This window comes from Catharus ustulatus, chromosome 4 (assembly GCF_009819885.2).
Source record: "Catharus ustulatus isolate bCatUst1 chromosome 4, bCatUst1.pri.v2, whole genome shotgun sequence".
NCBI lineage: Eukaryota > Metazoa > Chordata > Aves > Passeriformes > Turdidae > Catharus > Catharus ustulatus.
Genome location: NC_046224.1, coordinates 22177236 through 22745661, shown reverse-complemented (window position 1 = coordinate 22745661; position 568426 = coordinate 22177236). Strand labels below are relative to the sequence as shown.

Sequence of the window (568426 nt, the reverse complement as noted above, 5' to 3'; positions counted from 1 at the left end):
AGGAGGCCATATGGCCGGGAGCAGCGTGCTGCGTGCTGTCCCGGCGTCAGACCGGCAGCAGCGGCAGAGCCTCTCCTCGGGAAGGGCGGCCGTGCCAAGCACAGGCTCTGGCACAGGTGCCGGCCGGCTGCCAGGTACACTCAGGTGCTGCAGGCGGCTCGGAGCCCGCAGGGCAGCATGGCATGGCCAGCAGGGCAGGATGCCTCCGTGCAAGGCAGCTGTCCCTCCTTGTCCCCTGGAACCAGGAGACATATAGGGGCTCGTGACCCCCACACAGCACAGGTTGGGGTCAGGTGGATGTAACTGTGTGTATGGTTGTAGTGAGGTACGGAATTTGATGAAATCTTTGCAAGACCAACATTTTGACATGGAAACAGAGGACAACTGGTAGAACATTGTGAGCAGGAGTACATCCACCTCACCCTCTGACAGCTCTTCCCTGTGCTGGGGAGACAGGCTCTTCCAGCAGAGACTTGAAGGGGTTCAGCATACTCCTCCTCTCATGATAATCCTTTTCTAGCAAAGGCTGGCTCCACTGGGCCCCAGTCCACTGGGCTCCTGTCCTTTCTTGAGATGCTAAGGGGTGAAAAAAAATCAGGCATATGTCCTGAGAAAGAGGAGCTTCAGGCAGATACCGAGGAAGGCTTGTGAACAGAATGGGACAGGAAAGATCCTTAATTAAAAACAGGGAAGGGCAGGGAAGGCCCAGAGAATCAGTTTCGCTTTTCCAGTGGAAGATAATAAGGGTGAGAAGTCAAAGAAAATACAGAGGTGTATATGTGCAATGCCCATGCACGACCTCTGCAGAGAGCAGTGTGCTGCTTTGGGACCATCACTTTCCTCCACCTGCCCTTCCTCAGACACTGGTATGTGCCAAGCTGCCTCTTCCCCTCTATAGCAGCAAACTGCAGGCTCTCTGTGCCCTTTGCTTCCCAAGAGTGTCCCAGGATGGATGTACTTGTCCTTTGATGTCTCTTTTCACTGGATTACAGAGGAAGGAGAGGGTTTGCTATCAGAGGGCTGGCTGTGAGCAGAGCTCCCTTGCCCACCAGGAGCCTGTGGGCTTTCGAGCCAGCTTCATTTTGGCATGATCCGCCTTTGCGAGTGAGACCTGCTGAAGATGGCCCAATCCTATTAGTGGCAGGGATTTGCTTCAGGTCTCCTACCATTACCCTGATGACATTTTGTTGTGCAATAAGCCTCTGTCTTTTGGGAGACTAAAAATCAAGCGTGGCGCTTTCCCACATAGGAACTGTCCCTGTGCCATGCCGGCAGCAGCCTCGCTGCAGCAATCAGGAGTCACCTTGGTGCTCCTACCAGATATGTCATTTTCCTTCTGCCTCCCAAATCCCAGCCCAAGGACAGGACAGATGCCACCAGCAGCAGGGCTTTAGGTGAAACAAGTCCTGTGTTTTCCACACAGGAGGAACAAATTAGTGAATAGCTTTGAGACTAATACAAGGACAGCTTTGGTGTGTGCACCCACCCAAGGGGAACAAGGGACCAGGGCATGCTGAAAACTCCTATGACCAGGGATGCAGGAAGATCTGGGCATAACTTGGGGAAAAGAAGGGAAAAGGAAAAAGGCAAAATATTGTCTCACAACAAATAATTTCTGAAGGTCTGTGTGAGGTTTGCAAAATGCTGAGTCTGGATGAGGGGCTCAGTAACTACCTGCAACTCTGCAAAGGACAGGGTAAGAGGGATAATATACAGTGGGGGAATAAGAATAAATTAAGCAGAACAGGAGAAAAACTGAAAATCCAGATAAAGAGACGTGTGTCTATAGACAGGTGTCAGACTGGAGCAAGAGAAGCACCATTAAAAACATGCCAAGAGCAGCAGAAAGGGATCAGGGTGGGGGATGTGACAGGTCTGCTCTCATTTCTGCAGCTGTCTGTGTGGCAGCAGGGTGCAGGTGGAGGGGGCTGTGAAAAATACTGTGAGTTGGCTGATACTGTGGGCAGGGAAGGTGTGTGACCAAGTGAGGAGAGCTGTGTTTAAGCCTCCCAGGTACTAATCTTCACTCATCACTCCTCTTGGAGGACCAGTTCACAGTCTCACAGTTCTTGCACATGCAGATGTCCCTGATGTCCTCTAAATGGGGCTTTCACTGCTGGACATTCTTGTCACAAGAGCCCTTGGACACACTGTGTGGTTGCCTTCTGGTGCTGCTCTTGGCCTCATCCTTTGCTTTCTGCCCCTTGTGCTCTGTTTCAGGATGTACCATCAGCCTTTTGCAGGCAGAGAATGATAATGGTCCTGCCCTGGCTGAAGATGGGTTGTGGCTGCTGGAGCAAGAGGGTAAATGCAGGGATATGGTTGCCCCGATAATTTTTAAAGCTTGCCAGTATTTGTAACAACCAGTGGAGGTAATTGCAAATATGAGGAGAAAAATAAACTCTTGGCATCCTCTGGCAGCGGGTTTCTCCTCTACCAGTGGCAGCATGGAGAGTCCAGCAGGCTTGGGCCACATCTGAATTAGGTGCAAAAACTCCCATCCACCATCTTTTTTAAGGATGGAGCAGCTGGCAGGCATGGGGTAGATGGCCCTGGAACTGCTGGAAAAGGGAAGCCATGTGCTGAGCTGGGTACTGGGAGAAGAGCTTGGCCAGGGAGCCCCTTTCCTAGGGTCCTGCCTGGGGCATGGACAGAGGGAACCACACCCTGGGCAGAAACCAAGCTGGCTCAGGAAACTGCTTCCCAGCCTGCCCTAGATTCCACGTTAGCACAGATGTGTCACTGAGCACAGTGTGGCCAGAAGCATCTCCTGATTTCTGCTCTCTTGGCATCTAGGAGACTGAGACCAGACCCTGGGCCTTTGATTTTGGGAGGCATGAAGGATGCAGAGTGATAAAGATTTGGAAACATGTGAGCCCTCTTGCTTCAGTTTGTCCCTCTTGAGTGAAGGCTGGAGCCCCTGTTTCATGGGGAAACTGACAGCTCAAGGCTGCTCTAGGTAAAGTACTTCCAACAGTTCAGGAGAAGAAAAACCCAGACACTTGTACCATCCCGCAGTGTGAAAGTAGTACATGCTTCAGAGATACCAAATGGCTCTTTGGAGGGGCAGGGATGTTTTAGTGTTGATTTCACATTTAGATGTTTAGCTCACATTTCCAGATTGTCCTTCTGCTCTGAATAGGAGCTTGCTGGCTGCATGGTGACAGTGGCCACCACCAGCCTGCCCTCATCAGACAGCAGGACCAGTGAGAGAAGGGGTGGCCAGGTTGGTGGTGGCAGGGAAATGTCATGCCTTGCTGAGCAACAGAATTGCTAAGACAAAAAAAGCTCAGTCTTGAAAATTAGCAACACCTGAGTGGCCCTTCTGCCGTCTTCCACATCATCGCCAGAGACATTTCCCTGTTGCACCAGTTTTACCTCAGGGGATGGATGCCACTGCAAGCCATGCTGCCCTCACTGCCACTCTGATGCCACTTTCCCCTCCCTGACTTGCCAGGCAGGCTCTGTGGCTTTAGAAATCAAAGGGGCTGGAGCTCCAAAGGCCCTGCCAGGTTCCCCACCCACAAAATGCCTGTGGGGCTCTGCCTTCATCAGCAAGGTGTGGGTTTCTAGTCATCCTTCTCACAGAGAAAAGACTTGAAAAGGTAAAACGAGTGTAGCCTAGAGGCTCAGGAGCCAGAGATGAAATAAGAAAAGTTCCCAAACTTCACTTTTTTTTTTTCCTTTCTGTTCTGTTTTACAATCTTTATGCCAGTTTTTGGCTCTCTGTGGGCCTGGCTCCTGCCCTGAGGTGCCTGAGGGTAACACTGTGTTAGGGCCCCCTGAGAGATCTGCTGGTGTTCTGGGAGGGCTTTGCAGTCTCCTCCTGCAGCAAAGATGCTTTCCCCTTGGAGTCGGAGGGGTGGGTGCCAGCAGCACTCCCCTTGCATGTGATGGGGGTCCCAGGCAGGCTGCCAGCCCCTCACTGTCCATGTGGCTCACACCAGGGTGTGCAATCCCTTCTGCACAGTGTGCCTGGAGCTGTGGCTCCTCTCTGGGACATCTCCCGATGAGCAGGTCCCCCTCCCTTCGCCTCTTGCCCAGGGCAGCCAAGCCGCGTGGCTCTGTGCAAGCGCAGCAGGAGGACAGATCTGAGGAGACAGGAGGAAAACGAACTCCCTTAAATGTGATGGAGGCAACTGCCTGGTTCTGTCAGCCATTGCTGCTTCTGCCCCCCTCCTCCCCGCACTCAGCTTGTCTCCTGCTGTTTTTCTCTCTCTCTGTGGGTATAAGATGTCACAAGGATTAGGCCCAAATCTCCCTGGGTGCTGTACTCACCCCATGTTCATCTTTTGAGGTCACCTTGGAGTTGAGCGCTGCCAGGAGTTGGCCACAAGGGCGACTGCAGTGGAAATTTCATCCTTGAAACGCTGGGTGGGAGCAGATGTGAAGCTCTGTTGTCACCCTTCAGGAACAAACAATTTAAAATGGTTTAAATGGTAATCAGCTAGCACTGCTGTTGGAAGAGGGATCACTGCTCACAGAATCAGCTGGGCTGCACCAGCGCAGTGGGGCCAGAGCCAGGGGAGTGCTTAGGCAGAGCCCTGGTTCTAAACCGTACAAGTTTTGCTACAGTTCCCAGGATGGTCACCAAATGCGAGTTTGTGAACCATGGTGCTGGCACAACAATCACAAGGTGCACAGATGTGTGAGGCAGTGAGCACTGGGAATCATGGCAGTGACTGGACTGTCCAGGCAGATCACCATGGTTTTGTGGTCATTGCTGTCAAATGATGTCATCGTGTATTACATCTGCTCCATGACCTTGCTGGCAGCAGATGCAAACCTTATGGACTCTCCTAGTGAACCTTATCTCCTTCCCAAAACGGCTCAGAGGGGCCATACCTGCCCCCAATGCCCCAAAGCCATCCTTGCCACCCTGTACCCATGCATCTGGGGCATGTGAGAGTAATGTAGTTTTCCTACTGCCCCTTTCCCCTGCACATCCATCCACCCCAATGCACTGCCTCTGTCACCACCAGGGCAGCCACCTTACTCTCCACTGTCCCGGGGGACAGCCCTTGTTGTCCTGGCACACACAGCTCTGCAGTGGGGCTGCCTCACCACTGACCTTTAATGAGGAATTAATTGCAGCTGTCACTGCCTGGGCCAGGGAGTTCTCTCCTGGGTGTCCTGTAGCACTTGGGCAGGATGGAGTGCAAGAGGAGGAAGAGTCAGTGCTGCCAGTAAATGTGCTCCAAGACAGACAGCGAGGGAGCAAGGGCTGCTGCATCTTTATTCCCTGTTGACCCATTTAAAGCAAGCACCGGTGACTAAGGGAGCTGGCAGGAGGATAAAAATACCTCCTACATGTTCACTAGGAGGCCAGGGACAGAAATAGGGGTGCCATCACCTCTGGTGAGTGGTTGGGGTCATGCAGTGTTTTGCAATCTCAGAAGTGGAGTCTCCAGTGTCTCTCAAGGTAAACACAACCACAGTGGGGTCTCCTGTGCTCAGAGCTTCCTGTCACACACCATCCCAAGAGTCAGCTCCCTTGCAACCTCCCTTTCTTTCCTTGGGGCTGAAGCAATCAGAAAAAACCGAACAAATGAGATAAAAAGCAAAAAGCCAAAACCAACCAAACAAACAAAAACGTAAAAGCAGAGGTTCTCCCTTACTTCCAGCAAAAGGAGGAAGACATCACACAAGATCTTCCCTGCAGACCTCAGCCATGCAGGTCACTGCACTGCTGCCAGAATATCTGTGTCACCGCACTGCTCACCCTGTTGGGGTCTCATGCCCGTGGAGCTATGTCCCACAGCAGCCAGAGAGGACAGATCCTGGAGTCCTCCTCACCTCCCTGGCATGAGCTGCTCCAGACACTGCATTGGCACCTCATGGGAAAACACACATGATTTTCTAGGTTGGCAGTAGGGATCCAGTGCTGCCTTCCTGGCCCCTCATATTGGTACACCTGGGAGCTTTTTCACTTGGAGTGGTCTCGGTATATAGTCTTTTTGCTAGCAAGATGCTGGAGACCAGCAACCACACCTGGTACTTGGTATTTTATTTGGTCTTCTCCAGGTCACACAGCTGCCTGATGCTTTAGTAAACCTTAAAAGACATCTTTTGCAGGCAGAAAAATGTTGAATGAACCTGGTTTATTAGCAAATTAAAATGTCTTAAACCAAGTAAGTGGGCTACAGCAGATACCCCATCAACTTGACTGCATTTAACAGTTCAGCAAGGAAGAAGAGCCCATGCAGGAGAGTACTGTGTCCAGGCTCACTGAGGGCACCAGGTCTCCCCACATGGGATAGTACAGAGGGGTGTCACAGGGAGGTATCAGCCACCTTCCCTATCTGGTGGGCACAAAGTCCACTGGCCAGGCATGGACACAAGGGCTGGTATGGGCCAGGCGTGGTTACTGACACCTGTAGGTTCAGACTTGTGGGTTTTGCCAATAATTTGTTCATAAAAAGATGGGGGCTTGGGGTGAGTTACAGCAAGGAGCTGGCAAGCTCTGGGTCTCTTCCTCTTCACTCATCCCAAATTCCATGTCAGGGATGGAGAAGGCTTGCAAAGCAGCAAGCAAACAAGTCTTTCTTGCCTATGACTTTCATGGACAGATATATCCCCAAAATCTGGGTGAGCATTAGCAGGAGACTGGATGTTGGGGCAGAGGTTTATGGGCACCAGCCAATTGCACAGCATGCTGAGTGGGCAGCACCAGAACCCAAACACTGCTGTCCCTGGAGGACTTGCTTGCTGAATATATCCACCCAGATATATAAGTAGACTCTGTAGGGCAATGCCTTAATGCTAGTGAGGGTGTAAATTGGTCCCCTGTAGAGTTAGAGTCATTGGGAAAAGCAGTATATGCTGAAATAGGCAGTCTTGCTTACTAAATCTGTAATTCCAGCTCTGGCTATATTTTCATCTTTCTAATAATATGTGCAAATATAGTAAGGATGAATCACAGGCTGCAGGCTTCAGGGTTTTTTTCCCATCCTTTCTGTGCAAATCCATCATGTGGGTGAGAGGGGCTGATGGAGAAAAGGAGCTCAGACCCAGGGGAGATCCTGTCCCAACCAAGCCTAAATCCATCCCCTTGCACCTCTGTGCTGTCAATCCCAGCCAGGAGCAAGCGGTCCCTCCCACTCTGATTGTCTCCACCATTTTATCCCTGCAGTGTGTAATATTCCAGCCCAGGAACATTTATTTCCCAGGACACTCCTGAATCATTCCCGAATCGGTGGACCTGTCCCATCCTTGTCTGCATCCCAGGACTTGAACATCCCCACATCTGGATTTGCCTGCCGGGAATTTCTTGCTTTGTTGCAAGGACCTTTTGCAAATGTTAATGCTTTCCTTGCGCTGGAGAGCTCTTCGGTTGATCTGCCAGAACACATTTCACACGCTTCTCCTAAAATTATGCCCTTTGCTTTTCCCGGCGTTCAAGCTGAAGCAGAGCCCTGTGTGCCAGCGGCATGCAGGGAGAGCAGCGAGTCGGCCGTGCCGGGCTGCGGGGGCAGCGGAGCGAGGGGTTAAGCGCTGCCCAAGTGAGCGTTCGCTGCATGCTGGCTCCTGGGCAGAGCGGGGGACAGCAGGGGTCCGCATGGACCCACCCTGTTGCTTGGGCTTCGTGAGTGGAAGCTGGATCACAGAATCCCTTGAAGCAAGACGCTTCAACACTGCCCCTGTGACAGCGCACATAAACCTGAGTTCAAAGCACGCCGCAATTTAGGCATGAGCATTTTAGCTGCGGAAGGCTCTGGATTTGGGCTGAAAACAAGGGATGAGCTAAAGATAAACTCCTCTTAACACCTCCAAGGCTCCACAGTTCTCTCTCCTGGAGGCTACCCATGCTGGGCTGTACACACTCTCTGCACAACATTTAGCCATCTCCTGCATTGCTACTGCTGTTCTCTGAGCCAGCAGCAGGAAAACTGGATGTGCCCCAGCAGGTCCCTGTAGCTGAGGTAGCAGAGGGGATTGGCAGCAGGTGGAGAGGTCAAGGAGATCTCTCCTGAGCATGGAGTCAGTGCTCGATTGGCTGCAGTGGACACTCACTGGCACAGGGAGGTGGTGTTTAGGGGGGCTCTTTCACTGCTGCTCCTGTGGCCATTTGGCATGAGAGCTGGAATGGGGCTCAGGTGGGCAGGGAGTGCTGGGGCAGAGGGTTCAGCACTCTGGCATAATCTGCCCATGCAGATGGACATCCCTTTACACCCTCAGCATGCTCCCAATCCCCTCTTATCTTCTTCATCCCTGTGTCATTGTATTCCTCTGTGTGCTCTGCACTCCTCACCTCCAACCACATTCCTCACCTTCTACCACATCCCCCACATGGCTTTGCATCCCTCAAATGCTCCTGCATTCTTTCATCCCCTGCATCCCACCACAGTTTCTGTAACTTCCCACATCCCCTGCATCACCTCGTTCCGCCACCCCAGAATATATGAGGCTTACGGGGAGCTTGCAATTACTTTAAACTGTAAATGAGGACATTTAGTGTTTACCATCCACCAGCAGGGTTCCTCCCAAACACCCCTGTTGGGAAATGCCATGAGAGGATCCAGATTCTGTCCTGCCCCTGGCTCTCCCCAGTCAATGCCGGCTGTAAAGAGTTAATCATGACTATCGTCTCTGTGGTTGGAGCTGCTTAAATGCCTCTTAAATGACTCACTGGGGAATTTTTATTATATTTTTTAATAACTCATGGTGTCACTACAGGGCATGAAGTTTGCTTCGCTGAGTTTGTTTTCCTGTTCCCTTGCAGAGATAAATAATTGAGGAACTGAAGAGCAAACCCAGAGAAACCCAGAGAGACCACTCCTGGGAATTCACTAGGAAATGTGTCACCCAGAAGAATTTATGGATTTAATTTTGATATTAGTGGTGAGGGACAGGAAGAAAGACAAAAGGGAATTTGTCAGGAGTGTATTAAGGGGGTAGGAGAGGCTGGGGCTGTGGCTCTGAAAGGGGCTTGGGAGGAAGTTAACAGGTCTCTCCCTCCCTCTCATCCCATTCCACTTCTCCATTTCTTTCTGACTGTCCATGACAGGATTGTCCGGTGCCAAAAATGCTCCCTCTTATTTGGAGAAGGAAGTGTTTTTATCAGCTGACACTGCAAATAAGGTAGGACCACCCTCAAGGGAGGGCAGTGGTGGCCACGAGGGGCCAGCAAGGGTGACCAGCTGCAGCCATCTCTCCTGTGCTCATTCTTCTTTAGAGAAGGAGAATGGATCCCTTCTGTGAGGGTTGAGGTCCTTGTCACAGAATTACCAAATCAATTATCTTGGAAAAGCCTTCTGAGATCATGGAGTCAAATCTGTGACTGAACACCACCTTGTCAACTAGACCATGGCACTGAGTACCATGTCCAGCCTTTCCTTAAACACCTCCAGGGATGGTGACTCCACCACCTCCCTGGGCAGCCCATCCCAATGTCCACTCACCTTTTTTTCTAAAGAAATTCCTTCTAATGTCTGACCTAAACCTCCTCTGGTGAAGCTTAAGATTGGGTCTTGTTCTGTTGCTGGTTGCCTGGGAGAAGAGCCCAACCCTCACCTGGCTACAGCCTCCTTTCAGGTATTTGTAGAGAGTGATCAGGTCATCCCTGAGCATCCTCCTCTCCAGGCTAAACAACCCCAGCTCACTCAGCTGCTCCTCACAGGACTTGTACTCCAACCCTTCTCCAGCTTCATTGCCCTTCTCTGGACACGCTCCAGCATCTCAGTATCCTTTCTAAATTAAGGGGCCCAGAACTGACACAGGACTCAAGCCGAGCTGTGGCCTAACCAGTGCCAAGTACAGGGGAAGATCACTTCCCTAGTCATGCTGGCCACATATTCCTGATACAGGCCAGAATGCCATTGGCCTTCTTGGCCACCTGGACACACTGCTGGCTCATATTCAACCAGCTGTCAATCAGTACCCTCAGGTCCCTTTCTGCCTGGCCACTGTCCAGCCACTCCGTCCCCAGTCTGTAGTGCTGCAGGGGGTTGTTGTGGCCAAAGTTCAGGACCCAGCACTTGATGTTGTTAAACCTCATATTGTTGGATTCAGCATCTCTATCCAGTCTGTCCATCTATCCAGTCTGTCCAGGTCTGTCTGAAGAGTCCTCCTACCCTCCAGCAGATCAACACTCCCCTCCAACTTGGTATAATTTGCAAATTTGCTAGTGGGAAACTATGCGGCATCACTGGAAATGCTACTGGAGAAGGCAAACCTTTTAGTTAAGTAAAACAGTGTTATTTTTTTTTTAATTATGCAAAAACTTTGCAGTGCTTTAAATCACCAGCTTTAAAATTATCCTCACTTCACAAAGAATTAACAGCCTTACCAAATATTATTATTGTCACAGAATAAGAATGGCAATTATTTTTGGCGGAGGAGGAAGATGATCTTTTGTGTGTCACCCCCACTGTAAACCCCTATTTAAATTGCCATCCTGAGCTCAGTCTTGGCCACAGTTTTTGGCAGCAGGTGCCTTCATCCTGGAGTTTTGCCACTCCACAAAATGCTGGCGCTTCTCAAATCAGGAAGCAACATCTGGGTAGCAGGACCCAGTTAGACTGCAACCCCCGTAGGGAAGGAAATGAGAAAGACATCTGCATCATTGAAACCTCACAGGACAGCAGAGTGTGTGTTGTGGGGGCAAGATGGAGGAATCTCCTGAGAAATCCCACCTGCTCTTCCCTGCCTGCAGCCCTCCTCCCAACACGCCTTCCGTGGCTGTCACCCAAACCCCCACACTTGCCCATTGATCCAGGCTCAGAATAGCTCCTGTCAGCAGCCAAGGGAGCGGTGGCCAGCTGACACTGGAGACAGCAGATGAAGGACGTGGGGCTCCATATCCATAGCACCCCACTGCTGGCAACCTCCTCCCTCTGCACCCTGTGGCTGCACCCTCAGCTCTCATCACAGCCCCATGCTCAGAAGAAGAGGGAAAAAAGAAGAAATAACATAAGGCAGGAGAGGGAGGGGAGGATGCAGTGCAGCTTGGAGCAGGGCAGGTTGTGCCATGTGCTCTAGCTCTGGCACCAGCCACCTTGCTGCTCAGATGTCCCTTTTGGGAGGGTCCAAAATTGGACCCTTACTTTTGGGGATCTTCCACATCCCGTGAATTTGGGAATTTGGGAATGCCAGCTTCCCAGCAGGAGGAGAGCCATGCATTCCTTGGAGGTGTCCCTGAGAGTGAGGGGGGTCAGTCCCTGCTCACAGTGGCGCCTTGAAAGGAGTGCAGAGGCTCTCCCTGCACAATCTGCCTGTCACCACTGATCACTTCAGGTGTCACATGAGGTTTGTGTCACTAGGCAAGGTTCTACTCGCCTAGCTAGCTGTGACCAGGATGAAGAATGGGTTTAAAATGACCCCACTTGCTGTGGGAGATGGGGAAGTTACCCCCAAAGCTCAGGGGATGTGCAGGTTTACCCTATGTCTGCGGTGGGCCTTTTCTTGGAGCATCCCCTGAATGTCGCCAGGCTGATGTCATAGTGCAGGGCTGAGTGTCCTCCCTACTTTGCATCCCCAGGATGCTCTGGGGCACAAAAGCCAGGGCATCCTGAGAACATTTGGGACAGCTGCTAAGGGGCAAGTAGGGGGTTTCCCTGACACCCCAGTATAATCTCTGTGCCCAGGTGCACCTGCAGTCTGGCAGGTAGCTCTGAAGGCAGGAGACATCACCCCAGGGCTAGAGTGGAAGGGGCTGTGGGAAAGGGTTTGGAGGGGGTTTTCTGCAGGTGGGGTTTCTCCAAGCAGGTAAAGCTGAGTGCATTGCAGTTCCTATCCAACTGCTCTGGTTGCTGAGGTCCAGTTTTGGGTGCTCCCTGGAGAACCCAGTTTGGTGTCTTCACTCCAGAGTGATGGGGAGAATATGGGGCTGTCCCTTGGCCAGCTCTTTCTGCCAAAAGAGCTTCTGTCTGCTCACCACAGTCACTCAGGTGGTTTTGGGCCGTTCCCTCACTTTATACCCCTGGGAAGCTGCTCACTGATCACAGCCAACAAAGCGGGAGCTGTGGGGGTGGCCCCAGGGGAGAGCATCAGCCCACAAAGGCAGTGAGGAAACCCCCTCCGTGCCAGCTACCCAGGCAGGCTCTGTGCCCCCTCCCACAGCTCCCTCGGCACTCTAAAACACTGGAGATTCTGTGGGGTGTGTGTGTGTGCAGATACTGTGTTTGAAAATGACCAGTGCAACATCTCAGCCTCTCCCTGATGTGCCTGGACCAAAGTGATCCTGACACTAAGCAAAGGAAAAGGAGGCTGATCCAAGCTGAGTAGAAATTTTTTTTTCAATCTTTCTTTAAGTGCGAACACCATCTGTCTCCCCCAACTCCGTCAGCGCTTCCAGTCCCCAGGCAGCTTCGTTCTTCCTAATTACTGTCATTAGGCACTGGGTAGCAATTAGGGAGGGATGCTGATGAGCAGCATCAGGAAGGCTGTGGTCCCCTGACAGCATTGCACAGGGAGCCGGCCAGCCCCTTCTCTCCAGCCCTGGCCTTTTCTACCCAGGGAACTTGGTGGGTAGCACAGTATTTTCCTTTTTGGCAGAGGCTGACAGGGAGGGGATGTAGAAGGTGGACCTGGCTGGCAGGTCCATGTCCTGGAGAATGCTCAGAGAGGCCTGACACCAATGGGAATGGGCTGCTCGGGGGAGCAGGACGATGGTCGAGGTGCTCAGTGCTGTTGGGGGCTGAAGCAGCAGCTCTCTGTGCTTCTGGTTGCCCCACAGGTGTCCAGCCACCAGCGACCATTTCTCCTGGGCAGCCCAGAGGCCATGGTGATAGGCTGTGTGGTCGGACAGAGTCAGACCCAGCTGTCACCCTTCCGTGTGGCCTAAGTGGGGCTGGCCACAAGCCTGCCTGTCTCTCCCTGGTGTCCCTGGCTGCCCTGGGGCACTGGCCCTGCCGTGCCCTCCCCGCGGCGCTGCAGCCGCCCAGGGCGGTGTGTGCTGTCAGTGCCACCTCGTGGCAGGCGCCCCCGGACTGCTGACCTCTCTTCTCCTCCCTTGGCCTCCCACAGTGCTCCCCGAGCCCTGCAGGGACACCCACGTGTGGCCATGCCATGGCTGGCACTGGAGAGTGAGCGATGGGAAAGGTTTCTGTGGGATGGGATGAGATCCGTATTCGGTAAGCAGACAATGGGGTGGCCGCACAGCAGCAAGTGGGGGGATCAGAGGCTGCACCCAGAGACAGACGGACCCTGTTGGACGTTTGCCATCAGGGCAGTACTTCATGGATGGGATGAAATGGTGCCCATTTGCCCTGCCTGCCTTGCCTGCTGTCAAGGTCCTACCCGTGGAGGGGCAAGTTGGGTTTGCAGGGGGTGCTTTAGGCTGGAGTAGTTGGACCTGTGGGTGAACTATCAGGAGACTAAACTGGTGGGTGAGCCAGTAATGGGAGTGGAGAGGAGAAAATGGGAAAAGAAAGCCTCACTTTGGAGTCTGGGGAGCCTATGGGATTGAGAAGGGGTTGGAAGACATGACTGGTGACTGCAGAAGACCCTTGACCAGGTGTTCCCTCTCCTCACACTGCTGTGCACTGTTGGCCAGCTGACTCCTGCCTCTAGGACCATAGACGAAAACAAATCCATGTACATAGGGACACCAAAGCTTCTTTCCTTTACCACCAGCATTTTTGGTGAGACTTGGAGGAGCTCAAATAGGCTCATGACCTCCTCCAAAACAGGGTCAGTGGAGTTGAAATGTCTAGGGAGATATTAAGGTGATTTTGCAGTGAGGAAGGTTTTAGCCTCAACTGCTTTCTCTTGCCCAGGGATTTCCTCAGACTTTCCCCTGGCTCTCTCTGAAACCCCATGCCCCTGCAGCCAGGTGAAGCCCAGCTTCACCAGCCTTTCTAGGCAGTTGTGTGGGCAGTGGGGTGTGTGCCAGGCTGAGAAGGAAGCACAGCTCCTGCCTCACAGGGGGAAGTGAGAAAATGCTGTGGAAAGTCAAAGACAGGCAACATCCCGTCTCCATCCCCCCCAAAAAAAGACTTTCCCCAGTCCTTGTCCTAATGGCCAGCTCCTGGCATGGCTGTGGGGAGATGCAGATGGCCAAGCTTGACTGGTTCCTGGCTGTGCAGGTGGCCATGTATAGGGAATGTGTTGATAAAGCCACTGCCAGGGGAGCGTCTCCAGCTCAAAGCCCTGCTGTACTCCAAGGATCATCAGCCTGGCGACCCTAAAGCCAGGAAAATGGGGACCCCATTCAGACCTCTGAGCATGCATTGACAGTGGGTTCACTTTATTCTTTAATTTTTACTGCCATATTTTTCATCTCTATTCCTTTGGCTCTCCATGCAGACAAGATGGACAACCCCTTTGGATGGAGAAGCGCACAGAGCAGGTTACAAATCCCTCCCGGGCAGATTGGGCAGAAAGGGAGCACTGCCCCACCACAGCTGGCAGTCAGGCAGACCTGATGCAGGGAAGACACCCCACATGCCGTAACAGAGAGGAGATCTGAGGGACACTCACTGGTTGAAGAATACAGTGTGAATCCATTTGCCACCCTGTGCCCAAATGCCGGTGGCATCCCATATAGGGACATGCCTGGCTTAAGCTCCAGCAGAAATGAGAGCAGAAGTCCTTACCTGAGCAGAAAGAGGGGCTTTTTCAATAGGATTTGTTTGGGTGTTTCTTTTTCAAATTCCCAGATCATCTGGGGTGGGCAGTGCATCCACAGGGCTGGGCTGCTGCTGTTGCTGAGAGGGAAGTGGAGGTGGCTCCTGACAGTTCTGCTCCATTTTCATATTGCCCCCATCTCCCCTGAAACAGGTTGCTCTGTCTCCCAGAAGCAGTCCTTCTAGTGACAAAACATCTCCTGACCTGGCTTTGGCTCTTTTTCCTGCTCCAGATACACAAAGGTTGTTTGAAGTTACTTCACAGGGTTGGGTGCAGAACATGAGGATGAGGAGATATCTGACTCATGCCATGACAATACCCCCTCTACAAAGGGCAGCATGGCTGTTGTGGGTAACTGGGACACCAGCCCTTGAGTCTCCACAGTTTCTGGAGCCCCAGGAGACAGTTACTGGGCATGTGAATCACCTCTTCCACCATCCTTGGTCCCAAGGCTGATACGGGGATCCATCCCATCCTCGATCATGTGGAGCCCCAGTCAGATGAAGGTTTACCTCTACCAGTGTGTTAAGGTCTGGGAGAGGAATTGTGGGGAGGAATTTTGGCCTTGGCACCTGTGGCAGTGCCTGTGGCTGCCCTTATGGGACAGATGCCATAAGTTTGGCTGCAGTGCCACAGACAGAGAAGAGAGGTGGCCACCCTTCAACAGTAGCATCTGTCCTACAGCCCCAGAGAGAACTCGGGCTTGGGGAGGGAGTCACTTTCCCGTGATCAGTGGGACATCCCCTCCATACAGTGCCTCCAGCTGACCCTACTGGGAATATGGCTCTTGGTGGCCCATTAGTGCCTGGTGTCGGTGCACCCACACCTTGCTTGGCCAGCTCTGTTCAGTGTCCATAGCCTCCCAGACAAGGAAGCAACCTCATGTAAGGAAGAGCAGACCCAGAAATGGTGCTTCATGTAAATAACCCCTCAAACTAAGTGACTTCTAAGTGACTAATCACCTTCTCCAGGGGCTTCTCACCCAACCCAGAGTCTCTGTTCAGCCGGGGGCATCAGCTGCTGTAATTACTCAGAATCAGCAATCCCATACTAACAAGTTCATTTCCCAAACAGAGCCTTTCCTGTGCAGTAAAGCTATTTACAGACACGTGAAGAAACCCATCTACGGGGAAATGCCTGGGATCAACAATGCTGGCCAGCTCTGGCACACAGGCAAAGCCTTGAGGACACTCTCATAAATTAAGTCATTCTGCCTACGCTCACTTCACTGCCTGACTGCTTTTGTGCAGTGTGGAAGCATCTATCCCAAGTGACACACAGTATTTCTGCAGCGACAGTGAGCTGAAGTGACGGTTGTCTGGGGCTGTAATGACAGATTGAGGGAGCTCCTCTGGACTAGCTGTCTCCACTGCCTTCCCCTGGTCCTCCCTAACTTCAGGGATAATAGGTCAGAGCAAGGACAGATTTTTTCCCCCTCTTCACTGCTTGGGAAGACAAACTTTTTTCCTATCCCCATGGTTCCCGACTGTGGAGGGGGTTCCTAAGAGTGCTGGGCCTGCCACCGTGTGAGATAGCCCAGATGGTGGAAAGACCTGGGTGTCACAGTATGCAGAAGACAGGGCGGCAAGACTGTAAATGGAGTAGATGCTGGGTATGCCTTGCTCCTTATGGCCTTAAGTCTCCTTTTATTGAAGTCAGTAGCAAAAATCAAGCTACTGCTGTGTGGGATTTGATCCTAAAGTGACTCCCTGCTTCCTTTCCCCCTGCAGTTTCTGGTTCCAGTCCCATGTGCCCAGCAATGGCCCATCCAGCAGGAGATCTGTCCAGGCACAATGGCTGCCTTGCAAATGGCACAGCACTCCCTGCCACACTCCATCCTCACTGGTTGTGTCTCCTCTGCCTCCTCCCAATGGTTCAGCCATGGCAGCTGTAAACAGTTCATTGTAACTCAGCATGATCCACTTTGGCTTCCTCCAGCATTTATGGGTGTAAATTGGGACTCAGCACAAACAGGACAGTCATCTTAAAAGGCTGATCTTGCTAAAGGCAAAACCTGGTTCTCACCAGAGATCATACCCATGGAAGGCTTTGCTCGTCCCAGGAAAAGGCTGTCAGTGTCCACAGGGATGGGCCAGAGCACTCCAGCCCCATTCTCCTTGCCCTCAGACTCTCTCCTCTCTGGCACAGTTCTGGGTGGTTTTGGTGGTGACCAGTGCTGTGGCCCCCAGCTCAGTGGCAGGCAGTGGGAAGCTGTGGTTGCACTCCTCAGGTCGGGGGTACACAGCGGAGAGCAGAACAATGTCGCCATCACCGTTGCCCTGGCAGCATGGCCTCTGCTTTGCCCTGGCTTTCCTGGGTGGCCCCGGCATCTTCAGGCTCCCAGCAAGATGCAGGCATGGGGCTGGGTTCAGGGCTCCATCTCCCTCTGGCATGACAGGGTCCTGGCTGGGCAGGGAGCTGGCAATGTCTGTGTTTTCTGGGAAGGAACAAGAATAGGGAGTTACTGGGCTCATGAGTGGGGTCAGGCAGGTCCCAGGGAGACGGTCCTGTCCCTAGGGGAGAAGATGGATCTGGAACAGGAGGAGTCGGCAAGGTCCCCACACCTCTCCTGCTGCAGAATTGTTCTTGCTTACAACTGATGGACTTTCCCCCCCCAAAAAAGACAAGAAGGAAAGGCTGAAACTTGCACTTCCACTTTGAGTCCTCTTGCTCAACCCTGCCAGCAGTAGAAGAGCCCAGCCCATGGCAACTTGCCCTCCCTGACTGCCTCCCACTTAAAAATAGACTTGTTTACACACTTTGAACGCAGCCATGTGCCTCCAGCCCCAGGCCTCCTGCCACTTTGCACACATCCAATGCTGCAGCACAGGACTTGCTGTGGTGCAGCCTTGGGGGACAACGGGGATGTGAACCAGGGCATGCAACAGGAGACTGAGTAGTGCCTCCAACACTCTCCATAATGGCCAGAGCTCTCTCACCACTGGATTTCTCCCTTCTCTTTCGCTTTTGGTATTTTTCTTAGGCATGTGCGTCATGGGCTGTCACAGAGCAGAAAGGCCCCGGGTAATGTCCTCCTGGTCTGAGTCACCATCCAGCACTGCCAGAAGTGTGCAGGCAAGGCAGGGCACAAGGACCAGCTACCCCACTGTGGACACCCACCTGGGTTGTGGGGCAGTGGTGAATGCCAGCATCCCTATGTGGCAGCCCCTCTTGGGGATCCTGGGGAGCCAAAACCCCTATCTGGGAATGGGGAAGAGTGAAACCAGGCAAGACCACGTCTGAGAAGATTGTCCAAGGCTGAATCAGTGCCCAATGCAGGGGCCCTCGAGGGAGGAAAGAGCCGCTCCAACAAAATAGGCAATCATGGAGCACTGTGGGCTTGCTCTCCTGGAAGTACCTTGCTAGGAAAGGCTCAGCCCCATCCCATGAACTTCAGCCCTAATTTTGATGTACCAGACAACCCTGTGCAGTGCTGCAGTGTACTGTCAATGGGGCTGGCCCTGACATCCCATCCCGCTGGGGTCTTTGGGATGCATGCTGGAGGATGCTGGGCATCCCAAGCATGAGAAGCAAGCTGGGCAGTCCACGTAGGACCCCCATTGCAGCACTACAGGGAGAGGCTGCCTCTGGAGCTATTCCCAGGTGTCCACCACTGCCCCCACTACTCCCACTCCATCCATGGTCCTCTGATTACCAGGGGAGAGGGTTCTCACCAGTGAGCTTGCAAAGCTACTCACCAGTGCTCCATACATGTCCCCTGTGGAGAGGGGATAGTGCCAGGACGTGCTTTAAGCAAACAAAGGCACAGGGAGACCCGGCGAAGGGAGGGATGGCTCAACAAGGTTGCGCTGGCAGTCAGGTACAGGCATAGATTCCTAGGGAATGCAGGACACTGTCACACAGTCAGTGATTCAGATGTCCCAAAATGCCATGGGATGCCTGCGGAGCTGATGTTGAGGTGGAGAAGCTAGCCTGGACAGGGATGTGCCTTGGAAGCCAGCAGTAACTGATCTCATCTACCCCAGGGTCCTCAGAGTGTTGTGAGAGGGAGAGGAGGAGGTCTCCTACCTTTGTCTTCTTCGTCTGCTGCCTTCCTCTTTCTTCTTTGCTTTCCCACCTTGCAGGCCAGGAAGCCACAGAAGGCAGCCAGAACCAGGATGAGCCCCACCACCAGCGGGACCCCAAAGATCAGGAAGGTGCTGGTCAGGGTGGGTGCCAAGGTAGGCTCTGCTGTGGGGCGAGATGCCGGTAGTGTCAGGAGGGGAAGAGCTGAAGGAGGAAGGAGGGTAGCAGCATTTTTCACCTGGCTGGCTAGCCTGGGGGTTGCGGTGGCAGGCAAGAACTGTGGCACTTAACTGTGACCCACCTGCCACCAGCAACAAAATATCCCCCTGCTTGTTGAGACCCTTATCCCACTCCCTGTTCCTGGGTGGTAGGCGATGAGAGCTTCCTGCTTTTCCCAGAGTCACCCCTGGGGCAGGTTGATCCACCCTAGGGCGGATCATCTGACTTCTACACTATGTTCCTCCCACTGGAACTGGTTGTCCTTTTCCCCTCTGCTTTAGGTGAAGGCGGTGCTCCGTCCTCCGTTGCCACGTCCATAGCCATCCTTAGGAGCAGGTGCCTTCCACCTGCCCATCCCTGGCATGCCCCCAACCTCCTTGGCCCGCCACCATCCAGCCCTGGGGAGCTCAGACTGCAGCTGCCCTTGTCCCCTTACTTGTGTTGTCCTTGAACAGGTCGGAGCACTTGATGCACGACTTGGTCAGGGTGTCGAAGCACTCGAAGGAGAGGCAGGAGGGGGCACTGGCAGCTTTTCCTGATGAGGACATGGCAGAGTGGGAGTGAGAGCCCAGCTCCTGCATGGCGTAGCAGTGCCGGGGCCGCCGGAGTGTGAAATCGCAGCGCCCCAGGCCCCGTGGCAGAGGGAGATACAGTCTGTCAAGCTGCGTCGTCTCCCTTGGGGCTCACAATCGCTGTGCTTGGCCTGGGGCGGATCTTCACCAGGGAGGAGGAGAGCAAGCGACCAAGCCCTACCCCTGCCTGCCTTTGCAATGTGCCCTCAAACTACCCCTCTCCTCCAAAATATGCTTCCGAAATCCCCGCAGCCCCTCGTGTGCCTCAGCCATGCAGCACCTCGTAGCCGGCAGTTTTGTGTCCCAGCCCGACCTCCTGGATCCTCACTCCTCCCCATCCCACCTGCATGTTGCCCCCAGCCCAGGCGTGTCCCCCAGCCTGCACCCCCCTCTGCTTACACTGGAAAGCTCCTTCAGCCCCCTCCAGTGTCTACAGGAGACTTTCCCGTACACGGATCTTTACAAAACTCCATTCCAGGGGCACAGATCTGGCTTGGATTGAAAACACAAAGGATCAGAGGAGAAAAGAGTGAAAGGGCACTGATGTTTCCCCTTTTAAAAGCTCCCACTGCCCCAAGGAGATATCCTACCAGGGATTGCTCTGCAAGCAGGCTAAGTGTTGTATGTTCTCCACTCCTAGTGATGGTGCTCTCCATCACCTTGCTCTCTCCATCCTTTCCAACACAGACCGAGACCTGTGGCTCCTCAGCACCATGTCTCATTCTCCAGGGTTCAGATCTGGTTCTGCTCAGTAAATGTACAGGGCATGGGCAAAGCAAGTCACACCAAGCAAGCCTGGTCCTCAAACCATTGGATGGGACTAAAAAAATCCTTTAATAGTCTTAGGCATTCCTGATCAAGAGCAGTGGAAATATTCTGCTACCAATACCCACACATCAAAACCTGATGCTTGACACCTGAAGAGATGGGTTTCAGTGCTGTAGGTGAATCTCATTCCTACTGAACAAAAGTCACATGCTTTTTCCTTCACTCAATAGGAAAGAAAGGGGCCAGCCACAGTTGTTGGCTGGCTGTCAGCTGAGGGAAGCAACACTGGTGACCTTCCCTACCCAGGAGGTCCCTAATAGGGCTTACTGCTGGACTCCTTCTAGTGAGGTCTCTACTGCCCACTGTCTTGGATGAAGCTTGAGAGAGAAGGAGGAAAAAATCCAAAGGGTGCTCTGGCTCAAGGTGACAGAGTACCAGATACTCCCACTGGGCAGCTGAGGTCGTCTGAGACAGGCCTGAAAACTTTGTCCCTGAGTGTGCCTGCTCCTTGCCAGTCACTGTTGGGCAAGCTGAGCCCACAGGCTCCACATCCCATCTCCCGAAGTCCTGAGTAGGATGGAGTCACCTGTGCTAGATGTCGGCCCAAGTGCAGTTCTTTGGTACCCCATGCCCTGCAGGGGAGGAGCTGCCCTACAACACATCTCCCTCCCTGCCAGCAGCATTCCCAGAGGATAGTTTGCATCATAGCAATGTCAAAGCAGCCACAACAGTCTCAGCCCTACTGTGGGTACTGCAGGGCTCCAGGCAAGCCAAAGTCCTGACCAAAAACTTGTCAGTGCCCACCAGTTCCACAGCTGCCGTGGTTTCATTTCCCCTTCCAGTCAGTGTGCCCAGGTGCTTGCTCCCTCACCTCTGTGCCATGCCAGCAGGAATGGCTGCCAGAGGGCTGTGGACTACACTGAGGAGCTGTGAGGGGCTGGCCATTCTTCTGCCTGTGGCTCAGTTATTCCCACTCCATCTTAGTCAAAATAAAACTCCCCAGTCAAGTGGGGCATACCAAGCACCTCCCTCTCTCAGCACAGCCCTGAGCTACAAATGGCACAGACAGCTCAGCACCCTCTGCCTCGATGCTTGCCGTGAACAGGCTGTGCTCACCCTGCCTGTACCTGCTGGGGGAGCTGGGTCAAACAGCAGGATATCTCCCCATATCCCACTTTAGCTGACCCTCTGCCTCTTGTATACCCCATCTGAGGACCAGGGCTGAGGTGCAGGTGTGGGAGTTGGAGAGACAAGTGTCCAGAAGCAGGACAGCAGGAAGGGATGGAAAACTGTGATGCAGTGCCATGACCCACAGCAGGGAGAAAAATAAAACCGAGGTTCACTCCAGTCCATAACTGAGATCCACAGTGGAGGGACCTGGCAAGGAGAGGGTGCCTGGAATCCTCACTGTCCCCGGTAGGCAGCTCTCAGAAGTGCAAGTGTAGAGTCTAGGGCCAAGAAAATACCTTGTCTTGTGGCTGGTGGAGCTGAGGATACGCATGTAGGCAGAGGATCCCCACAAAACATACCTATCCCCAAACCACCTCCCTGCTCCAAAAGCTTTGCTGTTCTTCAGGTGTTTCCAACTGCTAGTCTTCTTTTCCCATAGGTATGGTCCTCCTTCATCATCCCATTTTCCCCACCTCTCAAATGCCCCCACTATACTTCCCACATGTCAATCATCTCTCAGGGACTCCCAGCCCCTATTTCTGTGGGCCCCACCACAGGACTGTCACCTTGCCCCTCTTCCTCCTGCCTCTCCTCCCTGCTTGGCTTAAAGTGCAGGGTGGGAAATGGTTCCCAGCGTCTGCTGTACCACACTTACAGATTAACTCTGTGAGCATTCCAGTCAAATATGCATGTTGGGGAAAGCCCAGACAAGTAACCTACACAATACTTTCAACATGGAGGGTGAGATTTACATTAAAGCTCAGGAGGCAACAGTTCCCATTTCAGTACATGGAAAGAAAACTTGAAGTTTCAAATGCATGGTGGGGAGCCCGGGGATGGCAGCCATCATGCCCTCCTGTGAATGAAGCACTCCCAGGTCCTGTTACATGGAAGCATGTTGCAGCCTCATTGCTGCCACTGACATTACCCTATTCCCCCCCCATATTCTCATCTCTCTTTATCATGCTCTACAGGTCTTCACTATCCTTGTCCCAGCTTGTCCACCTCCTCCTGGGCCAAGAAGATATGTTTGAATTTACACATGATAATGCTTACTCAAGGAGAAAACCAGTCCTGACTACTCCAGTAGCACTCACACATGGGCCTGCTCACAAGCACAGCCCAGGTTCTGGGCATCAGCTGTCTCCTTTTTCATCTCCCCCATCTTTGTCTCCCCCACTTTTCATAACTGGTTGATCATTTTTGGAATAGCAAAAGTTAAAGCTTGGTGAGTAGTTTGAGCTGTTTGCATCTCAGAGCTGAATACGCTTGATAATCGCACAAATGCATAATTAAAGAGCAGAAAAAATGACTCACTGGATAAGGAAATGCGCTTTTCTTATCTCCTCTGCAGAGAAATGAAAACCCCAGGAGCCTGGGTCTCTGGCTAAGTCCTTTTATTCAACAAATAAACCAGAAAATATATCAAATGGGTGATTTAAGAATTATGTCTTCATCTCAGAGTCAGCTCGATTTCCAGTGCCGTTTGCTCCCATCCCACACCTGGAGGGCTGGCTTTGACTGAGGTCAGCTTGGGTGAGCTGAGATCCCTGGGATCCCTGCGGAGGACAGGGCAGTGCTGGTGCTCCAGGAGCATGGAAGGTTGGCAGTGGCTTATGAGGGCTCGTGCACACATGAGTGACTGGACTCGTGTGAGTGGTTCTTCTGGTGTCAGGGGTAGGTGAAGTGACTCACACACGCACTTGCAAAACCGCGTGTAGCAGAAAATATCCCCCGAAAGTTCACCTTGTGCTCGTGCACACCGGAAACCCAAAGGCTTGTCGATCAGAGAAGCTGTGAGGTGTTTACTGAGCAGACCCAGTTACCTCAGTTACCTCTGACAGGATGCACCCAACACCTTGGGAACATCTTGGCACAGCCTGAAACCTGCCCCACATTCAGATGTTCCAGTAGAATGCCTTGGCTGGAGCCAACCCCCAAAGCCCATTCAGCACCTCATCGAGCACCCCTTCCCAGCATCCCTGTGCTGGCTGGTGGGGAAATGTCCCTTCCCAAAAAGTACCACTGTGGTACTTTAGGAGATTTCTCACAGCTCCAGCATAAACCTTCTCCTTAGTATCCACTTGGATCCCTCCTAAAGCCAGGTGGGTGTAGGGACAAAATCTGGCAAGATTTTAGGAATAATATGGGAAACCAAAGGTTTCAAGAGATTCACAATCACTCTAAACGCCAGATCCCTCTGTAGGTGCTCTGCTTCCTATCAAGGGGGTTTGTGACACTGCTCAGCCGCCTGCATGGGGTTTTTGGTGTAGGGCAGTGCCCCACCCTATTGAGTGGAATTTTTCTCCCGTCTCTTTGTTTATATGTCCCCGGAGTTCTGCTTGTCTGCAAGGCTGAAGAGAAAAGGGCAGGTGTCCTTTCCTTCTTCTGCAAGAGGATAGTGTTGAATATCCAAATTAGGCTTCTCAGTGAACTGCCTGTTGAAGAACCCTCTGGGGTTACAGAAGGGTGGGTCAACACTTCCTGAGCTCAGACTGCCTCTGCCCATTCCCCCTCCCTGATCCACAGAGCCCAAGCGGAACATGGCAGCACAGAGGACACGGGAAAAACCTCTCTTGTCTAATCCAGCCCTCGAGGGACTCAGCCCTTGATCTCCCTGGTGGGGAGGAGTGAGGGGTGTTTCCAGCCGGTGTGCTGGCTGCTCTCGCTGCACTGCACAGTGTGGCAGGGACTCAGTGAGGCTTGGGTCTCTGGCACTGCCGTGGCTCTTACAAGCCCCCGCCACATGAGCAACACAGAGTTAGCTGAGCCTGGCTCTTCTGCCTGAATGTGAACAAACAGTACTCAAACTCCCTGCCCACTCTGCCTTGCAGCAGGGATGCTGCCCCCACCCCATCCTGAAAGAAGTAGCATCTTGTCCTGTCTCCCTTGGGCAACTGGGAGGCGGGGGCAAGTGCCCCCCCGGTTTTGCCAGTGGCTGTTCATAGGGAGCATTCACGTGCCATGACAGGGCCAGGCAGCACCTCCAGTACTGAAACAGAAACCAGTAGCTGAGAGTGATGTGCTGCCACAGGAAAAACCTCTAACAGGTGGGCTCAGCGAGATCCTTTTATGCCGAGGCAGAAATCTCCCCAGACTCACGGTGGGAAGCCCCACCACTGCATTCTCAAGGCATGAATCTCCAGCAGATGACTTCAGAGCCAAAAATCAAAGCACACTTGCCTCAGTACCTCTATAACATCCTCTGACTTCCCATAGACCTTTAGGTCCAATCTGGTGTAAAAAGGCCACAGTGATTTTATTTACACAGGTTTGAGTGCAGAGTAGTATTATGCATTTCCATGAGTGTATTCAGGACGCAATGCTAGAAGAGAACTGACAGGTGGATTTGGCCTGTGCACCTCCTCTCCTGGCTGACATCTGGGCACAATGTCTTGGCCATCTGCCAAAGCCCAGAAAAGAAACAGGAGTGCGACACAGAGTAGGGAAGGAGATAAAGGGGAAGATGAGGAGCTGCTGCAGCTGCAGGGCTGAGGAGGTGGAGAGTGACTGCCAGCAGCCCTGTGCCATATTCACCACCCCTGAGGATGAACTCCAAGGAACCTGTGGGCAATGTCTATTGATTCCCCCTCCTCACAGCTCGCAGGCATTCCCTCTGTAACAGTCACACCAACTTCTGAGCCTTTGGGGCCTCAAAGGCTCTAACTGGAAGAAGGAGGAGTTGCTTTGGCATAGGCTGTCACAAGAAGGGAGATGCTGTGGGTAGCAAACGGTTCTGCCAAGGCAGGCAGATATAATCTCCCCTCATAAGGTCCCCTCCCCATTTCCTATTGCAGTTTAAACACCTATACTGGAGGTGTTGCCCTTTGCCACAGTCCCCAGGGAAGGCTGCCTGTCCGTCCCTCTGGAAGATCTCCTGGCCAGCAAAGGTCCCTTTCGCTTCCACACAGCACCCACAGCCCTGCAGAGGGCTGGACCACCAGAGGATGCAGACAGGCTTCTGAGGGGCTGTGCAGTAACACGTTTCCCATCACCCAACCTAAAAATGCACATTAGAGACTGAGGGCAGGAACAGCTTTATACCCCCTAATAATCTTGTCTCTAAGCTAGATAACTAGGACTGCAAATCCCTGGTGATAATCACAGCCACCATGCCTGCAAGCTCTCCCCCAGACCATTCATCTGGCTTGATGATGCTTTAAAGAGACATCTAATGAGGATAATCTGATTCAAATCCCCTCCTGCTTTTGGGCAGCAGAGCAATTCAGGCCCCCTCAAACTCCTTCTTCCTCCATGACTGTCTTTATTTCTTCTTCTTCTTATATGAATCACTGTGGGGTTTCCTTTGCTTTTTGCATTACTATTTTAAATCTTTGATATGACCACTGCAATCAAGATTCAGTCCCTTTAGAACCTAATTAACATGAAATCAGACTCAGTTTTACTCATAGCCTTATAATGGGATGCTGGCCGCTGCTTCAGCTCTCACTTTGGGTGCAGGGAACATTGCAGCCTGCTTAAAAAATTCCCTCTTTACCTGATTCAATCAGAACCACTTACAGGAGATACACACACATTTCAAGCTTGGCAAGAGAGTCAAGCTTTGGGAAGTGGGGAAGATCTCAATCACACTCAGCTTTCAGTGCAGAGCAGATGGTGAACATTCCGACTATATAATTTATAGGACACCATCACTATGTATTAGTCCCATACAGTGGCTAAGCTCAGCCAAACCACAGCTCATGCACACTCAGGGGGACTCTCACAGGTGATGCTCCACCTGCAGCCTGGGTAAACCCCAGGTTTTGAAGAAAGAACACGCTTCATGTTTCATCTCCTTTATAACACAGAGCAGAAGATGCAATGCAGCAGCCCTTGTCCCAGAGGGTCTTTCTCTTCTCCATAGACTGGGCAAATGCTTCCCAGCCTGCAAACTTGTGTTTGAACTAGGTCTGTATTACACAACATCTGCGTGCAGGCAACTCCCCTTCTCTTCCCTGCAAGCAGCTCACACAGCAGCATGATGGATGCCAGGGCAGCCCAAGGTCAGGTGTTGGGGTTTGTTTGCACTTCTTCAGGGCTGCCATGCTGTGCTGGCGCAGCCTGGCATGCAGCATGCTGGGGGTCCCGATGCCCAAGAGGGACATGCATCACCACTGCAGCTCAATTTCAGCAGTGCCTAAGCCTCCCTGCCCTGCCTTTCGCCCAGACACATACACAGTGGATGCAGTGAAGAACCTGTAGGTCAGGAGGGAGAATTGCTCAGGGTGGCCAAGTTGGGTTGTAATGAAGAGAAAAGGTAAAAAGGCAACATCAGGTAATGAAAACAATCTCTCTGGACCAAAGTGATGACAGCTCCAGCCTTGTCTCTAAGGTGCAGAGTTTTCAATCCCCTGCATGGCTAAAAAACGTCCTGGAGATAAGTGCCTAAGCTTGAGTCTTTACAGGTGCCTGGTGTGCAGGCAGAAGTGACACTGTGCTATCCCAGGGCTTCCCCAGCTCCAATGCCTTTGATCCTCTGCTGTTCAGCATAACAGCACAAGGCACTGAGTCACCCCTCAGTCCCACAGGAGAATGAGGATTAATTAGTTGATTCTGGCACATGTCTTTAAAGAGAGATACTCCACCACCACACAAGCCACAGGTTGTTACTGAGCTGAGGCAAATGCAGCCCTGGCTTCACATCAGTGATCTCTGAAAGAGCAAGAAAAAGAAACAGCAGTGGAGGCAAAAGCCTGAATGTTCACATTGGGGTGATGCCAGTGCTGCTGTCAAAAGTAGGAGAGTGGCCAGCACAGAGTTCAGGAGAGCTTTGAGCTGACCAGTGCAGACAATGATCGTGCCTCAAGGGCTGCCAGCCCTTTACAAACACCCAAGGTTTCAGCAATTCAAGCACAGGGCAGGAGCAAGGCAGGCCCAGTCACGTTGTCACTGCATGGTGAGCACACAGCAGGACCGGAGAGCTTTCATGGGAAGACAGAAAAACAATACTCCATTCTGACAGAAAATGGGGAAAGCCTGCTTAGCTTGTTTAATGCTAGCTGGGCTTTTTTGGTTATTCCAGCATGCCTGAGCACAGGTGCTTCAGCTGGCCCTGGCACAGCTTGTTGTAGTGCCAAGAGGGTGTTTGGATCCCGAGGCTAGAGCAGACCCTGCACACCAGGGCCACATTTCCCGAGGGGAGGTGCGCTCTCTCATTGTTTTTGTCCTTGCCCCACCTCGGTGCTCCTTCCCGTGACACATAGAGCCCACGGGGCTCTCGTACGCAGCCCGCAGCTGCACCTGGGCCGGCGGCGAGGAGGCTGCCTGCACGTATGTAAAACATGGGCTCTCTTTCACACACCGCTGACTTCCCTCGGCAAAGGAGGCAGCAGGGCAGGGCACACAGGCACAGTGCCTTTCCTGCCTCCTCTCAGAATGCCCCAGCACACAGTAAGCTCCAGGGGGACGAGGGATGTGACATCACAGCACATGGCAGCTCTTGCAGAAAGGAGCCTGCGGCAATGGAAACATGGCCCAGCACGGGCTGGGAGCCCGTGCTACTCAGCTGCCAAGGAGTCTGAGCGAGTCACGTCAGCCCAGAGTCCCCCGTGCCCGACCTCTCTTGCACACCGGTTCTTCACAGCCAAGATAGCCCCTCCTGCACAAAGCTGACCCGAGGGGATGCCTTCCTGCCTAGTATCGCCGTGCTGTATTAATATTTAACAGTGAGGAAGAGATCCAGAGACTTTGATTTCCCCACTGGCCAATTCAAGGATAATTGAACTGTGCAGGGAATTTCAGCATTTCAGCGGGTGGTTTCGTTCCAGTTCACACCAAAACCTTAGCATGCCGCAATGCCTCACGAGAAGGATTGCGGCCAGTTTCAGGCGGCCTCCCTGGAGTGGAGTCAGGCATGTAAGCAGCACAAAAGCGACTGATCTCAGGAGCCACCCAGCCAGCAGCTCCCACCAAACCCTCTCCCACAGAACTTAGGTAAAAGTCAAATTCTGCTAAAGAGGAAAAAAAATATGTTTTTCTGAATGTTTCCACTCAATTCTAGATTTGTGACCCAAAGTAATGTCAATTTGTCCTCATTACACACCCCCAGTGGAGGCAGATCCTGCTGTAGAAGCAGAGCAAGAAAGGGACAGTGAATTTTCACATGTGTGCCCAGGGTCATGCAAGAAATCAGCCACAGAAGAGAAACAAATCCAGTGTTTTTGGCTCCTGCCTCTGGGCTGTACTAGCTATTGCTTTCTCTTGCATATAAATCACTTTTCCCCACCAGTGAAGAACAGCTGGCCATTGAATGGAAAGTGGCAGTTGTTGAGCAGCCCACAGCAACACCGCACACCAGCTTAGGGTGGGGAGTGGAGAACACTCAGAGCGCAGAGGACACTGCCAGGGGATCTGGGCCAGCTGGAAATAGCCAGTGCTCCTTCAAAATCAAGACAAGTTAAAAATCCCACAGGAGGAAGCCTCTTCCTTGCTTTTGGCAGGAGAGCAGAGTTGACCTCTGCCACAACTCTGCTGGTCAGCTCGTTAGCAGAGCAGGAGTCCCTTCTTGTCCACCACTGCTGTGAACTGTGGGCATGACGAGAGCAACCAAGGAGCTCTTACAGCTTGACCACAGCTGCTAAGCACCACTGCTGAGCTAAGCCAGCCACTTCCTTCAAACTACAGGTCCTGGCAAGCAAAGACATCCAGTTTTAAGCAGTCCCCAAAGCAAATATCAGAGGTGGCCTTGAATCTAAAACTCTAGCACCAGGTTTCAAGGTTTGGAAGGAACAGATATATCCCTAGGGTTGTATTTATCTCTGATCTTTATTCCAGGAACAGAGAGATCTTTTACTATGGGTGCCATTTCAGTATGCAGACTTTCTCTCCCATTGGTATACACTGAGCTTATTTTGTTTTATCATGCTTAAAAGTTGGTCTGATTTAACTACTGGTACAGCAGAGTCAGTCTTAGAAAACCTGGCACAGTGGAGAGCTGTAATACCATCAGGTAATGCCAAGCAAGCTGATTTGTGCCGAAATCTCTCACAGATCACCTCTGTGCATTGTTTGGCTAGCAAGCTGAGGATTCAAAATCTTCTTCAAGGGACTGGACTGAAAACGAAATCCTGCAGGTCAACCTAGCAAGGTTGAGCAGAGGAAACCATATTACAACCTCATTTGGTTTCATCCCCAAAAAAGGCACTGTGAGACCAAAGCTTACATCAATGCAACTGGTATGAGCTCTTCTACACTAATTAAACCACTTTTATTCTAATTTTACTGGCATAATTGACAAATAGAAACACATCCACAAACTGAAACAGTCAAACCAGCAACACTCATGGGTACTTTCACCAGAGAGGGGGATTCCTCTTTGAAAATCTCCACAGGGATAGTGAACTGAGGCAAGAGAGAAGAGAAAGCAAATAACTTCAGAATGTTTGTTAGTTTAGATTTCAGTCAGCTTGGCAAGCTCTTTCATGAGGTTTGAACACAACAGAACCTGAGTAACTAGCCTTAATTCAGCTTCAGGCCTTCCATGCCTCTGATCCCAATCCAAGTACTACTTTCACAAGACCTTTATCAAACGTTAGCCCTGGCTACTCCATCCAGATGAAAGATATCCTCAGCTGCCTTGTCTCCTCTGGTAGTAAGGGCAGTGCTATAGCCTGTCTAAACTAATAGCTGACAGCACCTAGAGGTATTTACATAGTTGAAGATGTAGCTTTAGAAGTGTCCCAACTACTTTGGGTTGTAAAACATGATGGACCTGAGACACAGTGTCATATTCTTAGATACGCTCCGCTTCCCCTGTCAGTTCTAGTAAATACTTTCTCCTAAGAGTAAGAAAAATATTTGCCCCAAGGTGAAGTAAGATGTTGCTCTTCAGGAACTAGATTTTATTATGTACCAGCTGAGATTCAGGCACCTGTAGGAAGTAAAAACAGCATCTTTCTTCTCTGAAAGTAGTAGAAGGCAAGAAATACCCCACCTGAAACATAACAGTGGAAAAAAAATCCTGCTCGAAGTTGCAGGAATAGACAGTAACACATATGGGTTACTCCAAAGCATTCTGGGTGGACCAAAAAAAAAAAAGTTTCATTTTCACTAGTTAAAAAAGCAGAGTGAAATTTCTCGAGGCCAAAGAGATTTAACCTGAGTCCATCAGTTAATAGAGTCAACTGGAGAGCAACCTAGGAGATGGAAAAGTCTCCTTGCTTTATAGGAGTTGCAGAGGACACAAGAGTGGCTCATTTTATACCACTTCCCTTCCTTTCCTCCCACAGACTGCACCTGCACATCAAGAGCAAATCGAAACTAGCCTATATTCTAAGCCTTGGTCTCCTTTATTTTGAGGGACTCAAAACAAGAGCAAGGCTGAGACAGCATAACCAACACAGAAACTTGTTTCTCAGCATGATTTCCCCTCTCTGGTGGCCAAGTCCTGGTTAGTACCTTCAGGATGGCAAAGCTAGCTGAAAGTAGGGCATGTCCATTAAGCTTCCAATCCTCCTTACACAGCCACGACAGTTTGCACATGTCTTTCTCCTTTGGGTTTTAGCCAGAGTCCAGCCCTTTTGGGCATCATAACACAGCTGAATGGTTTAGCTCCTTTTGTTTCAGCTGACAAACACCCTAGCCCTCCCCCATCAGCAACAATACAACTGGAGCTGGGATTTGAGCGTCCTCTGAGCAAGGATACAGGCTTTGTGCCTTGCTGAGCTGTCTTTGCAAGGACTGCCAACACTCACAGCTGATTAAGCCTGCAGTGCTGCTTTCTGCTTTTCCTGCTCACAGACAGATGTCAGAAACAAGCTAACCGAAACAGTGCACACAGCTAGAGCTCTGCACCTAGGAACATTAAAGCAGACTATTAGGGATTAAATAAATTAAATCAGAGGGGAGCTTAACAGATTCTCTCTAGGCTCCATTTCTACCTGGCATGCAATTCCGGGTAAGAAACATGCCAGCGTTTTAAAAAGCACTGTATTCTGTCAGGTGGCTCAACTCAATGAACAGAAAGAGCAGTATCTGAAAAGCTTTTGCCACCACCACATGGTTGAGTGCAACAAAACAACTAACTGGGAGTTTGAGCTGCCTGCAAGGATCAGTCTGCAAGGGCAAACTGGGGCAAGCATTTGCAGGTTTTAGAGCCTATTGTCACATCACTAATAAAGAGCATACAACAATTACATATTGCTTATTTTATTAAATTAGAACTCTCAAAACTTAGTGACTTGCAGTAAGCACAAGGCACAACTTACTGCTGGTCAGAACCTGTTAGTAAAGGGATTATACACAGCGTATTGCAAACCAGCTGAGACAACCTGTTTTCTGTGTGCTGCCGTGGTCTGGTCTGCTGGGTTTCACCTCGTCAGCCCCATAGGCCATGTTACTGGGGCTGTCTTGGGCTTGACAGGTGGAGTCTTCTTCAAGGATCTAAAAGAAAGCTAAAGTGCTAGATTGATTATCTTCTTTAGTCCCTTTCTCCCCAATCAGGTACCAGGCATGGAAATAGTGAGTCCTTTGCTGGGCAGATGCTCACACAGTTGGATCATCAACTACCAAGTGCAGTCTATCTGGAAGCTGGCAGGCCAGCCTTCCTTCTCCATTCTTCTCTTGATGGACAGATAAAACCTGCCAGCAAGGTTTCACATTAGACTAAGGTGCTGCATTTCAACTGAAAGAAAGCAGGAGCTTGCTGCCTCTTCTCTGGTACTTTGGAGACAGCAGCCTTTTCTTCAAATATTCTCTCAGAAAACATGTAACTCTTGGCCACTGGCCAAGTGGAAAAAAACTCGAACTTGATAATGAAATGGGATTCATGTAATAATGGATAGGAATCCCCAATTCAAACTGCCCTCCCTATCTGTTATCTTCTGAATAGGAATCAAACTTTTCTTGAGAGGTAAGCAACTAGGAACAGTTCTGGATGAGTGGCCATGACAAGTCACAAAAAAAGCTTCCCAATGTGATGCCAACTGCAGCAGCTTGAATGCCTGACATGAAAAAAACCTGATGAATGTCTCTGAAGTATCACAATGAGAAGCTAATCATCATTAGAGTTCCTCATCAGCGAGACAAAGGACAAGGCAGAAACTCCTGGTATGTGACCAGCACAGATCTGTAACATTCGAAGAAGTCGTTGAGCAGTAGCAGCTCGAATCCCTTCCAACTGGAAACAAAATGGAGAAATTTAATCAATAGAAAAGAAGAACAGCAACGGTAAGCTTTGGTAAAAGAAAGAACCAGAGCAGGCAAGAAATGTCTAGCTACAGAAAACCTCAAATAGATCCATTTACTTCCCTGATGTTAAGGAAGGAACAGCATTGCCAGCTGGAAGTGCTGAAGGGCTTGCCAACGGCATGGGTTCTACCTGCTGGTAGGGGAGCAGTCTCTGAGGATGCAGTGACAAGTACACAGAAAAGTGAAGTGTGCTGCTGCTGAATGCCAAACTCTCCCTCCAGCTTTTCAGACCAGGCAGGTAATTGGAAAGAGTGGCATATCAGATGGCAAAATGGTCAGTGAAGCCACAAAATTTGGCTGACACAAAACATTACATGGGCAAGGGAGTCACATGGCAAATAAAAGCTCAGGGGCTCCCAGGAAGAGAAAATGAAGCAAGGAACAAGTGTACCAAGGCTTTGCATATCAGATGTTTTCTGTTAGCTAAGGCTTGGTTTCATGAGGTTTTGAAGTAGCACAGGAAGGAGCAGATTACTAGAAGAACACATTTCAAGGACAGCCAGACTCCTGTAGCTCCTGTTCTTGCAGACAGAGTCTGGTCTCTGACACTTATGAAAGCCAGTAGCATATGTACTTATTGTTACATGTATTTATTGCTAATATAATGGTGTTCCTAACAATCACAGAGCAGTGGAATTCAGAAATCCTTTGAGATGTTAAATAAGCACCTTACCTCCAGCTCACAGAATAGCACAGGACTGCAGTAGGCTTCTGCTAATTTACAGACGGCATTAGTCTCAATGCTGCAAGCATTCACCCTGCCAACTTAAAGAAAAAAAAGTTTTCCCACATTACAAGCCTCATAATCAGCAATCAGTGAAGAAAAGCCCTAGGAAATGCCACATCCACAGAACAATCCAGAGCTAATTTTGAGAGTATAATGGAAGGTAAGGAAACAGTAAGCAGTGCAAACAGAATGGTACAAGTTTTGGAATGGAATTGGCACAGAAGTCTTTCATAACACTAACAGCAGGAATAACACCACATCACTCTTCATGTAACTTCAGCATTCTGCATAAGGGATCAGCACACTGTCAGAAGGGCATAGTCTTCCACTCACTTACCAAAAGTCCTCCTGGCTCATATGGTATCACAGAGTGGTCTGGTCTCCAAGTAATTCACTTCATCAAGAAGTGACATAACACAGGACAATGCTAAGACTCCTTCCCTACCTCAGAATCAGGACTCTTGACCCCCAAACTCCAGGGACACAGCACCTAGGTTCCAACACTGAGCAGTACAGTCTGGCCCCTCCAGTTCCTCAGAGCTGAAGCATGGAGGGTACTGGGATACAGAAGGATTAGAGGCACAACAGGGCCAGACAGTACACAGCAGGGATACCAGTCTTGTATTAAAACTATACTTCATAGTTTCGTAGTTCATCCATTTAGATTCACTTTATTACACAGTATCATATGCTTCTCACTGCTCATTAAGATTATCATTAAGACAGATCTGCAAGAGCAGACAGAACAGACTTCTAGAGTGACACACACACACAGAGAAAATCAATAACACAAATCATATTCAGGGATTAGGGACAGAGAAGAGAGGCCTGACTGGCAAAAACAAATAGAAGAGAGCATGTGAGCATGAGAGGACAGTGTTTTATCAAGGAAAACAATAAAAAAGGCAGAGGAGTTCAAAATAATTTAAACCAAGTTTCAACAAAGCCACTGGTTTCCTTTAGCTTGTTTCAAGTTAAGTCAGTGCCCTGTTTTAAGAAAACCGATAGTGAGTTGTGCTACTTGAAGAGGAGGAAGAGGTACCATACATACCCCCAGTGACAAGAAAGCACACTTTCCCCAGGAAGAAGTTGGCATCCACATGAGCTAGAGAAGTTTCAACATTCTTCAAGCTGTCAGAAAAGTAAAGACAATCTAGTTAGACAGGGAGGTTAAACCAGTGCAGCATAAGGACAACAGTAATAATTTTCAGAAGCACAATTAGAAAACCAATGATGTTAACATCTGCTGATTTGTGAGCTCGCAAAGTTCTGCTTTATGCTAAAAGCATGACATCAGAGACCTCTGTAATACCCACAGCTGTTTAATAACCCATAACATATCTTTTCTACTCAAGACTCAACAGTTAGAGTTAGTTTGAACAGTGTCCTCCATGATTTACAGACACTAAGCATCTGAATTCATTAATATCCAATGAAACTTCAGCACTACTTTGGCTTGTTCAGGAAGCGCTTGCCCACACATTTCTGCAGCACCATCTGTGCTGTAAGTATGCAGCTGGGCCCGTCATTTTTGGTAAATGAGAGCCCAGGATCATCAGTCACAAGTTAAGTAAGTAATAAAATGCTGACTTCTGTGCCTTCGCAAGTCTTTACTTTTGGCAAGGGAAAACAAGTATCATTTCTACAAAGGCAAGCACATGATAGAAAAGGGATCAATCCCTGCAGACCTGTCTCTTTTGCCTAGAGACATCCATAGTGCTGATCCCACTTGACCAGGACTATCAGTGAACTGAGGACACAGACACTTGCTGGTTATTGGGCAGCACTCCCCAGCACTCATCAGACTTCTGCAGATTATAGAACTTCACAGCACCACCAGCACCTCCATCTAATTCTACAGACAGCATCTTTTCAAAGCTCAGTTCATATTGTCACATATCCAGAGCCAGAAATAAATTCTGCCTTCTCTGCTATGGCAACTTAGTGCACAACAGGCATGTTATTGCAGAGAGCAATTCAGCCTTAATCCACTGCTGGAGGCCAGAAAGCCACTGTATATATTACCGAGTTCTTCCACCACAGCAAGTCTTGGGTTTCAAATCCACTATTCAGCAATTCCAACACGGTAAAAATGCACATCTAGCCATCAAACCAAGAAATAATATTAGTCCTCCCTCCCATATTTTTGCCCTTCTTTTACCTGTACTTGTGCTTGATGTCAATCATAAACACCACCATATCTATCCTGGGTCGAAGATGATCCCTCTCTGAAGGTAAGGGGAGGGATGTAGCAAGGTGACTGAAAGATAACAAATTTGCCCGTTTAACCCAATAGCTTGGCAAGACAGTATCCACTTACCCCTAATCACATAACCACTGTAGTTCACCCTGTAGCAAGTTACCAGGAAGCCTGCTAATTACTAAATACGTGGGCATTGAAGAGACACTGTGATTGTTTAAGTGGTACTCTCATATCTTAGGCCCACTCACAGTTGCTGACAGGCACAATGGTAATTGCTAGACAAGGCTGGTTATAATGGGACACTTATTAGAGCATAACAAGACTCACAGAAACATTTTCTCCATGCAGATCTGTACGGCAAGTTATTTCATTTAATTGTTACAAAGAGTCCTTTCTAACAAAGCAAACCCCAATTCTTTACTGGAATATTTTACTGCCAAGTTTCAGTTAAAATGCATCAATGCTTTTCTGTCACATTCCAGAGATACTGCTCATATACTCACACAGGAGAGGCGACCTTTCCAGGTACAGAAGAACCTTAAACAACAAATTTGTCACTAATACAGCTTTATAGATGAAGTTATAACTCAAAAAGAGCTTCTATTGTATCATTACCCCCCTTTTTAATCCTTTACTATGTCAGGAGCTACCAGGTTAGTTCAGGCACTGCTAATTAAAGCTGTTGGAAGAAATACAGGGTAGGGATTTTTGCATCTCTTCCCACTAAAAAAGCCAAACAACCACAAACAACTAACAGCAACAAACAAATAAACAAGCAAACTGACCAACAACTCAATCACAAAGGGTTTCAGCAGTACATGACTGGATCTTCCACAAGAAGAACATTATCAGCACTGCATTTTTGGAAGATCATCTTAATTTAAACTGGACAAACAAACATCCCAGAAGTTCAGTCACTCTCACAATCCACTTCTTTTCTGGAAGCCAAGGAAGAAATGCTGATTCTGGTCTTCTTGGGGAATATTAAGCTAGCAATTCAGCCTCAAGGACTTAACAGTTTTCTCTCGCAGCCACAGACCATGGCACACATTCCCTTCTATTAATCCTACGTAGTTTGTTTGCTAGTCCCAAAATACAGGTGTTTTGTTTCTTCCATTTACAGAAGATACAATTTAACAAAAACATTCTGAAACTAACACAAGAGATAAGCAAAGTGAGCTTGAAAGACACACTGCAACACAAAACAGCTTATTAATTTAAGGTGAAATTTAGGGAGACTCTTTGATGAGAGTATCAGATCTCATTGTCTGGGGGGGAAGAAAAAAGTGACCCAGAAAAGCACTGCATTATTTGGAATTCTGCTATATTTAAACCAACATGACTAGATTATGTCAGCAGTCTCCAGATAGGTTTCTGCAGTGCATTTCTCCCACCCAGCAATAAGAGACACAAAAAACCCAAGCCCTGTAATTCTTTGCCCAACTGCTGTACCTGACAGGTAGACCTGTCAGATTAGATACCATATTTGTTTGTAATGCATATAATCCCAAAGTAACACAGTGGGTGGGGGAAACCCCACTGTCTTTGCTTTCCTAGCAATATTTACACAGGAATGTATCTTGCTCTGTAGCATGAGCACACAACTCTGTGCCTTTGGGCAGTTACCCAGCTGTAGTACCAGCAGCCATCAGTTATGGCACTCCATGGCTCAGCAGAGGCTGCAGGTTTCACATAGAAAACGGGGTAATTAATTTACTATTAGTTAGCACAGACATCCAAAATGCCACAATCAGAGCACTACAGTCACTCTAATTAGCCAGCAGAACATTAGCTCGGGCTGCCTTTACTGCATAGCCATGGATTACAGCAGTGAAATAACACAAACACCTTCTGAAGAGCTGACTAGATTCATTTGGTCTTGGCAAGAGAGCTGTCAAGGACATTTTATCTTAAAAAGTTAGTTAATCAAGCTTTTAAGACAGGCTATGTCATGCGGCTAAAGCTGAAATTCCAAGTGCATCTTAATAGCTTGAGGAGGAAAAGCACGTGTGTGCATACAAACAAAAAAAAACCAGCTACAAAGAGCATCCAGAGCAATGGACATCTTTCAGAAAAACTTCTTTGCCTGCAAATACTTGCAAGCATTGCACCTATCCCATTTTGTCCGAGGGTGTTTAATTTCTGTCTCCCAGGCAGGGGAAAAATGTGTTGCTCTCACACCTTTCCAATTTAGTCATCAAACATATGTGCAACATAAGGGTATGTGCATGGTGAACATGAACGTGGGAAACGCGTCCCACCCCCTGCCCCCCGTTTCCAAGCATGCCTGAGGACAGCGGGGTTTGCCCGCTGCAGGTGCGGTCACATCTGGGCAGTGGTGCTCTCTAGTGCTCGGAAGAGGGAAGTCTCCCTCTGAACCGTGTGCTCTACAGCTCCGACTCCTGCCACGGGGACGGAACCTGCGTTTTTAACCAATTTCAGTGCGCCAGGAATCTGAAGCGGAAGCTTTCCGTGAATTCGCGTCCCAGCCGCTGGTTTGCACCTCGTGGACCAGGTGGCAGCGGGCTCCGTACGGGCCCGGGGCCGCAGGCGGCGCATCCCGCTCCCACCACTCACACGCTGATGTTGAAGCTCCTCTTCTCCCGGAGGATTGCCTCCGCCAGCTTCTGCTGGATCGCCTCGTCCGAGCCCACGAGCTGCGGGCAGAGGCGAGAGCGCGGTCAGCCACAGCCACAGCCCCCGCCCGGCCGCACACATGCACATCGCCCCCGGACAGCAAAAACCCGCGCGGGGCCGGGCCCGACATGGCCGAGGGCGCACACAGCGGGGCCGGGCCGCGGAAAGGGAAGGAGAAGGGACGATGGGGCCACCGCCGGACCTACCAGGAGGACGGCGGAGTTGAGCATCGGGAGTTTGTCGAAGGGCCGCAGCACCGACATCCTCACGGAAGACAGCACCGCCGGCCCGCCGGAATTCAAACGGCGGCCGCGCTCCGCCTTGCGCCGACGTCGAGCGGGGGGGGGGGGCGGGGCCTGCGGGGCGGGGCCTGCGGGGCGGGGCCTGCGGGGCGGGGCCTGCGGGGCGGGGCCTGCGGGGCGGGGCCTGCGGGGCGGGGCCTGCGGGGCGGGGCCTGCGGGGCGGGGCCTGCGGGGCGGGGCCTGCGGGGCGGGGCCTGCGGGGCGGGGCGGAGAGGGGCGGGGCGGGGCGGGGCGGGGCTGGCGGCTCGAGCGCGGTTACGGGCGGACGGTAGGGGGCGCTGCGGCGCTGGCGGTGATCGCCTCACGGCGTGTCCCGGCTCGGGAGGGGCCCTCACGGATCATCGTGTGCAGCTCCCGGCCCTGCACAGGAATCACACCACGGGCCCCGGGAGTTCCACGGGTCACACCATGTGTCTACAGCGTCGTCCAAACGCTTCTTGAACTCTGTCAGGCTTGGTGCTGTGACCACTGCCCTGCGGAGCCTGTTGCCGTGCCTGACCACCTTCTGGGTGAAGAAACCTTTTCTAATATCCAACCTAAATCTCCCCTGACACTGCTCCAGGCCATTGTCCTGGGTCTTTTCACTGTTTGCCAGAGAGACTAGTGCCTGCCCCTGCACTTTCCCTCACGAGGAGGTGGTGAAGTGTGTGCGGTGATGCAGGGGTACATCTGGGGACTGCAGTGATGCATGGGTACAGCTGGGGACTGCAGTGATGCAGGGGTACATCTGGGGACTGCAGTGATGCAGGGGTACAGCTGGGGACTGCAGTGATGCATGGGTACAGCATGGGGCTGCAGTGATGCAGGGGTACAGCTGTGGACTGCAGTGATGCAGGGGTACAGCATGGGGCTGCAGTGATGCAGGGGTACAGATGTGGACTGCAGTGATGCAGGGGTACAGCATGGGGCCCTTCTGAACATTCAGGTATCACAAGGTGTGACAGATCACCAAGGACAGCCAATCACCATAAAACCCTGCAAAAAGCACTGTGACTGTGACATCCAGATATTCCAGGGATCAGCTGGGCTTGAGGCACCCACAGGCAATACTGGAGGGATGCTGAGGGGAGGACATTGGCCTTGCCTTGGCTGTGCAGGGGGAACATGAACAGCCCTTAGCTTCTAAGAAGCAAAGCTCTTATTTCCAGGGCTGTGCTGCTCCCTTGCCATGAGCTGTTGCCTATTTGTTTCCTCAAGACTAAACAACAGCAAAGGCTTCAGTAAAATTCCACTGCCTCCTTTCATTGCGGTTTAAAATGTGATCTAGTGCATAGAATTATAGCATCGTTAGATTGAAAAAACTTCTAAGATCATCGAGTGAATCATTAACCCAACATTGCCGTGTACAAAAGAACCATGTCCACATGTGTCACACCTTTTCAAACACTTCAGAGATGGTATCTCCAACACAGCTTGGGCAGACTGTTCCGCTTCTCAACCCTTTCAGTGCAGAAATGTTTCCTAATATCCAATAGAAACCACCCCTGAAGCAACTTGAGGCTGTTTCCTCTTATCCTACAGCTTGTTACCTGGGAATAGAGACCATCCCCCACCTGGCTACAGCCTCCCTCCAGGGAGTTGTAGAGAGGGATAAGGTCTCCCCTGAGCCTTGTTTTTCCAGGCTAAACAACTCCTGCTCCCTCAGCTGCCCCTCATAACACTTGTGCTCTGGACACTTCATCAGCTCCTTCTCTCCCCTTCTATGGACATGCTGCAGCACCCCAATGTCTTTCTTGTAGTGAGGGCCCCAAAACTGAATAAGGGATTTGAGCTGTGGCTTCACCAGTACCAAGTATGAGAAGAAAATGTTAGCATAGTTAATACACATTCATACTATAAAGACTGCTTGATAATATAGCTAGGGAAGGGGATTTCCCTAACAGTGTGTGGCAGGAGCAACTGGCTTTGCACACTGAATTACTTGTGTGTGAGGTTTTGCAGCAGCTCCAGTAGGCTCAACCTCCATCCTGACCCCTCCTGGGTGCCTTCCCCTTCATCCCCCAATCTGGTCAGCCCCTCCCCAGCACAGTGCTCCCCTGCCCGTGTTATAGGCAGGAAGGGGCCTGGGCAGAAGCATTGCAGTAACAGAGATAAACTCAGCTTTTCTCATTCCAAGGTCAGAGCAGGAGGATGACATGCAGTAATGTAAAACCTCAGAGAGTCCTGTGTATCTCAGTGGCCTATGGTCCACCTTGCTGCTTCCCCTGATCTTTATCTCAATCCTGAGTTTGGCTCCACCTCAGTGTGGAAGGGGGTCCAGAGCTCATTCTGCTGCCTGCTGGTGCTGGCTCTCCCTGCCCTTTCAACCAGGGTACCTCCAAATAGCAGAGATGTGCCAGGGGAGAAAGAAGGCTGCAGGAGAACAAAGACGCATCTGCCCCTCTGTAACAATCTGGAGAGGGGAGGCAAAGAGGAGAGAGAGACGGGTTAACAAAAGCTGACATCACACGGCCACTGTGGTGTTTTTGATCTTGACAAATGCAGACGGTTTCCCTCGTTGCCGGCATGAGACAAATTACAGGTGAAGCATAAGAGATTACAAGATATTTCTGGCTGTTTTTGAGTTTGATGGGGGGAAGGGAGGATGAATTCAGGGCAGACATGTCCTAAAGATGGGAGACAAGCAGATGCAATAAATAACAAGAGCCAGCTCCCAGGCTGGGGAGGTGTAGAGAGCAAATAGAACAATGTTACTTTTGGGCTGCTGAAGGTGGGGAAATATATTTAAAACTGTGGCATCCACCTAGAAGGTGTTAGTCCTCTTCCTGCCCCCTATTGCCTGCTCTCTCACCCCACTGAAGGACCTGGTGGCTTTAGTGTGGCTTTAATGTCTGATCAGGGACATGCTTGCTGTGCCCTGCTGCTGCAGGCTTCTGTCTTCTCACCACACTGGTGTCTGTTGACATTCAGTGGATCCAGATGAGCTACCACTCATTCCACAGTTAGAAAATTGTTTTTCATGGTAGGGGACATTGTAAGGAAGTGGAGACATGGGTTGGCAATGTGCCTGCAGCTCTTCCCTAGATCTGTAGGTTGTCAAGGCGAATGGGGGAGAGGGATGAGATGTGGTTGATGTTGGAGGCCAGTGTGTATTTTATATATCCCTATGTGACTGTGTCAAGTTGTTTCACCTCTTGCTTCCCCAGTTTGCAAAGTGGGAGTAATGAGTTGATCTCTGCTTCTGAATGGTGCAGGAGAGCTGAGACGGGCCCAGAGTGTAAGCAGAAGGGGCAAGAGCAGGGCATGATATGGAAGGAGAGAGCTCCTGATTTTATTCGGTGGGCTGTTGTACGTTGCTCTGGTAGCACAAACCATTCCATAAATGGGTGGAAGTGTATTGCAGTCAACATGAAGATGTTCTAGTGCTGCCAAAACCCCACAATTGATATCAGCAAGACTTGGCCTGGCCATCACCAGTGCTCCCTTGGAATGAGAGAGCTGCTCCTGCATCAGGACTGCACCAGCCAGTACAAAAAGTGCTAAAAAGCACACCTCGTCCTCATGTATCTATGGCCAATTTGCTGTATGATTCATCCAGTGGCTGCATCTCTTGGTTCTTCCTGAGCAGCCAGAGGAGCAAAGGAGACAGGCTTTGGAGATGGTCTAGAGAGGAGCACTGACCCCAGCATGGTCCCAGTTGTCTCAGCAACTGCTCCCAGCTCCTGACAGCCCCATTCAGTATGAGTTCTATGAGATGTTACCTGCTCATGCATTACGGGCTCCAGGCTGACCTCTTGCCGTCCCTCCTGGGAAGCCTGCAAGATAGAACTCGTGTGTATTTGATTGCACTTGTTCTCTCACTAATAGACAAAAATTGTATTATTTGCAGCAAGTGCAAATTATTAGAGAAATTAATGACATTTTCACATATGTTGCTGGCAACTTCTGCTTCCTTTGGCAAAGGCTCTTCACAGCTATTTTTAGACCCAAAGTAAGTCAGCTTTTTTCATTCTGCTCTTTAACTCACTATACACATTTCCTTAGTTTTTGATCAACTCAGCAAAGCTTCTCTAATGGGTTTCCTTTTTTTGAAGCTGCAGTAGCACCCAGAAGGTGGGTTAGTCTGCTTTCCCATCAGACTATCCCCAACTGATGCCCTGCCATGCATTCCATGTGTCTTCTGTTTTCTGCAGCAGCTCCCTCACCTCCAGCAGCTGAGCAGGGAAGCATTTCTGTGACCCTTGCTGAAGTTTTGTCCTCTACTGCAAACCTTGGGGAAGGCAAGTCTGATAAACCCCATCTTCCCCCATGCCTCTACCTACATTGAGACAGTAATATTGGGAAATTTGTTGCTTTAAAGACAGTCATCCACCTGGGTCTGGTCATCTCAGAAGGCTAAAGCACACTAAAGAACAGTGGAAAAACTTGTTAAGGAAGACTGGAGTAACACTTATGGGCCTGAGATTAAGCTGAGCTGATTACAGTGGGCTGTTTATGCTGTGATTTATGGATACGCTACAAGCAGGAAGTATATGCCTGGGGTTGCCTGACCATTTCCTTTTTTTCCAGCCAAGGCTTTTGTCTTTTGTTTTGAGAAGGGTTTCATGATTTCTGCTCTGGCTGGTGGTCCTCTCATATCAAACCTGACTCCATGTTTGCCTTCATCACACAGGTGTATTTGTGGTTGCCCAGAGATATGGAGGGAGTCAGAGGCTTGGTGATAGGCAGGTGTCCTGGGATGAACAGCTTTGAGGGGCTCAGGGTGTGCACAGACACTCAGAGCCTTCCTCCAACCCAGGTGAAGGGGACTGAAAGGCCCCAAGGCACCGGGCAGAATGATATGCACAAGCTTATGCCGGGAAGATCTGAGTGGCACACAGCAGCCTCATCTGAGGTGAAAGCTGAACTGCAGCTGAACTGTTTCTATGCAGATTGAGCTGTACTGGCACATCAATGCCTGGAGCTGTCTCCCAGCTTCAGCTTTTGTTGGAAACCAGAGGATGTGACAGCACCTGAGAGCTCTGTCACAGGCAGCAAGCTGCTGTGCAAGAGGCACGGGGTCTTCAAGAGTGTCACAGCTCCAGTAGCACAAAGTCCTGTGTCTTTTTCTTACTGCGTCCAAGGGTGCTTCAGACTCATCTGGGGGATTCTTGCTTGAAGCAAGAGAGGCTTCCATGTTGTGACCTTGCCCACTGCTGTGGTGGTGGCTGCAGAAAGACGTGGTCATCATTCCTTGTCACATCCTCCCAGTATTTGCATGGCAGGGAAGTGAGCCAGAGGAAAAAATGACCTCATGAGTCAAAACTAATGCTGTTCTGGGGTTTTGGCTGCATGAGCAGCATGCTGGCATTAAGCCCGAGCTTAAACCTGGGAACAAGTTGAAGACTGGCAAACACACACTGGCTCTGATGTGCCCCTCAGGTGACCTAGAACAGAGAGTTGGGACAGTTGGCTAGGGACAATGGGAGGAGCTTACATGTTGTGGCATGAGGATGCCTGTCTTGGCAGGCCTGAAGCTTCACCACTGACCAGACACCTGGATAAATGAATAGTCTCCTACTTTGTGCCAGCAACCACTGATCTCCCTCTCATTTTCTTTGCAGACCTGGAAAGGGATTTTCCTTTTACTCGCTCCAATGGACTGTCTTTGCCTGCCCTTAAGGCTTGCTCTGAGAATGGAATAAACAATATCCTTTGAAAGTTATTTTTAAAAATATTTTTCTCCAAATCACAGGTTTCTCTCCTAGTATGGTCAAAACTGTTGGCTTGTGTTTTCCACCCCCTGCAGTGGGATAAGTGAAGCAGTTACTGTGCTGATGGTCAAGGTGAGTGTCATGTCCAAACTTCATTGAGGTTAAAATTAAGGCACCATTGCAGACTCCACTCTGGCAATCATCTGGAATGCCCACCTTACTGGGGCAAACCAAGAAGCAGTTAGCTAAACCTAATGGATCTGATCCTCCATGCAGATATCCTGTTATGTACAGAGGGCTTGAAAGGCCTGTACTCAATGCTTCTAAGCTGTTATGAAGTAACATCAAGTAGAAGTGAGATTCAAAAGGACGAAAAGGAGATGAAGAGGAAATCACAGAGCATATCAGTCAGCTCCCTCACAGCCTTGTCTCTGCACTGGTGGATGGAACCCTGCCTCAGACGAGGTGAGAGACCTTTGCTATACATTTTCCTTAGAGGTGGCAAGCACACATGGGCTCTGTTACCATCCACAGGTTAGCTGGAGAGAGGATAAACTCATGTGCCTGAAACACAACCTACTTGGAAGTAAGACCTCAAATCTCACAGCTCCTGGAGTATTGCAGACACAAATTCAGGCCTCATACATTTCAGTGGGTACTATTAATCATGAAAACCTTTACAATAACCCACTGTGGCACATCTGCAGGGCTCTAAGTGTCAAAAATTAAGTGTATAGAAGCTGGACAGCACAAGCAGGAGAGCAGGCAGTTCTTGGGGCTGGAGCCAGTTGTTTCACTGATTTTGCTAAAACTTTATTGTGTTAAACAATTTCTGGATTATGGTGAAAATTTCCCTTTGTAAAAAAAAAAACAAACCAACAAAAAACCAAAAAACCCCCAACCTAACAACACCCCCCTCCCAATATGAAAAAAACAAACCAGTTTGCATGTTCCTATTTTTGTGCTGCTGAAAAGCTGAAAATGTTTTAACAAAACATCTCTTGTCAGCAGCAGCAATGACAGAACTAGGTATGGATTCAGGAAAATAGTGTTTCACTGAAAGCAAGAATAATACTTCAGACGGTATTGTTTTTCTGTTTCCTGATGGAACATTCTTTTGGTCAAAGTGTCGATTGTTTTAAGTTTACATAAAAACCCTGAAGGTGGTACTAACCCTCTTGTCTCTTCATCCCTTTCTCTCTCTCTCTGCCTCCAATCCACTGATGAAAACCACCAGCCCCAGTCCCTGGGCTGCACACGCTGGTAAATCTGTGGAGCCTGCTCGAGCTCACACACGTGTGTCCCAGCGTTCCTCGTCCTCCGGGGCTGCAGCCGGGCTGCGGATGCTGCGGGAGGAGGGAGAGCACCCCGCGGCCAGCTCCCCCGTGGCTCTGGCCCGGGTACCATGTGCGGGTGAGCTGGGGAGGCTCGTTGCCATAGCGACCGCTGCTAAAATGCTCCCTCCTCGCCGCGCCGGGATGCAGTCGGTTGCAGACAGTTGTTCTTGTATGTGTGGAGGAAGGCCGGCGGTGCGGTGCCCCGGGTAGGTTGGAGCGGGATTGACATTGCCGGGGAGGCGGTGGGGGAACCCCCCGGGAGTCCTGGGGGGCAATGAGGCCACGCTGCTGGCTGCCTGTCCTTCCCCCGCCCGCCGCGGCTGCTCCCGCCATTCCTCCCTCCCTGCCTGCCTCCCGCCCATCCGCGCCTGTCACCTCCCGCTGTCACCCAGCCCTCCCGGCGCGGAGTCCCTTCTCCCTGGCACTGTCTGGCCAGGAAAGGAGCCTGACTCATCCCGGCTGGGACCCGACAGATGCCAGAGGGAGCAGTCTCATCCCGTCGCCCTGCACCCGTGGAAGAAGGTAGGTGGCAGGTGGCAGGGCAGGTAGCGATGCTTGTTGGGGATGCGGTGCATGGGAGCGAGATCATGTCTGGGTCCCCATTCACCGGCAGCTTCGTGCCCCAAGCTGCAGCCTGCCCCAGGGTGCTCAAGTCTGGGGAAATCTCTTGCGGTCGAGATGAGCCCACGGCGGCTTGTAACACTGCGACCTGGATTGTGCTCCCAGCCATGCACACGGGAGGGCTCTGTACCTAAATTCTTCTGTGCTCGGGCATGCTGCTCCCAGCCTCCCCCAAGCAGTTTCTGCCCTGCCACTTGCAACGTGCACCCTGGGACTCCTGTCACAAGTGTATGGGCAGTGTGAGGCGGCGGCACGGGTGATCCACGGGTGACATTGAAGGCAAGAGGCTGGAGTGAGGTGTAGCATGGATTTAAAAGGGGTCAGACAGCTTATCCATATGAGACACACTTTTGGATGGAAGACCAAGGACTCTTTAGTGTCTTTGGGGGAACATGGATGTCCCACTGCAAAATGAGGTGCTGAAGATCAATTGGTCCAGCAAGGTTAAGGCACATTAATATCTGCAGAACTGCTCCAGAAATCTGACATCTTTAAATGAAACTCCCTCTTTTCAGTATTTGCAGCCAAAATTTGCTCACCCGCCTGACAAAAGCAAGTTGCTTCTCCAGGCCAGCCCTGCAGAGGCTGGAGGGGGGGCTCTGACACCTTCACCCAGTGCTCGGGCTTGGCCATGATGAGGACCCTCCATGGAGGGGGAGGGGACGGGTGAGCAGCGTGGGGACACAGCACGAGGATAGGGCTGCATAGCAAGTAGACTGAAGAATAGGTTGCTGGCGAGGAGCTAGGAAATGCTGGCTCTGCTAGTGATGGAGGAAGGATGAATTGGGAAGTGTGTAGAGCTGCTTTTTATTGCAGTGCTTTTTTGGATGGCAGCTTCACTCACACCTTTGGAAAGTGGATGATCAGGGAAGGGAATGAGGTTATCGGCTTTCCCCTCGTCAACCCAGGAGATCCAAGCTGAACTCACCTTCACAGTGTCCCTAACCCTGTCCACTGCTGTTGCCAACCAGGGACAGATACCAGCTGCTGAGACACCTCTGAAAAAGGCATTTGCAGCAGCAGCCTGAGCTCCCCAGGATGTCTGCAGCTGGGGGGTACAGGAGGTGCAAAGGAGCTACTTTTGCAGAGCATGTAGGAAAGCTGTGCTGAGGGGTTTCTGGCCCAGAGTTCAGACCCAACTCCTGTTGAGGAAGGGGTTTGCACCTAATTCCTTACATGATCCCTTAAGGTGCATTAAGGGAAGCCCCACAGCTCCTCACAACACCTCTGCGATGTTGTTCCGAGTTACAGTGGGAGCTTTCCTCAGCAGTTGCTCACCTGAGGAAGGCACAGGCAGCCATGAAGAGGCAGCAGTAGTGCCCAGATCAGATGCATGCCAATAAGTGGGAGGAAATCAAGCATTTTCTGCTGTTTCCTGCTTATGGTAATAAGTATTGCAGCTTGTTTCAGATCTTACCCGTGACAAAAAACTTACTGTTAGAGGCCCTCCTGGGACAAGAGGTGTCCAGAAGATAAATGCTGCTGGGTACATTGGAAAGAACTGATGGCTGTGGTATTAAAAAAACAAACTAAAAAATCCCAGCCCCTGGAAAAGGCATCAACTTTATGGGCCAGGAGTAGGGAAGAAGTTGCTCAGAGTTCTTCCCAGCCTCCTCTTAACATGCCCTGTGCAAGGGATTTGGGGTATATGGTTATTGCAGAGGGATGACTTGGGTGACAGTCAGACATGTCGGCTTTCATCTGTCTGGGAAAGCAGGAGTTTGATGTGCATGCAGGTCTCCCCTGACTGTCTCCACTGAAGTTAATGGGCATTTCATCACTTCCACCAAGGGGAGAGGGTCTGGAAAGCCCCCTTTCAGGACTGGATTTTTGTGCCTGAGCCTGGCACCACTGTGGTTTCCCAGTGTGACGGTGACAGGTTTAATCCACCAAAGCCTTGCATTCAACAAGCAGTACATCCACCATCCACAGTGCAAAACCCAGATCTGGTGCCTGGTGAAGTCGTAGCTGTGCTTTTTGTGGGAGATGCTTTTTGATCCCCTTTTCTGTCCCTGCATGATCCACACCTTGGCTGGCATTTTGGTGCAGAGTAAGCAGAGCTGAACAGGATAGACACCTTTGTGGGTTGCAATGTGTGTTACTTTCTCCCTCCCAAAGGATGGGGATAAAGGATGGGGTCAAATGTGATGCCATTACAGATTTAAATGGCCCTAAGTTACGGTGCATGCCCTAAGCATGGCATCAGCAGGGTCATAATGGTGGGGAGACAGTGTGCCAGGGCACCAGCAGTTTATGGGCCTGGGATCCCATTTGTCCACCCCTCCAAAAATCTTCAGCCCTGACATTTGGACAAGGAGATGTTTGCTCCTTCCTGCTCTCCATTTTTAGCACTGGGCCAGCAGCAATCTCACAGTATGGTGTTCTTTTGTGTTTCCCAGGACAACACTGCTCCAGACTCACCTCACACCTGGCTGGCCAGCAGTTCTTGGCAAGGCAGATCATCTGCTCCCAGTGAGTGTCCCCCACTGCTGATGGCTGATGTGGTGGAGGGATCTCAGGTCTGCTCACAGACTGGTGCTGAACCAAGGACTGGTGCGGAGCCCCGGCAAAGCAGGACATGAAAGAGAGGTGCAGTAAGGGAGGGCTCAGTCCTGAGCCAGACTAGCTCAGACTGGGAATGCAAAGGGGTGATGGAATGTCAGGGGAAGCAGATTTTCCCTCAAGAAGGAGGTGAGAAGCAGCTGTATTTACCTTTAATCACTGGCAGCAGGGCTGGGGGCAAGCAAGCTCAACCCCCTTTGTGGGGAGGGAGCAGGACTGACACTGTGCAGGAGTCCCAGCAATGACTCCAAATGCATTGACCTCTCCCAGTGGATGAGGTGTCTCCATGTGCAACCAAGCATGAACCAGGTGCAGCAGGGCTGTGAGGAGGGACGAGGCACTGCTGATGAGGCAGATGTCTTGTGTTCAGTCTTGGAAGTGTGTTTTGGGTGCTCCCACTGCATGAACTTTCTCTCCTTTTTTCTGGCAGCCATGCCCCACTTCTTGGATTGGTTTGTGCCTGTGTATCTGATGATCTCCATTCTCATCCTTGTGGGCTTTGGAGCTTGCATTTACTACTTTGAACCAGGACTCCAGGAAGCCCATAAGTGGCGAACACAGAGACCAATCATGGAGCGAGACCTTCGGAAGACACTGATGATTCGGGACAACCTGGCTTTTGGGGTGCCTGAGGTCTGACAAGCTGCCCATCACAGCCAGAGGAATCTCTCCTGAGTAGGCAGCAGACCATAAGCCTCACTAGGGATGGCAGTCCTGCCCTGGTGCACGTGCAGCTGCTCATCACTTTTCTCTGTGCTGATCTGGGTCTCGTACTCATCACTCAACATTCTGCCCCTTTGCTTCTTAGTCAAGATTTGTGTGGTTGGGGCTTCCCATGTTCTCCGAGCTCTTCAGCCAGCCAAAGACTTCTGTTCCTTCCCATGGCCAAGACTGACGAACCACTCAAATGAAATATCCCTTGTTAATCACTTGAGTTTGAGTTGCCTGGCATCTTAACAGGACCTTCAGTAGGAAAGCTACCAGATTTTGCAAAGGGATACCGGACCTTGTATTCCTATTCCCTAAGTTAAATCTAACACAGTCTGTCTAAGTCCAAGGGTATTTTTGGGAAAATAAATGGTGTTTCAATACAAATTGTTGCTTCAGTTGAGCTCTTCCCAGCACCCACTTGTGGTGCTAGGATGGTGAGCTTGTCTAAGCTCTATGCAGAGGGACCAAGGGCTCAGTGAGCCTCAAATACTGAATGCCTTTATCCTTTCTAAATGCACACCCCTTCTGTGTCTGTTTGGGAGATGGAGAACATCCATACATACATGTTCCATTCTAGATGCACCACATGCAAATTAAAGGTCTTTATTAAAGAGGTTTGTTCAAGTCCTGTGTCAAGCTGAGAAGGTTCTGCAGCTCTCCATGAAGGGGTGCTCCACATGAGCTGCTCCTGATCTGCCTGACCTTCTGCTGCTCTGTCTTGGAGGGAGATAGGATAGTGTGTGAAGCAAACTTGCAGTTGTTCAGTTCCCTGCATTGCTGAGCTCTACAGCTTGGATAGGATCTTCCTTCGCTCTTTCCCAGTGAAAGATGTGAAACATCCTTTCAGCCCTCTTCTTTCCTGCATGTCTCTGAGAAGGAACATTGAGCCTGCCATCTAAATGAGCCCTTTGTATCACCTTTGGTTTCTGGACCCAAGCTGTATAATATGGGTCTGGCACAAAATCCCATGTATATAAACTTTCTGCACTGTCACAGGGATGGCCAGCTGCCAAAGTGCTGTATGAAGCTGAGACACTGGGGCTGAGAGGGATATTCCCATCCTCTCTCTCCCTGCCAGCCCAGTGCAGCGCCCAGTGTGTACAGGGAGGTTTGAGAGAGCAAGAAGCCTGTGGCAGGAGGTTGTGTTTCCTCTCCTCCCACCCCAACATACAATATTTGCACACGCGTAGGTGCAGTGGTGCTACCTGTGAATGATCTGGACACAGAGGAATCCTGTGTGCCCCACTCCTTCATATCCCAGGTGTGTTAGCTGGTGACACCACTCTGCATACACATGTCTGTGCATCCTGTGGCATCACCTGGGCCAGCCAGTATATTGGCAACCCACATCTCCAGCGTCCTTCCATTGTTATGGCTCTGTGCTCTAGTCCCCAGTGGTTCCTTTCAGCAGCAGGAGTTCCTCAGGCCAGCTGTGAAAATCTGCCACTGCTCCTGGCTTGGGCCACTCAGCCTCACCTGTGAATCTGGGAGCAGGATGTTTTCTCCTCCATTCCCAAAGAAAGGAGTGTTCATTGGGCTGCTGTGATTGATTTATGCAGGGAAACACAGTGAGTGGGATTATTCCTGTGCCCAAAGTTTTGCTTGCCTTGGCGAGCAAAGGCTCAAAGCAGAGGTGCAGCCTGAAAGTTGGTAATTCTCTGGGGATGAAAGTTAATTTTTAGCTCTAAGGAATGGATCAGGACATCCTGCAAATATCCTGGGTCTTTCTGGGACATTGCATCTACCAGACTGCAATTGCATTAACCATTCTTTTCCACACCAAAACCAGGCACACTGGCAGGAGCTTTACGGCTCTGTTTCAGACAGAGGACAAGTCAAGAGTCCTCGCATTCAGCCAAGTAACAGACACCATGGTGCATGTACCGTAACTGGGGAGTCTCACTCAGCAGGGGAATCCAGTGAATGGGATTACTGCTGTGCCCAAAGTTATACCTGCTCTGGCAAGCAAAGACTCAAAGAGCAGGTGTTGTCTGAAACAGATACATTTCTGTGACTTGGGACTCTGAAATGGAAATGACAAGGGGCTGGGTTGCATGGCCTGATGTGCCACCCTCGGCTGAACGGCTCACATTCCCTGTCCTCTGGTACATCACAGCTATATCTCCAAACATCAACTTGGAAACCTGCTTTCTCGCCTTGACTCCCTGATTGCCCTGTAAAGGAACACAGCTGAGCTGTGGAGTAGCATAAAAACCTCTCCACTGGAGCTGAGGGGCATGGAGCAGTCAGGGAGAAGTTAAACCATCCCTATGGGAAAGGAAGCCTACTCTCACAGGGCTCCTCTCTCCCCTCCTCTGCAGGCTGTTGTGCCTGTTTTGACCTCCACTCTGCCCATGACTCAATGCAGAAATTGAACAAAAGAACACAGCAACAAGGTGAGGACTGGATTAGAGATAAACTAATTGTTCATCTCCTTTGACTTATGTTTTGTTCTGTTTAGTCCTGCTGTTTAATCAGCATTAAGCCAGGTATTTTCCATGGCTATGAAGGACTTTATTGTCAGTAGTGTCAAAGGGTTCCTCAGTGGAAGTGTGTGACAAACTGCATGATTGACGATTTATTTTCCTGCTGTTCCCCCTGGGAGCTGCCTCCCTCTAGCTCTGGGCAGGCAGCAAGGAGCAGTCTGCAGTGAGGTTTCCTTTCCAACAGGGTAGGTCTCCATTGGCCTGGCTCCTGTGCCAGCTACACTGCCGGCCTATCTGGGAATAATTAAGCAAAAGGCAAACGCTGCCTGAAAACTGAGATTGTTTCAATCCCCTCTGTGGGATCTGTGCAGCCAGAAAGACCTCAGGGGAGAAAGCAATAGTCACAGATACTGAATTAAACTGCATAAAGAATCAGAGAAGATACTTATTGCTGGAAATACTACACAGTATCGGGTTGTTGTTTTTTTTTTTTTTCCCGTTTTTTCTGTCTCTTTGCCCCTAAGGAAGCAGAGAACTTGTCCTGAGCTCTGCCTTCCACCAGCATTCCCAATGATTTGATGGTGATTCCTCTTCCACTCTCTCAGCCCTGGTCACCTGAAATCATATAATCATTGTCCCTGACACACTGTAGGTGCTATTGGTTCCTGTCTCTCCTCTTTGCTCCCACTTGCCCAACCAACTATTTATATACTCATCCCATCCCACCAAAACACTTTTCTCCTTTCCTCCTTGTTTACTGCGTTGCCCTTCAAAGTCTCTTACAGTGAGGAAGGTGTAGAGTGGCAAGCTGAATCCCTCTTGACCCTGAAAATGCCACAAAGCTGACAAAATTAAGAAACAATCATAATAATGATGATAATGAAGTAGCAAAAGAAAAGCAGAATAAGGGAATGAAGCACCAACTTGGACGAACACCCAACAAATGACCATTGAACTTATGCAGTGGGATATAAATCGTTGCACTGGAATATGCCATTTGAGAGGAAGGGAAAACATTCCCAAAATTCAAATATTTTTATTTTTTTTAAAAAACTCACAACCAGTGTCCTTGGAAGAAGGCAGCACAGGTGTGACCTGGAGGTCTGCATCGCTCCTCCACCTCCTGCCGTGGGACCAGGGCAGGAGGTCACGTTATGCAGCTCCCCGTGCTGTGAGGCTGCTGGTGCCTGAGATCAGGAAGGTACTGGGCAGGAGCAGGAGTGGCCATGGCACCCAGCGTGGGAGTGAGCCATGCAGGCCACAAGGGCCCCATTGTCCCAGCTGGAGGCGGGCTAGCTGGACAGGGCTGAAGGTGGGGGCTCAAGCATGTGAGTGATAGCAGCCCCAGGGAGCTCTGCACTCTGAGACACTGCAGCCCTGACAGCAGGGACAGCCTGGGCCCTCCCAGGCCCCTGCCCTCGCACTTCTGGTTCCAGCCCACTGCTGACTGCCATGGAGGAGGACATCGCCCTTCGTCGCAGCTGCCTGTCTGCCCCAGGGAGCCCCAGCCGCAGCGTAGGCCCCCCACGGCGGTGGAACAGCCCCCTCGGTGTTGCTGCCTCCACGAAGCGGAGCTGCCTCTCGGTCACCCTGCGCCGGGCTGGCGGGGGGCTCCCCTGGGAGCGGCCGCGGGGCCTGGCCCCTGTCACCCCAATCCCTCCTCGGCCCCGGCCCGTGGTGGCTGAGGGGCCCCAGCGACGCAGCAGCTCTGATGGGGCCCAGGCCACCCCGGTGGTGAAGATGGGGGTGTCCTGCTCCCCACCACACTCCGGTGGGTCTCCGCGGACGGGATGGGCTGGGCAGAGAGAGGGATGCACCAAGGGGTCCCTTGGCAATGACATGGAGCCCAGCATGGGGGCAGGACCCTTCAGGAGAGGCAGGTGATGAGAGGGAGGATGGGGGCTTCCTCCCCTTGGAGGGATTTCCTCTTAACCCACACCAGAATCATGGGTGGGCAACAGCTGGTGGGAGGAAAGCTTGCGTGTTTGTGAGCCTGGCATTCAGCAGGGAGACAGGGAACTGTGGTCACCATGTCAGATTTTCTGGGTGCCAGAATGCCTGTCTGTCTGTCTGCCTGTCGGAAACCAGCCTGTCCACTGCTGAGCGTTACTTCTAAACGTCCTGCAACCTGCAGTGGGTGCAGTTTTCTTTTTGCCCGAGAGCACTTCAAAAAGAGGGACCCCAAACCCTTGCCAAGTCTGCCAGACATCCAACAGCCTGGACCCCACCCAATGGGGGTGCCTTGTGGTGGTGGTCCTGTCATCCCACTGACTGAGGGTCAGAGCATTCCCAGATATTGGTGTCCCAGTACAGCATGACAGGGACACAGTGCCTATTGGGGCCAGGGCTCACAAATGTAGGAGAAGGAAATGCAAAGTAGGGAAAGGGCATGCCCATTCAGAGAGCAAGCAGCCGGAGGCATCCACACGGCTCCACAAGGCACGGACACATCCACAGGGCACATGGAGGTGCCTGCCAGAGCACACGGGGATGTGACCTGTGTACCTCAACATGGTCCAGGTGGGAGGACCTGTCCCCACTTGCCACATGCAGGCATGCATGCACACGTGTTTGTACATGCAGACAGAGGGGACAGCACTGGCTCTGCCTCTGTGCCTTGGGCTGACAGCCAAGAATCATCATGCTGGAGGAGAAAAGGTTTCTCACACCTCCACAGGCAAAACCGTAGGGCAAATCGCATTTGATGAACCAAAACAGTCTCAATTTCCTCCCTCTGGGAAAGCAGAAGGAAATTTTGCAATATCCTGATCCCAGGAAATACCTAGGGGCAAAGAGCATCCTTTCTCAGCCCGGCCAGAAGTAAGCTGTGAAGGGTTAAATATGCCCCTCCCTAAACAAGCACAGATGCTGAAAAGGCTGGAAAGGGAATTGGGAGGGAAAAGGGCAAGAAAAGGCCTGTGGGGTGTGGGTGTGCAATAATAGGGGCCCCATCGGCAGCGGCCCCTCCAACCCCGAGACCATGCCCCCCTCGCAAGTCATGGAGGCTTGCGGGGACCTGGGATGGAGCCGGGGGAGGGTGCGCGGGGGGAGATTTTGCGGAGATGTTTAATATTCAGGTCACATGACGATGGCAGCAGGAGCAGCACCAGCATCCCCGCTCTGCTGAAATAGCCACTGGAGAAGGAAGGGAAGGAGAGAGGGGGGAGAAGAGGACACGGGGAAGAAAGACAAAGGTAAAAGCAAGTGGAGCCTTGTAGCCCATCGTGCTGCTTCATCAGCGTCAGGCTAGAAAAGTGGGGGGAGACCCACCCCCTCGGGAGAGGATTCGGAGACAAAGGAAGCTTCATGTTCAAAGGTAGGATGCTCTGGGCTTGGCAGGGCTGGGCAATGCCAGGACACCGCTGGGGTTTTTTGCGCAGGCATCCTCCGCCGTGCCCCCGCGCTGCCCAGCTCTGGGCATGGGGGAGGGATAACCCCGGAGGGCAGTGAGGGAAATCGGTCTGGGTTTGTCTTTCCTCTGCCTTTTTTCCTTTTGGTGGCAGCAGTCTTATATGAAGGAGAAGGAGCAGGGCTGGCTGTGGTGCTGATGGGGAGTAGCTAGTGCCAGGCACTGCCTTGAAAAGAAGGGATAATCCAGCTGGGGAGTGCTCACAAACTCCTCGGCACCTGGTTTGTCCCTTGCCAGTGACAGGCAGTGGGGATGTCCTGTGTCTCTCCCTGGGCATCGGCACAGGAGCCAGCAGACATGCAGGCAGGGGCACAGGCAGCTGTGGTGGTGTGGGTACCCTGGTCCAGGGGTGCTCAGCATCCTCTTGCCTTGTGATACAGCTGTGCCACCCAGCGGGTGGGCTGGGGACATGGACAAGGATTGTACAGATGGAGAGCAGCATCAAGGTCATGGCTGGGGCTGTGGTGGCTGGGCTGAGGATGTGCCCAGCTCCTTCACCTCCAGCTTCTGCATGTCCAGAGAGGCTTCAGCACATGCTGCCCTAGATTCCACTGCAGACAAACTCTTGACCAAGCCCTTTGCAGAATGCTGAGGGGAAGAAAGGTTTGGGATGATCTTCAAGCCAGGCAAAAAGATCTGGTAAGAAGAATGGTTCTGTTCTGTACTCTGAGGTCAGGCAGTACGTCTGGCAGGACTCAGCCATTGCCCTGCACGGCTGAAAGAAATGCCCTGGGGTCATCATGGGAACTGAGGAAGGAAAGATATTTTTTCAGTGGAGAGATAGATGCTTAGTCCAGCACCTCTGCAGATCTGAAGCAAGGAGCAGGTCCTGATGTCTGCGAGCTCCAGGGAGGCTGTACTACTGAAGCAGCTGCTTGCTTTCTTTCCTAGGAAGCTGGCATCACCCTTTGAGGGCCTACTTCTGCCAGCCACCTTCAGGTTTTGAACCCATCCCTCCTTCCTGTTCCATGTCTACAGGGAGTGGGACTGTGGGTCCAGGACTGCATGGGTGGAAGGGGCTCGGGTGAGATGCATGTGAGGATCACTGCCTCCAGCTGCAGAGGCAGAGTCTTGTGCTACACTGGAGGAATGCTGCAGTGAGGCCATCAATGTGTTATGTAGGGGTTAAATAGCTTTTCCTTGCTGGAAGCTGGCTTGTGGTGAGCACTGTTTGCAGCTCTCCCTCCCTCTTCCCAGACAAAAGATAGGAAGGCAGGGGGAGGGGACGAGATTGTATCTGGGTTATTGGGACATAGTAGATGTTAGTCCCCACTATCTGAGCCCCTAAGGGACCTGCAGGGCCACCTCTCTCCCCACACAGCTCCTGTGAACGTCAGAGCATGAAGGGTGAGCTGCAGCAGTGGTGTCTGCTGCTGGCCACATATGCTGGCCTTCCAGGAACAAGTTCTGGGGTGGATCAATGGGTGTCAGAAGCAGGAAATATCTGGGACCATGGGGACCTCTCTGGGTACTCATTCTGGTTCTGCCTGTCCCTGCCTCAAAAGCTGCATCTTTCCTTGGTCCAGTCACATGGAGCATTTCCTGTGAGCCAGATATTATTCCCTGACAGCCCAGCCCAACCTGGGCCACCTTTTGCTGGATCTCAGTAGGGGATGGGTATCACCAGCTATGGCCTCTTAAATGAGCTTCTCTTAGCACAAAGAACAAAGGGAAAAGAGGGGCCTTGCAAACAGCAGATATAAGTGGTTAACCTTGGCTACCCCTCTATTCATTATCAGCTGTACTGGCAGTAGTGCCCTCTCACCCATTCATTACAGGGGACAGCTGTGAGGGCTACGGGATGTGCCCAGGACACAAAATGCCACTCCTTGATCAGCCACTCAGCGTGCTCCAGAGACTTCCTAGCAGCATTAGCTTTAGTGCACATAAAACAGAGCCACTCCCAGGAGAGCAGGCAGGCATGTTTCATGTCTCAGGCTGCTCTTACAGCTCTGGTCCTGGCTTTGCACACCCTGACCTCCCTGTTCCTCAGCTGGCTCCTTGAATTCTTCTGTGGGAGACAAAAGTTGAAAAGTCATGTGTAGAAAGATGAGCCCTGGGAAAATTTCTGCAAAATGTGGGCTTTCCTGCCTGAGGCTGTATGGGAAGGAACCCCACACAGAGAGAAATGCAAGTGGCTTACCCTGACACCTTAAATGTTGAGATATAAAATCCAGGAAATATATTTAAGGAGACTTCTGGAGATCTTTCCTCCTGGTCTCAGGGTTTTCTATAGCTGCCCAAGAACCTGAATCTGAAATATCTGCCCTAGTCACTGCAAGCTCTCGGCTCCAACAGTGAAGCTTGCAAAGGAACGGTCTTGTATTATGATGTCCACAGCAGTTAGCAGCATCTGCTGGCTCTGGGAAAGGCTTTCCTTGGTGATATTGAGGGATGAGTTACAAACCTCTTAGTAAGCCTTGAGGCTGACAGCAAATTCCCTCCTTCCTCCGCCCTATGCAAGAACAAGGGTTGAAGGAATAAAGGAGGGGGCAACAGATTCCCTGAGGACAAGCTACTGCCCAGGCAGTGAAAGGGTCACAGCCCACCTGGCCTGTCCTGCACCCATCCCATACAGTGGCTCAGCTGGGCTTTCTTCCCATCTTGACTTGTTCCCTTCCACCTCTGGGGTTTATTTTACCCCCATTTACTCCAGTAGCCAAATGTTTCACTAGGGCAACAGCCCCTGTTCCTAATTCCCTCATTGTTCCATTTCTCTCCCTCTTCTCCCACTCTTACGGCTAGGTAGGATTCCAGCAGGTCTATGTGGGGTGTATACGGAGAATGCTGCAGCAGCATAAGGGACACAGCACAGTCACACAACCATAATACAGGTGATGTGGGCAGCCTGGGAGAGGACGAGTGAAGGGTAGGGTGCAAGAGAACTGGCTGGCCTGTCCCCCTGTGCTGCAGCAGAGATGGGCTTTCCTGGCTGACATCACCTTTGATAAAGCTGAAAAAAGACAACAGGAGCCTCAGGGGATGCTTCGTCAGCAGGAAAGGCACATAATAATTGTGATGGGTGTAAGAGAGGATTGCAGCTGAGAAGCACTTGGCTTGGCAGGCTGCCTCCTCCAGCAGCTGCCCGGCAGCGTGAGGTGCTCCAAATTGCCAGTCTGATTCAAGCCAATGGTCCATCTTGTGCTCTGGTTCCCTCAGGGTGCTGCTTGCTGCTTCAGGAGAGGGTGATGATAGTCCAGGGTGCCCTCACTCCCTGGGGAGAAGCAGGAGGGGGGATCATCCTCCCTCCTGTGGGCAAGTGGAACAGAGGTGGCACAAGAGCATTCAGATATTACCCGCAGTGATGTACATGAGTGGCTGTGCTACCATTGTCAGAGGAAAGCTCACTCACCCAGTTTAATATAAAAAATATCCCAAACAGTGAAAAGGAGCTGGGTGGAGGCACCCTTCTCCCTGCCAAAGGTGGCCCTTCCACAAGGTCTTTTCATAGCACCTGATAGTGGGGTATTACAGCTTATAAAAAATGTAAAATCTTCACTGTGTAGAGCAGCCCTTGTGTCTGCACTGGAGCTTTGATGTGGGAATGCCAGGCAGGGTCCCCATTCAGCCATGGAGCCTGCTGTAGCCTAATCTTGACCTTGAACAAAATCTCCCTGACCTCTTCTCAGGTTGTCTCTGCCTGGCTTGACTAGGCTGTCACAGGGACCACAGATTGGTGGCATCAGTGTCCCCAGCCCAGTGACTTATGAGTCATTTTCCTTGTGAAGAGGGCATGTGTCACCACCAAATGGCAGTAACCTGCCTGGCTGCTCATGTCCTTTCCTCCTGCCAGTGGATTCTGATAAGGAGAGAAAAAACTCTGCCAAAATGATGGAAAGGGATAATTTAGTGTGAGATACTTGAACTGAAGTGGCATCCAGAATAAATGAAGTACTTACCAAGCAAAAACACGTTCTGTCTCTGTCCTGGGGAAAAAACCCTCTAATGAGACAAAGCATGGGGGAGTCAAGTAATTAGGGTGGGAGAAACTCTAGTTTGCAGCTGGCTTGTATATGAAAGGTATTTGATTCCTATCCCCTTCATCTTCCTTTCCAGATTTATCCCTCATGCCTACCTTCCTCACCAATTAGAGCTTTTCTTCCATGCCCTGTCCTCTCCCAACCTCTGCTTCCTCCCAGCGGGTGGGAGCTACTTACTAATGAGACAGAGATAAATGGGTGAGGCCTGCCCCTAGCAATGTGTGCCATCACCCAAAAAAGGGTCAGTGAGGCTGGAAAGCCCTCAGGGGTTTTTTTTTTTACCCAATTGTTTTACATGGAAGAAGTGAAGAAGCAGAGATGAGGAGGGAAAGACGCAGATAATTGATTTTCTGGTCATGATGATTAGTTTCTTGAGTATGACAAAAACAACTGGTCTATGGGTGGGAGGCAAGCACAGAGATTATGGGCATGCATTCACTTCCACCACTGTCTTCCTCTGAGGACCTCAGCCTGTGCATTACAGCCAGTAATGCAGCCACCCCTGGCAAGGGCCAAGCCTGCAAGTCCTCATGGCACATCCCAAACTCTGTTTCAATGCCAGGACTTGACACTTCATTTTTTTCAAGTCTGTTCCATTGCAAATTTTATGGTGAACTCAGAGGGGCAAAACACTGGTGATCCTGTTGAGAACCAGGAGACAAAAATAAGGAGACACACCTGGAGCTTTGGGCACCAGATTATTAACCCAGTCAGCCTTGCTGCCCCTGTTCCTGCTGTTTGGAGATAGCCATTAATACACTTGCATTCTCAATGAACCCTACTTCACTTCCTTATCTGGTGAGTGATACATAAAAGAGTGTGCTGGAAACTCCAGTAGATGTTCCTCCATAATGAGCCTTGTCACTAAAATCTTGATATTCAGTTATCCTCAATAGCCCTTGAAAAGGCTGCTCAAAACTGCCCTCAGTTCCTGTGCCAGGTCAGCAAGGAGGCTGTTGTTACACCTCAATGATGATTTTTCAATCTTTGTCCCCATGCAGGGTCAGTGGAGAGCAAAAACGAAGCAGCCATGTCTGAACTGGTCCCAGAGCCTCGACAAAAACCAGTTGTACCAATGAAACCTGTGGGCATCAACACCAGCTTGCTGGGCTACATTGGTATTGACACCATAATTGAGCAGATGCGCAAGAAAACCATGAAGACAGGTTTTGACTTCAACATCATGGTTGTAGGTAGGCAGAGACCAGCTAAGGAGCTGGGAACCATGGCCAGGGACTGTCCCCTGAGGCCAGGTGGGAGAGCGAGCCCTGCGGGGAGGGCATAAGGGAGCAGACAGAAGTTGCTCTGAGGGAAAACAGAGCCTGCACAAGCCAAGGAGATACCTCCAGCCCCTTCCCCTGCCAGCCTGGCTCTGTTCCCTGGGCCTGCTGTTATCACCAGGCTGTGGCAAATGTCACAAGCTTCCTCTCTGCAATCCTCAGGTCAGAGCGGACTGGGAAAGTCAACACTGGTAAATACCCTCTTCAAATCCCAGGTGAGCCGCAAATCTTCAGGCTGGAACCGGGAAGAGAAGATCCCCAAAACAGTGGAGATCAAAGCCATTGGGCATGGTAAGAGCCAGGCTGCTGGGGTGGGAGCAATACTGATGCCTCAGTATAGTCTTGCAGAAGATCCCAGCAGCCTACGCAAATAGTTCTTTGGTATTAGGCAGCCCTTTCTCCAAAGGAAGCTAAAGAACAGTTTTAAGTGGCCTCAGAGACAGACAAGGCTTTTCTTAAACTGGAATGCCACAGCCAAAAGTGAGGGGTAGAAAAATAGTTTGAGATTTCATCACCTAAGACATTAGTCTGCAGTTGTGGATTAAGTCTTGCTGTAAGTAATTTTTACCTGCAGTTATATTTAATCATCTATACAAGTTGCATTGTTGGGTTCCATCCCAAGCCTGGTAGTGCACACCTCCTCACAAAGCATCAGCACAATTCCTACAGGGGTGCAGGGTAATGAGCATCATCTCAGATTCAGGATGATGTGTTAGAGGGGAGAAGGTAGGTACTGCCTTTGGCCACAGAGTGAGCACAAATCCATTTTCCTGTGGCAGAGTGCTGTAAGGTGGCTTTTGTGTAGGTGTTTCCAAAATTTGGGGTCAGACATGCAAATGAGAGTCATAACTGTCGAGGCATTACACAGCCTGGTCTGGTCATGCTTGCTGGGCAGGGATGAGGGCAGAACTCTCTTGCTCCCTTGTGGGACACAGAGACATGTTCCATGATAGAGCAGGTCCCCAAAGAGGAGTATGATTGTTTGCAATTTCTCCCCCAGTCATTGAAGAAGGTGGTGTCAAAATGAAGCTGACAGTAATTGACACACCAGGATTTGGGGACCAGATCAACAATGAGAACTGGTGAGTTTTACAAGGTCAAGGCTTGGGTCCCAGAAAGGGTTGAAGTTAAGATGGACTGTCATCTGCTTGGCCCTTAAAAGCATCTGGGATCCTATTGCACTTGAGGGGCTGATAATGGGGCCATGGGACTGTGAAATCATGGGTCTGTGTATGTGATTGGGGGTATGCACATATTACATGGTGAGTGCTTATTTCTGGGCCCAGTTACAGAAAACTCTTAATCATCTGTGCTGATGGCGAAATGCTTGATGTGGATTTTTTTTTTAATGCCTGAAACTGCTTTGTCAGAGCTGGGAACACTGTAGGCAGGAACACAAGGAGACTTGTACCTATCTATTCATATCTCTCTCCCACTTTAACAGCTGGGAACCTATTGAGAAATATATCAATGAGCAATATGAAAAGTTTTTGAAAGAGGAGGTGAATATTGCAAGGAAGAAACGAATTCCAGACACCCGTGTGCACTGCTGCCTCTACTTCATCTCCCCTACGGGCCACTCGTATGTACACAATCCCTTGTCCTTCCTCCAGCCCTTGACACCTCTGCACCAGATATAAACTCACACTGCTGCATCTCAGACATGGATCCAGGGATCCTGCCAGCATGGGTGGCCACTGTTTAGTTTAACTTTGGGTGCTGTGGGGCTTGAAAGGGCCTAAGATTACAAGAGCGGGAAACTGCTGCTGTGTTTTTTGGGAGAGGGCAGAATGGATGGGAAGGAGATGAGAACATGGTGGCAGCAAGCAGGATATGTGCAAGGGAGGGTTCACTGGTGCCCTTATGCTTGGACAGTCATTAGGATGAAAGGCAAGGAGGGTAAAAAGTGACCCCTTCCATCTTGTTCCTTCTTGGGGTACAGCTTGCGGCCTTTGGACCTGGAGTTCATGAAACATCTCAGCAAAGTAGTGAACATCATCCCGGTTATTGCTAAGGCTGACACCATGACCTTGGAGGAGAAGACTGAATTCAAACAAAGAGTGAGTATCTCCTCTTTGGGATGGGATCCTTCCCTGCCCTGTCTTGGAGGCAGGAGAAATGAGTGGTATCCTTCTTCCTGGGATTGCAGTGTAGTCCCCAGGGTGCGCACAGGGTCCAATGCAGGGTTGGTGGGCAAGTCCTAAAGATGCAGCTGTTTATATCTCTGAGGGCATCTGTTAGAGAAAGAAGAAATGTGTATACCCCTGTGACATCTTGTGATATGTTCTGTCATGGGAACTGGAGAGCCAGACAAGTAACTGAGGTTGGAAAGAAGGACTCATCATTGCTGCCCTTGGGAAGAAGGACTCATCATTGCTGCCCTGTGTCCTCACTTTAGCGTGCACTTACTTGGGACAATCCCTCCAGCTTCTGCCCACTGGAAGGATGTCCCAGATGTGTTTGCCTGGCCTTGCCAACTGCCTTCCCTTCAGGTTTGTGCTGCTTTGTGCTCCAGAATGTCTCTCTGCTTAGGTGCGCAAGGAACTAGAAGTAAATGGGATCGAGTTTTATCCCCAGAAAGAATTTGATGAGGACTTGGAGGATAAAACAGAGAACGACAAAATCAGGGTAGGAAACATTTTATTGTGGGAGGGGAAGGGGGGATGAGGAGGGCATCACATTTTGTTCTACACTTCAGCATCACTGCCCTCACACATAAGAAATAAACTGCTTTTTAATCGCCATTCCTGTGGTAATTGCACAGGTAATTTAATTATCTATAAAGCAGAGTAAACCTATGTATATCTGCACAACCCTATGGGTTGCAGAATCTCCTGAACTCTGTGCTCTGGAAACAGATAGTTTCTCTCTGTGCATGAAGATATCTGAGTCCCAAATAGCCTCACCTGCTATCCTACTTCCCAGGAAAGCTGCATCCTTACTTCGTTTCTAGCTTTCCTGAGTACAATTTCAGCCACTAAACTTGATGAATGTTCATGTGGCTTATGGGGAAGGATTATTTGAGCTGTGTCTTTCTATTGTGAAGAACTACAAATCTGGCAAGAAATATTCACCTCAAACTATCCATATGAACAGCTCTGGGCTGACAAACCCTCTGTTGGTTATGCTAAGGTACTTCTTCTCTGGTCATCCCTCTCCTCAGAAATGTTGGAGATAGGCGCAGAAAAGCTTTGCCGCAGCTCTGGAGCCCTTGGCACTGCTGCTACCCACTAAGCTTGTTGGGGTACAAGGACACCTGGAAAGTGAGAGTCCAGAATTCTAGGGATAGCACTGAGGGGTGAAAAGGACAGCCAGTGAAGTTTTGCTCTTAAGAATATCTTCCCTCCAAGGAGACTTTGTGTTTGTTGAGCTGAGAGGTGAGAAGGTGGATGGGGAACCATGGTGATGCTGGTCTCCAGAATAGGTTCAATGGATCTTTCCACGTGTCTCTCCCCAGCAGGAAAGCATGCCCTTTGCAGTAGTGGGCAGTGACAAGGAGTACCAAGTGAATGGCAAAAGAGTCCTGGGCAGGAAAACACCTTGGGGCATCATTGAAGGTAAAAACCCTCTTGCTTATGGGAGCTGAATATATTGTCTGCAGATCACAGTAATAGACAAGGGTCCAGATAACATGTCCTGTGGCTACCTTCCCATCCCATTTGTGACAAACTGCTTGAAACCAAGCAAAATGAGAATTCTCAACTAGCTGTGCCAGGAGGGAACTGCCATGAAGCCACTATTACCACCTGGCAGAAGCTGGAACCACTCTGAACACCATGGTGGGTGAAACTAAGCTCCTGAGGTTGCCTTGGTTTTCAAATGAAAATTCATGTGTGACTGCTCAGCATCTCTTAGTGCATCTCCTCAATGCTCGACAGTGTGACATTCAGACAATTGTCTGCCCTTCCTGAAGTATGCAAGCTCTACCCACTTGGAACCTGCCCCCATGGCAGTGACTTTCCTATGTTCTTAACGACAAAAGGGCTGTTGAAAAAATCAAATGTAATAATTGCTTGCTTTCTTTTCAGTGGAAAACCTCAATCACTGTGAATTTGCCCTGCTTCGAGATTTTGTCATCAGGTAAGGTTGCGGTCATGCACCAGTTTGCTCTTGATGAGCTGGGAATCTTCCTGAGATCCACTCAGAATGAAAGAGCCCCTACTAAAAGGGAAAGAAAGTAAATTAGTAAATAAGTGAAATCTTATGTGGTGTAGGGTTGGATTGAGTTAAGGGGTAGATACTCTAGTGCCTCTCTAAGTGACATGACCACAATGTCAGGTAGGTGCTAGTTTTCATGGATGAGCTGGATGCCTGGAGAAAAGCAGGATACTATCACCCCTCTCAAGGTTGCAAAAGCTCCCATTAAGAGAGTTTTTTAAAACTCCCTTTAAGGTTGCAAAAACTTTTATTTGCTGCTGACAATAGGTCAGAAATAAAGAAGTCACTACCACATCCTACAATGTGTTTCCTTCCAGGTTGAAGAATGTGCTGGAATATATGAGTTGGAAGTGAAAAGCTTCGTATTCCATAGCTTTCATTGTCCTGTCTTATTTGTACTCTGTTTCATAAAGTTGCCTCAGCACAAATTCTGCAGGATATCTGTAGATCCAGGGTCACCTCTCTTCCCTATAAAAACAACACAAAAAAAATAACACAGTTCAAAACCAAAGCCCTGTGGTTCATTCCACTTGTGGGTATAGTGCTATTGAGACATTTGGCCAGGTACAATGCTTTGACATCACCCTACTTTCCTCTTTTTGTTCTGTAATACCTTCTGCAGCAGAGGTGCTTTTCCAAAGTCTTTCAGTAAAAACATCCTAGTCAAATGATCATCACAAAGCCTGTAACAATCCAAGCCCCCAGACTGTCTGTGGAGGTTAGGGATGATGTTTACAGCAGTGTTCTGCAGTTTGTCATATGCAGTAAACCTGATACATCTCCTGATGCTTCCTTGTCTCACCACTGCTTCAGATAAGCCCTAGTCTGCTCTGACACACCAGGAGAGCCAGTGGCTGTGCCAGTGGCACAGGTGTGAGAAGGGCAGGGCACTGGCAAGCACAGCCAAGAACTTCAGCCCATGTCCTGCATCCTGCCTGTGTGCCCTCAAATGCTGATGCTCGAGCTCTCAGCTGTGTGTGATGGCACCCATGCTATCCATGCAGAAAGGGGTAAAATAATTAGCTAAACTGACTGACTGAAAAAATCTTCCACTTATTTTAGGGAATAAAATTATCATCAAAAGAATAATACTTACTGTGCTGATATTGGCTGTCATATCCTCTTTCCCAATCTACTTTGTCGCCTGCAGGACACACCTTCAGGACCTAAAAGAAGTGACCCACAACATCCACTATGAGACCTACAGGGCCAAACGGCTGAATGACAACGGAGGGTTGCCCCCCATGACTGTTGAGACAGAGGAAAACCACGAAAGTAACCTGTGAAAGACCCACCCCCTCCACGGTCACCTGGTGACTCTGGATAGAAAACCCACCCCTGCTACCCTTTACTCAACCGTGGGCCTGTCTCTGAAGCATGTGGCACATCCTCCGTGGGAATGAGAGGATGCAAGTGTGAGTGTGTGCGGGCGTGCATGTGCCTCCCTGACTGCCGGAGAGGGACAAGGGCATCTCCCCCATCCTTCCCAGAGTGTCCCCATTCTTGGTTTGTTTTTTGCACAGTGGACTGTTTGTCAGCTTCCTTTCTCTCGTTTCTGTGTCTCAGCTGTGTATCTTGCCTGGGGGAAATAGTGTTGGGGGGGAAGGATTTCTAGGGGCATGGATTTTGGAGGGGGGAGGTGTGGGGCATGCTGTGGTCCTATTTTTATCACTTGAAGACATGGCAAGGAGAGACTCTAGGAGAGATGGTGGAGTTGATGCATGCATGTTTCAAGGGATGTCAGCAGAGATTTCTCTTGGATCTTCCATGGGTGTAAAGGAGCTGGTTGGTCTGAGGGCATGGTGGCCTGGCATTTTATCCCCTTTTCTTGCTGTGGCTTCCCAAGGGGAAATGGCAGCTTGGAACAGGGTAGATGAGAGAAGACTGGCGTGTTTTTTGGTTCAGAGCAAGTGACAGAATTAGTTCTTGGCCTGTAGCATCTGTTTGAGAAGCATCAAAGTATTTGGGGAAAATTTATATATTTTCCAAAAGAAGCAGAACCCAGAGGAAAAGAATATGTTCCTGATGCAGAGGGTGCATTTGCCCTGCCCAGCACTAAGGTCAAAAGTCATGATTGTGTCACAGGCGTTTGACTCTGTGCAGATCAGACCAATCTGTGCTGGGGTCAACCCATGCCCCTGCTGCAATCCCCCATTGCAGTGGTGTCTCTCCACCAGCACTCTCCACTCCTGGCCAAACCCTTCCCCATAACATGGCCCCTCTGTTCTGGGAACACAGGGAAGACAATGCCACAGGGAGTCCCTGCTGGGACCTCCCTCCACTTGGCATAGCACCTCGAGGATCTTGGAGGAGTGCAAACAGCCATGAATTGAGAAGCACTGGGGCAGGGTGGGGGGCACAAGAGATACTTCTTGTTCATTCTCCTCATTGAAATGGCTGCATTTGCTACAGCAGCCTTTCTTCTTTCCCTGTCTCACTTTCTCTGTTCTTTACCTTTTAAGTCTTTCCTTCATTTCTCCGAGTACTTTAATATTCCTCTTCTCCAGGCTGTTTCCTCCCTCTCCCAGGCTCTCACACCTTCTTAACAACGTGCTTTCGTGTCCTGTTGAAAAGCTGTTGTTTTACCTTTCCCCGGAGGGGATGGGGAGGGAAGGTGAAAGACCTGCGAGCAGAAAGAGGCACAGGCTTTACTGAAGACTATATGCTTGTGTCTAGCTGGTGTGTTGGCTGTTTTCTGGGTGTCCCTGAGGGAGGTCAAAAGTGTCAGGGCTGTCTGGGAAGAAGGAAGGAGGGGAGAAGACCAGAGATGTCCTGAGGCTGGCAGTGTCTGCCTGTCTGCGTATCAGGTGCCTGGCAGGGGTTGTCCCCTCTAGGAGTGCTGCCAGCCACACTTTAAACGCACATGTGGAATGCCATGGCCTGGCAGGGCAGCACTGCAAGTAGGCGGAAGTGTGGGGGTCTGGGATGAGGGTTGGAAAGGCTGGCACTGGAGGGAGGAAGAAGAAAACAGAAAATGAGCAGCAGAGGAGGACTCAAGTCAAATGTGATATTCATTGACAGAGCTGTAAGGGGGCCAGGGCTGGGAATAGGGTTCTCCAAGCCTTAGCAAAACTGTCAGGAGCATATGTCCATCTTGTGGCATTCTTTGGTTCTGTCACTGCAAAGCAAAGGTTCTCTTCACTCTCACTCCCACCTGTCCACACAAATCAGCCATTGTCAGCACTAGGATGCGAGGGCTGTACCAGCACTTCCTAGTCCTTTCACCGCCCACGTTCACGGCTCCTGGTGTTCCTGTTTGCAGTGTGTGCATATAGCCTGCACACCCTTTCCCCTGCACCAGACCTCCTCAGTCCTGCAGGGAACAGGAGCCTTGTCTCTGGTGCCAGCAGCCATACCATGGACCCTTGCAGAAACCACCCTGCCACACAACCAGCCCTCTTCAGCCCAAGGACATCAAAGATGTGAACCTCATCAGAGATGCCGCCAGGGCTCTGCTTCTTCACTGCACTGAAGCACGAAGCCACGTTCCATCACCTTCACCCTGGGCTACAGAATGGTAATCTTTATGACTTTTGGGTGTAGCCAAGGGTTAGGGCAGAGACACAATGCTGTCCTGCTTCAAGAAAGCAAAGCAGACCCTTGCAACAGAAGAGACTTTCCTTTGCCTGTAATGTGGATTTCAAGGACAAAGCTGTGTTTTGCCCTGTAGGTTTAGGAATATTTGTTTGTAATAACGCGGTTTTTACACCCTGCTCTGTAATTTCTTGTGGGATCATAGACTACTTCTAAAGGATCCGTAAAAGCTTGCTGAGAAAAACAAGCTCAGGTACTCCTCACTGCCATCTGCTCATGCCAATATCCTACCAACATCCCATGTACCTACCAGGAAGTCTACAAATGGCAAATACAGAAAAAAAAAAAATCCCACGTGTCATGACAACGGGAGATATAGTTGGGAAGAAGTCTCTGTGAATGGATAAGTTGTAAAAGCCTGAATCGCATACCACCAGCTGAGTTCCAGGATGACCACAGCAAGCCAGCTGTTCCCCTGAGATATCCCCTGAATGATACCGCACAGGGGAAGAGTCTAAACCTTACATCAGAGATGCCCACTCAGCGCATTCGGAGGCTCACAAACTGTTCACCAGATAAGCCCTTCGCCAGAAAAACTTTGCTAAGCACAGCATATCCTGGACAACTTCCACTGAGGCAACCACGGCAGTGGTTAAACTGAGCAGAGAGGGCCAGAGGAGCGAGCAGGGCTGCGCGTAGGCACCAGTGTCTGTGGTTCGTTGTGCGGCCGGGCGGGGCCGCCCCTTGCAGGGCCCCACCGCCACCGGCGGCCATTAAACCAGCCCAGCACAGCCTCGCTTCCGCCTCGCTTCCCTCTCACTTCCGCCTCGCGCGCGCCGGAAGGGGGCGGGGCCAGCGGGACGCGTCCCCGGGGCGGGACCGCGCTGGGTGTGACGTCACTGCCGCCACCGGGCCCAAGATGGCGGTGAACAGGAACCACTCGCGGGAGGGTGGTGTCGTCATCCCCAATGCTGAGAGGTACCGCGGGACCGCGAGGCCGGGCGGGTTCTCCTCGTCTCCTGTCCCCTCATCAGGGCCAGGACGGCGGGGCTCGGTGATGGGAGGTTCCCAGTGGGACGACCCCCTTTTCCTGCCCGGCAGCGCAGGCCCGGCTCGGCCCGGAGTCTGCGTTCCCAAAGGGCTCCCGGCAGGGTGGGGACGGGCTGGGGCGGGCAGTGGGGAGCAGGCTTGGCTGGAGTCCCTGGAGCTGCCCTGTCTTCTCCACTGAAGCTCCGTGGTCGTTAAAGCCGCTCCAACGGGCGTCCGGGGTGAAGACTGAGGCTTCCGTGGCTTGTAAAAGCCAAGGAATTGGGGTTTTATAAAGGTCATGCACTTAGTGACGCCAGAGAGGCAGATCCTATTTAAGGCAGGAGTCTTAATCACTTGAATTCATAAGTTAGGAGCTTGAACTCAAAGTTACTCTGCTCGGAGAAGCGCCTCTCCATGGAAGCACAGCGCCTGCCCTGGCCCCGAGCGGGGATTGACGGACCGGCTTTACAGACTTGCGCTTCAGTTTGGTCGTGTTTGGGTGCTCCCAGCGTCCTGGCAAGAGAAATCCTAGAAACCCGAGGCCCGGTAAAGAATCAAAGGAGTTGGTTTGGGTCTGGTGGTCAGTAAGAAAATTACACTCCTAAAATATGCTCCATCTTGTGTTGAGTTTGGAGCTGGGTCCCAACGCTTCAATCAGAAAGTTCCTCTGATATTGAGCTCATGCCGGTTTAAAGGAGATTTCTCTATCCTTTGAATCCTAGCTGCATCAAAAGCAGCATGGACCAAAGGTTGAGGGAAGTGATTCTGCCTTTGTATTCCACTCTGGTGTGACCTCACCTGGAGTGCTGTATCCAGCTCTGGGGTCCCCAACATACGAAAGATATTAAACTGTTGGAGCAAATCCAGAGGAGGCCACAAAGTTGGTAAGAGGAATTAAGCACTTCTTCTATGAAGACTGGAGCCTGGAGAAGAGAAGGTTGTGTGGAGACCTCCTTGCAACCTTCCAGTATCTGAACAGGACCTACAGGGAAGTCACAAAGGAACTCTTCATCAGGAACTGCAGTGTTAGGAAAAGGAGTAATGGATACAAGCTGAAAGAAGGGAAATTTAGGCTAGACATTAGGAAGAAATTCTTCACTGTGAGGATGGTGAGGCACTGGAAGGGGTTACCCAGATGATCTCTGGATGCCCCAGCTTCGGTAGTGTTCAAAGCTGAGTTGGATAATGCCTTGAGCAAACTGATCTAGTAGAAGGTGGCCTTGGCCATGGCAGGGAGGTTGGGACTAGGTAATCTTTAAGATCCTCTCCAAGCCTTAACACTGGCTTGAGATACGTTCACCATACATAACACCATACATTCTTTGGGGTGTTGCTCAGTCACAAGTGAGGGCAGTGAGGCTCCACAGGGTGCACAGCCTCCTGTGACAGCTCTGGACAGGCATGCAGGTGCAGACTGGTTCAGCAGCGTAATTACTCTGTGGTGGTGGTTGCATGTTATTTGCTTGTGTGAGTAGCTGCAAAGCAGTAAACCTTACAATGACTACACAGAAATTCTTCCCAGTGAGGCAAAATGATGTGAAATGCTGCTACAAGATATTTGATTGAGGGAGTGTTCTGGTAAGATTAAAGCTGTTTAAAAGTTTGTTGTATTTAGTTTAGAATATGTTTCCTCCTTGTATTTTGGAAATGGAAAAAGCTCTGCTGTCCCATAAGTCTGGTCCTTCCAGCCAGTCTAAGAATCTCCATCTAGCTCAGCTATGAAGTAGTGTCCCAGTAGAATTACTTGATCAAATTGATTTTTTTTCATCAAAACTAGGCTTTTCGATGTCTTCCTTCTCAGGTAGCTGCACTTGTATATACATCTGCAGTATTCTGCTCTTCCCTAAAGAGTAAACAACCTGAAACTATAGGGCATTTGGTTGTTTTTCCTTATGGTAGCCCTGCAGATTCCCCCTTCTCCAAATAATTGCACAGGTTCCTAACTTATATTTGACTTCTATAGTATGCTGAGCAGAATACATAAAGGTTGTTTTAGATCCGGCCCGTTCAGGCTTGTGTTGGTTTAGGGTTTTGTCACTTTTTTTCATGTTCTTGAACCATAAAACACCTTGGAGTCTTCTGTCACTGTAACACACTGGAGGTTTATCACTCCCAAGGTTCTTTCATTTATTCTGCAGATTTTCTTACTACATGGTATGTTTAGATCTGCAGTGTAGACTCAGTGTCGTGCTTTCCCAAGATGACTCATTTTTTTCTGATAATATGTTTAATTTTTCATACACCCCTAAACCCGTGACCCTGCAGTGTTCAAAATTCTTATCTGGGTTTGTGTAATTAGGAAACTCTGCTAATGTTCCCATAGACATCCAACAATAATACCTTTATTGCTGACATTGCTGACTCATTGTTTCATTCCTTAACATGATACTGTTTACTACAAAAAGTTTCTTAAGTCACGTGAAGCAAGGTCAGCAGTGAGGGTTTCAGTGCAGCCACTTTCTCAGTTTGCACAGTGGGTGTGGTGTTACAGCAATGCTATTTTCCAGTGTAGTAGACTTGATTTGAGCATGGACTTGGGAGGGAGGATTGCTCTGAGATTACGCTTTGGCATCAACAGGATGGTTTCTGACACCTCAACCCTTTCTGTGCCCTGATTTTTGGGCTGAGGGTCTTTGTGTGCAGAGTGGAATTCCTCAGTCTGACACCTTTGGAGACAAAAACCCCTCTGTGTATTAAAGGTGCCCTTTATGAAGGAGAAGCAGGGCTTGTCTCAGATGAGAGGATGAATTCTTCCAGTCCAGATAAATCATCCCTCTCTGTTCAAAGTCAAAATGACAGGGCCCACAGCAGGGTTTCGGGATAATATTTTGAGTTTTGCTGTGCTGTTCCCTTCCATGTGTGTGAGGGTATGTGTCAGAGCTGTTACCAAGTTTGTCTCTTTAATCTGTCTGATTTCTTCCTGCCAGTGTCCTCAAACAATGTAAAGATGTGGAGCTCTCTTTCAGTGACGTGACAGGCAAGCCTGAAATCTTCAAAGGCACCAAGAAAGGAATGCTGTATCTCACCCCTTACAGGGTAAGTCTGATGCCAGCAGGGTTGCTTCTTTCTCAAGGGATCTTGTAAACTTTAAAGCAGAAAACTAGTTGATGATAGAAGGGATTTTTGCTGTGGAAGGAACCACTGAGAGCAGTATGTAGGAGAAGGAAAGGTGGAAATGGGATAGTTCATACCTATGTCACAATCCCAATCACCTGCAAAGGTACATGCAGTCCTGGGAATCGCTATCTAGACAATGTATTTCATATCGTGTGTCAGTCAATGATGCTTCCTTTGCAAACTCTCATAGCTTATCCTTAAAAACCAGGACTGTAGAACTCTGTACATGTGCAGGTGTGTTTTAAGTGGTTTATTATTTTGAAATGTACATGCTTCAGGTGAGTGAGCCATGTGCTGTCAAATGTGTTGGGGGCTCCCAGTACTAAAGCTGTGAAATAACTCAATGCATACTCATATTAGAGGTTAAGTTACCCTCTTTTTGGATGCTGATCCGATGAGAATTCCATCATCACTTTCTGTTGAATTCAGGTGATTCAGTAGCATTTCCTCCTGTCTTGCAGATGATCTTTGTGTCCAAGGGCAAGGATCCTATGCTGTCTTTCATGATGCCGTTTTATTTGGTGAAAGGATGCTCAATTGAGCAGCCTGTTTTCTCTGCCAATTACATCAAAGGACAGATCCAGGCTGAGGCTGGAGGTATGTGCCAGTGCTTTGTAGGTTGAACTCTTCCCAGTTCAAAAGGCATCACAAAGCCTCTTTTGCTGTACACCAGGCCAGTTTATGTGCACATGAAAGGCAGAATAGCTGTGGTGGTATAGCTGATGTGTCCAAACTGAGGTAACTCCCCTCTCCTGCACTTTAGGGCACTGCTGCCACGTTAGTTTCTGCCCCCAGGCCAGGGACTGACTTGCCCAGGATGATTTTTGTTCAACTCTTTAACTTCTGTCTTGCTGTGTGTACCATGTTTAGTCAGTTTCTAAACATGCTTGTTTTTCTCCTGTGTTTGACCTGGAAGGGTGGGTAAATGACCAAGGCACTAGTCCACGCTATTGATACACAGAATTAGAATTAGCAACCACTTTTGGTTTTTGGGAAGTCAGGAGCCCCTTGGGTATGGTTTGCATGGATCTGGGAGTCTGCTCTCCATCATTCATTTAGCTTTGATCCCAATTTGATCGTGAAACTGCGATAAGACTTAGCAGTGGTGTTTATGACCAAACACGGGGAATTGCAAAAGATAAACAGGGATTGGAAACATGGCTTCTAATACAAATTTCTTCCCTCTTCAGCCCTTTTATGTGCATTTTCATGGCATCTGAAGTGTTTATTCCTTTTGCTTTCTGTTTGTAACAATGTTTTAAGGTGACTGGCTTCTCTGAGGATTGTGGAGCAGCCCACTTTTTTTGGGCTGAAGTAATTCTGAGACAGTGGTTTTATAGAGATAAATTTCTAAAGGAAGTACTTTATCCATGGTGGACTCTTTTTGTTATATTTCTATACTTTATTTCTACTTTCTCCCCAAGCTACTGTCTCTCTTGATACTAATTTAACTGTTAGAAAAGGGAGATAAGTCCTACATTTAAATGGCACATTTTTTATTAAAAACACCAGAACATAAAGCACCTTCCACCAAAAAAAACCCCACCAAATGCCAAAAAGTCCTGGGAAAACAAAGCACTCTTACTTACCTTGCAAGACCTACTTGAAGGTTTTTTTCTGAGAAATTGCTATTATACCTCATCATTTAATAATCTATGTGAGCTTCTATGTGTCAGTGAGATTAAAGATGTTGCGTTTGATTTAAATCCTAGCTTGAGTTGCAGATCCTGATCTGTAGTTCACTGAGGATGTTAATAAAACTTCATCTGAGAGCTTTCAGTTGATATCCTCAGGGAAATAAATGTTCAGTCTCTACGCTGTTCATTATTAGGTTCCATTAAACCTTTCAGGAAAGAACAGAACAGCCTTGTATTTAAAGTAGGCTGCTTCTACATGACTATAACTTTCAAAGGGTAAAAAAATTAATTTGTGATCCTCTTAAGATATTATTTTAGGGGATGTCTGATAGCAATGCCATGACTCTTTCTCCATGGTAATAGGATGCAACATAGTTTTGAAATAAAGAAGAAAAAAAAAATTGAAGTAGAAACAATTTTGGTGTCTTAGCTGGTACTGAGGAGGGTAATAGTCTGATTCCAATCTAATTCTCTCTCCTAGGTGGCTGGGAAGGGCAGGGGACATTTAAACTGGCTTTCAACAGTGGAGGAGCCATTGAGTTTGGACAGCTGATGATGAAAGCTGCTTCTAGTGGTAAGGGATTTTCAGATCCTGTGGTTGCCCTGTGCTTGGCTGAGCTAGTAAGCAAATTGCACTTGTTCTGAACTTCATGGGAAGAGGGATACCCTGGGCCTTCTTCCACAGCAAAGTAGTTTTTCCTCTTTCCAGAGGAACTTTTGGTTTCCCTTTCAATCTGTTTTCTTTATTTCATCTTAGTGCTTTGTGCAGTCAGAATATTCCGGGGTTTGAGCATCTGAGATGGATCACCTTTTTCTACAGAACTTTATTTCTCCTGGAAAAAATGTTGAAATATGTGATGATGAAAAATTATTTCACTTACCTGCTCTCAGCTCAGTTCTAAAATAGTGCAGGAAAATGGGGAGAGCTAACATGCACATTTAGAGAGGGGAAAAATAGGTTTTAAAAAAAATTATCTTCAAAATTTTCAAATGGAGGAACAAGTACTTTTTTTCTGATAAAGTTTTCTTTTTAAAGAAATGTGCGTTTTAAAATGTACAGTAGTTTCACGAATACAAGCCGCACGGATTATAAGCCGCACCCCCGGTGCCTCGACAATGTTGCTGTCTTTGTCAATAGATAAGCCGCACCCCGAATATTAGCCGCACTTTCGTTCGTCGCGAGAATCCGTGCGCAGCTTTCACAAATTGGCCAATTAGTAACAGGATCGCGGCATAGCGGGCTTTACTGGCTCGGGGCGGGGCCAGGCAGGCTCGGCCCGCTCATGGTTGCCGACGGGGCCGGGTGGCCCAGCTCAGCGCCACGGCTCGGCGGGGCTGGCCGGGTGGTGCTGCCGCCGCCGCCGGGCTCGCTGGCCCCCCTCTCCCGTCAGCACCGCCCCGCTGCCGCGTTCGCTCGCCCGGCTGGCAGGGCGGCCGCCGCCGCCGCCGGGCTCGCCGCTCACCCCGCGCCATGTTCGCCCCGCGCCACGCCGCGTTCGCTCGCGCCGCTTTCGCTCGCGCCGCGCCCGCCCCGCGCCCGCGCCGCGCCGCTTTCGCGAGCGCCGCTTTCGCTCGCCGAGCGCCTCGCTCGCCCCGCGCCGCTTTCGTGAGCGCCGCGTTCGCTCGCCCCGCCGGCAGGGCTGCCGCCGCTGCCACCAGGCTCGCCAGCCGCCCCCTCCCGTCTGCACCGCCGCCGCGTTTCCTCGCCCTGACTGGCACTGCAGGCCCCCGCACCGCCGGGCTCCCCCACGCTGCTGGCCCCGATTCTGCTGGGCTTCCCCCGCTGCCAGGCAGCCCCACCCGCCGGCCTTCCTGCTTCTGCCATGCTCCCCTGCACTGCTAGCCCCAGTTCTCCCGGGCTCCCCCGCCCCCCCTGCCCCGCCCTGCTGGCTCAGGCTCTGCCGCCCGCCCCCACACTGCTGGCCCCGCCTCTGCCAGGCTTTCCCACCTCTGCCGGGGCCGGCCGGGCTCCAGCTTGGCTTGGGGCTGCCGCGGGCTCTCACTTCCGTGTTCGCAGCTTTTAGAATTTTGTTAATGTATTAGCCGCCCCGGAATATTGGCCGCACTTGCGGGTTTCCACCAAAATTTTGGTCAAATTGGTGTGGCTTGTATTCGTGAAATTACTGTACTTGTTTTCAGAAAGAAAGTATATGAAAGTTTAAAAAGTACGTTTAAAGCAAGTAGCAGTGTTTTCCCTTTTTTTTGAGTGATGTTTTCTTCAAGCAGTGGGAGCTCTGTGGTGGCCTGAGATCTGTGAGGTTGTATTTTTGCAGCTGTTTTCTTTAGCACTCTGTGACTAATGCTTTTCAGGCACAGTACTATGCCAGGACTATACAGTGAATCTAGATAAAGGGAAACAGTGCTGCATTACAGGACTATTTTCATGTTACTCTCTATATTTAGTTTTAAGAAAAGATGTCTGGCTTACTAAGCATGTGTTCCTTAGCTTCCAGTGGCGTTCCTCTGCAGAACCCTGGCTATGGATACACCCCTTTTCCCGGAGGATATTACCCTGCCCCGCCTGCCCCTGGGGGCTACTCACCTATGCCGGGAGGCTACGCTGCCCCTCCACCACCAAACGGCTCTTACCCCTATGCACCACCTCCAGTGAATGCCTATGGACCTGCTCCACAGCCCATGGGACATCCATACGCCCAGACTCCAGGTTTGGAAGTTGTGTAATGATGACTGTGTCTGATATTAGCTGTGAGGAAATGACAGTGGTACAGTGAGGGTTATGGTGAGGGTTGCTGTAGTTTTGTCTCCATGTCCTTGCATAAATCTGTCACATGCTGTTGATCACCTCCATGTGTCCCTATAGTTCTAGCTACATGAACATGGGGTGTGCAAACTGTGCTGCTGCTTGGTAGAGAATTGCTGCCTGCTGACATAACAGGCATTAGCAAATTATCAAATTGCTGCTGTCTTCATCCTGCCAAGCCTGGAGAGCTTCCCTTACCACTGCTCTTGTCCCCAGCTAATGTGCTGTTGGGCCTGTGAGCGCTCTCCCCTCTGTCCCATAGTCTGTGGTCCAAAGCATCAGTCTGGTGTTGTCTTTTTCAGGTATTTACCCACCACTTCCAAACATGGACCCCGCGTACATGCCACCTCCACCGCCCTACTCTGGGGCACCTCCTGCAGGATCCTCAGCTCCCTCAGCTCCCCCAGCCTGGGTGACCCCAGGAATGCCAGGTAAATAGGATTGGACAGTTGCCAGGGTGCAAAAGGGGGTGCCTGGGGGCTTGAGCTGAAGGTGGCATGGGCACAGCATGGGGTGGAGAAGCTGTTGTTGCAAGAGCTCCAAGTCTTTTGTAGGGAGCTCCTCAGCCTTGCACTGCACAGCTTGTGGTCAGCCCTAGCCAGCTTTCCTGAGCTGCTCTGAATTCTAATCCAGCTTGCTGGAGTTCCTGTTGGCTCCTCGGGCCTCTGTTGCCTCCTTAGAAGAGGCGAGGCTGGGGAGAAGGCTCTGGGGCTAGGGCCATTACCTCAGATATTTAAGATTACTTTTTTTCCTTCCTTTCCAGGAGGCAGTAAGGCCATGGAAGCTGCTTCCAGTGCATATTACAACCCTGCCAACCCACACAACGTATACATGCCCATGGTGAGTACCATGCCTGGTCTTCGTGTGCCTACTTCCTCCTCTGTCACTAGCAGAGATGGTGTTTTGCTGTCTTAGCAAAGTCCAGTGTACGTTCATGTTGAACATGCACAGAAAGTATGCATTTTTCTGGGAGGGAGGCTCCCATGAAGAAGGCTGGTTGAATTTTCAGTCAGGAAAGGTGGAAGGCCTTAAGATTGATCCAGTAACAGCCATTTACTACCTGTCGTACTCCTAAAAGCATAATAGACTTGCATGGGCACAGAGAAAACACAGAGCTCTCTGCATCCACTGGGCCCAAAAATGAGGAGAGTTGAAGAAGAATCGGTCACTTAAGGGTGATGGCATGTGGGTTTCTGTTTTGCTTTCTTTCTGGGCTGTATGGAGACAGGGAGGTCTCTTACTGTTCAGTCAGTGGCAGCCAGTAGGTTGTCTGTAGCCTCCATCTGGTATATGGCAGTCTGGCTGTGCCCCTCACTGCCTTGCTTGGCTCTAGCAGGCTGGAGACTGATGGAGTAGCAAAGCTGCCCCACAGCCCAGGATTTGCTGCCTGCTGGGTCAGAGTTGTGAGCTTCAACAGGGACAAAGCCCTGAGGATGGCATTGAAAACATCCATTTACAGTAGACCATTTATTACCTGGGTTTGAGGGGACTTTTCCTAGAAATGTTACGGAGACAGCATGTATCATGAAACATAGCTAATACTAGAGAGGAATGGTGTGATGAAATGACAGCTTAAACCATAGAACTTGGTTCTATCTGTAGCTCACAATTATGCTGAGCAAATTGTGGGAATGCCTGGAAAGAGCTGGTCATAAAACAAGTATAGCTGTTTACTCTGCTGTATCTCTTTCCAGGATCAGCCACCTCCTTATACACCTCCTGAGGATAAGAAGAACAACTAACAGAAGGAAATTGCAGCCAGCCTCCCACATTCTCTCTCCCTGAAGACAACTTGGCTGTTAGTACCCCTCAAGTTAGCCTATCTCTAGATCTCTGTTTCTCTACAATAGATATAGTGCTGGGCAGCTCAGCACCTGCCCTCCTTAAATATTGAGTCAGTGGCAATACAAGACAGGACAACAGCACTTTCCTACTTACTTGCTTTATCTCATGGGGTCAAAGGACTAAACTTTTACCCTGCCATTGGCTTGAGGAAAGAGATGGACTTCTTATTAAATTGTATCACATGACTAATCTAGGACTAAAATGTAAAGGCTCTGGGATCTTGTTGGAGAAAAACAGCTTGGAATACTAAACTTTTGACTTCTGAAGCACCACCCACGAGGAAAGGTATAGAGAGCTATGAGGTTCTATGCATAGATCCTATGGTGCCCTAGAAAGGTGTTAAATTTTTTTTAAATTCTAGGGCAGTTCAGTGTGAGATGGGACTTTGGAAATCCTGTATTGTGTTTGAAGCGTGTGGCATCCAGACTAAGAGCTGAGGGGTGATGACCTTGGGAAGTGCATTTAAAGAGATGCTGAAGCATTTGGCTACAAGAGGGAAGGGAGTGGGTCCCAATCAACCTGTCTTTGTAGCCATTGAATAGAGAAGCAAACAAAGTGTGCCTCAGGGCAGTGAGCTCATAGACTGGCAGGCCTGAGGATCAGTCTGACTTTTCCTGTCTGAGCAGGCCCCATATCTGCGCAATGATCCTGTGTCAAGCAGCCATTCCTCAAGCATAATGGAGTCAAGTGCTGCACGGGAGGCTGCCTGCCTTGGAGCAAAATATGTTACATTAGGCAGATGACCAGGCACTAGCCTTGTCAGGAGACAAGTCCTGCAGCCCTGGCTCCCTCTGCTGAGCAGATCTGTGCTGTGTGCTACCTCCACAGGGGAAAACTGGCCTTCACCTTTTCCTTCAGCTGCTGGAGCCAGGCTGTGTGTGCCCACATCTGAGCAACGTGGGCAGGTGGGCACTGTAATGCCAGAGTTGGTTGCTTACAGGTGCAGTGCCCCTCGGCTGGGAACTGCTGTCTGGGTGGGAGTTACTAATGCTTGACTGTCTTGCAGAGACTCTGGCTGCTCAGCCACAACCTTTTGTTTTTCCTTACAACATAGTGCTGTTAAAACTGCTCTGAAGAGAGTCTCTAGTGGTGGAGACCCTTGTGATCCTTTACAATATAGGGTGATTGTACTTCTTCCTACAGCTCCCTACCTTCACAAGGAGGGGGAAGGTGTGTTTTCCCTCTTACTTCCCTGTATGGCAGGGCTCTCCTGCAAGTCAGGTTTGCACAACTTAAAAGTATGAATTCCTAAAGCAGTTCCACATGGGGGGAAGTAAGTTTCCTTATCTATAAACACTTTTTCTGACTTAGAGATATTCTAACAACTCTGTATTTAAAAAAAAAAAAAAGTCAACCATGAATGTTTGTAACTTTTTGAATTGCACTTTAATACAGGAGTGTTGATATCTTTATCTGCCAGTTCACTGTTGTGTTGACCTTAATTCTTGCATACCGCACAGAAGGCCGGAATGAACTACAACCACTGCTGCTGTTCCCTCAAGTCACCTGTGGGTTAGTACATCTCTCTCCCTGGTATGTGGCTAAGCTGGACCTGGAATCAAGTAACTGGGGGGAGTGAAGAAGGTGGAGCTTATCCCCTTGCTGCCTCGGAAGGGTGGAAGCCTGGCTGCTGCCTGTGGTTATGCCCAGGTATCCAGAACTGCCACATGTTCATGTCCCATCACTGCATGTAGCAAGGGCTGTGTGACCCCACTGCTACTCACTACAGCTACATTCATAGTACCTCTTCTATGTGCATTACACCAGATGGAAGGCCTTTCAAGTCTTTAAAAGAAACTCATTGCCAGCAATTTTTTTCCAGCATAATAGGGAAAATGGCACTTGGCTATAGACTGTTGAATCTGTTTCCCCTTGTGCCAAGGAATGTCACTGCCTTGCTGGACATGATGTAACTACTGGAAAGCCATTTCCTACTCTGCATCAGTCCAGTTTCTGACAGGAAACCAGTTTTATTTCCTAACATAGTTGTTCCTGTTTTGAGGCAACTACCCTGTAATCCTGTATTAACTAAGCAGCTATAGCTAGCAACACATGAGACAGAGACTACTTCCCTTTATTTCAATCAATTTGCCTCGATCACTCCCCAAGAACAAAACCAGCTCCTTGCTAGCAAGTACTTCCTTATTAGAACTGCAAGCATTGCGTACAGTATCATAACCCTGCACCGCAGAGAAAGTTTCTGGAAGGGGCCAGAATCAACCATTTAGTCTTTCAGGAACCAGAATGAACAGATGACCAGGAGCCCTCCCACAGCTGAACAGAAATAGAGATTTTATTTTTTTTCTTAATCTAAAATGTGATATTTCCCCAGTCTGAGGCTTAATCTTGTGTCATCTAGAACTCTTCCGTAGGCTGTCTGCTGTATGGAGGTGAAGCCATCGAGCTTTAGAGTATCCTGACACTCACTTCCAGTTTATGAGTGCAGGCTTCTCCTCAGGATAGAGCTGTGGATGCAAGGGCCCTTGGAAGAAGCAGCCATTCCCTGAGAAACCCTAAGTTTTCAGCCTGCTGGAGTAGGATCTGATCCTTCTTTTAGCAGAAATTTTCTTCTAGAGAAAGAAGGATGCAGCTTTCAGCTTGGAGACACCTGTGACCAACTCCCAACCCAAAAGGCTACATGAACTGAGTATCAGCATCTTCCTGCCTGCACTCCTACCCAGTGTGCTATGGCTGCAGTTTTTGGTGTGTGCCACAGCAGGGCTCCTGGGGTTGTACATGGCTCATGGAGATTTTTGCTGTGCTCTGCTGTAAACTCCTACCAGAGGGGCTTTAATACAAAGCTAGCACGCACATTAGGGTGAATTAGTGCTGGCTCTAGGATCGTGGCAGCAGGATCAAGCCTCCAAGCCAAGCCTCACTGACAGAACAATTATGCCTCCAAGAGCTCTTGGTGGGGATACGTGGGAGAGATGCAGCCCTGTTGACAGCCCCTTACTCTAAACCAAGCTGATTACAGCAAAAGAAAGAAGGTGACCAAGCCTGATCCTTGAGGTTAATGCCATCACACACTTGGGGGGTGAGGCTGAGGGAAAAGGGGATGTCACAACCCTAGGAGATACTGAGCACCCAAAGCCTTTCTACAGGTGTAGTTCAAACAGCCCCTGCAGCAGCCAGTAGTACTCAGCTCAAAGCAGTTAAGTTCTCGGGTGTCAGAGCTGACAAACTTCAGTAGTGGCTGGACTCTACTTGTGTGGCATCTTCCACAGGAGGATCTCAAAGGCTTTGCAATCACCAAGGCGCTACGCTCTGCACACCTGTTAGTGGGCAACAAGAATTCCTGATTTACGCAGATGAAGCAGACATCATCAAGCTGGTACCAGGGTATGGTCACTGCCCAGCATTGCTGGGCTCACCAGCAAAAGGCACTTGTGCAGGGAAGAGCCACGTGCCCTGGGGTCTCACAGCTCACCCTGGCACTGGTCCACACCCCATCCACTGGGCCCTGTCACAGAAGGGCCGGGTGGAAACCCTTGCCAGGGGCTTGCTGTCTGACAACATGCCAGGGTTGTAGTGGGAGTGCCACAGGACGGAGATACCACATCACCACCCCTGAGGGGTTGATAACCACTGTGAAGTTGTCTGCTGCCTTTAAGGCCCCGACGATCTTCCCGACATACACGTCTTGTACCTGAAAGAGAGAGACGGAGCTACCAGCAATTCCAGACCTTTCATCTTGAGGTCCAGTGATGGTCACTGACACGGCATAGCAGGACAGGGCACAGCAGTGGGAAACAGAAGAGTGATCCAGTGGGCAGCTGCCCCTTCATCCCAGAGCCATGGAGTGAGAGTACTCCCTCTCGCTTCCCCAAAATGCATAGAGATGTGGGAGGGGGATCCATGTGCCATGGGCCAGCCCTGCTGTGCAGGGTGTCAGTGGGGCTCACCTCATACACAGCATCCTCAGGGAAGTGGAGGTTAGCCAGGCTGGTGGTGTAGCGGAAGGGCATATCTGTCCTCCGGCTGAAGAACACAAGGGCACTGGCAGCCTGGGACAGTGGGCGCAGAAACACCTCGATGTGGGATTTCTCCTAGGGGTGGGGATAGGTGGGTGAGGCAGAGTTGCTAGGAGCAGTATAACTTCTGATTTTGCCCTCTGGGGCTGCTACACCAGCAGGCCCACAACTCCTACAGCTCTCCTGCTCCTGTTTCTCTGCATCACTTCCCTCTCCTTACTTTGATGCTCTGTGCTACTTCTGTCTGCTCTCCCAAATGCATCTGCTTTCCCCCTTACCTTGACAATCCTGCGCCCCTGGATTCCCAGGGGGTCCTGGTTGATCTGGATCATCAGGCGGTTCTGCAGGATTTCCTTGGCACTGGGGGAGATGGTGCGGAGATCCGTGGACATGAGGAGCGGAGCTGCCATCACTGTCCACAAAGCCATTTGGGAGCGTGACTGCTCATAGCTAAGGCCAAAGTTTCCAACGATGAGCTGGAAGGAAGATGGTGAAAAGATGAAGGAGCAGAAAAAGGTTAGAAACTTGTCTGCTTGTCACCTGTGGTGATGCTGCTTCCTGCTGGGAGGAAACACAAAGGAGAAACCTCATGCACACTTTCGCTTCCCCTTAAGTAGTCCACCACTGCTGCCACAGCCACAGGGATATCTCATCCCTGCTAGCAACATACATTCAAATGCAATCCCTTTGTTTTGAACACCCTTTGTTTCACCACTATTTGCCCTCGGGCTGTGTAGGGAAGGATAAGAACAGCTGGAGAACATGACAGGTAAACTCAAGTGGTGAAGGGTTCATTGTAACCATGCATTTTCCCACAGCTTAGCCAAGGGCAACACCAGCTTTGCCTGTGCAGCGACAGGGCTCCTGCTCCTGGAGCTTTTCCTTTGTCCTGCCCCTAGACAGGGATCCCTGGGGATCCTCATCCCCAGACAAGGTCAAAGCACCCACCACCCATCCGCACCATGTCCGGGTCGTTCCAGTGACCAGGGCCAGCTGCCGGCTGCAGCACATCCTGGTTTGTGAAGAACCAGTCCACGATGGAAAGTACACTGGTCCAGGAGTCCTGGATGTCATCATAGTTACGCCACAGGTTGCAGATCTCTGCCAGGATGGTGTAGTTCACCTGACAAGGAGAACAGTGTAAGGCAGGAGAGAAAAAAGCTGTTCCGCAAGGTGGGGGAAGCGGGGGCAGCACTGTTGATTTGTTGAGAGCTGCACTGTTCAGCAAGTGCGTGAAAGGCAGAGGAATCTGGAGAAGGGTGAGGAGGCAAGACAGAGTCATATCCCACTATGTTTGGGCACACCCCAGTACAAGAGGCCATGTCTGGCAAAACAACCACAGAGGCCATGGGGAAATATGATAACTCACCACCTACAAGAATGAGAGCAGCTCAGGATCGACTCAAAAAGTGAAAGAGGAAATATGTGGGTGCAACTAATTCTCAAGAAATATATACTAGGAACATTATCCTATTTCAAGCACTGAAACCAGACAGGACTGTTCCACAAGAAGACCGTCAAGACCAACCCCACACCATCTGAGTAGGGTGGGGAGCATACACCCCAGAGCCTTCTTCCCACAAACTCCCATCACCTAGCCATATTGGGACCCCCAGGTGTCCCCAGATGCCTGGCAGGAAGGTCCCATTCCCTCTGGGGATCTGCAGCACCATCCAGGGGTAGACAAGTAAGTGTAACACCCTGCTCCTGGTATTCCAGCGAGAGCTCCTCCAGGACACAGGGGAAAAGGGAACTTGCCAACATAGGCAAACCCTTACCTTGGGGGGGAGACCCCCCTGATATGCTGGCCAGCTGCAGGAGTAGACAATGGGGCGGCCTGTGGCATTTAAGGCTCTCGCCATTTCCGGGTATCCTTAGGGAGAGAAGATGACAACCAGTGAAGGGGGTGGCTGGCAGCAGCCCATGTCCCAGTAGCAGCCTTTATCCCAGCCAACCCAACAAGGGGAATACCAGGCTAGCCTGGCTTCCTTCCTTACATCGGCTCCAGGGCACACAAACTCCTGCCTCTTTTCCCAAGAGCCGCAATAGGAGGCACAAGAGCAGAACTGGCTGGCTGAGTCTTGCTGCAGAGGACCAGCCGCCCAACCCAAGCAGCTGGGGAGGAATGCCAGAGGCTGGTGGACTTTTACCTTTTTCCTGTTCCTCTGTGGACGAGTAGCACCCATCCAGCTTCAGCATGTCCACACCCCACGCTGCAAAGGTCTGAGCATCCTGCTTCACATGTTCCAACATGGTGCCTGGGTAGCCCCCACAGGTGAAGACGCCCAGGTCAGCATAAATGCCCAGCTTCAGGCCCCTGGCATGGACCTGTGAGGAGAACAGAGCTGCAAGGACCAAATGAAGGGAGCCAAGGGGTCTCCCAGGTACCAGGGTCCTCTATTCCTTCCCAGCTCTCCCACCACACTGGTATGGGGACAGAGATCCCCAGTGCCCCCCAGGAGGCACTCACATAGTCAGCCAGAGCCTTAATTCCACTGGGAAATCTCTTGGGGTCAGGAGCCAGCTGTCCGGCCGCATCCCGCTGCTTGGCAGACCAGCAGTCATCAATGTTGATGTACTCGTAGCCCAGCTCCCTCCAGCCATCCTCTGCCAGCCGGTCTGCCATCTCGAAGAAGAGCTGCTCACTGTGAATTGAGGAGACATGGCAGGCTGGGACTCTGCGAGGCACCTTTGTGCCTAACCAGATGAGGTAGGCACAGGGATTTGGGGTTAACTGGGGGCTCTGCAGGGCTAGTCCGGGCCATGGGCGGGTCTCTAGCGCTCGCATTTAAACCCTGTCCGTGTTTATTGATCTCACCGAGGGGGAAGCGTTTCCCCGAGTGCCTGAAAAGCCTGGCCACATCCCTCAGCTCTGGGGGCTCTCTGGCCCAGCACCGGGGCGTCTGAGCCTCCCGCCTCCCATGCACCATCCGCGCCGGGTCCCAGGGACGCAGACGGTGCCAGAGCCACCCCGGGCCTGAAGTTCGACCTGACCGAGCCCCATCCGCCGACCTGATGCAGTTGCGGGGATCCGCCTCGCAGTCCACGTCGCAGCGGAACCTCTCCCAGGACATCCAGCCCATGGGGGGAGTGCGCGCCAGCCCGTTCTCCAGGGCCATGGAGGGCAGCGCCAGGGCTACGGCCAGGGCCAGCCCGCTCAGTAGCACCGTCCCCATCGCTGCCGCCGGGGCACAAAGCCACTCTCCCGGCCCAGCCCGGCCCGGCCCCGCTCACATGATGCCGGCCACATCACCTGACCGGCCGCCCACGCCTCCTGAGCGCCCGCAGCACCGCGCCCCATAGCCGTGCCACCCCATTAACATTGCTGCCCCTGGCTGCACCCCATAGCTGGTACCCATCAGCACTGCGCCCAGCCCGTATTGCACCCCATTGCAGCTGCACCCAATTGCAGCCACCCTGTCAACGCCGCCCCCCTGCCTGCTGCATCCCAGCAGTGCCTCTGGGAATGGGGAGTTTAAGGGCCCCCCAGGTGGCGACCCCGCAGAGGTGTCGGGCGGAGGGAAGGGGTGCGGGAGGACGCGGCTCCGGTCTGGCTGCGGTGCCCCCCCGGCCCCCCCGCTCCCCCTCGCCGCCGGCGGGGCGGTGCTGCCGGCGCGGCGGGACGGCCCCGGCGGCCGCAGGAGCCTTCCCCGCCCGGCCGCGGCAGGGCCGGGCTGCCCCGCACCGCCGAGCAGGAGCGGCCGGAGGTGAGCCGGGAGGGGCCGGGCCGGGGTCCCGCCGTCGCAGGAGAGGCGCTGGGCAGGAGCCAGGGGCCGGGCTGGGCCGGGGCAGGGCGGCGGCGGGACGGGAGCGGCCGCGGGGGTCGCAGGCACACGGCGAACACACACACGGAGGGGCGAACACACACACACGCACACAGACACAAAGACACGCAGCCCCATGGCACAGGCGTGCGCCCGCTCACAAAGACACAGAGCCCAGCACGGCACACGTGGGACCCCCACAGCCCCCTCGCGTCAGGGCCGGCCCGGCTGTCCGCAGCCTGAGTGTGCCGGGCTGGAAGCTCCCCAGGGCAGAGCACCTCCAGGGAACAGCCTTTCCTTGTGTCTGATCGGGGTCTTGGGCGTTTTTCAACTGAGGTCCGTGCCCCCATGTCCTCAGCCGTGCCCCACAAACCCTGATGGGATAGAAGGGGCTCTGGGAGGGATTCTGGATGTTGCTCAGTAGTGGGGAGCTCCTAGCTCCCAAATGTGCCCTGGGAGTGGTGTCTGTGGTTTGTTTTCTGCATATTTCTGTGTGTGGAGTTCTAGCGGTTGGAAATCCTTTTGCAATTGAACAATCCACAAAGGCTGTCCTGGCTCTGTCCTTCAAGGCTGTGTCCTCCTTGATTTGCTGAGTTGCCTGCCACAAATGGGGCAATGACAACTTTTATGAAATATTTATTTTTTTTCTTTTAATAAACCCAAAACAAACCTAGGAGCCAGAAAACAAACACACAGGAGTGCTGGCCTGAGCTGGAATGGGGCCCAGGCTTTGAAAAGAGTGCATGTTCCCCCAGTTTTGCCAGCCCAGTTTCCAGTGCAGCTTGCCTGCACTGAGGACCCTGGATTTCTGGGGTGGGAGTGACACAGCTCTTAGCTCTGTCAGTCCCAAACTGTTCTGGTCCGTAACTCCTACTTCTTCATCCTTTTCCTCTAACAAAGGATGGTGCTCATCACACTGAAGCTTCAGACACCCTCGGCTAGGGAGCAGCCTGGCCAAGGAAGACAGCGAGGGTTTGCGGTCTGACCTGCACAGCTGGTATGGTACCTTGCACCCCACCGCTGGTGAACCTGCTGGAGCTGAGAGCTCTGCTGCCAGAAGAGCTGGTGGGGGTGGGTGGTCCTGCATGGAGACAGGGAGTAGGGAATGGGGCAGAAGTATGACTTCCGGAGCCCTTGGGTCTGAAACACTCTTCTTATCCTGCCTTCTAATATAGAGAGCAAAATGAGTGCCTCACAGGCAGAAGCAAATTTCTTTGATGTGCCCCATTAAAAATCAGCAAAGTAGGTCACTTGTGGAATAAGAAATGAAACAGCAGTGTTGGCATTCCAGGGAAGGCAGGTGTCTGGGTGGTGAGGCTCTGGTAGTGACCTCCTCTTTGCAGCAGCGAGGAACCAGCCTGCCCTTTGTAGGGTACTGCGGGGTTAGACACTGTCCTGTATTAGTGCCTGCTGGAGTCGAGGCTGCTTTTCCCTGGGAGCAGGATCAGGCCTCTTCTGGTGGGGCCAGTGACATGCTCCGCACACCAAGACAACCTCTTCCCCCTCTGTTCCTCTGCTCCTAGGTGGGGCGATGAAGCTGAATGAGCGCAGCGTGGCCCACTACGCCACCTGCGACTCGCCTGCCGACCACACCGGCTTTCTGCGCAAGCGGGTGGAGCGGCACCACCACCATGCCCACCACCATGGCACCTCCTACCAGCGCCGCTGGTTCGTCCTCAAGGGCAACCTCCTCTTCTACTTTGAGGAGCGGGAGAGCCGGGAGCCTGTGGGGCTGGTGGTCCTGGAGGGCTGCACTGTGGAGCTGTGCGAGGCTGCTGAGGAGTTCGCCTTTGCCATCCGCTTTGATGACGCTGGTGCCAGGGCTTATGTGCTGGTGGCCGATGGGCAGGCTGCCATGGAGGCCTGGGTGAAGGCACTCTCACGGGCCAGCTTCGACTACATGCGGCTGGTGGTAAGGGAGCTGGAGAAGCAGCTGGAGGAGGCTTGCAAGAGCTTGGCTGCTTGCCGTAAGTCTCCACAGAGGTCCTCCTCTGGCAGGAAGAGGCATCTCTCCAACCCTGCCTTGCAGCCTCTCCAGGAGAAGCCCACCACCCTGGAGAACGGCTACTCCACATGGAGTAGTGGTGGTTGTGTCGCCAGTGGGGCCACCTGCACTGACCATGATGGGGGGCAAACAAAGCCCCCGCCCCTGCCTCCACGCCGGCGCTCGGCCACTGGCAGTGCCACAGGATCCCCAGCACCTGGCCTCTCACCTGCCATGCTGGAGAGCCCAGTGTCACCAGAAACGATCTGCTTCTCCAAGCTGCACAACTGGTACGGGCAGGAGATCGCAGTGCTGAGGCGGGAATGGCAGGAGAGGCAGAAGAGGGGACACCCGTGACTGGGGGTGCAGGACACAAGACACTGGCCAGCTGTGCCCGGCAGCCTGTCCTGCATGCGGGAAGAGTGAAGTGAGGGACACTGCTTGCCCCAGCCCTCAGGAGTGGCTGAATGTGCTGTGTGCGTATGCTTCACTTGGGAGGGACTCAAATCTCCTCTAAACCTCACATTTAATTTCCATGAAGCTTTATACAGCTGGAGAGTGTGTAATGCCAGGGGAGCCACCTTTATTTAAACTCTCTCTGCTGGAAATAGGAGCTGCCCAAATCAGCACATATGTAGTGAACCTCAGCCAACGGGCTTGGCCACTTGCTGTCCTGACGTGGTGGATGCTCCAAGTGTTTCATCCCTTAACCCTCCTTCACCACATTTTTTGGTTTTGTTTCTCAGTGTGGAAGTTTGTTTTTGGTCAGTGTTTATTACTGTCTGTGGTACTGTACCAAGGTCCTTCTGCCTTTGTTCTTCTGCAGCAGATAAGGCTGGGCTCTTATGAAGTGCCTCTGACAGGTCACTGGCCCTGGCACATGCCTCCAGCCTTGTGCCTCTCTCACTACAGGACGTGTAAGCCGCTGCAGCTGTTGCTGGCCCAGCAGCTGGGGCTTTTGCATTGTTTCTTTACTTTCCTCTGCATTAATCTTTCTTTCAGCTAAATCCTTCAGGATGTGGATATCATGGTCTTGTAACTATCTCTTTGTGTGCTCATATTCAGCAGCAAGTCTGAAATGGAGACAGAGAACTTGGCCTGAAGCCACAGCAAGGATACCAGGAGCTCCCCAGAGCTGATCTGGACTCTGTCAAGTGGTAACCAAACCTGCTAATATCTCTGGCTCAAGGTTTCCCTGTTCCTGAACAGGGATGCTAAAGCCTCTTTGCCTGGGCAGGAGTAAATTTCTCAGCCTTTGCTTAGACCACAGCCCCTGCAAAGTGCCATATAGGGCTCAACCAGCTCCTCGGGCTGCTGGCCCAAGAGGGTGTGCAGAGCCACACTCCTGCAGGGCCTCTCAGTGTTGTGGCTTTGCCCAGCTCCTGGCAGTGCTGCACAGTTGGAGGAGGGGCTTTGAAGGAGTGGGGAGGGAGAGAGGGCTGGTCTCAGGAGGAGAAGTGAATGTGTGGGAGTGAGTTACGGGTGTTGGCAGTGTCTGGGCTTGCCTCTCTAGCACCAAAGCCATATCACTACCTTCTACCAAGCCTGCACCTGCCTGCTGGCACTTCCCTCTGATTTCATGTCAGCATTGCTTGGCTGATCTCTGCAGCACATCCCATCCTCCCAGCAGGCTGGGAGGGCTGCAGGAATGGCACACCTGTCACCTCACTATGGAAAGAGACTTACCCATCAGTAGGTCAGAAACCTTGGCCACAAGGCACACGGTACCAGTAGGTGGGTGCCAAGTCCAGGGACTGGAACACTCTTGGGATGCTTTTTAAAAATCTCCCTTACCTAGTTGCATGCTTCCTATCTAAAAACATTAAACCTGTTTTTATTATCCTGTTTTGTTAAAGAGCTTTTCTAGGAAAGCAAAAGCCCATTTCAGGTCATGACAGGCTGGAATCTTTCAGGACTTAAACACACTTGGCTTCCTACTTTGCAATAGCCTGTAGAGATAGCCAATGCAGAAATCAAATTTCTATTAACTCTTGGTGCCTTTTAAAAAATGTCACTGGTAGTTTAAGATTATGAGCATCCAGCTTCCTGCCTAATTATGGCTAGATGGTATATTAGAGGAGATCAGATCTTAAATTAGATCTTGCAAATGACTTTGGGCAGTGAGAATGTAACCTTCACTTGTGAGTAATGTAATCCAGTCCTCTCCAGTTTGTGGCTGTATTACTTCACAGTAAGGGTCGTCACGTTTGTGAGGATTATTTTTGTTCTGCTTTTGTGAAAACAGTTCAGAAAAATCAGGAGCAGGTGGCCATGGAGCAAGGCCCTGGCTTCATCAGCAACTCAGCTGGTTGGATGTAGGGGCCGTTTCTGCCTCCCTGCCCTGCTGCTTGAAGAGTTTAGTGTTGCAGCATTCCTGGCTGTAAATGTGTCCCCTTTCCCATGCCAGGGCAGCAGCATCAGGGGATTGCACTACCTGGTACCTCCTTGCTCTGAGCATGTGTTTTGGGACCAATGTCAAATTTATCAAGAATTTTCCTGTGGTTATTTTTTTTAATGTAATACAGAGAGAATATTCCTAATTCTCAGATTAACGTAAGGCAGATTGACAGTAAAGACTCAACTTCCAAAACAAATCAAAATGTAGTGGCAGTTCCTATGTGAGGCCCAAGAATTGGGAGTGACTTGAAGGGAAAATTAATTAACAAAGCCAGTTCTGTCAGAACTGAAACTGAGACAGTATTATTCATTTAAGGGCAGTTTAACTTTTAAGAAGCTTAGTTTGTTTTAGTAAGCCAGGATTGTGCTCATAACACTATTAAAGAGCTTATATTTAATGCTTTAATCTGTCCCATTCAAACAGCACAATTTCCATGCTACCTACTTTTGCGTTAGCACATATCCCAACTAAATCCCCAATCCTGCAAGTGAGGCACTGCGCTCTGCTTTCCGTCTGATCGCATTTGGAATATTTTTTTTCTGCAATTTTAGTTTTATTCTGCAGTGCTGACAAGAAAATGGCTGAATCCTGATCCACATTTATGCTCAGCCCAGCCATCCTTGCCTGGGCCTTTGCTAGGTCTCCAAAGCACTGCATGACTTTGGATGCACTTGATCAGGGTTTACTCACCATCCCACTCCTGCAGCAGGATCCACCCTTTTCTGAGTGCAGAGGGCCATAATGGGAGCCATGCCCAAATTTGTATGGGAGTACAGGTTTTTTAATGACCACTGCCACTTGCTTCATTAGGCAGGAAGCAGCTGAGTGCTGCAGTGCCTCCTCAGAGATCGAGGCTATCGAGCCAGCCCAGCTGAATTGGTTGTGCTGGCACTGCCTTTGAAGCAGCCCCCAGGTAGGAGAATGGGATTTCAGCTTCCTGAGGCTGAACATTCAGCTGGCTAATGGAGCAGCCTGTCTGTCTTTCTGCAGGCAGAGATTGTTGCAGGAAAGTCAGAGAGTTTTCACTGCACATGGTCCCTGGCCGCAAAATAAGACTGATTGCCACCCAGGGTTTTTCTCCAGTCAGTCAGGTTTGGACTATTTCACCTCCTGCCTTCACTTCCCCTTTTTATTTTTAAAAATATAGAATGTCTATCTAAACAGGTTCCTTGGCAAAGGGGGAGCTGAACACTGAAATTGAATGGGTACTTTTCTTAAAGTACTCAAGTAAAATCCTTTTCTAAGAGTTTTCTTTAGTGAATAAGCAATGAGAGAAAAGTGCTAAAATTTAAAAGAAATTGAAAGAGGAAGGGCAATTCTGACATGGCCTTTGTGAGCTGTGCTGAGAAGGGCTCTTAATCCTGCTAAAACAGTTGATTTAATCCTTACATTTTTCTGAGGCTGGCATTTCAGATTTGAGCCTGTAATATATAATTTCTGCATATATATATATTTTTTTTTTTCAAACGGTGCTGTTTTCCACTGAGTCCTGGTGAAGAGCAACCTGAAGGTTTTACCTGTGGCCACTCTTAGCTATGTGGTGGACAATCATGAACAACATCAGAGATTTTGTGTTGCAGTAGCTACTGCACTAATAGTGCCTGGGGGAGCCACCCCTCAATGTTACCTCTCTCTCGGCCGCCTTTGCAGAGAAGCTGAAAAAAAAACTCCACTGAAATAAATGCACGGGGGCATCTTTCAATAGCAGTACAAAAATTGTGTTCTCTCCTCACAATTACCTGGAAAACACTATGAGTGACTCCTGCCTTTCCAAGTGCTTCTATTTTAGGTAGGACGTATTCCTGTTTTTAGGAGGCGGTTTTGCATGCGCCTTTGTTTTACACGCGGAACTCGTATTATACATTGCATTGTTCAGAGTTTGTTTTACACGCGGAACTTGTATTACGCATCGCATTACATTGTTTAGAGTTTGTACTTTATGCAGTGAAGCCGAATAAACCGGTTTGTTTTCTAGCCCATGCGCTGCCAGTGGAACCGTGAAGTCCCTCGGGCGTGTCCGCAGGGCCTGGCCATTCCCGCCCGGCCCGGTTTTCCCTTATCGGGAGGCGGCGGGAGGCGGCCCGGGCCGTCCGCCCCCTCGGGGCACCGAGAAACGCCCCCAGGCCCGGGGGGGCGCGGCCTCGCCCCGCGCATGCGCAGCGCCGATCTCGCCGCCTCCCCACAAATCTCGCGAGATCTCAGGTGACGCCTGGGCTCGGCCGCGGCTCGGGGCAGGCGGGATGATGGCAGCGGCAGCCGGGCGGCTCCTGGTGGCAGCTGTGGCTCGCTCGGGACGTGCGAGCTGGGGTGTGCCGGGTCGGGCCCCGGCCGTGCCGCTGGTGCCCTCCCGGGGCGCCACCGTCACCCGCAGCGGCGCCATTTTGCCCAAGCCGGTTAAGGTGAGTGAGGGGCGAGCGGGCGGCAGCCAATCGGTGCGGGCACAGCTGCTGTGGGCGGGGCGTTGGGGATGAATGACAATTCTTGGGGCCAATGGGCGGGGGCTATAGGCGGAGATGCGGAAGCGCTCGGCAGCGGGAGGAGGCGGGAGCGGGGCTCACCCGGCCCGTGTCCCCCACGTCCCCCCGAGCGAGGCAGCGCTGCGGCGTAAGGGGCAGATCAACACCCGCCTACGGCACCGCCTTTTGTCATTTGTGACCGGCTCCCTCTTTCTAAGCTACGGGTGTTCCTGCTCGGGCTCCCCGCTCGTTGGTGCGGGAGTGTTTGTAATACTAGAATACTACAATGAAGCGCGGTGGGTTTGGGGGTTGGCACTAGGGACACAGATCGTTCTTCGGGCCGCTTCCCGGGCCCTCCCCGCGCCTGTGGAGCCGGGAGTGCGCCGGTTCAGCCGAAATGCGACTTGCTTGGATGTAAAGATCCACTTTTTAATCGACTCCTTGCAGACGCCCTTCGGCCTTCTCAGAGTGTTCAGCGTCGTAATCCCTTTCCTGTATGTTGGTACTCAGATCAGTAAGAACTTTGCAGCCTTACTTGAAGAACACGATATCTTTGTCCCAGAGGATGACGATGACGATGATTAAAGGGTATGTCATTACACCAGCAGTTTAATTATTTGTGCTTCCCATTCAGCTTAGGGCAGGAAGGAGAATGTCAGACAAAGAAATACAGCCAGCAGCAGCTTTAAAGACACACTTGCAGTTAAACACATGCACACGGATATGCCTTTGGCTATGAACTGTTTTGTTTTCTACCAGAGTAGGTCAGACTGGTATCTGGGCATCCTCCACACCATGCATTTCTTAGAGACTGATCTGTGCTTTGGACCCCCCACCAGCTCTGTTGTCCTTCTCTGGATGTATAATGTAGGAACACTGAAGACTCTTTTGTCTGCAGTACAGACTGTCATTGCCTACATTTTATTTCTGATTCAGCTGACAAGATCTAAAACACACCTGTTAGGAGGCATGGCTGAGGGAGCTGGGGCTGTTTAGCCTGGTGAAAAGAAGGCTCGGGGAGGTTGTAGCCAAGTAGGATTCAGTCTCTTTTCCCAAATAACAAGCAACCAGACAAGAGGAAATAGCCTCAGGTTGTGCTAGGGAAGGTTTAGGTTGGATACTAGGAAACATTTCTTCAGGGAAAGGATTGTTCAGCTTTGGAGCAGACTGCCTAGGGAGGTGGTGGAGTCACACACCCTGGAGGTATTTAAACAAGATGTAGATGAGGTACCTACGTGGTTTAGCAGTGGACTTGGCAGTACTGGATTAACAACTGGGACTCAATGAACTTGAAGGTCTTTTCCAACCTAAACGATTCCATGATTTTGTTCTACTTGTTTACCTGTTTAAAAGTCTTTTAACTCACAGAATGACTCTTAAAAAAACAGAATCATGTACTGTCTGAAATTCTGATGTAGGTGAACAATTTAAGAGAGTTCCAGAACCCATGAGAACAAACTGTCTGGTGGGTGTTACAACATGGATCTCTGGAATAATTGGACCATTCAGACTCATTGCAGAAAGAATGGAAATAATTCACCTTTATCTGCACTATGCTACACTTTCTAGTGTTTTCTGTTATTCTGTTTAGCTTTTGCTTGTGTAAAGATGAGTTTGTACATACTTGATTCTTCATAGAACAAAGAGACTATTTCAGAGAAGTAATTGTAAATAATGTACATTTATAATCAGTTTAGTGGATATATTCCAGTTGATAAGGGGTTTTCCAGCATGCACTGTGCAGCTAAAAGCTAAGACTTAAAAGATTGCAAAGACTGCACTGGCCTGTTGGAAACTCCCCTTATGTAAATTCCATCTTGTATAGTTTTGGGAGGAAGATAGAGACTGCAGCTCAGTAATGAATCTGTAACAGCTTGCTTTTTTATTTCAGCACTGGAACAGAAGACCAGAAAGGAGAACGCCATTGACAAAACAATGGTTCCAACATCTGTCACCTGTGTTTTGTCCTTCCCAGGGACAGGGGCTTTGTATCCCCTTTTGCCAGTGAGTGTCTCTGTATGCTGGAAATCTGTAGATCAGGATTGAAGGAAGTGCTTGATAGGCTCTGGGTCCTTGCACACACATTGCTCACCTCATCAAAGACTGCTTGGGATGCCTTTAATTAGCAGCATGGGAAACACAATTAAAGATCAAGAGATTGACATGTGCAACTTGGGTCCTGTGTTTTTATACATTATTTGCCTGTGTCCTAGCATTTCTGTCTTAACCTTTCTATCTCCATATGTCTGTAGGGAAGCTCTCCTCATGCTTATTTTCTCTTCTGAGTCCTTTCAGTAACTCAGTACTGATCTACAGCACAGGGGAATCCTAGGGGAAGCAGCAGCCCTACAACACAGCCCTGTTAAAAAATGAGTGCACATCAACAATAGCACTTTGGTTCATCAGTCTAGCTGTATCCAATGGGGACTGTCATTAACTTCACCTCACTGAAGACTAAAGACAGTATTATCATCACAGAGTAAAAACTTTGAGTGGGGTTGGTAAAGGTTCAGGTGACAAGTTGCAAATGAACTTGCTCATATGTTTTATAGCATTTAACCTCTGAACACTGGCTCCAAGTGTCTAATATTTCCTAGGTAGTTCAGTACTTCCTTCCAGAAGAGCCCTAATATATTTGTTTACTTCACTGTATGAACTTCCAACTCCTCTTTTCATAAAAGTGTTTGCTATTGCACTTAAATCTTTGTATCATAGACTTAAAAGATCTTCTCTGCTGTTATGGCACAGGAAGAGTGTCTTCAGTCACATCAGACCAGGTGTTTGCTCAAAATGAAACCTTGAGAGGTTGGTCAATTATTTATTTTTCTTAAGCCAGCATTGCTCCAGTGTCTCATGGTTTCTAGTCACTAGGTCTGCCCACTTCTTTCCTTATTGGTGTTGCTGTTGGATTGGGAGTATAGTTCCAACAAGCACATTTGTTCCCTTATTCTTTGGCACAGCTTTTACTGTTTGCTCAGTAACTCCCCAGCATGGCTACTGAGAGAAAAGGGAGCCTGTAATCTGAGTAACCCCAAGAGCTGCAGCTAAAGGCAGCTGTCAGGTTCTTGAGACACTTGGTATCAGTTGCCCCCTACTTGCCCAAAGTCACCTGAGAAGTGGTTGTTCCTGTTTATCTGCTCTTGGGAGCCACACATGTACCTGTTCCTGCTTTATATACTGCCAAAATCCTTTTCACTGCTTTGTCCTACAGTCCCTCCTGGGCCCCTCCTGATTTTGTCTACCCTGTCCTTAAAAAACCCTGGAGCCCCAAGGTATCTATGTACACATCCCTGAGGAGTGCTGAGTTACAGTCCTCATGGGGGAGAAAGTCCCAGTACTTACAGGATAAAAAGACGATTATTTAGACTAGAAAAAAAAGAACAAATTTGAGTGTACTACAAACATACAGTGCTGGTCACATCTGGAACAGCTCTAGCACTGAGTTACTTGCTGAAAACCTCTTCTGTCTGGTGAAAGAATAAATTCTCCTTATCCCTCTCAAAAAGGAATAGTAATTCCTGATTCAGTGGATGAGGTGACGGTAGAACACAATCTTCTGCTAGGCTTCAGAAACTCTTAAAGAGCCTTCGTATTCTAGAAAACAGTACAAACTCCCTTTTTCCAGGTAATTTCGTTTTACAGCAGATAAATGAACCCTGCTGATGTCTTCATGCACAACGATTTCTTTGCCCATTGGATTCTACATATTCTCTGTGAGAAACTAGGAAGACTAATGCCCAGTAAAAAACATTAAGTCAACAGTCATAGCTTGAAATTGCAAGACACTGCATGAATACACATGTGCCTCAAGCACAAGAATATTTCTGTGAGTACAGTGGCTTTTCTGAAGGCCTGCCCTTCTCCTCATAGAGCTAACATCTACAGATGAGGCTGCAGGCTAAGCATAAAGACCCACAGCCAGATTGTGTTGTGGTTATTCAGCAGACACCACAGGGTAAGTGATGGGATAAATGCCATCTACTGAAAATACACATTGATAAAACTAGGAAATTACAGCATTTCGAACAAATCATAATCAGTTGCACATGCTTTGGGTTCCTCTAGTCATTAGGCTGCTATTATGATAGAGAATCTCTTGGTATGGATTTTTTTTTATATTTTATAGAACTTTATTTGTAATACATGGCAGGAACACACAGAGTCAGTTTCTCAGGGATTGTGGCCCGCATAGAATTTGGACAGAAAGTCTTTAGGTTGCGGGGTTTCCGTCTCGTGGAAGTACCTCATGACGTGAGTCCTCTGCTTCCAGACATGAATGGTTTCTTGAAGCTCCATTTTCCCCTGCACACACACAGAAGAATTTTAGATTAGTTGGCAGTTAGAGCCCAAGTCTAACCACGCAGTACTGTGAAAGTTATTTGAATGCACTTAAAAACACCTATGAAAATAATTGCTGCATCAACAGCCTGCATGCATCACCTACACTGTGACAAATCTACCGTTCCTGCCTTGGGACTTTAAATTGATTTCTCAGCTTCCCAGCCCCATGAAACAGGCAAAAAACTCTGTCCCATTCTTAAAACCTGCTTTGTCTCCTGACCAGCACCTCCCATAAAACTCTACACAACATTCCTAGCTTTTGAGCACCTCTTCTGAATTTGGGTGAACAGCAACACTTTAGCTGTAAAATTAACTGCTGCCAAGTGCTTTGCACCAATATCACTGCCGGTGAGACATGCAACTTCTTCACAATTCCATTCTTTTTTACCGGTTTTATAGGATGGTAGCACAGAGCAAAATGAGATTGACTGGAATTGTCACCTACCATACTACCTAGGATTTTCTGTTTCCACATCTTTTTCATCATCTAAAACCAATAATTGTCTTGAAATGCAAGAAATTAAACAGGTGAGCATGGCAGTCCTTGCTGGAAGCTTTCTAATGCATTAGAACTGTAGAGGTCAGTTATGTTGCTCAGACAGATTTTGAAGCCTGTTATGCCGATTATTGCTTTGAAGCAGATAGGTCTCTCAGGCCTGTAACACCATCAGATGTGTTGCAGATTTGGAGTGCTGGAGTGCCACCCAAAATCAGTTTCCCACCAAGTACTGACACTGTAATATATGTTTCAGAATCAGGGAAGAAAACCATTTTCCAATCCATTGAAGTACTGTAGAAAGTAGAAAGTTCATTTTTAATAGTAAATTAGTGAGCAGCACCTATTTTCCCTTTGATTGCTGTCGTTAAAAGACAAGCAAGCAACAAAAATGAAGAACAAACGTAGTATTTTAACTGCCGCTTTGCTTGATATACACTTGCTGAATTCTAAAGCCACCTGATCCCTTATCGACAGGTTTGCTGACACACATGTACCAATCCAACTTCAAGAGACGACCACTCCATTGACAGGCTTGTACAAAGTTGTCCCTCTCTTCCATCGCACTCACCACCAATCATCCACATTCTGTGCAGCTTCATCAAATCAGAATTAACTGTTTGTACCTTAATAACCAGCATATCTATCACGCGTGGATCCCTAACGTGGGCATTCTTCATGAACATCTCCCGCACCTTGTTACGCCCCTGTTTCACCGTGATGTCCAGCTGGTACAGGTGCACTAAGAGAAACACAACACGTACTGTGGTCATCCACGTCGCTCTGCACTTGTTCCACCGGCACCGGGCAACTCAACCCGAAAAATCACTACACTGTCTCGTTCATGCGATGCCCGCCGGCTTCACCAATGTCATTAAGGCCGTTCCGACCTTGAGCCCGCGCAGCAGGCCCCGCGTCCCTCACCCACCCGTGTTGGGCACCTCGCGGTACCAGGCCCGGTACAGCTCCCTGACGCGCCGCTTCGCCTCGCCCAGGTCCCGGCTGAAGATCGGCTTCACTGCAGCCGACACTACCCCCTTGCCCGCCACCGCCATCTTGCTGCCGCCACCTTCCCCTCCGCCCGCGGGAAGGCGCAGGGCATCACAACTTCCACTATTGGCCGGCTGAGCTGCCACTCCAGCCTTGCGGGCCGGCCGCCTCCCACTCGATTGGTCAAGGGAAACGCCAATCACCAGTGCTGCAAGGGATGGAGCAGCGGGTGGGCGGATCCCGCCCGCCGAGGGGGCCCCGCCCGCCGAGGGGGCCCCGCCCGCCGAGGGGGCCCCGCCCGCCGAGGGGGCCCCGCCCGCCGAGGGGGCCCCGCCCGCCGAGGGGGCCCCGCCCGCCGAGGGGGCCCCGCCCGCCGAGGGGGCCCCGCCCGCCGAGGGGGCCCCGCCCGCCGAGGGGGCCCCGCCCGCCGAGGGGGCCCCGCCCGCCGAGGGGGCCCCGCCCGCCGAGGGGGCCCCGCCCGCCGAGGGGGCCCCGCCCGCCGAGGCCGAAGGGTCCACACCGCCCCTCAGAGCGCGCTCCCCCATCAGGGTAAGGCTGGGGCTGTGATTTGGAACGATCAATGTGTTCCCTTTGCCTCCGGAATGCTGCAGTCGGCTGCTGTTCAGTCATGCAGCTGGACTTTCTTTCACACACTCTTGCATGCTAGAAAGACCGTCCCTACTCTAGCTATATGCACATTTTTATCCAAATACATGAGTGTCGGGACCTCTCTATAATTAAGCTCACTTTAAACACATTTGGGTATGTGCTGGCCGCTATAAATCCGAACACATTCCGTTCAGTGTCATGGAACAGACCAGAAAAGTAACACTGAAATTATTTTGAAAGACGCAGGTGTGGCGCTGGGTGTGAGGAGAGAAATCTCAGGTGAGTGAGTATCTGAGGCAGGAGCATGGCAGGACTGAGGCGAACACAAAGAGGAGGAGCGAGAAAGATTTCCCATCATTTTTATTCTTTCAAGTTATTTTGTAGATGAAAAGCATAAATGTGCAATTCCTGATGAAGTCCAAATCTTAATCATGTTAGTAAGTATTTGCATAATTAAATAGCTTTCATAGCTTCCAAAATTACTATTATACAAACTTGCTACTGCACATATGCACCGATTTCAGATATTTTATGGTTTTTTTAGTGGTGGTTATACATAGGAGATCCTTTTTTATGATTGTCTCTTTAGATGGGCTAAGGGAGTTACTGCTAATTGAAATATCAATTTATCTTTACATATTGCAAATCCAATTGTCAGGAATATTGCAGGAAGAAAGTGAAAGGTAACTCTGAAATCTATGGCCATACAGTGTCCGACAGTACAACTCCATCCCTTTGTGAATTCCAAACCTGCCCAAGAGCTGACTTTATGCAATGAATAAAAAAAAAAAAAATTAAATAATTCGAGTTTTAATTAGAGGAGAGAGTAAATCTAAACGCCAGGATTTCTCTTTAAATGTATTTCTCGAAATTTCTATATTTCAGAAATGGTCTTAGGTGGCTAAAATACCACCATATGGATTGTTTATGTACACCTTGGTATTTACTCCTGCTAGAGGCATAGTGTGACATCATAAGGATTGTTGGGATTCAAATTTACTTTCTTTGAAACTATAAATGAAGACAATGCAGCATTTGTTCATCATACAGAGGTATGTAATAAACAGGAAGGAATGAAGGGAATATGTATGTCTTGGATGGAAAGATTTTCCAGAAGCAATTGTCTGAAACTACACTTTAATGTCACCTTGTTGTTGAAGCTGAAGGTCTCTTGTCTGATTCAAGAACATCAACTAGAATGAAGCTAAACAAGACATTGGTCTAGATCCTTACTTTACTCAGGTGTGGCCTTCTGCACAGGCTTGAGATTAACTTGGCATGATCCTGCCTAGTCCTGCAATGTTTCTGACAGAGTTTGGGTGGGTGGTGGTCTGTGAGTGAGAGTGGTGTGCACTTATCTTGGGAGAGCTCGCAACAGGAATGGGTGTGGAGAGTTGGTGAGTGCAAAGTGACCGTCCTCCCGTGGCCTGGGCTGGTCCTCGGGGAGCACAAAAGTGAATTTCTGCAGGAGAGTGGTAAAGAAGAGAAAGAGCTCCATCCTGGCCAGCTGTTCTCCTGGACAGGCACGGCGACCTGCAAGAGAGGGAATAGGAAGTGTTTCTCAAAGAGGGCAATAATTGATGCTAGAATTGCTGCAGGGGGAGCGGATCACCCTCCTGCTGTGCTTCTGACTTGCAGGTGGATCCTCCCCTCAGATTTACCTGCTGAGAAGGGCAGGAAGGCCTCTGGTTTCACAAACTGCCCCTTTGCATCCAGGAAGTGTTCAGGGTGAAACTCGTTTGGTTTCTTCCAGACTGTCTCATCCTTCAGCACGGAAGACAAGTTGGTGATGATTGTTGTCCCCTGCACTCCCCCACAAGAAGAAACAACTTAAGTGAGAACAGCGGCATTATCTTGGCACAACAGAACAGAGCTGGTCCCTCTTAGTCCCTGTCTCCCATCTAATAGCACCCATTTCCACTTCTGCATTTTATTTGAAGCAGAGGTAAAGCAGGGCCCTTTTCCAATGGCATATGGTGCCTGCCCTACACTCTGAAGCATCTGAACTTTCACAATTTGTATCCCTACAAAGGCTGTTGCATGCAAATGCCAATTGCACGGTTACACACTGGAAACAGCCTCTGCATCTCAGATCCTCCTTGACCTGTTTTATAGCTGCAGAGAAAAAGCTGACTGACAGACTTCAAAGCCCAGCTTTCACCGGGACCATGGAACATCACAAAGCTTTCCTGTTTCACATGTCAAGATTCTAAACCAGAGGAGATACCACGTTGCTACAAAAAATTACAAAAATATCCCAGGCTTGAATTCTGCCACTGCTGCCAGGGCAGCTGCTTCTCCCAGCGGAACTGGTCTGAATGCCGATGGCATTTGAGTAGTTTCAGAGGTTAGAATTTAACCACTACTATCTCAGGAAAGCCAGTAAGCTGTGTTGAGTGCCTCCAGACAGCCTGTTAGGCTTCTTCTGACAGGCAATGAATATCATGGCTCAATGAGAGGAAAGGAAACCTTTGCACTGAGCTGCCAGTGCAGTTGTGTTCCCATACAACAAGTGTAAGCCTAGAACACAGATATGCACTACAACACAGATATTCCTTTGCCTGAATGTAGCATTTAAAAATGTCATATTTTAGTGCCCAACAGTGACTGTAATTGGGGCTGGATGTGCGACGCTGCAGGGTTGGATGATGTCATCCCCACCCCACACCTGGCATCTGCACAAGGAGAGGCTGCTGTATTGCTTATCTGGTCATGGTCACCTTGGGAATAAAGAAGCCTTGCAACTCAGTGTCCCGGTACGTCATGTGAGGTAGCCCAATAGGAACAATATCCCCGCAGCGTTGCACTTCATGGATCACAGCATTAGTGTACGGCATGCTTGCTTGGTCCTTCATGGTGGAGGGTCTCTCTCTGCCAATCACTTTATCAATCTCTGCCTGGACCTTACCTGAAAGCAGAAGAGATAAACAGTTAGAGGACCATTCGATAAGCAGAAGCAGGTGGTACATGCTGAAGGAAGATTGGCTGCATGAGATTGTAGGGCACTGTGTGAGAACAGGAGAGGAGTTAAGAGACATAAACAGAAACCAGACACGAAGACATTTTTCAGTTGACCAGTGACTCTGTATAACTCTTCTTTGTTCATAGCATCTTTAATAAAGGCTTTGCCACTTGACATGCTACCTTACCCATCCTCTATGCAGCTAGAAGTGTACCTGGGCAAGCACTATGAGAGAATTTAAATCAATCAGCCTCTATTCCAAATACTGGAACAGGGTACACTGACTGCTGCAAGTCCCCAGGTAAAGCCTTCAAAGTGAAGGTGAGAGTGAACTTGCCTTTCAAACTCCAGTCTTCTTATCATGACTACCCCCTGCCAGAAGAGCTGTTTGGGAGGTGTTTCTCCTGTGTTTCTGCTAGACCAACAATCACCAGAGCTGTTCCTCATTTTGAAATCCTTGTGGAGAAATGAGTCTTGAAGGGAAAAGGCTACACTTCTGAAAGTAAGTTTCTGACTTACTCTGTATTTCTGGGTGAAGAAGCATATACAGCAATGCCCACCGGAGAGTGGTGGATGTGGTCTCAGAACCAGCTGTAAATAAGTCCAGGGCCACCAGACGAAGGTTTTTGTAGTTGAAACCATTCTCTTCAGCTTCCTTACCCTTTGGAGAGCAAAAAAATGGGTGATTGGTGCTGTGTGGTTTCCTTGGCGAGAAGAGCAATATACTGAGAAGTGCTGAGAAGCACTAGATCCATTTTTTAGCGTGTGTTCCTGTTTTACATTGGAAGAGTAGAGTACATCACAAGCAACAGTCTGAGCATGACTCATGTACTTTGTAACCTTGTCACCTCCTGTATTTCAAGGTCCTCAACTTTCCAGTATACCTCCAGTATACTCAGAGAAGAATACTCCCCCTGGCTTCAGAACAGAAGTAAACATCTTGCACTCTCAGCTCAAACAGGGCCACTCACTGTAACATCTTCCCTCAGAGGAGGTGGAACACAGTTATTCAGGTTTGATCAGATGATAAAAGCCACAGAGTAGAGAGGAGGCTGCACTGATGTGGCAAAGGAAAAAATAGCATGATTTGAAGGGGGTTATCTCTAGCTATGCATTACAGATTCCCACTGCTCCTGCCCTGGTATTTTCTTACAATTGAAAAAAAAAATAAGAATGGTCAGGGTTATCAGGTTAAATGATTATTGCTGCCTGTTAAGCTTCCAACACTTTCAAAAAAACTAGTCTCTCATTGAAATGCTAATTGAGCTCAAATTTGTTAGCATATGAGATATGACAAGCTCTGCATGAATTTATCTGCCTGTCTTTTCTAATCTTCTTTACACTTTCCTTTTCTAGGGACTAGGTTCTGTTAAGTTATTCTGTATATTTAGATGCTGGTATAATATGGATAGCAATTAATAATGCATTTAAGACTCAACTGTTATTCCAATAAAAGATCTCAGACAATGGAGTTTGGGACTGACTTGACCAAAGTTAACTCAGGAGAGGGATTTATCAACTGGCTTATCAGGTGATGTTAGTGAACAGAAGAGAGATGTGACAAGAGACAGCATGGTCAGGCTCACATCACCACCAAGCTGTACTGCTCAGTGCAGAGTGACGTGGGTCCCGTTGCTCTGCCCACGCGTGCTGGGCGTGGGCAAGGCATGGGCTGTAGCTGTCCGACACCCACAGCATGGCAGGGTGTGTTATGCAGAGCAGCAGTCCAGCCTGAGGACTTGGATAGTGGAAGTGATTTGCAAGCAAAATTTGCTAATATTGCTCAAGAATCTGGCACTTGAAATTTAGTGAATCCATGTGCTGAAACATATGGCAGATGGACGGGCTCACCCAAATACCTTTGATTTTATACTGACTTTGTGCCTGGCTGAATTCAAGGAAGGACTCCTTTTAATTTCAGTGAAGTTCTGATTTAGGCCTTCCTTTGATTTCTAGCAAAACAGTTCTTAGCAAGCAATTCAAAAAAATATATCCCAAAGGAGACACTAGTTTCAAATCATAACTTGACTTAAAGGCAGACTGTGTATGGGGGCAACGACACCAAAAAGTCAATCTGTTGCTTCAGTTTTGTGACTGGTTTTGAGACACCAGTCATTAAGGCACTGACATTATACAGAATCTTGCAAGCTGAAATTTTCCCTGGTGGAAACTTACGACAATTGCTGAATTCTCAATCATTACCTTTTTAAAGCCTTCAAATTTTTGAAGGCTGGAAACATGGAAGTTCTTGATTCTGAAAGAACTGTGAAGGCAAGAAAATGGAAACAAGAACATCAGCAGATAATAAGGTGTGTCAAGACAATAAAAGAGGTTACAGCATGAAGAATACCCTTCTTCTCAAGATACAATGTGGAAAGAAAAAGTAGTAAATGAGTTGGTGAGAGGTTTTGTGCAGCTCTATGAGGACGGTCAGCTTCACAAGCTTGAACGGGCAAAGAAACTACTCCTGACCCCAGAGGGTCTGCTAGTGTCACTCTACCTTCTCCATTTCCTTTAAAAACACATCTGTGAGATCTCGGGGGTCAGCAGGGTCCCAGGTCTTCATATGCTTCTCTAGGATCACATCTATGAAGTCCATTAACTCTTCGTGTGCTGGAAAGGCTCTCTTTGGCACTCCAGGGACGCGCAACAGAATGGGCACCACGTTAAGAAACTTGGGGTGTGAGAAACAGAAAGAGGGAGAGAGAAAGAGAGAGAAGATATTACATGATGCAAAAAAAAAGAAAAATGATGAAAACACAAATCGCTCAAGCAATAGAGGGCAGCTTCTTACAACTTGTGGTTTACCTGAGGCAGGAATCCACCTTCTTCATTCAAGGAATTTTGAAATAACTCTGACAGCTTCTTGAATGTCTCATCACCGTAGTCAAAACGGTCTCCAAAGACAATGCTGCAGATCATGTTGCAGACAGCATTATTTAAAAGAATATGTACATCAAAAGATTTACCTGAAAATGGAAATGAAGACCAAGCCATGAAGCTGAGCAACACCAAACTGCTGGACCTCATCTGTCAGCAATGAGAATACACAAATGCCACCTTGATGACACCAGGAGGTTTTTACCTTTCAAAACACTCAAAGCATCACACTAAGAAGAGAAGATCATCTCATTCTTACTAATATTTGGTTGATCTATGTTTAAAGAAGAAAGCTCCCAAGAAAAATTGAGTTGCAGGTTTGCTCTGTGACTTGGCAGGTAACACTTTGTTCTGTGTCTGGATGACAGGCTGTGAATTCCCATCTGCTCCACAAAACTTCATAAAGTTAGAGTTACTGAGCTCTGGGAATAATTCTATTTTGCCTCTCTATGTCTAATTTCCTATTTGTTTCCTGTTTCATATGGATTAGTGTTGGAGCAACCCCACTGCGTGAAGCAGAAGTGGCTCCAAGGAGTGCACATAGACCAGAAACGCTGCATTTGCATGGGAAGAGAGCACTGCATGCAAACAGGAGTGGCTGTAGTATTACTTCTCTCTGCATCACTGCACTGCCTTTGTCCTTGATTCCCCCATCCTTGTGGATGTCACAAACCTTCTTCAGACTTGATGGCAGAACAAAGATATCCAGCTTCTTCTACCACTCGCTCTTCCAGGGATTTCTTTCCCATCCCAAAGTTCCTCAGTGTAGTGAGTGTGAATCTCCTTAGCTCCTTCCAGACGTGCCCGTATCTTGCTACAACAAGCCCTGGAATTGTGGGTGAGCAAGAAACGTCAGATATCTGACTTGTACATGAAGCAAATTTTGCTAGAGAACAGCAGTTGTGAGTCTGGGGGTACAGGTCTGTGTGGATAGATGGAACAGTCTGACCTTGTGCAGCTTGTTCAGACAGCAATTCTGAAATGGGTCACTGCACCTTCTAACGCCTGTTCATGGCTGGCAAAGGTGCAGGGAGGATTCAGTGGGAGCAACAAGGGCTGCTAAGGATAAAGGAATCACCCCTCCAAACCATTTAGCATTGTTCACATAGGTTGTGGAACAAGGTAGCAGCTTGTGCCACCACACAAGAGCCGAGGATGTGATGTGGGCAGGATGCAGAAAAATACTCTGTCTTGAATGAAAGTCACCATATGTTTTGCAACAACTTACATGTAACATTTTGCATAAGACTTTTGTCTTACGTAAGCACATTAAGTAGTAATTTGTGGGTGTTGGGAGCTGGCAGAAATGGTGCACCACTGACAGTGTCCTCACACAGCTGAAGAAGTGTGTGCTTGCTGGAGTCATCCAGCAGCTGCTAAGGGGAGCCCCCATTTAATCAAATCCAAGTTTGTCACCACCAAAGGGTGCCAGACATACAAGGAGGTTGACCAGGGAATGTGCAAAGGTGCACCATACTGAGAACATCTTGCCTCTACCCAATCCTTCTCATGCTAGTGCCATCAAGAAATTCCCATTTTCATGGGACTTGCCTTCAGCATTCTTTCCATAGCTCATATGTTCATATATTGGAAATGACGGCCGGTCAGCAAAGTCCTCCGATTTGTGGACCAGGGCTTCCTTCACTGTTTTATACCCATTCAGCACTACCAGGTTGGTCCAGCAGTTTTGGAGACTGAAGATGTTCCCAAACTTCTTCTGAAGCTGACAAGATAAAAAAGCATGTCCCTGAAAATGAGCTGAGTGTAACATCAGAAATATCACCATATCCTTCCTTAGAGCCTTTACTATTTAGTGAACTTTGAAGCACTTTTATTCAGCAATCTTCAGCTGACCTTTGACCTTTACCTTTGCAGTGCAACAGCTCCAAAGAGTGCCAAGCAGCAGCTGTAGCAGGGATAAATGCTCTGTAGGTTGAAAATTCCAGAATACACTTATCCTGGCTAAACTGTTGTCATGAATGTTGTGCAAGTACTTTTAATTTTGTCAAGAATCTTTTTTGGGATTTTTAAGGACTGTGTGCTCAATAATGAATTATTTCCAATGTTTCTATTTATTTTGATCTGAAAGATTAAGTAAGTTTTGAGTTAGTCTACTTTTGCTGAAGGAAATATTGAAAATAAGGTGATATGTAATTTTTATTCAAAGATGCATTTGTACCTAAAGATGTAGCCAGAGCCAGGTTTTCAGAGACATGGTTGGGAAAGGCAATTCCACACTGGAGTTTCAGGTCAACATTCTCCCTAAAAGGAGTGTACACATCTAATATGACTGGTAGCTAGCACACAGCCTTATATGAGCTGTGATCTGCAAGCCTCATAAAGCTGAATGCACAGGTAATCCTGTCAGCCATACACTCACCATGGGAGCTGGCCCAGGAGCAAAGTCTTCTCCAGGTAGACAAGGCCTCTAATGGGACACAGACTCCTGGGAAGGCAGGTCAAAGCTCCCCTGCTAGTCAAGAACACTGAGCAAAGCTCAGAAGCACATTGTTTAAAGATAGGGCAAGAGCAGCAAAACCCCACATTTATATTTGACTCTTTTTCTGTATTTTTGGTTGTTGTGGTGGTTGTTGTTCTTTAAAAGATGTTGTTTCTGTTCTTTCATTCCCAGCCCACGGATATTTGTTTGTCTTCCCATGTTTGTACACTCCTGTGTTCTTTGCCTCCAAGCCTGCCCACATGTTAGGCTGGCAGCCAGCTCTACAGCAGCACCCATCACTGGGGGCACAGCAATGGTCTCCCACCGAGCTCTACAGAGATGGGGACACAGAGGTTGGGAAGTGTTGGTGTGTGATTATATCTCTTTATCTGTGCAGGCCAGGTCAGACTGACCAGTGACTTGCATCATCCTGGACTCTGGAGAGAGCATTGCCCTTCAGCATTGCGCAAGGGTAGTGAGACTGAAGTTGGCCAAAAATAAACTAACATAATTTGAAGTATTAGAAAGCAGGTATTCTTGATTGTAGCACTGGACTCCTCTAATCAAAAGAGTGTCATGAAACTTTACAACGGTGTATTTACTGCATCATGATCATCCATATTCATTGCAACATGCTTCCCATCTACTACATAAACATCACTTTTCCTAGGACTTACCTGAACGCATCTGCCTCCTACTGGAAGTCCTTTTTATGGTCCTAGAGGATCATCTAAAGGTGTTTCTGGGAGTCATACTCACTGAGTGCTTCAATATTACAGGTGACCTTTCCTTGAACTTTTTCTTTGGTCATGTGCTGTTGTTTCTTGTTACATAACTTGCCAGAACACCCACTATACTCCTCATTGTTTGTTTATCCACTGTTTCCAGTTTGTTTATCATCCTGTGTGCACAGTGTTATTATCTTTTATCTTCTTTTTTTTTTTTTTTTGCTAGTCAGTCTTAAAGCTCTATCTAGCAACTTCAGGGAAAATGAGCATTCCTATTCTCTGTATTATGTATCTGTAGCTGATGCCAGGTGAGACCCACCCCTCCTGGGCCCACGGTGGATCGTACGGGCAGTGTTTTGTTCAGAGGCTGCCACTCACCTGGCTGAAGGAGTGATGGGGGTTGTGGAAGTCAATGGAGAGCATGGTCCCGACAAACGGCAGCGAGGCTGGGCCCGGTGGGTAATGGCTCCACTTCTTTCTGCGCTTCATGAAGTCAAGCAGCAAAGTAAACACTGTAAGAAAAATTCCCAGTACAGAGATGTTGCTCCAGACTGATGACAGCTGGGACCCCAGCCACAGGAGCAAGGCCATTCTGTAGCCTGTCTACTCCTTGACCTTCCTCTTTTGAGCCAAGACTGTCGCTGCCTGCTTTTGCCTTTTTTCTTCTCCTCTCTCTCACTTTCTTGCCCTGACAGCCGTCCCTTTCTCCTTGCTTCCGCCTCTTCCCCACACTGCCTTTTTCTGCTGCTCCTCTCTCCCGGCACTTGCTGGCTTTTGAACATGTTCAGCCTTAGGGGAGTGGCGACAAGGGTCATCCCTCCTCCTCCTCCTCTTCCTGCAAAGCCGGAGCTCAGAAGCCGCTGTTGCTGCTGAAAGTGGTGGCTGGTGCTAACAATGTCCTCACTGGTGCGGGGCTGGGTGGGCCCTGGCTGTTTGGTGCCTTCTCTCACAGACAAAGAGAAGTTCACAAGCAACCGGTCTTGCTGCATGGGGCAATTTGGAAAAAGTTTGTTTAAATGTGTGTCACCTTCTTGTTAGTACAGGCAAGTCAAGGAAGAAGCAGCTCCTAAACACAGATCATACAGGTTTCTACTTGCAGGCTAGGGATAGGTTCTGTTTGAACTTGAGAAAGTCCAGGTTAGGTCAAACATTTCCTTACAGAAAGTACTTACTGCAGAAATTAGCTTAAAACAGTTAACAGATTTTAAAAATAATTTAGGTTTCTAGGATTAAAAAATTTTATCAAACTCCGAATGTCAGTCAGCACAATGACCTCGGCTTTTGTAGAACACAGCTCAGCTACAAGGAAAAAGTCATATGTGTGCCATACAAGGTGCCTCAAATATTCAGCCTTTGGGGCAGTAGTAATGCCAACACAATTTGGGAGTTAGCCAAAGTATTTCCTAAAGCAGCACAGCTGTGTGCTCCTGGCATCTCTACCATCAGAGATCAATAAACCTTGCTCTTAGAACAGTCAATTCTAGATAAAAGGAAGCAGTAAACCAATTACAGCTTGATCTCTGATCTTAAGAAGAGGAAAAGCTTCTGATGGAACAGTTGATGCAGCAGTGATGGAGAGCTCAGGCTGCAAGGCAGTGCACCTGAAAATGCTGTGCAGGCAGCACTGGTGTGCAGCCAGGGCCTCAAATGCCTTTCCCCTGGGAGGGGAGGCACCTCCATGCTCATTATCTGTGTGCTGATGTGAGCTTGCTGGAGTCTCCACAGCAGGATCCTCTTTTGAAAGCATCATGACTTACTAGGGTTCAGAGTTTGTCCCCAGTACTTTTAGACAAATGTGTAATGAGAAACAACTGGGGGAATTACCAGCTCCCACAACTGCAGAATTGTGATTTATTTTCAGTCACAGAGATATGCCGGGGTAGTTCACGCACCTGGAAACCTGCCGCAATGGGCACAGTGTCTTCAGGAAGAAGAGGCTGGAAGCAGTGAGGAGTGGTTGTGTGCTGTGCAGAGGAGTGCCCAGAACTTGGCCGTGGGAGAGGTGTGAGCCATCTGAGTGCCTGTGGACAAAGAGAAGGTGGCAAAGTGCTATGTGTAGTGTTGTGCCAGGCAGTCACTACAAACTTCTTGGGAAAGGAGAGGAAGTCAATAGAGCCATGCCACACAATCACAGGCCTTAGGGCTAACTCTCACATTGTGCTTTTAACTAAAGGGCTGCATGATCAGGCACAGTCTGGGTGGTTTCTTGAGTGTGCTCCAGACACCTTCATGACACAGGGGATTGATAAGTGTCCTGGTTTAGAAAGACAGATGTCTGTTAAGAAAGGCAGGAGCCTTTTTGAAACAGAGAATGCAAACCCCCTCCCTCCAAATTATTATAATTTTGAAATTAAGGGGCTCTTGGGCAAAGATATGGGAAATAGGAATAACAGTTTTTTATTAGGAAAATTTAAAAAGAAAAATATGGTATTACAAAGAGCAAATCCCATAAAAGAAACACTGACAGAGTCAGAATACAACCTTACACCCTGTCAGTCAGGTTGTTGGTTGCAATCCGATTAAATGGTTTTTGCAGTCCTCCTGGAGTACAGGAGGCTCAGTTGAAGCTGTGGTCCTGTAGAAGGGTGCAGTTTTCCTCCGAAGGTCCAGTGATAATGTAGAAAGGTCTGGTTTTCTTCTGGAATCCAGTGGAAGAAGTCTTCTTTGGTGTTCCAAATCTCAGTTTTTATCTAGGTACGAAATACTTGGCTCCTCTCCCTGGCTGGAGCACCTCTCAATGGGATGATGTAATTTTGTCCGTCATACAGTGGGCCTTAAAGGCCCATTAGCAGACACAATTTTCCTAGAGGAAGGATGAGTTGTGAAAAGATAAAAATGACTGCTCCCCCCTGGTTTTGGATGACCCATTAGCAGATAATATCTCCCACGGAGATAAGGATCACTGCCCCACCTGGTCTCAACAGATGGTGATAGAAAACATACTTTTGGTCACATCCTGCATTGCAACCCAAGACACGGGGTTTCCGTCTTGTGGAAGTACCTCATGACGTGAGTCCTCTGCTTCCAGACATGAATGGTTTCTTGAAGCTCCATTTTCCCCTGCACACACACAGAAGAATTTTGGATTAGTTGGCAGTTAGAGCCCAAGTCTAACCACACAGTACTGTGAAAGTTATTTGAATGCACTTGAAAACACCTGTGAAAATAATTGCTGCATCGACAGTTCTGTACTAATACAGCCTGCCTGCATCACCTACACTGTGACACAAACCTACTGTTCCTGCCTTGGGACTTAAGTTGATTTCTCTGCAGCACAGCTTCCCAGCCCTGTGAAACAAGGCAAGAGACTCTGTCTCATTCTTAAAACCTGCTTTGTCTGCTGACCAGCACCTCCCATAAAACTCTACACAACATTCCTAGCTTTCGAGCACCTCTTCTGAATTTGGGTGAACAGCAACACTTTAGCTGTAAAATTAACTGCTGCCAAGTGCTTTGCACCAATATCACTGCCGGTGAGACATGCAACTTCTTCACAATTCCATTCTTTTTTACCGGTTTTATAGGATGGTAGCACAGAGCAAAATGAGACTTCCTGGAATTGTCACCTACCACTGATATGTGGAAAAGCTTAGACTTTACTGACACAGGATCTGTGCCTACGCGCAAAGATGTCTCAATGCGATTTACTGGCTGCTTCCCGCTAGCCAAGTGTATGATTTACAGGCTCCTTAAATTTGATACATACCATTTATTTGTGGGCTCGCAGGTCGTTGTCTGTCCTCAGTAGAGCAAGTTGAGTCACGGAGTCCCTCCAGGGAAATCCTGGGACACGCCTTAGGGAGTTTGCTTTTCACTCCGCTCTCCCAGCTGGACAGAGAACTCCTCGCTGGCTCACCAATTGATAAGCAGAAAAGACTTTATAACTCATAAGAAATGAGAGTTATAAAGTAGGTATGCATTTATTTGGCGTTGAGGTGCACGGGGATAATTTTTCTTAAAGCATGCACACTGAAACTTCAAACTACTGCTTTATTTATTCTCTTAAAGCCTAGGATTACACAATACTCTTACTACATATTCATGTCCTAGATTTGTCTAGTCTTGCTTACAGGTGCACTAAGAGAAACACAACACATACTGTGGTCTTCCATGTTGCTCTGCACTTGTTCCGTCGGCACTGTGCAACTCAACCCGAAAAATCACTATGTTGTCTCGTTCATGCGATGCCCGCCGGCTTCACAAATATCATTAAGGCCATTCCGAACTTGAGCTCGCACAGCAGGCCCCATGTCCCTCACCCACCCATGTTGGGCACCTGTCCTGGGATGACTTTGTCATGTTGAATTATATCCCCATTCCTCTGTTGAGCCCATGTTGGTTTTTCCTTTCTCTCCAGTCCTCTGGCTAGCTCCGGACCTTGGGAGATGAGGATAAAGGTGAATGACAAGGAGGCTCTTTCTGCCGGGACACAGTCCCACAGTATTTTGCTGAACAAGTTCCAGGGGAAAAAGAGGAAGAACAGAAGATGGCGGGGCATTTTAAACTCAGGGGAGGGAAAGGGAGGAACAGAACCATAAACAGTGGGATGCAGCCGGTGGGGAGGGGCGAAGGGAGGACTGAACCAACACCATAACTTGGTGGAGTGCAGAACAAACCATTCAGTGCAATATACAAAACGAACTTCTTAGTGCAATACAACACCTCCCCTTTTTTGTTAAATAAGGTTAAGAGAAGGGCATCAGGCTTATTCTGATTCAGAATATTAATTGGTCCACCACATATGATTTGCGGGCCAGTTAGATTGCTTTTGGTTCGCTAACTCTATGTGGTTGACTCCTGAGGTAGTAGGGGTTAAACTGTTAATGGCTTTAAAAATTAAGCAATGTAGAACTCTGAACACCAACACTATTAGAAAAAAACCAACAAAAAATGACAGAATTGTTTGAACTATTGAAGCCCACCACCCTGTGAGTCCCCAGCCTTTGAACAGTCCACTGAAACAGTCTTTGGATTCTTGCTTTACTTGTCCGATCAAACTTTTCATTTCTCAGAGGGTTACGTGGATGTTGGGAGCTTTTGAGGTTAAGTTCAGGCAACAAAGTCCTTCAAATTCCTGGCACTCGTGTCCATGCAGCAGTAGGAGGAAGTCTATGGCTGCACAATTCTGGAGTGTGGCTTGTCTGGTAATCTCTTTGTCTTTTAGAGGGGAGCTGATAGCAGTGGATGTTAAGTTTGCCTGATTGATCACCCAGCTCTCTAGGTGGCCCAATTCACCTAGGGCTTTGGCTGCGGTCACTCATGGAAGGAATAAGGACACAGCAACTCTTTTTGAGTTGGCCCAATGAAAGACTTCGGAATTACAATTTCAGTCCAAATTGTCAGCACGTCTCTTTTGAATTTTCTTGGCCAAATTGTTTTTATGAATCCATTCGCCAATTAAGGTTTGGTTGGCTGCTAACAGGGACAACCCCCTGATGGTACATGGCCCTCCTAATAGCCGAGAAGGGATTCCTGCCCATGGCCGATCTCCGCAAATTAGGAACAGACCCCTAGGGAGGTTTTTGGGATGTGAATGGTAGGGATTGTCTGCTGTAACATGGCTTAGAATATTGCACCACTTTTTGGCGGTGAATTCTTGATATTGCAGTATGTTGTTAAAGGCTTTAATGCTAGAAAAAGGGCTGAAGGTAAAGTGAACGCAGTATGGTTCTAGGGAGGAACCCAATAGCTCCAATTCTTGGGGTTCCTGAGCTGCTTTGGGGAAATTTGGTAGCCACTCCTCCACGGGGTTTGTAATCATTACAACCTGCTGGTGATGATTTTGGCATTGTCAGGTGCTGTATGACTTGGGACCTGGGGTAGGCATAGGTGTGTGTCAAAGCTGGCTGGATACTCTCCAGCTTGCAATGGAATTCCTAACAGGCAGGTAAACATAGGGTCTCTTGTTGCTGCAGTGGACAGGCATATATTACTTGTTGGAGCATCTGTGCCAGGGTCACCCAGATATTTTGGTGTGGCTGAGGGACGATCCACACAGCTGTCAGACTGCTCAGCATGAACGGGATGACAACTTGGATAGGGGTCATTGCGAGGTTGAGTGGGAGGTAGGTTTTTTCTAAACAGAAAGACAAGCATTTTTAAAGCATATTAAAGGTCTCTGTGCCTGCTGGAATGTAGCCAGATCTTAGGAAGGTTTTCTCTCCTCTTTCCAGTGGCATCTTCTTTTTGAAGCAACAGCTACTTGTTTTTCATCCCTGTCTGCTGGAGCTGGATTTCTCGGGACGAAAGGTTTCACCCACTTTTGGGGTATACAGTGTGGGCCAGGGGATTTTAAATTCAGGGGGAGGCAAGGAGGGGGAGGCAAGAGGAGGAACAGAACCGTAATCAATGGGATACAGATGATAGGGAGGGCCAAAGGGAGGCCTGAACCAGCACCATAACTAGGGGGAGTACAGAACAAACCATTCAGTGCAATATACAAAACAAACTTCTTAGTGAAATACAACAAGCCCGGAAACAAGTTTTGTACCTTTAAGGCTGGATTTGAGAGTGAAGGGAGTGGAGGGGGGAGGGAGAAATGATGGAATGTTTGAGGTGGTTGTTTTCAAAACATAGAGATAGGAATTTTATCACTTCATCTCCTGGACTGTGCTGCCATGGTGGACAGTGGGAGAGAGCTCTCCTTTGCTTTTAGTTAGTTTTTTGACTAACTGAAGCAGAGAATTTGCCTGGAAAGTTTTTTTTTCTTCTTCTTCCTGGAATTATTTGAACGTGCTCTGGACTGGGGTCCCAGGGGAAGCACCAGGACCTTGCATCTGTAAGCCACGGGAGTCTGGTCTGGGAAGTGGGAGGGACTGATAACAGACTGAGCCGAGCTACCACCCTGTCTTGGGTTACAGTGCATGATGTGATCAAAAGTATCTATTCTATCACCATCTGTTGAGACCAGGTGGGGCAGTGATCCTTGTCTCCGTGGGAGATATTCTCCTAATGGGCCATCCATTGAAACCAGGTGGGGCATTGTTCTTTACCTTTTCACAACCCATCCTTCCTTCAGTGAGTTATATTCTGCTAATGGTCCATTGAGTCCCACTGTTTTAACTGATAAAATTACTTCGTCCCATTGGGAGATGCTCCAGCCAGGGCGAAGAGCCAAGCCTTTCCTACCAAGATAAAACTGAGATTTTGGGACACTAGGGGAGCCCTTTTTCCACTGGATTTCAGAGGAAAATCGGACTTCTCCACATCATCACTGGACCTCTGAAGTGAAACTGCACCCTGATCTACAGGAGCACTGCTCCAACTGAACCACATCTGTCACTGCAAGAGGATGCAGACACCATTTAATGGGACTGCTACCAACACCCTGCCTGACAGGGTGTCACGTTGTTGTCACGGTTTGGAGTTTGTTTCTTTGTAGCACTGTATTTCTATTTTAATTTCCCTAGTAAAGAGCTGTTATTCCTAATTCCCATATTTTTGAGTGAGAGCCCCTTGATTTCAAAATTATAATAACTTGGAGAGAGGGGGTTTACATTCTCCATTTCAAAGGGAGGTTCCTGCCTTTCTTAGCAGACACCTGTCCACCAAACTAGGATACACCCACAGGAGATAGATGTCCAGAATTTGTCATCCCTTCAGAGCAGCAAAAGGTTTTGTTGTTCAGTATTGTTTTTTATTTTTGTGCTGGGCAGTGCTTTGCCTGTTGAATAAACAGGTTTTTTACACTTCTCTCTGAGGAAATCTCTTCATGAACTGGTTGGGGCAGGGGCTGCTTGGGTTTGCTTCCTGAGTGGGGAGCCCTTTGGAGGTTTTCTCCCACATTTGCGCTAAACCTGGACAGCACCTCGCAGTACCAGGCCCGGTACAGCTCCCTGACGCGCCGCTTCGCCTTGCTTCACGGCCCCCCTTGCCCGCCACCGCCATCTTGCTGCCGCCACCTTCCCCTCCGCCCGCGGGAAGGCGCAGGGCACCACAACATCCCCTATTGGCCGGCTGAGCTGCCACTCCAGCCTTGCGCGCCGGCCGCCTCCCACTCGATTGGTCAAATGGAACGCCAATCACCCGTGCAGCAAGGGATGGAGCAGCGGGTGGACGGATCCCGCCCGCCGAGGGGGCCCCGCCCGCCGAGGGGGCCCCGCCCGCCGAGGGGGCCCCGCCCGCCGAGGGGGCCCCGCCCGCCGAGGGGGCCCCGCCCGCCGAGGGGGCCCCGCCCGCCGAGGGGGCCCCGCCCGCCGAGGGGGCCCCGCCCGCCGAGGGGGCCCCGCCCGCCGAGGGGGCCCCGCCCGCCGAGGGGGCCCCGCCCGCCGAGGGGGCCCCGCCCGCCGAGGGGGCCCCGCCCGCCGAGGGGGCCCCGCCCGCCGAGGGGGCCCCGCCCGCCGAGGGGGCCCCGCCCGCCGAGGGGGCCCCGCCCGCCGAGGGGGCCCCGCCCGCCGAGGGGGCCCCGCCCGCCGAGGCCGAAGGGTCCACGCCGCCCCTCGGAGCGCGCTCCCCCATCAGAGTAAGGCTGCGGCTGTGATTTGGAACGATCAATGTGTTCCCTTTGCCTCCGGAATGCTGCAATCGGCTGCTGTTCAGTCATGCAGCTGGACTTTCTTTCACACACTCTTGCATGCTAGAACGACAGTCCCTACTCTAGCTATATGCACATTTTTATCCAAATACATGTGTGTCGGGACCTCTCTATAATTAAGCTCACTTTAAACACATTTGGGTATGTGCTGGCCGCTATAAATCCGAACACATTCCGTTCAGTGTCATGGAACAGACCAGAAAAGCAACACTGAAATGATTCTGAAAGACGCAGGTGTGGCGCTGGGTGTGAGGAGAGAAATTTCAGGTGAGTGAGTATCTGAGGCAGGAGCATGGCAGGACTGAGGCGAACACAAAGAGGAGGAGCGAGAAAGATTTCCCATCATTTTTATTCTTTCAAGTTATTTTGTAGATGAAAAGCATAAATGTGAAGTTCCTGATGAAGTTCAAATCATAATTATGTTACTAAGTATTTGCATAATTAAATAGCTTTCATAGCTTCCAAAATTACTATTATACAAACTTGCTACTGCACATGTGCTCCGATTTCAGATATTTTATGGTTTTTTAGTGGTGGTTATACATAGGAGATCCTTTTTTATGATTGTCTCTTTCGATGGGCTAAGGGAGTTACTGCTAATTGAAATATCAATTTATCTTTACATATTGCAAATCCAATTGTCAGGAATATTGCAGGAAGAAAGTGAAAGGTAACTCTGAAATCTATGGCCATACAGTGTCCGACAGTACAACTCCATCCCTTTGTGAATTCCAAACCTGCCCAAGAGCTGACTTTATGCAATGAAAAAAAAAAAAAAATTAAATAATTCGAGTTTTAATTAGAGGAGAGAGTAAATCTAAACACCAGGATTTCTCTTTAAATGTATTTTTTTAAATTTCTGTATTTCACAAATTATTTTCTTCTGTGGGTAAAATACCACCATATGGATTGTTTATGTACACCTTGGTATTTACTCCTACTAGAGGCATAGTGTGACATCATAAGGATTGTTGGGATTCAAATTTACTTTCTTTGAAGCTATAAATGAAGACAATGCAGCATTTGTTCATCATACAGAGGTATGTAATAAACAGGAAGGAATGAAGGGAATATGTATGTCTTGGATGGAAAGATTTTCCAGAAGCACTTGTCTGAAACTACACTTTAATGTCACCTTGTTGTTGAAGCTGAAGGTCTCTTGTCTGATTCAAGAACATCAACTAGAATGAAGCTAAACAAGACATTGGTCTAGATCCTTATTTTACACAGATGTGGCCTTCTGCACAGGCTTGAGATTGAACTTGGCATGATCCTGCCTAGTCCTGCAATGTTTCTGACAGAGTTTGGGTGGGTGGTGGTCTGTGAGTGAGAGTGGTGTGCACTTATCTTGGGAGAGCTCGCAACAGGAATGGGTGTGGAGAGTTGGTGAGTGCAAAGTGACCATCCTCCCGTGGCCTGGGCTGGTCCTCGGGGAGCACAAAAGTGAATTTCTGCAGGAGAGTGGTAAAGAAGAGAAAGAGCTCCATCCTGGCCAGCTGTTCTCCTGGACAGGCACGGCGACCTGCAAGAGAGGGAATAGGAAGTGTTTCTCAAAGAGGGCAATAATTGATGCTAGAATTGCTGCAGGGGGAGCGGATCACCCTCCTGCTGTGCTTCTGACTTGCAGGTGGATCCTCCCCTCAGATTTACCTGCTGAGAAGGGCAGGAAGGCCTCTGGTTTCACAAACTGCCCCTTTGCATCCAGGAAGTGTTCAGGGTGAAACTCGTTTGGTTTCTTCCAGACTGTCTCATCCTTCAGCACGGAAGACAAGTTGGTGATGATTGTTGTCCCCTGCACTCCCCCACAAGAGGAAACAACTTAAGTGAGAACAGCGGCATTATCTTGGCACAACAGAACAGAGCTGGTCCCTCTTAGTCCCTGTCTCCCATCTAACAGCACCCATTTCCACTTCTGCATTTTATTTGAAGCAGAGGTAAAGCAGGGCCCTTTTCCAATGGCATATGGTGCCTGCCCTACACTCTGAAGCATCTGAACTTTTGCAATTTGTATCCCTACAAACCCTGTTGCATGCAAATGCCAATTGCACGGTTACACACTGGAAACAGCCTCTGCATCTCAGATCCTCCTCGACCTGTTTTATAGCTGCAGAGAAAAAGCTGACTGACAGACTTCAAAGCCCAGCTTTCACCGGGACCATGGAAAATCACAAAGCTTTCCTGTTTCACATGTCAAGATTCTAAACCAGAGGAGATACCACGTTGCTACAAAAAATTACAAAAATATCCCCAGTTTGAATTCTGCCACTGCTGCCAGGGCAGCTGCTTGTCCCAGTGGAACTGGTCGGAATGCCAATGGTATTTGAGTATTTTCAGAGGTTAGAATTTAACCACTACCATCTCAGGAAAGCCAGTAAGCTGTGTTGAGTGCCTCCAGACAGCCTGTTAGGCTTCTTCTGACAGGCAATGAATATCATGGCTCAATGAGAGGAAAGGAAACCTTTGCACTGAGCTGCCAGTGCAGTTGTGTTCCCATACAACAAGTGTAAGCCTAGAACACAGATATGCACTACAACACAGATATTCCTTTGCCTGAATGTAGCATTTCAAAATGTCATATTTTAGTGCCCAACAGTGACTGTAATTGGGCTGGACGTGCGACGCTGCAGGGTTGGATGATGTCATCCCCACCCCACACCTGGCATCTGCACAAGGAGAGGCTGCTGTATTGCTTATCTGGTCATGGTCACCTTGGGAATAAAGAAGCCTTGCAACTCAGTGTCCCGGTACGTCATGTGAGGTAGCCCAATAGGAGCAATATCCCCACAGCGTTGCACTTCATGGATCACAGCATTAGTGTACGGCATGCTTGCTTGGTCCTTCATGGTGGGGGGTCTCTCTCTGCCAATCACTTTATCAATCTCTGCCTGGACCTTACCTGAAAGCAGAAGAGATAAACAGTTAGAGGACCATTCGATAAGCAGAAGCAGCTGGTACATGCTGAAGGAAGATTGGCTGCATGAGATTGTAGGGCACTTTGTGAGAACAGGAGAGGTGTTAGAGACAGAAACAGAAACCAGACACGAAGACATCTTTCAGTTGTCCAGTGACTCTGTATAACTCTTCTTTGTTCATAGCATCTTTTTATTAAAGGCTTTGCCACTTGACATGCTACCTTACCCATCCTCTATGCAGCTAGAAGTGTACCTGGGCAAGCACTATGAGAGAATTTAAATCAATCAGCCTCTATTCCAAATACTGGAAAAGGGTACACTGACTGCTGCAAGTCCCCAGGTAAAGCCCTCAAAGTGAAGGCGAGAGTGAACTTGCCTTTCAAACTCCAGTCTTCTTATCATGACTACCCCCTGCCAGAAGAGCTGTTTGGGAGGTGTTTCTCCTGTGTTTCTGCTAGACCAACAATCACCAGAGCTGTTCCTCATTTTGAAATCCTTGTGGAGGAATGAGTCTTGAAGGGAAAAGGCTACACTTCTGAAAGTAAGTTTCTGACTTACTCTGTATTTCTGGGTGAAGAAGCATGTACAGCAATGCCCACCGGAGAGTGGTGGATGTGGTCTCAGAACCAGCTGTAAATAAGTCCACGGCCACCAGACGAAGGTTTTTGTAGTTGAAACCATTCTCTTCAGCTTCCTTACCCTGTGGAGAGCAAAAAAATGGGTGATTGGTGCTGTGTGGTTTCCTTGGCGAGAAGAGTACTGAGAAGTGCTGAGAAGCACTAGATCCATTTTTTAGCATGTGTTCCTGTTTTACATTGGAAGAGTAGAGTACTGCACAAGCAACAGTCTGAGCATGACTCGTACTTTGTAACCTTGTCACCTCCTGTATTTCAAGGTCCTCAACTTTCCAGTATACCTCCAGTATACTCAGAAAAGAATACTCCCCCGGCTTCAGAACAGAAGTAAACATCTTGCACTCTCAGCTCAAACAGGGCCACTCACTGTAACATCTTCCCTCAGAGGAGGTGGAACACAGTTATTCGGGTTTGATCAGATGATAAAAGCCACAGAGTAGAGAGGAGGCTGCACTGATGTGGCAAAGGAAAAATTAGCATGTTTTTAAGGCGGTTATCTCTAGCTGTGCATTACAGATTCTCACTGCTCCTGCCCTGGTATTTTCTTACAATTGAAAAAACAAAAAAGGGTCAGGGTTATCAGGTTTCAGCAAACTGGTCTCTCATCCAAATGCTAATTGAGCTCAAATTTGTTAGCATATGAGATATGACAAGCTCTCTTTGTGAGTTCATCTGCCTGTCTTTTCTAATCCTCTTTACACTTTCCTTTCCTAGGGACTAGGTTCTGTTAAGTTTTTCTGTATATTTAGATGCTGGTATAATATGGATAGCAATTAATAATGCATTTAAGACTCAACTGTTATTCCAATAAAAGATCTCAGACAATGGAGTTTGGGACTGACTTGACCAAAGTTAACTCAGGAGAGGGATTTATCAACTGGCTTATCAGGTGATGTTAGTGAACAGAAGAGAGATGTGACAAGAGACAGCATGGTCAGGCTCACATCACCACCAAGCTGTACTGCTCAGTGCAGAGTGACGTGGGTCCCGTTGCTCTGCCCACGCGTGCTGGGCGTGGGCAAGGCATGGGCTGTAGCTGTCCGACACCCACAGCATGGCAGGGTGTGTTATGCAGAGCAGCAGTCCAGCCTGAGGACTTGGATAGTGGAAGTGATTTGCAAGCAAAATTTGCTAATATTGCTCAAGAATCTGGCACTTGAAATTTAGTGAATCCATGTGCTGAAACATATGGCAGATGGACGGGCTCACCCAAATACCTTTGATTTTATACTGACTTTGTGCCTGGCTGAATTCAAGGAAGGACTCCTTTTAATTTCAGTGAAGTTCTGATTTAGGCCTTCCTTTGATTTCTAGCAAAACAGTTCTTAGCAAGCAATTCAAAAAAATATATCCCAAAGGAGACACTAGTTTCAAATCATAACTTGACTTAAAGGCAGACTGTGGATGGGGGCAACAACACCAAAAAGTCAATCTGTTGCTTCAGTTTTGTGACTGGTTTTGAGACATCAGCCATTGTGGCACTGACTATACAGAATCTTGCATGCTGAATTGTACCCCGGTGCAAACTTAGGATAACTAGTTGTGGATGATACAATTCCCCCAAAGCCATCTCCCCCTGGCCCCTGGAATTTACTATAATAGATAAGGTCTCCTACATACCAAGGCTGAGCTAAATTCCTTAAAAATTTGGTCACTCTCCTATCACTTTGGAAGATAATTGGCTAGAAATTAGTTTGTCTAATTGGTCAGTTCACCTTTAGAACTCTTGACTTAGACTGGATGCTGTCCTTTGTATAACTTTTTTATTGGCTGTAATTTCAATCCTCCTTGAACCTATAAATATCACTGTTTCCCCTTTGTCACTGGGGATCCTGCTCGACCACCCTTCGCATGAAATAAAAATTCTTGTGGAACGTGTCGTTTAAGAACCACTGGTCTTTCTCTGCTATCTAATGTGAGCTGCTGAGAGTTCGCTGATCGATATCGGCACTCTCAGGTCCTGGTTAAACACCCACCAGAGACATAGAAAATAGTTCACAATTACTGAACACTTAATCATTACTTTTTAAAGCCTTCAAATTTTTGAAGGCTGGAAAGAAGGAAGTTCCTAGATTCTGAAGGAAATGTGAAGGCAAGAAAATGGAAACAAGAACATCAGCAGATAATAAGGTGTGTTTAGACAATGAAGGAGGTTACAGCATGAAGAATACCCTTCTTCTCAAGATACAATGTGGAAAGAAAAAGTAGTAAATGAGTTGGTGAGAGGTTTTGTGCAGCTCTATGAGGACGGTCAGCTTCACAAGCTTGAACGGGCAAAGAAACTACTCCTGACCCCAGAGGGTCTGCTAGTGTCACTCTACCTTCTCCATTTCCTTTAAAAACACATCTGTGAGATCTCGGGGGTCAGCAGGGTCCCAGGTCTTCATATGCTTCTCTAGGATCACATCTATGAAGTCCATTAACTCACTTTGTGCTCGAAAGGCTCTCTTTGGCACTCCAGGGACGCGCAACAGAATGGGCACCACGTTAAGAAACTTGGGTTGTGAGAACCAGAGAGAGGGAGAGAGAAAGAGAGAGAAGATATTACATGATGCAAAAAAAGAAAAATGATGAAAACACAAATCGCTCAAGCAATAGAGGGCAGCTTCTTACAACTTGTGGTTTACCTGAGGCAGGAATCCACCTTCTTCATTCAAGGAATTTTGAAATAACTCTGACAGCTTCTTGAACGTCTCATCACCGTAGTCAAAACGGTCTCCAAAGACAATGCTGCAGATCATGTTGCAGACAGCATTATTTAAAAGAATATGTACATCAAAAGATTTACCTGAAAATGGAAATGACGACCAAGCCATGAAGCTGAGCAACACCAAACTGCTGGACCTCATCTGTCAGCAATGAGAATACACAAATGCCACCTTGATGACACCAGGAGGTTTTTACCTTTCAAAACACTCAAAGCATCACACTAAGAAGAGAAGATCATCTCATTCTTACTAATATTTGGTTGATCTATGTTTAAAGAAGAAAGCTCCCAAGAAAAATTGAGTTGCAGGTTTGCTCTGTGACTTGGCAGGTAACACTTGTTCTGTGTCTGGATGACAGGCTGTGAATTCTCATCTGCTCCACTAAACTTCATAAAGTTAGAGTTACTGAGCTCTGGGAATAATTCTATTTTGCCTCTCTATGTCTAATTTCCTATTTGTTTCCTGTTTCATATGGATTAGTGTTGGAGCAGCCCCACTGCGTGAAGCAGAAGTGGCTCCAAGGAGTGCACATAGACCAGAAACGCTGCATTTGCATGGGAAGAGAGCACTGCATGCAAACAGGAGTGGCTGTAGTATTACTTCTCTCTGCATCACTGCACTGCCTTTGTCCTTGATTCCCCCATCCTTGTGGATGTCACAAACCTTCTTCAGACTTGATGGCAGAACAAAGATATCCAGCTTCTTCTACCACTCGCTCCTCCAGGGATTTCTTTCCCATCCCAAAGTTCCTCAGTGTAGTGAGTGTGAATCTCCTTAGCTCCTTCCAGACGTGCCCGTATCTTGCTACAACAAGCCCTGGAATTGTGGGTGAGCAAGAAATGTCAGATATCTGACTTGTACATGAAGCAAATTTTGCTAGAGAACAGCAGTTGTGAGTCTGGGGGTACAGGTCTGTGTGGATAGATGGAACAGTCTGACCTTGTGCAGCTTGTTCAGACAGCAATTCTGAAATGGGTCACTGCACCTTCTAACGCCTGTTCATGGCTGGCAAAGGTGCAGGGAGGATTCAGTGGGAGCAAAAAGGGCTGCTAAGGATAAAGGAATCGCCCCTCCAAAACATTCAGCATTGTTCCCATAGCTTGTGTGAACAAGGTAGCAGCTTGTGCCACCACACAGGAGCCGAGGATGTGATGTGGGCAGGATGCAGAAAAATACTCTGTCTTGAATGAAAGTCACCATATGTTTTGCAACAACTTACATGTAACATTTTGCATAAGACTTTTGTCTTACGTAAGCACATTAAGTAGTAATTTGTGGGTGTTGGGAGCTGGTAGAAAAGTTGTACCACTGACAGTGTCCTCACACAGCTGAAGAAGTGTGTGTTTGCTGGAGTCATCCAGCAGCTGCTAAGGGGAGCCCCCATTTAATCAAATCCAAGTTTGTCACCACCAAAGGGTGCCAGACATACAAGGAGGTTGACCAGGGAATGTGCAAAGGTGCACCATACTGAGAACATCTTGCCTCTACCCAATCCTTCTCATGCTAGTGCCATCAAGAAATTCCCATTTTCATGGGACTTGCCTTCAGAATTCTTCCCATAGCCCAAATGTTCATATATTGGAAATGACGGCCGGTCAGCAAAGTCCTCCGATTTGTGGACCAGGGCTTCCTTCACTGTTTTATACCCATTCAGCACTACCAGGTTGGTCCAGCAGTTTTGGAGACTGAAGATGTTCCCAAACTTCTTCTGAAGCTGACAAGATAAAAAAGCATGTCCCTGAAAATGAGCTGAGTGTAACATCAGAAATATCACCATATCCTTCCTTAGGGCCTTTACTGTTTAGTGAACTTTGAAGTACTTTTATTCAGCAATCTTCAGCTGATCTTTGACCTTTACCTTTGCAGTGCAACAGCTCCAAAGAGTGCCAAGCAGCAGCTGTAGCAGGGATAAATGCTCTGTAGGTGGAAAAATTCAGAATACACTTATCGTGGCCAAACTGTTGTCATGAACATTGTGCAATTAATTTTAATTTTGTCAAGAATCTTTTTTAAGGACTGTATGCTCAATAATGAATTATTTCCTAATGTTTCTACTTATTTTGATCTGAAATATTAAGTAAGTTTTGAGTTAGTCTACTTCTGCTGAAGGAAATATTGATAATAAGGTGATATGTAATTTTTATTCAAAGATGCATTTGTACCTAAAGATGTAGCCAGAGCCAGGTTTTCAGAGACATGGTTGGGAAAGGCAATTCCACACTGGAGTTTCAGGTCAACGTTCTCCCTAAAAGGAGTGTACACATCTAATATGACTGGTAGCTAGCACACAGCCTTATATGAGCTGTGATCTGCAAGCCTCATAAAGCTGAATGCACAGGTAATCCTGTCAGCCATACACTCACCATGGGAGCTGGCCCTGGAGCAAAATCTTCTCCAGGTAGACAAGGCCTCTAATGGGACACAGACTCCTGGGAAGGCAGGTCAAAGCTCCCCTGCTAGTCAAGAACACTGAGCAAAGCTCAGAAGCACGTTGTTTAAAGATAGGGCAAGAGCAACAAGACTCCACAGTTCTCTTTTACTTTTTTTTCTTTATTTTTGGTTTTGTTGTTCTTTAAAAGCTAAAATTCTTGATTTCTGCACTCTAGCAGAATTTAAGTATCTAATACTGTATTTGCAGTAGGGTTGAAAAGGGAATTAGCACTTCACTAGCACTAGAAGTATGTCATTAAAAATGATAACTGGTCAAGAGAGTGGTTAGCATGATATGATATGATATTAAAATGGTAAGCTTTTGGACAATGTGCAAGCAAATAATACAAATGCTGTACTTGGCAGGTTTTGGACAGGCAGCTGAACAGTGATGTCCTAGAAAAGAGCCTTTAGAGTTTGCAAACTGAAGCACAAAACACCTTGCCAAAAATCCCTGTGAGTTCAATCTAAGTCCCTGGGAGAAATTACCATCTTTATATACAGAATTACAGAGTGACAGAAATAAGTAGAGTGTAAATTGGTGTGTTAAAAGGTAGAAAAATAAGGTTTTAAAGATTGTTTATATTAGGGGGTTTTTGGACACAAGATGGAGGATTTGTGGCGTAGTAAGAAATACTTCTTCTTCTTCATGGCATCCATCTTCTGGGTCAGGATGCCAACTCGGGATTGGTGAAGGGAAAACTGCTCAGTGTAAAGTGCGTATAAAGTATTGGTGATTAATTGTAAATAAAGTAGACGTAAATTAGGGTATAAAAGATAAGTCCTGCCCCGGAGGGCAAGAGAACAGCCTTGGATGAGTTGCAGAGTGGACCGCTGTAAGGTAGACAGAAAATTCCTTAGATAAGGAAGAATAAACAACCTTGGAAACCTCAGAACAACAGCTCTCGAGTCTTCTTTCGTGCCCTGCTGCGCCCTGCCTGCAAAATAAGAACTCTTAGACCACCCTTTACTGTGCAGGTGAGTGATCTCTGACCATAAAAGAGGTCGCCGCCTGTCACATCTTTTATCTTTTTTTTTTTTTTTTTTTTTTGCTAGTCAGTCTTAAAGCTCTATCTAGCAACTTCAGGGAAAATGAGCATTCCTATTCTCTGTATTATGTATCTGTAGCTGATGCCAGGTGAGACCCACCCCTCCTGGGCCCACGGTGGATCGTACGGGCAGTGTTTTGTTCAGAGGCTGCCACTCACCTGGCTGAAGGAGTGATGGGGGTTGTGGAAGTCAATGGAGAGCATGGTCCCGACAAACGGCAGCGAGGCTGGGCCCGGTGGGTAATGGCTCCACTTCTTTCTGCGCTTCATGAAGTCAAGCAGCAAAGTAAACACTGTAAGAAAAATTCCCAGTACAGAGATGTTGCTCCAGACTGATGACAGCTGGGACCCCAGCCACAGGAGCAAGGCCATTCTGTAGCCTGTCTACTCCTTGACCTTCCTCTTTTGAGCCAAGACTGTCGCTGCCTGCTTTTGCCTTTTCTCTTCTCCTCTCTCTCACTTTCTTGCCCTGACAGCCGTCCCTTTCTCCTTGCTTCCGCCTCTTCCCCACACTGCCTTTTTCTGCTGCTCCTCTCTCCCGGCACTTGCTGGCTTTTGAACATGTTCAGCCTTAGGGGAGTGGCGACAAGGGTCATCCCTCCTCCTCCTCCTCTTCCTGCAAAGCCGGAGCTCAGAAGCCGCTGTTGCTGCTGAAAGTGGTGGCTGGTGCTAACAATGTCCTCACTGGGGCGGGGCTGGGTGGGCCCTGGCTGTTTGGTGCTTTCTCTCACAGACAAAGAGAAGTTCACAAGCAACCGGTCTTGCTGCATGGGGCAATTTGGAAAAAGTTTGTTTAAATGTGTGTCACCTTCTTGTTAGTACAGGCAAGTCAAGGAAGAAGCAGCTCCTAAACACAGATCATACAGGTTTCTACTTGCAGGCTAGGGATAGGTTCTGTTTGAACTTGAGAAAGTCCAGGTTAGGTCAAACATTTCCTTACAGAAAGTCCTTACTGCAGAAATTAGCTTAAAACGGTTAACTGAGATTTTAAAAATAATTTAGGTTTCTAGGATTAAAAATGTTTATCAAACTCTGAATGTCAGTCAGCACAATTACTTCAGCTTTCGTAGAACACAGCTCAGCTGCAAGGAAAAAGTCATATGTGTGCCATACAAGGTGCCTCAAATATTCAGCCTTTGGGGCAGTAGTAATGCCAACACAATTTGGGAGTTAGCCAAAGTATTTCCTAAAGCAGCACAGCTGTGTGCTCCTGGCATCTCTACCATCAGAGATCAATAAACCTTGCTCTTAGAACAGTCAATTCTAGATAAAAAGAAGCAGTAAACCAATCACAGCTTGATCTCTGATCTCAAGAAGAGGAAAAGCTTCTGATGGAACAGTTGATGCAGCAGTGATGGAGAGCTCAGGCTGCAAGGCAGTGCACCTGAAAATGCTGTGCAGGCAGCACTGGTGTGCAGCCAGGGCCTCAAATGCCTTTCCCCTGGGAGGGGAGGCACCTCCATGCTCATTATCTGTGTGCTGATGTGAGCTTGCTGGAGTCTCCACAGCAGGATCCTCTTTTGAAAGCATCATGACTTATTAGGGTTCACAGTTTGTCCCCAGTACTTTTAGACAAATGTGTAATGAGAAACAACTGGGGGAATTACCAGCTCCCACAACTGCAGAATTGTGATTTATTTTCAGTCACAGAGATATGCCGGGGTAGTTCACGCACCTGGAAACCTGCCACAATGGGCACAGCGTCTTCAGGAAGAAGAGGCTGGAAACAGTGAGGAGTGGTTGTGTGCTGTGCAGAAGAGTGCCCAGAACTTGGCCGTGGGAGAGGTGTGAGCCATCTGAGTGCCTGTGGACAAAGAGAAGGTGGCAAAGTGCTATGTGTAGTGTTGTGCCAGGCAGTCACTACAAACTTCTTGGGAAAGGAGAGGAAGTCAATAGAGCCATGCCACACAATCACAGGCCTTAGGGCTAACTCTCACATTGTGCTTTTAACTAAAGGGCTGCATGATCAGGCACAGTCTGGGTGGTTTCTTGAGTGTGCTCCAGACACCTTCATGACACAGGGGATTGATAAGTGTCCTGGTTTAGAAAGACAGATGTCTGTTAAGAAAGGCAGGAGCCTTTTTGAAACAGAGAATGCAAACCCCCTCCCTCCAAATTATTATAATTTTGAAATTAAGGGGCTCTTGGGCAAAGATATGGGAAATAGGAATAACAGTTTTTTATTAGGAAAATTTAAAAAGAAAAATATGGTATTACAAAGAGCAAATCCCATAAAAGAAACACTGACAGAGTCAGAATACAACCTTACACCCTGTCAGTCAGGTTGTTGGTTGCAATCCGATTAAATGGTGGTTGCAGTCCTCCTGGAGTACAGGAGGCTCAGTTGAAGCTGTGGTCCTGTAGAAGGGTGCAGTTTTCCTCCGAAGGTCCAGTGATAATGTAGAAAGGTCTGGTTTTCTTCTGGAATCCAGTGGAAGAAGTCTTCTTTGGTGTTCCAAATCTCAGTTTTTATCTAGGTACGAAATACTTGGCTCCTCTCCCTGGCTGGAGCACCTCTCAATGGGATGATGTAATTTTGTCCGTCATACAGTGGGCCTTAAAGGCCCATTAGCAGACAAAATCTTCCTAGAGGAAAGATGGGTTGTGAAAAGATAAAAATGACTGCTCCCCCCTGGTTTTGGATGACCCATTAGCAGATAATATCTCCCACGGACATAAGGATCACTGCCCCACCTGGTCTCAACAGATGGTGATAGAAAACATACTTTTGGTCACAATCCTGCATTGCAACCCAAGACACGGGGTTTCCGGTTTCCGTCTTGTGGAAGTACCTCATGACGTGAGTCCTCTGCTTCCAGACATGAATGGTTTCTTGAAGCTCCATTTTCCCCTGCACACACACAGAAGAATTTTGGATTAGTTGGCAGTTAGAGCCCAAGTCTAACTACACAGTACTGTGAAAGTTATTTGAATGCACTTGAAAACACCTGTGAAAATAATTGCTGCATCGACAGTTCTGTACTAATACAGCCTGCCTGCATCACCTACACTGTGACACAAACCTACTGTTCCTGCCTTGGGACTTAAGTTGATTTCTCTGCAGCACAGCTTCCCAGCCCTGTGAAACAAGGCAAGAGACTCTGTCTCATTCTTAAAACCTGCTTTGTCTGCTGACCAGCACCTCCCATAAAACTCTACACAACATTCCTAGCTTTTGAGCACCTCTTCTGAATTTGGGTGAACAGCAACACTTTAGCTGTAAAATTAACTGCTGCCAAGTGCTTTGCACCAATATCACTGCCGGTGAGACATGCAACTTCTTCACAATTCCATTCTTTTTTACCGGTTTTATAGGATGGTAGCACAGAGCAAAATGAGACTTCCTGGAATTGTCACCTACCACTGATATGTGGAAAAGCTTAGACTTTACTGACACAGGATCTGTGCCTACGCGCAAAGATGTCTCAATGCGATTTACTGGCTGCTTCCCGCTAGCCAAGTGTATGATTTACAGGCTCCTTAAATTTGATACATACCATTTATTTGTGGGCTCGCAGGTCGTTGTCTGTCCTCAGTAGAGCAAGTTGAGTCACGGAGTCCCTCCAGGGGAATCCTGGGACACGCCTTAGGGAGTTTGCTTTTCACTCCGCTCTTCCAGCTGGACAGAGAACTCCTCGCTGGCTCACCAATTGATAAGCAGAAAAGACTTTATAACTCATAAGAAATGAGAGTTATAAAGTAGGTATGCATTTATTTGGCGTTGAGGTGCACGGGGATAATTTTTCTTAAAGCATGCACACTGAAACTTCAAACTACTGCTTTATTTATTCTCTTAAAGCCTAGGATTACACAATACTCTTACTACATATTCATGTCCTAGATTTGTCTAGTCTTGCTTACAGGTGCACTAAGAGAAACACAACACATACTGTGGTCATCCATGTTGCTCTGCACTTGTTCCATCGGCACTGTGCAACTCAACCCGAAAAATCACTATGTTGTCTCGTTCATGCGATGCCCGCCGGCTTCACCAATGTCATTAAGGTCATTCCGAACTTGAGCTCGCACAGCAGGCCCCATGTCCCTCACCCACCCATGTTGGGCACCTGTCCTGGGATGACTTTGTCATGTTGAATTATATCCCCATTCCTCTGTTGAGCCCATGTTGGTTTTTCCTTTCTCTCCAGTCCTCTGGCTAGCTCCGGACCTTGGGAGATGAGGATAAAGGTGAATGACAAGGAGGCTCTTTCTGCCGGGACACAGTCCCACAGTATTTTGCTGAACAAGTTCCAGGGGAAAAAGAGGAAGAACAGAAGATGGCGGGGCATTTTAAACTCAGGGGAGGGAAAGGGAGGAACAGAACCATAAACAGTGGGATGCAGCCGGTGGGGAGGGGCGAAGGGAGGACTGAACCAACACCATAACTTGGTGGAGTACAGAACAAACCATTCAGTGCAATATACAAAACAAACTTCTTAGTGAAATACAACAAGCCCGGAAACAAGTTTTGTACCTTTAAGGCTGGATTTGAGAGTGAAGGGAGTGGAGGGGGGAGGGAGAAATGATGGAATGTTTGAGGTGGTTGTTTTCAAAACATAGAGATAGGAATTTTATCACTTCATCTGGACTGTGCTGCCATGGTGGACAGTGGGAGAGAGGTCTTCTTTGCTTTTAGTTAGTTTTTTTACTAACTGAAGCAGAGAATTTGCCTGGAAAGTTTTTTTTTCTTCTTCTTCCTGGAATTATTTGAACGTGCTCTGGACTGGGGTCCCAGGGGAAGCACCAGGACCTTGCATCTGTAAGCCACGGGAGTCTGGTCTGGGAAGTGGGAGGGACTGATAACAGACTGAGCCGAGCTACCACCCTGTCTTGGGTTACAGTGCATGATGTGATCAAAAGTATCTATTCTATCACCATCTGTTGAGACCAGGTGGGGCAGTGATCCTTGTCTCCGTGGGAGATATTCTCCTAATGGGCCATCCATTGAAACCAGGTGGGGCATTGTTCTTTACCTTTTCACAACCCATCCTTCCTTCAGTGAGTTATATTCTGCTAATGGTCCATTGAGTCCCACTGTTTTAACTGATAAAATTACTTCGTCCCATTGGGAGATGCTCCAGCCAGGGCGAAGAGCCAAGCCTTTCCTACCAAGATAAAAACTGAGATTTTGGGACACTAGGGGAGCCCTTTTTCCACTGGATTTCAGAGGAAAATCGGACTTCTCCACATCATCACTGGACCTCTGAAGTGAAACTGCACCCTGATCTACAGGAGCACTGCTCCAACTGAACCACATCTGTCACTGCAAGAGGATGCAGACACCATTTAATGGGACTGCTACCAACACCCTGCCTGACAGGGTGTCACGTTGTTGTCACGGTTTGGAGTTTGTTTCTTTGTAGCACTGTATTTCTATTTTATTTCCCTAGTAAAGAGCTGTTATTCCTAATTCCCATATCTTTGAGTGAGAGCCCCTTGATTTCAAAATTATAATAATTTGGAGGCAGGGGGTTTACACTCTCCATTTCAAAGGGAGGTTCCTGCCTTTCTTAGCAGACACCTGTCCACCAAACTAGGACACACCCACAGGAGATAGATGTCCAGAATTTGTCATCCCTTCAGAGCAGCAAGAGGTTTTGTTGTTCAGTATTGTTTTTTATTTTTGTGCTGGGCAGTGCTTTGCCTGTTGAATAAACAGGTTTTTTACACTTCTCTCTGAGGAAATTTCTTCATGAACTGGTTGGGGCAGGGGCTGCTTGGGTTTGCTTCCTGAGTGGGGAGCCCTTTGGAGGTTTTCTCCCACATTTCGCTAAACCTGGACAGCACCTCGCAGTACCAGGCCCGGTACAGCTCCCTGACGCGCCGCTTCGCCTTGCTTCACGGCCCCCCTTGCCCGCCACCGCCATCTTGCTGCCGCCACCTTCCCCTCCGCCCGCGGGAAGGCGCAGGGCACCACAACTTCCCCTATTGGCCGGCTGAGCTGCCACTCCAGCCTTGCGGGCCGGCCGCCTCCCACTCGATTGGTCAAATGGAACGCCAATCACCAGTGCTGCAAGGGATGGAGCAGCGGGTGGACGGATCCCGCGTGCCGAGGGGGCCCCGCGTGCCGAGGGGGCCCCGCGTGCCGAGGGGGCCCCGCGTGCCGAGGGGGCCCCCGCGTGCCGAGGGGGCCCCGCCCGCCGAGGGGGCCCCGCCCGCCGAGGGGGCCCCGCCCGCCGAGGGGGCCCCGCCCGCCGAGGGGGCCCCGCCCGCCGAGGCCGAAGGGTCCACACCGCCCCTCGGAGCGCGCTCCCCCATCAGAGTAAGGCTGCGGCTGTGATTTGGAACGATCAATGTGTTCCCTTTGCCTCCGGAATGCTGCAATCGGCTGCTGTTCAGTCATGCAGCTGGACTTTCTTTCACACACTCTTGCATGCTAGAACGACAGTCCCTACTCTAGCTATATGCAAATTTTTATCCAAATACATGAGTGTCGGGACCTCTCTATAATTAAGCTCACTTTAAACACATTTGGGTATGTGCTGGCCGCTATAAATCCGAACACATTCCGTTCAGTGTCATGGAACAGACCAGAAAAGCAACACTGAAATGATTTTGAAAGACGCAGGTGTGGCGCTGGGTGTGAGGAGAGAAATCTCAGGTGAGTGAGTATCTGAGGCAGGAGCATGGCAGGACTGAGGCGAACACAAAGAGGAGGAGCGAGAAAGATTTCCCATCATTTTTATTCTTTCAAGTTATTTTGTAGATGAAAAGCATAAATGTGCAATTCCTGATGAAGTCCAAATCTTAATTATGTTAATAAGTATTTGCATAATTAAATAGCTTTCATAGCTTCCAAAATTACTATTATACAAACTTGCTACTGCACATGTGCTCCGATTTCAGATATTTTATGGTTTTTTAGTGGTGGTTATACATAGGAGATCCTTTTTTATGATTGTCTCTCTAGATGGGCTAAGGGAGTTACTGCTAATTGAAATATCAATTTATCTTTACATATTGCAAATCCAATTGTCAGGAATATTGCAGGAAGAAAGTGAAAGGTAACTCTGAAATCTATGGCCATACAGTGTCCGACAGTACAACTCCATCCCTTTGTGAATTCCAAACCTGCCCAAGAGCTGACTTTATGCAATGAAAAAAAAAAAAAAAAAAAAAAAATTAAATAATTCGAGTTTTAATTAGAGGAGAGAGTAAATCTAAACACCAGGATTTCTCTTTAAATGTATTTCTTGAATTTTCTGTATTTCACAAATTATTTTCTTCTGTGGGTAAAATACCACCATATGGATTGTTTATGTACACCTTGGTATTTACTCCTACTAGAGGCATAGTGTGACATCATAAGGATTGTTGGGATTCAAATTTACTTTCTTTGAAGCTATAAAAGAAAACAATGCAGCATTTGTTCATCATACAGAGGTATGTAATAAACAGGAAGGAATGAAGGGAATATGTATGTCTTGGATGGAAAGATTTTCCAGAAGCAATTGTCTGAAACTACACTTTAATGTCACCTTGTTGTTGAAGCTGAAGGTCTCTTGTCTGATTCAAGAACATCAACTAGAATGAAGCTAAACAAGACATTGGTCTAGATCCTTACTTTACTCAGGTGTGGCCTTCTGCACAGGCTTGAGATTAACTTGGCATGATCCTGCCTAGTCCTGCAATGTTTCTGACAGAGTTTGGGTGGGTGGTGGTCTGTGAGTGAGAGTGGTGTGCACTTATCTTGGGAGAGCTCGCAACAGGAATGGGTGTGGAGAGTTGGTGAGTGCAAAGTGACCGTCCTCCCGTGGCCTGGGCTGGTCCTCGGGGAGCACAAAAGTGAATTTCTGCAGGAGAGTGGTAAAGAAGAGAAAGAGCTCCATCCTGGCCAGCTGTTCTCCTAGACAGGCACGGCGACCTGCAAGAGAGGGAATAGGAAGTGTTTCTCAAAGAGGGCAATAATTGATGCTAGAATTGCTGCAGGGGGAGCGGATCACCCTCCTGCTGTGCTTCTGACTTGCAGGTGGATCCTCCCCTCAGATTTACCTGCTGAGAAGGGCAGGAAGGCCTCTGGTTTCACAAACTGCCCCTTTGCATCCAGGAAGTGTTCAGGGTGAAACTCGTTTGGTTTCTTCCAGACTGTCTCATCCTTCAGCACGGAAGACAAGTTGGTGATGATTGTTGTCCCCTGCACTCCCCCACAAGAGGAAACAACTTAAGTGAGAACAGCGGCATTATCTTGGCACAACAGAACAGAGCTGGTCCCTCTTAGTCCCTGTCTCCCATTTAACAGCACCCATTTCCACTTCTGCATCTTATTTGAAGCAGAGGTAAAGCAGGGCCCTTTTCCAATGGCATATGGTGCCTGCCCTACACTCTGAAGCATCTGAACTTTCACAATTTGTATCCCTACAAACCCTGTTGCATGCAAATGCCAATTGCACGGTTACACACTGGAAACAGCCTCTGCATCTCAGATCCTCCTCGACCTGTTTTATAGCTGCAGAGAAAAAGCTGACTGACAGACTTCAAAGCCCAGCCGTCACAGGGACCATGGAAAATCACAAAGCTTTCCTGTTTCACATGTCAAGATTCTAAACCAGAGGAGATACCACGTTGCTACAAAAAATTACAAAAATATCCCCAGTTTGAATTCTGCCACTGCTGCCAGGGCAGCTGCTTGTCCCACCGGAACTGGTCTGAATGCCAATGGTATTTGAGTATTTTCAGAGTTTAGAATTTAACCACTACCATCTCAGGAAAGCCAGTAAGCTGTGTTGAGTGCCTCCAGACAGCCTGTTAGGCTTCTTCTGACAGGCAATGAATATCATGGCTCAATGAGAGGAAAGGAAACCTTTGCACTGAGCTGCCAGTGCAGTTGTGTTCCCATACAACAAGTGTAAGCCTAGAACACAGATATGCACTACAACACAGATATTCCTTTGCCTGAATGTAGCATTTCAAAATGTCATATTTTAGTGCTCAACAGTGACTGTAATTGGGCTGGACGTGCGACGCTGCAGGGTTGGATGATGTCATCCCCACCCCACACCTGGCATCTGCACAAGGAGAGGCTGCTGTATTGCTTATCTGGTCATGGTCACCTTGGGAATAAAGAAGCCTTGCAACTCAGTGTCCCGGTACGTCATGTGAGGTAGCCCAATAGGAACAATATCCCCGCAGCGTTGCACTTCATGGATCACAGCATTAGTGTACGGCATGCTTGCTTGGTCCTTCATGGTGGGGGGTCTCTCTCTGCCAATCACTTTATCAATCTCTGCCTGGACCTTACCTGAAAGCAGAAGAGATAAACAGTTAGAGGACCATTCGATAAGCAGAAGCAGGTGGTACATGCTGAAGGAAGATTGGCTGCATGAGATTGTAGGGCACTGTGTGAGAACAGGAGAGGAGTTAAGAGACATAAACATAAACCAGACACGAAGGCATCTTTCAGTTGTCCAGTGACTCTGTATAACTCTTCTTTGTTCATAGTATCTTTTTATTAAAGGCTTTGCCACTTGACATGCTACCTTACCCATCCTCTATGCAGCTAGAAGTGTACCTGGGCAAGCACTATGAGAGAATTTAAATCAATCAGCCTCTATTCCAAATACTGGAACAGGGTACACTGACTGCTGCAAGTCCCCAGGTAAAGCCCTCATAGTGAAGGCGAGAGTGAACTTGCCTTTCAAACTCCAGTCTTCTTATCATGACTACCCCCTGCCAGAAGAGCTGTTTGGGAGGTGTTTCTCCTGTGTTTCTGCTAGACCAACAATCACCAGAGCTGTTCCTCATTTTGAAATCCTTGTGGAGAAATGAGTCTTGAAGGGAAGAGGCTACACTTCTGTAAGATTGTGACTTACTCTGTATTTCTGGGTGGAGAAGCATGTACAGCAATGCCCACCGGAGAGTGGTGGATGTGGTCTCAGAACCAGCTGTAAACAAGTCCAGGGCCACCAGACGAAGGTTTTTGTAGTTGAAACCATTCTCTTCAGCTTCCTTACCCTGTGGAGAGCAAAAAAATGGGTTGTTGATGCTGCATGGTTTCCTTGGCGAGAAGAGCAATATACTGAGAAGTGCTGAGAAGCACTAGATCCATTTTTTAGCGTGTGTTCCTGTTTTACATTGGAAGAGTAGAGTACATCACAAGCAACAGTCTGAGCATGACTCGTACTTTGTAACCTTGTCACCTCCTGTATTTCAAGGTCCTCAACTTTCCAATATACCTCCAATATACTCAGAAAAGAATACTATTCCTGCCTTCAGGACAGAAGTACACATCTTGTGCTCTCTGCTCAAACTCGCCGTTGCCACTCAGTGTAACATCTTCCCTCAGAGGAGGTGGAACACAGTTATTCAGGTTTGATCAGATGATAAAAGCCACAGAGTAGAGAGGAGGCTGCACTGATGTGGCAAAGGAAAAATTAGCATGTTTTGAAGGGGGTTATCTCTAGCTATGCATTACAGATTCTCACTGCTCCTGCCCTGGTGTTTCCTATAATTGAAAAAAAAAAAGGGTCAGGGTTATCTGGTTTCAGAAAACTGGTCTCTCATCCAAATGCTAATTGAGTTGAAATTTGTTAGCATATGAGATATGACAAGCTCTCTGCGTGAGTTCATCTGCTTGTCTTTTCTAACCCTCTTTACACTTTCCTGATTTAGGCCTTCCTTTGATTTCTAGCGAAACAGTTCTTAGCAAGCAATTCAAAAATATATATCCCAAAGGAGACACTAGTTTCAAATCATAACTTGACTTAAAGGCAGACTATGGATGGGGCAATGACACCAAAAAGTCAATCTGTTGCTTCAGTTTTGTGACTGGTTTTGAGACATCAGCCATTGTGGCACTGACTATACAGAATCTTGCATGCTGAATTGTTCCCCAGTGCAAACTTAGGATAACTAGTTGTGGATGATACAATTCCCCCAAAGCCATCTCCCCCTGGCCCCTGGAATTTACTATAATAGATAAGGTCTCCTACATACCAAGGCTGAGCTAAATTCCTTAAAAATTTGGTCACTCTCCTATCACTTTGGAAGATAATTGGCTAGAAATTAGTTTGTCTAATTGGTCAGTTCACCTTTAGAACTCTTGACTTAGACTGGATGCTGTCCTTTGTATAACTTTTTTATTGGCTGTAATTTCAATCCTCCTTGAACCTATAAATATCACTGTTTCCCCTTTGTCACTGGGGATCCTGCTCGACCACCCTTCGCATGAAATAAAAATTCTTGTGGAACGTGTCGTTTAAGAACCACTGGTCTTTCTCTGCTATCTAATGTGAGCTGCTGAGAGTTCGCTGATCAATACCGGCACTCTCAGGTCCTGGTTAAACACCCACCAGAGACATAGAAAATAGTTCACAATTTGTGAATTCCCAATCATTACCTTTTTAAAGCCTTCAAATTTTTGAAGGCTGGAAACATGGAAGTTCCCAGATTCTGAAGGAAATGTGAAGGCAAGAAAATGGAAACAAGAACATCAGCAGATAATAAGGTGTGTTTAGACAATGAAAGAGGTTACAGCATGAAGAATACCCTTCTTCTCAAGATACAATGTGGAAAGAAAAAGTAGTAAATGAGTTGCTGAGAGGTTTTGTGCAGCTCTATGAGGACGGTCAGCTTCACAAGCTTGAACAGGCAAAGAAACTACTCCTGACCCCAGAGGGTCTGCTAGTGTCACTCTACCTTCTCCATTTCCTTTAAAAACACATCTGTGAGATCTCGGGGGTCAGCAGGGTCCCAGGTCTTCATATGCTTCTCTAGGATCACATCTATGAAGTCCATTAACTCACTTTGTGCTCGAAAGGCTCTCTTTGGCACTCCAGGGACGCGCAACAGAAAGGGCACCACGTTAAGAAACTTGGGTTGTGAGAACCAGAGAGAGGGAGAGAGAAAGAGAGAGAAGATATTACATGATGCAAAAAAAGAAAAATGATGAAAACACAAATCGCTCAAGCAATAGAGGGCAGCTTCTTACAGCTTGTGGTTTACCTGAGGCAGGAATCCACCTTCTTCATTCAAGGAATTTTGAAATAACTCTGACAGCTTCTTGAACGTCTCATCACCGTAGTCAAAACGGTCTCCAAAGACAATGCTGCAGATCATGTTGCAGACAGCATTATTTAAAAGAATTTGTACATCAAAAGATTTACCTGAAAATGGAAATGAAGACCAAGCCATGAAGCTGAGCAACACCAAACTGCTGGACCTCATCTGTCAGCAATGAGAATACACAAATGCCACCTTGATGACACCAGGAGGTTTTAACTCTCAAAACATTCAAAGCATCACACTAAGAAGAGAAGATCATCTCATTCTTACTAATATTTGGTTGATCTATGTTTAAAGAAGAAAGCTCCCAAGAAAAATTGAGTTGCAGGTTTGCTCTGTGACTTGGCAGGTAACACTTTGTTCTGTGTCTGGATGACAGGCTGTGAATTCCCATCTGCTCCACAAAACTTCATAAAGTTAGAGTTACTGAGCTCTGGGAATAATTCTATTTTGCCTCTCTATGTCTAATTTCCTATTTGTTTCCTGTTTCATATGGATTAGTGTTGGAGCAACCCCACTGCGTGAAGCAGAAGTGGCTCCAAGGAGTGCACATAGACCAGAAACGCTGCATTTGCATGGGAAGAGAGCACTGCATGCAAACAGGAGTGGCTGTAGTATTACTTCTCTCTGCATCACTGCACTGCCTTTGTTCTTGATTCCCCCATCCTTGTGGATGTCACAAACCTTCTTCAGACTTGATGGCAGAACAAAGATATCCAGCTTCTTCTACCACTCGCTCCTCCAGGGATTTCTTTCCCATCCCAAAGTTCCTCAGTGTAGTGAGTGTGAATCTCCTTAGCTCCTTCCAGACGTGCCCATATCTTGCTACAATAAGCCCTGGAATTGTGGGTGAGCAAGAAACGTCAGATATCTGACTTGTACATGAAGCAAATTTTGCTAGAGAACAGCAGTTGTGAGTCTGGGGGTACAGGTCTGTGTGGATAGATGGAACAGTCTGACCTTGTGCAGCTTGTTCAGACAGCAATTCTGAAATGGGTCACTGCACCTTCTAACGCCTGTTCATGGCTGGCAAAGGTGCAGGGAGGATTCAGTGGGAGCAAAAAGGGCTGCTAAGGATAAAGGAATCGCCCCTCCAAAACATTCAGCATTGTTCCCATAGCTTGTGTGAACAAGGTAGCAGCTTGTGCCACCACACAAGAGCCGAGGATGTGATGTGGGCAGGATGCAGAAAAATACTCTGTCTTGAATGAAAGTCACCATATGTTTTGCAACAACTTACATGTAACATTTTGCATAAGACTTTTGTCTTACGTAAGCACATTAAGTAGTAATTTGTGGGTGTTGGGAGCTGGCAGAAATGGTGCACCACTGACAGTGTCCTCACACAGCTGAAGAAGTGTGTGCTTGCTGGAGTCATCCAGCAGCTGCTAAGGGGAGCCCCCATTTAATCAAATCCAAGTTTGTCACCACCAAAGGGTGCCAGACATACAAGGAGGTTGACCAGGGAATGTGCAAAGGTGCACCATACTGAGAACATCTTGCCTCTACCCAATCCTTCTCATGCTAGTGCCATCAAGAAATTCCCATTTTCATGGGACTTGCCTTCAGAATTCTTCCCATAGCCCAAATGTTCATATATTGGAAATGACGGCCGGTCAGCAAAGTCCTCCGATTTGTGGACCAGGGCTTCCTTCACTGTTTTATACCCATTCAGCACTACCAGGTTGGTCCAGCAGTTTTGGAGACTGAAGATGTTCCCAAACTTCTTCTGAAGCTGACAAGATAAAAAAGCATGTCCCTGAAAATGAGCTGAGTGTAACATCAGAAATATCACCATATCCTTCCTTAGGGCCTTTACTGTTTAGTGAACTTTGAAGTACTTTTATTCAGCAATCTTCAGCTGATCTTTGACCTTTACCTTTGCAGTGCAACAGCTCCAAAGAGTGCCAAGCAGCAGCTGTAGTAGGGATCAAAGCCCTGTAGGTGAAAAATTTCAGAATACACCTATCCTGGCCAAACTGTTGTCATGAATGTTGTGCAAGTACTTTTAATTTTGGGATTAAGGACTGTATGCTCAATAAGGAATTATTTCCTAATGTTTCTATTTATTTTGATCTGAAAGATTAAGCAAGTGTTGAGTTAGTCTACTTCTGCTGAAGGAAATATTGATAATAAGGTGATATGTAATTTTTATTCAAAGATGCATTTGTACCTAAAGATGTACCCATAGCCCAGGTTTTCAGAGACATGGTTGGGAAAGGCAATTCCACACTGGAGTTTCAGGTCAACATTCTCCCTAAAAGGAGTGTACACATCTAATATGACTGGTAGCTAGCACACAGCCTTATATGAGCTGTGATCTGCAAGCCTCATAAAGCTGAATGCACAGGTAATCCTGTCAGCCATACACTCACCATGGGAGCTGGCCCTGGAGCAAAGTCTACTCCAGGTAGACAAGGCCTCTAATGGGACACAGACTCCTGGGAAGGCAGGTCAAAGCTCCCCTGCTAGTCAAGAACACTGAGCAAAGCTCAGAAGCACATTGTTTAAAGATAGTGCTACAGCAGAAAGACCCCACAGTTCTCTTTTACTTTTTTTCTGTATTTTTGGTTGGTTTTGTTCTTTAAAAGCTAAGTTTCTTGATTTCTGCACTCTAGCATTGCAAGGAGTTTAAGTACCTAATACTGTATTTGCAGTAGGGTTGAAAAGGGAATTAGCACTTCACTGGCACTAGAAGTATGTCATTAAAAATGATAACTGGTCAAGAGAGTGGTTAGCATGATATGATATGATATTAAAATGGTAAGCTTTTGGACAATGTGCAAGCAAATAACACAAATGCTATATTTAGTTTTCTTCTTGGCAGGTTTTGGACAGGCAGCTGAACAGTGATGTCCTAGAAAAGAGGCCTTTAGAGTTTGCAAACTGAAGCACAAAACACCTGTGGTTTATCTGCTGCAAGATGTGAAAGCCATGCTTTCCCTTTGAGAAGAGCTAAGCCCTGACTTTGAATAAGAATGCTACAGAGATTTTGAGCACTGCTGCTGGGACAAATCCCACAAGCTGATCTCTTTAACTGAAACTGTCACATGTCCACAGGCATGCTTCAGTAACTCGCAAGGAAGCGTACCATCCCTGCAGCCACACTCGCAGCCCACGGATATTTGTTTGTCTTCCCATGTTTGTACACTCCCGTGCTCTTTGCCTCCAAGCCTGCCCACATGTTAGGCTGGCAGCCAGCTCTACAGCAGCACCCATCACTGGGGGCACAGCAATGGTCTCCCACCGAGCTCTACAGAGATGGGGACACAGAGGTTGGGAAGTGTTGGTGTGTGATTATATCTCTTTATCTGTGCAGGCCAGGTCAGACTGACCAGTGACTTGCATCATCCTGGACTCTGGAGAGAGCATTGCCCTTCAGCATTGCGCAAGGGTAGTGAGACTGAAGTTGGCCAAAAATAAACTAACATAATTTGAAGTATTAGAAAGCAGGTATTCTTGATTGTAGCACTGGACTCCTCTAATCAAAAGAGTGTCATGAAACTTTACAACGGTGTATTTACTGCATCATGATCATCCATATTCATTGCAACATGCTTCCCAGCTACTACATAAATATCACTTTTCCTAGGACTTACCTGAACGCATCTGCCTCCTACTGGAAGTCTTTTTTATGGTCCTAGAGGGTCATCTAAACGTGTTTCTGGGGGTCATACTCACTGAGTGCTTCAATATTACAGGTGACCTTTCCTTGAACTTTTTCTTTGGTCATGTGCTGTTGTTTCTTGTTACGTAACTTGCCAGAACACCCACTATACTCCTCATTGTTTGTTTATCCACTGTTTCCAGTTCGTTTATCAACCTGTGTGCATAGTGCTATGTTCTTTTATCTTTTTTTTTTTTTTTTTGCTAGTCAGTCTTAAAGCTCTCTAGCAACTTCAGGGAAAATGAGCATTCCTATTCCCTGTATTATGTATCTGTAGCTGATGCCAGGTGAGACCCACCCCTCCTGGGCCCACGGTGGATCGTACGGGCAGTGTTTTGTTCAGAGGCTGCCACTCACCTGGCTGAAGGAGTGATGGGGGTTGTGGAAGTCAATGGAGAGCATGGTCCCGACAAACGGCAGCGAGGCTGGGCCCGGTGGGTAATGGCTCCACTTCTTTCTGCGCTTCATGAAGTCAAGCAGCAAAGTAAACACTGTAAGAAAAATTCCCAGTACAGAGATATTGCTCCAGACTGATGACAGCTGGGACCCCAGCCACAGGAGCAAGGCCATTCTGTAGCCTGTCTACTCCTTGACCTTCCTCTTTTGAGCCAAGACTGTCACTGCCTGCTTTTGCCTTTTCTCTTCTCCTCTCTCTCACTTTCTTGCCCTGACAGCCGTCCCTTTCTCCTTGCTTCCGCCTCTTCCCCACACTGCCTTTTTCTGCTGCTCCTCTCTCCCGGCACTTGCTGGCTTTTGAACATGTTCAGCCTTAGGGGAGTGGCGACAAGGGTCATCCCTCCTCCTCCTCCTCTTCCTGCAAAGCCGGAGCTCAGAAGCCGCTGTTGCTGCTGAAAGTGGTGGCTGGTGCTAACAATGTCCTCACTGGTGCGGGGCTGGGTGGGCCCTGGCTGTTTGGTGCCTTCTCTCACAGACAAAGAGAAGTTCACAAGCAACCGGTCTTGCTGCATGGGGCAATTTGGAAAAAGTTTGTTTAAATGTGTGTCACCTTCTTGTTAGTACAGGCAAGTCAAGGAAGAAGCAGCTCCTAAACACAGATCATACAGGTTTCTACTTGCAGGCTAGGGATAGGTTCTGTTTGAACTTGAGAAAGTCCAGGTTAGGTCAAACATTTCCTTACAGAAAGTACTTACTGCAGAAATTAGCTTAAAACAGTTAACTGAGATTTTAAAAATTATTTACATTTCTAGGATTAAAAGTTTTTATCAAACTCCGAATGTCAGTCAGCACAATGACCTCGGCTTTTGTAGAACACAGCTCAGCTGCAAGGAAAAAGTCATATGTGTGCCATACAAGGTGCCTCAAATATTCAGCTTTTGGGGCAGTAGTAATGCCAACACAATTTGGGAGTTAGCCAAAGTATTTCCTAAAGCAGCACAGCTGTGTGCTCCTGGCATCTCTACCATCAGAGATCAATAAACCTTGCTCTTAGAACAGTCAATTCTAGATAAAAGGAAGCAGTAAACCAATTACAGCTTGATCTCTGATCTCAAGAAGAGGAAAAGCTTCTGATGGAACAGTTGATGCAGCAGTGATGGAGAGCTCAGGCTGCAAGGCAGTGCACCTGAAAATGCTGTGCAGGCAGCACTGGTGTGCAGCCAGGGCCTCAAATGCCTTTCCCCTGGGAGGGGAGGCACCTCCATGCTCATTATCTGTGTGCTGATGTGAGCTTGCTGGAGTCTCCACAGCAGGATCCTGTTTTGAAAGCATCATGACTTATTAGGGTTCAGAGTTTGTCCCCAGTACTTTTAGACAAACGTGTAATGAGAAACAACTGGGGGATTTACCAGCTCCCACAACTGCAGAATTGTGATTTATTTTCAGTCACAGAGATATGCCGGGGTAGTTCACGCACCTGGAAACCTGCCACAGTGGGCACAGTGTCTTCAGGAAGAAGAGGCTGGAAGCAGTGAGGAGTGGTTGTGTGCTGTGCAGAGGAGTGCCCAGAACTTGGCCGTGGGAGAGGTGTGAGCCATCTGAGTGCCTGTGGACAAAGAGAAGGTGGCAAAGTGCTATGTGTAGTGTTGTGCCAGGCAGTCACTACAAACTTCTTGGGAAAGGAGAGGAAGTCAATAGAGCCATGCCACACAATCACAGGCCTTAGGGCTAACTCTCACATTGTGCTTTTAACTAAAGGGCTGCATGATCAGGCACAGTCTGGGTGGTTTCTTGAGTGTGCTCCAGACAGCTTCATGACACAGGGGATTGATAAGGTAACTGGAGGACTGTACTAGGTTTGCTATTCACAAAATAGCAAGAATTGGTTCAGTGTATGATGGTCAAGGATACATTTGCCTGCAGCAACCACGAAGCTGTGAAATACTAAATACTAAATCTGAAATACTAAATCCTGCAAGAAATCAGTAGTAGAAACAGCATTACTGCCCTCATCTGTAGGAGAGCAGATTTCATTTCATCCAAGAATCTCATTGCCAGGATCCCAAAGGTGCTGCCCTGAAGTGTGAAGTGGCCGAGGAGAACTTGTTGTTCTTTGAGGACAACTTCCTCAAAGCATGAGATTGGTGTGTCTCATTTATTTTCTGGACACTGTAAAACCTTTAACACCATTTTCTATACTTTTGGCTAAATCAATGACATAGAGACTGGCAGGGTAGCTGACAACTGAGTGTGTGATTGTTCAGATTGTGGGGCTGAAATAAGTGGGATCAACAGTACAGAGTCCAGCTGCTGGATGATCATCAGTGACGTCCCTTAGATGTCTATACTGGGGTTGATAAAGTTTAGGTTATTAACAACATGACTAATGGGACAGAGAACATTCTTGGCAAGTCCAGCCTGGGAGAGCTACCAGTGCTGAACTCTGTTTGCAGTGTAGCCTGGGTGTTTGTTGGTTTTTGAATATCCACCATATTTCAAATGGCTCTAGTGTGAAGTCTCAGGAGACAGAGCTACAACAGTTCCTTACTCAATGGACTGGCTTGAGCAGGAGATGGCTGGATGATAAAAGGTGATCAATGGCTTCTTCCCACGTTGGTTTTCATTGCCCATGCACTCAGATGGCAGTGGAAAGATGGAAATGTGGTCCCAAGAATGTCGGTGGAAATTTCCTCATCACCTCACCAGTAAAAGGATGTTACCTGGCCTGTTGCCCTTTATTTTGAGCTTGACCTTTCTGAACTTCAGCTAAAAAATATCCATCTAGGTGCTTTCAGTTTTACTTACTTTGGCTAGAGCCAGAGGCTGTTGGACTCCCATCATTCACCTGTGGGCTCTAACAAGGATGGTTGATCAGAATTCAGGAATTGGGTTTAATTTTAATGAACATCACCCTGGAAGACCATGGGAATAGGAACTCTCCAGCTACTCTGCTTCCTGTGGCTCAGCCTTGACATAAAGTGACAAAGCTGCAACCTGAGAAATGCATCAACTTAAGAGAAAAACACCCTACACTGACACTGACTTCCCAATTGACATCTTTCCGAAAGGTCACTTGGTAAATGATCCTTTCCTGCAAACTTGACAGCTCTTTCACTTTTGGCTAGTAGCGTGGATGGCCAGTACTGCAAAGGAGTGGAACAAGTGCTGCAGCTTCATAATTTCAAAAGAACAGTTTTCAAAGCCAGCAAAGAAACAATAGACAACAAATCTCTTTTTGATGGAGAGAAAGAGAAAAGGGTAATTATTCTTCTGAAGAATGAAAGATGTTCATTTGCATTTCTTTTCACTAAAGTAATATTTTGAGCAATTTTCAAGTCAGGGAAAAAGCTCTCCAAATCCATACATATTAATTTTCACTAACTGCTACCCTGCTGTGCTGGGTGCGTGTCTTTGACTGTGCACAGTCAATGCAGAGATGAACTAAGTGGAATTACATAAGTTGCATGCAGACATCACCATTATTTGAGTGAAAACATTGAAATACAAACAGAAAGGCAGCTTTAAGGGAAAAACTTATTAATATTGCAAAACAAAGCATCCTGAAGCAAGATAATGCAGGAGTTACCTTTTTTTTTTTGCTATTTGAGTTGAGCTTTTTTGTCCATATTGTCCATAAGATCATATTTAATTATAAGTACATGCTTTATTTCCTGTTTGAAGGATCCTCCCTTTATTCAGTGCACAGAATAGATTGATGATCACTTACTAATCTGGTTTTAATTACATCATTTGTCTCCAAAGTCTATTTTGCCCCTACTGTTCACAGTAAAGGTGGTTTAGATAGGCTTTTCCACAGTGGTCATCAGTGCCTGCAAGGGTGAGAAGCAGGCAGTCATTTGTCCCCAGTGCATCCCTCTGAGATGCCACCAATGGAGGCAAATTACCTTCTAAGTGTTAGTACCCAAGAGAAAAAAGTCTAGAAGGTCACACACCTGTCCACAGCACTTGCCCAGCTCCCAGCTGAGGCTGCAAGCAGCTTCTGCAGATCTTCCTGCAGGATCACAACTTTGGTACCCCGGAGGTCACAGATTAGTGCCTGTTTATGAAAAAAAGCTGTTTCAGTAATTACCCACCATTACATACTCCTCTCTCCCCAAAGGTGGGGGGAAACTCTTCCAATGACCAAAGGAACACTTTCTTCCCTCCCTCTTTGCTTCAAGCCTGGAGCCAACCAGGTCACATAGCACGAATATTTCCATGAGCTTTCAGATTTTTTTTGTCCAAATCCCAGCAGGCTGACGGCTTTTCCCTTATCACCTCGGATGTAGATGGACACAAACCTCAGCAGTTTTTCATTCTGGAGGAGCAAAGCCTCTGGTTAGTGTGAAGCCTGCTGCTCTCATTCCCTGGATACCCATCTCTCAGGCTACAGCAGAGCTGGGGCTGCAGAAGACCCCAGAAACCTTTCCTCTTTGGCAGCCTCTTCTAAGCCCAGAAAACATGGTCTTCCACCTAGTCCCAGACTTTTTTTTGTTCCTTCCTCCACCTCCTTTCTTCAGCACACAATCTCTCTTTTGCCTGTTTTGCCTCCACTCAGATGGCTTCCCCCTAAATAATTTTGGTGCTGGAAGGGGCAAGGGGTGCATGGCAGAGACCAGCTTCACACTTGTCACTCGCCCTTAGCAGCCCATGGCAGCCGGCAATAACCACCACCTGCTCCACTCAGACGTCTCGGGGGAATTTGAGATGAAAAACTGAGAGCTCTATCAAGTGCACGCAAACTGGGTTTTCAAGTGACTGTAATGTAGCCAAGTTTGAGCACAGTTTTAGAGAGCTGGTGCAATGTGTCTTCCTAACAGAAAGCTGCCTCCTGCCAAATTTTGCATGTAATGCTTCAAAGCATTAAACTGAGAAAGGAAAATATCACCAGAAATTTTTCTAACGGGTCAGGAGAAGGTCAGATAAACAATGGATTTCTAAGAATTATGTCAGCCATTAAAAGGGATGAAAAAAATTTTGGCTGAATGTTCTCAAACAAATTTAGCCTGAAGCACAACCCCAACTCAGGAAATTTTAGTCTCAGCTGGTTCATTGTGACTTTCTTGGCCTTCAGATGGGGATTTTAAACATTGGAAGTACTTCTACAGCCTTAAGATGGACTGTGCTAACAGCTTGTTCATAGTAAAGCAGTCAGCACAGCTGAAATAGCCAAGTCTTTCATAGTTACTGTTACTATGACTTACTGCCAGCCTTCCCCCATTGCAAAGAAATCTGTTATTCAGGCTTTTCTTCCTTAAATTCCCCATGGCTTCCTACCCTTTTCCCTATATCAATCACACCAGTTCACTTATGACCAAAGTGAGCTGTAGTTGAACTTCACTTCTTTCACCCATCCCTTCCCATGCCATTACCCCTCGTGCCATCCCATCTCCATACATGTCCTGTGCCCTGAAAGAGCAATGATTCTGAACTTGGTACCAAAAGCAATGCATGTCTTGGCCTCCATCTTTCACCTCAGAGAGACAGCTCTGTGCTGCAAGATGTCAAAGAGATGGGCTCCAGTGATGCTGTGAGCAGTTTGGCAGAGCGAGCTGTGCAGTTGCTGCATGGATGAATATAGCAGCCACTGGGATGAAGTCACCCCTAGAAAAGCCTTGGACAGTAAGGGCTGAAAGATCAAAAGAGCAGAATGGCTTTATTTTGACTTGACATTTCACAGAGCTTGGGATGATCCAGGACTGAGCTCACACGTACATGTAACACTGCCCAGCAAAGGTTTCACCAGTTCAGCAAGCCCAGGGTGGTTATGCGCCCTTAACCAGAGCATCCTTATCATGTTAACTGGGGTTAAGCAGAGATCAAAGCAAGCTGGCTTGGTTTTAATTGCCACATTCAGGTTCTCTCACAGGTTAAACACTGTTACTTAAATCTGAGTTAGCCAAAAAGAGCTCAGCATGTGCAATTTCTAAGCGCAGAGCAGGGAGGTAATGAATCAAGGTGCTGTTTGCACAGGTTGTGGTTCCAGCACTGGTCCAAAATGCCTCCTGAAGATTCCACTAAACCTCTGTGATGTGCCTGAGCGCTGGGAAGATGCCTGCTCGTTCGGAAAATGACTGGCAGCAGTTGCCTTGACTCACACTCTCTTGTGAAACTGTCAGAAAAATATGGCTTACGCCCCCAATACCATAGGCTGTTGATTTTTCTCAGCTGCTGGTTTTGGTTTCCTGCTTTTTAAACTTCTCAGGAGCTGTGAGTATATTGCTTTTCTTTTCATTTTTGGTTTAATACTGATACATTGGGGTTTTTCTTTGCTGTAATGAGAGCATCCTGGGAAATTTTGGACACAGCTACTGGCTAAAACCCTGATACTAATTTTTTTTCCATAAGAGATGCATTTAAGTCCATCCAGGAAAACTCATCCTACTTTCCTAAAGTGTGAGATCAACAGACACCTTTGGAAATAATGGTGTAATTCCATGTTTTGGAAGCCAGCCAGACAAAAGCCTCTTGGTTTAGTTTGTGCCATTGATTTGCCCTGTGACACTGAGATATGACACTGCTCAGTTAAAAATAATTTCATTTGCTTATATTTTTTCTAAATTTCTTGAGTTGAAGATGCCCTGGTCGTGATTTGTGCATATTTCAATTGTGTCATTTAGTACCAGAATACAGTAAAATTTTCACAGCTTTCCTGTCTACGAATTTGTATATGAAGCCTACACTTTCATGTATGTAATGGAAAATGCAGACAGCAATATAAAACTTGTTTTGCAAACCGTCTGGTTGCTGTCGGAACACACTTTCCCTGAGACCTGCATCGATAAAGAATGCATTCTAAGATTCTAACTTTTTTCTGTTTTCTATGGATTTAATTAGCCTGGCAGAAATAATTTCCTATTCTATGAATGTGATCCCGTATGACTTTTCTACTTAAGGGTTCTGAAGTTGCCAGGAGAACAACATTGACCTGCCAGGACACAGAGCTGGGCTTTCTCATAAGTGTCTGGGAAATATCGAATATCTGTTTTAAATATTAGTATTTTGTAAGGAAAGAGCATGATGTATCCCAGCACAAACTTTCCCACAGCAATGTTCATGAACCCATCATGAAGAAGACAGAAAAAGGCTAATACCTTCTACCATATACGTTTCTGGGAACATGGACAGCAGAGAGTGAATGTTCTGTCAGATAATTTTCCTGGTTTTATGATTTTCTTTGCACTCAGATACCATAATGATAAATGCAACTACTTTTCTCCAAAGATTAGATATGTAGATTATATAGGTGATTTCTAGGTTCGTCCTTGAATGGAAGGTATCATAACTTAGCAATACTGAAAATTTGTTTCCAGTAAAGCTGTTATTTAATAAACAGTTTTTCTGTTTAAACTTTTCAAGTAAATACTTGACACTAGCTTCCAGTTAAATTATTCTAGTTTTGCTGTTTACTCAGTGCTTTATATATTAGAAGTAATGACACTGTGCTTTGAAGATATTTTTTCTAAGTATAATCTGAAGTGTAATATAAATATAAGGAGTCTATCTTGCCTCAAAGTGGCTTAATACACTAATTTAGTTTTAAAAAACATTTCAGTTTGAGAATGGAATAACAGTTGCCTTTCTGTATCCATGTAAATAAACGAAGCACTCTTACATGGAACGTCTTGAGGCAGGTCCGATAAAAATCCAGAATGGAATTTGGGTGCAGAAATCAAAGGTAGTAAGTCTAGAGGCATTACTGATTATCTGCTTACCAGGTAAGCATATACTTGGTTCTCCATTGTACTTTAGTTCTTTTGCTGTTTGTCTTGCATTCCAGATACTGTGAATGAATTTTTACTGACATGGTAATTTTGATAATTTTATACAGACTCATGCTCGGTCTGTTCAATATCTAGAGACTAAACTTCACTATATTTCACTCTTCAGAGAGGCTTATTATGTTAGAAAGTTTCAGACCTTGTGTGAAATGCAGGCTGATTTAAGAACCTTAACAACTGTTGTTTTTTAAAAAGGATATAGAAAGAAGAGGCTCTGCCCCACCTTTTCTATATAGCCTGAGTAGATAGTGAACCTTCTCCCAAGTCAGAATACAAAGTTGTAAAAATTCCTCAGCATGACTGGGAATCAAGCTAGAGCTTCCATCTGTTAGGACTGCGGCCTAGCTACCAGACTTTGGCTTTGGTTTAATAAGATGTATTAACTATGTTTTTGAAGTAGTATCACTGTACAGAAAAGAAAAAGTGCTCCACTGAAATAGTGACAGAGCAGATCTGTCTGCATGGTCCTGCAGTCCCAAGGCCTACATTGGCCAGACATTGGGTAAACTTACAGTTTTACAAATGAGGCCTTGTTATCCAAAGAACCCTTAACACAGGCTACAGTCATGCTCTTTCTTGTTCTCCCTGACTGAGTTGGTGACTTTTCAATTCTTGAAAGAGTGGCAAAGCAAAATGGTGGAAAAATGCACTATACCTTGTGATTTTGGCACTTGCTGGGAAAATCAAAGTTTCCTTCAATCAGAAGAGGAATGTGAACCAGTATATTCCACTTTGTGGACAGTTCTAGGGGCATAAAGAGATGGAGAGAAAACAACAAAAGAAAAACCACTCGTAAAAGGAAAAATAAGCTGTTCTTTAAAAGAACTGGGATAGAAGGAGCCTCTGTTTCCCAACAGGCAGAGATACTTTCTATCAAGCATGGGTGATTCAGCTAAGCTAGGAAACAGCTGTTGGCTGACTATAATTTCTTTTTTGCTCAGTATGCTTCATGGCTTGGAGTCTGCTCTGAATTATTGGACTGCTCCATTAACTCTGTGTGCCTTAAGTCTGCTAGCACAGAAAGTAAATGTGTAACTTTTAGGTGTCTAAATCAATTATTGGATATAACTCAGAAATTATATACTTGAAAAGGGAGCTAGTTCTTTATTTCATCTCTGGTTTTCAGTCCCAGTCACAACATCAGTAGTTACAACCTGAAGAAGTTTCCTGATTTATTAAATCTCTAATACAGGTAAATTCACTTAGGCAAAAAACCCTTCTCAAACAGCTACTCCAAATGTATTATAAATTATAAGAAATTAAATGTATAGTATCAGAAAAATACTAAGTAAAGCCAGAGATGCACTTATTGTTCTTTGTAAAGCTTCTTGTATAGTAAATTTCCATAAATATTTCATTCATCGATGAACAAGGAGCTTCTGGCAAAATTCAAACATAAAAGAGGAGTTTACAGAAAGTGGAATCAGGGATGTGTTAACCTGAGAGGAATACTGAGCCACAGTTTGGCATGCAAAGATATGTCTATGTAAGCCAAAGTCCACTTGTAGTTGAACCTGAGAAATTATGTCAAAAGCAGCAAGATAAAGTTCCTGAGTATACAAGGTAGCAAAAGCAAGGGGTTTTTCCTTCCTTCCTTCCTTCCTTCCTTCCTTCCTTCCTTCCTTCCTTCCTTCCTTCCTTCCTTCCTTCCTTCCTTCCTTCCTTCCTTCCTTCCTTCCTTCCTTCCTTCCTTCCTTCCTTCCTTCCTTCCTTCCTTCCTTCCTTCCTTCCTTCCTTCCTTCCTTCCTTCCTTCCTTCCTTCCTTCCTTCCTTCCTTCCTTCCTTCCTTCCTTCCTTCCTTCCTTCCTCCCTCCCTCCCTCCCTCCCTCCCTCCCTCCCTTCCTTCCTTCCTTCCTTCCTTCCTTCCTTCCTTCCTTCCTTCCTTCCTCCCTCCCTCCCTTCCTTCCTTCCTCCCTCCCTCCCTTCCTTCCTGCCTCCCTCCCTCCCTCCCTCCCTCCCTCCCCTTTCTCTTTCTTCCCTGGTTTTGGGACGTCAGGGGGAATAATTTTGGCAAGTTTCAGTCCCTTTCACTGCACCTCATTTCAACTCAGTCCATTTGGTTGTAGTCACTCCATTTCCAAATTTTCTGTTTTTTTAAATTGCATTTTATTGCACCATATCTCCTCTCCAGAGTTACACTTTGTCCTCTGATTTCAAGGTTTCAATGAGGATCAGTTGGGCAAGCTTCAGTCCATTTCCCTGCACTTCAGGTCATCCCAGTCACTTTTATTGTTTTCAATTTGTTTCAGAATTTTGTCTCTTTTTTTTAGCATTTCATTCCTTCAATTTCTTCTCCTGTCTCTTTGTTTACCTTTATTCCCTGATTTCAGGAAATGAGGTGCGGTGTAAGGAGTGAAACTTGCCAAAATTATACTATTTGAAAATTATACTCATTAAAATCCTGAAATCAGGGAAAGACATGACTGGACAGGAGAAGAAAGGGATGAAATGAAATGCCAAAAAATAAAAGAAAAATTGTGAAACAAAATTAAAATAATAAAATGGGCTGGGATGGTACAAAGTGCATGGAAATGGACCAAACCTCTCTGAATTTCTACTCATTGAAATCTTGAAATCAGAGAAGAAAGTGAACTGATGACAAAAGACTTATAATAAAATACAATGCAATTTAAAGAAATAAAAGAAAATTCAGAAATGAAGTGAGTGCAATCACAGGTGATGAGATGATGTGAAGTGCTTCCCTTCCAATGCCTTTAGGAGCTGCAATATCCCTGGAGGTCTAGGCTTTGTGGTTTTCAAGACCCTAACCTCAAGCATAAGTCTAAACATAAGCAGAGCAGTAAAAGCAACCTTTTGCTGTGGTGACAAGCACATGGGTGGTACCAAGCAGGAAGCTGTGGAAGGAGCAATGTTTGGTCAGTGCTGTGTTTCTGTTGGCATGTCTTTTGTAGATGCAGTGTTCCTGGAGTTCTGGGCTTTGTGGTTTTCCCAACCCTAAACTAGAGTGCATACTTAACCCTAAGCAGAGCAGTAAAAGCAGCCCTTTGCCTAGGTGCCCAGAACATGGATTGTGCCAGGAAAAAAGCTGTTAGAGGGAGAATCATTTGGGTTGTGGGGTGTTCTTTTTTTCTAAATGAAATGGACAAAGTCTGTCCGAATGATACTCACTGAAATCTCAAAATCCTGGATGAAGTCAAACAAAAAAACAGGAAATGAAAATGATGAAACATAACACTATAAAGAAAAAATAGAAAATTCTAAAAAAACGTCAATGGAAGGACATGAAGTGCAGGGAAATGGACCAAACCTTGCTACGCACAAATTCCTACGCACTGAAATTGTCAGGTTACATTTCCTTACCTGAAATCAGAGAAAAACTTCCTTTCAGGAAAGTGAATGAAATCTTGAAATCAGAGAACAAAGTGGAACCACTCTGGAGAGTCAATATGATCTAATAAAAGGCAGTTGAAAAAAACCAGAAAATTCGGAAATGGAGCGACTACAGCCAAATGGACTGAGATGAAATGAGGTGCAATGAAAAGGACTGAAATGTGCCAGAATTATTCCCACTGAAGTCCTGAAATCAGGAAAGAAAGGGAAACAAGGAGACAGGAGATGCAATGGAGTGACTACAACCAGATGTACTTTAAAGGCCTGAAAGTTCCCCAAATTATAATCAATGAAATCTTTAAATCAGGGAAAGAACTGAAACAAATGGATAGGAGAAGAATGGGATGAAATGAAAAGCTAAAAATTAAAGAGAGAATTCTGAAACAAGTGAAAATAATAAAATGGTCTAGGATGACATGAAATGCATGGAAATGGACCAAACCTTGCTGAATTGAAATCTTAAAATCAGAGAAGAAAGTGAAACAATCTGAGTACAGTAGATTTATAATAAAATTAAAGAAATGAAACAAAATTCTGAAATGAAGTGACTGTAATCAAATGTAATGAGATGACATGATGTACTCTGCTTTGCATGCATTTTGAGGTTGCAACATCCCTGAAGGTCTAGGTTTTGTGTTTTTCACAAGCCTAACCTGAAGCACAAGCCTAAACCTAAGCAGTTGTGCCTGAGAGGGCAGCACACAGCTGGTTGCTAGCCCCATTTTGCTTATATAATGTTTTTAATGGAGCTGTTTACTCACTTGTGATAAAGAATCTACAAATCATGGTGCAAAGGGCATTAATGAGCACTGATACCGTAATTATTACAAAGATATAGGTTGCCAATGATCTCAAATAAAGATTAAAACAGATAAAGAGCTAATTTGAAGACTCTTTTGTTCCAGGAAGTGTCTAGTTATGATCTTTTTCTTCTGGCAGAGGGAGTTTTTAACAGGAAGCATTTTGCTGCTGTTTCCATGCCTTGGAAGGATAGTCAGGGATGCTGTTTTTTCATAGTTAGGTCCTCAATTCAGTTATTTATGAATAAATTTTTTAAAAATCTGTCTAAAAAGAGAACTATATTTTTCTCCTGTGCTTGTGGCTCTCAGGAGCAGGCAGAATAACCTCAGGTGATTCAGTCACCTCACAGGAAATTCAGATTTCAGGTTTCAGCAATAATTCTCTCTTTTCACTCCAACTCCTCCAACAGGCTTGGAGTTAGCCTGTTTCTGATGGCTGCTGAACCTTCCTGGCTTCCCAGGAAAGAACTCAGAGCAGCATGTGTTCAGCACATCTCAGAAAGAGGAGACAAAGAGAGGCATTACTTCCGAAGTACACTTGCTGTTACCATTTCCTTACAGTCAATAATGTAAAAGTGACTATCTCTGTTCACATCACCTTCCTGCTGGCTCAGTGGCTCTGATTGCTCCAATGGAAAGAGTAAAAATATTTGTGTTTTGGGAAAGTGGCACATTATCTACTTTGGTGTCTAAGCATGTGCTCAGTGGTGCCACAGCAGTTTTTTCGGTGCATGCTGTTCGCTCCTGCCTCATTCAATTTGCACACACATTTTCAGCACTGTGAGCCTGTGCTGTCACTCAGCTCAGGAGCCCTTTTCTCCCCTCACGCTGCCACATTTGCATGGCTGGTTTGTGTACGATAACTCGTGTTAGGTGGCCTTTCCCTGTGTGACACCGTGTGACAAGGTATGCAGACACATGCCTCTCAAACACCATCTTTTTGTGTTTGCCTTAGGCCAGGGCTGGCAGATGCAGCAGGTTCTTCAGAAACAGCAGAGCCATGCTGTGCCAGTCTTTCCAGAGGAAGGGTAGCAGGTATCTGCTCCCCATGCGTTTAAGACTAAACTGCAGGGGAGCTAAAACACAGGACATTAAACACGAGTAACCACCTGAGCAAATCAAGACCTCACTTCTGCCTACCTGGGCTCAGACTGCCAATGAGACAGGGGCAACTCATCTCTCGTGGCAAAGGGTAGCAAAAGCCTTGCAGGCAGAAATGACACTGCAATTTTTCCTTAGTTTAAAAAGACCTTGAACACAGGTTCAGTGCACTTTCATGAATTTGGACGTCTGCTGTTGCTAATTAGTAACCTTGCATTCCATGTGGCTGAGCACATGCCTCCAGGGTAGTGGGAGGTCCCTGAGGAGCTTTTGGGGACAGAAATTAATGGTAAGACAAAGTAGTGACTGGTAGAGTAATCCGAGGGGAGGAGGAAAGCAGTGGGAAAGACAACGTGGTCTGGGCAGCAGACTGGCACTGTCAAAGGCACGTGTGGTGACAGGCCAGGCTTAACTGCAGAGTTGGACAGGGCTGCAGCTGACAGGGCACAAATTAACAATTGTTTTGTCAAGCAAGCCAAAATCTCCCAAATTCTGCCCTTTGCTCTGCAGTCCATGGAGTATGAGTAGAACTTAAAGCGATTCTATTAAGACTTTAACACAAAAAAATAAAATAAAACTGTAACATCAAAAATAAAATGTGCATGTGTCCCAGCACCTTTTATCCAGATGATACTAACACACTAAACTGAAAATACTCAAACATACAATTTTGATGATCTAAACCCTCTGTTAATAATTTCTCAGAGAATCGTATGCTTGCTAGAGCACAGAGTTTATTATTTTCCTATTTTCATAAATAATGCAGCATCAATCTCTCATTAACAATTTTTGATGGTTTTATATGCAGTTTTTCTGTCAGAATAAACAATGACTTGAATACAAGCCAGCATTTAGAAGTTTTTCTCAGTGTGCTGGAAATAAAAGATTGCTGTTTGTTACTATGACAGTGAAATGGGAGTTGTTTATATTTGATTTTTGTGTGATGCTCCCAATGATAGTTTATGCTTCACAAATCCTAATGTGCTTTGGAACTCAGAATGTGTATTTTATATTTTTGTAGGAATAGAAAACCCTCAAATAACTTTTGATTTGAAATACTGGCACAGTTGTGCTCACAGATGGATTAATAACAGTGGGAGCATATGGAGTGAAATAGAAATTAGAAATTATGGAAGTTCATGTAAGACCTTACTACTGGGCTTTCAGTTTGTCAGCTACCTTTGGAGCTCCATACCAAATGATCTGTAGATTACTTTTGCCAATTGTACTTGCTACACTCTCGTACCAACCACATGTAACAAACTTATCTTTCTGTGCTCCTGTAACTGTGTTTTTGTGTCATCAAAAATACTCACACTCTTTTACTCAGGAGGTATCCCTAGAGGAGGTATCCACAAGAAGAAGGACGGATCAAAGGTGGCGGTTGCAAGGGAAACCAGCAAGGAAAGTATTTTTGTGATTTTTAAGCTGACCAAAAGACTGGATGGATGCTGAAAGACATCATCATGCTATTCAGCTGGTGAGTAGTAGGGAAACGCCCTGTGACTGTTGGGGTCTGCTCCTTTCCCTCTGATGGCAAAACAGCAAGCTCCTTGCTTCCTCACTTGCACAGAAGCAGCAGCTTCCTAAAGCTGCTGAAACCCAGGTTCCCTGGGAATGGCTGTGTGGCCTGGCACCTGCAGCTCAGGATGAGGTGTCCCTGAGCACCAGCAACATACAAGGCTGAGCTAGCCATGAAAAATGAATGCTTTTGAGGTAATAACACTTTAAAACTTTAAGCTGGGGGGTGTTGCTTAAAAAAACACAAAAACCTGAAAATTTTCAAAGCCATGCCACAGATGGAGAGGACAAACCTTAGCTCCCCTATGGACTGAACACAGGCACTGTGTATGTGAGGAGTTAAAGCCTCTCTGCAGCTCCTTTGTCATTTGTGTTATTCCAGGATAAAAACACATTGGCTTATATCCAGAAAGAGTGAAAGGCCTAATAAAAATCCTCAATTCCATTGTTTACTTCATTATACTTTATTGCCTATTTCAAAATCAAAAGCTTTTTGATTCACTTTGTTTTGACTTAAGGCCTAATACCTGGGATAACCTTTGCACTCAGAATTAAAAATCAGCAACTAATTCTAATGCTACCTGTTTTCCTCTGCAAGTCTTTTGATAGTGAAGGGCACCTCCTGTGCTGACAGCTTTGTGGCAGATGGATCCTGCCACCTGCATGCACCTGTGGAAACAGAATCCACATGGGATCCAACAAGCGCACCTTGCTGCTTGTGCTGCTGGAAGGAACAGGAGAAGAGGGAAAAGCTGCCAACCCCAGCCAAGCTGACTTCCATGGTCTCTGCTGCGAGTGTGAGAGCTGCCACTGATCTCGCTGTCTTTTCCTGGCTGGTTGCTCTGGGAAAGTGGCTTCAGACAGACCCTCAGGTCAGAGGTTCCCCCTCTCAGTGTCACACAGCACAGGAATTTTCAGCTGGAAACACAATGGGAATGGAAAGGCTGCAGATCACACAATAAGCCAAATAACAATAGAATTTGCCACCGAAAAGCATTCAGAGTGCAAATGTATCCACACATCTCGTTTGTGGCTGAGAGCTGATGAGAACAAGCCTCAAGCCCTCTCTCTCCACAGGGGAGGCAGGCAGCAGCAGCGCTGCCATCCCTGCCAGAAAGGCAGGCTGTAAAAACCTCCTCTGAGAGACAAACTTTCATCTTCTGCCTCATCTGCTCTGACTCTGCCCTACAGATTACGAAGGATGGTTTCTCATAAGTCACAAAATCAGGAGGTACACGCAAAAACTTCGGTGAAACCCTGCTATGCTTTCCCATGAGAACTGGAGGAGGAGGCAGCGGCTCAGCGAGAGCAGGGTAAGGGCTTTGTGTCATCCTCCAGCGGCTACAGACGGTCCCCAGCTCCTCATCCTCTATCCCCAGGGAAGGGTTTTGCTGGAGTACGAATTTAGAGCCTTAAGGTGGCAGCACCAGACAGCCCTCAAAGGCTTCCGCAGCTCTCGCAGGTCGGCAAGGAGCGAACCACCGAGAGCGGCAGCGACTGAGAAGGGGCCAGGTGAGCAGGGAGGCAGAGGGTGCCAAAAGCTCGGGGCTGTAAGAACGAAAAGGGTTTCGGCCCTTCTTCCCTCAAGCAGGCTGGGCTCGGCTGCAGTCGGGATGACGACCTCTGGTCTTCACCTGAACGTCAGGTTTGCAGGAAAGCAGGAAAAAAGCAAGCAGGGAACTAGCAGGGAATTGGAGTTAGAAGTAAAGCTTTGATGACTCGAGTCTTTGAGGCTCTGGCAGCTCTTTCCCAAAGGCTTCAGAATGCAGGCAGTGATCTACGCTCCCCTGTCCTCCGGGCTGTGGAGGGAGGGATTGAGACACAGCTCCCTGCAGGAACTGGATCCAGAATAAACACCCGCTGCTGCCACAATTCCCCAGGCTACTCTGGACAGTTGTACCAAAGCCTTGCAGCTGTGCTGGATTTTGGGACTAAAACCACTGCTTTTTCAGGGATTCGTGCAGTCTGAGTGTCCTAACCTGTCATACCACCATGAACTGCTGAGTTTATAGGCAAGATGGATTCTTCTCCAAGGGGCAAGTCACAAACCACAACAATCAGAACTGTGACTAGATACAAAGAAGAATTGCTGCTGTCCAAGAGGACAGCTCAGGACAGGAACAGGAGCCCAGAGATAGTGGTGGAGTCTCCACCCTTAAGGTTTTCAAAACTTGACTATCCAAAGCCTTGACCAGGCTGGTATAGTTCCGAGGTTGACCTTCACAAAGCTGTCAGGTTGGACCAGCGACCTTGAGAGGTGCCTTCAGTCTGTTCTATAACAGGATTTCCAGAGAGCTTTAAAACATTAATGTGGATGACAAGTAAAAATTTAATGTGTGTCCTTTTTGGCTGCTGGATGGGGTTCCTGATCAAGACACAGTTTGAATTAATTTTTTATCTAGAGCAGGTATACCTTTGCAAACACTGCAGCAAATTTCTTCAGTTTTGGAAAAGAAAAAAACCAAAGTTTTAAGAGTCTGAAACAAATGTTCTGATTCTGTAAAAGAACAACAAAGAAGAGAAAAAGAGAGAGAGAGGCAGAATTTCAGGACTTCAGAGCTGCCTCCAGACATGATGAAGACATGTGATAGCCCAAAAATCCAACTGGAGAAGTTGGTGAAGTGTAACAGCACCGCAATAGACACCCAATGCCAAGGCAGTAACCTCTGCATGAGACTGGAGGAACTGGGGCTTTCTGTGCTGCCTGAGGGACAGGGACCAGCTACAGATACCCTTGATCCCCTGTCAGGATGAGTGAGAGGGCTCCTGCTTGGGCTACCACTCCAAAATAGAACCCTTCAGTTACACCATGACAAATTATGACAAACAGGTTGAGTTATCTCAAGCAACACAGACATGCAACACACAGATTACCTGTAAGTAATGTGAAAGATGGAAAAATGCAATGACAGTTTTACAGATAACCACAGTCAGTGGAAATTAGAATGGAAGTGCCTCCACCTGTCCATGCCTGTTATGAACCCTCGTGGGCTTTTTGAATCATAGTGCCACAAGGCTTTTCTGGCAAATGCAAGAGGCTGCAGCAGAAATCAAGCTCAAACACTTGCTGCCAGTTGAGACAGAAGGGAGAATAAAGTGAAAATACAGGAGTTGCCGTGCTGTGTGGCTGTGAGAAGCTAATTTCAAGGATGAGCACTTTGGAAGCTCTGGGCTGAAGGTACAAAGCCTGCTTATTCCATGGAAAGGTTTTTTTTTTGTTTCATGTACACTGCCTGTTTGCCAGACAGAGGGACAGTGCCTTGTGGGACACTTTGAATTGTGACATTTTAGTTGCTGAAGTGCTCTCTGAACTCCTGGCAGACCTTAGCTGTGGTTCTTACCACTCCCACCCAAGGTCACACAAACTGGTCAATGAACATCTTTTCTCCACTATTGGAGACTATGTATTGGAGATTATGTATTGTACTATGTATTGGAAATTATATATTTCCAGACATATGTGCAGGTTTATAAATCAAAAAGGTAAGGACCTATGTTCTTAGAAACTACAAATTGGTATATCCTTAATGCAGACTGGGAAAGGTTGTTTAGGTTTTTGATCAGCTACTCCTAAAGTCCAAGTAACTCCAATAAATACTAAAAATAAGGGGCGAATCTCATTCTCTCTCTCAGCAAAAATGGTAAATACAGATTGCACAGACTTCTGCTGTCTGTCTCAAACAGCTCTTTCAAAGAGGTCAAATGAAACCCTAAAAAGTGAACATCAGCTGTTGTGTTCCAGTTTCTGTGGCATGCCACTGACTGGAGGTAGAAAACAAAGGTGAGGAATTTATGAAGAGGAACCAATCAACCCTGGTGACCTGGCCAACATTCCCCCTTGGAGCACAACAAAGACTATCCCCTATTTGGAACAATCATTTGGATGCAAAAAGGGTTTTCTGTATTTCTGTACTAAAGAGTGGATTTCAGGGCCTGTTGCTATCTGGTCTAATAAATGGCACAGAATGGATTTGGTATGGTACCTACCTGGACTGTTCTTCCAAAACTCCCACACACAGAGCTTCCCCAGAAAAGGCCATCAGCAACAGCCACCTCCACCAGTGAGGCCCTCAAGTGCCTTTCCAGTGATCTCAGGGCTCCTCTCCCAGCACAGCATTCCCTAGAAGGAACCTCAGGTAAAAACCTTCCCCGACTTCTACTGACCTGTTATTTCTCCATGACTCTTTCACATGACTGGGCCACTTGTAAAAGGTTTTCTCACCTCTCCTTATTTTCAAGAGGAATTCTGGATTATAAAACTGCCGTGCTCAGCTCAGGGGTGAATCCATCCAGTGTGGGTGGTGGGCAGTGGTTGAGGCCAATGGGCCATGCTCCAAAGCAGAATTTGTCTCAGTTACTGGCAGTCTTACAGTCACTCTTGCTGATTAGTAGTGTCCCTAATAATATTTTGTACATCTTCTAATCCATTAATCTTCTAGACAGCAACAACTCCACAGAGTTAAAAATATGCACCTTCTTTCCCTCTTCTAAAGTAGCAGACCACAAACCTGATGTTTGCCAAGTCCATCTTTCACATTTGTCATAAGGAATGTTTACACTTCTGCTGTAACAGCATCTTTTCCAAGTCTTTTGTGTTCCTGTGGCAAATGATGCTGCTGGTTTTAGTAAAAACAGCTGGAGTCAGCCATGAGGACTGCAAGCCTCGATGTCCTCCTCTTTAAGGCTGCAAATGCCCACTTCCATCTCACAGCTCTGGAAACTGTTTCTTCTCCTGGCACATTTTCCTGTCATGTAAAGCCAAGAACGATTCCCACTTGGAGCAGAATCAAACACAACCCTGGAAATCTGCTTAGATGCTACAAAACTGGGCCATTCTGTATGGCCTCTGCTTTTGGGTGCAGGAAGTCTCCATCAGCAGTATTACAGAAGCTTGGCTTATTTTGCTCTGGAGTGCAGCTCTTTGGCATCATTCCCAAATGGGCACTTGTATTTTTGCCATCTATCACCTGTACAGGCAGTGATTCCTCCTCAGAAGTTTCAGCCACAGCAGGACACCAGGTGAACAGAGAGACTGCAACATCCACTTTACACAGTGACCTCCTCACCTCGGTTTCCAAAGCAGCAAAACATTACAAAACCCAGGGGCGTTACATTAAATTGGTCCTTGTTCTGCTTACAACACGGTGCTTTCTTGCCTCTTTGAAATCTATTGCTACCTGCCAATTCTGAATTTCACACTACAACACTAAACAGCAATCTCTCCCCTTTTCTGTATTTCTTCTGACTACCAACGTGAACCGTGAGATCTGTGCAAGTTACTTTAACTCCAAGGTGATGAAAAAGTACACAAGAAGTAGATATTGTTATGACTTATAATCCAGGTTGTTTTAATTCCAACAGCCTTCAAAGTAATGTTCTCAAAATAATCTACAATTTTTAAGTATCTAATAATTCCATTTCTCTTCTGAGAGGGAACCCAGTTCAGGTAGGCAAGAACTTGGGTGAAAATCCAATCAAGTTTTTGTCACAGAAATGCTGTGAAGTGTACAGACTTTCATTTTTTAATAAAACCATGAGAAGTGGTGACATTCCTTTGATGAACTGGCTTCAGCTCAGAGGACTCTCACTATACACTGCAAATTTATCCTTACACCACTATTTTTATTTTTAGTGTAAACACTTCCCAGCTCTTTCTCCAACAACTCCTCTGCCATTCTTTGCTGCTCCCCACTAAAAGATGTGGCACTGAAAATAAGCAATTTCAATAAACTCAGAAAACCAGTGCCATGCTGTATTTCAAAGCCAGAAGAGATACAGCACCAACTTCCAAACTTACTGTGAACTCCAAGTTTGGCTGTCAGCAAACCCTAAAGTAATACAGGTGGTATTTGCAGGTAATGTGGCCATGCTCATGTTCAGTAGCACATGCAAGCAGGTTTTATCATGCAGAGGAGAACATGTCAGTCTGAATCCTGAACCCCAGCTAGAGGGGAACATTTCTTTCACAGGGGATTTGCTATGAGCTAGAAGACTATTTTTCTTTTTCAAATTATTTAGATGGGAGTTAAGTCTCTCTGGGGCTGCTATGAAGTATCAGCATCTCTAAAGCTGGCCAGGTAAGGTCAAAACCTTGAAATCGCAGTCTTAAAACTGACTTAAGCAATAAATTGCAAGAAACCTCTGGGGGATGAAGAAGGAAGAGAAGCAATCTCAGCTCTTGGTATTGCCCTGTGGAAGAAGCCAACAAACAAGCAATGTTTTCCTTCCAGTTCAAGCTAAACACACTAAACAGGAAAACACACTAAATCGGAAGTGGGATCTACTTCAGAAATTAAATCCTACAAAAAGATTCTGTAAGCAGCATCCTCTTCACTTCCCAGCTGGATGACAGAGTAAACCCTTTGGATTCCACCAGAAGTACAGACAGAGAAAATAATTAAACAATCACATGTAGGGACAATGACAGCAACTATTTCACTGGCCTTTGCACTCTAAAGATAAATCTCATTCTCTCCTTCAAAGCTTTTCATAATAATTTCTGGCTGAATAGCACAGGTCAGGTGGGGAGCTCATGGTGCCTGATATTCGTATGAAGCCCATTTTTCAGTGACGTGCATTAGCAAAGCTCTCTGGCCTGTAGCAATGCCAGGAGAAAGTACCAGTGTTACCAGTCTCCCAGAATTTTCTATAATTACTTTTGCACTCTACCTTTATTGACTAAATTCTCTGACTCATAATATGCTGCCAGAGTTCCATCTTAAAAAAAAACAAACCTAAAAACAAACAAAAAACTTGTTTGTTGGAAATATTTCACAGTCAGAATTTCATCCTGTTTCACATCAGGGATTTCTAACCCAATGCTAAGATTGCAATTACTCTTGGCATCTCATAGCCAAGTCAGTAAAACCACATCTTTGTGTTTTCTAGATCTGTAACTGAACCAGGATTACCTGTACTCTGTTCTTTTCACATAGCTTTTAATAATTAAAAAATCCAGAGAAATGATGAATTAATAATCCTTAACCATCTATATACCCTGTTCTACTTCCAAAAGTATGATATTTACACTTAATTTTCTTTATTTTGAGATAGAGGACTGCTTCTTTCAGTCATTCTGGTAAATCAGGGACTAGATCAGACAAACCAATGCTGTGTCCCTCTACCAAATTTTTCTGTCACATCCAGGACACCCACTGCACTCAGGACAGCACAGGTAATTTCTGACATAATAACTCAGTCAATGGGCATGACAATTTATAAAGTTTATATTCAGGTTAGGCCCCAAATGTTCCCCCTTTAACTGTGGCAGTATAAGGTATTATCTTTCCTAATATACATTTTTATCACTGTACATTAAATAGTCAAAATACCAGAGCTGTCATTCAATTGCCTGTATCGCAATAAATTTTTGTTTTTTTAAATGCATGTCTCAGCAAAAATGTATTTCTTCAGCTTGCCATTACCTGGACTCCATTAACTAGATGTACACCATTCTTTAGCAGATACTGCACCCTGAACCACTGAATGTTTTCAGCTGCAATACTATTAAACATCATAAGTTTGTCTTGTGCCAAGCAATTCAAAAGGTTCAAGAATGTCATAACCCCAAGTAAAATTCCTTCTCATACCTCTGTGGTACAGATTAGTGAGGTTGGCCACTGCCTTCTGCAGCAGCAGCTGAGATGGCTTTCTCCTATGCTGCATGATCCACATTGATCCGTGCCTCAGATTTCCAAGGATGGATTTCAAATGCAATAAATACACACAACGTATTTATCGATGGGCAGCTCCTGGTATTGAGATCTGCTCTGTACACATCCCAGAGTCTCCATCAGCTCCTGCAGGACTCCCTTTATCCTTCTCATGTCAACAAACATCCATTCCATATTTTTGATGGGAAAACATCTTTTTCTTCGACCCTGTGCAGCAGCGTTGACTCACTCTGGTTAGCTTGGAAATGCTGTTAAACCATCACATCCAATTCCCACACACTGGTACAAGTCTCTTTGAAGAGATCCCGGTGGGAGTCAGCACAGAGAAACACTTTGAAAACGAGCTGCCTTATCCAAGCTCTTGTTAGTTCATTCCTCATCCAAACAGGTAATTCCCAAGAGGGTGCCAGGCCACTCACTCTCATCTATACACAATCTCTTTTAAGGTTTTAAGGCTTTGCTGCAGGTCATTTCTGCTCCACAAATCCTAAATTAGCCAAGACTTCCAAACCTTTTCTTTCTTTCCAGTTTGGGGTATCCATGATGTCAAGCTGTTAACTGCTTTTGCAGGATGGTGCAGGTAAATGTTTTGTACAACAGCCTTCAAAATCCACTCAGCATTTTGTATTTTCTCAGCCAAAAGAAATTTTTATTTCCAACAGGATGTTATGACTCTCATGGATCATTTCCAAGTTCTCCCAGGAAGCCCTTACACATTGTTTCAATTCCTCCTGGCTCTGTTTTAGAACGACGACAGCTCTGGTTTTTGTAAAGATTGACCACCGAACACAATCTTGCTCTACTGGAGAGCACCCCTCACCTCTGATCACAGCACAGAGGGGTTAAGCCTCAGCTGAGTTGAAGGATTTTAAGCACTTCCCACTGAGAAATATTCCCATGGAGTCGACTATGGTACCATTTATTTGCTGTGCACAACTCCCACTACTTCCAACCATGGTGCACGAGGAAATAGTGAATCTCCATACTCTCCACAAGCTCCCACATGGAAAGCCTCCAAGGCTCCCTCCCAGCTACCCAAAAACCTTCTGCCTCTGCTGTGACACCACCCTGAAGAGCCAAAGTGAAAGTGTCAAATTCAGCAGTTCCAGGACACACTGTTCTGCTGTCACAGTGCTACATACAGAGTTGACTCTTCATCAACTAAGCAATGCAATAACAGGAGCTCTTGTTTTTTTTTTAATAGGTAGAATAGAACAGACACTATGAAAAAAAAACAATTTTTATTCAGTTGAAAAGAAGTCATTTACTCAATCACATTAACTATGCTAAAAATGACTTTTTTCTGACTACACCAGCAGTTAAATATTTTCAGCACCAATTCATGACACATTAGTGACATTTATCACAACAGGTCTATTTCTTAATGTAAAGGACATACTAACTTCAGTAGCTGCTACTGGGAAAGGAGTAAGCAGAAGGCTGCCCTTTCTTTCCAAATATTTATGAGTGAGAGTAGCAACTTCTAGAAATAAATAACTGCCAAATTATCTCCCAAATCTTTAAATTGATCTTTTAAAAATAGAGTTAAAATAGATATCTTAATATGAGCTATCATAGATTTTATTTTTATGTGCTGAATACTCCAAAATGTGAGTAGTTGAGCAAGCATCCAGTACATAACTTTTAAAATAGTTCTTCCCTCCCCGCAATATCAACCCCATTTTTTTCATCCATGTCATGCTGGTTAGATCCCTATCTCTAGTGGCTTCCCAGTAAACACCACGCTGTTTGATATCGCTAGGATACGCTACCATCCTATGAGTGAAAGAAGTCAGTGACCCGGTGAAACACCACCAACTCACACGAACAGAAAATTCATCCAGTCATTGGCTTGTTAATTCTGAACATCAAACAAATCCTAAGCTTTAGTTTTGCAAAGCCTTTGTGGTCTTCCTCTTGCTGGGCCAGTTCAGAAGGTCATCACTGAAGGCAGAACCGATGAAGGCAAAGAAATCAAAAAGCAGCAGATAGTACTGTCTCTGTCCTTTTAAACAAATCAAGTTCGCACAAAACAAAAGGAGACAAGGTTAAAATGAAGTTTATTAGTTTTTTTGGTTTTTTTAAGCTTTTTTTATATAAAACTGTTTGTGAAACAGCTATTTTTATTCCCATGGCAGAGTGACCCCTGAAAGATGCACTAACCCCTTTCTTAAGGCCTTAACAAGAAAAAATGATTTTGTTGTTGTTCCTAAAACTCAAATGTTTTAAAATTGCATAATTTAGCAAAAAAAAAAAAAAAAAAAAAAGGTAAGAAAAAGAAAAAAAAGAAAAGAACGACCCCGAATAACCATATAGTGTAGGTTGTTACACTAACATTCCCTCTTCCTTCCTTAGGAAAAGCAAAAACATAAAATAAAAAAAAAGGGCCAAGTGGATTTACCCCAATCAGTTTGAAGATACATTGACTCCACCAACATTCAGACTTCCTCTTGTTCCCCAATCTGGCAGGTAAAGCATGTCTTCCTCTCCCCTGCCTTCCAAACTGAAGGCAGCTTCTTGGAATGATCTGGGGGTCACATTGTTGCCACACAGGGCAGATACTCCCTTCCCCTGCATGGCACAGAGGGTCCCACACCAGCAAGGTGTATGGGACCTAGCAAGCAGTAGCCACCTCTTACTTCATGAGTCTCACGACCCAAGAGTCTGCAGATGTTGTTCACGCTTACATTGTTAATAGTGTTTCTCAAAAATGGAAACCTCCCTAACCCCAGACACAACTACTGACACCAAATTACCTGCAACCATCCAAGGCTTCCTCCCACATCCTACAATTTATCAGTATTTTATTTGCCTTTCAAAACTGAATTTCATCAGATGTTGTGAGAAAGAAAGCAAGAGGAACAGAGACAAGTCCTGTTTGGAGTACTCCAGTTTTGCTATTCTTTCCCACAAAATGTTAGGCTCCACATGCCTTGCTTTAATTTTGGATTTAATATTTACTTTAGCTATAGGTTTCTTTTTTAATTTATATGGGGTTTTAAAAATTTTAATCAAAAGCATCAAAAGGGATATAGCGCACCTTTCATTTAAAACAAAGTCTTTCAAGACTAAAAAATAGATCTTTATATATATATATATTTATCCCTCCCTCTTTAATTCCCCCCACCTGTTTCCTTTTCCCCCTCCCCTCCCCACTGTCACTATGGAGATTGTGTCCATGGAAACAGCTGGTTCAGACTCCTTGGTCAGATTCTGTGATGTCATCAGTCTTGAGTGTGATGTAAGAATTTATGAAGGAAGTGCTGGCATTGGCAGGCACGTTGAGAGGGGGCATGGCTGCACAGTGGGAGAGATTCCATTCAGTCATGAATGTCCACCGCTTTTTATCTCAACAGCCTAACCTGAAAAACAAAGTCAAAATAATATTGGTATGGTTCCTTCCCTCCATTTATAAACAGGCCCCTCAGGCTTTGGAAAAACCCACTCAGCAGCCTACCACAGCAGCCAACACCAAGAGCTCTCCAGCTTTGTGGACTAAAAACAGATATACACAATGGCAAGTAGTTCATAAAAGCTGATCTAGGTGATAAACAGTCTTAGTTTAACAAACAACAACAAAAAAATTGAACAAGCCCAGTTGGGAAGAAGGTCTGGGATGACAGGATGATCCATGCCACAATGGCATGGCGCTCTCACAGAACCTCCACCTGCAGCAGCCAGGCAGGAGCTCACTCACCTCATGTCTGCTCCTCACATTGACCATGAGAATGGGAAACAGAGAGGCCAAGCATATCCCAACATGGTGACAGCTCCTGGGATGCCATGAGGGACTGCACCGAAATGTTTCCCTCTGGGTCATGCTGCTACAATCCAATGGTGGTTTCCAGTGAAGATGTAGCAGGTAGTGAAACTAGTATCGAAATTACAGGAGCCCAAGAACCAAACCTGGGAAATGGCCAGATTTCACCAGCTAAAGGTAAAGTTGTATGTGGTTCAACTAATTGAAGGGCAGGTGATATTTCTTTCTGCTGCTTTTTTGATCTAATTTTCATATTACAGAGACAGTTCATGGAAGGACTAAGCTTGTGGTGTCTTTCAAGACAAATGTGGAAACGTCTAGGTGCTTGGCACATGTTCTCCCTGTCCAGAAATTCTCTGAGGTGAGAAAACCTCACGAGTTAGCTAAGCTGGTGGAGGCTCAGTTCAAAAGAGACACTATAAAGTTAAAATTTAATTTCTCTAAGTTACAGTTCTCATTCTTAATCTGCACAGAGAGAAAGCAAAGCTTGAAATAATGTATTCCTTTCTTCCCTTTTCCCATAACACAAGTGAGCCCAACAGCAAGTTATTTGTAAGTTATCTGCTTTGATGACTTGGATAAATCCCTTCCTACCAGCTAGTGAGCTTGGGAAAAGGAAAAAAAACCTTGCACCATAAGTGATGCATATGGAAAGCAGTTAACGGAATTAGAGGTGTGCCTGGGAGCAAAGTAACACCCTTGTTCGTTCATAGCTGGCAATTAAACTGCAGGAGCCCTAACTAAGTGTGATGAGAAGTCAATGCTGCTCTGATCATCAGCACACCAATTAGATTACATCCCAGCAAGCCCAACTCTTGGCTGCAAATATCCCCCATCCAGGGGTGCCAGGCTGAGAGTGAGTAAAGAGTCAGACAAGAACATACAAAAACCAGACGGGTAACGTCACGGAGCACCAGCTGAAGAGGAAAGGGGGAGGTTCCTAGAGAGTTCAGGCAGCTGCCCTTTGTGGTTTCATTACTGCACAACTGCGAGCCCTTGCTGAAGGAGTGTCAAGGCCGTGTTGCTGTCTCTGGCTCCTGTACAACTGCAGCTTGCCCATGCCTGGAATTGGTCCAGAGCATTAGGCACTGGCTCAGGGAAGAAACAGACTCAACACAGAGAGAGAGAGTCCTGCCTCATTCCTGGACAAGATCCAGAGCACCAGACTTGCTCTCACAGTCACTCTCCAGATCTGGACTTGATCCAAATGTTCTAGAGGCAACTGGCTCAGGGAGAGAGAAGCAACAAAGACAGAATACACTGACTTGCCTGGATGTTATCCAACGTGCAGGACTTTTCTTAACTTGTTAGGCCTGGGAGCGAACCAGGACTAAAACAGCCCAATAATCTCACAACTGAGTATCCACCGTATCTTACACTAAGGCCAGCAGAAGTGCAGTTCCAGTACTACCTGGACTACTACAGAATTTCCCTGAAGTTCTTTAATTACCACAGTAATACAACAAAAACAATTTTTTGTTATAATCCGATCTTTTAGATTTGTATGGCTTTTATTTTGGAATGCAAGATCAGATTGGAATTGGAGAACTTAATTTTTAAGACATTCTGAACATTGAAAGAGAGTGGCTAAACAGAACCTTCTGGTAAGAACTATTTGAAGCAAAAGTGGACTTGGAAAGAAATGATGCCTTAGAGAGTTCTCTAGAGCACACAGTGAATACAGTGCAGAGATTTCACAGCCTGCAAGGTCTTAAGTCATTCCTACGATGTATAAAAGAACTAGCACTGGAAAATAATGCAGGGGGAAAAAAACCTGTGTAAAGGTCTCTGGCACACAGTAATGTTCACCAGTACCTTAAAGGAATGGCCCAAAAATCATCAGACTTTCCTAAAGAGCCAGAAGAGACACCTTGGCTGTGGGACTCTCGTTATGAATTACATTGCCTGTTACACTTTAAGGAAAAGAGAAAAGCTTAAAGGAATCCCAGTGACCTTTACCACAGAAGGAGAAAGCTACTCAAACACTGAATACTGTTAAATACTGTTTACATGGTAACTATTAAAACAACACTCCAAAGCCAAGAATGAATGCTATTAAAAATGAAAAGTCACAGAACACAGCAGAGCCAAACTAAGTCAGCAGTCAGTCTACAAAAAGTTTTTATATGGGACACTACCTGTCTTCTGCTACTGCACCAAAACCCCACAATCTTCCAGTTAACCTCTCACCCTTCACCAAAACACCATTAGAAGTACTTCAGAATTACTTTACTTGAAAAACAGGAAAGATTTTAAGTTAGGGATGTGCCTAGGAAGCAAGGGAATAGCAATGAGGGAAGGGGATTACCATCAGCAGTTCCAAGGACTGACGTGAAAGAGCAACTTTCCCTGCATGATTGCAAGAAAGACAGAGAAGCAAATAGCTTGAGTAAGAAATGCAACTTAGAAGTGAAACGAAAGCAAGGGACTTTCTTGGGCTGCAGTTTCATGGAAAGGGTACCAACGAATATTAATTTGAAACCAAACACTTACTTCATTTTAATCCACCCTGTTGCCTTTGAACTGCAATGCACTTGCAATTAAATAAGAAATGCCAATCTCATCCCATTCCCTGGGTGCTAACTCCCACCTCAGTGCTACTCCCTCCTTGTGCCAGTGTATTTTCCCAGCCACACAGTGAACCAGCTTAGGAAAATGACTATGATGCTGACATGGCAAAAAGCTGTTTCAGACAAACTGAATTCCCCACCAAGTTCACACCTGGCTGTAGGAACACTGAGCAGACAAAGGAGGAGGCAGGAAGGAAGTGTAGTGAGGAACTTGGGGCACCTTACAAAGTTATGGGATTGTGACCATTTCTGGATACAGTTCTACCTTCTATGCCCTATGCTTGTTTTCAAAATAGAGAAAAAAGCTGGTCTAGAAGAAACAGTGGCCTCCTGCTAAGACTAATTTACTTATCCCTGGATCTATCTGCATTTCCAGAAAATGGGAATCCTAGATTACAATAATCCTGAACTCATCAATATTATTTATTCCTTACATATAGAATTTAAGGTAGTTTGATGACTTTATTTATACACAAGCTTACTATTAACTACTCTGAGACTCACAGAAAAAAACCCTTCAGATCCTTAAGGACGTGATATAAAAGGAGATTTCTGCCACTGGTTTAGCTGAGAGAGAAATCAGGCAGTTGTAACAGCTAACAAGCTTTGCCTTTCACTGTTTAACAGAAGGAACTGCTGCAGAAATACAAAAAACTGAACAGGATGGTAGCAGAGAAAAAATATTACAGATTTTCTGAATATATACAAAAGCACCTTGATTTCTCACAGAAATGGGGAAAGCACTGGATGTAAGGCAGCAGGTGGAACTGGAAGCTCTCCCCCACTCACCTGTGCTTGCTTTTATATCCATTCCCAGGAGTACACTTCCCCCCTCACCCCCGCTCCGACTGCTCTGTGCTGAGGCTGCCTTTCACCATCTTGTTCTGCAAGGAGGGAAGAGAGCAAGGAAGGAGGGGCTGACGAACCAGCAAGCCAAACAGAGGAGGAAAAAGAAAATGTGGGAGAAACAGAAGACAGGGGTAGGGAAAGGGAACATACAGAAAGTGAGAGAGAGAGAGAGGGAGAGAGAGAGAGAAAGAGAAGTCAGTATTGGAGCCAGAAATAGACTTTTCAGACAGAGTTTTCTCTGAGACAAAAGCAGGCAATTCCACAAAAGTAGAGGCTGAGATATGAAAGCCTGGTTAAAATTAAGAAACACAGAATTTAACATAAAAAGGCAGAACAAACTGAGAAGCATCACTTTAAAATTGCCCAAACAGATGGCTTAAGGCAATCTAAGATGGCTGAGCCACCAAAAGGTGAGGTATCCCATCCCATTTGTAGCCTCTCCATGGCTCAGCATCCTCATCAGGTCTGTTGCAACCTCACTTGCTGTGATGCAGACAGAAGCTGGTTGCATCTGTGAGAGAAACCCTTCAAAAAATTATAGTTTTCAGACAGCATTTTACCTGTGATAAAAGCTAGTATTTTGCATAAGTAGCACATTCAGGACATGGATGGTTGAAGCATCAATCCTGACAGAAGGAAATGGAAAAACTCACTGGGGAGCACACTGGAAAGGCAGGACCAGTCCCTCTGGACTTAGCTTGCTTGTGCCTTAAGTGTCAAGCACAGTTAATGAGGCAAGAAGCACCTTTGCTCTCCAGGAGCTGCTTACCATGATGAAGTGTATTTACTGGTGTGAAGCACGGACTGCCAAAGGGTAAGAGGCCCTGTACTGGGGGACTTAATGTTGGAGATTTATAAAGTTAGCTCTTCCACCCATTAGCTACAGAACAGCAGAGTGAGCAATGAGACAGTTACTAATTCACTAATAGTGCTAAGCTGGTGTTACCTAAAAGCATCTCTTTCAAAAGACTAACTGAAAGTCTTTCTTCCTCTCAACTGCTCATACTCGTATCATGCAAAAAAATTGATGCAATTTGTTCTCCAATCATTCTAGAGCAATGGTTTTAAGTCTTTCTGTTCCTGCATTGTCACTGCCTGGAATTTCCCTTTCCAGCCACTACAATGAAAGGAGCAGAGTGAGCTTATATTCTGCCCTGCAGAACTACTGGGAAGAAACCGGTAATGATTAGTGAAACACGCAGTGAGGACAGATAAAGCAAAGAAAACTCTACTTGGCTTCAAACAAATTATCTGTATTTTTATGAAGCAAAAGTCAACAAACTTCAGTGTCAAAGAGAGGCTGCTGGTGTTGAATTTCTGGTTTTGACACAATGAAGAAACTAATCTGCAGTGGGATAGTTCTGAATAGAATTCAAAATTTTATTACCTCATGAAGTACTATTATGAACTTAATTGGCAGTTGTCCCCCTCCCATCCTGCAAGATTACTTTAAAAATCTATGTGCCTTCTCAGAATTTTCTCTGGAAAGTTGGATTCTTTGCCTGAATCTAAATCAGTTCTTTCCTTTCATGGTTTGAGCACCATCACTGCAAAGTGCTCACAGAGCAGAAGTGACCCAAGCCATCTATGTAACACTATATTTTCCTGGAATACTTCAGGCAACAGGCAGTAAAAATAAAACAGCCTTCAAATGCACAACCCTCTGTCATTGTTTAAGCCCAGTTGGCAACTAAGTACCAAGAAGAAAATAACTAGCCCATCCAAAACTAGGACACGCTCCAATTACCTTTAGTCAAGTATCCAAAGTTGAGCAGAGGGAGGCACTTAGGCAGTTAAGTTACACAATAAGGGGAGCTCATCCTTCCTGGTTTTGTTTGGCAAGATCTGCAGGTTCTTGTAGCATTAATGCATTAATTTAAGCTTGCTGTACATTGTCAACATTATTCCACAGCTGTGCAGAATAATTTATTTTCTTTTATATAATGAAAAGTAGGCCAATTCTGGATAAGAGCCTGAATGTGCACTGAATCTTCCAGCGCATTTTAAATATGTGTGTATAAATACATCACTTTGTGGTAGAACATCCAGAAAGGAACAGGAGGCTAATTCCTGTATGTTTACAAAAGACAGATTAAGAATAATCTGTGAAAACAAAAGACCACCAGATGTCAGTCTAATTCTAGGCAGGGATCTGCAGACAAGAACTAGATGGAGACTAATCCCTGCTAGAAAGCAATACAATACTTCCCCATTACCATTTCCTTTTCATCCAAGCTCTTGCCCAATTCCTGTTGTATTCAGCTGGCAACAAAAACAGTTGTTTTTCTGGATACTTTCTGACCATTTAAAACTGGAAGACTGGTATCTACAACCTCCCAGGGATGTATCCTCCCCTAAGGGCTGGGAAGGGTATTCCCCAGCACTGCATTCCATTACTAATGGTTACAAGAGAATATGTACTGTCTACCTCGTGTCCTCTTTCCATACAGACAGCTCTTTGCACCACTGTGTTTGTAGGCTCTGGGGACAATTATTAAGGATGCCCAGACCTTGGGCAGAAGCAGCATAGGAGTCTTCTCAAACCAAAGATGTACAGAACAACCCCACAGATCCACTGAGGGCTGAGTTGTTGGACTCAGTCCAGTTACAACTGGTAAACTGGAACAAGATGTTTCCAAAAACCAGGAGAACTTTTTCATAAAGTCATTTTTGTTCCTCCTTGCATCCACAGTAAATCCAAGGAAAAAAACCTACAGTTTAATGCAACATTCAAACAGGCATAGCGAGCAACATACTGATCCTATCACAGAATGCAGGAAATGAAGCTGAGCTTTCTGAAGTCATTGAGGATCTAAAGAAGCACTGAGCAGATGGAACAAAAATTTTATCTTCTTAAACTTGGTATTCTTCTTGAGTTTATGCGTGCCCCCAGAATATACCACAAGCATATATCAGAGAATAACTGAGCTAAAAGCATCTCTGACTACAGACATTATCCAGGTAATAAAATTACTAATACAAATTTAGAAACCAGAAGAGGGCAGCAAAAAAAACAGGTCTAATCCAGGAGAGGATTCTTACCTTGTGCTTGGGGCACCTCACTGAGAAATTCTCTTCGTTTAGTAAACAATCTAAAGGAGGAGAAGACAGCAATTTATTATTTTTTTAATAAAAACCAACTTGAATAATATATCATGTGTTAATCTTGCCTCACGGGTATACATTTTTCATTCAAAGACCTCTTACAGGAATACTTTGCTTTTAGCAGATTCATTCCTTCTACCCCCAACGTTTTAGCAAACAAAATAACTGAACACCCCAAGAGACAAGTTGCTTGGATTACCATGCAATCCCGGTCTTGCCAATGATCTGTATACAGTAAGAATGACAACAGCAAGTCTACACATCCTGTATCTCACCCCCTTACAGCTATTCCAGCCTTCTTCGCTTTAGCACAATAAAGATGGACACATTTACCCAATCTGAACAGACAACCCTTGCATTTCATAGTACAGATGCTGCCTTTCACCCCCAGCCCAAGGCCCTGCCAGGATCAGGGGGAGAAGGGGTGTGTGTGTGTGGGTGTGGGTGTATACAGTTTATTTGCAACCCCAAATCTTGGTGATAAGTTTACACTGTGACACTGTCTGGCAGTCTGGTCACTCATGCTGTTCTGAGATCTGCTTCCACAAATCATGTATGGGAAGCTTCTATGATCTAAAAAATGGTTTAGTTAATTATTTAAACCTACCACATGAAGTGAGGCACCTATGTGGAACTGCTTATTTAGAACAAATTAAGCAATACAGCACTTATTCAGCAGTACTGCTAGTACTCCTTGCATCCCCCCTCCCAGACTATGCCTCTAAGTGATGCAAGTCAGCAGCTCCCGAACTTCAGCCACAGGAAAAAGCAGCACTCCCCTCAGATCACTCAGCTTCCTCCCCTGGGCACCCTGAAGTGCAGGGTCACCTTAACCTGCCCAAATGCTTGGCACTGCTCTATTCCAATCACCTCTTGCACCAGAGGCTGACCCAAGGCTGCCACCTCAAGGGCAGGACCAAGCACCCCTCCCCACCTGAGCATGACTGACCAATGCTGCCCTGGAGAATTCAGCAAGGTGCTTATGAGCTCCTGCCTGCACCAACACACCCCAAGAGCTCACAAGTAGACAAGTGCAATGGTAACTAAGATGTGCTAATTTAAAACGCTCTTAAGTATGTAGCATAACCAGTGCTACCTGCTGTTCCAATCTGCTGGAAGAGTTTAGCAGACAGCAGGAGACTGGAACTAAAGCTTGAGGGAAAAGCTTTCTAGATACCCAAGCTTTGGCAGAGCATCCCTCTGCTACGGAATGCTTAATGTTTCAACATGTATGCCTCTGGCCTGAATCAAAGGGAAACAGCATGCAAGAGGCTAAGTTACTTGAGAGATTTTAGCAAAGGGGAGTAAAACCCTTAATCCTGCCACAGATAATTTCAAATGCAGCATTAGCAAATCACAGGAAATAAGTAAAACGTCTTCTCATCATAAGGGCAGGAATCATACATTTAGACTACAGCATGAATTATCACTGCATAATACAGCAATCATCAAAAATATACAGAGCAATCATCAAAAACATACACAGTATGTTAGAACAGAATGGAGTTTTCTTCTTTGTTGGAAACCCAACATGGGTAATGAATGCAGTTCTTCAGCTAGTACATCAGAAAGGAAGATTGTCAAGGATCAGGAAGAAGTGCCAGAAATCTTGTACTTAATGCCTGATCTGTGTATGGAGCTCGATTTCTTACTAAGGTCAGCATTTTTGTTGCAAATACTAATAGCAGATCCAATTAATAGTATTTTTTTTTTTGTTTCTGTTAAAGGACTACTATGAAAAATGTCATCAGCACATTGTAGAAAATCAGCTGAATACCAATAAAGCAAAAATTGTTCATCATTACAAAGCTGGCCTGGATTTTGGTTAGCAGTTCCAAGTATTTTATATAACAGATTACAATTTGTCATGAAGTCAGCAGACACAGAGCTATGATCAGCTCATTGTGGCAGAAAGGGAAGAGAACTGAGACTTGTCCTTGTTTCCACAGATTTTTCTCCATAAAGTAGTCAGGGAAAACCTAAAACATTTTTAATAGAAGTGATTATTCTTCTGTAAGCTTCATACTTTTGTCTCACCCTCTGTGTTCCGCCTGTTACTCATCTCTAATGTTACTTGTGAAGACACAGGATTTCTGTTCTCTGAAAATTCATTTTATTTTGCTGTTACAGTAATTTCACGAATACAAGCCGCAGCAAGAAGACTAAAATTTTGGTGGAAACCCGGAAATGCGGCCAATATTCCGGTGCGGCTAATCTATGGACAAAAATGTGATATCTGCCCTTACCTAGTATCATGCTGGTCCAGTCCCGAGCCAAAACAGTCTGAAATCCATGGTTTCCCGTTGTTCCGATGATGAACCAATCAGAGAACAGCTTATTGCCTGCCTGTGGATGGCGGCGTTACTGAGGGGCGGGGGTTGTTATCGGGGTGAGTTACCTCGGCAGTTCGATAAAAGTGTGTGATATTTCTCTGTACTTTTTAAAGTGTTTTCAGTCTTGTGCGGCTACGGGGCTGGCTGGGCTCGCAGGGAGAGGGCTGGGGGAGCCTCTCTCCCCTCAGGGAGAGGGGTAGAACGGCCACTCGGCTCGCAGGGAGAGGGCTACAACGGCCGCTCCCCCCGTGGGCTGCAAGGGCTACAACGGCCGCTCCCCCCGCGGGCTGCGAGGGCTAAAACGGCCGCTCCCCCCGCCCGGCTGCGAGGGCTACAACGGCCGCTTCCCCCCACGGGCTGCGAGGGCTACAACGGCCGCTCCCCCCGCGGGCTGCGAGGGCTACAACGGCCGCTTCCCCCACCCGGCTGCGAGGGCTACAACGGCCCCTCCCCCCGCGGGCCGCGAGGGCTACAACGGCCGCTCCCCCCCGCGGGCCGCGAGGGCTACAACGGCCGCTCCTGTGCCAGCACGGAGATGTGGCTCCGCTCGGAGCTCAGCTGCCTGCCCGCGCGGCTGAGCGGCTGTTTAAAGGCAACGCAGATCCATTGGGAATGCTCGCAAAATGACCACACTATTGTTCCTGTCTTTTTCAGCTTGTAAATAAAGGGTGTGTCTTTTTTCACTTGGAAACAATGTTTCCGAGGTCAGCAGTAAGCCAGTAAGTCCCGGCGATCCCGCGATTGTGTTACTAAATGACGACTTTGTGAAAGTTCGCTGCAAACTAAAGTGCGGTTAATATTCCAGGTGCGGCTTATCTATTAACAAAGGCAACAATGTTGCCAACACACCAGCAGTGCGGCTTATATTCCGTGCGGCTTGTATTCGTGAATTTACTGTAATCTTTTCCTAATTTACAGTCAAAAATCTTCTGTAAGTGGAACTACCTGTGATATATGTTGTAGGGACAAGTGTGCTGCAACCATCAGGATCTGACTCCAGGTGGGGAGGAATGAGCAGAGGGAGAGGATATAAAATTTCAGAAAACAAAGATCTTGTTTCCATGGAGACATCCCTAGGACTAAGTTATCTTGAGACATCAGAGGCTCTTCATAAATTTGGACAGATGAAAGCCAAACACAGACAATGTTAACCACAGTCATTTCCATACAAAAATTACTTAAGTGGCACTACTGATCTTGATTTTTATGTAAATGGACAAGAAATGTTCAGCTCTCTTACACCCTATATTGCCAAAGACTATTTTCTATGAAAGGAAATTAAAAGACAGCCTGAATTAGGCTATATAAAAGCATCCATATGTACAAACTGGCACCTCATGAAGTCGTGTGCCTTGCGCAGCACTCAGCTACAGTGGGGCAAGACCTGGCTCCTCACCCGGGTGGGATTGGACACCGACCACTGGTGCAGAAGGCAGAGCCCAGGTTCCACCCCAGGGCTGCGAGGACATTTGACACATTCCAGCCTCCAGCCCTTTCCCAAAAACTGCCTTTCAGGAGGCACAGTGACTGACAGGGACCAACTTCTAACCCACACGCAAAGGCAGAAATGCTTCAGCTTGCACTGAACTGCTTCAGAACACAACACAGGTACTTCACCTCAGCTAAGGCACGGTCACTTCCAGGAATTCAGACAAACCAAGTGTGTATGACTCAACACACCTAAAAAACACTCTAGCAAGCGTGTTCTGTTTGGCTTTATTTCTCTAAGATACAAGACCAGTCATACATATTCCAAAAGCCTGAAAGCCCTTGTAAACGTTAACACAAACTTCTGAGGATTCAGAACAGATCTGTGACAGATCCTAAATAAAGCAAGGTGGCACCATCCTTCAAAGCAGGATGGTTGACTTCAAAATGGAACTACCACTGAGCTCAAGGAAGCTGAGAAGCACCCGTACAGTTTCACTGCAAAAAGACAGTAGAACTGCAAAACCAATAAAAAGGATGTACAGGCAGACAGCAGGCTGAGCAAAGAGAAAATAATGTTGATTTGTTTCTCAAGGAAGCCTACATTTTCTGCTTGGGCATAAATGAAAACCAGGTCTTACGCCATATAGCTTGCTTAGTTCTTTTACACAGATTTATCAGAAGAGTGTCTATAGATTAAGACAGCTTGATTACACCCACAGATAAAACCAACTGTAAACAAGGTCTTTTACTGCCACACCATCAGGCTGCAATTTTGAATGCTGAGCATCTACTTCAAGCTGGAGTTCTTTTATTTGTTTTGGTTGAAAACTTCAGCTGAAACAGCCCAACAATTTCCTTAAAACTCTTTCTTGGAAAAAAGTTATTCTGTCCATGTTAAACATCCCAGGATTTTTTCTCTGAAAAGCTCTACAATATCCTGACTTTCAGTAGGACCTGGACTTTAACTAAGGCAAGCCCTTGCCAGCTACCACAAAACCAGCAAACAGAACCCTCTGAAAGGCAATATGGGGAATTTCATGTACACATCCTCAGAAGAAGTTTATTAGATTTTAGTAGCTAGGTCCTTTTAAAATTTCCACCAAATATACTTCTATTTGGGGGATGATCAGGCCTTTCCTGTAAATTAACCTCTGCCCTCAGATTCAGGCACCAGACCCAAAAGTAGTGAAGCTATCAGGAGACATTTCTAAGGCTCAAGCAAAAGAAGAATGTGGCAATTTCAAAACTGCAAAATGGGAAGTACTGGTCCAGCAGGCAGAAGAGAAAACAGTACTAAGAAAGGCAGTCAAGATACAGAAAGAATGGAGGCTAGCAGGAGGAAGACCAGTGCTACTAAAAGTCAGGAAAAGAGAATTAAGGATGAATGCCTTAGCAGGAGGCTAAGACAAAGAACTGATTGGAACAAGGTATAGAAAGGTGAAACAGAAAATATGAAGGACAATATATGAGAACAAACCAGGACTAGCAAGGTGAGGTATGACAAGGAGCTGAGTTAGGAGAACCAAATGGCAGTAACAAAGTCCAGAGAGGAAAAAAAAACTAGAAACAAGAAAGGAGAAGAGGAGGTAAAGTAAGGGCAGAGAGGAGGAAGCCCAGAGTGAGAGTTAGAAAACTGGACAAAGGTTAAGTCAGAAAGAATTAGGAGGAAGTGGGTCTTACAAAAAGACTGGAGTAAGAAATTTGTAAAGAGGAGCCTGAGACCAACTGGATAAAAGGTCTGTGGCTGGTATGAGAAGCCATAGAGGAGAACATATCAGACATATACACGAAAAGAAGAAACAGATAGGAAAATGTATTAAAAAAAGCACCAATGAAGTCTTTTGTTCTCACTAAACCATACTCTTCCTGGAGTGAAACCAGAGACTCACCAGTTTTACCAACTCCTCCGCTATTTTTTAAATATGTTTGTGAAACTCACAGTCCAAGTATCCCATCTCCAGGCAGCTCTTGCAATTTATTACTGCCGTATTACTCAAAGGAGGGAAATTAGCTTGGAATTGTGCACTCCGACAGATGGCCACATGACAACGTGATGTCTCATAACAAAATTAAAAGAAAATGAAGTAAGTGTAGCCTTGGAACTTGAACACAAAAAGCTACTCTAAAAAAAAATCTCACAGGTTGCAAAGTCAAGACAAAAGTGAAAAAAAGCCAAATTTAATCTAACCCAGGTCTACATATTATATGTAGAAAAGTTACATTTTAAATGGACTGAATAGTATGATTATATACTAGGTTTTTTATGCTGCCTCTTCCATGCATGACACAGAACTGCTCTTGTGAATCAGTCATGATCGTTCAGTATATTCCTCATTTTGGAGGATCCTCATTTGCTGAAGTGGAATAGAGTGAATGGGTGGAGTAGAGTTAATATATCTGAAGAAAAAGGACAGTATCTGAATTTTGATATCTGAATTTAGAACTCAGAAAATGCTACATACTATATCTTGTAAAACATTAATTTAAATTAAGTCCTTAAATTATTGGGAACATTCACTATAATTTATTTTTATTTTTTCATGGTATTGGAAAGGGCAGGTCACAAGCCAGAAACAAATACGTACTAAACACAACATTAATGTGACTCTGATAGGTGATTGTGTGTCTCAAACACACCGTACAAAACCAAGTTTATTATTGTTCTTTATTATTGTTCATGAAACTCTCAGTCATGACAGAGATGAACATGATAGGAAATTTCCCAGTTGTGCTTTCACAACCGAGAAGGAATCATCTGCAGTAAGTATGACACAGCTCTAGCAAGGACAACATATGTTCATGAATGAGTACCGTTCCAGTCCACAGGCTGAGGCAGGGCCTTATGAAAAGAGGTATCAGCCTTTAATTAGGTGATTACTATAAGATAGATTCATAAAAGACCAAAATTACACTTACATGGACACCCTTATTTCTGGTATTTTTTGAGTATGCGATTTTTGCAACCTGAATAATCTTTCTTCCATGTGAAGTCAAGCATTCTCTCTACTAGTGGTACTGTGGTACCAGGATATTCCTCTGCAACATTAATTCAATAATAACATTCCTACTAGAATAAAATGCAGATCTCCAATAGGGTGGGACTTTGCACTCTAACATTTGAAAAAGAGCATAAAATGGGTGGTGAATAAGTGGGTTGCTGTGGAATTGGAATAACAAACAGGAAGCTTGCAATTATCTTCCAGTCCAGAGTTGTAATCTTGAATCCTTTCCTGCTTGTTATCAGACAAAGTTTTGTATGACAGCAGAAGCGAGTTACAGAGGACTGGAAAAGTGGGGTATTATTTACTCCGAGGTCAGATTTTTTTTACCCAAGAACAAAGTTATCTCCATGAAAAACTGCCATTGCTGCACAAAACCCACCCAACTCACAAGCCCAGGCTCATACTGGAAATAGTATCATCCAAACAATTAGCTTGTCTAATGATGAAAACAGGACCTACTCAAGAGACTGGTTGCTTCTTATGAGGGAGAAGCAAGGCTGTGCTGTAAATGGTACTGATGATTCTAAAACACTTGAGATCACTCCTAGGACCACCCATAGGAGTGTAACCCTGAAAGAAGAAACCCCTTGCTGCTTACTTACATCCTTTTAACAAAAGGTTTCTATTTTTGGCAAAGAAAGAGTGATCAGTTTTCACACTGCAGCCAAATTTCAGTCACTGTAGCTACACTCCCCCAAACCAGGTTTTTTCTGCTCTTTCAGGCAGATTCCTTTTCATTACAAGCTCCATCTTGTCCCAAAGTGTTACTGAACGCTGTTTATCTCATTTTTTTCTCATGCCATTTCTCGTCATTTTTTTTTAGTTTATCTTCACAGTAGGAGAAAAACTGAGGGGGAGTACAATAATTCCACGATTATAAGCCGCACCATTTTGACTAAAGTTTTGTTCCATACCCAGAAGTGTGGTTTGTATTCCAAAGCAGCTAATATATGAAAAAAAGTTCAGAAATTTGCCAACCGGAAATGCGAGCACACAGCAGCCCCGAGCCGAGCCCGCACGGCCCCGAGCCAGTAAACCCTGCGTTCCCGCGATTCTGTTACTAATTGGGCACTTTGTGAAAGTTGCACACGGATCCTCGCTGCGAATGAAAGAGCGGCTTACAATCTGGTGCAGCCTGTATATGGAGGAAAAACGAAACGTTGCCGACACGCCGGAAGTGCAGCTTGTAATCATGAAATTACTGTAACTTGTAAAGTACCTCAGAATTATTTAGTGTTGTATGATTTGAGTAATTATGGAATACAGTTAAGATGCCATTTGTTCCTACCTGCATCGATGGCACATGGGTAATGGTATCGGAAGGAGCAGCCTTTGTTGTAGCAGCCTAAGGTGGCTCCCGGTTCCTGGCAATGGGAACATTTCTGAAAGGGAAACCAAAAACAGTAATGGAGACTGCAGTCATTTTTCTGAATACCTGCATTTTCCTAGGAATTTTACCAACCACATCCCAGCATAATTTTTTTGACAAATCATGTTAAATTCTATCTATCTACACCATACAAATAAAGGCCTTTCAAAAGGTAACAACATAAGCTCTTTCTAATTATGAACTTTTCAGCTGTGCTAACCAGGCAAGAGATACAAATGTATAGCCATTCTGAAAGAATTTGAAGACCTCTCAAATCTGTTTTACTGACCTGTGTTTCAGTACCTGACAATGACATCACTATTAAAATAGGAGGGAAAAGAGTGGTTTTGAATCTACAACAGCTTTAAAAGGAGCTTTAGCATGACAAATAATGATTTAGAAGACACTACCATAAAAGTAATTTGATTACATAATTCTCATTATCACTAGCAGTTGAACATCATGGCCAAGTTGAATATTTTTTCACAGGTGATCAAAAAGGGTTTATTTGGAGCAGGAGAAGATGCCATCATGGGAAAACACCTCATCATCACACAAATGGCACATGTCCAAAAGAAGTACTTGCAGTTGAACAAGGATGCTCATACAATTATTGTCAAAGTAGCTCAGACTCATCTAATGACCACATTCAATTTTCATTAGTTAAATCCTTTTAGCTCAACTAGTCAATGATGTATTTGATCATAATATCAGACAATTGTGAAAGCAGAAAGAATGTCTCACCTGTTTACTTCATCCTGCATGAATTAAGAAGTGACCTAAGGAAGTAATTCTAGAGTACATCTCATTCAGACAGCCATTTTATTTCTTGAACGTATACACTAAGTGATTTTGTTAACTAATCTGATTCTGGTGAAAGCTGATTTCTGACAGGTTGACATTTTTCCCTTAAAAAAAGATATAGTCATACCTGGTAAAAGTCACCAAATGCTAGGAGATTGCTACTATTTAAAAATTAAGAAGTGAATTAACTACTGGCAGAAAACAAAGAGAGGAACTACCACAATTTTTGAGTCATATTTTAAAAAGACAGTTTATTCTGCTAAATACAACCAACATCATTAATAAAGCCTTGCATAATTGGTACAATTCACCTGGAATTCAGGCTGTGAGAAGTTGCCTTTGGTCCCTGCCTGCACACAGAGATGATGACATGATGTAAAATCGCTGCTGGTACTGGAAAAGCTGGTGTCAAACTACACTGCTCTGTTGCTGCCGCCAGTGAGCTCCACCTGTACTGCACACAAACAGCTGCGCTCATAGCAGCAGCACACCTGGCACTGGACTCGAGCACAGCTTTCCCACCATACAGGGACGCTCCTTTGCCAACACGGCCTCATCCCCTGGACCACACATCTTCAATCCCTATCAGCACAATGCTGCAGTGGAGAGCTGCACAACAGACGTGGTCAAAGTTAACAGCCACAGCAAAGTTCCTCACTCTGCAGAGTAAACAGAGGGTTCATTACAGTATTTCCAAACTCTCTGAGAACATGACAGGTTATTTCTCTTCCTTCTATTCTGTGCTACGCAGAGATGACTATAGTTTGTATTTAAATGCCTGAATGAAGATGAAAGCAGAACTAGCTCCAACCATAAACCAGGGGGCCCTCTTCAAATCAAAGCAGATGCAACTAACAGAAAAGCTTGTGAGACGTCAGTTCTTGTGACATCTACAACTGCAGTTTTAAGTAACACCTTCTCTTTAAGGGTATGCCAAAGCATCCTGAGCCTGATCTTCAGTGCTTCCTACTAAATCATGTCTATTGTCTAAGCACGACAAGCTACTGCAGTATTTATGATGCAAGGGAAGTGTCCCTGAGGCCTAGAAAGAGGTACACAAGCAGCTTATTATTGCCTGTCAAAACATAAATGCAAGTTTCCAAAGATTAAAAAAAAAGGCTAAACCAATATTGAAATGCACACCAAAATATATGGACCACTAGCCAAACTGCAATGTAATTCACTCTCTCATGGGAGTAAAACCAAACTTCATCCACAGAAAATGTCTCTTCCTGGCTCTGAAGTCAACTCTAGAAGGATATTATGTACTGGCAATAGTCCCAGATTCACCTATGCCAAGTACTCACAAAGTGCAGCTTGAGGAGTTCTGAAACAGGGCTCTGTACCTGCGTACTTTATTCTTGCTTTTAGATGTGGCTGACTGGAATTAATTATTATAACAAGACAGAACCCAAACTGACTACTCTTTTTGAATGCAGATATGAATTTCTAGTTTTGTTCCTCAGAGGTTTCTGCCCTCCCCACTTTATCTCATCTTTTATGTACCATCACACTATTGCAACAGAAGGTCATTCTCCCTTGGAACAGTGTGTCCTGCGCAGAGCGGTCAATAAGAGCATGAGAACTACAACAGCAGAGATTGAACTGCAGCTGTATAAAATATTTCTTAACACTAAAAAGGTACATCTTAAAAGAGTATGCTGTGTGATAAAACACAAAACCCCTAGCAAAATTTTCGATACTTTTCCAAAACTTAATTTGTTTTTTGAACTTTTTCTCTGCTGCATCTACCATGGTTCACATTGCTATTCTGAAAAATCACATTCTGAAACATGACAGACATTTTGACAAATTTTCAGCTGCAAATGGTTAAGGAATGATTTAAAATCGTTTGTGATTTTAGGAGTGATTAGGCAGTAAAAGTGGGTACTTAAGATGCCAGCGCATGTGTATCAAGCCTTCACTGCCCATTTTTTTAGTCTCGAAGACCAACGAGATTTTTACCAAGGTTACCTGTGCTACGCCCACAACAGCAATTCCCAGTGGATGACTATGCCACTGACTGCTCAAGGCAAAGATCATCTGCTGCTGCTGGCTCCCCTGCTGCTGAACAAGTCTCCATTCTGGCAGATGCTTCTGCTTTTCACAAGCCACTGACAGTCTAATGGCCCCATTTCTTCTACCTCCCGGGACCTCCAACCATCTGCTTCTTTCAGGGGAAGCTGAGGGAACCACATACACAATAACTACTCTTTTTTTTTTTTGAGTTCTTCCTTCTTGACACACCTGAGTGACTGAACAAAGCAGATGCCCTACAAAGCTGCATGCTTCTAAAACAACTCAGGAGTCTATCACCTTATCTTTGAAAGAGACTTTCATCATGTAGTGCCACATGGTTTCCAAACACACCCAGGTGTTCCCATGAAGACAAAAATAAGTGCTTAAAAAATTTCTGGATGGTCTCAGCCTTCTTTTGCAAGACATTGCTGCTCTGCCCTAAAAGGTAAAAAGATGCCCCGTTCCTGCTGGTACTTTCTGTGGCTTTGGGTAGAACCCTCATCTCATGTATTTATGCTTCAAAACAAAATAAAACACTCCAACCAGGACACATTCTAACACCAAAATAAAGTCGCAAGACTTCTTACAAGGAAATGTGTGAATTCAGCATGACAACTAATTGTTCTCTTGGTCCACGAGCAAATTTTCACCCAAACTCCACCACCCTGCAGCCATTCACCAGCAGATGGTAGCAGCCTGCTTGTCACTTGTAAAGGAATTACAGCATTCTTAGCCAGGGAAACAGCACTCCCGCTCTCCTGGGAAGAGAAATTCCTTTTGCTCAGTAAGCAGCCTGCTTAACCTCCCCTGCTTGAAAGTGAAGGCTGGTACTTGGAGTGTGCTCCCAATGGGAGGTGCCAATGGACAGTAATCATTGCCAGGTATCTAATCAACTCTTGGCTTAAATTAAAAAGAAAAGAGAAAAAAAAAAGAAAAAAGAAGAAAAAGGGAAAAAGAGACCAAGAGACCACACAGCAAAGATTGATTCATAGGTCCTATCTTCACAATTCATCTCTGGTCACAAGGCACATATATCTTACTTAGAATAGGTTGGAGAGACTGAAAAGTGCCATTTAGAAGAGACACTCCATCCCATGAACTAAATTATCAATAGTATTAAAGCCAGATACATTGTCTCTACCTCTCCACACTATTAGCAGCCCATTTCTTCCTTGCTACAGCTCATCACTCTGTGTCCACCAAAATGAAGTAACAGCCAACCTGGAAGTGTGGAGTTGGGGGACAGCTACCACAGCAGCAGCAGAACTGCTCTGATTCATTTAAAATGCTATGGCACCTACGAGCTATATTTCTTTTGCTTTATGCTTGGCTTTTTTCCCCCTTGCAATCTGTATTCTTTAACTCTTCTGAGACCACACTGCTAAATGTAATAAACAAGAGCATGCCTTTCAGTCCCTTTTTTTGCTTCCCTCAGATTTGTACCCGACTCCACCTAAGTGCTGTAATATAAAGATGTCCTGAGCTACCCACCTTCCTCTTCCTGAACAAGCACAAAGCTCTTAACCTTATGAAAACCAGTGCCCCAAACTGCTCAAGTAAAGCACTCACCTGCTCACTTTGGCTCTGCACTGACAGAGAAAACATCTTTGTCCCTAGACAAAGCACTCCTTAGTAATGGGAATCCTACAGTGGACATGGTTTCACTGGTGGGAAGATGGAAGCTGCTGACTAGCCCTTCCAAATATTCTGGGCAGGAGCAGAACAGCTGCTTAGAAGCAGCAATTAATTGCTTCTAACACTACTAAAAGGTGTTTTCAGGTGACTCCTCTGCTATCTTCCTTGCTGAACAATTACCAAACCAGTTTACACAAGGACATTCACAACAGGATCATATTTTCTGCTGTCTGTAATCAAAGCATCTTTTCTTGACGAGCAGTTATATACCCTATACTCAGGCCTCTTCACTTCCCCTCTTCCAATGACCAGTTTTTCCTCTGGTCTGTTTTTCTTGTTCCTTTACTTTGCTTTCTAGGCATCCCCTTGTTTTGTCTCTTCTTACATACCAGTGTCAAGAATGCATAAAAGGAGTAAAGCTGAAAGCAATTGAAGGTTACTAACAAAGGAAAGCAAGGAAAAAGTGAAATATACGTAGCATTAATTATACAGGTACAAGGCTTTGCTTTATACGTTATATGCATTTTTCATACTCCCTCCTTTCCCTGTTTAAATTATAAGCTTTTAGGAAACAATTGCTCCTATATAATTGCACTGCACAAATGCAGATGTAAGTTAATGAGGACTTCAGAGTCAGCTGCAATATTAGGAAGGAGGGCCTTCTGACTATTTCTGATTAAACAGTTGGCAGGCTCAGCAGAGGCTTGGATTTAATATCCAGGCGAAAGGGCAACAGAAACAGCAGGCAGCCGCATTTTCTTTCCTGGAAAGTGGGATACAGAGAGACAACCTATTCCAAAAAGCTACCAAAAAAAAAAAAAAAAGAAAAATAAGTGTGTGTGTGTTATCAAATATATAAATGTTAGTACAAGAGAAAAAAAAACGATTTTGGAAGACTTCTGCAAAAACGGACCAACCAGAAAAAAGCAAGGTGGGAAGACATTTTTAGGAAACAGGAGAGGAAAAGAGTAGTTCCACTCTGATGTGCAGATACTGGTTAATGAAACAAATTGTTTATGTGACTAGGGCTAGAGATAACAACCAGTACTGAAGGACACAGACTATTAGTTTACGTTTCCTGACAAACAATTTTAAGTTATCAAAAAAACCAGGCACAGAATATCAATAAAATCAACCCCATAATTAAAAAGATAAAAATCTTTAAACTTGCATTATAAAACAGGATTTCTTGCCAATGACGATATAGTCCTGTAGCAAGCACATCAAATAAATAATAGAGGATAATAGTCTAGAAGTAAAACTGTACAGTTGTCTTCAAGTCAAGAAACTAAGCACAAATTTAGATTCCAAGATTTCAGCAAACAGACAAATAATGGTCTGGAAGATGCTATACTAACAAAGCTGCATTACGAAACATAATAAAAACTTAGAACTGCAGTGCTGTACAGGCTGCTGAAGCACAAAGGGAAGCTGCAGCTCAAAATGGATGGCATAGAAAAAAAAAAAAACACAAGAACTCCAAGAGCTGAAAAATGTCTTAAAAATGGAAAATCCTATTCAATACATAAGAAGTGTGTATTGAATGATTATTATAACAATTACACTAGAACAGAAGCACTCTAAGAGCAGAGCATTTTATTACCCTCAACTAGAAGGAAAAATAGGAAGCAACAAGAACAGAAATAAATATTTCGTTTTAACACAGAACGGTTTGCCAGAAATAATTTTAAGGTCCTATGCAGACATTCAAGCTATTCAACTGCACTTACAGTGATTCACAAAAAGTGGGGTGAACAATAAGATATGAAAACTTGTGAAGTTTGTAAAATTATCCAGGGTAGCCAGACCTCAAACTAATAGTTAAAAGCTGCAAAACTATCTCAGAACCATGGATTACTGTATGATAAAATGGAGATGAAAATTACTATCATTAAGTGCAAAGTGATGTATGTGGTGAAAATATTTTCACCTATGCATATACATGATGACAGATTCTAAATTAGCTTTTACTACTCACAGGAAGGTATTAGTAGTCATCCTAGAAAGAAGCATAATGCAGTCGCCGCAACCACAAAAAAGAACAGCCAAAACATAAGCAGTTATTAGAGAAAGAAATCCATAATGAAACTCAAATATTCATGATGTGTGTCTGTTACTCCTGTAGTAGCCTGACATCGCAATATTGTGTGAGGTTCTGATGACCCTCTTAAGAAAGGAGTACAACTGATCAGAAACAAAGATGGACAGACCACACCAGAAACATAAAGAATTTGTATATAAGAGAAGTCTAAGTATTTTGGAAAAGAGGGAACTTAAGGGGGATTGAAACCTACAAAATCCAATATGATGCACATAAGGTAATGATTCTTAGCCATTTCCAAGAAGGAAGAGCAGGTTTAAATGTAACACAAAGTTGCTTTTTTTCACTCAAGTAACTAAAAGTCATTGCCAAAGAATGCTGCACTGGCAAAAAGATAAGCAAGTTCAAAAACAGATTAGACAAGTTCCTCAAGGATAGGTACGCCTCTGCCTGGTAAACACAGGGATACCAAAGCTACAGTTCTAAAGCTGTGATTGCTGAAAGGAGGGAGAAAATATGCAACTATCATTCTGCACATGCCTAGTTTACTACAAATCTCTGAATACATGCAGTGAAGTGGTAAATACATGGCCAGACACCACAACAAAAGGTAATTTTGCACCTGTCTGGAAAAGCAGCTCTTGTGAAGACCAAAAGGGATGTGATGGTGAAATTCCACAATGAACAACAAAAGAACCCCCATGATTATCAACAAGAACACAGGCACCAAATAAATACTGTTTGGTTACAAGTTTCTAAGACTGTTCAGTTTCACCTCCCTAATAGGAAGATTGAGCTAAACTGTAACACTATATAAAAGACTGAAATTCAACCTAAGTGATAAATTCATGCTTTCTGTTCACTTGGAAGAAGGATCAAAGGCTTAAATGTGCACGAATACATAAGACTGCTGAAGAGCCAAGTAAGACTTGCAGGGGGATGAACCCTTGCTGCCTCTTTCACACAATGGAAGGAGAAAAAACAAAAATGAAATACAGACCCATGTAACTGAACCAGAATAGAGGTTAGGTTCTTCAAGAATCAATCAGTGGCTAACTAAAACAGATTCAGCAAAATTAACAAAACCAGTAATTTGAAATGGTGCTGCAAAAGGACGTTTAATTTCAGTTGAACAGGCTAAATACATACCTATGTAGCCATTTCATATTTTAAAAGGAATATTAAAATAATACATTGACTACCAAGTCCAAGAAGCCAAGAAATTTGTAAATCTTGTTTCCTTTGATGCAAAGAGTCACCCTGAATGAGAAAAACATTTCAGAAAACCACTTGTAAGTATAGGGATTTGAATTTGCCAAAGTATGCAAGTCTAGCAGATAAAATTACACAGTTTATGTTAACTTGACTATTCATTTGGGGAATTAAACATACAACAATAAGTGCAATTTAGTTACAAAAAGGTTGGAAAAATAGAAAAGCAGACTTAAAAGACGAAAAAGAAATTCAAATTTTCAAGCAGTGATTATGTGATAAGGACACAGAGTTGTGGGAACAGCACAGTCAGCAAGAGAGCACTTACTCCAGCTGGATTTTCTACCAGTACTAGATTTATTTCCCAGTCATCTTGGATATTGATTCCAGGAAATATCCAAATATGTACTGAATTTCTATTTAGTGTAAGATCTACCAAGTACAATATAAAACAACAGCATGCAGTTACCTTAAAAGAAAGCAACATCTCCATCATAGCTGAAGAAATTTTGGATAAATTAATTACTGGAAAAGCAATAGCTTTGAGTATCAATGTCTGGAGTGATATAAAAAAGGAAAAAACCTGACATAAACAAGAAAATGCAATAAACTCAAGGTTTTCAAGAGGCAAACTGCACACAGAACCACCTTTTTCTAATGAAAGAAAAAAAGATGATGCTGAGCATTTACTGAAAGGCTCAAAACAAAAAAATAAAAGACTGGTTCATTAAAGACACAATCACTGTTATAAGGAGCAGTGGATACAATAGAAACAAAAGGTCTAAAAATAAGGAAATATAAAAGCAAACAGTAAATGGAAAATATTTTCGTAAGATACTACATATATATGCAACCTGACAGGAAAAAGGGTGCAGCACAAACCCACCCCTGTCAATGACTCAAGACTTGTAACACTGGACAGAAATACACCATTTGTCATTACTTGTAATAATCCGTGCAAGCCTTCATCATAAACAGAGCCCCACTGTGCAAGACACTTTGGTAAAAGAGAACAAAGCGTTGGTGGATGCAAAGGGATGAAACAGGAATGGTGAGACTGAGCCAGCAGCGTTGGGCAGAGTCCATCTCAGCAGCAGGCTAAGCATATCCAATTATTCAGCACAAATCCCAGACAAGAAGGGCTTTGAAGAAATGCATGAAGAAAAACAAAGGTAAATGTGCGGGGTTTTGAAAGTGAAGCATTTAATTTAGGGAAACTATAAAATTAGCCAGGGTGTACTGATTTGAAGTAAATCTTAAGTTCTTGAAACTGAAAGAAGAAAAAGTAGCAGGATAAAGGCAGATAAAATAATGATGAGTACCTTATGTTTGAAGCATAAGAAAATAGGAGGTGGGTAGATGAATGTGAAAGAAGTAGGAATGTGAAAATGACCGTTTAGAACAACAAATATTAGTGACAGTATTCCATCCAAATTCCACTTCACTAAGAATAACAATTCTTAAACTGAGGTCTGAAGAACCACTCCTGCACAGTCAAAATAGATTTCACTACAAGAAGAAGTGAAAAAAGTACAATGTTTATCTTACTGGAAAATAAATAACTTGTCTGTAGAAAAACGGTAGCAAAGAAAACTACCACTCAATACCATCAAAGAAAGAAGACAGCTCCCCCAGAAAGCCACAGAAACACTGGTTGGCAGCAGAGCTCCAATAAGGAGTAATAAAATGCACACCAGTATTCCTGAGGTCACTGGTGGCTGTTGCTACCACTGAGGAAAAGCAGCAGCAGATAAATCCAAGAGAATAGGTAAAGGTACAATGCTTGCAGAAAGAAAAATGCCTGCAAGTTAGTAGATCTCTTGTGAGTGATAAGCTGTCAAGTAACATATCAGTATTAAAAAAAAATTACAATCTTATGAACCACAGCAATAAATCATCAATCACAGCTGAGAGAAAGTAGACAATTAGCACAATATCGAGGAAATGTCCTCAGGCACACAGAAGGTGCTCTATGTAAAGTAGTATTTGCTGGCCAAAAATTTGAATGGATTTAGAGAGGAATATGTTATTTCATTATTCAGTAATCATCAGGAAAAACTCCCCTTACAAACCATAATAATACATGAGCTGCTTAAACTGCCCATTGCAATAATAGGTACTGTTTATGAATTCTAAACTGAATTTATAAAAGAACATGTAGTATCTGCAGGTTTGTCACAGACATGACACAGGAAAACATGGTATGGGCTAGCAGCAGTTTAGAAGAGGCAGAAAATATAAATAGCAGCAGTCCAAGCCCGGATGGCATTCCAACTGGGTATTACACAGCAGCTGAGGTAGTGCCAGCAGTTTCTTCAGGAGGACAAACATAATGTGGTTCTCCTGAAAGAAGAGCTTCCTCCATCTAAGGATTAGATGGGGTTCTCCTGAGATCTGAAGAGAAAGGACTAATGAAGATCTTCTGGGCTCAGAACACTGCTGAATCATGGTAAAGGCAATAATATTCATTTGCAAGCCACACCCTTCAGTTTTATAATCTCAATCAATCTATTCTATGAAAAAAGGGCTGGGATGAGCCAGAGATTACTAGAAATAAATCACTGGACAAGATCAAAGAGAACTTTCAATCTTTTTTTCACCTGAGGTAGAAATTAAAGGATGCAGGCATTTTTGTTTTGTTTTTCTTTTATAAACACATCCTCTTCTTACTTATTACTTCACCTTATGAAGGCTCTAGCCCAAAAGTAGAAGAGTAAGCCAACATTAAAGTATACTTTGTTAAGACAGATTAAGAATAGACAAGTCTTCTTTTGGCATTACTCTTGTAGTTATTTGTCCAGGAAAGTGAATTTATTGGTAACCATTCATAACTCCTGTTTCCCAGGAACTGCCTCTGAAAGTTTCTGCTTAGAAGAGTAGTACCATGTGGCATCACTAAAGAATCCTTTATAACTCCCAATGACAAACTGTAACACTTCAAAAGAAGAATAATTAAATTTTGGTACAGGACCTAAGACTGCATAAGAAACCTTGCAAAAGAGTTTTATGTATCTATAACGTAAGCATTAAAATTTTCTAAAAAATTTCCTAAAGTTAACATTTTAAAAAATAATAATGTTGGTTTTCTGGAAAGCATCAGCTAGGAACTGTGTCAACTCTGAAATTTCAGTGATTAAATTTAACTTGGGAGAGTTACTCCCCAAGAAAAATCTTAACAAATATAAGAATGAATTTACATATGCGACGAATACATCGCTATTAGTATTTTCAGCATTTTAACTTTTTACAAGAAAATAGAAAGGTAACAGCAAATCAACGCATTACAGAACATTTTATTATATTTTTGGACTTTAAATGTTACATGAACAAACTTTAAATTGATCCTCCTGCTATTACATCTATGTAACTAAACCATGAAGCCTTGTATCAGTTCTCTAATCTTCCAATTTAATTGAGAACATCTGACAACTTAAACACATACGCTACTTTCAAAGCACCCCACAAATTCGTCTTCAATGGTCACAAAATAAGTGGTCTTAAATTCTACTTTACAGAATAATTAGATGACTTCTCAAAGGCCATGCAGGCAATTTCTGACAGCATAGGCACGAAGTCAGAGAAGTTCACAGCACTCATACCTGAACTCAAGCACACGAACTTGCTTTTCCCTCCCATCCCCACCCACCTTTTTTTTTTCCTTTTAAGCTTCACATTGAGCAGCAGCATCCTTCAGTGAAAGTCCCCATTTCAGAGATTCATGCCAGGATGCTCTCCTCCTCCTTCCCCTCCCCTAGCAGTAAGTCTTTTATGAAGCTGGTCAGTTGCCTTTAATCATCAATAACTTTCTGAAACTTAGTAAGTGTGAGTTCTCAGTAAGAATAAAGGATTTGGAAACACAAGAAAAGCTGCAATTAACAGCAGTCTAGTGCAAAGTAACAACAAAGCCATGTTGTGAAATTAGTAACCCTGAGAAAAAGAAATACAGCTGAGTTAAGACTCCTAGTTCTAAGCACAAATCAGAAGAAAATATGCAAGCTAGAAATGAGGGGGGAAAATCACTAGTAAATGAAGACTGAACAACCAATTTTTAACATCAACATTTAATATTTTCTCAAACAGAAGGAAAGCTTATGACCCAGACAACAATCAGCTGGCTGAGGTAAGACCTGACCTTATGCTACAATCAGTAGTGCAGCCAGACCTCAGGAAAGCATATGCAATCCATTTTTACCACCAGTAGCCCAGGTGGTTACAAACAGTGCAGCTGCAACACCCAGAGCTTTGGAAAGGCTTTGCCACTCCACACTGTCTTGTGCCTTGGGCCAGAATTTCAGACCAGGTCCTACACTGGTATTTCTCCTCCTATGGCAAGTCCAACGGCAACATAAGTAGATCTACACGATTAAAGTCACACACTGAGCACTGTCAGAACTTCTCAGAAGAAACTGTAGCTACTTGAGACCTTTTAACTGGAAGGAAATGTCTGTTTTAGGCTACTCCGGCTGGCAAATTAGGCCAGGGAAGGGGAGGGAACATCCAGTCCCTAGTGTTTCTGCATAGAACCATAATAAATGGGATCATTATAATAAAGAAAAACCCCTATCTTTTCCTATGTCTAGACAATGAGATGGATGCACTTGACATCAGCAATAAAAATATACATTTGAGAACCACCTTAGACAAACTTGAAACTGTTCTCTTTTTTCTTTCTTTTAAATTTTTTTTTTAAGCTTACTACTTTGCATAATTAGTAATATAATTTTGGAAGAACTTCCCATCTGAAGTCATGATCTTGACCAGGCCCCCCACTTCCAAATAATTTTAAGACCTGAGTTTGCTCTTGCACAGTTTGCATCCCCCTCCTATGCCTAGCGTTTCACTGTACCACTATTGACACTGAAAGTCAAGAAAGCTAGTCCAGCCAAAAAATTAGCCTGATTAAAATGGGAATGGGGTGAGGGAAGGATTTGCTGGCTAGATCAGCTATCTAACTCTGTTCAGTCACAGAGCACTACTGCTGGCAGAAGGGGAGGTGTGGACAAGAATGGCTTTTAAAAACCCTAATTTAGCCTGGATGAAATTACCACCATATTTCATCTTCACAACATATTCCTCAGTGAAGCAGAAATGGTTTACATGGGGCACTCTTCACTCTTTTGTACCTCTACCAGCAAAGAAGCCTTGACCTTTTGCTACACTCCTACCTCCCTCTGCCCTCATCCATTTCACTTCCCCCAGCCCTTCCCCCGCACTCCTCTTTCTCCTAATTTATCCCACAGTGGCACAAAGCAATCAAGGGCTGCTATCAAAGTAAAAAAGGGAAATTCACCAATTCAGAGAGGAATTCTGAAAAAGGATTCCTTTTAGCTGTGGCAAGGAGAGAGACAAGTCTATGAAAACCAATGTTCCTGTGAGAGCAACTCAGGACTTCAAAAGGCCTTTTCAGGATGATGACTATTTTTGTTAACTCCCTACACATGGGCTAACCCACAGCCAGTCCCTGTGCCCGATGTGCAGGCTGTGCTGTTCTGGACATTTGCTCCATTTACCACTCCCACCCATTCTCCTGGCTTAATGCTGCAGTAGGAACAAGCTGAGGTCAACTAACCTCAGAATTCTTATTCCCATATCCTAAACAGCTCTGTGCCCACATCTCCAGCCACAGACCTTCTCCCTCAACATGGCTCTAGCCACTTAGGCTTGCCCATAGCTTTAGCAATACAAGACTGCTGTTAAATGCTAATTGCTTACTAATGAAAACTAATCATCATGCAATTAAACTTTAATCACTAAGCAGCTGGCTGGGATCCAATCCATAACAATGAAGGCTCATTAATAACTTTTTGCCAAAGTGTTCTATCCATGAAGACACTCCTATACACAGAGTCCAGCTAAGTGTATGAAATTGTTTGAAAAGTATTTTCTCTGCTGACAAACTAGCCAGAACACAACAGGTTAGGAGGAGCAGCATAGTATAAATTAGCTAAGAAGGATGGGTTTAAGATTCAGGGAACTCAAACTACTTTTCTGGCACCTTCCATAACCTCAGGCACAATGTGCTGCACAGAAAGAACTTCTTTTCTCCAGTTCTTGTCTCTGCAGAGTAACATTCTTTAAGGCAAAAAAAAACTAGTTATAATTTTGCTGTAGTTTCTAAAATTATTACATGAATACTCATCATACTTCAGTTTTATTTTTACTCATCTTTCTAAATCTAGGGAAATTAATCTAACCTCTTTCAGAACATATTTCTCTAATTAAAAAATATATTGAGGTTATATAACTAGGTTTATAATGGACAGATGAAAATCTGCTTCTGAAAAAAATAAAGTTTAAAATCTGCTTTATACAAAGCCACAAAGATGATGAGAGGGCACGAGCACCTCTGCTATGAAGACACAGAGAGCTGGGGTTCAGCCTGGAGAGAAGGTTTCAGGGAGGTTTATAGAACCAGTACCTAAAGGGGCTTACAAAAATGATGGAGAGCAACTTTCAACATGGGCAGATAGTGACAGAACAATGGGGAACTGTTTTAAACTACGAGGAAATGTTTAAATTAAGTATTATGAGGAAATTCTTTAGTGTGAGGGTGAAGCACTGGAATGCTGTACAGAGCAGCTGTGAATGCCCCACATCCCTGAAGTCTTCAAGGCCAGGTTGGATGTGGCTTTGAGCAACCTGATCTAATAGAAGGTGTTCCTGTCAGGTCTCTTCCAACCCAAACCATTCTGTGAATTCATGATTTTAAAGTAATTTCATACCACCATCAGTAACTGTCCCAGTTTTGCCTGCAGAATTCTGCAGAATTTTGCTACTGCATAAAGCCTCATGTGTAGGTAACTTTTTATGAACTTGGTTTGCACTGCCATGCTTGGAGAGCTTTTCTTTATTATGAATGGTAGAACATTAGTATAATTGAAGCATTATTCTTTCTTATTCAGTGATCAAAAAATTCAGTATAATGCCTATTTTAAAAATAAAATGGAAAAATTGTAGATTTTTTTATTTAAAAAGGTCTTACAAAAGACAGAACAAAGTTCTAATAATCCATTAAATATTATATAAAAGAAAGTCATGAATTCTTACCTTCAGAAACTAACCTCTTTTCAAACTGCATAAGACAGATGAAAGATGAAAAAAAGAAATCATTTTTCCAAAAAAATCAGGAAAAATACTTTTAAGTCTGCATTTTTGCTCAATAGTAATCAAATATACACCATTTTAAATACAGAGGCATGGAGCAGAATAAACTTATTAGCTAGTATTTTTCTTCTAACAAAGTTAAAAGAATACAGCTGAAGCGACAACCATCTGGAATTAGTCTAAGTTTAAAAAATTGGTTCATTTTAAGTTAACAAAACAAAACACCACCAACACAACAACCCTCTTCCAAAATTTTGGGGAATCTTAACAAGCTTTTTACCAGCACAGCTTAAAAAGATTCAAGCTAAAATGACACATAAATGGACTAATTCACTCACTATTGAAAATTTAGTAAGAGTTTGGCACCCCTATGGTAACAGGCAATTGAAATCTTAAAAAAAAGCTTGTGGGTAAGCCAGACAAAAATCTCTAAAGCTTTGTCTAGAAATCTCCTGCACAGAGAAGGCCCCATTTACATTTGGAAGAGCTTCCTAAAACTTAAGTTACTTAAATGTATTTTTAAATTAAAACTGTACACAGATTATGAGGATCCCTGATGCTTTACAGAAAGGCAACTGTGGAATGAGCAAGCTGCTTTTTGCATACAAGTTTCCAGTGCTCTTGGCTACAACTAATGTAAGTGGGTAAACATCCTATTCTTTCCCAACACTCCATTGTCAGTAAATCTATTTTCCACTTTCCTCACTCCACATGCAAGACAAACAGTAAAATATAAAACCACATGCAAGCACAGACATAATGCCTGTACTTTGGGATAAACTAATGACAAAAGAGTCTTGCTAGTAAAGATGCACATAAAGTACTTCCCTGAATCTTCTCTCTTCCCCATTACAAAGGGGTCGATACTGGACTCTTTCCTCTTACCATCATCATCTTTATGCTTGAGACCTCAACTAAAATGTGCTAAAACGTGCTTCCTATTACCTGCAGTCCATAATCATCTAGGTTGCACCAAATTTACCTCACTTCTACTCACAACAAATCCAACCAACTTAATTTCATAAATGCAATTACTGGCTTCTAATAATTTAAGATATTGAAACATTTGTATCAGACACATACATTTGGATTCTATCTGCTCAGCTCTTTAGCATTTAAGGCTTGTGGCACAGTGCTGCTGTGAGCTATCTAGTGCTGCTGCAGTAGTGATTCACACTTCTAGGCCCCCAAGAGAGGAAAGCAGTGACCTGAAAGAATACGGGCTCCTCCCAGGCTCTCCTCTCTGTGGAGGAACACTCTTACAGACCAGGAGTCATGACAGCACAGAGTTTCAGTAGCACAGCAGATGGCAATGCCTTTCTGAGAAAACCAAATCTGAAGTTCATAATTCAGCTGTCTTTCAGAATTTCTCCTCCATCCGGAATTTCATGCTTTCTTATTTCTGTAACACTGCAGAAGAATATTAAAGATGCTGCCATTTCCTGAGGAATGAAAACGAGTATTACACTAGAGTGTGCACATTTTCAGCTCAGACATCTATGTATCTGGGCACAGACTGTCAGTGAAAACCAGGAATTCAGCCACTTTAAGGATAACTGCACAAAGTGCCTCAAGGTTCTGTGGCAATCCTCATTTGAAGAGCTAAAGCATACTAAAAGCTGTTTCCAGAGATAAAAAAAGCAAACAATGTTTTCAATACACCCCTTTTCCAACCACTGCTGGCAGTGATTTTAAATCCACCACTGTTTCCCTTTTCCCACAGTGAAAAATTAAAAAGCTCCAGTGTCACTTCTTCCTACTCTTGAAATGCGTCCCTACTAATACAGATCTAGGTGTAGAAACACAACTGCTCCTTCCTGTGTGCTGTCACACATTATTTTTGAAGCAGTGGATTGTAATTTCATTTGAACCCTGACCCAATATAGAACATCATGAGCATTTTTTTGGCATTTGTGCTTTGGTCTGGGGGAGAGGGGAGGGTGGGTTTGGGGAGAAAAATGATTACTAGTCTCTGTATGTTTTTCTTCTCTCTAAAGAGATGATGAATAAAAGGTTAACATTCTTTTCTCAACATACAGTATAAAATAGTAGTACCATATACCTAAAACCCCTTCAAGCGCTGGTGGCACCTGGGCACAATTTTATGTTACAGCTAAGTTGATCTAATGGTTATCATTAGCAGTGGAAAGGACGCTCCCTCTCAGAGGCAGCAAATGTAGTTCAGAGGGTAAGCAGAGTCAGATGACTGATCTAGTATAAAGATCCCCCACAGCCCAAGCTACTCTTCTGATGGATTAGCTGGCTAACAATCAACTCACTATGCAAATACACAGGTGGTAGATCTAGTGCAAGTGAAATAGTGGAAGCAAGTAGCTTGCAAAGAGGATAAAGTGGGATCACTCCTCAGCAACTCCCTCCTGGTCTGGCTTAGGGATAAGAGAGCCCACCTGTGCCAAATGAGACATTCAGAATGAACTGACAGCTTTATACTTGTATGGTACTACAACACTCAGGTTTCTAGAGTTAGAAATTGTTTTGTTTTGCCAAAGGTAGCTAGCCTTCCATGATTTTCCCAGTTCATACCGATTCTCTGGCTTAGCCACTTGATTAGCTATGCAGCCAGGAACCTTTTATAAGCAATTACTTACAGAGTGTGGGAGCTTTTTTGTTAGGCTTTGATTTCCCAAATTTGAGAAAAAAAATAGCTTAAATCCTAGTGATCCCTCCAGGCACCTTTCTTTACACAATTTACAGCTAGGGTCCAGAATGGTAAACAAAAGAAAATGGTTCTATGAAAGCATCAGAGTAAACAAAGTATGATAGAAAGGGAATTTCCTCCAAATAAGATACCATAGAAGTATCCACCAGTATACCAGGAGTCTTAAGTCAAGAACAATTTACCTGTGCAAGAGCTGTTCTCTGTGAATATGGGTAACATGCAAAGCTACCTCTAACACTACAACTAACAAATTCACTCAAAATGAGACACAAGGCTGGCACTGCCCAACAGTCATGAAAAATTCAAATATCTAGTATGAAGCTGAAGAGAAAGAAACTTCAGACATTTAGGTTCTAAACCTCTCATCACTAAAGTCTATTAGATGCTCAAAACAGGCTTGTCAACAGTCTTAAAACAGGTAGATTTCTCCATTTTGGACAAACAGCAGGCTTTGAAAGAGAATTCATGGAGAGCTGGACAGACGAAATTCCAGACTGGTGAGAGAAAACACTGAATCTTCTTCTGATAGACTGTAGATCACAGGCAGCTTTCACCCTTCCATTTGTTACTCTGAAATTCACCCGACTGAAAGCCAAGATGATCTTTCAATAAAGACCAACAAAGGAAACAGGTTCCAAGGACTTCTTTCCATGTATAAGGATTAAAAGATTGCTCAAGCTGGGAGAGATGCAGAGATTGACAGGAAAAGCATTATATTTTTTTGACTTTTTAAAAGAGATCTTTAAAAGGGGGATAAACAAACTTTTCTTTCACAGAACATTCTCAGCAGGAACACAAGCTACATTTACCTTAGCAAGGTCAATTCTGATAAGAGTGGGGGTAGAAGAAAAATACAAACAAACAAAAAACCCCATCCCAACCAGAAGTAATACATGTGCTAGGCCTGAGCCTCTGCCTTGGGAAAAACCATGTCTTACAAAAAAGCCCTGTAAGAAACAGCATACCATCTCCTAGTGAACAGCTTTCTAGAAAACAATAGCTTGAACTATCTTGGATTCAACTTAACAAAGGAATGTTCTCTGCATTGTTCTTCTCTTCATTTACAGCTTCATGTATTTAATACTGAGAATAAAGACCATCAATTCTTCTGAACATTAAAACTGCTCACAACTACCAAAGAGACTCCATAATTCTTCCAGTTTCAAAGGTAACCAATACTTTGTCTTCCATGGAAATGAACTTCTCATTAAAAGAAAAATGGTGAAAAAATAGACAAGACAGGAAACTTTCTGGCCACCTTCAGTATTTGAAAGACAATATTTTATAAGCAAAAGGATCACCTAGCACTAAGGAGATGGCATTTTTTCAGTTTAAGATTTCATCAGCATTGAAACAAAAAAAGTCTAACAGCAAGAAGGCCACTTAGCACCATTACTATGCATTAACAGTTTATGAGAGACAGACTCCTTGGCAGTTAGGTTCATCTGCTGGGGTATCTAACTTGAGTCTCAAAATAAGGAGAAGGATTAAGTCATTCTGCATCTGAGGCAGCCCAATTAACTAGATCACATTCTCAGAACCAAAAAGCATAGCAGAGTGACCAGAGTAAAAGGAACACCTCTTTGCCTTCAAAAAAGGCAGATTCTAACACTTTGGAAACCACCTGGATTGCTGCTTAGCAGATAACATACACCATTTTCAGTCCACAGTGAAAACAGACTTTAAGGAAAGCTCAAAGCTCAGGAGAGTCACTTTACAGTTTGATAAACCTTTTTAAGGCAACACCTTCTCAGGAGTTCTTCTAGAGCATTTGGTACAATTTGTTCTTTGAGCACCTCCACATACATAAAAATTTTTTGAGATTGACTACGGGTAGTTGACAAAAAAACTGCAGTAAGACAGACATTTATTCATATAAGAAACAATTTAGCAAGAAAAATTATATTCTGATTCCAGAAAGCATGTGAGAAACAGGTGTTCAGGGAAAAAAATCTATAATGAGCTTTCATGTGATGAAAAATAGGTGAGCTTGTGTGAGAAGAAGAAACACAGGATGGGTTACTTATATCACAACCTCTACAACAACAGCCTTTGACTAGAGGTTGAAGTTTCCTATTTCTATACTAGAGTGCTGCATAAACAACAGCAATTGAGCCAGATGTCTACAGGAAATATTTCAACTCACTTAATAGTATGGATTCAGTTTAAATTGGTGCATATTTACCCTGTTGGTACCACAGTTTATGTAATTTTTAGTTATGGGAGTATTTAATTTGCACAGAATGAGTTACATACATGAATTATTCACTTCCAGGATCATGACCCCTCATATACCATACGCTAATGTCCTTCCTTACCCATAGACATTCCTGTGTGCCTGTGCACACATCTCTCTACTTACTCCTGGTAGGAAGCAACTATTTGATTTGCACATCTGCTTTTTCATTACAGCAACACTAACAAACTGCATGTCAGAGGAAAAAGGAGAAAATGCACTTGCAAAGCACAAAGGAGGTAAAGAGAAAGCATATGCAACAAGCATAGGAAATTAGCTGCGTGAGCCAGAAGGCTTTCCTCAGGCAGCAGGGCAGGAAAGTTGAGCTCAACAGAGCCTTTCCACCGCCTGGGGATGGCTTCTGGCAGATACACCTCTGAATACCCCATGGCCATCTTAGGGCTGCATATAACCCTCTGTGAGCTGAAGAGATGAGGATACACTGCTTCCACAGGAGAGCCCAGCACAACAGCTTGCTACAAGAGGAAAAGAAAAACGCTAGAAGAAAACTTTTTCCATTATTTGTCACAGGGTTGATAAATGGATTACTCCTATGGATGTTATACAGAGGAGCCCAGTATCGTGTTAGGATACTGTTTTTGTATGAGACACAATACAGAGCTTTAAACTCTTGATTTGGGAGGGGGACAGTATTCGGCTTGTCCTTGGCAAGCTGTGGGATGAGACGCAAAGGTTAGAGGGAAGAGTGCTAGTGAGGGCACTCTGCCCTTGCTGTGAAATGTGCTGGCCACACTGGGGCACACTTGGAGTCTTACAGAGGTGAGCCAGGGACTCCTGAGGTAAGAGAAGCCAACAGGGATACAGCTGGGAAATTCAAAGGAATTAAGGGGTGTTCTGTGGAAACAGAAAGGTAGAAACTTCCACAGATACTGAAGGGTTTGATTTGCAGCCTTAGAAGAAGCTTGGATTGATCTAAAAATAGAAGTACATAGACATATTATGCAGAAGAATTGCAGGCTTACGTTTCTATAGTTGCAAGTAAGAATATGCCTTAAGTAAAAAAACCGTATTGGACAAGATGGTAAAGAGTTTTCTAGTGTAGTAGTGTAATTGTATAGGGTTAACTAAGAGTGTGTTATAACAGAAGCATATGTGTGTAAGTGTAACAATTCATTGGACAAAAGTATACACCACGCAGCAGAATTAAGTGAAGGTGATATGTTAGAAAAACTTTCTATTGAATCAAAATGTTATATATTGCCTTGTAACAAAGAAACACATGACCACTTTGGCTATGGCTGACTTCTTGCTTCTTTATATCTCAGTAGCTTGAGTCTTATGTATTTTGAAACATTAAATCATCCTTAGCATCATCGCAGTTCCATCTCTTCATTTAAAGTGATGATAATAGTGTTCCTCTAGGAAGGTGATGCAGCCAACAGCCTGGCCAAGGTGCCTTTACACCAATGAATGCATGCAGCATGGGCAACAACAAGGAGCTGGGAGCCACCCGGCTGATGGAAAATTATGATCCTGTTGCCGTTACTGAAACTTGGTGGCACAAATTGTGTGACTGGAGTGTGACTATCAATGGCTATGAGCTGTGCAGAAGAGACAGAAAGGAGGGAGAGGTGGAGGAATTGCCCTCTACATCAAGAGGTGCAGCAAGTGTGAAGAGCTGTCTCTGAAGAAGAGCCATGAGCAGGTTCCAAGCCTGGGTAAAAATCAGACCCTGAGGCACCAAAAGCAACTTTGTGGCTGGGGTCTGCTACAGCTGCCTGACCAAGGGGAGCCTATTGACAAAGCCTTCTTGCCCCAGTTACAGGGGGCATCGTGCTCACACGCTCCAGTCCTGTTGGAAGGACTTTGGCCACCTTCATATGTACTGAGAAAGGCAAACAATACTAAGGCAAACTACAGGCAACCCAGGAGACTCCTGCAATGCATGGAGGATAGCTTCTTGAGCCAGGTGATAGCCCTACCAGAGGGAACTCAATACTGGATTTGGTGATCACCAGTGTAAATGAACTAATTTGGGATGTCAAGATGGGAGGCAGCCTGGGTTGGAGCAATCATACATTGGTGGATTTTGCAGTCCTGAGGGATGTGGGTCAGGTAAGAAGTCAGGCCCCCGAACTTCAGGAAAGCAAACTTCCAGTTCTTCAAGGAGCTAGTCAATAGGGTACCCTGGGAGACTGCCCTCAGGGACACAGGAGCAGAACTGAGCTGGCAGATTTTTACAGAAGCCTTCCACAGAGTTCAAGAGCTAGCAATTCCCACGAGCAAGAAACTGAGCAAGGAAGGCGAGAGAATGGACGGCCGAGTAGGGAACTCCCGGTCAAACTAAAGGGAAAGAAACAAAGACACGGGCAGTGGAAACAAGGACAGGTAACATGGGAAGAACATAGCAGTGAAGTTCAGTTGTGCAGGGGTGGTTTGAGGAAAGCCAAGGCAAAGCTGGAGCTGAACCTGAATAGGAATGCAAGGAATAACAGGAAGGGCTTCTATAGGTAGTTAACCAGAAAAGGAAGGAAAAAGAAGGTGCACCCCCCACCATAAACAATGCTGGCGAACAGCTAACAATGGAAGAGAAGGCTGAGGTACTCAACAACTTTTTTGCCTCAGTATTCAATGGCAACCTCTCTTCCCACACCTCTCAAGTGGATGGATGACAGGATGAGGACTGCAGCAGGCAAGTGTCCCTCCCACTGTATGCAAAGATCAGGTCCACGAACACTTTTAGAACCTGGTACACAAGTCTGAGATCTGAAAAGATGCATCCCAGACTCCTGAGAGAGTTTGCTGATTCCTAAACCATGCTCCATGGTATTTGAAAAGTTGGTGGAAACCCCAGGTGAGTGGAAAAAGGGAAACATTGTACACATCTGTAAAAAGGGCAGAAAGGAGGACCCTGGGAACTACCAAGCTGCCAGCCTCACCTCTGTGACTGGGAAGATGATGGAACAGATCCTCCTAGAAGCTCACAGGGAGGTGACTCAGGACAGCCAGCACAGCTTTACCAAAGAGCAAGTCCTGCCCGACCAACCTAGTGGCTGTCTATGATGGAGTCACTCCTTCCTCCCTGGGAAAGGCTGAGGATGCAATTTATACGTAATGCTTTTGAGATGTAAGGCTTTTGACAGTCCCACACAACATCCTTCTCTCCAAACCGGAGAGTGATGGATTTGATGGATTGGGAATGGTTGGACAGTTGCATCAAGGGGGAGGTAGAGATCAACAGCTCAGAGTCCCAGTGAGCATCATTGAGCAGTGGTGTCCCTCAGGGTTCTGTACTGGGACCAGTGTTATTTAATGTCTTCATTTATGACACAGACAAAGGGATCAAGTGCACTCTCAGCAAGTTTGCAGGTAACACCAAGCTGAGTGGTGCTCTTCACTCACCTGAAAGACGGAATGCCAGCCAGAGGGATCTGAACAGACTCAAAAGTGGGCACATGGGAATCTCAGGAGGCTTAACAAGACCAAGTGCAAGGTGCTGCACCTGCATTGAGGTAACTCCCATATCAACACAAGCTCGGGGATGAAGGGATCAAGGGCAGTCTGCTGACAAGGATTTGGGAGTGCAGGCGGACAAGAGGCTGGACATGACCCACCAATGTGCACTCAGCCCAGAAGGTCAGCTGTATCCTGGGCTGCATCCAAAGCAGCCTGAGCAGCAAGATGAAAGAGGGGATTCTCCCCCTCTGCTCTGGGGAGACCCTACCTGCATCCAGCTCTGGGGTCCTCTGCACAAAAAGGCCTGTTAGAGCAAGCCCAGAGGAGGCCACCAAAATGATTAAAGGAATGGAGCACTGGGAGAAGTGAGATTGTTCAGTCTGGAAAAGAGAAGGCTTCAGGGTGATTTAACTGTGGCCTTCCAGTACCTGAAGGGAACCTACAAGAGAGAGGCTATTTACAGGAACATATAGTGACAGGACAAGGGTGAATGGTTTCAAATTGAGACTAAGTTTAGCTTAGATATTAGGTAGAAATTCTTTCCTGTCAGGGTAGTGAGCCACTGGAACAAGTTGTCCAGAGCAGCTGTGGATGGTCCATCCCTCAAAGTGTTCAAGGCCAGACTGGATGGAGCTCTAAGCAGCCTGGTCTAGTGGGAGGTATCCCTACCCACATCAGGGGATTTGATCTTTAAGGTCACTTCCAATTCAAGTCATTCTATGATTCTATAACAAAACCAAATGTACACATGAGACAATCGTCCCTGACTCTGAAAGTTCAGTCTTATAAACAGATTAAAAAGAGACCTAGACAGAACAGTGGAGAGCACTAAAAGACTACATAATACTGATCATATACAAGAAGTAAGTAGTATTTCTTGCAGCCTTAAATAGGAGGATTAGGAAGAAATAATTTTAAAATCAAATGAGATTGTGAATTTGAGTGACATGAAAATCAAAATAAAATGGCAGACAATGGATTAGAGAATGTAAATTATAAACCATGTTTTAAAGTGAGATTTTGAAAACTCACTATGAATTCAAAGACAATTTTTAAGTTTGTGCCAGAGGAACATGAATCTGGAGAAAAAAGGAAGCTCCACAAGACTCTGGAAGAAAGTGACTGAGTTACCAAAAGCTCCTCAAAAGCATGGAATTCCAGGATAAAAGGAAGAAAAGCACAAGCAAACTTCAATGAGCCCCACAGAAAAAGCATGAAGTAACGAACAGCCTCGGAAGAACACAATGGAAAGCAAAGAGGTAATCAAAGACACAGGCAGAAAACAAAGGTGGAGCAACACTTCAAAAGCAGTACAGCTGATAGTGACAGTGCAGTAGACAAAAAAATGGAAAATTAGGTGCTGGATCTGAACCTTAACTGGGAAAAGATCACCATAAACACTGATTACAATTGCAGTAGAGCACAACTAAAGCCACAGTGGATGACAAGAGCCCCAGACAATGCACTCAAAGAACTTTGAGATGAAAAAAGGAAAAGGAAATTAAAAGGCAGTTGCAAAGGCAAAAGAGGCCATAAGCATACTGTACCCCTTTAAAAAAAAAAAAAAAAAAAGAAGAAACACTTCTACTGCATTACGAGGGAAAAGACAGAGTGGAGCAACTACAGAGGGAAAGAGGTAGAGGAAAAGAATACAAAGTTCAAGGGAGATAAGGAGATATTTTTCTAAGGTGCCATAAGGACAGATGAAACGGTTAAGAAGAGGCAAAAAATGTTTTACTTGCAAGGAGGAGATGACTGTAAGTGGAAGCAAGTGGTAAAGGGTAAGCCAAAGCATATTCAATCAGAAAGTCATAAAGACTGCATGCAGAGAAAGAACTAGATGTCAAACGACATGCAAAACCCACATAAAAATGCGGCTAAAGGGCTGCTATTACTTAAGTTTGATTAGAGTCTCTCAATACAGCATGTTTTAGCACAGCTGGGCTTACATCCTTTGCACAGGGACACAAACAGGATCACTGGAGGATAACTCAAGCGGTTCAAGAACTTGTAAAGAAGGCATTTGCTATTGGGAAAACCAGAATCCTAAGTGAAAGACATACCCTACACACAGTAAAAAGGGAAAATCAGGCTGGAGGGATACAAATTCAAAATACTGGTGAACTACCAGACAAATGAAAGCATGGCCACAATGCAAGTAGAATCCAAATGGTGGTGGAGAACCTGAAAGAAACCTTGCAATTATAAGAGATAAGAAATTCATCAGTTGCATCAGAACAAGCATACAGGCATGGCTCAATGAAAACCAAATGAAATTAACTGACTATGTTTAATGAGAGACTAGAAACAAGTATGCAAGCCAAATCAAGTTAGGGCAAAGAAGCATGTAATTACTGTCAAAGAACAGTTGAGTGAAAATTTAGAACAAGCCAGGAATCAAACTTGAAGAGAAAAAGTTCATGGGGAGGAAACAAGAACACTGTATGTAACAATACAGAGGAAAGAAGATAAAAAGTGGATCCCAACACTATTTAGCAAAGGAAGAATCTGAAGGCAACAGGAAAAAGTAGTTCTATGGCTCTTCCATGGTCTGACCCAGGACAAAGAGCAATACAAAAAAAGATAACCATAAAAAATGGTGAAGGCAAAGCAAGGCACATAACTGTGGTTTTAAAGCATCAGCTTCTGCCTCAGGAAATCAAGAACAGTGAGTGTGTCCATCCACAACCAGGCAGTTGTGAATGAAATTTTTCCTTTGTCCCTGCTTTAATTTCACCTATTTCTTCTCACTCATTGTATACTCACACTCTGCAGAAAGTCAATTATCAGTATCATTTGTGAATGCTGCGTTCATCAATACTAAACCCACACATATTTCACTTAATGCTTAGAGACCCTTGCGCAATTCTGCTCTATCCACCTTATTTTGTAAGGACTGTAAATTCTCCTACAGTTGCGTAATAGGTATTACAGTGCAGAGTAGCTCACACTGGAAGGAACCCCTGCTGAAAGCAGAGCCAACTTTGAAGGCAGCCCCATCTTCAGGTGTAAAGCTGCTTAGGGATTTGCTCAAAACCAAATTTTGCATCTCCAAAACCAGGGAATTCCACAGCTTTTCTGTCGTTTCCCCTCCCTCAATCCAATGTCTGACCAACTCCACTGAAATTTTTTGCCTAACTGAACTGGAATTTTCTTTACTGCAATTTGTGTCTGCTATCACTTGTCCTTTCACTCTGCCTCCAAGAAGAGCCCTAGAAAACATTAAATATCTAATAGAATAAAAGAAAGAAGGGCAAAGAGATCACTATAGTCAGGAGAAAGACTTTGGACATCTAGAACTTTTACTAGGTAATAAGCATCCAGCTTTTTGATGTCCAAAAAAATCTTATCTGATTAGGTGTGGCAGAGATCTAAATGAGGCCATCAAAAGGACATCACTAGAAAAAAAAGATAAAACATGGTTGTTTAAGACATGGGAGAAGAACAAGGAAAAACAGTATTCCAAATGGCATATATTTGCTAATGAAAGAAAATAATTTTGTATAGCAAGGTTAGGTACTCACCATCTCTCTTGCAATCTCCACAGCTTCCTGCAGCCCATAGAGCCTGCCACAGACCAGGTAGATCCCATTGGCCCAGAGAATACAACCCTCATGGACCCAAAATTCATTGCTGTCAAGAGGTAGTTCAGGAATTTGTAACTCCAGCTCAGTGCCACCTTCTGAAGTGGGCATAGACGGTTTTGAGTCCAAAGGAGTCTTTTCACCACCACTGCCACCATCAGTGGTTGCTTTTTTACAAGAAGCTCCCCTTGAAAGTGACCGAGAGGCTCCGCTACAGTCCTCAGAGCGGTGCCGCCTCTTAAAGCGGGGATGAGCAGCCAGGCTTCTCTGTTCCTTCTGTTGTTGCTGTTCCTCCTCCTCTTCAGTATCTGTCTTGGAACCATTAGAAGCACTTTTGTGCCGTACCTTGACCTTGCTCTGCATTTCTGTGGCCCTCTTTGGAGGTGGATTCTTGGGCAAGGTAGCTGCGTAATCCTGGGGGTAGAAAGGACCAAAGAGGTCACCCATGTTACGGTAGCTGGCCCATTTGCCACACAGGCAGCAAACCAGATGCCCCAAGACAGAAGACTCCGTTACTACAGGGCCTTGCAGCATGAAAGATGAGGTGGGCAGCACTTTGCTCTCCGCATTGCTAGGAGGGGGTGTTGAAGACCGCTGTCCTTTCCGACCCCTCACCAATTTGTTCTGCTCCTCTTCCTCCGCATTTATGATTGTGCATACAGCGCCTAATTCACACTTGTTTACCACATGAATGTAAGGGAAAAAGGACTTATTCTTGGAGTCAGTTTTATCTACAGACTGAGTAGCATATTTGAGCTTGATCTCTGGTTCTTGAGGCTCCACAATTGGAGCAGCCCGTCTAGGCTTTCGCTTCCGTGGCTGTGCTGCAGGTTTTCGCCTCTCCCTCCTTTGCCTCTTGGGCTTTGGCTCACCAGCACCCACCCCTTCTGCAGGCTGTGACGGTGCTGGTGGGGGAGGAGGGGGCACAGGCAGCTGCTGCTGTTGCTGCTGCTTCTTCTGCTTGTTCACACTCCCAATTGGCCTCCCTTTTTTCTTTCCAGAGGGGAAATATCCCTTTGGAGGGAAACCATCTGGCTTGGGTGAAATGTTTGTCACATCTCCATCTTTTTCCTCAGACTTTGGATTTGGTTCAGAAATGAACACACTGGAAGGGGAAATTGTTTTTGAGTCTGAAAAGGTCAGAGTTCCAGCTCCACTTACAGATCCATCAGACCTTCCCTGACCACCTGACTTCTGAGAAGGAGGTGGTGCTGCATTGGATCCTGCTCCTTCTTTGCCAATAATGGCAGTTTCAGGGACCTCTTTTCTGTTTTTATCATCCTCACTGCTTTGCCACTCTTCTGAAGATCTTGGAACAGTTTTTTCACCAGTTGTATCCTGGCTTGCTGGCCCCACTTGATCTGACATCTCTCCTTTTCTCTTCTCAGCCTCTGGTCCATGTCCAGCCACATTTCCTCCTTCAGGTCCACTCTTGAGCGACAGGATGTCATCAAGAGTGACAGTATCTGGACCAGTTTCAGCACTGTTGGTAGAAACACTTCTCCTAATATTGGGAGATGTAATTTTTTGAACAATAGCTTCCAGTTTTAATCCTCGCCCCTTTCTTGGGGGCAATATTTTGGTCTTTGCTGGGCTTGTGAGGGAAACAGCAGGACAATTCCTATCAGGACTTGGCAGGTCCTTGAAGGAATCTCCCTTTGCAACTGACTTGCCAGCATCTTGGCTTTGAGATGAATGGGCATAGGAGTTGTATGTTTTATCAGCTCCTTCTTTTGTTGAAGTCATCAGCCGCCCTTTATCTTCACCACCACTGTTCTTCATATCATGTGGCTGTCTTTTGGTAGGGATAGGAGAGATGAAAGAACGGACCCTCCTCCTCATGATTAATGGGTTTTGAGGAGACTGGTCTTCCTGGCCAGGGAGTCTAAGCATAGCATTACTAGGTTTGGGTAAATCTGTAGATTCCTCTCGTCGATGCCCATCACTTTCTTGAGGGCAAAATCTTTTTTGGTTGGCTGCTCCAAGAGGGCCGCTGCTTTTGGCAGGAGAAGTTTGCCGAGAGAGGTCCCAACCAGATTCATGATGCTGCAACTTCTGGTTGCCGTGTTTCAGTTCGGTGCATTTGCTCTGAGTACTGTCACTCCCCATGACACAGCGCCCAGCTTCCTGACTTCCAGTATCATGGTAAGAGCTACCTTGAAGGTACATCATTCCATCCTTGTCATTTTTTAAGGGACTCCTCACTCTTTCCAGAAACTGCTGTTGTCTTGGGCTCTTCCTTGCTCCTTCCTGCCTGTGCTGAGCTGCAGCAATCACACCCTGAGCAGCGCTGCTTGCCCAATCTTTGTATTCCTCTTGCTGTTGCTGGTATATCTGTCTCTTGTAATGATACTGGGAATTCAGACTCTGGTTGGGGTCACCAAAAGCATGAGGCCTAGCATTTGTGTGATATGCTGAAGCCAGAGATGGGCCTTCTGAATTCTGAGGGTAGACAGAATGCAAGGAACCCCTGCTAACTCTTTCAGGTAGTGTCATGTGTGGGTTCATGTGATGCAGATCTGCCCCTGGGCCTCTGCTTCTGCCTGGTGACATTTTCAGCTTATCAGCAAGATCCTGATATTGAGAGGGTGATTTACCCCTTCCAGTTCTGCCAGGTCCTCTTCTCATCTGTGTCGATCTGCTATCCTGCTGGGGCATGTAGTCTGGAGCAGCATCGGAGACTGCAGCTCCAGGGCTGGCATTGCCTCGAAAAGATTCGTGCTTAATGCCAGCAGGATGACAATGGTCTCCTGTTTTTTTATTATTGAGACTAGTTGAGCCCTTTTCAAAATCTTCCTCCTTTATTTGCCCACTGTGAGCTTTCATCTTTGTTTCCATGGATACTAAACCACCAGGGAGTATTACTGACTGGCTCAAGCCAGGGGCAAGACGTTCACTCCTTCCGCTTCTGGCCTCAGGACCCATGTGCCCCATGGGGTGAGGGCCAGGATCTCTTACAAGCTGCCTTAATGGAGATATGTCACAGATCACTGATCTCCTCTCTGAGAGTGCTCCTGCCTCATGGGCAGCAGACTGAGACTCCACATCAAACTTTCTAGCAATAGGGTAATCAGCTAAATTTATCTGCTTCATGTCTGGAGCTGCACTGCTAGACTTCCTATCCCAGGGACCCCAGTGAGGGCCCTCCAGGAGGGACCCCATGCTTTTGTTTAAGAGGCCTCTATTGGTCAATTCATTGGTTTGACTAATTAAAACATTGGGCCTCATTGCTCCCTCCAAACTCCCAGCCATCCCAGAATGCTCCTGAGCATTTCTAGAATACCTTCTGTCTGGATGATGGTGGTACCCCTGTAAAACCTCTTGTAGGAGGCTAGGAAACTTCTCATTACGGCCTTTGCGCTCACCATGCCCTGGAAAATCCCCCTTTTCTTGACCAGATGGATACTGTGGAAAGCCACCAACATTTCTCTGTATACCAGGAGCTATATTATCCTTGTAGCTGTATCTTAAACTGCCAGGAGACTTGGAAGATTCTGTTCTTGCAGGAAAATTTGGCCCAACAACTGCATGACCAGACTGGCTGTTCCCTTCCCCATTATGGTTAGTGTTATCACCACTTTTGCTCCCTTTACCTCCTCCTTGAGTTTCTTGCTGTGTCCCTGCATGCCCAGCTTCTTTTGCTCCACTAGTGCTAGCTGGTGCCTGAGGGGCAGTGGAAGCATCATCTTGTGCAGGTTTATCTTGTCCACCTGACTTTTCTACTCTTCCTGTCATGGCTTCCCGGGAGACAATCACCCCAACTGCCTTTTCATTAACTTTTGGGGTATTTTCCACAGCCACCACAGCTTCCTTCCCATCAGGGGAGGTCACATCTTCCCTAGCTGCAGGACTGCTGCTGAGTTTTGATGGCTCATTCTGAGAACCTTGTGCTGGTGAGGAGTTGGGTCTCTCTAAATTACCCCCTTTGTAAGTGGTGTCTGAGCTGGTGCTCTGGCCACTCAGCTGTCTCACCCTTTCCCCATGATCCTCTGAACTACTGGAACAGCCACCATCCAGGGACTCTGCCATAGGAGACTTGAGTTGCTCCTCTGCCTGGGAGGAACCTTCTGAGTTGGTGCAGCTGTCGGCTTTCTTGGAAGAGGATGATCTTTTGGAACTTTTTTTCTGAGGTGCCAAGGCATCCGAGAGCAACATGTGCTGGACTGTGTTGGGCAGATTGGCAACTTGAGAACTTAGAGCACTCAGGCTGCTCAGTCCTGGATCTGTGAGCCTTTTTTCCTGCAGTCCTTCCAGTCCAAACCCCTTGAATCCACTCGCATGAGCATTGGGGCTTGGCATCATAGATGGTGTAGGACTAAGCTGAGGCATCATCTGCAGGATTCGGTTTCTAGAACTCATGGACATGTTGCCTTGCCCACATTGGAGGTTTTCTCCACCAGGCATGAGCGGAGAAGGCGTAGAGCTGCAGCTTGGAGACTGAACCACAGATGCAGCAGGAGATGGATTAGAGATTGGACTGAAGTTTTGGTGGAACTGCATCGGTGACCTTACAGGAACTTCAGTCTGGCTGTACTGTCCCACTTGACTTTGAAGAGAGAGTTTGCTGGCAGCATTTGAATACTGCATTACGTGCTGAGGTGGGTGCTGCTGCTGCTGCTGCCCCTGCTGCCCACTTTGGGGCAGTTTAGACTGCTCAAAGCTTTTCATCGGTTGAGTTTGAAAGCTGTAGTTGGACTGGGTCCCATAGGCCTGTGCATTGGAACCCACAGCATGGCCTTCGTACTGCGACCCAGAATTCACACTGTAGCTTCCGTCATAATTCTGTCCTGACTGGCCAAAACGCTGTGGGGAAGGGAAAGAGGAGGAGGAGGATGACGAAGGTGGTTGATAGTGTTGGCTGAACTGACCCACTCGTAACTGGTAGCCTGAAGCAGAGGAAGGCAGTGTGGATGGACGCTGCATTGGCTGCAAGTGTGAGGTGCTAGAAGCAGACTGGCTGGACGCCTGGGGTAAAGGCTGATGAGATTGATAGATCTGCTGTCTCAGCTGCTGCACCTGTTGCTGCTGGCTAGAAGCCTGCTGCTGATACTGGGCACTCCCTGGAGAGAAAGGACCAGTATAATCCTGTTGATAGTGGGATACACCCCCAAGGGTCGAGTGCTGTGTTTGGAACTGGCCCACATGTCCCTCACTCCCATACTGACTCCCAAAGCTACTCCCTTGGGGGGGCCCATAGCTCTGTACTGGTCCAGAAGGCCTGCGCTGAGGTGGCTGCTGCCCTCCTGACACCACCGGATCTTTGTTGGTAGCCATATAGTAAAACTCTCCTGCTTCTTTTCTGAAACCTTGGTAGCTCTGATGGCCAGAGCTCTCACCAGGCATTGCTGTAGAGGCTCCTGTTGCTCCACGACGTCCACTGCCAGCACCTCCTCCAAAGCTCTGGAACATCTGGGCCTGCTGGCGGGGGTTGAACTCTTCCAGTCGGGATGAAGTGTGCACTTCCTGCGGGTAGCTCTGCTGGTTTCCGTGATAACTACTTTGCTCCCGAAAGGACTGCATGCTGTTCAGCAGCAGAGCAGTAGCTCGAAAGCCCTCCTAAATATGGAGAAAAAAGAGGGGGAAAAAAAAAAAGGTATAATATGTTTCCCAGTTACTCCAGTACCCAATTTCCATGTTTTAACAGCAATTAATATTTAGTATTTCTCTTCAACTTCCTGGTACAAATATTTAACCCTTCTTCTTGCAACCTGCCAACATTCTAGGTAATGAGGGTCAGTAGCCTATTACCAGTTGGCTAGCAGTAGTTGTGTATTTCCAGCAGTATTATTTTCCCCATTATCATTTACTAACTGGCTGTGTTTATGTGCCCCTGAAGAAAGAAACTTCCAACAATATTTGTAAAGCAAAGGTGAGCAATCCTCACCATCCAGCTATTCCTATAGCTAATACTGGGAGTAATCCAAATTTATTTTGCTACCATGTTTAAAGATGTGACGAGAACCCTCCAACGCTTTCAAATCACACTTGGATTTACCACAGGAATGATATCCAAGGTCCATGTTTCACACTGGGAAAGATCTCTATAGGCAAACACTCAAGATACAATTGACCAAAGCTCAAACCAAGAAAACCCAAAGAAACAATCCATGTGAGCACGTGGAAGAACTGGCACCAGCATACTCACTGCTCAGTTCCTGAGTAATTCCAGTGACACTCCTAGGTGAAAACCAACACAAGACAACACATTGCATTTTCCCCCCCAGCCATCTGCTTTCCTTTACAGGAAGAAAAGTTGAAACAAGTTCACTCTATTTGAGCAAAACAGTCTACAACTTCATCCCTCAGGACTTTTATATTACCTTGAATGAAACGTAACTGAAAACATTTGCCAGTCAGAGTACATATTTTGGAATACTGTGTATGATCATCTACATTTACATAATCAACTCATAAGCTAACAAACTCCAGGAAGGCTCTCCCCTGTATTTAAACATATTATTCAGTATGTGGAATTATGACTCAGCCTCAAGGACTGGACTACAACTGCAGAATTGCTTGGGGACCCTGGCTAGTCACTCTATAAAAGCCTGTCACATTACTAAATGCATTAAGAAAAGTACAACAACGAACCATGTGCATTGTACACTGCCTTTAAAAATCAAAGCCAAAAAACCAAAACAAAAAACAACAACAAAACAAACCCCCCCCCCCCCCCCCCCCATAAATTAACAGATGACAAAAGCATTTCATGTCTGAAACATGTTGCGGTTTTCTCTTCCTGAAAAAAAATATGGATAAAGCCACCTGGAGAGACTCCTTCCTTTCAAAGAACGTTAAGACAATGCTCACACTTTTCCAGGAAACAGAACCCCAACTCCTCAGATTGGAGACTTCCTGGAAGACTTGCCTGCATTATGTTTTCATATTTAGTCATGTTTTGTGTTTGCTATGTTCAGCTGAACCCACTGAGAATTAAATTCTAGCTTTGCACTTAAGATTTGTTCAAGTAGATCACCAAACTCACAAAAAAACCCAGGCACACAAATGAGATGCAGGCAAGATTTGGCATCGTGTTCTTTTCCCATCTGTCTCACAAGGTTATTTTTTTATTAACATTTCTGTTATCTACAGGAGACTAGCCCTACCACTGGAGTCTTTAATCTACTATCTCTGTGTGTAGGCTACAGAACACACAGGCACAAAACCACCCCACAGCACTGCATGTCTCTGCAGCCCCTCTCCTCTAATTCAAAGGCCTCTTTGTGTTGCAGCCTTGGTTCATGCAGATTGATGTACATAATAATATTACTGGAATCAAAAGGAGAACTGTCAAATTGTTAATACTTCAAATTCTCCCTCTCTTTATCTAGGAAGTCAATTTTGCTGCTGTTTTAATCTTACATTTTAAGTGTCATTAAGAGAGATCTGCTGTTCTGCTGAACTTCCACTTTTTTAGCATTTTAAAGACTACATATATCACATGAATAACACTTCTATGAATGCCACACTGTGCCAATCTGTCCAGTTCAGGCTTATTATGGATAAGTTCCTCCTTCTTCTGAATCATTGCGTTTGTTTAATCAGTTTGAAGCTCCTAGCTCTATTGGGGTAGGACTAAAATTGGGATACCTAAGGCAAGGTTCTTTTTTTTGTGTGTGTGACTTGCTGTTAAGGCAAAAAAAATGAGGGGGGGAAAAAGGAAAAAAACATACACAGAAGTTATCAAGCTAAAGGTAAGAGAACATCTACTGCAACTGGCAGATGTTAAAAGCACCTTCTCTAGATAAGCAGTTTGGGACTCGGCAATCAGCAAAATTCACGTGCCATGCAGACTGCATGCACGCCCTGGCTATCACATGCTTGGCATCCATCCTCTTTTCATGAAAGCAACATTTCCATCCTCTCACAGGCTCAGTCTCCCACAGAATCTCAGACTCAATTTTTAAACACAACTTTACCAAAGCTTACTTTGCATAGTCTGGACAAGATCTCAGGAAGCCTGTTCTGTATTACATCATACAAAAACTTTAATCTCTGTAACCCTACTAATGGGCTTGAAAACTGCTACATTTTCAAGCTAATGTATGTTCACAATGCTGGCAAACATTCTTAAGACTTCTTCACTACTAAAAGAGAGCAATTTTAATTATATAATGAATAGAAACAGCACAAGATGCTGTAAAATGCCCTTAAGAACAGAGATACAGTAAAGGTCAACCAAGGCACAAATTCTTATCCTCCATAATCTCATGCAATCATGTAACATTTATTCAGTCCAGAAGTTATATATGCTAACTTAAAACCAGGAGAACATATTTTTCTCCTTCAATTTACTATTTTTTTCAGTCTTGGAATTTACCCTGACAAACAAACAAGAGGTTTTCATCAGGACAATACTTGCTTTGAGTAGCTCACAAGGAGCCTAACTTGAGTAACATAACCAATAGAATAGCTGCCAAAAAGAAAAAAGGCATTTCATTAATAACAGGAGTACAAAAAGATAGGATGTGCTCTGACCCATTACATCACTTAAGACATATAGCACATTTCCTGTCATTAATGCGCTATAAATACTGAACTATTACAATTACTACTGCAATAGCCTTTCTTAACAGTAACAGCCCTGTAAAGTGCTTAGATATAAGTGCTGTGCTCTCAGCAAAACCAATGAGAATAAACCCCTGGTAAAGTCTTGTTAATAAAATATATTCAGACAATAAGGCATTCAAAGGCTACCCCCATCCACGTGCAAAAAAAGTATCCCTTTTATTATTTTTTTACTAAAGCCTTTAAAGAAAACATTTTCAGCTGGTACATACTCCTCCTCATGCATGATCTCAAGAGGACAATGCACCCCACGCCAGATAGAAATGACAACACAATCATAAAACTCTGTAAAGGTAGCACACATCCGTAACACCATCCCCAGCAGAAGGGACAAAGTCCTGACTCCAAACAAGTTTAAGAGTGACAAATTAAACACATTTACAGTACTTTCCCACATGCACAGTATGCAACGTCCCCGTTTATTCAAAGGGAAGGTGAGAGTCTGGCACAGCTTTCACTGCTCCAGTGTCACACCTACACTCTTGCTACACGTGCATGCAGCTCTCTTAGTAAAGCTGCATGGCTTTAAAGTATTTATAGCCTGTAGCTGTAGAGCCATCTAAGCATATCCATCTAGACACTGCAGACTACACTCACTAGGCTAAGCAGTTTCACTCTGCTCCAACACATTCATTTCTCCCCCAACAGCCCAGTAATCAAAATTTGCGTTCAACCTGGCAGGAACAAAGGAAGCACATTACAAGCTTGTGTGGCTGATAAAAAACAGCTTCACTTATGGAATCACTGCACAGAAGTCTAGAATAGGAAAAAGCAATCGGTCCTCTTACCCAAACCTCAGACTTATTTGTGAGACATGAGAAGTTATTTCAAGCAGTGTATCAATTTACCTTCTTCATGTGAATTTATTTTTAAGCATAATGCAGATTTTCTGTCTTGTTTAATAATTTGAAACTTGGTTAACAAAGGAGTTCCTCGAAATATGAAGCTACTGCATTGTGATCTCACTGTGCTCAAGATTATCCAATGTTAGTCAAAGCATGTAAGCATCTTTCAATGGCTCCTGCACGTGTATCAGTGTGCCTGTGACCAGTGCTGATTAACAGAATTCATCAGTACTCCCACAGCAAGATTACTCTGTGAGATGATCTTCTGCAATATACCATGCTCGGCTTTTTTACAGCAACATAAATCTTTAAAACTCTTTTTGTCCCGATTATCAGAGACTGGACAAATAACAGGACAGCTGCCCAGATCTCCCCACATAACACTGATGCCAACATAGCAATGCATCACTACAGACGGCTCATAACAAGCAAACTAAAAACCAAAATACTGTGGGGCCTAATTCTTGATTATAAGCCTATAAAGGAGCAAATGAAACCACCACCAGCTCATTCAGTAGGACATAAGTGGGGTCCTTCCGCTTCGTTAAATTTTCTTTAGATTTGGGTTGACTACTGCGATCCATCTGTGCAGAGAAGTCTCAGGCAGCAGTCAAATGCAATATATCTTTAGTGCTCTGTCAAAAGCCTCTCACTTCCTAGCATGCTTATCAGGAAAGAAAATGCAGTTACAGGCAGGTGACAAACAGTAAGATAGTATTTTCCATAGGCCAAAATGTACACAAAGAAGTTGGAAGGGTTATAGAGCATCCAGGGTTCTGATTAAAATAGACTCACTTGAGAAATGCTGTCCAAGTGACAGAGATGTACAAGTTTGCAGCCATTTCTTGCCACAACTCATACAAAATGCAAAAATTACTATTTTTGTCCTTCCTCATTGTATCTTCTTAAACTAGCAGAGAACACACATAACCAAAATAATCTCAAAAGCCAGAACATGAGTGTGAGAAATTCAGGAGTATATTTTGTAAGAAATAAAGCCTGTGCTCCAAATTCAATCAGAAATAGAGGAAGAAAAGATTTCCATGTACTGAGTACCATTTCCATTGTCAAGGCCGAGTTGCTGACCCTCATTTCTGCAGGTACAGAGTTATTACTTGCACACCTGATCAATGGCTGGAATAAACTGACCTTGTTTCAGTTTTGGTGGAACACTGCTGCTTTTAAGAGAAGGCAAGTCAGCCCCCAATGCCACAAGAAGATGAATTTAAAGATCAAACCTAAGACTGCATTTAACGAAGTAGCAGATATAACTTATTTCTTCTACATTTTATGCTTTTTTAAAAGAACAGGGAGAATAATTTAGACTTGTTTTCAACATTAGGTGTGGTATAGAAGTAATACAAGACAGTCAGCCCTTCAAACGGTCACCAGTTTGTCCAAGCAGTAACTACATTCACTGCTCACTTCTTTCAGAAAGTTGTGTTTCTGATGTTATTCACCACCACACTTTTAGAGAAACCTACAGTCAGATCTGGCTCTCACCAATACATCACAATACGTTCTGTGAAACAAACTTACTACACCACTCAAAGCTGAAACAGGATACAGTTCATTACCATGGAGAGCACCAGACTCTATGGAAGTAGCTAAACTGAAGTATCTTGTAAAGTATATAAAAATTAAACTCATAATGCTGCATCAATGGAAACGGAATTTTATAATTCTAAAGAACCAAAGCATGTCTTAGAAACCATATGTAGTGGCTACACATGCTTAAGTACCTATTAAGAACACATATTAGCAACACATCTTGCAATATCAGTGGTAATGCTGGTCTTGACAAAAAAAACCCAAGACACCAAAACTTAATTTTGTCCTTCCTAGTGAAAACATTTATCAAAATATTCCTCAAATAAGCTACAGCTTGGCCAAGTGGATTGTAACTAGCTTCCATCATCTCACCATGCCTTCTTTACCAAAACGCCTGTACAGCTTTTTAGAAAGTCAGTATGGATGAGTTTAAATCCAAACAATTAAGGAAATGCTTCTCACAGAATGGGTGAGGAACAGATGAGTGTGGCAGAAGGAGCACAGTGAGCTTTGTCAATTGAGAGAGGGGAATGCTCTGGAGATTATAGTGCTAGATAAAATCTACATTCACTTATTTTTCCTATATATTTCCTTAAGTGACCACAGAAAAAGCCCAACTACAGTAAGACTGAGTCAGTGCACCTTCCTACCTCACAGGGGAGATGTCAGCAGATATATTTAGAGCATTCAACTGCATTCAACTGTATCATGTAAACAAATAACAACAAAAAATAATCAAATTCTGCATGTGGCTATTACTTGGGTGCTGCTTTCTTCCCTCACATCCAAAATATTTTTAAAAAATTACTTGTACAATATCAAATCAGAAATACACAGATTTTTTTGCATCTGCAAGTTTTCCTTACTCACTAAGTGAACAAAACTAAAATACCATCTCCAGTTTAGCTTTGCACTTTCAGTGGAGTGTACTGTGAAATTCATATTCCTAAACATGAAGAGAGAAGAAATTTGACAAGAACAACGTCTGTTGTAAGCCAGTATTTAAGTTGTAGTACTAAGAAAACATGTATTTCTAGAAATATAACAAATTATCAAAGTTCAGCAGGATTTTGGCTGATTGTATATATCTGATTTTATTTTATGCCATTGGTTCTCAGTCTCCATCAACAGCACAGATGCACCTAAATAGCTTTCAAAAATCCAACAACCTCTTGTTGAAAGTTATCCATCCAAATTCTTTACAGACACTATTTTAATAAGGATCCATGCAAATCAGTCAGATTTCATTTTATGTCAAAGATTAAAACAACAACTTTGATTTCACACATAGGGTCAGTCTTCTCTAATCCAGTTGGAGAGGTCCAGCCTATTCTATGGTGTTGATGCAGCCATTCACGAGCAAGTCAGGTCAGGGAACTGATACGGTTGAGAAAACTCAAAACTGTGAGGGAGAAAAGCCATTTCTGACCAGACAGATCCATTCACTGTGTCATTACACAAACATCTGTACCAACAAAATGGACACAGCAGGAACTGCTTTAAGTGGCGTGGCTACTGAAGGGCACTTGAAATCAGGAGCTCATATTTAAAAGGCTCTTCATCTTTACACAACAGTTGAACTACTCTTCCTAACACCAAAATGAAAATAATACTGAACCTTCAACTCATTTTTTTCTCCAAGCTGCAGATCAGTTGTTTGCACATCCTAATCCACCTCACTAGTCCTCCAAAAATTTTGCAGTTCATCAATTCATTGCATACCTCTTACTGCAAATTGACCTGTGTCCACACCCCTATGTCTTCAAGCAGCCAAACACATCTGCTCTGGCAATACAGCAAAATCTGAACATCCACTTCAAGAACCACTTGTGATCTGCTCCTCCTCAGAAATGCAAGACAGGAGGCTCAGCAAAGGCATCATGGCTCTCACTAAACCTCTACCTTTCAGTTACAGAACAAGGAAAAGGAGAAGTCAATTATAAATTGCAAGAGGGAAACAGTAAAGTGCAAGCAACATTGCCAAGTTCTATCTGCCCAAGCTCCCACTTTCTGTGTAGAAATTTATCCAGTATCTAAAACACTCAGAACTATAGGGAGGGGGGGAAACCCACCATCCTAACACATTACTTCTAATTAACTTCTATAATTTTTCATACTAAGCAGCAGCCCCAGCCTTGATGACAAGATATTAAGATGAATCCTTATAAGGGTCATATTAAATAGTACCTGTAATATGTCTGTCTTTTCTAGTCAACACAGTCTATACAATTAATTCTTTTTACACTTTTTTTACAATGTCTGGTGCAATGAGCCTGTAACTAAGACTCCTGGGAACTCCTCAAGGCAAATGAAGTAAATTGACATAAAATCTGTATCAGTTATGTGCAAGTATTATTTCAATGCAGGTTATGCACTGTACACAAGAATTATATTCACTGATTAGGATAAAACCATTGTTGAAGACAATACCACCTATTTACATTATAGGCAGTAACATTAAAATCAGGTAGAAAATAACCTTGATCTAACAAATTAAAGAATTACTGTTCAATTGCAGAAAAGCTGTTTTCAAATTTACATCTTCCAATCCTCTTATAGATGGTTTTTGTTCCTTTAAGGTAAGACAAAAAATACAGCTTTAACACTTTCCATTTTCACTAGTCAAGGTAATCATTCTTCCTATTAATTCAGCACTTCATCCCTCTAAATCAATGCAGATTTCAGAGGAATTTGAGTGTGGAAGGTCTGCAAATACTACTGCTATGGCACACTTTGAAAGAAAATACAGTCAAGGCCATACCATGTTTACTGATTTAAAAAATTGGAGAGAAACCTTAGTTTTCCCAAACATAAGAATTGTTTGAACTTCTCTCAAAAAAAAAAATTCAAAGCATTTGTAAGATTTTCACACTAGAAGAACAACAAATTTTCTTTGCCTAACATTTCTCCTTGCCTCCTACAACCTATGTCCTCTAAATATCACTTTGTTCATTTCCCCACACTTCAGATTCCACTGCATCTGCCTCATGTTGAAGCCACAAACTGAGGCAGACCCATTCTTACAGTAACCTTTGTCTTCTGAGACTAACAGGGAGTGACTAAGACTTTAGCCACACTTACATGGAGACAGGAGAAACAGTTCAGATTATTACAAAATAATTTTATACATTTAAATAATTCAACAAAGAGATTACTTCAGAGGTAGGACTATTTTAAGGAGGTCCTTCCCCTTCCTATCTACCCATCTCCTCCCCAGCAGGATTTCTTTGAAATTTTCAGATTGGACCAGTTTCTTGAATCACCTCATTATTCATCCCCACTGCTCCACTGGCATAACCAATAGACAGACAAGAGAGAGAAGGTAGCACAAAGCAGTGTTGGAGCGAACAGCTCAGAACTCCTGAGGTTTATACTTAGCCTTGGCCTAAAGCACTTAAATTGGTTCACTCTCACCAGCTCCCCCACGGAGTTAAAACCTTTCAGAACCAATCTTTCTATGTCAACTTTATGTATATAAAGTGATTAAACTTCTAACACATCTCAGTTAAAAGTCTGCAAAATCTAGGTTTTAAACTCAAGCCACTGTAACCAACAAACTCCACACTTCCAAGTTCTGCTGCCACAGCCAAAGGCAGGAAATGTCAACAGCAGTCAGACCACACCACAGGCACAAAAATTAACTCTAATGAGCATAAGCAGTTCAGAGAAATTAACAACCTGCAATTAGAGATCTTCTCACAACTGGGATTTAAATCTTTCTCCTTCCCCAGAGGATTCTGTATCACCACAGTGATAGTACCAGGAGCTGTGCTGAAGCTGGAAAGCTGGAGGACTAAGCTTCTACTGCATGTATTCCATGTCATATTCTAAAGGATATATCCTTAAGGAAGTCAGCAGTTGAAAGCAAAGAGGAGGGATTAATCCAAAACCACAGAAGAATACAAGCCTCTGTAAATACTGATTAGTGGAGGATAACAAAGACACTGCACTCAGAGCATAACTTTTGGAAATGCTAGGGTTACCATTTTAAAGTAAGACAGAGGGAGCTTAGGTGGTCTACTACTCTCAATCAGTCCCACCATTCTCTTAAACTTAAGTTCCTGCACTCCTGCAGTCATTCATCTTGGTACACCAAGGAGGAGACAAAAAACAAAATCAGAAGATCCTACTGTTTATGTCTCCACCTATCTCCCCTCATGAAGAGGCTAAATAAAGAAGTACAATTAACATAAACCATACACGATGGTAAATTTAACCATTTCATAATGCTAATGCAGTCCTAGTGTTCTATTACAAGAAAAGGATTAGATCTCTTTTCCTGAAACATCCCAACTTTCTATGAAAAATTGAAGTTTGCAACCTTGTTTCAGCTAGAAAGAAGGCAACTAAATGACTTTCACCTTGAGAATTGTTCCTGATTTAATTCTTCAAGTCCTGTTAACCAACTGAGCAAAAGGACCTTACTTGTTAGCATATTCCAGAAAGGCAGTGCACACACAGAGCCAAAATTCCTTGAGTAAACACAGACCAACAAAGTCCTTATAAACATGACAGTGGATATATTCTGTGGATAAGTAAAATAGTTTATTTCCTAAATCCTCCTCCCTTCCACCTTCAGGAACTCCCTAATGCTGTTTCTCATTGAGCTAAGAGATGTGCTTTCACTGGTGAGCTTGACCCAGGTTTACTGAAGTTTTCTATTTCCACTAGCTTCAACAGGGTTTTGACTATGCTGCAGAGTATACATATAATTAACCTCTTCTCCTCCCCCTTGCTATTTTTAGAAGCTCTATTATATATACACCCCGCTTCAGTTTTCCACAAATTCCACCTTCCAAACATAAAACAAGCTGTATTACTGCAAGGCAAAAAAGACAAGGAAACAAAGAAAGTGAACACATAACAAGTCAAATTTCTATATCCTAACTCTAGGATACTACCATCATTGAAATAAAAATGTACTCAATTAAGCAATTTGCAAGCAAGAACACAGTTTTGTCTCTGAGAACCAGAATATGAGAGATACCTAATGCAGAAAAGTTGGAAGACCAAATGTAGAAAAGTAAGAGCACAGAGAAAACACAGAGCAAAAGGAAAAAAGACCAGAATGCGAGAATCCCTGCTCTCCAAAGTAAATATGATATTAGCTGAAGTCAGAACTGTAAAGATGTAGACTATCACACAGCAGTGGACCCCCAGCTAATCATCAAAACTAGTGCCCTACCACAGCCAGCTAGCAAACAATTCTACAGCAGAGTTCTCTTTACAGCACTCTCAGAGTAACAAGGGATGAGATGCTTCTCCATTAAAACGCAGTGATTTAGATGAGAGGTAAGTACAGCACAGTTCAGTTTTCTCATGCAAAATAAAAAAGTGCCACTTTGGAGCAATTCTCAATTATGCTCCTGCTACTTCCGCTCTCCCACACTACAGAAGAGAATCTGCCACTCAGCAATGCCCTGCAATACAAAGACAATCTGCTACCTCCTTCTGTAACAATTTTGCCCAACCCATTTAATTTACTGCCTGCTAAGTATCTATTATGATTATATTTATCAAGACCTATCTAAAAGACCAATTTTATGTAGCAATACACACAAGGCATGGTCAGGATCAAGAACATCAGAAAATCAGATGTACACATTTAATGCAAAAATGTCGGGAGCAGAGAGAAGAGAAACCTCCTCACCTCCACACGTGAAGTGAAATAGGGAAAACTCATAGTGGGCAAACCAACTTACACAACATGACAATACTGTTGAATTCAGTTTTTCTGCAAAATGCAAGATGAGAAGCAAAAGGGAAAGACACGGTTTAAAGTATCATGGAATTAATTAGCTTGTAAAAAACCTTTAAAAGATTATCAAATCCAACCCCTGCCATTGAATAGTCAAAGCCACCACAAAAGCATGCCCTTAACCACAACGTCTACATGTATTTTTAAATACCTCCAGGGATGGTGACTCCACCACTTTGCTGGAGCACCTGTTCAAATGTTTGACTACTTCAGGTAAAAAGTATTTCTTAATATCGAATCTAAACCTCCCCTGGCACAACTTGAGGCCATCTCCTCCCATCCTATTGCTTGTTACTTCGGGGAAGAGACTGAACTATACCTGGCTACAGTCTCCTTTCAGGTAGTGTAAAGAGCAATAAGGTCTCCTCTGAATCTCCTTTTCTCCAGGTTAAACCCCTCCAGCTTCACGCCTAATATCTGTGCTCCAGACCCTTCACCAGCTCCACTGCCCTTCTCTGGATGCACTCCAGCGCCTCAATGTTCTTGTAGCGAGGGCCTCAAAGCTGGACACAGTGTACACAGTGCCTCACAAGTGTACAGGGGCTGGCCACGCTATATCTGATAGGAGCCATGCTGCCACTGGCCTTTTTGGCCACCTGGGCACACATGCTCATGGGCTCATGTTCAGCTGCTGTCAATCCACCGGGTTGCTTTCCAGCCACTCTGCCTCCAGTCTGCAGCACTGCACAGTGCTGTTGCAACTCAGGTGCAGGACCTGGTACTTGGCCTTGTTGAACCTCATACCATTGGTCCATCAACCCAGTCTGACCCAGATCCCTCTGCAGAGCCTTCCTATGCTCCACCAGACCAACACTCCTGCTCAGATTGGTATCATCTGCAAACGGACACAAGGTGTATTCAAATCTCCTCACTGAGATCATCAATAAAGACATTAAACAGGACTGGCTCCAGCACAGAGCCCTGGGGAACAAAACTTGTGACTGGCTGCCAGTCAGATGCAAGTCCATTCCTCACCAGTCTGAGACTGGCCATTCAGCCAGTTTTTCACCCACCAAACACGGCAATCATGCAGGGCCACTAAAAGCCAGTTTCTCCAGAAGAGTGCCGGGGGAAACACTATCAAAAGCTTTAATAAAGTCCAGCTAGGCAACATCCACAGCCCTTCCCTCAATCACAAAAAAAGAGGTTATCTTGTTGCAAAAGAAGATCAGGTTACTCAAGTAGGACTTGACTTTTCCTAAACACATGCTGACCTGGTTGAACCATACTCAAGATCTGTTCCACCAGGTTCCCGGGCACAGAAGTCAGGCTGACAGGTCTGCAGTCCCCAGCTCCTCCTTCCAGTCCTTATTGTAGATGGCCACCACGTTTGCCAACTTCCAATCACCTGGGACCTCCCCAGATAGCTGGGACTGCTGACAGAAAGCAGTTCAGTGTACACTTCTGCCAACTCCATCAGCAGTCTGAGTGGATCCCATCTGGTCCCATAGACTTGCATGTGTCTAAGTGGTGTAGCAGGGAACTGATAATTTTCCCTGGGATTATAGGAGCTTCTTTCTTCTCCCTATCCTTGTCTTCCAGCTCTGGGGACTGGATAGGCAGATAACAACTGGTCTTACCATTACAGACTGAAGCAAAAAAGCATCTCAACCTTTTCCTCATCCTTTGTCACCCCCCCCAGATCCGATAACGGATTCTTTGGCCCTCCTTCTGTTGCTACTGTATGTTATAGAAACATTTCTATTGTCTTTCATGGTAGCAGTCAGATTTAGTTCTAGTTAGGTTTTGGACTTCTAGTTTTCTTTCTGTGTAACCTCACAACATCCTGGTAATCACCCTGAGTTTAATGCCCCTTGTTTCAAAGGTCATCTCTTTCTATTTTTCCCAAGTTCCAGCCAAAGCTCTCTGTTCAGACAGATCAGTCTTCCCTGCTGGCTTAGCCTTCAGCACATGGTGACAACCTCCTCCTGCACTTGTAAGATTTTGTTCTTGAAGAATGTCCAACCTTCCTCTGCCCTTCAGGAATGCCTTCCAAGGAACTCTGTCAACCAGGCTCCTGAACAGGCCAGAGTCTCTGCTCTTTGGGAGCCTGAGGTGGCAGTTCTGACAACTCCCCTCCTTACTTCCCCAGGAAGTGAAAACTATTCTTTCATGATCGCTCTGCCCAGGATATTCTCTGACCATCACATCACCCACCATTACTTCTCTGTTCACAAACCACAGGTCCAGCAGGTGCCTTCCCTAGTTTTCCACCTTATCGTTCATGTCAGAGGACACACATTCCAAGAACCTCCCAGAGTGTTTCTGCCCTGATGCTTTGTATTTCCAGCAGAAAACATAATGCTAGTCATGCATCATTCACTACATTTATCATGCAACCGTTCATGTTAATTTTTTAAAAATCACATATAGCATTTCCACTATTCCAGAACTCATAGAAAACTGCTGAGCAAATCAAATCTCATGGAAATTCAAGTGTATCCAGGCATCTGACCAAGGGTAACAGCAAACTGCAGATATTGAAGGCTGATTAACAACATTTCATTATGGTTACGAAGGTTTATTCCTATTCTGGTAAGTATGACAGCGCATATTTTTCTTTCAGCTAGTAAGTTTTAGGTATGTTTTTCCCAGTCATTAGTGATGCTATACATGGACACAAGCCATTCAGTCAGCTCTGCTAATACCAAGTCTTCAGTTCAGTTAAAAGCTATTAACAAGACACTTTGTAGCACCTAATTTTACAAGGAATGTGATATGAACAATACTTCAAATAAACTACTAAGTTTCCAGTATAGTAGTTCCCTATACAATTTCTAGCTAAGTACTGAGCTTTCATCAGAGCTCATCAGAGGGCTCTGTTTAGGATTTGCAATTTACTAGCAATTAGAACTGAGTTCATACTAGTAAAATACTACAAAGCCAAACCATGTGTTTCCAGCACAGGATGCACAATGAATTCCATACACAGCTACTGGTATGAACACAGGTATACTGTATGCTTATAACGAAAAAGTAGGGGGGAAAAAAAGTAATTTTCCTAGTTTTTTTTCTATTTGCTGCATCACAATTCAGGCAAGAAATAATGGCCTTCCCAACCAGAGAATAGGTCAAATCTCAAGGAACTCTACTTTCTGACAAAGAACCTGGTAACACTTTTTACCCCTCCAATATCATCACAGGGTACAAAAGAGAAACACAAAAGGCACTGGAAAAAACACAAGCCTTTCACTGTCATCAGTCTGAGATCACAAGGGGATGCTTGCATTTTTGGCTACCACTGCTTAGCTCTATTCTTGAGGAATCACTGGTAAGAGGCAGGAAGAAACAGGAGTCTTACTGCAAGATCACAGCCCTGTTGTATCCAAAACTGCAAGTCTGACTGCTTGTGCTGTCGTTCATGAAGGCAGCAAGAAGTTCGAGAGCTGGTAAAATTCAATTCTACATTTTTTTGTCTTCAAAGACATAGAGGCAGCAAAGCACAGATTCTAAAACACCCAGAGCAGATCTTATCCTCCAACAGGGCAAGACAGAATCCACTGCTGACCACATGTCAGTCTTGATTTTTGAGTCTTTGGGTCTCACTTTTCATTTTTGTCCTTTCCTGTTTTTAAAATGCAAGGAAACCCATGCACATGCATAATGAAGAATGTCACATGCTTTTCCAAGCAACAAATCCAAACTTATCTTACTGGTAAGTAGCAGTGGAAAGGCTCAGCTGAAGCAATCAAGGAGCAGCATAGTCAGACACCAGTGTGACACAGATGCATCAGCAGTGCTGTACATGGCTGAAGACATCTTCCATTTTTCCAGTTCAGTCAAGACTGAAGTCTAGTCAAGAACCATCAGGAATGGGACCCAGGTAGTAAGAATAACTGAACCACCTTTTTTTTTCTTTTTGTAAGTATGAAAATTTTGACAGGAACAGAATTGAACATCAGGATTCCACTACAGGAATAGCCTCTCCTGCAGAATTTTAGAAAAGTATACACCTCTGCTTACACTACGTTTGTGTTCTCTATCAGTGACACTAAATGCTTTTCTACAATAAAGACAATTCTACTTAGTATATCAACATTATTAGAAGTGGTTGGGACTGCCTTTATTTTTTATTTTAGAAGTCCAAAAGCTAAACCAGAAATTAAAATATTATTTTGAAAGAGATTTCACCACAAGTGGTCAATAAAAAACATCTTTTGCTATCAAACCGCAGTCTTAATTTCTTGAATGGACAGAGTTGGTTGGTCTCAGTCCTGTCTCCACCAACAAATCAGTTAGTTGGCTCTTCAGAGACTGCCATTAAAAATCTTCCCCATTTCAGAGGCCAACCATGGGATTAAGCAACGCAAATTCTCACACAGCTAGTTAAGGTACACTCTGAAGTCTGGGAAGCAAGCACTGCCAAGAGCGTTACTAAATCTTTGTAATTTATAAGAACTCAGGTTTCCAAAACATGAGTGTAGTACTTTTCATAGGTACAAAACATAACTGAACAAGGCATGGAAAAATAAACACATGCTTTAATTAAAAAGCTATCCCACCCAAACAGAGATCTGGCATGCCCTGTGTCAAAATGCAATACATGCATAAGTCAGCTATAAACTCCTAAGTACCCTTATCTCAAATTATAGAGAAGCCAAGGAAGCAGCACAAAATTATTCAAGTTTATTACATATCATGCCTTCACTCCAGATAGCAGCATGCCAAAATGGTAGAATAGCAATGGGACATGTGCACTGCAACTCTTACTCCAAGAGCGGCCTTACTGCTGTTTTGCTGCATCTCACGGGTGATTTAGTTAAACGTGACCTAAAAAGGGAGGAAGGGGGTATGCAATGATTTTCTTTTTAACATTGTCCTAAGAGCCCAAAGGGTTATCTTTGCACACCTTTCCACAACAGGAAGTGGGAGAGGGAAAAAAACCAAAAATCCTATACACCTCACTCTTTGTCCTACAAGCTTCATATATCAATCACAGACAGAACCATTAAGAATGTTTTTACTTACATTCTGAGTATCCTTTAAAATGTAGAAAACAGGTTAGCAACAGCCTATTTCTTCGGCTGAAGATTAAGGAAGCTTCTTCCGACAATAAAAAGAGGTCTCCTTTACAACTAATACACAAATAAGTTCTCTTTCATTTAAATAACCTTCACTTCTTATTTACACATTACAGAAACAGATTTACCCCTTTAATAAAAATTCACTTCAGGCTATTTTTATGAAGCATTAGTAACAAAGAAAAGTAACAAGAACAAAACCAAAATTCCTGATCTCCTATCAAAGTCACTAACAATGAAGCTGCTCCCACAGCTTTCATATAGGGAACCACGATGAACCTGCCCCAGGCTGCAAAGGTATATGAAAGTATACATTTCAGCAAAAGTCAATGTTTCATCAATCCCAAAACCACTGAAAACTGATTTATAGGTCAAAGCCCAAATTGTGTCAAAACATCCACAATTCTTCTAGAAGGGATGCTAACAGACGTAAAGCTCAGTAGGCTGAAGAATACCAAACTAGAAAAAAAAAGTCCAAGAATTTCCCCCTAGACATTTAAACCTAACAATATAAAGCCCAAAAAGCTATCCCAAGCTACAAGATTCAAAAGAATCCAATAGGAAAGTAGTATTTTTTATATAAAAAGTGCTGTCATACTGTCATTCAAATGGCATAGTAACTTGCTTGTTAATTTAACCAGAATCCACAATATGCATTTCACATACCTGCAATTTACAGAAATGAGGAATGACTATCCTCCTCTCCTGGTAGCATTAGCAAAGTTTAAGAGACAGATGACTAAGCAAATAAATCTTTTCCCTTTTTTAATAGCAATTCTCTCTGTAGTATACTAATGTAGCTGCCTTTTTAAATGCCAATGGAACTTAGTATTAGATAATACAGCTTCAGACAACTCCAAGTGAACTAACTAACATGGAACCCTATTTAAAGACGTGGACTTAAAGGAAAAAAAACCAAAGAAACAAAAAACCACAAAATATTTCAGCCAAATGAAAACTCAAATAACAATACTAAAAATTATTTGTTACATACACTTAACCAAATGCACTTCATTAGGCTATATAATACCCACCAGTAAGCCTCAAAAAACAAGCTTATCTGACAAAAAAAAGCCTAGAAACCTGTAAAAGAAACCACCTCTTCTTGAATTGAGTTCAGTCAATGTGCTACAAACCAAATCCAAAAGCTGCTGCATCGCCATCATCCAGTCACTTCATTGTTCTATAAAATCTGAGTAGAGGTGATCCAACTGCTCCATGCATATCTATTGGTCAGGAAGCATGCTAAAAATCATACTCTCCAAAGAATTACCCATGCACGCAGCAACAGATGGCAACAAGCGACACAGACATGAATAGCTTTCAAAATGCTAACCTAAACACAGAAAGCACTGAAACTCAATCCCCTCTCAGGTGTACTTCTTATTTTTCTTTTGTTTTCAAAGGAAGACTTTAAAAAAAACGAATGATAGAGAAAATGATGCTGCAACTTAATCAAACTGCCTGCCCTTTTAATGAAGGAAAAGACAGTGTACACAAGAAATAAAGGATTCTGGTGGAGCCAAATCTACTCAGAGAGACAGCAGTCACTTGTTGATTCACACACAAACATGCTCTTATTCTCAGGTTAATAACAGAGCCCCAGTACCACTAGGCAGCTCTGATACATAGGTTAGAACACTTATGTTACATAACTTTCTCTTATTCCTTCCCTCCAGGCAGGAAAAATAACTTCCAACTGCAGCCCTAAACACAACTTCCAGCGAGGTAAGCACCATTAAGAAAAGACAAACTGATCCTCACAGCAGCCCAAACACATTATATCGTGATTATCTCTGCAGATAAGCAGCGGCTACGCTGAGCCTCCAAAAAGCAGAGAGGCACTACAAACCTCAAGCATTCCCAACACAGCCTGTCCACCTACTACAATTTGAGCACTGTGCATCCATCTTCTCCAACAGTTTTAATCGTTTATCTCCTCAACGAAAACACCAATCCCCGCAAAAACTTCACAATTATTGCAAAAAAACATTCTTCCGGGACAGAAAAACAGGTGGGCACCCCACCAGGCAGCACGAGGGCGTCTGCGAACACACGTAAACAAACATTCTTTTTCTTTAAAGAAAAAGAGAGGAAAAAAAAAATAAAGGAGGGGGGGAGGGGGGAAGGTTGAACTTCCCAGGAGCCCTTTCAAAAGCCCCCCCTCGTACCCAGCACTCGCCCTCCAACTCACGGATGAGACCCTCACATCCCCTTACATCCCCTCCCACACGCCCAGGCGACCTCGGCTTCCCCCGCCAGGAGCTCGCACTCCCTCCCCAGGCCTCCCACACACACCGACACAGCCCGGGCCAGCGCGGCCGCCCCTTACCTGAGACCCCCCCCGCCGCCGTGCCCGGCGCCCTCCGCCGCGGCGGGCGGGGCGGGCGGGGCGGGGGCGGCTCAGCAGCGGGGGCGGCGGGGCCGGGGGGCGGGCGGGGGCGCGGGGGCGTCCTGTTCCATCCTCCTCCCCTCACTCACACCTCACACACACAGGAAATAACACGGGGTCACCTGACCCCCGGCAGCCAATGGCGGCGGCCGGCGGCGGAGCCAGCGCGCGCGCCAGCGGGAACGGCGGCGCGAGGCGGCGGGTCCCGGCCGGGCGAGGGAGGGATGGAGGGGAGGGGGAGCGGCGCGTGCGCGCGCGCCCCCGCGTGCAGGGACGTGCCCCCGCGCGCGCGTAAGGGAGCCACCGCCCCTCCCACCACCACGCGCCCGCTTAAAGGAGCCGCGCGCCCCCCGTCCCGCGCGCCCGGAGCACGTGGGCGAGGCGTGCCCGGTGCGCGTGCTACACCGGCCCGCCCCTGCGGAGGGCATCGGGACCCCCGGCCGGGGCTCCGGGCCCCCTCCGCCCCTCTGGGCAGGCACCGGGCCGGCTCACATTTCACTCTCCTCGCAAATCAATACCGCCCCTCCGCCACCCTCACCCCCTCAAGTGATTTTAACAACCGGCTTTGCTCCACTTGTCTCCGCCCGGCCTCCCGGCCAGGCACAGCGCGGACAGCGACGGCCGAGCCCTGACGGGGCCGGTACGCTTCTCCGCCGGCTCGGAGCACTGGAGCACACCTCGAGGCGGCACTCGGGCCGTACACCGGGGCTGGGCGGGCCCCGAATCGGAGATGCCTCAGTGGAGCCGCGGGGATCTGAGGAAACAACATGGAGGCGGCGGGACCCGGGCTCTCCTATCCCCGCACCGCCTGCCCGGAGCCTCCCGGACCGCCAGGAGCGGCACTGCCAGCCCTCCGAGTTCCCCACTGGCCTTGGATTTGGGAGTCCCGTGTGTCTAGTTGCACTTCTGTGCTGAAGAGACAAGCTTTTTCCAGATTATTCACTAGATTTTGGGATTGAGAGCGAGAGGGCAAAGAGACTGGTGGATGGGTCAGCTGTAGAGCAAGGATGCACTGCCTGTCAAATCATCACCTCCTTCTTTTAAGCCAGTATGCCAGCAAAGGAAGCTCTGTATGACATTACAGTTTCCTCCATCTGTCACTCAGAACATTTCACATGAAAACGCAGTAGGGCTGGCAGTCTGCAAAGCTCTTAAGTGCTGGGCAGAGAAAGCTCAAGCATCATTTAAAACTTGCTTTGCCAGGAACTTTACTGAGCAGATATGACACTTTCAATAACTGCCCTGTTTCCCAAGCTTTGTTTCCCAGATCTTCAGCAAGCCATATTTCAAGAGAAGGCCTCTGCTCGGAGCTCATCCCAAAGGCAATAAACTGCTGTGAAGGACTGTGTAGTAGGCATGGCCAGTCGACAGCTTCACTGATGGCTCCCCTACAGGTGACTTACTTTTCATGAAAAATAAATACACACCACCACATCTCATACCATGCATTATCTGTCAGAAATAATTCAGAGGCTGGCTGAAATTCCATCTAGATAAGCCTAAAATGATGCCCAGTAGTCTGGGGAAAACAACCAGAACAGACAACAATTACATGCGTTTCTTCCATTTGTTTTTCAAGTTAACAATTTGAGGGTGTTAGGGACTCCCCAGCTGCTGGTCAGGCAATCGTGCACCTGAAGCATCTAGGAAAGACTTGCCTGCTCCTCTGCTTGTTTGTTTTGGCACTTGAGAGGCACTGGCTCCTTTCTGAGACAAATCTACTCCTGTGATCTATGCCTTATCTCCTTCAGATGAGAATACTGCGATGCACTTCACATCAGTTCCCTGGAAATTGCAGCTGGAGCACACAGGCGCTGCCTTACTGCGTGCTCTTGTAGTACTGTACACCCTGCTCTCCTCAGCACTGGCTGCCCATTCACAGGTGTTTCAGGCACAGTGCTTCGCTCACAGGAGGTGGAGGTCATCGCTTCCTTCGCCTGGAGAAGTGGCTCCGACAGCACATTCACCATGACAAACCGCAAGGTTGCTCTCATCAGAAACAGCCTTAATCTTGTTGACTGCCACGGCATGCTAAGAGCTTGGTTAGAGCAGCATTCCCCCTGGGGATCCAGGACTGTGATAAAAGCTGTAATGGGGTAGGGGAACTCGATAAGATTTTTATAATTTGGTTTTCCAAATCCGTTTTCTGATTTTGAAGTGAAGTGTCAGTCGAGGTCAATAATTTATGTAGATCTGTAAGGCAGGAGTGCTTAGAGCACTCTAACTTGAGCTAAACTTAAACTTACCTTAAGGTAAAACCCTTTGGTGTATATAAATACATAAGAGTACAGCTTATCTAGATAAGCTTGTATTTCAAGGTATTTTTTACCTAATGTCTAAAATGAAGTTGCAGTATAAATAGCAAAAGTTTTGTTAAAATGCCCAAAAAGGCATACAAAAATACAAGGACAGCAACCATTACCAAGTCAAATATTTCTCAAAGGACCAAAAATAAGTGAGTTCACACAGTGAAATATCTGGATCTCTAGTCTGCTGCAGAGCACCATTTCCCATCTCCATTGTGACTTTATAGGTGTTACAAGGGAAATACAACAAGAGTTGCTTTTTAAAATATTTAAAAGCTTGAAAACTATATGGCTGATTTTGAAGGATGAACTGAAGTTTTAAAAGAGCTCATGGTATAAATACAGCCAATTGTCACACCATCACTGTTGCATTACAGTAGGCATCACTGGTAATACAAAGGGTCAACATAAGTGCAGAATGTAAACAAAGTTATCAAAACTATATTAGTTAAATATCACACAAGTAGAAACGCCATATCCTTTGCAGCTTTCCAAGTGATATATCAGGCTTCAGTGAACAACCCCACTGAGCTTAATGGATAATTTAATTCTCTCAGAAACTAATTTTTGGCTGTCTGCAGACTCCAGATGAAAAACCACTGTCATTAGTACACCTTGTTCACATTGCCAAGTTTTCCTGTGCCACTGAACATTTCATTTTCTTTCCAGAAGAAAGAAATTCAACCTTTTGACTTGGCCATTCAGTGGCATCTATCTACTTGACCACCATCAGTTACACAAAAAAAAATTGCTACAAATAAAACATTACTAATGAAGAAAGTAACCCCATCGTGCTACTAGGGCTCAGTTGCATCTATATGCTCTCACCCTTCAATTCTTAAAAGAAGAAAAAACCCCATGGATTTAAGGCCAAAAATGGTTACAAACAAAAAAACCACCAAAACCTTAAAGGATCAATTTTACAACCAACAAACTAAACAGGTTTGAATGTAAATTTCCAGCAAATAACATTTCATCATCCAAGAGTAAGTGCTATAAATTCAGCATATGTGCTACACCACAGTCGCAAGAAAGATTGAAATCTCTGCTTTTAGTGCAAGCAAATCAGCTCGGTTATAATTGTACAGAGCCACTGTGGTACTACCACAACAGAAACTTTCCCAATCCTACCAATTTCCTCCCTGAAATCCTCCCTGCCATCTCCTAATCAAAATGCTTTTGATGATAGCAGCACAAATAAAGCAGGAAAATGGTCTCAAGACTCGGCACCCTCCTCTGTGATGGATGGGATATTCTGAGCAAAATAAAGTCCCCTGAGTAGCCCTCCAGGTTAGTGCCACTGCTCCCACCAGTGCTGCTGTCATTACACACATACAAGCAATACTGCATCTTACTGCACATGAACTCTGCAAAGCAAATGTTTTTCCCTGTTATGCCTTAATGTAAGGCTTACCTTGCACTTCTCTTTCCCCTCTCTCACAGATCCCAGTGAAAAATTGTCCTTTTGACCCCAGGAGGACTGACAAATGGAGATGGAGAGTCTCCTTCTGTCTTTGAGGTCACCACTTCTGATCTAGCGGTAATTCAGTAATTACTCAGTTCATGTGGCTCTCCAGAAGCATACATTAGCGGCTTGGAGGGAGAACAGAAGGATGACACCATTCCTGACCTCAACCACCCCTCATCTTCACACACCCCCTGAGCTCCCTCTGCCTGGACGGGGGGAGGACAGTAAGTGATGCAGGATGGGGGATCAAGAACAAATTTGCAGGTAACATGCTGGAAAGGCTCCAAGCACCCCAGTGTTTGTTAGAGGAAACATGATTTCTGGATGCAGCTGGTGGGGTCCTCTGAGAGATTTCTTCTTCTTTACAAAATGTTTTACTGCTAATGCAGCACTAGGAAGGTGAAGCTTCCACAGAGTCAGGCATACAGATTTCTCACAAACATGGACCCATCCCATCCCTCATTTACCCCTATCCTAATCTTTTCCCCTGTTACACAATTTCATGTCATGCACAGGCTCACCACTGCACTTTTACAGCTTTCATCTAGAGGCTCGTAGATGCTATGGGAATGGACATTAGTGACTACCTTGAAGATAGATAATACAAAACATGACAGCAAGATTGGACATCTACAGGTCATGCAACCGGGAACTGAAACTTATATTCACGATGGGACAGCTATATCTTTAAGTGAGTGTAAAGCAAGGGCAGCTCACCTGTTTTACTTTCTCCTAGAAACACATCAGCATGGCTACATTCATTAACATTTCCTACCTCTCTTCCTACTCAGCCCTAGGATTTCCTATACTTTCCTCCTATTTCTTTTACACTTAACTTGTGATAAAAAGTGTTACATCTGACCCTACACAAGGGAGAAGCAGTATCAGATGTCTCCTAAGGAACTGCAACAAAGACGGGGAAGGCTCTCCTCTCATTAATTCACTGATATTTAATTTTTCCCCTTATGACTACCAAAGGATCTGTGCTTGCTGGAAAGTATTTTGGACAAGTACAGATTTTCAACATATCGATGGTCATGTCTTGGGTGCATCACTTGGAAGCTGCTTTCCTCCAGACACTGGAAGTGTCTCCATAAGCCATAGCATTAAGTCCTACAGCCCCTTCCTGCAACAGAACAACTGGATTGAAAGACTTTAGAGCACCTCAAAGGAAGGAAAATGATAAGGCAGCTGAAGGTAGGTAGCGTGAATCATAGCAGGAGAACAAATTAAAACACTGCAACACTTCTGCCTTTTCATCTTCCCTTTACAAAGAGCTGATTCATGAAAATAAGATCTTTGTACCTTAAGACCTCCTCTGCTTCTTCTGCTTCTTCCTTTTGCTTCCTGCCAAAAAGCTGCTTCTGACAGAACGGAATTAGTTGCTGTGAAAGTGATTGCAATGCTGCAGACAAAAGAATCTGAGTCCAGCAGAAAAAGCGAGAAACAACAGAAGCTGAACTTTTGAGGAAAAGCCAATCACATTCCATGCAGATGCCCAGAGTAGCAAAGGTGGAAATTAAAACAGAAAGCCATACAAATATGACTCTCCAGCAAGACTGTCTCCAACAAGGCAGAAAAGACCATCAACAAATCTTCATTATCTGAATTGCTAAGCATAACTAAATAAAAGCAGAAATTCAAATATTAGAACTTGTCTTTTTAAATGATCTTGGATAAAACCAACTCTGCCTTGCCTGAACATGTTTTACAGAAAGGGATTTTTTTTTTCTCTCTTACTTCTGCTAGCCCTTTACAGAGGTTTCATTTGGTGGGGTGGCTTTTTCTGCCTACGGGGAAGTGGGAATTTCTGGGCTTAACAAGCCCCAATCCCCATGACATATAGTTCCAAATTTTAGAGGCAACTAAGGTTTTGATTCTTACTTTGCTCCCTGTTGGCTTCCTCCCTGATGTATGCAATAGCAGTTGAATCTCAGCTGTGCCAACAGGAGAGGAAAAAAAAGGTCCCTGAAGGAACAGCGTTAGTTCTTCCAGTCACCTTGCTGCTACCCGCTCCAGAATTGCAGGCACATGAAACAGCACATAAGAAGAGCCTGCAGCAGCAGGAGGCCAATGCAGAAAGCATCAGACTGGACCAAAACCAAGAGAGTCTTCTGTATTCCTCTGGTAAGAAGTCTGTAGTTATATTAGGTAGTAGAAACCTAAGGGTCCACTAAAGATAGACATTGCATGAAATCTCATTAACTTCTTGTCATAGAAATCAGCTTCTGCTTTTTTTGTTACATATAGTGCTGTTCTCTGGTCCTGATTCATCTGAGAGATTGGTTGATTGAAAATATTTTTAAAGTTCCACCACAGTTTACTTATATATCTCCTCTTGCTAACAAAACATGAGGGAAAAAAACCTACTTCAAACACAACCACTTTAATTACTTTGTATCTCGAGACTCATTTAAGTTTATTCAATGCTCAAATACTCTAATTCTACATTTCAAAATACATTAATGCCTTATTTTAGTGCCCTGAATTACTTTAAAGTTTTGCTGAAATCTAAATCAGGATAGGGCACATGAGAACATACAGAACTTCCAACTTTGAATGCACCATATTCCACTATTTATGAACATTACTGACACACTTGGGGATGGGGAAAAGTAGCGTATTTTCATCCACATTACCTAACCCAAGTGATGCTTTTTTAAAAGCTTTTTTAAAAGCTGTTAGGTAACAGACAAAAAGACACAACTGTCCTCAGTTAAGAAAATCTTTGATTTTTAAAAGCTGGACAAATCTATCTTTAGAGAGTCCAAGCCATGTAGTAAAATCTTAAGTAACTTGGTTTTGTTTCAAGATTTGCGGGATTCTTCCAGTTGCCTACTTAAGTTCAGGTTCAAACTAACAAAACCTCTGCTTACATATCATGGCTTTCATGATTCCTCTTAAAACTATTATCTTCTGCAGATGGGAATCCTGCTGGCACTCACATTTGTCCTGAGAGATGATTAGGACTGAAGGTCTCCCATTTAACTTCTGTAAATGTGCTGTGAGTAATTTGACCTAAACAAAACACTGTCAGTTCCATTAGGGCTCTAAAAATAAGGTCAGCACTTCTTAGGACAGCAGAAGCAACAACAGATACCTCAGCAAGCACAGTTCATGTCGACCTACCAACTCAGTAAGTCTCCACTGGTTTTAGCACGTTTAGGAAACAGCCCAAACTTCCAAGAAAGAAAACAAGCTATCCCAACACTGACACTTCCAATGAGAAGCAGCAGCACTGGGCAGGGGGGTGCTGCTGTACTCAAGGTCCCTTGACAACTTTGGCTGAACCCAGGTTTCATCATGAGACACTGGTTACATTAGTTGAGAGAAAAAATTTCACCAGGGTGAAATTTCACATTCCCTGGGGTACCTGCCCTCAGCTCAAGGATCCCCTCATCAGTGCCAAGCCTTTTCATAGCAGGGAGCATAACATGAGAGAAGAAATGACTACTCCCAAAGTTACAACTCTTACAGGGTGATTCATTCTAGAGGCTAAAGATCAAGGCGACAGCTTACTCCTAATATTGATGAAAAAGGGTAGTCACCCTATTTATAATCAGCTAGCATTATCTCCTCTGGAGAAACAGTAAGTCAGCAGCTAGCCTCAGGTGATAAGTAGGGGGTTTCCTTAACAGTCCTTTTCATTGGGATACAAGTTAGAAAAAAAAAAAAAAGAAAAAAAAAGTAGAAAATAAAAGAAAGGTGAAAAGCAGTTGTCATTGCAAGAAAGGGAAAATCTTAACAGAAAGGATGGGGGGGGTTTGGTGTGGGAACTAATTAACGCTTTCAGCTCGTTCCCCTTCACCACTGCCTGGAAATTATTTTCTGATACACACGTTGCCTGCCTAGGGCTTTTTGAGAGACCCTTGCACATCCTCACTGATTACTTCCCCTACTCAGGGAGACAGACTGTCCTTTACCCTAAATGCTTTTATCCTCTTGATGAGGTCTCTTACCCAGCTGGATCCTGCTTCCTTCTCCCACTGCAATCTCTGAGCCTGAGAGAAGACACCTGGGGACCTTCCACTTTGCTTAGGAAGGAGATTTAATCCTTTCATATCCTAGCATGGGGCTGAAGTGATGCACATCTCCCCCCTGACCTGAACACCTACGGTTACAGTCCTGGGTGACAGATGTCCCCAGCTGAAGAGAAATCAAAGGAAAGGGTTTTCTCCACTGTCTTCTGCTCTTTTAAAAGTAGGTGTAGATAAAGAACTGAGGAAAGCCCCACAGGGGACACTCCTGCCATACCCAGACAAAATAATGAGGCTTAAAATCTCTTCTGTATCTAATCTTAGCTAAATCACATCCTCAATGTCCTCTGCCCTCAGTTTTGCAGGGTACATTTCACTCATCGCCCCTCACCTCCCAGACTCACATGCAGTCTCCAGTCCCACTTGGTCATCCCCTCTCCTGTTCTCCCTAAGGCCAGAGGTCCAGAGGAGGAGCCCTCAATGGCTCTTTTGACTTAATCCTCCAAGTAGCCTGTGGGGTGATTCTAGGTTTCACTTCCCAGGCAAGCTAGGTAGTGACTCAGACAAGCCAACAGACAGTAACTCTGCACAATGATTTTTATCTTCGAAGTGCTTTACAAACTTACAAATCCTTACTCCCCCTCTGAGAGAAAAAAGAAGGAAAAAAAAATCCCTGAACATCACCATTGTGATGGAACAGAGATGCAAAAATGCCTGTAAGTTCTTTCATGTTGGAGCAGAGGCAGAGGAGTCCTTTGGTGCAGCAGTGCTTTGGGTTTGAGGTTTATTTGTGGTGTTTATGGTTTTTACACCAAAGACCTCGACTCGATTCACATTACTCCAGTAGGACAGAGGCTCTTAAGCTGTGGCCAACAGGTCCCTTCCCCAAGGGCCGTGGAGCTGAGACTCTGAGAAGCAGGTGGCAGTACATGGGTGTCTTCCAAGAATCCACTTGCCTGTTCAGACTGCAAAAGTGCTGCACAATTAATTATACATCTGTGCTACAAAAGATCAGCTCTATAACTGCAGGGGGTGCTATTCATCAGCCTTGAAACATATTGGCAGAGGACAGCCAGGGTCCAGTAGTTAAAATAAAGAAATAAATAACTACAAAAGCAGGAGGTGCTCTGGGTCTTTAGGAGTGAAATGCAGCAGCAGGACCCAAGTGACCCGGGAGCGGAGAGCAGGCTGGCCCTGCAGACAGTCGGGACGCAGTGCTTTTCACAGGAGCTTCAGGAATCAGAGCAGCAGAGAAACCACCGGTCATCGGGGTGATGGGGGTGAGATGAGTAGGCAGAGCGGTGGCAGCAAGGAGCCTGTCTGACACCTGCCCTTTTCGTTTCTCAGCCCTCCCCTTTCATGGAGGCAACAAAACATCACATTCCCAGCAGCGAGAATCTAGTCCAAAGTGGCTTCACCAAAGGGCAAATTCAGAAGGACCTCCTTTCACATGTCCCTTCCTTTTGAAGCCCTCCTTTCCCGGAGCAGGCATTTAGCAAGTACAAATACACCACAACATTAGGCATCCTTCCACTGTCACTCTCCACTATCCTTCCTCCTCCAGACACACACACTAACACAAAATGACGGCTTCCTCAACAGACTGAATGAGCAAAGCCCTCGCGCTGATCCTTAATTGTCTGAGCTTTACTCTCTTGCTCCAGTCATATTATATTACAAAACTCAAAGCAGCCCACCCACCACCCCCATCTTTGTCCAAAATATCAAGTGAACAGAAAATTTGACATAGGGAAAAAAAAAATTAGCAAAGAAGGGAGGGGCAAGCTAGCCCCCACTTCCCCCTGCCTCCCCCAAGCCCCCCCGTTTTCCTCCTCCCTTTTTTATAATTTTTATTTTTTTAAAATATTTTTTAGGTTGCTCTTCGCTGGTGCACCCACATTGCTATTGTGCAGCTGTCAGTTAAAAAAAAACAAACAAACAATAACCAACCCCCCCCAAAATGAAGATATTAAAGAAGAAATCGTATCTCACAGCCCTTCAGAATGTGACCCTGAGGCCTTGCCCTTGTCCCTCCTGATGCACCCACATATCACAGGGGAATGGCAGGCCCCCTCCCCATCCACCCCCGTGCTACTCTGAGCCTGCAGAGCAAGGAAAAAAAAACCCCACATCCAAAACCAAAACAAAATAAATTAAATAAAATTAAAATCATCAACGAGAGATACAGGGGGAAGAAAAGGGGGGGGGGCAAGAAAAGGGGGGGAACAACCCCCCCACCCCCCCGCATATGCATAAACCCCATAACCCATTTATGTCGGTCTCGCAGGAACCAGACTGCAGCGAGCAGCCAACAGCTGGGGCCTTTGAAAAGGGACAAGGCGAGGGCTCGCCGTGCCCAGCCACGCCGGGCTCGGGCCGCCCCCGGCGCCCCGGCCCTCCCGCCGCCCCCAGCCCCCCCCGGCGGGGCAGCCCGGGCGGGCACGGCGGCGCGGCGGGGGCGGCTCAGCGCAGGGCGCCGCAGACACACGGCCGCCACCGCCGCCGCCGCGCGTGGTCGGCGAGAGCTGGCCTCTGCAGGGCAATTTTCCACTCTCAACTTTCAGGGAGAGGGAGAGAGAGATAAAGCCCATTTACTGTACCTTTCTGGCATCTTTCTCAGCTTTCCCTGCTGCTTCTCCCCACCCCCTTCCGATTTATCTCAGCTACTGGTTTTATAAACCGAGAGGGTGGAGGGGGGGGAGGGAAGAGAAGAGGAGGGGGCTTTTTTTCTCTTCTCTCAGCCTCGTCTGCACCTTCTGCTTGAGCCCGCCGGTGAAGTCACAAGACCGAGTCTCTGACATCACACAGAGCCTACAAACGCCGGATTGTGACTTCACTGCAGGGTAGAACAGGGAGGAATAGGAGAGGGGAGGGGAAAAGGCTCTTATTCAAACACATATCTGCAGTAGTAACAAAGGGAACTCAGGAAATGGCTGGCCAAGAAAATGGCTTTTTTTTTTTTTTTTTTTAAGTTTAAATCATACTCCATTTTTTGTTGTGGGGTTTGGTTTGGTTTGGTTTGGGGTTTTTTTGGTGGTTTTTCTTCACAAATAAACAATAAACTTTGTGACCACGGTGGAAATACCTTTTGAAAGTGGCCTGGGCAGGACAGACAGCAAGCACCAGTCCAGGTACCATCCTCCAGCGCAGCACAGGCACCAGCAGCCTTTCTGGGACAGAACCACCTGCCGTGGCCCCTTGGCACCTGCCAGGACTGGAGCAGGATGAGGTGCTGGGGTGAAGACCACGGGGTGGCAGTGGCCACAAGAGAGGCTGGGGGAGGCACAGCAGAGGGGGATTGCAGGTGAGGATGGAAACAAGCAGATGCTGTGGGTTGTACCTGACACACACAGAGAAGGCAGTGCTGAGAGCCACCGGGCAAGCAGGGCCACGTAGAATGAACAGAACCCCGTGCCAGAGGTCTGGGAGCTGTGGACCAGGCTCATGAGTGGGCACTTGGGGCTTTTTCCCCCAGCTGAGGATCTGAAACTACTACTAATCTACAATCCAAGTAAAAGTGGTCAGACTAAAGTAACAGAATTGTATGGAAGGCCTAAGCAAGGCAATAGGGAAAAGAGTGGAGTTTTCAATTCCCTAGAGTATTTTTAGGTTTCAGGTGCCCTGGGGAGGGGAAGACAGGCTGGGGTAGATGAAAGAAAGGCCAGGAGACTTTGATGTACTCCCAATACAAGGCAATGCTCGGATGTTGCTCTGGGAGCAAAAGCTGATGATATAAGACTTCTGTAGTCATTTCTGAAATGAAGCCTAGAAGAAAAAAAAAGGCTTATTAAGTAGCTATTGGCTTAATGTGACCTGGAAAGTTGTAAGATTTGGGGCTTTTTTTGTTTGTTTGTTTATTCAGCTTGTGTACTTTTTAACATCAATTTCTCAAAATTCAACACCACCTCAAACATGTCAGTAAATAAACCCTCCCCCCCGCAAAAAAAAAAAAAAAAAAAAAATCTGTTATTTGTGTTTAAAATTGATTTTTTTTTTTCACTTTTTGAAGCAAGGCAGCTCAAACACACTGTGCTCATCATACCTGAAGGCCAGGAATTCAGAGGAATAAGTCAAGGGACAGCCACAGCCAAGTGAAATTAAAAATAATAAAAAAATAAACTGTGCTAATTGCAGATGTTATATTTATGAAGTTATTGGAACTGCAGAGCCAAAAGGAAGACAGCTTGTGATCCTCACAGTGTGTCCACTCCTCTCTCCCTGCCCTCATCAAGACCTACAAAGCAATTCCCATGACCGCGTCGACCCGGGAGGGAGGAGAAAACAGCACTACCATAGTAGCCTGCCCTCTCCACAACCTGCCAGTGAGGCAGAGGGAAATCTGTATGTGGAGCAAGCGAGAAGTGAGGAGGAAGCAATCCAGATCCCTGCCATGAACCAGCTGGCAATTACATTCCCAGCTTGCTGCTGCTGAATGGTGGGAGCACCCCACGAGTGCTTTAGGTGCCCCAGAGGGCTGGCATCAGCACTGGAAACCCAAGACACTTGTCAAAAATTTTTCTACCCCAGCAGGTCTATGTGCTTCCAGCACAAAATCCAGGCATCCAGAAAGATGGTCTTCCAGGCTGGAGTTGCTCCATGGCCAAAGCCTCTGTTTCCACATTGACTCTGAATCCCAGTGCCTTGGGGCATCATCCCAGCCCTGGCAGAACCACAGCATTAGGGAAGATTTCCCCTGTTGTTTTACAGTGTCTCCATGCCAGTACAGCAATAAACCAGGCTGCAATGGATGGAATAAACTCTCCTGTCTCTGCTTGTGCGAGGGAGAGAAAAGGTATGAATTGCAAGCAGGGAGGTCCCCATCCAATCTCATATCCTTCAGCAAGTCTTGCTCCTTGTTTGGTTACAACTTTACTACCATTTTTATATCGACTTCTTTCATTTTTTTTATCTATTTTTTTCCACCCTGCTGACTGCATGAGAGGAAACCTCCACATTTATCCCATTCCTTCTCTCTCGGGGAATCTCTCTCAACCTGTCCGTGGCGGGGAGGCAACATGGCTGCCAACATGCCCAGGATGCAAGGTAAGAAGGTGAATGGGGGAGAAAGGGAGGCATAGGCATTTGCCGGGAAGAGGAAAAAGAAAGGGGAAAGAGCAAGGAATCTAACACATACACACTGACTAGCATGGGCTTGCTCCAGCTTGGCCCACAATGCAATTACCTGACTTGGAGGCTGGCCAAGCCTCCCAGGTTAAGTCCCTCTGCACTTGTGCAAAATGCTGTCAGAGCTGCCGGGACTGTGAATACTCAGGGCTCCAGCAGCATGCCTCATCCAAAAAGGAAAAAAAAAAAAGAACAGAGACAGGGCAGGGACTGAATGGGCTTGTTTTCACACAACTGCAATTGTTTTGTTGATGCGGAAAGGTAATTAAAAAAAGTTCTGATTTCAAACGTGCCACAGAATTCCCAGAGCCCGGAGGCTGCTGCTTAGAGGCAGATTAATCACACTGAATTCTCCATCTAGATATTGCATGCACTCCAAACTCCCACCGCTAATAGCTCTAATATTCTCCTCAGCGTGTGCATGCTGCTGGTGTTATGTTCCAGGAATATTAATTCCCCAACTCGAGCTCCTTTTGCTTGCGCATGTACCCTAAAGGCTTGCTGCTGGGCACCGGGAGATTATGGAAAAGAGAAAACAGGGCTAGAGGAGAACCAGAGTGCAAAGGTACTGGCTGCAACTCCTCAAGGAAAGTCATTAATGTTCTTTGGATAAGCAAGCCGTCCAAATAAAATCTACCTGAAGGCCAAGTTCTTTAAACAAAGACAGCCAACTACACATGCACAAGATGGTTGAAATTAAAATGAGGTCCCAGTGCTGGCTTTGTGTTACCCATTCCCACTACCCTGAGACTTGCTCAAAATCTCAGCCCTGTTAATTGTGAGCTCTGAACTAGCAGTTTCATTTGTGTCTTCTGCTGGTGTCGTCCCCCAGCCCCCCTTACTCCCAAGCAAGGCTTTGTGCATCTAAAACTCTTCTACCACATACCAGTGACAGTGAAAATATAGAAGGTTAGTGTAGTGCAAGCATCCGAAGAGCAGGTAGCACTTTACACAGCGAGTCCCTTCTACTCCTACAGTCCCTATCCCCTACAGGCCAGAGGGTTCATGGTCTTGCTCAAAGCATCCCCAAGATCCTCCTTCCACACAGAAAACAAGAAAGGAGAAGATGAAGGCAGGAAAGAAACCATATAATTTTTCTTTGCATTCAACTAAATGCCATTCCTGATAAGCAAGTCAGAGTGTGTGTGATCTATATATATGGCCAAAAGGCCAGCTGCTAAGCTTTAAAACCAATGCACGCTTGAGAAGTACATTTAAGATGCCTGTGATGTAATTTTCAAAGCTGCTAAATGCCCAATGCTTCCAGTGCTGTTCAGCGAAGACTGCAGGTAGTCACCAGATTAAAACACCATTCCCTAAAACTGGCCATACCAGGACTCTGGAAATTACCACACAGAAGAGACCTCAAAAATGGATGGTGCTGGTCATGCTTCCATTTAGTGGGATTACTTCCTTGACAAGAAGCTGTCATGGGCACGATTTTCTTTGTCAAGCAGTCAAAATATGTATCTTCATGTAATGTAAATCAGCATACTTATGTCAGTACTGGAAAACCAAAAGGGGCTTGCCCCTTTTGTTGCAGATGTCTCTGATAAGCAAACCAGTACAATACCTGAGTCATAGGTTAAACTGGATGTTTAGACCAGCCCATCAGCTGTTTTCACAGCTGAAAACATGTTACCTAGTCTCTGGACTAAAATCTTTAACACCACAGGTGCACAGGCATAGGTGATGGCCCTCTTCACAATCACGGTAGATCAAAATAAAAGGCATATTTTTATGGCATATTTTACATAGGAGCTGTTGTTGCTGGGAGAGAAAAGGATAGGAACAATTTTGAATCTTCTTCTCCTTGCTATCATGCAAGTCTACAAGCATACGTGCACCTTGAACTCTCAGCCAATTCCTTAAACTTAGCTCCTGCTGCAGGGAGGGAAGGGACAGGACTCCAACTGAGGCACTGTGTAAGGCCCTTGGGGCTCAGCTCTGCTGTAGTAGGGAGGGAGAGGCATGGGCTTCCTCCACTGTGATAAACCAAAGCACTGGCATTACTTTTGGTGCAAATCTGTGATCCTCTTTCTCTCTTTGTGCACAAAGAATGAAGCTGATAGCGAAGCTGACATCTAAATCCCCAATATTGCACATCTGAGATAACCCTAGTAGGTTTTGTTTTTCAAACTCAAATCTACGAGAAGGGAGAAAGGCAGAAGGATTTCAACCCTTGTCAAACCCTGCTGCCAGCCCCCTGAGTTACAGATCTGTGAACTCTTACATGGGATGAGGGCTTTTTGCTTTTATCTCCCTGTGCAGCGTGTGTCCTCAGCCCTTTGCAAACAGATGTTTTACCCTCTGAAAGGGAATAGAGGGGGGAAAAGAGAGCATGAGCACAGGGGAAAGAGAGAGAGAGAGAGCAAGCACAAGCATGAGCATGAGAAAGAATGCTGTCTGCAGATGTCAATCAGGACTTCAGTCTAGGTCTAACCTGCCAGTCCTGCAAAAGGAGGATACATGAATTTTCTAGTTGGATAGTCAGTGTCATCAAACAAGAAAATGGTGAGGTTTAGATTGTAATGCAGTCTCACATTCAGTAAAAAGGCCTCGCTACATGGAGATTATGTGGGACTGAGGAGCCTATTCCTAGCACCTTAAAAATTAAAATTTCACTACAAATAACCCAAATGAAATGGTCAAAAATAGTACAGCATTTCAGACCGTTTTTGTAGAGTATGGTACTATTTGGCAAGGGGAAAGTGATTGTAGGTAGAATACTGTCAGGTTTGAGGAAAACTCTCTCTGCATTTAAAAAAATTATATGAAGGAAATATTCTTGGGAATGAAGTCTAATGATTACATGTATATAGAGTGTCATCTCTATCTTGGCATTTAAGAAAAATCAACTCCCCCACGCCAACACCCTCCCCTCCAGCCACCCACCCTGATATTCTTCTTCACCACTTCCCACCCATTAACCCAGTACCTGCAGTGCAGTGTTCAAGTGGGACTGGCGAAGCTGCTGCCGCTGTCATCTCCTCGGAGCTGGCAGTCACCTGCCAATCTCGCCCCCACTTCCTCCTCCCTCCTGCTCCCCCCCACCCCTCGTCAGTGCTGCTTTCCCTGGGGATAGATCTCTCTCCCCCCCTCCAGCAGCCTCACAAATAACTACTGTTAATTCAGTAATATCACCCTGCATGGTTTTTTAATTACCAGCCGTCCACAGGGCATGAGGCTCGCACATACAGGGAGGAGCGGGCCACAGAGGCGGGCTAGCAACAGGAGAGTTTGGGCTGCTGTGGGCTTCAGCCGAGAGACGGCTCCTTGTGCTCCATCCGCTTGGCAGGGCTGGCACAGGGAGCCTGCAACCCCCCGCGGGACACTGCCACCCTGGGTACAGGCACATGTAATGTGCCACTGTGCCTGGGGAGAGGGGCACGTGGTCCTGCAGGGGCTGCTGTGGAAAGCTGCTCCTGCAGGACAAGGGGATGCTCTGCTACACCTGCTGAGGAAGCATCACCCAGGACAGCATTTGTTTATACGGTATTTTAAATGGGAACCAGATAAAAAGAGGGGGAGGGGAGAAAAGGGAAGAAAAAAAAAATCAGGTGCATTTCTGTTCATGTCTCTTCACCATATACATCTCTCTTTTCACATATAAAAAGGCCTTTTTTTTCCCTTTGCAAGACAATAGCCTTATTTCACCTTTTTTTTTTGTGTGAAAATTCATTGGTCTATGGCCTGAGGCTTTTTTTTAGCCTTTTATTAAATGGACACGGCTTACTGAACTTTCAGACAACCTCTCCACCTAGTATTTGTTTGTTCACACCCATTTACACTCTCTTGATTTTTAACAGGTCTGAATAAGGCTTATTTTTTTTAAACACTCGGTTAATGAAGTTTTATCTGAATAGTCATAAGCCTATTAGTGCTCAAGTTGTGCATCGAATTCCCCCTCCCCCTAGAGGTTAAACAAGACCAGAAATCCTTTTGTATTTGAAATAACACGCTGGGAAGAAAAGAAGCAAAGAAGGATAAAAAAGCCCAAGCCCCCCATTAGATCCCTTTTAAATCAAAAAGAGACACTAGAAAAGGGGCATAACGCAAGGCGCTTTCCCCCTTCCCCCCTCTTCATTCTTCTCCTCCCTCCTTTGTAGGTCACCTTTACGATGAAGACATTGATGCTTCAAGTCTTCATTTGCTTAAATAAAGGAGTAAGTTCAACACCCCAATCAGGTAACCACTGTACCCCAGGCAGGCAATGAATGGGAAGGGATATCCAGGGAGAGAAACACCCTGCCTACGGCAAGGACTGGGTCCTCAACACACGAGTGGGACTGGGGGGCCTTCCCTGGGAAACACCAGGCACTTTTGGAAGAGAACAAGTTTGACAGCATGGCACTGAAAATGCTGGGCTCGAGTGGAAAGGGAGGAGACAGACATGCTGTGTGCTGGCCTCTGCACCCTGGGAAGGGCTGAGGGCAGTAGTCGAGGGGAAGAGCATGGCAGTGGTGGCCTAGGGGTCTTTTGGCAGCTGCCCCTCCATCCCGGCAGAGCATCCTGGCAGACAAGAGAGCCCCCGCTCCCCTGAAATAAACAGCAGCCTTCCCAATGCTTCATTAAACTAACACAGCTTCCCGCCATTGCCCCGGCAACCGACACAGGCCTCCTGTTTGCCAGCTGGGGGAATTAAAGGAAGCCTGGCAGTCAGCCCCTGGCTCCCCCAAAAGCTCCCCTTACACAGTAAAAAGCATACCCTGCCAGGGGAGGGGACCAGGTGGCTCCCAAGGTGCCAACTGGGATGGGGGAGTCCTGCCCATCCCCACTCTGGCAAGCTACAGGCCCCAGGGGGCCCAGGACCCTGCCACTGCCACCAGCACTGCTGCTGGAAGGCAGCACAAAGCTGGAGGGCTCACCAAAATGGTCCCTGAACTGGAAAAATAATCCCTGGATAGTCCAATAGCGCAAAGGTGGAACTACTCTCCTCCACAACATCACCTCTGTCCAAATGCGATCAATAGTTCACATTAATTAGCAACACATTCCTCTTGCTGCCCATCCACTAGCTGAGTGAGCAAATTATATCTTCTTGTCCCTGGTTTGCATACTTTCCTCCCTGGTTTTCTTCCTCTCTCTTAGATTACATACACTGTGGGGTAGGCCTTAGCATGACCCCCAATCCCTTCAGCCCCTTGGTGGATGAAGGCACCACAGACCACCAGCTGCCCCACTCTTTGCTGCTTGTCCTTAGGGAAAGCTGTTTCAGGAAAAGTTCCCAATGGAGCTGTGTTGTACCAGCCTCTGGACGCCTTCATGCTCTTCTACCTGTTCTCAATCCACCTGTTTAAAACAAATAGATGAGCCTTTCAGCCAAGGCAGAGACACCCTCTACACATCCTCAGCAAAGGAGTTCTGTCCAAATACCAAAATCAGACCTGCTGGGCTGGCGTAGGTGCAACAAAACAGCTGCTTCCAGCACCTTCTTCCCATCGCTGTCCCAGGCCACCGAAACCACAAAGGAAGCTCGGCAAATTGGGGAGGAGAGGAAAACATCTCACTTCAGAATAAAGCAGTACTTATTCACTTGCTCGGCACCACATCTGTTTTGTCCTGTTTTCCATGACTACTGGCTGTGAGCAGAGGTCTCACAGGGAGGAGCATTAAGTATTTATTCCAGCTTTCGGTTTTGTCAGCTTCAGATGCCACCAACGTGTTTCAATTCTGCTTGAAAAACTACATTGCTTCCTTTTCATATTTAATCCAGGGATCCCAAAACAATCATACAAAGGTACCTCCAGTCTCCCCAAAAAGTAACCCAGCTTTCTCTAGCTTTGCAGCACACATTTCATAACAAACTTAACTCTGTCTGGAGAGACTAATTTCTGAACAGTCTATGCCTACTCTTCTCTTATTTTGTGGTGATATTTAGCTTTGTGAAATACTACTTTGCTACATTTAGAACAACTAAGGAAAAAAAAGGAGGAAAATAAAGAAATTAGTACATTCCAGATTCTGGCCACAGCTCTGGACTGCATGAGGAAGTGGCACATGGAAAATGTGGAGCTCTTTATAAGCATTAAATACACTCTCTAGCAATCTTGCAGGGACAAACATAAAGGCAGTGAGTCCAAGCAGCCTTACAAAAATTAGCTTAGCAATCCCACCTCAGTGACAGAAGACAGCACTGTAGTTAAAGGTGTTTGAGCAAATCTTGAGCAGAGGGAAATGGCTAGGATAATACAAATACCTTCCTTCAGTGCAAAGCTCTCAAAAAGAACTGTTACAGACTGTGAAAGGGGAGTCTTTGAGGTTAAAGGGACTGTAAATTATAGTGGGAAGAATACTGCCTTATCTTTGATGAGGGATGTAGAGAAAAGGGGACACTTCCCACTACTTGCAGGAGAAATTAAAAGGGCAAGATGTGTGTGCAGACCATTGTAAGTAATGGCCATTAGACTGGAAAGCCTGGTAAAAAGTTGCAGGCCTGCCAGTGGTCCGGGTTTAGCCATGTCTCCTTCTCTGGACATTTTTTATATTCTCACTTTGTATGGGGCTCTGACCTTGCAAAAATCACATATACACACACAGTAAAAAAGGCAGGTTCCTATTTCTTAAGCTTTTCTTTACAGAAATAAAAGTCAGATTCTGGAGACTTAAAGTCAAATGCTTTCCTCAAACGTTTCCCCAAGAGAAAGCCAAATTATGTTTTTATTTGTTGGGTTTTTTCCCCCTTCAGGTATTGCCGGGGTGTGGAGGGAGAGGCGGCTGACAAGTCCTGAGGCAAAGAGAGAGACCTGCAACAACAGTCTGGACTGGTCTGTGCCCTGTCCCTACCTCCCCAACTGGGAAGCACTTGCAGCCTGCTGTTGCCAAACCTACTTTTATTTTTTCCATGCTCCTCACTAATTAAACCTTCAGTCAAGGTCTGCCTCTCCTCCCACCTGGACTAGTTCAACTCCCCGCTCTCACATTTTTTTCATTCTTCTCCAGACTCAGGAGATTTCAGTTTCTCCAGGTTCAAAGTTCCCAGAGGATGGGGTGGGTCAGGAGCGGTCTCTTGGCTCAGGCGAACACGGTCCCCCTCTGGCTGCCCTGCTCTGGGGCTGGTTTTCCGAGCAGAAGAGATCGCTGTCAGCGAGCCAAAGGCGCGCAGGGCTCGGGGAGGTGCTGGTCTCCGTGTGCGCACCGCGTCCTCCTTCCTCACTGCTGCCATACATGATTAATCATCCCTGAGACACGCCTGCTGCTTCCCTCTGGCTCTCCAACAACCACAACAGCGGCGGCAGCAGCAGCTGAGAGCACAGAGACCTCCTCAGGTTCCCGGCCCCAGCCCAGCGAGCGTTTCCCAGCGGGGACCTCTGATCCTCGCACTCATCTCTCCTGCACATGCCGGTCCTGCCTCACGGCCTCGCAATTAATCGTTCCCCTCCCCCCATTTTCAAACTCGGCTCATCTCCCACCCCTCCCCCACCCCCCCTCCATCTGTGTCTAATTGCATTTCATCTGTAGTCATTCTCTGGAAAACTCACCGGGAAGGTGTCCAGGAGACTAGCACAAGCTTAAACACGCGCTTGACACGGGGAGCCGGGGAGCAGCCCGGCGCTCTGCTGGGCTGGATCAGGGGCCCGGGGGAGCCGGTCCTCTCACAGCCCGCCCCTCTGCTCCCTGCTCCCAGCCCGGGCAGGGGATGTGGTGCCTGGTAGCTGGAGAGGGGCGGCAGGCAGCCCGGAAGGGCCGGTGAGAGCCAGCGGGGCAGAGGTGAGGCCGCTCAGATGCCAGCTCCTGCTCCCCTCCTTCCTCCCCCGGGCACCGTCGGCCTTCCCGTGGGCTCTGCCAAGGCCTGCCTGGGGTAAAGGCAGGGCAGAAGCAAGGTCCCACCGGTACGACCTGCCCCCAGCGTGATCCGGGGCTCCCCTGGCTCCTGGCTCTGCAGAACGACGTCCCCATCCCCATCCCGGCACACTTAAGCCCGTCATGCCCCAGCTGTGTCTGGTATGGCATGAGCATCCCTGCTGGTCTCACAGCTCCACAGTCCCATCCCATCACCTTGCTGCTGCTCTGATCCTGCATGGCCTCCTGTAAAATCCAAACATTTCCCAAGGGCTTGTTCACCCTGGGAAGGGAGCGATAAGCTGGGCTCTGAGTGGACAGCACACTGGGCATTGCACACCGACTCATGCTGTAGCCACTCTTACTCAACGCTGCCAGAGGAAGCAGCTCAGCTCTTAAATGCTTATGAAAAATGCCCACACAAGAGTCAAGAACAGCAGGGAAGCCATAAACGCACACCCCAGCTTACTGCATGCCAACTTCCTTGCATCAGCAAGCTTAAGTGCCCAGTGGTTTTATACTGAAAGCAAGGTTTCCTCCTGGAGAGGTAGACCCTGAATGTGGGCTATTTTAAGGTTTTAGACCTTGCGTAGAAAATCTGCAGCCCAAGGGTTGGGCACAGACCACAAGTTCATTTTGCATAGGCTGAGCCACCTGACTTCACACATCACTGTTGGACAACATGAAGCTATGGACTCATGTGTGGCTGCCCAAAAGCCCATCTTAGTTCTCAACAAGGGGAAGGCTTTCCACCTTTTCCACAGAGTCAGTCTGCCAGCTTTGGGGGGATAGAGAATAAAATACTAACCCATATAACACCACCCTCATTTTTTTCCTTTTGCAGGTGAAACTCTGAATATAAAAATTCACAGCTCAGATGAGGGTGACAGATTTATTTCAGTAGGCCAGCAACTTAGACAAAACTTTTTCCATGTCTTTTTGCCATCAAAAGAAGCAGATCTGCTTCTATCCAGACTATCCAGAGAACTGTGATTACATCTAGGTAAATCTCAGGCTTGTCCTTTCACTTGCCTTCTGTTGACAATGGCTACCCACCAAAATCAGTTCAAGAGCTACAAACGCAGAAATAAGCAATTGAGTTACCACAGCTAACAAGTTACCATTTGCCAGAGTCACAGAAACACTGAATGAAGCAGCCTCCTGATAGTTTAGGCAAACATTTTACTACTTACTGCAATGAAGAAAGATCACTGAGTCAAACTGCTATAACCTAGATGACAATTTATAATCTTACTGTGGTAAATAAACTTGTTGGCAGTATGTTTTGCTCTGCCAGTATCACACTGAGTCAAATCTTTTGATTCCACCAAATGCTACAAGCCAAGTGCATTCCTGCAATACAATTGCAATGTAGTTTGCAGTGAAGATGCAAAAAACTCCTACATTTTTATCCTTGTAAACCCTTTCTCAAGACAATTATCCTAATGAAAAATGCTACATTTAAGCTGTTCATCTCCACAGGGCGATTTAACACAAAAAATATGTAAAGGTATCTTTAAATAAGCACAAAAATAATCCTGCCTTTTTCCTCACTCTTCCTGAGTACTGGACACTGAACCAAGAATCTGAGATGTCTGGGTTTAGTTCCCAGTTTTAATGCAGACTTTCTCCACCATCTCAAACCGCACAACACAGTTCTTTATGAAACTATAAAATGGGGACAGTACTACTTTTGACACAAATACAAAGACAAAATACATGCACCAGTGCTTGTAAAAACCTCTATACAAAAGACAAGGGTTGCATAAATAACTAAATATAAATATACTCATCAGATTTACCTCTGCCCCAGAGCTCTGACTCTCTAAGGAAGTCTACAGAGAAGGGTATTTCCCTGATGCTTTCCCATTTAAAGCAAACGAATACCTGTGAGAGAACAGACAGCACTCCATCTGCAGATGAATTTTACCTGCTTTTTATGCTAATTCAGAGCCAGAACATGCTGGGAGTAAACAAAATCCATTACAAGACAACAATTTATGACAAACGAGATCAACACATGGACTGAGGACCATTGAACAAGTTCCCCCATATGCAGTAAGATGACAGAAACTACCATCACCCTTACAAACTCTTGCAGAGGTCAGCTGGGTGAGACAGAAACTTACCTGTTCTCCCACTGCTAGTGGCACTCTGCTCTGTGTCAGCACGCATCCTCCACACTGGCAGAGGAAGTTTTTACTGGCATTGTCTGAACTGTATTGTTACAGTGCAATGACTGTCAACCCTGTCTCATGAGCACAGAGTTCTCCTTACCAGAGAAGGGATGCACAATAGAGAAAGAGAATTACGTACACACGAGCAGTGTTTCTCCGATGCTCAGCATAAAAATCTAATCAAAATTGTACCAGAATGGTGATGTGAAAAGCACCCTGCCAAGTCAGTAATAAATATAAAATTCATATCTTACATTTCCACAATGTATCACTTCCCATTCCGCAGTACTTTACGCATTGTTGGGACTCAGATGAATCCCCAAATCAGAACAGATTTGTATTGGAATCTAGCATTTTTGTTGGCTTCACATTCATTCAAATTACAGCCCAAAGCGAGAGCAGGATAACAGACACTTAAAATGGCCCCTTGAATGCGGCAGCAGCCATTTTAAATGGGGCCCAAATCCTTCCAGCCGCCAGACTGATTCCCTGAAGATCATCCCCAACCCACCTCTCACTCCTGAGCCCTGCACGAGGTCCTGTTTCCCCTTCCATCCACTCTGTGGCAGAGGAAAGAAAAAGTGGTTACTTTAGGGTGCATAAACAGCAGTTACTCCCCAGCAGGCCTGATTGAGGATATCCTAAATCCAAACACAAACCATCTAATTTTGGAGATTACAGCCACCAAAACCCCAGCAAGCTTCAGGTTTAAAGACCCTTAATCTCTATCTTCTTGGTTTTCAACCTTCCCAAGCAATACCACGGCATAGGTATTACACATAGCATCTGCAGAGATCAAGAACTCTGCAAGAGTTGAGCAATCAGCAACAGTAAAAGCTTTACCTTTTTCTGAAGACCTTGTGAACTGGGAGAGAAGTAGAGACGGCAAGAAGTGAAAAGTCAGAGTCCACCTCCCTGCGGCTCATTATCTTAACACCCATCACTAAATCCTTCCTGACAGATGCATTTGCCAACTACTCTGATGGGAACACTGAGCAGTGCCATTCTTTCCTGTCCTATCAATATGGCTATATGACAAAACTGTGCTGACTTTTGGCCCAAAGTTTTACTTTCTGAAAGACAGATGCATAAAAGACAGAAGGTGTTAGAAACCATGAGGAGCACTACAACTGCTAATAGCAGTAGGTACCTTAAGAAAGAAATGCTGGTGGTAGTCCTTCCAGCACACCATACATAATCACTGCATGTCTAAGTAGGAAAAGCATCTTCTAAATGCTCAGCTAAGAGTAAGGTGTCTAAACAAAGACCAGGTTTTCATTAATGTTCAAAGGCCTCGAGTAGTAGGTTCTAAATTCTGATGTGGCCTCTTAACAAGCCACAGATGATCTCAAAAGCCTCCGTTTCATCACTGGTGGCAGCACAGCTAACTCAAGACAGCAGCAGTGGAATACCTTGTAAGGTTTACCTTTTGTCAGTAAGGTTTTGGAGATCTTCATATTTTTCATATACATATCTATTCACTTCTTGGGACACTGTCCACAAAACAAGTTGGAAGAAAAAAACCCCTTGGAAGCCCTAATAGTATGAATGGCTTACAGTGCATAGTAGTATGAATGGCTTTCCCTCAAAGCAGGAAAAAGGAGTTAGTAATACTTGGAGATGCTTCCAAAAAGAATTACATTATAAAGGTAGGAGTCTTCTGTAGCTCCAAGTACATTTATCTGCATCTACACTGATGAAATCAGGACAGTTATTTCACCTCTGGCAGCAGAAACACAGCTGCAGCACACACAAGAATCAGCTCCTGACATTAAAAAACACCCCAAACCCTTTCACAATGTCATTTAGCTTTACAACGAAACGATAAACTATGCATCATTTGTCTTCCTTTTTCTAGTATAGATAAGGGCCTAGAACAGCATCACCTAAACTGTGGTCCATAGGTCACTGCTGGCCTGTGAAGCATAATAGGCAGTCAGTGCAGTGCCCTATCTGCAAACAACACTCTGCAAGCCACAGCACCCAGTAAAACTGCCTGTCCACTGCCACATGTGATTTTTCTCCCTATAAACTTGGCATGTTTTTATACTTGCATGACAGATAAGCATTTACGTCTACATGTAAACCATCATCCAGAGGGCATCTGTTTTGACCAAGAGCAAGAGACAGTATGAGACCCTTCCTGAGAGAACCAGCCATCAGACCCGAACCATCAGCATTTGGTACTGAGAGCCATTGCAGAGACACAGGCACAGGAGATGTAGGATGCAGTCTCCTGGAGAACACTGTTGTGACAGAAATACTTCTGTGTAAATCCATATTTACTTCTGGAGGCAAATAGCTGCACTTGCTGCATGTGCTTACAGTATTATAAGCAGTATCTAGAGCTGACAAACATCAAATTATTTTGGTTGCAACTATACCAGAAAGCTACTATTTAACTCTGGGCTAAACCTGTTCAAAAAAACCTCGTGACAAAATAGAAGGTTGCAGAAGAGCAACAAGTGCATTATCAAGAACCAGAAATAATTTACAAACACAAAGATTAAATAGGAGATTTCCCTAAGCAATGGCCAGTGAGCTGGGAACTGAACTGTCTACAAACCTCTGAGAGGCACAATCTGAAAAGTGGATCATTCAGTGCCACCTGAGTATTCAACACAACCTGATCATTGCTGCATGGGGAAAAGAGGACAGATCACCTTAAAAGGAGACATATGGTCTTGTCTTCTCAGGAAAACATTGGAAATGCAATCACTCGGGACAGCTAAAACTAAATTGAACACAAACACCAGAAAACACATGGAAGGAAGTATCACATCTACTGGATTTTGATCATGCATGGAGCTAGGTAATCAGATCAGTGAGGTGGAGGTGAGGGGGTTTGTTGTTGCTGGCTAAAGGATATTCAATTCCACAGCTAAACTGTGACTTACTCTTCACATCCACCTTGCTTGTGTGTAACCAGGCTCGTGTGGGTCAGTCCCTGTCACACTGCACTGTGACACTCCTGTACCTACAATGCAGTGAAAGAGGCTTCCAGCAGAACCTCCTTCTTGACTCTGCCAGGGTAATGAAATAACCCTGCTGAATCAGACTGGTTGTTTGTTTTGCTTAAGATGTATTTATTTCAACAAGTAATTAATATTTTAAGTAGAAAAGGCCTTTGTTAAAGATTCACCACATTCACCCCTCAATTAACATTTTAAACATTCACATTCATAGATTCATTTACACCTCCCACTTGTCCTTCAGCAATGCCAGAAAAGATCAGAGTTTACATTCCTGGCATCTCAGAGATAAAAGAGAAAGGGTAAATAAAACCAGATCCTTCAGAAAACAGAAAGATCAAAACCTACATCAACCAAAAAAAACCAGACCAGAAGTGAACCTAAACCTACCGGGTCTTCTATCCATCTCCAGAAAGAAGAAATGGTGTCTGGGCTGTTTAGAAATCTCTCCCGTCTCACATGCAATGCTGCAGCTGAAAGATGAATTAGAGGAGCAGCTTGGGCAACTGGGGCATCACCAGCCACTGGAGAAGACCTGAGCCCCTCAACCTGGACACGGGGCTGAAAAGTCTCAAGCTGCGGCTCTGCACCCCAGGGTGGCCAGTGCAGAGAGGTGTGGGCTAGGGGGATGTGGTCGCCCTCAGTACCTGCAAGAGGGCCCAGGTACTTCTGCCGTGCCTGCAGTGAACTCGATGTACGCTGTGATGGACAGGTACCACCGGGGTGGCTGAGATATTTGCATATGTTAATTGCAAAGTCAAGGTGTTTGTGCCTGCCACACTCATTTCTTCAGGGGGAAACAGCAAGGACAGGATTCGGATCTACCTGTGCAGTGCTGGTGACGTCACAGGCAGCTATTTCCAGCCCTGTTGCCATGGAAACCACCAGGCCTCAGCACCAGTTAGCAGTTCAATATATAATTTACTTATTCTTTTTCACCTAAGTGATTAGGACTCAAAATACAGAAGCATCTCACACACCCTCATATCATTTGATTGTTTCATAGGAATTTCTCAAAGGTGAAAACCAGCCTGAAATAGCGAGCTGGGCAGTCTCCATGGGGAAAAAACCCCAGGCAAACAAAAGCCTGAACAAGATTTGAAAAAAACCACAACCTTTTTTCCAATTTCTTCCCCTGCCATCCCAACTTTCAAGGGAAACATTGTGGCTCCTGGAAGATTTCACAGTGCTGTCACCATCTGAAGGACATGAACCAACAGTGAAGGAGGAGATAAAAGCTCAACACTGGAACTGCCACATCTGGCAGTGCCTTTGGTCCATCCTGCCCAGGACACCACACTCCCCTGTGTCCTCCAATGCCACTGACAGGCAGGGCACCTGCCCCATTCTGTGCCAGTAGTGATGGGCAGCACCAGCATACCCAGCAAATCTCCCCTGGCTCCCATGAGCGACCATTGTGCACTCTCCTCCTCATTAATCCTAGCAGGAGTGGTTATGGGTGCTGCTAGTCAATGCAATACCTACCAGAGCCCTGAGGAAGGTAGCTGCTCCATCTCCACCCCTTCTTACAATTCAGGATTGCAGTGGTTGCCCATATTTTCCACAACTTTTTTAACTAGTGCTGCAGTCAGAGGTGAGGTGATTTCTCTGCTTTTCCACTGCCTAATTAGTCAGCGTAGAAGCTTATCTGAGACCCAAGGTTACGCTTTAACATACTGCTTCATTGAGAGAAAATAGAAATATTTTTACTGGGAGAATTTTCAAGTGATCCATCTGCCTTCAGGTAGTTTCAAAGTATCAGTCCTAATGTTTCTTACTGTGCTTCATTATATTTTAAACCAGTATTTTTCAAAATGGGAAGTTTTAAACATTTCTTTTGAGAACCAGCTGCTTTGTGGCTGAATCATGCAGTCTGGCAGAACAATAGGAACAGCAGCACTCCCCAGCCCCCCTCCCCGTTTCAACCCTGCATGGGCCATCCTGCTCTTATTTCCCAAAACAAGTCATCACGAACCATCCCTGCTACATCCCTTCTCCTCACCAGTCCTTCCTCACACACAGACTTGGCTGCAGGGAAAAGGGGACAACCACCAGTGGGAACAGCCAAACAAGGCCAAAGGCATTACTGGGCACAGTTTTAAATCAGGCACATTACTCTCTAAACCGTAAAGGAAGACAAAAAATCCATAGACAGCAAACTTTCTGTAGCTAGATTTTGTTGATGCTTTAAAATGTTTTACATATTAGAAGTTGTCCTCTACAACACAGGACAATAATTTGAAAGCCAGCAGGACAAACTGGCAGGGGACCGTGCCAAGCCATTAATAGCCACAATAGTTTGAGGGATTATTTTCTAGGGAAAGGAGGGTGCTATCAGACACCATTATGACCTCAAAGAGCAAACTTTAGGGATCTTCCTACTCCAAATTATTTAATGTGATAACCTAGAGTGTTCAGACGCTTTAAAAGAAAAAAAAAGCAAGCCTCATTTTGCCCTAAGTTTAGAAACACAAGGGTAATGTCTCAAAAGTACAAATCAGATCATCTACAAAGCTAAGTAAACTGAACAAACCTTTTTCCTTATTCCATCCCTTTGCTTTCTTCCTACTCCTTGACTTAACCCACCTTTCTCCAAATCACTGCTTTCATTTGTGCTCCACTTCCTTTCCTTCTTTGATCTGCAGCATCTTCTTTCCTCTCACTTTTTGAATAATTCTTCCCATTCCTGCAGCTCAACACTGGCCTCCCACCAGTACCTCTCAGTCTAAACTTCCCCTTTTTTACTGTCACTGGTCCCTTTCTGCCCCTTCATGCTCTTCATCCTAATTCTGCTAGGTCACCAGGTGTGTCCCCTCATCTCTAATATTAAAATTCTTCTACCAATATCAACTGCATTAAACAACCAGGAGCTATTCTGATTTCAAAGCTAACAGAAATAAAAGACAAATTTACAAGTGACTCAGCAAAGGCCACATGGCAAGTCAGTAGTATCATATGGAATAAAACGCAGAATCAGGCTGGTCTGTACCTGGGCCACTTCATAGTCTGAATTAGATCCCACCACTGACCAATTGAAATACATTTATGTCAAGTCTAAACCAGAAGCAGACACTGAAAAAAAAAATGTTGTTTGGCTGTACATTGAAACTGTGATTAAAAAGATGATAAAATGTTTCTACTTTGGACAAAAACAAACAAACAAAAAAACCAAACCAAAAAACCCCAACCCAAACAACAAAGAATGTCTTTAACACCCTTTTGCTACAGTAACTCATTTCACATAGGGAACAAGGCAAGAAAAACATATTGCAGTGACTTTAGCGTTGGGAAAATGACTGATGCTTCGGACTGAGCTGACAGCTAACTTAACAATCATCACCAGGGCTAACATCTTCCTTCTCTCCACAGCCTCAGTGGTCTGGCATGTCTCAAAACTTGAAGGGAAAAAAAAAAAAAAAAACCCTGCTGATTTCATAGGGAAGTAGCCAAAGAGCCTGTTTGGAGGATGAAGTCAACTACATATGGTTCTATTTATTTGTTTGTTTTGGGGTGGGGAGAGGGAGTCAGTGGCAAATTCTCAGCCCTAACAACCAGCTCACAATAAAAGCTTATGAAGTCAAGAGTTCCTCAAGGAAAAGAAACACTCTTAAAGTTTGTGTTTATTAAATAAATGCCAACATATTTGTAAGATTCCAAAACTCGGGCAGCATCCAGCTTGAATGATTAAAGAGTATTTCTCCTTGAGGATTTGAATCCAGCCCAGATAAACTGTAATCCAAAACTGTCTTTGGATAGCAGGTCGATACAATTTACACAAAAACCCCTCTCTGTGTACAGAGGTGACACAAAACAGGTACACTAGGCAGGTCACGTCCTAATGCACACTTAGACCTCTGCACCACAAACCAAACCCAGCTGCATTTAAATGCATGACCAAAGCTTTCTGCATTTTGTTTTAGTGGGGGAAAGAAAAATATCTCCCTAGAAAACAAAGATACCCCTTCTCTGTGCTTTACGAATTGACACGGAAAAGGGCAGGAAATGAGGTAAGGTTGCTTTTTTTCCTCATTTTCTGTATTATGACAACGATGCATACATTTCTACGTTTCAGAATATAACCACATACTCAACTCATATGCAGCTGCATCTCATCCAAGCACTGGTCACTTGGGAAAATTTAGAAATTCAAGAATTCTGTGACTCTGATCCTACAACCATTACCAGTTGGGAGCTAACATACATTTCTTTTTTTGTTCATCCTAAAGCTTTGAATTATAATTTGCTCATTAGCCTAATAAATATCTCATCCTTGTGTGGCCCATAACAGCAGAAAGAGCAGTTATTATAGCAGTTCCCCACTGCAGCAGGGGAAGCTTGTCTGACCTCAGCATCCCTCAGCACCTTAAGCAAACATGGATCCAGTATAGCCACGATCCTCATGGAGCTTTCCTGCTAACCCAGACACAGGAAAGCAAGAGGTGTGACTCTCCTCTCTCTGGAGTGCACAGAAGCTTTTCTCCAGTCATAAGAGAAAAATCCCATCCCTAGGGGTTTTCTCCATCTGTTCTGGGTAAGAGAAAATTAACAGTCTGTGGCACAGGGGCATCATGTGCTGTAAAAAAGGTTCACTAGCTCAAGTGCTTTGGTTGTGCTGAACATTTCAGTTGTGACCAACATAATTTCCTGTCATTCCACTTTTCCCAAGTTGCCTCTACATCTGTCCTGAATCTATGTGAAACTCTTGTTTATACTTGGGTAAGAAAATTAAGAGATATTAACAGTTAACAGATTTTTATTTCTTTCTCAATGAATATAAAAATGACCCCAAAATAATGAGTCTGGTTTGGGGAAATTTTTATTTATTTTCTTTTTATTTTCCCCCCAGGTTTTTGGTTGGGTTTTTGGTTTTGTTTGGTTGGGGTTTTTTTCAGGGTTTTTTTAATGTTTGTTTGTTTGTGGGGTTGTTGTTGTTGTTGTCTGTTTTTGGGAAATTTTGTGGTGGTTTTTTTTTGTTTTGTTCTGTTTTCAGTTGTGGGTTTTTTTTGTGAGGGGTTTTTTGTGCGTTTTTTTTTTTTTTTTAAGAAAAGAAAGCTGAGATTGTGATTTTGATTCTGTTGAAAACTCCCCTGGCCCACTCCCAAAACATATGCCTTATGAGCAGAACGATGACTCTCCCAAATGTACTAAATGGGGCAATTTTGGGACATTTTCCAAATTCTCTTTCCATCTGTCCATCTTCTGCCCAGCAATTCATCATCTCCCCCAGATCACTAACTCCACCCCATTCTTCAGGCCTGGCATTGACATTTGTCTCTGTCCCACATGAACCCAATCACATCCCACCTCTGAGCAACACCTTTGCCCTCCTTGGAGTTGTTTCCTTACACACACATGACACCAGTTAAATTCTCCAGTTTACCATTCCCAAAGCCAGGTGTCTCTGGGGCACAATCCACTGCTGGCAAAAGGAAGCGAGATAATTCTATGTCACAGATCTTTGTTTTCTGCTGCAAAACCAGGCATCAATCAAAAAAGCTGAGGCATCAAGTTCTGTCTCTTCTACACCAGCTCACACCAGCTCTAATAGTCCACTTGTCCTGTTTCTCTTTGGGATTCCTTTATAAGCAAGGCTGAACCCTCTAGCACCATTATCTGACCTAACCCAGCACAGCTGAAATCCCATCGTTTGCCTGCACAAACATGGAAAGAACTAGCAGTGATCTTAGACTACCAATGGTCCCTGTACACAAGAGAGTGAAGTGTTAACATGCACATACCCAGAAGAGGTGGCAGAAAGACTCTGCTGCCTGCAGCAGGTGAGAGACCTGCACTTTTCCTGGGAATCGGGCTTCTTCCTTTAGCCTTCTGATTTACAGCGCAATCAATAGGTTTCTGCCCATTGCTGCCACCCCCTTTAGTTTGGGAATTGATGGGCGGCAGCGCTCCAGTGCTATGGTGTCGCGGCCAAGCTGTGAAATGCCACCGGGGCGAGTGCTCGGCTGAGTCACGCACACTCAGCACAGCACTACGGGCCGGCGGGGTTGGAAGGCTCTGCACGGACCTGGCCGTGCCAAGGCATCCCGGCCCCGCCTGTCAGCAGCCCTTGCCAATGCCATTTCTTGCCCCGCAGAGGTTTTGACAGCAGAAATTATTCTTAGGTCTCTCTCGCACATGTATATACACACACACGCGTTTCATCGGATCACTTCTCAGCCTGCGATAGCCTTATCACACCCTCATAAAGCTGGGAAGCACTATTAAATGGGGATAACAGGAGAGGGCAACGGCAGGAAGCAGACGAGTTAGCTAAATGAGCCGAAAACAAGTTGTCAGATAACACGTCAAGACAATCCAAGTCTTTACTTCTGCTGAGGGGGTAAAGAAACCCCTCCTGCCTCTTTTCCCTCAGCACATTTCCCTGACTAGATCTGGCTGAAAACGTTGTCTTTACTTGGCTAGTTTACCACAGCATACTTGCAGCAGTAACAAGGAATGTGGGAGACAACTGGGTCCATTCCATTTGGTAACTGCGCTGATCTCTTATTACGTCAGCCTATCACAAAGCCATGCCCTTATGAACAGCCTGACACCTGCAACGCAAATGCCAATATCACTCCATCTCTGGGCCATAGATTTCAACTCCAAATGGTGAACAGCACCGAGTAAGTGCAAGTCTGCTTTCATTCAGGTTCTTCCATCTGTTTCCCTTCTCCCAGCTCAGTCGGAAGGGGTTCAAGCCTAATTCCTGCCTTCCTCATCAGGCGCCCACAGACAGAGCTTACAAAGGGAAATCCTCCAGCACATCCTCTTCTGGAGGTGCAGAGAAGCTAAACAACATCATCAGTAGACGCAGGCTTGGGTTTGAAGCACAGCAAGTCGAGTCCTCATCCAGCACCTTCCCTCCAGTGGGATGGCCTATCTTCTCCCCTTTCCCTGAACTGCACATTCCAAATGATACTGCAAACACAGCACTGCCAGGACCACTTAATATAAACCTGCAGCTTGAGAAACAACTATTTAGTGCATCATATCAACAAGCACCAGGTTCATGACTTGACACCAAATCCTGCCCTTTCACCTTCCAGCATCTTTTGAAGGCATTTTGCAGGAACAACTTATGGTAAATCAGCTTCCAAAGCCAAACAGATGTAAGAATGCTTTAATTACACTGCAGCAGGTGACACACCTTTTCAAAGCTTTAAGGAAACAAAACACAAACCAAAACAAGCTTCTCCTCCCACTCCTCACAGAACAACGTGAAGGCACAGCAGGATCCTGGCTGCTGGTGAGAAAGGCAGTTTCCAAAGCCTCACTTGCCGTCTCTGGGTGTGACTGCAGGACCCATTTCATAAAAGCCATGAAAAAGCTTCTCTGCTCACCATCCTATCTCATCAGGAGCAAAGGCTTTGCTCTAGCTCGGAGGCCAGCCTTTGTGCTGGCAGGCTAGGGGATAGTCTGGGCAGCTGGACAACACCACATTCCTTTCCCTGTGAAACTTGCATGAAATGCTGCATCTTAGACAGACACTTGCTAGTGTTTAAACTAACACTTTCCGAAACAGAAAAAAACCCCACATTTAATCAATATTCCCAACTGTCTCAAGTGCTCATATCTACAATGCAAGGAGAAGGGAAACATTGAGAGAGGCAAAGGGAGGGAAAAGGGAGTGTTTTCAGATTAAATGAGACACATGAGAGAGAAATGACAAAATCATCAGCAAGTGCCTTCCAAAGTCACACAGCTGTACGGGAGCTTTTTGTACAAAAGCAGAGATTTTACAGCAAGTCAGAAAATAAGCTGCTGTCTCCAAAGGAGCGCAATGGCATGAAGAGAAAGTAAAGGAAAAGGGAAGTTCAAGCTGCTGGAGCAGCTGTAATGCTTTGACTGGAACCAGTACATGATAAGCTATAAAACACATTAGCTGGATGTGTGGGCTAAGTATGAACAGAGAGATCCCGCATTCTTGTCTCCAGTGCCTGCAGTTCTGCCAGGAGGCTCCCTGGATACTTGGACATGGAAGACAAGTGAAATTTCTTAGATGCAGGCACCACCCAGGAGGAGGTCTTGCCAAATTGCAGTCTCTGCAGCCACAGGACAGAAGCACATGGAGTTCTTTCGACAGTCCAGAAAACAGACTGGCCAGTATCTTAATTTAATTAGACTTATGCAAAGATAACAAAAATATCCTCAGTGGTATCAGACACAAAATCAGTTATAAACCAGCGCAGACCCTCACATTTCGAAGTGTATGAAAGCCAACTGACAGAAACATAAAGAAGCAGCTTCTCTCTTAGGGTCATTGCTCCAAATTACCCACACTGACTCTTCACTTTCCGAGAACACCTGGTGTCAGCTCTGGCATCACAGCCAGCTCAAGACAGGGTATCACACCAAATGGGTCAGTGGGCACAACAGTGGGGCAGTGTTCCTGGCACTTTACCATGGGCATAAAGCAAACCACGCAGCAACACAGGAACCATGACACCCCACAACAACGATGATCTAGCAAGATGCCATGGTAAGATGCTTGGAAGAACCAAGACATGGTCGATCCAGCCAACACCTCACTCAATTCCATCCATCATTCATTTTTATCTTTTGTAACAAAAATAATGAAAAATCCAGTTGTGTAGTATTTGACATTGAAGTTTGTGTTACCCCACTGCATCAGCCTGCAACCTAAGTCTCAGATGCATAAGAGTCCTATGAGAAACAGGAATAACCTGCAAATATCTGGAAAGTAGATGCCCCCCCCGCAATACGGATTAAAGATCAAGAGTTCTCTGGGGCAGAAACATGGCCTACAACAAAAACTATGGGAGGGGACTAAGAAGGAGGATTGAAATATAAGGCTATATTTAAAATAAAGTTCTTCTAGGGTAAGATACTTCTGCTGTAAAAACCCAGCACGGCCCATCTTTACCTGAATGGCCCACCCATGGGGTCTGATCAACAAAAGTGCATGTTCCACTGCTGAGGGACAGGCCAGACAGGCAAAGGCAGCTGAAACAGAGGGCCTCTGTGAGGTCTCTGTGACCTCCACTCTCCCAAGGCACAAGCTGGAAGTCATTGCTCCTAAAAGGCAATGAAAAACGGAGAAGTTTGAAGAGGGGAAGATCAGATTCTATATTTGAGATTCTGGGAGCCTAAAGGGAATAAAAAGCCTGTTGAAGCCTAGCTCTGCTAAAAAACCCTATGTGCAGACATAGAAACAATGCTCATTTTACATTAGAAACCAGGAAACGAGGTGGAAGGAGAATGCAAGACAGCGCTGTGTTTCTGCATTAGGGTTTTTAAGTACACTGCAGGATTTCTGTCTCAGAGTACTCATTGAGTTACATCAGACTGTAATGGCCTGTTGATTTTGAGAGATTATGGCAATGCTGCTGATGCAGGGGGAGAGGAGATGGAAGGAGAGAGAAGATGTGATGCATCAGCCAGCGTGCACACGCATTTCAGATGATTACCCCCACACTCCTGTGCAAGAAAAACACAGCAGATTCACAGCAGGAGCAGGACCAGGAGCAGATCATGCACGGGACCCTGTTAGCAACCAGAGCAGACACAGCAGGCGGGTTTTTGCCCCTCTAAGGCAGCAGACGCCAAAAGCAACATTTCTGCAGGGGAGTCCCATCCAGCACTGGCAGGACCAGAGCCACACAGCATGGCAAGGCAAGCATAATGGAGGAGGTCAGTCCTGTGTTCAAGGTGTTCAACGTGTTCCTGAGATGGATTCAATCTCACTCTGCTCACTCACTGACAACTTTGCTTGCCTGCCTATTTCTCTCTCCTGTATTTCACAGAAAGATGGTATCCCTTCCTTTTCCTTTCTTTGCTCCCGGGCACAAGCAATCAAGAACAAAGGATGAAAGAAAAATGCAGGGGGGGATGGGGGGGGAGTGAGGCGGGGGAGGGACATTTGAGAGTTAGGGAGCAATCTTTAGCAGAGAGAAGATAATTTAAAAAAAAAAAAAGCAAAAAAAGGAGATGCAGAGGCTTGGAAAAAAAAAAACCCTACGGTATGCAAATGAGGCAGAACAAAAATCAGAGCTGGGAGAAAAATAAAATCACACCAAACCAATCCATGTCTCCATAAGCTCTCCATCTCTCAGACAAGGGGATGTCATTGGGGTGAGGGGTCCCCAAACCCTCCTACCACCCTCCACCTCCAGTTGACACCCGTGGCTCACTGCAGGTAGGCAATCTACCCTCTGGGGCATAGCAAAGGAAGGGAAGATGGAAGAGTAAAGCAATTCTGGAGCAGTGAAAATCCTTGTTTTCTCTCTGAGTTAGGAAGCTGTGGGGCAAACAGAAGCAGCCAGGTGCTTCTAACACGATGTCTGTCAAACAATCTGATTTCAAGCTTCACTGGAGGAGTCCCTCAGCAGCTGCTTTAATCTACTGCAGCACTTTTCCCCCACAGCAGGCTGCATTCCCCTTGTGCCTCCTCCACTCTTCCATCAGGACAGAGGTCCCACAGGAGCAGACACCTCCACCTCAGCTGGCAGCAGGTTGCCTCACAGACTGAACCACCTCAGGCCATGCCACAAGCTAAGGAGGATCAGGCTTGAACTGGAGCTTTCCAAAGGGCATCCAGCTGCACCAAGAAAAACAGGATTTTGCTCCTGCAGATGACATACTATTCTTGATGCAGAGCCATCACACTGCTCATAGGTGGGCGTGAGCAAAGGTGGCTTCTTCCCTCTAGACCACAGAGTAAATAACTCATCCATCAGCTTGTTCATTAGCGACACCGTAGCTGGTGGTGTTACGACACACCATAGTGCAGTTACCCTTCTACTCATCATCATTTATTTCTTCTCCTTCCAAGGTGTGGCAAAACATCAGTGCATGCTCCTCAGCTGGGAACAGTGAGAGCTGTAAAAGGGAACTAGGAAGCAGCAGGATTCCTGGCTTTTAGACAAAGTCTGGGGCTGACTCACCTGAAATACCACTTTTTAGCGCCAGGAGTGCTCTCCTTTCACTTAAACAGCAGCTCCTCTGCTCCAGCTTTCTGCTTTCCTCCCTGTCCACTTTCTACTTGAACTATTATTTCTTTGTCCAGTTTTGCCTGTGAACACCTGAAGGTATGGACTACAGGCTATGTGTTGGTCCTAACAAAATATATATTTTTAAAATCTATCAATATCAGAAACATGGTATTACTTTAACTTATTACCAAGAAGCATCACTTAACTGAGTAAATACTAACAGCCTAGAAGTACAAGTCACAGTTGTGTTGCAAAGGCTAGTTAAAAAGCGATTTCAAGAAGCTGACAAATTCCACACCAAAGGTGTCTAAGCTCTGGTGGCATGTGTGAAAGCAAAAGCTAAGCCTTGCACCGTATTTTATGAAGGACTGGGGATATCAAGGTAAAGCAAACATGGAAAGCTGTGCTGGTATTGAGGGCAGTCAGATGTCTAAGGGGAAAACACCAACAGAACAAAAATGCAGCAGTGAAAGGACAGGGAGAAGAGAACATTAAGTTTTAGCAGAGATTTCTGCCATGCAGATTGGTAACTCCAATCACATGCAAAGGTCACTCACAATCTCCAGAAACCAGAGTGGCTGCAGGCACTGGCTGTATTTCCCAGGAGCTCCCCTGCTCCCAAGCGTGACTTCCCCACCCGAGAGACCCACAGGGAGGCAGAGTGAGAAGATGTATGATGTCTCAGTTCACATCTTAGCCAGGTCTGTGTCCCCATCAGTAAGAACTGCCACCACAAGTGACACTAATTGGTTCTCTTGTCATGCTGCAGAGGTGACACAGACCACATGGGTACAGACAGGAAGCCTCCTCTCCCTAGTCCCCTTAGGTCACTGCTAGGTACCCTGGAAGAACAGTGTGCATGCATAGCTGGTGTTGCCACAATGTGTGTGATGCCTGCTCAGTGAAAAAAGAGCATCACTATCTGGAGCTGTTGAGCCTGCGTCACTCACTGCAAGAAATGGGGGGGGGGGGGTGGAGAAGACAACTACCAGCTTAAACCAGATTTTACTGGTAGAAGCATCACCAGAATCCAAGCTCTCAGGGACTTTACAATGGATCCTGAAACATTACCAGCTGCAGTTGCAGCCTCCATACCCTCAGCCTGGAAAAACAACAATTAGCACACGTGTGCATTAGTGCATGCATGTGTTTGCATGAGCCCGCGGTGCAAACATACACAATAAACAGTATGAGGAAGAAAGAGATTGTTGTTTGAAGCTCAAAGAAGCTATTTGTAAAAATCTGTGTGCAACTGAGAATGAAAAAAGGCAAAAAATTACTTTCATCTTTCTGTGAGGCAGAGGGGGCAGGGTATTAAGCACACACACCCCCCAAGCAATGCCCAGGAAGAATTATGCTGCTCGTGATAAATGCACTTTTCTGGTTCTGTGAAAAATCTGACATAATGAAAGTACCTTGAATGCAATTACTGGCACTTGTTTAGCATGGCAGGGCATTGCACTGCCACTGGGCTCTCTCCTCTCTGCTCCCAATTAGCATGCCAAGTACTCCAGCCACACACATGGGCTCACGGGTCAGGGATTGGCGCGGAGGAGCAGCAAACAGCTACCTGCCCACCAATGAGAGAGCAAGCAATAGGCTGGAAAGCTCCAGCTTCCTTCATTTTACATCCTCCCATCCCTATCAGACTCTCTTCCTCCACTCCTCTAGGGTCTCTGGAGGCAGTGATAAAAACCGCAAGCTCTCCCCCTCCTCTCTCAGCTGGTCTCATTCACGGCTCATGGCAGACCCGGTTTCCTCTGGGGACTCACTAATGAAGACGGCCAACGTTAATCTCTTTCCCCCTCCCTGACGGGTCGATTTATAGTTCCACGGAGAGTCCTGGATTGCAGCCAGAGGGCTTGACACATTCTTCTTGTTCCAAGACGAAAGGGGAGGGGGGAAGAGACAGGCTTGCGCACACACACACTGAAGACACACAGACACACATTTGTGATTTGGATTCAGCTGGAAGATGCAGCTGGAAAACCTGTTTACCTGTTCTGAAACAGCAGCTGAAAGGAACAGTAGCCAACAGTGCCTTTGTATATATGTGTACATTCCAAACATCTTTGTGTTTCCATAGCACCTCTTCCAGCCCAAAGACCCCAAACCACAGGGATCACTCCCTCATTGCCAGGATGAAATAAAGCATCAGTTGTGTGCCAGCAGCATTACCCGTGAGTCATTAGGAGAGGAAGCAAATGATAACTTCTCCAGGATAAATGGCAGCGGGAGGAAAAGGGGAAATTTTAGACAGGCAGAAAGTAATGAACTGGAATTTGGCCAGGACACTGAGGTTGCTGTCCTCTCATCTCATCAGAAGTGCGCTGGGATCTTTAACAATCGATTGATCAAGACCTCGGCTCTACCTCTCATCCGTAAGAGTTTCCAGTACTCCTCGCCTCTTCTTCAAGAGCAATATGCACCCCTCTGGTACCCCCACCTGCTTTTCTACAGCACTGCAAGGCACTGCCTGTACTGGAACTCCTCAGACATGTCACTCCCACAGCTGCACCTTCAAACGAACCGAAGAGAAGGACTCGGGTACTTTTTTACAACTGAGCTATGAGGGAGCATCCCTCCCTTTCCCCATGTGGCAGTTTCTGCTGGAGCCTTGCTCGAACCCCTAACTTGGCGCTATTTGTTCAGCTCAGCTCCCTGTGCTCAGGTGGAGTGGCCCGTGCTGACAGCACAGCTCTGCTAATAGGGTCAGTCAGTGAGCTACTGCTGCAGAGCCGCAGGCGAGCAGAAAACACTGCCTTTATTCCTGTAAGACCTATACATTACGTCCTCGCCCCCGCCCCCTCGGGAACCAAGTGGTGGATTTAAAAGGAGCACTGTCAACTCATTTAGGCCCATTATTTTGCGCTAGAAGAAATGGCCTTTACAAAGCTCAATGGAAGCACACTCTCATTCCATCTTTAAGTAATCTTGAAGGTTTCAATTGCAGGCTGTAAACCACAATGCAAAAAAGCACAGACAAATAGATCAGATCAGATATGAGACTGCCCAGACACAGAGTTCCCCTTGCCAAGCTGACTGCAGAGCAAAAATAGAAATGAACACTGCACATAATTATAGTATTTTACATTTCCACTGCACTTTCCATCCTGAACGATCCCCAAATGCACACACATGTGCATGTGTGTGCATACAGAGAAGTAGGACATTGGGAAAATTCACTTATTTGTGCAAAAAACCAAGAAATTGTAGTCCAGTGGTAACAGCTTGTACTGAACCAAAGCCTTCATTAACACAAACACACACACACACACAAGCTCACAGAAAATCATTATAATGTGAAACAAGACTAAGCCAAGCCACAGCAATCTGTAGATCAGCAGCTCCAGCACTTCTGCTGCTGCTCAGCATTTCCCCCAAAACAGAAGATTAGAAACTGATCTTTTATTAGCTCTCGCCCTCTTGTTTCCCAGTGAAGACCAAGGTGCCAATTCCACTTTGCTACCACAGGGCAGAGGCAGCTCTGCAGCTGTCAATCCACAGGCTTCCCTTCTCCCGCTGTCGAGTGCTCTGCAGTCTGTAAGCAGGCACATTCCCCAGTCCTGCAGGCTGCAACAGCCCCATTCTGCAGACAGCAGAACATCTGAACAGGGGAACCAAAGCCAGGGACAGTGCCCAAACCACAGTGCTTCTCTTTCCCTCTTGACAAAAGAGCTCGTATCAGGAACAAAGGTCTGTTCTCTGCTCTGTGCCACCCAAGATGCTCTGAGCAAGGATAAAAAGAACCAGGAAAGAACACTGGAAGATAAGCAGGAGCAGAGACTTGATGCTCTAGCAGAAACCTTCCAACTTCTCAGGAGGCTAAGAGGCAGGGGAGAGAAGAGCAGGTGCTAGCTCACACCTCGGCCTGGGATGCTGGGTCACTCCTTTCTCCTTCCTGTGTGTCTGTGGCAAGTCAGTCTCATCTTCCACATATTAAATATCTCACAGTAGTTTTAAACTCCCATCTGAGCACATAGGCGTTTCAATGCTGGTATGTGGCCAAGCACATGAAGAATGGGCGTAGGAAGTTCAAGAGGAGACAGAGAAGGAAGCAGCTCTGAAGCACTACAAAAATGAACTAATAGGTCAGAAGCAGGGAAGGAAACAGTCTGAGGTTATGAAATGATGTAACAGCTGGCTTGAGAAAGCTGAGCTGGTTTGTTTCTCTTAATGAAAAACAGGAATCACACCAACAAAACAACATAATCAAGTGTAGTACACAAGTACTTGTTCAGGGAAGAACCCTAGCCCTTACACTAGCATGAGGCCAATATCTGCTTTTGATGCCCCTCAGAAGAATCTGTTCACTCAGCAGCATGCTGTAGTCATGTCTAAAGCTCAGTGAATGCCTGGCCCATGCCTGTCTTGGCAGATTCTGGGGAAGAAAGATATTTTGTCAAGGACACTGCAACAACACCCTCCCCTATACTTAAGGAAACAGCCATGGGATTGCCATCATCCAGAGAGAACTCCAGGTTTTAATAAGGTCACATCTGAAAGAGCCCCACCTAATAAGCTGCATGGAAGTCAATTTATTGACCTCAGCATGTGAAGTTGTGGTTGCAGGGTGTGTAGGCAATTCATACCTGATGCTCAAGGCCATCCCCTCTGGCTAGAAATGGGAGACCAATGTGATTTCTTTAATTTAATTTAGTAATGTAGTGCTTTATTCAGGAATGCAAGGAAGAGCCTGGTTAAAACAGGATTTTCATTTTGACAATATCGTTTTAACAACAAATAGCTGGCTGCTCAGTTCCCTTAGCAGGAGACAGCAGGTGCTCAGCTGGCTAATTTAGCAGCAGCCACAACTGCCACCACGAGCTGCTGGGTGCAGTTCACAGGCTGCAATTCCCACTTCCCCCGACACAGATTCCCAAGGAGGGGGAAGGGCTGAGGAAGTGAGAGGAAAGGCAAGGAGAGAGCTTGTGATGAACTGTTATTGAATTAATGAACAAACCTCACTGCCACTTACCTGGGACATCCTGCTGACAGGCACCTACATCAACTGCCCTCCCCCAGCCTTGTGTGCACACCTTCCTGCATAAGGGAATTAAACTCCTTTCACCCCTCCTTCCCCCTCAGAAAATAACATGCCCACTTTTTAGGTGCATGCAACACCAGCAAGATATTCCTGTGATCTTCTGAGACCTTCCCCAATGGCCTCATTTTATGGAAACCAGAGTCCTCAGTAAACAACTAGAAAGCAGGAAGACCATGTTGTACGGTCTTGTGTCTAAAGAAAACCAGGTCTGTGGAAATGCATCTCAGAAGAGGGTATGGTACAGCTAGAGGCCTGTGGCAGAGATTGTTAGAGATGACCTTACAATAATCTTTAAAATTAACAATAGACATGTGCATGTGAATTTGTGATTTGGCTTTTGTGCAGTTTGGCAATTGTATTTTTTAAAACATGCAACATAAAAACGTCAAGACAAAAATTCTGGCCATTTTCTTTACCTCACCCATATTGACCATCCAGCAATGAAAGCTTTTTCTAGACTGAAAGACTATGAGAATCCATGGGCCTAGAATATGGCATCTCCTGAACAGTGAGAAACTGAATGTTGTATTGTTAAAAGGGAATGGGATTTTACTCAACTCACAACAAATTCTGGATGGACTTCACTGATTTTGCTGCTGTCTATACCAAGACATCTATTTATTGAGTTGTTTTAAGCTGCAGAAAGGCAAAATTCTCTTACCTACAATTAAAGTATTAGAGCTCACAGAAACATCCATTATACCTCAGTAGCAGTTCACTAAGGCCTCCAAAAAAAAAATTAAAAAACAGAGTACACGTTACTCTTTATTGCAGCCTTAGGTATATCAGGCTTGATGACAGCACCATTTTTTAAATCCATTGTGATGGGGTAAATGGGGGAGATAAACTGGTACAAGCCTAGTTCAGAGAAACATTTCCTTTGGGTCAACTGTAAAACTAATCTAGACCTAACACTAGAAAGCACAGTCAAGGAGAGAAACAAAATTCTTCCAAGTTTTTTAATAAGCATACCATCAGTAGAAGAGGTTTGAGTAAAAATAATATGTGAGTGTACTAGCCCACTGTTATTGTTGGCTACTCAAGCAAAGTAGGACTTCAACAAATCAGAATTTACAGAGCTGGGAGCCTGGTGGGTCCCTGGTTTTTATTTCATGCCAATTCACATTCACTCATGCTCCTAGGTAAGTGATTATGCTGTCAGCAACTTCAGCCCACCTGGAAAAGTGGGTAAGAAAGCAGTGGACACTTATCAAAAGCTAGGTCTTGCCTGCAGAGGGGCACACAGGAGAGGCAAGCTGAGGCACTTTAAGAAGACAGGTAAAATGACATAAAATACCCGTATGGACATATTTACACAGAATGCAAATGTATCCCTGATTTGCCTGCTTTACTACTAAACCCATTTTTACTAAATCAGCTGAAAGTTAATTTCAATCTAAATAAGGGTTTGGTCAGATCAGCCAAGCAATTGGGTCAGGGCAGACTAACAAGTTGTTGTCCTTTCAGACAGATATCAGTAACTCACCATATGTGCTTCTAGTCTTCTGCAACACAAAGAAACTTACAATATCCTCAGAGAAATCTCCCACAAACTGTTTTTGTGAGACTTAAAAATCAGAGGGGCCAGTTTGGCAGGGAGTCAGAAATCTGGTACATTGGCAGGGGCAGGCTACAAAGGATATCCCAAGAGTTGCCAGTCTAGCACTGTTTCTTGGCTCCAAAATTAAATCAACATCAAATTCTTAATTTTCCCCCCGAAACAGAGCTTTGACCCTGTAGGGATGCTGCCTCGGGAACACCCAGAGAAGGTGCCACCAAGAAGAGGCATATCTGCTGTGGGACGCTTTCCAGCCACACAGAAAGAAGAAGCCAGGCAAAAGCTGTTGCCAATTCACACACACTACTCCAGGACTGGGCAGTGACTCAAGAAAATTATTTCCTGACATCCTCCCAGCAGTGACCACAGCCATGCACCTGCCTCAAGAGATGCTAGCGTGCCTTTATGGCTTTGACAAGAGATGCCTCACATGCATTGGATCCCTTACTTGGAGAAGGGCCCGCCAAGCCACCAGGGCTCAACACTGGGTGGACAGATCTCCCGTAAGTGGACACTGGGAGATGAACTTGTTGCTGAATACAGGGGAAATCCAGAGCTGGCACAGTAGCTGTTTCTTGAGGAACAACAAGCTGCTGGCAGCAGGGAAAACCCTAGTTTGGTGTCTACCTGATTTTCAGTCGTTCCTGCCCTAGGGTTACATCACCCTTGACTGGGATTTTGAGAGAATGAGAACACAAGGACAGAGAGATGTCACTGCTCCCCCAGCCCTCCTGCACCAGGAGTTGGCTGGGTGTGGACTCAATCCATTGTACCTGACCATAACAAAACCCTTCCAGACAACCTGCCAACATGTCACGGTGCCATCCTCTCCTGGCAGCTCCATCTCATCAGCACACACTAAGTGCCAGGGCTCCTTGCTGTTTGCTCTCTCCACCTCTCGCCAGGGCTACGCAGCATTAATGTTTCACTGGCAGCTCTCGCTCTCCTCAAAGCCCCATCAAGCACATCTCTGCTCTGACCTACCGCCCCAGGCTCCCGGCTCCTGACCGCCAGAACCCACAGCTGCCCCAGCCTGGCTGCCCCTCAACCCCAGCAGCGCTCTGCATGCCTTCGGAACAGGAAAGCAGCAAAACCCCTCGTCGCCCCGGGAAGCCGGCTCAGACCACCAGCCTCATCCTGCCTGCAGCTTAACTGGCATATTAAGGCTGGCAGGGGAAAATGCCCAGCACCCGCCCTGCATCCCCGCCAGCCCCCTCCCTTTTCCAGCTTGTCACCATAGTATAAACCCTTTTGTTTCTCAAAAATATTTCTCTGCAGAAATACAGCAATTATTTCAGAAAAATCTCTCCCCTCACCACTGGTAGAAATACCATAGTCTGAGACAGTAGCTCTCTTGATGATTGCAGACAGTGGAATATTCCAGAAAAAAAGAGGAAGATTTGGGGAGGGGGAGGGGAGGAGGTATCTGGGATCCAATCTTTCTCTCCCTGCCAATCCCCTCCATCTCTAGCAGATTTCATTTTTATCAACAGGATTTCTGTGGAATTTTTACTCAATCCTCCCTCTCCCCCATTTCAACTCCCAGCTAAGCTCAAAGGTACACAAGAATAACGTGCTGCCACCCTTTTCTCGCAGGCTGGACAAATAAGTCTTCAGCTAGCCACATGGAAGCCATTAAAAATATATTAACATACCCAGCAGGGTCTGTCACTTTTTCTTTTCCTCCTCCCCCCCCCTTCTTAAACACAGAGAAGGAAGAAATCTTGCCACAGTAACAAGAGGTTTTCATCAAGTCTCATTACCTCAAGCACAGCCGCGCACCACAGCCCCCACAGAGAACAGCCTTCGGTTCCTGCTGTCATTAAAGGAACAAAGATCTTAAACAAAAATTAAACCCTGGACAGCATGAAGTTGGGAGCACGTGAAGGGATCAGGCAGGGAAGGGTATGAGAAAGCCAAGGGGAAGAGCAGGAGCAGAGCCACCATAGGGCTCCACTCCAGCAGCTCGGGAGGGATGGGGCAGGTTAAATGTGCCCCACAGCGAAGGACAGAGGGAAGCACTTTCAACATTTCGAGCCAGCATCAAGATATGCTGCATTTCCCACACTTAGTGACACAGCAACATCCTGGAACATTAATAAGGCTCAGAGTGAAACCAAACCAGCAATCATGATAAAAAAGCACAATGCTTTGTTGCAATTTATGATGTTCCATGAAAGGATGATTTGGCATGCTTCGACACATGTCCATTCTTACTCCAGGGGGTCCTCACCCCTTCCAAACACTATCGTGTCCCACGCATCCTGGAGTGGCTGTACAGCACATCTTAACCTGCAGCAGCTGCTCTAAGCCTGAAGCAGGTGGCCGCTGATGTTTAATAGCTCGAGAGGAGGGTTTGAAGGGCAGAGGCAACAACTCTACATTTAAACAAGGGATTTCTATACCAGGGGGTTGTTAGTCAAAGGGCTATCAAGTCAAAGTGCTCTTAAACTGTAGTTTTTGAAGTATTTCATTGAGCAAATCGCTGGGTTAAGCAGCTTTCCTCTCCACCTTGGCTACTTTAATCCAGATCAATTCCCTGATCCAGTTCAATGTGCAGCAGCACGTTCAGCTGCACTGGCACAGCTGAACAAGTAGTTCAGAAGCAGCAGCAGGAGCTGCTGAAAACAACCCTCATAAAACTACACCCTTGGATTCAACAGGCATGACACTTAGCCCCCGGGGAGCAAGACACTGCATGGAAATCCCATGAAAACAAAAGGAAGAGGCATGCTTCATACATGGTTATCAGGGAAGAGCTGAGCTGAGTCAAAGAGGACACAAAACTAACCAAAACTCTGATGACAATGTGGCCATGTTTTATGCACCTCTAGACAAGACAGAAGTTTTATTTCTGCCATAGGAATGGAGAAAAGCAAAAGGCTCTCCCTTGTCAAGTGGGCAGTACAGTCAGGAAAGGCAGGGCTTGCGTAAGAACCTACAATGGCAAAGCACCAATGAAAGGTGGACAAAGACCTCTGAGGATCAAGGAGGACAGAAACCCACAGCTGGTGAGGAGTAAGAACTGTGTGGGGATACCAGAGAAATAACTCTCTGGCAGAGCAGTGAGGAGCAGAAGGGAGCCAGGACATGAACTGGAGGACGCAGAGGCAGGATGAGGATATAGAGGGTCCATGTTGGGCACAGAGGAGGGGATCAGGAAAAACAGTAAGAAAGCTACTTCACATCTCTGGTATCACAACCATTCTGGTTGTGAACAGTTTAATGGGTCATTGTCCAAGCAGTTCATATACCCTCTGATTCTGGAGTAATTACATCCAATCTTTTAAAAGACATCACATAACAATGTCTACCAAAATTATAGAAGCAGATAGGAGTAGAAATGGACTAGAAAATAGTGTCAATTTCAGAATGATACCATTTGTCTCTGCAGCACAGAAACACGCTCATCTCATCTTGGAAAGGAAATGCAAGAAAGTGAGGAGGTTCAGAAAAAAGAGAAGAGACGTGAAAAGTATCAAACGATTCCATGAAGTCCACACGTGCAAAACAACAGTCATGTGCTGTGGAGTGAAGTCTTCTAAAGGCTTTATGCTATAGTGCATACCAGGGCTGTGACACTGGGTGCATGCTGCTCTCCCCAGGAAACCTGTCCATCTGCTCACAGCCAGCCACCACAACCTGGCCTAACTGCCACCAGCCTTGGAAGAGTCACTCCTTGAGGAGCTAGCAAGGCAGACTCCTCACCCACACCTGCCAAATTGGATACACTGCATACAGAATCCACATTGCTGAGCCTCATGGCTGGTATTTCCACAGCCTCGCAGACGAACAGCTTGGCTGGGTTGCTCTTCCTTGCTGCTTCAACATAGACAGCTCAAACTCCGTCATGTAAAAGAAATCCAAAGCCCTGCTTCAAACTGATTGCAGGAATATACTGGAGTCTTACCCACACTTTCAGATTTGACAGCAACACAATTAGGTCATGGGACAGCTGTGCTGTAACAGATTCCTTGGACTTGGCTCTATCCAAGGTAGAGACACACACAAATGCTTCTTCAGTGTTATCTCCTTACTTACCAGCAGCCTGGATTCTTGAAAATGGACTCAGATGATGAGTCCATCTCAGATCACAAGTCAGGCGCTTGATGTGGGCTCCCAGATCTCAACTTCTGCAACAGCCTCCAACAGCAGGGTGAAGGACAGTGGAGTATGAGCCAAGGTACAGCTGCCTACAGCTGAAACAGGCCTACAATAAATGCCAGAGAGGAAGGAACAGCAGGCTCTAGGCAGCACATGCAAGGAAGGCACTGGTACTCATGCAGGCTAAGGTAATCCTAGGGACCAGCAATCTGACACCCATGGTTAAAGCCCAATCATGAAATGGTTACTGACAGAAAAGTCTGTTAGGCTGTGGAAGAGGCACCCACAGGAAGAATCCTCATCCCACTTCTCTGTAAGGAGTGATGGGACAGGCAGTAGGGAATCAAGCCCTAAGACTGGTGAGATTGTCTGATAGACAAAGTCTTATAAGATGCCTCAGGAGTAACACAAACTTAAGAAATTTCCTCCGCCCCTCCTGCAAAACATCTCCTCCCCAGTTTTGCCAACACTGCAGTTTGCAAGGCAGCACCATGGACTAGATGACTGTAGCCTGGGTCATTTCATGTATTTGGAGGAATGGGGCTTCTAACCCACAGCAGGTTACTAATGTATGTTACAGCACAATTCTGCCAAGGACTGCACCCCCAAAACCAGTGGGATGATGGTGGCACAGCACAGGAATGAGGTGAGGAAATAAGAATTTCTTAGGCCGTGCTACAGACACTTTTATATTAACTCTATGTGCATGAATTAATGCAAAGAAAGGCAGTGGAGGATGCAACTAGGACAGAGGGTGTTTACTAAACTATGATTGAATATGGTCAGATTTGTGTAATAAGATACGGTCTAACATATATACAGAGATTATCTTCATTTACAGCGATGTCCCTGTTGATAATATATACAGTATCAAGTAAGTTTCTGACACACTAGACTGGCACTTAAGTGTAACTTAAGTGTTTGAGGTCTGAAAGACTGTCTCAGTTTATACTTTATTTAACATTTAATTGTACCCTTTACTTCCTTTTTTTCTATTTTTTTTTTGAATGTGAAAGAATCAGCTTGGTTTTGAACTGTACAGATTGATAGGAATGTTTACTTTGCCATATTTAAAGCTAGCAGATGCCCATCTCCTACTTGGTTTGGGGTTTTGTTGTAGATGTTATGGTTTTTGAGCGGTTTTGGGCTTTTTTTTGTTTGGGGATGTGGGGAAAAGAGGTGTTAAGGGTTCAAAAATTAGCGTTTCACAAAGTTCAAAATTAATGTCTCAACTTGTAACACACTTCTCCTCTCCCACGACACTGGTTGCAGAAGCTACCCACGGCTGACACCACTCATGAAGCTCCATATGGTTCTGCTTCTCCTCACTTTTCCTCAGCCTAACAAACTTTGGCACTGCTCAGATTTTCCTGGTCCTGAGGAAACAGGAGAGATTCCAGCAATTCCAGTTTCTCCTTCCCTTGCTTTTACAAAGTTCCCATGGTGCTGTCTGTGAAAAACCTACTGTAATGGCAAAGCATGAAGGCAAACTTGTGTGAACATCATTGGCAGTGTAGAGTTTTTCATACTGCATTCAATATTGGTAACAATTATTTACACTGCATTAGAGATGAAGGACTTCAGTAAGATCAGGGCACCTCAAGCTCAGCACAACTTACACATTCAGCAACAAATGTCTGTGCCTGACTAACAGGTTAGCAAAGTTTTTTAAGGTAGAAAGGCTTCAAAACAGATCATCACTTTAAAGCACCCATGAGTTGACAACAGTTTGTACAATTATCATGAGCCACTCCAAAAAGCTTCCAGTACACCTGGGAAATGACCATGTACACAGTAAGTACCCTGTATGCACCATTACTCAGCAAATGCTTTTTGCAACTCCCTTCTATGCTCAGTCATGAAGGATATAGATCATTACAGCCTCCAGCTATAGAGCTTTAGCTCAGAGAGTAGCAGCTCACACTTTTAGCTCTGGAGATCCCCAGTTCAATCTGCTGTGTGTCAGCCAAGAGGGCAGCTGTCATATAATTACAGCCACAACTTTGCATGTGAAAAAGTAAGGAGAGCGAACAGAGATCTTATTATAGAATTCTAGTTGCAACCTGCTGAACAGCTCCCTATTTAAAGTAACTTCTTGTAAAGAAGAAGGAGAGGGGGCCAAAAGAAAAAAAAAAAAAGGAAAAAGAGGAAAGAGAATCTTCCAACTCAGCTTCCCAATTCTCTGCTTTGCAGAACAAACCAGTGCTACTTTTGCAGTCTTTTGTTACAAATGCATATGTACACTAGATGAAGCACACAAGTGCAAAGCCAGGAGTAAGGCTCCTGGCTTATCTGTCCAAAAAAGAGAAAAAGGAAAAAAAATTCTCATTGCTGCAACTGAGGCATCTGAAGTCCAACAAGGCATCATAATTTCTTCCTGAACTATAACCATCCCACAGTAGTCAACTCACTCAATTATGCAATTTAAGTATTAAAATTTAAGATCAAATCTTAAGTCAGTTACATCCTCTTTTCTTCAAGGTGTACATAAAAGCTCTTAGGAAGGTTTAACAGAACAGAAAATCCTTGAAAAGAGTACATTTGAAATACAAAGGTACAAAGCACGATGAAAAATTCATTCTCAAATTAAAAGTTCTTTTACTGAGTGCAACATAAAACAACAAGACCATGTTTCTTCATATCCATTCATATTTCTGCAGATCCTTCTGCACACAGAGTTATTTTTGCACCAAACTTTCTTCTAAGCCAAACCAGTCAAAAACTAAATTTGAAACAATGTAATCCAGTTTTAAAGAAACATCAGTTTTCCTCCAAAAACAATTCTAGAACTCTATTTCCAGCTTAAGATACAGATTCTTTGCAGAACATTCTTTTCTCCTCGACTGTTCCATCCATCCATCCATCCATCCATCCATCCATCCATCCATCCATCCATCCATCCATCCATCCATCCATCCCCCAGCAGTACAAAACCTGTGGGTCTCCCACTGCCTGAGATGAATCAATGATTTTGGACCATGAGTAACAAACGGGAGCTAACGCTCCAACTTCCTGCAAACTACTTACCTGCTTGCTGAATGCCACTTAAGTGGACCAATCTGACCCAAACTGTTCAGTACCTGCCTGCAAAAACACAAGCTTGCTGAAATACCTCAACTAGTTCATGCATTCTACACCAGTGGCCTTCCAAAGCTCCCTGAAACACGCTGCCATGCTTTCAACAAGCTTTGAAGAAGCACCTGGTCTCCAGCCAAGCTGGAATGTGTTCAGGTGATTGCTAATGTCAAGCACAAACCTGCAACAGTAAACTCCAGAAAAGAATTCAGCAATACTTTGCATTTAAACCAGTTGAGTTCTTTGGTGACATCCTCTCAACAGCCTTATTTCTGAAGACCCATTTTCATTTGGCTCAGTCTTCTGCTTCTCCCTTCAAGCAAGGAAACACACAAACTAGCTGACCATCTCCCTCCCTTCAGAAGAGAGTAAGGGAGAGAATCAAGGACACGAAGCCCAGTTTTGAAGAAGTTACATGCATCTTCAGCAGCACAGATGCATTTGGGGTTGATTATGAATATCCAGCAAAACCCTGGCTGGGATCATCCCACAGGAGGAACCCATAAAAAATTCACCTTCCACTCACTTCCTGCAACCAAGGAAAGCTCACAAACATCTGAGCCACACTTGTCCAACAAAAGCAGTACAACCCTATGCAGAGATGACTGAAATGAAACACCATTATGCTATTTTCTGGTATTCTGTGAATTCAGCACTGCTAAAAGATTCCAGATAGACATGCTCTGAAGACCCAAATCCTCTGCCTACCTTGAGAACACATGCAGAGGGAAGAGCAGCAAAACTTACACATACTTTTCTCATCTCTTCCAGCCTGCCAAGGCTGAAATGACTGACAAAGGTCCAAAATGAGGAACACACATAAATTATTAACATTGCACTAGTAGTCTCACTGTTGCTGTAACAGACTGAAGACTTTACAGAGGCAGGCTCTGCAGGGAAATACTACTTTACTTCAAAATCATTCATTCAGGAAACTTACAGAGGAGAAAAGAATCACTCTACATCACACTCTGTCAAACCCCTCAGCTTTAAGACTCTTCATTTTTCAAACAAAAGCAATTTTAACAAGAACAGGAAATTGATGTGAAGCATAAGAAGCTTCAGATTTCAAGTGAGCAACACTGGAACAACATTACTTCCGGACACAAATCCCAACACACAGATCTTCTCATGCCTGACCTGGAAAGTCCATCCCACATCCGAGAGCCAGGTAAGTGTTCTGCTTCTGCAGCCTCTCTGCTGCAACAGCCAAGTGGCATACCAGTGAGAAGATAATGGGGAACCATGCTCTACCAATTGGAAGGGAGCCAAAAAGCCACTTCAGTTTGTTTCTTGGGTTGCAACCTGTGCTTTATACCCCTGCAAGGCTCCAGATTCACATTCCCACCAAGCTTTTATTTCATTCCAGGTCTCATGCAGCACCTGCTGCCACAGTAACCACATGACCACAGGCAGTACACACAGAGATGCAGCCTCCTACTGACATATTCACCTCCTTTCCTCTGTTGCAGGGGGAGCAGTTTATGCAGGGGTATTTGTCTGTTTTACATTAATTTCAAGAACTAGGACAAATGATGTGAACTTTGACATTTCTGAAAAAAAATCAAATTATTTTTGTCTTTGTAAGCAATCAGAATAGATTTACTTTTCATTTAAAACACTAAATTTCCCTCCCAAAATATCTGAAGTAGTTACTGAAATGTTTTCTTTACCAAAGCCTGCAAAGCCTCAACATTATTAATAACATTTTGAATATAAAGAGGCACAACTTTGCTCCATACCAACAAAAAAAAAACCAAAAAAAACCCCAAAAAACAACAGTCAAGTTTTCACACAATGAAGCAATTAATTTTTAAACTAGTACTTTCTATTAAAAGACTCATATTTAAAAATGCGAAAAGGTTTCCAGTAACTCTTGACAGTGATGGGGACAAAGAAAAAACAGACCCTACCCCCAGCTGGATGGCATTCCTCTCTTTGGGTGCAATGTGGTAACATTTGATTGATGCATCTGATCCATTCCAATACTCCAGGTGTTGTTTTAACCATCAATGGGTAGAATCCTATTAATTTTCAGGGAGAAAAAAAAGAAAAACAGAAAAACAGAGTAGAATATTGATAAAGGACACAGAGCACCTCATGTTTGTCTAGCAGATCCAGTTGATTTAGCTAGATCCACAATAATCAACAGATTGAAGACTGAGTTAATGACAGACATTCACATCTAGCAGCATAAGCCCCTTTCTCCCTTTCACCCTCTTTCTGCCATCTCAGCTCAACCCAGTGTCTCAACACAACCTGGAACATTAGTCCCGTACCAAAGGAAATTAAATAGGAAGAAGGAAAGGAGTGAGAAGAGATAAACCAGGGTAAACAGGGATAGCATGAACAGCCATTGGCATGCAACCAAGAGCCTGCATAGGCCCTTGCTACAGCAGAAAACAGGAGATCAAGCACGTACGAGGAGACAGCGGGAGAACAGATGTGAGAAGAAGGTTCAAGCGTCCGTGGGCTCAGGGGGTAAGAAATGGCAGCAGAGCACAGCAGTGAGCCCCAGCACACACACAGAGCTCAGCCTTTAGCAGCAGCACCAGGTGACCTGCTGGCTTGATGTCTGCCGTGATAGGCGTTTTCAGCACATCAATACTGATATTGTACGGTACGAGCAATGTCACGTGAACGTTCCACATCAACTAAGGCTTCCCAGTCTGCCCATAAATTTATCTGGCTATCAGCCAAATCCAGATCCACCAATACTAACCACTTTTGCTCCAAAATAAGCCTCCACTTACAGTCTTACAACAAACAGCCACTGCTGTTTAATTTAAGCACTGATGAGAACTTTAAGCCCTAAGAACCCACAAACATAAGAGGTGGCACAATTCTAAAGGAATTTACCCATTCCAGAAGCAGAGTATCTGACCCTTCCAGCTGGCCAGTTGACACACCAGACCAGTCCACATCCTATTCAGTCGAACTTGGAGTCTGGTACCTGGCTGAATGGTCAGCAGGACATCAGGAAAATACTCCTGGTATAGCTGACCAGTTGGCCTGTTTGGGAACACAAGCTGTACAAAGGTCTTTGGACACCCTGTTGTTCCTTGGTTGTTCTTTGTATCTGTTCTGTATTCCCAAGTCTAAGGAGGATTACCAGCACAGAAGCACTGAGTGAGGAGAAGTAGGAAAGGCAAGAGCAGACAGATGTACTGCAAAGGGAAGGAAGCAGCAGATTGAAGATGGGATTTTACAGTAGGGAAATGTAGAATGTAGAGCAGAATATGGGGGGAACAAGATGTGGCTGGCCACAGAAAAGAGGCAGGCAAAGGCTTGCTACTACAGGGAACAGGAAAGTCCTGTAGCCCCTGGCTGATAAATCAGATATTGCTGCTAAACTCTCACACCAGCCCCTAAAGCCTCTAGCACCGACTGGGGGGCTCAGCAGCAAGCTGGATCTGCCCACCCAACAGCTTCAGGTAGTCACTTAAGGTATGTCAGCTCCAGACCACGAAGTGTCCTGATGGTAAGACCCTGAATTCCATATGACAGGTCATGTGGAACTCACACAATGAGAAGGATAGCTGCTTTGCCCAGCCTTGACAAGGACCACACAGCTGCAGCTCGTGCCTCCCTTAGGCTCCTCAGAGCCAGCGGCTGCATTCCCAGCCAGCCTGCCTTTGTAACCCCCCCGCCCACGAGGAGGGCCTGAACCCTGCACCATCAGCAGTGAAAGCACAAACCTCCACCTCATGCTCTAAATAATTAAACTCTGTGGGAGCATCAACAGACTCATAAAACTCTTACACAGACCAAGCCAGTCATTAATGGGGGTCAAAGATGAGCGCTCTATTTTTTTTTCAGAGTGCTTTGATGCATGGGGAGAGTGGTGAGAGGAGGTCTTCATTACCCTTCTCTGGAACCTGATGAATTTCTCCTTTCCTGGCTATCAACACCTCCTACTTCCACCCGAACCCCATACTGCTGGCAATCATCCGGACAGCCAGAGCCAATTGGAAGGTGTGCTTGGATGACATCTGTGCCAGCTGGTCACCTGCAAGCAGGGAAGCAAGGGGCCTCACTGAGCAAAGCCAGGCTCTACCAGAGGCTCAGCCGGTGCTTATTACGAGGTTTGGGCTTCCCCAGGGCCAGCGCAGTGCTTAAAGTCATGCAAACCACAACCTCATGCACCGTCTCCCCTACAGCAAGGCACGGAGCAGAGCACAAGGCAGTAAAATATGTCAGGATTATTAGCTTGGGCTCAGAGCCAGAGCTGGGAGCTGCCACAAGGGTAGGGAGGCTGCCTGCAGCCCTGCAGGTCAGCAGGAAGGAAGTGGAAGTCCCCTGACAGGCAAGGAGAGGCAGCACGCAGGAAAGGCAAGCCACGGATGAGAAAAGGTCACAGAAACACTAATCTGACCCACCCCTTCTAGCCTTAAAATACACACACACACATATATATGTGTATATATATATATATATATATATATATATACACACACACATACATATGTGAGCTTCTTGCTCCTGTGCTTTCTTCAGACATTTCAAGGACAGCTCTGCTCTTCCCATTCTATCTACATTCCCCTGATCCATACCAGCTTTGGAAATGGTTTTTCAGATTTTCTATCAATGGAAAGAAGAGAAAGCAGGAAATTTTTGGGAAAGGATCACCACAACACGAAAGCACTCCAAGCAGCAGGCACGAGTGTTGGATGCTCTATCGGCAGCTCCAATTCCAGCTTGCCCCAGCCTAGCCTCTGCCTGCTTTCTCTGCTGCATTTGTTTTGTGTGGAAGAGAGGCCCCAGACTGGACATGGCTCCAGGATCTCTGCTACTGTGCCAGAAAAGTGACTGGTGTAGCAAGGTCAGCTTCTATTTATTAATTACAAGTAGAACTAATAGATGCCCCTTTTTTCAGGGCACTAAGAACCTTCTCCCAACAAGCCCCAACACCTGGACATTCGGAGGGAAGTTAAGAGATTTACACACAACATCAGCACTCATCTTTTCTATCAAGGCAAAAGCAGCAGCTGTTACTTCCCTTATTCTTGGAAATAAGGGGGAAAATAGCTAGGACTCTTGAGCCTTTGCATCTCTTCCCACTCACCCCTTGGCTACCAGAGCTCCTGTTACTATTCAGGGCAGAAGTGCTCCACAGGGCACACATTCCAGGGGGCTGAGCCATCCCACGTGGCCAGGCTCAAAATGGCAGACAGCGATGAATAGGATAATTAGAAAGTACAACAGCAACCGCAACATAAAAACAAGCAGCTTCTATTACAAGAAACAGTTCTATGGCATGGTTAGATCCATCACCCCATATGCTGGGTTGTGGTGGTGCCTCAGGAGCCTGCTGCTATTATCTGTTTGCAATCACATTTCAGCCCGTCTTTCTGCTTAATGCTCGAAAAGCAAAGCTAATCAGATTCACTCTCTCTTTCTGCTTAATGTCTCCAGTTCCCAAGCATGCTCTGTACTGCTTCAATTGATGTTCAAGTAACACTAGCCAGGAGCATGCAGTGCAAAAGAAAAAAAAATGGAATTACCTATTAATTTTAGTCCTTCTTTGCACCTATTTTGTCTAAAATTTCTTCGATGTTTGATCTTTGCAAACAAAAGTCAGGAAATTCCCATTTCCCCCTCTACACCACACCCGGCTCCCATATGAGTTCCCTTCTTCAGACAGCTCCTCCAGTGGTATCTGGGCAATTAATTATAGCACAGACCCCTCAGGCTTCCCTCTTACTCTCTGGAATAGCTTTTTAAAATATTTGCTGGCTAGGAACCTTCAGATTAGGATGTCTTCTGCTGGCACTGTAATAGCCCCTCTTTGTTAATCTATCTAAAATGACCATCACATGCTCTCCTACTCCCTCTCCCTCTAGTACTATTTAATTACTACAGTCCCACATGGGAACTCCAAAGTGGTCTCAGCATTTCAGGTCTGAGGACAAACAGGACCCCAAAACGGCTTCTTTTTTTTTCTGCATTCCTTTGCACTCCAAAGGGCAGCTGGAGCATTGCTGGAGTCAGCTACAATACCTGGATCTTTACTAGAGCAGCCATCACAAGAGCAGATAAGCTGCCCTCAGACAGGGCAGACTGCATGAAAATTCAGCAAGGTGATCCAGGAAGAGACCGGCTTACAGGAACACCCATCATCATGAGAAGGAGAGTCACCCATTACAAGCATAATAGATTTGCCAGAAGAAAAAAAAAAACAAAAAAACCCCAAAAAACCCCCACCAAACCAGCAAGTATTTACATGAAAAGAGAAAGAGATGTAGGTGGAAGGCAAATCTGCCAGGATACATATCTCTATCCAGGAGGAATGAAAAAAACAGAGACTGCAGAGATGAAACCCCAGACAGCCCATCAGCCCATGCATCTGTACACATTCCCCAGCTAATACCCACTACATCAATCAGAACAATGGCAGCTCCAGAGAAGACCCCGATTACCCAAGCTCCTTCACTAACATCTTCCCCAGAGGCTGCATGCATGTGCAAAGGAATGGAAAAAACCCATACCTCTCAATGAGATTACTTCCAGCATTTTCTATATTTCTCCCACTCTTACAAATGTGTCTTTTAAAAAAATATTGCAGCTGGCTTATAAACGTGTCAGTTTAAAAAAAAACCCAAACACAGCCTTGAAAACAAAGGCACTTTGTACTTACCATATCCAGTGGCATCATTATTTAATATCAATGCACTGATTCTTTCCTTTATTCACTCCATCCTTGGAACACAAACCCACTGTAACAGCCACCCAGTGTATAATCTTACCATGCAACACGACACAACCCTACAATAACCTTTCTTTTGCCATGTCTTTGGCTACCAATGAGAAGAATTTAGGTTTAAATGCTTCAAAAACCCAACCCAACTACAGTACAGCAGGAAACTAATCTCTAACTCTCAAAGCTGGAGCGAATTCCCTTGTCCCTCCCTATGACTTTCCTTATTTGAAAATGGCTGCACAAACATTTCTAATTTGTCCACCACACCAATTGCAACCTGCCCCTCCTGCCGAGCTGTACATTACAAGTACAGCTGCTGGGTCAGTCCACACATGCACAGGCTCACTGTATCCTGCTGCCTCTGGCACACTGCTCTTCACTGACATCATCTCCACCTTCATGTTGTAGAAAATTCACCAGACAGGCACTGTTTCTGCTCCTTTAGCCACAAGTCAATTGCTGTAGGCCAACAGATGCCTCCATCTCATCTCCAAGTGCACACTCCAACCTGCACTATGCCCTCGCTAAGCAGATGCCTGGGCACATGTCTCGTTGGACACACATCCTTCCCAGAGCCTGCATGGGCTAATGCAGATACACCAAAACACCAGAGGCAAAGCTGAGGCAGAAACACCATCCCTGTCAGTCAGCAGAAGCAAAGTTTGCCCTGGTCAGTTCCCAGGGAGCCTGAGCTTCATCTCACCCCGGGCTTCATCACATCCCTGGAGCAAGATGGCACCATTCTACAATATCACAGCAATGTCCCACAAGGCCTTCCCAATTTTTGCTGGTGCCTGAAAATTAGTCAGGCAGTAGCACCTGGAACAACTGCAAGCCACAGTTCAGAGAAATAGAGACTTCCTCCTGTGTCATGGTACCCAGCTCCAGGCACAGCTCACCATGGCAAGCAGAAAATTCTCCAGACATTTCCTCTCCTTGTCACTCACCCCAGACCACCTGGTCCCACCAGCTCTAGGGTCTCAGTGCAAACAGCTTCCACCACCAGGTTTGGGAAAGCTCTTTTACTAACTTGGCCTACAGCTATCCCACCAGGCAGTTTCATTTTGCCCTCTCATAAAGAATGATTGCAGCTACTATTTTTTGAGCCCGTTAATAATAATTAATGATCCTAATAATAATAATAATTCTTATGCTCACAGCAATGGGCTCTCAGGAACTACAGTATATCTCCAATTGTAGAGGCAGTGAAACTCAACTTTTTCCCTTTTTTCCCCCTTTTGAAAATACTCTTTGGGAATGAAGTTAGCATCTGGAGGTACATGAGTATATCTGAGGGACAGAAGAAGTGCAGGGGGGAAGGGAGAGATCCAAAAATGAAAGCTGAGGGCGAGGCTTCACATTACAACTGAACCAGGCTAATAGGTCACTGCTGCCAAAAAAGTGGGGGGGGGGGGGCATTTTCACCTTTCTTTCATTCCTTAGCTTTCACTGCTGGCAAAACAAATCTCATCCCTCCTTAGCGGTAGCTCTGATAGAGCCTGAACCTGGTGAACAGGTTCAGCTCTCTGTCCCAGGAGAAAACAACTCACTTTTTTATGGTTTTGGTAAGTCAGCTTTCCAAAAGCTGAACAAGTTGTATCCCCACAAGGCAAGGAATATAGCCACAGAACCAGGAGCAAGGCATGATCACCCCTCTTAGGTTAGATTGGGTCAGCCACAGCAAGAAAATCCATCCTAACCCACATGAAAGTGCACTTTCATCCAACAAGGATACCGGTCAGCACAAAAACAAGTGGCCCAGCTGAAAAGCCTGCAATAGAGATGTATGCTAATTATCTTAAAACAGGTACTTTTACTCATTATTAAGGTGTCCATACCAGTAGCATTTATAAAGGCAGCCATGCAGATAAAAAAACAACACTAAAACTGAGCAGACCCAAACTAGACAAAAATACAAGAGGTACTGCAGGATTTCCAGTAACAATCTTTCCTATTTCTAAACTGGACTCTGTTACTATCAAACAAGATGGCTGCCTTCATCACTATGTTAAAGAAATGTCTGTTTTCATTACAAACTTAACAGTTAGTTTCAGGGTGCATTTTTCTTTTCCCATTAGCTTCTACATCATCAGATGAACAAAAATTATGCTTTTCTTTTATTAAAAAAAAACCCACAAGCCCATATTAACTCCACTGTCTTTATTTCTCTCCACCTCCTCTGCTCAATTACTAGAAGCAATTTACAGACAATAAATGTAACTTCACAGCTGCCTGTATGAAGTATTCCCTTCATTTTATAGATTAGGTTACAGGCTATACAGAAATTAATGTCAGCAAGGTCTACTTCAAAGCTGGATAAGCAAAAGGAACAGATGCACTCTTAAAGAATACAGATCATGACTGTACTCTAGTAAAACCAGTAATAAAGGATTAAGAATGTTGCCAGTTGGATACAAATTCTTTGAATGTATCTGCTTAAACACAGTAACAAACAAAAGCTTGCTTTGAGGTTTTGCTTGGGTTTATTCTGTTATTTATTATTAGGAACAACATGAGATTTCAGATATAGCACTCACAGACCAAACATGCTCGCTTTCCTAAGTAAACACTGCTTAACTCCTTACCTCATGGACTCAAAGAGGGTCTCTTCCCACTTGGTGCATGGTCACCAGGAATCTGCAGCTAGAAACTCTATATAATTTTAATCAATACAGATAAGCAAGCCAGGAGAGAGTCCAGCGTTTTCTGACATAGCCTCATGGGCTTTGGCAGGGCTAGGAGGAGCAAGAACTCGTGTCTGTTGTTATAGTTCCCAGCCGTGACTGTGAAAAAGCAATGGGAGTAGCAACACTAAAGGGGGGGAAAAAAAATCCAAAGGTGCAGTTTTGTGCAGGCACTCTTCTGATGATAACTGCTCCTTAAGGCTTAATAAAAATGCACAGCCAACTTGTCTTCTTCCACATATTATCAGAGCTCAGAAATAGCACCTGAGTCTAGTTATACAATTCAGCAGGCACAGCTTCTCCTAGGAAGCAACCACCACTGGCATGCAGGTACTCCAAAGGCTGAGTCATCTCAACAAGCCCTTCAAGGGAAAATAATCCTATTAAGAATTGGTGTGTTGGTATTGAAAGCAAAAAGGAGTGTTAATTCTGGCAGTTAATTACACTGCTTCTACTCCATCCATTTTCTACCAAACCTAACACCTGTAGGTTAGTAAATTCACCATGCTCCTCCATCCACCCCCAAGGTCCTTTCTTGACCCTAATCCCTTCTTTAGCCAGCAGCTGCCTGTCATTGCCCATGTTTCCTTACTCCTGACTAACACAAACTAGTATTTGTACAATCACAGAGCTTGAAAAACTAATTTAGGACTCAGGCCTTCATTTCTAGCCTGCATACAAATTCCTCCACCTGAGGACAGGCTACAGTACTCCCCCCTCTCCTAAACACTTGAAAAGGGGTAGACTGAGAAAGAAACCAGTGGCTTAGACTGAGAATTTTACTTTTGAGACTGGCAGAACTGCTGTGGAGACTGATCCACTGATATTCTTCTAATATAAGAAACATATAAAATGCCTAGAATTTGATATCTGCTTTTTAATTAAATTGAAATAAGTAAATCACAGCCTGTTGCCATGGAGAATGAACAGACACAGCCTCTTGACTCCAGGGCAGGATCAAGCAGGAGAAGCAGACAAGGCTGTGAAATTAAAAACACCTATTTTAAAGCAAATGGTCTTGATAATTAGCAAAAAATGTGGCATAGGGAAATAATATAACCATATGGCAGGAAGCAGCTTTCAAGGTGAACTACAAAGCCATTTTAAATAAATGAATAAACTGCTGGAGCTGCTGGGTCACCCACAGAATCATATACACAGGATTAAACATGATTTAAAAAATACACTGAAAAACAGCAATTAGCTCTTCTCTCCCTTTCCCACCTATAGCCTGTATTTGTGTCTATTCTTATTTTTAAGGACTTGTTTCAAGCAATTAATGCTTGCATCTATTTGCAGCTACCAGAAAGTCACCAAATTCAGACATTTGCAAAAGCTTTGCAGTTTACCCTGAAGCTAGAACCAAGCTTATGGGACATAAACCTTTTATCTGTTACTCACTGTCATCACACAGTCCTGGTCAGGTCATAGACATTAATAATCATTCCTGAATCTTCGCATCCTTGTTATGACTTCCATGATAAAGTGACTTTAGAGGGAGTTTGCCCTCCACACACCATGTGCCCAATCCTGTGCTACACCTCTCAAGAAGCACAGCTCAGAGGGAGACAAAAAGTAACTCTGGTTTATCAGTGGGAGGCTGATAGCACATCCATGCTTGGCTGGTGGACAACAGCCTTGCACACTCCCTTTCCAGTTTGTCTAGAGCACCAGGACATCAAAATATTCCACCCCTTTTAAGATTCTTCTGCTCTGTTCAGATCTAAAAGGGCTGCAGCAAGGAAACTCCCTCATCACCTTTCTGAGCCCAGCCAGGACAAATTTGAGCAAGACTGTCTAACAATTTCCAGTGAGAATGTGGCCAAAGTCCATCAAATTCGTAACAGCTTAAAATACTTGAAATAAATTGTACCTGATGACTCAGTTTCAAAAATGTGCTGTACATTCTTTTAAAGGGAAGGGACAGATGAACTAACTTTCACTTCAAACCTCCCATCCACTCTAGAGAAAAAGCCAACCTTTTCTCCTATTCCATGAAGACATAAGCTGTCCGTCACAAACATTTGATCTTCCACAGCAATTAATAACCCTGAGAATTAATAACAAGTAATAACCTGAGAATTTAACAAATTCTCAGGGTCTCAGATGAGACCCTTGTGACACAGATAGTTGGTTACATTAAAAACCAGTCACATTCTCAGCCCTTAGCAATACAACTTGAGCTGGCTGTTGACAAGTTACCCTCTGTTTTCCACCATGACCAAGAAACATCTGCAAAGTAAGGAGAGTTGGGACAGAAATTTTGGGAAAAGAAAGAGTTGTGGAAAAATGCACAGTAAAAATTATTATTCCCTGTTTTCACAGTTTTGCCCACTTTTGGAACATTCGCTACTTTAACTGAAGTCACACTGCTTAAGATGTTTGGCTTCTATTAAAAATAAACTCCAGGTTCAAGATAGGCATAAACTTGCAAATCTGGTTCACCCTGAAGGGCACCAATTCCTTAAAAATGCTGGGGTGAGGGCAGCACATGTTGGCTAATTCACAGTTTTTAACAGTCAAGGCTAACAGCAGTATCTGCCCAACTTCTTTGCTCATGCACTCCATTTCTTTCCAAATCCTGCAGCAACAGGAGCTGTGAAATGCCTCAGAACACATCAGCTGCACTGGAAGGTGCTACACACCCTTGGCTTCCTCATTGCCCAGCACCTTCCCTGGCATGCCAACAGTTTTCTACTGCTTGAACCATAGTCCTGCAACATCACCCAAACACAAATGGCTTTGGCAGAAACTGTTTCTGCCCTCACAGGCACCTGGCACACAGAGGGCAGCAGGTGGCTTATTCCTCCTCACCTTGTAGTCCTACTTATGTTTAATTTTGACTCGAAGAGATTTAACACAATTGTAAAGGTTGGCCAAGCATCTCCCTTTGAAAGGGAACTGCATTTTCTTCTCCAACCACACAAGCCAAGATCACTACGCAGAGGAAGACTCCTTCCCAGGGACACTCCCAGTTGGACAGAGCCAGGGTTTAGAGGCACCTCCATTTAAACCCAAGCGACTGTCCAATTGGCCTATAAAGGAAGAAGCTAACCATGCCCAGGAGAGATTATTTTCATATCACAGCATGCTGGGTCACAAGCCAAAAATAAAAATTTTAACAACAACAACAACAAAAAACACAACAACAATAAAAAATAATAAAAAACACCAAAAAACTTAAACAACCAAAAGCAAACAAAACCCCCCCACACCATCCTTCACACTGTTCAGTAGCATCACACTGAACCACACACACAATAGAGGCACCAAGCACCGTGCCCAGGCTGCTCACAGCTCCTCATTCGCATCACCGTGCCAGCCCCCTGCAGGCCCCTCCTGCACCCCCAGCACACATCCCCAGGGCCGCCTTCCCCCACCCACAAACTTCGCCTGACATCCAAGCCCCCGGGACCCCTTCAAGCCCCACAACCCGGGCAGGAAGCTTCTCAAACCAGCAGAGGCTTCAGCCGCCTGCCCTGCTGGGCTATTTTTCCCCGGGCAGTGCGGCTGCCCGGGCTCCCAGCGGGAGTTTCCAGCCCTAAACCTCGGCGGCCCGAGGAGCGTGTGGCACACGTGCGCCCGCCGCTGTCAACAACTTCCAGCCACTGTCCCAGCGGGCAAGTCCCGGGGGCCGGGGCTGCCTACCACCCACTAGTAAGTGGGAAAGGACGCTCGTAAGCAGGACAGCGCTTTAACAAAAATAAAGATCACCTTAATATTACCCTTAACAGCCAGAAAGGTCACGACGTGGAGGTCCATAAGGGGGGAGGGGAGGGAGATGGGTAAGGGGAAGGGAAGGAGGGGGGGTGGCAACGCACAAACCCCCGCGGTTTTAACTCTTTGACTGCCGTAAAAAACGAAATAACATGAAGAAACTGGAAGACTAACGAGACGGACGGACTTCCCGGCTGCCCGAGCCCCCGCCCGCCCTTCACACGCGGGAAGGCGGCGGAGGGACCCGAGGGAAGGAGGGTGTGGAAAGCAAACAACAGCCCCAGCAAACGCCGGGGTCACACACACACCGCCCCCCGTTGCCGCTTACCTGCGCGGGCCGGCGGCCCTCAGGGTCCCATGGCAGCCCCGTCCCGCCCCGCCCCGCCCCGTCCCGCGGCGGGCACAGGAGCTCCCGAGTCTTTGTTGCGCGGAGGGGAACGGGACCGGGAGCGGGTCCTGTCAGCTCATGTGACGCGGCGGGCTCGGTGTCCGCTGCCCCTCCTCGCTGCTCTGCCCTGCCCGCCCTCGGCCGGCGCTCAGCGCAGGCCCCGCAGCCGGGCGCGGGTCTCAGGCCCGACTGGCTGCTGGCGGCGGCGGGGGAGGAGGAGCCGGCGGCGGGGCGGGCTCGGCGGCGGGGCAGGGCTCGGAGGGCTCTGGCGGCGGAGCGCTGCCTGCCTGGAGCGGGAGGCGCTGCCCTGCGGGCCGTCCTGCCCCCGCAGACCCCCCGCTCTGGGAGGTACCGCGGAGCCCCGAGCCGGCGGGGGTTTGTTCCCCTCCTGAGGCTGCTGGCCGTGCGCTTGGGGCCCCGATGCACAGGCCCGGGCCTGCCGCAGCAGTCAGGAAAGTAAATAAAAACGTAATTATGTGCTCTCTAGTTGGGGCTTGCAATGACAGAGAGGAAAACCCCTCGTTTTCTCGAGAAGAGATCTGAGAAATGGCAGTACTGGTTCAGATCAGCATCCTGCCTTTGAGCGCAGACTAACCCTAGTAGCTACAAAAAACGTGATGCTGCCCCAGAAGACTCCCCCCATGACCGTGATCCTGTGGTCAGGCACTTCCCAATAGCTGGGGTCTTCATATTTAACACCTCCCAAAGGATTTATTTTAAAATACATTCAGTATTTCTGATTTTGAACCATTTGAAATTTTTGTGTCTGCTCCATCATGCAGCAAGTATCCAGCTTTCTTCAGAGAGCATTTAGTCATCTTTTGTTTGCCAAACTCTAAGTAGGGGACAGAGAGAGATTACCTTCCTGCACGTCCTTAAAACCCCAAAATGCCTTTTTTCTTCACAATCCAAGACTGAAAACCAACACCACCAAGCCAGGCCTTGTAGAGGAAACCCAGGTGACATTTATATAAAAAATGCAGACAGCTCAGAAAACCTCGGATTCCCTCATTAAAGACAACCACCAAGTCAATGAGCAGCTTCCCTGCCATCCCAAGATTGCTCTTCCACAGGCATCAGCTTCCTAGACACCACAGCTGGCATTAAAAACAGCACTCCACAAGCCAGCATATACACGAGAACCTACAGACCATCAAACTTGCTCTATAAAGTAGATGCAATACGACCAGCAGCCATTCACAGCACAACAAAAGGCTGTGGGATTCAGCCAGTCCTGAAGATACTGTTACACCTGCTCTGAGAGGAACACCAGCGATCTGCTTTGTACACAAAGGTCACTCTTCCATAAAATAGATATAAATTTACTACACTAAGGCTATGGCAGCAACGACAATAATTTTCGAAAATAATTTTTTCAAGGAGTCAAGGTTTATTTGGTGATGTTCTAATGCTACCGAAATTAACAGGGACTGGCAAAGTCTCTAACCACATTAGCTTTCTGCCAATCTGTTTTTCTGCTTTTTATTTTAGTCTCTGCTGTACCATTCTCCCCTGCAACCATGTGCTCCTGCTGATGATAACACTCCATACTAAAATCCACACATAAAATAATCTCTTAAACTACTGGCTCTGAAAAGGTGTTTTTCCCCTCATGTCTCTCCTCCTAACCTTCAGGCTCTCCCTTTTGCAACTCATTACAAATCCACAGATGCAAACATAAGAAATAGAACCAGATACTACCAGAGCATCAAATATGAAATACGGCAGTCCACAGACAGCATAATCAATGCCCTTCCTCCCATAGCCAATCTGCCAAAATTCCTTGTTCCTGCAGGTATTTGTCCCAAATCTCTACAGTTCATCACTTCATCCAGCACATGAGATACCCCCACAGAAACCATGTGAATGAAACTAAATAATTGCTGTCTTACAATAAGCACATAAGTTGGCCAGCAAAGGACATTAGGAGAGTATTTGTCAGACAGCAACAACATGAACACCTCAATTCTTACCCAAAGGAGACCAAAACCTTCCCAAAAGCTAAAGCTTGGCATTAAAACTTATAATCCCTCAATACTAAAGCTGTGGATTTAAGGGAGGTGTTGCCTGCCTAGCCTGTTACAGCCTCCCTGCTGACCTCTCCTTTGTCACCAGCACAAACAGCCCTTTTTTGCTAGAGGTCCATGAGAAAACCAGCAGCTTGCCAGTCACTGCTGTTTACACCCCTTTCCACTTCATAGATGCTCTTTTTTTTTTTTTCTCAAGTGGTCCAATTGATTAATATAATTAGATTAAACTAAGAGCAATTGCATCTAACCTGCAGTTAGCTTGAATATTGCTGCTTTCTGTCAGATCTGATAAAAAGACCCTGAGCCCAATAGCTTGTTTGCTTTTTCTAGCTCTATCAGCTCTATCTAATACAAGATATTACCTTCCACCACAAACCTTACTTCCCTAGGATCTTTAGACCATCATGACTAAAATACCATTTCAATGTCTTGCCTTAACAGATTCTTCCATATTCTCTTATCTATGAAATAGAATATGATAAAATGTGTTCCCTTCTGTATCAGTTCTTACACTGTTTTCATAAACATAATATCCAAGTACATTCTAGAACTGCATTAGCTGATCTGACTACCATCTGTCATATGAAGGGTTTGGGTTTCTTTTTTGTTTTGTTTTTTTTTAGCTTTTTTTTTTTTGTTCTCTCCCCGGGAAGAAAATTATACATGGAGCAAAGTTTTGGTTTCATGATGGTTTCATCCCCTTTCCTCTATTCATGTTGCTCTGTGTTTATACCACAGAAAATGAAGACAATGACAGTTTATGTGATAGATAGACCTTATTTCCCAAGAAAGCTAATTTCAGTGTTGCACCACCCATAGAAACAGTCCCCCGCACAAAGCAACATTTTACTATGTCATTCCCCACCAAAGAAAAGCTAATCCATATTCTTGACATTTGGGACAGAAACTTCCTAAGGAAAGAACAGCATTTTCCTTTCTCCAGAAAAAGAGTTTCAACCTGTGATCCTCAGTATGCGACGTTCAAACAGATTGTGGCAGATTATTAACATACAGGCCAGCGCTCTATACAGCTATAAATAGGAAAATCTGGAAACCGAAAAGAGTAGCGTGCCTTTTAATTGCACTGAGGCAGATTATCATAGGACAGCTTGGAAGCGAAATGGTGGAGACAGACTATTTCATGCTAAAAAAATTGAGGGAATTTACTTATGTGTAAGGAATCACACTGCTGTTCCTCAAAGAGGAACCCTGAATGATCCCACGTGTCTACAAAGGCAGTAGGTACAACATACGAGCTACTGAAAGACAGAAACTGAGGTGAAGAGAGGAGTCATCTGTGCTCAAGCACTGAAAGCAGAAATGCCAGAAGACCCCGGGGAGACAGCAGACAGCAGATTTAATATGTTTTTGCAATGTGATATGGCAGCAAAAATCATGCAGTTAATTTAATTTGGGGTTGTAAAGGTAGAGACCTCTTCTCAGAGATACAGGCAATAGTCCCATTTTTTAATATAGTGGTGAGACCGCAGTTCGAAGACATGTTTAGTTCTGGACAACGCAGTGCTAGCTAGATGTCAACAACTTAGAGGGAAATAAAAAAAGAAGAACACAAAAAGCTGGAAGGGATTACAGCATGTATAGGTTGGCCAAGTAACTACTGTGAAGAGCATCACGGGAATTGCAGATGAGAACTTCAGGGGCGCAGAAGCACCAGGGAGTGAGAAAGACTGTTTAGGATTGTCTGAGTGAGTATAAATGGTATAAAGTAAATTAAGTAAAGGAAACATTAATCTACAAGACTGCAAGATAGCATCCCACAGGAGCTTACATCACCTGATTCACACAAGACTATGAAGCAAAGCACACAAGAAACCACTAAAGAAACCCTGACTGCAGGAAAGGACTACACAAGAACAATATGCCTTTAGGACCATTTAACTGCTCACTGACTGGGACATCTGCAGAGCAACAGGTCTGAGCCCAGTACGTGGAAATTTCCATTCTCCACACTATTGCTGGAGGCACTTGTAAACCAAAATAACCATGTGGGTAACCATGGATGAAGTCTTATTCACAGAGGGGCTGGGGGGAGGTCTATTGTCAGAATTTTTCCCTTTTATCACTGATTTCCTTGAGATGTCACTGGCTTACCATCGGGAAAAAAACAGCAGTGATGTTTTAATACACATTCATTTGGATTACACAGACCTTTGAGTAGATGTCTTGGGCAGCACTAACCTCTTCCGAGATCTGTGGCAGATATAGCAGTTAATTAGAATGAAAAATATCTCTAATATTCCATAATTAGAGGGACGAGACCAAGATAAGATGTAACATAGGAAAGCTTGCACCCAAAACACCTTTACATCACAATGTGCCATCATACATTCTAGCCTGCCTGTCATACAGAAAAGGACACCTGACAGTATAATACGTTGCTTCAAAGCAAGGGCTGACACACCATGTCGCTGCTCAGCCCAGATGTGCCACACACTCATTGCTGGGGGGAAGAAAAAACAATTTTAGAAATGTTCTATAGGGAGTCTGAATGTCTTTTTTTTTTTTTTTTTTTTTTTTTAAACTTGGTCTCTATTTTTTTACCACCACCCTTTAGGGAGGCATGTACAGCTCATCCATACACAAAGCACACACAGGTGTAGTCCCCACTAAGTGTTGACCTTAAATTGTCTTTCTCTGCATAGAAATGTCATGATCTTCATGAAGGAAACATTTCTGCTTATTTATGGAAATGAAAAACATGGTCTAACACACACAAATATACAAATGTAAGTGTACTAATATTCGGCATAATCTTGTAAAGAATTGCTGAAGCATATGCTAAAATTAATTCATCACCTCTCCTAGCTTATCACAAACCTGTGAGTGTTTTATTTGCACTCTGCTTAATGGTCCATCTTTCTCAGGACAACATATGTTACAAATCTCTGTAATTTCATGCTCTTACCTTGCAGACGATGCTTAAAGAAAATGAACAAAATAAGAAAAAAATAAGCATTTTCTCCTTTCTTTTAAATATAGGTCTTGTCTAAGTGCTTGGACAGGCACTGTCAGCTCTGAAAATTCAAGATTAATCAAGCAATTAAGAATTGATATCTAGTGACTTATGACTGAAAATGAGAGATGCCGCATTCATTTTAGCTCTGCAAAAAACCCAAAATAGCTAACCTGATTTTTATGGACAGCAAGATTTTAAATCTTTTGGAGAGAACAGTTACAATTCTTTCTATTAAAGTGGTTCCTTAGAACCCCCATCTGTGTTCTGCACATTCCTTAGCAAAGGGACAGCCTGCACAGAGGGCTATGCTGGAAGAGCTGTGTACTTCAGATTCACACCCTGCCTTTACCTGAATGAGTCTGAAAGTGTACAGAAATCCCAAGAGCAGGAGCCAAGATGAAGTTTTGCTTTCTCTCCCCACATGTGCCAGCACAGCACTGCACTGAACTGCTTGAATAAACACCCAATTGAGCAGGAATTACATCACTTCAAAACCGTGGTTTCCTTTAAACATTAAAAAGAATGGCAAGCATTTCCATTCACATAATTATCAGCATTATCACTTCTCCTCACACCTCCTTCTCCAGAATCTAATTGTGGTGGTAGGGACTCCCCTGCCTCCCTTCCTTGGGAGTGGAGAGAGTCTTTGCAAGTCAGCTGCAGTCATTTGCTTTCCTCTCCATGAGCTCAAGAACTTCTTCAGCAATCAGAAAGACTTTATGGCTTGGATGAACGACTCAGCACACTCCCTCTGTAAACATTTATTTGGGGAATTACGGCATACATATTTGGACTTTCTATGGTAATTTGGTTCGGATGAGCTTTCCTTATTGCCAACACGGTGGATGTCTCTATAAAAGAGAGGAGTAACTTATTCTGCAGCTTTGCTACCTCAACTAGGCAGATGTGAGTCTGATACCTGCATGAGAATACAAAAATGAAAAGTGAAATGCTGCAGAACCCAGTGCTGGTGACTCAGGAAGAAACTTTCTTTTTTCCTAAACTATAAGTAGTTCAGCAGCTCTTACTTACCCAGATTCTGGCTTCTTCCTGGACAACCTGATAGAATTAAGAGCACAGAAACCTGAATTCTGTTCCAAACTTCACCTCTGATGCTCAGCAGTCTGGAAAAGTCAGTCAGGCTCTCGAGTCTCCATTTTTTCCACGCATGAAGCTGAAATGATATACTGAGCCTTGCAAGAACTTCTGAAACCTCTGATTTTATAGTACGCATCAGTGCCAAAAGCACCATTATGGGCATTGCAGCACTAATTCTCTCACAAGGGAGGGAAGCTCACTGTGCCACAGGTATTTTGGATACAATTATTACCCCTGGAAGTGCTCAGATATCATTGCCCAAAATTGTAGGCAGATGAATCTTTCAGATGGGATAGAAACCAGAGGCCCTGACAGGTTATTAAAAGACATAACGTTTTGAAGAAGCCCATATGTTAGCTTTTTCATGTTCACCCTGTTCCAATTTGGATAATTACATTCTAACTCCTTAAAGAAGGGTGGCTGACCTGCCTGGCCCTACCAGCTGTATATCCAAATCTTCATGTGGCCCAGAGTGATACAACACAACCCACATATTTCAGAAAGCTGAAGGAAAAGAGGAGCTCTAGGAGAGGTTCATCAGCTAGTGAGAAAGATTTCCTCCTGGAACCCTCCTGCTGAAACAGTCCTTCCATCAGAAGCAGCTTCTCCTCTGTGTCACTTTCCACAGGAACCTGCCTGACATTGTCAGAGCATCATCACACTTTGCCCCCAGGCAGCTGCGTAGTGGCAGCTCTGTGATGCACAGATGCTGTGAACATTGAAGATTCACAGCTTGCAACACATTCCAGGAGTTTACAGGCCTAGTTATTAACAGTGATGGACCTAGTGACATACTAGTTACTAATAGTAATCTGCATTTCTACTTCATCATTAACAAAGAAAAACATTTCATCCCTCACAGTAAGTGGAGCCTAGGTTGCCTGAGAATCAAGCAAGAGAAGACACTGAGGGTTCACATTCTTCTCTTGGAGATCACTGGTGTTCTCTGAACTGCTCCTTTTTTCTTTATAAAGTCTCAATGATACGTCACTGTGCATTGCAAATATTGACCACCACAGAATCCAAACACACAGAAAGAGCAATATCTGAGCCTTCATCAGTTTCCTGACACAGTAAAGAAGAGAAGCAGCATATGGTGCAAAGATTTTTTTCACCACAGACACACAGTAAATTCTCCCAATCCCAAGATAAGATGCCATTTCCAAATGGTGAAAGTAAGTGGTGGCAATTCCAAGCACCTTCCAACATCTTGCTGATTTTGCCTTTCAGAAGCCACTCTGACCCAGTGATGGTGTCAGCAGCCACTTTCTTGTCCCTTACATGGGCAGTCCTGTGCCAAGACATTGGTATCTAATGAAGCAATTGCTCCAGACGTCATGGATGCAAAAGAGGAGAGTGTGTCCTGTCCCCAGCTCTTCACAGGTGCTGGTGGCACCTGGGCCATGGTGCAGACTTTTGAGGCGTGTCAGAGTCACCAGCCCCAGGGGTAGAAGACAATGATGGCTGGGGATATTCTGCATGGCTGTAGCTGCCCAGCCCGGGGGAGTCTGTAGTCTGGGGGTTACCAGGGAAGCTGGCGGGGGCATGTGGGCATGCAGGGGACAGGAAAGAGAGCAGAGAGGACCTAGGGCACCATCTGGTGGTTTCATTCACTGCCTTCCCTAAATCCTGGTCTCATGGGGTCATAATATTGCACGGCCAAGGGCTGAAAGAACACCAAGTCTTTCCAAGAGACAGCCCAGCTGGGACAAGAGACCCCTGCCCTTGGCCCAGGCTCACACACCTGTAGGGCACTGCTGGGTAGGACAGCAGTGCAAACCAGAGCCATAGCAACCATTTTTCTTGGGCGCTGTTCAGTCAAGCACTTCCCTTGATAAAGAACCAGCCCTAGCTGGGTATTTAGAGATGATTTACAGTAGAGACACCCCTGAGAAGGCTAAAGAAGAGAAGACAGAAGTGATGAAGGAGAATACTTTGGACGTGTGTTTCACTGGCATTATCCACCACAGTAAGGTCTTGTCTGCAGATAAAGGCAAAATATAGTTTGCACTGTTTCATATGACAAAACAGTACCCATGCAAGAGCTTGTCCTCTGCAGAAAAAGATCAAATCAACAAACCTCTCAAGTGCACCCTGGTTTTTGTCTTCTCAAATGAGGATTTGCTGTAAAGCTTTGTGAAGAAGTCCATTTAAAGGGAATAGACAACCTCAGTTACACCAACACCCTTTGTAGCAATGCACTCTCAGAACCAAAGGCTCCTATCTGGTGAAGAAGGCAAAGGATTCTAGTCCTAACACAGCATCTCCTTTAGAAGACAGTAGGCAGTGCATTTCTGCCTCATGCCACTGCTTACTTTGGTAACAGGTCTTCCCTGAAATCCTGTCAATAGAAAAGGATAATTCAACACCTGGGAATCAAAGGCTATACCACTATAACCAGGGAGCCTGCTCTGTGCATAACAGCACCATGCTGGGGGAAGCAAGTGGAGCTGACACCTCAGAGAGACAGTTTTATGTTTTTTAAGAGATATCCATTCTCAGCATTCAGTTTAAAGCAAAATGTATAGGGTGAACACAATAAGCCAATCACTGCTTCTCATATTTGTGGAGCTGGGGAAAGTGGTCTATAATTTCATTTTTTAAATTTTCCCCAATTGCTTAACACTTAAAAATGAACACGTTTCCTCTTGCTAGTAGCACTCATTTTTTTGCACCTATTCTCATGGGCCACAGATCCAGGTAAGACAAAAAGACCAAATGACAACAAAAAGATCAAATGACTGCCTTTTCTCTGAAAAAATCTATGTTACAAAGTAGCTATAGCAATATTATGTAAATTGTATTTCATAGTCTCTCTTACCTGTTCCTTCAGGCATTTCCTCATACCACCTTGGAAAACCCCATACCATTTAAAAACATCCCTGCCCTCATAGCCTTCTGCTTTTATGCTTTTCTCTCTCTCAAAGAAGTGGTTTTAGATTGTGGCCTCATAGCTTTAAACTTCCTTTTTTCATGCAGCAGCCTTTTAGCCTTCCTCACAGGGCCAACCCAAAAGTGATTGAAATCAACACAGCAACCTCCATCCCGATTTTGACAAAGTTTGGCACATAGCCCAAATCCCCACATTTGCCAGTGTTTCCTAGAAATTTTTACTTTTTCACTTAATTGATCAGAACCTGGTGTGATTCTTCTAGTACTTTAGCACTGACTGTTCTAGAATAGCATTTTCCATTGCAAATACTGTTCTTTCTCTCATGTTTTATTTTAAACAGCTTCAGCTTTTTAATATATAGAATTGTTCAGGCATAAATGTAAGAAACATGCTACTTAAAAAGGTAACAGAAAACATGTGACAAATCAACTCCCTGTAAAGAGAGATCCCTGCCAGGAAATTTCCAGTAGCATTCAGTATTTTTAGCAATTATAAAATTTAAAAAACAAAACACAAAACCTAAGCATCATTATTTTGAAAGTTTTTACTTTTCATCTAATCCACCAGCATCTGCTGAATATTTTATTGCCATACTGCAACATATTTATAATTCATCTCATCATTTCTTCAAATTTGTTAAGGAAAGGAATTGTTGTATCTTTACAATCCTCTGTAAATTCTTCTGTGAACACAAATATTTCCTGGTCATATTAGTAAAATCTAAAGCTTTTTACTTCAAAATTATTTGTAATTGTTGTGATCACTTAACAAATTATAAATGGGTCTAATAAGCCATGCTGTCCATTCATTGCCTTTTCTGAAATGAACTCCTCAGCACTGGGAAGAGAAAAAGCATTTTTCTGTGGTTAAAGAAAGTCCAAATTACATGTTTGAAATCTTTTCTAATAAAAAGAGCAAAGCAATAAGCGGATTATCTCTTTAAACATAGTATAGGAAGGTTGGAGGCCCCGGAGACATTTTCCATAGCCTCTATCTCTGATACACAGCAACATTATCTTCAGCTAGAGAGGGTCCTATGACCCTGGAGCTCAATTTTAATTTGATCTTCTCCTTTAAAGAGGTTTCTACTATTCTTCTCAAGTTATGCTGCATATTCTTATTTGGGGTTGGTTTTGTTTGGTTGTTATTTCGTTGCTGTGTTTCAATGTGAGATAAAACAGCCTCAGCTTTTTGATCTGCTGGTTTGATCATGTTATACGGATATTTAATGTAACTTCTTCCCTATCAGAACCAGAATATGCATCAGCATAAATGGTAGGCAAGTTCCAGCTGTCAGGGGAGAAAGAACTAGGATAGCAAATTCACTTCTAAGGCCTCTCTCCTCCTTCCTCCAGTCGTTCTAAGTTTCAGAACTGGTCTCCCTGGCCAATAATGTATGGTGGGAGCGTAAAGGAGCTTTATACTCTTTATAGCAGCAAGCTAAAACAAAGGCAAACCTATTGCTTTGATGGGGCAGAGGTACCATGCCTGCTCCTACAGAGGCTCAAAATCCCAACTGATAACAATGCCCTTTGCCAAGAAGAAAAGGAAATTAGGGAGCTCCACTTGGACTTCTGCGGGCTGGAACCTGGCCCCAGACCCGCCTGGTTTATGCAACCCCAGCAAGGGAGTTTCCTCATGTTCCCACGTCCTTGTTCCTCTTTCTTGTTCTGGAATGGGCACTGTCACTGACACACGTTTCTCTGTGTGCTTTTTCTCTGCCTTTATCTTCGCCGGTGCATCCAGTCCTCACCATGTACTGCTGATATTACTGAAGGGGAAGCATTTTCTTGAGGCACTGATTTGAGTCGCCCGAGTAAGGTCGCAGCAGGCATCTCTGACTACTTGATGGGATTAGCAGATTATGAGAAAGCATTTGCTGTGGGGTTCCTGAGAAAGGGAAAATGGCCAGGTGGATGCTTGGATGTGGTTAAACTATGCATGAAGTCCTGATGGTCATTTCAGCAAAGCCACAAGCACAGGATCAGATGGGCGACTGCAGGTCAGGATTGGAATATCAAGCCAGCAAGCCGGGAAGTCTCTGGATTGTCCTACTACTTGCAGAAGATCGAGAATTAAGTATTTCAGCTCAGCCGGGCAGGTGAGAGAAACCTTCACAGATTGCCCATTCCCAAGATAAGTGCTTGACAAAAGCAGCTTTTCTTTTGCATCAAACAGCTTTGCTGCAAAATAGCTTTGCTGCATCAATGCAGACTGAGCCCCCGAGGGATTTTAACAGATACATTCTGTTGTTAATGAAGGGCAGTTTAGAAGGGGCCAGGGGTTCACAATTCCCTCATGGTTGTGCTCTGAAGTCACTGAGGATCTCTGCATGTATCTGCATCTCATCTGGGATGTAAGAGAGTAGCTCTGCCATACAGAAAGATGTCTGGTCCACATACGGTCAGATATATTCCCTGTTAAATATTCTCATACAATGTATCAGAGAATTCTTCTAGAGCTTCTTGCTTCTTAGGTGTCTGCAGAATGATGAAAAGGAGAAAAAAGAAATGGAGGAAAATTATTCAAAAGATGATGAATTAATTCTTAATAAGCAGACACTGACATTTGTTCTGTTAGAAATGGCTATAAGTGATCTGCTGAAACAGAAGCCAGTACAGTGAGAAATGCTGCTTCACCAGAGACGAACGTGACTAATCCAGCCCAAGGGATAAAGATGCCTCCTTTACTAGTCACTCTTCCCCAAAAAACCTGTCAGACAGGGAGGGGAGGGAAAATTGGACTCAGTAAGAAAATAAATCACTTTGGATTCTGTGAAGGAGGAATTCCCTGACCTCCTCAATCCTGTTTCTTCAACAGTTGAGTCTATTCCTCACGACCGTTCCTTGTGTAGACAAGGTGCTGACAGACTGATATTTTAAGTGCTGTGTGGCACAGGCCTGCTGTAAGCAAGGTTACACAGCAAGTAGCTAAAATGCCACCGGCTGAACTAAGCCCTACCTACACTAGCATTTTCTCTGTTGCCACCACCAAAGGGAAACACTGAAAGTGTTGAGTGGAGGGACCTCCAAAGCATGCAGGATTAACCCGTTGCTATCCAAGCTGGCTGATGGTCCAGAGTGACAGCATGCAAATGCACTTTTCAGAGGCTTTCTGCCCTGCTTCCCTTTACAGCTTCCCTTCAGTTGTGCAGCATCCCACGGCAAGGGTTGTGCTGGACCCTCTGAAGCAGAGCCAGTCGCTGTTCAGCAGTCTCGGCTCCCACTCGTAGGCTAAACCCACTGATCCACAAGTCTTACTCTTAGGGAAAACGCCCCTTTATATTCTGGCAAAGACAGCTAAAGGACAAGTGTCTCAAGTGGTCACAGCCCAGGGTGACTAAGGGAAGCTGAACAAGGCGCTTGCAATCATAGTGGACAATGCACTTTCCAGCGCTGAGCTCATGAGATCCTGCCACTCACACTTCCCCAGACCAGCACAAGAACTGAGGGCACTTGGAGTTGTTTGTTCTCAGTTTGAGAGTTCATCCCATCCCCTCTCTGCTTGTTTCTCCTCTCTTTCTCCCACTTCTGCTTTGACCTTTACCCCACCCTGGTCAAGACTGGCAGCGTCAGACTCACTCATACACGAACGCTTGTCTGCTGTTGCTTTGCTGCTGTTTAGAGACCCTCTGTCCCTCCAGGCAGCAGTTGAACGGTGTGGGCCACACACAAGCAGCTCCTTGGTAGGGAAAAACTTCACAAATACTTCATCTTACCATCCAGAATGAATAATTTCAGAAGGGGCAGTTGGTAAAGGTATACAGAAGAATAAATAGGACCGGAAAGAGGAACCCTATCCAAATAATTCAAAGTGCAGCAAAATACAAATGCAGGGATGCTATCTTTTCCAGTGCATCATGTAATACAAGCCTATATAGAACAACCCATCCTTCCCCTCAATAACCAGGAACCTGCCACTGCTTTTGCTACCACCACCATGGTGGTGTCACAGCAGTAACTGCAGGAGGCCAGTGGCCATGGGATCAGACCACATGACGAGCAGCTGTAATACAAAGGGGGCTGCTTGATTTTAGACCACCTTTCCTAAAAGGATGGAGTTGTGAAATGTCTCAAACACGGGAAAATACTGTCCTTTATGAAAGGGAGGGCTGGTGCAACTAGGGAAACTCTCTCCAATAGAACATTAATGGGAGAAAGCAGCAGATGTTTTCCAGGAACATTTTCTAGGATTGGAAGAGGATATATTTTTTAAGCAGATAAGAGGTCTGGAGAAGAAAAGAAAAATTAGATTCAGAGGACGGGAAGGAAATGTTCCCTGGGGTGCCTGATGCAAGTTTTGTCCACATGAAACAGCTGATGCCTGCCGAAGGCACGGTAGAAGGCTGTGTGGGCCTCTGATCTGTTTCACGTGGCTCCCACAAGTAATTTACACCTGCATATTCCTAGTTGCCTCTATTTTCAGTATAAGTGAATTTAGTTCCTTGTCTCGCACTCATAATTCTCAGCCCAATAAGAAAATTCAAGTCCAAAACATACCCACACTGCCTTTTCCTGAGCACCAGAGCTGATAGCAGAGATTGTATAAGCCCAGCCTCTGCTCAAACCATCTTAGCTTCTACTACCATGAAATGGCTCTCAGGGGCTTAATGCTGGTAAGAAGAAAGCTGTGTTCAGGGTCTGCTGCTGGTGCACAGATACGTTCAGCCCAGAGGATGTCTCAGCTGCCTGAATAATCTGGAATGGGCAATAACAGGACCAGCACCTGCCCAACTCTTCATCAATGCCCATCTTGTTCAGAGGGAGCAGTGATGCCAAACCCCTCAGTGCCTTTCAGCATACGTCATACAGCAAAGCATCTGCACAAAACCCTGAATGCCAGAACTGGTGGAGCTGCAGGAGCCAGGCTTCTGCTGGGAGAGGGAAGATAGGTTACATGTGCAGCCCAGCTGGTGAGTGCATGCCACATCCCATTTTCCCTTTTTGGTGAGACTGGAGACACATTTACTGCCTGCTAGGTCATGAGATTATGTGGGGTTTCTTTCCCTAGGTGCCCAGGGCATATGGGACCTTTCTAAGAGCACAGCCCTGGCTCTTACCTTCCCTGGAGGACTCTTTCTTTTTGGTGGGTTGTTCGTGCTGTTCTCGAGGCTAGAATAGACATCAACTTGCTGCACATCCAGGCTCTGCACAGAGAAGAGAAGAAAGTAGGCATCAAATAAAAGACTTCAGTTTTAAGCTAACTAATTGCCCACTGCGTTGTTCCCCATCTCATGCCTGACATTTTTTAGGAACCTCTGCCATCTCCAAAATTTTCAAGATCCTGACCTTAACTTGGGCAAACAGAAACTCCTTTGCCCCTGAAATCCCTACAGTGCAGCTGCATTGTCTTTTTTTTTTTCAGGCTTACAGAGACAGGCTTTGATGTTACCTATCCTGTGTAAATGGTGGAGAAGAATACCAAAGCCCCTGCTTCCCTCTTCTCCAAAACTGTTCCAGCATGTAAAGTTGTGCACCAGGGGAACCGCAGGTAAGAGGCAGTGCTCTGCATCACCCAAGACTGTTTATGTGCCTGACAACCACAAGCTCTTGCTCATGATTATTCTGGGGACACAAAGGTGAGAAAACAGGAGAGGCTGGGGGTCCTGAAGCACAGAGGCTGTCACAAATGAACACAGTTTCCATTTATTGTCTGTTGGGTTTTTTTTCCCCAGCTAGAACTCCCCTTTTTTCTTTGAGTGAGCAAATAATAATAAAAACATCCATATGCTCCCCGGCCCTCAAACATTAACATGATCCCACTCAGCTACACAGAGAAACACACACACGCCCTGCATGCATATGCACCCGCTGTCCCCCAGGTAATCGTGTCACAGGAGATACGTGTCAGTTTGAGTGATATTCCAGATCTGCCTGAAGGATCAAACATAACAATCATGAGGACTTTTCCATGTGTGTTTCAAGGATGACAGCAGGTTGCCAAGGTGGCTGTTTCTCTGGCAACAGGAAGATGGGAGGAGCTCTGGCTGCAAGAGGGGCAGATGGTATTAGTGGAGAGAGCGAGGCGCCCTGTAATGCAGTGAGGATGAGCAAAACATGGAGGCTTCATTGGGGGCTGCCAATCACTTGAACCCTCATAATTTCATGCAGAGTTGCAAACACTCAGCATCTTTAAGGATCATGGCCAGCAGGACAGTGCTTTGAACAGGACCAGAGGATAGAGAAGCAGCATTTGAGAGTGGGCCTTGGAATAAACAGGCACTTAGACATGAGTTAGCCACAATGAATGGGGCACCACAGGGCTCTCACATTCCCACTGCTACTCTGGAAACATTCAAATTATTTCACCTCTCTGCTTCCTGCTCCCAAAAACCTGCTTTGCTTACTCAGACATCCCCACCATTCCCATGTGCAAATGTGCACACAGAAAACTCTATTTCCCCACACTCATTTTCAATTCTCTTTGTGATGCTCACAGTGAGGACCTCATCTTGTGTGCTGAGCTTCCAGAAGCCTGGCTCCATGTCCCCTTGGCAGTCTCCTTCTCTACCCCAGTCTCAAGCCACTTGCAAGCAAGGTGTTTAACCTCCAGAAAAAAATCCCTTCCCTCCACATGCCTTCTTCCCATGGAGGCTGTTAACAATGCTGGTCCCTTCCCAGTCAGTTGGAGAGCTGGTGTCTCCAACCACCATTTGCAAGTTAATTACTTTTACTTGGTCACTGATCACCTGCTACAGTCACAGTGGAGGCACACAGGCCACTCTCCTCCCGGCTGACAGATGCCTTCCTATCCCTGAGCAGCCTCCTGTCTCCCTCACACCTGGAAAAGCTCCTGTGCTATGGAACCTGACTGCACTTGCACTGCAGGAGTTCTGTTTGCTGCTCAAAAAAGCTTTTTTGAAGTGTAAAGCAGATGAAGCAAGTCCCTCAGATTGTTATTTCCAAGCTGCTCGTTAACTAAGCAGCTAAGCTGGAAGTCAGAGGATATACAGGTTTGGTTCTGGGTAGTGCAGTGAGGTAGAGCTACTCTAGGGCTGTAGGAGAACTGAGAGGTCAAGGAAGGCAGTATAGAGAGAACAAAGCAGATTCCTAGCTGCCCCCTAATTATCAGGCTTTTTGCCCTTTGTGCACTTTTCACAGCATACAACCATCCTCAGGGATCACAAAGTAAACAGTGGCACCTGGAAGAGCCACTGAGGAAGGTATTTGCTCCTAGGAATGTTCAGCAGGACAGCTTTGCAGAGGGTGTTAGGACCCTTCCCACAACAGGGACGAGCCTAGCTACCATGCAGGATAACACCAAGCATTTAATGATCTGTGTCAGCCAGTTCCAACAGCATCTGTTACTTTGATGTCCAGTGCTGCTTGCTTCTGCTCCTAGCTCCAGACCCGCGAGGATACTGTGCTTCCCTGGCCTCACTTTCCTCCAGACTCCAACCTCTAGCTTTCCACACAGATAGCACAGCTGACATGTGCTGGCCTCCTGTCCAGCCCCTGATCTCTGACCTCCTTTGTCTCATCTCTGGGAGTTACTTTTCACTTGTCCTTCCTTTTTTTCCTTGGCTTAGATTACCCCAATGCTGATCACAGATTTTTTTCCCTCTCCATGAATTAAGCACTGAGTTCAACACCCACCAATAGATTTTCACAACTCACCTAGTTTCAAACACAGTTTGCAGGGCTGAGTTTACACCATGCAGAGCTCCAACAAAAACTAGCTGTGGGGCACCAGAGTTATCATTCAAAGAAAATCAGGTTTGTCAACTTTCTATTCCTTTCATCTGTTCTGAGGGCCCATCTGATGCAAGCTTCAATTCCAGGGCTCTCCCCCTCTTTCCTCCCCTGCCCATTATGCCTCACAGGGCTGTGCTTGCTGCTCTCTACATCACAGCCCTGCTCTCAGCCTGTGCCTTGTCTGGAGTGGGAGTTGCTGCTTCAAGCCCCCCCACTGCAGCAGTTGCTCCACAACAGAGGAAAACTCCTGTGGGCAGACTCATATCCCCCAGCGTGCAGGAGATGGTCCCAGGTTGCTTGCAGCCCTGCCAAAAAGGACCAAGCCACCTGTCCTGCACTCGGGGCTGGCCAGGAACCCTGCACAGCTGGTGTGTGGTTAACAGGCTTCACAGGAAGGCTGCTTGGGCCAGGTCCATAGAGCTCCTGCAAGCACAGGGGCCCAGCCAGCTCCTGGGATTGCCTGTGCCTAAGGCTGGCTCTGCTGGCTTGCTATATTAGCCTTAGTGGAGCCTGAACAGAATAACATGATGAAACATGTAATTAAGATGGAGCTAAGGATGCATGACGAGGCCGACTGAGCGAGAAATGGATTTGATTTTTTTTTTTGTCTCCTTGCAGAAATCATCCACTTCAGCAGGAAACTACCCATTCAGATTTTTATAAGCCTGAATTAAAAAGAAATTACTTGATACAATGAAAAGGTTTATAACCTGCAACCTCCTTTACCCAAAGCATTGCCTTTTGCCCATAATAAACATATCACACACAATACAAAGTACTCTCTTTTCAACTGCTACTCCAAAAATTAAAGGGCCACAAAATGGTACTTCCCCCTCCCCCCTTCCCCCAGAGTGAGAATGAGAAGGGGCAGGCCCATCCTCTTGCAGGTATCTGCCCTCCCTGGTCAGGTCTCCTGCCTCCCTGGCAGAGCTTTGCTCCTCTCTGTAGTACATTCTCCAGAGCTTTGCTTTGTTTAGTTTAAATGATTAATGCAGCAGAGCTCACAGGTTTTCCTTGGAGAGACTTTTCCAGCCCTTATAGACCTCACAGACAGAAAGGCTTCCTAATATTCAGGCAACACCCTTCTTCACTAACTTTCATTTTATTCCTCCTCATTGGTCCCACAGATCACAAGAAAAAAAACCAACAAACTCTCTCCTTCTTAGTGGAGCAGCCATCCCATGGGAGTAAAAGGAGAAAAAGGAATCCATTTAAAATGGAGCTGGACAGGTTGTAAATGGGATTAGGAGTCTAGGAGTCATGGTTACTTGAGGTAGATGAGGTCTAGGCCTGACATTTTAGGGGAGTCACTTCCATCCTGCTACCTATGATACTGCAGCTACTGGGCTCGAAGAGTGGGAGCAGTTAGCATTCCTAAGTTTGGGAAATGGAAAAGAGATCCTATACAATGAAAAGGGAAATGCTTAAAAGAAGAAATTCCCTTTACTTTCTCCTTGCCCATTTTCCCCTGCTAACCAGTGTGCCTGCTCAGTGGTCCGTGACACTGGCACTAGTGAAGGTGCCACAGCAGAAACAAAACAGCTGGGAGTTGTTCAGGGGATCGTGCCTCTGCCCCTTTCCTGAGCCATCATTCTCTAACAGGGAAGGGCATATCCTTGTGACATTCTGCCAGTACAAGGTGGGGCTGAGAGTCCCTCTTCCTTCCTGACTTTTGGAGACCTTTCTACCTCTTCCACCAGGAACCCTCCCTAGCTCCACACTTGCTGCTCTATGCTGCTGGCAGAGAGAAAGCTGCTGCTCAGCAGGGCAGGGAACAAGGCTTGGGCACTGGGGAGGCCATGACTAGGACTGGGATGGAGACACACCAGTCCTGAGAGAAGCCAAGCAGGGCAAGGTCACCAAGACCAGGCTGGTATGAAGGTATTGCTTATGTTTCACATCAGGATACTGGCATTGTCTGTAGCATGGCAGGAAAAGGAAGGGTTGTACCATGATGTGGATAGAAGAGATGAAGGGTGATTCTGGTACTCACATCATAGACAGGAGGTGGTAGTGGGTTGGCTGAAGGGAGCTGTGTTTCCACCTTCTGTCTCAGGATATTTGGCTGGTTCTTTCTAGGGCACAACACCTGCTCAGGACAAGACACCAAATGAAACATTTGGAGAAAACCACATGTCCCCAAAGCTAAAATGAACACCAAAGTCATATCAAAGCCAGTTGTTAAACACACCTGCCGAATGCTTCCACAGGAAAGAGTCCTGGCAGTGTCTGAACAATATGTGCTGGTTACTTTCCTCACTGCGTGGTTAAGTGTAGAATCCAGTGACTTATACTGGAGCAGTGGAAAGGAGAACTGTGTACATGTAAAGCACTTTCACCACAGAAACCTTACTGGCTGAAGGGTGTATTAAGTGTTGTGCAACACAAAACAATGCTATAGGACAGGGAACAAAGCAGGGCACTGGTCATAGTGCAGAGAGGAATTTCAGAGAGGCAAAATGCAATTATTTTTATCAAGATTTGGCAGGGAAGCTTTTCCTAATACACAGAGTCTACAGAAGAAGACCTGACAATCATTAATGGTGACATATAGTCAGTGATACAATCCAGCATGGAGTTGAAGGAAGAAGGTCCCTTCATCTGAAATGTTTCTTGTATCAGATGAGTTCTCCTTGAACACATTCCATTCACACACAGAGAAGGGTTAGCCCTGCTCAGCAAGCAAGAGAAGAGGCAGAAAAGGCAGAAGGCTTTGCTAAGTATCTGTGTTCTAATTCAGAAAGAAGTGGGATGATTATATTCACATCACATGAAAACGACAAACTGCTTTCCAGTCCATTAGTAACTAAGGAGGATGCTAAATAGCTTCTCTTAAAGATAAACATTTTTAAACCAGCAGGTCTGAGCAGGCTGTGGTGAGAAATATGGGATGTGTTCTGCAGGAGGGCAAATGTAATAACTGCACAATCTCTTCAGACCCCAAAGAGAGGCCATAAGTCTGAGATTCACTAACCCTCAAAACTCAGACGTGCCAATTGGTGAGTCGTGACAGTGCCTCCCCTCCTCATCCCCACAGAGACACTGTTTAGGCAAACAGGGATAGGGCCCTGTCTCCAGCCAACTCCCTTTGCCTCTTACACTCTGCCCCCTGCATCAGACTGCTTGCAAGGCAAGTCTCACGAGATTCACTGGGCTGCCAAATGCTGCCATTCTGTTTTCAACCTCATGATCTCTGACTGTGTGTGCTGAAGCCTGATGCTCCTTGGAGTCGAAGGACTGTACATGCAGCACAGCCTCCACGCAAAAAAACGTGCAGAGGGTCTGCTGTTGTGTGGCAGACAGCAGCTTCAAGAAGTTATGGGGCATACTCCACCTAGAAAACAACAATCCCAAATTCCATTCTAAAAGACATAAGGGTATTTTTAACCCAGCCTTGAGATCTCTGGAAGAATGCAGATGATGCGATTGGAACAGCTGAGGGTGGCAGTACTAGAAGCAGTAGGTTTCCTCCAAACAACAGGGATTCCAATATCATGACTCCAGAGGTCTTTTACAGGTCCATCTCATCCAGATCTTCCAGCTCTGGTTTTGGCTTTTCTTCTCCCACTCTCCAAATCCTCTCTTTCACTCCTGGTATCCCCTTTTGCTCTCAGTTAACGAGATTCAAATTCTTCGACCCAGCTGGCTCCAACCTGGGACACTAGTCTGCTCAAGGGGCAGAGACCCAAGGGGCTCTGTCAATCCAGTCTTAAGACCCTCCCAGTGCTTCCTCACTCCAGATTCCAGTCCTAGTTTACCCCTCTGAGTCTCATTCTTCCCACCTCACAGAATCACTGCTGATGGACGCTGTCTCTGGAGATTGTATATTGAGATCTTTGTCCCTAGATCTCTTTTTTCCCCACACCAGTTACTTGTAATTTTCACACAGGCTTCCTCGGGATCCCTGTCCTGACCTTGCTCTAAAGCAGAGCACTGCTGTAGTCAAAATGACTGCCAGAATTTCTTTAATGGGCAAATAAATTGTTTTGTCTTTCCTGTAATCTTTTCTTCTCAGAAAAACTGAGCTTAAGAAAATAAACAGACAGCCAGCATGGAAAATTTCACCATGAAGACTTCCATTTCCAAACGGAATTAATTCCTAGAATGGGTCAGGTATTACTTTTTACTGGGTTATTACTTGCCTTTCTTTTCCACAGAAGCAGAGCTGTTGCGGTGATGCTCAATACAGCCAGAAGAACAGTAAGGGTAACAAGGATTTCCCACCCATAAGAGGTATTTACGTATCCTGTATCTGTAAGAAAGAAAGAAAGCAGAAAGATCACAGTGTGAGTGGAAGTCACAATCCTGCTGTACTTTTGACCCTGGAAAGAGTGTTGAGAAAACCAAAATACAGGAGTATAGAATATGGTGCCAGAAATGCACACACCCTTCAAAAGATACTCTGAAGAGAGAGCAGGGTGCAGCTGAAGAATCACACAGAAGACACAGGATATAAGCAGCTCCACACAGGGAGGTGACATAACTATGAGAGACAAGAAATTTGGTAGATAGAGGCTGGCAAAGCTCTTTTGTGATAGGAGCAGGAAGACAGATGGTGGAATGCACACAAACCAGGAGGCTGGGTACTGTAGGCATCTTCTGACCTGTATAGCAAAGCTACTTCATCACAGCTCTTTGCATTTACATTAACAAGTTCTTCATATCCAACAGTCAGTAAAACACATCCAGCCAGTCAGCAGCATGCACTTTTCTTTAACATTCCTCTTACGTTGCATCAAGCTTTCCACTGCTTTCCAGAGTGCTCATTAACAGACCAACCAACTCCTTGTACCAAATGGAAAAGAGGTACATGTCGGTGAGGCCATAACCTGTTCCTGAGTCCCTACAACTGAGCATGCTGAACCTGTACACGTGATTACAGCAAGCACCCTAATGACTGACCTTATCAACTGCCTCTGTCACACTGCTGAAGGACAAACCACACTTTGTCCTGAACACTGTCACCTAAAAGCACCATCCGACCCAGTGCTCAGGCGCCCTGGACACATTCTGACTCCCAGGAGGCTGTGGAAGGGCAGATACAAATTAATGCCTCTTCATGTCCCCATCTATGCATCGGGAACATCAGCACAGGTCACCTGTGCATTCAATCCTGATGGCAGTCAGTATTGGGCATTAAGCATTATTCATACCTGACTTCATAGCACGTGTGGATAGAGAAAAAGAAGAGCAAAGATCAGTTTTTCATAGCCAGACCCAGCTGATTTTTAACCTCCTGTCCCTCCTTTGTGGTTGTTCACTTACCTCTAACAAGGACAAACACTCCGTTTCCCTTTTTTTGGGTATCACTCCATTTGACCTCGCAGTAGTATGTGCCAGTAGAAGCAGAGTTTTCAAGTGGTGTGATGCTGTAGTTGTAATGTATGGCAGCAGTCGTATTTTGTTTTCCAGAAGGAATATCGACGTTTTTCGAACTATTATAGATAGATGTCTTCTGATCCAGTGAATTAATCCAGTAATAGTAGATTGAAAATTTGGTGTATTTTGGCATGTAAGGGAACTTGACTTCACAGGGGATGGATATTCCTTCCTTGAGCAGGGTAACCTGGATTGGAGGTTTCTGCTGTACATCAACACTTCCCCCTGTAAGGATAGTAATTGTTAGCAGTCACCTGACCTGACTTTCAGTGAGGAGAGGAGGCTGCCCCAAAGACAGGATCACTCTGAAAATAACCATACACCAGGAAGCACGCCTGTAGCATGCAGTGTTGGCCCTCGTCAGAAGCTGAGTGATTCAGAGCACGTGCCCAGAGTGATCTGCCACATCTCTTGGGTAATTGCTGTCTGATCCATGATAGCCTGCTGCATTCACAGGCTTCCCCTTTTCCCTTGTGAGCTCCTCCATACAACGCCAGCACACAGAAAGACAGGAAATGAAGCAGGAAGTGAACTGATTTTGCAGTGGTGTATGAACATATTTACAGCAGGTGAATAGAAAGTGATTTTCCAAGATAAATGCTAGCTGGACATCTCCTGAAACTCCCAAGGTTTGAAGCCTGCTTGGGAATCTATGTGAGGCCATGTGATGGCTCTGTAGCAGTGAAGGTGTTATCAGTGGGACTGTATATTTCTGAAAAGCAAGTGAGGAAGGAAATTGCATATTCCGTATAGGGGCCAGCACCAGGGCCATGAGAAATAAGCCCCAGCTTAATCACTTCAAACTTTCGCTGCTCTAAAACGGGAGAAAAGCACAAGCCTCAATGTTAGCTACAGGAAACTATCTGCAGATGAATACAGATCTTAAGTATTTATACATGACAGTATCTAAGGCAGAGATGAGAGAGCATGCCCTTCATGTGCTTCCTCCCAACACATACAAGGCAGTTTAAAGTGATCTATCACTGTAACTGAGTAGACAGTGATGTCAGGAGTTAAAAGACAGGACCAATATGATGGGGAACCACAAACAAAACTCCCTGTTTTGTTTGATAAAAGGGAAAAAAAACTAAGAGTGGGCTAGTAAGGAGGCTAGGGTACAGGACTTCCTTGGTTCCCAGCCAAATCTGGGTTCAAAATCAGGATCAGTGTCTGGATCTGTTTGTCAGCTGATATAAGACCACATATAAAGCAACTTAAGAGGAGGCTCTTTGAGAAAGGGAACTGGAAACTTACAAGTGTTCTCACAAAATGAAGGATTCTTTCAGAGACATGAAAAGAGAAGAGGGAGAAAAGGGTAGAGAGAGAAAGTAGGGGATAGGCAGGCTTTTCCATTTATGCTTTTGATGGGATTCCCTGGAGTTCTGCATCTATTAACAGGCTCACAACAAGGTATTAAAGCTATCCCAGAGCACGGCCAGGCTTGCTTTTCTGTCACCATAGACTAACACTGCATCACAACAGCAGCATCACCTCGGCACAGCGGGAGCTGGCATTGGAAAAGGCAACTCAGACTTAGCACTGCTGAATGCTGAGCACTGAGGATTTGTGGTGGGGGACAACAATGGAGAGAGGGCACAGCTACTGCCCAGAAAGGGTTGGGAAGTACCATGTGTTAAGGAAAATTCTCTACAGATCACACAGCCAGGGACAACAGCCTGACAGTAGGAAGAGCTTAGGTTACAAGACCACAGAAAGGTTCTTGGCTGTAAAAGCAACTGAGATACAGTACAATCCTCAGGGACGTGCTCAGTCCTGTGTACAATAGTTACAATATTATCGAAAGGTGGTAACAAAATCTTGCAGACACTGTGAGACTGATAACCCAAGTGGTTTATTCTGGGCCGTCTTTTTCAAAATCATTCATCATCCTTCTCCTCATCGCTACACAGTGGAACACCCATGGATATAGTTTCTATGTAAGACACAGCTAAGCACTACTGTAACAACAGAGAGGAGAGATCCATCTTCTTATATTATCCCAGAAGCCACTAGGTTGAAATGAACATACCAAGGAAAAAGCCAAATCATTTTATTTAGGTTATCTAACCCTTCTCCCACATTCCCCCTTTCTTGAGGATTCACTCTCTTAGCTTTGAAATGCTTAAAAGACAGAAATAGCAGCAGCATGCAAATTCCTAGAGGGGATCTCTAGAAATTAGCAAAAGATAGCAGCTGGAAATGCTCTAATATGAAAAACATGAGAGCAAACAAAAGGAATTAAAAAGAAAATATTTGTTTACCTCCACACTGAAGCAAGCAAAGGAACGGAAAGATGACTTTTGTATCAGGGATCATGACGAGGGGGTCAAAGGCTCTAAGAACACAACCAAACACAAAGATCCAAAAGGCAAAGGAGATGGAGACTTGTCAGGTATTTTCATGCCAGGGCAGCTGGTTGATGCCCTCCTGTTTGTGAAGGGTCAGGCGGGATGTACACACACTGCATTTGGCAAGCAGTTCCTGGCAGATGCAAGCTCTTCTGCTTTTTGGTCAGACTCCTCCCCACACCAGCACTGACTTCTCTGTACTACAATGATGGTGTTAGACCTATGAGTGGGTGCCCAAAGACTAGACCACAAGCACTTTAACCCACAGAGCTTTGCTTCCTGATGACCGTAAAATATTGCATGCATTTAAAACAAACTTTGTCACCTTCCACTGTGACATAAAATCTTGAGTGTGGGATCCCTGTTTTACCTTCAACATAAAAAACCAGTACACATGAGCGTCAGTACAGAGCAAGGGCTTTGCTGGAACCCTGACTCGACAAAATAGCCCTCCATAGCCAACTTCTCCATTAGGTCCCTACAGAGGAAGGCATTCACATGCAGAGTGAGAACAACCAGGCAGTCCTGAACAGCTGGGCTGTTTCAGATCCACACCATGCTGGCTCTGAATCAGCTTCGCAATGTAGGCAAGCTTTAAGTAATCTATTGTAGGCAAATCTAAGGAGAGCCCTTTGAAGAAAAAAACACGTTTTGTGGGAGGCTCCTGCTGCCTATACTCACGAAGAGTCTTTGATTTTCAATGAACACTTGTTTTTAGCTAAAGACATCTGCAATGCAACAGCTGAGCAGCATCTGACTCATAAAAACTCCCGTGGCTGAAAGGTCTTCACTTCTCTTAAGGCAGCTTCCTCCTTTCACACTTGTTGTGAGACAGTTGCACTGTCCACAAGAAAGCACTTGGCTGCAATTTCAAGGGTGCCCACTCACAGAGAGTGCTGCTCTGCAGCGACTGGTGGGGGATAGCCATGCAGAGAAAGACCAAAAGCACAGATGAGCCTGTAAGCTTCATGTATTACAAAGCACTATCAGTTGTTTTATCCCTTCAGACTTTGTAGGAATGAGGTTTTCTCCAAACAACCTTTGGTTTACAGCATTCTTCCTCCTGTTCAGCCTGGGACACATCCCCAGGAGGAAGGAGTCCTGACACAGGGGGAGGAATGCAGCTGCATGATGCCCAGGGATGGCTACAGCACCTTGCTGAGAGCTCTGACAGATGGGGAGAGGAGAAAGTGGCTTTGTGTGGCTCTGCAAGGCTGGTGCAGCAGCTGCACTCCTCCAGGGAAGGTTTAGCTCAGATTAGCCAAAACCAACTCCTCTCCCCAAGACATGCTGATGTGAGCTGTACAGGGTTGGTCTCAGCTGGAAATCACTCCTCACAGGTCTTAATGCTGAGCACCAAGGACAATCAAAAGCAGTAACAAGACACTTGGGGCCCACTTGGTATTTCAGATACAGAGGCACAGATGAGGCAGCTTGGCTCTGGGGTCACAACAGTGTTCAAAGTCTTTCTCAGGCCTGAACGGCATCTCACGGTAGTTGGGGCAGGGGGGGAGAAGGAAGCAGAGGCTCGCTACCTTCCTGTGGAAGAACTCCACTGAATAGTGAGGGCTTCCTCAGCTCTTGTATCATGCTCATCCCCATGGTAGCACACAGCTTTGTAATTTCCAGTATTGATGCATTTCTAGAGGACAGAACACACTGCTCCTGCCAGAGATGTGTTTTAACTGCTATCAGCATTTATTTGCTCCAGGAATTCAGGGTGATAAGTGGATTAAGTGCAGTAGGTTTGTAGGGCTGCTAGGTCAACATCGTCCTTCCGTCCTTTCTGCTCTCTTCCTATAAACAATCCTGTTGCCACTCGAAATGCCAAGTCCTAGAAATATCACTGTCTGGAATTAAAAAAAAAATAAATCTAGCATTTCAAAAGAGATCACACATAAGACTCAGCTGTGGGATTAAAGGCACAGCCAGGCCAGAAATACATTCACTGCTGGGATTTGCTATGGTAGAGCTCACTGAAAAGAAATGGCTTTGAAACGACTACCCAGCAGCTATTAACTGCGAGACAGGATGACATTCTGTTCCTTAGAGCCTAAAGGGAGCCTGAATCTTTGAATGTTAAATTCTAATTCAATTTGGTCTGGGGATTCTGAACTGAGTTTTAACCCTGGAGACATAAATGGGAGGAAGATGAGGAAAAGCTGGGGAGTTGTTATTACCAGCCTGCAGTGGGACTGAACAGATCGCCCCAAAACTTAGGTGGAACTAACCAGGATACCTGTGCCAAAGGAAATAAAAAGCTCCAAAGGAATAGGTAATTGTATGACCTTCACACATGCATTATACAGTACATTGGTGTATGTGAGCCAGTCCCTGCAGCATGATGAGGAGGGAGCTGCCTAGCCAGCTGTAACTGCATCACAGCACTGACTGGCCAGGATCTGTATGGTTTGGTCCTTCCTTTGATGCAGTGAATGCTGACACTTCCTGAAATTAAATACAGGATTGGGGCAGATTCAAGACAGTTTCTGTCTGTAGCTGGAAAGTGGCTATTAATTTCACTCAAGCACTTTAAAAAGCCCACAATAGTGGCCAGCATTCCCAACGGCGAGGAAAATCACATTGTTCTGGCACGCATGAACAACAAGTCTGGGCAAGTGCTGCACCTACCTGTTCACAGCTGTGTCCAGTGTACACCCACAAGTCAAGGCACACACGTGCACACACACAAGCCCACACATGCCCCCACAGCCAACTCCAGGGAAAGCATTAATTCAAACAAAAAGGCTGCTGCCAGCCAAGGCAAAAGCAATGCTTCAGAGACCACAACAAAGCCTCTTTATTGCTGAAGCGTTTAACACCACAACCATCCAAAAGAGAAACACCACTTGGCGCACACAAGAGCTGCAGCAACTCAACGAGCCTGATTGCACAGAGCGTTTCAGAGCATTCCCCAGCACAGCAGCTCTGGGTTTGCTGCCTTATCAGAGACCAGCTCGAACCCCCATCACTGGAAAGCCAGCCAGTGGCAACATGTGCACCTCTGAGGATTCACAATCTCTTTGACTCCTCTAACCCCAAACTCTAAGGCATACAGTTTCCCTCTGTCTGGCAGAAGGAGTGATAGCAGAGCCAGTGTGAGCAGGGCCATACCTCTGCCAGCATTTTTACCACTCTTGTGTGTCAAGTGCCTCTCAGCAGGGCTGGATGATGCTGAGGTAAAAGCTGCCAATGCCCTTGCTATGTTTCTACCCACTGAACTGCTCTAGGGAAGAGAATGATCAGTGACTTGATGGGAAAACAGAAAATCAGAGGTGTTGACACCACCATGGGGAAGGGAGGGAACAGCTGTCTAACTCCCTTTCACCAGCAAAACAAATCTTCCTTAGAAATCACCCATTTCTACTTTTTCTCTGCTCACCTGCTGGAAAGATTCCCAGGGACTAAGTTACCACCACAGGCCTGACGCACTCTTAGGGCCGTGGCTCAGCTTCGTGGTGCTCCCACCCGCTCTCCTTCATAGGCTCCTTGTGTGGCAAGCTGTGGCCAGCGGGAATTCGCCTGACGGGAGAGCTTTGCCTACTCAGGATGATCCCTTCCAGAAGAACATCTACCTGGCCGGGCCTGGGGCTGACGCGAGGCCAGAGCGGAGCGGGCCACGTTCGTTCCGCCTGCTCCAGGGGGTTAAATCTCCCCCCGGGCAGCCCCCCCGCCCCCTGCGGGAGGCCGAGCCGCGGACTCCGAGCCCGGTCCGGCCGTGCCGCTGTGCCGGGCCGGGCACGAAGGGGCGGCGGCCGCTCCCGCCGACCCGCGCCCTCGCCCACAAGATGGCGCCGCCGCCCCGGCCGCCCCCTCCCTCCTTCCCGCGCCCGCCCGCCCACCCACCACGGGCCCAGGGCACCGGGGGACCGGAGGAGTCGCAACTCTGGAGAAAACGAGCACGACTAGGATCCACTTAAGGCAAAATTAATGCTAATTAACCGTAATCAACAGCTCGAGGAACAACTTTTCCTCGGCAAGCTGCAGCTACCGCAGTCGCAGTTCGCCCGTCAGGCAGGAGCAGACGGGGTGTGGAAAAGGAAAAGGAACCTGCCTGCCGCGGGTGTAACCCGTCCCCGCTGTGTCCTGCCCTCGTCGGCCCTCTCTGCGCCAGAAGTCACTGTCCCCTCAGCAGCCCAGCCCAATCATCCCCCAACACGTCCTGCCCTACCACCGGCACTCCCCTCTGTGGCAGCGGCAGCCCAGTCACTTCTGCTGCTCCTTTTGGGGGAGCAGCCCTGAGCCGGGGGGCAAAGCACAGGGAGCTGCTGGCACCATTGCCTCCAGCCCTGGCACCATCTCTGCACTCACAAGCCATCCTTTCTATGCTGAGGGTGCTCTGGAAACTCCTGCCAGTGCTAGTGAGGAGCACAGTTTTATTATGAATGACGATTCTCAGCTTGCAGAGGCCTCTTGGCACCACGCATGGATGCTTCCCACCACAAAGCCCAAATACTTTTTCATGCCACTGACCAGTGATGCTGCACTAGTCGAGGTGTGGGTAATGGTGTTCAGCTTGCTGTGGTTGCCTCAGCAAGGGCAGGCTAAAGGAGTGTCCCCATAAACACTCCCCTCTGTACGCACACCTCGACAGCCCCCATAGGAGCCTGAGTCCAGGAGTCGCAGGGACACAGCCCTCCCACAGTCACAGGATGTGTCACCAGGCCCTCAGTGCCATGACCAGGCCAGCCCAAACTTTCTCACATTAGCAGCAAAAATACTGGGGGTGTGATGCTGGGCAAGAGCAGGGTATGCTGCCAGCAGTGCTCTCCTAAAACAGGAGCCCCCAAGCCCCTGCTCGCCAGCTGCATGCTTTGAGGTGTGTGTGCACATCATGCTCTGAAACTGTCCTGAGTGAAGGGCTCTGCATCCCCCCTGCTAGGGGTGAAGGGGGGCAGGAAGGCAAGTTTGGCAGGTGCTGGGTCCTGTGCAGGGCACACACAGGGAGGATCATGTTGGACAAGATGGCAGCAGTTGCAAGGGAGCGGCAGGACTGGCTCCTGCTAGCAATGCCCTCGCCAGATGGCCCTTCTGGTCTTGTCTGCGCAGGAAAACTGCTTGGGCCTCAGCCCTGCTTCAAGCCAGCCAGCTGTGCCAACAGCTCCCTGCAGGCTGGCAATAGTTTCTGACTGCCTCCAGGTACCCAAGCCTGCCCCACAGCTGACTCTGAATCTAAGCTCCTTCCCCCTGAGCTTGTTCAAGAAGTCCCTGCACTCCCTTTCATCCAAACCACCTCCTTCCCTGCTCTTTCCCTCCCTTTCTTCTGGGTTTTTTTTTTTCTTTATTTCCTTTTTCTTTTAATATCTTCATATCTTCCCTTTTTTGGTTGTGTAATTTTTAGGCAGGGGGATGATGACCCTTTCTTCAGCCAGCAGGAGCTTTGCAGATCAGGACACTGAGAAGTAGAACAGAAAGCACAGCTGCAGTGACCCTGGGAAGCAACATGGACCCCCATAGCAGATACTTAAGTGCAGCCACAGCCCACTTTAGATTGGCACAGCTTTCCTCATGCACTCCAGGCTTCTGCCAGCTCCCAGGAGGAAAGCTGGGAAAGGATTAAGTAGCTAAGTATCTCATTGGCAAGTGAATATATTGTTTTTTTTCTTTCTATTAATTCCTCAACTTTGCTTTGATTGTGGACTGTGGAGAATATGCAGGCTGATACAGCTGTAACAGCACACCCTCCTAGGGTGGAAAAACATGATTTTGCCACCAGGCCCTATTCTGGCTATGAAAACTAAATAAAGGATCCTGGCAAAAACATGTGCTGGAAGAAGCACATCTCTGCTAGGATTTTTGCCAATACAGAAATGTGTTTCATTCTGTTTTCCTCCCTACCCCTAAGTTTCCCACCTGCTGTCTTACATATCTGGCTGACAGAACTACAGGATAAGGATCCATAGTTTCGACCTAATGCAAGAGAAACATCACTGGGTTTTGTTTTTCAAACCCTTACAGACTACTGCTGAGCACAATGGGAGCATCCAAGGCTGCTGTAGGCCATGGGGAGACCTGGGAGGGGGTTTTGTGAACCTCCCTGTGGGCCTGGAGGTAAGGCACTGAGCCTGTACCCACTCCAACCCCTCAAATGGAAAGAAGTCTCCTATCCCTGGACAACTGCTTGACTACAGATGTGGGTCCCATGGAGCAAGAAATGCAAAAAACCTTGGAGTATAAGAGGAGGCATATCCTGTCTGCATGGAGACACAAACCTCAGTGGGAGCAAGTGCATGCAGTTGAGACTATATAGATACCATAGCAGGGTTCAGACACCTTCTTCTGTGACTAATTTTATCTCCACTTGCTCTTTATATATATTTATGCATGTATATACATGTACTCACATTTTATACCTAGCTACTAATACTGCTGAGGTTTCCCTAAGGCAGCCCCTCTGTGTCCCCCTGCAGCCCAAGCAGCCAAGCTGAGACCCTCTACCACAGTGGGCTCATGGTTTCCCCTGCATACCACTCTCTCCTCATTCTGTATACTCTGGGGAGATCCTTCCCTACCCCAGTACTGCTTCCTTTATTATCTCTGCCCAGCTGTGGTTTATAAGTTGTTTAAATCTTTTCTAGGAACAGATAAAGATCGCAGTTACCCAGAATCCAAAAACACAGACAGCTTGAAATGTGGTTAGACTCTGCCCTACTTTCATTGAGTTGAGAGCAAGGCTGCTCAGAGCCAAGGTGCTTAGGGGAGATGAGAAGAGAAAGACCCATTTCAGCAAACCACCCTTTCCCCCCAGCTCAAGAAACAAACCCTAACACATCCCCCTCCAAACCTGCTGCATCTCTTCATATCACCTCTCCTCCTGGTTTGCCCTGGACTTGCAGGTAAGCAGGGCATGGAGCCATGGAACCTGGGAGAGATGCCGTTCTGCACTGCAACACTTGGCACAGGACCAGGCATGTCCCCAAGCTGAGAGAGGTGCAAGGGATTCACTAAATCATGGCCTTGAGGATGGCAATGCAGGGTGTGCTGCAGATTAAAAACAAGATGTGTTGGTAGAGTTTTTAGTATTCACATGCTCACTAACAGCTTTTCCCCAGAGCAAGTTGCTTCCTAAGCTGGGGGAGCTGCAGAAATTGAAGTGCTGCCTGGGACTTCCCTCCTGCAAAAAATCCCCTCCCTGGGAAGTCCACACTGGGTTTCAGAGCTGCTGTGTGGCTGTGCCTCCAAGGTGAGCTGGCTCTCTTGCACTCTCAGGCCCCTCTTACAGCAATATTTCCAGAGATCTACAGTGATCTAGGAAGGAATACTGCTGAATAAATGCCAGGATTTTTTTTTCCCTCTCTTGAGTGGTGCCAGCTCACAGGACCAACCTGCACACAAGGATGTGTGTTTCCTGCACCTGTTTTGCCTGTGGTCTGATTCTGATAACCCTGGGCTTTTCTCACAAGCTCTGATGGTGTTCAGAGGAGACAGGATTCAGGCAGGAGAAAATACCTTGCAGATACATACCTCCAGCTCTATGACTTTCTCCAAGAATATTTGCTGAATGATTCCACTGATATTCCTGGTGGAATATATGGAGCAGTACACAGACAAGCCACTTGCAGACACTAATATTTAATTTCAAGGGTATTACTTAACCCTGCTTGGAAGGGCTTGTATTAAAGCAAGGATCAGGGCAGCACAGGGGCATTTTTGCTAGTGCCCTCATTAGAGGTAGCAACAGTGAGGTGTTTCAGGGGAAGGGTTTGCTGCAGTCAAAGCCATAAACAGATGCTGAAGAAGGTTTCATCTGAAAGATAGTATAGTCCATGATCATTATGATATATAGTAATGCCATTTACAGGGGCTGACTTGAACAGCCTTGGAGGGAAGCATGAAAAAATGCCAGCAAACACATTAGGATCTCCTGCAAGAAGTTTTTTTATCCTATTGAAAAGCTTTGTTAGAAAGAATGACGAGAATGGTAATAATAAGGCACTATAATTATACCTGATCCTTCTATAATCTCTCTCTCTGCAGAGTTCAGGAGCACTTTACTGCTATTATTGGATTTGAACAGTCCCATCTGGATAACATACGACTGATTTGTTTGCATGGCTTATTTTAGGTATCTCAGCATGTACATTAGAGTTGCCTTCATATCTGGTTGATTCCCTGCACAGTCTGGAAGAGCAGGAAAAGATCTGCATCTCACGTTCTCCACCACCCCATTCTCCCATCCCAATGCCTTAGAGAACTCCTTACAGAAGACCAAGGATAAAAGGAACCATCAGTCCTTACTAACTCAGTACTGCAGAATGTGTAACTGTAGTACTGAAGTACTTACAACATGAAGGCTAGATACTACCAAGAACGCCTGGATTTGCACCTGTATTGTTCTAGGCTTAAGATTCCATGGATTCCTAAACAACTCAAGAAGCACTGAAAAGTCTAGCAGCAAGGACCTGGCAAATACCTCATGCTCTGTGATCAGCATAGCTGCTACCTGATCCTTTTAAACAAATGGATGAACTGCGTGTTTCCAGCAGACACAGAACCAGGGAAAGCGTGAAGAGCGCTCACGCCTTTCTGAATTTAGCATTCCTTGCAGCACCATCTCAGTTATAGAGATGCTTCACCATGCCATTTAATGAGCAACCATCAGTGTCACAAACCTTGTTGTCCCCTTGCAGGAGCTCTTGAGTGTGAAGCTGGGCACTTCCTACTTTCTTTTACCATAGCCAGGAGAAATGAGACATAAATGAAAATAATTCAGACCATACTTAAAAGCCCTACATAAAAATGAGATTTAAAAAAAAATAAAAGCACAATACAAAAACTATGGTTCACATGATGGACAGTTTTCAGTCTGAAATTCACAGCAATTTGACACTATTTTGCAGTTCAAGGAGGGAATGTCCCTTTCAGACTGAATCACCATTAAACAAGCACGAGTTGCCTGACCCTTTTTTCCTCTCACCACTTTTTAGGGATTTTTTTTTCTCCTGTGAACTGAAGAAGGGTTTTCTCCTGCATACTTTACACATCCCATCTGGCTTCATTGACAAGGACAGATGAAGTTTCCAGTGTCTGCCCATCCATAAGGCTGTGGGACATCTTGTTGAGGCGTTTAAGAGGACCCATTAGCTCTGTCTAGTTTTCCCCTACTTAATTTTTGGAGTATTATATCCAGTCTCCTCACTTTCATTCTCTTAGATTCTTCAGAGCCGTCTCTGTCAATTTGTTTACTTCTAGTTTATTTTTAAAAGACAAACCCCCAATGGACATAAGCTCTCAAGTCCCTTTTGAAAATGCTGTCTTCTCTGTAAGTGCTTTGTTTGTGATCCGCTCCAATCCTTTAGGCTATTGTTTACAAGCTGGAAGGCATCTGCACTTGGGCTAATCATGCCGAATGCCAGCAATTCCCCCAGCATGATTTGTTGCACAAGCCAGTGGGAGCAGGGTTTGTTTTGATTATGTTTAGTGTGGAAAACCCACATTTTGCTCACATCAGCCTGACAAAACAGGGAGGCCTAATCCAAAATCTTCAGAGAAGAACAATAATCTGGTCATTGATTTCAGTGGCATCTGGGACCAGCTCAAAGACTGAGAGCTCTGATGGCAAGGGTGGTGTCTTGGGAAAGCAGGTAGCCCAGGAAGCAAAGATATTTAAAAGTATATGCAAGTCATTTGCTCTGGGATGGATGAACCTAGAAGCTGCCACTGTTTTGCTTCTCAAAGCTCTGCAGCTCCTTTCTGACATGCAGTTTGTCAGGCTGGGAGCCCCCAGCTCTGCTCCAACCAGCCATCACCTCGGGCTGATGCTGGCCTCCCCCAGTGCCCTCAGCTGACAATTCAGGCTCCTTCACTCATTCTGAATGATTGTGATGTTTTTATCCTCAGCCTGTGCTGATGTTTGCCTCCAGGCATCAGATGGGTGTCCCAATTTTTCTGCTCGTAAAAGCTAGGAAGAAGCGCCTGAGGGCTGCTCCCTTTGGGGCTGCCATCAGGCTGCTGGGGCACTCAACTGCACTGCAGGAGTGGGTGTACAGGTCTGCCAGGTGCAAACCCCCTCTGTCTCAAGAGGCCCAGCACAGGTTCTGGGAGCTCAGCACAGCTGTCCCTCACCAAGCCACCAGCTCAGCTGGCCTGGGCTATCCCCTGTGCTGCTGAGCCTCAGGCTGAGCCTAGGCTGGCCTGTTCCCACATTCCTGCCATAGCAGAGGTCTGCCCTACAAGGCACAGAACTCAAAGCTCCACCTGAATTCTTGCCTCTCCCTTATTTCCCGACTCTGCTTTTCTTCTTCCAGAGGTGCTCCATCAATCACCATAAATCCCTTTTTGCACACACACAGGGGTTAGCCTCGCTGGTGAACTGTGGCAGAGATTTCCAGAGCTTAAGCTACTATATGTCACACAAAGAAACATCTCCTTTTGAGTCTTGAACTTGAATATTTAATCAGACACCACCCTGAATTTTTAAGAAAACATATGGTCACCTACTCCATGGCTCCATGCATTTAGGCTTTACAGATCTCTGCTGCAGACCTCAGCCATCTCTTTTCTGGCTGAAGAGTCCTACTATTGAGCCAGCCCTTGCACGGGAAGCGTTTGGAAGTACTTTGCTTTGCCTGAATCAAAACCTCAGTTCCACTAGCTCCAGCTGAGATCAGAAGGCAGCAGGAGCCTGCCAAGACCCAGGCAGCTCTGCAGGAAGGCATCGGGAGTTTCAGAGCAACTCTGTCACATCTCCCTCTCCCTCTGACACCTGCTTTCTCTCTGAAGACTGCCCTCAGTAGCCTGGCCTTTGCACCAGGGAATGGCGCGGGGCAGGGAGAAAGTTCCAGTGTGTTCGGTTTTAACTGTACAGATGCCAACATCTAAGGAACTGGGGCAAAACTAACTCAATCAGACAAAGCCATCACATTCCCCTAACCAAGGTGTGTTGTAAATTAAGGGGTTTATCACAGTTAAACACTAATAACACAAGTACACATTTTCAGAGGGACATCAGGGTAAGGGTCAAAACTGAGATCCAGCTGTGTGTACACAGGCTTTATTTTGAAGCTTGACTACCTAAGAAGAGTTCATTTCCCAATCACTGAGGATGACCAAATGTTAATACATTTTTAAAGTGTTTTTGCACAAACTTGTGTTTTGGTGAATCCTGATTCCTAACGACATACAGACCCTTATGTCAGAGGTAATCAAGTATTATTACAAGAGCTGATGGCTGTGGGGCCCCTCCTGAGCACACACATGGGTACATATGGAAGTTATTAGCAAGTTTCAGTGAAGAATTTCGGGAAATTAACCCTGAGGGCCCCAGAGCACTATCAACAGACAGCTCGTTGGGAGCAGACAAAGAGCAGTTTCCTGCTGGATGCCTGCAGCATATTGGGACTGAAATCCAGGCCCTTCGCAGCATGGTAGAGGAAGCCCCTCTTGCAAGCACTAAACTTTTCAACTTCTGCTGTTAGGAAGAACACTTGAAAAAAACCATCTGCAAAGCCTGTGTAAGTTTCCTCGACAAACTGAAATGAGGCAGCTGGAGAAATGTATAACATAACATATAAAAATGCAAACAATTTTCTTCTATTCCCCAAATGGTGCTCAAGAGGTTGTGAGGAAGTTTGCAATTTCTTTTTAAGTCCCCTTAGGAGCCACCAAAAGAAACATTTGGATACAGACCACCAGGAGCTACTCCTACGTGACAGAGGGACTGGTTCAGAGGCAGGGTCATTAAAGTGAACATCTCCCACTCTAATGAAAGCAGCAGGATAGTGTTACCCCATGGAAGTAAATTCTTATGGTTTTGCTTTGCACATCTTTTTTCTCAAGAGCTGAAAGAAAAAGGTTTCTCTTCCAACATCCAAGCAGAGAATGAAGGACTCTAATGCTTACCTCAGCCAGCGCACTTTTTACTTTCCTGTTCTTTCTACATTGATTTCCTTTCTCGCACCAATCCTGATCTGCAGAATGACCTCTCCTTGGGAATAATGAGGATACTCACACATGATGTGCTTTCAACTTCCACAATATAACAATGCTTGGCAGTAATTCACTGCTTTTCATCCACAGATCTCAAATCAATTTGCTGCAGCCCTGCATGGAATTGACTTACTTGTAAGATGGAGACAAGTGCTTGCTGTGCAATTAAAAAAAAAAAAAAGGAACAAAATAAAGTAGACTTTATTAAAATCCAAACAATTTCCTTCTCCATGGTGTGATTTTCCTAAAGAGCAATCCAGGCTGCAAATAGTGCTCTTCTGCAGCCCCCAGCTATATAACCCAAGATGTTCATTTGTGGCCAAATGAGAGCAGTTCACAGCCAGGTCAGAGCAATACTGTTAGAAAGCTCTTCCCTCAGCGAGGTATGACCATGGCCAGAAAACAGAAGCATTCCTCTGCACGGTTCTAAACATGGAAGAAATTATACTGCTCCTCCAGCCCCTTGAAAGGAAGGCAGGAAGGCAGCCAAGGCACCTCAGCAGACACCCTCAAGAAAGAAAAGGATCAAGGGGTGGACATGAAGCCTGGGCCAGCAGATCCAGTCCCACACCTCCATGGCACAGAGGCAGGGCAGCTGTGTGGCTGCAGGGACTCTACCCAAGAGCCCAGGAACGGTCCCAGAGGTGCCCAGAGCCACCTGAGATGCTGGCAACAAGCAACGCTATGCCCATGTATCAGCCAGCCCAGGGCACACAAACCCTGCAGAAATGAACAATCCCAGCTCCTGCTTTTGCACTGGGCTGAGAGATGCAGTAGCCACAGGGCCACCAAGCTGCCTCTGGTCTCCCTTCATCTGGAAGGAGCAGGCAGCAAGGAAAAGATCACCACTTCCCTGACACTTATCAAACTACCTTGGTTCATAGGCCTATGCCCTGAGACAGGTGGCCAGGCACCTCACTGCCAGCAGAGCAACAGAGCCCTCCAGAGAATAATTCAGAGTGTCTAAGTTAGGCTCCTGTGATGAATCACAGCCTGTATTTCTCTCTGTGCTGACCACACACTTTAGTTCCTCAGATAAAACAGCTGAAGACAACAGAGCAAATTCAGAGTACTCTCTCCCTGTTCAGCTTTCTCCTTCCATACAGCCTGAAGAGGAAAATCAGAGCAAAGCAGGCTGCCTGCCCAGCTACAGATGTTTAGCAGCATATAAAATGAATTGGCTCAAATTTTAGAGTACCTGAATTTCTTCTTTCATGTAGCTGTTCTCAATCAGTTATTTTCAACACACCATACTGACTATCCCTGAAATGAACCACAACCCTATTTAAGCCAACTCTGTTCCTCCCATTTGTACCCATACTCACCAGTTCAAGTTCACTGATGCACTGGTGCCATTCTAAAATCTTGAATTACTCAGTTTTTTTCAAACACTCAGTACAAATTTTAAGGTACTAAAAAAACTTTCTAAAAATGTAGGGCTGAGGTTAACAGAAGTATTCTCTGTTTAGAAAATTCTTCAATTAATTACACTACAAGATGAATTTAAGTTTAATGTTCTTAGCTAGGAACATTAATTTATGCTCTGCTTTTGTTTTTATGAGAAATTCACTTGTTCAGTTTCAATTTGATTGTCAAGCCAGGGCACTAAACTAACTGAGCTTCCAACATTACAAGGGAATGAAATTATTGCCATGTATTCACTGACTTTTAAAAATCAATATAAAAATTTTATTAAAATTTTAGAAGTTTTATATAAAAAATTTCTTGCCTTTTCAGAGGCAAAACCAAAACGTCTTCTGATGCTCGACAGATGGCAGCAGCACACTATCAGATGAGCTTAAGAAAGGGTGCAAGATCCCATCTCTTCACACCCTGCCAGGGCACGTACAACTCTCCAAGCCAGGGTTATCTCTGCAGGAATGCCATGCCCTTAAGTACAGCATAACCCATCTTCACTCCCAAAAATCCAACTGAATAAAGCAATGCATAAGCCAGTGAAGCTGCATGTATCATACATGGCTGCAATGGTTTCACTTGGTGCAAACACTGGCCACTGAAGTAACAGGCATCACATTTGTGCTGCAAGGAGTGAAATGTGCTCTTGCCTCACCACAGCTTCGTGGGCCAGCACAAGGGTCATGCCCGTCAATGTCCAAGCTGCACTGCTGTGGGACTGGACTCAGCTGCACTCCACAAGGGCAGATTTGAGGCAGAAATGCGCTCAAGAATTTTGGGGTAGAAGAGAACACAGGGCTGACCTGGGAGGACAGGCAACTCACCTTTTTCTGAAACTTTTAAGTTATAAATGGAGCAAAGAGCAGGACTTGCTGGCAGTGGAAATGTCTGCTCTTCAGGTATGGCTTTACCCCAGGCATGTCTGGGGAAAGTCGCACTCACTGTGTATATAGGAGGACACTTCTGTCACAGCCACTGTGTTCAAGCTCTGCTCCCTCTGTCCTCCCCCTTCCTCTCCCAGCAGCCAGTCCAGCCTCACTGGTGTGGCACATCCCACCAGCACAGTCATAAAAGAGTCATCTCCCTTCATCTCCCACATGCATGGCATCATCTCCCAGCCCAGGACAGAGAGGGCCTGGGGCCAACAGTCCCCTCTGACCCACCCCTTCTGTCCAGGGATGAGAACTCCTCTTCCCTCAGACACATCCCCAAGGAGCCTCCCAGCCCTGCTCTGTCCTCTGTCATGGCACCAGCAGGGAGGCTCCGGCAGCACAATTCTCGCAGTGTGGGCACTGCCCGGCGGCTCCGGCACAAGGGCTCAGAGAAGACCAGGGGAGTTCCCCCCATCTCATCAAAGTGCAAGGGGTTGTTCCGGGTCCCTGCCACCACCAGCTCCAGCAGCCGAACCACACAGTCTGAAAACCAGTTCTTGAGGCGGAAATAGCCCTCCTGGAAAGAGATTCGAAGGCTGACGGGCCCCGTGGGCATCCGCACGCTCAGGCTGAACAAGCAGTTCCCCTGCGAGCTGTCCCGCACCAAGTAGGTGCCTACAGGCTCCCGCTGGAGCTTGGCGTGAGCCTCCCCCACGGACAAGGGGCCCCAGTAGAAGTCACTGGCCTGGAGGATATTGAGGGATCGCTCCAGGACTTCCCATTCGCAGCTGCGAAACATCCGGAAACGATCGGGCAAGCCGGGTGGCGCGGGGCTGGGGAGAACACTCCGATGCTGCCTTTGCAGACGAGAAACAGTGGTGTGTGTGTTGTGTAGATCATCTGGCCTCCCTCTGATCATCTCTCAAAGAGCCCATGAATCCTGGGAAGATGCTGCCTTTACCATGCTTCCTCCTTTGCATCCAGCCTGTGGGACAGAAGGAGAGTGAGGCAAATCCAATACCTTCTTCAACCTGGGAAAGACACTTCCCAAGGGAGAAAGACCAGCAAGAGTATCAAAGAGGGTACCAAGGAGCTATTGCATGTCGTCAACCCCCAGCTGCAGGGACAAGCAAGGATATATATGTGCAGAAAGGGCTCCAGCTGGGTCCCCACCAGCACAAGGTGGCACTTTGTAGAGCTCTGCATCTCTGCATCCATTGGGTTTCTGTGATTCACAGCCAGAGGCTCCTGCATACCCTCCAGCAGGCTAGTTTGAACTCAGCAGGTCTCAGCATTTCAAGATTTCCTCTGCTGGATGTTTGAGACTCTTCAGAGTGGCCTTGAGATTGGAAATGACACCACAAATCAAAAAGGGAAGATTTCCTAAAGCAGGAAAGTATCATTTACTTTGTCATTCAGTGAAAGGTAGAAAGGTTTCTACACACAAACTCCAAGGTTTCCTCACACCTTTCTCCAACAAAAAGATTGACAACAGGACTTAGCAAAAGCAGAAGACAGGTATGAGCCTTTCTTACCAAATCCCAGGAACCACTTTCTTATCCCAAGAAATGCTTGTTTCACTATGTGAGGAGAAAGTAAAGGTCTCAGATTAAGACCCCTTTGAAAAATGTTACATCAACTTCAAGGCTGAGACTACCATGAATCACTTAACACTGGTACCAGAGACTGCTGATGCCCTTCCAAACTCTTAATTTCTGTTTCTTCCAGAAGGACAACATCCCCTGCCTGGAGACAGTGCTGCCCTCTCCCAGTCACCATCCTCTAATGTACTGTCATGACCCTGCTCATCTGCACTCTGTGTTATCATCAGGCTGTTTTCAGAAATGCAGATTTCTGAACCCAGTGTTACCATCAGCCATCCAAGTCACTTCAATTATATAAAAAAATACATATTCTAAATGTGTGTGTCTGTACAGGCACAAACAAAAAAACCACAGCCCTAAGCCAGAGGCTCATTCTGTGTGAGAAGCTGAGCTGTAACATACCACTTCCCCAGGCCTGACAAGTCAGTAGCTCGCCGCCAAATGCTGCCCTCACTCCCTTGACATACTCCATTAACCCAGTCACACTCACTCACAGCACAGCCACGCTTGGAGCAGAAGAGAGTGCTGCCAGAGCCTGCAGCAGAGGAAGAGACACACTTCATCTCCAGCAGTCCCCTCCTACCACAGACTCACCAGAGCACCGGGGCCAGGGGCTCCTATCAGGCAGCAGGAAACATGCAGGGACCTGTGCTGGGCTTGCTTTGCAGGGAAAGCTTCATGTTAAGTTTAGGTCCTTGCGAAGTTCCACTCTCTCAAACCCTTAGCTAGCTATTCAAAAGCTTCACATTCCTTTTGCCAGCTGGGGTGGCCTTGCACACTGTGCACCCCGGGAGAGGACAAACATCTTTCCTTCACATGGGCACAGTAGCTAGTGGGAGCAGCAGCCACATAGGGCAATGCCTTCCTACAGACATCTTTTCTAGTCTAACATCTCTCTCAATACTTAACAGTAGTACCAATAATGTAGCTGCCAGGCACGTTTCATATATGAAACCACAAGCATCCTTTCCAAGAGCAGCCTGGAAGCTGATCCAGCTTATAGCCCTGTGATTTGCAGTCCACAAGCTGCTAATGTCCCTGGTACTGTTCTGAATGCTGTTGATCCTGCCCTCTAGGTACTTTCATAGTAGGAGGGAAATTCCATGCTTAGAGAAAGGTGGGAGGGGTAGGAAGGAGTTAATCAAGTTGGGTTTTTTCTTTTCCATTTGAAAAAAAAAAAGGCAGCAGTTGAAAGCTGCTCAGACCATTCAGCAAGTCAGAATAAATCTTCGGTGAAAGTGATTTAGTGAGCAGGATGCAAACAAACACGGTCACCACTACAGCAACAAGGGCTATCTATCACCACCAAAAATTCAGCACAGAAGGCACCACAAGGAGTTGCAGCATCTCTGTCCCTCTCCTCCTTCTCTCTGCTGGGTGAGGAAGCTATAGGGCCCTCTGACATTAGCTCCTATAGAAAACAAAGATCATCCACCAGGTGCCTCCAGGACTGTGGCTATAGCTTCGAAAGGAGTGATAAAGAACCCTCCTAAACAGCAACTTCTCTTGGGTCCAATGGAAACTTTGCCAATTTCATGCACGAAAAGAGAACGAGGCAGCTGTCTTTAATTTCCAGGATTTTTTAAAAAATAACAATAAATATATAATTTGCTTAAGGGTACAGATGCTATTTGACAGGAAAAAAAATCCCCAAACTGGTTTGTCCCAGTTTTCAACCTTGAGTCATTCACCCGTCCTTTAAGAAAAATCCACTGCTACTAGAAATCTGACTGACTAAGAACTGAGACTGTCATAATTTCAAATTCAAAGTAAATGCAAAAATAGCACCTTGACGATTTGTTCACTTGGTTTGAAATCTACATATAGGTCAGAGTCTCAGATGGGGGGAATTTGTTTCACTTCAGTGACCCATTTCCAAGAGATAAGTGCCTGGCCTGCAGCACAGCGTTAGTTACAGTAATATTAGCCCTAGAAGTGCTTCCTGATACTACCTTTAAGGTTCACTTTTAATGGGTCAACAGGTCCTAGGCATACATGGCCTCCCACATCAAGGAGGATGTGCAGACCCAGGATTAGGAGTAAACCAAGCCAGGGGTGTAATAAAACACACATGCATAATTAGTTCTGCTGACTTGTCACACCACGATTTGCTTTCCCTCTTCTCCCCTCCAAAAAAACCCAAAAAACCCCAACGCCCAAACAAGTTACTACCTCCCTACTGCAAGTCAGAACAATGCTTGCAGCCAAAGCAACATATCCTAAAAAGCTGGTGTCCTGCTAATTAAAAGGCTGGATAAGTTTCCCCAGACTTTCTGATTTACTGCAAGTTCAAGAGCTTTCCAAAATAAGTGCTCTTGACACAGGGCATTCTGCTTTGCTCCTGACTCATGACCCAGGCAAGGCAGTACATTTTATATAAGGAGACAAGTCTAGTAAACCAGGGGACTGCACGCAGCGTGTGGTGTCAGCTAAGCCAACCCTGCACCCTGGGGCTTGACAAATCCGGCATGTTCAACATCAGCCTCAAGTATTCAGCTACGATGTATCCTCACACTTTTCTTCCAGGACACTTGAAAAAGCTTACCTCTTTGCCACCCATAGGGATGAGTTTCTGGATGTCAGGACTGGAAGTTGTCCAAGTTCAAAAGCTCTGATGCAGCACTTCCCAGTTTTTGCACAGCTTTACACAAGAGCAAATCCATCCTTTGAAAAGAAAGAGACGTCCATCAAGCAGGTGACTAAACCCATTAGTTTGCTGTAATGTGGATCAAAAATACAACAAATCTGGGGACAGGTTGTTTGTCTCTATCTCTTTGATCTGTGTTACTGTAGAAACATGTTTACAGCACTTCAGATAGCAACAGAGACAGAAGATTATTGCTGTTATTACTATTTTTGCTACTTACAAAGCCAGGAACTGATTAGGTCCAGGCAGCTCACAGGTGGCCCAAGGACAAATAGAAAGACCATAAAGTTGCCATCATCTTCCAGAAGCAGGAACTATAAAACCCAAATGTTAAGAGATGATGGCAACAGGAATAAACCTAAGGATTCAGAACAGCAAAGTCCCAGTTTGTGCTGAATACAAAATACAACATTTAGAGTACCTTATTTGACACCACATAGGTATCCATTCACCGGTAAGTTATACTAATTGTGACCCAATCCGTTCTGACCCACATCTTCTGCTCTGCTTCCCTGGCTCCCAAGACTTTCCTTTCTCACCTTGCAGATGGAAAAGTAAACCCAGCGACCTGGTGGAGCAGCAGACCACCATGTGTGCAATCACGTGTCTGTCAGTGGATCCATCAGCAAGCTGAAAAAACAATCCCAGCTTTCTGCGTGCCTTTCAGAGGCAGTCCCTGCACATCTTCACTTGTACCCACCTTACATCACTTCTCTGCATCCTCCCCAGTCCAAACTGGGCACACACCCCACATTGCAGCTAGCAAAACTGCAGATTGATCCCATTATTACACTTTCCCACTATCACTCTATCTGGCTTTGACATCTCCCTGATATCAATCCTGCAGTTCCCAGAGCAGTTAGATGGAGGTTGGGATAATTAGGAAAAGCTCTCCTTAAGGTACCCTGCAAGCCCTTGCAACAGCATCCTTATCCAGGCAGCAGAGCCTGAGCACACTTCTCTTGTTTGCACGTCTGCATCCCACAAAAATGCGCTGCCTACTGATTTGTGGCTAGGAAGGCTGTTTCAAAGGAAAGCTTGAGCAAAGGGCTGGAAGAAACCTCCTTGGTAAGAGCCAAGCATGCAGCACTGATTTTAATGGTAGGCCAGCCTGGCTCCCAGACCACCACTGCCTGCCACACCGGCACTGGTTTGAGCCACGGCAGCACTGTCATGGTGCAGGTCACACCAGTGCCCCTTGCCATGAGCACTCTGTCACAGCCAAGGTGACTAGGGCTGATCCAGAAAGGGATCATGGAGGGGGAAGGCAAAGGAGATGCACAGACAGACTGCCAAAGAGAACAGTTGTGGTTAGAGGAAGAATGTGGCCCAGTTCAGCCAGGAGGACCAATGTTAATCACAGTCAATTTCTCCAGCACAAAGCAGGCCTCAGAGACATTGCAGTTCCATCTATCTTTTATGCCATGGCAGTTTGATGTGAGACTGCCATTATGTCTGACACATGAGAGAATATGTGGGGAAAAAAAACAAACCACACCACACATATACACCCCAAACTGGCATTTCCCTATACAACCAGCATCCAAGGATGCAATATTTAATAAAATAAGATGAGGCAACACACACTCTGTGGCAGTTCCTACTTCACACAGTAGAGATACAGTGCAGGAAGAGCCTGCATGCAGGCTCTGGGAATCAGCAGCTGGACACCTTGCAAGAAGACTTATCTTATCAAATAACTCCCAGCATTCTGGGTCTGGAGAACACACTTCAAAACCCACAAATAACTTTGCATGGATTTGATACTTATGTTTGGTTCTTCTTAACATATTTTGCTATGACATGTGTTTTCTGAATTAATATGGCACTTTGCTAATAGTGGCTAAAAGGCTTTTACTTCAAGAAAACTAACAAGACAGTTATGTGTGCCAAATACTCTTAAAGGCAGGGAAGTCTGCAGGCACTTTGGTTTCTCCATGACACACATTAAGAAAAACCCAAGAAGGTGGCAGTTTAAAGGAAAAACTAATTATCTTTACTGGGCTAATTGAAGGAGCTGGAAGAAAGACATCCATTTTTAGGGTCCTCTCCTTAAACCTAGGAAATACTACACACTTTCAGAAATACTTTCAAATAAAAGAGCCTATTCTTCATCAAAACAGCCCAATGTGAAACCTAATCCTGCCATTTCAGAATAACAGAGAAGCCTCATCACTTCCCTGAACTCAGAGGCTGCTCCGCAGTAGTGACAAGGAACTACAGCTTATTCCACAGCAAGTAAAACTACTAAAACTACCTTCTGACTTCTGCCAATGACATCTTCTACTGGAGAATGAATTATTTCTGCCTTCTTCTGTAACTACTGGGGAAACAAGAGGAAGAAGAAAAAAAAAAAAAAAAAAAAAAAAAAAAAGAAAGAAAAAAAAGGAAATCAGGAGGAGTTACCACTAAGTTCCAAAGCTGCAGCAGAGCCTATCCTGCTATGGCTTAAGCAAAGAGAGCTGTTGCTTGCCTCTGGCCAACAGCATTTTTGGTAAGTGAGGGAAGCCCAGTCGCGTTGTTGCTCCTGACCTTTGCAGTTTCACAGCGAGCAGCCATTCCTGTGAATGTCCGTGTTGCACAGCTACACAAAACCTCAGTCCTGTGCTTGGGCAGGGAACACAGAGCCTGTGCTGCTGCCTTGCTGTCCCTCCCCACATACCAGCTTGGGAAGCAGCCCCTGGAAAGGTGGCTGGAGCTCTTCCCAGTTTGGGGGCAGAAACAAGGAGACGGGGAGAGAGCATAAGGAGGAAGAAAGAAGCCAAGATAACAGCAGTCCCTCATGCCCCCTGCTTGAAATGATCTGTTCCATCTCCCTGCTGAGAGAGAGGGGGATCAGTGGGAAGAGGGTAGTGATGCCCAGGGCTGATGGCTTCTCAGCATTACCAGCTCCCCCCACCCCCAGACCACCCGCACAGGTACATTTCCTCTGCCTTTCCCTACTAAACTGACTTTGTTCCGGAGCCCTGTTTGAGGAAATGAGTAAATCCTGAGACACAAAGGCCATCAGTGGTCCCTGTGACAACCATTGCTTTTTATCAAAACCATCACATTGAGCCAGAAAGGAATTCAAAGAAGCAGCTAACTCTGAGAAATGAGCAGTGCCTGCAGCCAAAACTGGTTCAGTATCCTTACCAGAACTGTGCTGCAAGAGGAGTCTCAGATGATTAACCAACACGAGCACAGGGGGACGAGTGAAATACCCTGCCTTGACTCTTCAGAAGGACCAGCTTCCAAAGATGTGAGGGGCCATTACGCAGCACCAGTTATTGTGCCTTCAGAGGAAAGGGCAAGGGTCAGAGAGCACAGACACACCACAACATTAAGTTTTATAGTGGGGGATTTCCAACACACAAAATAAAGAAACTAGTCCTGAGAGTCAAAAGTAAAATGAAATTTAAAAAAATAAAATTAAGTAATGAAAGGTTATTTAGGAAATCTTAAGTGACAGAGTGTGCAGACCTCCCACAAATGACAGCACAGAGATGTTGCCTGGCTAAGAGGACAGGCTTGGGGGACAACACAGGTCACACTGCAGGCAACAGCTTGCAAGGGCTTCTGCTGTGAATCAGAGACATCAAACACACACACTAGAAAACCACAGTCCCTATTCAAATCTGTCTACAACCTCAATAATCTTTCAGAAGATGAAAAAATAATCCTGGAGAAGCCAATATAAAGGAATATAAATTATTGATAGTAGGGAACAAATTTATATGTCAAACTGGGACAGTAGGTGGCCAAGATAAACGAAACAAAACCCAGAAAACATATGGCATTTTCAGTTTATCAAAAACAGAAAATCTCAGGGGGAATCATTTAGTTGAATGGGATTCCAGCTAGTGGGGACAGGGACACTGCAGAAAAGTTATACAAGCAAACAGGTATTTTTTTCTTGCACAGGATGTTGAGGAGATTTCCCAGTATTTAATGTTGATTAACCTGAAAGGAAAAAAGAGGGTGCTCTATCAGAAGAGACAGATGGGGGAAAGTGACATTAAAGCAGAAAGTCATCTGGGCATGGACTGTACCCAGAGATTTTGAATTGGAAATCAGCTGCACTAGCAATTGTCAGAGGGCTGCAAGTATTGGAAGGAACTTTTTTTGACATGTGCTGCTAAAGCAGGAGCAGCACAAAGCTACCTGGTGTGGGGGAAAGCCAACCCCTGGGCAGAGTTCCCCATTAGGCAGATGGCACCTGAAGAAGCAACAGAACACACTTTGTGCTTCCCCAAAGCAAGTCGAAAAGCAAGACACGGTACATGAGCTAAAGAGCCAGCAGCACACCAGGACCTGTACAGCAGATGGGCAGAAGACATGAAGCCACAGGGTGAATGGGAGGTGGAAAAGGGGCGGCTTGGAGGAAACCAAGGCATTTCATTTCAGCCCCTGCACATCAGGTCACCTTCTGCCACCCTCCCAGCCACTGCATCTTCCCCCTGGTTTGACTCAGCCCGCTCTGCAGAGCATCCCACCTCACTCCTCAACAGGCTAGTGGGTACAGGCAGCCCAAAGGCTCCCCCATCTCTTACACAAACAGCTCCCTCTCCCCTGACTGTCACATGCAGACCCAGGTCTCTTCCTAGAATTGTCTCTCCCGGTCTTCAAGCTGTCGTCACCCACAACACCTCAAACCCCTGAGGCCTGACCTTGCTTCCCCAGCAGGCAGCTCACAGCCTTATGTTACTTAAATCTAGGCAGCCAACTCAAAACATAGCGAGCCCTCTCCATTGCCCTCCCAGGGTAAACAATGACAAAATCACTTCACTCTCTGCAGGATAGAGAAGTCAGAGGTCATTCAAAATTGGTCAGCAGGAAAGCAGCAGGAGATCAGGCAAGACTCTGTCCTGACACAAATGCACACAGGCTTGTAGGAAGACCAGCTGGGTCTGTATTTTCAAGAGCAATAAATTAAGTGGCACAGCTGACCAATGAGCCGAGTAACAGTGCTGAGGGTTCATTAAGGAAAGCTCCAGCTCCGAATGCAAAAGCAGTCATTTAAAAACCAAGAAGGGAGCGGGAGTGGGAAGGTGCAAAATGGATGGGTGGGAACATAACAGTAATGTCACCACCACCTGAGAGAATCCAGTCAGTTCTAGTCACCTGAAATAAAAGCACACTGAGCTGAAACAGAGAGGATAAGCCTAAAGATGGGTAATAAGAAGCAACACATAACTGTATAGAGACTGGAGAAATTTCATGCTCAGTTTAGAGAGCAGATATATATACAAGAGGATGCCAGAGAAAGATACAGTACAATCAGTACATTCTTTTTGTATTCTTTCAGAAAACCAGATGAGAGGAAGTTCAAAGGTGACCAAGATTGAAAAGCAACTAATTTTAATACTCATAAAAGGAAAAACTCCAACCATGTAGACTGGGGAAAGTGAGAGAGCTGATCTGAAGAGTCTCATTTCTCTTCTCTCTGAAATGTCTTTGCTTTGTTTCTGTGCTGTACCCACCATGTCATGATTTAGCAAACCTTAGGCAGAGGAATCCAGCAACAAAGGGCTGGGTTTTTTAGCAACACCTTTTAAGACACCTCTTAACCATTTAAACCTGACATAACACTAAGGGGAGCCCAGCACAAAGCATAAATACCCTTTGTGCAAAACGGAAGTAGTAAACAAGGATATATGAAGTCAATATGAGGAATCAACTATGGACCTGCTGCAGAGTTAAAATAGCTCTGTCCATGTTTTCCTCATTATTTAATGACTAAAAAGAACAGCACCTCTTCTTTGGATGTACTGACTCGAATATCAGCGTGCACCCTACACAAACAGCAGATTTCAGTGTTTACTGCTAAAGCAGTAAATGTTTCTCCAGCTCTGACTTCCCTCCTTCCACACCACAAAATCTCACTAGAAAACAAGGAAGAACTAAAATATGGACAAAGAACAACACTGGTGGTCTGTTAAAAAGCATAAACAAACAATTCCTGCACAATGAAACTGCTCGTCACAACTAGTGTGCCAACTAAGGCAAACTTATGCTGAACCCCCTTAGCTTCAGCAAGGCTCCTTCAGCAGGATGTGCAGAAGCCCAGCTACACAGTTCAGACTGCAGATCTCTGGCATTTTCCAACTGCTAACAGCCAGACTCATTTTCTTAGCTTTAGCCCAAGTTTCCAAATAAACTTTGCTACTGAGGAAGCATGAAAGTAGATTCAAACTGCTTCTGAACTGCAGAATCACATACACACAAAAAACTCCCTTGTTGCAGAAGTCACAATCTGAAGTTGAAATTTCTCTTCAGCATTTGCAGGGAGTGAGGGGAAGGACAAAAACCCTCTGCAGCAAAGGCTACTGAATGTTGCCAGCTTAATTTTGCCAGCCACTGCTCCAGTATAAAGCTAAAGGAGCCCATCTGCAAACTTAATAGTGACACCGTTCAATTCTTCCCCTCAACTTTGCATGTGTTTGTGAACAAGCAGAAGCACACAAAGTGCAGGAGAAGCAGGAAGGGAGAAGGCAGAGAGAATGTGCATTATCAAAATACCTTGAGAGCAGTTCTTGGAAATGTGCAGCCTGCAAGCCTGTATCAGACACTCATTTCCTGTGAAGTGCACACAGGCCTTTTCATTTCTCCACTGAAGAGGATGAAAATAAGGGGCAGCTCTGAAGTCTCCAAAGACAACACAAACCAGCATTTAGCCATTCTACTAAAACTGAATTTACATTTTTACACTATTAAACACCTATTGAACAGATGCATTGATTTCCAGAAGTTCAAAAAGTAGGATTTTCTATACCTCTCACTTCTAAATCTTAATTTGAAACTTTGCACTTGGTGAGGGGCGAGGGGGAAGAAGAATTCTACTTGTCATTTTGACCACTCACTAACACAAAGACACCAAATCCAGCTACATCAAACAGCACTACACCATTTTTTTAAAAGACTGAGACTGATTTCAGCAAAATGGTGAGCTAATAAAAACCTTACTGAGGCAGAAGGATGCAGGATATGCACAAATGCAAACCAGAAGAGTAGGGTTTAATGAAGTAGACTGACAGGATAAAAGGGGTTAAGTTGCTATCATACCTGCCTTTTGCCTCTACTTACACATAATCAAGGATCTAATTAATGCAGCATTTAGTTGCATTATTTTAAATAAGTATGCCTCCTAATGACATAACACCTTTACTCTCAAAAAAGATACTGTCCCTGTACTTACTTACTCAGCTCTCGCACCATCCACATTTTAACTCACAGAGATGCACGTGCCTTCCTCTCCCATCTTGTGAGATTTTGGCAAGCCCCACTAGCTGAGGTCTGCAGTGGCCTGGAATAACAGCTCAGGAACACACCACCTCCCCACAGCTTTTATTAATCTAACCACAGTATCAACCCGACCCAAATGATGTCATATTTAAGTATTGGCACTATCTCTTTATTGCTGACCAAACCAAGGCTGGAGAAATCAAGGACAGAGAAGCCTGTGGGTGGCAAGGGGAGAGAGGGGTGGCAAGAAGCTCCAGGGAAAGACTAGGAGAAAAGAGCAAAACATTCCCAGTGGGGACAGAGAAAAAAAGAAACAAGGGAAAAAACACAGCTCTAAAGGCACATTTTCTCCTTTGTTTCTCAGCAATGCAACCGCAGTATTAGTGACAGCAATTAAGAATTTACACCACCCAACCCAGCTCTATCCTTGCGCAAACCGACCACCAACTTCACAGAAATCCCAGCTGGACTGAGGAGGGCAGGAGGCACTGGTTCCAAGTTTGAAGCTCTCATCTGGAAACTGAATTTGGCCCTCTCTGAGCAGGCACAGTGGGGACAGAGAAACATACATGGGAAGATCCAAAGAAGCTCAGCCTCTCCCCAGCACTCCTCTATGCCCGTTATTGGGGACCCTAGCACAGTTCACCTGTGCCTTCCAACACAATCTTACAGAAGATCCCTGTGTTGCCACTTAACCCCATTACATTTAAGTAAGTGACAAGCCAGGTTATTAAAGGACATAAAAAATACAGAACATTAACAAGGAGCACAGAAATAACCAAGGCCCAGATCCCAGTTTAACTCAGGAAAAGATGGGAACCTGTGTGGGAGTTTGGCATCCCAGTAATTCTGCGGGTTTGTGCCCAAGTGCCTTCCCCTCTGGAGGGAACACGAAGCCTTACTTCAATAACCATGTTTTAAATCACATACCCAGCAGAATCACTCATGAACACAGAAACAAAGCTAGGCTTCATCTACAGCGACTGGCCACATTTCATCCTAACTTGATTCAACCAAGAGCAACATTATGTGATAATACAGCCTCAGTCTCACAACCTTCTGTGCATGTGCATGATTTTAAAGCACATGACCACTGCCCTGCTGTGGCTGAATGGGCCATTTGACATTCACACAGCATCTGAATTGCAGTTGCAATTGCTCAAAGATATGCTTGCATACCTTCTCAAGGACACAGTCAACAGAGAATGAAACATCAGGAAACTAGTTATTTCTGATTCCACCCCATTTTACAGAGTTGAGTGTGGTCAACATGTGACTGGGTTTTTCATTTAAATTCTGAGAGCTGCAAGGACTAGAACCAGTAAATGGCACTGTCTGGACCACATAGTCCTAAATAGCAGCTTGCTAACAATACTCTTTACCCTCAAGTTTCCAGAACAATAGTCAAGCCACATCCCCCTTCTTCACCATGCAGGAGAAGAAAAAAAGTCAGGGACATTAACTTAACATTCTTGAGTTCCTCTCAGCTATCTCTGGGACTTATCCAGATCCTGTTTCCAAGCTTCTACTAAGCAAGAATTAATATACACTTAAACTGAATTTTTTAAAAAGTTAAAAAAACCGTAAGAGTAGCATGAGCTGAGGTTTTACGCGGTAACCATTCCAAAATTCTCAGTAACAGCGCGTGCGTTTGTGGGAAAAAGTGAGTAGTGGATCCTGCATGGCTGTGAGCACCATGACTCAGATTGCATAAAGAAGGAGGATTTAGCGATAACCTTTGCGATGAGGCTTTTCATGGGCGCACAGCACTGATCTTCTGAGAAACGGCAGGTGTGAGGCTGCGTTCTGACTGTGCCAGGTCTGGAGGATGGCGAGTTTCTCCGGCTTTCAAGGTAACCCCAAACGGGCATGTACACCCCCGATTCACAGTCACCTCGCTTCCCTGTAACGCCTTCACATCTGGCAGGCAGCTCCCTTTTCCTGCTAAGACTAAGTGCAACACTGAGCACCGCTTCTCCACTGCTTTACGTGAAAGGAAAGAAGTGGTGTGAAGACCAAGTTACCAGGACCTGTGCGTCTGCTTCCCTACAGACCCATCAAAGACATTACATAATTTGCAGGTTTCACTTTAAAAGAAGCATCTCCCTGCCCTAAAGCTGTGAAGAATACCTTGACACCAGGACAGTCCCTATGGACCTCCCAGGCTACTCCCAGCACCCCGCCACCACTCCAGGACAGCACATGGCTCCATTCAAGGCCGGCAGTGAGATGCCAGCATCCCAAATCTCCCCCGACTCCTCGGAAAAAGCTTCCCAAGCCCCCAGCCAACAACGGCCCCAACGCCCCCAGGAGCCAAATCAGCGGGGACTGCATCCCCTCTGAAAGCAAGGGGGGATCGCAGCAGACAGGCAGACGGACAGACAGACAGACACCTCGCACCCGCCCCCCAAAAAGGCCGTTTCCAGTTAGCGCAGCCCAACTTACTCTCGGCACCTCCGGGACCACAGGCGGGCGGCGCTGCCTCCGGTGCGAGCGAGCGCTCAGTGCCGGGGCGACAGCGGCGCTGCCCGGCCCGGCCCCCGCCGCTCTCCCGCCCGAAGCCAAACAGAGGCGGTCCCGCTCCCCGCTCCCCGCCGCGCTCCGCATCCCCTCCCCGGCCCCTCCGCTCACAAAGGGGCCGGTGCGCGGCTTACCGGGGGCGGCGCGGCTGCCCCGCCGGGCCCTCCTCGGCCGCGGGGCGGGCGGGCGCCGCGGCGGCGGCTTCGGCTCCGGGGAGCGGAGCGGCACAGTAGGGAGGGGTAGGAGGGGAGGAAACCCCCCAAATGTTTCTTTTCCGAGGAAGGAGCCACGGGGGAGGGGAAGGGGAGGGGTTTCTCCCTCCTCCACCACCCCGTCTTTCCACGGCGTGGCTCTTGCAAGCGGAAAAAAAAAACTAAAGAAGAAAAAAGTTTGGGTTTTTTTAAAAGAAAACTTGGATGGTTCGGGGGAAGGGGGGGGGAGCGAGAGAGGAAAAGAGGAAAAAAGGAAAGAAAAAAAAAAAAAAGATGCTGCGAAAGCCCCTCCGGCGCAGACTGGCAAAGGAACCCCACCGGGACGGTACCGCAGCATCCGCCAGCCCCGGGACCCGCCGGAGCCACGTGTCGCCCCGGGGAGGCGGCGGCCGGTCCCGGGTTCTGCCCCTCCTCCCAGCCTCCATCAGCTGCCCTGCGGCGCGGGGCTGGGGAACCGGGGCTCGCGAGCACCGGGAAAGAGGCAATGTCCAGCGCCGAGGGGATGGCGCTGAGGGCTCTTTACACCAGCGGAAAACAGAGAGGCTGTCCCGACCTTCCGTGCCTGAGTTCTCCCAGCTCCTCTCACTGCAGGAGCTCTCAGAAGGAAGCACAGCGTGTGGCACTTCAGGAGCTTGCCCCAAAACCACGCTGTTGCCTTGGTGGGTGAAATTAAAATACTGGAAATCATGTAAAAAATTACAAATGCAGAGAAATGTTATCCTATGAAATATAAATAGTGCACTGCATGGTGCATACTGTAAGCATATTGCTGCTCAGAGAGAATAGATGTAATAGAAGAAAAGATAAATTTTGGAATTCAGTACAAACCCCACAGCTTAAAGGCCTAGCCTGTAAGGAAGCTATGATTTGAGCATGTCATCAGAGCTTTCACTCACCTACATACTTTCTCTAGATGCTGCACACATTCCCTGGTGTGTGTATACCAGGTGAATTGCCCTGCTGAAAAAGCTCTACACAAACCCCAAATGCAGACGTGCTCCGGCTGCTCTGTACCAGCCTAGTGATGCAAAGCAGCTGTAATTCCAGCTTGAGCAGCAGACTAAAAGCTTTACAGCTGCTTGGCATTGCTAGGGAGCATAAACCAGTCAGAAACACACCACTGAATCTGATCCTCAGCCTTGCCAGAAGTTCCACTGAGTGTTGAGACATCAGTTCTTGTTTTTTCTTTCAACCAAACATGAAGATGTTGCTGACCACAGAAAAATTTCTGAACTTCCATAAGAATCTGGGCAAAGCACTTCATTCTTTTTCAGAGAGGCTTCAGTGGGAGGACCTGCCGCTGGAGCTCTAAATCACAGCAGGGATGAAGGGCTCATCTGTTCCATTTTTGGTTTTTAAGTAGGCTTGTCACACTTTTCTTTGTATTTTTGGATGGCAGCTTCAAAAATATCCTGTGGTTTGCTTTATGGTTGCCTAGTAGGGAGTCTGTTTCCCTCTGTAGATATTTATAACATTTATTGGTGATTTCGCAGACTCTTCCAGCCACCTTGCCTTAATGTTAAATGGCCTGGTCTAATTCTACCTTTTCTTCTTCTTCATCCTTGCCTGTGAAAAGTTAACATCCAGCCTCACTGCTCTGAGATTGTCTGTGGGTCTTGCTCATATTTCTCTCATCCACTTGAAACTGTGACCTGGCAGCAGTTACAGCTGAAGTGTATTGCAGCAATCATCTTCAGCCATAAAAGCCAGTGAGACATGTCACAATGGCACCATTGGCCACAGTTTTGCAAAGCTCAGATTTGACCAACAGGGTCCAAATTATGTGCAGGATCAAGGTACCTCAGAGGTGGCTTCATTATAGATGGAAAACACAAGGATGCTGAAATAGCTTGTGTCCTGTGGCATGAAGGAGAAGGCAACCAACCACATAATGGACAAGCACAGGCTTAGCTAGTGCTGCATTTCTTTCCTGTGAGCCTGAAACCAAGTCTGGATGTGTTTAACGTGAAAAACAAATCCTGTCTTTAGGTGAGTTTGCTTGAGGAAAAAAGAATACAAGCAAATTTCCTAGAACCAAGACACCTCCCATGCTCTCACTGGATTGAAGGTTTTTTTCCCCAACTGCTTTCAGTGCAAGGATACCCACCTGAAGAGCTTTGTGTAATGACAGTAAGAATACAGGCAGGCTAATTTGAACACCGCCCACTGCTGCATCTCTGGAGAAAGCTGGATCCATCCTAAAGACAATTTTTGAGATGCCCAGGATGCTGGTGACAGCGTGACAAGGAACAGCTCCCAAGAAAGCGCCAGGATTTGTTCTTAGGATTTATGAATTTTATCCTACCCCTCATTTTTTCCCCTGCCTGTGGATACCTATAACCTCACTATCCCCAATACTAAAACTTTAAACCACAATAAACATGAAAGCATTAATTGATAGAGCTGCTGACAGAATGAACCATTTCCAGAGAGTTTTGTCTGAAGTCCCCCTGCTGAGAGCAGTAGATCTTCCTTTGGATCATAGCTCTACTTTGTGGTGTTTCTCTGCAACCTCTAAGTCTTTGGTAAGTTCCAAGATGTTGATATCCAGCAGCCCAAGAGCCAGTAACACCCTAACAGCTTCACTCCTTCTCAGCATACAGATTTCTTTACAGCTTGCATAAAGTAGAAGGAGCCACAATCTGCCTATTTACTCCTGTCAGTTTGGGAGGTGTGGGAAAAACCAGTATTTTGTGGCAGGTCATTGCAAACTACTGAATAAAGGTGGTTTTCTGGGAAAGCAAAAGGCAAACATTGCCTCAGAGGAAGGGAGAGGATAATATGATGAGGGGAAAGAACCGGAGATAATGAAGCACTGAAAATCTGCAGAAGAAAGGAAAAAGATACCAAAAACCAAATGAGAAGAACATGGAAGGCAGAGAGGAGGCAAAATAGGTGAACAAATTAGATCTCCCAGTACTGACTTGCCCTTCAGTTTAGCAGACCTGTGTGAGGAAGCTCAGCTGGAGCTGGAGCACCAACTCCAGATCACAGGTGACCAATTACTTAGGATCTCAGTGCCCTACTGGGCCCCCAGCCAGACCCAAGCATGCTGTTGCCCACTGGTGAGGACAATGACTTTCTGGATGGAATGTCAGTAGGATATGAAACTGCCCTGACAGTGTAGCTGACCAAGCAGCCCAGACATAAGCTGGGGGGTTCCTGCCAGGTGGTTAAATGGGAAGGAAAGGGAGAGAAGAAAACAAGGGGAAGGCCAGGGTAGTCTGGGTTGAGAGGTGATGCAGGCAGTGCATGAGATTTTGTACAGGTAGGAGGATGGAAGGATTCTTGTGGGGTGAATAGGACATGATTGGCACCATCTCCTCATGTGCTGCAAATCCAACCTGCAAATAATACAACATGTACAACGTTTGACTGCATTCAGTCTTATGTAATTTTTCCCTTTTGACCTTTCCTCCCATTTTGAGATGGTCTTTCTCTTAACTTGCTAAAAGTCTCCTCTTAGGAGATGCTAACAGCAAAGCATTTAGAAGAAGGAAAAAAAACCCAATACCACAGAAAGAGAAAGCCAGGAGGACTAAACCAACACACAAAAATCCCCCAGCCCTGTTCCTCTGCATCCCTCAGGAAAAAAAACCCCAAACCCAAACAAACAAAAACAAACAAACACCTCTAGTGGTTCAGAGCAAGCAGAGGCTGTTTTAGTTCCACTCTTATGAGAAAAATTAGCGCAAGTAATGGCCCCTTCGCATGAAGCGGTGGCAAGGCCCCTCCTTCCTCTACCAGAGTAGGGCTGTTCTCAGTAACGCAGAGAAACTGCTTTCCAGGAAAGCGAAGGTACAGGGGCTGCCCGGAGCGCGGTGACCCAGCGCGGCCGCGGGGAGCCGGGTGCCGCGGCTTGCGGGCTGCCAGCCCCGGCACGGAGCGGCTGCGCTGCCGTGCCCGGCGCTGCTGCGTGTCCCGGAGGATGGAAGGAGCCAGGCGAGCCAGAGCCAGCCGCGCACCGCGGCAGATGAGCCTTCATGCCAGACTGCAACACCCTCTGCTTTCCCCCACGGCCGCAGCAGAACACGAGTTCTCACTCATTGCCAGTCTGTGCCCCTAGTTCACTTGAGGGAGGAAGACCCAGCAGACAGCAACCTTCCAGGTTTTCAAACAAAGCATCAGGCTGCATAATCTGAAAGGTATTTAGGTCAGATTTAAGCAGCTGCAATCTTTTATAACTGTACAGCAAACCACTCCCTCACCTCTGAATCTCACCTACATGTCAAACCCTGGAGCAGTACAGGACAATCCAGGACAGGGGAAACGAGGTGTGAGCCTTCCACACCACTGGACTCAGGTGTGAGCTCCTTGAGGCTCCGTGGCCACATAAATCCATGACCACCCCAGTGCTGTGTGACTTCTCCCAACATTGCTGCCCAACAGACATGGAAGTGGAAGCTCAGTTAAGGATTTCATTGCATCCTTGGGGTCTATTGCCTCTTCCTGTTGTTATCCCACATTTTCAGGACATGTTATTGGAGGCCTAAATAGGTGGATCTTGCTCAAATCCCTTTGTTCAGAATCCTTCAGTTGGAACATGTAGCCTCAGTCCTGCCCATGTTTTCCCAGATTTGTCCCCCCCACCACTGAGGCGGGTGGTGATGCTGAACCCCACTCGCAGGACACAGGCACCAAGTTCACTCACTCAAAGCAGACAAAATCAGACGGGAGAGGCTGTTTGCAGAGAGCAATCCAAGACTGAGACCCCATAGCAGAAAAGTCCCAAGTCATTGTTTGAGCTAAGCTAGAAACAGGGGTTTCCTCAGCTAAGAAATCCAAGCCTCTAGAAGTAAAACAATGTAAAATGCAAGGAGTATAGCTGTGGACTATAATTTTGGGAGTGGTTGTAGCAAAACCATTGCAGGCTGACAGTAGTGTCTATTGCAGTAGACTAATTTCCAGACCACTCTGCTTTCCAGATGATCACAGGACAAAGAACTCTGTCACATTAATCATTGTTGTTTTGTTAAACATCCCATCTTCATTAAAAAACTGCCAATGGTTGGAAAGCTGCCAGCATCCTAAGTAAACCACTGAAGTATTTAACTCCTTTGTCCATTATTGAATGTATACCTCATCTCTTAGATTGTTTTTTCTTGTGCCATTGTTAGGCAGTGTGACAATTGGAGGACCAAAAATGCGATGCTACATAGGTATACCAAGGCTTTGATCATATTGGTTCTAAATGTTTCTCTCTCATAAAATGTCTTCCAACTCTCTAACAGGCCTTAAAGCTCTGCCAGGAAGCCTCTCCAACTTGTTCCCTTCCTCATTGAATCATAGCTGTCAAAACTGGGAATTCTTTCACACCAGTAATCACCTCCATGGAATTAGCAAATACAATATAATCTCCTGCAATATAATCTCATTACACCTGTTCCGCATTCTCTGCTTATACATTGGAGAATGGAATTAGCCTTCCTGACTGCACTGGGAGCTCACATTCAGCTGCTGCTCTGCTGTGAGTCAGTCCTTTGCCAGAGTCACTTCTTCCACAAACAGTGCTGCCAGATCAGAAGTGTGGCTGGGGTGGAGTAACTCACCATTGGACTGTTTCAAAAACCCCCCTTACATGCTTGTATCAGCTTTAATATTTTGATACTTGCTATCCAGTAAATTCTCAGTCCGATTACTACAAAATGTGTTAATTTGGTATCATTCCAGTTTTTAAAAATCAAAACACAATGTAAGACTCTATCAGTTTCCTTGCTGGAGAGCTATTATTTCAACAGCTTTTATTTTGCCAGCCAAATCCATAACCCAAATCTATAATTTACATCTCCAGAAGTTTCCAAGCAGTTTTATAGTCTTTTCCATAAACACATGAAAGTTAGTGTTAACTAGAACTTTCCTTGTTTTTAAATGATCCCAGTATGTGCTTTTTCCTTATTCTGTCTGAGGTCAATAAGGAGCTGGTAGGCCTGTAATTTTAAGTGTCAGATTACTTATGGTTTTCATTATTATTTCTTCTCAGCCCATGGAGAATCTGACAGATTTTCCAAGTGAAAGACATTTAAGTCTAGTCTTAAAGGTGGAGAGAAACTTCTCTTCTTCCCCTGTCACTTCATGCATTAAAATAGGTGCATGCTCTAAAGGTGGATATGGGTTCTCTAAAGATCTGGAGAGTAGCTCACCTTGCAAGTTAATCTAAACAGGCCCAGGGGATGGGAACCAGCAGAGAGTCCTGAATCTGTCCCAAATGTAATAGACTTTATGATTAAGGAGGAAATGGAAAGCTGAGACTGGAAAGAGTTTATTTGTATGATGGGTGCTCATATATAATTTATATGCAATAAATGTTTCTAGCTATTTCATTAGTTGTAAATAAAGTGATACAAATGTGCACCACTTGGACCTGATGCATGGTGTGTGCCTGGGGCTGTTTCCAGCTGAATGGTGGTGGTTCATTTGGGAACGATTTAACACCCCAGCAGCCCCACTATCCAAATTATGCTGCAGGTGAATCCCTGAAGTACATGCATTCCACTTTTCCAACCACTCATCGCTTGGCTTAAAACAAAGATTTCCATTTAAACTATCATATTGGCCCAAACTGTGGTGGGTAAAGAGCCAGCATCTCTTTGTCTCTCCCACCTTCTCACAGCTGGAGAGTTCTGGAACAACTGAGTTTAGCTCAGTTGGTTACAGCATGATGCCAATAAACAAGGAGCACAACAGGTCTGGAGCAAGGGGGAGAAACCCATTTAAGCTGTCACAGAATTTTTTTGCACTTAATATGTAAGCAACTTTTTCAATCAGAAATTCACATAAATGAAATTCAACAAGAAATTATGGAAAACCAAAGAAAATAAAAACCCACACGAAGTACCTGGATGAGTTGTTGTTGAGCAGAGCCCAGAGATCATGAGATGATATCCTACCCTAACTCTTCCCACCTGGGGAGCTCATTTAAACTCTTGAGACTCCCTGGGACCATCTCCAAGGCAAGCAAGATTTGTGGATGAAGCTCAAATTAAAGCCTGTGAGTCAGCATGTTGGAGCTGCTTGCATGATAACATGCTTGCCTGTGATCACTTTTATTTTCCTGTCTACTCTAGATTGCAGCATATGCTCACAATATGGGGCTTTATATAGAGGTGTGTCCTCTATATATCCTCTGAAAGAAATCAGTTAAGCTAGCAATAGCATGCTTTCTAAAATGTGTATCACTGCACAAAAGAAATTGGGGTACAGGACTATTACTAATAAATCAACATAAATAGATCAATATGTCAGTACTTCAGTGCTTGAATCCAACCAGCTATGGGGAATTTGTCCCCTGGCAGCAATCAATCTGCTGTACTTAAAGTTTCCTCACCAGATCTGCAGCTAGCACAAACTGATCAATGCTGTTCCAAATCAGCAGAGCAGAACAGCTTTGCATGTCCCAGTGTTCACCCTTGAAGATCTCCTGCTCCTTTGCAAGGATACAGAGGTTAAATTACCCTTTGCTAAGCACATGGGATATCTCACACTAACTCACAGTTCTTTATTCAGAACCAGCTTTTCTTACCACCAGTCCAGTGTAGTCCAACCAACACCTCAGCACCTTTCCAGGGGGAGTCTAGTTTGGTCCTCCACGGGCAGCAATCCCACTGCAGTGGCCTGTGGCACTTACTAGAAGTAGCTGCAGCAAAATTAATTCTGTGACCCATCCAAATTCTGCTGTGCATCCTGCATAGAGCCCACTCCTTGGGGGATTTTCCAGGCTGTGCTGGGGGAGATGCACAGTCTTGTAAATGTTGAGCTGCTCTTTTAGAGGGGTAAATAGCATTGCTAGAGAAGGCATGAGAGACCTGGAGGACAGCTCACCAATCTGGCTTTGGCTAATAGGGTGACAGTCCTGCCAGTGAGGGAAGGGTACAGAGCACATCCCAGTGCAATCTTCTCCACTTGGAGCTTTATCTGAAATCACCTATTCCCAACAATTTCTGTGAGGAATTTTTTCTTTCCTATCAGGTGGCTGCTGATGGAGCCTCCTACCAGAAGTGATTTAGGATGCAAGTCACAGGAGTCCAACTAGAGAATGCGTTATTCCCCCCTAAGTCCCAGAATAATCTTTGTGCCCCAAAGCAATGAGACCCCAGATCCTACTGGGTGCTGGAACTGGGGAGAGAACCCAGTGTGGCAGTCTAAGACCTGTGGTGATGATGCATATACCACCAGGGTGAGCATTTACAGCAGGATCCCAGGATTATCTCAAACAAGGCTTGTGCCCAAAAACTGGTATTAGGTAGAGATAAGGGCTGACAGGTAAACAACTTGGGTAACTACCACTTACCTAGAAGCTCTGTCCAGAGCTTTTCCCTCATAACGAGCTCTGTGGGACCAGCTCCAGCATGTAGCTTCCACAGGATGTTGCTTGTGGGTACAAGTTCTTGGAGGTGAAGTTTCTCATGCCCCAAGCACAGGTGGTAGCCAAGACCTGGGAATAATCTGTGCTGTGCTTGCATGGCTGGCTGGACAATGCCACCACCTTCAGTGGGCTCATTTCACTGCCCCCAGAAGTGGCTCTGGCTCATGAGATTTTCCTGGCCATGACCTGTTGTCCTATCAACCACCAGAGTGTGTGCCAACAGTCCACATAACTTGTCATGGCACAGGGTCCTCTTCCTCAAAAGTCATGCCACAGACTGAAGAACCACAAACCTAGCAGCAGCCACTGCCTAACAATTACACTGTCAAACAATTACACTGCCGTCTGGTGGCTTCTTTAGGAGAAATTCCAGGAATTCACAGGAGGGCCCTGCCCTCAGTTAGTAGCAGCTGCTATTTGATTATTGATCATTATTATTGAGTGCATTTTACAAATCTGTTCTGCCAACCTGTCTCTTGTTTTTCACCTTTTGTTATTAGCCACCCACCTCTGACTGCTGCAGGAGAAAAGCTGTAGAAGTTACCGTGGCCTCTCTCCTCCTGCAAGGCTCCCCAGCCCTTGTAGTCTGCTTTCCTGCTCCTTCAGCATGGAGGCCTAAGAAAAAGCAAAGCACTGGACACTTGGCAAACCTGTAAAAATTCATGTTCTGATTTCATTTTTAATGGCTCACATGGAGAGGAGGCTGTGAGCTACACAGTGCTCTTGTGCTCTTCTCAATGATGGGTCCCCAAGGTTACTTTTCAACTGCCGTGGTGTAGAGCCCATTTTGCCAGGATGAGTTAGAGCTAGGCAGGAGAAATACGCCTCTAAGCTTCTACACCGTTTTTTCCCAAGCTTTTTAGGCTGTTCTGAAAATATATTGTGTAATTTAGGAGACCGATATGCTGAACTGAGCATAGGGTTTTCAGTCACCAATACAAAAATGATTCCTTAAGAACATATATTCATTCTGCTTCCTTCAGCTGTTCCAGCAAGAGGTCCCACTGCTCACAGTGTGATTCGACTTTGTTTTCTTTGATTGCAGAGTCCTTGACTGAAGAGAAGTGGTTGTGGTCTGCATTAGGCCTAGCAGACTGACTGCTGGATGGAATGAGAGGCACCAGCAAGCAGCCATACTTGGGTATTGGCTTCTTTGAAACTTGGTCTATGCAGACATCACCTTTTTGGGCAATAATGAGGCAAACTATATAGAAACCTCTCAGAGAGCGGTCTGTTTTCACAGGAGTGGAGTGGCTAAGACAGTGCTGTCTGCTGTGTATCTGTGGCAGCTGTAGTGGAGTCAGTTCAGTGTGATGGGTCACAGTATGGGAGGGTGACTCTTGTCCCTGAAGCAACACGATTTCAGCAAGCGTTAGGAGTTCAGAAGAGTCTCTCTATCAGAGACTGACAGAAGTTCAGTGTTAGTGTCAAGCACTGGGCCTGTTTGATGTCAATATGAAACTCCCGGGTCACAGTTAAAACATCTCACACTGTGCCACCACAGTACAGGCAGTTTCCATCATCAGTAATGTGTCTTCTCGAGGTAGTCAAGGATGCAGCCATAACTCCTTGATTTCGACTCCTCAGAGATTCCCAGCACGCCCAGAAGGTTGTTCGAGCTCCAGACCCCACAGCCACCGTAAAGTTCCCGTTCCTCTCACCGAGCCCGGAGCCGGCAGAGGCGGAGGCCGGGGCGCCCCAGGGAGGCGGGCAGCGGGGCGGTGCGGCCGGCCCTGCCCTGCCCGGCCCCGCCGCCTCTGCTCAGCCGGCCCGGCCGCACGGAGCGGTAGGAGGGGGCTGGGGCGCCGCGGGAGGGCGGTGAGGGGAGAGGGGGCGGGCGGCGTTCAGGGGGCTGCTCTCGGCGCCGGGCGGGGGTCGGTCTGCGGGCAGCCCTCCGCCGGGGCCGGGGGCAGGACCGGGAACCAGGCGCTCCAGGGCGCCCTGAGGCGAAGGCCCCGCTGTAGCGGCGCCTCCTGCCCGCCCAGGGAGGCCTCACCCCGGGGCCGGGGGTACCCCAGGGCCGGAGCCTCGCCGGGCCCAGGCAGGATTGCCTGGGGAGGGCTGTCAAGCTCTGCCAGGAGCCTAGGCCCTCAGGATAGGGCAGGTCCATGGTCACACCATGAAAAGTCAGCCCACGGTTGTTTGTCAGGATCTGGCCCGGTGAGGACAGCTGGGATCAGACACAGCGCCGTGATCAGCAGGCAGGGCCACGGTTCCTGGGGCGAGGGTGTTGCTGGTGGAGACCGGCATTCCTGCAGCACTGCTCCGGCTGGTCCTGGGCCGAGCTTAAACCCACTCATGGGAAGCCCCAGGCTTGGCTGATTGGGACCACCAGGGCCCTGACAGCAGCCTACCCCCTCTGTCCTCACTCCTTAGAGAGGGTATGGGCTCAGGAGGGACTTGCTGTAGAGTGATTTAATTGCTGTGCAGAGGGCTATTTAAGGGAGCAGATACGCAAGACAAGTCACTTGGAAGGGGATACGACATGAGAGACTTGGGAATAGGGATAGTCAGGTTGCCCGTGGCTTGGAAGTAAAAGGGAAATGTTTAAACCACCACTGGAAGGTCGCCAAAGGCTGGGTTCACTCAGGAGCTGGCGCTTGAGCAAGAGTCAGTGATTGCCAGGTAGATGAGATGGTTTGAGGTTGAGAAAGTGCCTGGCAGGTTGTGGACCCATATCCCATGTAAAGGTCCCTGGCCCTCAGGGGTGCACAGGCGGGTGGCAGCACTGACCTGCTGTGCAGCATGGAGCCAGCTGCTCTCACAAATGTGCCAACCAATGGTGTGAAAGAGAAGCACCAAGGTAAAAGAGGGCAAGGTGGTTGCAGTCTAATGCTGGAGGCAGCATCCTTATTCCCCAAACTGTCTTTTTGGTCCAGGACAGGTGCCTGGCTGACTGCAGCTAGCTGGGGAAATTCTACATGGTTCCCTCTTGCCAGATCTCCTGTGCCTTCTGGTCGGGTTGCAGCTGCTGCAGAGACAGAGAGAAGGCTTTCTCCTCCTGCACAGGGAAAGCTTATTTCTTCCTAGGAGCATAGCTAGTACGTGCTGGGAGGAGGATTCCCCAAACAGGCAGTCAGGAATGGCAGCTTGGGATGTTGAATGGGGAGCTATAAATCAGCAAGCTGCTAATTAAGACCACAGGAGACTGGTGAGTTACTAAAGACCTGTATTACTCTCTTCAGAGCTCTAGACCATTAACAAGACCCCTGGGACCTACTCCAAGTACGTGACTCTCCAAGGACATCACCCTGTTTTGGTCATGTTCTCAGAGTTAAAGTTCCCTGTGCCCTGGGGACATGTGGCAGCCAAGGCCTGGGGACCCTCGGAGGGACACCCTGTGCTGTGTTTGCATGGCTGGTTGGACAATGCCAACACCTTTGACAAGCTCATTCCGCTGCTCCCCAGAGGTAGGTCCGGCTCATCAGGATGGCTTGTGCTGTGTGGCCGGGCTGCACATCTGACACTCTTTCCCTTTAAGGTTGTTATTATGTTGCAATGGATTTTTCTGGCCATGGTTTGTCGTCCCACCGACCTGCAGGCTGCACCTACCATTTCCTAGATTATGTGACTGATGTGCGCCGTGTGGCAGCAGGTGGGTAGTTGAAAGAACCCTCGAGGGGGTGCTTGTGCAGGGGGTTCTGTATTGGTCCTGCTCTTTCCAACAAGCAAGCAGCATTTTTTGCCAGGAGAGGAATCAGTTCCCCCTGCTTCTCAGTTTGATGTTAGCCAGCGCTTTGTGACTGAATAAGCATCCCTCTTTCTCACTGCTTTGGGAAAGGAAACACTGTTGTTCGGAAAGGAAGAAACTGTAAGCCCGGATGTTTCTGTAGCGTTTCTATACTAAAAAAGCAGTAGTGGTGAAGTGGTGGATGCAACTAAATAGTTTTGCCAGACTGGCTTTTTGTAAGTAGTCAGTGACCCCTAACCGTTGTTAGGTGTAAGTTGGAAACTTCTGGTACTTGCTTTAGTAGCATACAAAGAAATCTGAAAGTCAAAGTGTCTTGTACTCATAATAACTCCTGCTGTAACTTTCCATCTGTATATTTGGTATGTGTGGTTTTACATCCCCCATTTAGTACACAAAAGAGCCTCTAGAAGCTTTCAGATTAAACACCATCTTTCAGTGTGGTGTATTTCAGATGGGCATCACTGATAAAGCTGTATTTTCCTATAAGCCTCCCAGAGCGCCCTAAAAATGGACTGAAGAGCCTGATGTGCTAAATGGTGCAGAAAGCTTTCACTTGGAATCATACTTCCTTCAATGCAGCAGACCTGGCTCTGTGTCCTCACATGTCTTGCACAATGCCCTGCAGCAGGATGCTCTGTCAGGGTTTCTCTCTTCCACCAGATGCTATCCAGTCAGACTCCTCTGCTTCTTGCCAGTCTCATGTCTGGCAGTGAATGGGACTTTGCTGGACATACAGAGAGAGCTTGAGAGCTGTATGACTTAACTGCCATGGAAATGAGGTGGTGAATGCTCTTTTTCTTCAAAACCGGCCTACTTAGCTACTTAGTTTCTGGATTAAGAAGCAAATGTGGCAGTGCAAAAGCCCTCCTGGGAGAAAGGGCCCATGGCAGTGGAGAAGCAGCAAGATGTTGCTCTGGTTTCTAATGTAGTACTATCTGTTTTTCTTCATTGCCATTTAGCCTTGCAGTGGAGACGGTTCACCCTGATGGGTCACAGTATGGGTAAGTGGCTCCTAGTCCTTGTAAGCTGTGAGATTAATAGAAATCAGTAGATAATTAACTTCCAAGACATGCTGCTAGGAGCTAGGTTGGAATATTTATTATATTATGCAAAGTACGAGGCTCCTGCTTGATTAATTCAAAAATCTGTGCCCATATTTGAAATGCCTGTTTTCAAGACCCTGCAGTACAGACAGTGGCAACTCTTGCTGTGAGCATTTCCCCCACTCACAGGAGGGAACAGTGATTGGCAAAGAGTGGTGGTCTACGCAGGAGAATTCACAACAGGCCCTCCTGCCTGGTCCCCACAAAACCTGGGAACAGACAGCCTATTTGGTGGACAGTAAAGCTGGCTGAGGGGAACTGGACTTCAGGATCCATCCCTTTGAGTTTGGAGTATGATTTGATTTTGCCACAATTTGGAGTTTGCTTCCCAGGGCCGCTCTCATCACAGCTAACAGGACCTGCACACCAAAGCATTTTAAACAGTAACCCCTCCTTGGCCTTTGCTGCCTGAGGGAGGTGGGGAATACAGCAGGTCACCAGCCCTGATCTCTGCCTGCATGTTGCAGGCTGGGAGAGCTCTCCTCTATACTGGGGTTTTGTCCCATAGTACACTGCACATTTTTATTTTTCTGAGGCAGCTCCTGCTGTGGGGAAGGCAAATATCTGTTACCAGGGGCTGTTCTGTGCGTTACTGAGTACCTTTTTTCCTTTGCAGGTGGGGCTGTGGCAGGAATGGTAAGTAAAGCATCCTTTCTTCATGGGGTTGTGATTTCTTCAGCTGCAACAAATGGGAAAGGAACGAAGGGACAGATCTGGATCTCAAGGGAGGAGAGGCCCTTCCCTGACCCTCTCCTATGCAACAGGATAAAGGTATCACTCAGTGCTCATCTTTTCATTCTCTTATTGTTTAATCTCTCCTCAGTTCTGTTTCCTTTACCCTGAGATGGTGGACAAGCTGATCCTGCTGGAAAGTCTTGGCTTTCTTCTAGCTCCAGAGGTTAGATCTCATGTGTCCTTCCCTTTTTTAAAATACAAAAATAGATATTTTTTCTTTCCCTCACTTGTTCAGAGAAAGCACTGATGTGACCACTTCCTGGCAGGTCACACAAGTCCCAGGGCTCTTCCTTTTGGCAAGCACTGATCTGCTCCTTGTTGCACAGACTGAAGTCCATCCTTAGGGTGGCCCTTGGGGCACACGTGGTAGAGCTCCACACCCTGCAGTCCCTTAGCAGTGGAATTTGTCTGTGCCAAGCCCTTGTACAAAGGAAACTGGAACCTCTGTCCAGGCAACTGCCAGCTGAAGTTATCTTTTTACCAACAGCTTGTTGGGTGACCTGGCTACAAGATTGGTGGATTCCTTTTTCTGTTCCTGGCAGTTCATAAAGCTACATTCCCAACTTTCCATGCTTGATACTCATGCTGGTGTTTTTGCTGGCAGAAGTGGAACAGAAGCCAGAAGCCCTAGGTCAGTGAGACAAAAAATACCAAACTTTGGAGAGTTGTGCTCAACTCAGAAGTGATATAGGAAGGGTTAGAAAAGATGGCAAGAATAAAAAATTAGTAAGTTCATTACAGCAGTATTAATGTTCTCTTCTCCCAGAAATGTGCATTTTTAATAAGATACCCATAACTGGTACCAGTTCTGAGGGATGTTGAAGGGTGAAATTCCCTCTTCCACTCTCCAGTAAGGGGTAAAATCATTTAAAAGAAAGGGGTTACTCCCCCACCTCTGTGTTTCAGGACACTGAGGCATGGCTGAAATCAAAACGGAGGGTGATTGACAGACTACTGAGTCTGGAGGCAAAGGAGCAAACTCCCAAAGCACGGAGCCCCGAAGCAGCATTGCAGAGGTGGGTTCCCATCCATCCTCTTCATTTACTGCCTGCCCTCACCTTGACACAGTTTCAGCTGCATAAATGAGAAAGGAAAACTGTCCCAGCATTTCACCTTTCAAGTCCTCTTCTGGAATCCCTGCCAGACCTTTTGCTTCTGCAGCCAGAAGGTGCTGCTGCTTCTTGATCCTTTCTGAAGCAGCCTGAGAGCTAACTGTCACCTTGTCATGCCATTTTTGCTTCACTTCCTCCTTTTTACCAGCATCACAGTCTCTCTACCATGTCTCCCTCAGGCTTTTAGAAGCAAACAGCCATCTGACAGCAGAGGGTGGGGCAATCCTGCTGCAGCGAGGAGCAACTGAGACACCCGCTGGTAAGGGGCTGTGTGGTGCTGGGCCATTGCTGGGTGTGGGAAAGGACTGGTGCCAACAGCCATTGTTTTCTGCAGGGTACAGGGTGCCCTAGCTATAGATTTACACAGCCCTAAAAGGGATTAATTAAGTGGGGAGACAGAGATCTCCATTTCCAGCAAGTGCGTTTGGTGCTCAAATCCTAGAACAGCTAAAGAAAATAAATTTTTAAAAAATGAGAAATCTGAATTAATCCTATTCCTCCCATCTCAAAAAGTCTTAAGCAGACCCCAAAAGTGAATTAAAACAGAACAACTCCTGTTCCTATGAAACATGAAAACCTTCTGTTGTTTTCTTTCCAGGGCTGGTGTATAACAGAGACATGAGAGCCCGTACGGTAAGCACTGCTCTTCTGAGATGTCCTCCTGCAACTTTGGAGTCCTGAGCTTACAGAATACTCAGAGGATGCCTGCTCACTGAGCTAGGCCCTGCCTCCACCCAGCCACTTACTTTCTGCTTCCCTAATTCCCACATGGCCTTTAAATGCTTCTTTTAAAAGAGCCTGCATTTGATCATTGATTCAGCTTACAGAGTCACTGGAAAATGTTACCATTTGTTTTTTTAGAAGTTCCTCTGCCACAGGGCCTCCTGATCACATTTTCCTGCTGTTACAACTCTTCAGGCAGCAGAGGGATGGATGCTTTCTGTCAGCTTGTCACATGACCTGAATAAGAAGGGGAGTGGAGCAAAGTCCTTGGTTTTGGTATTTTGATAGTTTTGTGCCACTTCTGAGCAAACAGGGCCTCTTCTACCTGTGCTACTGCCAGGATCTGGAAGCCAGGCTAATGCTCTCTCTCCTTTTTAGTAATAGGATTTTGAAAGCTTTTCTCTATGAGATCATTCCCATATGTACTGCAGCCCAGCAGGCGATGTTGTTGGCAGCCCTGAAGCACAGCTGGACAGAAGAAGCCTTGGCAGAGACAGCTACTCCTATGTGCAGTCTGGATGCTTGTCATGTCCCAGCATGGAAGCTTCAGGGTCACAGTTACTTCCATCTGCAGAGCCACTTGTGCAAAAAGGCTTAGGGACACCCTCTGCCCCTAGCTGCTGTCCCTGACCTTTGACACTTTCTCTCTCTTTGCACCTGCAGCAGAGTCGAGAGTACTTCACAGCGGAGCAGTGTGTGAAGCTCCTGCAGAAGATCCAGGACCGTGTTCTCATAATTATGTGAGTGAGGCACAAACCATACTAACCCTTGTGGTCTCACTCAATGGAAGGAATAAAGGCTAGGAAGAAGTCCTTCACTACCCTTTCCTCTACACCCATCATCCAGACTTTTGGCCAGCTGGTGTAACAGTACAGCTTCATATGTGAGAAGTATTTCCCAGTTCCCCACCACTGCCCTGGGCTGGGCAGGCTCCTGGAGAACGCAGACAGCAACTGGAAATCCTCCCAGCCTGTCACTCTACTTTCAGGCTGGGACTCCCTGGTGCAAGGCTGACTGAGGAAATGTTAGTCCTGCCCCATCTTCCCCACACTCCTGGGTTCACCATCCCACCTCACAACTTTCCGTTTCTTGGCACTACAAGGGGCCATCCTGGCAAATACGTGACCCTTCACAGCACCATACCTACTTGCTGTCCTCCTGACCTGACTACCCCAGTCAGCAACCCAGCCCGCCCCCTTCTCCAGGCCCCAAAATCTCTTGCCTGAGCAAACAGGTGAAACTACAACAGTCTCCATCTCCTCCAGCTGCTCCTAAAGCCCCTGGTCTGACTGAGCTCCTGCAAGCGCTCTCCTGTGGCAAGCAGCTCTGGGGACATGGCCAGTGGCTTGCAGAGTCCCACAAGCTGTTAAGCTGTCTGCACAGCTTGTTCTGGGAGTCATCCTCTGCCTTTTCCCATCTCCTTGGAGGGCAAGGTATGCAGGGCTCTGGCTACCTTGGCTGTTAAAAGATTGTTTAGAAAACAAGAGGGAAGCACTAGCAGTCGAGAAACGAGGTGCAGTTTTGGCTTCTCTGATCTGTTTTAGTATCCTAAGAGGTTTAGGTTATTCCTGCTTGTCCAGAAATGTATTATTGTGATGACCTCAAATCTTCTGGGCCACAGAATGCCTTTGAGCCTGGGATGTCCCCCTCTCCCATCACCAGCACAGTAGGAGACAGCATGATCTTAGCTCTGCAGGAGATCTAATGTTGACTGCTCCAATGCAACTGCCCTGGTACCTCCCTCTCTGAGCAGAGCATAACCTTGTTAAGTAAGCAGCAAAGAGAGGCAGAATGGACTGAGGGGAGAGGTGGAAACTCTAAGGAAGGAAAAAGTTAAGAGCAGAATGTAGAAGGGAGACAGGGAATGATGTTCTCAGACCAGTTACAGAGCCAGCCCTAGGAGGGCAATATTTAGCCAGTCTCCACTCTGATACCACTGGGCAGTCACCCAAGGTTTTACACAGATAGTTTGATAGAAAATAGCTGCTTAGCCAAGCTGTGAGGTGCACTCTGACTACCACATATGACCCTGTCATCTGCTGTTTACAAGCAGCCTGGAAAGAACAGTTGGGTCTGTCACTGCTTCTGCCCAGGACAGCTACAAAGACAAATGAAAGCACACTGGGTGCTGTACTGAGCCTCACTGTTGTTTTTCAGATCACAAGATGGACTCTTGGTACCGCACAACCTACCCAGCAGAAATCACTTTGTGAAAGCCCTGCAGGAGGCATTTGAGTCCACCCTCAAAGAGGTGAGAGCAAGCTTCAGTATTGCATCTCGATTTGCCACCAGCTTGGGAGCAGCAGCTGGGAAGCAGCTGACCTTGGTGGACACCTTCCACTCTGTGATTTGTCCTGAACAGCCCTCACATGGGGTGAAGCAGGGGGGTGGAGAGTGTGTGGAATGGGGGGGAGGAAGACAATGTTTTGTTCCTGCTGCCGAAGTCCCAAGTTAGTACTGCCCTCTGGACCCATCTCTTCCCTGGTCTTTCCATCTTTGTCCTGCCCCACTTGCCCTGTCCCTTCCCAGGAGTGTCACACAGTGAGCAGTGTGTGCCTGAGGGAACACTTTCCTGGTCCACATCTTCTTTGTGTCCTTTCCCTTCAGCACATCCAACTAGCAGAAGTGCCTGGGAGTCATTTTGTGCACCTGAACGAGCCTGAGGTAGTATCTGGGATCATCAGCAACTTCCTGACAGCACAGAACACCAGGGCCAGACTCTAGGAAGCCCTCACAGCTGCAGCAGTCCAGGAAAACTGGGAGGTAAACAAGCAAGCTCCAGAATTGTCACCATTCCTACCTCGCATCCAACAACAAATTGTGGTAATTTTTCCTATGCTTAGCTCACTGCAGGGTGGAAGCAGGTCTGCCAGGGGTTCTCTGAAGGAGAGCTGAGCAAAGTATGTCATTTGCCAAAGAGAGAAGGAATCCTTGCTCTACTTCCAGCTCTGTGAGTACAGGGATAGAGGCCCAGAGTCGCCTTCCCCTTGGCTTACTCCAAACTTGCACCCTGAAACGGAGCAGAACACAGGCAGAGGCATCCTCTGTGACAGCAGCAGCACCACCAGCTTTGACACTGCAAGAGAGGTGGCTAATCTTGCCTGCTCCCTGAGGATGGCATGGACACGCTGCTCCCAGGATTTAACCTGCTGAAAAACAAGGAAAGTGTTCTGCTTACTTCCATAGACACCTGAGCTCAGAGGGCCTCAGTGTCTCTATTCCACTGTGAGAGCAACTGTTTTTTTTTAAAGAATCAGCTTAAATAAGAGCTCACCTGTGCAGAGAAGGCCATTTTAATAAACGCTAGAGAATGTCCCTAATCCTCTAGCTGGAGCAGCTGGGAGAACTACAAATTATGGAAAAGTTGGCAGAGATGATTTCTGTCCTAAATAAAGATTAATGTTCTAATGTTAAGTCTGTCTTCTTGACTCTATAGGAGAACAAACCTCCTTTCTCTTTCAGGCTGCTCACCCAAGCAGCTAAAATGCATCTTGGGAGGCAGCAATTTTTACACACTCTCTGCCTTAGGGAAGTCGTATTAAGGATCTGCCTCCAAGTTAAATTGATGCAAAAAGCCCACTGAAGCAGACAGGTTCGTCATCTCTGCAAGCAATGCAAACCGTGCTTGCAGTTGGTTTTTTAGGAGAGGGCAAATCCATTTTATCTTAGCTCTCTAGCATTTACTGCCACTTCCACCTTACTTTGATAGTCACATCTCCAGCGAGGCTGCAGGTAGTAAAATATATATGTAAAAGCTTGGGGCTGAGTGGGTTACTTCAATCACAGACCTACCACTATGTCCAAAGCTGCACAAATGCTATAGGAGCAGTACAAAAGCAAAAGCATTGCCCCTCACCTAAACGTGCGTGCTGCCATCCTTACCTGCCTTCTGTGGGCTGGGGACAGGTTAAATGGGAACAGGGTGTGGAGAGTCTGGTTTCTCCTTCTAAACCAGGCTGCTCAAAGTGGCATTTGTTCTTGCAACAGTGCTGGGTATCAGGAATTTTCCATGACCTAGACATGGGTGCAGAGCTCCATGCACAGGTGAATGACTGGGCACCGCAACACTTAGCCAGGGAGGGAATCAGCAAGAGATGGGGACAGGGCTCTGTACCAAACCACTGACCTTTCTTTGTGGGAACAGGTCACAGTTAGGTTTTTCCTAAAGTCACTTCCCTTCTCCTTCTTTCAATAAAATGTGCAGGTTACAGGCCATGATTTTTCCACCACCCCAGCACACAAGAAGCTGTTTCCCACAGGAGAACAGGGCAGTGGGAGAGGGGTGAGAGAAGCATTCCCATGTTCTGAAAACAGTAGCAGCAGTTTATTTACAGTTCTTCAACCATTCCCTGCTCCTGCAGAAGCTGTGCTAGGTCAGTCCCAGTTCTCATCAAGCTTTAGGAGTTGTGTTTTTGGGTGGCAGGGAGATACAGGTTGTCACAGGATGTGCCTCAGCCCCTTGACCTGAGCACCCTGAGAACTGGTGCCATGGGGCTGAAAGACAGAAGAGCAGAAGGATACTGGTGCAAATAAAGGGAACTCTCCTCCAGCAGCAGTTGCTGGGATCTCCCATTTCAGATCCAAGGGTAGAGGCAACCCAAAGCTGCCTCAATTCCTCAAAATCCTTTGGGAAATGGAGTCAGTAGGCATCTCTCCTACCCTCTCCCAGCACAGGCACTTGAGGAACGACTCAGCACAACCTAGTACGGCCGAAACTTGCGCTGGGCTCGCATCAATGCAATTCTCTGCTTGTCCTCCTCAAATTTCTTCCTCAACTGGGCAATGTCTAAAACACAGAGAAAGAGAACAAACAGGTCACATGAGAGCAGATCTCCCTCTCCTGGGAGCTTCACTTCCACACATCAGAGGGGCTCAGTCCCAACAGCCACAAACACACACTTTCCAGAGTGGGTCCTTTTACACCTTGGCTGAGTGCCAAGCTGGGGCTCCAGCCGTTCATCTCCGGTGGTGCTGCAGCTCCCTCTTGGGGAGGAATCAGCTCATTTCCCCCTCAAACGCTGCCTTTGTGCAGACTGAATAAGCACCTCTTGAAAAACCACAATCCACACACCCTCCCACAAAATACTCCAGCAGCTCTTGCTAGGACAGGTGGTGGCAAGTGAACATTCAGATCCAGCCAGTCAGTTGCTTGCTGACAGCTGGATGTAACCTCCTTGAAGGCAGAAGGATGCTCTTTGGGCCAGAGTGTGAGAGACAAGAGACAGGGGCAGGGGTAGGAGGAGACTTGCACACTCACGCTCTCTTTTGGTCTCGCGATGCTGCCAGGCATAGAAGTTGAGCAGCTCTTTGCGGGCCCTTTTCCGTTTCTCCTTCTCCAACACGCGCAGGTTGGCAGCCTCCGTGCGGGGCAGGCCGGGCTTCCGGCCCTTCCTGGTCACCTTCACCCAGCCCTCCTCATCTGGAACGCCTTCCTCCTTGGCTGCTTTGGCTTCTTCCTGTAAGGACAGGAGGATGAAGCAGCCCACTGCAGATGCAGTCTAATGCACAGCTCCCCCACAGCCCTCCCTTAAACACAGGCAAAATTACAGCTCCTGTTCCCACACAAGATTTAAAGAAGACATGGGATCAGGGCTGCAGGCATTCAACTCTCAGTCATGACACTGCATGTGAGCCACAAACCAATTTATTTGTGGATATTTATTGGCAGCCCTAGAGGAAGGGTCAGGTGTTGCAGATCCAACCTGGGTCTGACTGCCCACCAGCAACTGGGAGTAAAAAAACCTTTGCCAAACAGAGGGACGCTCAGCCTTTTCCACTATGGCCAGAGCACTGAGAAATCCCTCTTCTTTCCCTCTGCCCCAAGAAAACGACTTAGCTTAGGGGGTTCCCTCCCTAGCCTGGCCTCACCTCTGCCATCTTTTTATCATAGTCTTGCATGTAGGCATCCACCTCAGCCTTCAGCTCCTTCGGATCCACAATGGAGGCCTCATAGCTGGCGATCCACTCTGGGACAGAGAGGGCACAAGTCAGCAGTAGTTGCTGTTAGAAGCAGGTTAGTGTGGTGCTTCTGGGCAGCTCTAGAGTGAACTCTAGAGTAGGGGAAGGACACACTATTCCCATTTGTGTTCAGCTTCAGCTTCCCCCCTGCCACAGCTCAAACCGACTTGGCTGCAAGTACAACCAATATGCGATGGGAAGAGTTTGCAAGTGGCCCAGGCAGAAGTGGGCTAGCCTTAAGCCCAAGGGGCATAATATTCAGGGCTGTGCTTCTGTCAAGGGGTCATATGTGAAGTGCTGTCAACTTCACAGATATCTGGTGCCTGCTGCATGAGTCTGGTCTCCATTTTAAGGACAAGATGCAGACAGTATCTTTGAATCTATGCAATACTGAAAAAATGTCAGGAAAAAGGACCCTTCCAAGTGTCCCCACTCTGCCATAGGGTTAACTGGACCAGAATTCAACACCTGGTTCAGTAAGATTGCTATCCTGTGAATAATAAAACCACACAGAACACTGAACATCCCCCAGCTTAGAAAAAATTGGGAAATGCAGGGTAGAATTCAACAAACAATGAGTATAGTTATTCCCTGGCATGAGCCCATAGAAAGATAGCTAGAGGTGACATACTGCTAATGCCGGTTTTCACAGGGTGGCTCTCTGTTGATATTAGCAAGGGACCCTGCTGTGATAGAGCCTTGGCTGCCTGGACAGCTGCTGGTTTCCTGAACACCACATATGCTACTTGAAAGCCCTAAAAGAAAAAAAACACCCAGGTGAGTCAGCTATGTCAGAGAAACTGGCAATGGAGCAAAGAGTTGCAGTACAAATAGCTTAAAAAAGAAAATAAAAATCAAACCACAAGTAGCAGTGGGATAGCAAAAAAAAAAAAAATACACAGCGTAAACTTAAGTAAGTAAGCATGTCACCCAATGTCCCATATGGTTTTCTATGCCTTATGTTCTGAAAAGAACCATTCAGTACCTGCCATCTTTTCCCACTAAAGCATGAGTATTCCTCTCCTCCATGCAAGCCTTACCTTTAGAGTTTTGTGGTCGAAGAATTTGGATGTCAGTTTATCTTTTTTCTCTCCTGGCCCAGGCTTGTCACAAATGTCCACAGACTGCACATGCCCACAACGAGAGAACAGCCTAGACAGAGAATCCTTAACACAGAGAGTAAGAGAAAACACACGGTACAGCAAAGCAGGAGCGATGCCTCCCCTCGAACAGCCTGCAGAGTTCTCCGGGCGGTTCCCCGGTCCCAGCCCGGCCCCCCGCCCGCAGCAGCCCCGAGGCTCCCCAGGCTCCCCGGGCCCCCAAGGCCCAGCCGCCCTCACTCACCGGGCCGCAGTACGGGGGCACGTTGAGGACGAACAGCGTGCGGCGAGGCGGGTGTGCAGTGTCGGTCCCTTCCCGCACCTGGTGCTCCTTCACCAACAGGCAGTGGTGCGAGCGCTGCCGCTCCGCGAACTTCACCGCCAGAGCTGTGAGGGACGCACCGCTCTGAGACGCCACTGCCGCCTCGGCCCCGTTCCCCGCGCTGCCCCTCAGCCGCGTACCCCGCCGGCCTCACGTTGCCCCTCAGCCGCGTACCCCGCCGGCCTCACGCTGCCCCTCAGCCGCGTACCCCGCCGGCCTCACGCTGCCCCTCAGCCGCGTACCCCGCCGGCCTCACGCTGCCCCTCAGCCGCGCACCCCGCCGGCCTCACGCTGCCCCTCAGCCGCGCACCCCGCCGGCCTCACGCTGCCCCTCAGCAGCGTATCCCGCTGGCGCTGTTCCCGATGCCCTGCGCTACCCCTCACCCGTGTATCCCGCCGGCGCCGCTCCCGCCGCACACCCCGTGGCGGCCGCCATCTTCTCTGCGCGCGGCAGCGCGGGGGCCGCCGGGAGTTGTAGTTTCTCGGGCGCGGCGCAGCCCTGATAATGGCGGCGACGGGTGGACTCGCCGCAGCCCCAGGGTCGAGTTCATATTTTTGTAAAAACAGTGTACAACTCACGCACTGTCCTTAATCTGAGAGAGGCAAGTAAATCTTAAAGAGATGTAGAAACATTCAAAGGCAATTGTTTTTAAAGACTCTTGTTAATTAAAAAAACCTCAAAAAACCTTTACAGACGAACTTGTAACGGAAGACAGAACCATTTCAAAAATACTGAAGCAAGACTAATGTAGGAGGTGACAAAATATGACATGATATGGAGAGTTGATCCAACCAAATATCAAGTTAGTGAACATTATTGGAAGGTACATGCAAAAGCCATGAAAATATACCAAACTTGCACATTGTGGCATCATTTCAGAATTTCTCACTTTGAAATAAAAGAAACAAAAAAACCCAAAAGAAACACTATTACAAATCACCTACCACCTGTCCTGGCCAGCCATTTAATTTAATGTCTAAATTAATGCACATTAATTCAGAGTGCAGGCAATTAGTATTTCATATGCAAGTTCATAATTTTTATCAGACTAGAAGGAAAAAAACAGAACAAACCTCACAAAAGTATAACCATGTTGCATGAGGATAAACGTAGACAGAAGGTGGTAGGTTTGAAATCATAATTAGCATGCCAATTGCAGGATGTCCAGGAGAAACTGGAGAGCCAAGGTGAACTACCTGAAAAGGACTGGGAATAACCTGATAACTGGGAATACGCAGTTACTCAGTTACACTGTTTCAGTGCCCAACAGAAAAGCCATGCAATGATGCATTAAAGAGCTGACCAAGACCAGAATACCAGTGTACACCAAGACATTGCTGTAAGACAAGCCATGGAGTGGTGTTTGGACAACCACTTAATTCACAGATTTGTACAAAATAAGAATATGCTGCCATAGATCACAGAGCTATGGAACAGAGCAGAGAGCAGTTCTTCCAAGGAAGTATGTCACTGCCATTATAAACTCTCAGATAGCCTCAACATAATGCAGAGTTTAAGAGCAAGTTAAAATGCATCTTGCTATTTGGCTTTTCAAAAGGACATGAATCTATTAATTTAGAAAATCCTCGAGCCTCCCCATTCTTTCAGAAGAAGCAAGAGATGCACTCACAACACGTCTTTACATTTACACAGCCTTCTGTCTTGCAGGCAATCAAAGTATCCCCACTTCACCTAGAACAGGTATCCTGATTTCAGAACCGGTCTTGTTATAAAATTACTTTTTAAATGACTAGGTTGTCAGTAACAAAGGCTGGTTTTTTTTCTGTAAAAAGAGAATTGGAATTACATAGACACAAATGGGTTCAATTTAGTAGCAAGAGTCAGCTGCTAATTTCTATGAACCAGATTAAAAGGTGGAAGACTAACAACTCCCTCACCCATAAGCTCCTCTTGCTCTTCACATTATCAGTTTTGAAATTACTATGTTCACCTAGAAAGCACTGGAGTGACTCAATACTGGAACACCACCATTTATCTTTAGTTGCTTCACAGCATCTGAAAAGGCTTAGAATCCACTCTCTGTATAACAAACGTTTATTCAGAAACAGGTAATACATTATCTTCTCCAATCCCTAATGTTTCCTCCCCCTCCCCCCCTTTTTTCTTTATTAAAACACAGGTATTTGGTGGGCAATCTAAAAAAGGAGAACATTAGCTGTCTTAGGTCCCCTTCCCTACGAACATTTGCTGTTCACATGAAGCACCCTACCAATCATGGTGTCACTGGCCTTCAAACCAAAGAGAGTACTCCAGAAGTCCTGCCAAGTCCTTATTATTCCCATGGCTAAAAGGGATACAGTGAGATAGAGGAATGGTCTGCACAAGCTAGATAGAAGGAAAGAGTTCATACAGAACAAGAAAGCAAAAGAAACGTGGCGTTGTCCAAGAAACACAATCTGGACTTATAGGAGCTACTCAGCAGAGCTGAACAGGATGGATTAGGTTAGTCTCCCAACTAATACAATCAAGACCAAATCCCAATCAGGTTCTGGAAGTTGCTCTCAGCTTTCCTCCCTTCCAATACAATTTGAACAAACACAAACGAGTGGAGCTACTGGGACTTTGAACATCCAAGGTGCCAATGCGGTACAATGGGGAGTACTAAAGTGCCACCTAGTGGCTTGTCACACACACCCGCTGGCCCACGCCACGTCCTCGCTGCCCTCCCTGCACAGGCTGGACACTCCTCTGCCGTGCTCCTTGCACAGCGCTGACTGTCCTCTGCTCCTAAACCTCTCCTTGAAGCCACACACTGCAGCAATCATCTTCCAAATTCAGGCATGCCAGCAGCAGAACTGCACAGAAGCCAAACAATGCCCAAACAGCATTTCTCAAAGGATATCTGAGTTCTCAGACACAAGACTTCGTGTGTATTAGCATCTGAAAAGGGTCCCAGGTACTTCCTTTTTACAGGAGACTGGCCGAGTTAGAAGGTAAGAACAACTCAGGTCCATGCATCAGCAGGAAAAGGCAATATAGTCTAATGGGAGTCAAACAGCAGGGTTTCTTCTAGCTCTGAACATGGCTGGTTCTTAATTTTTCAGTCAGAAAGAGGACAGCAACTGAGTCTGGCCCTCCAGAACAAATATACCCATTGTACAAATGCCAGAACAACCCTCCAGGACTACCAGAGTTGAAACAGCCCTGCCCATAGCACAGTGGCTGGTGCACTTGTGCCTACGTCCTTTCTGCCTGATGTTTCTGCTGGCACATGCCTCGGCAGCTCAGCTTTTCCTGCTTCTTCTCAATGTCCCAGCTGCTGAGCAGGAAAGTGTCCAACAGAGACAGAAGGAAGAGTTATGCCACCACATGCACACAAGTCCTTTCTGGAAGGAGCCCAACCTGCCTTTGTACCCAGTGCAGCAACTTCAGAAACAACGTGCTCTTGCCTGTGGACAATCAAGGGGATGCCCCTCTTAGCTAAAGGTCAGTCAGAAGAAAAGAGAAGGAGATCACCACTCCTTCCCTCCAAGTCTATGTGCACTTTTAATGGCCTCTGGGGGCTTTGGAATAAAGGATGGAGTTACATGGTATATGCTTGGTAATACATTACTGGCAGAAGGGGGAGGTTATTCTCTTGGGGGAAAAAAAATCATGGAAGAAAGCTCCAACTATGAAAACAGAAAGTACACACACAAGAGGAAACACTATTGTACAGTAAGGTAGCGATCATAGAAAACAAAAAATTTCAGGACAGGCAAATGCAATAACATCTGCACTCCTGCACTTTCCTCATCCCCCAACTTATGAGTTTTCCAGTCCACTGCTTGCTCCCCCCCTCTCAGAGTTTAATTTTGAATTCTGTGGGCTGCACAGAGGCAGAGACCCCTGAGGACTTGAAAAGTGCCTTCAAGATGGTTTCAGGGTCCACTTCAGCTGGGGGATTCGAGGAGGCGCTTGCACTTGACCGGCGGGGTTCCCCCTCCTTCTTCACTGAAGGGGTATCACTCAATCGGCTGGAGGATTAAAAAAAATGTTTAAAAAGGCAGCATTCAACCTCTCTTTATGACAAACAAATTTGAACACTGTCTGCATTTACTGTTATCAGTGTTTCCCCCTTACCAATATCACAGATACAAGTTTTAAATAGGCTTCTCTCACAACAAAACATCCTCATCTCAGATTATTTTTGAGCTTCAGGGCTGAGAACACTATGTAGTCAAGCTACATTGCACTCTACTCAACATATTGTGCTACAGAAGGGGAGAGAATGAAAATTCATGGGATAACAATTCTCAAAATAGAACCTGCAAAAATGTTTGGACCATTTCCCCACTGAAGGACACTTACAGCAATATAGGCTGGTCTGAGGTGATGACATTCCCATTCATATGAAGATTGCATTTCATTGGTTGACCTAAATAAAAATAAAATACAAAATTCATTCTATCAGAATTGGGGTAAGGCAAGATCCTTGAAATATCACACAACAGTGCAAGCAATAGAGTTTGACATGCTGGGGAAACATGAGAAAGAACAGCTGATAAATCTTTTGTTGCAGAATCAGAGCAACAGAAGAGCCACTGAAACACTGCCATATGAAGAATCATACTAATTAACAAGTTACATAGAAGTATGAAGCCCTCAGCAGGGAGACAAGAGGATCTCCCATTCTTAGCTGTCACGCATCTAAAGAAAGAAAAAGCACCTATTTCCAGCTAAAAAAATCAACATTTTCAACAATAATTTCAGTTTAACATGGTTAAATAATAAAACTACATTATTCAAAATGTATGGAGAATCTGATACTAGTTGTTCTACAAGTCCAATTCAAAATGTCTCTGAGTACACCCTGAAACTATTGCAAATATTAGTTTTATTTGTACTTTGCAAGCATCTCTGTAAGCAGGTAAAGCCTTCCTAAAGACATTCCAGCTCTTGATACCAAATTAGAAACAAAAGAAAATTCATCTGAAAGTTAGACCAGGAGACACATCAGGACCCTGCCTCCAACTCTGAATCTTCTTTTTCTAAGAAAATGTGGGTGGGGTTTTTAATTGCATTTAAATAAACTGTGCATCCATTCAGCTAGTAACACAGCACTTACCATCTTATCTAGCACATTGAACTGATTTTCTGGTATTTCTCCCTTGCTAGCATATTAACATCTAAGATGCTTTTAAACCTTCCACTCAGGTGGAAAAGTCATTCTTGATTTATTTATCCTACATGCAACTCTGGCATTGAACTTACCATCTAAGCACCTGTTGTTGTATTTCTTATATGCTGTGATAGCATCTTCTTTCTTCACAAATACTACCTCAGCCACTCCAGGGTGCACCAGGCGGGCTCGCTTCAGAGCGCCACACACACAGAACAACTCCTGAGGGCAGAGAGTCAGTCATGACCGTGGTCACATCAAAGGCACTGCATGAGAAGGGTTTAGTTCCCTCATCACACCACCCATCCTGCTTATTAAATACCTGACAGGATTTGGACACCTGTCTTACTGTGTTTGTTATGGTCTAAGTACTTGGCACTAATAGAGACTACATAAATTCAGGGCCAGTAATGTTTTTCACACACAAAGATCAGATTCATTCTCAGCCTGGTGAAAATGGAAGCCTCTAGATAATTTGGATGGGGGCGTAAATTTGGGTAGAAGTTTCAATTGGCATGAACTCTTCTTCTAAGTGATGTCAGGTATCTCAAAGTACTCTGTGAGATTGTGTCCCATGTTCTTAAGCATACACTTTAAAAAAAAACGAAGTAAACAAATGAATCCCCAAACAGTCAGGAACCCTCGAAGTTTTTTCACTGACAGTAAACCTACATCACACCCCTCTTCAGTGCATTCACCATAGATCAAATAATTTATCAAAAGTGGTAGGATAAGGAAAGGAAGTGTCACTCATGCACAGTCTGGCAGTAAGCAACACTCACAACAATATCTTCTTCTGTGACTCGAGGATGCAGATTATTTACAGTCATCTTTGTGCCTTCCAAAGGACTGAACGCCAGCTGCCAACACAAACAAATGCATCACATGAAAAAGGTCAGAAATATGACACACAAGACAGCACAGCAAAGAAAGCAATAAAAAAATCACTAAGGGAAGGTCTGGAAATATCTGTACACACACACACACAAAGGAGAGAACTACAGCTAGTAATGGGAAATAACAATGTTTACTAAAGCCCAGCTCATCTGATGGTAAAAAGCAGCTCTTTTTCCATGCTACTTTCTCTCTGAAGTAACTTTTCACTCTTATTCTCAAGAATATCACTAACTTAATCTGCATACAGAGTACTCTGGTAATGCCCACACTTTTCATAGCCTGTCCCTGCTGTAATCTGTATCAGCCAGCAAACGCTGAAATACAGTTCCAGCTCTCAAGAGCATGCTGAATTCAACACACCTAGGAACACCTGGTGGGTTACTTGTACCCAACATCAGGCAGTTTGGCAAAGCAATTCCAGACAGGTTGTCTACAAATTGCCTGTGAGGTCTCATGTGTACATTTGGAAGAACTCTTTTTTCCTCCTTGCTAGCTGAAGTAGACATACAACGTACGAAATAGTGTTAAAACACTACTCCTAGGGACATGAAAGCCACCAAGGAGTGTCCAAACAACTGCCATCTCCCTACAATATAGATTCCTCCAGGATCATGTGTAGAGAAAGGATGTTTAGACAGATTTCAAATTCTTGAGACATGGACTGCAGTTATCAGAATAATCTAGAAGATGTCCCAGAACTAATGGTGAAAGGCAGGCAGAAATGAGCTGCTCATATGTCCAATGAACAGCAAGTTTCAGATGTTTCACAGACTTCCATGAAGAGCATTTTCCCCTTTCCTGAGCTCACCTGAACAGGTGCTGGCTCTTTTGGTGGCACTTCCTTTGTCACTAAGGTCCGGGACATGTTTGTCAAGGCCTTTGTCCGCATAGGAGGGGGAGGTGCAGGTGGAGCTGTGTATGTATCGTTCTGGACCACTTTAGTCAGGGGAACAGTCTTGGACAGAGAGAATTTATTGCTGCTCAGACCAGTCTACAGGAAGAAAAAAGAAAGTATCTCAGAGCTGCAGCCTACAAAAGCCATCACTTTTCTTCAAGCATCACCACCAGTGTATTACTAATATGCACTAAGAACTGCATGTCTTTCCCAGTGTCAAAACCACTACAGTGCTGGAGACTTTCAAAAAGCTCTGAGAAAAAAAAAAAAAAAAAAAAAAAATCAGTGAAAGTTTCTGGGCATAAACTTAAAAAGTTATGCTTATCCAGAAAGAGTACTTCCCTCATAAGCACTTTTTGGTTTTGTACTTTTCTTAAATGAACTTTAACCATGTGATGTGAATTTGAAAAGCTCCTTTCATCTGAAGATTTTCCAGTACTTTACAAAGCGTTGACAAAGATTGCTCGTTAACAGTAAGATTGAGAAGCCCCAGAACAAAAAGCAGTAATTCCTCAGAATCACCAAGCTAGGGCACACAAAGACATGGAAAGTAGGATGAAATACCTGAGTTTAAAGCCAGACTAAAACTTGTGCTTGGAAGCTGCTGTGAACACTGGAAGGAACAAATTTACTCCTGAAAAAAACCCTCAAAAAACCCTCGTAAGATTATTTGAGAATCACAAATAGCCAGAAGCTCTATTCTGTACATCCACATGAGGAAATAAATTCTTGAGGTAATCACTGTACTACAGCTCCTGCGTGATGGTAAAACCACACAGATTTGCTTTTCCAAAACCAGAATACCTTAGCCCAAACCTGTGCGCAATTCCCATGTCTGAAACAGGGCTAACTTCAAAGACACATTAGGTTGGCAAGGGCCTTATCCAGTGAAGCACTTTATATTCAAGAATGACAATTGCACAACCTTTCTGGGACCCTGTGCCAGATGCTAACCAATACTGTGAGAATTTCACCAACTAGAATTTCTTTTGCTGCAGCACATTTATTGGTTTGTCTTCTCCATGGTCACCCCTGAAAAGGACCTGGGTTTTGCCTTTTGCAGGCAGTCATGTCCACACACGCTCTGCTTTTTCCAGGCAGTGAGAGTGGACAGATCTCACTACAGCCTTCTTAGCCTTGAGACACTGCTCTCTCACCCTCTCCTTGTTGCCCGACAGAGAGACACGAAACAACTAGGTTGTTTAGTGCGGTGCTTTATTGAGGGCCCTGGGGTCTGAGGACTAGCGTCCAAAGTCAGAGCCCCCCGTTCCCCTTTTTCGTCAGTTTTTTATATCCTTTTACAAAGTGGTCTACATACAGAAGTACACATTCTTCAAGACAATACAGTTACATAAATCTTGTAGATATTATCTCTAAAAGTCATAAATTCTACACGCTTGTCTACTCAAAACTATAGGTTACCCCCCTTTAATCCCCCTTGCTTGTCTTCCCACCACCAGAACCCTTTATCATTGATTATACATTAACCTTTATCATTTATTATTTCACTGTGTTCTGCATGCTCTACTAGATCCTTTAATTATTAGTTTGTGGTTCTTAGTACATTCCCAGGCCTGTTTCCCAGGGCCTGCTTGTGAACTGCTGCTTTCTAAGCCTTAGCATAACTACTGCTATTGCTATATCTACATTAGTTCTTTTTCTCGTTATTTCGGTGTCATCCTCGTGCATAACACAAGTAGCCCTCTGACCACCTTGTTTACTGGTTCTAGTCACGTCTTTCTTGTATTGCAGAGCCCCAAGACAGGCACAGAATTCTGGATGCATTCTCAAAATGTCAAACAGGAATAATTACATTCCTTGATTAATTATCTAAAGTTGGCCTTTGCTGCTGGAAGGATGCAGTACTCACTCATTCTTAGCAGATCACACAGTAGGACCCCCAGGCTGCTTCCTACAAAGCTGTTACTGCTTTCTAGCCAGTCAATTCTCAATTTTAGCTGCAGAGGGCCATCCCATGCCAAAAGCAGGATCTTACATTTGTCTGTACTGAAATTCCATCTTCTCCAGAGCAGTGGTCCTCCCCAACAAGATGCCTACTAAGAATTTTGCACAGCAAGATTTCCTGCTTTGATGCCCAGTCTCCAGAAACAGCAGAAAGCCTCCCTTGCTGGTTTACTCACACAGTTACAAGACAGGTTCAGTGCACTTCCTCAAAAAGAAGTCAGTCAAGAGCCAGGATGTAGCAACCTGCCAGCAGGGCAGAATGCACACATTCTGGCTGCTAAGAGCCCATAAAACCAGTCTAATCCAAAAGTAACAGTAGAGGCATTGGCACAAAGGAAGGGTGGGGTCAAGAACAAATATTTGAGGAGAAAACATCATTTACAGACTTTAAAAGAACTGTCTCATCGGTAAGTCCTGTAAAGACACAGCCCCTGTGTCCATGCAACATGAACATGGCATGGTGGGGACCATTCAGATAATCCCTTACCGAGTTGTGCAGGAAACTGTTTGTGGTGGTGATTTTCATCTGTTTGCTAGGAAGGGGAGAGAGACTTTCATCATCATCTTCTGTGTCATACAGGCCCTGAAGTGAAGAAGGCAATAGTTTACACAGGCAGATTTCACTGAGACATTTCTAAAATAAATAGTTTTCTCCTGCCTTCAATCATCTTCAGTTAATGAACACAATTACACTGGATTTTAGTTTCAGGTACACAAGTCAATGTCAAAACATCAGTACAAAAACTATCAGACTTTCTTTCCAAAAACACCACAGTAAAACTGTTTCCCTAGATATACTGTAATCACATACAGATTCCTTTAATTCTGGACCTCACTAGGACTGCTGAAGCTACTTTAATGGAATAAAGTCTCAGTGTCAGACTTTTTAGCACCCTACCTTTACAGATGAAGCCTGTGCATGTGATTTTTAAATTAATTTGGAGGTGTGTGGTGGGGTTTTTTTTTTTGTTTGTTTGGAGTTTTTTGCTGTTGTTGGTTTTTTTCAAATTAAACAAATGCCCACTGAATATACTGAAACTGAACATTACTTTTGAATAGCCTGCTTTCCTTAGCACAGAACCATCCATGTGGCCCTAGAAAACACTGCACTTAAGATCTTTACTGAATGAATAATTTTCCAGTTCAACTTAACACTCACAGCCAGGCCTTAAAATACTGAGGTAAACTCCTACACACAAGCATTTTTTCATTGACTCTAAATAATGTTAAGAAAAAGTCTAGACACATATAGTAGTGTCCAGAACATAAATCCCAACTGCAAACAGCTTCCCATTGATTCTGTAAAAAGGTAAAGAAAAATGGAGAGATTAGCAATGAGAGCTTGCAAAATCAGTGGGTTGTCATAGTCAGCAAGATTGTGGTTTACAAACAAGGAAGTTGTTCCAGTCACAGAAATGCTATGAAGGAAAAAAAACCAAAAATGGACAGAGAACAGAGGAGAATTGTGCAGAAAATAAAAGAGCTGGGAAAAACACTAAGCATCAGGACAATGGACTTGAGTTTGAGACAAAACGAAATGGATTCCACATTTACAGTGATAAGGTCAGAATAATGAAGACACTTCCTTAGACAACAGCATCTGGAATAGGTGAGGGTAGCATAAAGGTAACATACACAAATAGAAGTTACTATAATCATGGCAAAATCACCTGACATGATATTGTGAATGTCAGTTTTCCAGTATTTCATGCAATACTTTATGTGTATATACACAAAATAATTTAAGTAATAAAAACATGCAATTTTTCTCTGAAAGCACCCAAGGTAGTAAGGTGGCTGAATGACTGGGGGCCAAGACGAAGGTCTTTGTAACTGATCCCAAAAAGACCATACTCTTATTCTCAAAATCCACTTGATAAGGGCTATGGGAATTTTGGAAGTACATCAGAATACTAACTAACATAATTCCTATCAGGATTCCAGCAGTGGCCCACAGCTGGGATTTCACAGGAAGGTTATACCTTCTCCCACCTCAATTGCAGCACATTTGACTGTGTACAATGATACCCTCTCTCTGAAGAGGCTGGTAGCACAGTGAATCAAAACAACCAACAACTTGATCTGATGTGGTGTCACTAAGAAATGTATAGAAAAACCTCAAAGCTAGAGGTCAGCCTCTAGGGAAAAAAATGCCATTAGCACACACAAAACTGGGAATATCTACTTCTCATGTAGATAATACATTAGGAATCAAGATAAACTATACTAAATGAAAACCTCAATTACCATGAAACTATCTCAACTATACAAGACATGGAAGCTAAGCTGATGGAGAACTTTTGAACACTTTTCTACTTAGCACCTGCTAATGTTTATGGACAGATTTTCTTCCCTGCCAAAGGTAACAAACAAAGTACACAGCAGGCACACACCTGTTTATGTGTATGGTTGTTCACCACATTGATCCTCATTCCTGCCGGATGAGAGTGTCCAGGAACTGGAGCCTTCTGCTATAGTTAGAGATAAAGAATCAAAGCATTAAGCACTACAGCCCATCAGGTCCTCAATTCAGAAAATCAAACCTTTAGTTAAATACCCTGAGATCACTTAAATGAAACTCACCTTCCTGCTTTGAAATATGTTACCACAATATGCTCTAAGGTAACACCTGTATTTCTGTGATAAGTTCAATATGAGAAAGCTTCATTTAAATGAAAATCTTAGGCCATATGAAGAAATGGATTCAAATTACTTAGGGTTTAGTCCAAGATCATCAGGAAGGGAAGTTAACTTCAGTCCTGTCAGGACCGACTAGATCTACATTTCTGCCAATACAAAACCATGAATGGGGTAAGTCAGAAAGAAAGTATCTCTTCTTTCCTGCTACAGGTCACTAAACACATATCTCTATCAAACAGAAGGACAAGTATATACTTGTGTGTATACAGTCCCCTTAGCACTAGAGCTGGAATAAGCTGTAGTGGAATAAAATGATGCACAAGGTAATGTAGCCACCCCCTCTGCAGCCCATTATACCATGAAACAGGGAAACCAGCACAGAAGTAGCTAGGGAATATTGTGGCTATCTGCCTCCAGCAGATTTCAACCACAAGGCCTGTAAGCACTGCCTGTCTAGGCAGTCAGCTCTTTTGTGAAACCATCTTTGCTTACAACCTCTTCAGCTGACAAGAAAGAGATCGGGAAAGCAGCGCAGACCATTTCCACAGGCTTTATTTCTTCCGTGAAAGGGAGGTCAGACAGCAGTCCGAGTACATGGGTTACTACAAGTATTTTTATAGGGTTCAGGCAGATTGGAAATAGGCCAATAGGGTATAGGATTGAAATCTATCCTACTACATAGAAGTTCTAATGTCTAAAATAACCAATTACAAAGAATCAATTCTAACCAATTATCTTCTAGAAAGATAAGGAAGGGTCTAACATTTTTCTAGCATTAGTCATTCTAAGTAAGTAGTTTTTTCTTATCTCGAAGAGAATACCAAGGAGGCCTCACAGGGGGATCTGCAGAGGAATCCGTCTCCTCCACAGAATACACCTGTACTAACTAGTAACTGAAATCATGTAACAACACCCTTAAAAATGCCCTTCTGTTTTTTGAAAAAGCTGGAAGCTTCCATTAAAGAATAGATATTTTTACAAAAATAGTCCACACAGGTATTAAAGTCTTCGGATTTGCATTTTCTCTAGACTGCAACTTGTACCACAGCTCCTCATGTTTCAATCTGCTAATCAATTCAGAAACAAGGATACCTATCTTACAGAAACAGTAGCAGACCTACAGTCATTTTTTGGTTTCAAAGACTTTTCCTTGCTTTATGAGAAACAAGACCTCAGGACAGCACATTCAGAGCTGTGTGCTGTACCTTGGATCAAGATGCACTAGTTTGATTCCACTTCCACATTCAGGAAGATAGGTGGGTGAGGGGCAATTTGAAACTTCAGTACAAATATTTTACAAAATTTTTAGACAATTACTCATGTGCAAGGTTCTGTCTACAGTCTGAATCACCATTATATCCTATATATAAACATATGTTTCCTTGAACCATTATTGGTCAAATCAAGCCACAAAAAAAATCCCAAAACACCAGGTCAGAACAAACAGCTACTGCACCAAGTCTCTGGAAACTACCTTAACTCCTAGAAACATAAGAGAAAATGTTCAATTCCTCATGGCTGAGGCTGGTGATTTGGCTTAGAAGGACAGCAAGAGTACTAATCACCTTCCTAATTAACAACTGCTGAACAGACTGCTCTACTACTCTGCGATTAGCCCTTCTTATTGCCTCAAAAGTCCTTTCTCTTTCTTACATCATCCTGGCAGTAAACCTGTAGAGTAGTGGGAAACTTCCTAGGCCAATCTGCAGAAGAAACATGTTTTATGCTCTTCAGCAATACCTACAGCTGAACAGAAAGCACACTCACCTAGGCTTTCAAACTGATGACAATGGGAGATTTCTGGGTATGAGTAAGCACACTACTGATTTTTGGGAGCTTGAAAATGCAAGAGGTCAGCTAGGAACTTCAATTACATGCTTATAGAGGTAAGGAGCAAAACCAATCAAACAACAATCTTAAGAGTTTGGAAATTTCTCTTCTGACTTTACCTATTGCACCTAACAGATACAGTTCAACAGCAGTTGTTTTTCAGAGAAGCTGGCTAAGAATCAAGTTGCTGCACAAACAGCAAAGTGAAACCAGAAAACTGGCCCAAGAAATCAGCAGGTCAGGGTGATCAACTGATTATAATACAACTGAAATAAATCTCGAGCCTCAGTAGGAATGCTTCATGTGATCAGGCAACTCCCTGGAAACCAGACAAGTATAAAAAGAGAAAAATGTAGAAGGGCTCATTGAATTTTAAATTTTCTTAGATACAAACACAGCTGCATATTCTAAACTGTTATCCCACCACTAGGATAAACCAGTTATCTATACAGGACAATCCACTGCATCAGACTTGCAAAGAGGGGCAGTATAAGAATTACAAAAAATACCCTGCATCATTTTGTTTGCATTCAGGTAGGAAAGAGACTACTTAACCATTCAAGACATCTCCTTTAATGCTGACAGGAGCTCCGCCTTAGTCTTTTTGGGCCCAAAATTAAAATGAAATTTTAAATGAAAGGCGTGATTCTACAGAAAGTCCCAAGCAGCTGCAAGGACACACAAAAGGATGGGAATGCTACCCCACAGGCTGGAGTAAACTGTATCATTGTTGCTTCTATTGTAACCATATGAACATAATAATGTATTATCACATCTACTGAACTGTAAAGTAACTGAGGTGACTCCCTTCACCTACTTGGATAGTTTTGGTGATTTTCATGGCTGGATTTACTGTTCCCATAGCTGGGCTGATAGCAGCTGGAGTGCTCCTTTTTAAGCTGATCTTCTCTCTGGCATCCACCACTTTGGTCACCTTTTCAGCAGCAACACTTTGCTGCTTACGGGAATTCAACATCTCTCGAGCATCCTGCACATTCCCTTTGATTTTGAACCGAGCGTCCTTTTGAACCAGTCTTTCTCGGGCATCTTTAACCCCCAGTTTCTGTCGGGCATCAGTGAGTCCTATCTTCTGTCGGGCATCAAAGGCCCGTTGGAAGCTCACAGCTGGTGGTGATCTATTCAGGAGATTTTGCTGGATCCCAATGCGAGATCTCACACCCCCAAACACTGGCCTTGTGTTGAGTCTGAGGGGGGGAAAAAAAAAAGAAAAAAGTTTCAGGCATTATAAGATGCGATACAGTGTCAATAAAAGTATTTGTGTTGCTGCAAACAAAACTTCATTATTACAGAAATCCACTCGGCACTCGGGTTGGATGTCTAAATAATACAGTAGAGCTCCTAAGCTGTTTTATGCTGGATTTTACTTTCTACATAAACAGCTAAGGAACTGATTTTCAAAATCCATCCTTAAGCTCACATTTACAAACTAAAGGGTCTGACTTCAGCTGTGCTAAGTACATACTACATTTAAACAAAATTCAACAACTTTGGGGAAACCTTTGAAGACAAAGAGGAACAGACTTTCTAGCTTTAAGACTGAACAGGTCTGCTAAAGCATCTTCTGTAAAACAATAATACATCCTGATACGAAGGAAACATGGAACTACACATGATTTCAAGAATTCTGGGCAGCAAGTTCAGATTTGTGGGAGCACAGCAATTTGAATTTTAGAATGTACAAGCACCAGTAATAATTTCAGTTCAAAGCCACTCGTTCCAAGGTTCATCAGCTTCCAGCAAGAATAGTCACTAGTCAAATTACTTTTTAACATGACTGCCTCTTCTTTAATCTACTAGAAGAACTACTGCACTTAATGGTCTTTACTTTTTAAGCACATCATTATCACAATATTGGGCACAGAAAAATAACAGCCCAAAAACTACAGCATTTGTACTTGCAGACAAGTATTCCTAAAAAACAGCACAATGCAGGTGAAGGCTAGAACTACCTTCTTACTACTACTACTAGATCTGATACACTTTTTCAAAATCTGCCCTAAGAACAAAACCAGTTTATCTAATTTTTTAATGGAGCTCCTCTGATGAGTATTTTAAAAGTTTTTTTCCATTGTGTTTCTTCACACTAAAAAAAAGCAAACAAAAAAAAGACAAAGTAGAAAGAGACAAAAAAAAAAATATTCTTGCTGTTCACATTTTAAAAGAGGACTACAATGTTCATCTGCTTTCAGAAATGTGTTGTCCAGTATTATGAAGTCTAAAAGCAGATACCTGTAATTTGTTGTAACAATCAAAAGGTTAGTATCACAAAATCAAATGATGTTCCTACTTCAATTCTTCATGCACCTTTACATCAGAATTTCCTGATCTAAGTCCACAACCTTCACATTATTTACAGTTATGCATTTTCAGTGGAGAGATCTTTTAAAAAAAAAAAACCAACCAAAAAACAAAGAAAATACACAAAAAAACCCCCACAAAAAAACCACACGCAGAAAAAAAACCCCACAACCAAAAAAAACAAACCCAACCAACCAAGAGATGAAAAACTTAACCTCTGCTTCTGTCTCTTTCATTCTTGTGTCCAGATGTCTGGAAAGCTGGGACTGGTGTCCCATTTTACCACCTATCTAAGAGTCCTATGGCTGCTCTCTCATACAGCCAAAGCAAAGCAAAACTAGAAGAAAGAGGAGGATTATTAAAATAATCTATGAAAATATATCCAGAATACAGAAGACTAAGAGTACCCATAAAGCAACTGACACAGAGGAAGACTTTCCTTGCAATTTTAAAAAGCATTTATTTAGCCATTTTGAAAGCATTCAGCTGGAGCACTGCAAAGGGCTGGATGAGTGGTTCATGTGAGAGGTCAAAGTAAAACCAGAAATGTATGTATTAACATTTAAACTAGAATTAGTTAAGACAGCTGATGACAAAACCCAATGAAATAAGTTAAGAAACTGTACTGAAGATTACACCATTTCTGAAGAGCTGTCTTTACACCCTAATAAGCAACTCTCACAGATAATTGCTTACCCTACAAGAGCATTAACTGCTTAGGTATTTGTGCCACAGTACCTGAAACAAAAGCAGATTCCAAACATCTAATTGACTTTCCAGGATTCCAAGCTCTGGCTTGAATATGTTATGGATCAGCACATATTGTAGGTGAAAATTTTTCTATTATTTCATCTAGACTACTGAACAGCATGAATATAACGATTTAAGTTTATTCAGTTTATCCAGCCCTCACAAAGGCAAGTTTGCTACCTCAGGAATTTAAAAAGTGAGCTAAACATGACATACAAGAGTAGTGTGGGGCACAACAATTCTTACAGAGCTGCAGAGAGATTATTGTTCAGCAAAAAAAAGCACAAGAACTCCTGAAAGAAATTAGAGTTAAGGAGGGATTTGAAAAGGGATAAAGGGGCATAGTAAGCAGCCTAAGAGTCTTCCAAATATGTAGGATACCATGAATGAAAGTGCAAAGCCAAGGCCTTGTCTAGACTAGGATTTAAATAAGTTTGAATGTTTTGATAGTATACGTTAGCAGGTAACTTTCGGAATATTACTCTAGACATGTAAATGTATACACATTCAGAGTCAAAACCAAAGACCAGTAAATTAAAAAAAGCAAGAGCACACCGAGCTAACAGAGATGGGGGACAAGGTTCTTCAGAAGAATTAAGAGACTGGGAAAAAGGAAAATGAAAAGTTATCGAAGGAGAACCCAGGTAAGAACTGCTAACTGTGGCAGTAAATGGCACAGCCTACGCTGGAGACATCTGCCATGCAAAGAAACAATCTGACCTTGCAGCTCCGATCTGCAACATGCTCCACGTCCTCTCAACCACTTCCAACAATCTGGGGGAGCACCGCTAACTATGCCGGAGGGACGCCACCTTCCGAGGCCCGGGCAGCGATGCGGCCGAAGCCCCGGCAGCCTCGCCCGCGCGGGCGTCCGGCGGCCCCGGTCGGTTACGGCTCCCCGAGCAGCACCAGCGCTCCCACGGCTCTCCCATAATGCACCGAGCCGCTCCCGGGGGCGCGGGGCAGCGGGCACCCCGGGGCACTGCCCGGCCAACACCTGCACCCGGCCACCGACGGGGTTCAGGGGAGCGCAGCCCCTTACAGGCAGTGGCGCTGGGTTAATCGGCAGGGACAAGCGTGAGGCAGCGGGGACAGGACAAGTCGGAGGATTCAGTGAGACAAGAGACGGCGGCAGGAATCTCGAAAAGAACGAGAAGGCACGGGCCAGTCAGCGTTCCTGCCCCACCGGGGCAGCGCCAGGCACAGGGGCCGAGATGGGGGCCCGACCCCCGCCCCGGCCCTGAGTGACGGCCGCCGCCGCCAATCATATAGCAGCGCAGCCCCGCAGGCCCGCGGCTCAGCCAATGGGAACGCGGGGGCGGGAGCAGGGCCAAGCCGCGCCGAGGCAGCCGCGGCCCGCAGGCCCCGGAGCGGAGCCACCCGAAGGGACACAGGAGAACGGCCGGGGGCCGCCGGGCATGAGGAGCTGCGTCGCTGTCTCAACCACTCACCTTCCCTTCACCGTCACACCGCGTTTCCGTATGAGCTCGTCCAGAGACAGGTCCGCCATCTTGTCGCGGTCCCAACGATGAGACGCAGCGAGCGAGTCCCGGAGGTGACACCATACGACTTCCGCTCCTCGCCCCGCCCACAGATGTACGGCGGGCCCCGCCCCCGGCTCCGCCCGCTGTGACGGGACACCCACAACTCCCCGCGGCCCCCGGGCCTCTCATTTGCATACGGCGGGGCACAGGGCTGCCCGGTTCGGCCCGCGACAGCGGTTCCGCGGCGCGGAAGGGACAAGGGCCGTGCGGAATGCTGAGGAGGGTGCAAGCCCAGTAAAGGCCACATCAGACAGCGTGAGGGGCAGCTCGCCCTGACGAGAGAGGAAGTACGGAGCAGTCTGGAAGCGGCGCGGCCCGCCGTCCGTTATGCCTTAAACTTATGAGTAAGGAAAATAACGACCCGGGGTGACGCCCGGGTCCTCACTCCGAATGTGAGAGGAATTTTTGCGCGGGTACAGGTCGCCCCTGGGTGCCCCGCTTACTTCGCGGGATGCCCGGGTGCCGTGATCTGCCCGACCCTCGTGCGCCCGGTGCCAAGAACAGAACTGCACTGCCCGGCGTGCCCCGCGCGTTGTCCGTGCGCAGGCGGGGCAGCGCCCCAGCCCGCGCTGGGCAATCGCGCACCGGAAATCCCGGCGCTCTGAACATCAGAAATGCCTCAGGCTGTGATTCTCTTTGTGCTCCGTTCGCTGACGTGCCCTAAGGGTCTTCAGGACGCTTCGAATTAAATCACCCAAACTTGCCTCACAAACATTTCATGTGTCTGCATTAAACAATTCCTTCTTTATTTTTCTGAGGGAGCAATTACACCGTTTAAAATCAAGCTATGAGGGGAAAGGAAATGGTGCCTCGGGCAGCGCTGAGCTCCTAGGGTCCTGCCCTGTCATTACCTTCACGACTGTGGCTCTGGATCTCACTGAGGGTCGTGGTGCTGTTGGGCGTCCCTCAAAACACCCTATTGCAGCACATCACAGCCACAGCTTCTCCAAAATGCAGATTTGCTCCCGCCCGAACCAGTGGGACTTCAACAGTGTGGGAGGTGCCGGGAGGGTTGGGGACAAGCGCGGAGGATTTTTCTGCAGCTGCGGCGGGTGCTCACAGCCACGCACACTCAGGCTCCCGCAGCACTCATTTTTTCTCAGGAAGCCTTAGTGAGCCAAAAGTCCTACCAGGGATGATGCCAGGTCCCTGCTTGGTTGTGCACTGGTGCTTGATCCAGCTCCAGGGGGCTGCAGTACTGTAAATGAAGGTACACAAAATACAGCCATTTTTGCACTGCCTTTCTGCAGCTGTTGAGGTACTTGATCAAACTGAGGCGACAGGGTGGGTAATGTGTGACATTTGTTTTGCTGTTGCAAAACCAACAGGTAATACCTGTTTGAGCAAATTCATTTCACTTTGAAAACAGCCCAAGTGGTTCCGTTTCCCGATCTGACACCAGTTTCCTGTTAAAATATTACTTAGGAAATTATGCAAAGGACATCAGGACATCATACCCTTAGGATGGTATGTGGTACAGCATCTGATTTAAAATATTGCCTTACCCTCAAACATCAAGAACTGTGAAAATAAGTTGTATTGGATCACGGGCTGGATGTTGTTCTTTGCACCAGGAGACGTAAAACTCTGGCAATAGGAAATTTCATGCACAGAGATATTTCCAATAAAGGTTTTTTACAGTCAGTTTCTCAGAATACTCTGGTTTTCTAAAAGCCAGTTTTCTTGCACACACCTGGATCCCAGCTGATGTTCTCAGTGACCTGCAATATTCTTAGGGAATACTGAATTTCTGAGAGAAGCAGAAAATTTGTTTGCGGAGAGCCACACAGAAATTTGCCTTTCTTTCTGGGGGCCCATCGAGAAAATCCCAGGGAGTTTGTGCAGCCAAGGAAACTGATGGACTAAAAAGAAACACTGCAGAAAAGGACTTGGAAGGCACAGCAGAATTTGAAGTCTTTTTTATTTGGTAATTCTCAAGTGGCTCATAGAATACTGTGTCACACAAAATCACATGCATTTGCCTGATTGCATCCCCCTTATGCCATGGAATACAACTTTTAGAGCTCTTTGGTCCAGAGCTGTGGCATGTGTGTAGCTGAAGGACTTTGGGAGAGGTAAATTGTACAGACGTGGGAGAGCAGCAGAGTGTTATCAGGCAGGTGGCTTTTGTAAGGAGACAACTGGAATAGCTTCAATTTTTAATACAGGTTTGTTAATGATGTTTTATCCTGGGTGTCCAAAGTGGGAGATGTCTAATTTACCAGCTCTGAAAAGTAGGCAATTCATGGGAGAAAGAAAAGCAGAATATGGCATAGCAGCTGTTTCATCTTCTGAGGGTTAAGTAATTAGCCCGACTCTCAAGTCATTCTCCTTTGATCCCAGACTAAACCTTTCACAATAATTTCTTCCCCGTGTTTCATTATGGGCCACAGAAGGGGTGTTTTCCAGTGCGCTACATCTTTCTTGTCCACGTGCTCTAAATACCTTCTGTTCATCTTCCACTCAGCTTTAACTGGTGGTCCTGAAGAAGCAGCAAACAATAAATTTGGCAGCACTGCAGCAGTGTTTCATTTTCAGTTCCTATGTGAATGGCAGCTTCCTGGAAATCAAATGAGAACAGTTTTCAAAGCTTTGTAATGTTATATTGATGAATTATGTTGCCTCCCTGCTCTCATTCTGTGCAGCTGCTCCACAGGAACTAAGCACTCAAGAACTTGACAAAGCTGCTGGTACTGTTTAAGTGGGACAGGCAGGGGTCCCAAGGTCACTTTAAAGGTTCTTTTATTTACTAAGTCCTGACTTCTGGATTGTGCCAGCATCCAGCACCTGTCTCTGTTTTCTCATAGAGAGATCTGCTATTTTGAGTTTCAGTCCAGTCCCATGTGTTCACCCCTCTCAGCTCCCAGAGCTGCACACCTCTGCACTGCAGTGGCCATGGCCAGGCAGTCAGTTTTCATCATTGCTTAGATTTTGGCACATCCTACAGTGGGTACTGTTTTTCTCTTGCTTCAGGTACAGACCAAATCCACCAGGTTTACTGGGGAAAGAGTACGGGTTCAAAATCCCAAAGACACCTTACAAGCATCTTGTTCAACCAGAAGCAGGAGTTCAAATATTTTGGCTATGATGCTGTGATGAAGTACAAGAGCCTGCCCTCCAGCCAAACTGACAGCTGGTACTTCTTCCAGAACTTCAAGATGCAGCTGTACAAAATGGTAGGTGGAAGAGTTACTGCTAATGGGGGTCAGGGCTATCCATTTATTTGAGGGCTGGGGGTTAGAAAATCCATGAAGAGCACTGGGTAAGTCTGGTTGATGAGGATGAATGAACCCAAGTCAGAGAGAATTTGATGAACAGAAGAAATTATTTATTTTTGTAATTGCCAAAAGCTTCACAGGCCCTTTCCTTGATGATGTTTTTTATTTGTCTAAAGACAATAAAATCTGACTGCATACTTGGGTGAATGAATATATGTGTTCCTAACAAAAAGCTGCCCTGTTCCCAAGCTTGACAGAGAAACTGGTCTCTCTCTGGCTCCCTACCTTTGTCCTCAACAAGAAACAGGGATCAAGTGAAATCTCCTGTAATTCAAAGGAGATAGGCAGTCTCAGGATTGCCTAAGATCTCATCCCATGTTACACAGGTCCCCCTAGCTCCTCTCTCCCTCCCTTGAAATGTTATGCTGAAGCTAATGTAAGGGTGTCCAGCTGTCCTTGAAGCCTGCAGTGGCTTTATCAAATTTTTCTCTGAAGGTTCTGTGTTGGTTTGGAATAGTTCACAGCTTTATCTCTGTTCAGCCAAATACCAGGCTACCTTAGGGCCCTTCTGTCTGTGCTCCAGGGTCCCACAGGGCCTCTCTCAGGTGGAGAATAAACCAGAGCACAAGGCCAGTCCCAGGGAAAGCCTCAGGTCCTCTCTTTGGTGGATGGGAAGCCTCTTCGAAGGTTTTCCTCCCCAGGACAGCTGGGAATGATGTGGTCTGTCACAATATCACCTGGAGCAGTTGGTCTCTTCCAGAAACTGGTGGAAATTGGGGAATCAGTGAATATACATTATGTTGCCCACTATGATTTCTTTCCAATAGAACCAGATCAAAGGTAGTCTTTGCTTTCTTTTGTGCAAAAACCAGAATGCTTGGTATGCAGATGAGGAAGGGATGGAACAGCTTGGATTCTGTGTAGTGCCATCACCAGACAGAAGGCTAAGGAGACATTTCAGGCTGAAGGTGGAGATTAAATTTGGGCTGACTAAATTTAAAGCCACATGTACTGATGTTACATGAAGTCAGACAGTTGTAATGGATTTTTTATCTTATAAATAACTTGTCACATTGAATAGATCTTAGATGTCTTAGATGTCTCTTCCAACCATTATGATTCTAACAATTATATGACTTCTACAATAGAGGAGACAATTGGACCAGTAAGTCCATCATGCAACTTTCTATTTACACAGGAAGACTACTAGTCTGATTCTCTGGTTCTTTCCATTCCTCACCAACCACCCTTTCAGTCCAACACCTCATTTTCTCTTGTATCTGACAGCAGTATGTCTGCTGCTTAATCTCATGCCCTTCTAGCTTGCATCTCTGAACATAATAGTCCATACTATCCATATAATCATCTGTGACCTACCTGTGTTTAATGCAAAGTCTCTGGACTGGTGTCTTAACTTCCACATAAAGCAGTTTATTTTAGCCTGGTGTCTTCTTGCAGCTACATCTTCTCTTTCTCTGACATCAGGTCACTTTATCTGGAGTTCAGGTTTAATTCTGCTGGGGGTGACATTCAGCAGATTTCTGTTTTCTTCAGAATGTCATTTATATAAACGCTGCGTAATTAGAGCTCCAGTGTCCCAGACAAGGGAGCTGAGTGAACCAGTCTAGGAGCTTGTGTCCAAAACCTACGGGAGTGTTGTTTCCATCAAATGATTGGGTGGTTGATCTCATTAGTGGGGCAGATATGAATGCCAGATTGTAACATTACAGATATGAGTAGTGCATATGCTGCTGCCAGATGCCTCTGTCCAGCTCCAGGTACTCTGCATCTCTGACTTGGGCATGATATTTTCCATATCTCTAAAAGCTGATTTCTTTCCTCTTGCCTGCAGCACCTGTGCAAAGGTTCAGCACTGTTAAGGCTTTGGGGGCCTAAATTTGTCCAAGAAAAGTATGCAGTCCTGCAGTGTGCTGGGTCTGGCAGAGGTGAAGTTAACTTTCTTCATAGTGACCCTTATGTTGGTGGGTGGTTTGGGTCCAGAATGATGCTGATAGCACACTGATGGCTCAGGGTGTGAAGGCTGAGCTGGGGCTTGTGGAGTTGGCTTTCTTCCCCTTCACTAAGCATATACAATTTCTGAACACCAGCCTCCACCAATGCAAAATCTTGGTTAGCTGGATACAGTGCAAGAAAACCCAGAACTTATTAGTTGAATGATTGCGTTGAGTCACTGCTGGCCATGCACTGAATGTTGTTAATCATAAGAGCAGCATTCAGAGGACTAATCTGCATATATGCTATGCCCTATGATATATAAAAGCAGAAGGATTTTGAAATTACTACCTTTGCTTTCTCATTAAAAATGGTATGCATGCAATAAAAATACTCACAACAGACACCTGTGTGCATTTCTACCATGTCAGGTGGTACCACTCTGTACACTTTGGAAGGGCCATTCTGGGGGCTAGGTCCTAAGAAGCAGAACAGTCCTGCTTTTTTCTTACCCTTTACATTTGGTGTTTTCAGCAGTGGAAAGCCCAACACGGCTCCACCCAAGCCCACCAATGCCTTGGAATGGGAGAGAGAAGTAGAGTCTGGGAAAGTGGCAGCAGGGAAAGCCTTTCCCACCCATGTGCTAGGTGGGCTTTGGGATTCAGACATTGACACTGACAGTGGTGACTGCAGCTCCTAGTTTTGCTTGTTTCCATGAGCTGATTATGTTGATAACCTCAGACAATGAGCACGAGCAGATGCAGATGTTTGTCCTTCCTGTAAAAGCAGCACTGACTGAGTGTCAGGGTCTCAGGCTAGGCATTCCTGAAACCTGGCAATATGGGAGGCTCTACCCTCAGCCTGACACTAGCATGGTTGTTGGGAAGATAAGAGTTACTAGCTGCTGAGTCCTTGGCAGCCATCCTCTGAAAGAGGTGTGTCTGTTGAACTGGGGACTGACCCTGTTGAACAATAAATAGGGTGGGTTGTTTATGCTAAAAATCACAGATCCTCAAATTTCAAGGATAAGAAAAGACAGTGAGGTTTGCAGTGCCTGTAACCAGGACATCAATGAGCTCTTAGAGGTGTGATGGCTACTGGATCCTACATGGCTGGGTGATTAGAAGGTGCCACCCATTTCTGTGGCTGGATCTTGCCAGCTGCCTTCTGCCTAAAGCACGTGATTTCTTGGAAACTGAGACAAAGCAACTTCCACTTTGCAGTACTGACACCATTTCCCGGCAGTGAAGTGAGAGGCACATCTTCTTCTCCCCTGGCTGGGGATAGAGAGAGGAACAGCTTGGCCACAGCCTGAACACCATGGTTGTGCTTTCTGCTCCACATTTCCCCAGTGCCATCTGGCTCCCTGGCCTAACCCTGCCTACTTGATGTCAGAGGAAACTAAAGATTCACAAAACTGCTTGATATCAGAGGAAACTAAAGACTCACAAAAAGTTCACAGTAACTATAAGTTACCCTTGGAACCATGACAGTGGTGTGCTGGAGCAATGGAACTGTGAAGAGATCGCAGGAACAGAGTGTTATAAATCCTTATGTCCTTGACAAGTAATGGTTCAAATAGATTCAAGCAGATTCAAACTGCAACAGAGATTTAACAAAATAAGGTTTAACAATAACTTAGCAATAGATGACAGGATGTAAAGACAACTTCAAGTTACCTTAGATGATTATAATTTTAAAGAACACATCCCCAGGGAAATTTGTATGTGGAAATGATAGGATATGAACTGGACTGAGATCAGCAAATGCATATTAAAATTTTTGTTACACAAGCATGAGTGACCAATCTCCTGTTTCTGTATGATTCTTTTTTGTAAAAGGACTCTGACTGCTCTCTGAGTTGGAAAAGGCCTTGCACCCTATTCTTCAGATTTGTAATAAAACTATGTCTCAACTCAGTGTATTGATTGGCTCTTGCACACCAGGATTCTCTTCTTTAGGGATAACATCCTGAGGAGCTTCACCCCATATTAGAAAATAATGTCTCTTCATGCAACAGAAATTAAGATTGAGAGCATTCACTTCCTTTGACATAATAAAACAAACCATGGGAGAGGAAAAATAAATAAACCAAGCACTCATCCTCTTGCTCACATATAGGGAGGTGTCAGCAATGACTTCACATTTAAACAGCACATTTTTCATAGCTCTTCCATTTCCAGACCAAAATAAGTAGGTTTCTGGAGCTTTTTTGCTTCAGTTGCTAGAGATTACTGAGATGTACCATAGATGTGTATAGACCTGTTAGAGATGTCAAAACTTCATAAGGGATTATTGTGTTCATCTTGCAAGGACTTGGCAAATCATGCAAGGGGAAAATAGAAGATAATTTTCCAGAACAGTAAAAGTAACACCATAGGATGGAAGAAGAGAAAAGCAGAGAGAGAGCATGGTGATGTGCTTGAGGGAAGATGTCATTGCTTTCTCTGGTCAGGGATTGCCTTGGGCTGCTGACACCTGGCTTGGTCCCAGACAAAACTGACCAATTGTGCCCCAGAACAGGACAACCAAGTAAGATTAGGGTGCCTCCATGGAAACGTGTTTAAGAAAGGGCAGGGAACACTGAAAAGGGAGATACAAGTCCAGGGCAGGTACAGTATCCAATGGGATGATGACTAGTGGAGGAGCCCATGTTGGAGCAGTTGAGTAGGACACAAGGAGGAGCAAGAGCAAGGGACCCCACACACCAACCCCAGCTTCTGCACCACCCATGGTCTCACCAAAGGGTCTGGTTGTAACCTGCAGCATGGGGTGGGGAAACAGGACAGGGGGAGGTGAGGCATCTAAGTATTGGTTGGTTGGTTTGTTACTTGGAAATGAATTAATTGGATTGAAATTTCTCAACTCAAAATAGGTATTTTTTGGCCCATGACAGGATGTCTGACTATATATCAAGGGATGGAGCATGTTCATACTGCAATGTCTCAGAGGAGAATGGGGGAGAGGAGAGGAGAAGTCTCCTAAGGAATCATACAATGTTTTGGATTGGAAGAGGCTTTTAGGATCATCTAGTTCCAACCTCTCTGCCATGGACAGGGACACCTTCCACTAGACCAAGTATCTCAAAGCCCCATCCAGCCTGGCCTTGAACTCTTCCAGGGATGGGGCACCCACAACTGCTTTGCAGGTTTCTATCAGACTGCTCTTTCTTTGCTGTGTGGTAAAAAGGGAGAGGGAGGCAAGTGGGGACAGATTTCAGTGAAGTCGTTTGAGGCCTCCCTCAGCAGCAGTGGGACACAACCCCGCAAAGACCAGTTAGCCTCTGTGTCTGCAGCCAGCACTTTCCTTCTGCCCTGGGGTATCAGGCTGGTTTTTCTTGACATGCTGCATATTTTCCCCTTATACCTGTTTCTTCCCTCCTCTAAACCATCCCAAACAATATGAGGTTTTGTCTGCCCTCAGCATCCAGCAGCAGTTTCTCAAGTCCCTTAGCCCTTATTTTGAGTGCGTGCCCTGGACTTAACCAGAACATTCCTGCCAGAGGTTAACCCCAGGCATTGCATGGATAATCCACGAAAACTTTTTGCCTCCAGTTCCAAGTGACCGTGACTATAACAAGTCCAGAGATGCTGTCTGCAGCTCCACCCTGGCGCTTCTTCTGCCCCTTATCTCTCTACCAGGCAGTCAGGGCTCAGAGGTAGGACAGAGATCCCAGCTGCAAGCCAAGAGGGTTAGAAAAGTGAAATGCCTGTGCTCCTGGCCTGGCTGTGCTGCACCATTTACCTACAGTGCTAAAATGAAGTGGCTTTGCAGGGCACTATGACCATGGGGGTGCTGTGCCACGCTGCCGTCATCATCCCTGCAACGCTGTAATTTTGGGCTGGCAAAGCTTCCCACCCTCATGAGACCAGGGCTGGGAGCAGCTGTGGGGTGAGCCCCTGTTAAGCCAGAGGGCCGTGGGGAAAGCAGTGACTGTGGCATGAAGGCAGGACTGGAGAGAGTTGCTGGAGCTAGAAACAGGAGCTTTGACTGAAAGACCAAAGAGTGCCAGGGAGAGTGGATGGCAAGGCACCATGGTGCCCTGAGCACAGCAGCACTCTTGGAAGAAAACCAGGAAAATTAGTGCTTGGGCAAGGATCACCTTCAGGAAAGAGGAGCCAAGCACTGGCTTTGGCAGGGGTGAGAGGGGAAGAGAATTGATCTCTTTTTTTTCCCCACTTAAAACTGCCTTTTTTCCCTTCTCAGACAGTGAGACCTTTGCTTTGGCACCTGACCTACAACTACAGGGCTAGTCCTTCTCCTCATGTGGTTGAGTTCTTTCCTGATTAAAAGTGATTAGGTGCTCTAAAACCTGCAGAAATGTGACAGAGACAAAGAGACCCTTCAAGATCTCTTAAATCCCCAGGGCAGTATTTAGGGAGCCCTGAGGAGAGAACTGGAGCAGAAAGACACTCCCTGTCCTCCCTTCTGCTGCACCCTCTGTTGCCAGCATCTGCTGCATCATGTCCCTCTCTGAAGCAGAGGTGCAAAGTGCCCGTGGTGCCTGGGAGAAGATATATGTGGATGCTGAAGACAATGGGACAGCTGTGCTGGTCAGGTAAGGAAAGGGCCCATCCAACTACTGCCCTGGAGGGGTGAAGGAGGAACAGCAAGGACGGAGTGAGTTACTGCCTCAGAGCATGTCTCAATGTTTTTCATGCAGCCCTTGCTAGGAAGAGGAGCAATCCATATAAGGAAAAATAAAAAGAAAGGGGTAAGGGGGTGGGAAAAGAGGAAGAGACAAGAACAGTATCTTCACCCATGTAAGGTAAATAAAAGAAAGTGTGGTATGAAAGAGAATGGGATTCCCTCTTCCTCTTTACCTCTAAACTATTCAAATGCTTTTTTTTGAAACCCAGTACTTAACTTCTGATTTTCCTTCAGCCTCAGCCCATCTATTCCATTGTATTTTACCCTTTCTGTGGACTTTCCTCTCTTAGTTTCCATCCTGTTTCCCTCTCTTCTGTTCACCTTTCACATATTCCACTCTCATTTGGGACTGACATCACTTCCATAAGCATGGATCAGTTCAAATACTCTTTCTGGTTATTAGACCTTTACCCTGCCCTCCAGCTTTCTTGTATATCACACCTTGTGCCTGCATTACCTTCCCAAAGCCTTACGTGCTGCTCTTTTCTGCTGCAGGCTACACCACCTGAGCACAGTTAGGGTCAGAAATGCCGCCATAAAATGTTAGTAGCATCCAGTAGCTTCCCTCCCTGGGGTAATTTACTCTAGAGGGTTTTGCTTTAGTGTCCTACAGCCCCAGATCTGCCTATAGAGAAGTTCAGGGCTTCCCACGACAAAAGTGACATGGCCATACTGGAAAGAGTCCAACAAAGGGACAGGAAGATGATGTGGGGACTGTAGTATCTCTCCAATAAAGAAAGGCAGAGAAAGCTATGACTGTTCAGATTCAAGTAGAAAAAGCTCAGGGGAATCTTCCAATGTGTACATAAAAACCTGAAGGGAGAGTGGAAAGAAGACAGAGCCAGGATTGTCTCAGTGGTGCCATGAGAGAGGACCAGAATCAATGGGCCCAAACTGAAACAGGAGGTTCCCTTGAACATAAGGAAACACTTTTTTTACTTCTGAGTGCAACTGAGCACTGGCACAAGTTGCCCAAAATTGTTGAGTCTCCATACATGGAGATACTGAAAAGTCGTCTGGTTATGGTCCTGGGCAACTGGTCTGACCAGTGGTGTTGACCCAGAAGACGTCCAGAGGTTCCTTTCAGCCCAACCATTTTATGACTGTGAAATGCAATGTGGAATTTGTTATGGATATTTCAGGTGGATAACCAGTTTACCTAATGGAGTAAACTGCTTTTTTTTAAAGAGCTTGACTAAGATGACTGTAGTTGATCAAAGGTAATTTCAAACACACTGAATTGTGTTACTTTTGAATAAATGGAATGAGCAGTACCCCATACTCAAACAGCAATCCACCCCAGGCAGCAAGAAAACTTTGCAGTGGACTATAGGAAGGGGTTAATTAACAAAACCAATAGTAGGGTTTCTCTGTGAAAACACCCACCAGTATCACAGTGGTCATATCTGCTGTCTAGAACATCTTTGGTAATACTAAACTGTCACCCATGTGAATGTGCTCCCACTTCTCTGTGAAAGTAACACAGAGTTAACACTGAGAAAATATGAGCTTTAGAAGGAGCGGAGTAAGTTCATTATAGGTTTTAAGGTGGAATGAGCAAAGGAAATGCCCTGGGGAGAGGCAGGGGAGAGAGGACTGGCTGCTATGTGCATGGGGGTTATGCACAAGTACAAAAGGCAAAGGAGAAACAAGGAATGCAGAAGTGTCTGTTGTAATAAAGAGAAGGGCAAAAGGGACATAAATGCATAAGGCAAGGCCCAGAATGTGTGGCCATGTCTGCACTGATACCTTGGTCCACAAGTCAGGACGTCTCTCATTCCTCAACAGGATGTTTACTGAGCACCCAGACACCAAGTCCTACTTCACACATTTCAAAGGCATGGACTCTGCCGAAGAGATGAAACAGTCAGATCAAGTCAGGGGCCATGGCAAGAAGGTTTTCAGTGCCATCAATGACATGGTGCAACACCTGGACAACTCTGAGGCTTTTCTTGGGATAGTGACTCCACTCGGCAAGAAACATGCCACCCAGCTGAAGATTGACCCCAAAAACTTTAGGGTGAGTGAGCAGCCCTCTTCCCAAAGGGTGTAATTGTGAGGAGGGCATGGTTTCCCCTTTGAAGGGTACAACTGAGGAACACAGGCTTTGTATGTAGGAATACATATATATGCCTCAGAGGGCGGAGGTGGTGGAAGATGAGATGGTTGATGGTGGAAAATGGCAGGAGTGAGAGATCTGGCATGGGTGGGGAAGATGGCTGTGCAGCAGATGTGGTGCAGGCAGGTGATGTGGTGCTCAGGTGGGAGCTGCCCATGAGCTGTAGAGGGTTTTCTCAGTGCAATGCAATTCTCACACCTGCCATTTAATAACAAGATACAGAAAAGCAGTTTAACACTGGACTTCAGTCCCTGATGTATTTTTTATCTTATAGCAGGAGCTGAGCTTTTCTAGGACAACGAAACCAGTTGTTATTGAACAACAATGACAACAGCATTGTCATCCTTAAACAAACTCAAATAATAAATACAGGATCAAATTACTTACCCAGATCCCTTAAGGTCACTAGCAGAGTGCATTTATAACTATTTTGTCTGCCTTACACAGCAAAAAGAGGCACATTCTTGCAAAGATTATTTCCAAATGAAGGTGATATCAAAAGCAGTGGGCCCAATTTTCAATGAGTGTGAAAATAAGTGATGATTTCTGTCTGAAAATACTTTTCCAGAGTAGAGATGCACACAAAACAATAAATGCTGCACAGGTAAGGAGTTGGCATTTCAAAGTATACCATCTACCTAGTGACAGCAAGAACTCTGCTGCAGAGTGTTGGATAGCTAATGAGCAGGAAAGATCAGAGAAAAACTTACCCACCAAAGTCATGTATTCCATAGTGTCCAACAAGGGACTCATCATGGCCTCTAAATATGTATTTGGGACAGTCCCCTACCTGGAGAAGGATTGCAGTGGGTGGATGAAGCACATCAGTCCTATACAGCCATCCTTAAGTGATAGGTGCAGTCAACACTAACTAGATACAGGGTGGTTAAAAACACCAGCAGCAGTTTTTTGTGAATTCTATAATGCACCTTATTTTCCATGCCCTGTTACAAGCTCTGCAGGTCATGTGCTGTGAATTGTTCTTATACTCCTTTCTGCCCTCCAAGAATCCCAACTAAAGATATGTAAGTTCTTATGTTTCTAATGTGGAGAGAAGTTCACACTGGTTGTTTCTTCCCTTCTCCTTGTTTAGATTATCTGTGACATTATCTTACAATTGATGGAAGAGAAATTTGGCGGAGACTGCAAAGCTTCCTTTGAGAAGGTGACCAATGAAATCTGCACCCACCTGAACAATATCTACAAAGAAGAGGGTTGGTGAGGATGTGCACCCTCCAGGCTCTTCAAACAACTTGCCAGCACTGATTTGCTGCTTTTGGGCCCCCAGCCACAGCTGGAAAAATTAAAATTTAAAAATACAAAAAGGCAAGAAAAAAGGCTTATACAATATAGATATCAATAATTTTCTTAGCAAACTGAGCTTCTACAGCTAAACAAAACCCGCAGATACATCAAAGTCAACCAACAAATCCTGACGTGCTTTGCAGTTTCAGATGAGTTCCTCTGGCCACTGTCCTTGAAAACTACATTTTAAAAAGGTGACTTTAACCTTTTTATTCCTAAAAGAAAGACTTGCTCCTTCCAGCAGCACCAGCAGTTCTTTGGCTCACCTACCACCTCTCCATTCTCACGAATGACAGGAAGGAAACCGTTTTGAATCATCTCCAGAATATTGCTAGAGGTCATTATTTAAGAGGCATGAGTATTGTTTTGTGTTTTATCTTAAACGAGGGGGAAGTATAGTATGGGAATGACCAACATCTCAGAAAGACATGAGGAAAGTCCCATCTTGCATGAGCCAGGAGAGTCACCCAACCTTGGTTTGTCAGAGCAGCTTTCAGCATAAGGGATGACAACACTGAGTGTGGTCACCACTGGACCCCTCTGGGCAGGGATGAACGTCTCCATGGTGTGGATTTCACTGTGTTACTCCTAGAAAATTACTTGGGTTGCATTTCCACGTGAAGCATGAGTAGAGCTCACTGGCTCTTCTGCACTCAAAATACACCCAGCTGATGGAGACTGCTGCCTCGCTGCGTGGGCAGCACAGGGGGCTCAGCCTGGCATGGGACTCATCCTGTCCAGTCACACAGCCTGAGCCTCCCTTCAAAGCTAACTGAACTATTTAATTGCTCTTCTTTGTATTCCTTAGACATGGTGAAATAATCAGCTAATAACTGCAAATAACCACGTGCTGGTTTGCTTCAGTGTAACACAATAAACACAGAGAAAGCAGATGTGCCCTCTCATTTGCTTCACAGAAAAGGTGATGTGCAGCAGTGGCAGCTGGTTACAGTGCACATTTACTGGTGGTACTGGGGGGTTTCCAAAACGAGCTCAAGCTCCCACCCAGGCACCCATCATTCTTGTGGCAGTGACCCTTCTCATGGTTTTCATTTAACCATGAAGCAACGGTTCTGTAAACAAGTAAAAATGCACAGTTTTCCTTCATTCAACATGTAGTTTTCCTCACCCACTGCATTTGGCAAAGGATGCTAAATCCCAAAGTCCAGAAGAGGAACTCTAGCTCGAGGGGAAGATGGGCAGGCTGCTTTATTTGCTTCAGTGTTCTATTCAGCTCGGGGAGAAAGGGAAGCGCATTGCACAGCATTGGCAAGGACTGTAAAAAAAGAACAAGATATGTAAAAAAAATATTTATAGTCTCAAATCCCTCTGAGGGAGTACAAGTAGTTAAAGCTCTGAAAAGAAGTGATGGCAGTTCCTTACTCCCGTTGCTCTGCTGCAAACCAGTTTGAGCTTAGGAAGATTTGAAGGCAGGATTTCGAAAAGTTACAATGGTTCTAATGCAAAGTCCCCCACCCACTTATCATCTTGTAGAGATGAAGACAGAGGCTGGAGCTGGGCTGAAGGTGCCTGAGGGCCAGTGCTGTAAAAGTGCCTTCTTTGCAGCCTCTCTGAGCCAGCACCTGGGATTTCTAACCCATCTGCACTTAATACTTTACCACAGTCAGCATTTGTCAGATCATTTGAGCCTGTGAAAGGGCTGTACCGCTCCTGCTCTCTCAGGCCCTCTGTGACCCTGCTGGTGTCCAGCCCTGCTTTGTTGCTAATTAATCCTGCCTTTCTGATGGTGCATCTCCTAGAACTCTGCTTGCCTGCAGTGTTCTAGCAGCACCACTGAGCCTAAGGGAAGGGATTTGGGACTGCAGTTTCCCCAGTAACAGGAAGTGAAGAGCCAGGGGAGGTAAGTCATGAGAGAACTTTCTAATTGCCCACTGACTCCATTATACACCCACAGAGGAGAAAGCAGGGATAAAGTGGAGAGCCAGGGCTAGAAGCAAACATTTCTTCCTCTTTCCTTGTACTTCCAGCTGCTGATACAACTGCTGCCCAGCAGTCTGCTGCTTCCCAGTGTTGCAAACTGTAGCAAAAAACAGATTCCAGGTCTTACTGAAAAGAATAAATAATTACATAAGTAGTAATAGTGCAAAAATTTATTAAGCAAGTGAAAAAGGTCATCAAAACAAAAAACCAAAGAGCAAGAACCATCACGCAGGACTGGATGAAGAGCGCATTAACATTTTTTATAAGCCTCTGCATCAGAAGAAACATCTCTACTGTCTGTGGAATGAATAAAGGATGATGATACTGAGGAAGGTGGCATGTGAAATACGGGAGAGAGAACAGTAAACTGGAGGGGTTATCAGGTGCTGCAGGCCCCTACACAACACTCTCCACACTGCCATCACCTCCAAAGTGTGGCTTAGTCTGCATTTATCCTTAGTTTCATGCTGGCTGCAACCCCCATCTGCTTTGTCCCTGCAGCTAAACCCATCTGCTTGGATATACCCACCCAAGCCCTTGGCTGCCTTGCACTGGCCGCAGGGGACTGAAGTCTTGCTACCATTCTCTCTTCAGGTACATAGATAATCCCTGCTCCAAGGCTACTGAACATTTGCTCAATCATCCCCTTGCACTGGCTTAGAGAGCTGGTTTACCTATTTTCTTCCATTGCCCCTGGGGATGGGTGGTGCCAGATAGGCTGGACAGAGAGGAGCTCCAGTGCAGGGCTATCATTGTAGCAAGGAGATGGTAACTCCCTGGTCCAACAGCTGGTGGAAGGCAAGGAAACTGAGGAGCAGCCTCTTGTGCCAGCTCCACTGGCAAACTGCATGTTGGGTAACAGGATACAGTGGCACTAGGCCAAGCACCTCTGCTTGGAAATGTTGTCATTTTACTGTGTGGTTCCTCCTGCTGCAGTGGGAAAAGCAACACAGGCTGTGTGGCAGTGGGGCAGACTGCCCAGGAACGTGGCTGAGTTGCCATCCATGGGGATATTTAGAAGGCATGAAGATCTTGCACTTGGGGACGCGGTTTAGTGGTGGGCTGGGCAGTGCTGGGTTAATGGGTCGATTTGATGATCTTGAAGGGCTTTTTCAAGGTAACTGATTCTATGATTCCATGTTCACATGGATCTCATTTCCAGTAAGGTGCCATTCTCCAACTCGTTATCATCTTAACCTTTCTGTTTTGCAGTCCCCTGACTAATTCAGACTGATTATAAGATATGGGAATGATGCCTGCAGGTTCACTGCAGTTCAAACACTTTAAATCAGTTAAGTAATTTACTTTTGCTGCTTGTCTTGTAAATCTTCAGTTTGATAAAAACTGCTATGAAGCTACAACTGCATCAGCAAAATTTCCAAGATCTCAGAAGCTCATGCTCAGCTACAGCATCCCTGGGTTCCCTCAAGAGCTCCAGTTCATAATCTATTTAACCATGAAGGGTAAGGTCAGTCCATACCACTCTTCAGCTGTACAGCAGAAAACTTACAGGTGATGAATATTTGAGTTTTGCACACCTGGAAATTGAGGTCATTGGGTTCTGATGGGTGGAGGATCCGTATTTAGGCACAACTCTCCTCTTCTGATAGATGCTCCAAATCTTTTGCATCCTAAGTGTGTTTCATCAGTCATCTTAATTTTTTCTTCCCAACTGCACTTCAGTCCTGTATTTTCACAAGTAATTCAGATTATTTTATTAGGGAATCAGAGTTAAGCCTTACCTTCTTGCTTAACATTTAGTGTGGTACATCCTCTACATAAGGCCCAAACTCAATCCCCCTTTTGTAATTAAATTTAAATGCCATTTGTAAAATGAATGGCATATTATCCAGAATTTGCTAATACAGAGTCTAGGCACTATTTTGTCACAGTATGCAAATCTCACCCACCCTCCCTTCCTCCCCCTTTTAACAGTACAAAATTTCTAGTGCTGGCTGCAGGGGGAGACAGGTCCTCAGTGTTTCTGGAATATCATTATTCCAGAAAGGAATTCCAAAGGAATCACTTGTGCTATGTAAGCTATATCTAGAAATGACCTTTTGTCACACTAGAATTCCATTAACAACTATGTGACAATAGATGTTACCATGCTCTTACACTCTGGCTGTACCAGATGGACAACTTCTTTGGCAACTTCCATTCATCAATCACCTAGGCCATTCAGGAAATCAACAAACAGTCCCAGGAAAGAAACTCATGCTCAGAATTCAAATGGATAAATAAATTTTTAAAAAGGGTTAATTAGTTAAGACATCATCACTTTGGCAGCTTAAAATGACATGAATTCAAAGTGGAATGTGCAATGCTGGATCCAAGTCCTTGCAGAGATGTAAAGGTGCTGTTCTAGCTTTCACTGCCAACCAATACGCTGCTAAATTATCTTCTGTGTTAGAATTATCCCCCATGTACTCTGACAATACAGAAGATGCTACAGAAACAACACTGATGACAAATGCACGGAGTGAATGGCATTACACAATGATGTCAGCAGGCCTTCACAGGCACTTGCACTAGGGAGGGACAGAGGCTGCAGAACCTGCTGGAAATGCCAATAAATCATTACAAGCACTGCTCTTAAGCATCATTATTAGGTAACTCACTGGTGTTATCACAGGGAGGAAAACTTACCAATATCTAAATTCTTCTGTGTGGGAGTAGGGCATATCTGAATATTTTAAACACCCCAAAGCACTTTCAATCCAACAGAATGGACAGCAACCCCTTTATGTTTTGCCAGCAAAATGGACTTGGATCAAGGGCACCCTCAGCAAGTTGGTGCAGTCAACACACAGGAGGAAAGGGATACCATCCACAGGGACCTCAACAGGCTTGAAGTGGGGGGGTCTGTGCAAAGCTCAAGTAGTACAACAAGGCCAAGTGCAACGTACTGCACCTGCATCAGGGCAATCCCAAGCACAAATCCAGGCTGGAGGATGAAGAGATGGAGAGCAGCCCGGCTGAGAAGAGTGAAGGAGGGGCTGGATATGACCCAGCAATCACAGCCCAGAAAGTCAAATGTGTCCTGGGCTGCATCCAAAGCAGTGTGGGCAGCAGACTGAGAGAAGGGATTCTGCCCCTCTGCTTTGCTCTGGTGGGACCTCACCTGCAGTGCTGCATCCAGCTCTGAGATTCTCAGCACAGGAAGGACATGGATCAGTTGGAGTGGGCCCACAGGAGGCCACAAAGACAATCAGAGGGACTGAGCACCTCTCCTGTGAGGAAAAGCTGACGGAGTTTAGGTTTTGTTCCACCTGAAAAAAGGCTCTGGAGAGATCTTACAGCACGTTCTAGTACCTAAAGGGAGCCTACAATTGGAGAGGGACTTTTTACAGGGGAATGTAGTGACAGGGTAAGGGGGAATGGCTTTAAACTGAAAGAGGATAGATCTAGATTGTATATTAGGAATCAATTCTTTGCAGTGAGGGTGGTGAGAGGCTGCTCACAGAAGTTGTGAATGTCTCATCCTTAGAACTGTTCAGAGCCAGGCTGGATGGGGCTCTGAGTAACCTGGTCTAGAGAAAGGTGTCCCTAACCACAGTAAGGGGGTTGGAATTGGATGATCTTTAAGGTCCCTTCTAACCCAAACTGTTCTATGATTCTGACTTCACATGTTTCTGCTTTTGACGATTTTAGAATAATCAGGATTGTAAGCAGAATGACTGTTTCTCCTACCGCACATCTGTATGTTAAAAACTCTAATAATCAGATGTTTTTAAAAAAGACTGAACTGCTAGTTAACCATCTTAAGAGACCAGTATATCCTTGTTAAGTTATTGGACAATATGGTTGCTTTTTAATTTTTTTATTTCTTTTGTTCTTAATTTTTGTTTGTTGTTGCTGGTTTTTTTTTGTTTGTTTTAATACAATTAAAGATGAACTCCACAAGAAAAAGCAGAAAGAGTCCTTATGGAAAAAAAACAAATATATTGAACACATACCAATCAAATGGTACAGATACGGGACTGGCTTTGATTTCAAAATTTAAGTAGAAATAAAAAAGATGTAATGCAACAGCTGTTCAATTTCCAAGTCTAAATAGGCACTGTAAAAAGACATTTCCGCTTTCTCCAGCACACGTTCCTGTCTAAATGCTCCCACTGTAATCAACTCCTAGGATCCCAAACAAAAATTAATCCCAACACTGGGAACATAATCTTAGAGTAAAAGTTAATATCCATCCACCCACCCTTTTACAAAAAAGCAAACAAAACAAAACAAAAAAAAATCCCCCGAAATACAACCTTTCAATGCTGCTGTTTTGACCAGAGCAGAATTGGAGAATTTATAAAGGTTCAAAAGCACCCAAGGCAAGTAGTACAATATAATTTGTTCACTAACTTGTATTGGAAAGGAGATTAAAAACATTGAGATCTGCATCTTGGTACATAAAACTGTTGTCCTGAATAAAGAGAAATCTTTCAGAAAAGTTTTACAACTTGGTGGAAGTCCAGGACCCAGCTTTAGGCATTATTAATTCATGGGGTTTAATTCTGACTTTGTTATAACCACTTTCATATACTGTACATCTACCCTAGTTGGATCAGTGTTGGAACTGCTCACTGGTGTCCCTTTGAACAACTGTAAACTAAACCAAAGTATGCAACTCCATAGGAAGCTAGAGATCAGGTGAATATACAGCCAGTTATATCTCCCCTGCTTCACGCTCCTCTGAGCTCCTCGGCTCTTCCGATCGGCCGTTAGCGCTTTCGTACGAACGTTTCTTGTCTTTGAAATCCCGCGGCGACCTCTCCCTTGAGCTTCTGTCCTTATCACGGGATGTTCTATCGCGATCTCTTGAACGCTCCTTGTCTCTGGAAGATCTTTCTTTAGAAGATCTGAAAAGTGCAGTGTATTTGAGAATTCAAATTAGACATGAATTGGTAGTTATTAAACAGTACTTCTTCGATTTTGTATTTTTCTTCTTTTTCCAATCCAGCTTTAGATTTATATAAACAGAAGTGTATGAGAAGACAGCAAATCATTCTACCCTTCCCCTTTCCTACTTCCCACTTCAAAAGACAAGTACTTTGAGGTAGGTTTTAAGCCCAGACTAAGTTCAATGTGTTTCACTACATCTCTCACTTTCAGCCTCCACCTCCAAGTTTGCACTAACTGGAGTTGAGCAGAAATTTCTCATCTGCAGCCTGTTTAAGAACAGTGTCTAGCCTCTCTCAGACTATAAATTACAAACTTTAAAAACACATTTAAAAACAGGAGTTTGCTTAAAAGTAGGGGGAAATTAACTTGCATAATTCTGGAAGGGAGGCTCTGTATGACAAATACAAACCAAATTTGCAATCTGTTCTACAATCATATTTTGTTATAGGAATTAGGCCTTGTGTGACTTTGAAAGGTTGGGGTAGTGTTCTTTTTAGATATTTTACTCTGATAAATAGGCATTTTCAAAACCTTTATAATGAAGACAGAAAAGACCTGTTTTGTTAAACAAACTATGTAGTTTTAAACTAAATTAGCTACCTGTATGGGCAAAAAATGGATTAGATATTGTCCTCTATAGTCCCTTACAGATGCACTTAGGTTTTTGAAAAACATTCAATCTGTATTTTGCTATGTACTGCGATCACAAAATGTTCTAATTCAGACTTTCACAGAAAAATTGTAACAGCTAGCCAATAATTTCCTAGTAGAATAATCTGGTACTCTGGACAGTGAGACTGTACTCTTCACTTACAGAAAGTTACTGTCACCTCACTTCCAAGCTTCAAAACTAAGGTCTGCAAAATGCTCCTCTACTAATTTCCTTTTGTAAGCTTACAAAGAAGTGACCTTTCATGTTTGTTGCTCATCTGAAAAGATTACTTTCCCTGTAAATGTAGTGTTTTGCAAGACGTAGTACTTGCAAAAGCACTGAGATCCACAGGCATTACCCTATTCCACAAACATGTCACAGAAGAAGAGAAGCTACATGCCAAATAAGAGCTTCATCCTGGAGTTAGTAAAACGTTTATCAAGTATCTTGTGCCAAAGTCCCCTGCAAAAGTAACAATGATTTAACTCCTGATAGAATTTGAACTATAAACCCTGCATGTGTGGCCACTTCAAAACCTGACCTTTTATCTTCTTGCAATTCAACAGTCTCAAGGTTTTAAGACTAGGCACCCTTTCACTGTACTACTCTTGAAGTATGCAACAATGGGTAACCTATAAAAGAAAGAAATCCTGTTTATGGGCAGACCTCCCTACCAAATGCCTCATTGTGCAATCCCAGCTCTTTAAAGTTATGGTCACCTCATTTATGTAAAAACAAGCCAGCCAGTCCTCAGGAACAGACAGCAATTGAATCCTTCAAAAGTAACAGCCCTGCCCCCTGCAGTAATCTTTCCATGAAAGGTCCTTGCAAAGCACAATCTTTTGATGTAGTGGAAAAGGTTTACTTTCAGGCATACCTAAACTTACTTTTATCTGGTGCAGTTCACAACAGATGGGCTCTGGTTTTGGGAACAAGAGCCCAAGGGAAAACCTGAATGTACTGACAGTAAGATGATTGCTGATAACCCTGGGTTCAAACAAAAATCAGCTGTTTCACTTTCTATGCTGCATGAAACTGGTATTATTAACTTGACACCAATACTCTGTAGCACTCATCCAAAACAGAAGTAATATATACCCCTGTTATTGTTATATAAAGAAAATAGAGAATAGATCACTCTACTGTGTCAAATCATAAATAAGCTGAAGTTGTAACTGAAAGCTGAAACATGTAAAATGTGTTGAAATTACTAAGTGGCAAGCATAAACTTCATTTAGTGTGAAAATTCTCATTGTGTGTGAGAAAAAGCCATTGAATTCTAGGGCAACATTCACCTCTTTTTGGAGCTGCGTTCTCGGCTCCTCTCCCTGGAGCTGTGCCTGCTTCTATGATGGCTGCGGCTCCGGCTGCGGCTGGTGGAGCGAGACCTGTGGCGGTGCCGTTTCTCACGGGATTTGGATCGAGTCCTCCTCTTCCGTTCCCGCGAGGCTGAGCGAGAGCGGTGTCTGCGGCGATCTCGGGACCTAGATCTAGGAACAGAGAGGGCTTACAGCACACGCTGCTCTCCCAGCCACTCTCACCAGTGTACTGTGAACATTATGCACTCTGTGTGTAAGCACATCTGTATAGAGAATGGCCTGCAGCGTTCAGAGCCATTGCAGTGTCTCAGTCACAGGCAAACAGACAGGGGAAAGCAACATTAGAAAGGCTACAAACTCCTTTTTGACTAATGCAGACAATTTTATAGTTCATTCACGACTGTATGGCTACTGCATAGCCAATTCAGGCTCCTGAAAGCAAATAGAAGTATGAAAAAAATCTACTTCTTTACATTTTAAACTAGTGTCTTTATCAGGCAAAGAAGAACTTCATGATGCAGTGACAGGGATCATCTGCCAGAATCAGTGTGCTATGATGTTCTTTAAAAACTGGAGTACGTTGTTCCCCATAGCTGCAACAACAAAACTAATCACTAATCTCGAAGGTTTTAGACACTATACAATTTTGGTACTTTCTTTTTTTTTCCTTTTTTCCCCCATACCTTCAACTATATAGATTTGAAAGAACACTCATACTATTTATGGGTGATCTATGAGTTAACCTAGTGCTTAGGCATTTTGAAAACACAGGCTATCACCAAAAGGTATTAGCCAGAAGATTTTGTAAAGAAAAAGCAATTATCTGTGTTTTAAGTGTTACTTGAGACATGAAGCTGCATTGCAATAGCCACAAAATAGATGTAGATGTACAAACTCAGTAGCATGGTGATAAATAGTGTACAAACATACAGAGAGATGACTATGTAACAGAAAGCTTTGTTTGTAAAGATGGACATCTTAAACTAACAGTGCTAGACAGACTTAAAATGTTCCAGCTTGTGAAAGGCTAACTTCACCGCTGGTATTCCTTGTCTGCAGATTTATATACCTTTTGGCATGCTTGCTGTGGGATCTGGACCTGAAATAAATGGAAAATAGTAATTTTTCTTAAGAGAATCTCACTATCAAATAAAGTGCAATTTAGTAATAATAAACCAGACTAATTGACCTGTTATTGTATTTCTTGTTTTAACAGCAAGTATTTAAAGGCCATTTATTTGATGTGAACATCTTGTAACGTTTATCAGGAAACACATCCCTGTTTTGTGTTGGTTCGGTTTTTTAAAACTTATTTTTGAGACTACTCTATTAGAAGCCCAGAAAATTATCTAACCAGTTTTTTAACTTGCATCCCTCCCACAGAAAAAGCCTGTAGTTGAAGGCAGTATTCCCTTATTTCGTGACAGGCAAGTAGTACCAAACTGCAATAGATTTCAGAAATTCACACTGTTAACCTCTGAAACTTAACATGTCGAGAAAACTGCAGCTCAGGTTCCATTCCACTCTAGCCTCACCAGGCCTGGAAGTTACTATTTTCATAGAACAGTGAACTGCTTTCCTTAATCATACATTCAACTACTTCCAATAAGGAAAATTTCTAACATCTCTGAAGAAAATTGCTAAGAGATGCAAGGAGCTCATGTGTGTGTAAGCTCACATCTGTCAGTTTTCAAAACAAGTTACACACCTGAAAATTATCTCACTTAAAGACTCTTTGCTCAAATATGTAGAGGCAATACTCTCCGTAGTTTTTAAAAAGGCATTTTACGAGAACAATTCCATGTTTTAAGATTTAGAATGAAATTCCATCTCAATCCTTCTAAGTTTCCAAGGAATGCAAACTACTGTAATTCTCCAAATTTAGAAATGTATACGAACTATATCAGAATTTTCTTAAGAAACATAAATAGGTCATACTGTATATGCAATTAAAACAGATCCCTACCTCCTTAGTTTCTCCCTTTCTTCTCTTTCCCTCTCCTCTCTACGTTTCAGACGTTCCTGATTTCGTTTCTCCTGTTTATCAGCCACAATCCTCTGAAAGCAAAACAATATGGTAAGTTATATTAAAACATTTCTCACATGAAGGTGCTATAAAAATAATCTAGACAGTTAACATTCAGTTCTTTCCCTCAGGCATATCCCCTTTCCCTTGTGTATATTATTCCCTCTCTTCCTCAGTATATATATACATATTTTATTTTTTTTTCTTGAAGAAACAGGAGTTATTGCAGAAGAGCTGCATGTGGGTGTTACACGAAGACCTGAAATATGCAGAGTTAAATATTAAATTTTTAATAAAGGGGAATTCATAACAGTAAGTCATGCCTTTAATGTGAGAGTTTCCATGCCAATCCTATCATATTTTGGACACTGGGGAAAGGCAGAAAGGAACCAGACACAGGAGAGTTAATTGTCTCTTAAAGGACTTGGTTGGGCCAACACCTGAGTTTTGAGGCTACTTGTTTCTGTATTATGACTGTGGGACAAGTTAGAGCAGATGCTTCAGCTGGTCGCCCCCAGGGTGAACTCACTACTACTGGGGACAAGGCACGCTCAGTAGAGGGCCCTCAGATGTGGAACTCACAACTGGAGATCTGGCCAAACCCAAGTCTTGCCACCTTCTGGACATGATGCAAGAAATTCAACTCTTTGTAAAGACCTTCTTCTGAGAGGTGGAATTGCCCCAGCAGCATCTTGATTAGATCTCTGAGGAGAGTTCTGAGGAAGGAGGGGATAGTTATTGTTTTCTTTCTTTACTAGCAAAGTGCTTTGAAAGATTAATTTATTGATGCTTTGGGAAGGTGAAATAGTTATCCATGCATATTTTGTTCCAAATGGTGTAAATAATTAGTTATTTCTACCCTTTATGTCAAATTATATCTGTATTTCCTTGTACAATATCAGCAATTTAACTACAAGCAAGGTTTCTTGTTCAAGTGACTCCTTGCATAATTTCATGGAGGGATGAAAGGAAGTACACCTGATTTGTTCTAAGCATCTAACATTTAAGTTACACCAGCCTAAATTGCCAACATCATCAATAGGAAGAGTTGGGCTCTCCAAGGAGTAACTCACAGTAACCATGCAAGACAGCTGGAATATTACAGAACATAAACCAAGTCAATTTATTCAAATCCAGTAGAAGCCATTTCTACTCTTAGGACTTCAACCAATTTAGCTACTGTCTTTAGTGATTTCTACAGTTAAAATGCTTAATTGAGCTGTGAACTCCATAATTTGTACATTAAGGTCATAAATGGCATCAAATCCATCATCTTGAAAACTGGAAGTCCAGAATATCATTCCAGTAAGTCTTTCTTCCAGCTTATGATTTCTAGTCAAGAAAGGTTATAATATTCCAACTGGATTTCAAATGTTCAAGCTATAGAGAACACACAACCTCCTCAAAACAATTATTTCTGACTTTAAGATATACATAATTTGGTATTCCCATTTTGAATAGCTACATTGGATGGATTCCATTCAAAGTCATTTCCTAATCTTTGTCCAGGTAAAAGAAACAAATTGTGTTTTAATCATTCACCATACAACAGGCTATTTGAGTTTCAAGTATTTCTTTACATTTTTTGGAAAACTTTTCCAAGTATTATCATCCTCCTTACTACAAGCTCTTGTATTTTCAACAGTCTCCTCATTACTTTTAGTCAATCATCTGGCTAAAAGCAAAGTTCCTTTGGCTCTCTTCTATGATTGCTAAGTATGTTTCAAAATTGCTATTGTTCATTTGAAATAGTGCTCCATTTTACAAGGAGATTCAAGTTCTTTGCTCCCAAGATGCCTTACTTTGAATGTGTGTTTTAATCTACCTCAGTGCAAAAGAGGTCATCTTACAAATCTATCCAGGTAATTGATGCTAAATTAGAATGTTTAGTGTTTTTAGGCTAATGAAATCCAAAAGTTTAAAGTGATATGAAAAAAAAAATCACACACAGAGAGAGAAATATGCCTGGCAAATAATTAAGTAGGAGTTCACACAAAAAAATGTAAGAATGATTTACCCTGAGTTCCTCAAGCTTCTCTCTTATTTCAATAAATCCCAAATGTAGTTTTCCTCCAAAGTGATCAGCAAGTCGTCGGTCATTGTCATGAAGACCAAGATAAGCTGAGCACACTTCACAAACCCGCAGCTTCTGCTGCTGAAAGCTAGAGGCAGGCATAGAATTCCTGTATACTTCCTAGAAAAGAAAAACATTTGCTGTTACTTCAAAATGCACGTGAACACAAGGATGACACTTTACCAAAGATACACTACAAATAACCAAATTCAATGTACACCAGAACACCCCTTAGTTAATTCACACTATTCATGTATCAATTGTCTCACTAAGATCAAGGCATGTTTCCTTATTTTGAAAACTGAATATATTTAAAAACAGGATATCAGCAATTGGTTTTGCAAGCTAAAAAAAAAAGTTGGGTAATTACTACCTTAAGATTATATTACATAGAAGGATGAGCAACTTTTTTAACACTACAATTACTGTATTTATGTATTATGAAAATATGACATTTTAATTCTGAACTCCGTTTAAACCAGTATTATTTTCCTGAGAAATCTACCTGCATTTTAGGCACTAATTAAACACATTATCTCAGCAAAATTTACCTAAAAACATTCAGATAACAGACCAGCAAGACTGCCAGCAATCCTTCTGGATACTATTGAAACAACTGCAGATACTGATTTCTAGAAATTTCAGTAATACAATATGGAAAAGCTCTTGGTGAGTTCTGTCACCCGAACATTACAAGGATCAATTTGACTTCCCTGAGACATAAGACATGAACTCTCTTTTAGTGAAGACAATGGATCACTTCACTGAAGCTTTCCAGCACAAGGTTACAACAGGGTTGCCACAGTAAGAGCTGTGAGACCAAACCAGGGAAGTCAGTGCAACCATCACAGTCACAAATATAGTGTCCACAGACACAACTGACCAATACAGCCAAACTAAGATAAATGTATCATATGTGGAAGGAAATATAATTTTATGGTATAGGAGTGTATTGAAGGGTAGAACCTTTAACTATACAGGATGCCACAAAGCAACTTCTTTAGTTTTATATATACCAATTAACTAAGGAATTGACAAAGATATCTTGCATTACACAGAGGTCAAGCAATTTCACATTTGACCCTGCCCTCTCCATCCCCCAAGTCTCACACAATCAACTTACTTCTGCTTCTCTCTTCTTTATCCGAGCCTTCTCCACTTCATCCATTACTTTTTGAGATTCTTCCACATTCCCATCAGCTCCAAGCTGTTCTACTTTGGCCAACAGTTTCCCAATTTCTTCATTCAATTCATGAACTCTTTCAGCCTTGAAAGACAATAAAAGGCTTAACACAGAAAATACTTTCAATTACAGAGAATGATCTGAACTACTACTGAATTATGATATGCAAAATTAGAGGAACAGAAATAAAAGAAACACAGAGAGAACTTCCCAGTTAGAAGTGAAACAGAAAATGCCTCTCTGCACAAAACACAGAAAAAGGCTGAGTTATCAAGTCTATGTAAAATTCCAGAAGACTATTTTGTTCAGAAAATTTCAAGTAATTCACACTATTATCTATATCAGTCTTCAAAAATTAATATTTGTACAACCATTCCTCCTAGCATTTGCATATATGTGCAGAAAAATTATAGGGTTTGCTTTCATTCAAGAAAGATCTAGAGAAAAGGACATTGATTTTGCTTACTTTATAGATGAATTCTGGATCAAAAAGTTTAAGAATTACTAACATTTCTGTAACATGGATTCAGAGTCAAGTTTCCTGAGGTCAAAAATATCAGAGAGGTCTCTTCCCTCTGTTCTCTTCTGTGCCTTAAAGGCAGATTTAGGAAGGATAGAGAAAATGTATTATACTTTTTCCCCCTCTTCAGTATGATTTGATAGATTTTTAAAACTTGAAACTGGCTCCTTAGAAAAGCCAGCCACTAAAAAGACTGCAGTAACCTGTCTGACATGCTTACTTTAGCTGCAACTTCAGCGCTGATCTCTTCTTGAGTTTCTGCTAGTCTTTTCTTAGCCACTTCTGTTCGCCGGTCGCAGTCTGCAATAAATGACTGCAGGTGGTCCATTGCCTAAAACACCAGTAAGAACAAGGATCAATGCTGTCAACAATATAAATATTTCTTTAGCTGTAAGGCTTCTTCTGTTAATTATTCACAGGATTTCATTAGTGATTAGTGAAGCAATAATCTACCGGTTTGTGCTGACTAATCACACGTTCATACAAATGGTTAAAAAAATTATAGTCTACACATTGTCATAGCTTCTAAGTATTGGCAGAAATTTGCAAGTGAATCTGTCTTAAATCATCCTAAAGAAGAAGAAGCAGTACTGAGTATTTCTAGTGGCATTAAAATTCTTGGAAGGCTAGTCAGGATCACTTCATCCAGCCATTACATGTAACACTGAAACTTTTTTCCCTAGGGTTTAAGTAAGTATATTAACCATCCCTCCAAATAAAAATTTAAAAACCCAAACCCTTCTGTCCTAGCAAAGACTAACTTCCTAGTTGGGAGCTCAAAACAAACTATAGTGTATGAAGACAGAAGATGATTTGTTATCTCCAATACCAAATGACTTTCTTTGTTAAGTGCAGAATTTAAAACTATCTTCAAAGCATACATAGCTTGAACATTTACTTGCTATTTGACAACACTAAGACAGCACTCAGGTTTATCATATTCTGAGAGGCTGTTAATAGCTCTACCTAGAGATGACTATCAACACCAAATTAGCATAAAATCCTGAAGAGGCAAATATCTTTCATGTAACTGTGGCAAGAGTTTCTTTGTCTCTTTATAAAATTGCTTTTCAAAAGTCTTCCTTCAGTCTATAACAATACTCAACATGTATTGCTCAATTTATTCACCTAAATACACAAACTAATGTTTTCTTTCCACCATTAAGACAAAATACATACATCAAGCTCAAAGAAGAAATCTTGATCTTTGGATGCTATTTCGTAGTCTGCCCTTAATGCCAGGTCATGCACTTTGAGGCATTCTCCAAGGTCCATTCTCTGAAAAGACAAAGGCAATGTGGTTTAACTTTTCAGAAATGTTACAAGGAATAAGGTCAGCACAATTTTCTTTAATAGTCAAATATTCTGAAGCAAGTAATCTCCTCTGTGGTAATGAGAGTTTAACGAAGCTGTAAGATGATACCAAGTCTTTGACAGACAGGCATGAATCAGGAAACAGTAGAGAGAATGAACAGCTTATCTTGTAATGATGGCTGTTTGCATAATGAAGTATCATTAATGCCCTGCAAAAATGCTGTTTTACTAGAAGTTCAAAAAAGTGACTGAAGTGGAACATCACGTATTGAACTTAAACAGTGTAGTAGAGCCAAGTTCCATGAAAATAACCAGCAATTAAATGGCCAAATTCTTGACCTGAACCTGTCTGCACACTCCTTGACAATGTGCTCCCATTATATTAATCACCTGAAAGCTACAACCACAGCACCACTGTAAGTGCTGCCTAAAAAACATTCTTAAAGCATTTCAAGTAAGACAACCAAAAATCAAATCCCTGCAAAACATTTTGCAAATGAGGGAAGATGAGCTGAATGTTTGACTATGTTCAAGAACCAGGGAAGAAAAAGTACAGACATTTCACTTGTAATCTAAAACTGTTCTAGAAGGGGCAGGAAGGAAGCATGAACATAAAAACTGAGTAGGCCTCATCACTTATCAATGTCACTGAGACGAGTGTCCAGAATGTTACTGAGTAACAACTACCGTTTTTAAATTTAATTCTGCATAAAAGACAGCACAAGAAATGCTAATTCAGTCTGTTCACAGCAAGTCTGGTGACCAAGACAGAGCAATATGCATTTGACAAAAACTCCACCCACAAACCACCACCAAAAACCCCCAAACCAAAAACCTAAACCTCCACCCTCAACCAATTTGTAATGGAAACAAAACTGAGTGAACCCAAAGCAGCCTCTCTGCAAAAGCACAGACTGATGTATAATCATTGGAAGTGATTATTATTTACAGCACTTAAAACCAGCACAGCTTCAGTTAAGTCTGCTCTTGGCACTGCTCACTTAATATTAAGAAGAATTAATTGTTTCTTAACATTGAAAGCACATGATGAAAACTGAACTCTTATGGAAAAAGTTGCTACTGCTGTAGTTAAATAACAATTTTAAACCCAAATCTAAAATAATTAATAACTTGCATTGTGAGTTTTATAAATAGAAGATGAATTTCTCAGAACATGCTGCAAGCCAAATGAGTGAGGGTTTTGTTGGGTTTTTGTTTGCTTGTTTTTAATAAATAAAATACTTGGATTTTAGGAAACAATCCAAGCCTCATAAGTATAGTAAAATAAACAAACTCCAATTATTTTAGTCTTCTCAAAGTTTTACTTAGACTTCCAGAAACCATTAAAGTAATTTTTATGGAAGCTGTATGGAAGCTTATTCAATCCAGAAGTTTCAGATAGAGAAAAAACCCATATCGATAAAATAAAGAATTTTGAACTTGAAAAGGTTTTTCATAAACTGCAGTTATTTAAACCTCCTTTAGCCACCATAAATCTGTTTTCTGGAAAACATCTGATTGCAATAGGGAACATCTGACTGCAGTGATAAAGGAAAAGATTAGCTTTTCCTTTTGCAACTATACAGGACCTCAGCAATTTTGTTAACTGATGCAAATCCACAAAGACCTTGAAGCTGAGCAATGTATTATAGATGCCTCTTTCCAAATCATGCTGACATTATTTAAATGGAAGTATTTTTTTCTGGAAAGTACTTAAATACTAGGAGAGCAATGTTACAGAACTTTTAAAAATTATCTGAAAATTAGACACTTGAAAATTATCCTAAAATTGTAAAAAGATTGACTTCATGCTGATTCATCTCTTGTACTGAATAATGTCTTTAAGTGAAACTCAAGGATAATTCTGTTTCAAGTGAGGCACTTAAGTTATAAACGCATAGGTAAGGCTAGTGACACACTTCAATAGGTCTGAATACAATGACAAAAAGCCTGAAACACATCCACCACAGCACTAAATTCTCCACTATTTTAAGATGCAATTGCATACACTTTGAATAAATGCATTAAATAAAATTCCATTACACACTAAAACCCCCCAGAATTCACGTAACACTACCATGAAATGCTGTTCACTTTACATGTGTTTTATGCTTCTTTCTCTGTATTTGGATTGGATTTAACCTCCACAAAACAGTACATTTTCTGATTTCTTTGCCTCTTTCTGGAATTGTAAATCCAAAGCCTGAAAGGATAGCAAATAGTCTGAGCCAGCATTATTACTGAGAAACATTCAGTCCTCCCCTTATTCCTGTGCTGTCCCACTCCATGCTGGCTCATCTACCTGTGCTGTTCAACACAGTCTGGGTAGTGACTGGGTAAAAAATATCTTAGCAAACCAAACACAGAGGCATATTTTTCACCGGTGTAGCTTTGCCCAATTTGTTGAGCAGCCATACAAACAATGTGCTGACAACATGTATGGGCAACATAGTAGTGGACTTAAGCAGCTGGAATCTCTTACAGTATCAAGATGGCAAATTCAAAAGCTGTTAAAAACCTTCAGTAATGTTTGTGTAAATTTTGGAGGAAGAGGAGTATGTTATGGAGGATTCCTTTTTGTTAGATACCTCAATCATAACAAATTTTGGCTCCCCTTCTCCCCTCTGACCTAAGAGGGCACATGCCATAACAGAGCAAGAACAAGCAGGTACAAGAGAAAAGGATTCTTTATTATTAGTCTTGCTGCTGAGGAAATTACATTGTTGTTGAAACTGCTCCTTAACACAGCCTATACTAGTCCTGGGTAATCCTTTGAAAGTCTTCATAGAAATATTACTAGAAAATGTCTATCATAAAAGTTCCATTAGCAAACCCCAATGCAGAGATATAAAAAGCCCACCACGTTTAAAGTTCTTAATATGTTTGCATATTAAATGTAGAAACAGGTTACAAAGAACTTCTGCTGGTGTAAGTTATGCTACATCAGACAAAGAACTCATCTTGGGGATGATTCATTACTGTTAAAAGTCAATGCTGGATCATGACTGCCAAAAACCATAACAAGTACAGCCTGTAGTATAATTTGGCTGGTGGGTAGCTGCAAAGTAGATGGGCAGCAGATGAAAATGGACAGAAGATACAGTAAGACACATTACTTACCTTTTCAACAAGTCCACTTTGCAATTTGGTGTGAAGACATGCCCTCCCCCCAGAGGCAAAGAATAAACATTGGTAGTCTGCCATTTAAAGATCAATCACATCTGAAATAGAAGATGGCTAGGAGGCAGAATCATACTCAGACACTGAATTAATGGAAGGCTTAAGAAGAAGAAACTTACACTGTCAGTACACTTTCAGGCAGATTTACACTACTTAAAAGTGATTTACAGAGCAGTCAGATGAACACAAAGGTAAAAATATCCAAGTCCCCAGGTTAGACATAACTGAAGTTCATTGAGTAAGCTAAGCCATGCTTTGTGTCTTTTCGCAGTTTTCTGCACTTTTACTGAGACTAAAACCTAAGAAAAGCCTATACATTTGGAGACTCTTTATTGCATACAGAAGAGTCTTTTATTGCTAAAGATTAGCCTAGGTAACCACATCCTTTTGTTATTGCTGAAATCTGCTTATGAAACTAGTGCCTTCTAGTATTTGCCAACCATTTTTTGCAGTAATTTTTTATTTCTTTGTGTTAGATGGGCAATTAAAACTGCTTGATTTCTCAGAGCTGAGGTTTAAAAAACTGGTCTTTCATACAAAAAAAAATTGTATTGGAACGTTTTAGTAATCATTTTTGTCATCCCATCCACAAAATAGATACAATGCCTTTGGTATAATAAAGAAATATGGATTACATACATTTTGTTTGCATAGTGCTGTTTCAATCAAATCAGGTAAAAATAATTTACCACATGAATTAAGTATGAGTTGAAAAAGAAGAGCTGGCCAAGGATCTGGCAACAGACAATCTGTAGAGTCAATGTGCTAAATAAATGTGCACTCTGAGTAGCTGACAAATAACTGAATAGGAAACTAAACTCTGATGTGATGCTGTTTCTGGAGCATGAAATTGAGGTGGGGTTTTTCCCCTCTTTTCTTTTTCAGCTCTTGAGCTACCTACCTTCCTAGCAAAACTCTCATTTTGACACTTTTACAACTGCTATGAGTTTCGTTGACATCAGAGATTTGATTACTGAAAATATTCTATACAGACTGCAGAAAGAGCACTTAAAGGTACTTAAAACAAAAACGGGCTGATGTTGAGCCAAATGTGACACAGTAGCACAGACTATCAAATACTTCTAAAAACAGCAGGTATCTTTGACAGGTTTTTGAAAGACACTTTGGGCAGTGTTTACATGTAGATATTTAGTTTTAGATTTAAAGATACCAAAGCAGTTCACATTCAGCAAGAGAAAATTTTTATGTTTGTTTGCTTAGAAAGATCTGACATTGCTGAAAAATTGATATTGGAGGAACCAGATCTCTTCCTTTACCAAACTGTCAATGCATTACCAGGGTCTGTGTGAGAACACTTACTACTGATAAAAAGGAGCCGAAGACAGACTCTTTGCTGAAATCTTCCTTATTATGGAACTCATTCTTCAGCTGCACTAACATTTTTTGAACATTATTTTGAACAGATTTCTAGACTTGTGATAAAGCCCATCTTTCTTGTAAGCAATACGTATTTAGAAGGGGATTTAAGTTCTCTTACTCCACTAATAGTTAACTTTTGTATTAATTCACTAGCAGGAAAGAAATGCTGATCAAAAAAGATGCAGAAATTATTAAGTCCTTAGTAACCACTGAACTCCAGGTATCTTCTTTTTTTAAAAAAGACATTTCTCCATGTAGCCAAATGCTCACTTCTAAAGATTTCAACTTCTTAGAATAAATCTTCAATACCAAAACTATCAGCAGTCTTTCTTATTATTAAATGAGATACTTCAGTGTTTACATAATATTTGTTCTTACTGCCTGACTGTAAAATATATTAACACTGAGATTGATAACCATGCAGAAAGTAACAACCACCCCTTCACCTCAATACATTAAACCCATTAAAATGGAATGTGGTACAATCAGCTCACCCTCCTGGTTCTGGCCAAGGAAATTAAGAATACATTTCAGGAGACTGACATGATCGCCTGAGAGGACAACGGTGCACTTTACAATTCATCCTCACTGGGCTGAAGGCTTCAAACTGAGGTAGCTTATGCAAGCCTAATTTAATTTGATTTGCTAAGCTGAAACAGTTCACATGATCAAATCAGTCCTGAACTGAAAAGCTGATACCCTCTGACACAATGCCTTTTAACAACTTCTAATGTTTTTTTCTAGAAGTACGGCATAAAATCACAGTCACATCCCAACAAGTTTTAAGCATGCAAACAGTTCCAGAGCCAGAGGGACTAATGGCAAATAAATCAACTACTATTTTATCAAATAAATCAATCAAGATTAGAACTCCTTACTAACACCTATCTGCACATATGTGAACTATCCAAACTTCTTTTACACAAAGAGATAAACAAGATACAGACAGAACATTCAATGAGCCTAAATGGATTCCAGCCACCATGAGAAGGAATATCTATGGGCAGGTGAACTCCATCTTTTTCTAGGCTCCACTGCCTAGATACCTTCTGACTTCAGTGCAAGTTTCAACACCCAGCTCCTCAGCTGAAATCTAAATTTAGATGTCTTAACCTAGAGTTGAATTCCACTCCTAATAAGATTAAAGTTAATAATGTATTCAAGTATATTGCTAAACTAAGGTCTTGATTAATGTGGTTTTAGTCAGTAAGAGTTCTGAGGAGCTGCATGCAATAAATTTAAGAGCATCTAAAGATATGCTTTAACTGCAGGGTGAGTCAACAGAGCCTATTTTCATGTCTGTAATAAATAAAATGCAAGAAATAATTTCTCGCAACCAATACACATAATACAAAGTTAATTCATTGAGCAGATAGTTTCTGAACTATTGTTTGCAAGACCATGTATAGTATTTGTGAAACTTTTTTCATCAGAGAAGCACAATCCAGTTGATGAGAAAGCCAGATTAATTCAGAAGTGTTGGGATTTTCAAAGACAGCTACTGAGTTCAACTGTTCATAACCTTATAAAAGGTATTAGTTTTAGATCTTCCCACCTTGTCATTTTCATCAGTACTCAGCTATTCATTCCGAAATACACAAAGAGAAAACACACACATCTTGTAAAACCCACAGAAGACAGCGCAGACCTTACTTACATCCAGAGAGCATTACTTAACAGGTTCGTACCGCTATGGGGGAGTCATCTGACTCCTACATATGCAGCTTCAGTCCCCAACCTCATAATATGGATAAGCAAACGTTTTTGTAAAGAAAAAAAAACCAAACACCCACAAACCAAAACTACAAATCTTATCATCAGCAATCATTAAGGGTAAAAGTAACAGTGTTAACTCTGGAACGCAGAAAAAAAATTTTCCTGCTGTAAGCAGGAAAATTATTCAGCGTCTCATCAGCCAAGGTTTATGAAGTTTTAGTAAATTCTCATTATAAAATTTTCAGCTCAAAATGAATGAGCAAAGTCTTAAACCACTGACTTACATATGCAAACTAGTTTCCCAGCAATCATTAACACAAAATCACCTCCACCAGGCAGACACTTTTAACTGCTTAACTGGAAATTTCCAAGTCTACAGACCCAGAAACTTAGTAGCACAAAAACATCCATAAATAAAATCCGTAACAAAAAATATACACACACTACCTTTACCAATACATACTGCAACCTGAGGAACATGGGTTTTCGTTGTCAAGGGAAATCAAAGCCTTTGCAGAACTTTGGGAATTTGGCCATTAAGGGAAAGAACACACTAAAATAACAGGGCCTACTCATATGAGTCACTTTGTTTGTCTTGTGCTATCTGTAAATGTCCTCCTTGAGTGCTTTTGAACAAGTGGGTGGACTAAAGATGTATAGAAGTCTGCCTTTTGCAGACAGGAACAGTAATAAACAGTACCTAGGAATTGTAGATCATCCTGTGACACACAAATAAAAGGCAATTCATATCCAGTATTTTACTGATAATCTAGCCAATGTAGAGACTTAACCTCATAAAATGTCCCCAGAGAACTTACTCTTTCAGGAGCATTCAGGGACTTGAATTTAAAAAAAGTCACTCAACTTTTGCTACTATAGGTCTTGCATGCAAAGATGCATCAAGATCTTCCTAATCAAAACTCTGGAGAAAACTTCACAGTCATTTTCTAAATCGCTGAGAAACTGTTCAGTAAGAATCCATACTTCCTGCCCTTTTAAAAACCGCTGTTAAGAGACAAGGTCCATTGCTGCAGATCTGTGATCAAGTAAAGAACAGAAGAACATCCCACAGCCTAAGTAAAGCCTGTCTCCCCTTTCTACTGCTCCCACTAAAAACTAGTCACTGCTTTTCTGCACCCAGATTTACACTGTGGAACACATTTTCTGGTATGACGACTAATTGCATGAAGAAGGAAAAGACTGATATTCTCTAAAGAAGCAGTTTCATTTAGCATTCCAAGAGCTGCAGCAGAATCTGGTATGAGGCTGAAGGAAACTTCCAGTGAGGATTTAAACTGTGTCAGCTGCCCCAGCCTACACGACTGACCTGCAGTGTTAAGAGGCGCTGCTGCATGATACCTACAAACATTTCTTTACTTACAGCTACTACAGAAACCTTTGTTTAAAGAAATTGAACCACAATGAAAAAAAGCTGTCAAACAAATCTTTCACAAGTTTCTTCTTTTGCATTATGACCAATGCCTTTGTATGTTTTGATGGCATACCGGTATGTCCCAAATCTCCCTCAAGCAGGAGTTGTTTTGCTAACCACACAACCAGAGCACCATCCAACATAACAGATGGGTGAAAAGAAACACACTGTTCTCCCTTTCTTCCCATTTTGTTTGGACAGTAACGCATAAAGCAGTTCAAAATAAACCTATATACACATTGATACACAATACTGCTTCAAATAATTCTTCAGACAGATTTTCCAGTACCTATTTTCTCCAGTGCCAAAAGGTGACAAAATGTGCCAGCATCAGTGTAAAAAGCAGCATTAAGAACAGTAGGCACACGGGACCCTGTGTATCATCATACTATATCTCTCTACTAATAATTATTCTAATCATCAAACATTTGGTTAAATTATCAATGAAACATTACTCATGTGCCTTTCACAAAAAAATAAGCTACTTTAAACATGGATCACAAGGTAAAGCACAAGCACACTGACAAAGCTACTGGCATGTGTCAAAGCCCCTTGTTTCCCATGCTCAGGTAGTGGTACTTCTACTCCAGAGTACATAAAAGCCCAAGTCAAATGAGTTACTAATATGTCATAAATGAAGATTAAGAATTGCTTTAGAATTTATGACAATGGCACAGTAACTGGATATCACATAGTGTCAATATCATATTTAACAGATCTCAATTTTTAGAAATTCAATTATTTGAACTTTCAATTATTTTCATTAAAATATTTCTGAAGAGAGAAAAACCTCTGTACTTTTCTATAGAAATACATGTGGAATACTTCATGCATTTTTAAGAAAGTAACTTCTTGACTTATGCATACAATGTATTTTATTTCTTTGTATTATTTGCAAAGGTACCACTGTAAAGGCCATTTTGCTATAGTGTAATTCATGTACGTAACTTCATGTGGCATTTCATGTCATACTAAATGATGAAATTTGGGTAATAATTAGCACATGGAACAGAAGAATTCTAACAATTAACTTCAGAACCCATAAATTAGTTTATGAAAGTTCCTCTGAACTACCAGAGAGCGCTAGATACTCGCTGAAAACCATGAAATTTAAGGAAATGCTACAAAGCAGAAATATAATTCAATTTCTCCACTCTTATCTAAATAAAACATGAGATTTAGCTACATACAGTTCCAGAGAGCACATCATGAGGGCAGCAGTTGAGAAGGTGGCTCTTGCACACTCGGTCATCACTGAATTTGATTCGCTGACGGGTTGTGTCACCTGCAATATAGAAATCAGCACATTCCAGGTCAGAAATCTGCACTAGTCAGACATGTTCTGCAGGCTACATGCAAAGCGTTAACAGTGCCCTGTCACATACTGAAGGTCTATGGAAACTAGAACTCAAAACTCTATGCTTCTCTGTCAAATAATACCAAAACCACAAATGTGTTTTAATGCTCTATAATGCTATTTAAAAATCCTGACACTTCCCCTTCAAAAATGCAGCAGGAAAAGTGCTTGAAATAAGAAAGTCAGTATTAGCTTAAAAACACTTTGATACAATAGCATTTGTTAAATGAGCTATATAATGCTCTGTTCAGACTTTGCATGAAATAGTGACGTATTTCTAGGCAAGAATTAGCATATCAAAGCAGCCTCATAAACACAAAATGATACACATTGAGTCTTCACCAAATCCCACCTGATACTCATTTTATGATTTTGCTCTTGGATGCAATGCACCCTTTAACATCTGATGGGAGTAGCATAAAGAGTTGGCAGAAGAATGATTTTAAATGCTTACAAACCTGAAAAAAAAAGATCAGTCAAACATATGAGCATAGCCTATATGCAAAATATTTTTGAGGTGTTTGCATATCTCCATATGATAAACCATTTTTTTTCTTTTTCTTCTACATGCTGCTTGTTGGCCTGGAACATCTTAATTATATCTTCATTGTGGCAGGTTGCAGCTCCTGCATCAGCAGAAGCATCAACCTGCCTAGACACTGAGGTCCAATTGCGAGTTTAAATAACCCCTTCTTGGACAAGACCTGAAGTCTTCAGAACAAAGTAAACAGCTGGTATTCTGGGGATGAGGGCTGAACATGTTTCCCTTGAGTCATAACATAATTGTCACTGTTTGAAATTCAGAAGCGAGATCACTGCAATGGCTCTCTTCTCATTAAAACACAGGCATGATAAAACACCTCCAACTCTCTAAGGATGAGCCTTTTTATTTTTTTCTTTTTAAACACAACAATTTGATATGATCTCTTATTGAAAACCTACTGGTGAATTACTGAAGCAAGAAGGGCTGCTGGGGGAAAAAAAGTGACATACAGTGAGCTCAGCAGCCTCTTCCATTTTATCAAATATTTTAAAGAATGTAGACACATTTTGCAGTTATTGAATGTTTTTTTATGGCTTCATGATTTGAAACTCTAAACTAGATTTGAATCTCTTAAACAATTCAAGAAGCCATATTCATTACTGAGGTTAACTACAACAGAGAGGAATAAAAAAACCATATAGTTTTAGACAAACCTTTCTTGCTATTATGTAATCAGATTTTAAAATATCTGTTCTATGTGTAGGATGCTAATATATAACATTTTCAGATGGGCCATGTTTCAGATTATTAAGTAAACAAAAGCTTTCATAAACAACACATGCTTAATTTGCCTGCGGGATACAACAGGTAAAACCTGTAACTCACACACCAAAGAGCTTCAAAGCAGTTCAACAATAGGTTTTCTAGAGGGCAACCTTACTGCTTGGTTATACCTACACTACTTAAAATTTAGAGTAATCCCTTTATAATCATGCCTGCTACTGCAGTAAAGAGTTTTGCACTTCTTTTTGGGTTTTTTTTCTTCTTTTCAGGAGGTGGATCTTTATTTTTTTAAACACATAACTGCGTTTGTTCCACATTCATTAACACATCTGAAAAGTTATTGATAACTCACGGCTCGGCGAATGCGGGGCCTTTCTGACACTCCCTTGCAGATTGATGTAGGCAGGCAAAGATACATTGAACCTTTATAAATAAAACAAGGGGCCAGATTGTTCAGTTTGTATAGAATAATAGACTCTGCCAGCAATTTTAACACAGCATCTAGAAATACATGTTGACTGTAAAGATTCTTCTATATAAAGACACATCAACAAAATAAAGAAAAGTATTTAAATAAAACCCCACAGCTGATGGCCTAATAGCACTAACCTATCAGGAGTCAAGGAGTTACCAAGACCAGAAAATTGCTGAAAAGCTCAGGTTCCTTAAGTAAAGTTAGCAAATAGTATTTTCACAGACATTACCTCCAAGTAGCTTTTTCCACACATCTACCACAACTAAGTACTGATACTACAGCTGAAACACAGTCTTTTTTCATCAAAGTGGTTAGCATGATAATCACAACTACCAACCCGAGGAAGACAGCATAGGGGGGAAAAAGAAAAGTGGCAGCAGCTGATCAACAACAGCCTCAAGAATACTTTACACATCTGTATTTGTATTTTAAACCTTCATTCTTTCTACACTGTGCCTTTATTCAAGCACTTAAAAACCATTCAGAAAGGTTCCCTTACAAATGTGATGGGGGTATTTACGTTTTCTTTACTACAAAAAGCAATTTTATACATTTGTATTTATTTTTAATATATGCTGTTTCAGAAGGAAAAGTTTATCAAAAAGAATAGGTGTCATATACCACATTGTGACTGTTGTGTCCCTCTGGCAGCTCATTTGCAAATCTGATAGCCTCAGAAAAAAAAAACTTTTATTTCTTCATGAATTTTGTGAGCTCCAGTATTCCTAAATAGTGCACCTTCTTGGCAAAGACAGAAGATTTATTCTGCTCTGACCTACAGATCAATCATCCTGAGTGGGTGATGGCCTGGGATCTACAGAGATTGCTGGGGTGGGAAGGGAAGAATAAAATCTGTGGATCCACAATGCACCTGACAGCCTACAGCAAACGAGATTTATGTCGATGCCTTCTAAGAACTAAAACAGCACAAACAGATGTGTTCTTAAGCCAAGGACTTCTGCAATACAGCAGGTAACCAAGGTGCTACTTCTGCTTGTCAAACTGTAGGGAAGTTCACACCTTCTTTGTATTGTCAAACAAACAAGTGAATGCTAAATCTAGAGTATAAAAAAAGCTTTATATATTCTGTAATAAGAAAGTAATACACCCAGGCAACAAGTAGCTGCAGTCATCTAAGTTTTAGAAGTATTCTTGAGCATTTATGAAGAGGACACCATCACTGATATTTCAGACCTTATTAAAAATTCTATTTTAATAGGTAAATAATTAAATTAGCTCAGAATAGCAGTTTGTTTAACCCTGCCTGTGAAGAATAACAGAATACTCAATTACTTGATCTTTAAGATTCATGTTCATTAAAAAAGTGAAAGCAATTTTTCCAGGCCATTACTGGTCAACGTGTATTTGTTCATCTAATATCAATATTACAGGAATCAACATCTATTATTGTAAGCCATGTCTGTGCTTCCAATTAGATTTTTTCCACTAAAAGAAAAATCATATAGTTGATAAAATCTATATGGAGAAAAGACAAATTAAATTTTCCCCAAGAAGCATCAGCTTTAGTTTTACTTAAAGTACCAGTCACAAGCCACATTCCTCTAAGAGATTACCTTCCTGGTAAACTGAGAACTTTGAAACAGAACTGAAAAGAAAAAAGCAAAACGCCAAGGAAACTTCTATACTTGCACATTTCATATCCTTTACAAGCATAAGGAAACTGCACACAAGATACACAAATATTCAAGAGATTATGGCAGTAATGCAAACTATCTAAAGGAAGTTTTCTGTTTTGTATAAAACATACTGACTACAAAATTAACATCAATATTCAAGACCAGTGCACACTGCTGATTAAGAAACATCCAGAGGTTAAGCTTACAATATGCACTTGTACTACACAATTCACTTTGAACTCCCAAGTCTAATCTATTAACAAGCCACCACAATGTCATTCCTGTTCAGTAAAATTTAAGCACAAACCAGCAGAAGAACACTTATGCATCAACAATGCTTAGCACAGTAACATGCTTGTAACAATGACTTCTTTGATCCAGCATCTCTTACAATTCTGATGTACCCTAATACAGTACTGTCAACAATCCCTAAGTACTGATGAGAACTACCCTTTATAATCCAACTGTAACCTCTAATTGTAAAGCAGTGGTGCAATCCATGCAAAAGAAACAAAGTGAATTTTCATTTTCATGCTGTTAACTTTCTGAATTAAGATACATTAACAAAAAATGGCTAACTTCCACTGAAATTTTTGAAGCATGAGTCCCACATGTTGGCAAGGGACTCCGAAAGCTTTACTCAAGGAGAGCTACTAACTGGGTGGAGTACGTGTTTAAAAACTATCAAATTCCACCCACAAAGCAACCCCTGTCTAACCAGTATCCAACAGCATTATTTAACCGAGGCTTATGCAGGCACAGAAGATCCTGTTCCTGCTGCACAGTGAATGGGCAGCTAATTTTGTTCCTCCTGCCACTAACAATGGATATGTCCTGATCCTAACACTTTTACAATATTACATATTTCTAACCAGGACTGCTTCTGTTTTACATCATCAGTGAAGCAACATAATGAATGTAGAATATAATGAAACCATCCTTTAGCTCATTCATTACAAGTGGAACATATATATGAATGGTTTTCCTTGAGATATGAATATACCCATTTGCTTCTCCATAAATGCCATTTTAGACAGTATCCCAAGTACAGAACAATTCCTCAAGTCCTTCACTGTTCTCATCATTTTTAAGGTCTAAGCTATCAGAACTTTATAACAAAGCCAGAAAATACAGACAATTCACTAAACACAGTCATTGCTCTTAAAATCTCATCACACGGGATCGACAAGTAAAGCACCTTTTCATGAAGTTTGTGTGTTGTGACTGCTTTCAGAATTCTGAGCCGATTTCAGTTCAACACTTTGGGGAAGTTTTGCAGAAATTTCTGCATATGAGATATTTTTCTCTGCCTTGCTGCTGCTATGTATTTGAAAGCAGAGCTGTCAGAAGAGGCTCTTGGCTCCCTAGCCTTGCTCTCAGCCTGGAGCTACCCAAATGGCTACAGAATCCTCCACAACAATCTATCAAAGTTTAAACACACATACCACCTTCTACCTCCAAGCAAAGTGGAAACCAAAATCTACCTAACCCTGCAAATACCCACATCACCCGTTGTTAAGTACACAGAAATTCTTCAATGATCCCACACTAGAACAAAGAAATTAAATACGGGTTACAAATTCTAGATTACACATCTATTACCATATAAAGCGTGCCACCAAACACAGGATGACTAAAATAAGCACAGGAGTGCCACTTTAACGAGGACAGAAAAGTTGCACATTACTAACCACTACTAAGGATAAGTGAAGCATAATCCAGAAAAACCAGTTACAATATGAACAGATGCAAAACGACACACAAGCTTCAAAGGCAGAAGATGATCTACAACAACAAAAGTTTGTTTGCTAGTAACAGTTGAAGAACAGAGTTAAAGACTCCAAACACAGCAGCTCAGCTCAAAAAATTAGCAGGTGAAACAAAAGGAGGTACTGACAGGCACTTCATACATACGACTTCTGCCTAAAGGCTCTAGAGATTTTTCTTCTACTTGCATAGCACAGTATTTGTTAGGATGCTTGAGAGAATCTTATCATGACCACATATAAGTCTCAGAAGCATGCACAAATTCACGTATCTCACAAGAGAATCTAATTAACTTTGCTAGATTTCCATATTTCTAGACTGTAGTCTAATTTTGAAGTGGTGACAATTATTTTAAAACACAAACCATCACCACACTTCTTTGCAACAGTCAAGTCATAGCAGTTTCAAGACATTGTGTGGCACCACGGCCATTGGGATCTGCTGTATCTGCACTACTGACACAAGAAATGATCCTGCTTCACCCACTGCTTCCCAGCCATTCCTCAGGCCAACTCCAGCAATCACTCCTGCAGCAAGGCAGAGCACGTAACTGACCTGGTGGAAAATTAAACACTTGGGCAAGATAAATTGGGATCTTTCCCATCAGATCTTTTACAGAACTCTTTTCAATCTTTGCCATTTAAACTATATTCTGGGAAACAAAAACCAAAACAAAACCAAAACAATCCTGAGGATACTAATATCAATCGTTAACATTTCACTCAATTTGTGACTCAATTTATAGTTACGATCCTATCTGTAAGGTTCACTCCTGTTTTCTGGAGAACAGGGATGGCAAAAGCAGGGTTTACCTAAGCATACTATTAAAAAAATTTACTCAATTTTACAGTGAAGAAACAGTATTTTAAAAACTAAAAATAATACTTTTCTATGTGCAATGTACTCCTAAATTACAAACTCCTGTAGCTCTGGTCAATGACAAAAAATTCAACTTGAACTAACCCTTTAACTATTGACATACAGAATAAAAACTCCTTTAAGTGTTAATAGTAAAAACAAAACAAAAACATATATATTTATATGTACATAACATTAGCACCTAGTTTTCAGCACTATTTATTTCTCACTATTTGGAAAACCCTTATTATATATTCAGTAACTTATATTTAAAGCCTCTCTAGATATGGCAGGTTATCAGTACTTGAAACACCATTTCTGAGATTTTTTTCAGCCTGCAGTCATGACTATATTAAAAAATCCCAGCTTCTTCCTAGCATTGAATGAATACTTTTAATTTTTTTTTTTTAATTTTGGTACAGTCCACATCCAATTCAGCTTTCCATTTGTCAGAGAAGTGTTCAAGAGAAGGTAATATGCAATGTATTTTTAAAAACGCACGTGTTTTTAAATAATAAATAAATGTTTTTCCCAGGTGTGTAAAAGAACCAGTCCTGCCATTCAGACGTTTATTTCTATTGACATCAACAACACAACTGCTTTTGTATTCTAAGAACTGCAACTCAATGGCAAGTGCTGAGCAGCACCTGCCAAGTCCCTGCGTTTCGGTCTCTGTCAGGTGTCTGTCACATGAGCAAAGGCAGGCATGGAGCAGGGGGCACTGGGCCAAGAGGCTGCCAAGCCCCACATCCTGGCAGGTACCAGCCAGCCAGGCCGTGTGACTGCATCTACCCTGCTGCCCAAACTCAGCCAAGGGAGGAAGCAGGCTGCCAAAGTCAGGAAGCTCTCAGCTGTCCCTGCCCACAAGCACAGGGCCCTCTGGGAAAGGGTACAGCGAGGCAGGTCTGGAGCAGCACACCTGCTTCTGGGTGTGAGACTCCTCTCTAACACAGATTATTTTTCATATTCTCACAGCTTAGTGGGTATTTTTTTAATCACTCGGACCAATACGGAACTGTGCTCTCTAGGTGTTCTCAGAGCTTAACAGCAAATCCATAAAAACACTTAATCACTACATCTTCCATTCTGGCCCTAGGGACACCAGTTATAATGAGTGTGCACGCTGTCCCACAAATTATAGCCTACAGCTCATCTCCTAAAATCATGTTTGAACATTTCATTGCGGAATTTTCAAAAACATTTTCAGAGCATGTTCATATTTTCTACAAATGGTATGATAACCTAAAAGGGAAAAAAAACCCTACATATATTCAGGCATGACCACCGGTTTTAAATTTACCTCTGTGCTTTTTTCTATTCCCACTGAAGAGATCAAATGTTTGATCTACCTGTTCTAAAATGGGTAAGATTTTTAAGCCTTCATATTCTAGGCTTCTCAAAAAAAAACCCTGAACAAGACAAAAAAATCTGCCTGATTTTGTAAAGTATAAAACTAAGAAGCCCTTTGATAATATTGAACAATATTAAAAAAAAACTGCCCAGGAAAGACTATTTTTTCAGAAAGTCTACTGCATTTTAAACTCTACTGCGCTGGCAGGCAGAACAAAATCAAAGGCAATGGGGACAAGTGGTGAAATTAAAGTTCTGATCTACCAAGAAATTAAAAATTGGCACATTCTAATGAAAAGCTGCGATTTGCATGTTAACAGAAACAGACTATTTGTCAAAGGAAATACGAATATTAAAAAAACCTAATGACTCCAAACCCTACTGTTCTCAAGATTAGCAATATTTCAATGACCTTGAGCCTGGCCTTGGATTTATTAAGCACCAGCTTTGCAAAAAAAGGCTTATTTTCATCCCTGTGTACAATTCACTTTAAATGACGCTCCAGCTCCACTGGACGTTATTTTTGTTAAACTAGAATGGTGTTACACAGAGATCTTCAAACCAACCATGGAAGCCAGTTCTACAAATGTTCTTTTTTCCTTATCCTTCCCCCTCATGCCCATTTTGTTTAAATGCTTCCTTTCTAGCCAGTTAAGTTTCTGAACAGTTCAGCACATGTGGTTTAGAAATTACAGGGTGAGCACGAGGGGGGAATACAATTATCAACACAATAACTGCCTTCCTACAAAGCCAGAGAAAATATAGCCTGAAATGGTTTTTCCTTGTTTGGATTTTAGTCACTTAACATTTCTGGGCAGCTGTCTCAAGTAAATCACACTCTTCTCCCACCATCCAACAGAAAAAACCTTCAGAAGCTGAAACAGCTCCTCCACCCCCCTTTAAGCCTTCTCTGTAGTCTTAGGGTAGCACTGAGACAGCGATCTGGGTGCCAACACTGGGAAGACTTGAGTTTCACAAGCACAATATTACTTTGCCAAGCACTCAGACATACGCAGCCACAACAGGAAGTATTGGAAAATCTTCTGGAGCAAGACAGAACCACTCCAACTCACTAAACACCCTTGCTCTGGAAGACTATCTTTGCAGAGTAATAATTTAGAATTCGGCAGAAAGCACTCACGATACAAGGAATATGCATAAGCCAGCTACATTTATTCAAAATTCTAGATTATACTAAAAAAAGCTGTCATATCACATTAGCCCAGCACCAAGAGATGACCAGGACATACAAGGTATGTCCCACATCCCACATGGTGCATGGGGAAACAGGCAACTGTTAATTCAACACCAAGCGTCAATAAACCTAACATGTCTGCAAGAGTACAGACTGACTACCACATGCAGAACATTTAAATTATCTCTAATTGCTGCCTACCCTCGGGTGCAGTATTCTCTTGTTTGTAAGTTAAGAACTGCACAGCATAATTGGAGCTGCTCTTTTCTAGCAGCCCTCCCAACTGTCTGGATTTAGGGGCACGTGCCGGTTAAGACTTTCAAGCTGATCGCCATGCACCCCGACAGAACTGTGGGAAGCTTTACGCAGCAATACTCTTCAATACTCTCCAGCATGTGATCGCAGAGCGATCTGAAACCTGACCGTACACCTCGTATCTCCCTCTGGGTATGACTGCCTCCAGATGTTAAGCTTTTACTTGGCTATTTAGGGCTTGTTTTTGAAGAGTTTGTCCACTTGGGTCAATCCCATATTGAAACAGAAAACAAGAGCCACACTCGCCTGCTGACTTGACACAATGGTTTGGGCCAGAATCTAGACAAAACTATAACGACAAAAAACCCCACCCTGCTCTACTGAAGGGACTGTTGGCTTGGGGGGATTCTTTGGTTCGATGTGTCCTCCCCTCGATGATCAGAATCTCGCAAACTTGTGTGCCCCTGTACGGTGACCGTGCGGGAAGGCAGCGCGCCGCGGACACCGCCAGGAGCGGGTCTCCAAGAGCAGCAGGCCCGCCAGCGCGGCCGCCCGGACAGCAGCCGGCGCCGACAGCTCCGCGGGGGGAGGCGGTGCCCGGCACCCCCCACCCCACCGCTGACGGCCCCGGTAGCCCCGCCCCGCGGGGGGTGCGGGGAACGGGCCTCAGGCCTGCCAATCACGGCGAACACCGCCCGGCCCGCCCGCTACCGCCGTGACCTCCGGGGCTGCGGCGGCTCCGCCCCCTCCTCCCCGTCTCGCCACGGCCGGGGGGCACTTACCGTCCCGGGACGTGCCCATGAGCTGGTCCAGCATGGCGCGCATCTGGGCCTGCGCCGACATCTTGAGCGCAGGGGGGGCCGACGCGGCCCGGCCGAGTCACGCCGACAGCGGCCTACAAGGCCCGAGGCGCGGCGGGCGCTCGGCCCTGCCCCTCGCGTCACGGGCGGGGCCGCTCCCCCGCGGCCGCGGGAGGAGGGAGGGAGCGGGCCTACCCCCGCCTGGCTTTCCCGGTGGGAAGCGGAGCGGGAAAGTCGCCTCGCGCCGGAGCCGGTGCCGCCGCCTCGCGCCCCCACAGTTCCCTTACTCCCGCTCCCTCCCGCGCCCGCCACGCGCGCGCGCCGGCGGGAACGGAAACCTGCGCGCACGCGCCCTGCGCTCCTTCGTCCGCTCCGCGACGTCAGCGCGGACGGGCCTCGGCGCTCGCCCATTGGCCACGGCCCGCGCCGCTCGGCCAGTGACGCACCGCGCGGCGAGGCTCCTGATTGGGCAGCTGGGCTGAGCCCTTGGGGCACGCTGATTGGCCAGGGAGGCCCGCGTGGCCTGTGTGACGTCACGGTCTCCGGGTCAGCGGCGGCGCCTGGCGGGGCTGGGTCCCGGGAGCGCCGCGTGAGGGGTCAGCTCCGGCTTGGGGACAATTCTTTGTTGGAGTGACGTGCAGCACCCCTGCAACGGCCCCTGCTGCTCTCCAGTGCCGGGTGCAGTCGTGGTAAGACTGTAACACGCCTCTTATTAGAGAACCTCCCTTAAAACTGGGGCTACTGCCATGTGTGGCTGATAATTCAACTTACAAGGCACCGAAATCCATTAAAACAAAAATCCTGAATTTTACCCATTATAATCCCTGCATTTTGTGACTCTCCCTTTGTCAACCGTCGTATTGCCATCTAGTGCCCAAAACCCATCACAAAGCCCAGTTCTAGTCGTCCACAAGGTGTTGTCTTCAAGGTTAGCTCCCTACCAGTGTAAAACGGCAACAGACAACCTAACAATAACCTCCTCACCCCAATTATCTGTATTTCAGAAGGACTTGCAGAGAAGATGCTCTTCTGTAACATGTTCAGGAAAATTCTCTACACAGTTCCCTTCAGCTAATTAGAATACATCCTTGCTTTGCTTTTTCTTTAAAATCTAAATTTATTTTTATTAGTCATAGCTTTGGATCAAAGGGCAAGTAAATGGAAGACACCAATGCTTTTTAGAACTGTCCGTTTAGTACCTTGGTACGCTTAGGGGAAATTGAGAAATTTTAGCGACTACTTACACCAACACTATATACACTTGAGCACCTTCTACTCTTTAAAGAGCATCTGTGTCTGGCCAAATGATTGCTTTTCTTTTTTTTTTTTTAATTTCCATTTTCATTAAATAACAGAGAATAAGCAGTGTGTCACAGCCATTCTCAGTGTGTGGTGACATCCCACAACTCTGAATCTACTGAGCTGAAAGGAGGTTGATACTTTCACATCCGTTGTATGTCAACACTTTTCAAAATAACTACTTTTTAACTAGTGAGACATTGTAAGACTTGCAAACTGGAATTTTGGTCAACAGAACCCTAAAACTTCTAGTTCACATCTCCTTACTTTACCTGATCAGCTCAAATCTCCCCAGTTTTACAGATCCATTGTGGATCCTATCCACTATACTGTGGGGATTAAATCATCCCCTAGTTTTAAATACAGAGGAAGGAAGAAGCAGACTTAGATGAACTGATTCTCTTTGCAATGCTTTTCAGACAGAACACTTTGGTTTTTTCCTGGGAGTAAAAGACCCCCAACAAACACACTCTTTTCTCCTAGTTGCTTCAGGCTTCTGCCCAGGTAAACATCACATTTTTAGCGATTTAAAGTCATTCTTATTACAGATCTCTTACGTATCTTGCACACAATTCAACACTGTCCTGCAAACAGCAACAACTCAAGGCCTTCTGTAAAAAGAAACTCGCTGCTCCAGGTTTGCAATATGAGCGAGAAAACGCAGTCCCGTTTGTGTAGCTCGTGTGACTGGCTACAGTCAGCTCCCTGCAGCTTTTCTGAGATTCAGTGGGTGAGGGCAGCACAGCAAGCCAGCAGCTGCACAGGCAACTTCTCAGGGACACCGAGAAACATTTAACTCATTAAGAATTCATTTCTCTGAATCGCTACTGCTCACTCACCGCCATGGAAAAAACCAAAAAAATGTTTTTCAAGATGGAAGAGGTTTGTGCTACTGCAGTGCTCACCAGAATCCACAGATGCTCCACAAAACAAACCTTTGTTCTTGGGAGAGCAGGAAATTCCACATACACAGAATATGCTTCAGTAAGCACTGGACAAATCCTCTCACCTACCGCTTTTGAATCTCCTGGGGAACCACGAACCCCTGCAACCTCTTAAGACAAGCAGCTCATGTTTTTCCACTACAAACAACCTCTCTGTCAATCCGTGGAAGGGTGCCCGTCACCACACACATTCACAAGGACGGGAAGGGCATCTGGGAAGCCTGATGGAGGGAGAGGGGGGTTGGTTGTTTCCAGTTATGTCTTTCACACCGTAACCTAAAACTGACAAAAGGCACCTGATAGAGAACCCAGCCCATTCCAGTAGCTCCAGGATATTAATTTATTGATGAATAAACATTGAACACAGCAGTCCCGTCTCAGCCCTTTCCTCCTGGCTGCTGAGGCAGTCTGAAGCCCACCAACCCGGCGACCTCCTGGGGCGAGCGCTCGCCCCTGCCGTGGTACTCGCGGTGCAGGGCCTCGTGCTCCCGGACGCTGCGGAGCAGGCACAGGTAGGTGGCGGCCTGGAAGTGCAGCTCCTGCTGGGCCCGGCACAGCTTCTCGCTGGTCACCTGCGGGGAGCGGCGGTCAGGGCGGCCCCGAGGCCTCGCCGAGCCGCGGGGGCTACCCGGGCGGGGGTGGGAAGGGGAATCCTGCGCGTACCCGGTGCTCGCGGAAGGCCGAGAGCACGTGGCGATAGGCGGGGCTGTCGCGATAGGAGCGGCCGGCGGCGTGGCGCAGCTCGCGCAGGAGCGCGCGCAGGGTGCGCAGCGGAGCTCCCAGCGCCGCCATCTTCCGACCCGCGCGGGGGCGCGCCGGCCAATGGAGCGCCGCCCCCGGGCCTCGCCTTCGCGCCCCGGCAGTGCGGGCAGTCGAACGCCGAGCGAACGATCGCCTCTTCCTGCTCTCTGCCGCCCTCCCCCGCCATTGCAATCCCCGCTGGTCAAGCGCCGGCGGTCGAGCGGCGCAGCGGGGGCGTGCCCGCCTCACGCAGGGCCCTACGCCTCGTTGGAGGCCTGTGGTAACGGAGCGGGAGCACCGGGACCCCTCCGAGAGGCGTATCGTACGGCGGGAAACCGAGTTGGGCAGCGGGCGCGTCCCTGGGGTCGTCGGTTTAAAAGGGGCTTTGGTCCCGCTGGAGCCCGAAGGGGACGCCCCAGAAGAAGCCCAGGAGCCGCAGACCCGAGGCAGCCAGCGGCTCACAGGCATCCAGGAGAGCAGAAAAAAAATGTGCCCACCCCAGATGGGACTCGAACCCACAATCCCTGGCTTAGGAGGCCAATGCCTTATCCATTAGGCCACTGGGGCTGCCGCGAAGAAGTTTTTCCTATGTGCTTACTTATCTCTTGGCCCCACCCCCTGTCTCTCTATGGAGCGCAGCGGAGGCCGCTGATTGGGCAGCGCCGCCCGGCGCGGCTGCCGCGCGGCCCCCTGGGAGCCGGGGCTGAGGCGGGGGCGCGGTGTCTCAGTGGCGCTGCCAGGCTGTGCCTTGGAACGAGGCGGTGCTCCCGCAGGAATTCCTTCCAAAACGCTGGTCCTTTCACACAGTGTTACCTTGCTGGGGTGGTTGCTCTGACTGAAGGAGGGCCCCAGCCACAAAACGGAAAAACCCGACAAAAAGCCCGAGATGGCCAACCCTTCAAGTGAAATCTTTTCCCATTTGTCTTTTTGTAAGAAATCACAGACACACAGGCTAATATGTACATTCCTCTTTATTCAATACAGCACAGACACGTGACACATAAAAAACCAAAAGTACACTCATGAAAAAGCCTGTCGCAGTCAGGGACAGGGAACAGCTATGCCGAATTGAGTAAGGCTCCTACTGCAGAACAGGGGTCTGCCGGCTAGGGTGGATCCCAGAGCAAAGGCTGCTGCCAGAAAAGCTTGCGCTCCTTTCAGGAAAGCAGAAAAGGGCAAGTCCCTTCCGGAACAGGTGAAGGCAGCGTTACCTGCAAGGTTCGCAGGATACGAACCCCACAACTGTGTTTGGATCAGAGCACTGATAAAATGAATGCTCTCCAGTTATTCTCGCAGAAGGCCAATAGTCCTGACCTCTGAAAGCATTGGAGTGCTCAGGGATAGGAAACCTGAGTACCTGGAAGGAGCGAAAATGTCAAGTAGTCACAGAGAAGAGAGTTAAAATTAGCCTCCCTGACAGGCTCTGCTAGCCGCAACTGGGAATGTGCAGGGAACTAACCAGTTTCCCAACTAACAAAATACTAGCAGCCATTAAACTGACCAGAACAATATATGCGTTTGGAACTGACGCAGGCTTTTGAGGCAGCAGCTTCTTCCTTTTCCTGCTTCAGTTCAGGATGGAGATAAAGCAGGCACCAGTTCCTCTCGCAAAGAGCCTTACACACTTTTAAAAAATTAAAATACAAAAAAGGGAGACAGGTGTATTTACAAAATCCATGGCTGGTACAGTACATCATTTTTAAGACACACTAAATGCTACAATCTTTCAGGTCCTGAGATTATTACAAAAAAAAAACCAACCAAACAAACAAACAAAAAAAAAAAAACCCAAAAACCCAAAACAAAAGAAAAACAAGCCCCAACAACTTAAAACTTGTGTTCAGGTCCAGTTTTATAAGGAGAGAGGAAAGAAACCACACATTTAAAACAGTATCCCTTGAAGTTATTGGAACACACCTTCCTTAAAAAATCCAAATGAAAGTGGTGCTTACCACCCAAATGTAGCTGCATTTAGTTGTTCAGGCTTCTTGTCACAAGAGGGGAGCATTTCACAGGGCAGTTTCCCTGGAGAGCTCATCAGGTAAGCACAAAGCTGTTGGGATCCTCTCTCCATTGCTAAGCCCTATGATCTGGAATGCGCAAGTGATAGAAGGAGGAAGGTGACTTTGTACAAATTCATGCTGAACTGACTAAAGCATCACAGGAATCACCAACTCAAACAGGTTTGCCATCTCGTAGTAACTGTGCACTCCTTTGTTTGAAGCTGAAGGATGCAAAGAATTCTTGCTGTGATTTAACATGGTTAATAACAAAAAAAAACCTCCTCCAGCTTTTTGTTCTGAGCTCCCCAGTGAAAGGCAGCAAAACGGTTTCTCAGCTCCTTCATTGTCTGGGGGATCACAGCAAGTCAGGTAGAATTAAACAGGCTATATCCAAACTTGCTAAAATATGTATGTATATAAAGTGACAGCAAACAAAGGATACAGAGGCCAAACTGCTGTTGAGGGGATAATCCTCACTGCCATTAGCTGTGCAGGGCATTCTTCTTCACTGACCCTCTTTTATCAGGCAGGCCTAAAGGGACTTGTACCCACACCTGTTTTTTTTTTCCCAATGAAGTATTCTGAACATAGAGATTTTGTATCATCAGAAGTTATCATCACAGATGCCCTTTTATTGTAAGCACCTGACCTTAAGCTAGAGAATGGCAACTTTTTAAGGATTACTCATTAAATGCTTCTAACTCTCAGTAAAAGACTACAAGAGACAAATCACATTAACAAGGATACTAGTTTAACTGCTAAAATATAGCGCTCCTCAGTAGACTTTTGGGGGGGTAAAAAGTAGTAATTAATTTTTTCTTTTTAACAGTAGTCCAAAAATAAAATTTCTCCATCTATTTCCAGTACAGATCTTGATAACTATGCAAGAACATGGTACTAATTGCTACATGATGGAATCACCAGCAATAAAACACATACTACAGTTCTCATCTCTGAGCTAAATTGTTATTTGTAATTACATACAAGACTAAAAGACCAGTGAGAAATATGTGGGGACTTGTGATTTAGTTTTTATTTAGGTGGTAATGCCCCTTCTTTAGAAGCAACTTCATTTTAGTTAGAAATTAATTTAATTCACTTCTGATGCTGGAAAGAAACCTGGGATGTCTCATGAGTTTCTTCCCAAATCCAATCTGTACATTAAAAGACACTTCCGCAGCTTCTTAATCCAATTGTGAGAGCTGAATATTCTAAAAAACTCTCAGACTAAAACCTGTCACAAGAAGTGATTTTAGCTTCCCTCTCAAGCAACTTCATGACACTTGACATTACATGTTGCACCAGTGAAAGGGTTTCTTTTTTAAAATACATTTTTTTTCACATTAGCAAAAAGTTCTGCATTACAGACATTCAAAAATACTCCATTTTCTTTGGGTAAAATTTCAGTATGTGTTAAGAGGGATATCTGGGGAAAGGAATGCATGTAACACTGAAACATGTAAATACTTATCTGCATAGTTGATATTAGTGACTACTAATCAAACTAAGGCCTTATCTGAAAAAAGCTGAGAACACAAGAAAGTTTCTTCCCCCACTCTGGTGAAATATGCTAAGTCTCAGTGAAGCTCTGTCTACCTCAGCAACTGCTCAGTTTGGCCTATGACAGTGGCATCTCCTGACTGGTTTTGGTTGATTCTCTCCCACTCTTTTTCTCTTGGTACTAGACAGTAACAAATATGACGATTGATAAAACACATCTGCACACATTGCTAGGAAGAAACAAAAAACCCTTTTAGTATTGCACATGATAGGAGCCAAACAGAGTATATGCTGCTTGGTTGGGATTACTTTACCATGAAGAAAAGCTTAGTAGTTAATGGTTATTGTTAAAGCAGGAGATGACAGCAATGCAAGAGACTGAAACACACTTCTAGATACAAAACATGGTGGTGGTTCAGGTAGAACTACAGCTGTCAGAAACGGCTACAAAATAGAGGCCTCCATCCTCCACTACTGACAAGATCAGCACAGTTTTACTCAGGAGTGTGCAAAAACAGTTGCAGGGAATCTTTGTACTTCCCCAGTTTTGGGCCAGTTCCAGGCCATGTTGATCTCTCAGCATAACTCACAGCAGCACCAGGGCCTTCTAGAGCCCCAAAAGGCTATTACAGCAGCAAGGGATAACTGCATCACAGAGAAAGGATGATGAAGCCTCACCAGAAGTTTCCACCAACAAAGCATCCCCCTACACAACAGTTATCTTTCCAGTGGCCCAGTAAGCATACTTCTGGCTGCTTATTTTGGCAGTGATTTCTTAAGCAGTAGACAGACATAGATTTTTACAACAGCTGCATTTGTTAGACTGCAACAATCAGCCATCATCACCAGCTGTAGATTCCTCATCCCATAGATCAGCCTAGGATGAAGAGCGTGTGTGTTCAAAAGGAATTAAACAACATAATTGGTGAATGTGGTAAACTTCACTGATGCACCTAAGAGATTAAGAAGCACCCTCAACTACCCCTCCAATTGACTGTGCTACCAGCAGTAGTCCTGTCTTTGACTGGCACCATTAGATTGGCAGGAGAAATGGCCTAGTTTATGTAATGGATTAACTCAAACATGTGAAGAGAAGCCAAGAACTGAGTTAGGCCATTCTCTGCCACAAGAACATCTATGGTACCATAGTTCCTGTTTTCCACACTGGTTCTCCACCCATGAAGGACTCATCATTCCATTCCAACTCTGCAAAATAAATGCTTCCTTTTCATATTGCAAGTCAAATCTTCCCTAGGGAAAGCACATCACAGAACTAGAATAGTCTAGTGATGCATATGCATGTTACTTTAAGCGTAGCACTTGGACCACAAATGAATTGCTAATTTCAGATATTCGTGTTTATAATAATCATAAGTTAAATAGATCCTCAGCATAAAGCTGTTAAAATCACTTGATCATCTATTGCAGATAGCTAATTTTGTCTGAGAACAAGGAAACAAGCACAGATACTAGTATGAAGGTTAATCTGCAGCTAAGAACACAAACTTACTGTTCATTATAATAAGAGAAGAAATCACTAACAAAATCTCAAATTGAGAAGAAGTACAACCAGAAAAGTTGTACAACTACATCATGGTGAGTGACTTAGGCAGCATGTGAAGCATAGCTAGCTTTAAACTCAATTAGCAGCTGCACTCTTGCAAGTTTAACCAAATTCCTTCTTACATAGGATGCATGGTGGAATGCGACAACTTTGGTAAATCTGAGAATCCTTGCAGTAACTGTATCAAGCAGATCTGACCAGGTGCACACAAGATTCTTGCAGTTAATTCAAATATGTTGCAAGATGCTATTTTAACTTTATTTATCCCCCAGCTCCTTGGGGCTGTCAGCCACACATCTCTGCCTCAGACTCAGTGATTGTGTGAAGCAGTCCAGTAATTAATAAGGTTGCCAAACAGGGCCCATAATATGTTTTACTCATGACCTAATTAAGAAACAAATTCAAAACCTTCCAAGAAAAATTCCAAAGTTTCATTCCCGTTAGCCTCTTCCTTTCTCTCATGCACATTTACACACACTCACGCACACACTTTTATTGTACTGCCATCTTTGCACAAACATTCAACCTTGAAGTAGTATTTAACAGAGCCAGGAGACTGGAGAAGGATCAACAGGTTTCAGGAATATTGCTTGTGTGAGTGTGCGTGTGAGAGAATGCACAAGCACACAGAACCAATGCCACAGTACAGCAGCTATGAAGTTACACACATTACACACTTGGTTTTGCTTTTTTCTTTACAAAAGGGAAAAAAATAGAATAACAGCATAAAGCCATCTTGGCAAGCTTTAGATTTTCCTCCAAAGTGCTTTCTAGCACTTCAGTATCTCTGAGAAAAGTTTAAAGAGGGTAGGGAAATAAAATTAAAACAAAACAAAACAAAAGGCACTTAAACAAAGGACAAAGGCCTGAATCAAGTAATTCATGAAGGGTAACAGCCATTTCACCAGAGTTTGGATCAATCAAAGTCTACCAACCGTTCTAAAAACTTCTGTAAAATTAAAATTGCATAAAGTGTTAATTAATCAGTTGTTTACCTAATGCTTAACCTTCTGGTTCATTTTATGAAAAAAAACCAGACAAAACCAAAACACCTAACAAGCCCAAACGAAAAACCATGTGTCCCTTTAATGATTTTTCCCCCAGTTCAGCAAAAGATTAAAGTTGGGTGTGGGAAGAAGCCTTCCACAGTTTGGCTTGGTTGTAGGTTTTCCCTGCAAAGCCATCTTCAAAGAAATACAGAACAAAAGCAGAAGAGGGACCACTGTGCTTTCACCAATTCACTCAAAAACAAACAAACAAAAAATCAAAACCAAAAAACCCATCAACCCAAACACCCGAACACTTCTAATCCAACAGTGGGCAAAAACTAATCAAAAGAAGAAAAAAAAAAGCCACAAAAAACCCCCCTGTAAACTACGTTAAAAATTGCTAATAAATACAGCCAAAATTTCATTTTTATGAATGTAGCAGCAAATGTGATAAAGTTAGTTGGAGTCCAAGGTGACTCCCAGAGGGTTACTGGTTCGCACAACTGATGGCAGCTTGGGAGAGTTGCAGATTTCTCTGTTTTCATGTCCTCAAGGGTCTTGCACCAAGTGGAGAAGGAGTATGGAGGAAAGGTCAGGTGATGGGACTGCAGGAAGGAACAGGCTTTTAGCACCTGTCCCACCCTTAAATCCGTGCATCAGATAACTTTGTTCAAACACAAAGCAGAACCCAAGTAATTAAAAGTTACTTCTGATTAGCAGAAAACAGATGTGAAACCCACAGCATTCGCACTTGTGACTCAGATGGTTAGTATTTAGACATGTTTCTCAAATCAACAGAGAAGGCTGGACAAAGTGACTTAGGCCATTGGTGTCTTGAAATGGGAGAACACTGCAGTTATAGTCCAAGGTATCAGGAAACTGTGCAGCCTGTTTTTCATCTAGCCTGTCTTCTTTCTTTGCAAGAGTCTCTCATGATTTAAAATAGCTACCATGGTTTTTGGGACTTTGGATCATGTAGCAGGGAATACTACCCAGACAGTTTCAACATCTAAAACCTATGTTTGAAAGTTATTGCTTGCATTTGTTTGGGGCTTTCAGAGAGCTTGACATGTTAGCTCATATACAGTCCCCAAACCAAGTTCAGCCCTGCTGCCTGGAAAAGACAGCTCTACTTGGCTTTCTTATTGCTTGTGAATACTGAGGGTTTATTTAGTATGTACAACTACAGTTTATTTATTAACAAAGGCCCTTAAGAAGTAGTAAAAACCTGGGGGGGCGGGAATGTCTTCAGCAGAGCTGCTGTGCTGAAAATAGTAAAACATGAACCTAATTTTGCATTTGAACGTTGCAGTAATCTTTCCCATCCTGTCTACGTTATCTGCAAAGGTCTCTGAGAACCACCTCATTATTTCCTTTGATTTGGCCTTGCTAAGTTTAACCACAGAGAACAGAAAACCCAAAAAGGATTCTCATCCCCAGTGTTGTTCATTCAAAAGACACTAAGGAGTGTAATGACTGAAAACTGTTACGTGCTGGGGAGGGTTGTTTGAACTGATGTCACAAAATGTACAGTCATCTTTATTTTCATCATCCTAGTACCTATTTCCACAATAAGTATTAGTTTACTTGTTTCCCAAGACTGGGAAGCTCAATAGGACACAGAGACAGGATTATTCCTACCCTCAAGATTTGGAGAGGATACTCTTCAACTGAAGATGAAGCATAAATCCAGGAAGAAAGGAACGCTGAAAGGGAATTTGTGCTGTAGTGTCTTCCAGTCTAAAATTTCAGTAAGTCTGAAGACAAAAGATGGTAATTTGAATGGGATGCCTTGATGAGGAAAACACAGAAGAGGTAGAACTCTTAGGACAGGGTCCTTTAAATATATTGCTGCCCAATGGCTCACTGCCACAACTCCCTTAGCTACATGCATTGCTAAAGTTCTCAGGTTTGACACAGTTCAGAGAATTAACATCCTGCCAGAACTGTTGGGCCTCAAAAAACAGAAGTTAACTTCCCTTCAACCCTTCCTGGAGAAAAGAAAAAAAAATACCAGATGAAGCTTGCACTCTTAAGAGCTTATGGTATTTTGACAGAATTTGTGCAGTATAAACACCAGAGTCTACATAGCTGTATGTGTTTCAACTCTAAACCTCGATGGAGGTGCAAGCTTATCTGATCAACACACCACAAAAACATTAGCACCAGCTAAAAGGCATTTAATTGGCAGATGCTGTGGAGTGAAACTAATGAACTAATGCATCTTAATTCAATCTTTCTTTTACAGAAGTGTTGTGCAAAAACATTTATTGCTGAGCTCAACCCAACATTTTTATACTAAATACACAATATATATTATTTTAAATTTATGTATATATATTTATATAAAATTAAAATGAGCTCTAAATAGAAAAGAAATTGTTGTCTGATCTAAGAAAAATAAATCACATGTAAAAGAAACCTGCAAGCCCTACGTAATCTAGCAAAAAACATTGAAGATTCATTATTCAGGGGTCAAAGTCTCTCTAAAAGGTGTGAGATAACCAGTAGTGTCCAGTTCAATCTCAAGTCAAACTGCCAGAAAAACTATTTACTAAGAATTTCAGCATCTCTGATCAAAGGAATGTTCCAGGGTTGAAGGAGAGGGGAATCATACTGGTTTATTTGCTCCTTTTCCCTATGACTTGTTTTAGTTTCTGTCATTCTCACCTTTTATCTCACAGGGCAAGGGACTCAACAGCAAAGTTCTGTCCTAATGTCAAAAGTGCAACAGGTGCTGGATGCTTCCTAATCTTACATGTGAACCAGTTGATGTATTGCTATCAAAGAAAAAAAAAACAAAACAAAAACCAAAAAAACAACAAAGCCAGCTCTGCAGTCTTGTGCTACCATGTAAGAAAGAGTTCAGGTAAAACTCCCCAGGCCAGCAGGGGCTGGAAATGCTGGAGACAACCCATTCAGCCCCCAGAAGAGAAGGCACCTCTGGTCGCTTTTGAACGACTCCTCTTTGGCTAATGCCTGAAACAGTATTAATCTGACCCTGGAATAGGTCACAATCAGCTTTAACTAGCAAATCAATATAATGCATGGCTTCTGGGAGGAGTTAGACAAAAGATGCAGCCTGAGAATGAGAAAAGAACTGGTTGTGGTTTAGGAAAGATTATTAATAGAGTATCTATTCAGTAGCAAATAAGCACAAGGTAAAAGAAAGTTTAACAAATGGAAATACTGAAACAAAAACATGATTAAAAAAAAAAAAGTGGGAAAGAAATGCTAGTCTGACCAATAAAATGTGGGTTTCTTTTCATGTAAATTAATTTCCATCCCCTTCCTCCCTTTAAATAAGAACTTCTGTACTAAAAAAAACCCTGAAAATAAATCAAATCGTCTGTGTCTCACATATTGATGTACCAGATCTGTTTTTGAAGACAATTCTCTATTGAGGCTGCATACATCTTATAGGCTCCCTATAGCCAAACAGCCTTCTAAAGCTGGATAAATGCCCGTTTATCAGAAACTGCTTTTGTCTAAAGGTTTAATTATAATGCAAAGTATCCCAGCACCATCTCTATTCTACATAGCCTTTGGTCCACAACCATATAGTACACTCAGGACCTACACATAATCTTACACTGGGCACTTTGGGCACTAAGGAAGTGGATGATAGTGGATGATTCCACCTTATGCAATGACTGGACAAACCTATTCTAGCTTATTTCACCATTTCCACTTTTCATTGGACTTCACCCAGAAACAGAATGTTGGTGCTGCTGTGGGTTTGACGATCAATTTCTTTTAAGAGCCAATCAGAGCAGATAAAGGTTGTTTCTTTAGGCAATATCAAACTATGACCAGTCTGCATGACCAGGAGGACCAGTCCTCCTTTTCCTTCTCTCTTTGATCAAGTATTATTTTATTTTTCTTCTTCCTCTCACCACAGTGCTTAGGATCAGAATATGTAAACATTGACAGAAACAGCAGCCCTGTGACAATAAGCACTTTCCCAACTGGGCAGATTCTGTCAGCCAACCAGAACTGCTTCAGCTCCCTTGTTTGTCCAGAAGTCACTGGTTTTTCCGCTGTAACTTAGTGTCCCCTTTACTTTGGCCTCCATCTGTAGTTGAGACAGAAACAAAAGGGAAGAATAAAAGCATGAGTGAGCTTTTGGTTTTGTAACTTACAGTAGGAGAGACAGGAATTTGGCGGGTTCAGCTTTAGCATTACCAAAAAGTACATTGTCTTTACCAAGTGAAAATCGCATTTTTCCGTAGTTCATTTATTAGAAATAGCATTGTTGAAACCTGATATATCTAGCTTCATACCAAAACACTGCCCAATTTTTTGGTACTTAAATGAAGAATGCCCACCAAACCACTGCCACCCTTCTCATTCCTTCTCCTGGCTCCCCAAAAAAACACACCATGGGTGACAAAGAAAGGTGTACACTCTAAACTGCACCTCCTAAAGCTTTCTGAAATTTTTCCTGATCTAAGCCTTAGAAACAGAAAAACAAAATGTTCTGCTTCAAGTTTCTCTTCTCAAACAAAATATGCATCTCCTATCAAGCATAAAATTCCTAAGGAAAACAGATACTCTATTAAGAGACCATCCCAGCATTCACATGTGAATATACTCTTAGAATAAACAAAAAAAGTTTTTAGCTGGAAGGTCAGTTTCTCCTGAAAAGGGGAAATGAAAATTTTTAGTGGAAAAAATCTTTATGCAGCCTATAAACAATCATGTTAATGTCCAGTACTATTCCTTTTTTCCCCACTAGTTGAATTTGTATACTTCAGTTTCCAGAATTGCTGCAGTAAAGTGTTGGAAAATTTGAATTTTTGTTCCTGATGTTGAAGAGCAGTAGGGGGAAAAAAATCATTCGGGTTCCAAAAATACTGCTACAGTAGAGTACAGTAGTTTCACGAATACAAGCCGCACGGATTATAAGCCGCACCCCCGGTGCCTCGACAATGTTGCTGTCTTTGTCAATAGATAAGCCGCACCCCGAATATTAGCCGCACTTTCGTTCGTGCGCAGCTTTCACAAATTGGCCAATTAGTAACAGGATCGCGGCATAGCGGGCTTTACTGGCTCGGGGCGGGGCCAGGCAGGCTCGGCCCGCTCATGGTTGCCGACGGGGCCGGGTGGCCCAGCTCAGCGCCATGGCTCGGCGGGGCTGGCCGGGTGGTGCTGCCGCCGCCGCCGGGCTCGCTGGCCCCCCTCTCCCGTCAGCACCGCCCCGCTGCCGCGTTCCCTAGCCCCGCCGGCGGGCTCGCCGGCCGCGGCGCGCCGCGTTCCCTAGCCCCGCCGGCGGGCTCGCCGGCCGCGGCGCGCCGCCTTCCCTAGCCCCGCCGCCGGGCTCGCCGGCCGCGGCGCGTTCCCTAGCCCCGCCGCCGGGTTCGCCGGCCGCGGCGCGTTCCCTAGCCCCGCCGGCGGGTTCGCCGGCCGCGCCGCCTTCCCGAGCCCCGCCGCCGGGTTCGCGGGCCGCGGCGCGCCGCCTTCCCCAGCCCCGCCGGCGGGCTCGCCGGCCGCGGCGCGCCGCCTTCCCCAGCCCCGCCGGCGGGCTCGCCGGCCGCGGCGCGCCGCCTTCCCCAGCCCCGTCGCCGGGCTCGCCGGCCGCGGCGCCTTCCCCAGCCCCGCCGCCGGGCTCGCCGGCCGCGGCGCCTTCCCCAGCCCCGCCGCCGGGCTCGCCGGCCGCGGCGCGTTCCCCAGCCCCGCCGCGGGGCTCGCCGGCCGCGGCGCGCCGCGTTCCCCAGCCCCGCCGCCGGGCTCGCCGGCCGCGGCGCGCCGCGTTCCCCAGCCCCGCCGCCGGGCTCGCCGGCCGCGGCGCGCCGCCTTCCCCAGCCCCGCCGGCGGGCTCGCCGGCCGCGGCGCGCCGCCTTCCCCAGCCCCGCCGGCGGGCTCGCCGGCTGCGGCGCGTTCCCTAGCCCCGCCGGCGGGCTCGCCGGCCGCGGCGCGCCGCGTTCCCTAGCCCTGCCGCCGGGCTCGCCGGCCGCGGCGCGCCGCGTTCCCCAGCCCCACCGGCGGGCTCGCCGGCCGCCCCCTCCCGTCTGCACCGCCGCCGCGTTTCCTCGCCCTGGCCGGCACTGCAGGCCCCCGCACCGCCGGGCTCCCCCACGCTGCTGGCCCCGATTCTGCTGGGCTTCCCCCGCTGCCAGGCAGCCCCACCCGCCGGCCTTCCTGCTTCTGCCATGCTCCCCTGCACTGCTAGCCCCAGTTCTCCCGGGCTCCCCCGCCCTGCTGGCTCAGGCTCTGCCGCCCTCCCTGCCCCGCCCTGCTGGCTCAGGCTCAGCCGCCCGCCCCCCACACTGCTGGCCCCGCCTCTGCCAGGCTTTCCCACCTCAGCCGGGGCCGGCCGGGCTCCAGCTTGGCTTGGGGCTGCCGCGGGCTCTCACTTCCGTGTTGGCAGCTTTTAGAATTTTGTTAATAGATTAGCCGCCCCGGAATATTAGCCGCACTTCCGGGTTTCCACCAAAATTTTGGTCAAATTGGTGCGGCTTGTATTCGTGAAATTACTGTAAGTTCTGCCAGCTGCTCCCAAAGCTTGTCCCTGTGTTGTGTCTTCTCTAATGCACCGGTGTATATTATATTTCAGTCTAAGGCAGAAATCTGACTTTTAAGTTAAAATAAGTTTAAAATAAGTAATAAGAAATAGATGTCTTTACCTGTGTAAGCTTGCTGCAAGTGAGCAGGCAGAGGTGAGTGAGACAGTGTTGCTGCATGCTGAGCACCTGGCTGTAAACCCTTCAGTAAGTCTGGGGCGAGGGGAAAAAAAGGAGAACAAAGATAAAAAAATAAATCTTGAGGAGAGAGGCAGTCTCTGTGAAATAATTTTTTGTTTTTTCATGTAGTTGTAGCAGCAGGCTTATCTCCTCAACAAAGAATAAATACCTCATAGCATTCTGATGGTTGGAGTAAGTCAAAAGAAAAAAAGCTATTCAAATATAGTTAGTCAAAAGTCAGAGCAAGGACCATGCCTTGCTACTGGGATACAACTCTTCATATCATTTTGCTTGCCAGAAAGACCAACATTTTATATGGCTGAGGAACATAAAGAGCTTCTTTGTAAGCAATCAGAAAAAGTAAATGCCATCTTGGTTGATAGTTCTTCATAAGAGCTGTTTGCTATGTGAAGTTACTGAGTTAAGGCTACTTTGAGGAATCACCATATTAAGTCTCTTATTTGAACTGAACATTAAGACTTTTAAACTATACTCCTATCTAAAAATAAGGTATTAGAAGTTAACCCAAAAAAGTATGTTCAAAACTAAACATATACTGTGAATATAACAATGACACTTAGGTAATTACGTAAAGAAAGTTTTTACCAGTGAAGGAATCCCATTTACTCTCCTGTGGGGATTTTCATGCACCAAAACAGAGTGTCTCAGGACTTTGCTTCCCTACTCAATTTCCATTTTAAGGATGCATCTTTCCTTGTATCCCAGCATCATAAATCCACTCACTCTGAGTTAGGCTGTGGTGGAAAGCCGCTGAGGTAGATCCCGAGGTGGTTGTCGCTCCAGCTGTGTCCGTCCCAAAGCCAAGCAGCTCCAAGGGAAACTGGAAGGGCACAGTCACAGGAACAAGGCCACCCAGCATCCCAAAAGGAGTTAATGGTGCAGATGTCACGTTCTGACTGGTTACAGACAGGGGTGATGCCATGAGAGTCAGAGGTGAGGCATTAGCCAGTAACGATGCTCCTGCTGTTGACTATGCAAAAAAAAAAAAAAAAGAAAAAAAAGAAAAAAAAAGAAAAAAGGCAGTAAAAAAGGCAGTACTTCAAGATTTCTAAAGATTTGAATTGTATTCTTTAAGGGTATAAAAATCAACTATTCTCTGTTAAGTGTTGCTCTGTTGAGAAGTGTATTAAACTATTAATGAATATCCACTAATCCACCTAGGAAGTTTTCCCAGTATTCATTTGCTAAGCAAGCACAATTATATCAGATTCAGACATAAGAGCATGGTTCATCTATCATGTTTTTCTCATCAGCCTTACAGGTAATTTCCTTGATCTCCTTTCTAATTATACACTGGGTCTGCAGTCACAATGAAATGCAATATCTTCTATTAGATTAATAATATGAAATTATCCAATGTAGATCTGAAGTTCTTCACAAGTATAGTATTACACCTCTCCCCTTTCCAAATCTGTGTCTTAACAGATTATTATTTCTAAAGAGGTAGCAGAGAAACAATGAATGTTGAAAACTAAGATTCATATGTAAGAATCCTCAAACTTAAGAAGTCAGCTTAGCAAAATGCATACATACATAAGATTGTAGAGGTGTGTATGCACATCAGAGGAAAAAGCAAAAGAAAATAATCTCTCCACTCTAAATGTCAAAATGAAGTTAAATTCACTGCAGTTTTAAAATAAAAATGCAAGATTAGCCAGAACATTTTATCTACAATAGCTCCCAAATCACATTAATTCCTCTAACATTAGATCAGCTCATTCTTGTTTAATAATCTTTCCTTCACTACATATACAGTAATTTCATATGCTAACGTTCAGCTCTCTAATTATCTACTACAAAACAGTTAATATAGTAAGCACTTTGAATCAGACTCTCAGATACCGTAGTTATTTGAATTTAAAAGACTCAGACAATAGAATTTAAAATCTGTGCATTTTTACAAGTAAGCCTCAATTAAACCCAAAACTTAGAATCATTTTAATGAACACATGAGCTTAAAATGAAAATGACATTTCACTAAGTTCTGTAATAACAACCTAGAGAAAAAGCAAAGTGATGAGATCTCCCAGCATGGATAAAGTTTTAATTACCAATTTCGGTCTTAAGATGTTCCAATGAAAGCAGCTAAAGAAAGGACAGTTTCTTCTTATGAGAAAACACAGTATTTTGACACAGTGGCCCTGTAAAAGGCATTTACCTACACGTGATGTGCCTAGAAAGTGTTTATATTGGTCATCTTAAAAGGTACCAACTTCTATAACACACTCTATCCCACAAGTAAAAAAAAAGAATGAAAAGTATCAACAACTATTATTCTCTTCTGCCTTTAGAAGTACCAATCTCACAATAAGTTTATGTACAAAAAAAGACAACTGTTCATTGTCTATGGAATCTAGTAAAGGGCAACAAAACAAAAGCTATACAATAATGTTTTGCAACTGCAAATTTTGTAAAGTATCCAAAACCAGAAACTTTGTAAAGCGCTCTGCCAAAATCTTGCTTACTCAAAAAGGACAAGAGAGAAGTACAGTGAAGAAAAGAGCTTCAGAACATGCCCTAAAGGAACTGCAGTTCAGATGTTTCTATTTGACTCATCTACAAGAGTTCTTAAAAGGGTTCATCCTAGTCATGTAGATCTGAGTCATTAAGATCCTTACAAGTCTAATACTCTTGAGCAGAATCTGGCTTAATGATAGGTAGAGCTTTTTAAGGAAATCACATAGGTACACTTTGGCTTTGTGTCCTTAAGATGCAATTTTCTGTGAGGCTTCAGCAGGTATAAACTTGTGTTCTGGTAAATAATTGTGTCAAACAGAAGTGGAAAGGAGAGAAACACTTCTTGGAAGCTTCCTAGTTAAAGACACCTTTATTACCACATGATCACATTATCAATCATCTAGTTGCATCTTCAATGTAAGCAGACCAGGATACTATAACGAGCAATGCAGGTACCATTCTCATCTTCTAATAGCATCTCAAATAGGAATTAAATCCCTAAGGCCTTAAAGTAAAGGAGATTCACTTTCAGTCTTATGAGAAATTTTAAGAGGAGTAACTAAGTCCTTAGTACATTGTGCCTAACAAGTAGTCTGGAAATTATGTCAGTTCAGCAGCCAGCCATTAGACCTTTATAGCTAAATAAAAACCTCTGAGATCTTCCCCTTTAGTGTACTTGAACTGGGAGATAATTTAATTTTAATCTTTCCTTGAATGTACTCTACTCAGTAAGCTTTATAGTACACAGCAGCAATAGCCTTATTCCATGGTTTATCTTCTTTGATTTCATACTGAAAATATGAACTGAAAATGGTTCTTCTAACCATTTTTAGATTATCAAAGTAATTTCTGAAGTGTCAAAAAAACCCACATGAAAGGTCCCAGTAATTAATTTAGTGATACCATATGCTGCTCAGTACCTCTAGCTGATTTACCCCTTTCTATATACCAACACACTTTATTTTGCTGTATTGTAGTATGGACTCACGTTACTTGATTATTCACCATACATCCCCCACTTCAATGCTCTTCAGTAGGACTGTGGCCAAAATACATTTAATCACTCACGTGCTCAGTGTTTCTAACAAAAAAAATTACTTGTCTTCATCTACAAGAGGGTTTGCCAGATTTCATCTCATCATCCAATACAACACTGCTTACTTCCCTTCTCTGTCATCTTTAAGCAGTAGCACACCCATTTTGCATTCTGTTCTATATCACAGTCATTGCATCCACTGGATTCTGATGACTGCACCAGGAAGAAACAACTCTTCCCAGTCCTGTCATTGTAGCCCTTTTTGTCTCCTCCAGGAACCTTGCAGAGTACTCAAGCTGCACTGTACTTGGTTCTGCTCTTCTCCAGAGCCTATGTGGTACCTCAGTGGTACAATATGCTGTACAGAGCATGCAGGCTGTGGATTTTCTTTCCATTCAAAGCACCCAGAACAAGTGAATGCTGTGTCAGAGCCTGCCAGACTTTTATTGCTGACTGTTTCAATACAGTAAAATGAAGACCATAGAAGCGTCTTGTAAAAATCATCTTCCTCCTGTTATTCAGTTGCGTTAAGAATTCGATGGCAAACTAAAGATGATAAAATACTGTCAGAAGTAGAGTATACATCACTCCCATGCAACAGCAATGTGCACTGTTCAGAACAACACCAAGTTTTTAATTTGCTGTATACCAAGAATATAATTTACAGCAATACTACTTTTTAAAGTATTGATGACTTCAGCATAGAGAGCACTAGAGAGTGGAAAACATCAAATCACCTCAGTAATTAAGCATTCCCAGTAAGAGGACAACTTGGAAAAGCAGGTTGTCTTCTGGATAAATAGTAGATTTATATGTTTTAGAACAACAGTATTTTCAAAATATTTGTTTTGTTTGATTTATCTTATCTCTAGGGATAGTGTAAGCTTTCAGTTTCTAGGGTATTCATATATTAATGGGGTATCTCAGTTTGACTAGATCCTGCAAAATAAAATACAAATACAAAAGAGAAGCCCTTGCAAGTGTTAATTACAAGTTTTGAATTACACAACACAAACAACTGAACTCCACTTTTGAGGTCAAATAAGCCTTGCAACAAAGAACACCTTTTACATGACCCCCATCATTACAAATATGCAAATATGAGAGAATACACCAATCAAATAATGCATGTAAATACCACATCCCCTGAAAACATGGTCACACAAAGCTTACCTTCTCTAGTGCTGTTAAAAGGAAAAAAGTGAATTCTTTTCCACAGTATAGACCAACAAGCAGTTTACAGTGAGGATTTGTTCCACACTGATCCATTTCACATCAGCTGGAAATAGATATTCTTCAGTGTGAAATAGTTTCAGCAGTATCAGCATTATGCTTAGAAAGGTAAAAAATTCAATCTATGATATTAACAAATCAAGATGAAATATACTGAGAATGTTTACAAAATAATTGTGATAAACATAGATGTAAGGCTCTAATGTAAACCCGTTAGATGCGTACCTGCACGCTGGCCGCTACAACTGGAGACCCTGAGGCAGAAGACGGTCTGTGTGGAGTTGACAATTGTTTAGTAGCACCCTGTGTTCCACTTGCTGTTCCCCCAGACAGACTAGTCCTACTAGCTCCACTTGAGTTAAGGTTACTGCCTCTGCTGGCAGCTACATTCATGCCAACTCCACCCAGATTATTTTTACCAACAGTTCCAGAAGGAGAAGAGTTGGGTAATTTTGAAGAAGCCTGAGGGTTTTTTGCAGGCTGAAGGCCTGAGGTGCGATTAGAGGACAGCAAATTCACTGTGGGAGACTGCCTGCTGATATTTACACCACTGGTCTGTTTATGAAGGGGGTTGTTGCTGGAGTGACTACTCTGGGAAACTAGTGCACTTGAACTGGAAGAACTGGGTGTTGTTGCAGGCCTGGGGGATGAGGTGGACTTGGATGAAAATTTAGGTGATGCATTGGGCTTGGGTGTCACAGAGGGCTTAGATGAAGTGGGCTTAGGAGAGGCAGCAGGTTTGGGAGAGGCAGCCATGGAGAAGGGAGGCTTGAAACCCTGGGAAGAAACTTGTGACACCATAGCCTTGGCTAAATAGTTACTAGAGGTAGAGGTGCTGGATGTTGTCCGAGAAACCAGTGGGTGAGACACTTGAGAGCCACTTCCGGCCGAGGGATTAGACAAAGGCAGGCGATACACTACAGACTTATCTTGAGCCTTGATGACTGGTGATGAGCAAGAGAGTTTGGGATTATTACTCAATTTCACCACAGGATTGGTCTGTGATTTACTAATAGTTGCTTGTAAGGGAGATACATATTTCTGTTGTACAGCTGAATGCTGGTGCACCTTTGTCACTTGTGATGTTGAGGAAGTACCACCTTGAGTCTCAGCAGATGATACCAAGATATTAGCATCCTTGGTTCTTTGAGAGGAGGTGGAAATAGCTGCTTGAGTCTTAGAGGAAGAAACATGAGTCTGAGAAGAGGAGGAAGCAGCTTGGATCTGACTAGACCTCTGTAGTCCTTGTTGAAGTAGTTTGGCTGGCAAAGGCTCTAAGGAAACCTTGGGATTTTGAATTGAAGATCCAGCAATAAGGCCTGAAGAGATACCAGTGTGAACTAAGTCCTGGGGTTTCTTTGGTACCGGCCCTGTGTGACCAGCAATAAGACTTGATGAATGGGATGTCTGAGTGGGTTCTACTTTCTTTGAAGTTGCCAGAGGCAACTTACTCATAATGCTTGCTAGTTTCTCTTCCCTCAGCCCAGGGCGAGGTCTGGATGTTGGTGTGTCTATGGTGGACCCAAGAGGTGATCCCTTGGCACCATTATTGATAACTGCCAGAGCATCAGAAACAGAGTCTAGTGAGGGTGGGTGGAAAGAGAGGTCTTCATCCAGTGAATCATCCAAGCAGATCGTCTCTGGAGCTGCTGTGCAGCTAGAGCTGGCTGGGGTGCACACAGCTGCACTGGAACTCAGTACAGTAGCACAGCTTGAATTGACTGAAGACATACAGGTTTTCTGTTCTTTTTTTGGACTGGAGTCCTGAAAATGAAGGTATAGGAAACATCAGGTTTAATAGTCTTTCTGGAATTGATTTATGGTCATCTTTAGTGTAATACTTTTATTCAGTAAATTCAGACAAACCAAAGATCTACTATAGAAATTTTCATATAAGAAATTAATTTCACATAAGAAATTTTCATTTTTAAGATACTTAGGATACCTAGGTGCTTGCTGGAGCCCTGTGTGCTAATTCAATATTTGGATTTAAAAATCTAGCGTCACTGCTTCACATAACTAAAACTGTCCCATATATTGAAAAACAAACAATACTGTGAAAATAGAGTAGCTAATCTCATCACTTAGTAAAACTGCTACTAAATTAAGATAACACTTGGTCCTGTCAAATGAGGACCTCTATACTATGGTATCCTTCCACCCACACCGTTTTCCAGTGTTGCCAATTTTAACACAAACTGAAAATACACAAAGCACACATTCAAAAACATTAAACATCACTGGAACTAGCACCTCTTCATAGGAACCTTTCAAAACACTAATACAGCTTAAAGTGGCAAAGCTAAACAGAAGTATTCTGTACTACATTCTTTGAAGTAATGCACCACCTAGGCAATAAGCATTGCCTGAAAGAAACCTGCAAGAATTTTTCAGGATCAGAGGAGAAACAGACTGTAACAAATGGTTGCATTAGACCATTAAATTGGTTTTCAGATATTTTAATAGGCTTTTACCTTCACTTTGGGTTTAGGGGCCAGAATCACCTTCTTCTTTGCCCTAAAAGAGAAGGGATAAATGTGCATCAGAAGACAAAAAAAAGGTAAGTAATTTTCAATTTAAGTGTTACCCTGATTATATCCCAATAATGATGACTAATAATAATGACTTTAATAATAAAACATCCTTGAAATGAAAAACAGTTTAAAATACAGCAGGAAAGAAAAATAGCACACTATCAATTAATTTTCTGGTTATGTATCTCTATACAAAATCAACTAAATTGATGAAATAACCTGACATATAGAAAAGGATATATCCAGAGACCTGGTTTTATTTTTCTGATTTAGAAGAGCTTCAAAATATCAATTAATTTCAGCTTCTTAATATTATGAGTTTGTCTACATTGAAGTCTTCCAGACTAGTAATATAATTTCACTTTTTACACTGACATTTTTGTCCCTGAGGAGGATGCTTCCTATGCTCATTCATTTCAAATCAGATAAAAACAGTTGTTTGTTCCCCCCCACAAAAATGGTTTGTTGCTTATCAACTGTTAAAACAGTTGTATCTAATTTGTCTGTTGCAAGAAGTCATTTACCAAACTGTCAGATTTTCTTCTGCAATGTACACGAACTGCAGTTATGCAAGTAAGGACTGCATTAAGGATTATTAGTTATTGGTTTCAACTTAAGAGTTTCAGCATTTCACACCTTATTTCTTCAAGGTCAATCTATAGGTTTACATCTTGTAGGCAATTTTTGATCCTTTCCTAAGCAACTAGAAATACATCTGGTTAAAAAAAACTTTATTGTAAAAAAAGACTTATTGTATACAGTTTCAATGTTAAGTAGGAAAATATCCTATGTTCATCATATTTACCATAAAAGTTGCAATTGGGGTGTTATTTAAAATAATAACAATTTATTTGAATTCTGACTGAATGTGGACAGCTCCTGAGAGGCACACAGTGTTGCCTGAAAATGAATAAGAAAAACATCCCCCTAAGATACACAGACTTCTGTGATTAGAGATTTTTGAGGGGGAAAAAAAAAACCAGGAAGTACTGCAGTCTGAATTCAGTTTAATATGCAGAATGTCGAAATACAGGCAGTGTGCAATGCTTTGAGTAAAAGGTATTAAGTCAAGAAGTAATAACCTCTGGAGTTATCTAGCCACTTCGAGTTAAAATGCCACAAGAACATTACAGTTATAAGACTAAATTAAAGCATTAAAAAAATTATAAACATCACTAAATATCTTCAAACAAATCCCAAAGTACCTCCCTTTCCTTCTCTCTAAAAGAAGTAGCAGGAAGATGAGTAAAGATGCTATGCCCAACCAAAAGATCTTAGCAAGTTGTCGCTATTATACTCACGGAGCAGAAGTGAGGTGATTGTGAACACTTCGGCTTTCTTTAAAAAGCATCCTAAAAGTGTGGTAAGAAAAGAAACATGAAGTGATTCTACAGTGACCAACAGCATATGACCACCAAATACCCAATATCCTTTGGTTTTCAGAACCAGCCTTTGATTATCCAAGGGAGCTAACGATTACTTTGTACTGCTGACATGGTATGGGTCTTGGCGTCCATAAATAGAAGAATAAAAAAAATGCAATATTTTGCATTTATGCTCAAAATACCTCAGTAAACAGTCAAGCAAAAATCAACATAAGATATTATTACTTTCTTCAAGTGGACAGAAGAAATACACTTTGAATGCTCTCTCCTCAAAGACTAATCAAATCTCAAATATAAAACGAAAGATTATTGTGAACTCTTCACACTACATGTCCAACACACTGACCATAGGCTTGGGTTTGTGGTTATTAATCTCTTGTGGCGTTTTCTTAAAGCACAGAATGTAAAAGTCAGAACACAGTAGCCAAGCTTGGTTCTAGTTTTGTTCAGTACTTTTAGTACTGAAAAAGCCTTAGAAGTTCTTGAAAGTTTAGGGAAAGAAAAACTTTAGGCCATTGTGTATCATTGCTCTGACTTCAGTTGCACTGGATTTACACATGCATATTACTAGAGAGCCAAGGAATGGCAGGAGCCAGTGTGACAAATCTCAACACTTCATGCGCTTTTATTCAGTATTTTCAGATCCTGAGTTGCCAAGTGAAAAGTGAAAATGATTGCTGACCTGTATCTATCCTACAACTTACTATTCAAATGCAGCTATGAATAGACAATGACAACTTGGTTCCCTTCTTTGTTTCCAGGTAGGCAAACTAGGACACACAACATTTTCTTACAGCACTGCCATCACATTGACACTGACCACATCATGAACAGCTGTCTAAACAAGAGCTTTTCACCACTGATAATACAACCTGCAGAGTTGCAATAATAACAAAAATCCAAGTATCCAAAAAATTCATGTCATCTGGTAAGAAAACACTGACATCCTCTCACTACAGTGCCTTACTTCTCAGATTCTATTTATTTCCAGCTCCATTTTCACATTTTCTTCACCATACTAACCTCCAAATCTGTGTTGCATTGTTCTGTCAGAGACTACTGAATGCCTATGAAGAACATCATGGAGCAAAACCAACATTCCTCTTTATATGTTTAATGTGCCACCTCCCAACCTATAGTTTCTCCAGAATATTTCCCTCCCCACCTCCTTCTTGGTGCTTTATCCATTGCTTAATCTTTTCCATTTGGAAATGAAAATTCAAAATTAATCACAGGCCCCAGTAATTTGTAGCATCATCCTTCAAGGTTAAAGACAAAATTTTAAGTTCTATAAAAGGACAGAAATCACAGACATGGTACAAAGAAAGGACAGCTGTATATGAGGTCCCTTCCAACCTTAACAATCCTTTGATTCTGTAATTTCTGGTCATGATCAATACCTTACCTCTTGCTTCCTTATGAAGTTATGAGAAACATTAAATATAGTTAACTTTGAAAGTGCAAGAAATTCTTCATCTAAGCTGAACCCATAAAGTTCTGGTACCACAGACCTATTCTGATTATAAGAATTCCTTAACATCTCATGGTCAGTAGCTCAGTATCAGCATTAAATACTTAATTTTTCTTCAGTTTTATATAACTCCTTTTCACTTGAGGCCACATATGAAAATGAAAAATTATAAACCTTCAGCATAATCCCTAACCTAACATCCCAAAAAAATGAGCATTCAGAATACAAATTATGTGCTGTATTATGAATTACCACTGCCAGACTCCAGGAAATGCTTTCTTTTCCTCTTCCCATGCATAACTGTTTGCCTACAAATTACAATACATCACTTCCTTAACAGAAAGCAGGATAGTGCCTCCCAGTAGATACAGGGCAATTTGTCAATCATTACGGTACTAACACCACCCAGTTAGTAAATGAAGTCTTGCTGGTCAACAGGAAATTATGATCTGTCACCTGTTGGTGTTTGTTTTGGGGGGCATTTTAGGTTTTTTTGTTTATTTTTTGTCTTTTGTTGTTGAAGCCAATTGTATGGATAGTTTAAAAGTTCATGAAATTTTCAGCAGGTTTATCAAGCGGAAAGGAGAGAACCATATGTTTGATGGCTTTCCAATACAAAGTTTTAACATGCTTCACTTCCATGTACAGTAATTTCACGAATACAAGCCGCACCAATTTGACCAAAAGTTTGGTGGAAACCCGGAAGTGCGGCTAATATTCGAGGGCGGCTAATACATGAACAAAATTCTAAAAGCTGCCAACACGGAAGTGAGAGCCCGCGGCAGCCCCAAGCCAAGCTGGAGCCCGGCCGGCCCCGGCTGAGGTGGGAAAGCCTGGCAGAGGCGGGGCCTGCAGTGTGGGGGGCGGGCGGCAGAGCCTGAGCCAGCAGGGCGGGGCAGGGGGGGCGGCAGAGCCCGGGCCAGCAGGGCGGGGGAGCCTGGGAGAACTGGGGCTAGCAGTGCAGGGGAGCATGGCAGAAGCAGGAAGGCCGGCGGGTGGGGCTGCCTGGCAGCGGGGGAAGCCCAGCAGAATCGGGGCCAGCAGCGTGGGAGAGCCCGGCGGTGCGGGGGCCTGCAGTGCCGGCCAGGGCGAGCAAACGCGGCGGCGGTGCAGACGGGAGGGGGCGGCCGGCGAGCCTGGCGGCGGCGGCTGGCCTGCCGGCAGGGCGAGTAAACACAGTGGCGGGGCGGCCGGCGTGCCTCGCAGCGGCGGCAGCGGCTGGCCTGCTGGCAGGGCGAGTAAACGCAGCGGCGGGGCGGCCGGCGTGCCTCGCAGCGGCAGCAGCGGCCGGCCCGCCGGCAGGGCAAGTAAACGCAGCGGCGGGGCAGTGCTGACGGGAGAGGGGGGGCCAGTGAGCCCGGCGGCGGCTGCAGCACCACCCGGCCGGCCCCGTCGGCAACCATGAGCAGGCCGAGCCTTCCTGGCCCCGCCCCGAGCCAGTAAAGCCCGCTATGCCGTGATCCTGTTACTAATTGGCCAATTTGTGAAAGCTGCGCATGGATTCTCGCTACGAACGAAAGTGCGGCTAATATTCGGGGTGCGGCTTATCTATTGACAAAGACAGCAACATTGTCGAGGCACCGGAAGTGCGGCTTATACTCCGTGCGGCTTGTATTCGTGAAACTACTGTATTCTTGAATGACCTCACTCTCTCTTGACTATTTCTCCACTATCATTGATCTTCCCATATTCCATTCTTTAAGCTAAACTGGGATTCTCGGTCTCATTCAATAAAATCTTCATAACAGATAACATCTCACTCGTTAGCATACTTACAGAAAAAACTAAATCATTGAACAAAAACAAGTTAGCTGGATGCCAGGAAGTGTAAGACTTCATTTCTTCCTTCTGCTACTATTAAACCAGCTATTTCTACACTAACTGTTTAAGAAATATCTCAGTACAGTTATTTTTACAGCTTGATGCAGATTTGACTAAACTAAAATGAAGGTATTCTTGAGCAAGTTGATTAGTTGTATCACTTAGCTAAGGTTGAGGTTTGATGAAATTATCTTTTGCAGTGGGTGCTACAGAAAGAATTCAGGCCAAATCATATTTGCTTCTCTTTCACTCCAGACCATTAGAAATCTCTGCCAAACCAGTATTGCACAACAGTTTACTATTGCTCCCATTTTATTTCTCCCTCTCTTTTGTGTGGCTGTTTCTTCTTACATCCGTAAGAAGCAAGTAGAGAAACTGGTGTATTTTTATCCACTGTAAAGCAAAGTATCCTAACTGCAAACAAGAAATAAAGAGCAAAACTAAGTCTGTTGAGAACAGTGCTGTCAAAATTCTAGCTTATCATTTTGAAGCTTGTGTGTGCAATCTGGTAATGCAGTGTTCCAACATACAGGCAAAACTGATTTCTAGATCATTATCATTTCCTATATCACATAAAGAGTTTTCCAAGCTGTTATCCTCCCACCTCATACTTTTCAAATGAAGCATCATGCTTCATACTGTGTGAGAAGTGTTGGTAAATGCAGTCTCTAAGAGACGATAAAAGCAAATAGCTCTCCAAGGAAAACAATGGGGTTTTTCACTCTCAGGTTTGCAACCAAGACAAAATAATTTTAGAAAACATTTGTTCATGTAAAACATTCCAGTTTCACAAATATACTCAAGTTCCAGCCAACATCAATAGTACATGGCTGAGTCAAATCTAAGACAATAAATAGGAACCAAAGAAATTGTAAACACCAAAATGGATACATAAAGCAGGTATCTTACCTTGCCTGCATCCAGCCTTTAGGCCAAAGTGGTTTCACTTCTGTTTCCATAAAGGTTTTGAGGTAATCTTCAGCAGACTGACTTCTATTTGGCTCTAGCTCGTAACATCCCAGCTTGATCTTGACAAGATTACACAACAGAGACCTGCAAAAAGAAACAAAACTACATTGAGAGACAGTCCTTTCAAAAGCTCAGCAGAAAAAGGCTAAGCAATTGAAACTGCTGTCCCTTTGATAGTTGTAGGAAGTGCTCAGTTCCAACTGTGTTTTTTGGAAGCTTGTACTGCACAAAGTATTGCTACTACAAACTGGTATGGTCTACCATCGTCACTTTTTCATTTCCAACAGATGCTATTGCTCTTATTTTCATCCTACTAAAATGCTGTAATTTGTTTTACATTTTCTTTGTGGTTTCCTCATAGTTGGAACACGTCCTCTCAGTTTGCTCAGTGACCTCTCAATTGTTGGAAAGGAAGGGAAACCCATTCTACACTGAGTACTTAAACAGAGGATTCTTTCTGACAGGGATTTTGTCTTTTGTTCTTGAAAATATAAAAGTGCACAGTTAAGTAACATCAGCCTTTCAGAGCCTCTTGAATGAAAAAAAAGCAACAGATTTAAATATCTCTCCCCTCCAGGTCAGTCCAAGCTATATTGCTTGTACAGATTTCATGAAGCTTGCTTCCCTGTTGTCTTCACATACTAAAGTGACTCATTGAGATAAGTCCACCAGCCCCTTTTAGTAATATACATACACACACACTTTTGTATTAAAATTCTTAGATCTTGCATGAGAAATTACTAATTGAGAAATATCTGCTTGCTTAAAAGCCTAGATTATTTAAATAAGTCTTCTCAGTTTTCAGAAAAATCTGTTCTAGGAAACCAAACTCTAGTAAGTGATAATTTCAGAAAAGAATCTGTGCTACTCTTTAGAGAAAGAATTTGTGTTCAGAGGAAACAGAAGAGGTTAAGATTAATGCATTATTCTAGTTGTTGGATAGGGAGGCTTACCTCTTTTGTGGCAAATTTTCATGTTTTTGGATAAAGCAGAAAAACAAGTAGTGAAGCTTGAAAGGGTTGGACACAGGATGATTTTCCTTTTGAGTTAAAGAAGGTGTTTGTTTCATCCTTACAGAATTCCAGTTTACCTATTTAACACCAACACTCTTCAAAACTTCTCCAAGGTATAATTGCGGGAAAAATTATTTATTCAGTAGTACCATGTAATAACATCCTCTTGGAGATCCCTTTATAAAGTCCGTGAAAATTCTTGGAGGAAAAAGAAGTTTTGTCTTACCTCACTGTGTCATCCCAGTGAAACTTCTTTCTAGGTCCAACAACCCTCTTTCCAGGTTTCTCATCATCATCTTCCTCTGATCCATTTTTCTCTCGTTCATCTTCTGCTTGCAACCTACAGTTGGAACAATTTTCTTTAGAGCTATATGACACAGACAAAATATTTCATTGAAAAAGAAGTGTCATTCTAGGTGTTAAGGGGAAGAATAACCCACAGAGGACCTGTTTTCAGATTTTTGCTATACTTCCTTATAAAATAAACAGCTTAATCTCCCTCTCCCCACTGCTTTATAGTTCTTAGACAAATGAAAAGGACACACTGTACAGATGTTTTCACTGATGCCCCTATAAGCTTCAAGCAGTGCCTCTACTGGGAAGTAGCAGGATATTTATCAAAGTATTAATACCTCTCCAAGTCTAAAATTAGTTAGCTATGACCAAAACAATTACAATGAACAAGGACAAAACATATCAATAACCTCAATACACCATCCTCCTCCATCAATCCACCATTTTAGGAATCAACCAGTAATCCCTCATTTTTTCTATCAAGACCTATCTCAGTTAATAGGATTTCTCTCTGGTGTCAGACAATAACACTTAACACTTACACAAAATTAAGTATTTTCTACAATTCAAAAAAGACATCCTTAAACTGGAGCTGAGTGATTTTTCTGAGCTAAGGAAGTAAACAACATGGATACAAACTTCCAGCTGGGTTCTAAATAGCATGCACAGCCTCCAGAATAACCTACTTGGCATTCTTGGCTTGATTGCGGGCCTGACAGTCCTCTTGATACTTGCATAACTGTTCAGGCATGACGTTACTGACAGCCAGTTTCAGCTTCTGCAATGGTTCTCTCAAGGGGTCATCCTGTGAAAAGAGGAGCAACAAAATAATCCTGTTAGATGTAAAAGAACATTTCAGATAGTTTCATGAAAATTTCTGGATCACTCCCAAGGTAAGACTTATGGAGGTACTATTTATGGACTGCAACAGACATATTCTACATGGCACTTGAGTCCTGTTAGGTACAACAGCATTATATAAATGCACATATGTCTCACATAAGTCCTGAGACCAGAAACAAAAAAACATAGCCACAAATGTGTCATGAATATCCCAAAACATTATGGCATGTTCTCTCTAAATAATGCTTTTAAATTAAGATAGGGAAGGGAAAAAAAACTTAAGGGGTGAAAAGTGAGATAAGTTGACCAAACAATATTTCAACACTTCCAAATAAATATCATATTAATCAGGTCTCCAAGAACTGTGGTATAAAAGCATCCTAGGTAATGAGCAAAATATTAATATGCATTGTATTATCCAATTACTAGATAGTTATTACATGCAATTTATGTACCTGAAAGGTAAGGACTATGTATTTAGAATTGTCTCCAAATATTATGGACTTTAAACATTAAGGTAATATACTATACACTTTGTTACATGCTTTAAATTCACTTTCTACATCTTCTGAATTTACATTATTAATTTTAATTGTTTATTGTGAGGAACTAGAATATTCTTTTAGTCTATCTGCTTAGAAATAGCATTTGGATCTGGTTGCTTTACAAGCAAGTACCGAGATCTCTGCATTCAACTTCACATACTCTGCAAGATTTTATCGTGGATTTTATCTACAGAATCTAGTCAAGGTACTTCAGATCACAGATCACTTTTCTATTCAAAACAATCTTCAAAAGAAAAGTAACTGAAAATGGCATAAAAAGTATTTGTAAGACCTAGTCACAAAGGGGAATTTGAACAAAGAACACAGGTTGCGTCATCTATTACTCATGTAGCCTTCCTTTTTCCTTGATACAAAGTGAATACAAAAGTATGGTTTTTTTAGCCTATCATAACCATTATTACTGTGGCTTTCTAATTCTGCTGCTTTGGTATGTACCCTGTGACCTCAGTAATACTTTGTGATGACAGCAGAAACACTCCTTAATAGCCTGTACCCAGCTTTCAAGATGAAAGCACTTAATTCTCAAATAAAGACTCTGAAATACTTAAAATATTTGTTCCTAACATTGATGCCTTAAGTTCTAAGTTCTTCTGTTCTGCTTGGGTGTGCTTTTCCGTTGTGCCTGGGTGATGAAGACAAAACAGTCCTATTCCAGCTGGGGACTCAAGGACAGTTTCTTCAAACTTCAGGCCATAAGCATAAACAATGTGGAAAGAGGGTAGGCCAGCAAACAAGCAAGCAGGATGAAACCTCATGATTTGAGACTATTAATTGGACAGTTGATGCTTGCATGCAAATGGACTAAAATCTGTAAAGGTGTGAGATCTTGTGACCAAGCCCTCTTCTGCTTCCATCTTGGAGTCATCCAGCAGGGGCCACAACTGTGGCACTGGTACTGCCAGGGTGTGGCCTTTGAAGGCCTCTCAATAAATATCCATTTTATTCCCCTTAACTCCGTGTAGCCTCTGTTCCAGCTCCGCTAGGCATCAACGTAGTCACAGTATGAGGTAGATGGAAAGAAGCCTTTAAACTTATCTAGCAACTGATTCGAAATATTTTGCTTGATTTGAGGTGTGTGGCTACTGCTCTACTCTGCTATATTCAGTCCTCCTCACTGTCACATAACTGACTCCTGCTGGAGCCCCTCTCCCCGTGATTACCTGGACATTGAGGTGTAACTTCTTGAGGCGCTTTATCAGCGTGTCCTTATTGCACGGCACGAAAGCCTCCAGGTGGGAGTACACTCCATTGCGGATGGCAGGATTCACATCCTGTAACTGGAGCTCAATACTGGCAAACAAACAGGAGACGCTCAGTCAGATACGCACTCCAAGGTAAAGAAGACATCTGAACAAAAACCTAAGGAAGCTTTGGAAGCATAGCATATTCTAGCTAGGCATACTAAAATTAGAAGCTTGGGATAATTTTCAGATAAGCTTTTTCATAAAAGCAAGAAGCCTTATCAATGGCAAGAAGCCATTCATGTATGCGCTTGTCCAGCAACGTTGAACACTTATTCAAATTTAGTTTATGCCCATCACTGTGAAGCAAAATTGATATAATTTGACCATTAGTTGTCTAGAGATGACTTTCGTTTCTTAGAATATGAACACAGAACTTTCTATATTAAGCATTTATTTGAAGATTAGAGAAAAAAATCTGGCATTTGCCCTCACAAAAGCTGAAGGTGTTTTGAGTTACAAAAGTGGGAGATAGGAGGAAGTAACAGCAATTTTGTTGAATTTCAGATGAAGTCAATGACCAGGGAACTACACAACATTTGACACCGGATAAAGACAGATAGGCATGACTGGAATTGTATACATATATAAATCTCTTTAGCTAATAACTAGCTTAGACTGATCTACCTTCATTGACTTTTAAGGGGCTCGTTGGAACAACCTCTATAATACTTCCTCTTCTGTACTTTTTCTTTCACCCCTTTCCAAAAAGGGAAGGTTCTACAGATAAGCACTTACTCCAGAAGAATATTATTCATGTCCTGTGTGAAAAACTTCTTCCTGCCTTCTTCATCAAACATCTTGGCAGCCTGGAAACACAATGAAACAAAAGCATCCAAGTTCATAGAGTATTTTGAACCAACAATCTTTGTACCATTACTTTTACACCCATATCACATCCTTGTTTCCCAAATAACATTACTTGGAAAAGAATAAAGAAAACCAAGCTATTCTGAGCTGTTTAGAAAAAACCTGAGGATTGTTATTTTTATACTCAAATATACACACCTTGGTCTAGGGCAGACAATCATTCTGTTTAGGATCTGCCTGGATCACTGATGTTAACACATTCATCTTTTGAAAAACCATTAAGAAAATGGTAGATGCTTTATCACCTCACCACCACCAACATTCTACTATCTCTGTTTTAAAAAGAGAAGCATTGTTTGACAGGTCAAGAAGGCAAGAACATTAACTAACACATTTCTACTCCATCTTTTTCTACCTGTTATGTGCTTCATCCAGTTAGATCTTCCCAGCTTTCTTAGTTACATATCTCCAACCTTCACTGCAATTTCTACAATGGGATTATGCATGCTAGAGGAATACCTCATCCCTCTTTCTGCTGCTGTCCAGCATTCTTGCCATCTTTACACTTTATCTGTAGTATTTTTGTCTGGTCTCTTCCTGAGTCTGGTTGCAGGGGGGAAGACAGCCTTATTTATATACATATTTCCTTTTATTACAAGTTTTTACTGATCTTACAGAAATTCCTTTATCTTTGTTCTTATCACCTAGATCCTTTCTCCCCACAAGGAATGACGGCTTATAGGAAAAGGTCAATTCCCTGTACCATTCCACAAAAATCAGTAAGAACCTTTCTCTAGTATATATCTACTCTGCAGAATTTTAGAAGTCAAGAAAAAAGAGCCCCACTTTGAGAGGCCTATTGTCATCTTACATATTGGCATTGGGACCAAACAGCAATATCTAGAGGAGCTAGAAAATTATATCCATGCAGAGAAGTAGGCCAGTGTGGTGCCATTATAGCGATGGACAAACATTAGATGAAGCCATCATGCTATGAGGTTGAATATTCAAATAATTAGGAATCTTTAATTTTGTCTTTAAAAACCCTGTAGAATAGTGACTTGCAACAACACAGCTAAAAACTACAAATAAGTGCAAGTGTTAATATGATTAAAGTAATTTATTACTATTAAATACTTACTGTTCTTGATCTTTATAAAGAAAGAAATTTTGTGACATTGCAATTAAATTGAAAGAAAAAATTTCTAAAAATTATTAATTCTACACTGCACAGGAAATCAGCGTGACACTCTGTCAAAGCTGTAATGTAGACCATTGGCTGAATGCTTTATTGCTTCAGTCATGAACACTGATACTGGAGTTTAACTTCCTGCAAGGACTGCATTCCACTCATTGTTTTCTACCATAAATTGAGCTGCTGAGGGGATGGTACTACCTGTTTAAGAATACTGAAGTATTTTTCCTGCTAAAAAAATTAGAAAGGTTATCAATGCTTGCAAATGATAGGACACCAAAAAGATAAGTCAGAAAGTCTTAAATCCAGTACCTTTATGCCTAATTAACACAAGGATTAGAATAATCATCTGGTTTATATAAAGCAGAAGGAAAAAGTTTTGACATTTTGGTCCCAGGTAGACCTTGAAAGGCAATTCCAGCATTATACTATTATGCTGGAGAGCATTGATGACTTTTAAAGAGACCAACACCGGCAGATTCAAAAACTTTATCACTATTACTAACTATGGTTGGGTTTTATTTCCAGATTATTTTGACAGTGACCTTCCAAATAGATAAAAACCCCCTTTTACTTACTTTCCTGCTTGTGTACAATATTGCCTTCTGTCATGGTAGTTCAAAAGAATCCACTCAAGGAACTAGAACACATTAATCTACCAAAGTCAGGAAGTTTTTATTGCCTTTAGTCAGTGGCCTTCTAATATTTTTTTAATCTCAATATACTACAGCCATGGAGCACAGGCTTCTTCCTACAGGCCTCATAAACTTTTCTTGGTGCTAAAGAGTTCTAAAGCTGTGAAAGTCTGGTAAATATTTGACAAGACTCCTATTTTTAGTGCTTTTTAGAAGATGTCTGATTGCAATTTACAGGAGGTATGGAAGTTGCAATCCTTAAGTCAACATACAGACTAGTTACTCCCCAAGCATAAACTTAAACTTTCTCTGCTCAGCCAGGAAGCTTTCAGAAGACACTGTTAAAAATGGAAGACAGAAGAGTTCCCAGCTGGTCTAGTGGAAGGTGTCCCTGCCAGCAGCAGGGTAATTGGACTGGATGATCTTAAAGGATCCTTCCAACCCAAACCATTTAATGATTTTATAAGGAGTTATGTCTTCAAAGACCCACTGAATCAAAGATGCCTCCCAGCTGGTTTGGGATTGTTATACAGAAAAGCAACATGAATTAACTTGAGGTAGGTTGCTAACACTTCCTGACTTTTGGCCTAATCCAATTCTGCACTTTTGCAAGAGGTTTATTGTTGATTCATAGCAAAATTAACCTGCATACTGAAAGGTAGACAGAAACGCCTTCATTTTAGTAAATATTAATTCCTTGGCTGTATTTAGCTTGGTATGTTTAAAAATAAATAAGAAAACTAGAAGACATTTCTATACAGGTAAAAGCAGAGCAAGCTGTACAATGGTTTAAATTATTTTTTTTTGTCCAAGAAACGTAGTAACTTGAACTGCTTTTTCAAAACTTACTATGAGTAAAGAAAAGCTGCACTTTATTCTAAGTAAGGAAAAGCTTTAATATCATAATCTGAACAAGCAACAAATTTATTCTCAACTGAGGATAACATCCACAACTGACACAAGGAATATGTAATACCTTAATAGCTCTGATCCCTTTCCATAACTTACTGGGATATTCATAACTTGTTAATTTAACATCTTTCATCCTATTTTTGAGACGTTCAGATTCCATTCTAACCTTCCAGAAGAACAAGTTCAGTTTTGTGGTTGGTTGGTTTCTTTTTTGCACTTGGGTGGTGGTTTCTGGTTTTGGTGGCTTTTGAAATTTTTCCCCCCCTTAACTGGCAAGTTAAAGCCAAAAAACCAACACATGGATTTGTAAGCTGCAGTCATATTTCAGGTTACCTCCTCCAAAATAAGAAAACACTCATTCCATTTTATCAAATAACAATTCAAGTTAATGCAACACTGGTATTTCCATTATGGAGAAAAGCCCATAAATAAATGAACATTACAAGATATCGTACACAGACAATTTAGAAAACCCTGTTTCCACTGTGAAACAAACACTGCTCGAATAATTGACCTGCATCATCTGTCCCTTTTAATCTGAGTATAAACACAGGCATTAAGATTGCCATTAACATCAATTCTTTCTTTCTAAAGTTTCAGTCAACAATTCAAAGATGACACTCAAGGTCCTAAATTGTTCTTCCTTGTTCTCTCAGATTCTTGACTGCAATCCACTACCAGCAAATTCATACTTACTGTTCGAAGGTCTCCAATGCGCTTTTCAAGTAGCATAGGCAGACCTTCTGGGAGGGCAGGCACCTGCTTGGGTGTCATGACCTGAGAGGTGTAGGTTGCCTGAGTGACATTTCCATTCTCTCCTGACAGCTCAGAGACCGGGCTGCCATCAGAAGTGCCATCAAGCAACTTGTCAAAGTCAATATCTCCCAGCATCTCCAGGGCACTTTCTGTTTCTTGCAGGAGCTCAGGTTCATTTGTGCTACCAAAAATGGAGAGGACAGGATCATTGATCCTAAGATTCAAGTCAGATATATCATTTCCTGTACTGAGAGAAGAGGAAGGAATTTTAGTAGGGGTGGAGGTTGCAACAGTCACTGGAGGTTTTGGACTAGGTTCCTTCTTCCTCATGGCTTCCTTCTCCTTTTGAAATTTACGGATCATGGCAGCCAGAGAGAGCGAGTCTTTATACAATTTCTTTTTCTTCTTCTCAGACTTGTGTGAATTTAAGGCCATTACTCTGTAGAGGAAAGAAATCTTGTTAGCATGTGACTTTTGAGGCCTTAGTAACTTTGAATAACAAAACTCAAAGTTTAGTACAATTAAAAAATTATCAGGTGAAAGAACGAAGTACTTCCTGCTTCCATCTTTAAACCATTTCATCAATTACCACAAACCTTAGGTAGTCATGTGATTATATGTTCTCCAACTTCAACTTATTTGTTATGTTTCATACACATTAAGGCAAAGGTTCTCATCTTGACTTCTCAATTTAATTATGGAGAAGCTGGTACAAGTGTTAAAACTCACGGCAGATTTACAACATAAAATACTTAAAACTTGCCTCTCAAGACTGCTGAATGGTGGCAGGTTTCCTGTACAGCATATACATTAAAAAATTCTTTTCATTGCTAAGGATTTTTAAATGCAGGCTCAAAATCTATAATCTGCTTAAACTGAGCATTTTCCACCAATTTTTCACCTTGATGAAAAATTAGGTCAATAAATTTTCAATATTCAATGTGAATATTCACAGTAAGACAGCTTCCATCCGTTCAACAAGAATTTTCTAGAAGCCAGTTAAAAAACCCCACCACCTTAATCCTTCTATACTAACCTCAGAACTTAGGAAAGCACAAAGTCAGTCAGAAATAAGTAGAAGAATAATTAAACTGTATTTACAGCTTTACAGATGAGACAGACAGGAAGAAAATTATTTTTCATTAGAAGATGTAATTCCTGGTGTATGTTGGGTAGGACAATGATGCTTTTGCTATTCCTAAGACTCAACTTGCTTTCTGTGATTTGTCTTTCCTTATTATTCCTCATTCAAAGTTAAAAAAAAATAGCCCATAGGACTGAATCATACAAAAACCCCACACAAACTCTGAAACAAAATCTATAAGCTATTAAAAAGTGCAATATTCAGAAGAGCTGTAATAATCTTTCTATGGCACACAATTTTGAAGCCAAGCCTCAAATGTAATTCAAGGGTTCATATAACAAAAAAGAAACCTACCCCAATTGCTTAGGAACTTTCATTTTCCGAGGTTTCTTCTCCTTTTCTGTCCCTTCATCTTTTCGCTTGCGTTTCTTCATTCCACGATCTTCACTTTCTTTTAACTTTGCTATCTAGAAAAGAGATCAAATAAAGGACAATGATTCTTCCACCCTGAAGGACTTCTAAAGCAAGAAACATTCTGCTTTTATACTTTCCAATTCAGAGCCAGGAAAAAACACCTCAATGTGTGTAAAGGCAAATGGTACGATGGATTTCTAGTAGCAATGGCAATTATTGACAAGTGTTAATCATCAGTTATTTTTAAACAGTTATGAAATTTAGAGTTTTCAGTAAGAGACATATTCTAAGGCAGACTGCTGCCTGGTCAGTATGGCCAATGGCTACCTTGGAAGATGGAATTTCCCCACCTTCTTCTGCTAGCACAGTTTCCTTGCTGACTATGAAGTTCCACACATGGAACATCTCTGCTGGTCAATACAGACAACTTGCCTCCCCCTCCCTTGCTGAGGGTGCAGGGCAGGGGAAAAGAAAGCCTTCAGACTGTGCAAGCATTACCAGCAACAGGCAAAATTCAGGAGTAGTTATCAACACCTTTTCAGTCACAAATCAAAACCATAGCATCATATAGGCTGCCAGAAGGAAAGTTAACTGCATCCCAGTCACAGTCAATACAAGAACCTTAAAATTAAGAATTATTGATCAGGAAAGGACACCAGGAAGCACTAAGTTCTCAGAAATGGCATGGAACTTGTGAATGTCACATTGCAATTATGTTAGCACTGACTGTAACTTGTCAAAGTTTATAGAACAGCATGCTGTTTGGAAACACTGTATATATAACTTTAATATAACTATTTATCAACTGAGTTTATTTTAACAGGTATTTTGGTTAAAGTGTTATTCTCAACATTAGGAACAATTTCAAATCAAAGGTCTCATCTCATATAATTAAAATTCTTACAAAGTTACAGAATCATCTATCAGTTCAAGATGAGTGGACAACTTGTTAGGCTGTCTAAAAAGATGCTTAGTCTTTGCAACTGGACAGCCTGTGAGTATCCTGAGTTACTGAATGCTAGTACATGAGCCACAAAACAGAAAATGCAATAAAACCGTACCATGCATCGTTCTGCTTTTGGACTCTTCATCTGAGCCATTCTAAGTGTATCAAATATTTCCATGTCCACCCAGCTTTTGTTTCTGTATAAAAGCCTTAATTAAAATCACTCACTTTAGGTGGCCTATGCTTTTTGTCCTCTGCAAAGTCTTCGTCCTCTGATTCAGATGCTTGGCGAAACTGCAATGTACCAGTGTTGATATAAAACCCTCCATATTTGGTTGTCAGGGATGCAGGAACCAATTCATCATACTGGGCAGGAAAAGGAAGATGAATTTATTAGCATTTCTTAATAAAATAAACATGTAGCTCATTCACCAGTCCCTATACATAAAAACATACGTACAAATTCACAGCACAGCTTGCTAGAATAGATACAGGATAGCAACTCTATAGAAAATTTAATGGCAGAGAACATTAATATCACAGAGTATCCTTTCCACTTTCAAAATACCCCTTTTTTTCCTCCACAAAAAGGCAGGATTACAGCATTAAAAGTACCACTTTCTGCACATAACTCACCACAGTGTCTTGCTCAAAACCCTTCTCTTAAAAAGTTCTCTGAAATTTTCTTTTGTTAAAAATGCTGTCCCAGACATGACAACCAACCACAGAATTTGTTACCTTACTTCCAATTTTAGGTGTTTAATACAAGATTGCCTCTTAAACGAATATCACAATGCAAGGACTTTTTTCATTTGAAGGCAAATATTCTCACTCTGTTCAGACAATTTTAAACCACAAAATGTTCCAAACTCTATCAATAGTTTATTTTAAAAAGTACTTAGTATTTATGAATACATTTCCAAGTTAGAATTCTAAGTTGAATCTTGAAAATATTGAAGTCCAAAGACATAGAAAAAGCAGTCAATAATCAGTACAGTGGATGACAATATAAATTCTATTATTACGTGAAACCAACAACCTCCATGACATGTAAAATATACTGAAGACAAAATAGTTTACGAACTGCAAAGTCTAGTCTACCAAAGACTTTTAGACAGGAAGAAGAGTTATCCAGAAAAGTAAAAAGGTAAATATGTACTTCAACAAGGAAGCTGGAAAAAGGGCCTAAACTGGAGGCCAGCCTGGGGATTTAACCTGAATAAGTAGTTAGAAACTTCCCTGACTCATCACTTTTTATCTTCCTGCAACAGAGTTTTACAAGTAGTTCAGAAAGACAAAAAGGAAGAGGAAAAGTGGTGACAGCATTTATAAAGTAATCTAAGATGATATGAAAAGCTAGTGCAAGAAAGTGACAGAAACTACTAATTGAACAAAATGAAAGTAAAGTTGTTTAATAGTGACTTGTCATTCATCTTAAAAGACCAGGAGGACCATGCAAAGTAAACTTGAGAGTGGAGGTTGTATAAGACTTTCAGAGAAAACTCATGCTTTTTCCACAGCTCTCAGAACCAGCTTCATTAGGTGCAAGGAAAATGAAAGTAGAGGAACTAAATTATTATCCACAGCACTTAATAGACAGAGCAGACATTTTCCATTTGAGCTGACAGGGTATGAACTGAATTGGCAAGGCTGGGACGGTAAAGGATCAAAATGAAGAATACAGTAGTTGCCAAGGTAGAAGGAAAAAGCACACAGTCTAAGCTGGGACCATTATCATAAGAAGCAAAAGCCAACACAGTAAAGACAGACATGCAGAGCAGTACAGGAAGGCCTGGGTAACACACAAGTAAGGATTAAAGACAGTCCACAAATGAGGAATCATGAATCACAGCAAATTATCTGAATGATCAACACACAGTGTGGCACAGATCCACTGGAACAAGGCAACAAGAAAGGCAGAATTCATTCAATATGCAGAGTGAATGTATTCCAAAGAGTCAACAGGCAAGTAAGATCAGCAAGATCTGGATGTATAATCATGCAGTTGAGGTTTCAACAGCTTCTGTTGAGGAATATGAATTTAGTCAGACTTTCAAAGACCTTTATGACATTCAGTTCCTCTTAACCCTTGAGCAAGACTGCTTTTCTTTACCAAAATCTGTTTACCCAGTGCATACTGAACAAGGTATAGCTTTTAACTCAACGTTGTATTTTAGAAACAGGGGCCTGCAGACCACAGTGTAGCTAATACGCCCCCACTTTGAGCTAAGCTTACTATTTGCTAGTGCCCTAACTGAAAATTAGTATGTTTGTATAAGGTATTAGCAACAGAGATTAGGCTTCGTTTTGAAGTACTTCCAGAACTCCCAGTTAAAGGGAACATGGCTCTTGCAAATTCTTTTTATGAATTGTTTTCAAGACCTTTGCTTTAAACTAGTTTTTTCTGCGTATGAAATCACACAATTTATCTTATTAACAAAAACAAGTTTAAAGCCCTTTACAGTGTTCTGTTCTTCCTTACACATTTCAAGGGCAAGAATCAAAACAACTCAGACCTACAAAGAGATAGGACTTGACTGACTCCTGTGAACACAGATTTCTCCTATGACTGATTATGGAATCATTCTGCAGATAACAAAATAAGACTGATAGACTGACCATTCAAAAGCAGGTTCACAGATACATTATTTTAAACTATTGTCCTTGAGCTACATTACTACGCTTTTAGTGCCATTAATCCAATTAAATGTTTTGGTATGAAAGATAATTTTGTTTTTTAAAAAATAAGTTAACTCATTTCAACTTCATCACTATACCAAGAAAATGAATTTTCACGGATCATACCAATTTAGTTCTGAAATCCAGACCCACAGCAATACCTTATATTAATATTGTCTACTCTTGTGTCCAGGTATTTTGACCACAATCCTCAGATATTCTACGTGATCCTTCTCCTTATTCACCTCCCTTCCAGAAAACAACCTCCAAAAGTACACATGTGAAAAAGTTTTTAAACACTTCTGTACCAAGTCTTGGAAATGAGATTTGGTGCAAACATGTCCAAATGTTTTAACAAAAGTAGCTTGTTATATTATTTGTTGTGAAACAGCTAATACTTACCTAAAGGATAAGCAGGGATAATTTTTGTACCTTGCTTAGTTTATTTTTGAGGTAGTTCTAACCAGGTTGGGGTGGAGGGAACTGTTTAGTTTTCAGTAGCGCAGTGAATAAAGGCCAAGCTACTGCAATTACCTCAGATAAAGTTCCTTCAGTGAAATGGACTAAATATCCACACAGTTCACTACATGCTTCAAGATACTTCAAACATATAGAACTGACTGATCTTCTATGCTTCTTCAAGATGCAAAGAACTGAAATGCACTCTTTGGCTTTGCCATCTTTTTAAGGCTAAGTTTTCAAACAAAACCATATCTTTCCAAAACTAGAATAATATAACCTACAAGGAAATCTTGAACAAGGTTAAGGGGAAACAACGCATTGCTTTGGTAATCCCAGGAGACATCAAAAAGCAAGCACAAAGAGCTTTCCTGTGATAAAGAAGGTTTCTCTTCCAAAAAAGCATAGGCAAATTGGTGGGTTGGTTTGTTTTTCTTTTTACCCTGGGAAAAATGACACCAGCAGAGCACAACAGAAAAAAAGCATAAGAGATTATAAAAGATATAATATTTGGCCCAGGGTAGTCTCATAGGAGAATCCTAGTTTTGTAGTCAGGGTTATCATAATCTGTCAGCCTACCACAGCACCTCGAGAGAAATATCAGTACACATCTGTTCTCCTGTTTGTCCCCACCTCGACCAAAACCTCTCATACTCTTCCACAAGCCACCAGTGATAGGCTGTTAGTTTAAGTGACCTTCACTGCAAAGAGATTACATTCTTCTCACCTTGAAAACATTTCAGCCAAAGTTATAAAATGTGTGACCAGTCATATGACCACTTTTATCCGTACAACTCAATTTTTTCAGAGCTTGAGTTCTGACCTGACCCACAATGAGAATCTAGTTCACTGTGAAATAATTATGTAATGTATTACTTAATCTCTCCAGGTTTAATGTTACAGAACTACTAGAAGATTCTGTAGAAAAAAAGTTATAGTTTGATTTTCCCTCATTTAACATGAAGAGCAGACTTTTCATCTGTGACACTTAAGACAAATGCTCTTATCAAAGATCTGTTATTTTGGCAGGTTATAAACCTTCCTTTGTATTACATTAGTAATCATTGTTTGTGTATTTTTTGGGGAACACTTCGGTTCATTGCATTGCTTAAACAAATTAATCTACTCAAAGAATTGCTGATCCTAGGCCATGATCTATCCCTCTAGTAGCTCAGATTACTTTGAAAAGTGATTTTGTGCTCTTCAAAAAATTAAATCTAGCAAAATACAGGATGTTGCTACCCATTATTATTTCCTTCTCCTACAAATTTAAAGAGTGGTACTACACAGGCCAGATACAAGCCTCATGTGTTTTTCAAGAATCTATGCAGGTGCTGAATTTTCAGTATATTCTTATTCTTTCCTAAAGAAGGGTATGCCTTTTTGCAGAAGGAGCACAAAAATATTACTATTGCTTTAACATACATCAGATGTGTTCTGCAAATTTAACTGCCTTTGTTCCTCTAGCCATCTTGGTTCTTGTATCTCTTAGTTCTTGCATCTATGTGTTTGTTTGCTCAGCTAAGTGAGCACTATTCCCCAAACACACAACTTCCAAGCCTGGGCAAAGTGACAATGAACAAGGAAGACAGTACTAATATAAACACACCAATCCAGAGCCAATGAAACAGTTGGCAAGTGAACCTCTTAAAGAAGCTTTAATGCACCCTCATGTATTCAGTATGGATGAGGTTTGCAACAGCTCTAAAAAGGCAGCCTTTTCCTGCTGAAAAATGCCACAGTGTACAATGTCTCTCAATACACCATGAAAGTGTGTTTAACAATGGATCCTATGGAGTGCTTTTCTGTAAATTCCTCTAACATTTGCAGGTTGATAGCTTGGTTATTTTGTTAGGTTTTTTTAAGAGACAAATCTTTTGAAAACAACAACACTGCTTTCCATAGTTAGTATAAAACAAACACCTCAGAGTAGGAAGAATGAGAGAACAGTATCATGTTAGCCTAAAACTACATCTGGAGCAGAACCTTACAAAAATGGTAAAAATTTCCATAAACACACTGAGTTGCCATTACCTGAAGAGACACTGTTCTCACTGAGAAGTTTCTCAGATATTTAAGTCTTGTCCAAGACAACCTTACTGATAATCTATCAGCTTCAGGTTTTAGGGGCAAGCCAGGGTAGGACAGAAGAGGATATTAAATCTATTATATCTTTTTTAGTCTGGTGATTACAAGATGAAGATAGATTTATCCTGAAAACATGTGAAAACTGACACAGAACATAACACAGAACTTCAGCAGAGACCAAGCCCTTAAATTATAGAAAGTATTCTAGGGAACCCAGATAGAAAAAGAGCAATGCTGTTAACAATGTGTACAGAGTTACTAATACCAACACAAAATCTTTGAAAGGTTTTCTTTTAAAATGATCTGAGCTCTAGAGGTAAGATGTAGCTAAACAAAAGTAAGTTCTTCCTTTCAGCTGAAATACCTATTTTGGAAATCTTTCCATGTATGAGAAACATTGATAGGCTGGTTTTCTCTAGTCCAGCATAGGACTTTTTACATTAGTGTTTAAAAGGCTACTGTGGAACCATGATTATAACAGACTAGGTCAAATATTTACACAGCAGCCTGGGTGTCTCAAGAACTGAAGTGCCTGCTACCCACTGCTCTTGGCATTCACATTTAGCTTCAATTCCTGCCAATATGGCTACCTGGTATCATTGCTTCAAAAGACACTGCTTACAGATTAGTAAGTCAACAGGTTTTTTTTACATTCATCTGCTTGGAATAGGGGAAGTCTTTGGTTTGGATATCCAAGCCTTGTTACCTTCAAGTAAAAGAACACAGCACATGTTTTCATTAACACCATGTGTTACTTTAAATCTCCTCTTCTGCATTGTATAGCTGAAAGCTCAGAGAGTACTGTGTTCCCTTGCACTCTCTACCTATATAAAGCTTACATTGTGAGGAAGGTATTCAACCAACCAAATAATCAGAGGTCATCACAAGAGCAAGTAATCAGCCTCATCTGGTTGGATATACATGTGTGTGCAGGAAAAATAGAGTGGGAGAAAAATTATACAGGCATTCCACTCCACAGAGAATGTAGTAGTTCTGGGCAGCTTGCATTACAGCAAAACCTATTTTCAACATCAAAGCAGTGGAAACACTGAGGAGGGGCAGCTTTCTTTGAAGGTTGTGGACATTTTGTATAGGTCCATTAAGATAAGCAAAGATTAGGACTTGCCATCAGGCTAACCCCTATAGAACAGTTAGAAACAATAGTAAGCTGGTTTTGAGTTACTTTTTTTAACTGGAATTATCACAATTTACTGACTACAGTTAAAATGTTCAACTCAAGAAGAAGAGCGGCTCACATAGATTTCCTGCTTCCCTGCAAATGCATTTACCTCAAAATCTGTTTTTAAAAGGAAAGTACCTCTAAAGCTAGTGAATAAATCTGTTTCAGTGCCAAAGAGCTCAGTATTCCTTTCACAATTGTGACAAGAAAAAGGACTAAAACTCTGAGGAAGTTTTCAATTTTTTTTTTTTTCCTGGGATAGGGACAAGCCAATCCTGGAGCAATTGAAGAGGCACTCCTATTCACTTTTCAAGTGTTTGTTCCCAGGATATTATAGTTTATGTGTAAGAAAGTGTGTCTTCTAAGAAGTAAGTCCAGGGTCTGGTTCTGACACATCTCAGGGTACACAGCAATTTCATGGCTAGCCACACTGAAGATGAGCAAGCCAGACATGTAGATTTTCTTTCTGAACACTTCTCTTGCATCCAAGACAGAATGACGGAATAAAAGGTTTTGTTGAACTTCAATTCCTACATTGAAAGACCCTTAAGCTCTGCAACAGCAACATGGACTGCAGCTAGCACACTATATTTTCTTTTCTATATAAAAATGGGGATAAAAGCAAAACAAAGATGGCTTCTCACTAGTCTGTATTTGTAACACGGACAAGAGGCATAGTGATTTGTTGAGGAGAGCAATCTTTAGAGAATACACTATTTCTCCCCAATAGCTTCAACAGCTAGCACATGATGCAGCCATATGGTCCTCTAACAACTGCCTTTTGTACATTTTGCATGGACTCTGGCAAGAGACATAAGTAAATGCTCCTGCAAATCTACTGAATCTGTGCTGGAAGGAGGCACAGTATGCTAAGTATTTATACACCAGACTCATAATTTGACAGAAACCTGTGCTGTGAGTACTGCCAGTGTTCCAAATCTCCTATCAGGTCTGTGACAGGTCACAGTAAACCCCAGGAAAACTAGAACTTGGGTTAGGTATCATAAAACTTTAAAAGCAATGATGAACTTAAGCAACAGTGAGAAACTAGATAAACCTATAGGCTCAAGTGGTTTCTCAGCAGAAATGAAGCACATCTATTCCTATTAACAGATCAGCGAGACCAGAATCTGACCTTTGGAAAAGACATGTGAAGGCTTAGACCTAAATATTGTTCCAGCAGTACAACCAGAAGTTGTGGGATAATGATAGAACAGTTTAATATCAGCAGGCTCAAGGTCTAGACAAAAAAAAATTACTAACTAATCTAAGTTACAATAAGCACCTTACAACAAACTCTCTCTTCACACAACTTCAGACCTACTTTAAAAACAACCAATGCACACAGATAACCTCAGCCTGTTATGCACTGTGATTAACTGTTCAACTTCTGCTGAAAAAGGTATCAGCTCTGCAGACACTTTCTGTGCACCTCACACAGGTCCTAAGATCACTCATCGCAACATCTACATGCTAGAAACTTCACAGCTCAGGTTTACAGTTCTTTACTGAAAAGTTTTAGAATTTAAATGAAGGTTTGACATAAGGTATGCTAAGAAATTCACTTATGTGCTTTTTTTACTCTTTTCTCACAACTTCTTTTCATAATCTTTCCTCTCCCACTCACAACTGTAGCCTCCTCCTCCCCACAGCAGATCACTGCTGCTTTGTCCAGTGTCACTCAGCACTGGAGGAAACTGAAGGCTGGCAAGTGACAGCTCTTATTTTTGTTTGTTTTTTTTTAACTTGATAAACTGTACACTTCTTACTGCCATTTAATAAGGAAGAATTATAGGAGGTTTCTGAGTTTTTAGATCATCCAGTTCTTTCCAAGCTTTTTTATCATTTTCATAATTTCATATATCTAAGATATCTTCAAATGTCCTCTTAGAAACCTTTTAATATCCCTGATACTGCCTGCACCAAACGAACACCTTTTTCTTTTACCTCAAGATGTGTTTTCATTTCTGAAAAAATATTCAAAGTCCTGGTATTTAACCTGTTTTGTCTTAATTTTTTCAGACATATTCAATGTTTAGAATAACCATCCTATTTTTACTGGTTTTCAAGAAGAGAATAGCTTCCTGATGCAGGAAATCTAATGCCAGTAACCTACTAATAACCCAGAGAGCTATCTCAAGAAAATAAACAGAGTCAGTGTCATTTCAGTCAACAGTAAATGAAGTGCACAAATAAAAATATTTTCATTTCTAAAGCTGGAAAATTATTTGATCTAGGAACAGCTTTCTTAATTCTTTACTGCATAACATCTTGAATAAGACTACAAATACAGTAATTCATTGGTCTGCCAAAGTATATACCCTTTGCATTCACACCAGTTACAGACAGGTAGAAAGTACTTTCCCTTACCTTTCTTCTGTGTTGAAAAGATAAAGCACTGTCTCATGATTTCTTGTGGCCATGCTGAGGTTTACTTACCGCTTCAGAATTATCAATGAAAGGGTCTGTCTCGTCATAGCCATAGCCGATATCAATTAGATCCTGCAGGCGATCTTTCCGATGTTTGTGGGGTTTTCCACCCTGAAGACAAAGCAAGTGTTACATCATTTAGGAAACATGGAAGCAATGTACTAAAGCCTACAAAGCACAAGGCTTTGGAGGAATAGTCATTCAAGGAATTAGTGGTTTTGCTTCCTTGAAGATAGTCTAGATAACTAATAAAAACTTCCCCACACAGATGCATTCTAGCAAACATGCCTCACCAGAATCATCCCTGAAAGGCAGTCACTAGCTACCTTTTTCTGCAAGACCAAGATCTTCCTCACATTTTTTATTTAGAGATGTTTCCCCATCTTATGTTTTTAAAGTTTAAGTGACAGAACTGCTAATGACAGAAAGGTTGGGATAATTTAGAAAGCGTTGAGTTTTTCAGTATGTTACAGAGTCATTACAAGGGAAAATAATGATAGCCTAGAGTTCATTGAAGTGTTTGCCTACACAAGATGGATTAATTCTCTATGGCACATAAAAAGTTGAGTTTTAAAATATAAAATGTTACTTGAGTATTAAAGGCAGAAGCTGCATCACAAACTATGGATGGGCTCACTTACCTTCAGGAGACAGTAAAATAACTTTAAACTGCAAGTATTCTTTCTGTGTAGAAATTTCATTGTTAAGTCAAATAAAGACTCACAGCAGCTCAAATATTCAAGAAATCTAAACTTAAAGTTACACTAAAAGCATCTTAGGATCTAAGGCCTTGTTTCCTAGTTCATATATATTGTCAAAATCATCAATAAAATTTTTTAAATTCTCAAAAAAGCACTGCCCTCATTAAAGTGGTAACTTCCACGAATTCAAGACTTGCTCCTGAAACTTCTCTGCCTGCACCCTACAGCTCTGAGCATTCTTAAAGCATGTCAGTCTTTCTAGCTGTGACATCCAAATATCACAGTCCACTTGTTACTATGAGAATGCAGAAGGTTTCACCCTTGCTCTTTTATGAGACCTTTAAGCATCTCAACACCTCAATTTTAACAACATTTTGAGAACATGCAAGTTTGTAACAAAGTAAAGCATGTGCTCTTGCAAGCAAACAGGAATCTCTCGCATATACTTAAATAAACAAATGTAGTAAGACCTAGGAGAGAAACCTCAAAAGTGAGTTCTGCTTTTAATTCACATTTCCAAGCTAAGTATTCCTATTAGTCCTATTATCATCTACAATCACTCATCTGGAAGACTGCACATTTCCAAAATAGGCAGTACTTTTTTTAAAAAAAATAAAAGTTTGCTTGAGAAGGATGAGAGAAGAAAAAGTTAGAAAAAGGCAGCACTTAAGAATTCTGATTAAACTCTAGTGCAAAAGCTTATATAATTCATGATTCTGACTTAGGTGCCAGCAGGCTAAGAACACTTCATAAACCATACTTCACCTGTACTGATCTCACTAATGCAAAATCTCTGTACTACATATCTTGCTAGTAACCATCAACATGCTTCTTTGTGAGCCTAAAATCTTATGATTTCAGTATAATACAAGGGAAATAATTTTTTTTTAATTCCCAATACATTCTGACTGCCTGATAGTCAAAAAAAACAGGTATGGAACAAAGGTAGTAAGAAAAAAAAAAACAACTTGTAATAGCTGAATGAACAAATGCAGTCTTAAAATAGTATCTGTATTCAGACATACAAAAATATATGAACTGCTGTGTGTATAATTAAGAGATTTTCCTTCAAGCCTGGCTCTAACCAGTTATGTTTAAGGAACTGTGTTGAGACTTCATATGATCAAGATGTTAAGGATGCACAACTGCAGCAGAAGGATGAAGGGATATCTATGTCAGTGTCCACCATGCACTTCAGGGAAGTTTTATCACTGCAGCATTCCTCTAACCTTTTTGTCCCAGAACATAAATAGTCACAATACTAGATCAAATCAAGGTGTCTAGCTCCTGAAGCTGCAAATACCACTCATGCAAGTATTCAAAAAAGCCAAAGATGACTTTAAGACACTGCCATGTAACCTTGCATTTAAACATGCTTTGTCCAACAGGACTAGGAGTCAGGTGGGAAATATAATGTCAATACCTGAAGGATCTTGAAGAGTAGCATCCATAAATCTGTAAACTTGGTCTTTATGGTGAATAAGTTAATAAAAGCTGTAAACAGCAGAACCAGTAGGCACAAGAATATACAGAGCAGGAAGAAATGTTGGTAGAATAGAGTATTTCAAATGCTTTAAAAATGGTACAAAAATCTTTAAAGAAACTGTGATGGGATAAGGAACACCCACTTAAATTGATGTCTGATCTACAGCCAGGAAAGAAAAGGTAAGAATAGGTATCTTAGGCAAAGAGTGATCAGCAAAATTATTATGGAATATGCATCTATTACTTTTAGAAGCAACAGAGAAGGTAAAGAGTTGGGGAAGGACAGGGGTCTAAGATGACAATTTACTGAGGAACGTAAAGGAAAAAGAAAACAACTGAAGAATCACTGAAAGACCTTACAGTTGCTCTGAATTTAGTATGATAAATAGGCAATTGAATTCAGCATCAATAAAGCAAGGTAATCCACGCAAAGTAAGTAAAACCTAAGCAAAAAAAAAAACCATACAGCATGCTCCAAATTTATTATGCTGCTCAGGAACCACTGGAGTTGTTACACACAGTTCAGACTTTTGCCTAATCAAGAATGGTAAAAAAAAGTGAAAAGAGTGAGGACTCGTTAAAAAAAAAAACAAAAACAAACAAACAGAGAACCAAACCAGAAGTCATCACTGTAACACTGACAAATCAGGGCATCATACCATTAATATCCTTTCATTTAAAAAAAATTAGAACAAAAGAGAACAGTAAGCCAACAAGGATGTTTAAAGGTAAAAAAACACCACTTCCACACAATAACAAAGTTAAGACACTACAGCTGGAGAACAAAAGAGCTGGATTTAGATAACATCAAAATCACATGCAATGTTCAGAAGAACGGGAAGTATTTCTCTTTCTTACAATACAGAAACTATGGAGCACTACATGAACTCATCAGGTTTAAACAGTTTTTCAGTGTTTAAAACACATATCAGTGTTTTCATATGACAGTCATCTCAATACTCCAGTGCTGTGAAACACAGAAATTCAGTAATGATCTGGTAGATTTCTGGCTATAAAAACAAAGTTATAAAAAGATTAAACACGTAACCCTTGGCTTTGATAGAAATTAAGACACAACACAAACTGCCAGACAAGCACAGGGAAGTAATACCAGTGAACACTTGCTCTATTAGGCTCTCAAGTATGAGATTCCACTAGTGTCAGAGACTATGCTACCATCCATTAGATGGACCTTCATTTTGATCCAAGAGAAATTCTTACATATGTACAATATTGTCCAAGGTTCAGTATCACGTATTCACAACAGTGTTTGATTTTATCTAGAGAATAAAAGCAATCAAAACAACGAAAATGGGAACCTTTCAGAGCAGATTTTTATGCTGATGCTTAGTATGTGCCATAATTACAGAAGAGTTCTGAATAATCAAGTAAACAAATGATGCGTTATGCATTGTTTTACAAAAATGCACTTATTCATAGGCTTTTCTTAGTATCTGCAAAATATATCAGAGTGTACTGATTACATTATGAATACAGGAATTTATCTGAAAATAAGTAAAAAGTCTTCAAGGCAGACTGCTCTTCACGCATCAAATTTTCCAGAAGTACTGCCACATGTTATGATTAAAAACAATGTTTGACTCCATTTTAAACAGGTATTTTAGCTAACTAATACCTAATTAAAGGAGGATATAGTACTTCCTGTAAACCTGAAATAAAACCCCTTCATTTTTTTCCTCATACAACCACTGATTACATTTACATTAAAGCACTGTTAAGGAGTAACTCCAGCTAAGAAGAGTAGCCTTCAGCTGGTCACTCACTTGAAGAGAATGGGTATCTACTACATGGGATCCCTACTCCAACTGAAGTTATGCAGTGAATGTCTCACTACAAGAGGTAGAAGATGGCTGGATGCTGTCAGAACATGAGCAATTGTACTGGGTCAGTGTGAAGATGCAATTCCTCTGAGCATGGATGGCAAGTAGAGACTGATGGTTCTCATATCGGAAGAGAAAGGACAGGGAGTTTCTAACATAATCCCTCACCACCCTGCAGGCTTAGTGGCTCCAACCTAGTAAGTGATTATTTATATAGAAGACATGCCCTTTCATGGGGTTGGAAAGGACAAAAGGAAAGTCAGAATGAAAGGGAAGGAATCAGAAATGCAAGTAGTAATGAAGATGCAAGTGCACCACAAATTTGAACTGTTGAAAATTGTTATTTTTTGTTACCTACTGCTTGCTAATGGTTAAAAGCATCTATTTGCCCCTTTCTGTGACTAGTGAACATTGAACTCTGGTTTTCTTAAGTCTAATAAGATGTTTTGTCCATAAATGTACATGTTCAGCTTTGATGGATGCATAAACATACATGCAAAATTAGATTGCTTCCACTACCACTCCCTCCTACATATATTGCTTTACATACTTACATTGGCTTTCATCAACTGTAGTTAAGCAACTTGTTTCAGACATTATAAAATCCTTAACTTTAATAGTGGAAATGAGTTTTCTAAAAAAATACAACTGAAACATTTTTCTCTCCCATTCAAAAAATTATTTATCATTCAAATTTTAAGCAAACAACATTTTGGAACAGCCTGCACAATTCATATGGGATTCTCTCAATCTCTCCAAAAGATGAGAATTATTCTTTTTAGCTTAAGAGTTGATTTCGTTATGTATCACAGGTAACATGCCTTGAAACAGTAATTACTTCTACAGAATGTAATAGACTGGGTATTTAGAAAAATCCGCCTTTGCAGAAAAAAAATCCAAATAAGCCTGACAAAAAAGATTTTAATATGTATATTAATAGCAAAAGATACAAATGACTGCTCTTGTTTCCCTTCTTTATTATTGAGGTGTTCTATTAGTAATCCAGAATATCAACATGCCTCAGCATGATGCTGAGCTCTGATTGCCAGCTCAGACTTAATCACCTAACCCTACCCAAATGAATTCTTAAAGACCTGTTTGGGTGTGGTTTTTGTCAACATTTTCTGATTTCTACCTTCATTTACTAGTGAAAGGCTCTTTAGCTAGTGTTGTTCAAGTCACTCACACTACCTTTTCAGGAGCTGGTAGAGTATCTTTAGGCAGCTGGCAGCCGTAAGACATTCATCGACCAATTACTTACTATTTAACAAATAAGTTCCTATGGAAACATTCAAAACTAGTCACAAATTCACCAAGATTCAACAGTATTTAGCCCAAAGAGAAGAACTGTTCAATAGTGCACAACAATTACATAAAAATTCTTTCCTCCAGCACAGTGTAGAGCATAAATATCAACCTGCACCTATTACCAAGTTGTATTTATACAGAAGCTTTTCCAAGAATAGCTTCACAAGCTATAACATCTACAGATAAATCTATTTAGCAGACTTGTCTGATAAGCTTGTGGCAGCTTCAAGGTACTTAAATGAAATACAGTGAGACAGTCAACGCTGAAATGTGTAGAAGTCACTTGACAATACTTAAGCAACCTTAGTCAGGAAAAAACCCCACAACATTATCTGTTATCACTATTAAATATTTGTATTTTTTAACCAAGTGCAGTAACTCACGTATTTTGCCTCAAACTTCTTGGCAAGCATTTCTACTTCATGTCGCTCACGTTGTTCATCATTAAATGGATCCTCTAAATGAACCGATTTCTTCTGAAAAATGCAAAAGTTACACATTCATTTCATAAGAAACACAGTGCATCTCAAAATCTATTAAATGTAAAAAAAAATACTCTAAGTAGCCAAAATTTAATCTCTAAAAATTATTTTGATCATTGAATTATAAACCACCTACTTTTCTTCTGATAAGAACAAAACCAGAAGCATTAAGAAATACTCAGATTTGTATTTTCCCAAGCATTCCACTGAACCTCAAGCATTCCACTGAACCTCAACTAAAAGTGTAAGCATAAGAGAATTATGGCCATTTGAGGTTAAAAAGAATTCTCTAATCACAACTCCTTTTCACCTCTGCTTCCACTGGTCCCTCTAGCAGGTGTTATGATCCTTCTAGACACAACAGACAAGATGTATGTGGTGTGCTATCCAAGAGGGAAGCAGCCAGAAGACAAAAAAGCTCAGTAAATTATAACCATCATTAATGTCAGTCTTTTATCTAAACAAAAAATTACAGTGCAAGACTTAATTTCAGTAATCATAACTGTTAGCCACAAGAGATTTAATACTCCAGCTATACAAATAAGGAGGGAGTACCCCCTTACTTTTTTGGTGTTTTTCAGAAGAGAGGTTTTCACTGAGACAAAGTCAATGAACAGGGTATAGATAGTGTTTTTGTTTTTTAAAAAAAATGATGGCAGAAAAACAGAGTTGCCCTTCTTCAAATTGGAGTTCACATAAATACAGTAATTATTGGAAGGGGGAAGGTACCAGGATGTTAAAATATGGTGGAATGAAATTCCATTTTGCAGAATTTTATGGATGGCAACCACTTTTACTGCATATGGACTACTCACCAATGAATAAATGAAGATTTATGAAGAACAAAAAACCACTAAGTTCAGATCCTTCCTCCATAGTACAAAAAGCCAGTATATTGACTAAATGGTGACCAAACCAGCTCATTAGCATCAACACCACTGTAATGGGGAAGGTAAGCTAAGCAAAACTGCAGCCACCACATAATTATATTTTCCAGACTGAATATTTAGAGAAAAAAATAATAGAGGCTATAGTTATTCCTGAAACATAAATTAAAGCCATGCACTTATTTCCTGCAGGCATAATTAAATACAAAATACTGCCCAATTAATGAAACACCATTTTCTCTACTTTTAGTTGGGAAAAGCTATCCCTCATCTTCTGCTAGCATATGTGGCTTTTTTCTAACTGTGAAATGACACAACGTTGAGCCTCAAGTAAAACTTAGCACTTAAGTGTTAACTTGCTTCTCTCCATCAAACACTCAAAGCTGACTATCAATTTGATTAGTTAAGCACCACTGAAAACTCAAACTCAAGCAATTCTTAATTTTGACTGTTTCTAAGTGATGGATGGCTCTCAAACTAAGACATAACTACTTCAGCACCTTTAGAGCCTGTTTGACAGAAGCCAGCTTGAGCTTCTGGCTCATCCACTTCAACTTTGGTTTTATATACCAAGCCTCAGTTACCCCAAAACAAATGGGAGTGCACTTTCACTTCTGGCAGCATTTAAGAGGCAAATAAACCCTACAACCACACAAACTTATTACTCACATTTAAAACTTTACATAATTCCTCCCAAAAGATGAACTCTACAAACAACCCTATCAAAGGATGTTCTCTTTATCAAGACAAAAAAGAACAAGAACAGCACAAGTTTTTAAAATAAACATTTCCACTAGCTTCTGATTCAGCATAACAACCTAAATTTGGAATAATAAAAAAAAAAAAAAGAAGTTGTACTGCCAGATCAGTTCTGGGGTTCTCTACCACTTCATTACTACATAACTTATTTATTATAAGTTATAATATATATATAAAATAATATAATTATTATCATGGCCTATTAAAGCCATATTGAAAGTTATGCCTGTGCACCAGTCCTTGCCTTCCTTTGGAGAACTTTTCTTGGTTGCTACAGTTCCAAGAATACTATAAGACAGAAAGACAAGCTCCTGACTTTGTAATGTTTAATTTTAATGGGAAATATTATAAAAAGTTGAGCAACTTCTTATGAGGGAGGAGCCAACAACAGCTTCCATAAAACCAAATCAATTTTCATCCTACAAAAAATTTGCATAGTAAAAATAAAGTATCTGAACTGCTAATTTTAAATTGAAACTTTACTAAACCAACAAATTTTTAAATCTAAAACTCCACTTAAAACCACAACATTAACTGCCAATTAGTTACTACCTACTGGGAAAAAGCAAATCTCAAGATTTTAAGTCTTCCCTAATATTAGAGTAGCTTTTCTAGGTTCTACCATATAACAGGCAAGAAATTAAACTGACAGGTCAAGCATACAACAGGTTTTAAACAGGAGTAAAAGTCCAGAATCACTTTAAAAAGATCCTAATTTATGACACTTTTACACAGTAAATCAGGTGATTGCTCCACAACCCAGTAACAGAAGGGCCATTATGATCCATTCATTTTAATTTGGACTCTACAGAGCTGAAAAACACACAGGTTTCTTATAAAGCATTACGATCACTGTCCCTGCCTTAAAAGCAGTTTCTGATCCCAGTTGTACCAAAATCCCCTAAATCAATGCTCTCCCACCCCCAGAAGACACGGAATTTGCATCAGAACTACATCAGAAAGATCCATTTTTCCTTAAATATGTGATTAAGATACTGGTAACCTTCAGAATAAAGGTAGTTATGAAAGTGGGAACTGCCAAAGGGAAAAGTCAGCCTTTAAGTACTGAACCACTTCTAAACACTAACACAATTTTCACCTTCACAGAGCTGCTCAGAAAGATTGCACTTCAGAGAGCAGCATGATTATGCTACACTAATTCTGAGGAGTCATAACTGGCACTGTTTGCCCACAACAGCTGTAGGACAGGATGAACAGAAGGAACCTTTTAACTTGCATGACAAGATCTGAGGGATTAAAATCAGTCACTGATTTTTCTGTCTTCCACATTTGAACACAATCCAGTGCGTATATCCCTCCTACAGCAGAAAAAGTGAGCAGCCTGCTAAGTATAGTTACAGCACTGTCATCGCCTAGAAACACTTTGGTTCATAAGAAAAGCTTCAACCCTATTCAAGTTTGTGCTGGAATGTAAAAATCCCATGGCAGTATCAGTACTGGTATTTGATACTTGCTTTTATCACCAGATCTACCACAACCTTCACAGTAGTAGTTACTTACTTGCCCTCCGTCTTTTCCAGTAAGAAACATGCTTGCTCTAAAACTGCGTACTGGATTAAAGAGCAGCCACAACTATTTAAATCAAGTACAAATTCACTCATACCCTTAACTAAGAATGAGCAGTTCAAGTGTAACCAGCTTAAGGATATGCGTCTTTCTTTCCTACCTGGAACAGTGGGCCCTGTTGATTGGCTAATGCTGCTTGCTTCCTAAAGTTGTCTGCAGGAGCTTTGTTCTTAAGAAACAAAGTAGTTCAAGTATCAAACACTTTCTGCTTGGGAGGAACAAGCAAAGGAAGAACACTTCGGGTTTTTTTCTTAAGTTCTCAACATGTACAGGTATGGTTACCGGTTCAACATTAACTCTCATTTACCCCTGTCCCCTCCAAGACTACAAAAACTCCTCTCCAAGTCTGCTAATGATCACTTCACTGCTTCTCGAGGCTTATAGCAGAGACAGGCTTTCTTTATTTATATGCACACAGCCTAGGGACAACCTGGAATACAGACTGGCGTGGTCAGAGTTTCGTCCAGCTGCCGGTAAAGAGCTCCGAGGAAGGGAGGATGCAACACCTCTCCGGGCAGGGAAGGGGAGCGGCAGGGAGGTGAGCCGGGGTAAGCGGGACACAAGACAGTGGCGCTCCTCCGCCTCAGCCCGCAGCAAAGGCCAGGAGCCCTGAGCCACCTCAGGGACAAGTGGGAAGCTTCCCCTTCCCCCCAGGGGCACAGGCGCAGCCTCAGCACCAGGAGGAGCCCGCAGCCACGGAGAGGCTGCCGGACTTCCCTGCAGTACACCGCCCCTCCCGACGTACCGGGACCACCCCCGAGCAGCAACGGGTAGCCGATAACACTTATCGGCAAGGCCGGGGCCGCCGGCAGCCGAGAGGAGGAGGAAGCCCGGCGGGGCCCATGCCGGCGGGAGGGGAGGGAAGAAGGGGAGGGGAAGGTCCCGTACCCGCGAGTCCCCGCACAGCAGCAGCTCCGGGTAGCTGAACTCCACGCAGCCCTCCTCGGTGGGGTCCTTCAGCACCACCTCCAGGCGGACCGTCTGGCGGAGCGGGAGCGCCTCCCGCGGCGGCTCCTGACGCCCGCTCTGGCGCGGCGGTGGCGGCAGCGGCGGCGGCTCGGGCCGGGGGGGCTCCCGCTGCGGCGGCTGCTCGGGCCGGCCAGGGTCGCGGGGCGGCTCCGGGCGGGCAGCGCTGTCGCTGGGCGGCTCGTGCGGCGGCGGCGGCTCCGTCGGTGGCGGCTCACGGCCCGCCGGAGGTGGCTCCGGGTCGCGGCCCGCCGGCTCTCGCTCCAGCGCCGGGCTCTCGCCCTCGCGGCGCCGCACGGGTGACAGGCTAATGAACGGCACCCGGCGCGGCTCCGCCATCCTCCTCCGCCGCCGCCCCCCCCCGCCCGCCGTCCGCCGGCCCCCGCCTCACACGTTCGGTGACACCGCTCTCCGCGCTCCCTCCCACCGGCCCCGGCTCCTCCCTCTCCCTCCTCCCCGCTCCGCCGCCCGGTCGGAGCTACCCCTACGTTCTCCTCGCCGCCCCCGCCATCTTGGCGCCCCCCCACATAAATAGAGCAGCCCCGCAGCCCGCGCAGGCGCAGCCGGGCGCGCGTCGCCGCTGTTATTGCTCAGCTTCCCCCGGACGTCAGCGCGGCCGCCGCCGCCTACACGCCGCGGGCGCCGGGCCCGCCCCCGGTTGCCGGGGCGATGCGCACGCCGGGCCCGCCGCCGCCGCCTGTAGCCGCGGGCCTGCGCAGCGCTCGTCCTCTCGGGACAGCGGGGACCGCGGGCCTGCTGAGGGGAAGGTCCGTTGAGGTGCCTAGAAGTCGGCGGCTGCGGGTCAGGCCCCAGAGAAAAAGGCACCCGTGCGGGGAGAGCGGCGGTTCCAGCCTGAACGGCGCGGACGCGCCGTGTCTCGGTAGCATCAGCCCACACTGAGGGAGACAGCAGAGGACATCGGGGTTTGACAAAATCGTGCCGTATGGCGGGGTTGATCGCAGCTTGTTCCTATAGAAGAGCAGCCGCTGCCCAGGGTGTCGGCCTGCCTTCGGCGGCAGGAAGCTTGTTCAGCGGCCATGCCTGCTCTATAGGGCACTCGCTCTGTCTGCAGGGAGCAGTTCTGGATTGTTGGGAAAGGGCTGCTCGAGAGAGAGAGAGGGGACAACGCAAGGAAGGCAGGATTTGAGCAGCAGCGAGACTTCCCTCATGAGCAGGAGCTGCCTGCAAATACTGCAAGTGTTTCAGTCTGTCACCACCTACTTTGACAGACTGATGGCTGGTATTTCCAGATGGAGGTATGCCACCAAGGCGATGTGAAGTTTCAGGAAGCTTATGAACATCATGAGCACTGCATGCTCTAGCTTCAGTGGAGCAGAGAAAAAGACATTACCGTTTATGGGGCACTTTTTAGTCTCAGAAATACTAGATAGGAATGGGTCTATTCTCTTTTTAAAAAAATGTACTCATGCAAAGCAAGCAATTTACATCTATTATTTTACATAATGATAACAGACTATTCTGTGCATCACATTATTCCACTTTTCAAACGACATCCATCACTGTCCTTGATGATTTCCTGTCATTTCATATGAAGTCTTTTGACTTGACTGTTTCATTTCAGCTAGATTCCAGAGAAGAACCATGTTACTGAAAATTAGAACATCACTAACAGGGAATGAAGGGCATTCCAGAATACTGCTTGCAGCAGCAAGTCACTGGAATGACTAACCCGATCTGAGAAATGTAAACTTTCCTTTTGAAGCTTGAAACTTTGTTGAGCTTTATAGTCTAAGGGACTTGTTTTATCTTAAAGTCTTGCATGTTGTGGTGCAACTAGCAAGCTTAGTAGAGGTGGATGTATTCCTCAAGGTATGTTTCGACTTTCAGCATCAGAGTAACATGATTTGGTACTTGCACTTGTTCTATGTTGAGAATTTCATACAGCTTTTAGCTGATGCACAAAACAGGAAATGTACTTCTGGATTCAAACTGAGTGAGCATCCCTAAGCCCCAGACCTGTGGACCCTGCCAGGAAGACTCTCATTCTCATCAAAGTTTCTGTGTTATCTATTCCATTAAATTCTGTGATGGTAAAAAGGGGCCTTTCCTCAGAAAAACAGCTGTTTATTGCACATCAAACAGAAATCTTATGTGACAGTCACAAGCTCTTCTGCAGCTCTGCTGAACCTTGTTTTCAATTGCTAGATAGGAGACTAGACCTTGAAATAAATACAAGAAGAATACAACAGGTAGTTTGTTGACAGATAATACTTTGATATATCCATGGAAAATGATGAAGATAGACTCTGTATTTTCAGTATCTAATGTAAAATTCCTTTCTGTGTTTCAGTCTCCTAACTAAGATATAGGGGACTACTATTCTTCAGTAATCGATGTAGGGCACGTACTCCACAAGAAAATTAGTTTTATGAGTATCTGAATTAAGTGCTTTATATTCTTGTAGTGCAGATACATATCATATCTTGGTCAGATTTTTGACATGCTTTTTAAGCAGGGAGAAAAATAAGCGGGAAAAGAACAATCATCATCCAATCCATGGTAGGGTTACTGAGAAAACCAGAAGTAGTTCTTGGAAATAGTTTCAGGTGGCCATTTGTTCTGAGATTGCAGACCTTGATATTAGAAGCAGCCTTTCATATCTAAGGTTACTATGAAGGGTATGCCCCCTCTTCCTTTCTCCTAGGAGTTTAACTAGACCAATAAACCCTAACCTCTAAGCATCTTGGCGTGCACATCATATTTTTATACAGCTTAATGTTTATGAAACTAGACAACTAGTTAAGTAGTTCTGGATCTCTGCATTTAAAGTGAAGTCACCAAAGACAGTTTTCTCTGGATTGGAGTATCTGAACTAAATTATAAAGAAACCTGGCAGCAGATCCAAGCATAGCAGTTACTGGGAAATGTTGATATTACATTTGGTCTAAGATACTAGAACCATTTGGAAAAGAAAACAAGCAAATTCACTAGATCATAAGCTCTCAAGGAATTTGGTTTTGAATACGCCAGAAGAGTTCCAGGCTTGTGCCATTTCAAATACTGCAGTGGGAGTTAAGATTTGTAATTTATCCATACTTCGTATTCTGTTTTACTACCTACTTTTTCCTTTGTCATTAAGCTCAATCTCAGTATTGTCTGTACACAGTATAAGGTGCCGCCCTTCTCAGTGCAACACAAAATTTAAAAAGTATAATTTTTAAAAAGTAATTAGAGATGTTCTGCCAGTTACTTTGCTTTCTCTCAGGATATGGCCATGTTAAAATAGTCCTACATCAAATACAGATTCCTTCCCCTTGTATGTTATCTGAAGGACACAGAGAGGCACATTAAGAGTTTAAAAAAATTTAACTGCACAAAGAGAGTAATTTTGAGGTGATATTGAAACTGCTTTTTATTTCACTGGTGAAAGCCAGTATGAGTAGATCAGACAAAGTGGATGCTTGGAACTACAGACATTAAGCCACATCAGTGAGTGTCAGTTTGTTGACCTGCCTTAGTTTCAAATACAGAAAACAACAGAGAGAGACCAGCAAACTGCAGAGGCCTCTTCTTTGGTGCAGGTGGGATCCTCCTGCTCTGCTTTGGACTGGCTTCTCTGTCTGTAGCACTCTCATGCTTTTGGGCTGTTTGTGTTGGTTATGGTAGAGTCAGAGCTGTACCCTGTTTCATTACAGACCAGTGGTCACTGCTTCCCTGGAAAGCACTGTGTGGCTTCCTCTGAGCTGGACACCTCACAGCCGCAAGCCCAGGGTCCCACCAGGAAGCAGAGCTGTCCTTATCATCAGATATAACTGTCTGCAGGGAGTTTGTTTTCAGCTTCAAAGGCTATTACTTTACTTCCATGAGCTATGAGCCTCTTGTCCTTGGATGGGAATGCAGGAGAAAACATGTCCTGCTTGTATAATAATATTACATAATAAGCTTAGGTGGCATGGAATGGCAGTTTCCTTAAGGTTAGAACTGGGATCTACATTAGAGGTAGCAGCTCTAGTGGCAGCCAGCTCATACCAGTGGCAGTCACATCTCCACTGCTGAAGTCTCCAAGATGCTTCTATCAGGTTTAGGCTTGGTTGGGTTTTATTTTGTTGTGGGTTTTGTGAGTGGGGGTTTTGGTTTGGGTTTTTTTGTGAGAATATCCTCATTTACCATCAGCTGCTTCCTCACTATATCCTTGGTTTCTTATGGTCCAACCATGCATCTTGTTGATCCTTGTGGTCCTTTCACTGAATCTGCTGCCATAGCAGCTGCAGCTTCCATTTCTGTGTCAGGAGATGATATAGCTGCAGGTAGGTTGGTGTTTATGTAACTTTTACTAGACCTGCTGCTGCATCACAAGAATCCACTGCACCAACAACATGGCAAGCATTGCTGGTTTTCTGTTTAATAAGGCTTTCTGAATCTCAGTGTGGTTTTTTTAACTTCTCTTTCCTCTTACAGCTTTACTAAGTTTCTCCCTGCCAGATCCAGAATCAAGAAATAAACCTCACACTTTCTTTCTAAAATGAAACACCAGTGTCTTTCATACAATTTAGAAAACTGATTTATCTGCAGGATCCCTCCCCCTCATATTTTTACTACTGTTGTGCTTTTAAGTAAAAATACTGTTTCCTGAAGAATGTATCTAGCTTTCTTTCCTCAGGCACATGTATTTAAGAGCTGTTATCAGCAGATCTGCCACAAACTTAAGAAATCTGAAGTACACTTTTCAGTGAAGTAAGCTGTTTGGAAGGACTCTAGACAGGTACAGAAATGACAGATTCACTGTAGGAATGCTGTATGCATTAGCTTCAGGTAATTAGGATCTCCTTTGACAGGGCAGTAATAGTCACTTGTCACAATTTCAGGGCTGAGGAACTGTGATATTGAACTTTATCCCATACGTTTTTATTTGCTCCCTGTGAATTGCTCAAGCGTCTCTCACTGGAGAATTTGAGCCCAAGACACAATGAACTCCTCTCCAGAGCTTTAAGAAATGCTTTGAACAAATCTGATCAAAAAGTGCAAAGTTTCAATGGAAATAGGAAGTTTTAAAAACGGCAAAAATTTTTATGCAAAAAGTAGTTACTGCTCCTGTAACTGGAAGCACCTTTTACCTGTAGAAGTGGATTTAGGTGCATATTTTGCTCAGTTGCTGAGATGAGAAGTGGTCTTCCAACACCATGTTCTGTGCCAGAACAACATAAATGGCATGACTCTGTATCTCAGAGGTAGCTCATGAAAACAAGCTTGGCTTTTATCTCACGTAAGCCAAAAATCAGGGCAAGTGCTCATGTGAAAGAAGTAAAGGGATTTACAGGAAGGGATGTGTCATGGTAGTGTGAGCTCTTCAACCAAATGTGGGGGTGTTGGGATATCTATCATCCATGCTGTTCAGAAGAATATTCTCAATGAGAAATTTAATGACACAAGTTCTGAAAGACTGGTGATTTTTATGGCCTCCAGAACATTGTAACATTCTTTAGGATAATACAAAGGATAAGACTGTTGACTTAGAGGAACCTCAGAGAAAATTCAAAGCCTCAAGAGCTCCATTTAGATGGAGTTGCAAGTTAGGAAGAAAAAGCAGAGAGAGAGAAAGGAAAGAATTGCATCCTTGCCAAGGAAGAGCAAGCTGCTTGGAGAAGCTGCTGTGGGAACATCTTTTGAGCCTGGAGAGAAGATGAAATACTAAGACATTAAATATCAATTCTTAAGTAGGTGCACTTACCGAGCAGAACAGGGATCATTTGTTCCTTTGGATAATAGTAGCAAAATCAATTGTAACTAACAACACTTTTCTAGTTACATCTTATTTTTTACTTAGTAATTGTTTCTGCTTCTAGTTTCCAGATTTCTTGCTGGAGCAAGCATGCAACTTTTGTCTTTAAGCTTTCCTAGTGTGAAGGGTTGAGTTTGACAAATAAGCTGTAAAATTCTACAGTAGAAATGATTCCAGGTGGTGTCTGGACTCTGTCTTAAATGACATTAATTTGGGGATGTTAGCCCCTGAGATGTGTTCTCTGCCAAGGAGGGAATCCTAGAAAATTCGTCTTTGCAGGTTTACTCTTTACTTTTCTAAGGAAGAAAAAACAGAGGGGAAAAAATTAGTTATCCTTCTAAGTGATCACAAGAAAATTAAAGCCACTGAATTACCAACATAACAAGCAATAGGACAAGATAAAGTTGATCTCAAATTGCGTCAAAGGGGGTTTCAATTGGATATTAGGAAAAATTTCTTCATCAAAAGGGTTGTCAAGCAATATAACAGGCCACCCAGGGAAGTGGTTGACTTATACTCCCTGGAGGTACTTAAGGGGTTTGTAGATGTGGCATTTAGGGACACAGTTAGTGGTAGCTAGGGTACTGCAGAGTAAACTGTTGGATTCAATGAACTTAAAGTTGTCTTTTTCAACCTGAACGATTCAATTGTTCTTTAAAATAACCTTTTAGTTGAAATCCCGGATTTTTTTAAATTAATTTTTTTTAGATAGAAAGAATAGCAAGAAAATTGCATCTGAAATAAACACAGAAGGGATTTTGTAGAGGAGTACCGAGTAATATGCATGGGTGCACACACACACATACACACACATTTTTTTTCTTAAAACTACAAGTATATAGAAAGGCAGCAGATTTCAATGAACTGGCAAAGAAACTTAAACTGAGGAGCATCTGCCTATTACGTGTTGACTGTGTTGCTTAAACCGTATCTAAGCAGAGTTTAAAACTGAAGAGGAGCTGTCTTTGAAAAAAACAGACTTCCTTAATGGTAGCTCTTTTATGATTCACACCTGCTAATTTGAAAGTGTAAAAACACGTAAATCTTTACAGAGATTGAGAGGGATTATGTGCTCTGGGGAGTTGTCCCTCATTTTCTTCCTCATTTGCACAATTTCTTTACACATACTTGTGGCATGGGATGCTTATCTCGATGAAAAGCCTGTTCCATCAGGCCAGTACCTCTGGAGGCTGCCAAAGATTACCAGGCTGTCTGAAACTTTAGAGTCAGGTTGTTGTCTTATCTCTGTGTTGTTGTCTGCCGGTTTTATTCTCCCAATGGTAATGAAAGCCACACAAGAATATGAGTCATGATTTCCTATAGCTCTGCCACCCACCTGTAACAGGAGTAAGAAGGACTAGCCAGGTCGGGAGTTCTCAGTTTGAACTGAATTTCTACACCAAAAGCAGTAGTAATGCTGTTTAATGAGGTAAAAGGGTGTGGAAGTATTTCTCAGAAGTACAAAAGGTAATGTGCCACAGATCTGCCTTCACTCAGGTTTTCTCTTGTGGGTGCTGACCTAGTACAAGACAAACACTCCCGGTGTCCTTGAGAGCAGACTCAGGCAGACTGCTGGCTGGAGGAACCTTGGTCACTTGCCACAGTGATATTTTCTGGTTTTTAGTGAAATATAAATATTGTGATAATTACAAGAAACTTATTTTTATTAAATACTGTAATATATTTAAAACTATTATAGTTACTGTTCAGGCAACACCTGTCAAACAACGTTCATCCTCCCAAAAAGGAGAATTTAATGTAATACATATGTGTAAATGGCAAAGCAATCTTCTAAAAGTTATTCAGACATAGAACATAATATTTGCTATGACCTTGAAGAAATGTTATTCTCTTTTGTTCCTCCTTTCACTGTCAGACTTTACCAAAACTCCAATTTCCTAACCAAGTTTTTTAAGGCCTCTCAGCACTTTGGAAACTGCTTTTACTGATGTAAATTCCACACCTAGATAAGTGCACATTATCACAGACAGCTGAGAGTGATTGCATAAACAAATTACCACATTTTTAACATTCATACAAGCTTATGATCAGAATAGTCAGAAGCATATTTTGCATGTGCAGTTCAGCATTTTCATACTTCCATGATTTTATTTCCAAGCCAAATTGCCTTCAAAAAAGCAAAGCACATATTTATCACCGAGAATTAACTACATACTGAACTTGCAGATTCAACACAAAGCTGATTTTGATTTTATGCCACAGCACAAAATTATTATGAATTAATGCCACAGCATTAAAAATAGCATCTGAAAAATTACATATGAAAAATGATTTTTCATACATGAATAATTTAAATAGACAAATGAAATTCTTTAAAACTATTTTCTTTCCACCTCAAGTTGGATTTTGAGAAGACATGAAATGTGAAGTTTTTTGAGCATATTAAAACAAGTGTAGAATAGCAGCAATAGAAGCAACAATTTAAAGAAGAGTGGACGTACCTGAAATGCTTGTGAAAACAAGCTACATTTTCTGTATAACTGTTCTATTTCAAAAGTAATTTTTCTGACCTTAAAAGAATTACCCCTGACATTGGTAAGTAATAGTACAATCTACTCTTAACTGAACACTTCCCCACTGTTTTAAGAGACTGATTATTCTTAGGGTCACGTTGATTTCTAGTCTTCCACAGGACTTAGCATTTTACAAATCTGAAAATACCTTGCCTCGAATGCCTGTGAAGTGGGAGTGAGGCAAGTCATGCTCAGAGGTGGTGAAAGGGGAGGAAGGGAGAAGTACAAACCAGCAGTACTTTAGCAGTAGTCCACTAGTCCGGCAAGGCCCATCACATTAACGGGGAGACGGGAAGGGAAAACAGTAGGGAATGAGAATGTGCAGAACGAAAAGTGGACACAGGATAAAACCTGCTTGAGAATAACTAGCTAAATGAGTCAGGAGTCTTGTAAAGCTTGCCTCAGAAATTACTTTGTTTTGACTGGAAAATAGCTCTTTTGCCTTTAAATGGTGGGGGAAAACACCACAATTTTACATGGACAGCTTCTCAGTATGTTCAGTAATGACTAAGTTCAGCACATGTGGCATCATGAATAAGTCAGACAAAAGTAAGACTGAACTGGTAGAATGAAAACACTAGGATAATCATCAATATGGGAATGTACCAGGCTTGGTTTATCAGGTTCTATCATTTAATTTTTGTAACATTTTCTTAGAGACAGCTTTCACACACAGATTCATGAGACACAATGACATGTGATATGAGTTAATTCACCAGCTTGCAAAATAGATACTGAGTTTTGTCACATAATGGCTCCCCATATAATGGCCTCACCCATTAATGTAAGGCAAGAAAAAGACTACAAGCAGCTTTAGAGTAGACATGCATAATGATCCCATCATGCTTAAGAAGGAAAACATTATCTAAGAAAATTGTAGCTGTTACAATAAGCAATACAGCCGTTGGAATCAGAGCATGGTTCTTTTCTACATGATGTAAACAAGGTCAACATTATTACACATGTTCTTAGAATGCTACCTTTTATAATTCTGCGCTGTTGCATGTGTTTTTTCACAGAATTGACCACATGGAAATTGCTCACAGTGATCAAGATGGAGTCTAAGTCTCATCTGTCATCTCCAGTTCAGGACCAGCTTAAAGTGTGGTTTAAGAACTGCAAAAAACTCAACGCAATTCCTAGGTTCATGGAAGAGCATACATAGTATCCCACTTTTTAGTTTGATTCAGCTGTATCTCAGAATCACTACAAACTATGAGACAGCATATTTCCTGTTCAAATAACTGGAGACCCACAGTCTTGAAGATCTATTGTAAAAACATATTAAAGACCATTATTTATTTATTTACTGCATTATTTTAAATTCTTCTGTAGAATTACTAAGAATAATACAACGTGGAGCAACTAAGACAATTCAAGCATGTAAGCATGAATTGAAACAGAAGTTCTCTTTTTATTTGAAGAACACACTGTGTCTTCTCAAAAGTCACAGCTCTCTATAATTATAGACATTACTTTTATTTTTAAATCTATAAATAGGTGCTAGTGTAACTCATCAATTAAGCGGGACCTGTAAGGAATTCAGGAGCTGTCCCTTGCCCCGAAATGTGAAATGCCTGCTTTTGTTCCAAATGAAAGCTTAAGCTCTACAAAGTCAAAGGTAACCTTCTAGTGTGTGGCTAAATGTGATTGCAGGCCAAAAAAAGAGTTGTTTCAAATTATGCAAAAGGACTTGAGCAACTGGACTATCAGTCTGGGATGCTGAAAGGCTCATCTAATAAAGAATGAATGGGAAGTATCTCCTATCACATGGATCTTTTACAAGTTTAGCTGAATATAAGAACACTGCAGTTCCTACAAGTGCAACGCATACATTTCTGATGTATCATATACGTAATTTTAAAGAACATCATAATTCCATATCTGTAAGGTACATGTTAAATAAGTTGAGACTGACACATGATGAAAAGCAGCCATCAGACAGCAATAACAATGTCTTGAGGATCCTGGAAGTATGGAGGATCCAACAGACCCCTTGATGACCCAGATGTAGCTGTAAAACTGCTAATAAATAACTACAGAGAAACAAACTCACAATTAATGGGGATAAGTAGTCATGCAGAGTGATTTGCATAAGCTGGAAAACGAAGCCAACCTGAACAAAATGTATTCTTGAAGAACAAAAAGTAGGTTGTCTCTTCCAAAAGATAGATTGTATTCTGGAAAATACCAGTTCTGGAAAAATCCTAGATATGTCCCAGCCAAGAACCAGTTTAATGTAAGGTTCCCCCATGACAATATGGCAAAAAGGGTGAATGCAGTCTTTGAGTACCCATGCAGAACAGCAAGCAGCACTATGGAGAAGCATATTCCAATGTTACATATAGAGATAAATTATGCCCACTGCTAAACAGCCATGCTTTCAAAAAAAATCTCTTGACCAATCCGTTGCCATTATTCCAGCCTGCAAAACATCTTTACAGGGGAAGCTGTCTTTCATACAAATAAGAATTGACTTGCTGCACTTTGAACATACCTAAAAATAATAAAAAAAAACAACTCCAAAGAAAACCACCAATAAACCAAACCAAACCAAAGAATGCCAGGCTTTAATGGCCAACAGCAATGATGAACATTGTTTAGAGCTGAGTACTAGAAAACAAGGCTAAACAAGTGGAATTTAGAATTTAAGTACAATTTCTAAAAAAGCAAATATGATTTAGCCATTTGAATAATTTTCAAAATAAAACTATGGATTTTTCATTATCCATCTTCAAATTAACAATCCTAAGTTTTTCTGTCACATATTTTTTGGTAGGTTGAGTTACTTACTGGATTCAGCACTGGTGAGATCTACCATCTTTCACTACGTAGTGTCAGGCCAGCTTATCTAGCAGCTGATTAATGACTTGATTTTAAGGTTACTGGTAACACTAATGCAATTGTCTACTTATTCAATGACCGTGTAATAGATTGAAAGGGAAGAGGGCAATTTGGAAATGAAACTTCAAAAAGAGTGAGTGGAAGTTACTTATGGACATAACATAGAGGAAAAACGATTAAACAGTAAACCAGTGGGCAAAGTCTAGATATTTTCTTCAATGTATGTATAGTGAAACTACAGGTAGCAACAGCCATTTAGGTACAGTAATTTCACGAATACAAGCCGCACCAATTTGACCAAAAGTTTGGTGGAAACCTGGAAGTGCGGCTAATATTCGAGGGCGGCTAATACATGAACAATATTCTAAAAGCTGCCAATACGGAAGTGAGAGCCCGCGGCAGCCCCAAGCCAAGCTGGAGCCCGGCCGGCCCCGGCTGAGGTGGGAAAGCCTGGCAGAGGCGGGGCCAGCAGTGTGGGGGGCGGGCGGCAGAGCCTGAGCCAGCAGGGCGGGGCAGGGGGGGCGGCAGAGCCCGGGCCAGCAGGGCGGGGGAGCCCGGGAGAACTGGGGCTAGCAGTGCAGGGGAGCATGGCAGAAGCAGGAAGGCCGGCGGGTGGGGCTGCCTGGCAGCGGGGGAAGCCCAGCAGAATCGGGGCCAGCAGCGTGGGGGAGCCCGGCGGTGCGGGGGCCTGCAGTGCCGGCCAGGGCGAGCAGACGCGGCGGCGGTGCAGACGGGAGGGGGCGGCCAGCGAGCCTGGCGGCGGCGGCAGCCCTGCCGGCCGGGCGAGCGAACGCGGCGCGGGGCGAGCGAACGCGGCGCGGGGCGAGCGAATGTGGTGCGGGGCGAGTAAACGCAGCAGCGGGGCGGTGCTGACGGGAGAGGGGGGCCAGCGAGCCCGGTGGCAGCCCTCCGGCCGGGCGAGTAAACGCAGCAGCGGGGCGGCCGGCGTGCCTGCCAGCGGCGGCGGCGGCTGGCCCGCCGGCAGGGCGAGTAAACGCAGCAGCGGGGTGGTGCTGACGGGAGAGGGGGGCCAGCGAGCCCGGCGGCGGCGGCAGCCCTCCGGCCAGGCGAGTAAACGCAGCAGCGGGGCGGCCAGCGTGCCTGCCAGCGGCGGCGGCGGCTGGCCTGCCGGCAGGGCGAGTAAACACAGCAGCGGGGCGGCCGGCGTGCCTGCCAGCAGTGGTGGCGGCTGGCCCGCTGGCAGGGCGAGTAAACACAGCAGCGGGGCGGCCGGCGTGCCTGCCAGCAGTGGTGGCGGCTGGCCCGCTGGCAGGGCGAGTAGACACAGCAGCGGGGCGGCCGGCGTGCCTGCCAGCAGTGGTGGCGGCTGGCCCGCTGGCAGGGCGAGTAAACGCAGCAGCGGGGCGGTGCTGACGGGAGAGGGGGGGCCAGCGAGCCCAGCGGCGGCTGCAGCACCACCCGGCCGGCCCCGTCGGCAACCATGAGCGGGCCGAGCCTTCCTGGCCCCGCCCCGAGCCAGTAAACCCCGCTATGCCGCGATCCTGTTACTAATTGGCCAATTTGTGAAAGCTGCGCACGGATTCTCGCTACGAACGAAAGTGCGGCTAATATTCGGGGTGTGGCTTATCTATTGACAAAGACAGCAACATTGTTGAGGCACCGGAAGTGCGGCTTATACTCCGTGCGGCTTGTATTCGTGAAACTACTGTAATTGTTTACTTTGTGTCTGACTACCTAATAGCCAAGTTCCCCATTCACACTCAGACAGTTTTCTTATGAAGATCAATGAGCCAGCTTTCAGCTGAGGGAACCACAGAAACTTAAATGCCTGCTACAGTCCTGAGCTGTAATGTGACATGACTTCTTTCACAGTGAACTTGCTGCCTCCAGTTAAATTCACTTAGATGTTACTGTCAAAGCTATTGTTCAGGTATTAACAAGTTTAATTCAAGGTTGACCTTTTTATCCATCTGGAATGGTCAGCACCCAACTAAAAGCAATTACATGCTCTTTGGGATTTGGCTTTCTCTACTAGTCATTATTAATGCTATGATTGCTAGCACAGTACCTTCTGTGCATTCTCTGTAGCTTATTTTTCCAGAATCAGATGCTTATTCAGAGTATAGGAAATAACTCTAATTTCCATATTCTTCCATGAAATTACAATGATGCAGCAATTTCTTTCTGCCTTAGTCTTCCTTTCATTACATTATCTGAAATGCCACTGTTTCAATTTTATATTCACTTACTCCTGACCCAATAAATTTACCCATTTCCCTGACTCTGCACATGCATTCTTCACTGCCTGCTACTGAATAGGTCACTTTTCTAGTTTTCCTCCACATCTACCTTCACTCCTAGCCATCCTATTTAGAATACCTTGACTACTTAAATTTCCACAGTTTAGGGAAATATGGAAATGGGCAGGGATAAAATTTTATCTATTCTTTACTAGTTTTCACATCTGTATCAGCTAAAGCAACTTCTCATCTCTGTTCTTTGAATATGACCTCAGATTAAACAATGGAACACACATTCTAGATGTATTTCTAAGGTAAAATAAACACTAGTTTTCCAGTACTTTTCTTGTTCTGCATTTTAATAGTTCCTACATATCTGTGAACACCTGATTTCATCACTTCTCAAAATTTCATCATCAGGGCAAAGCTCTGCAGTCCCCTGTTATATCTTAAATGATAAAAGCTTTATTATCAGTTAATAAAATGCACTGTGCTAAACCACATGTTATTTAGCCTATCAAATATGACAATATGACTACAGTAAATAAAGGTGAGGTTTAAAGAAAAACTTCTTCCCTGGTCACAGACAAGAGAATTTAAAATTGGTCCCCAAGCCCTTATGCTGTAAAGCCATCACATTTATTTCAGAAGATTCAACCAACATGTAAAATGGTCTGTAATGGATTTGGACGCTCTTCAGCTCTCCTGCAGGTTGAGTTTCAATAAAGGGAGTAATTAGATGCATTTAACATCTGCTACAACGTCACCAACATAGTTTTTTGAAGCTTTTTTTGAAGATTCATAATTGCATTCTGAGTCTCTTTCCAAGTTAATTAAAATGATATGGAAAAGAAAACTGCTGTTCAAGAGTAAAGTGTTTTGTAACTGCTTTCAGTGAAAATACTGCTCCTTTCACACCTCTTTTGAAAGAGTGTAACATTGCCCCTGCTGAAAGGCCTATGTGATGCTAGTGTGATCGATCAGTTTCTAGATTTAAGTACAAGTAACCACAACTATCAGAGTACTTCTAGACACCTAAACAATGATACCCACATTTTTTTGCTTAAAGCAGTAAAACCAGACACATTGTATGGCAGAAAGGTGTGCATGTTCCACATACACGCAGCTGCTTTAGTTTCAGCCAACTATCATAAGATTAGGACCAAGGCCATTGGCTTGCCTTTGACTGATTAATGAACATGCACTTAACAATCAGCCACAAACCTGCCTCTTCCACAGCAAAATGAATATACTATTTCAACTTCTGCAGTATGAAGCAACACAGACCAATCCAACATTCAACTGTAGATTCAAATCAGAGCTTTAATCAATGCACAGACAGTAGAGAATATGGTACTCTGAATTCCCCTCAAATGATAAAAAATACTTATGTATTTTACAAATTTATAAAATGTAAAGTTTCCTTTTAAAAATGATATACAAATGTTTTTTACTACCAAATATATAACACATTTTTATGTTACAACTGTTGCCTTCTCCTAGAATTATGTATTCCCTGAACGGTTTTCTGTAAAAATACAGTGGAGTATAATATACAAAATCCAAAAGTATAATGAATATATTGCTCAGGATGGTGGTAAATGCTGAAGAAAATAATTCAAAAGATCTTTATATTCATCAGATTGTTACAGTTCTCATGTGAGCTACATTAACATGAATAAATGTTTTGAGTGTTAAATTTCAAAGTGAGATTGAACAATACCGTCAATCAAGTAAGTCTCCAAGCTCTGAAAAAGATGATAAGAGAGAAAACAATCCTTAGACAAAAAAACCCCAAATTAAGGTATTGGTAACTGAAATTCATTCAGAAAAGGATACTCCTCAGAACATGGTTTGTATTTTACCCCAGACAGGTAATCTATAAAAATCCTAAAGAGAGACTTTTCACAAAGGCATGTAGTGACAGGACAAGAGGAAATGACCGATATTACGTTTAGCTTAGATATTAGGAAGAAATTCTTTACTACAAGGGTGGTGAGGCACTGAACAAGTTACTCAGAGCCGTTGTGGATGGCCCATCCCTTGAAGTGCTTAAGGCCAGGTTGCATAAAACTCTGAGGGACCTGAGCAGCTCTGAGAGAAAGCTGTACCTGCCCATGGCAGGCTGAAACTATATGATCTTTAATGTCCCTTCCAACCCAAGCCATTTTATGATTATATGATTCTATGTTAAGTCTTTAGTATTATCTGATACCCTAGTAATATCACTGTCACCATCTCTTTTTACCACATTCCATTACTGCCAAAGTAGGTTTGTCTGAGTCGTAACAATGATTCTTCTCCAGAGGCCAGAAGGCTTGCTGGAGAAACCCTGACACCATGCAGTAACTCATGTGGAGGAATGTGGGGAACATTTGAGGAGCACTTTGATTTTATGGACAGTTGAAACTACCATTGAAAAAATGAAACTTTGAGTAATAGAGTGGTGCAACAGAAAAAGTACCAATAAAGTTTTAATTAAAAAAAACCCCCAAAAAACGAACTTGCTGTATGTTTTGAATCTCACTGCAGGACACACTTTCTCAGTCAGGTCAACCTGCTTGAATGCCTAAAGTCCTGCAAGGAAGGAGACACCCAGAATGCACAGGAGAAACCAAGACAAGGCTGCAGCCAGACATACATCACCTCACCTGGCTCATTTTGTGACACTGACTCAAACAGGGACTCTGTTCTCCTTAGCCCACTTTTTCATGATGCGAACAATGTATTCTACTTGAGAATTACCAGTGCTCTTCAGAAGGTGCAGTACTTCCCGCAGAGTCTCTCTATAAATGTGAAAAGTAAAGATTTAAGTGAGGGTTAGACCTAACTGATACAATAAGCTACTCACATCAAACTATTTCACAAAACATGCCCTCTGAGACAGAGAGGTTTATTCATGTGCAGTGCTGGGATAGGTTAAAATGCATGCTAGATATGATCCCAGAGACGAAAAAAGCAACTGACAAAAAGGTCTTTTATACAATTGTAAAGAAATTATAAGTTAAAAAGAGTCACCAAAACGTAATTAGTTTAGTGTGTGCATATGTGTGTATTTGTATACATACCATCACTCCTGCAAAATTGTTCCCCAGAACAAACCAACCTTCAAAAAAAATCTTCAATGTTATTTGCTAGTCTTTAGTATGGCAACATCTAGCTTAATGTTGCCAATGCACTTTACACATAACACAATACACATAAACACAAATAACATAGAAATCAACATTCCTAATAGAATAAACCTATTATTATTAAACCTATATAAATCCTACTGCAGTTTGCCAGTTAGCTAACAGTAAGAATTTAATTGCATATTTTGAAAAACAGGCAAGTTATGTGTATTTTACTGCATCTGCTGCAGTGATTGCTAAAAGGACATTTGAAAGGTATAGTAGTTAATGAGATTATTCCAGCAGAGAAGTGAATAGAAGGAAGGTGTAGAGGCCAAGATACACACCTACCAGTCATGTAGGAAACAACTTAGGCCAGAGGACAATGGCCATCTGGCATCACAGCAGAATATTCACAAGGGAGCAGTTCTTAAATACAGCTGCACTACTCTCATTCCCCCATCCAGTGAAATGGGCCGAAAACAAAATTATCAGTAACACAGACGATTTCCTTTAAGCTTTCATCAAATAAGTATACTTGTGTGATATGGTGTCTTCAGAAGAAAAATTTTAATGAAAACACCGTCTCATCTAGTCTTTGTTTAGAGAAATCATGTCCTTCCTACAGTGTTGAGTAAATGTTTCCTTAATTCTGTTCTATGCACCTTAAAACGTCATGTGATAGTTTTCCATTCTTACATCATCAACATGAAATGATGTTGTTTTCTCCCAGTTCATGAACATACTACTACATTTATGACCTAGCTTTTCCTAGTGATGATGACTAAAGTATTTTGGTATTTTATCGTCCACAGATTACTCATAAATTATTCTTTACCACATATTCTATAACTGTTGGTGTGGAAGATAAACTTCAAGTTGAAGACTGCATATGGAGCCTCTGGACAGAGTGCCTATTCTCTGAAAGGTCAATAAAAGATTGGAAGATTACATGTAGTCCTAAAGCTGAGATTATGGTTCTGGTTTACAGCTAGCTGAAAATAGGAAAAGAGCAAAATAAATTCAGATACAACACAGAATACTCACTTTGCTTCTCGGCCAGCTAAGATCATTTGAAATACACCCACACAAGCACCTCTCTTGCCTTCCCAGTATTCAGGATTATTGTCCAGTCTCTCCAGAACATCAAAGGCTTTGGCTGAATAGTAAAACTGACGCATCTGCACAGAAAGTGAAACATTATTCCTGACCACCTTTCAGAAGGGGATTAAAAACACCGAGTTCAGTTTTCTGAAATCAGCAGTAAGTTGTAGAAGCAATGTGCATTTTCCTGTTTTTCTGCACGCAGCAAGTGACGCAGAACAGGGACATTGCAGTTGGGGAGATGGGAAACAGGTGGTATTATAATATCTTTTTGAGGTGCCCTTATGTCCTGGTTTGGAGGACTTGCAACCCAAGACACCTTATCCAGTGTTATACCAACTATACAAAACCTCTGACAGAATATCAAATTTTCTGTAGCATAGGAAAATCCAGTGTGTACCCTATCTTTTCTGCCTTGGGTTCTCTGCTTGTAATTGGGAACCAGAAGCAAATTGCTTGGCAACAGTCAATGCAAAAGGAGTGACCAGATTAACTGTGCCTTTTGAAGTCATCATAGCATATCTCATTTGGGCTGTATGAGTGTTCTCCACTTGGGCAAGCCTGAAGGGCTTGTTTGTGACTAGCATCTTCCCATGAGAGATCGCAGAAGGCAGATTGAGCACAACCTCCTGTCCTTTGGTAGCTGGAAGCCTGCAGAGAAAAAAGTGCGGGCTGTGGGAGCTACATTTGGAAACCTTAGTCAGAGAAACACTGGTTTTACAGGATGAGTAATAATTCTCTTTTCTTCACATAACTGTTGATTTGAAGCACTGGTGACTGGCAAACAATTAAATATATGGGAGTAAAGTTAGTGAGTATGAACACTATCAGATGTGTCAGCTAAAAAGAAAAATTAGAATACTGATCTATCCGAATTAGTATCTGATCTAGTTCCATTAAGCAGGTAGAGGTTTAATATTCTCCTTCCATCTGACATAAATCTAGGAAATGCTTCACCCCAAGTCATATGCTGTTCCCTATATGGATAATAAGGCTATTGCATAAAACACATCAAGAAATTAGCATGAAATCCTGCATGCCAACTTCTTCACTGAACGATTTCTATCAGCACAGTAACGAGGCATCCAGCTACACCAATTTTCAGGATACTGTTTACCTTGTTCCATCTATGCTCATTCTGTTTTCTTTTGAGCAAAGCCTAATGCAACTGCTTTCTTAAGTTACATCTCTGGTGCTGTCTGTGGACATCCAATATAATGTAGTATTTCAGAAACAACTGAAAAATGCCACATAAAATCACAACATGGACCTTGCCATTTAGTTCAAGAGGTATAAATGGCTGCTGGTGTAGAAAGATAAATTATAATACCAAAGTAAAAATTTTGGAGCAGTCATTTATGGCCATATGTAGACACATAATTAGGCTGAAAAATTTAGTTCTATAAATGCAACTTTTAAGAGCTCTAGATAAATCCAAAATGTGGAGCTACTTCTTTTCAGGACAAGAAGGTTTAGAAAATAATTTAGACAAAGCAATCCATTGATTTAAGTAAGACTTTAAATTATCTAGAGAGAAGTATTTTACATGAGGTCTGATTGTCAACTTGCTTTCACAAATTACATCTACGGGGAACACTAGAGGCATAACCACTTGCTTGAGCAGCTAGACTTTTAGAGTGTGATGGTAACTGGGTACTTGAAAGATGTACAAGAGATAATTATTTCAGTTTTACAACATTGTTTTTGAGACCACAAGGAGTCTCTCCCATTACAAACTTTAAGGAAAACACAATACTGCCCCCCCCAAAAAAAATAAAAAAACCAAGCAGCATGAAGTGTCTTGCTGAATCTATGCTGGATTTTTTTCTGTTAACAGTTTCTACCTATAATGAATCCATAGTAGGACAAGCAACTGTTATCATTGATAGCTCAAGCATGCAGTAATTTACCAACATTTTGATCAATGGGTTCTCTACCAAGAAGGTCTGTAGCTTGAAATACTGACTCATTCACATGGCTAACTCATTCACATTATGAGACATCCTGCCCTTATAAAAGAAAGTTCACTAGTGATGACAATGATAAAAAGTATCAAAAAATGACTGTTGGTACAGTCACTGAATTTATATGTCATACACCAAGCTCTAAAGAGAAAACTCACTTTGTAACAATCATTTGCAATGAGCTGCAATAGGTTAAAGGAGTCTGCTGAGGTTTCCATCTTCAGATAAAGCTTCCAGGCTAGCTGTGGTTTCTTATTCATAATATCTGCAATAACAAGAAAAGGCTGGAATTGTGAAAAGAATATGCTACCCACAATATTCAGTGGCAGGTGGAACAGATATTCCTGGATTTCTTTGTTTAATGTAAATGCCTCAGCCATGAGCATGAGGCTGGGAAGGGAAACTTGTCCTTATCTTCTGCCTTACTAATGATAACAGCCAATTCAGCAGAGAATCCCAGTGTCAAAAGAAATAATTATAGTGTTTACATCTTAATTTATACTTCATAGATAAGCAATAAAAACAACTCTCATGATTTCAGATGTGATTAAGGAACAGAATGGAAAGCATCAGGGAAGTTTTTTATGCAGGACAATGAACTATGGCAATCCATTTATATGGTAAGATTTAGGATTGTGCGTTCTTACACACAAAAAAATTTTAATTGACACCAAACTGAGGTCTTTAGTACTTGGTGCCCACGTCACTCTCAACATTCAATTCCCATGATTTGTAACAAATCAAAAGAAGAGGGCAAAGGCTGAAGCCCCTCTAAGTATAACAAAACTTGTCATTACTAGAAAAAATGTTTCTAAATTCCTGAGATCCTGTGTTGGTTTTAAATTTGTGTATATGACCAGAATTTTTCATTGGTCTTTAACTTTGGACACCACTAGTATACACAGCTAAAAATAAACAAATCTGAATCTTCCATCTTGATGAGGAGAAATTCTTCTAGGGTGTTTAAACACAAAGGTTCTATTTCCTGGTGATAAGAAGTCATTCTATTGAATCTATGGTTGGTATTCATAATTCCAGGCTCATTCAAACACTGGGAGAAAAGAAAATTAATTTAAGTTGTCCTTTCTTTTTCAAACCTTAACAGCTGCTCTGAGAGTACCTGGCTATTAACATAAGGATCACTCTTGTGCTTTTTCAAAAGAGGGACTGTTTAGCTTGTTGTATCTGGGTCCACTGTGTCTATCTATACTTAGACTGCAGGTTGAATGGGTGGTAACCAACAATAAACACGTAACACCAAATCACAGAATTTATAGATTCTTCTCATTTAGGAGGCAGCAAGACATCAAGTCGGATTTATCTCTCATCAATTCCAGGTACCATATACAGTAGTAAACAGCCAGTTCTCAATTTCCAACACCAATCTATCTAGAGCAATGCAGTTCTGTGCTAATCCAATGTTTTCTGACCTTCTCTTCAAGAAGAATTTGGCATAAATACTAATATAATACTACACAAAAAATTACATTCTGTCATGCAAAAGAATGCATGGTACTTTTTGCCCCTTGGAAATATTTCAGCACTGAATTGTTTACTACTCAATCCCTAATTGTACTCTGACATTAATGTATTACAAGGTGATCTGTTAGTGATTTACATACTTGACACAAAAAGATAACTGCATAAAGAACACTCAAACACAATCAAGTACTACAGCTTAATTAAAAAGGAAATAAACTGGCACATCCTAAAACAGAGCCATAGATAGGCATCCCTATGTGGGATGTGCCTGTCTGGAAAGATCATATTAGGAGATGTTTACTACATCTGCAATATGGCGTAACATCCAAAGCACACATATTTACATTCCAGTATAACTGCTGAAAATGGTTTGATAAGAAAACATTTTTGTATTGAGGCACTGCAAGAAAAACTAATTAGCCTAGGGAGTCTCAGACTCAAGTCCTTAGAAAAGCCCACTTCTACACTACTTTGAATGTGGCACTGCAGCTATCTCTGTACTGAGGTGTACTCTGCAGTGTTTTAAAAACTGGTTCAGAAAAAGTAAATAAGATTTGCTATAGAATACTAAACACAGCAACAGTTTCCTGGATTCAAAGAAATTCAAAGAAAGATCTCTTCTTAGAGTTTTTGGAAGAAAAAGACATGCTGGAGATTGTAAAGTATATCCCTCAGGCACAGGAATTTGGAAAACATGTAGAGTAATATGGTAGGAAGAAAAATACTGTGCATGCTTGCCTGATTCCTCTCTTCCCTAGATATCTGACATTGGCTAACTTTGAAGGCAGACAGACCCTTGAGTCTGACCAGTATGAATGCTTCTATTTTGTGTTTTACTCTGAACATTTCACATTTCAGAGTTGTGACTTTTAAGACAGAAAGTCTTCACTCAAGCAATTGAGCAGACAATTGAGAAGAAAAAGGGTCACTGGTCAGGACAAAGCTGTATTGACAATACTATAACAGCATTGCACTGAAGCAGTAATTGCTTATAAAAGCCAGAGGTATGAAAGGTGCAATAACCACCCACACTATAACTAGTGCAATCAGCTTTTCACTTTCATAGTCCTGAATCCACCTACAACATTAAATTCAATTAGAAAAGTGGATTGCCAAGACTGACGCAATAGAGGAGGATCTGTATTCTGCAATGTTGAGAGTAAAGTGACTCACAGCAGCGAGCCAGCCAGCTAAGGTAAACAAAATCACTTTTTATCTTCTCACTCTGGATCAAAAGGAACACCTGCAGGAAGAAGGAAAATAAAAGGTTATACATGCACGTACTTTTAAACAAACAGAAGGCAAACCTTCCTCATTTCAACACACAGATAAGGGTTTAAGTCACACAACTGCTCACAAGAAGAGTTTGGGTATGCAATGCTGTGTAGGGGGCATCCCTCTGTGTGGAGTAGGTGGAGGATTCACATAGTGCCCTGTTTGTCAAGGGACTTGTGCAGCTTCAGAACACCAAGCTGTGCAGAGGGTGCGGCCTGCCCTGAACGAGCGCCAGTGGGCAGCCATGCAGCACAAACAGCACAAAGGAACACTGGGCCTGTGGGAAAAGCTATTTGGAATGTGTTTGTTTAGAAAGCAATGTAAGAAATTATATTAGCATCTTCTTGAAATACTGGAAGTTTCACATTTGGATGACACTTTCCTTCCATACGTGTCAGAGATCATTCCAGGTCTGCAATGAACCATTTCTAATCATTTCGGTTTCAGTAAGGTTCTCAGGCAAGGCATTCATCTTTTGTACCTTACTGTACAAATACAGGTTTGTTACAGTCTACACAAAATGGGATGTGTGTGGGAAGTTATACATTTTAAAATGTACTCTAGGTTTGCTCAAAGAAAAAAAAAAAGCTATTTATGCCTCTCTCGAGTATATTTGTAACTATACTGGATGCTACTGGCAAAAATCAAAATACTTTTACAGGAATAGATGTATGTACCAACAGTGAGTTACACCAATTACTGACATTTGTATTGCTTAAATATTGCTGATCTCCTATTTAGGGGGGGGAGGAAAAGGAGTAATCGGGAAGAAATGAAAAGAAAGCACCATCATCACTGTAAGAAGCACTTCAACATATGTTTTATTTTATCATGTTCAGGGAGGTATGCTTTTAAATAACTTAGTAAGTGCCATGTGTATATGTTTCACAAGTTTATGAGACACTGGGGAAGGCTGATCTTTACATGTAACTGTCATCACAACCCAAGATCAGACATGAGGCCAGATGAATCAATGTAATTATATAATTCTGGTATTAAATGCATCACCTATATAGCACAAGTTTCTGTAGAACACCTTCTAAAAACACAAGAGGAAAAATGTAGATTAACAGGAGTTTACAACTTTGTGTTTCTTTGTGTTGCCTAGTTGCTGCTAAAACTTACTTATAGTATTATCATTCTCATGGAGTTTCAGGAATCAGCATAACCTGCTAGCACAGTTTTGAAAGATTTTCACGAGGCTAAGTGAATTGACAGTTTGTTAAATTGAAATATATATCCATTTTCCTCACAGTCTTGGATATTTTTCTTAAAGAGAGATGCAATTTTGGGTCACAGAAATTTAGGGGTGAGGGTGCTGGATGGGAGGGTAGGGATGGGGGTGGAGAGTCAAGTTGTAAAACCAGGGGTTCTTTGTTATTGACAAATCTGGATAGCTAAAAAGTTGGAAAGACCGGAAAAACAAAACAAAACAAAACATAAACCCCAAACCAACAAAACTTATGATTCACTTTAGACTATGTGATGTGGGATTTTTTTTTGTGGCTTGTCTTCTTTTCTGGTGTTGTGGAAAATGTTGCTTCCACCTTCATAATAGCTATTTGCTTTTGCATATTTTAGTTGTAATTAAGTTTCTGCTGCACACAGACATAAAAAAGTACTGGGTTTAGAAGTTAAATCTCTTCCAGCTGCATCTGAATGCTGCTGAATAAGATAGTGAGCACTTCCTCTTTTCCTCCCACATATCCCAGAGGAAGATTTTCTTTTTAAACACAAATTTCTAGGGACAACTAGAAGCTTTTAACTATTCAGTCTTTTACTTAGCATGTCCTACTCAGTCTGTACAAAAAGAATGCCTGGGATCCCAGACAAAGCGTAGAAAATCTGATTAAGAGGCCATTCTTTGATCAATTAGAGGTAGCTGCAAGCACTCTTGTGATGCACCACAAGCAGCATGACTCCCTGTATACCTCACATTATAAGATTAGCAAGATAATCTTTTCTGAATAGTGCTCACTGAGAGTTTCAGTTCCCCTAAGAAGGGGAAGAAGATGTTCCACAGAACCTGCTTATTTTCAACCAACATGAAGATCTGGGTGAAGAAAAGGAAGGAAAGAAAGGAATATGGGGGAAATGTTTCCATTGCTGTTTTTCAAAGAAAATGAACACATACCTCTTCTGCTTCGCTAAAATTGCCCATTGCAGCTTTGGCTTGGGCATAGTTGAAGTTAAAAGTGTCATTGTTGTAGAAGTAACTCTGAAAAATATGGACAAACTCAAATAAATACAATTTTAAAAATCTCCTCCCACGATAAAATAAAACACATTAAAAAATATAGCCTCAATCTGACTCAGATCATATAAAGAAGACAATGGGAAGGAAAAAGAAAATCCCACATTAGGAACATACGGTATTTATAAACAGTGGGCAGAAAAATTATGGACTAGCTTTTCCATCCTACATTCATAACTACAAACACTGCTGAAACATTCCACAATGTTAACTACAAGAGATCTGGAAAATGTTCCAAGCGCAAAATTGCAGTGGCAGCTTTTGTGGGTATAATTTTCACTTGAGGCCTGTGAAGACATGCTGTGCTACCATGGTCTCTTTCACTTCCCAAACACTTATTTCACCACTAGGGTGGGTAAATAGGCAGTTGACTTCCTTGAGTCTTAAAGGCAATGAACAGTTTGTTTTTCTAAAACTTGTCAAGGTTTATCAAGAGATCCTGTGCATCTGGTTATGTGATGGATGCTAATCTGAAAAAATAGACCTCATGATGGAGGTGGAGCCACAACACTGGGCTGTAGAAGGCAGCACACCAGGTAATACGACTTCTTTAAGCAAGCCTTGCTTACAGGTACCCTTCTCTGTAGCTGAAGTGTAACACTGAGTTTTTCTCTCCCATAACACTAGATAGGACACATCTGGTTTTGGACACATCAGATTGAACTAGCTCTATCTTTTCTGAAAAGCTACATGGGTCAAAGCAGGAAATGTAACTCAAGGTACAGGTTAGGCCGATATTTAGAGTTGACCTGATCACAGTCAAACTGAAATATAACTCAGATGACCAAAAGTCAGCTGTGTTCTACATTCAGCACTGTCCCACACTGCAGTAGAGATTGCAGAGGTAAGATAGAAAACAATACCAGATGCAAGCATGAATGAGATTGAGGATCCCTGCCCAGCAGTGGTGCAGCTCTTAGGAGACAGCATGAGAAAATAGGTGGTTTATCCAATACAGTTACTAAAAGAAAGCCTCCCTGTGTGCATACAAGCAAGGTGTAGGGAAGAAGAAATGTTTTTCCTTATACATTTATAAAGGAAACTGAACTTGTGTAGGAAGATCAAACTTTTGGTTTTTTTCCCTCTTTAGAGTGAGGAGGAGGTAAATAGTTGGGACTGTACAAAAGGTAAAGGAAGCAAGGCACAAATCCCTTTCCCAGTAGTATCTTCTTTTATGATGTAGGGACACTGAGCAACCTCTTCCTTTCACTGTCATAGGCAGTCTACAAAGGGTACTGATTTAGTTCACCCACATACATCAAGCTAGTAAAAGGAAAGGTGAGGGAGTACCACTGTTTGCCAAAGGCCCAGGTTTCACCCAGTCTATGGTAGTGTATAGAAGCCAGCAAATACAGCAAGCTTGGTGACAGCATGAGGAAGAACCAAATGGGGTGAACCTTAAACTCAGTTTGTGAAAGCATTTCAGTGCTCTTACGGTGAACTAATATGAGGATTATGACACTTTACTGCATTCTTTCCCAACAGTAGTTTCATGTGAATCAGCACAAGTCCCAGGTTGAGCAAAGCTGGTGAGCTAAGCGCTAGTTTTACTGCGTGAATTCTTTCTTCTGTTCAAGTAGACCCCATTGTATTTTCTAATTAAAATGGAGAAGAACTTTTGTCAACAACCAAACTTAGAAAATGTGTCATTCTGTCTTGGTCATATAAGTGTTAGAGACCAGACCTACTGCAAAACCAAAACCAGGAGAAAGGAACAAGTGCTGCTGATAATACAACACATTTACAGCAGCTAGTTTCTTTTCTTTCTTTTTATTTATTTATTTTTCAAAACCACATTATATGTACTGGACTTTACTCTTTTGTGGTCTTTTTAGAAGTCTTCAATGTTTTCATAAAAATCAACTGTCCTCTGAGTGATGTCCATTTCAATGAGATGCTGAGATACCAGCTTAAAAATGAAGAATTCCCATTGTGGTCACAACTCAGCAGAGCCTGAATCAGGTTGTTTTTCACTCAGTTAATACCTGACAGTGTTATAATGTCACCCTCGGGGCAGCTGGCAATACATTTATAGTAAGGTGTCCTCTGAGACTTTCTTATGCCTAAAGGAGTTTTAATTGATCATGGACGAAAGTGGTGTTTCTTGAGAAAATACTAAGCAAACAATCTTCATAGAGGGCAGCCCCATTTTTAAGAGCTGCAGAGATTCTACAGAAGTTTGTTCCTGTGAATGAAACGTAAAGTTAAATCCATGTACACCTTGCCTGTAACATGGCACAGAAAGAACTATTTTTGCATCCCTGTGACCTATAGAGAAGGGAAATGACTTAAGTAAATCTGAATGCCTAGTCTCAGCTGAAAAATTATGAGAATGATCAATTACTTCAAAGGAAACAAGCAAGAAGAAAACTTGTAGCAAGCAGCAAATTTTTGTCCCATATACCTTGGAGGTGGTTTGCAATCATATTTAACTTTGACCTTTTCAGGTTAGAACTAGTTGTTTAAAAACCTTTTCAAGGAAATTGAAAGAACTGAGCATATCTGTGGAGTAATTAATTGCACTATAAATGCAAGAAATACACAGAATGAATTCTCTGGAAATTACCACCCATACCCATTGGTAATAAACTGAGACCAGATGACCAGTTCTAACTAGAAATCCAACTTTTAGATGGCCCAAGTAAGGCAAAGCAATTCTTACTGTTAATTTCCTTTTCTTCAATTACACACATACTCCAGTTTGGAGTGGTGGTGTATCTCTGCATTCCACTACACTGGAGCCATTCCAGCGGCAAAAGCCACTGGGATTTCTTCAAAGGTCTCCTTCCAGACAAAGTTTAAAAACACTGCACCTTCACCATTTTTTTCACTCAGCAGCTGCTTTTGGGCACCATTACAACCACATGTTTTTCTTTAGATCTGATACTCCTTATAACATTGTAGTTATGCTCATCTTGTGTATCTCAATTCTTTAAAAAATTTCTCTTAAGATTCTCATTCCTCTTCCTACCAAACAGAGAGCTGTTTCACCTCTTCTGTAAAACCACTGGAACAAAACTGCAGTAATTTATTCTGTAATACCCTCCAGCTTCCCTCTTTCTTCACATCTTGCTTTAACTATGTATCTGTAAGTTATCCCCATTCTATCCACTGATCTGATAACGCTGCATGATGTTGACTTCAAGATTCTCTTATCTTGAAAAATGCAACATTGCCTTCAGGGTACTCAGATAACTTCTGCAAAAATAACATTCCAAAGTTACTACTTTGGTAATACTGCCCTATTTTAGCCCTTCAGTGACTGCTTTCCCTGTAAAATGTAAATGTTATTCCTTTCAGAGTGCTTCATGTCCTGTCGTCCTTACACACTCTTGCTCACAAAAATGTTGTCCCCAGTTATTAACCAGCGGCAATAATCTCTATCACTCACCTGATAAGTCTTAAGAAAACAGTTGGGTTTTTTCCCTCCATGCTCCCCACCCCATAAATATACACTTTTTTTTCATTGTCTTCTTCAATTATATTTCTTATCTTCTGTGACGCCACCAGAAAGCCTGATAATGGTTAGATTAAAAGTGTGATGAGTCCATCATGCCCACCATGCTGCATGGTACTATTTTCTGAATTGCTTCTTTACATTTTAATCCATTTACTGTACTGACCACTTGTGTCCCACTATCATTCCTATGTTTTATTTTTACTGTTTATTTCAGTATCTTTTTATGTTTCCATTGTGTCTCACACAGTACAGTATAAAAGTAGTGTTTCCATACATTACAATACTGCCAATATTAAATAATAATACTAACCTTGATTGAGTTGAGGTAAATTAGGACATTAGGAAATTGTCTAAGAAGAAAGAAGCAGGAGGACATGCACTGCCTCCCTGGAATGGTGTCTAAAATTCAAAAGAGAAATGCAAATTTGTAGACTTTAACAACACATCGTAATGGAAATCATTGCCAAGATTGCTGGCACCTATAAAAGAAGCTAATTTCTAAAAATAGTGTAGCTTGCCTTTTCAGGCAAAGGACCATACTGGAGGTTAGGAAAAAAACATTAGTTCATCTTGTCAACTCTCTCTATAGTATCTAATAACTTTTGCAAGACTTTGTTCAACAGCAAACTCTACAGAGACAAATAACAATTGTACTTTACAAACCTTTTCTGTGACACAATTGACATAGTATAATTTTACCATTAATTATTCTCACTTTTAGGAAATGACACTTTATACAAAGCCTGAGTTTGCCATTCATGCACCACTAGCCTTCTTTCTTTACAATTATGCTTTTTGGTTATCCTGGATGAAGAAACTCTAAATATTTTAATTTTAGTTTGAGTAAGACAGTAAACTTGATATACTGAAAATATTGTTATAAAAAAGAGTTAATACAGGAACAGGTAAAATACTCAGTAGTATCAGACAGTATGGAAATTAATGCATTTGGGATTACCACATTGCTCACAAGAGGTAAAGCCATAACTAAGCTTGACATACCAGTTCAAATGAGCATCACTAAACTTTGCTTCTCTCTATGTCTTCATAAACTTTGTTGGCACCATATTATGCTCTCACCTACTCTGACATTGCAAGCTGTGATACTGAAAACTATCTCAAAGCTTTTTTAAAGATTCTGAAGTAAGCTTACTAGGACTAATTTTTGTTAGACCCAGCTGGTAGACATGGATGAACCCATGAGAAGGCCTAAATGGAAGTGATATCAAATCACTACAAGTGATTGTTAGAGAGGATGCTGCTCTGTGCTGTTTGGAAAGGTGACAAGAGATAACATCCTAAGGTTACCAGTATCCCTGAGGTACTCTGCTCCTGACTGTTGGTTACCATCAATCCATTCACACCAAGAAATTAAAATAACTTTTCTGCTTTAAGAAATTTAATGTAACAAAAGACCAATATTTTGACTCCATACCGTCACACAAAATCGAGCATTCAACTGGAAAATGATATTCTCCTTTAAATATGGTAGGTAGTAATTACTCCTGGAAAGCACTATGTAAGATGTCAATATACATTTCAAAGGAAAGTAAAATATTCTCATTTGTTATCTTTTAGCACTAGGAGATACTAAGCTTGGATGTTCTGTCATTTCCATATAGACACAATCAATTCTTATCTATATCTGAACCATACCACTCAGTTTTCCAACTGCAGAAGATTATTTGAAACTGACCTATACATTTATCTGTCGTTTTTTACATGCAGGCATAGTTTTCATGACAAATATATGCCTTTACCACACACAGAAACACAGAAACAATTTTATAAAAAAGAGCCAAGAAACACTGATTAATGAGACTACAGATAACTCAAAAATACCCATTTTCTCGAAATTTGATTTTTGAAGTTCATAAAATCACAATTTATTTTGAACAAAATTTTAAAAATGCAAAACATGCAAAGAAGACTTAAAACTGAGGGTGCATTTTTAGTAAAAATTAGTCACAGTAATAAAATATTAGAAACACAATATTCCCATAAATTATTTGAGTGCTTCTAAATTTTAGTATTTATTCTTATGTCCACATTTTGGCAGAAAGTTTTTTTTTCTCTGCACACCACCCCCATATATTTTACTGAAAGATACCGTTAAAAAAAAACCAAACAAGTACAACATCTGTGTATCTCATACAACTCAGCAATGAATACTGTCTAGTGACAGAAAAACTAGAATTTTCTAATTCACCCCATGAGGCTCATGCAAAAAGAGGAAAAATTTGTCATTTGAAATAATTAGTTAGGGTGACCTAAGAGAGCCTCAAAGAAAAGACTGCAAGAAGTTCAGAACAAATGTTTCATTCCTCTTACCCAACATCAAATATGCCTCAGTTGGTCCTAAAAGAGGACCACTGAAAACAAATGGGGTGCTCATTTTCATTATGCTTGCAGTGGTTTTGGGTAGTTTGAAAGAATTACGCTAAGCATCAGAAATACTGTATTTAATGGGAATGTTAATTTGTTTTCACTGATGTTCCTCTTGCCCTATTTCCTCCTTAAAAGAAATCTGATCTGTTTAATTTCACACCCAGTTGAGACCCTAATACAAGTGAATGAAAACTAACTATAAAAATCTACTTATATCCTCCTTTGCAATGTGTGTTCCATTTCACATCATTAGGATTAAGAATTTTTATCAAACTTAAAAAACCCTCAAGCTGCTGTTTGGGTGTTCTTTCTTCTGCTAAAGAATGAATATTGATTCCTACACTCTAAGTGCTTCCTGGATGGTTTTTAGTTTTTGTTTTGTCTGACTCCTGTTAAAGTGCACAATATCCAACATGAGATTAAGTGTGTATATTCAATGGAAATGACTTGCGTATTAACTCAATTTACTCCATGTTCCTTGAACCTCTAAGGCAGAGATCTAATTTAAGAAAGCAAAGGGCTTAATTGATGACTATAAAAGACTTTACAAATAAATGACACTGTGTTCTTCCTAAACTCCTGTTGCTGCTTTTCTTAATGCAGTCAATGGGATTTCTACAGCTAACAAAAGCAAGTAAGAAAAAATATCCCACATCTTCATTTTAATCCATTATTTTTTGATAACCCACATTAAAATAAGAAGACTTGTACACTGTTGTGGTTTAACCCCAGTTGGCAGCTAAGTACCACCCAGCTGCTTGTTCACTCCACCTTCTTGCCCCTTTAAAAAAAAAGTAAAACTTGTGGGTTGAGATAAGAATGGTTTGACAATTGAAATAAAATATTGTTAGTAATAATAACAGTAATAATCACAATGAAAAGGGGTGGGGGGGAGAGAGAGAGAGAAGAATAAAACAAATGATCCAGAATAAAATTGTTTGCCACCAACTGACCCATGCCCAGCCCCTCCCCAAACCACAGCAAGCCCCTCCCCAACTGCCCCCAGTTCATGTACTGGGCAGGGTGTTCTAGGGTGTGAAATAACCCTTTGGCTCGTTCAGATCAGCTGTCCTGGCCATGCTCCCTCCCAGCTTCTCGAGCAGTTCCTCACTGGCAGAGCATGGAAAACTGGAAAGTCCTTGACTTTGCAACAACTAAAACCATCACTGTATCAACGTTATTCTCATACTACATTCAAAATGCAGCACTGTACCATTCTCTAAGAAGAAATTTAACTCTACCCCAGGCAAAACTGGAACATAGGCCCAGTTGCAAAAGACACAGCAAAGGATTTCCTCACTCTAGCAAACAACAATCTACTTCTGTATTATAAATCTGCAAAGCAGCTAAGCATCTTGATGAAGACATTAAAGGTCCTTGCAAGGACTAGTTGGATGGGAAGTGCTGAAGCATGATGTACACACTTGAACAGCATGTACATCAACAGCTTTTCCTACTTAGGAAAAGCCCAAATATACAAACAGCAAGAATTCTGTTCCCTTTTCTAAATCTAGCAAAACAAATCACCACAAGTATTCAACATAGTGGCTAATATGCTAAGTTACCTAAGAACATAAAAACTATTATATTGGATCCAAGGTTTGTCTACTTCAGAGTTTGCTGGGTAAAAATATACAGCTACTGAAAAAAAGATATTCTAATTTCACACATGATACATACTGTGATATGTAATGGCACTTCTGCTGAAGTTTATTCCAGCTTCCAACAATCTGCACTGAGGACTTCTTAATCACCACTGAAAAATTTGTGTTAAACAGCCAGAGGACTTTTAATCTACAGCTTTTTTTCACACATTCTGGTTCTACAAGTTTCTCTATAAAAAAGTTGTGTTATGTGAAAAAGTAATTAACGCCATTTATTTTCATTGTCTTAAGTGGCAATTTTTGTCAATGCTCTTTGATTTTTGTATTGTACAGTAAATAACTCTTCTCTATTCCCCTTTTCCCTGTGATTCACGATGTACATAATCAAACTCAGTAATAATTTTTCAGCCCATGTATTCTGCTTTATTTCATCTTTCATTTTCTCCTGCTTCAGGAATCTATCCCCTTTCTTTGATCATCCTTGTTGTATTTATTGTATCCTTTCTTGATCTACCATTTTAAAAAAGAAATGTAAGAACCAGAACTGTAGACAGTATTCAAGGAAAAGAATCACATCTGTATACAATGACACAGTAATTATTTTTGTTTCCTCTTTCCTCATCAATTCTTAAGATCCTCTTCAACTTTTCCAACAATTTTGCTAAATTTAATTTGCATATTATTATCCAGTCTAATATAGTCTTTCACATCTTCCATCATTATGGAAGCTTTTATTTGTACTACTATGGGTAATTTTGCACCATTGGCAAACCTAGTCATGTCATTATTTGTCTCCTATAACTCATTAATTATGAATACAAGTTCTTTCTTTAGAGAAACAAAAGGTTCTTTCAAGTGTTCAAATCAGGTGCATTTTATCCTTTTCAATGCTATTTCCCTGTAAATTTTCTGCTAGAAATGAGAAAGGTTATTATCCAGCTTCTCTTCCTAGAATTAATACTGTGGACATTTTTTGCTAACAAGTGGATTTTGAATTTGACTATACTCAGATGACTGTAGTAGAATTGTAACTTCATCATAAAATCTCAACTCAGGTGCTACATAATCCAATATTGGTCCAGAGTTACCTGTTCACTTGTGCTTTTTCTAAGAAAGATAGAAACAAAAAGTTCATGCTGTTTATTATGCCATGTAATTTCATTTATTAGGTCAACATGGGCAGAACAAAACTCTTCAACTATTATTTATCTTTCTATATAAAATCTATAACCCATTTAATGTGCCACTCACTGTTCCTATCCAGGCTGGTGAATAATTTGGCTTCAATATGGTGAGTTTCCTATCTAAACATAATTGAAAACAGTATTATTTTACCCACAGATAAAGAAAATACATTTGTTTTGAGAGAAGTTTTCTATAATATTTAGAACCATTTTTCCACTGGCATAATCTATTTATCTATATTTATGTATTTTTATTTATGTACGATCTATGTTTATTTAATGTACAATCTCCATTGTACATTAAATAGGAACAATATCCTACATGTTACCTTCCTATCATATAAAAAAATTATTTTAGTTTTTAGCTTCCTCTTCTAAAGTCAGGTGTTCCACTTTATCCAACTTCTTTAAAAACACCTAATATTTGTATAAAAACACTTACATACTTGGGATTCATTTGTTAGTTTTTTTATTATACCCTACATAACTACAACTGTTTGTCTCTTCTATTTGCTATCTACAGTTTGTTGATCTCCATCTGTTCTTCATTTGAGGTTAAACAAAACCCCTCACACTATTTCACACTATTTTACCTTTAAAGGAATTACCCTGAACTGAGTGCTCCTCTCTGTGGCAGTTTCCTCCCACAAACTTTTAAGAATATGACAAAGCAGCTCTTATATAGAAGCACCAAGAGGGTAAGATGCTCACAGCAGTGATGTTTCCTTTTATCTCTGATTGGAACCAATCTTTCCCATAGGCTCATTTTTTTCAAGTAATCCACTTTCCTAATTGTACTACATTTCTGTTGTCATTCCCCCCACCCCAGCCATTGAAAGGTTGAAGTCTCAGCCTCTCTATCTTTATTTTCCAAATGAATTTAAAACTATTTCATAGTAAAATTCAGACTTCTGGCTTCCTAACAATTTCAATTTTGGGCTGTATCTTAACAAGAAATCCTTTCCCTGACTATCTTTTCCCTGACTATCTCTGTATTTTTATCCATGTGTGCTCTGGTCACTTGTCACACCTGCATGACTGTTATAGGCATTAAGATGTTCCCACTAACCAAGTCCTCCACTGCTATAACTCATATTGTTTCTTCCTGTTTTCTGGGAACCTAACTCTGAAGAGATAGCTTCAATGCAAAAGGAATGAGTTAGGGAAATCTCATCTATAGAACCACTTCAAGATTTCCAACGTGAAATTCTCTGATGCATGACCTCAATAGTACCAGGGGTGCAAAGGGAACAGAATAGAATGACTCAACAGTATTTCTGAAACTTTTATCAGTGATGCCACTCTGTCTCTGGAGCTCCTCTTCAGTCACCAAGGTCACAGGAGACAGCATCCTGTCTCTGAGGACTATGAGCTGTCTGCACCATAAACATGCACAAGTTACTGACTTAAAGAAACAATACTAAGTGACAATGACTATAAAGGAAACTGGCAAGTCCCATTGAGTCTGAAATTCTATGTTACAACTGCTGACTATTTTTATTTGGGATTTTTGGTTTTGGTAAAGAGAAGGGAAGAGAAGAACTTGGTTTGGTCTATTATTGAGTAAGTAAAACTAAATATTGAAAATATTTGGGGCATGGTGGTGGGTAGGTTATAATGCTTTTTTTTCTCTCTTATTCAAGCAAGAATTTAGTCCCAGAGCTTCCATTTATCCCTGTAGCCAAAGTAATTTTCACATTTTTATGACCCTTAGTTTCAGGGCATGCTCCATGCTAGGACACTATGTACTTGACAGGCTTTCATTAGTGGTCCTAGATTTGTACCTGTGTATCTCTGCCTGTGAGATACAGCCACTTGTTTCATCTAATTAATTAGGCTGGTGTCTTCTGTTTCTGTAATGGGGATTATTAGGCAAAGGCAAGCTGCCACAGAGGCCTTCACAAAGACTTGCAGTTTGCAGTACAGCCTCTTTTCCAGATTAAGTCATATAGTAAGGTTTGGAACTTAGACTTCTAATTTTACCTTGCAAATTTGTTTTAGACAATTTAGACTTTCTGAAAATCATCCTATAGAAACAAAAAGCCTAGAAATAGTCCTGCTAACAGTCAGCAGTTAGATATGATGGTAAATACTTGGATATTTTAAGATGGCTCACTTAATGGAAAAAGAGTATTTCAAACATACCACATTCACTGGCTGATTCCCCTACTAACTGGAAGAACTGTTGAGCAATTTTCAGATGATCTCTCTGGAAGAAGAATAAAAAAGAAATCCAAGATGAGTTCCAGGGTTGATGCTACAATACACAGTGAAAATACACTCTGAGAAACACTTCGGGGGCAACTAACAGATAAACCAGGGCTGAAGCAAAATCAGAAAAGGTAAATGTGCCACTCTATGTGCCTAGATAAAGAACATTTACAAAGCAAATGGGGATTTTGGAAACAGGATAGAGAAATCAAATTCATCTTGATTTACTATCAAGTCCAGCAACAGAAATTTCACTAATTCGGGACTGATTATTCTACAGGAGGAGTTTAAGAGACTCAGAGATCCTGCAATCTAAATAAGACATGACTGTATCTTTCACTCATTCCTGTTTCTACAGATCTGTTCACACTGTATTGTAGGAGAAGCTGGAGAACCTCATAGGCTTTACTCACCGAGCCCATTTCTTGTCCAAGTGCTGCATTTACCACCCCTTTGAGGATGTACTCCTGGAGAAAAAAAAAGTTGAAAGGGATCAGGGAAGACATGGTGAAGATTTCAGAAAACACACATATGCCTATGTCTGCGTTATTTTCTTCATTAATTCAACTCTATCATAACTGAGTTTAGCAGCTAGCTGGTTACTATGGTAGTGTTTAAACACAGTACTAATTTAGTCCCCCAAAATACATTCTGCTTGCTAGGTAGTCGCTTCTAAATCTGTTAGATGCAAAGGGGCATTGTGTTTTCTGGTAAGTCTTACAGTCAAAGACAAAGCACCAGGAGGAACACGGTAACATCCTTTCATGCCCTCTTCACCATCCTGTCACCAAGAAGTGCACTATTGTTATACTAAAGCACAGATCTCATTTCAAATATGCACATTGGTTAACCATAACCTCTGAAATCCTTGCTGAAAAATCCATAGTTTCTCTCATCAGAACAAATATGTCAAGAGGTTTGGGCTCTGTGGCCATGTTACTCAAGTGAAATTAGGAACAGAAGTTGAGTACTCTGTAACCTCTAGTATGAGAAACAACTATAGTTTAATTCTTCTCTGAACAAATTTTTCTCAGCATGTAACACTCTTTTGTCTTACCCAAATCTTACAACTACGGGTTATATCTATAAACCTGTCTTAGTAAGTACTCCTGATAAACCAGGACAGCCCTGTTACAGAGGTAAACACAGAAGAAGAGAGACATCTTTCAAGAAACCAAGAGACCAATGACAGAATGTAACAAAACAATCTGAGAGTACTAGCCAGGATAGTAAGCAATTGTTTTAGCACACCAACTGTCATACAGATGCCAAATTATTATCCTACAGGCATTGTGACAAAGAAGAAATTTGTGACAAAGAAGAAATACTCAAGGAGGTTTTACAAGTAGTTTTGCAAGTCTTAGCAGGGAGTTCCTTAAAAGTGTGAGTGATAAATGAAAAAAAAAAAGGCACAAAGATTCTAATTTCAAAATGTGATCAAGAATTATTAGCCAAGTGTATCGGGACAATATCCTACAATAGGAACAATAGCTGCAGAAAACTGTTCAAGTAAGTTTTGCTATACTGAAAAATGCAAGAAGTGTAAAGCAACATCAGAAGACACTCCTCACTCCTTGGCACAGAATCACCGGATCTGTGTTTTTGAGGTTTTCCTTTTCCCTCCCTCCCTTTTTCCCTCCCTCTATCCATCTAATTCTTTACACATACTCATGAAAGGTCCCTTCTATGCCCAGCTATGTGACCTTTGGAAAATAAACAGCAAAGAAGAATAAATCAGACTAAACATGCTGGAACAGCCACAGAAGAAAACTAGAGCAGCAGCCAAGGGATACTGCAGTTTTCACTCACGGCAGCCAAAGTGTGATGGGATTAGAAAATACCATTTATTAAAACTGCTTAATCTAATCTAGATAATTTTAATTTTCATGGCTTCAGGACAAACTATATGACCATTTCAGCTAGCAAATCTGAGGGATGAAAGCCACCACCAGGCAGACAACCAGCTATAGTTGCAAGGGGGCTTTTACATATGCAGTAATTGTCCATTTCCCAAAATCAAGGCTGCACACAACAGAACTGTATTGTTAGTTGAACCCAGGTGGTACAGTAATAAACAGGTTAAGTACTCATATATGCACATACATAATACTTGATGCATGCACATTAAATTTGTTTTTGATGAAGGGTTGAAAACACAAGAGTTTTAAGAGTGGAAATGGGGCAAGCTGTCCTCAGGATACCAGTTTTGTATGTGGCAGATTTCATATTAGTTTATAACCTCTGTCTTTATGTGCCATGACATCATTTTCCAATTACCTGTGGAGCTGTAGGTTCCAGGTCCTTAATCAGGTTATAAGCCTCCTGCACATCATCTGAAATGCCAGACATTAGAATGCATGACAACCTATAGCACACTGTAATAGAACAAGTCACTCATCCTCTACAACATTCCCCAATAGTCATAGACTAAAAAATAAACCATTTAGACAGGAGGAGAAAGGTAACTATAAATCATTTTGAATTTCTATCACGATGGTGATAGTTTCCTAGAACTCAAACAACAAACACAGAGTGAGTAATAGCTTCTTTATTACTATAGTTTTCCTAGCAGAGATGGTTTGGCCCCTTTGTTCATAATCCAATGGCTGTCTTCTCAACAGTACAAGGTCAAAATAATAAATCAACCATCCTCCTGTACTTCGTTTTCTCATATTCTCTATGCTGAAGAGTTGAAAAACAGGATGCATGTTTGTGCTTCAGTCATTCCAGTTCAGAGCATATATCATCAGCACAAGTCTCCATTCATCAGAGACCTTTGAAGTTTTGGAGAGACAGCTGTTGTCATTAGAAGTAAGAATTTCTCACTTTCCTAACCAATGCTGCTACCCTAGAAAGAATGGAAATAAAATGGAAACTTAGCCAAGCCAGAAAAGAGGTTTTTGTCTGAATTCCCCTTGACCTTCTTTGTCAGTACACAAGTAATTTGTATATCACAGTGAAAAGCAGAACCTAACTACTGAAAATTACTGCAAGGTTAACAGCATATGAGGAAAGAAGATTGATTTTCAACTGATGCATGAGATGCACTTTGTTTCCATGTAAGTAGAACATAATTTGACACATATGTTATTACCAATAATATCATTGTTCAAGATAATTGGTAATAGTACCAATATTGCCTATAGTGACAATGGTAACAATAATGAAAGGTGGCTCGGGACAGCAGACATGGATTTACCCATGCCAAAATGTACTCACTAATTCAAGGCATGACTGGTTGTGTGAATAAGGATATAAAAGTTCATGCTGCATACCTTGACTTTAGCAACGTCTTTGACCTGGTCTCTCATACAAACTTGAAAGATAGGACTGGCTAAGTAAGACTATAAGAGGATGGAAAACTGGCTGGATTACCAAAGGACAATGATCAGGTGTACAAAATCCAACAGGTGGCTCATTAATCAAATGCCCCAGGGACTGACACTGTTCACTAACTTATTTTTATTAATGATCCAGATGATAGCATAGAGTTCCCTGAGCAAGACTGCAAATGACAAAAGACTGTGAAGAAAGCTCCCAGATATTGAAAAGCAGCTCAGTAGGCTGAAAAAAATGGGCTGAAAGAACTCTGACGAAGTTCAGAGGAGACAAAATGGAAGTCTCATATCTTACTTGGTTTGAAACATGCCTGAGCAAGTCAGGTGGGGAGCTGACTGGCTAAAAGGCAATCTGGCAGACAGTGCAACAAAGGAGGCCAACTGCACACTCGATCTTAGCATGAATGCAGCCATCACAGCAAGGGAAGGAATTCTTTATTTGGCACTTGTGAGGTTGCACATGAGTACTGTGTCTAGGTTTGGGATCCTACGATCAATACAGACACTGAAACACTGGAGTGAACCCAAGTGAAAGCTCCCAAGGCAGGAAGAGGGCTGAGGAGAAACTGAGAGAACTGAGTTTGCTTACCTTTCAGAGGAAAAAGGATCTCAGGGGAGATCTTATCACTGTCTACAATTAACTGATAAGAGGGTACAGAGTAGATGGAAACAGGTTCCAAAGAATGAGAGAAAGGCAGTGGACTCAAGGCGTAACAGAGGAAGTTCTGACTAGATGCTTGTCTGGACAAGGCTTTAAGGAACCTCATCTAATTGGACCTGCCTTGAATCACACAGCCAGTCAACCCACTGCTGAATAAAAGAACACCATGGGAGAATAGGAATAGCCCTGAAAAACCCAGATATGATTCAAAGAAGCTGGCAATGACAGGAGACATACGAGTAGAAAATACTTACCAAGTGATTCTGGCTACCTACCTGCATTCTTCAGGAACTGCAAAGTAGATTTTAATGAAATATCTTGTTCACAGACACTTTGGTTCATATTTTGTTTGTGCTGTATTTACAGAAATGATTGTCCTTGCCTTCACAGGACATATGCCTACCATTCTCATATATTCAGGCAGAGGAGAGGTCCCCTCGCTAGAAACAAATAAACATTTCTACCCCAAAGCCATCTCCTGCAACCCAAGAAACTCTAATACTATGCTGAAGTAGGCTTTTTTTGAGTGTACAGTATTAAAGCCCTTCTCTGCAAGCTATGGGAACTTTTACTTCACCTATTTTACAGCAGAACAGAAAGTGAAATAAATTACACTTACTGCAAAGAAAAAAAAAGTATTGAATAAGTTGAAATAAGATGAATTAATGTCAACCCTGAAGCTATGAAAGAACCAGAGAAGGTGTATTTACCTTGCTGGAGATAGTAAATCACAAGATTCAGTCTTGCCTCAGGAATAACATCAACCAGAGGAGGTAGGACTTGCAAAGCCCCTTCTCCTCCTCGGAAAACCACCTGCAGAGAAAAGCAGCATATTTATAATCATGTATCAGAATCTTTTCTATGAAAGTTAATTCAAGGAAATTAATCCTTAAATTCCTACATAAACAGTAGGAAAAGGTGAGTGGCTCTGGCATTAGCTTAATTCCTGCTTTAATACAGCTATAGTGTAAATTACACAGTGTGACAATCTTCACTCTGAAGAATATAAGTGTTTAATCCATACATAAAGATTAACTTATTTCAGCTTTTAGCAGCTCAAAAGAGGATATGTTACATATTAAAGATTTAAAAGAATAACATAATCTGAGTGAAGGGAATACATACAAACCATAAACTTCTTATGATGTATTCATATGAAAAAAATTAGGCTAACAACTCCACATTTATTTAGAATGACACAGGACCCTAAAACAATCAGGAGCAGTGGATTATACTCCAGTTTCACATGCCAGTTCCTCCAACAAGATCTAATGTACTTAACCAATAAAGCTGATGAAAATACCAACATACAAAATAAACAACACTAACTTACAAAAGTCCCATTCGAAAGCAGTTTTAACTTCTGGGGAAAGAAGTGTTAGCTTGTGATGACTGCTCTTGAAAACTGACAAAGCAAGTAACTGTCATTAAACATGAGCAATCTACTGTTACCAGTTGTTCAGAAAAACAATAATAATACCACAGAAGGGAAAATTAACCTATAGTTACTCCTAGTGACTCTTTTACTGCAGAACACTAAAGTATTTTGGTTTTACGAGCACCTTTTTTCCTAGAACTCCTTGCTAAGTACTTTTCAGATGAAGGCCATTTTCATGAGCTATCTTTATTCCAGTCAAATTGTTCCTGTATTAAATAGAGTTCAGGGTCATCTTGACTTGTTTCTACAGTGTCTTTATTGAGTGGACTCCATAAAATATCTTGCAAAGGTACTCTTACACAACATATATTATTTTAATATGCCTTCACGAATAAAAGCAACTAAAAGTATTATTATTTTCTTGACATATTCTCAAACCGTCAGGGAAAAAATCCAGGAAAAAAAAAGTAAATATATTCGATGGCACATACTGGTAGGATTCCTGGAATTGGACTTATATGGCAGCAGAGACTCAATTAAGTCTGCAATTTTTCAAAATATTCCATTTTATGAATCATCATGAAAAGCTCTACAAGTGAGTGCAGTTCATATTAAATCCCAGAAATGCAGTACTTACCAGATTGTGCTTTATGAGCTCCTTGCCAAACTCAAAAGATGATGAGGCACTGTCTGTCAAGTTCTTGAGCTCTGCCTGGAATTACATACATTCCAAATTTTTAACATAAAACCAAAAAAAGCACAGAAGCCTAAGTCAAGCTTCAAATGAGCATCAAAGCTGGCAACAAGTCACCTCCATTGGTGTTAGATGACTAGAAGATTTGGCCTTTCCACTTCTATTTAATTATTTTAGCCATTGGGTAATACATATAAACACAAGATCAAAAGGATACTGGGAAAATGGTAAGACCACTGTGCACATATGTGGACAGATGGGTTAATGCTAGGGAAACTGACAAATAGGTGACATTCCTAAAAGGACACAGTGACAAGGTAAACGCCATTATCATCTTTACTGATTAAGACTAAAAGAAACATGTATGGAATCTTAAACAAAAATAAAGGTGAGGACTGTCCAACAGATACCTCTGCAGCCTTTCCATTGTAAAGTCGGAAATGGTTACAAGCCTTAAGGTTAAGAGCAATGGTGCTGTCAGGAACTTGCTGAAGATAAACAGCTAGCACTTCCTGTGATACATCATAGTAATCCAGTTTGTAATAGCACAGGGCCACATACACATTCAGAGCCAGGTATTCCCTGCAGGAAAGAGGATTAAAGAGAACCTTTAAATCCCACCAGATAGTTTAACATTTCCCCACTACAGTGCATTAAAATCAATGAATAAAAAGAAAGCTCTCACATCTATACATATTTTACAAAAACATCAAAATTGGTGTTTCTGAGAAATGCCTAGGACTTCTCTACTTCGTCAGCTTCAGGACAGATTCACGGTAGTTTTTTCCACAGCAGCTACTGCAGCTTTTAAGAATTACCAACAGAACTTTTGGTTTGCACATCTGGGAAATAGTGGCAACTTCACACCAAGGACACGTGCAGAACATGAACACTGTAACTGGCTAGCAGAACATGTTTTTCTAAGCAATACACTCAATTTAATATCCACGGGGTTGTACTGAGTACAATTATTTCAAAAAATCCTTGTCATTACAAGCAGTCAAGCCAGAAGAACTAGACAGAGAAAAGACAAGCATTTGTGAAAACTCTAAGTAAAAGGAAAATTGTTACGAAGGTTACTCATTTAGCTTTGAGTGATTGTTTCTGCAGGGTTTGGAGTTTAAAATCTCTTTCCCAAGTATTACATGATATATGCATTATGATGGATTTCTCTGAAACATTCAAAAGGAGATAGCGCCAAGAGATAGCAGTATTCTGGAACAGCAGTTTCTATTTTATTAAAAATACTTCCAGCCACTTATGAATTCAATTTGTTCCTTGTTAAATTCTGAACTAAAAATTTCCAGAACATGACAGAAAAACCCATCAACAAGTGTCACAGAGGATAAACAGAAAAGGAAAGAATTTCAGACTTAAAGGAATGCAAGGAATTCTACATAAAACCCAAGAACGGAACCCTTCTAAGGAAAGCTGAGAAGTGAAGTCAGTAATTCAAGCAAGGTCACGAGATTGGCCATCAGAGGGGAAAAAATTAAAAGAAAAAGCAGATACATACCCATATATCATTTCAGAAGAAATGAGTAATGAAATAAAAAAGATATCAGAATGAATTAACCAACAATTTTGCAAAAACAAAACAAGAGAGAGCAGACTTCTTTTGAAATGTGGTGTTTTCAACAATACTTTGAATGAACAAAATTGAGGAGCTGCACCTGGTGCACATTCTCTGATAGGAAAGGGACATAGTAATTGTGGAAAATGTCTCTTTTCAGAAACCAAGCAACTATTTGGAATTTAAATACCACCAAAAACAAAGACGCTCCAGTAGGGTTTAGAGATGCGCACCGATTGTCCAGCAGAATGCGCTTGTAGATATCAATAGCTTCTTGGTAGTGGGACCGCATGTAGTGGATGGATGCCAGGCTAAGCTGATCTTCTGTAACATCTTGCAGGTTCTGGTGAGAGCTCATCAGTTTCTTTTCATCACTGAACTAAAAAGAAGGGGACATATCATCAGAAGAGATAAGCAAGAAAAGCTTTTTAATTAATCAGGTTAGTTTTGTCCTTGCTGGTAAACAGCATTAAGTATCAGGAAAACCACTGTTAAAGTTAATTTGACCAGTGGAGAAAGACAAACATTCAAGAGGCAGATGACTTCAAGCTGGATATTAGGCTAAAACTAAGCACACATTTTCCTTCAAGGTGTGATTTAGATATAATTACATGTCATGTACTTTGATGGATAAGAGGGAAAGAGTTGAATTAATTATTGCACAAACGGAATTTCGCAACACAAAATTTCATTGTAATTATTCAAGCCAGCAAAAATTTTGCTGTTTGTAGATCCAAATCTAATGTCTCATGAATAGCAAAAAAACACAAGGCTTGCAAACACACAAGCCCTAATTTTTTGAAGTGTTCTTTATAGCACTAACAAGTTCACTTTCACCTCCAATTTCCAGTTTCTCTAACTAAATTACAGTAATTTCAAGACTATAAGGTGCACCAGATTATAAGGCGCACTTCGGGTGTCAGCAAATTTCCGAACTTTTGCCCATATATAAGGCGCACCGGACTATAAGGCGTACTTTTTTTTTGCAGTGAGGATCTGCCACTGGCTCCCCTCGCACAGTTGCTGGCTGCGGCCCCGCCTCCACCCGGCTGCCGCGGCCCTGTTGGCTCCCCCCGCAGCTCGCGGCTCACACTTCCGGGTTGGCAAATTTCCGAACTTTGTCCATATATAAGGTGCACCGGACTATAAGGTGCACTTCTGGGTTCGGGCCAAAATTTTAGTCAAAAGGGTGCGCCTTATAGTTGTGAAATTACTGTATTTCTTTTTAAATGCTTTACTGAATAGCACATAAAACACACACACAGAAGGCTAAAAACAAGGAACATTGTATTTGTATTACAACAGTGAAGTTGAGGCTATTTACCTAATCAGTCTTCTCGAATCACTTATTCCCTTAATCACTGCTTTCCTTTGCTGGTTTTGCTGATTCAACAGTAATTGTTAATTTCTCTTCGACACAAATTCTAATACTATATATATGTTTGTCCACCTATCTGCTAGTTTTTCTTCAAATCCTTCTCCTCTCTCTTTGAGCCAATCACAAAGTTAAAAGATAAGTTGCTTAACAGAACTAAAGGCAATGATAAAACTCGTTATTTCCAGAGACCAACTAGATAAAGAGAAATTGCATATTTCCTAGTCCATCACAGACATCTGTAAGTGCCAATGCCACTGTAAAAATGCTTTAGGATTTCTCCCTTAAAACTAACAGATATTTAAGTAAAGAGAATCTGACTTCAAAGCTAATATTCAGGATTCATACTTCCTTTTAAGTCAGTGTCTTTAGTAGCAGAATGCTTCGCAAGTATTTTGTATAGGATGGTACAAAACCTAATTTAAGGGAAGACAGCTATGTGTGGTAAGTGAAATAAGCACTTAATTGTTGTTGAAATTAAATTAAATTTCATGCTATTAACAATATGATTTCATGGATACTGAACTACTTAAAAGAATCAGTAATAGCATATACACCATTTTGGTCAAATTGCTATGTATGAGAGAACTACAAGTTAGGAAAACTTGGTACATTTAGGAAAAAAAACGTAAAATAGTGGCTTCTACATTTCTGATTCTATTAAGGTTTTGTGCTCCTCATGATCAAAAATACCATTACATTCCTATTGTATGACTTATGTAAAGTGTATTGGTAATACTTTCCTAAGAAACATGCTGAGAGAATCTATTCTGGGATCATGTTTTCATACTTGCTTGCTCCACATTTTAATACCATAAGGTGGTTATGAAAAATGTTTGTTCTTCTGCCACCACAGGCATTTTAATTATTCTGCCAGGTTGCCAGCATAAATTATACACTACCAAAATGAAAAGAAAACAAACAAAGCAGGAGTGAAGAAAATACATCATACCTTATGTGCCAGGTGAAAGAGTAAACGGTTCTGGAGACCACTCTTAGGTGCTGAAAGGGAAATTCAGTAAGCATTATTGTCATTAATTACTCACAAGGTATCTCTTTATATATTTAATTTTTTTTTTCTCAATAGACATGAATGCACCCCTATTCTTTCATCAACTATCCCAAGTACAGTTCTTCACTGAGAGCCCTTTGCAGGTCATACCTTGGGGGAGGTTCTACCAATTTGAGACTGGTTTAGAGGTATTCCTATCTTCATTCCCTGACTGTTTTTTTTTAAATCCCTGTTGAAAATAATTTTTCATTGGCCTCTACTTTCCATGAGCCTTAAAACGTCTATGAATTGTTTTATCATTTTCCTGCAGTGATTTCTCAATAATTCACTGGTTTTTTGGTGGTTTTTTTTGGTGACACATAGGCATAGCACCTTTGCAAAATAAAAAGTAGCAACAGATAAACTCAAGGCTCCTTCTGTGATGTTGTCACATTTGAAGTAAGTTTTGATTTATAATTCCAGGAATCTCAACAACTTCTAGTGTATTGAAAAAACTAGTGCTGCTACCATTTTGTTAGGCCTGCACATTACATTATACTTCTAATATTTCTTCTGTCCTTAGGAACGAAAGACACACAAAAGAATTCTACAGCCAGAGCAGATAAGATTCAAACTAAGACATGGCAAGAGATTTAAGGCAGAGATCTTCCTACTAGAGCCAGTAAAGTTAATGAAATTTCTTGCTCTAGCAGGATTAGGAATTCCATAGAATTCACTCCATATGACACAAATTGTAAACCGCAAAATTTTAAGTTACTAGAGCCTTTTGCTTCACCAAGAGTGACAAATGTCCTCGTCAAACAAAGCTATTCATTTATTTTGCAAGCAATCTTCCAAAAAGTCTTCCCTTGTTTTCTGTACTTTTCCTGGCCTAATGAGCACTCTCATTCTTGCTCAGACCAACCAGCTGGTAAACCACGTTCCACAGAAGGGGTGTACATGGAATCTTTACAAAAAGCAGAATTACTTACTGTGTTTATAAGCCCACAAAAGTGCAGAGTTAGCACAGCAATAGCCTGTAACACAAGGCTGTAATTCTTCTGACATCCTAAACCATAAAAGAGGGCTCAAACCACCAATCCCTCCTCCCCATCACCCCCTGAAGATGGAATTTTTTTTTAAGCAATTCAGGGAGAGATTTTCAGGTTTCATACTCTTTCTTCACATAATAAGTAAACTTTGTGACACAGTGGACAACGCCAAAACCCAGGCCATCCTGATCAGATTGGCAGCACAAGGCTGCCCACCTACTTCTAATAAATACAGCAACTATGTCTTCCCTTTTTTCCTTAGCAAGGTGTGTTAGTTAACCATGTTCCTAGAAAAATGAGTACAATGCATTGTACCTTTAAAGAACTACTAGAACTCCAAAATATAAAGGTGGTATGAAAACACTCTCACAAGACCACAACATCTCGTAAGATAATTCTAACAGAGCATCAGGTTAAGAAGCTAAATGGTCTTCAGCCTAGGATATAGGTGAGAATTAGGCTATTTATTAAAGCACAGAAAGTTTCTGATCTTCAATAAATATTGCATAGGCAGCTCTAGTAGTATAACAGACACGATAGCATGGATATTTCATCCACTGACTTAGAAAGTGAGACTACCTTAATTTAAATGCATGCTCTTCCCTCTACATGTTCCCCAGGACTAATTGATAGGTTTTAATATCAAAGTTTAGAAGCACTGCATATGGACTTTACATGTGCTTTTGTGAGAAACTTCAACCACAACCATCCTTCACAATTCAAAACATTTGGTCATCAAAGACTCCAAAAATACAAGCAGGACAGATTGTGCGATTTATACTGGAAATAACATACTGTATAATCACAGTACTATGGGTAAAGACACCAGTGTTCCTTTTTTGAGTAGGTCTTCTTTTTTTTTTCCCTTTTGAGTGTGTTTTAGCATTATTTTCACTGTGAAGCAATACTGCCAAGAATCTAAACCAAGGAATTTTTGTTTTACTGGTCAACCAGAAAGTGCAGGCTGCCCTTGCAAACCTGGCATCTGATCAGACATTGAAATTATTATTTACTTCTTGGCAAAAGCTGGGGGGGTTAAGTCACATTATTTAACACCCAAAAACAGGTGAAAAATTAAATCTGAGTTTTGATGGTGTGCATAGATATATGAAGGGTGGAAATGTGTCCTGCTTCATAAGATATTACATGACACTAGCTATCTGATATTCTTTAAAATAAGTTGCTTAAATATAGCCCTGTCAATATAGTAAGCAGAAATACAGAAACATTCAATATCAGCAGTTTCTTTTCTCTTGGTGCCAAATGCATTCTTTGAGGAAGACAATGAAACATATGAACAAGGTCAGGTTTCAGAAAGAAGGGGGTCACAAATATTGGATAAAGATGTTGTCAATCACTGGAGCAGGAAGTGATACAACTGCTTCATCAGAGATGATTTTTTAAGGGACATTAATTTGTTCTTTTATTATTCTCTGCTGCTACTGAATTTCATTGTCACTGATCTATTAATGCTACAAAGAACCACAATCTTCTACTTTTTCAAGACAATGACTATTTTTTTTTTAACAGTTCTAAGTAGTCTTGGGATTCTTGGGAACATAATGTACATGATGAATGACAATGCTGCATGGCAACAAACTGGACCCTGCTCCAGGTCTAGTACTGGCCTTGTAGTCAAGCACTGAAGTAGCTCAGGACAGGATATATCTCATAACAAATCCAAATAATTCATATTCTATAGAGCCCTTCACACATCAACAGGCATAGAACACACATTAAACACACCTAACAGGAGCTGGTAGGAACAGAGCAGGGCTTAGAAGCCTCCATCCTGACAGTAGAAAATATGACCAGAGGAAACCTTATTCTCCTTATCCCTGAGAAACAACACTCTGCTCATCTGAATACAGTAGCTGAATGAAGCCCTCTGTGCCTCAAAACCAAAGTTTCACTAGTGAAAGGGAAAATGAAAGGGAATGGGGAAAATGTTCCAAAAAAACCATAGTGCAGCAGTGAGGTTTACACTTTTACACCATTTGAACAGTGTAACTGTTCAGAATTTTCTTGAATGAAATTTATAGAGGATATTCACTGAAATTTTCCCGTTCTCACAAAACTCAAATGGCAGTTCAGCTATGCACAGTTACTTCAATACACACACATTTAATTTCAGTCATACTAAGCACATTAAATTAAAGATCATCAAATTAATTACTCCTGGGCTGTAGCTTAAAAAAACAAAACAAGAAAATAAGGTTAATGGCTTTTAGAGTTTAAACATGTGATATTTTCCCTTGTGTGCCTTGAAAGTTCCATATATGAAAAGGCTGGTTCAAAACCTCAGCTAAAATGCACCAAAAAAGTACAAGCAACAAGGCAGATAAAATCATGCAGGTGAACGTGCAATCCTAAGAAAAGGAAAACCCAGTAACTGTTCTGTGCCTGCTTGTAACTGAACATTTTCACTGGTGACGACTATTTCACACCTGAAAAACATTATTTCATGAATAAGCAAAACCAGTTTGGAAAATGTCACTATTATTACTAACTCATCTCTGGTCTGCTTTTGTACGATATTGCTCCTTTCAATATAGCCTGTAAAATGAGTTCTCTGTTCAGTTAAACCACATTCAGCTCTGACACATGCAGAGATGCGAAGAAGCAAAGTAATTACAAAGCTTTTCCCATCAAAAATTGGAAGGGATGAAAAAAACCCCAGCTTTAATGAATGGTTCAGTAATACAACCCTGTCTGTGCATGAATCTTAAATTTAATTCTAAGATTCCATTTATCCTAAAAAGACTGTTTTTCATAACAAACTTAACTGCTGCCCCACTAATGTGCACATTTTGTGGTTAAAAAGAACAATTTTAGTTCTTATGCTTTAGTTCTTAGTTTCTTTCTTAATGCAAGCCAACAGCTTCTGAGAGCACTATGCAGGCTTCTAAACACTTGGATTCAGTTGCCAGGATCACAGTCCAAGTGTGCCAGGCTGAGCTTCTGTTCTTTGGCCTTTGTAAGGCACAGGAACTGTGAATGCAACATGAAAGTACTAGTTTTTATAATAAAAAAATATTAATTTGTTGTTTTTATTATTATATACTAAATCAAGATCAATAGTTTAAGCCTCATTCAAGACAAGATTGGCTACCCACAGCACAGAAAACATATGTTCAGCCAATGTGTGAGAACACAGACGCAAAAGGAGTCAGCAAAGCATCACTTGACAGCTTCACTATGGGATGACAACAAAACAACAGTAGCTGACTTGGAAGTAACTCTGTCTTCACCTCAGAACCAGGAACATTAGTAACTGCAATGTGAGTGAACAGCAGGGGTAAAGGAGAAGCCAGAAATATCTGAAAGAAATTTGGAAGAAAGCCTAGAGGAGGTAAAATACAATTATAATGAAAAACCTTCAAAGAGGGATTTTTCTTTATTGCCTTCTTCTCTAGTTCTTAGCTTATATTTGCAGTAATTATTTTTATATGACTTTTGATATTCAGACTTACTCTTTCCTGAGAGAATCAGTGAATCACAGAATGGCTTAGATTAGAAGGGACTTTAAAGCTATCTAATTCCAACCCCCCTGCCATAGCCATGAACACCTTCCACTAGCCAGGCTTTGAACACTTCCAGGGATGGAATTTCTCTGGGCAAGCCCTCACCACTCTCACAGTAAAGAATTTCTTCCTTGTATCTAATCTAAACCTACTCTCTTTCAGTTAAAAACCATTCCTCCCTGTCCTATCACTATATGCCTGTGTTAATGGTCCCTGTTCCACTCTCTTATAAGCCTTGTCTAGGTACTGGAAAGCCTCAGTGAGGTGTCCCTGAAGCCTTCTGTTCTCCAAGCTGAAAAATCCAATTCTCTTTGCCTTTCCTTATAGGAAAGGTCTCTATCCCTCTCATCTTTTGGTGGCTTCCTCTGGACTTGCTTCAGCAGGTCCATGACCTTCCTGTGCTGAGGTCCCCAGAGCTGGATGCAGCACTGCAGGTGGGGTCTCACCAGAGAAGAGCAGAGAGGCAGAATCCCCTCCCTGGCCCTGCTGCCCACACTGCTTTGAATACAACCCAGGATACAACTGACCTGGGCTGAGTGCACATTGCTGGGCTGTGTCCAGCCCCTTGTCCACCTGCACTCCCAAATCCTTCTTGGCAGGGCTGCTCCCAACCTGTGCATCCCCACTTGGTTGTCTTGAATTTCTTGAGATTCTTGCAGATCCACCTCTCAAGCCTGTCCAGATCCCTCCAGTTGGCATCCCACCTGTCAAATGTGTGAACCCCACCACTCAGCTTGGTGTTATCTGCAAACTTTCTGAGGGTGCACTTGATTCCTTTGCTTGGGTCATTAATGAAGATATTAGATAACATTGGTCCTAAAAGGGACTGATGAGGGACACCACTGCTCACTGATGCCTGTTAGGACTCTGAGCCATTGATCATTACCCTCTGGACCTGACTGACTCACCAATTCCTAATCCACCTAACAGTTTACCCATCAAATCCATATCTATACCATTTAGAGAGAAGAATGTTGTGGGGAACCATATAAAAAGCTTTACAGAAGTCCAGACAGATGCCCTTCCCTTGGCCACTGATGGCCATCATAGAAAGCCACTAAGCTGGTCAGGCAGGACTTGCCCTCAGTGAAGCTGTGCTGGCTGTCCTCAATGACTTCCCCATCCCCTCTATTCCATGAAGTTTGAATCAAATAACAACGAGCTAAGAGATCAATTCACATCTGTTATAAAAACTTGCTCCACAAGAGATTATGGACTATGTATCTGTATGAATACATTAATTACCACATGGCTTTTAATGATAGTTTCCTAAATTTTAAGTATCCTGCAAATTTTTCCTCATTAATGGAATGATGGTTAACAATAATTTCCTTAAGCAACAGCAACAGTATATGGGAAGAAAGAACTTGATTTGATTTCAAGAAATTTACCTGTTTGTGTGGAAAACCTATTCCAGAAATCTACCTGGTATTTATGTTCCCTTTCACACAGATATTCTGTCACTGTAGAAATCTAGAATTACAGCTGAAACTAAATTAGTTCTCCTTAATTTATTTTAGCAGTATGCTACCTTCAGGGGTTTAGCATAACTGCAGCAATAAACAGCATGCACTATACAAGAATTCAGGCAAAATAATCCCAAAATAGCAATGGTAAGAAGCCTAATATTAACACTACCTGTAATGTTTTTCAGCGGTATTCAAGGCAGTACTGGATAAATGGTGTTCTTCTAAAGACTACCTGTTCAAATGAAGTATTTTGCATCTTCAAGATCTTTGCAAAACCATGGAAGAGAGCACAAGATGACATGGCCTCAGCTGTCAATACTATATTGCAAACAGCCACCACTGATGCAATCCTAAGTTGTTAAAGAAAACTTAAAAGAGGATCTGACTTAAACAAAAATAAAAAGAATATAAGAAAGATATAAGAAAGATTGAAAAGGGAATACACCACACTTGGAAGATTTCAGTGGGGAAAGGACAAGTGTTTTAAATCCTCAGCTGTGACTGCTTCCCCACCAAGCTTAAAGTAGCCAGAAATCACCAGGATTACTGTACTCACAAGAAAGGTTTAGCATCTCATTATAAAAACTGGCATGCTCTCCTTCTTAAACAATTATGTAAAATCATGAACTGAACTAACCAGGACTCAACTAATATGACCACTCAGTTATGTTCTGTTCGCTCCATCAGCTACGTTCCCTCTCACTTTTGCTTTCTTAATATTCCTACCCTTGCTTCCAGTACCCGAGTAACTTAACTTCACCCCTTCCTCTGCCACTCACCATTCTACTAACTAATCCGAAGGGGCATGGCAAACATTAACCTTCCCTCCTCTCCAGCTCACAGTTAATAAATGTGCATGCCCATCTGTGTATGTGACATCTCTAGAACGGATTACTCACAAGATGTGAAGCTGATGACAATGGCTCCAACTGGTACAGGATGCAGCTGCTTGCTTTCTCCATGCTTTAGGTCACAGTAACACCTCAAAGCTCTATCACCCACTTATTTTTAGATTCACTTCAAGTCCTAAGTTGCAAACTCCAAAGTTCAAATTTGTGGTACATTAAAGAGTAAATTATTTGTGAACATTAGAAATTTACACACATCCTGAACAATACAAATCACAAAGCTCTGCATGAGATTTTTTTACAATTGAAAATAAAAAAAAACCATTTCCAGTTGTGGGATTCAAGCTCAGCATGATCTTTCTGAGGGATTTTAAAGAGATATGAGAACTAATTATTTTTTAAAAATGCTACAAAGCTGTCCTTTTGGAAGGCACTCCTTCACATCAGAAGAAAGCACACCATTATTTTCTTCCTACTCTATTTTCAGCCCAAGACAATAAGACTAATGAAATAAAGGAGCAAACTCATCCTTCAATAAGAGTTTTATCCTAAGAAGGCAACAGTCAGAAATTGAGTGAGATAACGCTACTATTAATTGTACTTAAAAAGCACTGAGATACTATGGTTATAGAAAACAATATAAATCACTAAGATACATAAAAAGTGATGGGCAACAAAATTAAACTACAGAAACATTTTTAGGCAGTAAAAATTGCCCTGGAATCTAATTTCCACTCCTCCTCTTTAAATGATCCCATGCATGTTAAGAGTAAAGTAGAACTGTAATAATATGGCTACTGAACTCCATGCCTTGAAGAATCAGATACCTAACATCTGACTTACAAGGCAATGAGACCACCTACTAAGTCGCTCAAAACACCTAAACAGAGTTCTTGTCTTCATCAGGGAGAATGCTGAATTCTCTCAGATGCTTATTTTTTTTAATAATTCCACTGGCCTAATTTGCTTCATCTGCACTGGCTCAGAGACACAGGATCAGTCAAAAGAAAAGTAACCTTTTGCTGCTGCTGCTTGGTATATGCTGGGTTCTGTATTTAGAAATTAGTAAGATAAATTAGCTTCCAGATGCTTCTTTCAGTTCCAGCTGCTCCACATGCCTAAGGTATTTTTAGGAAAGAAACTGCATCATAATTCTCCTACTAAATGAAAGTTAAAATTAACTAACCCCCAAACAAAACCCCGACCCCAAAATATTTCTCAGAAGTATCCTTTATTGCATACTTTGTCTGGAAATGACTTCAAGTGTTCAAATCAATAAGTAGTCTTTTCCAACAGAGCCATATATCTCACCTTTCAAAGCTGCTTGTTCTGCTTGCGTGTACATCCCCAGAAAAAAGTATGTACAGGCAAGGTTCACCCAAACATCTGGACTGCAAGTTGGTTGCCTGGTTAAGGCCTCATATTCCTGTAACAGAAGAGAGGGTTGACTAATAGCACATACTTGTATTAAATATCATTCCTTCTTCCATGATTTTACAATGGATCATTAAATTACTGAGACTGATCACTTTATTCTGAAGCTCACTGCAGTCCTTACAACAAAACTATTATGTTTTAAACTATGTCCCTAAGTCTTTTTTGTGCACAGCAATATAACAGACCACAGGGACAAGCAGTGCCATAAATCATCATGTGTGAGCACAATTTCTGTCAATACTGAAATCACAGATATATGAAACATATTTATATTATGAATACATTATTATAAAATATTATTTACATATATAAACTTCAATATATAAGTTATAAAGGCATCTCTATAACCAACTTCTCTTGCATTCCTCAGTTCTCCTCCAGTAAAAGCCTGGGAGCCATGAACACCAGAGAAATCTCTTCGTGAATACTTACTGGAAGAAGTGTTAAAGGTGTTTTTGTAAATTTGTAAGTAGTGTCTTAGTGTATATTAAACTTGTGGAAGTGCGTGTTAAGCCTGAGATTATGCAATATAATAACATCAAGTGCAGTAAGAAATTTTTCTGTTATTATTAATAACTAAAATAAGTATTTTCAAATAGTGTTTAATCTCATCACATCCTTTTTTTAGTTCCTATTTTTGTGTAGGTTTTATAATTACATGTTAGTACAGTGGTACATGTATATAATTTATAATGTATAAATGTGTGTATATACACTGGGAGTGTGTACTTTAAAATGTTTTACTAATAGGGGTACAGCAAAATTGTTTGGAGATCACTGCATTAAAAGACAAGCTTATATGTTGGTATTGGGCAAATTCAAGATTTCCTTATAGATAAAGATTAGTAATTTGTAGTAAATATACCTGTTCCTAACTTTACCCATTTTAAGAAGATTTACAGCCAACAGCTATAGAAAGGCACTAGATAGCATATTCTGGTATTTCTTACACATCCTCATTCATTACATATCCTTTAATTCTGCCACATAGACTGCTTCATTTCTTGTTATTTATGAAACAGCAAAAACTTAACAGATCAATCTTTCAATCTACTTTTTTTAAACAAAAATACCACTTGCAGCCACCAGACAATTATACTCCTGAAGACAAACATCTTTTCTCACAGTAACAACAGGTACTAAAAACAGTCGCAGGGAAATATCTCAATCCCATTTTTTTCCTGTGTCACAGTTCTGATAAATTCCTTGGAAAGACCATCCCAATGGAAGTGCCTGCTACAGGTGCTCCTGCTCTTCATCCAGCCATGGAGATAGCAGTATAAGGCAAAGCAGGCAGGGTCACATGAGGTTCTCACAAGACCTGCTAAAGGAATGTTATCCATGTACTCCGATCACTGCAAGCCACTCGTCCCTTCCAGGAAAACAACCCCTTGCTGACTCTGTACTCATTCTCGAAACATGAATTGGAGGTCCCCTCTACCTATGGAGAGTTCATTAGATTGAGCCACTCTTGAGTGGAAGACTTCTTACCTCTGGAGAAAAGAACACACATATACATACAGTACAAGATAAAATAAGCCATGCCCAAGGGACAACAAATCCCAAGAACACAAACATGCTGACAACAATAAAGTTTAGAGTTTGCAAGCATAAAGAATTTTTTTGCTGTCAAGTAAAAGTAAACTGCACTCCCAAACAGAGCAGATACTGGTAAGGAGCATCCTTAAAAGCCAGCTCAGTTTTGCTAGTACTTCAGAGACTTCAGACTTCAGCTGTTCAACAACATTTACAATAAATAAATATAAATATAATATAAAAATAATTATTATTAGCATTTAAAAAATAAAACATTTATATTGAGGCCAACCTTTCCTACTGAGGCCAGTTTAATCTTGATGTAGGCCTGTCATGGTGCTCTGAGACATAGGCCACTTTTATTTATTAGGACCATTTGGAATCTTTCAAAATTCATTCAGATTAAATGCACCCAAAGGTCTCCTTCAGCTAGGGCTTCAGGTAGATTAATTAGAAAGACAAAGTGCATAAACACAAGTCATGTTCTGGCTTGGCTATTCAAAGCAAACAATACATAAAGAGTGTTCTAGTAGTATTAATGTGAATCTATGGAAATAGTAAATAAAAATTAGGACTATTAGTGCTCCTTATCCTGTAGCTCTGGGCCATGTGTCCAGACTATGTGCTGTTGCCCCTTTTCTCACTGAAACTCATTTCAACATCAGTCTCTCAAAGTCATCAGACTCTCTACTTCAAAAGAACTTTCCTCACTCCTTTCCAAACAAACCAACCCAAACAAAATACTCTCAAACCTGTTCTAAACTTTTGCCATCCAGCATTAACAACTTCTTGCTATTTTACTCTCCTCCTCCTCATGCCTCTATCACTAGACACACACACAATTTTCCTCAAAAGCAGGCTGCTAGGTTGATTGCCTACAACTATGGACATGTACTGATGATGAGGAGGGCCAACTCAATGCCCTTATTACTTGTCTGGATTCTCCAAGGAGCCAAAGAGCTAATAAACAAGCCAACATATATGGCTGCTCCACAGGTGTTCAAATGAGATACTTACTGTAACCAGGCTACAGTTGTGATAGAGAGGCCTAGAGAACTCCACTTTTCACTTTTTACCTTCAGCTATCAGGAACTGGAGTGCACCTGTATTCTCACACTTCCCACAGAATTATTCAAGCATGACCAGATACTACTCATGGATGAACAATTACCTGAGTACAGCCCTGGTCCTTCCATGATTTACCATTTGATTAAAATTATCCTGAGCCAAGCTGGCAGGAGTTCCTGTTCAGTGAAGTGGTGGAATGGTTCCTACTTCTCTGCCAGAGGGAGGTAACGGATTGGAGAGACTATTGCTGGCTGTATGTAGGTTGTAGGATTCTTACAAAAACAATGCATTGAAGGCTCAGGCCCAGGGATCATTCTTTGCTCTCATGTGTGCAGTTCATGAGCCAAAATAGCATTACCACGTCCAGCAGCTGCACCATGACAGCATATGCCAGCATCCTGTGTCCCTAGAAGCAGAGGGTATAGACTGAAAGTGTGAAATTTGCTCTTGAATCCAACCAAGAAGTACACCTGCCTGCGCCAATTTGTCTTGTAAATTAAAAATAAATAAATAAATAAATAAATAAATAAATAAATAAATAAATAAATAAATAAATATAAAAATAACAAAGCCTCGCTTTCTTAAGGCCCAGCTGATCCAATTTATAGATCAGGCAGCTTAGAAACAGAATAATTCGCCTGATGTTCTAGTTCAGGTACTTGGATGACACTGGGAAATTTTTCAGAAGATTTAGGATTAGAGCCATGAACAAGCGGCAGCTGCTGCAGACAGACAGATGGGTTTTCCCCCATTATGGACACTAGATGTGGAAGATTCCAGAAAACTAATTCGACATCACCATATAGTAGGGAAACTCTGGTTGCCATATGATACCAGGAAGCTACTCAGTAAAAATAAGTTTGTCCATGAAGGAAACTAGTCAGTCCCCAAGGAAGAACTGCACCATAACTGCTGGAAGAGTCAAGCCCATAGCAATACCATTTGTAAACTGCGGTACAGCAGTAAGGATGATCCCACCAGACCAGTGTCAGTGGCATAACCTTTGAGAAAGGCATCTGCTGTTAAGAAGGGGCAAGTGTGACCCTAGTGAGGCCAAGGTCAGTGCTCTACCTAGAGGATACCTAACTGTTGTTAGTATGCCTGTGATAAGAGAATGTGAATTCTCTCAATTGAATGTAACAGTGATTTTGCTGTCATTCTCTCTGAAGATATTCCTGGAGCTGGACATCTGTGTGTTTTTTACTTCTTCCCCGTTTCTCCCAGTGGTGCATGCTGGCCACCTCGCCGCAATTCCCAAGCTTCTGCAAAAGTTGCTATGCAACCAACACGCTTGGCTCACTATGAAAGTATAATCATTATTAAAAACATTGAACAGTGTGATTTCTGAAGACCCTCATCAGATACATGGAATGCAAACCATGAACTGTGCATATAGTGACACAGACTATGTGTTGCCACTTGCAGGAACACACAGGAGTGTGAATCAGTTAGATAGTGTGCAATGTCATTCTGGAGAATTCTGCAGAATCCTTGACCCATAGTATTTTATTTACAGTGCTTTTACCACTCCCCAAAGATTGCTCCAAGATCTCAAGGGTATATATTATCAAGGAATTTGTCCTTGAGAACACAGTAACAACACCTCTGTAAAATAGCAGATGAGGTAACACCATTTTACACATCAACATGGAAGTTGATAACTGAAAGGCAGTTCAGTCTCCATGGTGCAATGAGACCTACAGACGTAGAAATTAAAACTAGAGTGCTCTGTCCCCGAAGAAAATAGGTTGAGATGCACAGGCTCATTTCCCACATGTCACCACAAAACAACAAAGCTATCAGGACTTATCACTGTGCAAAAAAAAGTATTAAATCTGGAAAGACAAGCCCTGTGATCTCTCACTTAGAACATACACAAACAAATCGCTCATATGAACCTTTTATTGTCCCTTCTTGGGCAGAAAAATGGGGAAAACACAACTATGTTGCAGTTTTTAAAAGCCTGAATCAAGAGCATCACCTAGTGGTGAATCAAACACCACATGCAAAAACTAATTGGGTAAGCGAAAAAAAAAAGGCAGTTGCCTTTTCGTTGAAGGAAACATACAAAATTTATTCTGGCTATAAAAGCATCCACTGGGTATTTAAAAAAGCAAAATTATTTCAAATTTACTTTCAAATTATTTACTATTTCAAAGAAATTGCAAGTTATTTTTCTTTTTTTTAAACTTTCGCTCCCTATTAACACCTAATGCCTGGATGTACATTAACTAGAGCAACTGATTGTTCTATTTATAATATTTAAATTCCACAAGTCTAAACATGAATAATAATTTACCATGATTGCCTGTACTACTATTCTACATTCTCTACTGTGCACACTGTCAATTTGATTCACTGAGCATTTCTAATATCTCCAACAGATGTTTATTTTCTTTATTTTTTTAAAGAGCAGAATGCCTTGTGCCTTTCTTACTTAGAAGCTTTAGAGTTTTCATGTATGCATCTTGTGACCATTTATCTAAAAGAGAAAAATATCATCATTGTTCTATAATCTATTTTCTTTTTACTGTCTTTTGTTAATACTTTAAATTAACAACTGTTTCTAATATTAATTCTGGTGAAAGCAAGTTCAAAGACTGCAAAAACAGCTATACTTCAGTCACACTTCACAGTGAAGGAACACAACAGAACTCTAAGAGGCAAACATTAAAATGTACATATTTGAACAATTAACATGTATTTTAGTGACGTAAAGCTTTCAGAAAAAAAGACCACCTCATTTAATTGAATTACCTAATATAAGAAAATGCAAAGAAGAACAATAAAGTACATTAAATGGTAAGGGGGAATCAACCTCCAAAGAAAGAATTTTTTCATACCTATCACAGATAAGCTATACAATGCAGACAGAAAAACAAAACTGTGGAAACCTAGCTGCAGAAAGGAAATGATGGATTTACGACATTAATTATGACATTCAACAGAACAAATTAAGCTACTGAGCCTAGTATCAAATAGGTCAGTACCTAACATTCAAAAAGTTTTATTTTCATAGGCAAAATACCATTTTTTCCCCAGTCCAAACTGCTTCCCACAGCATCTGCCTTATTACTGTACATTTGTACCTTAACTGGCTAGCAGGTCTGTTCCCTATTACAGACTATCTTCCTCCTGTTTTCATTGCTTTATCACAACAAGCCAATTTCCAAACTCGGGAAGCAGGATTTCCCCACCTTACCTCCAGAGCTCTCTTGTAGTCGCCCAAATGAAATGCGCAGTATCCGATCCAAAGGTTGCCATCCTCCTCCTCCTCACCCACGTGCTGCTTAAACTTTGTAGATAACAAAGAATATAAGAATTTTGTCAGTTTCCACAGTTTCTAAAGCCCCATAGATAATCAAAGCAACACGAGGCTATCATATATCGCGGATGGTTTGACAGCTGCGGCTGTTACTGGGGTGAAGCTGCTTTCACATTTTGGAGGGCAGCAGCAGGCAGCCCGCACAGGCCAAGCCCGGCTCTGTGAAGCGGGGAGCAACAGATGCCGCTGCAGGGCCCCAAGGGGGCGAGAGGGTCAGAGAGGGGAAGGGGTGCTCTCGCCCCGCAGCCCTGCGGGCACAGGGCTGGCAGTTCTCCCGAGGGGAGCCCATCACCTCTAGCAAGGCGATCGCGCCGGTGAAGTCCCTCTGGGCCAAGAGTTCTTCCAACTGTGGCACCTCCTTCCCTTTCTTCCTCCGCCTGTCTCCCGGCGGCGGGGTACCCCCCACGGCCGGCTTGGCCCGCGAGAGCATCTGGGCAGAGAGCAAAGAGGAGCCGGCTCAGAGCGGGCCTTCCCTAGGGGGGAGGCTTCCCCCGCCACGTGCCCCGTCCCGGCGCCCCTCACCATCCTGCGATCCCTCACCGCCCCTCACCATCCTGCGATCCCTCACCGCCCCACCGCCCCTCACCATCCTGCGACCCCTCACCACCCCACCGCCCCTCACCATCCTGCGATCCCTCACCACCCCATCGCCCCTCACTATCCTGCGATCCCTCACTGCCCCACCGCCCCTCACCATCCTGCGACCCCTCACCACCCCATCGCCCCTCACTATCCTGCGATCCCTCACCGCCCCACCGCACCTCACTATCCTGCGATCCCTCACCACCCCATCGCCCCTCACCATCCTGCGGCCGGGCCCGGGCTCCGCGCTGCGCCGGCGGCACCGTTGCCGGGGTAACGGCGGAAGGCCGCGGCGAACGGGCTCCGGCTGGCGACCGAGGCCGTTCCCAGGGTTCCGCCAGCCCTGCGGGGGACGGCGATCTCCGCGCGGCCGCTCGGTCAGAAGAGCCGCGCTGGTTCTTCCCGCAAACCCCGTGGCTCTTCCTTTCCTTGCCTGTGGTCCTCGGCCGGAACATCCGGGTCCCGCATTTGGGTCGCAACAGCACCACGGGGTTGGCACACGATGGCTGAAAAGCGGCCAGGTGGAAAAGGACCTGGCGGTGCTGGATGATAATGGTTGAACATGAGCCAGTGTGTGTCCATGTGAGCAAGAAGGCCAATGGCATCCTGGCTCACTCGTGAGGCCGCACCTCGAACCGTGTGTCCAGTTTTGAGACCCTCACTACAAGAACGGCATTGAGGGGCTGGGGCTTGTTCAAAGGAGCGCAGCAAAGCTGCTGAGGGGTCTGGAGCACAAGTCTAATTGTGCCAAAATAGTTTTTTTTTTTCGCCCGGTTTTGAAGAAACCAAACCATACACAGAGTCAAGGTCTTCGATGTATTTACAGTTCTGCACAGAAAGGGATGCTGGGTGGCAATTTCACAAAACCAGCATCACAACTTCCAAAACATTTCAATGTTTATACATTTCAGCAGACAAAGGCATTAAGGTCCATTGTGTACAAGTTACACAGTTCCCTTAATAACCACTGTTCTGTCTTCTATTGATTAATGATTCTCTCGATTTTTGTGCTGATTAGTCCACATACTCAGTCTTTCTCTTGGGTCAGTGGCCGTGAGTCAGTGGTCACAATTTACCCACTGCCAATTACCTTTTACCCAGTTGGGGCTGATTCAGCACAGTTTCTGAGTTGTCTTTATTAGTTTCTTCATTATCTTGGGGGTTCTGCCAAATGTCCCTGTGATCTACATTCCCTGTGTCCTGTATCTGTGGTACATCCTTATTCCCAAGCTTTGTTAACCTCCCTTTAGGTCTGAGATCATTGAAGCATGTCAAGCCCTAGACCTTAGCAAGGCAATTCTTCCAACAACTAATTTGTCTTTCTAACACCTGGACATCACTTAGAGCTTGCTTGTTGCTGTGTTTCACAGATTAAATCTCTCTTTTATTAGTCTTCAAAGTATACAAAGATCAAACATCAAACAATATATTTTCTTAAGGAAATTTTTACAGATTCCACATTTTGCAACATAATGATAAGTGGCTGAGCTGGGGTTGTTTAGCTTGGAGAAAAGGAGGCTTAGGTGAGATCTTATTGCTTTCTACAGTTACCTGAAACGTGGTTTTATCAAGGCGAGGGTTGGTCTCTTCTCCCAAGTAACAAGTGGAAACAGCTTCAAGTTACGTCATTGGAGGTTTAGATTGGGTATTAGGAAAAAATTCTTCACTGAAGGGGTGGTCAAGCATTGGAACAGATTCCCCAGGGAAGTGGGGAAGTCGGGACATGAGCAACTGAGAGACCTGCAGTGTTAGGTTGATGGCTGGACTCAGTGACCATAGAGATTTTTTCCTTCCTTCCTCTTTAACTTTCTATGGTTAGAATACACATCCATGGACAGAACTAATGGACTAATGAAGTATCTCTATTTCTACCTTTCTACCTTCCTTGAGAAGAAATTTCTTTTCATATTCTATCAGAAAAAAAAAAAAACAAACCAGGTTCTTTTTGTTTGGTTGGTTGATTTTTTGTTTGTTTGTTTTGTTTTGGTATGAATAAATATATCCTGTCATATTACAATCATCTGTAATATAGATTAGCACTAAAGAACTGTGTGCTGCTTCTTCAGAGTATGGGTTCCATATTCACTGTGTCCCAATCACTTCAAGATGGCTTGACCTAGGAATGATACATTCATCTTGCAACTCTGAGAGATTACTCTGCAACCACGAACCACTGGAGCACAACAGCACCGTGAGAGTGTCCCTTGTTTATGAATATGCTTTCATACCACAGACCACAAAGAAGGAAGGTAGACAGTCCACTCTCCCACAAAGGACCTCTCTGCCAGAAATTAATTTTTAATTATTTAGTCAAAGTGATAAAGAGTGTTTGGCAGTGATTTAATCTGCTTTTATAGCTCTTCTCTATTATGAAAGGTATTATTTCTCTCAGGAGAAAATTAATTTCCATAAATAATTCTGAAATTATTTGCCTTTTTAGACATTTGATTTCATATAGTCCAGTAGATAGTACAATTAGGCAAGATGATTTTTTTTTAAAGAAAAAATAACTGAAAATTTAATTTCACTACATTGCTTTCTTCTGTTTTTTTTTTTCAGCAATTCTTTCAGAAGACCCTGATGTTCTAAGGATCAACATAAATACAGCTAAAATATTGACTCAAATGAAAGAAAGCTCTCAGCTGCTCCATTGGTTTCTTCCATTTCCAAGTGGCTCCTGAATTTGTATGTGGTGGATCCAAAGCTGGGGAATGCAAAAGAGCTAAAGATGCATAGTGCCAGTGAGTTAGCTGTGGGCACAAGAATGACAGTGTCAACTGTGATAAAAAGTGATAGAAGCATCAAATTGATGAAAATATTTTTAACATGTCTGGTATAGAAATTTTTACTAAGATGCAATACAAAGTAGGTGGAGATGTTACTATTTTTCCTAGTATGAAACACTAAGAAGACAATGAATAAATTAAAGACAAGTCAAGAATTTTGTCTACTCTGTAATACTGAAAAACTGCTGCAGTTCTTACTTTCACTGTTCTTTTAACCAGTGCTATTATCCTGAGTCTGTGAGCTGTAAAATGATTAATGATCATGTTTATTTCCACACATAATTGCTGGGAGAATGGGAATTTACTTACACTAATGGCAGCAAAAGGGGAATCATGCACCCATGACTAAACACCAAGATAATCATTAGAGGGTGCAATAAGTGTTTAAATAAAAAATCAAGAGACTGGAAAGTGAAGTCTAAGAAAAGGAGAGGAAGGAGGGGAAGGAAATTTAAAAAAAGGAGAGAAAGCAAAAAGCTAGAAGTGGAAAAAACTCATCATCATATAAACTAAAGCAAAAGGTTAGCACATGACCTTTGCATCAGCAACAATCATGTGCTTCAATTTCCGCAATATCTGGGTAAGATCATGTCCTTTCAGTAATGATGCTTCACCATGTTCTTCATCTTGTACCTTTGAAAATGCACCTGACAACATCTGACATCTCAAGATAAATGATACACAATAGTGAGAGCAATGATGTGCTCCCCTGCTACATCTACAAAGGCAATCCCTTGAGATGAGAAAATGGGAAATGATCCCTTTAAAAGCAAGGAACTTGAACAATACTTGCTTCTTTTTTTATGGTGTCAGTAACTTCTGAGTCTTAATCTACCCTGGATAGACCACCCATGAATAGAGAAGCTGAAACACATAAGCTGATTGATCATGTGCGCCTTTAATGCTTTTGTTCAGTCTCTATTACTCAGCTCAGGAAGGCAAACAACAGGCATGTCAGTTAAAGACCTTCAAATGGTGACATGAAAATTCATAATCTTTATTTTGGGAAAGGGAAACTTTAGTTTCCACTCATGTATGTATCTGTGATTTTTATGGGTCTGTGGGAAATGCACCCTCAGAATTTTTCTACTATTTCCAGCACCTACCTGTCATCAAGATTCAGTTGAGTTAATAAAAAAAGCTGTTCTTGTATTTGATTTTAGCATTACATTTAGGTAAGTTTTTAGAAGTTTAGGTATATAGAACCAAAAGAGGGGAGGCAAGACAATTGACTGGTTCAGTATGAGTCAGTGTCAGAACTGAAAATGCGATGCATGGTTAGCTGCGTCCACACAAACTTATCCAAGCCAGAAAGCCACATCACTGCAGGTGCTATGTCCCAAAGAATGCATTTGTACTGGTTCAGTACATGTGCTGATACATTTGCAGAGTGTTCCACTGCCGTTTGGATTTACAGGATCAGGTGTGCACTAGTTTGAAAATCTCATAACTCCATCCCAGAACAGTATAAACATGTGTAATGTTCAATAAAAAGAGGTTAAGGAAACTGAAGTACATGTCCAAGATGTAAATTATTACACGCTCAAGCCCTTTACCTTTGGAAAGATAAACAGAACAGATGTTTGCCCATTAAGGATAGTTTACATTTGTCTCTTGACAGGGGTGTATCCTGCGAGTGTGTAACAGGCGAACTGGTATGCTGAAAAAGTAACTGTGTCCTGTCACTCTGGAAACAAAGTCCTTTAGAGAAAGAAAATAGCAGTTAAGAGGAAAGACTTCCTACTATTTGTTTTTCTAGTATACAAGTTAGGTGGATAAATAGTATTCACATCAAAATGTATGTGTGTTGGGAAAAGGTTTACAGGAAGAAGACTTTCTTAATTGAGCTACATGTTTATGATATATTACATATTTAGTTTTATCTTCTGGTATGTCGCAACGTAATAGATCGATAGGAAGATGGGGCCACCACCCAAGCTGTTGGTAAAATGATGGAATTCCACTTCTCTTACCCTTGTCTGCAGTGTGTTCCTCTTACTAGATTGGTAACTTGTGATAAGAGCAGTCAGTGCTTTGCAGTGTAATTTCATTCTAATCTGTGTCAGCAAGTAAATTATGGCAGCAACCTGAACTCTCAATAACCCATGGAAATGACTATATTGTCATGCTATGCTATCAGGATCAGGCATCACATGACCCACATGTTTTTATGTTGGTTTACAGGCTTGTGTCTTATCAGTTGCTGGTTCCAAAGAATTTTTCTTCATGTTCTTTTGTAGTGAATGAGAAAGAAAAAAAGATCAGTTCTGAAAAGTCAATATAGCTGCTATGCAGCTGCTATATATGTATACTATATCTATGTATACAACTGCTATATATGTATACTATACAGCTAAATTCATAATAATTTACATTATTGTCTTCTAAGTCTAGATAGTAGAAGTATTGTAAAAATAATTTAAAAGATGGAAAAACATTATTTCATATCCGTGGTCTCCTCTCTAATACTGAAAGTTAAAGAAGACATCTTTATACTCTCCAGTTGAAACCCATAAGTTACTGACAATAAATAAGCACAGATATTACAGTGCTGTATTTTTTTTTCTTTTCTGTCTATAACCATTTTTGCGATTCCAAACTCTAACAAAACAGAGACAAGGGAAACTGAAACATTTCCTTTTTATTTCTCTTCAATTTGATTTTCAAAATATTTTTAAAGACAGGGTAAAAGCTGTTGAAACCCTGGACAATCAATATAATTTGGAATCAGACTTAGTAATAGTGGGTAGAACTTGAAAACAACATCAATGTTTTTCAGCATTTATCCTGTTGGGTAAATACGATCAACTGTACAATATATAATGTCTCATGCATATTTATTATTAAAAATTATGTTGTGGAAACAATGTTGACAGCCTCGCTTATTCAAAAACATAGACGTGATAGATTTCAGGCCACTGAAATAAAGGAAATTTGTTTTCAGAATTAGTGAGAATTAGGAACATAAATACATCTACTGTTATTTTTATTTATAATCTTTTCAGATTTTTTTCTCTCTCCCTTTTTCACATTTCTCAATTCTGCTATGTTGGAGACTTGCAACATCTCTTTTATTTTAATGGAACCTCATATACTTGTGTGCTATTAAAGTTCGTGGCTCCGTAGAAAATAAAAAATAATGTGCAACTGTGAAAAACATAATTTGATGACAACAACTGTAATTAAATGACATTGAGAAATAATTGTAGCAAATATTCAGGGAAAAATGACATTTTAAAGGACACTGTCAAAATATGTTATTCTGCAAAATAGGATGATTGTGTCACAATGCGTGTTTCTTTATAAATTAGTGGCTTGAAAAATGCTACCTTGGTTGTCTTTGGTACCACAGAAATTGAAGACAAGCTCACAATATGTTTGTGTTATTTTCAGACTTATTAGGACTATCGTTACCAACTACCACAAGTAGCAGTTTGTCTGACTGAAGGCACTCAATAACTTCACCTAATTCTTTGGCTCTTCTGAGATTTCTGGAATTTTCATTCCATATATTCTTTCTATTTTCTCTTCTATGAGTGGTCAAGCGGAAATAATGATTTGTAACTAAGTTAAAAATAAATTAGACTGCATGTCAGTAATGAGATCCTAAAAATGAAGTGGTAAAGGTGTTGGAGATAGACAGTGCATCATTCAGTTGCAATACATTATGAGCTGATAGGCAAAGGGACTCTGTGGTGCCCAGACTGATCTATCATTCCCATTTGCAGGACTTCAGACTCTTCACAAAAAAAGAGAAGTCACTGAAATAAGGAAAACCATGTCACATGCAGCATTAAAAAAGGAATGGAAAATGTTCTATAGACCATAATCTTTCATAGACTGAAAGAGGATCAAGTCTTTGGAAGTTTTTGCTCTTCTTTTTCTCTGACTCTCCTTGAATTTTCTAGAAGACTGAGAGAACTTCTCAGAGTAGTTTTAGATCAGGAAGTCAGTGCTGATTATTAGTTGCAAATACACTCTATAATATCTAGTTGCTTATTATCCAGTAAATCCTAGGGCAGAACAAATACAGTGCTTTAAAGTGCTGTAGAACCAGTCACTAAAAGTCACTTTCCACTAAAACAAATGATACAGTACTCCAGTGAGTTAATCTGAGGTGGTATTTCTAATCTAACACTGACTATAAGAATACCTAAAGAGAACTAATATGGTGTTTTGTAGCTGTCTAATATGTGGACATGTAATGATGGTGGTAAGGAGCGGAATCTTTTCTTCAGACAAATAAATACAGGGCCTGCCTATCAGAATCATCCCTATGCTGCTGAAACCAAAATAAGTGATAAACTAGTGATTCAAGGGGAGACCTCCATGAGCTGTTAATCATGCTAGGATTACAAAGATGAGGGCCTCAAGCTGATGTTTACCTAAGAACTGACTTCTTGGATAGACACTTGCACGTAGTGAAGATATGAAACACAGATCTTTTTTGCCTTTCTGCCACCATTATAGCAGTAGCTGATGCCTGGAAGCCACAGCTAAAAAGAATCCACTGAGGATGTCAGATGCTGTTTTTTAGTGCCTTATTCCTTAGTCAGTGATTACAGTAATTTCACAACTATAAGGCGCACCCTTTTGACTAAAATTTTGCCTCGAATCCGGAAGTGCGCCTTATAGTCCGGTGCGCCTTATCTGATCTACAAAGTTGCAAATTTTGCCGACTCCCTGGGAGTGCCCCTTATAGTCCGGGGCGCCTTATGGTCGCGAAATTACTGTAAATCTCAGCACTTTTAAGGGAGAATAACTAGTTCTAGAAGATATGTTTTAAAGATGTTTTGTGGGTTGTCAGGAGAGGTTACATTATGCAGGATATTGCTGGTGTTTGAATTTCTTGCTCTGTTTCTGCACTCATGAGAGACACTTTCAGAGGAAGGCAGTTATTTGCATTTGCCTTTAGGACGCTTCCATTACCTGTAGTTCTGTTGTAAGCCAGTATTTATAGTTAAAGTCACCTACAGGAGTCAAAAATCTTTCTTTTTGCCTCAAATACATAATGTGCCTTCTGAGTTTCTGAACTGGATCCTTTGCTGAGTAATCCTGGAAGTGTGAGAGGTGGATCATGTTTGGAGAAAAGTTACTAGATAATGACAGAGATAGTGGACAGAGTACTCTAGAGAGGTATGAAAGGTTTCTTTGTGTAACTGTCTGGTTTGTATCACTGTTAACCTCTTGGGTTTATAAACTGCTAGATTGGAAATTTTGAAATAATTAGATGAGGTTGGCTGGGATCTTTGGGAGCATAGCTGTGTTCTGCAGCCAGGACACAATGAATGGACTGGCATTTATGTCTCATCTCTTCCTCAGGGCCAATAATGCCTTAAGCAGAGGCAGCAACAAGGACAAACTTAGAGAAACTTGTTTTTGCTTGTGGCAAGCCTATGAAATTTTGTGCTTTACACATCTGACTCATTTATTTACTTTTTCTTCTCTCCACCCTCATGAACATCTGTAGTATCAGTAACTGTCATATTTACAGTGCAATGACAGAGCTTTTCTTTGTCTCTCTTATGCCATGAGGCAGATGTTAGTGATCAGTCTGCCAGGCAACTGTGTTTGATGTCCAAAGCCCTAAGGTACAAGGGAAAGTGCGGTGTTTGACAGGTTTCATGGAGAGCTTGTTTCATCCTAGCTGCTGCCTTGTGCCACACTCTCTAATGTTCCACGTCACCAGATCTTCTATCATGGGAGTTCCTTGAGAGGCTACACACACACCAGGCAATTAAAAAGTTGCGAAGTCAACTATTAATTTTTATCATATTCTGGCCGGGACTGTGGCATTGTGATGGTGTAGGACAAGGGAGAGGGTAAAAGGAAATGCTGTGTTAAGGCTGTAGTTGATTTCACCTTTTGTTTTTAAGGGACAGTTTTAAGCTGCTAAGAAAACCAAATAATTAATAGATAACCAAACATTAAGATACGAAGCCAGGGAGACCTCAGTGCCATTACATACTCCCTGTGTGACCAACTGTGTAAAATACTCAGTTCTAGTTTCATTATCCATGCTGTTTCTCCCAAGTAGGCTAGGAAGAGTATAAAAATGCAAAACCTGCTTTGGTGAAGTTAATGATAAATCTCTTATTGACTTATATGGGATAAGTTTCAAGGACATTGGAAGTACCTGTAAAATGAGCTAGTGATGAGTAGATGATCCACATGAAAAGCTGTGTTCCATTCTCAGTCTGTGGCACTAGCCAGCCATACTAGTCCACATGTTTACATGACAGACTGTTAATTTAGAATTACTGTATTATTAATTACAAATGCTAGATTAAATATGCAGAGATGTTTATGGACTACTTTTAAATGCCAGATCATGTTCTTCTCCGGGTATTAGAAAGATTCAAGCAATAGTAATTTGATATTAAAATAGAATTACATAAAAAGGTCTGTGTAAATATATCTGAGGTGTATATTCAATGCCTTCTAAATATAGGCTTTGAAAGAAGCCATGAAATTGAAGTTTTGTTTATACCATGAGGTCTGTTACTTACATTGTTTCTGATTATTTTCCTTATTTGCCTTAAAATTATTTCAGGAAGTAATAAAAGTTAACTGATTTATTATCTGACAGCCTCGATGTAGGTTTCAGTAGAAAAACGGAAGCTGTTGTATGTGTGCATGAACACCCCATATCCAGCAAAAGTACATTCTATACTTTATTTAAATTAGTTTCCTTTGTGCTTGAGTTTTCCTTAAGGCTTGTGGGTTGGTGGGGGTTTTTGGCTTGTTTGTTTGTTGTTTGTTGATGTCGTTTTGTGGGTTTTTTAGTGATGCCATTTAAAATTTAACTTTGGTCCTGCAGGTCTGAGAGACCTTTAGCTTTGCTAATCCTTACATGATGCAAGAGGTTCATCACATAAAATAAGAATATCCAGGGAGGATATTTGAGGAGGTGGGAATGGGCGATGAGAGCTGTGCTGGGAGCAGATGTGTCTGGGGCAGACCTGGAGCACTTTGGTGCACAGTGCTGGGCAAGAGTGAGTGGACAAGCTTTGTACTGAGTCTGTAAGAAGAAAGAAAGGCTTTGATCTGAAGGACTGCAAGTGGGACATTTTTGCCAACACAAAAAGTGCTTCAGTGTTATAAACTAAAGGAATGAAATTAGTAACTTATCACAGAAGAAAATACACC

The 568426-nt window shown here is 44.1% G+C and overlaps 22 protein-coding genes, 2 non-coding genes and 1 pseudogene across 47 annotated transcripts; 9 read left to right on the top strand and 16 right to left on the bottom strand.

The window, feature by feature from the left end:
- Positions 1 to 16691: 16691 nt before the first annotated feature.
- Positions 16692 to 19361, bottom strand: LOC116995201. Its single transcript, XM_042779157.1, has 3 exons — positions 19250 to 19361; positions 18598 to 18879; positions 16692 to 17005 (listed from the first exon to the last, which is right to left on the bottom strand). The coding sequence occupies exons 1-3, from the start codon at positions 19359 to 19361 to the stop codon at positions 16692 to 16694; spliced, it is 708 nt and encodes a 235-aa protein (XP_042635091.1).
- Positions 19362 to 31450: 12089 nt separating this feature from the next.
- On the bottom strand, positions 31451 to 38372 carry CENPM (centromere protein M). The gene is made up of 6 exons (XM_033058386.1): positions 38287 to 38372; positions 38021 to 38100; positions 35402 to 35500; positions 34292 to 34371; positions 33187 to 33278; positions 31451 to 32442 (listed from the first exon to the last, which is right to left on the bottom strand). Exons 1-6 carry the CDS (start codon positions 38341 to 38343, stop codon positions 32317 to 32319), a joined length of 534 nt encoding a protein of 177 aa, XP_032914277.1. The 5' UTR covers positions 38344 to 38372; the 3' UTR covers positions 31451 to 32316.
- A 6851-nt stretch (positions 38373 to 45223) lies between these two features.
- On the top strand, positions 45224 to 49857 carry LOC116995893. Its single transcript, XM_033058984.2, has 4 exons — positions 45224 to 45558; positions 45745 to 45874; positions 48373 to 48445; positions 48966 to 49857. The coding sequence occupies exons 1-4, from the start codon at positions 45239 to 45241 to the stop codon at positions 49172 to 49174; spliced, it is 732 nt and encodes a 243-aa protein (XP_032914875.1). The 5' UTR covers positions 45224 to 45238; the 3' UTR covers positions 49175 to 49857.
- A 4901-nt stretch (positions 49858 to 54758) lies between these two features.
- Positions 54759 to 66053, top strand: SEPTIN3 (septin 3). Of its 3 annotated transcripts, none has more exons than XM_033058525.2 (10): positions 54759 to 54988; positions 60063 to 60254; positions 60504 to 60632; positions 61342 to 61423; positions 61786 to 61923; positions 62284 to 62401; positions 62874 to 62969; positions 63802 to 63898; positions 64370 to 64421; positions 65650 to 66053. In XM_033058525.2, exons 1-10 carry the CDS (start codon positions 54979 to 54981, stop codon positions 65783 to 65785), a joined length of 1050 nt encoding a protein of 349 aa, XP_032914416.1. In that variant the 5' UTR covers positions 54759 to 54978; the 3' UTR covers positions 65786 to 66053. The 3 variants fall into 3 exon arrangements, with proteins under 3 accessions (XP_032914416.1, XP_032914415.1, XP_032914417.1); XM_033058524.2 differs by having other exon boundaries at positions 63799 to 63898; XM_033058526.2 differs by having other exon boundaries at positions 54768 to 54866; positions 63799 to 63898.
- A 2850-nt stretch (positions 66054 to 68903) lies between these two features.
- WBP2NL (WBP2 N-terminal like) lies at positions 68904 to 79846 on the top strand. Its single transcript, XM_033058527.1, has 8 exons — positions 68904 to 69011; positions 71990 to 72098; positions 72641 to 72776; positions 74298 to 74390; positions 76263 to 76481; positions 76880 to 77008; positions 77341 to 77417; positions 78272 to 79846. Exons 1-8 carry the CDS (start codon positions 68953 to 68955, stop codon positions 78317 to 78319), a joined length of 870 nt encoding a protein of 289 aa, XP_032914418.1. The 5' UTR covers positions 68904 to 68952; the 3' UTR covers positions 78320 to 79846.
- An 851-nt stretch (positions 79847 to 80697) lies between these two features.
- NAGA (alpha-N-acetylgalactosaminidase) lies at positions 80698 to 85957 on the bottom strand. Its single transcript, XM_033058523.2, has 8 exons — positions 85409 to 85957; positions 84867 to 85041; positions 84547 to 84724; positions 84175 to 84269; positions 83358 to 83519; positions 82675 to 82872; positions 82328 to 82471; positions 80698 to 82071 (listed from the first exon to the last, which is right to left on the bottom strand). The coding sequence occupies exons 1-8, from the start codon at positions 85570 to 85572 to the stop codon at positions 81889 to 81891; spliced, it is 1299 nt and encodes a 432-aa protein (XP_032914414.1). The 5' UTR covers positions 85573 to 85957; the 3' UTR covers positions 80698 to 81888.
- PHETA2 (PH domain containing endocytic trafficking adaptor 2) lies at positions 85034 to 92516 on the top strand. 2 transcript variants are annotated; one of them, XM_033058530.2, is made up of 3 exons: positions 85034 to 85106; positions 87061 to 87157; positions 87684 to 92516. In XM_033058530.2, the coding sequence occupies exon 3, from the start codon at positions 87692 to 87694 to the stop codon at positions 88499 to 88501; it is 810 nt and encodes a 269-aa protein (XP_032914421.1). In that variant the 5' UTR covers positions 85034 to 85106; positions 87061 to 87157; positions 87684 to 87691; the 3' UTR covers positions 88502 to 92516. The 2 variants fall into 2 exon arrangements, with proteins under 2 accessions (XP_032914421.1, XP_032914420.1); XM_033058529.2 differs by lacking the exon at positions 85034 to 85106 and adding an exon at positions 86025 to 86103.
- A 202-nt stretch (positions 92517 to 92718) lies between these two features.
- Positions 92719 to 95169, top strand: SMDT1 (single-pass membrane protein with aspartate rich tail 1). Its single transcript, XM_033057240.1, has 3 exons — positions 92719 to 92941; positions 93446 to 93586; positions 94890 to 95169. The coding sequence occupies exons 1-2, from the start codon at positions 92783 to 92785 to the stop codon at positions 93581 to 93583; spliced, it is 297 nt and encodes a 98-aa protein (XP_032913131.1). The 5' UTR covers positions 92719 to 92782; the 3' UTR covers positions 93584 to 93586; positions 94890 to 95169.
- A 1931-nt stretch (positions 95170 to 97100) lies between these two features.
- On the bottom strand, positions 97101 to 98942 carry NDUFA6 (NADH:ubiquinone oxidoreductase subunit A6). The gene is made up of 3 exons (XM_033057239.2): positions 98764 to 98942; positions 98462 to 98577; positions 97101 to 97300 (listed from the first exon to the last, which is right to left on the bottom strand). Exons 1-3 carry the CDS (start codon positions 98888 to 98890, stop codon positions 97169 to 97171), a joined length of 375 nt encoding a protein of 124 aa, XP_032913130.1. The 5' UTR covers positions 98891 to 98942; the 3' UTR covers positions 97101 to 97168.
- Positions 98943 to 99776: 834 nt separating this feature from the next.
- LOC116995021 (cytochrome P450 2D14-like) lies at positions 99777 to 109156 on the bottom strand. Of its 2 annotated transcripts, XM_033057238.2 has the most exons (10): positions 109124 to 109156; positions 108823 to 108956; positions 106828 to 106999; positions 105950 to 106102; positions 105205 to 105365; positions 104897 to 105070; positions 102916 to 103057; positions 102155 to 102342; positions 101096 to 101237; positions 99777 to 100967 (listed from the first exon to the last, which is right to left on the bottom strand). In XM_033057238.2, coding segments are annotated over exons 1-10 (1446 nt in total). In that variant the 5' UTR covers positions 109125 to 109156; the 3' UTR covers positions 99777 to 100788. The 2 variants fall into 2 exon arrangements, with proteins under 2 accessions (XP_032913129.1, XP_032913128.1); XM_033057237.2 differs by lacking the exon at positions 109124 to 109156 and having other exon boundaries at positions 108823 to 109106.
- Positions 109157 to 117307: 8151 nt separating this feature from the next.
- LOC116995020 (cytochrome P450 2D20-like) lies at positions 117308 to 127296 on the bottom strand. Of its 2 annotated transcripts, XM_033057235.2 has the most exons (10): positions 127108 to 127296; positions 126871 to 127004; positions 124775 to 124946; positions 123896 to 124048; positions 123152 to 123312; positions 122846 to 123019; positions 120448 to 120589; positions 119686 to 119873; positions 118628 to 118769; positions 117308 to 118499 (listed from the first exon to the last, which is right to left on the bottom strand). In XM_033057235.2, the coding sequence occupies exons 2-10, from the start codon at positions 126979 to 126981 to the stop codon at positions 118321 to 118323; spliced, it is 1422 nt and encodes a 473-aa protein (XP_032913126.1). In that variant the 5' UTR covers positions 126982 to 127004; positions 127108 to 127296; the 3' UTR covers positions 117308 to 118320. The 2 variants fall into 2 exon arrangements, with proteins under 2 accessions (XP_032913126.1, XP_032913125.1); XM_033057234.2 differs by having other exon boundaries at positions 126871 to 127295.
- Positions 127297 to 133375: 6079 nt separating this feature from the next.
- Positions 133376 to 142966, bottom strand: LOC116995888 (cytochrome P450 2D14-like). The gene is made up of 9 exons (XM_033058976.1): positions 142736 to 142966; positions 140275 to 140446; positions 139396 to 139548; positions 138652 to 138812; positions 138346 to 138519; positions 136521 to 136662; positions 135762 to 135949; positions 134704 to 134845; positions 133376 to 134575 (listed from the first exon to the last, which is right to left on the bottom strand). The coding sequence occupies exons 1-9, from the start codon at positions 142946 to 142948 to the stop codon at positions 134397 to 134399; spliced, it is 1524 nt and encodes a 507-aa protein (XP_032914867.1). The 5' UTR covers positions 142949 to 142966; the 3' UTR covers positions 133376 to 134396.
- Positions 142967 to 166225: 23259 nt separating this feature from the next.
- TCF20 (transcription factor 20) lies at positions 166226 to 298471 on the bottom strand. 6 transcript variants are annotated; one of them, XM_033057686.2, is made up of 7 exons: positions 298259 to 298471; positions 286743 to 286853; positions 210093 to 215708; positions 183340 to 183433; positions 175223 to 175272; positions 172121 to 172248; positions 168278 to 168363 (listed from the first exon to the last, which is right to left on the bottom strand). In XM_033057686.2, the coding sequence occupies exons 3-6, from the start codon at positions 215670 to 215672 to the stop codon at positions 172165 to 172167; spliced, it is 5808 nt and encodes a 1935-aa protein (XP_032913577.1). In that variant the 5' UTR covers positions 215673 to 215708; positions 286743 to 286853; positions 298259 to 298471; the 3' UTR covers positions 168278 to 168363; positions 172121 to 172164. The 6 variants fall into 6 exon arrangements, with proteins under 6 accessions (XP_032913582.1, XP_032913577.1, XP_032913578.1 ...); XM_033057687.2 differs by lacking the exons at positions 286743 to 286853; positions 298259 to 298471 and adding exons at positions 245124 to 245803; positions 250101 to 250171; XM_033057691.2 differs by lacking the exon at positions 172121 to 172248 and having other exon boundaries at positions 166226 to 168363.
- A 9374-nt stretch (positions 298472 to 307845) lies between these two features.
- NFAM1 (NFAT activating protein with ITAM motif 1) lies at positions 307846 to 326447 on the bottom strand. Of its 2 annotated transcripts, XM_033058855.2 has the most exons (7): positions 326120 to 326447; positions 322651 to 324587; positions 320276 to 320614; positions 319153 to 319262; positions 317004 to 317099; positions 312376 to 312462; positions 307846 to 309796 (listed from the first exon to the last, which is right to left on the bottom strand). In XM_033058855.2, the coding sequence occupies exons 2-7, from the start codon at positions 322703 to 322705 to the stop codon at positions 309737 to 309739; spliced, it is 747 nt and encodes a 248-aa protein (XP_032914746.1). In that variant the 5' UTR covers positions 322706 to 324587; positions 326120 to 326447; the 3' UTR covers positions 307846 to 309736. The 2 variants fall into 2 exon arrangements, with proteins under 2 accessions (XP_032914746.1, XP_032914747.1); XM_033058856.2 differs by lacking the exon at positions 322651 to 324587 and having other exon boundaries at positions 326120 to 326445.
- Positions 326448 to 336408: 9961 nt separating this feature from the next.
- Positions 336409 to 350951, bottom strand: LOC116995832 (suppressor of cytokine signaling 1-like). Of its 2 annotated transcripts, none has more exons than XM_033058858.1 (3): positions 350874 to 350951; positions 341103 to 341221; positions 336409 to 337938 (listed from the first exon to the last, which is right to left on the bottom strand). In XM_033058858.1, exon 3 carries the CDS (start codon positions 337870 to 337872, stop codon positions 337189 to 337191), a length of 684 nt encoding a protein of 227 aa, XP_032914749.1. In that variant the 5' UTR covers positions 337873 to 337938; positions 341103 to 341221; positions 350874 to 350951; the 3' UTR covers positions 336409 to 337188. The 2 variants fall into 2 exon arrangements, with proteins under 2 accessions (XP_032914749.1, XP_032914750.1); XM_033058859.1 differs by lacking the exon at positions 350874 to 350951 and adding an exon at positions 344340 to 344369.
- Positions 350952 to 361243: 10292 nt separating this feature from the next.
- On the top strand, positions 361244 to 370300 carry SERHL2 (serine hydrolase like 2). Of its 2 annotated transcripts, XM_033057386.1 has the most exons (13): positions 361244 to 361308; positions 362708 to 362932; positions 363004 to 363117; positions 364173 to 364214; positions 364933 to 364952; positions 365140 to 365214; positions 365958 to 366067; positions 366343 to 366422; positions 366762 to 366796; positions 367550 to 367626; positions 369044 to 369137; positions 369494 to 369649; positions 369730 to 370300. In XM_033057386.1, exons 2-12 carry the CDS (start codon positions 362785 to 362787, stop codon positions 369608 to 369610), a joined length of 912 nt encoding a protein of 303 aa, XP_032913277.1. In that variant the 5' UTR covers positions 361244 to 361308; positions 362708 to 362784; the 3' UTR covers positions 369611 to 369649; positions 369730 to 370300. The 2 variants fall into 2 exon arrangements, with proteins under 2 accessions (XP_032913277.1, XP_032913278.1); XM_033057387.1 differs by lacking the exon at positions 363004 to 363117.
- Positions 370301 to 371188: 888 nt separating this feature from the next.
- RRP7A (ribosomal RNA processing 7 homolog A) lies at positions 371189 to 374815 on the bottom strand. The gene is made up of 7 exons (XM_033057388.1): positions 374651 to 374815; positions 374189 to 374331; positions 373885 to 374010; positions 373476 to 373599; positions 372755 to 372852; positions 372144 to 372342; positions 371189 to 371672 (listed from the first exon to the last, which is right to left on the bottom strand). Exons 1-7 carry the CDS (start codon positions 374700 to 374702, stop codon positions 371587 to 371589), a joined length of 828 nt encoding a protein of 275 aa, XP_032913279.1. The 5' UTR covers positions 374703 to 374815; the 3' UTR covers positions 371189 to 371586.
- Positions 374816 to 376304: 1489 nt separating this feature from the next.
- Positions 376305 to 392283, bottom strand: POLDIP3 (DNA polymerase delta interacting protein 3). 2 transcript variants are annotated; one of them, XM_033057381.2, is made up of 9 exons: positions 392137 to 392283; positions 388434 to 388821; positions 385540 to 385614; positions 383634 to 383729; positions 381095 to 381277; positions 380172 to 380249; positions 379482 to 379611; positions 378579 to 378645; positions 376305 to 378244 (listed from the first exon to the last, which is right to left on the bottom strand). In XM_033057381.2, the coding sequence occupies exons 1-9, from the start codon at positions 392193 to 392195 to the stop codon at positions 378070 to 378072; spliced, it is 1251 nt and encodes a 416-aa protein (XP_032913272.1). In that variant the 5' UTR covers positions 392196 to 392283; the 3' UTR covers positions 376305 to 378069. The 2 variants fall into 2 exon arrangements, with proteins under 2 accessions (XP_032913272.1, XP_032913271.1); XM_033057380.2 differs by having other exon boundaries at positions 385540 to 385617; positions 392137 to 392282.
- A 79-nt stretch (positions 392284 to 392362) lies between these two features.
- Positions 392363 to 400290, top strand: LOC116995200 (annotated as a pseudogene). Its single transcript, XR_006162953.1, has 2 exons — positions 392363 to 395439; positions 396077 to 400290. The product of XR_006162953.1 is annotated as an uncharacterized LOC116995200 (transcript).
- On the top strand, positions 392557 to 392705 carry LOC116996126. The gene has a single exon (XR_004417881.1). It is a non-coding gene; the product is annotated as a U12 minor spliceosomal RNA (small nuclear RNA).
- A 15-nt stretch (positions 400291 to 400305) lies between the features above and the next one.
- LOC116995066 (cytoglobin-1-like) lies at positions 400306 to 405478 on the top strand. Its single transcript, XM_033057389.1, has 3 exons — positions 400306 to 401958; positions 403839 to 404070; positions 405263 to 405478. Exons 1-3 carry the CDS (start codon positions 401864 to 401866, stop codon positions 405389 to 405391), a joined length of 456 nt encoding a protein of 151 aa, XP_032913280.1. The 5' UTR covers positions 400306 to 401863; the 3' UTR covers positions 405392 to 405478.
- A 5869-nt stretch (positions 405479 to 411347) lies between these two features.
- LOC116995063 (putative RNA-binding protein Luc7-like 2) lies at positions 411348 to 443123 on the bottom strand. 5 transcript variants are annotated; one of them, XM_042779180.1, is made up of 11 exons: positions 442978 to 443123; positions 442766 to 442886; positions 430301 to 430395; positions 421268 to 421366; positions 420309 to 420419; positions 419509 to 419652; positions 418329 to 418505; positions 416252 to 416343; positions 415355 to 415384; positions 414262 to 414456; positions 411348 to 412271 (listed from the first exon to the last, which is right to left on the bottom strand). In XM_042779180.1, exons 1-11 carry the CDS (start codon positions 443104 to 443106, stop codon positions 412079 to 412081), a joined length of 1386 nt encoding a protein of 461 aa, XP_042635114.1. In that variant the 5' UTR covers positions 443107 to 443123; the 3' UTR covers positions 411348 to 412078. The 5 variants fall into 5 exon arrangements, with proteins under 5 accessions (XP_042635114.1, XP_032913276.1, XP_032913275.1 ...); XM_033057385.2 differs by lacking the exons at positions 442766 to 442886; positions 442978 to 443123 and adding exons at positions 432087 to 432157; positions 440054 to 440150; XM_033057384.2 differs by lacking the exons at positions 442766 to 442886; positions 442978 to 443123 and adding exons at positions 430820 to 430925; positions 440054 to 440069.
- Positions 443124 to 443549: 426 nt separating this feature from the next.
- TRNAR-CCU lies at positions 443550 to 443622 on the bottom strand. The gene has a single exon. It is a non-coding gene; the product is annotated as a tRNA-Arg (tRNA).
- Positions 443623 to 444008: 386 nt separating this feature from the next.
- On the bottom strand, positions 444009 to 498629 carry UBN2 (ubinuclein 2). Its single transcript, XM_033057367.2, has 17 exons — positions 498205 to 498629; positions 493985 to 494077; positions 488276 to 488377; positions 479659 to 479796; positions 478425 to 478537; positions 476927 to 477425; positions 473417 to 473487; positions 472598 to 472727; positions 470715 to 470833; positions 469961 to 470074; positions 468662 to 468805; positions 464377 to 464427; positions 463016 to 463058; positions 460767 to 462305; positions 456539 to 456785; positions 455738 to 455827; positions 444009 to 453186 (listed from the first exon to the last, which is right to left on the bottom strand). The coding sequence occupies exons 1-17, from the start codon at positions 498619 to 498621 to the stop codon at positions 453137 to 453139; spliced, it is 3960 nt and encodes a 1319-aa protein (XP_032913258.1). The 5' UTR covers positions 498622 to 498629; the 3' UTR covers positions 444009 to 453136.
- Positions 498630 to 501637: 3008 nt separating this feature from the next.
- On the bottom strand, positions 501638 to 559025 carry TTC26 (tetratricopeptide repeat domain 26). Of its 5 annotated transcripts, none has more exons than XM_033057265.1 (19): positions 558712 to 559025; positions 558202 to 558339; positions 557787 to 557879; positions 551855 to 551969; positions 543612 to 543661; positions 541518 to 541663; positions 540122 to 540293; positions 539655 to 539729; positions 538350 to 538452; positions 535918 to 535973; positions 534054 to 534107; positions 533575 to 533638; positions 526564 to 526652; positions 522674 to 522757; positions 520438 to 520507; positions 517941 to 518047; positions 515762 to 515895; positions 514253 to 514387; positions 501638 to 504318 (listed from the first exon to the last, which is right to left on the bottom strand). In XM_033057265.1, the coding sequence occupies exons 1-18, from the start codon at positions 558712 to 558714 to the stop codon at positions 514276 to 514278; spliced, it is 1665 nt and encodes a 554-aa protein (XP_032913156.1). In that variant the 5' UTR covers positions 558715 to 559025; the 3' UTR covers positions 501638 to 504318; positions 514253 to 514275. The 5 variants fall into 5 exon arrangements, 4 of the variants coding, with proteins under 4 accessions (XP_032913156.1, XP_032913155.1, XP_032913157.1 ...); XM_033057264.1 differs by lacking the exon at positions 501638 to 504318 and adding an exon at positions 512907 to 513349; XM_033057266.1 differs by lacking the exons at positions 501638 to 504318; positions 522674 to 522757 and adding an exon at positions 512907 to 513349.
- Positions 559026 to 568426: the final 9401 nt, after the last annotated feature.

Bases quoted from the DNA above. Each gene is read 5' to 3' on its own strand.
- TCF20 (XM_033057686.2), bottom strand. From the start codon at position 215,672: ATGCAGTCCTTTCGGGAGCAAAGTAGTTATCACGGAAACCAGCAGAGC. The intron at 183,434-210,092 runs GTGAGTACCTAA...TTTCCCTTTCAG, and splicing joins TGGAGATTGCAAGAGAGATG to AAATGTTCCCATTGCCAGGA. The intron at 175,273-183,339 runs GTAGGAACAAAT...CTCCTCCTTTAG, and splicing joins CCCATGTGCCATCGATGCAG to ATTGTTTACTAAACGAAGAG.
- CENPM (XM_033058386.1), bottom strand. From the start codon at position 38,343: ATGTCGGTGCTGCGGCCCTTCGACAAACTCCCGATGCTCAACTCCGCC. The intron at 35,501-38,020 runs GTGAGTGGTGGG...GTTATCTTTCAG, and splicing joins AGGAGCTTCAACATCAGCGT to TCACCTTGCTACATCCCTCC. The intron at 34,372-35,401 runs GTAAAAGAAGGG...CTTTTCTGACAG, and splicing joins GACATCAAGCACAAGTACAG to CTTGAAGAATGTTGAAACTT.
- LOC116995066 (XM_033057389.1), top strand. From the start codon at position 401,864: ATGTCCCTCTCTGAAGCAGAGGTGCAAAGTGCCCGTGGTGCCTGGGAG. The intron at 401,959-403,838 runs GTAAGGAAAGGG...ATTCCTCAACAG, and splicing joins GGGACAGCTGTGCTGGTCAG to GATGTTTACTGAGCACCCAG. The intron at 404,071-405,262 runs GTGAGTGAGCAG...CTCCTTGTTTAG, and splicing joins TTGACCCCAAAAACTTTAGG to ATTATCTGTGACATTATCTT.
- SMDT1 (XM_033057240.1), top strand. From the start codon at position 92,783: ATGATGGCAGCGGCAGCCGGGCGGCTCCTGGTGGCAGCTGTGGCTCGC. The intron at 92,942-93,445 runs GTGAGTGAGGGG...GACTCCTTGCAG, and splicing joins TTTTGCCCAAGCCGGTTAAG to ACGCCCTTCGGCCTTCTCAG.
- LOC116995893 (XM_033058984.2), top strand. From the start codon at position 45,239: ATGAAAACCACCAGCCCCAGTCCCTGGGCTGCACACGCTGGTAAATCT. The intron at 45,559-45,744 runs GTAGGTTGGAGC...GCTGTCACCCAG, and splicing joins CCGGCGGTGCGGTGCCCCGG to CCCTCCCGGCGCGGAGTCCC. The intron at 45,875-48,372 runs GTAGGTGGCAGG...TGTGTTTCCCAG, and splicing joins CCCTGCACCCGTGGAAGAAG to GACAACACTGCTCCAGACTC.
- LOC116995063 (XM_042779180.1), bottom strand. From the start codon at position 443,106: ATGGCGGCGCTGGGAGCTCCGCTGCGCACCCTGCGCGCGCTCCTGCGC. The intron at 442,887-442,977 runs GTACGCGCAGGA...CGCTCCCCGCAG, and splicing joins CGGCCTTCCGCGAGCACCGG to GTGACCAGCGAGAAGCTGTG. The intron at 420,420-421,267 runs GTATGTATTTTG...CTGGTGTTTTAG, and splicing joins ATTTCTTCTTTGAGCTTGAT to GCAATGGACCACCTGCAGTC.
- LOC116995201 (XM_042779157.1), bottom strand. From the start codon at position 19,361: ATGTCCTCATCAGGAAAAGCTGCCAGTGCCCCCTCCTGCCTCTCCTTC. The intron at 18,880-19,249 runs GTAAGGGGACAA...GTCACAGTTAAG, and splicing joins CCTGTTCAAGGACAACACAA to TGCCACAGTTCTTGCCTGCC. The intron at 17,006-18,597 runs GTAGGAGACCTC...GTTCCTTCCCAG, and splicing joins AGCAGACGAAGAAGACAAAG to AAAACACAGACATTGCCAGC.
- LOC116995888 (XM_033058976.1), bottom strand. From the start codon at position 142,948: ATGGCCTTGCTCCTGTGGCTGGGGTCCCAGCTGTCATCAGTCTGGAGC. The intron at 139,549-140,274 runs GCAAGTCCCATG...CCACAATTCCAG, and splicing joins CTATGGGAAGAATTCTGAAG to GGCTTATTGTAGCAAGATAT. The intron at 134,576-134,703 runs GTAAATCTGAGG...CCTCTCTTGCAG, and splicing joins CTTCCTGCCCTTCTCAGCAG to GTCGCCGTGCCTGTCTAGGA.
- NFAM1 (XM_033058855.2), bottom strand. From the start codon at position 322,705: ATGATCCCTGATACAAAAGTCATCTTTCCGTTCCTTTGCTTGCTTCAG. The intron at 320,615-322,650 runs GTAAACAAATAT...CTATCCTTACAG, and splicing joins TTGCTTGCTTCAGTGTGGAG to GGGGAAGTGTTGATGTACAG. The intron at 319,263-320,275 runs GTAAGTGAACAA...TCTTTCTTACAG, and splicing joins AGTGTTTGTCCTTGTTAGAG to ATACAGGATACGTAAATACC.
- SERHL2 (XM_033057386.1), top strand. From the start codon at position 362,785: ATGTTCTCAGAGTTAAAGTTCCCTGTGCCCTGGGGACATGTGGCAGCC. The intron at 364,953-365,139 runs GTAAGTAAAGCA...ATCTCTCCTCAG, and splicing joins GTGGGGCTGTGGCAGGAATG to TTCTGTTTCCTTTACCCTGA. The intron at 366,797-367,549 runs GTAAGCACTGCT...TTGCACCTGCAG, and splicing joins GAGACATGAGAGCCCGTACG to CAGAGTCGAGAGTACTTCAC.
- RRP7A (XM_033057388.1), bottom strand. From the start codon at position 374,702: ATGGCGGCCGCCACGGGGTGTGCGGCGGGAGCGGCGCCGGCGGGATAC. The intron at 374,332-374,650 runs GTGAGGGGTAGC...CGTCCCTCACAG, and splicing joins GGCGCCGGCGGGATACACGG to CTCTGGCGGTGAAGTTCGCG. The intron at 373,600-373,884 runs GTAAGGCTTGCA...TTTTTCTTTTAG, and splicing joins TCGACCACAAAACTCTAAAG to GGCTTTCAAGTAGCATATGT.
- NDUFA6 (XM_033057239.2), bottom strand. From the start codon at position 98,890: ATGGCGGTGGCGGGCAAGGGGGTAGTGTCGGCTGCAGTGAAGCCGATC. The intron at 98,578-98,763 runs GTGGGTGAGGGA...TGTTTCTCTTAG, and splicing joins CCGCGAGGTGCCCAACACGG to TGCACCTGTACCAGCTGGAC. The intron at 97,301-98,461 runs GTACAAACAGTT...GTGTGTGTGCAG, and splicing joins TAGATATGCTGGTTATTAAG to GGGAAAATGGAGCTTCAAGA.
- TTC26 (XM_033057265.1), bottom strand. The intron at 538,453-539,654 runs GTAAGTACTGCA...TTTTCTCTGCAG, and splicing joins AGCTCATAAAGCACAATCTG to GTGGTTTTCCGAGGAGGAGA. The intron at 535,974-538,349 runs GTAAATACACCT...CTGGCATTTCAG, and splicing joins GATTTACTATCTCCAGCAAG to ATGATGTGCAGGAGGCTTAT.
- LOC116995832 (XM_033058858.1), bottom strand. From the start codon at position 337,872: ATGATCAGAGGGAGGCCAGATGATCTACACAACACACACACCACTGTT.
- PHETA2 (XM_033058530.2), top strand. From the start codon at position 87,692: ATGAAGCTGAATGAGCGCAGCGTGGCCCACTACGCCACCTGCGACTCG.
- WBP2NL (XM_033058527.1), top strand. From the start codon at position 68,953: ATGGCGGTGAACAGGAACCACTCGCGGGAGGGTGGTGTCGTCATCCCC. The intron at 72,099-72,640 runs GTAAGTCTGATG...CCTGTCTTGCAG, and splicing joins TGTATCTCACCCCTTACAGG to ATGATCTTTGTGTCCAAGGG. The intron at 72,777-74,297 runs GTATGTGCCAGT...TCTCTCTCCTAG, and splicing joins GATCCAGGCTGAGGCTGGAG to GTGGCTGGGAAGGGCAGGGG.
- NAGA (XM_033058523.2), bottom strand. From the start codon at position 85,572: ATGGGGACGGTGCTACTGAGCGGGCTGGCCCTGGCCGTAGCCCTGGCG. The intron at 84,270-84,546 runs GTAAAAGTCCAC...TCTCTCCCTAAG, and splicing joins CACAGAGGAACAGGAAAAAG to GATACCCGGAAATGGCGAGA. The intron at 82,072-82,327 runs GTGAGCCCCACT...TCTCTCTTTCAG, and splicing joins CTGAGGATGCTGTGTATGAG to GTACAAGACGTGTATGTCGG.
- LOC116995020 (XM_033057234.2), bottom strand. From the start codon at position 127,083: ATGGCCTTGCTCCTGTGGCTGGGGTCCCAGCTGTCATCAGTCTGGAGC. The intron at 124,049-124,774 runs GCAAGTCCCATG...CCACAATTCCAG, and splicing joins CTATGGGAAGAATTCTGAAG to GGCTTGTTGTAGCAAGATAC. The intron at 119,874-120,447 runs GTAAGTCAGAAA...TTCTGCTTTCAG, and splicing joins TCTTCACCCAGAAATACAGA to GTAAGGTCCAGGCAGAGATT.
- LOC116995021 (XM_033057237.2), bottom strand. From the start codon at position 109,035: ATGGCCTTGCTCCTGTGGCTGGGGTCCCAGCTGTCATCAGTCTGGAGC. The intron at 107,000-108,822 runs GTGAGTGGCAGC...TTATCTTGTCAG, and splicing joins CCCATCACTCCTTCAGCCAG to CTTCAGAAGAAGTTTGGGAA. The intron at 106,103-106,827 runs GCAAGTCCCATG...CCACAATTCCAG, and splicing joins CTATGGAAAGAATGCTGAAG to GGCTTGTTGTAGCAAGATAC.
- UBN2 (XM_033057367.2), bottom strand. From the start codon at position 498,621: ATGGCGGAGCCGCGCCGGGTGCCGTTCATTAGCCTGTCACCCGTGCGG. The intron at 479,797-488,275 runs GTAAGTAAACCT...TTTCCTGCCCAG, and splicing joins TCATTGATAATTCTGAAGCG to TATGATGAATTGGTTCCTGC. The intron at 477,426-478,424 runs GTAGGTTTCTTT...TTTCCTCTACAG, and splicing joins AAAGTTCCTAAGCAATTGGG to AGTAATGGCCTTAAATTCAC.
- POLDIP3 (XM_033057380.2), bottom strand. From the start codon at position 392,195: ATGGCGGACCTGTCTCTGGACGAGCTCATACGGAAACGCGGTGTGACG. The intron at 388,822-392,136 runs GTGAGTGGTTGA...TCCCCCCCTCAG, and splicing joins GGTGTGACGGTGAAGGGAAG to ACTCAACACAAGGCCAGTGT. The intron at 379,612-380,171 runs GTGAGTGTTGCT...CTCTGCCCTCAG, and splicing joins TCACAGAAGAAGATATTGTT to GAGTTGTTCTGTGTGTGTGG.
- SEPTIN3 (XM_033058524.2), top strand. The intron at 60,633-61,341 runs GTAAGAGCCAGG...TTTCTCCCCCAG, and splicing joins GATCAAAGCCATTGGGCATG to TCATTGAAGAAGGTGGTGTC. The intron at 64,422-65,649 runs GTAAGGTTGCGG...TGTCGCCTGCAG, and splicing joins CTTCGAGATTTTGTCATCAG to GACACACCTTCAGGACCTAA.